The 576,716-nt window shown below is 41.8% G+C and overlaps 2 protein-coding genes and 3 pseudogenes across 15 annotated transcripts; 2 read left to right on the forward strand and 3 right to left on the reverse strand.

Annotated features, from left to right (window-relative positions):
- Nucleotides 1-91,166: 91,166 nt before the first annotated feature.
- On the reverse strand, nt 91,167-92,143 carry LOC148033333 (uncharacterized; annotated as a pseudogene).
- Nucleotides 92,144-111,467: 19,324 nt separating this feature from the next.
- On the forward strand, nt 111,468-432,028 carry ARP2 (actin related protein 2). 14 transcript variants are annotated; one of them, XR_015691294.1, is made up of 17 exons: nt 111,468-111,664; nt 120,648-120,758; nt 136,581-136,715; nt 158,306-158,377; nt 158,511-158,589; nt 164,141-164,190; nt 172,191-172,294; nt 172,475-172,543; nt 172,623-172,686; nt 172,769-172,837; nt 212,312-212,395; nt 212,492-212,550; nt 212,682-212,748; nt 213,250-213,333; nt 213,545-213,676; nt 350,065-350,283; nt 431,711-432,028. XR_015691294.1 is itself a non-coding variant. In XM_087681248.1 (16 exons), exons 1-15 carry the CDS (start codon nt 111,605-111,607, stop codon nt 213,623-213,625), a joined length of 1,188 nt encoding a protein of 395 aa, XP_087537374.1. In that variant the 5' UTR covers nt 111,468-111,604; the 3' UTR covers nt 213,626-213,672; nt 261,775-262,562. The 14 variants fall into 14 exon arrangements, 2 of the variants coding, with proteins under 2 accessions (XP_087537374.1, XP_087537376.1); XR_015691293.1 differs by lacking the exon at nt 431,711-432,028 and adding an exon at nt 352,243-352,393; XR_015691292.1 differs by lacking the exon at nt 431,711-432,028 and adding an exon at nt 352,155-352,177.
- LOC148033335 (uncharacterized) lies at nt 143,641-146,040 on the reverse strand (annotated as a pseudogene).
- LOC148033336 (large ribosomal subunit protein eL21z/eL21y pseudogene) lies at nt 247,947-248,417 on the forward strand (annotated as a pseudogene).
- Nucleotides 432,029-546,600: 114,572 nt separating the features above from the next.
- LOC148033337 (benzaldehyde dehydrogenase, mitochondrial-like) lies at nt 546,601-550,848 on the reverse strand. Its single transcript, XM_087681251.1, has 10 exons — nt 550,273-550,848; nt 549,952-550,094; nt 549,175-549,328; nt 548,772-549,001; nt 548,573-548,662; nt 548,245-548,418; nt 547,998-548,135; nt 547,719-547,856; nt 547,349-547,410; nt 546,601-547,228 (listed from the first exon to the last, which is right to left on the reverse strand). The coding sequence occupies exons 1-10, from the start codon at nt 550,394-550,396 to the stop codon at nt 546,955-546,957; spliced, it is 1,527 nt and encodes a 508-aa protein (XP_087537377.1). The 5' UTR covers nt 550,397-550,848; the 3' UTR covers nt 546,601-546,954.
- Nucleotides 550,849-576,716: the final 25,868 nt, after the last annotated feature.

A 576,716-nucleotide genomic window follows, 5' to 3' on the forward strand; every position in this document is an offset into this window, starting at 1 on the left:
AGAAAAATACAAAGAAAGGAAAACCCTTTTTACATTAACACCTCTTATCAAACTAAAAATCACAACAAATTTATAAAGGATATAAGAGTTTGCTTCTTCTTCATCTGCATTTGCTTCAACTCTCCAACTACGACCCCATCACCACAAATCTCCAAAACGTAGCTCGTACACGAAATCCAATAGGAAACCACCACATTCGTTTGACATAAATGAATGCACAACACAAACACTAATACACAACACAACCATCTGAATGACTTCTTCAAAAATAGATTTTTTCATTAAAAGCTTTCACCATACATTGGAAAGGTATCAATGAAGATGATCCCGCTTAAAAGATTGATGTTGTCGGAAACGATCCATAGACAAGGATTCATCTACAAAGTTTTTAGGAGGATTTTAAAAAAATTGGAGACAGCACATCCTTTCCAACAGGACCAGGTATCTGCTAGGCAAACAGAGGGCATGAAAATACAGTATCTCCAGCTGGTGGGAATCAATGCTCACATTGACATTCATGCACAACTTTGGAATAGGCTTGGAATCATTATGAGAGTGCCTATGCATATACGCCAGTACCAAGCAAAGTGAGCAGTTAATCTCACTGAGGGATCTGCAGACTGTGAATACTGCTGGGCAAAATGAACATAGTTCTGATAAGCTTGACTAGAAGCTGTCCATTCTCCGAGAATGATGGGCCAATTGATCTGAGGTCCTGTAAGGCAATCATCCGAACTCCATCCCCTTCTTCTAGAAATCTGATTATCAAACCCGTCACAGTCACTAACCAACTGAGGTGGTTGAGATATGGAAGTGTTAGGAGAGGGTAGTGGAATAAGGGAAAGTGGATGTAGGGAGGGATATGAAAAATCATAAAAGGAAGAAAAGGTTAAAGAAGGAGTGGCAGAAATTTGTAAGGAATCACTAAGGAACGGTGTTAACTGATAAATAGGAAATGTGGAGGGTACATTAATGGATGGAGAAGGACAGGGTAGAGAAGGGGAAAATATCCTATCCTGAATAAAGGAACAGTATGTAAAAATGGGAATTTGAGGGAAAGATGAAGGTTGGAAAAGAAGGGGTAAAATAATGGTGGAATTAGATTGACAAAGGGAAAGATATATAGCATAGCGGTGAGCCATTTGTTGGTAATAGAGGAGGGTAGGAATAGAAGGTCCTAAGAGAGATCGTCGATGATAGGCATCAAAGAAGGTAGAATCAAACGGATTATGTTTTGAAAGATAGGCTAAGAGATCCATCCTCAGTTGATTAGTACTCTGGGCAAAGGTAGGAGCTGTGTTTTGTCTTTGATTGAGGACCACCGAATCAATCATGGGATGCCGCGAATTATCATGACAATCAGCTACTTTGGAGGAATAACTTTGAAACATGTCAGCTATGCGCAACTCCAAATGATTGACATACAAAACAGCCTGTAAGACCACATCCCCCACATACCATGCCATATCTACCTCATCTGGAATTAAGAAGTCTCCTCGTAGATACATGTATGACATCAACATGGTATCTGGCGTGACAGAATCTTCAAAGACCATTCTGACTACCTCTGTCAACAACTCAGCAGACCAAGCCCCACTCCAGCCATCCTCTGGAAAAGGTAAATCCATCGTGGAAAGCTTCATATAGAAAACCAACTTCTGTAAGTGGTAGTGGACAAAGAAAGAATGGTCTGGTAAGACATGTTCCTGAAACTGCTCAAAGGTAGACCATAACAAGTCCATTCTGGACTGCAATCTTTCCACTTTATCTTGGAATAGAGGGCACAAAGTAGCCTGTCTCTGAAGAGCAGCCAAGTCCTGCTGTGAAAGAGAAGGAATCAATGGAACATGAGGGCTTGGAGGAACAGAGCGGGACTTTGCAAGTTGATCTTGCAACTGCTGGATTTGGGAGGCTTGGTTGGCCACTGTGTCATTAGCAGTCTGTAAAGCTGAAAGCTTGTCATCTAAGATAGCTTGGAATTCCTTCGCTTCTCTGGACATCCTCTCCTTCTCTTCTGAAAGGCTAGTAACCTGTGATTGAGCCTCGAGTAACTGGGTCTTCAAAGAAGAGATCTCATCGCTTTGGGTGGCAACCAGTTGGGTTTGTTGTTCCATTTGCTTAAACAAATCGGCTAGGGTATCCTTAGCAGAAGCTAACTCAGATGTTGCCTTATGCAACTGGTCCTTAGACTGCATGAGCTCCTCATAAAAAGACGCATACAGCTGTTGAACACAGGCTGTCACTGACAACTCAATGGAACTTTGAATATCCTTGCAGAGGAAAGGAATGGCATCTCCTGAGACGAGACTGTTCAGGGAGGGAACTAATATGTCCAAGGATCCTTCTCGATGTGCTCTGAACAGGTTATTGCAAGTGAGATACCCAGGGAGTTCACTGCCAGAAGTAGCAGGGATGGGCACTGAAGGAAGTACAGAAGGAGCGTTATCCACTACCCTCTTCAAGCGTTTGCGCTGTATGACCAGGGGAGGCGGAGAATCATCATCCTCTATGTCAATGGGTGCTGACTCTTCTGAAGGTGGAGGAGGAGGTACTGGATCTGATGGAGGAGGTGGAGGCACAGTCTTGTGTAAACCTGAATAGGTCAAGAAGGCAGACAAATAGGATCCATATGTGACATTGGTAACATTACCCCTGGTGACTTTAACGAAATGCTAATCCATTTTAGTGAGGAGGTAAGTGCTCCAATCAATAGCAACTCCTTTCAACACCATCCTGGAAGCTGTAAAAAGCTCTTTGGACAAATAGTGGGATGGCGTTTTGGCAGGCATAAACCTGTCCTGGAGAAACTGACAGATCGTCTTCCATACGGGATCAGTGATCATAGAAAAGGAAACTCCTGAAGAGTTTATCACCTTCTTAACATCGAGGATTTCCCTTGTCTGCTTCTGCAACAGCTTGAGAATCTCTTCATTAGAGAAGAGCTGACGAGTGGTCACAAAAGATTCACCTTTGAAGGGTAAAGACAGAGCCTTCCCTAAGCCTCGAGATGTCAAAGTCATAGACATTCCTTGGACTAGTCCTGTCTTCTTGCTGTAAGAGGCCAGGAACTCATCACATAACGACGGATCCTCTGGAAGCAATGAAAAAGGAGTGGCCACAAAAGCAGCAAGTCCCGCCTTTGTGAGAGGCTCAAAAGTAAGTAGGGAAGAGTAATCCCTACTAACTAGTGGGACGTACTGGATAGGGGGAGGAGCATGAGAAGGCGCCATTCAGATGGTTACACACACACCACAAACACAGACAATCAAGGAGAATACCTGCAAAGCAACAGACAAAAAAAACCAAGGATAAGAGAATAACCAAACAATAAAACGTGACACAACCAACTAACCCCAAGCAAACCACATCCTAGAAAAAATTTGACATGACCTTGAGACAAATGCGACCGAAAGCTTCATGCGATGCATCAGACAAACACCCAGAACCCCGTATCAGGCAATAAAAGAAAAAACTGCACACCGTACCCGTAACCGTATCAAAGACAAGAAACCAAAACAATACCACATCCTACACATATCAATACTACATCTGTGATAAACCAAGACTGGACCATGGAAAATAACGCTAATGACTGCGTGATTATTTATGGTTGAATAAATGGAAAATGAGCAAGGGAGGTGAGGGGAATTTTTTAGAATTTTTTTAGAATTTGGTACTATTTTTAAATGAATTTTCGATATTTGTTGGGAATTTGGGGGATTAATTAGGAAATATTTAATTTTCAGAAATTATAGGGTAGGTAATTGCCAGCGGACAAACTCCCAAAAATTGGCAAAAAGCAAAAGGAATTTTTAGAAATTTTTCTGAATTTTGTTTATGGAAAATTTAAGTTAGAAATTAATTAAATCACATAAGTCATGTTAATCAGATAAGTCAGTTGGAAATAAGTCAGTTAAGTCTTGTTAGTGTGGGTAAGTCATGGCAGTCACAGGAAGTCAAGTTAGGTTAGGTTAGTCAGGTTGGATAAGTTAGGGTAGGTTAAGTTAGGTTAGTAAACTAAGTTAGGTCTGTGGGGACTAACCTAAGGAGGGTTAGTGTAACTAGGCTAAAGTTAGTTTAACTAGGGTAGGGTTAGTGTAACTAACTTAGGGTTAAAGTAACCTAACTAGGGTTAGTAAACTAGGGGTGGGGTTAGGGTTAGTTAACTAGGGTTAGGTTAGTATTAGTTAACTAGGGTTAGGTGGTTAGGGGGTGGGGTTAGGGTTAGTTAACTAGGGTTAGGTTAGTATTAGTTAACTAGGGTTAGGTGGTTAGGGGGTGGGGTTAGGGTTAGTTAACTAGGGTTAGGTTAGTATTAGTTAACTAGGGTTAGGTGGTTAGGGGGTGGGGTTAGGGTTAGTTAACTAGGGTTCGAGTTAATCCTAGTTAGATTTAGGTTAAACTAGTTAGTCCGAGTTAGGTTAGTGATTAACTAACCAAGGTTAGTGACTAACCTTAGTATGGTTAGGGGAGGAGGTGGTTAGAGAAGGTGGTGGTGGCGAGAGGAGGTGGTGGTGGCGGCGGACGACGGCCCTCACGGCCCTGGCGACTGGCGTGCACGAGGAGGGAGGCAGCGGCGAGCTGGCGGGCGACGTCCGTGGCGGCGGCTTCAGCGTAGGTGGGAGACAGCTACGCGGCGACTGGCGGTCTAGCGGCGTGGGAGGGCGCGAACGGCGGCGACCAGGGGGGCTGCAGGTGGCCACGACGTGGGAGGGCGCGAACGGCGGCGACCAGGGGGGCTGCAGGCGGCCACGACGTGGGAGGGCGTGAACGGCGGCGACTAGGGGGGCGGTCAGGGCGGAGCGCAGGGCACAGGGGTTGGAGCAGGGAAGACGTGGAGAAGGGAGGGGAGGAGAGGAGCAAAGGAGGAGAAGGGAAAGGAGGGGAAGATGGAGGGGAGAAGGAAGCATCGGGGGGGGGGGGGGGGGGGGGAAGGAAATGGAGGAGGAAGGGAGGAGGGAGGTGGAGAAGGAAGCAGCGGGGGGGGAAAACGCAGAAGGAGAAGGAGACGGTTGGGGGACGGGGAGAGAGAAAGGAGGGTAGGGGGGAGATAGGGGAGGGTGGACATGGGGGGGAGGATGGGCAAGGACAAGGGAGGTGGGCAGGGGTAGGGCGGGCAGGGGTAGGGGAGGATGGACATGGGCAAGGGGTGGGGTAGGGTCAAGAGGGGGCGTATCCCCGTCCCGCGCACGTGCGCGGGGCGGGGTAAAAAAATTTACCGTGACGGGATTGAAACGACGCTGGGATGACGAGACGAGTCATGCGGACACGACCGGGGCGCGTGGGGATGCGTAAAAACAAAAAAGGGCGCGTTCACGCGCAAAACGGGTGCGCGAATACACATAAAAATAAAGAAAAATTAATAACTCCCAATCCAGACTTCAAAACGAAATAGCGTAAAAACAAAAAGTGGGCAGGACGACAGGGGAAAAACAGGGAAAATATATGACGAAGGTTCCGGGAGGGGTAAAGGGCGGTCACGTGCAAAAAACACAAAAAAACGAACCAAAAACGCAATTAAAAATTAATATCGAAAAATCCCTGCATCGGAATGAGGTGCAGAAAAAAGGAAAACTGTGCAAAAAGATGTGCCCGGCAATCCTATCTCATCAAAACAGAATTCTGACTGAGATAAGATGCGTTCACATGGAAAAAACCCAAAAAACAAACCCGAAAATGGGATCGGAAATTAATATCGGGCGAACCGTACATCGGAATGACATGCACTAAGAAGAAAAAATGTCCGCAGGAAGGAGTGGCACAAGGTTATCACGTTAAAGCGTAGTTCCGGTGGAAGGAGGAGGGGTTCACATGTGAAAAACTCCAAAAATACTCCCGAAAACACAGTTAAAAATTAATAATTAAAAAAATCCAAAAGTCGAAAGAGGGTGGAGGAAAAAGGAAAAAGGTGGGGGAAGGCACAGGGGACACAGCTGTCGGATTAAATTGGAAGTCCGATGCAAACAGGGCAGGTTCACATGGAAAAATGTCAAAAAGACGCACGAAAAAGTCGTAAAAAAATCGGAAAATTAATAATGGACAAACCGTGTATCGGAATGATGCGGAGGAAAAAGGAAAAATGTCAGGGGAAAAGTGGTTGGCAGGGCTATGATGTCAGATCACGGTTCCGGAGCAAGAAAAGTGCGTTCACATGGAAAACCGGCTAATTTGCGTAAAATGTGTCAAAAATTAATAACGCAAAAACCGTGCACCGGAATAAGGGTAGGTAAAAAGGAAAAATGGTCAATTCAAAGGGAGAAACAGGGCTATAAGGTTGGATTTAGACTTTGGTGAACGCAGGGTGTGGTCACATGACAGGACCTCAAAATCAGGAAAGAAAGGAAAACTTCAAGGGAACAGCCCCAAGGGTGGGTGGAACATAAACGAGTGGGTGGGAAGGGACCCCAGCAGGGTAAAAGCAAATCATGGCATACATGCATGAACAGGTTAAGGCATATGCGGAAAGGTATGCACTGTAGACGCGTAGGGACACGTCCCCACACTTAAGACCTTAACGGATAGGGTTAACCGAGCAACAGGGACCTAGGACCACGCCACAGACCATCCACTAACGTCCCCACACTTAAAATATGACCGTCACGAAGAAACCAAAGGGGGAGGGTTAGAAAAACTTGGCCCATTTTGTCAAAAAGCAAGGTTGAGGGTCGATGGCACGTCCAGTGTTGTTGTCGACGCTGGAGGGACCAAGGCATCTTTATAGCACACATCCGTCATGGCAGGGACCACGCGGCAGTACCCAGGGAGGTAGCTGGTTGAAGGAATCGCAGGAACTCCGTCGATGATGATGAGGGATACTGCACTCAACTCGCAGTCACTCAATTGGAATGAAAGAACAGTCACTCGCCCCATGACTAATATCACTCGAGGAAAAAGGATTGAAACCCATATCTCATACCCGGTTGAGGAATCAAAAAGGGGGAAATGGTGCAGAAAGAGTATGCCAGGGTGCACAGTTGATGGTGCATTAGTGCGTCCAACCCGTCTGGCATAAGTGCAAGGAGGAAGGCAAGGGAGCCTTACAGTGCAGTGTACAGAACAGGGTGACGTGTCTTGTGTTGACGGTAAAGACCCATCCCGTGGGTGCACAGGGAAACGGGAACATACCTGACTCCAAGTGTCGTAACGTCCCTCAATCTCACCTCTCGGTAATTGATTGAAGAAACTCCAGTCACACTCAACCCACCCTCTGTCTCACTCTCTGTTGATAGATACAGGAGGGCAGCCTTTTCCTGAAACCCATTGATGTAATCCTCACAGTCGCTTGTGTAAAGGTTGTATGCCTTGTGCGCATTTGATGGTGCAACTGTGCATCCCGCCCTATGCCGGCATACGGTGCGAGAAGGAAGGCCAGGGAGCCTTATGGTGCAGTGCACAGAAACAAATTGTGCTTTGTGCATTGAGAGGCCCATCCCGCGCGTGCAACACTTCATTCACACTACTCACCTCTCATTTGATTTGAAGGGAAAAGATTGGTCACTCGCCCCACCCTCTGTCTCACGCTCTGTTGATAGATACAGAGGGCAACCATACTCACTTCCCCATCCGGTTAGGATGAAAACTCACATCACTCGATTGTTTGTCAATGAAGATCGCTTCGTCAATTGTTGAAGAGGCTTACCCAGGGAGGTAGCCATCAAATCGAACGTTTTATTGGACAAGAACATGTCGTCTGCTAGAGGACAGGTAGTCACTTTGCAGAGAGACCCAGGACACAGCGTACCAAGGGAGGCAGCTTCGGAATTGGATCCTAGGGATATCAATTAATGAATCCACTTTCTGGACTGTTGGGTGTTACCACCTTTTCCACAGCCAGCTTCCCGCCCAAGGGTGTTTACCACCTTTTCTTGGCACGAGGCCTACTATGACAGGGAATTTCTTCCTTTTCTCTCATAACAGATTTGTTTTTCTTGTTTTTTTTTTCTTCTTTTTCTTTTTTTCTTTTTCTTGTTTTCCCCTATTCCCGAGGGTGTTTCCACCTTTTCTCGAAGAATAGGTCGGCATCACAGGGACCTAAGTCCTTTTCTCCCATGACCGATATGTTTTTTTTTTCTCTTTTTTTTTCGAATTGAGCAAGGGAATGGTAGAAAGACCATTTGTCAGAACCAACCTCGCCACTGATGCTGATGGAAAATAGAGGATAAGAGATCAAGGCTGGAAGGGGGGTTTGAGGGGACAGAGGGTTGCGTCCACTTCATCAGGAGTGGCTGAAGAACGGCTATCAGAAGTAGCAGCATAAGAAGTACAGTGCCGCACCAACGAGGGAAGGGATCAAGTGTCCGTAATTGTCAAGATTCCCAAGGAGGGAAGTACTTCTTCAGGCGATATCCATTGATCAGAAAGGGATCATCAGAGGCATCAACGGTCTGCACTTGGACAAAACCATTAGGGTTGACGGCAAGTACCTTATAGGGGCCCATCCACCGCTGCTGGAGCTTGCCAGGAAACTTGCCAAAACGTGAATCATAGGCTAGGACCAAATCACCTTCTTTGAACTCCTTGTGCTTGATGAAGCTATCATGGTAAGCCTTACGTCGAGCTTGCGTGGCTTCCATGCACTGTAAAGCCATCCTACGAATTTCGTCCAAACATTCCAGGTGCAGGAGACGACGTTGCAGTGAATCATCATCCCCCAAATGCTCTTTGATAGCCACTCTCAAAGAGGGTAATTCCAGTTCAACAGGAAAAATTGCTTCTGTACCATACACCAGCTGGAAGGGTGTCTGTCCTGTTACTGCTTTATGGGAGGTTCTGTACGCCCAGAGGGCCTCTGTAAGTCAATCGTCCCAATCACGACGATGTGCGGCAATTGTTCTTGTCAGAATCGAGCAGAGGATGCGATTGGTGACTTCGACTTGGCCGTTGGCTCTGGGATAATTAGGAGTGGACTTGCGATGGCGGATCTTATACAACTCCGTCAACTCTTCCATGACTTTGTTAAGGAAATGAGTGCCTCTGTCACTTACCAGCTCTAAGGGACTACCAAAACGGGTGATGATATTCTCGTACATGAACAGGGCCACGCTGTTACCATCGTCCCGCTTTAGGGCTTTAGCTTCACACCACTTTGTAACATAATCCGTACATACGAGGATGTATCTGTTCTGTTTCCTTCTGGTAGGAGGATCGATCGGACCTACGAAGTCGATGCCCCACTTCTCAAACGGCTTTAAGGGAAGGATAGGTTGCAATGGCATGGCACTTGTCTTCGTGGGTTTCCCCATTCTCTGACAAGCATCACATCTTTTACAGTAATCATAGGCATCCTTATGAATGGTAGGCCACCAATAACCTGCTAGCAGAGCCTTCCTGGCTGTAGCTTCTCCTGCAAAGTGACCTCCGCATGGCTCGTCATGGCAAGCCTTCAGAACAATCCCAATCTCTTCTCCTACAACACATCTTCGAAGCACTTCATCTTTGCCTTTCTTGTACAGTGCACCGCCTAGCAGGGTGTAGGGGGCTGATTCTAGCATAAGCTTCTTCCTTTCCCGACTAGAAATACCAGGAGAGTACTGTTGGGTTGCCAGCAGGTTGGCAATGTCTGCATACCAGGGAATGACAGTTTCTACCAAGAACAGGGAAGCATCAGGGAGGTCTGGATCATCTTGCTCCTCGTCTGCAGTTTGTGGGATACGCGACAGATGATCAGCCAGAACATGGGAACGACTAGGCTTAGTAATCACCTCAAAGTCGAACTCCTGGAATAAAAGGAGCCATCTCATCATTTGTCCTTTCACATCTGCTTTGTTCATCAGGAAGGACAGGGCCTCATGATCCACATAAAATTTAAAGTGGGTAGATAGGAGGTAATGGCGGAACTTCTCTAGGGCAAACACCATTGCCAAGCACTCCAGCTCTGTCACTATATAGTTCCTTTCTCTATCAGTGACTTTTCGGCTTGCATAATAGATGGGTTGATCCAGCTTAGAGGAGCCCTTTTGGCAAAGAACTGCGCCTAAGCCTTCAATAGATGCATCAGTGTGTACATGGAACTCTTTCGTCCAATCAGGAGGTTGCAGAATGGGTGCCTCAATCAGGCATTGCTTCAGAGTGTGGAAGGCTTTGTCACATTCTTCCGTCCAAGTAAACTCTGCATCTTTCCTCAGAAGCTTGTGCAAGGAAGTTGCCTTTGTCGCAAAATGGGCTATAAACCTTCTGTAGTAACCCACATGGCCTAGGAATCCCCTCAACTGTTTGAGGTTGGTGGGTGATGTCAGAGCTACAATCTTTTCAATCTTTGCAGGGTCTGTTGATATTCCTTGTGCAGAGATAATGTGGCCCAACAGAACTCCAAAAGAGACCCCAAATATGCATTTGTCGGGGTTGAGGGAAATCCCATACTCCCGGCATCGGTCAAAGCATTCTTCCAGGTGTTCCGAGTGTTCACGGATCAAGCTATAGACACAGAAGTCATCCAAATATACCTCAATGAAGTCGTGCAGATGATTTTGAAATGCGGCCATCATGACTCATTGGAAAGTAGCAGGGGCATTGCAGAGCCCAAATGGCATCACCCGGTAAGCATAGGTTCCCCATTCTGTGGTGAAGGTTGTTTTGGATTGGTCTTCTTCTGCAATCTGCACTTGATTGTATCCACTGAATCCATCCAGAAGGGAATAAAGCTCATGTCCTGCCACTGTGTCCAACAGTTGGTCTGTGAAAGGGATAGAAAAGTGATCCTTCTTTGTTTTGGAATTAAGCTTTCGGAAATCCACACATATTTGCAATTTTCCATTCTTCTTGGGTACAACCACGATGGGTGAAACCCATTCACTATTTGCCACTAGATAGATGAACTCGGCTTCCAAAAGCTTCAGCAGCTCCGCTTTCACCAATGTGGAATAATTCGGGTTCATTCGCCTCTGTCGTTGCCGTACTGGCTTGGCATCAGGCTCCAAGTCAATATGATGTTGACATATTGTGGGATCAATCCCCTTTAGGTCTTTGTAAGACCATGCAAACATGTCCAAATTTTCTTTCAACAAGTTGTACAAGGTTGACAACTCCTCTTCTGGGAGACTGCTGCCCACCTTCAAGTGGCATTCAGTGCCTTCTGCATCCACAAAGGTTAACTGCCTTTCACCTTCTACTTCACGGATGAAGGTTCCACGGACTGCTTCTGGATACAGATCCGACTCCTTCAAGGGAGTGATGTCCTTTTCTGATGTCCCACTAGAACCAACTTCTTCTTTTGATGGAGACTTAGGTTGCTCCTTAAGATGTTGGAATGGGATTAGAGCTGTTTCGGGTTTGGTTTCGAGATTAATTACGTCTTGGCTTGAAGACTCCTCTTCTGATGATACATCCAGGAACGTCACATAACAGGGACCCTCTGATGCCTGTTGGGTTGGTGGGATTGGTGCTCGTTGGCACGGTGCATCATCATCATCTTTCTTTGGCAAGGATGGGTTAGGACGGCAGGAGCCACTCTTGAAAGACGGCTTGTTCTTCTTAATCCATTTCTTATAAAGTTTTGCATTTGAGAAGATCCATTTACTAGACCAAATGGTACCATCACCATTCTGTCCCATAGCATGAGCTCGTCTGCTTCTGAAGCTTCTGGAACTTCTTCTCCAAATGTATCCTCTTCAGGTGGGATAGACTCTTCCGTTTCACTTTCATAATCTTCTTCGTCCATATCATATCCATCCTCTTATGTCTCTGCTTCTGTCTCTGCTTCTGCTTCTGCTTCTGCTTCTGTTACTGCTTCTGCTTCTGTAGGAGCTCTGTAACAGAAGAACAGATTCTCTGTTTCCTCTCCTGCCTCTGTCTCTGCTTCTGCTTCTCTCTCTGCTGTGGCCATGTAACAGGGAGAGCAGTACATCCATGCTTCTATCTCACTGTCAGAAGTGATTTCAGAAGTCATTCCTGGTTCAGGCAGGAAGTATTCACCCATTGATAACGGCTTTGCATCTTCTGGAAGTCGGCTTACAGTATCCACTGTTAAGGAATGTGCCACTGTTTTCTTGGGAAGGATCTGTTTGACAGCATCTTCGTCTGCTGATGTTCCATCTGTAGCCTCATTAGGGGAGTCAGAAGATAATTCCAAGGAGGTGGATCCATGTCCTTTTTGAGAACCATACAGTTTCAGCACCACTTTGTTGGGTCCTCTACCCAAGGTCAAGGTTCCTTTGAACCAATCCGTCCTTGCTCTGGCTTCAAAAAGCCATGGTCTGCCCAGTAACAGAGGATAGGATGTACCATAAGTGTTTGGCTTCACCACCAGATAGGTTAGCCAATAATCTTTTCCAGCCACTGTAGTCTTCACATATGGGAGAATGCCCAAAGGCTTGATTCTACTCTGATCCGCTAGTCTGATGAGCCATTGGGTAGGTTGCACACCTTGTAGGCCTAGATCCTTCATTGTCACATCCGTCATAATGTTCACTGATGAACCTCCATCAATCAGTGCATTTGCAATGAAGCAGCCTTCTATCCACGCGTCAGTCTCTGGGGTACCCGGATCTAGGAAAGCATTAGCCACATCCACTTCTTTTACAGGCTCTGGAGCCTTGTTGGACTTTGTTGCTATTGAGGGAGCAATCCTTAAGCCACGTCTTCTTGTCAGTATACTTTTGAACCTTTTCCGGCAACTGGGAGACAACATCAATAATTGTCGGAATGTGAGGTTTGGTTTAAAGGTATCTAGATCTCTGACTAGATCGTATTCCTTAATAGGATCCACTGGCTTCTCTAACCGGTTAGGGAATGGGGCAACACCCATTTTCATTTTCCCTCTTTCTTCCAACAGAGGCATCATGGGAACTTCTTCTGTCACTTGTGGCACTTCCTCCTCTTCTATATCCTGGACCTCTGGTCCTGTCTCTGTAACTGTCTCTGTAACTCTCTGTGGCACTGTAGGGCTCTGTACGGCACTGTTAGGCTCTGTTCTGCTCTGTTTTTCTGGTGGAAGTTTGAACTTCACTGTTCTAGCAGGAGGGTTATTTTCTTTCTGGATAGGTGGTTCCTTCTGCTTTGCACGCATGATGGCAGCAACTTCCAATTCCACTAAATTGGAGGTAGGCTCTTGAGCCTTGGCCGGACTATCAGTAGCACTGTTTTTCACTGGGGCTGGGCTTGGACAGTCTTTTGCAGTGTGGCCTTCTCCTTTGCATCTACTGCATAAGGGCTTGTAATCCACTGACCTTCGAGGATTTGGACAATTTGGTGAGATGTGTCCCTTTTCTCCGCATCTGTAACACTCCACTTCTGATCTCTGACCACCGCCAGACTGTCTTCCTCTGTAACTTTGAGAGGGAAATCTTCTGGGTCCGAAATTAGGACCAAACTCTCTAGGCTTGGGTCCAATATCCTGTGTTGTCATTTTGGATTCCAACAGGTTGAATCTTGCATCTTCTTCCTTCCTTCTCCTATCATGCATCTCCTTCAGAGAGCAAATGTCCTCTGTATGGTTCTTCCGCAAACAGTAGGAACAGAAGGCCCCAGGAATAGTTGGTTTTCGTGTACATTCAGTGGCTAAATGGCCTGCTTGATGACACTTACCACACCAAGTATTTGACCGCATCACATCTCTTCCTGCTCCTGCAACATTGGATATGCTAGCGGTATTCACTTTCAGCATCTGTAGCTGCTCTGTAATCACATCCATCAACTCCTTTTTGATGTTTGCAACTGAGTTGGATAAGTAATCCTTCAAGCTTTCTCCTCTAGACGTACTGGCAAGAGGGTTTTGAGGAGTCTCTGTAATCACTGCATAAACAGGTTGGGCTGGTACAGAGGGGTCTCTGTTCTGGTTCTGATTCAGAGCTCATGTTTGAACTGTTGGCTGTTGGCTCCAGTTGGTAGGATTCCACTATTGCTGCTGATTTGGCATTGAGGAAATTGGTTGGGACCATTGTTGTTGTGGTTGAACCATCATTTGAGGCAGGGATTGTGGCCACTGTGGATTTGGTGCACTGTACTGTGATACCGGGGACATCTGTTGGTAAGGGTAGGGAACAGTCCCTGGAACTGCATTGGGTGGAAACATCATTCCTGGCATCAGAGGAGGTAGGACTCCTCTTCCTGAATTCATCGCCAATCGAGCTTCCACTTCATCGTACAGTCTTGCACCTTCTGTTGCAGCTTGTAGTGTGGCTGGTCTTTGCAGCTCCACAAACTTACGGACTTCTGGTTGTAATCCTCTGAGAAACACCCCTTTCTGAATGCCATCATCTAAATTATGGTTAGTCCATCTCTTCAGGATGGATTCCATTCGTGAGACATAAGCTTCCACTCTTTCTCCGGAGGACTGACTTAGGTTCATAAATTCCTCTCGCATCCGCTCTTCAAAACCTTCACGCCTGAATTTAGTGAGGAAGGCCAACTTCAGGTCGTCCCATATGCCAAAAGTTCCTGCTGCTTGTCTCTCATACCACTAAAACGCCGCACCCTTGAAAGTGGCGGGGAATATTGCTAACCAGTGCTCAGGGGTTCTGGCATTGTTAGCCACACATGCTACCATAAACTCTGCTACATGAAGATCGGGGTCTTCATTGTACTCTCCCTTAAAAACTGGCAATGGAACTACATTTGCTGGCCTGTCATCAATATTTCCAGGACGGATCTTGCTTGGAAGTGGACCTCCAGCAGGAGGAGGAAGGGCTTGATGTGCCATTGGGACTTCTGTAAAGAGTTCCGCAAGGGCGTCAAAGGCGGCTTCTGCTGCGAGCTCGCTCTCGGCTCTGATTCTTGCTCTCTCTCTTCTCACGTACCTCTGGACTCGTTCTAACGCTTGCCGTTTTATTGCGTCATTCATCAGGGGGTTGGCTCCACTATATTGTTAGTGCTCCACAGAGGGTTAACAGAAGGCTTCAGTCTCTGGAGGACTCTCTTGCCAACATTTCTTCTACTTCTTTCTTTTCAACGTCCCTGAATTCTGCTTTCATGCCACTGCACAAAGGAAGGTATTCGGTTCTGAAGGTGTCAAAATGCATACGTCTGAGCATTGTGGTGGTGCCATCATCATAGTAATGCCAGCTTCTGATGGTTTCAACAGTGTATGTTGTGAAAAACACTCTGTCTACCAGCTTCCAGTGAGTTGCTAATTGAACAAACAGAAGATTATCAGTACACCAAGCATCCCATGTATCTTGCTGTTGAGCGTCCATGAACAAATTCCAACTCTTTTCCTTCTTGTCTTTGTGAACCTCTACAGACCAAGACTCCTGAAGCTTCTTCATAATCTCCCACTTGATGTTGTCTGGAAACTTCTCAATGAATGCCAAATCTTCCATGGATGGTCATTCTCTCTGTTTCTTCTCTTCAGTTTATTCCCAAACAGTTTGCCACCAAGATGCAAGTTTCTGCTGCTTCAATAGGAAGAGGAAACTGTCCACCACATAGAGCATGCATCATGATGGTGATGTGTTTCCGCCATTGTGGGATGAACTTCTTGTGGAAAGTGGCTTTGATTATGAGAAATTCCAACTCTTCAGTGGAAGAAGGAACTTTACAAACATCCATTCAATTCTTCTCTTCTTGGCAATGCCATTTCCTTCATTTTCAGCCTCTTCTGGTGCTTGTTGATGGCAAGTTTCCCTGGCTGCGCACCAAAAACATGGAGCCCCAAGAGGAACACCAAGAAAAAGGGAATTCTCTTGCAAGAAAATCTATCTTGTAACATCAACAAGCTTGTTTATCATGTTTCATATGATCATAATGAAGAAAAGAACACCAGGCACAACAAATCTTCATGCAGCATCATATAGATCTCCCACGGATTTTAATAGAATCAACCATATTCTTCAATATCTTCACAAAATCCATCAATAGAACAAAGAAAACAAAGAAGTACACCATCTTGGAATGGAAATACATCACATAGTATTCATCTTCAATATCTTCATAGTCTTCTCTCTCAATCTCTCATATACAATCACTCTGTTTCAGTAGAATTGGCTATCTCTGACTCTTTCTCTCTCACTCCATCAATAATACATCCTATCCTCACTAAAATCTCTCAAAATCACTCTCAATAATCCTTCTTAGGTCGTGGATACCCCTCCCAAGAGGTATGTCTGATATGAAGAGTCACCAGAGCCACTACAGTGTCCTTTCATAGCTCACTACTGTCACTTCACTCTAGTCTTTACTTGAGTCTTCAACAGCTACTTCTTCCACTTCTTTCAGCTCTTTTGCACTTGTATTCACCTCTTTCCAAGGCTAGAAAACTTTCCCAAAGTCACACATACATTCCACAGAACACTTACAGAAGCATACAGAACAGTCACAGAACAGTACCAGAACAGCTACAGTACAGAACAGAACAGAACAAAAACAGAAGCAGAAGCTCTACAGAAGACCTACAGAAGGTCATCAAAACCACATAACTCACTCTCAAACCATTCCAAACTCTCACAAACCATTCAATAAACTTTCACAATATCTCATTCTTCATCAATCAATACTCCTTCCCTCTTTACAGAAGACAATCAGAACAAAACAGACCAAAACAGAGCAAAACAGAACAAAACAGAAGGTATACAGAACCTATCAGATCATCACAAAACCACTAATAAACATCATGAACTTCCAAAACACAATCATTATCATCCAAAACACTCTCAAACCACTTCCAAACCAATCAATCATCTCATAAAATCAACCATTCAGCTCTCAAAAACAACAAAAATCAGCCAAAAAACAAGTCATTTCAACCCTCAACAAATAGAGACAACATCAATAGCTTAGTTCACAGAGACAACTCCTTATTTTATAGTAGCACGTTAGCTATTACTATGGATTGAAACTTGAGGAATGTTTTGGCTCAAAAAGCTAGAAAAATGGTACCATATGCATTAGTGACTCATATTGCACTGTCTCCCAAGGAAGATAAACAAAAATGTAGTTTGTAGGGCTATTGTAGCACCACGAAGATCGAATCTAGAGCAATTTTTCAATGCACCTAATCATGCCTACTACTATTGTCATAAACTACTAATTACATCTACTATTTAGATTGATTTCTCGCAGCATTTTTCACTTGACAAAGAGTAGCAGAATAGTGAGATTCAATAGTAAATCTATCAAGAATAGTCATGCTAATATGTCACGTGATGGAGGCACATATTCAACAATAAGGAACCTCATTTATTGAGTTATCAAATATCAAATTAATGTAGATTTTCTCCAAATCTATAGCCACTAATGTGTGAACACAACAACCCATAGTTGGAATAGGTATATTAGCTCGATTACAAGTACAAATTCAAGAGCTCAATTGTGATACCGCAGTAAGGATAGCCCATGTAATTCAGGGCACCAAAGGGAGTTTCAGATTTGATTTGTTTTACAAGGGAAATGAGCATACAAAATAGAGTAGTTCATTGCATATACAAATGAACAATAATAGTACATTATTCTAGTAAGTTGAAATGGCATGATTTGTGGTAGCAAATGGATCATATTCAGTAGTGTGATCTTAGCTTTGACCTACAACAAATGGAACATGTCTCAATGTTCAATAAGCATAAATTTAGTAGCTCTTACTCGCATGACCTTAGCATGAAACCATGCTAAATTGGAAAGAGAGACAGATAGGAAAAATAACACCAATAGAGCACCTCTCTTTAGCAACATATCTTAAACTAGATCTAAGAGCAACAATTAATGTGGAAGCAGATCATGTGAATGAAAACATAGGTGAATAGCTCTATGTGGCTTATTTCAACTTACTCTATTTACTCCAGCTAGTGGTCATGGCTATTGACAATAAAAAGCAAGAAGAGTCATGCCTCCTCATAGCTAAAACAGATCAATTTTTAGCTTTTTCAATTGCTCTTTAGTAGTGCCTATGAACTAGCATGATTTTTAGTGAAGAAGTAACAAATAGGAGAATGATAGCAGGTCATCAATAGAGATGATTGTAGATGAGAATGACAGTTAACATCAAGCCATTTTAGTAGCAAAATGTAGATGCACCATAGGGCTTCTCCTCTTCAATCTCAATGCCACGATAATAGCCATATCTTTTGAGGGAAGGTCTCCAAATATCAATACCTTACAATGCTCTACGGTACCATGTTAAAATATTGAAAGAGAGATGGAGAAAAGAGACAATGAGTACATCATGCAATAGAGTTAGCTTGAAAGCAAGGCAAAGTGAACTAATTATTTATGAAGACAATATGCCTTTATAAAGACTTACAACTCGGGATTGCTTCGGTTCAAGTTGATTCGCACAAGTAGCCGCTCACAAATTGATACTAGATAAACCATTAGCTGACCATAGTGTTGTTTAGAACTCTTAAATTTAGGTCGATCCTAGTGGGTATGGAGCAGAGTTTCTCCTATAAGATAGACTCAAGTAAGCCTAGAAAACAATGTATGTGATATTCCAAGGGAGTTTTGGATGGCATCATCTATGACTACTCTTGATGGGCTATTAAATCATATTATCAAGGGACCATTTGATAGGCATATTACATAGTTGTACTGATAGCTATGAGTATGCTTGTGCTTGTAGCTATCTATTATGATGTTTTAGTTAGTTTTGGAGATTTTATCAAAAGAAAAAATAAAGAGAGGGATTTGAAAAATCGCACGCACCACGATCACAGTCTATAGACACAAAACAGCACTTCGAATAGAGAAAAGAAGGAGTGAACTAAGAGATTTCTAAGCAAGTGTCTTGGAGTATTACCCCCCTTTCGGGGCCAATCATCAGATTTATGATGTGAGCATCAGATCATTGATCTTTCCAAGATCCCCTCCACAAAGAGCTCCACTTCTCAGCCACCACAAGCCCTCTTCTCTAATCCACTATAAATATGATGCATGGGGAGCACAAGAAGGATAAGGAGACCCCGAGAGGCTACGAGAGAGAGGTAGAGAGAAGGATACCCTCCAAGAGATCGTGAGAGAGAGCTTGAGGAGAGAGAGAGAGAGAGAGAGAGAGAAGAGTTACCTCGAGAGGCTACACAACTCCCTCTATCTTGATTATTGACTTAGCCATATTCTCTTACACTCTCCTATCTCAAATCTATTCTGCCTTCTTATCTCTTGAATCTACTTGCGGACGATGGCCTCCAAGCGAATAATGTTGCATGCGGATGGCAATCCCACAACCAGAAATGAAGCTTCAAGCAAAGGCATCATTATCAATCCAACTGCGGTTCCAGTCGTAAGTAATGTATTTCCAAATTGATAGATGCTTGTTTTGATTGTCGTATGAGATACGATAGGCCCCATACTATGACGCATGAGTATAGGTCATCGGAAGGGATAAATTTTATCTCACGTATTCACAATATCGGGCTTGCAAAGTGCATGTATTAAGAAAAGTTAATTGCACCTAGTTGCATATGGCTTGTTCATTGATATAGCAATTACAAGAAGGAATCGGTCAAGGGTTATGAATGGCATAATCATGACATTAAAAATTATGCTTACAAGTGTTAAGTAAATTTTACATAGAATCGCTCTTTGATCCCAAGGGGAAGAACATATATGCGATGGTAATGTTATCACGACTATTCTTGCATTTTTTTGCAAGAATACAATTGGTTTTTTGTTGGTTGATCTAATAACATCCTAAATACTTTTACATTCAACTAGTTGTTAGTTTGTTGTTTAGATGATTGTTCCAAGTGCCTGTAATTTATGCTAAATGCATGGCAAGGGTCTGTGATGACAAGTGGCCATGGAGATAAAGGAATGTTTTCCTAGAAAATGATATTAGGGCTGAATGCCTTGTTGTGCTGGATTCTTAAAGGATTTAATTAAGGAAGGATATATTGCACAGGTGGATCACCTCCATGATCGCACCATGGATTAACCCGAGAGGGCACTCCTCGATTCATGGGTCGAAGGTCAAGTGGTGAAAAGGCCAACCACGGGAATGATGTTTCTCTCCTAGACAACGTGCGGGTCAAGTGGAGCTCTGGACACCCCTTGCTAGGTCTAGAATGGAGTTGAAGACCTTCGTGGCCCCCAATGTCTAGGCATGTTGGGAGATCCTATTCTAGATAAAGGATTGAATTTGTGGTGCCATGTGATTTGGACTAGTTACTTCTACAAGGTAGAAGGGATACTTCTGTTGGACTTAAGGGATACATAATTTCTCATGTATGGGCAGGAGACAAAGATTAACTTGAAGATAAGTTAAGGAACTTGTTTGAACTTGTTTGTCAATAGATTGCTTTACTCTATGTTTGTGTCTATGATATAAGTTATGCGAACGAACCCTGTTCCCTAAAAGGCTTAATTAATGAAGCTGGCTTTAAATGTCACACATAAATGTGGTAGGACCTAATTAGAAAACTAAAGCTATTAAGGGAAGCGAGTGGGCGGAATCCTCGACGGGTCTGTCCTATGGCAGGGTGATCCCAGAAAACTGGGAGACTTCTCACAAGATTTTACCGTCATTTGACCTTTAGGTATTATTAGGTTAGAACCCGATTCATGCTGTTTTAAGGGATCGGAATGGGACTATGCCCCACGGGCAGAGAGGTTGAGTGGCACATCCCTCTCATTTCCCATTCTCTTTGAACCAAGTGCGTCATGGGTCTGCTTCGGCTTGGGTATCTCTCTGTAAAGTAGGATGTCCAGGATCCAACGCTAGAATGTTGTTAGGAGACCTTGGCCACTGGGAGCCCAAATTTCAAGTCGATCCTAGTGGGTTCGGCCCTGAACATTCCATTGCAAGGCGGATTCAGGAAACCCTAGGCAAAAAAACTCGAAACATTCCATGGGAGTGCCGGGCAGAGACGCTTAGATTCGTTTCTCGATAGACTGCTAAAATCGTGCTTAGACAGCCGATGGGCGGGCACCTTGCAGAGAGAGAGAAGATAGAAAATAAATAGTAAAAAGAGAAGAGAGGAGTATATGTATATGTGTGTGTATGTGTGTGTATAAAGAGAGTGAGAGAGTATGAGAGTAGAGATAGAGTAGATAGAGGAGAGACAATAGAGAAAGAATGGATAGAGAAGAGAGAGAACCACCTAGACTTTAGGCTACCTTAACTCAAGCTTACCTTAGCTAGGGTAAGTCTACCTACCTAGGATTGCCTATACCTAGCAAAATGTTTCAACTTTAGCTTGCTAGACTTCTTAACCAAGTATCCTAACTCACACTTGTCTTAGTTATATTTGAACCTACATAATTGACCAACGTACCTGCATACATGTACACTACAGGTGCCAAGGCACCTATCTTTCTCACTTTATTCTTTATTCTTTCTGTAACTATTGAATAAGGGAAGGTCGATCAAACATTGTGACTATCGGAGTTCCCACATATAGTATCTATCTCTCTTGCTCCATTTTCCATAGCTCTTTCTTTCACTTGTGTGCTTCCACTTGGGCTCTACCTTTCAATTGGTATCAAAGAGGGCATTCGAGGAGCTTCTTCATCCTTGCTTTTGCTCAAGATTTTATGGCAGCCATTGTTTCTTCCTCGTGAGGTATGTATTGATTATTCCCTTCTCCCAACTTGTTCCACCTTGCTCCCCACTTTTCGATGAGCTTCCCAACTTAGCTGGGCCTTGTTGAGTGCCTATTAAGATTATTGTTGGAAGGAGCATGATTCAAGGTAGTGTCTTGGGACACGAGTTGATACTTGGGTTTAGATTTTTCAAGGCAAATGAATTATTAGAGTGGTTGAGGTGAGAGACCTCTCTCTCTCTCTCTCTCTCTCTCTCTCTCTCTCTCTCTCTCTCTCTCTCTCTCTCTCTCTCTCTCTCTCTCTCTCTCTCTCTCTCTCTCTCTCTCTCTCTCTCTCTCTCTCTCTCTCTCTCTCTCTCTCTCTCTCTCTCTCTCTCTCTCTCCCCTATTTAGTGGAAAAAGGGATCATTAGGAATTGGAGGCAAGGTGGTTTATGGTTTCTTAGTAGTTCTATTAAGTTGGCTATAAGGGCTCAACATTAGGGTGTTTAGGGTGGCACACTAGGTATGATTTTGGTCAAATATGTTAGATTTAGAAAGGAGGGAAGGGAGGGAAGGTGGATTAGAAATTTTTTATTGGGCTAACATGGCTTTGCATTTTTAGAGGAAGGGTATGTAATATTTTGGAGCTAGCAAGGTTAGAACTTAGCCCAGGGGATGTACTTTATGGAACATCTAAGATACCACACGAGTTCAAAAGAAAGGCTGTATTTATTTAGTAAAATTTATAAGATTAAATTTATAAAATGGGTTTTTAAATTACAATTTTTAAAAAATCTATAAGTTTAGTAAAGCAAAAGGGATCGTTTTATGACCTTATAGCATGTAAAGAAAGGGCATTTATTAATATCCTTTGAACGCACATTATGTAGGTAATTTTTTATAGGTGCATCCCTCAAGGGACTGAGATTTAGAGTTTTGGTATGGGATATAGTTTAAAATGCAAGAGCTATCCATATTCAATGAGAAACGAGCCATGGAGAAGAAATACGAACAATTGTATTAGCACTACAAATTGTTCCCTTTATATAAGAAATGCATACATTCATTGGGGCTCCTAGTGGCATCCCCACAATTAGCCTCACCTCTTCTATAAATAGGGATGCTACGCTACATTCACTTTACCTTTTGTGGACATTGAATCTTTGAATTAGCTAGGCCATTTGGACTTCCATCAATGATTATATCATAGGTACTCTAGTTGCAACCATGCTAAATGCTTTAGTCTATACATATATCATACCTAATGGACCTAACCCTAATCTACCTTTGCACATTCTCAACATGTCCCTTGAAGGCTAGGTTGTGTTGATTGTTTACATTGAACAAATAGAACTTCCATCTTAATCTTGACCTAAGGCTATAGGACCAAAGTCATAGCTTAATAGTTGATGTAGAGTTCAAGGGATGATGAACAAAAGAGAGTCTCCCCTTGTTTAGGTATTTGGTATCTTAAGAGATATAGTTTTTGGATAACCTATAAGGGAATTGAAGGATATTTGCTTCAATTTTTGGTGGTTGATATTCTTGTTTAGTATCTTGGAACCCTAATTTTTTTATCTCTTTGCTTTTGATCTTTGTAAGCCTTACTATCTTTGCTTGTTGTCACATTGATGGTGGTTGAGTTTCAGTTCTAGTTTTCTTCTTATCATCCTTGGTGGCCTTTAAGTTTATCTTGGGATTCATCTTTGTCTTTTTCTTTGTATCCATGATTTGATCTTTCGGTTTGGCTTTTGCATTGGCTCCATATTTGATATTTAGGCATTTTTTTGTTGGAGGCATCAAGTTAATCTACTTGGTCATCATCATCCATTGCACTTGTAATAATAGAGAGCACACATGTTCTTGCCTTTTGCACAACACATTTCAAAAGGATGAGATTTACATAATTTTGTGGAGAAGTATGACCTCAGATCACAACCACTTCTTTGGCATATATCTAATGTTGAGATATTACATTAGCATTTGCATTGGAAGTTACCTCATAGGATCTATTGGCTTGTGGGTTCTTCTTCTTGGAAAGTTACATTGGAAACTTAAGAATACTGTAGTATTTGAGAATAGCATGATACTTTTGTACAAGGGTTGCTCATAGGATTACATTGGCCTTATAACGTAAATGCTTGATTTTAAGCTAGTTGGTTGGTTTGATACATGGACTTGCATGATGTTATAGAGTGCATTATAGGCTTACTAGCTTTGCCTAGATTCGTTCTAGTCACTGACCATGAGAGTATATAAATTTTCATTATTTAATAATTGAAAGAAAATATAATAAATTCTAGGTGGCACCAAACCCTAAGTACACAAACCCTAGCCTTTGGAAAGTTTGTGATATGGCTTCCATGCTTCTCTCAAACAATGTCTTACCTTTAGAGGTCATCCCCACTCCCCTCTTCTTGATAGGATCCCATGACCCATATTGTTTGTACAAGTATGAGAGAAATATAATACCAATCTTTTCCTCTTTTGACTCTAGACAATTAGATGATTAGATAATTGTGTTGGCATAAGTTGGCATCTCAAGCCAAAGTTTCATTACAAGGCATTTCTTACTTTCGTGGAGATTTTCTAGCATTAGTTTTCATCTTAGCTGGAATAGAAAAAAGTCAAGATAATGCATATATAGCTTGAATCTAGATTTCTATGCCTAGTTGGCTTTATATATTGAGAGTTGATAGTTACCTTATATAGGAGAGGGATTATCCTTGCTAAGCAATCAATTATTTCTCAAGTTATGCTCCTCTTTTAGCATTACCAAGACACTAGTCTTGTAGCAAAACTTGCTCTTGAGGAAACACTTGCTTCATTTTCTTTGTAAGGCTAACCATGTGAGAAAAGAAGACTCAAAAATTGAACACAATATGGTTTGAGCGTGTCGATGTGTACATGGGTGTATAGATGCAAACCTTGGGTACAGCTTGGAGCATCTTTCAAATTTCAAGCCTTTCCCCACCACACACGGCTTTACTCTTCCCATGGTAATTTCGCCTTAAACCGGGTCGTTGTCCATAGGTGCGCCTGCAAGTATGCAACCGCGTCAATGACACAAGGACTTGGTGTAAGACTTGACCGATCAGTCGAGAAAATTCAAAACTTTGCGTGGCCGGATGCTTCCTTCTCACGCGGCGTGGGCAGCTATCGGCCGGATGTAGCCGATATAAGAGGTATTAAATACAAAGATGTAAGTTGGAGCCAAATGAATGTAAAGCCAGATATCATGAGCAATGATAATATGACTAGCATGGATTCTACGGTCGATGAGAGGCTGGCGGGCCGCGTATACAAGGGTGTTCGCAAGCGAGCCTGGGGGAGGTGGGTATCGGAGATAAGGGTGCCGGCCACTGTAATGGGTGGCGCCCATCGTGAGCTGGCGGGGCGAATTCCGAGGAGGCGGATATGGCTGGGATCTTACCACACCCCCGAGGCCGCCGCCCGTGCCTTCGACGTCGCAGCTCTCTGCCTCAGAGGCGCCTCTGCCCCCCTCAACCTTCCTGTATCTCATAGCAGCATCAATAACAATGGCGTCGATAGTATCGTCTCCTCTAGTAATATAATGATCAGTGACGACTGCTATCACAATAATATTCACAACAGGAATAGTTATTATAAGAGCTATCATGCCGGCGTCATTGCCCCTCTGCACCGTCATGGAGAGTATGATGATCAGCATCATCATGCTCATGTGCTCTCTTCCATCCAACGGTTCGCATCGCTTGAGGGTGCCGCCTGGGACAGGCACATCCTCAACCGCTCCTCCTCCTCTTCTTCTTCTTCTAGTACCACTCCTACAACAACTGCTACTACTACTACTTCTTCTTCTTACAGTCCTGTAACTCTCGTGTTCGCAGATGAACTAATAGTCTCGGACCATACTTAGTCCTTGGACCTGGCAGACTGGTCCTCACAGTGAGAGACACAGTACACACACACACCTCTCTCTCTCTCTCTCTCTCTCTCTCTCTCTCTCTCTCTCTCTCTACATCCACATACAATTAGGATTAACAACCATTACACACTAGTCATATTTATTACCTTTAATTAATGTGTGTAGGTCCTTATGAAAAAAAATTTAAGATAAAAGACATGAGATATGCAAGACTCATAGAAGTCAACTAGAAGAATTATAGTAATACAATGATTATCAAGTTGGATCTTCAATCTCATCCTCAATGCAACCAATTGCCACTATCTACTTCAATGTTCATATTAATGCCTAAACCTTAAAAAAAATTGCAATCATCCATATGCTCCATGGCTATATGGATCATGTGTCACCATTGATTGAAAGACAACCTACACCAACAAAAAGGCTCCATAGATGTGTTTGTAGACGCAATATTTGGACTGTGTTAAAAAATGTCGAGCGCGTTTATTACCGTGTCTACTGCTGCGTCTAAAATTTCACGTCTAAAAGCGCGCTTATAGTCAGAGTTACACGCCCATATAGACGCGCATATTGATGCGCTACGCAAATATATAATCATATTTATAAAAAAGTGGATGTATTCATAATGTGTGTCTATACATGCGTGTATCTGCGCGTATAAAAAAGCGTTTACTCTGCAAGTTTTTGATGAGAATAGATGCGCATTTATCCTGCAATTTAGGCGCGCTGATAGACGCCCAAAGCAGAGGTGTGAAAAAAAAACCAGAGAGCACATGTGGCTTTGCAAGCCACATGCTCTCTGGTTTTTTTCCCCCATCAACATCAAATTGTATGCTTAGGGAAAACAGAGAAAGATTATTTCGAAGATTTTTGTACTGAAAACAAAACAATGTATGTAGAACACGAAATTTCATATATATAGATTAAACGTTTTTACATTATGAGTTTTAGTGCTTGTGACCTCAAGCATGGTCATGGTCGCAAGCACTAGCTGAAAGTAATACATATCAAAAATGAAAACTACAAGCCAAGGGGAGGCATGCATGCATGGGGCTCCTCTACATCTCCTCAGAAGAGGCATCATCATCGCTACCACCGCCGCTGCCTGTGCCACTGCCTGTGCCACCACCGCTACTACTAGTCCCCCCTTCGCTATCCTCAACTGCATCAGGGTTCGCCTACATAAAGGATTAAGGTATATAAATACCATTACAAACAGTAAATTAGAGTTACCTATACTTTTCATGTAAAAAATAAAGCATACCTCTTTTGGTTGTGGAATCCTCATGGCACGATTATATTGCTCCTCCATGATGAGTCCCTCCTCGTAGAAATGTTGCCAAGTGGACGCCCAGTTATGACCTCGATGGTAGCCTACCTCTCTAGGAGTAGGCATCCTACCAATGATATGATACTACAAAACAATTTGAACATACAACGTATTAGAACACACTACATAATGAAGTGAAACAAATTACAAATTTTAATTTAAAAAAAGAAATCAAATAATACTTACAAACTCAACCTCCCATGACTCCCTGCCACCCGATCCATAATACAACCATGGTTGCCATTTGGATATGTCGCGTTTCTGCATGCTAGCGACTTGTCATTTTCTCTGATGCTCTCTTCTTGGTCTCTTTCCACTCCTTGCAGTGGCAATTGAGTGGTTGGCCATATCCAGGGCGCCCCTGCTCTTGTCTCCGCAGTGACTCCTTGGCGTGAGTCATAAGGTAAGACCTCTTGCTATGCAGCGCGTCTCTCACCTTTGACAGTCCCCAATCATCTGAGAATCGTGAATTTTCGGGATTAGGGTACTTTCTATGTACTGCCCGCAGCACCTCTTGCCACAAACCATATTTTTGGTGCTTGAAGGGAATCATGCAATCTTTGTATGTGGCATGCACAACACTCCTCAAGTAGGCTATCACTTCCCTCCCCTCAGAGTCATGCAAGATACCACCAACATCAGTGACAAAGTAGTACATTTGTGGAGGCTCACCTCTCTCATTTTTCGGTGAGGGTGATCGAGAGCCACCTCCTAGGCAACCCCCACAAAGCCCTCGACCTCCTCGTCCTCCCGCACGACTCTCCCTCCTCCCTCGACGGGCACTATCCTCTACCTCACTCGATGCACGTGCTTTTGCAGATGCACGTGCTTCGGCCGATCCATGTACTTCAGCCTATCCCTGTGCATCAGCTAATCTGTGTGTATGCATAGTGCGTGGAGTACCTATTAGTAGAGGTGTGCCAAGGTTTGGTGTTTATGCGGCAGTGCTAGGCAAAGATGCGATAGGTGTCCCAGACATCACACTGAAAACCTCCTCTGCAATGGGAGGGCGACCAAGATAATTGGTCATCTCCCCCATGAATTGCTCCTTGTTTGGAAAACCTCCAAAAAAGCTACTAATACCTCTAGAAAACTCCGCTAAGGTGTTGTTCATGCGTTCCAACTCAGGATCAGTGCTGAAAGATCCAAGATTCTACATCTACACAAGAAAAATCATATTACACTATGCAGATAAAACATATTACATGCTGCGTCTATATCTACGTCTCTCTGTGCGTCTGTCAACGTGTCTATTTTCGCGTCTATATCTGCGTCTACACTGTCATCTGGACGCGCCAAACGCACACAGTCGGATCATTTTTTTCAAACTTGTTAAAAAACAAGCAAAAAAACCTCCATAGATGACAGTCTATAGCATGTAAAGAGAGAGAGAGAGAGAGAGACAAACAGACAGAGAAAGCAAACAAGATTGAGAGAGAGAATAAGAACTCACCTTCTTTGTTTGTTCCGACGGGTGGCGGCTAGGTTGCAAGCTCCTTGTCCTCCTTCTCCCTTCTCTTAGTAAGTTGCTTGAATCTTCTTCTCTTCCTTGTTGTTTGGCTCTTGTTCTTTACTCTTTGGCTCTTCCTTCCTCTTGTCCTCTTTTTACTCTTATTTCCTTCCCTCATTGTCTTCATGAAGTGGTAGATAGACATGATTAGTGATGTCGAGCTCGAACTGCAGAAAACGCGCAAAAAACGCAGGAAAGCACTGGTTTGAAAAGAAAGCCACAACTTTTTTTTATTTTTTTTTATATTTGTGTAGCGCATCTGTAAGCGCGTGTAATTGTATGTGTATATACGCAAATAATACTTATTACACGCGCTGGCAGACGTGCAGTAACAATGAAACTGATTAGATGCTAGCTTTTGGTTGTTTTTGGATCAACATGACATGACTTTCCTAGTCTTTCAATATCAAAATCTTTGCCTCCATGTTGTAAGTATCAATGCATGCATTTAGGGAATATGACATATATACCAAATGAAATCACATTTGTCCTTATGATCCAAGTGTAATTATGTCGTATATGCATCCAATCATGTCCTATACATGCATCACTTTGGAAAAGGTGGCCATAGAACTTATTTGGAGGATTTTTTATGTTTTCTTTTAGTTCTTATTTTCTTATTTGGAATATCACTTGTCCTAATAATCTTATTTCTAACAATGCTACTTTGTTTTCTTTATAGCACTCCATCACAAACCGTGATCCTATAGATTTGGAGACTCGATGTATAGAGAGACATGGTCTCACTACACTCATTGATAGATTGTATGTGCATAGTGGTCCAACAAATCAAGCCTCTTTCTTATTTGCAGGTATTATATATTGTAGTTAAACTCTAATAGTTTATATTACAGAGTTTGTTTGACACTCCATTATATCGGGTTGAGCTCTCTGATGGCAAGGAGCTATAGTAGTCGCTTGGATTCATGAAGTGCACATCTTTTTTTTTTTGGCCCCGTGATTCATGTAGGCTCTTTCCATGTAGTATTCATTAGACATATTTCTCATTCTTTGTATGGACTTGCATTTTGCGATATTTATAGATACATTTGAATATTTATTTTAGAGTCTTCTTTCTATTGTTCCATATAGTTTTATGAGTTTTCATCATCAGTCTTGTACTTATTTGAATATTGAATCAATAATCCTTTTTTTCTAGCATCTCATGATGCACCTGTCTCTCAGTGACAATTGTGTATTCAATATATAATTGCTTTATGGAACATTATTTAGCACATGATGCTAGAAGGTTAGCATCACTAATTTACTACATGCATTGCTAGCCTTCTTGCTTACTTCCACCATCTCAACTTTGAGGAAAAATAGTATATTTTAATACTTTCTCTAGAGTGGAGGATTTCGATATTCTCTATGTCTAAGTTAGATAAAATTTCATAAAATTGTTAATCCTTAATATTGAACGTCTTAACATCCTAGATATTTTTTGTTCAAACTAAAATCTATTGATTTCTTGTAGGTTATCAAAGGAGTTTCATTTAGAAGAAGTTGTCTTGACAAAATAGACCTAGTGCTTGAGGAAAATCTTCATAGAAAGGTAATAAGTACTATATTTTTCATTTGCACAATGTTCTTGAGTCTTTCAAAAGATATTTCATTCAATTTTATAGCATGTTAATATATTAATATTTACAAGTAGAAACTTACATGTCACTTTACGTTCCCAGGCTTTTGATGAAGTGAATATATCTACCCTTTGTGAGGATTCTACACAACTTACAAGGAATCCAAAAGGCATCAAGGTACGAGTTCTAATTTTTTAAAGTATGCATCTAGTCAAGTTATTTGAGAAAAATTAAAGTTTGTAAAAACCATAATTGAAATACCTCTTTTTCATTGTTTAATAGATGAGTCAATGAACTTTATTTGATATGCTTGGGAAGGGAAAACAAAAGGAGAAAGTTAATCCAAATGTCAACCTAGAAGTGAATCCAAATATAGATCTTAATGTCTATCTAGAAGACAATCCATATGTCAATCTAGATCTTCATCGTCAACTCTTTGGCGATACTCCAGAGCATGATGAAGATGAAGACAATGAGACTGAAAATGAAGACGAGGATAATGAAATGGAGGGTGATATAGAAATGTTTGATATGTCGGGTAGCACTTCAGAAAATGCAACTAACACAGGAAACTTCACAACAACATCAAAAGAGTACTCTAGAAAATTTCGAATAGAATGGACTAGAAAATATCCTTCTTTAAAACGTGTGGTGGAGGGAAAGAATGAGTATATGAATGAGGGAAACAAAATCTATGCATTCACTAACATGCTATATTTTGGATGAGAGAGAATGAGTATGAAGGATGCATGGCGTGTTTTCTCCAGCAATTCTGATTGGCAAGTAACATAACCAAACTTGATGAGATTATGGAAATTTCTTTTGGTTCTTCCTACTTCATAAATAGCATGTGAAGGAGGCTTCTCTAAGCAGATTGATGGTGTCAACTCTTGAGGCATTAATGTGAATTTCTCTTATTGGCCTTGACATCAAAAGCATTGAATGGGCCTTGGTCTATGAGAAATGGGAGCTAGTAAAGGCACGAAGACTACTTGATTTGTAGTTCTTGCTTGTTGCTCACCTTGTTTCTATCATGATGAACTTTATCAATTAACTATGATGTACAAGAGTCTAGAACTTGGATATTTTTTTGTCTTAAGAATATGAAACCAAAGTTTTTATTGTGATTTTCCACACTAGTTTATACTTCTTTTTTGTATCATGTATTATGGGACCTTACTATATTAAGAATTGTTATCTCTTAAGTTACATCTAAGAATGCTCTCTTGTAAGCTACTTGGAAGTTGATGCCTAAATTTTGAGCAAAGGCGCCACAAACTTCTCTGGCACAGCGAGCCAACCTCCGAGGCCGTCGGCTTGCTACTGTCGTATCGATCTCAAATGACTTACATAGTCCATGGTATGTACAGATGTCTCTCATAAGAGGATCATCACATGCGATCCATTGTCAATCCCTGTGAATTGGGATCTCCTACCAAACAGTCAGTATATTCACTGTCCTTCTTCGTGGGCGTTGAATGCAATCTTACTTTTTTCTTTCTCCTTTTTTTTCACAATATCTATGCTTACTATGACTGTGGCTGGCCAACTCTCTGCTTAGACTTCATGGACGCAACCTGTGTTGAGAGAGAGAGAGAGAGAGAGAAAGAAAGAGAGACAGAGAGAGGGGGGCGGGGGTGCGGCACGTACGAAGGGCAAGGTTGCAGGATTAGAAACGAGAAAGATAATCTGCTGGAGTTCACTTGTGTTGTTTCATGGTTCTGCACAAGCTTCCCATGGCGACACAGGTCTTCCTTGCCCTCCCGAAGCCTCGAACACACCCACGGCCACCTTTAACAAAACCTCTATCTCTCTCTCTCTCTCTCTCTCTCTCTCTCTCTCTCTCTCTCTCTCTCTCTCTCTCTCTCTCTCTCTCTCTCTCTCTCTCTCTCTCTCTCTCTCTCTCTCTCTCTCTCTCTCTCTCTCTCTCTCTCTCTCTCTCTCTCTCTCTCTCTCTCTCTCTCTCTCTCTCTACTAAAAACGTCCCACCTTTCATATATAGTCAACAGTTTCAGAACTTAACATAGCAGACACGACGCCATTTCTATGTTCATGAATCGTATACATAGATTCTAGAGAGCCAAGACGGGCTAACCGTCCTCTCTCTCTCTCTCATTTTTAGGATGCCTCATTTTTAGGATGCTCCATTGACTTCAACAAGTTCCCATAACAGTGATCTATTTTAGTCACCAACAAGTGGACACACTGGCTAAAGATGATGAAAAGAGGACATGTGCACATTGGCTACATGTGATCCAAGTGTAATTATGTCGTATATACATCCAATCATGCCCTATCCAATCACATTTGTATAGGGCATGATTGGATGTATATAGGGCATGAAATCGCATATATATAATTAGCTTTGAATGATTGGATGTATATTTGTAATACTTAGAAAGAAGTAAAGTTGGTAATGTATTCAAACAAATACTAGCTATTAAGAGGTTTGGTCATAGTTAGGGACTTTATGAGAAATGAAAAATATGTGCATTTATTTTCGCATCTATAGGCGCATTTATAAACATGGATATATAGACGTGTTCTGTATACTAGCGTAAATAGACGCTTTGATACACGCACTTATAAACGCACCCACTTTTTCGCATGTACAGTGCGCGTCTATAGGGCCTTTCTCTTGTAGTGCTATTAAGCATAGATAGGAACATGTTAACTACGATTATATGAAGTGAACAAAAGCGAGAATAGTATTTATATTGTATAAAAATATCAAATATATACGTTGAGAAGATTTGCCCACTCACTTTGTCATGCTAGCACAAATATCCCATGCTTCCCTTACCATGACTTTTTGGAGTCAATGGTCATAAAGCCATTAGCATGGTGCTTGATTGTTGGATTAAAGTTCATTTCCACCACAAATTGAAACCACTTCATCCATAGCAAAAAAGAAGATTTGATAATTTAGCTTATACATATCCTAGCTTATGCCATACCAATCATTCATGTTGTCATTAACTCTCTCAAAGCTAGCAATGATTCAATCTATTCTCGTAAATACTTCAAGTCTAAAAATACTTTCCCTTCACACCATATAGCATTGAATATTTTTCATATTGGAAATGCATGTCACTCGCTTTATAGGTGTTAGAGTGATAGGGGTATTGTTGTGTTCACCCTCTATGGAGCCTATATGTGGATTATTTGATTGTTTGGGAGTGACAATATGTAAGAGGGGAAGTATATGAAGAGCCCTCTTAAGTAGAAATTCGACATGAAAGATTTAGGAGAAATAAATTACTTTCTTGGCATTGAGGTGATTAGGACATCTAAGAGGATATGGCTCTCACAAAGATAGTACATCTTTGACATATTGACAAAGTATGGTATGGCTGGCCAATCTCAATGCCATTGGATCAAAGTGTGAAGCTAAGTGCTAACAAGGGTGAGATAATGGAGGATCCCATAACACAAAAAAAGATGGTGGAAAGTTTGATCTTCATTACTATTGTCATGCCAGATTGTAAGCGCATAGTTGATTTGGAGAGTTAGTTTATGCAAGTGCCTCATAAACCTCATTTGGATAGTGTGAGGCATACCTTGCAGTACTGCTTGAAGGCCAGATTAGATTATGGTGACTTTTATTATGTTGATTCGGTGGTGTGATTATTTGGTTATACTAATGTAGATTGGATAGGCAATATGTCTCATAGAAAGTCCCCTATTGGCTATGTGTTTTCCTTTGGGAGTGAGACTACGACTTGAAGCACTAAGAAAAAGGCCACTATTGCATTATCAAGTACATAGGTAGAGTATAGAGGTGTTTTTATGACAAAATGTAAGGTAGGTTGGCTACAAGACCTACTTGATGATTTGGGGATATAGCTAGATAAGAAAGTTATCATTTATTGTGATAACATGAGTAGCACACAATTGGTAAGGAACCCAATGTTTCATACATGTATGAAATACATTAAGATTCATTACCATTTCATCAAAGAGTGAATCTCGGTAGATGACATTGATCTCACATATGTGAGCACAGAGGAGCATGTTACAAATATTTTCACCAAGGCTTTGGGAGCAAAAAAGCTTTGATGATTTTTAAGCTTACTTGGAGTACAGGTCATGGAGTTGAGCTTGAGAGAAAGTGTTTAAATGTCAAGCTCAACATGAGTTGACACTCGATGACCATTTTTGAATTCATATCAATGGAGTGGTTGATACTTGGAGTATAGGTCATAGAGCTTGAGAGGAAGTGTTGAAATGTCAAGCTCAACATGAGTTGACGCTCATATGTCTAGATGACCATTTTCACATTCATAAAATTAGTGGAGTGGTTGATACTTCTATCAGCATATGCTTCCCATAATACTTTACTAATGAACATCAATTAGTCCATCTACCCAAGTTACACGATATCTATTTAGTCATCTTACTAGTTATCGTGTTCACACTATGGACCGCTTGTATATTATGTATATTGTACTTCCTCTTTATTCTTGGTAGCTTGTTATAGGGGAGAAGAAGAAAGATTAAGGTTTTTAGCTTCATATCTTGTGTGCATTCTCTATGTATTATGTGTCTTGCAAGAGCTCAAGCTCCCTCTTTCTTGCCCTATCTTTTCATAGGCTAGTCTTCATCTTGCATTAGGGTTGTATGTTGGCATAGAAATTGTGATAGATGTGGTTCTCATAGTATAGAGATTATGATAGATATATTTCATGATCTTCTCTCTCTCTATTCTCTAGATAAAAATCAAGCTAGTTATAAGCAAGCCAAATGCTCGGATATAATATGTACGCAAGCTCAAGTATACCTAAGATAAGCATGAGTTAGATAAAAATGCTTGATCCAAACTTAGAGCCGGAGTGGAAGCACACAAGTGGAAGCAAGAAGCAAAGCAAAAGTTATAGTGGATGGAGTAAGAGAGCAAGAAAGAGAGACACCATATATAGGAGCTCCAACACTCACAATGTGTGACTAGCCTTCCCTTATTATTCAATAGTCACTAAAAGAATAAAGAATAAATTAATAGTGATAAGTGCCCACTACTTGCAGTGTACAAGTGCACAAATATAGTATACATTGAGTAAATGTGACCAGCTAGGCACAAGTGCCTTTATCCTCAAACAGCCACCTCCCAATTAAAGATGAATGGGCCTTAGTGAGAATTAAAAGAAAAAAGAGATAAGTACAATAGGATGAGAAAATGTGTGATCTCATCTGGTGCGCAGATCGGACGCAGGTAGCTCATGTAGTGAATTCCCAAAGGTCCCCAAGAACAAAGCACTCTACTTTTTAGCACAAAGACCAATGTAAAAACAAGCACGACATGAGACAAGAGACAAATTGGGTTGAATCTCCCCCATGCCTTGTGTGAGCGCTTCACAAAGCATGTATTTAATATATATTTTCAATCTTTTTGCTCAAAAATAGCCCAATTACAAAAATATACAAGCTTTTAGCTTTTGAGTTTGCTTTCCACCAAAAATAGGAAAATAAAGCTAATGGACGGTGCCCAAAGAGTCTGGCACGCCCAATCTCAATGTCCAAATCAAAATAACATATCCAGGCGCATAAGCGCATACAAAATAATAATAAATAGTCGATGTCTCTATAGACATAATCAAAATATAGGCGTGGCGCCTATCAAAATATAGTCGAAAGATCGGAAACCCGCTAGACTCCAATGCTTTCCTCCGCCACTGCTGCTATCTCTACACATCAACTGAAGCATTCACAATCGTTAGTAAAATAACACAATTAAACCGACAAAAGTGAATACCTAGCAGTCTTCAGCTACATAAATAAATCAACTGGTTAGAAATAAATCCTAACCTTAATTTATTACGAGTGCGCACTCTAAACTCATAAACGTTTATTAATTTAATATGCATTTTACGGAATCACCCACTATGGAATCACCCATGTACACACTAAATTAATGAAACGCCCGAAAAGGACAGGCGTCCCCATCAACTTCTCGCACAAAGAATCCTCTTTGCGTATGAGCCCCGGTCATCTAAGTTTACGAAATCCACCGTAAAACCTCACGGAATCCACCGTGGAATATGCCTCCTGGCATCATACCCCCGGGGTGGGATAGCAATTGACCTCAATTGCTATTAGCTCAATGTGGAGCTAACAGAGTGGGGAAAGCATTTAGGTCTCTAGCGTGCATCCATTGTGCTTCCTCTACAGGATGGTTCTTAAATTTCACGAGATATCTAGAGTACCTTCGGCCAGTTCTAGTGGTCATGTAATCAGTGTCTATGATGGCTTCTGGTTCAAGTATTTCAGTCTCTTCCTCTAGTAAAGGTGGGTTTTCATAGACAGGGTGGATAGGTAATTGTCCTCTAAATGGTCTCAATAAACTAATATGAAATGTATTATGAATTTTCCAATGTGATGGTAATTCTAACTTGAATGCATTGTCATTAATCTTATGAATGATTCTAAATGGTCCGTAGAATCTAGGGGCTAATTTGACAACTGGATGTCTATCTACACTTTGCAGTCTACGCTTTTCTATTCTAAGCCAAACATAATCATCTACTTTGAAATTCATGGCTTGTCTTTTCTTGTTGGCTTGTTTGGTATATGATTGTTGGGCTTTAGCAATCATATCCTTTACTTCATCAAAAATAGTATTATGCATAACAGCAATATCATCGGCACTTTGTATTCTATTTGACAAAGATGCAACAGGTGTAGATAATCTATGTCCATAAATAACTTCAAAAGGTGCTTTCTTTGTAGATGTGTGCGGTGTATTATTGTAAGCAAACTGTAATAAATGCAAATGAGTATCCCATGTTTGAGGTTTAGAGATAGTGTATGCACGTAAAAGATCTAAAATAGTGCTATTTGTGGCTTCTGTTTGTCCATTTGTTTCTGGATGAAATGCAGATGAAAAATCAATCTTTGTGCCTAGATTTGAAAACAGTGTAATCCAGAAATTATTACAAAATCTAGAATCTCTATCTGAAATAATCACTTTCGGCAATCCATGGTTAGTAAAAATAGTTTTCAAAAATAACTGTGCTGCTTGTGATGCTGTTAAAGTTTTCTTACATGCAATGAAATATGCTTGCTTACTAAATCTATCTACAATTGTCCAAATCATGTCATGGTTAGATTTAGTATTTGGTAAGCCAGTAATGAAATCCATAGATATATGTTCCCAAGGTTTAGATGGAATAGGTAAAGGCATTAATAACCCATACTGTTTACCATGATGTCTCTTTATTCTTTGACAAATCAGACATTCAGAAACAAAATTAGACACATCTGCATCCATATGCGGCCAATAAAAATCTTCAGTTAACATGCGTAATGTAGAAATGATACCTCTATGACCTTGATATGGGGGACAATGAATTTCATTCAAAACAAATGATCGGAATGGAATAGTAACACACAGTCTCTTTTCAAAGAACATGAATCCATCATTATATGACAATGAATCAACAGGAATGAAATTATTTTGAACTAATTTTTGCCAATCAGAATGAAAAGTAATATCCTGGTGATATGTGTCTTTCATAGTAATCAAAGAATCAAAAGATATGATAGAAATGTTATAAATTGCAGGTCTTCTACTTAATGCATCAGCAACTACATTTTCTTTTCCAGTTCTGAGTTTTTGCAAACGAACAAGTCTTCTAGGAGTTTCGAGCGTTAGTCAGTTCTGATTTAGTCTGACTTGCAGAGTTGCAGACTTAACAGACTTGCAGGGTTGTGAACTTGCTGAACTTAGCTGACTTGCAGGACTTGCAGTACTTGATTAGTGTCGACTTGCGAAACTTGTCTTCTGGAGTGCGTGACCCGGAGTTTTTTTGACTTCTCTGCCTTCACTGACTTGCAGAGTATGGAGGGACTTAAGCTTAATTAGTTAAGCTTAAGCTTAATAAGCTTAAGTAATGGAGAAATAGGCCGCCGTTTTTCAGTCGTGGGGGGGGGGGGCCGTTTTTTATTCCGCCGAAAATTTCGGGGGTCCTCCTCTTGATCACCACTTGACGATTTGTTGCTAATCAAGCTTCTCTTAAGTTCTTAAGCTTTGTACTTAAGCTTTGTTAATGAAGAAGATAAGAAATTTCTCACTGTTCATCACGACTTGTTCATGGAGTTGAGGGAGTGGTCCTCCGCCAACAGAGAGTGGTCCTTCGCGATCTGAGAGTGGAAACAGGGGTTCTTGATCGCCAGAAGTCTGCCTGTATCGACGGTTCGCGACGAGATTGACTGTAGAGGCCGTTTGTTCCTGGAGCTCCGCCTTCGCCCGAGATTGGTAGCGATTGGAAGCCCTTGATCTCTGCTCCGCTCTGATACCACTGGTGCGCAGATCGGACGCAGGTAGGTCATGTAGTGAATTCCCAAAGGTCCCCAAGAACAAAGCACTCTACTTTTTAGCACAAAGACCAATGTAAAAACAAGCACGACATGAGACAAGAGACAAATTGGGTTGAATCTCCCCCATGCCTTGTGTGAGCGCTTCACAAAGCATGTATTTAATATATATTTTCAATCTTTTTGCTCAAAAATAGCCCAATTACAAAAATATACAAGCTTTTAGCTTTTGAGTTTGCTTTCCACCAAAAATAGGAAAATAAAGCTAATGGACGGTGCCCAAAGAGTCTGGCACGCCCAATCTCAATGTCCAAATCAAAATAACATATCCAGGCGCATAAGCGCATACAAAATAATAATAAATAGTCGATGTCTCTATAGACATAATCAAAATATAGGCGTGGCGCCTATCAAAATATAGTCGAAAGATCGGAAACCCGCTAGACTCCAATGCTTTCCTCCGCCACTGCTGCTATCTCTACACATCAACTGAAGCATTCACAATCGTTAGTAAAATAACACAATTAAACCGACAAAAGTGAATACCTAGCAGTCTTCAGCTACATAAATAAATCAACTGGTTAGAAATAAATCCTAACCTTAATTTATTACGAGTGCGCACTCTAAACTCATAAACGTTTATTAATTTAATATGCATTTTGCGGAATCACCCGCTATGGAATCACCCATGTACACACTAAATTAATGAAACGCCCGAAAAGGACAGGCGTCCCCATCAACTTCTCGCACAAAGAATCCTCTTTGCGTATGAGCCCCGGTCATCTAAGTTTACGGAATCCACCGTAAAACCTCACGGAATCCACCGTGGAATATGCCTCCTGGCATCATCATCATACACCTATCAACCTCTTAAGAACAGCATATTGTTCCGCTATGAGACTTTTAGGGAGCAAATATGTAGGATTCATACCTATAGGTATCTTGACAAGCTCAATATACTTGTCCTCTATCATCTTCCTAATGAAGTGATAGCATACCTCAATGTTTTTTGTCTTCACATGGAAGACCTCTAATTCTTGGCTAACTAAATAAAGTCTCATATAATCCAATACATTTTAGGAGTTATAGGCATACCAAGATCTATAAGGCCTCCTTGCAAGTCTTAGTGTGGTTGCAATATACTCAGCCTCATTTGTTGTAGACAAGGCCATGCATTTTTGCATCCTTGACATCCAAGAAATAGCACCTCTGGCAAAGGTAAAGACATACCCAAAGATGGACATCCTATTATTTCCATGTTTTGCATAATCTAAGTCACTGTAACCCATGACTCCTATGCAATTAAAGGTTACACAACTTCAAGAAAAAGAGAAAATAATATTAAAAGGGATGACTTGCAAGGATACAGGACTGATTGTGTAGGATGAAGTTAAGGAGCTTTTACATTAAATGCATGTGTTATAGTGGAAACTAGGATGACTGAAACAAGATACTCAGTATGCTAAAGATACAAATGACTTGTCTGATGAGTTACTTGTTCCCTGGGGGGGAAGTCTGTCATAAATATATGTATGTATCACGTGGATTCAACATAAGGGATTTTTTAAATATCATTTTTACACATTTTTTACATACAATAAGGTTCCATATAAAGGGTTTATTTACAAATTGAATAGAAAAAGATTATATTTTATTAAGAAAAATTTCACAAATAAGGGTATTTATAAATAGGCCTTGAACACACGTGATATAGAAAGTATACCTATAGTGAATTACTCAAGCCTGATGCTATAGATGTATTTTCAATAGATTATTTACCTAAAGGTGTAGAGAATACATTCATTTTGAATATCATAGATGATGTAAAGACAATGAATGTAGAAGACATAGAGAGAATAGGTACAAATTGTTTGTTTGATTATACAAATGATATATTGACCATGAATACAACTAAGACAATGATAGTGATAGTATTTGTCAATGATGCTTTGACTGCAAGTATAGATGATATCTTGACAGAGAATGTGGATGATACTTTGATTAAGGATACAGCTATGTGAAGATGCAAATGTTATTCACTCTATGAAAGCCAAAGAATATGCCTTTCAAGGTGTTTTCCTAGCACAAAATAGAGAGATATATATCATGCAATTTGTTTCTTTATGGATGCTTGATATTGGGATTGTATGATATTTATATGTATTATGACAAAGAAAACATGGATATATACTAACCTAAAGATCAAGAAAATATTTTGTTATATTTTAGAGGGTTGATATTACTCTTATACACTATATGTTTATATATATAGGTTGTTTTGATACCAAGATATTCTATGCTTGTTGGGGGCCTAATGTTGTGCTATAGAGACATTATTTTGTGCTTCTATTCTTGTCTAGTAAACATTCAAACTTTTGGACTGATTTAAATTGGGATTTCACTAAGCCAAAGTCTCAGTAATCGGGATTTTACTAAGCCATAGTCTCAATAATTGGGTTTCTTTGAGCCATAGTCTTAGAAATATCATCCAAAAGTGGATATAATATATTTTGTATAAGGGTTGAGCTAGACACTACAAGGGACTGGGGCAATAGCGACGCCGATTAGCGACGGCGTTTATCGGCGTCGCTATTGGCGTCGCTATTTGCGTCGCTATATGCGTCGCTATTTGCGTCGCAAATGCGACGCAAATAGCGACGCATATAGCGACGCCGCAGGGAAAAAAAGCGCGGCCGAAACCAGAGCGCCGTTTTCATTTTGTTTCCTTCGCCTTTTGAGAGCGAGAGCGAGGGAGAGAGCCAAGGCTTTGTGAAAGAAGAGGAGGAAGAGACTTGTTGCCGCCGCCGCCGCCACCGCCACCGCCACCGTCGTTGTTCGCGAAGGAGAGGAGGAGCCCTCGTTGCAAAGAGAAGCCGCCCACGCTCGCCATATCTCATTGGTGAGTCTCCCTCTCTCTTTCTTTTACTTGTTGAAGGTTTAAATCGTTCTCTTTTGTTTATTTAGGAGAGGAAAAGAAAGAGAAGGAGAGGGAGAGGGAGAGAGAGGGAGAGAAAGAGAAAGAGAGGGAGAGGGAGAGAAAGAGAGTGAGAGTGCATTCTCTCTCTCTCTCTCTCCCTTTTGCTTGTTTAATGTTTAAATTACTTTCTTCTTTGCTTGTTTAGGAGAGGAAACGAGAGAGTAAGAGAGAAAGAGAGGGAGAGGGAGAGGGAAAGGGAAAGAAAGAGAAAGAGAAATAGAGGGAGAGGGAGAGGGAGGGGGAGGAAATAGGAGAGGGAGAGAAAGAAAAAGAGAGGGAGAAGGAGGGAGAGTGCATTCTCTCTCTCCCTCCCTCTCCCTTTTGCTTGTTTAATGTTTGAATCACTTTATTTTTTGCTTGTTTAGGAGAGGAAATGAGAGAGAAAGAGAGTGAGAGGGATAGGAAGGGGAAGGAAATGAGAGAGGGATAGAAAGAGAAAGAGAGGGAGAGTGCATTGTATCTCTCCCTCTCCCTTTTGCTTGGAGGATGTTTAAATCACTTTATTTTTTGCTTGTTTAGGAAATGAGAGAGAAAGAGAGATAGAGAGGGAGAGGGAGAAAAAGAGAGGGAGAGGGAGAGGGAGAGGGAGGGGGAGGGGAAGGAAATGAGAGAGGGAGAGAAAGAGGGAGGGGGAGGGAGAGGGAGGGAGGGAGCGAGGGAGAGGGAGAGGGAGAAAGAGGGAGAAAGAGGGAGGGAGAGGGAGAGGGAGGAGGAGGGAGGAAATGAGAGAGGGAGAGAAAGAGAACGAGAGGGTGAGGGAGAGGGTGAGAGAAAGAGAGGGAGAGGGAGAGGGAGAGGGAAGGGAATGAAATTTAAGATAATATACGTATCGATAATGGTATGCAATGTGCTTTGCATATGGCCACGTACTTCATCAAAATTAACCCAAAATTATTGTTATAGAAGTGGAGATCCCTTAAATTGAGTATAGGATAATTTCTCTCAGGTCTTATGACTATGAGTAGAATTGATTGAAATAAATTTTATTACTATAGTTGTAAAATTTCATAGATGGCGCACATTAATTTTAAAATGGATTACTTATACTCAAAGCCGAGATATAACAAAAAATTATCTACCGGGACAAACAAATCGTTGAGCATGATACAAGGCCGAGATATAACATCGGAAAATCTCTCGACTACTATATACAATGCAAGGTTTATGGTCAACTTGCAAGTTGACGTACATCTCCAAAAAGGTATCCATTTAAGCCTCGTTTGCTGTAATGTAGATAAGATGGCAAACGAAGAAGGTCCTATTGTTCAAGACCGCGAGTCGTATCTTAATCAGCGTGTCCCATGTCCTTGCTCTCAATGCAAGTTGGCAATTAGACGAAAACGCCGATTGTCTATAGAACACGTACGACGATTTGGCGAGTTTCAACCTGAGATTATTGATCAGGCGATTGCAGATTTTCAGCAAACGGTATTTTCAAGTTAGCATTTTTCATGCATTGTACTCTCAAGCTAATTGAAAACCATACACAATAAGATTGGGTCTTGTTGGCAAATTTTGTGTCCAGGGGGGTGATGTCTCGACCCAAGGGGGAGTGCACCCTTTGCGGCCAATTAGAAGAGTTCGTGGACGTGAGATGGATGGATGGCAGGAGCCAATAGACCACTCGCAAGGCCCATCTATATCGTCAATGCCAGAGGAGACAGACAACCTTCCCGACTTGCCTACAATCTTGGAGCCTGAGATGGAGGCAATGATCGATGCATTGATTCCCATGGATGTTGAGACATCTGACCCGCTTAGAGAGGAAGCATCCATACCATTATATGATGGGTGCCGAGTATCTCGGTTGAAGACATTGCTTGCACTCTTAAGTGTGCAAGCGAAATACGGTTGGAGCGATACGAGTGTGACTGAGTTATTCAGGTACCTTGCATACAGACTTCATTGTTTTTTTTTAAAACAGTATTATTGTAAATACGGATGGATTTTTCAAGGTGTTTTATGATGTTTTCAGGTTATTGAAATATCATATATTGCCATCTGCAAACACCATGCCTGAGTCTCATGATGATGCACGACATGTTTTACGGAAGCTTGGCATGGACTACAATAACATCCATGCATGTATCAACGACTGCATATTGTTTCGAGATGAATACGAGACTATGGAGACATGTCCAAAGTGTGGTGCTCACAGGTATCGACAGGACTTGCAAGGGCAGACCATCCCTCAAAAAGTCCTCAGACACTTTCCGCTCATCCCCCGCATAAACCACATGTTTCGCACGTCTGCCATGGCAAGCTTGACAACGTGGCATGTGCAGAATAGGTCTACGGATGGAGTGCAACGAATATCAGCAGATTCGCGCGCATGGAGCCACATTGACTCTACCTTCCCAGGCTTTGCGCGAGAGCCAAGGAATCTTTGGCTCGGTCTCGCCATGGATGGTGTGAACCCATTCGGTCTGCGCTCGACTTCTTACAGTGTGTGGCCTATAGTGCTTGTCAACTACAACATTCCTCCATGGCTTTCTATGAAGAAAGGACATCTCATCCTTAGCTTGCTCGTCTCGGGCCGCTACAAAGTAAAAAATATGGACGTGTATCTTCGTCCATTAGTCGATGAGCTTAAGATTTTGTGGGAGGAGGGGGTCACGGTGCAAGATATGACCAGGCGCGATGGTCGGCGGTCAGCCAACATTCGAGCCATTCTCATGTGGACGATGCATGACTTTCCGAGATTGGGAGAGTGCTCAAGTGAGCAGACCTTTGTTCACGCCGGTAATATCTATATTTTATTTCATTCAATCAAGTATTCACTAGGTCGTGGATCGCCTTGCAGGTCTCATTACCTCAGGTTATCATGCATGTCCATTGTGTGGGCCACAGTTAGACTCCCGAAGGTCACGAACCGTGAAGAAGATGGTATATCAAGGACACGCCACTTTCTTGCCGGAGGATCATGAACTCAGGGAAGGTTTTCTTGGACGACCTCCAGCACGTATGAATGCTGCAAGCTGGTACGAGCTGAAAATGGTAAACCCGGAATCACATCCAAATGGAATGCGACGGTTCTCAGTTTTCTACGAGTTGCCATATTGGACCCACTTACAGGTCAACCACTTGTTGGATCCCATGCATATTTTCAAAAATGTGGGCAGCTTGCTATGGGACCACATCACAGGAAAGAGAGACACTATAGGGTCACGAATGGATTTAAAGGAGGTAGGTAAGATGGAGGCGCTTTGGCCGCAGTCGAGTGCTGAAGGGGGAGTGCAGCTTCCTCGCGCTCCCTGGGTTTTGTCTACCAAAGAAGAGCGCATTGTGAAGCAAGTAATCAAGTCTATCCGCACTCCGACGGGTATGATGCGTTCTCTCAGGTCCGCATTTTCTAAAGATGACCAAATGTCTGGGCTAAAATCCCATGATTGGCATAAGATATGTCAGGTTTGTGAACAGAATGGATTTTAATTAGCGTGGACATTTTGAAATTTGAAAAGTGACCATTATTCTTAATGCTTTCTCATTTGTGGCAGTTTGTCCTACCGATCGCGATCGCGGGATGCCTAACTCCAGAAATTCGCGGGGCCATTTACAAGCTGTCGACTTTGGTGCAATGGATCTCACAGAAAGAGATTAAGACGTCCTCTATTGAATCCGCAAGGCGGGGAGCAGTTGAGACGGTCTGTCTCTTTGAGAAATACATGCCCACTAGCATGCTCACGATACAAGTTCACCTTCTTGTGCATCTTGTGGACGAAGTGGAGATTTCCGGACCTGTCCATACGCGATGGATGTTCTTCCTGGAGCGCTTCATGAAAACCCTGAAAGGCTTTGTGCGACAACGAGCTCGTCCGGAAGGTAGTATGGCGGAGGGTTGGTTGGTGTCAGAGGCATTAGTGCATATCTCACAATGGCTACCAACGGTGGAACCAGACAATGAAATGCTATGGACGCTCAAGGACGATGACAGGCTGACTGGAGATGTGGTGGTTGGAAATGGGGTAGAAAAAAGAATGGATGCCTCAATGGAAGAGAAAGTGAATCGCTTTTGTATGTTGCACCATGCCTCCATGGAGACGTGGCTCGCCAAGTACCAGATTGCAAGGCAAGATCGAGAGGAAGTGCGAGCTGAATTCCGACGCAGTACGCGTCATCGACCGATTCGATATCCCGAAGGCATGGAGGAGATGCCGCGGTTTATGTCAACACGATGGTTGCATGGAGCCTTGATCGCAGCATCCAGCGAAGGGGCAGATGTCTCAATGGAGGAGTGGGAGTTCTCGAGGGGATGAGTCCAAAGGTAATGAGGGGTTTAGAATGTGTCGTATCTGAATTTGTTTGCTACATCTAATTTGAGTGTTTCAATGTGCAGTACAAAATATATAGTGCAGCGTGGTCGCGCGGACGGCATTTTCGGGTGGAGCGTATTGACAAAATGCGCTCCACAATGGACTGTGGTGTCATGGCAAGGTTTGAGCAAGAGAGCCGGCGACGAGCAACGGATCCGAACACGGTTGTGGATGAGATGGAGTATTTTGGGAATTTGCAAAGTATTATTACGGTGGATTACCGTAGCTTCTCCATGATAATATTCGATGTGCAGTGGTTCAAAGTGGTACTTGGAGGAGCTAGCGCAACGGTTCGACGAGGTCCATCTGGATTTCTCGAAATAGATTCCGAAAAAAAATGGATGGATTTGCGCGACACCTTTGTGTTGCCGGCACATTGTGAACAGGTAATCTTCTAGTCATTTGCTTGCTAATTGTAATACGACATGCTTTATGTCACAATGGTTTGAAGACGGTTTGTAAGTGTTTGTGAACATGTAATCTTCTATCCAAATCCCCGACAACCTCGATGGTGGTATGTTATACCTTCAACTCCTAGAGGTGCGAGAGTATACGATCAAAGCGATGTTCCAGGCATAGATGAAGAATATATGCAAATAGAGGGATCGAAATTACAAGGGGTGGAGGCCACTGCAAGCTTGGAGCCCGCATCGGCTAACAATGATGGAAATACAGAAGTCGTAGAATTTTTTGAGAACGAGGCAGACTCGTTCTTTTGTGGTGACATGTCTATCGACCTTCCAGTGTATGCAGAGTTATGTCAGGAGATTAACATGGGACCATAGAATACTTCATTCTTGGAGAATTGTATTACTCAATTCGTTGTTTAGATCTTCCATAAAGGTAGATAAGATATGCATTTTAAGATGGATTTTTCAAAAATGATTTATATTAATGCGCTTTGTATAGTTTCAATTGATTATTCTAACATTATTTTTTATCTCTGCATGTATCTTTATTTTCAGGATGAGTCGAGGGATGAGCGATGAGGAGTTTCAGGAGATGATGGCACGTATGTCTCCAGATCAGCTCGCGAGATTCAGAGAGATAGCAGATCAGGAGCTGTCTCGTTCTTCGTCAGGGCGCTCTGCTAGATCAGCTTCAGTGCGATCAGATGCTTCAGCTTCGAGCAGACGATCTCGACGCTCGCGACTTGGGCCAGAGGGAGGGACTGCGACTGCAGGAGGATCAGGGGGGTGCTGCTGTGGAGACACGGACGCGGTGTCTCTGTCTCGTCGTTCAGCTAGAGCTCGGTCACCTCCAGGATTTGTCACACCTGTGGGGACGTCCACTCCAGTTACTCCGGCTTTTGCGCAGCCGTCGGCAGATGTCACGCCTTTTGGTGGCACTCCTTTTGGTGGCACCCCCTCTGGTGGCACTCCTTTTGGTGGCACCCCCTCTGGTGGCACTCCTTTTGGTGGCACCCCTTTCAGTGGCACTCCGGGAGAGGGTACCCCCGTCGGTACACCGGATGTTCAGGGGTCTCCTGGATATGCCCAGGAGCGTGGACGGAGATGGGAGAGGGCCCATACGAGGCACACTCCTAGGGATTATGGATACCTAGTGGATGGCAGGTCAGGAGCTATCATCATGAATGATGAGGGGAGGAGGGTGATAGCTCGCATGAGGGAGTTGTGCCAACAAGTTTTTCGGCACAACGTCCTCGATCATTGGAGGAACATACCGGAGGGGAGCAAGGAGTACATAGTAGCATCCTTGCATGAGGAGTTCCCGGTGCTAGCCGCAGTGGATAGATTCTCTACGGGCTGGATGATGGATTGCATGCGTGCATACATGTCACATAGACGATCCGACGCACGCAAGGCAATCAAGAGTGGGGCTCCAAAGCCCGAGTGGTTAGATGTAGAGGACTGGCGCCGACTGAGGGAGGAGGCTACAAATTCGCCAGGACGTTGGAGTCAGCAGCGGGAGGCGGCGAGGGCACGAATCGAGGCCGGATCGGTACATCATCTTGGGAGTGGCGGCCACAGGACATATTTGGAGGACTTTGTAAGTTTCTCTTTTGTTTTGCTTATTTGTTTTTTTGAGATATTATTTGTACTGACAATCATATTTCTAACAGTTAGCATTTTGTTTTCTTTGCAGCACTCCATTACAAATCGTGATCCGCAAGGCCTTGAGACTCAATATGCAGAGAGGCACGGTCTCAGTTCATTGATCGACCGATTGTACAGACGCGGCGGCCCAGTAAGTCTCTCATCTTTCATGTCCGTAGTTACCATGAGATATTTGAATGCATTATTGTATGGTGGATTGATATGTTGTTTCTTTTTCTGCAGAATTCGTTTGATGCTCCTTTGCAGAGGGACGAGCTTTCGGGGGACGACGATTTGTAGCTCGCCCTCGGATCCTTAGCGCTCACATACCTTTAGTTTTTAGTCGCCCGATCTATGTAGACATTTTCTATGTATTAGTGATGTTGTTTTATGATTGTACCAATCGCATTTTATGCGATATCATGTATTTATTTCATCTATCAGTTTTATGATTTCAATATAGATTCTTTTTGTTTGCAAACGCTTTGTATGCAGCAGTGCAGAAACTATTTTGTATGGCTCTCATACAGCACACAGGCTGCCCTGCCACAAAAAAAAAATTTCCTCTGTTACCGTCGCTATTTGCGTCGCAAATTTACTGCAGGCGTCGCTATTGTCGTCGCTATCAGCGTCGCAAATTCTCTGTAACCGTCGCTATATGCGTCGCTATATGCGTCGCTATTTGCGTCGCTATATACGTCGCAAATGCGACGCATATAGCGACGCAAATAGCGACGATTCCATGGCGTCGTCAATAACGACGCTTTTTGCGACGACGGGGGCAAATTTTGTTGTTTGTATTTTCGTCGCTTTAAACGTCGCTATAAGGTCTATATCTTGTAGTGAGAGCTTCTTTGCAAAAATTAAAATTTGCAATTGGATTTCTTCTATTTCTTGTGAATCTATTGGTTTTTCCTTCATCTTTTATAAAGTATCTTGTCTCTCTTCTATAAAATCTTCTCAGTGAAATTATATTGAGCTATTATCTCAAATTTTTCTGAATTGGATTCATGTATGATGTATAAGATTTGAATCAAAGACTCTCCTATTATTGAGTTTCTAATATTTCTCATGTCTCTATGACAAGATACATTCTATCTTTTGGAGATCTTTTATCTCTCTTCTCTATGAACACTATACTAGGGAATTTGGGAATTCTCATATAGTTTGCGAATTTCTAATGTAGTTAATATTTTGCCACATGGTCAAATCTAGTCCTCTTACTTGAAAGTGGTGTCTATCCTAATTACTGTATAGATTGTCTTTCCAAGTTCCACATTGAAGCATCAGAAGATCTAGCCACCTGGCCAAATCTTTACCCCTTATTTGAAAGTGGGACTTGAGAGATTTCCAAATTCTCTAATATGGTGTTTATGACTCTTCTTACTAAATCCTTGTGATTAAGGCCTTTCACTTAAACACCCCAACATCATGTATGTAAATGTTCTAGGATAGAAAAAACATATATTGATTATAAATTCACTTGGTCTTTGTGGTTTTCTATGCTATTCAATGTGTTGATTGGTGCAAAATTTCACATGCTAGTAGATACATTTAGTATTTTGGATGTTTGATTTTCTCTAATTTATGTAGAGATAAAAACATTTGGTAACAATTTTAAATTATTTTATTATTTTCTTATCCATTTTGTTAATGTTACTAAATTGATTGCTTATTATGCATTATCTATTTAGTAATTATGTCAATAAATTAATGACTCACTTTTCCTTAAATGTTGATGATGATCTAACATGGCCATGAGACCATTTAGAGACCAGTATTCCTAGTGCATCACTTAATGGGGTGATCAGAGTAGTGTGACGAGGATATCTTGTATAGGCAACACAAGTTATGAAGGGGGAAGGAAGTGTTTTCCAAGTGTAAGAGTGTACACAAGAACCAAGGAGTTACACATAAATGAAGATGGATTGAGTTCTAAGAAGAGGAAGTGCATTAGCATTGTGTATATGTATTTATGTGTGCATCTGGGGACGCCTAGGAATGTCTACTTGTGTGTAATGAGCAATGCATTCATTTGGGGTCATCCTCTCCCTTGCAAAGGCAAGCTGTAAGGTATTTTCTCTCTTAATAAATTAAGGAGACAAGTAATTCTTTCACTAATAAAAACAAGAGAGGTAATTCTCTCACTAAGAAAGATGAGAGACGTGATCCTCTGGAAGTGAGGAGAGAAGTGATTTTCTCTTTCTAAGGTCTAAGATGACACAAGCTTTTGTGTGGAAGTCAATATTAAGGTTAAGGCCCAAGGCAGTCTAATGAACTCTCCTTATCTATGGCTCAAGGTGGTTACATGGATCATAAGTTAAGAATAGAGTTAAAAAAGATGCTTTTCTTAAAATAGATCGGGTAAGTTGCTCTTGAATATATGTGTGCATCACATAGGTTCAAAATAAGATATTTTTAAAATTCCATTTTTATACATATTTTTTTACATACAGAAGGGTGTAATATAAAGGGGTTATTTACAGATCGAATAGGAAAGGGTTATGTTTTATTCATGGAAAATTCATAGATAAGGATATTTATAAATAGGCCTTGAACGCACGTGATGTAGAGGATATACATATAGTAACTCCCTCGAGTAAAATAGACATGGTGAATCCATTTTTGAAATATCTCACAATAGAAAGCCGATCTCTTAAAATGACTTGAGTGGGTTATCAAAAATGGAAAGATCTACAACTTTTGTGTTGGACATTTTCCCATCCAAAGAACGCAAGAGGAGATCCTTACACATATTGTGTAGGACAGAAGGAGAGACTCAAGAAGGATCGAAAGGTGCCAACTTCCAAGTTATGCAAGTGTATACCGTGCAAGGAACCGTAATCTTGTTCCCAAGATCTACAAGTTAAGAACCGGTTTATGTGTAACGGAGGAGCTTGCTCCTTGTCAATAATATAACTCCACAAAGGGGGAAACTGGCCCATCTTCCAGTCCCTAGTGTGTTATCAATATATCTACCTGTCTCTCTTTCTCTCTACATCTTTCTTTTCTCTCATCTCTTCTCTCTCTATGCCGGCATAATATTCACCATATATCTTTTAAGTATATAAGTAGGTCGAGCGTGTATCTCGGATCTTATAATAGTGGTATGAGAGCACATCTCTTTGCTTTTCTCAAAGTAAAGGCGATCCTTGCAAGAAGAAGGTAACGATGGCAATTGATGAAGTGCCTACAAGTAAGCAATTATAGGCTCAATTGACAGAGTATCGTAGCTTGTTAGAGATTCTCAAAGTACGCCAATTGATTGGCAGCTTAAGGGCAAGGAAAGAAGCTACTTATGAAGGACCGGATCCTCCAAAAGATACTTGCACCAATTGATGGTGAAGGCGCCAAGCATCCAATTGCTGACAAGCTTTCTAGAAGGAAGAAGGACTCTTGGGTCAAGAAGAGTAAATAGACCTCACCTCGAGTGAGGTGGATAAGGAGGAAGTCATCTCCCTCAACAACCACCTACTCCCCTAATTACTCAAGTTCCTCCTCCTCCTCATCATCTTCTAGTTCCTACTCTCTTGGTTCTAAGTCTCATGCAATCCGCAAACTGACAAAGAGGGACCATAAGAGGAGCAAGCTTAAGAAATTTGAAGTTGCTTTTTCTTATGGTAATTTCTTAGAAAAGTCCAACCTCATGCATTTAGGCATGCACTTGAAAGACACCGCTAGCAATTGGTGGTTGACTCTCATTTTGAAGGGAAGAAAACCTATGACTTGGAAAAAGTTCAAGAAGAAGTTTTATGCTCAGTTCTTGCCTCCTGATTTTGAGAATGATGTCAAGAAGGAGTGGGATTGGCTAGGCCAGGAAGAGCATGAGAAGATCACTAGTTATGTGGACAAGTTTTGGTCTACTCTTCTCAAGATTACTCCTTTCATGGAGATCAGCGATGAAGAGAAGAAAAGGACGTTTGAAGCTGGCCTACTCCCTCATTTACATAGAACCATGAAGGTGTATGCACCTGAAACCTTATCTCGCATTATGGAGTCTACCATCATAGCTAAAAGTTTGCATACACCTCGTACAGCTCGAAAGTTGGAGATGAGTTCTTATAGAGCTAGACAAGAGCAACTCTATGATCAACCAAGAGATAGGACTAATCGAAGAAGACCTACCTCTACCCATTACCAATATTCAAATCCGGAGGGTAATAAGAAGAAGCGCAAGTATCTCTCACCCTCTGAGATACAAAAGTACAAAGAGGAAGGAAGGTGCTTTCTTTGTGGTGAGTTAGGGCATATGAAGCCTGATTGTCCTCACAAAAAGAAGGAAGCAAATGTGATTAAAGATCCTCCTCCACCATCCTCAAATTCTATTTTGGATGTGCAAGCTAACACTCATTCAAATGAGAAAAAGAGACAACTCTTAATATGGTTGGGGGACACTCAACAATCAACGAGTTGGTAGTGGTGCTCTTCAAGTATGGAAACACTATTTACTTGGTGCAGATTTTATTATTAAAACAGATCACCAAAGTCTAAGATACTTCCTCACTCAAAGGAAGCTCTCAGAGAAACATATGCATTGGAAAAATTTCTTATCTATGTTTCACTTTCAAATCCTTCACGCATCTGAAACTAAGAATGTGGTAGTAGATGCTCTATCACGGTGACCTCAAGTGAATGCAATCACAACTATTTACCATAACTAGTTCACCGCTTTACCCAAAATGTATGCAACTGATTTCGACTTTTCAACCATATGGGATTAGCTTAACTCAGGTCAGTCGATTACACTTTACTTGATTTGAGATGGTTATTTGTATCATCAGCAAGTAATTTGTGTAGCATTACCATTGCAAAACAAGGTAATGGATAAAGCACATGCATCTCCATATGCTCTAACATAGGGGTATTCTACCCACTACTTAAGCATTGGAAATATATTTCTTTTGGCCCACTCTTAGAGCTGACATTGAAAGATACGTCCGCGAGTGCAAGATATGCCAAAAAGTAAAGTATGACAGACATAAACCACCTGGTCTACTAAAGCCATTACATATTCCCAATGAGCCTTGGGAAAGTATAGCCACCATAAACTTTATCATGGAGCTTCCTCACACACAAGCAGGCAATGATGCAATCTAGACTATCATTGATAAATTCAATAAGCAAGCACACTTTATACTTGTGCAAAAGACAATCAAAGCCAATTATATGGCTAAGCTATTCATTGCTCATATTTTCAAGCATCAAGGCATGCCTAAGTCCATTATAAGTGATCAAGATCCTCACATGAATGGCCTCTTTTGGCAAGCTCTCTTTGAGAACCTCGGGACTCGATTAAAGTTTTCATCCTCTTATCATCCTCAAACGGATAGGCAGAGTGAAAGTGCTATTTCTACTATTCTGGACCTTTTGAAATCCTATGTCTTTAATAATCAAAGAGAATGAAAAAAGTATTTTCCTTTAGTAGAGTTTTCATACAATAACATGGTGCATTCTAGTACTGGTAAAGCACCCTTTGAGATCATCTATGGTAAGCCTCATTTACCACCCATTCTTCTTACGAAGGATAAGATCTTTGCAGTAGATGAGCTTGTTAGAGATATTGATACAGCTTTCACATTGTCATGAGTTAGATCTCAAGTTGGGACAGTATGTTCTTCTTAAGTTTGAGAAGGCTCGCTTGAAGAAGCAAAAAGGTCAAAAGGGTAAAGTGGTTAAGCTTTCTAATCGCTATTATGGCCCTTTCAAGATCACAAATAAGATAAAATATGTGACTTTTTATTTAGATCTACCAAGTCATTGGAACATTCATAATGCTTTCCATATAAGTTTGCTACGTCTCTATATTGAATAACCTCCAATGAAACTAGTCAATGAAGATTTACCTAACATAGAAGAAACAATACTCTAAGGCTAGGTAAGGTATTATGAAAGTATTTGGTTAAGTTTAAGAAGTATCCCCCATTGGATACTCAGTTTATGACTGAGAGAGAACTACAAGACTTTCCAAATCTTCTTAAGGACTATGTATCCCCTCTACAGTTGAGGTCAACTATTTAGAAGCTAGAGGGATGTTACAAAATTGATTGCTTATCATGCATTATCTATTTAGTAAATTTATGTCAATAAATTAATGACTCACTTTTCTTTAAGTGTTGATGATGATCTAGCATGGCCATGAGACCATTTAGAGACCAGTATTCCTAGTGCATCACTTAATGGGGGTGATCAAAGCACTGTGACGAGGATATCTAGTACAGGCAGTACAAGTTATGAAGGGGGAAGGAAGTGTCTGCCAAGTATAAGAGTGTACACAAGAAATAAGGAGTTACACATAAATGAAGATGGATTGAGTTCTAAGAAGAGGAAGTGCATTAGCATTGTGTATATGTATTTATGTGTGTATCTGGGGACGCTTGGGAACGTCTACTTGTGTGTAATGAGCATTGCATTCATTTGGGGTCATCCTCTCCCTTACAAGGTAAGGTGTAAGGTATTTTCTCTCTTAATGAATTAAGGAGAGAAGTAATTCTTTCACTAAGAAAAACAAGAGAGGTAATTCTCTCACTAAGAAATACGAGAGACGTGATCCTCTGGAAGTGAGGAGAGAAGTGATTTTCTTTTTCTAAGGTCTAAGATGACACAAGCTTTTGTGTGGAAGTCAATATTAAGGTCGAGGCCCAAGGAAATCTAATGAACTCTCCTTATCTATGGCTCAAGGTGGTTGCATGGACCATAAGTTAAGAATAGATTTTAAAAAGCTGATTTTCTTAAAATAGACATGGTGAATCCATTTTTGAAATATCTCACAATAGGAAGCCGATCTCTAAAAATGACTTGAGTGGGTTATCAAAAACGGCAAGATCTACAACTTTTGTGTTGTTTTCCCATCCAAGCGACGCACAGAGAGATATTCCAAAATTGGTGCTACAAAGTAGGTCCTAGAAAAGCCACATCTTGCATAAAGATCAACCTTTCCAATCTTGGCACTCAAGTCTCTCTCCAAGAAGAGAAGCTCTTGGAGCCTATAAAAGGGAGGCTCTCCTTGGGTGTGGAGGAGTTGAAGGGAGCATCACTTTGCATGTATGCAAGAGGAGGAGAGAAAGCAGTTTGAGTCTCACAAAATATTATGGAAGCTCTACTGAAATCAAGCACCAAGAAGAGAGCCCTACACATATTGTGTAGGAGAGAAGAAGAGAAATCAAGAAGATCAAAGGAGTCAACTTTCAAGTTGTGCAAGTGCTCACCAGTTGTATACCATGCAAGGATTTGTGTAAGTTCAAGCTCGTCAACCCTCGAGTTGTGCAAGTGATGTAGAAGCTCCACTGAAATCAAGCTCCAAGAGGAGATCCCTACACATATTGTGTAGGAGAGAAGGAGAGACTCAAGAAGGATCAAAAGGTGTCAACTTCCAAGTTATCCAAGTGTTAGTCAGTTGTATACCGTGCAAGGAACCGTGATCTTGTTCCCAAGATCTATAAGTTAAGAACTAGTTTATGTGTAACCGAGGAGCTTGCTCCTTGTCAATAATATAACTCCACAAGGGAGGGAGCTAGCCCATCTTCTAGTCCTTAGTCTGTTGTCAATCTCTCTATCTCTCTCTCTTTCTCTCTACATCTTTCTTTTCTCTCATCTGTTATCTCTCTGCACCAGCATAATATTCACCATATATCTTTTAAGTATATAAGAAGGTCGAGCATGTATCTCGGATCTTATAACAGTTATTTTGTCGTGGGTTCAAGATTTAGGATGCCTCTTTGTTGCATAGAGAAAAGTCACAAGAAGTAGAAGAAGATTCATCTTCTAGAATCATTGAAAAATCAAAGGCATACCTACCTATACTTATTTTGATTACTTTTCTTATACTTATTGATGTTTTTTAATGCAATAGTCGAGTGGATATATATTTAGATGAGAACAACCATGTATCTAATCCTAAAGTCGTAAGTAATAACCCATTTAGAGGCCATGGTAGTTGAGCTATTAGGAGGAGCCTATTGTTATGATATGGTAACGTGGTTATCAATTTTTTTGGGAAAATCTAGAATGTTAGATTTGAAATTGGTAGATATTAGATTGGCAATTATTAGGTAGTTATTAGATCATTATTATTCATATATGTGTTGAGGGTTAAAGGATACCTATGCTAGTAGCCTACATTTATTTGTACATTGTATCCACACCACTCGTACATAGTCTACAAGTGGCTCTAATGTACATACTCAGTTAATCTATGCATATACTCTTCTTGCAAATATTAACTCTTGTGGGCCAACAACTTCTACTATCAAAGATGCAAATATGGTAGGTATTGGTGCAAAAGAAGCTGATAAGGCTATTTAAAACTAAGGATATAAAGCCAAAAAAATTAGGATAGAGATTACTAGGATGAACTTGATGAGTTATGAAAGTCTACTATCATACTGTATTTGTTTGAGTAGGTATATTTCAATGTTATTTTGACTGTTGATGGTTCGTATGAATTATGGAAGAATATATGTGATCTTTATGAAAGTAGAGTCATGCATCTTAGTTGTATTTGTTGAAGACACTTGTGTACCTAAAGGAGGGCACCCCTGTACTCATTTTAATGAGTTTCACTTTATTTTCATGTAGGTCATCTCCCTAGACATCAAGTTAAAGAATAGCATAAAGTCTTTGTTCTTGTCATACTACCAAAATCATACGATACATTTTATATTGCTATGAGTACTAATTGTCTTTAAGATGGTTTTAAATACAGTGATGTAGAGAGTGCTTTATTTATAGAAAAAAGTAAACATAAAAAATATTGGTATATTCTATATTTCTCATGCACTTACAATTAGAGGTAGAAATGGTGGAAATGGGAATAATAACCGTGGTAGAGACTCTTAGCCCCATAGGGGAGAGTCTCATCCTCATGAGCAATCTCATAGTAAGTTTTGTGATTCTAAGTCCTCTTTGACATCTCATTATTATGGACAACAAGGTCACATTAGACCATAGTGCCATAAATGCACAATGATAGGCACAATGAGAAAGGCATGGAGAAAGTGTAAGAAAATGCAAAGTCTACTAAGATTGTGCCTTAGTCCAACATGAAAATAGATGAGATGAATGCCTTAGAGTATCGTTTTGATGACTACATTTTTGCCACTTCATTACAGTTGATGCTATTCAATTGACCAATTCTCTTCTCTTCTTACTCTCAGTGTTAGCTTCTTGATTTGGGGGCTTCATTTCATATTACCTTGCATCGTATTGGTTTCATAGCTACCATACTATTACAAGTTCTATTAAACGAGGAGATGACATCACATTGGATATCATTGGCATAGGTGATGTTAGACTGTAGTTTTGTATTGGTGCTCCTTTTGTGCTTCATGATGTAGGTCATGTCCCATATTTACCTAAAATCCTTGTTTCAGCTAGACAATTGGATGATGTCAGGTACCATATATCTTTTTGTAATTCTACATGAAATGAGGAAAGTGAAATGACTATTGTCTTTGGGATCTGCAACTCTAGAGGTTATCCACATCCATTATGTTATCTTCCATGAGAAAAAGATGCATATGAGACCAAAGCAAGTGATTGAGATATGCAGGGTGATCTTTCAAGAGTAACATCCTATTACAGTATAGCAAGCCCCAATGAGATAGCCTATTGCAAATATTGCTAATAATATAGTGGCCTAAGATACACCTATTGTCTAGGATCATGATGTTGGACAAAGAGGATAGATCATATGGGTCCCACAACCAATTTTGCAATGCTCCACCAGAGCTTCAAATCCTCTTAATCACTATGAGTCCTCTATGTATTATATCATTGTGCCAGACTCTATTAAGCCATTTACCTATGAGGAGGCTATGCACAAAGGTGATTCGCATTATTGGGAGAGGACTATGCAATTTGAGTTTGATTTGATATAAAAGAATCATGCATGAAACTTAGTTTCCTTGCCTAATGGAAAGCATCCATTGCCATGCAAGTGGGTGTACAATTCAAGAGAACCCTGGTCATCCTAAGCCAGTATATAAGGCTTGATTGGTTACTAACGGTTGTAAGTAGAAAAAGGGAGTTGGTTTTGATCAGATATTCTCTCATGTGGTCAAGGTGGCTATCCTATGCTTAATATTGGCCTTGGTTGCTTAGTTGGATTTGGATCTTTATCAGATGGATGTCAAGATAGCTTTTTTACATAGGGATCTATGTGAGAATATGTATATGGGGTCGTCTAAGGGCTTTGTGAAAAAAGGCAGGAAACACCTAGTGTCCAAATTGAATAAGAGACTTTATGGGCTTAAGTAGACACCTAGGGAGTGGTATAATAAGTTTGATATTTTTATGCATTCATAAGGATATTTTCATAGTGATATGGGGTCTGCGTCTATATAGGAAGAAGGGCCATGATGATAGCCTTATTATCTTGGTACTTCATGATGATTACATGCTTATTACTAGGAGTGCTCATGCTAAGCTGGATGCTTTAAAGACTCAACTCAAGAAGAGCTTTGAGATGAAGGACATGTAGTAGGCCTCACATATACTTGGTATGTACATTACACACAATCAAAGGGACTTCTCTACTTGTCCTAGAAGGGGGTATATTCACAAAGTACTTGAGTGATTCCATTTGCAAGATGGTGATTCTATTGATTATTTGCTACCTTCTCATGTGAAGAAATTAGGAAAATTTTCTATGGTTAGATGATGAGAGGGCTAAGATGGCCAAGATCTCATATGCATCCATAATGGGCAGTTTGGTAGTTTCCATGATAGCCACTCATGCTGATATAACATTAGTAGTGTGAGGTATGACATGCTTAAGGCTACACCTAGCACATGGCATTGAGATATCATGAAGGGTATCATGAGATACCTAAAAAGCACATTAGATATGCACATTTTCTATGGTAGCAAGGATACAAGATAGTTATGGGTTACACTAACTCAAATTATACCAAACATGTAAACACTAGGAAATCCATCTTTGGATATGTCTTTACCTTTGTTGGAGGTGCTATCTCTTGAATGTCTAGGGTGTAGAAATGCACGGCCTTATCTACGGATGAAGCTGAGAACATTGCAAACACTAAGGCTTGCAAGGAGATCCTATGGTTAAGCCATCTAGTTGCAAATCTTGGTATGACTCTAAGTCATATACTACATTCAGATTTGATGATGAGTGCCATTCAATTGGCCTATAATATGGTCTTTTATGTAAAGAGAAAGTACATTGAGATGCACTATCACTTCATCAAAGAGGTGGTAAAGGACAAGTCCATTGAGCTTGTCAAGATCCCTACGGATATAAATCCTACAAAAATGTTTACTAAAAGTTTCCTAGTAGAATGATATGTCCTACTTAGAAATATGATGACATAGGATGAGATGATGTCTCTTCCTCCTCCTACTATACTTCTATAAATACTTTGTACTTTATCACTTTTTTCTTATTTTCACCACACTCAAGCACATTGACCTTTAAGCAGGATGTTGTTGGGGGTTAAAGGTTGCATGTCCCTAGCTACCTACGTTTACTTATATATTTTACTTACACACCTATACATTGTAGGTGGTGATCACCCATCATAGTCACTTTATTCTTTATTCTTATAGTGGCAATAGAATAAGGGAAGGCATATCACATATTGTGATTGTTGGAGTTCCCGCACATTGGTTTCTCTCTTCTTACTTAAATCTCCATAGTTCTTGATCCCTTCTTGCTTTTCCTATGCTTCCATCTCAACTTTATCTTTCAATATAGATACCCATTGCTTTGTATACACATATACATATGCATATATGTTGTGCATACATAATGTATATACATAGTTAACACATTATATATATACATACACATATATGTATAGGCTTTGCATATACACATATATGTGTTAAGTCTGTGTACAAGTATATGTCATGTTTATGCCTATGCATATACATATGTATATACTTATGCATATTTGTATGTGTGTGTATATTCTATACATGTGTCTATGTATATGTGTAACCTACGTGTGTGCCATGTATATGGCCTATATGTATATGTGTGCATAGCCTATATATATGTGTCTAAATTTGTAATCTATATGTGTATACACACGTGTAGTCTATATATACACATACGCATAGCCTACATATATGCTTATGTTTTCACATGTTCACATAGGCTATGTCTATATATACGCATCCACACATTTATACATTAGTTATGTCCTGAAAGGTGAAGCAAGCATGGAAGCACAAGCAAAACAAAGAGAGAAGCAAGAGATATGGAGGTTCAAGCAAGAGAGGAGCAAGATGGTATGTGGAAACTCCAATAGTTACTATGTGTGATTTACCTTCCCTTATTCTATTATCACATACAAAATAAATAATAAATCAATAGTGACGACTAGCCAACACCTGTAGTGTATAGGTATGCAAGCAATAAGTAGAAGTAAATGTCAGTGGCTAGGCACAACTAGCTTTTAACCCCCACCAAAGTTCCACTTAAATGTATTTGACTGTGAAAAAAATGAGAAAAAAAGTGATTAAGTACAAAGTGCACATATAAGTACAATAGGATGAGGAAAAGACGTCGTCTCATCCTAAACTCATCATCTTCCTAAAGAAGGCATAACATTTTACTGGAAGACTTTAAGTAGATCTGTAGGATTCTCATCAATTGAGATCTTAATAAGCTCTATCTACTTGTCCTCAATCACCTCTCTAATGAAGTGATAACAGACCTCAAATTTGCATGAAACACCAGATTACATGCCAAGCGAATGGTACTCATAGAGTTTGAATGCAATGTAGATGTCATAGCCATACCAAAGTCTAATTGCCTACTCACCATATAGAGCATCCTTGCAAGCCTCAAAGGATGCAATGCACTTAGCCTCACTAGTAGACAAGGCCATGCATTTCTCCACCCTAGACATCCAAGAAACAGCGACTCCAACAAAAGTAAAGACATAGCCAAATGTGGACTTCCTACTGTCTACATATCCTACATAATCAGAGTCTATGTGGACCATGAATCCAATATCCTAGCCAGTATAACAATTGCACATATCTATAGTCCCCTTAAGGTATCTCATGATATCCTTCATGGTGTCCCAATGTTCCCTCCTAGGTATCTCCATATAACGAGCCATAACTCACACTACAAATTCTATGTCAGGTCTAGTGACTATCATGGTATACATCAAGCTACCCACCATGAATATGTATAAATATTGGCCATCTCGATCTTCTCATCATCTGACTAGGGAAAATTTTCCTAACTAGCCTTCACATGAGAAGGTAATAGACATCCAATAGGTTTACCACCCTACATATGGAACTACTCAAGGACTTTATGGATATACTCCTTATATGTAACAAGTAGAGGATCCCTTTAGAGTGATTGCATGCAGTACACACATACCAAGTATGTGAGAGAGCATATCACATATCCTTCATCTCAAAGGTCTTCTTAAGCTAAGTCTTCAAAGCATCTAGCTTATCATGAAAACTCCCAATAATTAGTATTTCATTAACATATAGTATCTAAATGATAATAAGTCCATCATTGGCCTTCTTCTGTAAAGACACAAATCCATATCACTATGAGAGTAACATGTGAATGTATAAAGGCATCAAACTTATGATACCATTCCCTATGTGCTTGCTTAATTCCATAAAGGCTCTTTCTCACTTGCACACAAGGAATTTCCTATCCTTTTTCTCAAACCCTTAGGCTCCTGCATATAAATATCATCTATATATGTCTCAATATAAGAAATTCATCTCAACATCCATCCGGTAACTTAACATCCATCCGATATATGTCTAGATCTATCTATGCAACCAAGGTCGATACCAAGCATTGGGTGATCATCTTGACCATAGGAGAGAATATCTCATCAAAATCATATCCCTTCTTCTTAAAATCCTTAGCAATCAATCTAGCCTTATACGTTGGCTTAGGGTGATAAGGGGTACTCTTCAACTTGCATACCCACTTGCATAGCAATGCATATTTTCATTGGGCAAAAGAAACTAAATCCCTTGTATGGTTTTTCTATAGTGAATCGTGCTTAGACTCCATGGCTCTCTCCTAAGAGTGACTATCACATATGGGCATAGCCTACTTATAAGTAAGACAATGACCAAAATGTATCACTATACCATAATGCATAGAGAGCTTAAAACAATCAAACAGATGTGAGGCTCTGGTAGAGCATCTCAAGACTAGCTATGGAGCCTACATGGCATGTCCTCTATGTCCAACATCATGATCCTACACAACAAGATCGTGATATAATCAAGACTTATTATGGGGCATGAATGGTTTGTTCTCTCCATCCACCAATATCATGATCATGCACAATAGGCAAATTCTAGGCCATTACATCATCAATATAGCTATAATAGGCTGTCTCACTAGGGCTTGTTAAACTATAACAAGAGGCCCCTCTTGAATTTCTCAAAACTTATTTTTAGCATGGCTATCCATAAATTTGCAATAAGTAACATGTAATTGTATGCAAATGTATAAAAGAATAAGCTCCCACTACTAGGGGAATCTAGGTAGTAATTGGGATATACAATGCAACTACCCATTAGTGTAAAGACAAAGCATAAACCATCGAGTACCATAGATTGTCAAAACATACAAGGTGCCAGGTACATAGATGCATACCACAATGCATGTCGAGCATGTATCCACCACTAAAAATTAATATACAGGGTGTCAGAGTCAAAGGAAAATCAATCCACAATCATAAACCTCTGTAGTGATAGTATATACATAAACCAAGAGAGCATAAGAGAGTCTCCCACCACTACCTCAAATGAACCGAGCTCTATGAAGAAAATACCAAGTGCTCCCACTAGAGAAAATCTAGAGTATCCAAAGTAGGAAATGAAGATTAATAAATAGAGATCATAGCATTATAGTAGTCAAAATACATCATGTATACATTTGGGAGCATAATATGTCTTCAAGCTTGCAAGCGGAAATCGCTAAAGCAAATAGCCACTACCCAAATGCAACCAATTGAGCTCAAATTCAAGACGTAGAGCTCAACATAAGCATATCTAGGCATAAACAACAATGCCAAGCATCAACCAAACCATATAGCATACCCGCTTCTCCCACTTCTTCTCTTTCTCATGAAGCTTCTTGAGTCAAAGACACACGCTAAAACCCTTCTACCCCTTGCATGCATGGTAGATGGAGAAGAAAAGGATGAGTGATGCTGAAGTTGACCTAGGAGAAATGGCAAATAATGTGATTGTTAGAGAGTATATGGTCCACAAGGTTCTCTATAGAGGGTAGGATGTCCAATTGATACAAAACATGAGCAAAAATAATTATGTGTGATGTTGGTTCATGTTGTCTGAGCAATGTGGGCACCAAATTCTTGATGTTTGGACTATTGGTTTTGCATGAGAGAATCTGTGAGTTGCCTTGTTGGACCAAACTGTGGTGATCAACAAATTCATGACTATTGTGCATTTAGGACAATAAAGATCCAATTGTGGATAGTAATTGTTGATCACGTGCACATGTTGGTTATGTCTAGATTGTGGAAGCAAAGGATTTGATGTTTTGATAGCATCAGATCAGCGATTTATGAGCAAACCACTCATGGGTAGTAGGGAGAATTTGTGCAATGAACACCACGAATTATTGGTCCCCTCCTCCCTAGCCTAGATCACCACATATAATGTAGCAAGTCCCCTTCTTGATTTCACCTTAAATATGTAGTAGTCGTGGGCTAGTTAATGCCCATCAAGATCACAAGTAGTAGAAGGGATGATCATTGACAAAAAGTTGTCTTCTTCTAGAAGCAACAAGCGTGACCAGTAGACATGGGTGCAACAAGCACCTTCCTTAATTCATGACCAACAAAGACAATAAGATAATAAAGCTAGGGCTTGATAAAATCCTTACTAAGAAAGTCTAAGATACAAATGCCATGCTTTTTTTATTTTCATCTAGCCTTTCTTTTCATGCAAGCCAACCAACAAGAGCCTTCTAGTCACACTCAAGTAGGCATGTTAGCAAGAGAATAAAATGGTTAGAAGTCATGTGCCTAGTGTCTAAACTTGTGTAAAAGAATAGTTCCATCTCTTCCACTTCCCTCTTGTGATCACTCATATACAAAGTATATAAGGAAATCATTGTAGCTCACACAAGTGTGCGTACTCTATATATTATTGATTTATTCTATATGTTCCCTCTAATCTCCTTCAATGATATTATGAATGTCTTAACAAGGAAATAAAACCTATCAAAGCATATTATATTTATCCGTTTTCATGTGAAATTCTTCATTCCATTACATTGCACTTTAGTATAATACATTCAAGCAATATAAACTGTAATAAAATTCATTACATGCAAGATCAAAGTCCTTTCTTCCATTTGATAAAAATGAAATCTAACTATTTTTTAATTATTTTGGAGTTGGTATGCATGCACCCCTCCTATTCTGCTATACAAAGTATGCGAGTGATTGAGTGATCATTGTGTCCTTAGTCTCGCGGTAGAACCAAAATGTTGTGCTACATGAGCTCAATGATAGGACATTGGACACCCTCTTATTTGTTCAAGAGTTTCTATCCACGAAATAAAATGGCTATCTCCCACCTAGACTCTCACATGATCTACAAACACAATGATTTGCTAGTAGTGAGCTTGCAAGGTACTCCATCGAGTCACGATAGTTGCACATTGTAAACTACATGATCCATGCTAGTATTCTTTGATCCTTGACCCTCTACGACCTCCACATGCATGAGAGGAGCACGGATTTGGCAAGAGAGTGTGTGGAGAGAAAATGATGAGATTTACTTGTTTGGTCCCTCATTCTCACTCTCAATCTCTCACTCTCTTTCTTTCACAATGGATGTAAGAAGGCAAGTACATCAAGTTGGCATACATATGAATAGCCTCTTCTATTCTTTTTCATCCTTTAAATACACAAAGATTAGGATTAGGGTTTTCCCATCCTCCTTAGGTATCTTGTCCATTTTGTAGTCTTTTTCAATTGTCACACCCTTATTTACATGCAAGCAAACTCTTACCTTGCCAAAAGAATAAATTGGACATGGAATAGTAGCTTCTAAGTACAATTTGCACAAGCGGAAGGTCCAATCTCATAAAATGATGGCACCAATATTACAAAAATTAACTAACTTCTTTCAAAATTTGTAGAAAAATAAACAAACTTTTCCAATATTTACATCAAATTTAATACAATCTATTTTTCGTTGTCTTTGCCTTGCTCGATTCTATTGTCCTTCTCCTTTCTGTGTTTCTATTAATAGGAACACAAGACGTATATGTTATGCAACCAAGGGTGAGACTACAATAGCTTGTTCATATAGCAAGCTCAACACATGTAGATGTTGATGAGATGGATTGCCTGGCTATATGGATCCACACATCTGCACTTAGCACGTAAGTAGTCATTATGATTCTCACATAGACTTTGACTTATAACTTATTATATTTAGTTTGTTGCACCTACCTACAACTGGTATAGTTATAGCACCAATCGATTAGTATAGTCAGTTATGCACTTGTTCACTTAGTGTTGAGATATCGAGCTCCACTCGTGATATGCCAGGGTGACCGTTGTGCATTTATATCACCGACTTGTCAGTTGCAGATGCGATTGGTACACCGCCCATGAATAATAGCTAGATGACAGCTATCCTTATCTACTCTAGTTCGTGGCTCAGTTAGTATGCCACCTTAGTTAGTTGTCTTTGGTTTGAGACCCATATATAGGGTTCTTCTATTTCTTTGTATGAGAGTTCTTTTGGCTTACACAACTAAGAAGAGGAAAACTGTTTTCAGCCTCCACCCTTGTGTGTATTCCCCCATTGTGCAAGCAAGAAAGCTACAAGTGAGACTCCTTCCTTCTCTCCCACAATCTTGTCATGGTATCAGAGCCTTATTCGTGGTAAGGAGCTCAAGAAAGCAAGCCAAGCTCGCGGTGTTCTAGTAAGAGGAGCAGTGTTGCTTTCATTTTCTGTTTTGGGAGCAGATCTCTGCAGGTAGCACAGCCGGAAATTGCAAGAGTGCACTGTCTCAGGTTGAGACGCCCTTCGCGGTGAAGCAAGAGGGCAGTATATTTGAGGCCATTTCGGGGCTTGTTTTGGAGGCGGAAGTTTTCTGCGCGCACTCAGGAAAAGGCTCAGTTTTATGCTGTGCAGCCACTGTTCTACAGGTCGGTGAAAAGTTACTGTAGAAATTGCATCGTATGCTTGTGCGCAGAGACATTGGGAGTTTCAGAATCATCCTTGGTTCCAGCTTATGCAAAATCGTCACTAGGAAGTGACTGTGTGGTCAAATACCACTTTCGCCAGTTTTGCAGATCTGCCCTTGTAAGGGTGAAGCTATGTTTTTTCCAGTGACAGATTTTTTTGCAGTATTCTGTAATGGTGTCTGATTCTCTTTCACAGATTGTCACTGAAAAGCTTGACAAGAACAACTTCCAAGCATGGAAGTTTAGAATGACGAATTTCCTTATGGGAAAAGGATATTGGAAATTTGTTGCAGGAAATGAAGAAGAACCAGTTCTTCCTGATGTTCCCAATCAACAGCAAATGTAGGCATTTAAAGCATGGCATGAGAGAGCCAGGAAAGTTATGTACTGGCTGTCTATTAGTATTTCAGACTCTATGATTGTGCATATTCAGGATGCAAGTACGCCAAAGGAGGCATGGGATACTTTGTCAAAAATGTATAGCACAAATACTCAAGCCAGGAAAATGCAGCTCAAGCAAGAGTTGCATAATGTGCAAAGAGAAAATATGAGCATCAATGACTACCACATGAAGGTGAAGAAGATTGCAGATGCACTTGCTTCCATTGGGTCGCCAGTGGAAGATGATGATTTAGTTTCTGTGACCTTGAATGGTCTAGGAAAGGATTATGCACAGTTTCGGACTTCCATTTCAGTTCGTGAAAGTTTTCCTGATTTTGAGGAGTTGATTGCTCTTCTAATTTCTGAGGAGCAGAGAAATGGTGGTGCATCTTCTTCAGGAGGAACTTCAAAAGAAACTGTCTTCTACTCAAATGCTGGAAGAGGTAGAGGCAGAGGTAGAGGAGGCCGATTTGGAGGCCGTGGTAGAAATCAGAATATGCAGCAAACTCAAGAAAACCAGTCCTATGGAGGAGGACGTGGTAACTCTAGAGGCAGGGGGAGCCAAAGAGGTCGTGGTGGATGGCAAAGAGGTCAAAATGCAAACAGTAATGTTGAATGCTACTATTGTGGTAAAATGGGTCATATGGCTAAAGACTGCTATAAAAAGCAGAATGACATCATGAATGGAAAACTGCAACAAGGGAATTATGCATCTTCTAGTAGACATGGTGATGACAGAAATGAGCATTTATTTATGGTGCAGCACATGAACAATTCTGTGACAAGTGTAGAAGAAACCAATGATGTATGGTATGTTGACTCAGGTGCATCAAATCACATGACAGGTCATGCAGAATGGATGGAGGATGCAAGGAAAATGGAAAAACCAGGATTTGTGGAGACTGGTGATGATACTGCGCATCCTATTGTGCAGATTGGAAAATTTCCTTTGTCTATGCAAGATGGGAAAAAGAAATACCTGTCCGATGTATTTCATGTCCCGAATATCATCAAGAATCTGGTTTCTGTTGGTCAAATGGTTGAGCAGGGCTTGCAGGTCAGGTTTAATCCTCATGGATGCTTTGTTGAGGATATGAAAAATAAAGGTCGCTTGATAGCAAAAGGAAAGAAGAAGGGCAGAATGTTTACATTGGATGCAGACATGTCTGAATTGAGTGCAGCAATGTTTGCACATGGGACCGGTGTAGTTGCAGATATTGATATCTGGCATAAACGCATTGGTCATGTTAATGTACAGTGACTTAAATCAATGCATGCCCAAAATATTGTTGCAGGATTGCCTAAATTCAAGGTTGCAGAAATGCATAAGGTATGTGAAGCCTGTCAGTTTGGAAAACAGGCAAGGAAACCATTTCCTAGACATGTTCAAGAGAGTAAGAAGCCATTGGAATTAATCCACTCTGATGTGTGGACTACTAAAGCTGCGTCTCTTGGAGGCTTCATTATTTTGTCACTTTTATTGATGACTATAGCAGAAAAGTTTGGGTGTATTTTATGAAGAAGAAAAGTGAAGTGTTTGGGCATTTCAAAACTCTTAAAGCTATGGTTGAAAAAGAAACAAGTCTGCAAATAAAATGCCTAAGGTCAGATGGAGGGGGAGAGTACCTCTCAAATGAGTTTGCAAGGTTCTTGCAGGAGCATGGCATAAAGCAACAATATTCATGTAGTCATACCCCACAACAAAATGGAATTGCAGAAAGGAAAAATAGGCATATTGGAGAGGTATCTCGTGCCATGCTCAATGAAAAAGACATGCCAGATTTTTATTGGGCTGAGGCAGTTGCTACAGCAGTCTACATAATGAACAGGACTCCCACTGCAGCAATACATGGGATGACTCCAGAGGAGAGGTATACTGGTAGGAAACCAGATATTTCTCATTTGAAGATTTTTGGCTGCATTGCCTATGTTCATGTGCCAGATGAGTTGAGATCCAAGTTGGATCCAAAAGCTGAGAAGTGCATCTTTATTGGTTACTCTTTGCAGCAGAAAGGGTATAGATGCTATAACCCTTCTACTCGTAAGTTTACAGTGAGCAGAGATGTTGTTTTTTATGAGATGAGTAGCTGGTATAAACCAGTAAATGTGATTGATGATGTAGATGCACAAAATGGTAATGCTGCACAGAATTCACAGCAGCAGTCACAAAATATTAGTGGACCTGGAACGTCTTCTAGCAATGGTTCACATTCTTCGCCATGGACAGGCAGATTGAGATCAGGAGAATCTTCTCAAAGCAGTGCAGATAGTGGTATGCAGGTATCACGAAAAGGAAAAGAGAAGGTAGATCAGCCCATGTTTGATGTGAATGCAGGTCACTCTTATGTGGATGGTGAATCCAGTGGCTCAGAACAGAGCATTGATGATGAGTTGGGTATTCCTTCTATTGTTACACCTGGAGTAAGGAAGACCAGGGATGTTTTGAGAGCACCTGGGAGTGAACCTACTTTGCGCAGGTCTACCAGAGTTAGGTATCCTGTGGATAGGCTGTAATATGATGGATTTACAGCCATTCACTGCATATATGGTCAAAGTGATACAGGAACCAGAACCCACTTCTTTTGAGCAAGCCATGGGAAAAGAAAAATGGGAGAAAGCCATGGATGAAGAAATGGATGCCTTGGAAGCAAATGCTACATGGGAGTTAGTACCTTTGCCTAAAGGTAAGAATGCAATTGGCTGTAAGTGGGTTTATAAGGTGAAGCACAATGCAGATGGTTCTGTGAATAGATACAAGGCAAGATTAGTAGTCAAGGGGTATGCACAAACATATGGCATTGACTATGAAGAATCATTCAGTCTGGTTGCAAGGATGGCAACCGTAAGAGCAGTCATTGCTATGGCTGCATCAAAGGGATGGTCTTTACATCAGATGGATGTAAAGAATGCCTTCTTGCATGGTGATTTGCAAGAAGAGGTCTATATGGAGCAGCCACCAGGTTATGTGCATGTTGTTCATCCTGAGTTTGTTTGCAGGTTGAAGAAAGCCTTGTATGGCTTGAAGTAAGCACCTAGAGCATGGTCTGACAAGATAGGACAGTATCTTGTCACTATTGGCTTTCAGATTTCCAAGGCATATTTCTCACTTTATGTGAGAAAAACAGAGAAAGGTATTATGCTACTTGTCATTTATGTTGATGATTTGATTATGACAGGTGACAGTGATGAAGATATCCCTTATGTGAAAATGCTATTGAAGCAGAAGTTTGAGATGAAGGATTTGGGAGAGCTGCGTTATTTCTTCGGCATTGAGGTGATTAGATCACCAAGTGGGATACAGCTCTTGCAGAGGCAGTATGGATTGGACATGCTGTCCAAATATGGGATGACAGGCTGTAAGCCTATTTCAGTTCCTTTGGAGCAGAATGTGAAGCTGAGCGCAGATGCAGGTGAGCTTCTGGAAGACCCTACTATGTACAGACGCATAGTAGGAAGTTTGATTTATATGACTATTACCAGGCCAGATTTGAGCTATGTTGTTGGATTGGTAAGTCAGTTTATGCAGGCTCCAAGGAAACCGCATTTGGATGCGGCTAGACGCATACTCAGGTATGTGAAGTCCACATTGCAGTATGGACTATTTTATGAGACTGGGGTTCAGATACAGTTACATGGATACACTGATGCTGATTGGGCTGGTAGTATTTCTGATAGACGATCTACCAGTGGATATGTGTTCTCTTTTGGGAGTGCTGCAGTCACTTGGAGCAGCAAGAAACAGCCTACAGTTGCCTTGTCGAGCACAGAGGCCGAGTACAGGGGTGCAGCAATGGCTGCATGTGAGGTAGCTTGGTTGCATAAGCTACTTTATGATATGCATCAGTCTACAGATGGACCAATTGTCATTTATTGTGACAACATGAGTAGTATACACTTGGCAAATAACCCAGTCTATCATGCTAGAACAAAGCACATTGAGGTGCATTATCACTATGTGCGGGAGAGGGTTTTACTAGGTCTTATTGATTTAGTTTATGTCAGCACAGAGGATCAGGTAGCTGACATATTCACGAAGGCATTGGGTGCAGAGAAGCTGCGCAAGTTCAGAGACCTGCTTGGTGTGCAGGAATTGGGATTGAGCTCGAGGGGGAGTGTTGAGATATCGAGCTCCACTCGTGATATGCCAGGGTGACCGTTGTGCATTTATGTCACCGACTTGTTAGTTGCAGATGCGGTTGGTACACCGCCCATGAATAATAGCTAGATGATAGCTATCCTTATCTACTCTAGTTCGTGGCTCAGTTAGTATGCCACCTTAGTTAGTTGTCTTTGGTTTGAGACCCATATATAGGGTTCTTCTATTTCTTTGTATGAGAGTTCTTTTGGCTTACACAACTAAGAAGAGGAAAACTGTTTTCAGCCTCCACCCTTGTGTGTATTCCCCCATTGTGCAAGCAAGAAAGCTACAAGTGAGACTCCTTCATTCTCTCCCACAATCTTGTCACTTAGTAGGCCAATTTTCTTTATGTATAGCTTCCTTATTGGAAGAGGCCTTTATGAGTTCATTTCAAGTGAAGTAGAGGAGCCAAAGCTGAGTAACTGTATGACTACAAACAAATTAAAGGCATGGAAAGAATGGAATGCAAAGGACAAGAAGGTGATTTATTGGCTATCTGCAGTCATTGATAATACTATGCTAGGGCATATCAAGAATGCAGAAACTTCACATGCAACTTGGACAATTTTTGAAAACATGTTTTCAGTAAATACAAAGGCATGGAAAACTCAACTTAAGCAAGAGTTGAATACTTTGAAGAAAGAAAAAATATTTATCAATGAGTATGTTTTGAAGGTGAGGAGCATTGCAGATGCTTCGGTACAAGATTGATGCAAAGCTTGATAACGATGATTTGGTTTCATCTACATTGGGTGGTGTTAATAATGAGAAGGCATGAAAATCATTCATCACTTCTGTATATATATAGAAGCCAATTCCATATTTTGATGAGTTGGTATCTCTCATGATTACCGAAGAGATCAATATGCAAAGTGACTCATCTGAAAGAAATGGTGAACAAGTCCAAACATTTTACTTAAGTTCAGGAAGGGGATGTGACAAATCCTCTTTGAGAGATTGTGGTATGGGATGTACTACTAATAACGAACAAAATAGGTTAAATCAATAATTCAATGAAATGGAGGTTTCACGAGGCCGTGGAAACTTTAGAGGCAGGGTCAGCTAAGGTGAGCTCTAGAGGAAGAGGTGGATGCCAGAATAAAGGTTCTAGAAGTTCTGCTATTGATTGCCATTATTGTAGCAAAATAAGTCATATTACAACCCATTGTTATGCTAAAAATGATTATATATGCAGTATTAAATTGCAACAAGAAAGCTATGTATCATCTTCATGATAGAATGAAGACAAAAATGAGCATCTACTTGTTATGCAGCATGTTATGAATGTTGTTATAAGAAAGGGGACACATGATGATGTATGGCATGTTGATTCAAGTGCATATAATCATATGACCAATCATGCTGAATCATTTAAAGAGATGTAGGATTTACAAAATCTAGGTTATATGTAGACAGGTGATGATTCATACAACCCAATTCTACACATTGGAGAGGTTCCCTTGTCTTTGCATAGTAGCCAAACAAAGAGTCTATCAAATGTATTATATGGGCCAATAATCACAAAGAATTTAGTGTTCGTTGGCCAAATGGTAGAGCAAGAATTGCAAGTTTGATTTAATACAAAAGGTTCTCTTGTAGAAGACTTTAATGATAAGTGTAGATTGGTCACAAAAGAAAGTAGAGCTTGCCACATGTTCACTTTAGATGTTGAAATTTCTACTATGTATGCTAAAGAAAAAGGATCGATCACAAACATTGAAATATGGCATAAACATATTGGACCTGAAAATGTACAAAGGCTGAAATTAATGTAGTATAAAGGATTAGTTACAGGGTTACCTGCCTTTAGAGTTGCAAAATTTCACATAGTATGTGAAGCATGTCTGTTTGGTAAGTAAGCAAGACAAAAAAATTTGCATGATAAAGATGTAAGTAGAAATATACTTGATGTTATGCATACAGATATTTGGAGGCCTATACAAAACATATTTCTTAATGGTAGTAAATACTTTGTCATGTTTATTGATTATTGTTCAAGAAAGTCATGGACATGTTTCATGAAGGAAAAGAGTGATGTATTTGAGCACTTTAAAACTTTCAAGGCTATTGTTGAAACAGAAACAAGATTGAAAGTTAAGTACTTGAGACCAGATAGAGGGGGAGAGTACCTCTCTAATGAGTTTAGTGGCTTCTTGAGATGTCATGGGATAAAGAGATAGTTTGCTTGTAAGTATACCCCATAGAAAAATGGGATTTCAAAAAGAAAAAATAGACATATTACAAAATTTGCATGGGCATTGATGGTGGCTCAAAAGAATATGCCAAAATATTTTTTATTTGAAGTTATTCATACTGCTATCTATATTATGAACAAACTCCCACAACTGCAATTCATGATATGATCCCTAAAGAATGCTTTATAGGCAAGAATCTCAATGTATCACACTTAAAAGTGTTTGGCTACATCACATATGTTCATGTTCCAGATGAGCTATGAAAGAAGCGTGATTCAAAGGCTAAAAAATGTTTTTTTTTTAATACTCTTTAAAGCAGAAAGGGAATCCTTTTTATAACCATGTCATCACACAAGTGAGTTCAGAGTGAGTATGCATGTTATTTTCTATGACACGAGCAGTTGGTATGCATCTAATGGTGATACATTAGATGATGATCATGATCATGATAGTTATATATAGAAAGAAAAGCAAGAATCACATAGCCTTAATGGATTAGAAATATCATCTGGTACTATATCTACATTTATCCCTTGGTCTAGGAGATTGAGTAGGCCCACATTATCAAGTGGATCTACAAGTATTACAAGTAAAGGCAAAGGAAAGGAGAAAGTGTTGGATGGTAATGATGCATCTGCTAGTCATTTGGGATTTGATGGAGATTCTAATAGTTCAGAGAATTTAGATGATAAGCTTGGTATTCCTTCAATCAAGACACCAGGTATATAGAGAGCACATGGTAATGTAGAGCTCCATTAACTGATCAAATGGTACATAGGTCTAGCAGAGTCAGATACCCTATTAAAATATTTGGTTTTGAAGATTATATAGCTCACCATTATTTTTATATGGTAAAGGTAGTTGAGGATATTGAGCCCATTGTTTTGAGGATGATGTTGGTCATGCTTATTGGGATGTAGCAATGGATGAGGAGATGGCTCCATTAGAAGCCAATAAGACTTGGGATTTGGTGCCCTTGCCTAAGGACAAGAAAGATATTGGCTATAAGTGAGTTTACAAAATCAAGCATAATGCAGAAAATGATGGTTTGTTTAGCAGGTATAAGGCTAGTCTAGTTGCAAAAGGCTATGCTCAAACATATGGTATAGATTATGAAGAGATATTCAGCCCAGTTGCTAGAAATACAACTATTAGATGTGTGATTGGTAGCATCCAAAAGTTAGAATTTACAGCAAATAGATGTTAAGAATTCCTTCTTGCATGGTGAATTGCAAGAAGAGTTATATATGGAGTAACCAATAGGTTATGAGGATTTAGAATATCCCACATATGTGTGTAAGTTAAAGAAAGTGCTCTATGGGCTGAAGCAAGCACCTAGAGTATGGTCTAACAAGATCAAAGAGTACCTTATCGAAATTGGCTTATATATTTCTGATACTAGCCACTCACTTTATGTGAGAAACGGAGATGCATGCTTGGTCATCATAGTCATCTATGTGGATGACTTGATTATTACATGTGACAATGATAGTGGGATTGCTAAAGTTAAGGACTTTTTGAAGAAGAAGTTTGAGATGAATGACATGGATATGAGCTAAGTACTTTCTTGGTATTGAGGTGATTAGATGTGATGATGGTATATAGCTATCCCAAAGGCAATATGTATTGGATATGTTATCCAAGTATGGTATGACAACATGTAAGCCTCTTTTGGTACCATTGAAGCAAAATGTGAGGTTGACTGTTGATGTTGGAGATGAGATAGGATACCCTACTATATTCAAAAGAATAGTAAGAAGTCTGATTTACATGACTATCATAAGACCAAACTTGAGCTATGCTATTGGCTTTGTTAGTCAGTTTATGCAGATGCCTCATTTGGATGCAATTACACACATATTGATCTATGATGTTGACCTTGTCAATTAGTTTATGCAAAAAGCCTCATTTCAATGTAGTTAGACACATATTGAGGTATGTAAAGTCCACTTTACATTATAGACTTTTTTATGAGGTAGGTAAGGATGTACATGTGTTTGGATACTCGGATGCAAATTGGGCTAGTAGCATGTCAAATAGACGATCTACCAGTGGATTCATGATTTCCCTTGGTAGTGCAATAATTACATGGAGTACCAAAAAGTATCCTGCTTTATTGAGTACAGAGGTTGAGTATAGAGGTGCTATTATGACAGCATGTGAGGTGGTATGGCTACAAAAGTTATTGGGTGATTTGGATGTGCATGGAGATGGTCTAGTTGTCATTCATTGTGACAACATGAGTAGCATATAGCTAGCTAGGAACTCATGTTCCATGCTAGGACAAAACACATTGAGGTGCACTACCACTTTGTGAGTGGGAAGGTACTTGCAAGAGAGATTTACTTGGTATATGGCACCACACATGATCAAATAGCTAACAATTTTACAAAGGCATTGGGTGTAGAGAAGCTTCAAAAGTTTCAAAGCTTACTTGGAGTTGTAGAGATACAGTTAAGCTTGAGGGGGAGTGTTGAGATGGCAAGCTCAACACATGTGAATGTTGATGATGGACCACCTAGCTATATGGATCCGCACATCTACACTTAGCATATTGGTGGTCATTATGATCCTCACATGGCCACTAACTTGTTACTTTTTGATTGTATTTAGTTTGTTGAGCCTACCTACAGGTGGTATAGTTATAGTATCAATCTATTAGTATAGTCAATTATGCACTAGTTAACTTAGTATGCAACTTTTCTTTGTGTTTTATCTTATCTATAATTTGTGTACATTGTAATGTGTGTGGAAGAAGAAGAAGAAACTAACAAGAAAACATTTTGACCTCTATCTCTCTTCTTTTATTCTTGAGTGAGCTTCCTCTTTGTACTATTTCCACGCAATAAAAGTTAGTTGGTTAGTTCGAAAGTTAGTTAGTCAATTAATAAGTTAGTAAGATTACTAACTAAAGACTAACTAAGGTAAAAACTAGCTAACATTAATAACTAATAATTTTTATTTAATTAAAAAATTTAAAATAAATCGAGAGTCGTAATTTGACATTTTTCTTGGATTGACAATAACCATAGCCACCCTTCACGAAAGTTATAACCGAGACTTATGATCCTTATTAATCATTAGTATTAATGTGTATAGTTTGGATGGTCCAAAGATATTAGATTTTTTGGGCAAAAAAAAATTACTATATTTTAGATATTACCCTAAAAAGATAGAACTGAAAGTCATTTAAAAAGAAAGACAAGTGATGTTTTAGTTAGTTTTGGAGATTTTATAAAAAGAAAAATAAAGAAAAGTGATTGGCAAAATTGCACATGCCGCGATCGCAGTCTACAAGTAATAGACAGCACTTCGAACAGAGAAAAGAAGGAGTGAACTGAGAACTTTCTAATCAAGTGTCTTGGGGTTTTACCCCCCATTTGGAGCCAATGCAACCATCAGATTTATGATCTGAGTATTAGATCACTGAGTCTTCCAAGAGCCCCTCCACTCTTATTCTCAACCTTATCCCTCCTCTCTGATTCATTATAAATATGAGGCATGGGGATGCACAAGGGAGCATAAGGAGGCCCCGAAAGGCTGCAAGAGAGAGGGAGAGAGAGAGGATACCCCTCCAAGAGATTGTGAGAGCGAGCTTGAGAGAGAGAGAGAGAGAGAGAGAAGATTTACCCCGAGAGGCTGCACAATTTCCCACTATCTCGATCCTCGATTCAACCATCCTCTCTTATGCTCTCCCATCTCAAGTACCATGGCCTCCAAGCAAAGAATGTCGCATGTGGATGGCAATTCTACAACTAGCAACAAAGCTTTGGGCGAAGGCATCACTGTTAATCCAACTGCGGTTCCGATCGTAAATGAGGTATTTCTAAATTGATAGATGCTTGCTTTGATTCTTACATGAGATATGTTAGGCTCAATACTTTCTGGTGCTAGAATAGGTCATTGAAAATGATAAATCACATCTCAAATATTCAAAGATGAAGTTTGTGAAGTGCTTGTATCAAGGGGAGTTAAATTGCACCTAGTTGCTATGCGATGAATTCATGCATAGCATAAGCAACATATGGGACTCTAAAGTATTGAGCATCGATGAGTCTTTGATTAATCTTTACCCAAGACAATATTGTTTAAGGTTTGAAAATGCACATAGATGGTACATACATAGGAGAGATTATGTGAACTTTACATCAATGACATGCGACTCCTTGCCTTGGGAGAAAGGAAGATAAAGCCAAGATAAAATGCTGCATAGTAGGGAAAGGCTAAAAGATAAATGTCACTTAGAGAAGAGACATAAATGCTCTTGCTAGATTGATTAATTCCCATTGGAATGATAGGACTTACGTCGTGTATAGTATTTGAACCTTTAGCATATGCCTTAGCCGAAAGGAGGGAATGTTAAGTAAATTTCACTCGTTGGTCCCAAGGGGGAGAGCAAAATTGCGATTGAATTATTATCGTTTCTATTCTTGTATTATTTGGAAAAAATACAAGTAGTTTTGTTGGGTGATTGAACAACACCCTAAATGTTTTTATTTCAATCAATTGATTGTTTCATTGTGATTTGGATAAATATTCCAAGGCTTGTGTTGATGGTAAATGCGAGGTGAATGCATGGCAGGGGTCTGTAATGACAAGTTGCCATGGGAATAGAGGAATGTTTTCCTAGAAGATGATATTAGGGCTTATTGTCTTGATTATTCTTGCTTCTTAATTAGTTAATTAAGGAAGGATATTTGCACGGGTGGATCATCTCCAAGATCGCACCATGGATTGCCCCAAGAGGGCATTGCTCGATTCTCAAGCCGAAGATCGAGTGGTGAAAAGGCCAACCATGGAAAGTGTGTCTCGCTTCTAGGTTGCTCGGGGTCAGTGGAGCTCTGGACACCCCTTGCTGAGTCAATAACGGAGTTCTAGACTGCCGTGAGCCCAACGTCTGGGACGTTGGAAGATCCTATTCTAGATAAAGGATGGAAATTTCAGTGCCATGTGATTTGGACCAGGTATTTCTGTTGGACAGAAGGGATACATAATTCTACTGTATGGGTAGGGTACAAAGATTAACTTGAAGATAAGTTAAGGAACTTGTTTGTCAAAAGGACTGCTTGCTTTATTTTCGTATCTGTGCTATAAATTATGCAAAAAAACCCCGCTCCCTAAAAGGCTTAATAAATGAAGCTAATTTTAAATATCGCACATAAATGTGGTAGGACCTAATTAGAAAACTAAAGCTATTAAGGAAAGTGGGTGGATGGAATCCCCGACAGGTCCATTGTACGACAGGGTGGTCCCAGAGAACTGGGAGGCTTCTCACAAGGATTTATCACCAGGTTGGCTTTAGGTATTGTTAAGTTAGAACCTGATTCATGCCATTTTAGGGGACCGGAATGGAACTATGCCCTAGGGGCAAAGAGGTTGAGTGGTGTATCCTCTCATTTCCCATTCTCTTTGAACCAAGCGCGGTATGGATCTGCTTCAGATTGGGTATCTCTACGTAAAGTAGGATATCCAAAACCCGACACTAGAATGCTGTTAGGAGACCTTGACGACTAGGAACCCAGATTTCAGGTCGATCCTAGTGGATTCGGCTGCGAACATTCCGTTTCTTGGCGAACTCGGGAAACCCTAGGTAACAAACCTCAGAACATTCCATGGGAGTGCCGAGCGGCGACGCTTAGATTCATTTCTTGATGGACCGCTAAAACGTGCTTAGATAGCCAATAGGCGGGCACGTTACACTCTTGTACGTATAGTATATATTTGCTGCAAAAGCTCAAGTAAGTCTCTCCACTATACAATTCTTGTCATAGCTAGCTATATTAAATCTTCTTTTTTTTGACACAATACCTTAGAGGGGCTTTACGAGAACAAGAAGAATTATGGTAAGATAACAATAGAATATCACTCAAGGATAGTAGCAAAAAGCACAATCAAGAGTATGCCATTATTATAGATGCTAAGGACACTCTGGGGAACCTAACTACGATTTATGGGCAAGCCATAGGACTAAGAGAGGAGTACTAGTAGTAAGGAACTACTATGATAGAAGACCTACATGAGCACCTTATCAATAGCATCCAGCAAGCCCAATTGCAACGATCTTGATTGATTTCCTTGACCAAAAAGAGCAAAGCAACATCTTAGAGGGATAATAATTGTTTTAGGAGAAGATGGGATCACCTTGTGATGGAGTATCAAGTGTTGGAAGTAACTTGACACATGTGCCTAATTGCCCACATATTCATTACACTAACAATATCCACACACATGTATACTGCATGTAGTTGGAACCCATTATTGTCATCTCATTCTTTATTCTTTTAGTGACATATGAATAAGGGAAGGCCAATCATACATTATGACTATTGGAGTTTCCACATATACAGTGTGTCTCTCTCTTGCTCTCTTGCTCCATCTACCATAGCTCTTTCTTTACTCTTTCTTTCATTTGTGTGCTTCTTCTTGAGCTCTACCTCTCAATTGGTATGAGAGGCAACCATTCGGAGAACTTCTTCATCCTTTGCTTCATCCCATATTAAAAGCTTCAACTCAAGGTTTCATAGCAACCATTGTTTCTTCCTCTCAAGGTATGCACTAAGTGTTTCCTTGTTCCAGCTTGCTCCTTGCTTGTTGAGGAGCTTCTAAGGCTTAGCTAAGCCTTGTTGAGTACTTATTGAAGGAGATGACATTTTATCCATTTTGGGTGGATATAGGGCACGATGTAGAAGTCCTAGACAACTATGGCAACTGGACAGCACTGTCATACTTTGGCCATAACTTTTGCATACAATATTAGATTTAGGCATTTTATAGCTAAAAATCAAGAGCACAGTGAAATTTATAGATCTATCCACAAATAAAGTTGATTTTGTATAGTTTTCTATTCTGTGTTTAACATAGAATAGAACCGTTCTGGTCTAGATAACAAACAATAAATTCCATAATGCATGTTTGATACTTTAGGGATGTTATTTTGGCACCCAAATGGTATGATTATGCTTTGGAGTTATTTATACTACTTTGGATATTACATAGAGCTTTGGATTTATGCAGCTAAGCTTGAGTTTGCTTTCACCAAGATCATGGAAGTACATACTCTCTTAATATGTATTGGATGTAGTTACCCTATAGTGGACTAACTTGATTACTTACTTTGGACCTAGTACTTATGTCTATTAGTGTGTTGTTAATGATATCTATATGCTTTTGGATTATGTATTGAGCTTTTCTCAGTGAGTTATGTATTTGGCATCTCTCCTCTATTTACCTTGAGATCTCTTATGTGCATGATGTCTATGCCTACTGTATGTATGGTTACTAACATACTGCAATTGTGATAGCCTTCAATGACGGTTGTTCTTGGTCTTTCTTTCTTGGTTGTTCATAGTTGGCTATTGGCATATTATTGCAATTTATTACAACTTGGCATTTCCATTTCATGCATTCTATCAATCTGAGGGCAATCACTTGGATTTGATAGTTACTTGATTATAGTTTGTGGACAACTCACCATTTTGGCAGTTTCTCTTGCTTAGTTGTGAATTTAGGGATGTTTTGTTGTCATTTATAGCAGCCTATTTGTCTTGGATCGTTCTTTCGTCTCTTACTTTATGACTTGCGGATCAAATGACATTGCTATTGTAAATTACTAGACTACAAACCCTTGAACCCCCCTTAGATTAAAGGGTCTCCTTCTTTATATAGCAAGTCAGTCTATTACATTGATTTAAGAACCGGGCTCTTGAGGGTTGTTATACATAGTCATTAGGGGAAGCCTCCAGCATGGCTATTGTGTGTTGGTAGGGTATATCACACCTCCCCCCCAGGGAAAAAGATTCTTTTATCGCATTTAATGCTAGAAAATAAGGCTTCATGCGGCACACATGAGTTGAGGTAAGAGTGTCGATGCTATCTCTTTTGAGCTTGTATGTGTTTGCACGCAGTCATCTAGTGACTATGTAAGGTCACCCATATGTGAAGGAGGGACTCACTAAGTCTGGCACAACGCGCTGGATAGTATAGCCTGACCTTGTCACCTTCCTTGAATGCCACCAATCGACACCCTGCATTGTAGGCCTTTTTCTATCATCCTTGGGCTGTTTGAAGGTTGAGCTTGAGTGCTTCGGTGCATAAGCAGAATAGTTGTAGCCAAGTGACTATACCAATCGATTGCATCTCGCTTGGTAGGTGTGAGCGCATTATGTTGTAAATCTAGAGGAAAATAATGATCCCTACCTATAACGCTCTGAATGGGTTGATTCGATTTGATGCATATACTGTTGTGTTATACACAAAACTAGTGTATGGGAGAATTGTGTCCCATGTTTGATGAAGAGGGTCAATGTAGGCTGAGAGGGTTTGTTTGATTGTCCTGTTGAGCCTCTCTCTTAAACCATTTGTCTGAGGGTGATATGGAGAGGTGAAGATTTGTTGAATGCCTGGATAGAAAGTGCATGACTTCACTTTTAAATTGTACCCCTTGATTTGACAGAAGTTCTTTTGGACAGCCATGTCTAATGATGATGTTTTGTAGAAGGGCAAAGGCAACCGAAGATGCTATAGCATCCGAGAGAGCCTGCACTTCACACCACCGTGTGAGATGGCCAGTTATGACTAAGATATATCTATTGCCTGCTAATGATATAGGAAATGGGCCTATGAGGTCCTATCTAATCATCTCAAATAGAGCATTGACGAGTATGGGGGTTAAATAACCTACATTCTATGGTGGGGTTTGGATTTGTTGACATATTTGACATTGTCGTAGTAGATTAGAAATTGTATGTCGCATCTTAGGCCAATAGTGCTTAACCTTGATCTTACTGAGGACTTTGTGAAATCTCATGTGACCAAACAAAGGGCATGCATGATAGTAATTGCACATAATGTGTCTGCAAAGCTATAGGGATGTACAAGCGTGGCTCTTGACCTACTTTGACTCAGTATAGTAGGTGAACTTGGAGAATGTATTGCTAAGACATTGAACCTGAAGATCACATGTTCTGAATTATTTCCTAGATCTTAGGGTCACCTTGCTATAGTAGTGACATCTTGTCAAGAGGAATCTCGAATCATCCCCAACTGAAATTTGTGAATGTTGGGTGTGAGTTGTCCTAGAGATAGAGCATCTGCCAACTGATTCATACTCCCCTTCTTATATTTAATGGTAAATCTATGCTCTTGTAATGCTAAAACCCACTGCAACAATCTGCATGTGGATGGGTTTTATAGTGAGAAGGGCTATGAGAGGCTGATGGTCAGTTTCCACTGTGACATCAATCCCATGAAGGTAAGGATGTAATTTGGCAAAGGACCAAACTATAGCCAACAACTCATTTTCTATAATCGAGTAGTGTAATTCAAATTTTGTGAGGGCATAACTAACAAAATGAAGAGCACCCTGCCACGTCACAAAATGAACCACGAACCGACTAGGTAGAGGCTGCAAATACATTGCTGGCCACAAAAACCTACAAGAAACCTTTCTTCCTCACCAAGAACCATTGCTCCAAAACACACAAGAGGAAGGCACACAAGAAATTGAACAATGCTTCCATCCTCACTCTCTTCCTCTTCCTCACTCTCCATTAAAAGTGAGCATGAAGCACAAAAGGGAAAAGCAAGAACAAGAAATATGAGAGTTGTGCCAAATGAGGGAGAGAGGGAAATAAAGCGTGAGAGGAGAAGATAAAGGAAGAGAGAGGGTGTAACCACCTCAACCTCCCACCTCCTCAAATCACCTGACAAGCCTCTTCCTTTTCCTTCCTTGATATTATAAAATTGAAATGCATACATCTTGGCTAAGGTCTAAAGGACCCTTTATTTTGAGAATGGGACAAAGGTGTTTGACCTTGCTTTTCCTTTCTACATTTTTTTTAATGTGAGTCTTTTGAACTACACATTTTACATTGCTTCATATTTGATTTTTTTACAAGAGAGTACAAAAGAAAAGTGTTAGTTTGCAAAGGATGTTTCCATATTGAGCACATTTTGGTGCCTTTATTTGCACATATTTCTTGGTTATCATTCCTCCCACGCTTAAGTGTGAAGCATCCCCGCAAAAAAATTGGAGAAGAACCACAATTAGCTCCAACAAAAGTCTTTATCTTCATCGTCGGTCTTCATTTTCTTCTTGGATCTTTGAATTGCCTTGGGATAGGGAAAGGAAATAATCACACAAAAATACACACACAACTAGGATGTTGAGCCTAGCTCAACACGAGAATACCACATAAAATCATACATCATGCAAAAGATAGGGCTTTTCACACAATTTGCACACAAAAATGACTTCACACTTAGCATGAATTGAAAAACAACCAAACATGAAGTACAATAACAGGACCCCAAAAAGATATGAACATGAAGCATGCCCTCACAAAATATATGACAATAGTGTTTTTCCCACCCGCTTAATGTAGGAAAGGAAAAAAAATGTAGGTTTTATCATGAACAATAACAAGAAAATAAACACAAAAAGAAATCTAAGTGTGTATTGGGAGGATAGTCTTGGTGAAAAAGGAAAAGATAAATCAAGATAGAATACAATGGAAACAACCATTGAGAAGGGGTTTTTTTTTAGTAAGGTTAAAGATTAAATCTTTCTTTGTTTATCTTTTTTGTTAGAATTATTTTAGGTAATTGGATAAGTCGTCGTCGCCGCTCCATGTAGATGGATAAGAGAAGGTGGAGATGAGGTCATTGCAACTGCCATGAAGATTGGGATGTGGATCTTTTTGCGCAGAAGGAGGAGAGCACTACTGCACCTATAATGATGGAAGGTGGAGGACCTTTTGCTTGTGTGGTAGAGTGACAGGCGAGGGTTGAGGAAAGGGAGAAGGTGAAGGATTGGATGGCCGCCGTATTGTGGACGATGATGGGTCTGGAAGTGCCGCAGGACAGAGAGGGAGAAAAGGTTGATTGGTGAGTTGAAGAATAGTGGTAGGGAAGGAAGTTGCCCATTTTCTGTCTGGTCAGAACCTCCTTTCGGATGTCTCAGTTTCTTCAAGAGACAAGTTCGAACAAATGCTATGCTACTGACACCTCCTACAGAGGCTGATTCGTGTGAAGGGGTCATGTGGAAGACGCACCAAGGCTCCTGCATCCTCCTCCTGTGGTCAGCAATCATGTTTCTTCTTCTCCCTCTTCTATTTCTTATTTCATCCTCCTCCTCCTTGTGCCCTTCTTCTCATTCAGCATCATGCGATTCCTTCGTCATTTCTTGGATTCGTTGATGCTCTTATCAGGAAGATGATAAAGCATGAAACTTTGTCGAAAGGAAAGCCCTTGAAGCCCTCAAGCCTTGTCATGGCTAAAATAATACTTCTAGACCCTTCTTCTTTGCAAGCTCCATAGCCACCTTAGTTTCCCGACTAGTGCACCAAATGAACAGTGCCCTGCCATGTCACAAAATGAACCATGAACCGGCTAGGTAGAGGCTACAAATACATTGCTGGCCACAAAAACCTACAAGAAACCTTTCTTCCTCACCAAGAACCATTGCTCCAAAACACACAAGAGGAAGGCACACAAGAAATTGAACAATGCTTCCATCCTCACTCTCTTCCTCTTCCTCACTCTCCATTAAAAGTGAGCATGAAGCACAAGAGAGAAAAGTAAGAACAAGAAATATGAGAGTTGTGCCAAATGAGGGAGAGAGGGAAATAAAGCGTGAGAGGAGAAGATAAAGGAAAAGAGAGGGTGTAACCACCTCAACCTCCCACCTCCTCAAATCACCCGACAAACCTCTTCCTTTTCCTTTCTTGATATTATAAAATTGAAATGCATACATCTTGGCTAAGGTCTAAAGGACCCTTTATTTTGAGAATGGGACAAAGGTGTTTGACCTTGCTTTTCCTTTCTACATTTTTTTAATGTGAGTCTTTTGGACTACACATTTTACATTGCTTCATATTTGATTTTTTTACAAGAGAGTACAAAAGCAAAGTGTTAGTTTGCAAAGGATGTTTCCATGTTGAGAACATTTTGGTGCCTTTATTTGCACATATTTCTTGGTTATCACAAAAACAATTGGATGCCAAAGATTGTCTTGTTTTAGCAAAGTGGCTCCAATTCCTAGGTTGGAAGCATTTGTCGTCTGAAGTAGGAAAGGTTTCTGAAAATCTGGGTGTGCCAACATGGATGTATCTTTAATGACTTCTTTGAGCTATTCAAAGCTGTCTTATTATCCCAAGCAAATGGGGTATCCTTCTTTAACAGATTTCAAAAAGGATGAGTTATCTAGGCTAAGTCTACATCAAAGCAAATAGAAAAATTTACCATACGTAAAAACCTTTGTAAGCTATTAATGTTTGTCGAAGCAGGAAATTGTTGAATGGCTAGAATCTTGGTCAGGTCCACTCTGATGCCTTCACCAAATGTTAACCCTCAGACAAACGAGGTGGAAAATCCAGAAAATATAAAGCAGAAGATAAGGCCAAGGCAAAAGTCAAACAGAAGATGAAGGTGTGCCAAGAAAAATATGGAAATACAAGAAGTGTAGAAAAGTCCTAAATCAAGGAGAAAGGCGCACAAGAAAAAATGCAAGTCAATACTTTTGTAAAAGAGCACAATGTGCACCATGATTTATTGGCCGACCATGTAAAAAAGGGGACAAGGGGATGACCGTCCAAAAGGGATTTAGGATTTTGTATATAAAGTTGAAAAGTGAATGAGAAGCCCATTCTTGTGTGTGGCCAAAAGTAGCTCTCCTCTTCTTCTTGCTTACTTGATCTTGTGCTTGAGAGAGGAAGTGTGAGAGTATGAGGGAGTGTGTGTGTGAGGGTGAGGGACCATGGTGAAGAAGGTCTCCTTCTTCTCTTCTCTTCGTCTCTTCTCTTCTCTTCTCTTCCCTTGCTCGTGGCAATGGAGCTTGGAGTGTGGAGATTGAGGATGGAGCTTGCTTGAATCTTGCACTTGGATCATGGAGCTACCGAAGTGCTTGAGAGATGAGGCAACTCGATCGGGTATGGAGGTAAGCTCGCTACATTTGTAGAGATGGATAGGGCGACGGCTATGTGAGAGGTAGCCATCAGTGCTCGACATGGAACACTTGAACAATAAGCGGTCCGTGGGTCTTAGCAGTTGAGCTTGAGCTCGCTCGCCTCTACATTTTGGTTCCATTTCCAAAACCAACGGATTCAAGCTTGAGTGCTTGAACACTTCAAATCGAGCATCAAAGTGAGAGTTTCATCCCCGAACCGATGCTTGAGGTAGATAGGTAGGAAGGGAGGGATTTTGAAGAGGTATTCGATTGCTTTTTGGATTTGGAAATGTAGGTTGGAGTAGTGTAGGTGTTTTCTTTGTGATTTGGATGCATTAAGATAGGAAAAAACAAAGAAAAAAAAGAGAAAAACAAGCATTAGGGTTTATGCTATCATAACAAGGCAAGAGGGTTTGATTTGTTTGCCGATTTGTATTTTGGAGTTTATTTCTATTCCAGGTATATATAACTCTTCCTCTCTATCATGTTGGTCAAAATCATACTGCATTCGGTCAGTCCAAGTGACGGCAATTCTGGGCTAAGTCCCAAAATCGGCCCTCGGCCCTCCTGTATTCGGCCATTCGGCCCACTACCACTCGGACGCCCACCGCTTGGCCCATCCAAATCGACCATTCAAACCAACTTGGCATTCATCCTACTTGATTCTACCATTGGCCATTCGGCCCAAACCTGTTCAAATGAGCCACTTGGCCCTCGACGATTCGGCCCACTACCATTCGACCATCTGGCCCTCGAACAACCACGTTCGAACCAGTTACATTCGGCCCTCGACCATTCGAATGGGCCAAATCAAACATTCAGCCCCTACAATTCGAACCTGCTAAGCTAAATTTGGATTTTTTCACATTTTTAACTTGTAGACCTTGAAACTGATCTAGAGACCATATAGAGCTAAAAGCATATCATAGATCTATCACTAGATTGAAATCTAAAGCAAGTAATTCAAAACTTGGCTACGAATAATCCTTCAAATCATACATGGCGTTTAGCATAATGGCCCTATGGGCCGGGAGGGACTACCCCGACAAACCCCTGAAGAGGAGGCTCTTCCCCCTCCGCACCTCCCCCAAGTAGGCTAGAGAGAAAACGCGCACCGCGACGAGTCCTCCAAATTAGATCCTAGTGTGGTAATGGCTCTACACAAGCATAGATTCTCGCTTGCAAAATAGCAACCAAAATCCCACACCTGAACAAAGACAAATAGAGACCCTATAACCTCAATAGGCCAATCTAGCCAATAAGGGAAAAAATGCCACATCGCAAAAACACGTATGTGTTGCATTCGAATTGCATCTAATCAAGGCAGAATGCAACAACATCGAGATACAACTGCGAGGATGACTAAACATGACAGTCCCAATGATAGATGCACCTTGAATGGCATTGCACATACAACCCAAGACATTAGTGGAGAATCCACATATGGTTGTGCAGTTGGGGACTCAAAGGCATGTATTAGAAGGCTTAAATTTATAAGCCAAGACTTGGAAGATAAAGAGATAGTATCGCCTGCTTATCTTAGGGTCAAACTCATCGCAAAAAGAGAGCAGTGGGTCGATGCTCTCATCAATAAAGGAGCTGATTTTAATATCTTGACCTATAAAGCATGGACCCTACTAGGCCAACTAGAGCTCACACCAACTGATGCAACTCTTAATCCTTACAGGGGACACCCACAAGCACTTATAGGGAAGTGCAAAATAGTTGTAACTATTGAGACTCAAAGATTGCCTATCCTATTTCATGTTCCTCCAAATGGTACTAATTGTGGAAAGGAAACCCTCCTAAGACAATCTTCAAAAGGGCGACAAAGTGTGAGGCCAATTATGTAGCATAGAAGATACACTTAACACTACCGAGTGTGAGGATAATCACAACCTTTAGTAAGGGTGACCTCATCAAACCTAGAGGGAAAGACAATAAACATTCTGACATACTAGGCAAGCCTAGTAATGAGAGCAAGGGCTTGTTGAAAGAGTTGATACAAGTGCATGTTGAACAAAGAAAACCAATGAGCAATGCCATGCTTGAAACAAGAAGGTCAAGAGACAATGCCAAGGATAGGCTTTGGACTTACAAATATTGTAGAAGACCACAAAAGAAACCCAAGCCTTATAGACAAAGGTATTGATGGAGAGTAGCACAACGCTACGATGGATATCCAAACCGTTGTTACGTGCTCAAGGGTATTACACAGGTTGAAACCCCCTACTAAACCACCTCTATCAGCTAAAGGCCAGATTGCATCAAAAGCAAAGAAGCACAAGAGGAAATCTAAATGAAAATCCAGGTCTCAAGGTAAGAAACCAAGCACTCAACCTAGCATGCTTAACGAGTGCACATCACATGTAACCGCTGAGCGTGCACAAAGATCATTAGTGCACAAGGAGCCTTTGACTTTCCAAGAGGATAATGAGCATCACAGGCATAACGCTGCTCATGATAAGGCTAATTACTCAACAAAGCAAATGGCAGAATCCCCTAATAGCCACAAGCAAATCTTCAGGCAGTGCCAAGTCCACCTAGGAGTCCCAAATCTCCTACACCCTCTTTTCCTAAACGAACACAAGAAGCACAACAGTAGTTGTCTAGTGCAGCTCCTCAATCCCAATCTCTATCTCCATCTGAGCTTCCAAATGTCCAAGATGCAGGACATGACACCACCCTTAGCTCTCAACCTAAGGATATGCTTGTGCAATCCACTGTGACTAGCTCAACTGATGCTCGATTTGCACAAGTGAATGTGCAAAGGGCAACAAAAGACATGATCACTTCTGATCTGCTTAAGGACTTGATACTGTAGTCTACCAATAGTGGCCAGTTCACTGAACTAGCCGCTACCACTTCCAATCAGAAATCACAGTAGTCATAGCCTTTGGCCATGCAATTCACATGTGGAAGTCCATCTTTCTGCCACTGTCCAAAAACATCCCTTGTACAATAAAGTGCTTCTAGAAAAAGATCTACATGTGGCTAGCAGGCTAGGAGTAGGGAGCATGGTACTTGATGTTAGTGCATATGTCTTGTGCCTCACTCAAGACCCTGCAATCCTAGATCTCTATGCTTTCCATCAATACAACCCTGACTTCTTAAGCTAGTTTTGTCCAAGCCTACATGATAGGCACCTTAAACCATCTCTTGGTTCTATAGTAAAGTCACTCGAACCTCCAAAGCAAGAGAAAAATAGCTCTAAACACAACACCCGCTCTAATAAGAAGCAATAGATGCATGTTCGAATGGGTAAGGATAAGAGTCTAGAGCAAACGCGACCAGGAGCAATTGCCAATGCAATCGGATGAGGGGCTAAATGGAGGGGAATTAGTCGAAGATCTAGACTCTCCAAAAAGAGAGGTAGTTGTACCCTCACAACCTAGAAAGGCTATTCAACAAGTTGCATCTGTGTCCCATGAGGACACACCAAAAAAAGAGAATACTAAGGCCTAACCAAGCAGACCACATATGACAGGTTTTTTAATTGCAGGTATTGAAGACTCCAACGAAAGTATCGTCATCTCTTTATTAACACTCAACTTTGAATTCTTATCCTTTATCATCCTGTAAGCCCACCAAAGATTCATCGCCCGCCGCAGAATCCCCAGAACATTAACACCTATGCCAACCCATGACTACAACTCCCAACAAAAACCAGCCCTATCGCCAACTTCAACAACCCTATCACCAACCAATCAAGCCAACAAAGTGCCACCAACCACCTTAATCCACACCACCGCCAAAACTCCTCCAAGGCAAACCACATCAGTCCCTTCCACCCACATACTCGGTGCATGCCCAAGCCTGCTACCTCTAACAGTGAGTGCTATGGGACTGGCACTCGTCTAAAAGGGGGTAATGTTAATCCTTAGACGAACAAAGTGGAAAATCTGGAAAATCTAAAGCAGAAGACAAGGCCAATACAAAAGCAAAATGGAAGACAAAGGCACGCTAAGAAAAATATGGAAATACAAGAAGTGCATAAAAGTCCTTAATCAAGGAGAAAGGTGCACAAGAAAAAGTACAAGTGAATACTTTTGTAAAAGAGCGCAAGGCGGTGCGCCAACATTTATTTTAAGAGCGTTGGGCTCTCACCCAGGCAAATTGTAAAGATAAATGGATAGTAGGAAGGAAGCTAGGAAGATAGAATGACATTGGGAGAAAGGGCCTAGGCCACAGCCGGCTATGTAAAAAAGGGGAATAAGGGGATGACCGCCCAAAAGGGATTTAGGGTTTTATATATAAAGTTAAAAAGTGAATGAGAAGCTCATTCTTGTGTGTGGCCAAAAGTAGCTCTCTTCTTCTTCTTCTTCTTCTTCTTCTTCTTCTTATTCTTCTTGCTTGCTTGAGCTTGTGCTTGAGAGAAGGAGTGAGAGAGTGTGAGGGAGTGAGTGTGTCAGGGTGAGGGACCGTGGTGGAGAAGTTCTCCTTCTTCTCCTCTCTTCCTATCTTCTCTTCTCTTGCTTGTGGCAATGGAGCCTAGAGTGTGGAGCTTGAGGATGGAGCTTGCTTAAAGCTTGTACTTGGATCGTGGAGTTACCAAAGTGCTCGGAAGAGGAGGCAACTCGATCGGGCATGGAGGTAAGCTCACTACATTTCTAGAGATGGATAGGGCGTCAGCTATGTGAGAGGTAGCCATTAGTGCTAGGCTTGAAACACTTGAACAATAAGCGGTCCATGGGTCTTAGAAGTTGAGCTTAAGCTCTCGCCTCTACACCAGAGATTATGAATCCAAGAAACTTGAGACTTGTTGCACCCCACTTGCATTTCTTTAGTTGCAACTGCTTATTATACTTCTAAATTCTTGTCAATACCTTTGTTAAAACTATTTTATGTTCTTGCCCTGTTGTCATGTGTAGTAAGATGTCATCCAAGTATCCTATGACCAACTTTTGCTAAATGAGATCTCCAAAAATGAAGTTTGTTGTTCTCTGAAAAGTGTTGCCTAAGTCTGAAATGCAAAATGGCATGCGTTTGAACTAATAAAGAACATTTGGAGTGCTGAATGTTGTCTTATGAGCATCCTTGGGATCTAACAAAAGTTGCCAATAGCTTGAAGCAAGGTCTAAAGATGTGAAATAGTGTGATTTGCCAAGGTGGTCTAAAAGGTCGTCTAGCCTTATAATGGATACACATGATGATGTGTGATCTGATTTAGGGCTTGAAATCAATACAAAAATGATATGTATCGTTATCTTTCTTGACCAGATGAGGTTCTAATGCCTAATCGCTCCAGATTGTATTATGACACCTTGTTTCAGCATTGTGTTGAGACAGCTTGAGTGATGTTGTCATTTTCTTTTGGAGAGCACCTCCTAAAAGTCATATTGACGGGTGAAGCATCACCTGTGCAAATATAGTGAAAAATAGGGAGGTTAATGACTGAGGGAGTTGTGTCTTTCTAAAAAATAGAGGGGAATTGGTATAAAACTGAGTGAATTTCTTGAGTCCTAATGGATGTGTCTAAGATTGTTTGCTGAGTGTGAACAAATTCGGGACCATGAGTAGAATATATGAAGGGTGTTGGGAGAGTACTTGGAAAAGATAATGTGTGGTGTTCAAAATTCAGATGTGCACCTATCTTAACAAACTAGTCACATCCCAAGGTCAAAGTAAACAATTGCTAGGGTAAAACATAAATAGCATGATTGAAAATGAAAGAACCAATGGAAAGGTACATTGTGGGTTTGTATCTGAATGGCGTTTATTATTGTCTCCAAAAAAAACAGTGATGGGAGTTGCTGGGACTAGAGATAATCCTAGGGTATCTAACAAGGTATGAGAAATAGAATAGATGGTGCTACCAAAATCTAATAATACTTCATGAGATGTGTTCTTGAGGGAGACTAAAGTAGAACACACCATGCTATTGGAAGTAGCTGGCGGCTTGAACTTGCGGGTGAATCCCTTCCATAATCCACTTGCCTAATTTTTTTTCGAGAGAGTTGCTAATGTGGCTGTATCAGCTATCTTCACTTGTCCATTTTGTACTTGTCTAGTTGCTTGAAGCCTCCTACAATGTCGACAAACGTGACCATAATTGTCACAGTAGAAACATTTGGGGCGGTCATTAGCATCTCGTGTTGGAAGATTGTGCCAACTTGTATACTGGCTATTTTGGACATCAATATCCATTGGTGTGGGGGCATCTTCAAAGACTCTACCTTTGGGTTGAGGAACCGGTTGGTGGTGATGTTGTTGCCTCTCTGGTTGCATGCTGGCTTCAATCCATTGGGCTATCTAGATAGCCTCATGGAAGGAAGTTGGTCCTTAGACAACGAAGGTGGTGAGAAATGTCATGTTGGAGGTGAGGCCACAAGAAATACACTTTCATTTCTTCTAACATAAAAGAGTCAGCCCTCAAAAACAATTGATTAAGTTTTACTACAAATTGTGCCACAACTTTGTTTTTGTTGTTGACGTAGTGTCTTCATTTATTGTAGTGCAGTCTGAGTGAGATTTTGATGTGCACAACTTTAGACTAAAAGTTGCTTCAACATTATCCAACATGATCCAATTATCTTTGACCTGATCAAATTGTTGGATGAAGTAGGTGGTTGCCACGCCTTCTAGAAGTGTTTGAAGTTTGAGTGCTTTGTGCTCATCTAACCAATGATGATATCTAGCTACATTTTCAAAATGATCAAGCCATGCCAGGACATCTTCAAATGGGAGACCAGAGAAAGATTTTGGTCATACTTTAGCATCTATTTTGATGTTTAGAGAATTTTGGTATGCTAAGAACCCTAAAAGGGCTGATTTGTGTGATTGATCTGGAGAAGCATGTTTGAAACAACACTGAATAGTTGTTCTATGTGTGTGGGATTGTTGTCAGGAGCATTGGATGCATCTATGTATTGAGGGGAAGCTGGATTGTGTCGTGGTGACATTTCTCGACTCATGATGTTGTGAAAACTACCCAAGCAGAAGCTGAAGAGAGGTGCTACGACCTACTAGTAAGCATAGAGCAGACTACAAAGAGGATGGGTGAATTGAATTGTGTGATATATAGAAAATGTGTATTGGGGAGTGCTTGCCATCTCCACTCATTACACTTTATGCTTATGCTACATAGTAATTTGATGCTCGGTTGGTGCCTATACATACGAGAAAGTATGCCTATGGTTTGTCTATGGTTTTGAGCTTGGATTGAGCCACTGTTTGCTCAGTTTTGGACGTTTATTTGTTGCTAGAATATTTATGGCTGAAGCTCTTTTACTTATGTTTGGATATGCCTATTGCATTTGGGCTATGTCTTGGATGTATACATTGATGTAGTGACTCTCGGGGATCAACATAGAGCTTGGATTTGCTCTCGAATCATTGGTTGAGCTTGAGCTCACTTCGCATAGCATTTGGATCTTCATCTCTGTTATACTTATGGCATGTATTTTGCTTATGTCTGACTGGTCTTGACATGCTTGGCCTATACCACTAGTACATGCCCGTTACATCGTTTGGAGTTGGATGCTATTGAGCCTTGCTTTGGCTTGACATTTGATTGCCCGAAGCTTACTTTGGCTATTTCTTGACTTGCCAGAGTTACATTTTGGATGTACTTGATGTCTATGGATGTTATATATGGATGCTACATAGCCTATATGCTCATGAGGTCTTATTGATGCTTAATCTTGGATCTTCTGGCTCTGGTACTATCATATGCCCTTGTTGAGCTTCTTTGCTTGGTATTTATGGCTTTTGTGCGAGTGGGAGCGCCTTGATAAGCTTGACAGACATTGAGCATGCGATTTATGCTACTTGAGCATTCAGATACTTGAGACTGGGATCTTTACTTGGATGTTGCATGGTTGATATGCCGTGGTCCTCACAGATGTATTTGAGCTGATTTGGGCTTTGCACTCCCTGAGCATACACCTCTTTGTGCCAGGGCTTGCTAGTGTTGTGTACACTTTGCCCTATTACAGGCGATGTGCCGACTTACTAATGGATTCATTTGACATGCTTGGGTGTTTGCTCAATGTACATATGACTATCACATGCTGATTTATGCCTGCTTGATGATGGTTATGCTTTGATAGTCAATGGTTGACTTGGTGCATTCATTTTGCCTACAGTTTATGTTGAGATAGCAAGCTCAACACCTGCGGACATTGATGATGGATCGCCTGGCTAGAAGAGTCTACACATCTACACTTAGCACGTTGGTGGTCATTATGATACTCACATGGCCACTGACTTATCACTTATTATATTTAGCTTGTTACACCTACCTACAGCTAGCAAAGATATAGCACCAGTTGATTAGTGTAGTCTCTTATGCACTGTTTGACTTAGTAGGCCATTTTCCTTTATGTTGTATATTATCTATACTTGTGTATGTTGTATAGTGTGTGGAAGAAGAATAAGAAATCAGCAAGAAAATGTTTTGGCCTCCGTCTCTCTTCTTGTGTTCGTGAGTGAGCTTCCTCTTCTACATACAGTGTGTATTTGGCACAACAACTCAAGCAAGTCTCCCCAACAAGCGATTCTTGACAGTTTGCTCTCATTGTACATGGCTGTAATTTATTACAACAAGTAGTTATGCATGGACTGACATGGAATTTTCATGCTGAATCATTCTAATTTTATGTACTTTTAATAGTACTTGGTGGGCAACATCATTAGCTATCAGTTTGTGGTCATTTTGCCTTGGTTTTGGTGGTATTTTGGCTGTTTACAATAGAAAACGGCAAGCAGTTTTGAACTGTCTGCACCGTTTTGGACTACATTATGGGTTCTTCTTCCAATAACAATACTATCTTCAACATCATAAGCTTGATGGTATGAATTATGCATATTGGAAGAGCCAAGTTTGGTAGGTATTGGTGTAGAAATCATAGATAAACCCACTAAGGATGCATGGCAAGCAACATGAAACTATGACTGATGATGAATGGGATGAGCTTGATGAATGTGATGAGCCTGAAACTATGACTGATGACGAATGGAATAAGCTTGATGAGTTATGCAAGTCCACCCTCATCTTGTCTCTCACTGAACATGTGCATTACAATGTGGTTGAGGAAACATAGAGTGCTTAGCAACTTTGGGATAAAATTAAGAACATCTATGACAAGAAAAGACCAGTAAGTCAGATGTATTGACTAAAGTAGCTTATGGACGTGCGCATGAAGGAAAATATGACAATGTTTTCTCATTTGAGCCAGTTCCATGCTATTCTTAAGAACTTGACTTCGCAGGGCATTATCTTCATAATGAGGTTACTCCATTGTTTTTGCTTGGGACTTTGATTGAGTCATGGGATGTATTCCACATTGCCTTATGTGCTCCTGCTACTATTTTGAACTTTCTTGATGTAGAGAGTGCTCTTCTACAGGAAGAGATCAATCGTAAGAACTTGGATGCCTCTCATGTGTCGCATGCTTTGACTATTAGAGGCAAAGATGGTAATGGAAAGAATGATCATGGGAATGGCCGTGGCAAAGACTCACAGAAGTCTAGGTCTAAGTTGCATGGTAAGTCACATAGCAAGTCTCGTGGGAGAAATGCTAATGTGACATGTCATCATTGTGGCAAGAAGGGTCATGTACACCCACAATGTCATGAGTTGTGCAATGCTAGGCTTACCCCATTAAGCTTAAGTCAGATGTCTTGACTGTGTTTCAGAGATGGCTTGCATTGGTTGAGAACTAGACTGGGCATAGGTTGAAATGCCTTAGGACTGAAAATGGGGGAGAATATGCGTCATGTGCCTTTGAGCAGCTATGTGGTGAGAGGGGTATTAAGCGTCAGTTGACCGCTCCCTATACCCCACCCCGAAATGGTTTGGCTGAGTGGATAAATAGAACCATCCAGGAGCATGTACACAACATGCTTAGACATACATGCCTACCACAAATCTTTTGGGCTGAGGCAGTCAGCACAATTGTGCATGTCATCAATAGATCACCTTCCAGTGGTTTGGATTTCTAGGTGGCAGAGGAGGTATGGACTAGGAAACCTTCGTCTTATGTGCATCTACGTGTCTTTGGATGTGAGGCATTCTGCCATGTGCACAAGGACAACAAGCTGACTAAGTTGGATCCTAAGAGTGTCAAATGCATTTTCCTTGGCTATGGAGATGCAAGCGAGATGGGTTACCACCTCTGGGATCCACAGGCACGAAAAGTCATCCGCAGCCATGATGTAGTCTTCCACGAAGACAAGATGCATAGGCACCTTGAGAAGGTGGTAGAGATACACAAGGTTATATTCCAGGAGGAGCCATGTGCTCTTGCACAGCCAGTTGGACAGCCTGCAGTAGCAGTTGGTACACATGACTAGGGTGTCGGATAGGATGCTAGACATGCAGCAAAGCTCATAGTGAGACGATCTACTAGAGCTAGACATCCACCTAATCGATTTGAGCCCTCGATGCATTATGTCTTGGTTACAGATGTAGGAGAGCCTCTCCCCTATGATGAGGTTATGTGCAGGGGTGACAGTCACTCCTCGGAGAGGGCTATGCAATCTAAGATGGACTCCCTACATAAGAATATGACTTGGGATTTGGTTGCATTGCCAAACGGAAAGAAGGCTTTGCCATACAAATGGGTGTACAAGCTGAAAAGTATCCTTGGGCATGCCCAAGCTAGGTTATAAGGCAAGACTTGTTGCTAAGGGTTTTAAACAAGAGCATGGAGTTGACTTTGATGAAGTATTTTCTCATGTGGTTAAGATGACCACCCTACGCTTAGTTTTGGCCTTAGTCGTGCAGCTTGACTTGGGCATGTATCAGATAGATGTCAATACTGCATTCTTGCATGGGGATTTGCATGATGAGATTTACATGGAGCATCCCAAGGGCTTTGCAGAACCTGGCAGAGAGAGCATCTAGTGTGCAAGTTGAAGAAAATTCTTTATGGCTTGAAGTAGGCACCTGGGAGTGGTATCATAAGTTTGATGCCTTTATAGATTCGGGTCTTTACACGAAGACAACCCGTGATGGCTCATTGCTTATTTTGGTACTTTATATGGATGATATATTGATAGCAGGGAAAGATCATGTTAAGCTGGATGCTCTTAAATCTCAGCTGAAAAAGTGATTTGAGATGAAGGATTTGGGATAGGCCTCTCGCATTCTTGGTATGCGCATTAAGCGTGATAGGCATCAGGGACTACTATATCTCTCACAAAGGCTCTCACAAAGGGAGTACATTCATAAAGTCCTCGAGCATTTTCACATGTAGGATGTCAAGCCTATTGGCTATCCATTACCTTCTTATGTGAAGGTTTCACAGGCCGATTGTCTGCAGACAGATGAGCAGAGGGTTGAGATGGCCAAGATCCCTTATGCATCAGCCATGGGCTGTTTGATGTATGCCATGATAGCCACTCATCCAGATATTGCCTTTGCAGCTGGTGTTTGGCATGGTATATGGCTACACCTAGCAGCAAGAAACATTGGGATGTCGTGAAGGGTATCATGAGATACCTAAAGGGCACAACAAATATGTGTATTTGCTATGGTAGCCAGGATACAGGAGTTGTGGGGTACACAGACTCCGATTATGCATGACATGCAAATAGTAGGAAGTCCACCTTGGCTATGTATTCACCTATGCTGGAGGTGCTGTCTCTTGGATGTCCAGGGTTCAGAAGCGTACAGCTCTCTCTACCATTGAGGCTGAGTATGTTGCAGCCATTGAGGCTTGCAAGGAGGCCATATGATTGGGCCGTTTGGTTCATGACCTTGGGATTAATTCTATACCTACACTGCATTCGAGTTTTATGAGTGCTATTCAACTAGCCAAGAATCCGGTCTTCCATGAAAAGAAAAAACACATTGAGGTGAGGTATCACTTCATACATGGGGTCATGGAGTACAAGTCAGTTGACCTTGTCAAGATCTCCACTGACAAAAATTCTGCAAATCTGCTCAAGAAAAGCCTCACTATTGAGCACTTTGCCTTCCTCAGGAGATTGATGGGCACTGGATAAGATGACGTTTTTCCTCATCTTGTTGTACATGTGTACATTGTATTGTCTTTTCTTTTTCTTTTCACTCCTCATTGGGCCAGATTCGCCTTTAAGTGGGAGTTTGTTGGGGGTAAAGGTGCCTCTGCCTAGCCGCCTGTGTATTACTACACTGATAGTACCCGCCACTGCACACTGCAGGTGGCGGGCGCTCTTCCCGTCACTTTATTCTTTATTCTTTTAGTGACAGTTTGAATAAAGGAAGGCCCGGCCACACATTGTGACTATTGGAGTTCCCATTTGGTCTCTCTCTCTCTCTCTCTCTCTCTCTCTTGCTCTTGCTCTCCCGCCATAGCTCTTCCAAGCAAGCTTCGATCCTTCTCACCTTTCAAATATGGGTTCCAAAGACAACCTAGTGCCCAAGGACAACCTACATTGCCCAAAAAGAAATGTACTAATGTATCATTCATCTACAATGTCTAAATCACATAAAATGATAGACAAACAATATCAGAGCTCCTAATGTCCTTGTTAGACTACGATTAATGCTTATAGACAGGAGATGATGGTACTAGACACGCATGCCTACTAATACCCCTCTCAGATCTTGCATGCAATGGAAGGCCAAAGAAGATGCAGATTTGAGTGTGGCAAGAAGAGTACCAATGTTGATGAAGAATGCTAGCCAACAAGCAGGACCCCCTCTCCAAATGAAATCCTGATCAAAGGGAAGGCCAATATAGGTCAAAAGAAATAGTGAGGCCTCAAATAGATTCACTCTTGAAAACTACAATCAAGGGTGATTCATGCCTTTGATCCAACTATGAGACAATAATGAGGAGCTATCAAAGGTGCCATAACCTACAAAGGAACAATAAGGAATAAGGGCCAAGCAATAGGGATGCTAGCTCAATCACAAAGAAAAAAAGGATACAACATGAAAGAAAGACCGGTAGTAGATTGTAATCCTTAAAGAAGCTCCTCAAGTTCTTGGAGATCCCCCTCTGAAACACAAAGGGAGAGGAAATCAACAATTGCAACACTAATATCACCCCCTCTAAAAGAAATGGGAAATATAAAGAAACCACCAAAGGAGATTGTGGTGGATGAGATAGAACTTGTGGGATGGGTGGTACACATCTAGGAGCAAGTGCATCAATGGAAAACTACTTCAAAGGGCACTTCACAATGGAAGGGGGATGGAGCATGGATAGCCCCTTCTCTTGCCAACCTGTCACTAAAGTGGCTTGATATAAGAATCCTAAACAAAGACAATCTACTTGGTAAAGACAACCCAAGTACTAAGTCTAATAAGACCATGAATTGAGAGGACTGGGAAGCCCAAGTCTAGAAGATGTACGACTTCCTAAACAAAGCTAAATGGATGGTCACACAGGAGAGGAAAAGTGCCAATATCACTAGTAGACACCAAATAAATTTCAAGTAACAATGGCTATACCCTTTTATGGATGAAGATCCAATAGCAAATCTCAAGGATTCATATGAGTCGATGCAGTACTGTCAATGAGCCAAGGCCATTTAGAAGAGAAATAGTTGAAGAAGAGTCCTTCACTTGATGAATGTGAAGAAATACTGACTTGGTAGTAATAGCTAGTGTCAAAGTAGAGCTAAACAGAGGCTCCAAGTTCCACCCTTTGATCTTGAACAAAGGTGAGGATATCTTTGTTGAGATGCCAAGCTTAACATGTGCAGACATTGATGATGGACCGCTTGGTTAGATGGGTCCATATATCTATACTTTATATGTTGGTGGTCATTATGATCCTCACATGGCCACTAGCTTATCACTTACTATATTTGGTTAATTACACCTACCTACATCTAGCATAGTTATAGGGCTAGTTTATTAGTGTAGTCAGTCATGCACTATTTGACTTAGTAGGCCCCTTTCCTTTATGTTGTATCTTATCTATACTTTGTGTAGATTGCATTGTGAGAGGAATAAAGAATAAAAATTAGCAAGAAAATGTTTTGGCCTCCATCTCTCTTCTTGTGTTCCTGAGCAAGCTTCCTCTTGTGTGTATTATGTGTGTTTAGTACAATAGCTCAAGCAAGTCCCCCCATCATGCAATTCATGATAACTTCTTCCAACACTTCTCCTCAAGGTGCAAAGTCTTCACATAGTGAGGACACTTGGAATATCATTTGCGCTTTCCCTTCAGAATTTGTATCCAGGGTTGAAAGATGACTCTAACTACTTTTTCTTCTTCTTCTTCTTCTTCTTCTTCTTCTTGGCTTATCTTGTGCATGTAGGTGATGCCACAAAAGCACAATTGTGTGCATTACCTCTGCCAAATCTATCTCCCTATGATAATGCATATAGATGATGCCAAAATCTATGTTAGAGCTTGAAATATGACTCTGGCTTCTTCTTCTTCCCTTTCTTATGCTTGCCTTATCTTATGCATGTAGATTATGCCAAAAAAACACAATTGTGTTGCATTATCTCAACTAGAATTTATCTCCCTACTGATGCACATCTCACTCAAGCACCAATGGGACTAGCTCCTTCCAAGTGATAGTGTCCCATGTAAGAGAGGTGAGAAAACTACTGTACAACACATCATATGTGTGTGATGGAGTATGTGAGAAAAGTGTCATAGCTAGGTCATCCAAAGGAATATCCTTCCTGAGGGATATAAGCTCATCTCGAATCTCCCCCATCTATTTCATGCGATCTCTTATTGTAGGGGAATTTGTGAGATAGAGAGCTATCATAGCTTCAACTTGAGCATTAGGTGATGCCCACATTTCTAAATTTGGTAAAGAGAGTCAGTAATGGCTTCCAAACCTCTACAGAGATGGTCTAGATGTGTTTTATATGCACAAAGATAGAATTTGCACAGCACAAACAAAGAATAGAGCAAGCTTTGGCATTCAACTAATCCCAAAAAGCTATTGTGTTTGATGTTGCTCTAATAAGAGGATCTACAATAGGTCAAGGTATGGGGATTCTGATAAAATCCCAAAGATTGTAAGTGTTGAGAATGCACTTGACTTTGCATGACCATAGAAGATAGTTCATCCCATCGAGCTTCTTGAATATAGGGTAGGATAGGTATGTAAACAAGGGGTTGCCAAACCTACCAATCCAAGGGATTGGTAGACTTAGAAGAATGTGAAGGGAGATAATGATAGGATGGTGTGTGGTCTTCTTTGTCTCAATCCACACGATCCTCCAATCATATGCATTGGCCATAGATGTCCTTCAAGTATGCCTATGAGAAACCCCAATGAGAAGAGGTGTTGTGCTAGGTGTTCTCCACTTATTCAAGGTCCATCGATCTATTATACAATAGAAAAGATGATGTTGAAGGGTAGATGAGGGGAATCCAAAGCAAAAGAGGACTTAATATTGAGTAGGAGGGGTAGATCTTCAAAACAATAGCAAGAATGGATGTTTATCCACTTGTATGTCATGTTGTCTAGCCTATATGAAGCCACCTATGTTAGAAGACCTATTACTTGGTAAAGATGAGAGAATGCCCACCCAAAATGTAGATCAAAGAGGGTTGCTTGCTATGTTGACTATGCTACCCAACCTAGGGAGAAGAGCATGTTTGCAAAATGTAAGCAAAGATTGACCTGAACTTTTGTATCTTTCACAAAACACAAGTTTGTTATAGAGAAAATAACCCCTAGGTAAAATATTCATTGGAAGGTTGGCTAGAAAAATGGAAAATTTGCTTGTCTTTGAGAAACTCTGACTCCCATGTGTGGCTCTAACACCATGCAAGAGTGCACAATAGAAAGGAACGCAAACATGGAGAGGAAAAGATTTAAAGAACACATGTGAGAAGGAATAAATTAGCTACAATGGCTAAAAGATACAAGGCTGCAAATGGTCAGACCACCCCAATGTGCAATAGTGAGCATTAGTGCAGGTACTAGATGATAGTAGGGGGATTAGAGAGAGTGAGGAGGGTCGGTTGAATAATCATAATGAAAATGATGAATGAATGAGAGAGTAGACCACCTATAAATAGGCAAGTTGGGGCCATAATTGGTAATCGAGTGGCCATGCCCATAATGTGGATACCCTGGATAGACTAAAATGCCCAAAAAGAAATGCATTAATGCACCCTCCATCTAAAGTTCCTAAAGCACATAAAATGATAGACAAAGATAATGTCACAGCTTCTTAATGCCCTCATCTGACTCAAATTGAGACTCACGGGCAAGAGATGGTGATACAAGATACACATGTCTATTAATGAAAGTCTACAAACCTCTTCTTGATTCTTTGCAAGGAAAAGGACACTAACATTCTGAGTACTCTAGATGTACTTTCTACAACAACTGTTTTTTCTCTTCTCTTTAATGTCTTCATACAAGGACACCTCAACTTGCCTCATACCAAGATTGCAATGTTTTGCAATGAATAGGAAATCTATATTAGTAGACTTCGCATTTTTGGCACTCTTCTTGCTTGACTACCCATCATTCTCCTTCCCGATCTCACATAAGCTTTTTTTTTCCCATTCCCATAGATTGCATTGAAGGAAATCAAGTGTCATAGCCCCTAGTAGATGTGGCCACGTTCCAATTAAGGGTAGTAAATGCCTTTAATGGCAATAAATGTCTCTATATTGCTACTTCTCCCACTCTCCCACAATGTTCCTTTGCACTCTAGAGATAACTAAGAGCATGAATGCCTTCCTAACTAGGTTGTGAACTTGTGACAAAAGGGATTTTCAAGTTTTGCTATTGTAAACTTGTGTTCTAGAGCTGTAGGTATTGCAACATTTTGCCCTGTCCCTAAAATGTACTCTTAAAAATGCAACTTAACTCTAGAAGCATTCCTAAAAAGAAACACAATACAATGTATAATTTTGTTACTTCAAACTTGTACCATAAACTTGTAAGTATTCCTTATCTAGCATCCATGTACCCTTTAATTGAATCTTGAGACCTTCAACTTTATATCTTTCCTCAACTACAATGAAATCTTCAATACCTTACAATACCCAAATGAGTACATGATCATTAGAATAAATAGGAAGAGAAGCCATAATACTTATTTGACATTTGTTAGCACTAGCTAGGATTCTCCTTCAACTAGCACTTTAACTTTGCCATATTGCTTTGCTACTAGTTTTATTGCTTTGATGCTCTCCTTAAATTTTTGTATAATGTCAAAATCTTATTGCCAAAATCCTTCCACCTACTCTTCGATAATGTGCCCAAGCCCATGTGTGACTTAGGGATTGGAGGGGTGATATTTAAAACTTTATCCTTTGTAATTATTGGTCATAAGAGAAATAGACGTGATGAACTAGTCATTGAACTATGCTGCCATCGACTTCACCATCCCCAACTCCTCGATCTCATCACAATTCATGCCATTGATTGTGTGATGGCTATCAAACCTCAAAATTCACTACCATCATCTCCGTCCACTCCTTGATGGAATTGAAGGCACCATGACCATCCATCCAACATAAATTTCATCGACACTAAGTGCAAAAAAGAAAAGATAACCATACAATCAATAGCCTTAGCTTAGGTTGTAAAAGCCTTGACTAAAGGCTTAAGAAAATTATATGATTTTATCAAGGATGCTAGTTTCTGTCAACACGCACACAGATTGAGAGAGAGAGAGAGAGAGAGAGAGAGAGAGAGAGAGAGAGAGAGAGAGAGAGAGAGAGAGAGAGAGAGAGAGAGAGAGAGAGAGAGAGAGAGAGAGAGAGAGAGGGGAGTTGGGAGGGAAGTAGAAAGAGGAGAAGAAAAAGAGAAGAGGAGAAGAAGAGAGAGAGAGAGAGGGAAGGAAAATAAGAATAGGGAGAAGAAGAAGAAGAGATAGAGGGAAGAAGAATAGAAGGAAGCAAAGAATGAGAGATTTTTTTTAAAGGGCTTGATAGCAAGTTCCATTGCATTGCGGGTTCTTCCATCGATCCTTGTGTGATAGTTGATCCAACTATAGAATCTTAGTAAGTGGCAACACCACTAAATTGAGCAGTACCAAGCTGGAGGGAGGTCCCTCGACCCCACTTTAATCATGCTATTCATGCAACATGGGAGCACATCAAGTTGTCAGCTTGCAAAGGACTCCAGGTGCTCCCCTATATTTGCTTGCTTTTGGTTATAAATTGAGTTGGGATTATGATGGTCATACGATTCCAGTCTAAATCATAGCTTTAATATCTGGACCACTTTGCTATTGCACGAAAATACAGGTTGTTCATGGGGGTGAAGCACAAAGAGTTGTGCATGGATTTTCCTTAGGAAGTAGCAACTTATATTGCTAGGTAATGCTTAGATTCTTCGTGTTGTAGAGAATCTTAGTGACCTACATGGAAGATAAGAACAAAGATAGATGCCTTTTGATACAATGGTGAAAGGGATTGTGCATAAATAAGTATCAACTCATTTGGAAAGAAGTTTGTAATGTAAAGAAAAGCTAGAAATGTGTATTTTAACATGGAATCTAAGTCTTAGGAGTATAGTATGTGCAATTTTGTAATTTCACTCTAGGAAAGAATAAGTTTTCATAGATTACATCATCCTTTGCAAAGTATCCAAAGGTTATTGTTTATCTATTGACTTATTTTTTCGAGTAAAGGCTTGTTATTTTGGGAAAAAGGGATTTCCTTCCTAACCAAAATAGGTTGGTTGATTCGTATGGAACATTCAAAATAGTTATTTGGATTGATGCCATGAAAAATGATTGTTTTTACTAGTTGTTATTGATAAGATAATTACTTGATTGTGTTTGCACAAAAGTTATTGTGCCCTCATAGGTGGAAATTTTGTTATGCACTAAACCTCCCCCAAGGTTAGTGGTGGGAGCCCTTCATCAAGGGGTTGTTTGACCACGCTAGAGGGTGCCCAGGGGGCTCTAGCTAGTAAACCCCTTATATTCCTGGGAATTTTCCAACTTGACCCAAGATGGCCTTCTTGGAAGGCCTTGATGCTAGATAAGGACAGATTGGTGGATCATGTGCATGAGATTGGACATGAGTTCTAGATTCAGGGATGGAGTGCCGAGTTAGCATTGTACCTTGGAGAAGGTGCAAGATGAATACATTGTTTTGCAACTACTTTCAAAGGATTGTTCAACATTGTCTTTGTGTTAGTGACCATAATTTATGTAAAGGAACTAGTGTTTAATGGATAACTAAGGAAGTTGTATTTGTATGGCAAACATAAATGTGTTAGGATAATTAAAGTACGAGAGCGAAATCCTCGATGGATCCGTCATATGGATGGGTGGTCTCGGTAAGCTAAGAGTTTCCTTCAAGATACTAGATTTAGGTAGTGGTGATTGAATGCGTAACTGCCTAGGATAGATCCCAATCAATGCCATTTTAGGAGAACAGTGTCGAGACTATACTCTATGGTGTTGATGAGGAATAGCATGTTTAGCCATGACCCATTGGGGATCAACTTCAACGAGACAGGTAGGATATAAGGCGAGAAGCAAAAAGAATGATCCTTAGAAACTCTTTGTATTATGAAGACACAATATACAATGAAGGAATTCAAGATACCTTGCAATCCGTCTTTCAATGAGTCGCCTCTCTAGGCAAGAGCCAACTCGGTCCTGGTTAAGACCCTTCACATGATTAGTTTCTCAAACTCAAGCTCTGATTTGATTGTCCAACCTTCTCATTCATCCATACTTCTATTTATACAATTCTATCCCTTGTTTGCAAACTCAAACTCTTGCTTTTCAAACACAAAATCTTGCTTTTGCCTTCCTTGCCTTTGCTTTTTGCTTTTTCTATTTTTGTTTTTGTGCAAGCCTCAAGTCTGATTACAAAATGTTTTGGCCATTTCTTTGTCATACGAACTCCGAATATGGTCATCTAGGTACTTAAAATAATCAAAAAAACCTTGGTCTATTGGATAATGTAGGTAGAATTATGAAAATCTTCTCAAAATATTTGAAAATAGTGCTTCTTGTAAAACACGTCGCTTTTTTATAGTTTTTGTCTTGGATGACTTGTACTATTCAAATAAATCCTTGTATGTATTTGGATCCATCCAAAGTTTAATAAGTCATTAGAACTTAATATTGGAAATTTAGACTATTTTGGTGGTCCAGTTCTACTACCTGAAAATCCTGTAAAGATCTTGTTCAAGTGCACCATAAGAACATAAACACCATATCAGAGAATTTGGGAATCTCCCAAGTCCCACTTTCAAATAAGGGGTAAAGACTTGGCCATGTAGCTAAACCTTAACACATGCTTCAAAGTGGGACTTGAAAAGATAACCTACATAGTAATTAGGTTCGACTCCACTTTCAAGTAAGGGGACAAGATTTGATCATGTGGCCAAATATTAACTATACTAGGAATTGCCAAACTATATGAGAATTTCCAAATTTCCTAAAATAGTGTTTGTATCCAAAATACTTGAATGGATGCCTTTTCCTTGCTCTTCCTTCACTGAACCTATAGTCTTGTGACAACGGGTAGAGGGGTCGATGTGTATCACTCCCCCTCGTTTCTCACTCACTATAAACCAAGTGCAGCATTGACCTACTTTAATTAGAGTTGACTTGCAAATGTAGTGCCTCAAGGACCAATGCTAGTTAAGCTTATAGGTGACCTTAGTGTCAAATTAGGAACATGAATTCAGGTTGATCCTTATGGGTTGTGGCTGAGAAAGCCTAGGTAACAAACCTTGTGTTATTCTAAGGAACACTAAGTGGTGTCGCATAGGAAAAGTCTCTCGATGGACCACTAAATTGTGCCATGGAGGGCCCCTCAATCAAACATGTTACACCTTCACTTGAGAGACAATCATTTATCTTGTACAAAGGAATTGTTGAATGTAAAAGGGAGAGGGCCATGATTAGTTTGTTGTAGGGTGATCATTTTTAGGGCACATATTTCAATCGCCCTCTAAGATAGCACCTTCTTGGGATATTCGACCCTTCCATGCCTTCCAAAGTCTCCATCTATTCATGGGTGCATTGGGCCTATAAATTGACCACACAACAACTATCACCTCATTGACACTATGATAGCAACACACCCTTCCTCTTTCCACTTCAAAGTTGGTATGAACTCTTATTTAACCAATAGGGTCACACTGCCTTTCCCTTGCATGCTAATGAATAAAAGCATACATAGTTAGGGTCACATTGCCATTCCCCTTGCCTGCTTTACCTCTTGCATGGCTATTTCGTTTAGCTTCTTGGTCCTCAACATGCTTTTGTAAGTCCCCCTTTTGACCATTAGAGCACAGTTCCCTCACATTTTAGGAGATGAGATTCAATTAAGTAGTCATGCTATCCATAAATTGTACTAGTGCATACCAAGTAGAGGAGGGAGTCAATCCCAACTATCCTTCATATAGAACGCAAGACCCACACTAATGACATCTCAATTGCTAAATTTTTGGCAGATCACCTTGCACAGGTATTATTGGTCACCCCTCGAAAATGATCCTTGATTATAGTAATAGTGCACCCATTCATAGAGCCAATTGAAAAGGTCATTCTAGTTAAGGTGGTTGTCTTGTTAGCTAGGCCTTTCATTGAGGAGAAGTTGTGATATGTAGTTTGGAAAATGGAAAACAGCAAATCACTTGGCTTAGATGGTTTCTTGATGGAGGTCTATGAAGCCTTGTTGGACATGTTTGGTAATGACATAAGTGCCTTTTGCCAATGCCTATGTTATCAAAAGGGGAGAAATTCCTAGGTTTGCTAATAAGGCCATGATTAAGATGTTGCTCAAATTTTTCATTAAATAGAAATCTAATTGATGGAGGCCTTCTTATCCTTAATATTACAAAGTAAGAGCAAAAGAGATAGCTTTGTAGGTGAAATTCATTCTACTAAAGATACTCCATAGAGTCCAATATGGTTCCTCCATGGAAGGAAGATGCACAATGCAATACTCAATATAATGATTGATATAGATTATGCAATCGAAAAAGGAGGCAACTTTATCTTTATTACCATGGATTCAAAAAAATCACATGATAAGTTAAGAATGGGATTATTTTTTACAGTTATTGTGAAATTGGGGATGGTAACCGAATTTGTAGGATGTTGAATATCAACTTCACTAACATAGCTACTAATGTGGGGATTAATGGATACATGCCACACCCCTTCTACAAGAATATATAAATTAGGTAGGGTTGTCCTCTAGCACCCCTATTTTTTTCCATAATAGTAGACCCACTACTCAAGACAATGGATTTCAAAGTGTAAAGCATGGTTATTACAGGACTCCCCCTCCCATATAGTACCCAAATGACCATTGCATTATTTGTGGATGACAACTCAAACCTGTTAGTGGTAGAGAAGGCCGATGTAGAGAATATTTTATACAAACGTGTGTGTGTGTGCGTGCGTGCGTGTGTGCATGTGTGTGTGTGTGTGTGTGTGTGTGTGTGTGTGTGTGTGTGTGTGTGTGCGCGCGCGCGCGCGTGCATGCGTGCGTGCGTGCATGTGTGCGTGCGTGCGTGCGTGGTGCGTGCGTGCGTGCGTGGTGCGTGCGTGCGTGGTGCGTGCGTGCGTGCGTGCGTGTGTAAGCAATATGTAGTCATTTTAGGTGCCAAAATGTTGGGATGCAAAATACTTGGAACGAGGAATGTATTTAGGTACTTGGGATGCCCTTTGGGGTTGCACATATCCTCATCATAGAAAATGAAATGGTTGCTAGCAAAAATAGGGAACAAGCTCAAAAAGTTTGAAGACTTGCCTTTGAGCTTCAGGGGCCAATTAATAATCATTATTGACAAGATACCCTCACCCGCATTAATGTTTGTTGTAGGTGTTACACCTTTCTCCAAGGTATGGTGGGACAAAGTTGAGAAGCTATTTGTACAAATTTCTATGGAGCCATAGAGCAGCTGGAAGGTGGCAATCAATCTTTGGAAGGCAGTTGCTACAAGGAAAGGAGAAGGATTAGGACTCGAAAAGCTTAGTGCAAAGACAAGGAGGCTTGTATTCATTTCTACCAATGCTTAACAAAGATGAGCCATGGGCAAACATGATCAAGTATATGTTAAAGAAGGTGGGGATCCTAGGTTGAATGTTGAAAGAGCCCACATGGGAAGACAAGGTATTGGTCACTAGAAAAATCAAGATCTCAAGATTTGCGAATTCCCTAGGCTCCAATAGACTAATGGAGATAGGTGCTCTTGAAATTGCATGGAGGATTAAGAAGAGTCACAAGGTGGCAATGCCTTGTTGCATTGTATCTAGACATTCCCTCATGCATAAGCAACAATGAATGTTTCCTCCTATCACACTTGATCCCAAAATTGTAGGCAAGATTGCCAAGAAGGGGCTAATGAGATAGTGAGACATTTGGGAGCCCAATGCACACCGTGTGCATCATAGCACAAAAGGTTCAACTATATTAGGAGGAGAATTTCTAGGTGACTATAGCTCTCCAAGCCAAGAAGCTGGAGGGATTGCTAGGCCCAAAATTTGGTCTAGACGATAAATGTTGCTATCTAGTCAACTCTAGGGCATGTGTGTACGCAAATTGAGGAAAATGAATGATTTTGAGATGGATGAGGGACACATGGCTGTTAGTGCTTGGAAGACCTCATATCCTCACACCATAGTATGAACATGGAAAAGGTGATTGTCCAAAGCATGGAAAACGACACCTAGTTAGGCCCTAAACTTAATGCTATGGAGAGTGGGGGCCAAGAAAAAGAAAAACCTCATGAAGTTTGAATTGCCGAGTTCAAGCATATGAGTGATCGATGTCCCATGTGTGTAATACATAGTGAATAGTGGCCCATCTCTTTTGGCATTGCATGGAGGCAAAGGTATTTTTTGGACCAAAGTGAGAGAGTGGATGCAACACGCTGGTTTGAATGGTACTATTAAGATGAGAAGTACCCTATTTGGGGACATTGCAAGGATGAATGAGAAATCACAATATTTGGTGGACCAATAGAAATAGGGTTATCATAAAAAAGAAGAATGGGGTTCTTGTATATGATTTATTTAAGCAGTGTGTCACTAAAGCCTTGGCTTGTTTTAAGGGTCTTAAAAGAAAAGATCATCTACAAAGTTGCCTTCAAAGTTACTAATAATGGGGGAAGGGTTGTTGCCTAGCCAACTACCCCAATTGTGTAGTTGTACATATTTTCTATGAATATAATTACTTCAAATTTAAAAAAAAGTTGTAGTGATGACAAATATGTTAACACAATCTGAATATTACAACATTCTTGTTGAAGAGCTAGAAAAGAAATGAATTAAAGTATTAATAAATAGCTCGTATGGGATTAGTAAACATTTTCTCAAACAATAAATTTTTTGGTGTAATGCATAGATATATATTAATAAAAAATTAAATGAAATATACAATTGGCTTAAAGCCACATCCTTAGGGCACTACATTATAGGGTGGAAAGAGGGAGTGTAAAAGGGCTCCCTCAACTCAACGGAGTGCAGATGTGTGCACAACTTTTCACAAACAACAAACTTGAATATTGTGCAAGCAGAAGAAGGAAATGTGGCCAATTTGTTGCTTGCACAACTAGTTAGTGAGACAAGGATGCCCCTTGACCCCACTATTATTTGCCATTTCCACCAACCCCCTACTTAGGGCACTATAAGATAGGGTGAAAAGAGGGAGTATAAAAGGGCTCCCCCTACCTAATGGAATGTAGATGTGTGCACAACTTTTAGTAGACGACAACTCAAATATTGTGCAAGCAGAAGAAGGAAATGTAGCCAATTTGCTACAAGTGTATGGTTAGTACTCCCAAGTATCCGACACTCTTATAAGTAAGCCCAAAATTGAAACCTTGTATCTCAGGCTAGAGTACTGGCCAAACTGCTTACAAAAGATGGGATATAAACTGGTCAAAGTGGGTGAAATCCTAAGGTACCTTGGAGTGCCAATAGGCTTAGCTATATCAAGGAAGAAAAAGATGGTCTGTTTCTTGTCCAAGATGGAGCAAAGGGTCAAGAAGTACACTAAGACCCCTCTCACCATGATAGGGAGACTCATAGTAGAGGACAATATTTTTTTGCCACCAGCCATGTTCATTTCGGCCATAAGCCCTTTCTCCAAGAACTAATGTAGTCAACTAAACAAAATGTTAAGAACATTTCAATGGACCCATGGGGAGCATGAGGGATGCCACTCAATTAATTGGAACACAATGATTTTATCATAGATCAATGGAAGGCTAGGATTGGAGAATGCCATTGAGAGGGCCAAGAGGTTAGCCTTCAAGATGTTGCTTAGAGTGGAGGATGAGGAACCATGGGTTATAATCACTCGAGTTGTAGTGAGTGTAGCCAAAGTGGGAGGTGGAAGATGGGACTGTTTGAATTAAGAGGATAAGTTGCTAGCCTCATTCTCCAATTTTAGCCTAAAGGGCTATAAAACTATAAAGAACCTGATTTATCATGGAGAAAGGTGATAAAAGACTAAGTTGGGGTGAGGGAAATCCAAGGACATGGGACAATACACGGTTGCAGTGTGTATTTACCTTCTCGTAGGCATACATAGACAATAGGCCACCAAATAACACAAATGCTAAGTTGGCAGATTTGTGGAGTGAGTTCGAAGCGAAGCTATTGGCCATAGACATAATCAAGGTCAAGTTTAACTTGGAGAAATAGAGTAGCTACGGGAGTTGATGAGGAGAAAGGCCCAATCCTACCCTCTACAGAAATAGGGCTTGTGAAGATTTGGAAAACATTGTGTAATCACAAAGGGAAATGAGCTTGCAAGATGATGCACATGAGGGACTTTTAGGGACAGAGAAGGGAAGTCTCAACTAGGACACATGCAAAGTGGAAGAATACCTTTGCCCATACCTCAATGGGAGTGTGGGAGAGAAGATTGGGTAGGACATGAAGGGCTGCACCAAGTTGCCAACTCAACTTAATGCTATGGAAGATCACAGCTTTGAAGTTACTAACCAAAGACCGATTTGGGAAAATGTTGAGAGTCAACATAGGATGTGCCTTATGTTTAACTTAGAATGAAATAGTGAAACACTTATTCTGGACATGTAGAGATACCGTGATAATTTGGAAGAAGCTAAAAGATTGGTTTAGGAAGGCAAGGTTGAATGAGGAGATAAAGATGAACATAGCCCTATTTGGGGACCAGGCCAGGCTAGACGAGGAAACACTCAAACTATGGAATGTAGTGAGAGCACTTGTAGCTAGGCACGTATGGAACAAGAGAAACAAGGTAGTTAAACAAAATTTGGCACAAGAAATATTCCAAGCTATAAGGAGAGAGGGCCTAGCAATCTTCAAAACCCTTAGGAAAAAGGTCCATATATCAAAATACCAAGTAGGAAGCTCGAGTAACAAACAATAAACATTAGCGGGGCTTATACTCGAGAACAATGATCATTTCTCAACAACCTCCACTCGGAAAAATAATGTTGGATCTGTTGACAAAGCAAGTGTTTCTCCTCGAGTTTGGTCTGTTCGAGCTCGATAAGCTTCGGAACCTGGGGGGACTGAGATGGCTCAGAAAAATGGGTCAGTCTCCAACAACGTGATTGTATGCGACAATGGAACCGGGGTACGCGTTTCCAGACCTTAACCTTTTCAGAGGAGTATTCCATAGTATGTGAATTGTAGAACCACCAATACCCATTAATGCTCAGGATCTGCCCTTTACCAAATATTCAACCCACCTCGTCACGCATTGATGTAGTATAACTATTTGACCCATGAAGGTTCTGGACCATCAAGGTGCAGAAGGTCACAGACTGTGCAAATAGATGCCTTCTGTCCGTTGGTATCAGACAAATGCACCATTGTTGAGCCATCTGCCTGAGGTTATCAGGTGTTTTGAATAGCTGGGTGTCTCCTGTTTAAAAACCTTGAACTTGAGTGTAAGTTTTGTTTTTATCTGCGGTTCTCTTCTCCAAACCATTGGATGAAGGCTTGTAATTGCTGTCCCATTTCTCGTGCAAATTCCAATTTCTAGGTTTTTACAACTTGCGAGTTATACTATCAGTAAACCTGAGTCAGAGTTCAGTAGGAGGGTCAAAGGAAGAAAGGCAAGAGTACACAGACCAATAGGTCTGCAACCTAACTCATGAAACCTTTGCAAAATTTGGGGAGGCATAATAACATTAGATATTGCTTCACAAACGTGTAAATTTTTGCTATTTTTGTTCATTGATTTCCAAAAAGACTCACAATATTATCAAATAAGTAAAGTGTGAGTGTCGAACAAGTAAATTAAAGGCCTAAATTATTCTCAAAACTATCGAGAATTATGGCCTGATCTAACTCCTAAAAATCAGCAGAAAATAATAATTAAGTGTTGTAGGAATAGAGGCTCAAAATCCAATATGAAAGGCAAGCATGGCCATTTCAGGCCCTCATCTCCATGCGGTAGCCTTTTCTCTCCATTGCCATTACCTTTTGCTATCCAATGCAGCCATCACCTACATCTCCCTCAGCTGTGTTTTGTCAGCCTTGCTTAGTGACTATCGGCTTGCTGTTGTATTATACTGGTTTGACATGAAGTGTAGGTATTGAAGCAGCTTTTATCCTATTCAGAGTAATCTATGCTCTGAGGGAAGAATAAAGGATAGTTAGATTCAATGCACTACAAAATAGAGAAGCTTTCCCAACCACCATTGGATATTGATCATGAAGGAATCTATGGAGGGTATGCGGTGAAGCAAAAAAGAGAGGTGGAAGCAAAGGAAGATTGCCCTCAGAGATTGCCATGCGAGCTTTGTAAATATGGTGACTTGAGAGTCGACCACTGTTTGACCGAAAAGGGATAAATGCGGATAGATGCATCTTTACAAGAACAAAATGCCAATGCATGTGGTTATGCAAGAGGCAATGCAAATCATCATGTTCATGCAAAATGCTATGCAATAGTACCACTTGGACAATGCCATTGCAAGGGAATTGTTTATTTACCCAGGGGCCCTTTTACAATCATAGTCATTTAGATGATGTAGATAATGATATGAAGGACAAATAATAAATGTTTGTGAGGAATGAATAAACCAAAATCCTATCACCCTCAATAGAAAAAGGCTGTCTCCTCTCAATGTGGAAGGGAAAGCTAGAGTCAATCACACCTTGTCAATTTGAAGTGGTAGGAAAGGGCGTACCCATGTGGTCTTGGGTAGTAAGTGTTGAAGTGGTAGTAAGGGCGTACCCATGTGGTCTTGGGTAGTAAGTGTTGAAGAACCAGTCAATTGACCGCTTTGGTTAATATTTATGCAAAATTGTCAGATATAGGCACAAACTCTAGGTGGACAATGCCTAGCTTACAACCTACTCTCTAGTGAAATGGAAGTGCATATTAATACGCCACATCCGTGGATTGATGATCGGGTTACTAGCTAGTGCAATGGTACTTTGGTTGTCGCAATAGAGGATAGTTTGTGAAGCATATGGAAAGCGAAGAATAGCTAGCAATCCCTTCAGGTCAATAGCTCTTGTGGTGCTATCAAAGAGGGTATGGAAGCAGCTACTACATCTTGCTTACACCTTGACTAAGAAATGTTAACTGCGCCCATTAGTCTTTGAGAATGCTAGGCGTCAAGATCTCTAGCCTAGTACGAATCAATATACTAGTGTAAAAGCAAACCATGACCATATATTAGGTCATAATAAGTACATTGAATATATCTCAACACATGTACACAAGCAATTCAATGTGATACTTTAGATGCATTGAAATATTTGTTGGATTTGACTAGCCATAGAGGAGAGAGATACAAGAGAGAGAGTAGATAGTGTGAGCTAAAAGTGACAGATTGTACTTGCTGAATTGAAAGAGATAGAGTGAAAGTACATTCCTTATCATGGTAACGTAAAATTTTAAGATGCTCTAATCTCGTCGATAACATTTGATTAAGATATTAATCAAATGTGCAAGGCTCTTTTGCATATGTGATGCACATGGCAGTTATTTCATCGTAACAAGCCAAGGACCTTGAGGATGCAGTGGGTGTTAAAGGCAAAAGTTGTGATAAGTTATGCCAATTGGGTTTTAGTAGTCAATTGGTGTCAATTTTGGCCCTAGGACAAATTGTTTGGCCAATAAGTGTTAGTGGTGATATTAGGGACTACCATTAAATAAATTAATGTCAGCCTAGGAATCACTCTAGGTTGCAAATGGCCTAGCTAATTTAATTATGGATGGGCACATTTAATTTTGGGCAGGGTCAGAAGGGCTGAAATTAATTTTCAAGATTATTTAATCATGAAAATTAAATGAATGGCTAGATAATGCTAAAAAATAGATTCAAAAGATTGCCACTTGGCCAAAATGCCCATGCAAACTGAGAAAACGTTTTTGGGGGTTGGGTCTCAACCATTTAGTCAACAACATTGGGATTGTTCTTATGCAAGATGGTTGTGTTGTGGCTTATGAGAGCTGAATTTTCATGGTGCAAAGAAAAATTTGCAGGTCTATGAGGAAGAGTTTTTGGTTGTAATTCATGCATTATCTACGTGGAAACATTATTTGTTAGGGGTTGATTTTACAGTGTAGATAGATCATCAAACTTTGAGGTACTTTTTGGCGCAGATAAAGTTGTTAGAGAAATATATAAGATGGGCAAATTTTCTCTCTATGTTTCATTTTCAGATTGTATATATTGATGGTAAAAAGAATGTTGTGGTTGATGCACTGTCGCATAAGCCACAAATTTCAGTCATCAGTATGGTTTATCACACTGAGTTGGATGCCATGAAAGATCAATATGTTGTTGATTTGGACTTTGCTAATGTTTATGATCAGCTTTGTAATGGCCAGAGGCATGAGCACTTTGTGCTTAGAGATGGATTTCTGATGATGCATGGATGATTGTGTGTCATAAAGCTTTGAGGCCTAGAGTTATTATTGAAAGTCATACTTCTCCATATGCAGGACACAGAGATATCGATACCGCAATCAAGGTAGTGGAGCACTTCTTTTATTGGTGAGCTAGGGGGAGGTCTATCACGTGGGTGTGAAATTTTGAGATGCTTTAATCTTATTGATAAGAGTTGATTAAGATATTAATCAAATGTACAAGGTTCTTTAGCACATGTGATGCACATGGCAGTTATTTCATAATAACAAGCCAAGGACCCCGATGATGCAATGGGTGTCAAAGGAAAAAGTTGTGATAAGTTATGCCAACTGGGTTTTGGTGGTTAGTTGGTGTTAGTTTTGACTCTAGGATAGTTGTTTGACTTATAACTGTCAGTGGTGACACTAGTAGGGACTAGCATTAATTAATTAATTAATGCTAGTTTAAGGGTCAACAAAGGTTGGAGATCACTCTAGGTTGCAAATGACCTAGCCAATTCAATTATGGATAGGCACATTGGTTAGAAGGATTGAAATTAATTTTTAGGACTATTTAATTTTGGAAATTAATTAAATGACTGGATAATGCTGAAAAATGGGTTTAAAAGATTGCTACTTAGCAAAAAGGCCCATGCAAATTGAGAAAATGTTATTGAGGATTGGGTCTCAGCCATTTAGTTAGTTTACAACTTAGGAGAGAGAGAGGGGAGGAGTTGTTTCATTTTTGATTAGAGAATAGCAATTTGCTATAAAAGACAGCCATTTCGGGGCCTCAGCAAGCAAGGGACAGCAGGGAGACACCTTCGAGGGGATGGTACTAGCATTGCTAATCAGGTGACAACATCTTGGAGATGCCTAGTAATAGATGATGGCATTAAATGCAGGCTAGAGCAAGCAGTAGGTAGACTTTAGGGCTTTCTTACGAAGGAAATCAGATTTCTCTCTTATCTTGGCCTTCTCTCACCTTCTCCAACTCATCCTTAGGAGACATTTGTTAGCAGTCATGTTTGTCATGCCTTGTCATCTCCTGCCTGTGAGCCTTAGTCTGAGTCAGACGAGGACTTTAGGAGCTCTGACTTGTCTATCACTTGTTTTGACGGAGGAGGTAGCTCATTCTAGAGCACTCATTTTATTGCATTTCAGTGCATTTTTTCCTCTAGTCGGGATTTTATGTGCATTTCCCAGGGCAGTTTCTGCATTCTTCAGCTTGCCTCACCTGCCGGACATTGTCCACCCTTTCCGGGATTTTTCTGAGCATTCTTGGCATTTTTACCAGCATTAAATGCTGGTCGGATCAGCATTAAATGCTGGTCAGACATATTTATGGCCTCAAATTTCAGGTCGGCCAGTTTTTGGATTTTTTGGCTATTTATAGCCATTTCCCACTTGGCAGTTAGTTGTATTATCATCTTCCCTCCTTCTTTGGCAGGTGCACATTTCGACTCCGTCATCTTCCTCCGTCTTCGGTGCTGCCGTCATCATCAGCCTGATCTGGTGCCCTCACTGATGCTTCGGGCTGTGTGCAGAGACTGATCAGTCCACAGTTTTGTATTCAGCATTCATTACAGTCAGTGCAGATTTTCTTCCTTCATTTTCTGCTTTCTCTCTCTCTCTCCCTCTATGTTCGTGTTTCTTCTTCCGTTGCGCATTTTCACATGGTATCATCGCCTAATTGAGAGCACAGAGGAGAGCTTCCATTGCAGAGGACACCATCAAGTGCAGCCTTTCTTCCCTCCTTTCCAGCCCTTGGCGGTGCTGTCCAGGCTGAAACGCAGCCTTCCATACCTGCGTTTTGTTGTTTTGCAGCATCAGGAGGAGTAGACGACAGTTTTCTAGGTGTTTGCAGCCTGCGTTTGCATCAAACGCAGCCAACAGGAGGTGGTCAACATCAGCAGAGGAGAAGGCGTCATCATCTGGAGGATAGGCGACAGTTATTTTTCTCCAGGCGGCAGCATTTTCTCTCTCCTCTTGCAGGCGACAGCATCTTCTGGGTCTTTTCTGACATAGCCGGCTCCATCTTGACTGTCTGTTGGTTGCAGATTGTTTGGTGATTGCAGATATATACGAAGATGTCTTATCACCAGTTCTTTGCTGATTCAAATGATGAGGTCTCTATTCCTTCCTTTGAGAGACGGAGAGACTTTCGTGCTAGTTCATGCGACGACCGGAGGTCACCTAGCCCATTTGACCGAGATCCCTCTATTCTCCGTTCTCTCCATGTTTCACAGAAGGCTCAACTCACGAGCTCGATCTTTCCTCTTTATGACATAGTTACCTGGAACGGGGAACGAGAACGGGAACGGGACCCCCTGGAACGGGGGGAACGTCCAAGGTCGGGGAACGGGAACTAGGGGAACGACACATGTCTTAAGTGCTCCAAATATGCCCTGCATGACCCAAATTGCCCCAAAGAATGTCCCTCTAATTGCCCCAATACCCGTCAATGTATGAAATTGACCCAAATGTCCCAAAATTGACTCGATTATCCCCATAACTCCAAATTGCCTTGAATTGCCCCAATTATCCCAATTTCCCTTGAAATTAGACAATATAAATGGATGAATACCTTGGAATTGAGGATCGGCTGAAATTTGATTCTGATTTGCAAGAGTTGATAATGCATCAAATTTGAACTTTGCATGTGCCATGGACTTCTAATTAGCTTGTGGGTTGTCTTGACACTTTGAATCTTCAACCCGCGAGAGAGAGAGAGAGAGAGAGAGAGAGAGAGAGAGAGAGAGAGAGAGAGAGAGAGATTAGTGTGTGCACATTAGGCAATGGAGATGGGTGAATATGTGATAGAAGGACTATGACCCAAGCAAAAAAAAAAGAAAAAAGAAAAAACGTCAATTTTCAGTAAACAGGCCTGGAACGGCCGTTCCAAACAGGGAACAGTAGGGGGAACGGCAGGGAACGGCAGGGGGAACGGCAGGGAACGTTCCCTGGCTGTTTCACCTCCTTGGAGGGTTTGGAACGCGTTAGGCCGTTCCTACAGGCCAGAATGGCTGTTCCCTGTTTCTATGCTTTATGAGCTTACAGGATTCTATCCTAGTGCATGTGCGCAGGTTGCAGAAAGCAGCGGAAGTGTGGACGAAGCTTGCTTCTTTGTACCATCAGAAGACATTTGCCCATCGGATTACTCTCGAGAAGAAATTACGGATGCTCGTTGTTGATGATTCTTCTTCCATGAAGGATCATATCAACAGGTTGGAGGACATGAGGGATGAGCTTGCGTCCCTTGATAGGATGATCTCTTCCGAGGATATGGCCATGATTCTTTTGACTCAGTTGCCATCTCCCGTTTTGATGTCTTCTACACCAGCCTTCTTACATCGAGGACACGTGAGAAGCTTCTATGGGAGGAGCTTGCCCCGCTTGTTTTGGAGCATGACGAGCGCGCCAAAGAGGTAGCCAATGGATCCACCTCCATCAAAGCTTTTGTTGCAAGCTCGAGAGGGGGGACACCAAAGAAAGGGAAGTCACAGGCTAAAAGACGAGAGTTCTTCAGGTTCTGACTCCGACTCGGAGAAGCCTAAATGCCCATACTGTGGGAAGGGGACACATCCAGAGGAGAAATGTTGGAAGAAGTACCCTCACCTTCGTCCAGGAGCGAAGGATGGAGCTAAAGCATCTAAGACTTCTACCTCTACTTCAGCAGTTATCCATGAGTCAGTGTTCTTTCATATTGTTGACTTGGAGGAACCTTCTTCAGTGGTTGCCTCATCTTCTGAGAGGCCTTGGCTGGTTGATAGTGGAGCTTCTAGTCATATGACTCCCCGAGGTGATTTGTTGCAGGATCTATGCCCTTCTGAGGGTTCAGTCACTGTTGGTGACATTGTTTCGGTGCCTATTTGTGGTGTTGGCACTTTGCCTTTATTTCCCGACCGCGCATCGAGCTCCCTTTCCTAGGCTCTTTATGTTCCTGACTTGGGCTTTCCACTCCTCTCAGTCTATGGCCTTACTAGGCTTGGTACCCGGGTTGTCTTCACCGAGCAGGCCATTTGTATTGAGGATTCTTCTACAGGGGCTGTTATTGCGACAGGTTGGCAGGAGAGTGGGCTTTATAGGCTCCATTTCCCTTCTCTTATACAGGGTCCTCCGAGGCAGTTGTCTATTGCTACACCCGTTTCCACTTGTGCACCCTCTTTTCCACAGGTTTCTTCCCATCTCCCACCCTCTCCTCCGGTGGTTCTCTTGTACCCCCCATCCCTTTCAGAGGGGGACGATCTCGGTGATGCTGCTATGGATTTCCTGGCCCCTATTGTTTTAGAGGGGGCTTCCCAGGATCACGAGGAGTTTCTTCATTGGCAATCTTCATTGACGGACTTCATCGACCTTGGCATTCCTCTTGCCACCCCAGGATCTGTTTCTCCCTTGGCCTTCTGCCACATCCAGGATATGAGAGGGGGTGTTAGCAGTCATGTTTGCCATGCCTTGTCATCTCCTGCCTGTGAGCCTCAGTCTGAGTTAGACGAGGACTTTAGGAGCTCTGACTTGTCTATCACTTGTTTTGACGGAGGAGGTAGCTCATTCTAGAGCACTCATTTTATTGCATTTCAGTGCATTTTTTCCTCTAGTCGGGATTTTATGTGCATTTCCTGGGGTAGTTTCTGCATTCTTCAGCTTGCCTCACCTGCCGGACATTGTCCACCCTTTCTGAGATTTTTCTGAGCATTCCTGGCATTTTTACCAGCATTAAATGCTGGTCAGATCAGCATTAAATGCTGGTCGGACATATTTATGGCCTCAAATTTCAGGTCGGCCAGTTTTTGGGTTTTTTGGCTATTTATAGCCATTTCCCACTTGGCAGTCAGTTGTATTATCATCTTCCCTCCTTCTTTGGTAGGTGCACATTCCGACTCCGTCATCTTCCTCCGTCTTCGGTGCTGCCGTCATCATCAGCCTGATCTGGTGCCCTCACTGACGCTTCGGGCTGCGTGTAGGGACTGATTAGTCCATAGTTTTGTATTCAACATTCATTACAGTCAGTGCAGATTTTCTTCCTTCATTTTCTGCTTTCTCAGAGACATGAACGTGGAAGAATGAATAATGAATAATAAATAAATATGATGTTCAATGCAGTAGACACACTGTGCAGAGTGAATTCAAAACCTTGAACTCTCGTGTCTCTAAAAGGACCAAGGTAGAGAGATGAGCTGAAGAGTCTGTTGTACTTTGAACTGCGGATCCCAAAATGCAGCAGGCAGCTCTTGTATGTGATCAGTAGCTGCAGGCACAGATCTGTGTTTGGATCAGGCTAAAATTGCAATGGCAGCTCGAAGGTGCCAGCTGATGAAGAACTTGCAATGGCGAGATGGGCTGAGTGGAAGGGTAGCCTTCTATTTATAGATGTGTGCATCCTCCCAAATTAGGCTTTGGCTTATGGGACATAGACACTCTCTAGGAAAGTTTGGTAATTTTAATGAAAAGTTGTTAATGACATGTTTTGGGGCTGTTTTAAAGAGCTATTTGAATGGTTTAAATTTGTAATGCATTTCTTAGCTCAACACTATGGTGTATTCATCTCAACAATACAGTTTAAGAAAACCCTGTTAATTGTATATTAGCAAATTATAGGTACCTGAATATGCGTGACTTATATTTGTATGCATGGGCACTTGCTTATGATTGCCATGTTCAATGCCTTAAGCTCATGATTCATGGTTCTAATTTTCTGCATTTACTTCTGGTTTTGCAACTTATATTCATCTTTCTCTTGTTTCAGTATGTCAAATGTGGCTTTGCTGGTGAGAATTTCCCTACTGCAGTTTTTCCATGCATGGTCGGGCGCCCAACGCTCCGATTTGACGAAGCAATCAGTGAACAAAAACTTGATGTTTGTACATAAATCTTTTCACTGGTTAGATAGAGCTGCATTCTGTTCCTCTATTTCAATTGTTGCAATGTTTCTCTGCTACCCATGCTAAAGCTGTAGTGGCCAAATCTTGCAACATGGTTTCCTGGTTTTGGGTTCTAGAAAGGTTCTCTCTATAAGTCATTCAATGTGGAGGATCACACAATGGCCATAACATTATTGCACTAAAATATTCTACTTGTAGACAGAGATCACATATCTGATGACTCATGACAAGGCATTTTCTTCACAAGTTCAGATCTAGAGGGGGAATATTAAGTAGACACAAAGTCTGCTTGCATAGAAACTAGGGGCACAACAAGTCACCGCATTGTCTTCTTCCTTGTTTGTACAAGTAGATGGCCATGAGATCCAAAAGCATGGTGATTTGACTTTAGAGAGATCATAGTTTTAGGCTACAAGAATCAATGATTGGCACATTTCAATGGTCAGGTTGCCTCAACCCACTACACTGCCCATTTGCCCTCCTGTCACGACTGTCAGATCTGCTGCATACAAGACCTCCCATGTATCACCCAAACTCGTGTGAGATCATCTCCTGAAAGATTTTTTGGCGCTTTCCTCTTGCGTAGGAATCCCTTATGGCTCTTAAGATCACAAAATTGATGCAAAGGAGGCTGCGATCCTTTCTTGCCTGCCTTACATCTGTGAATGGTTTGTCATTCATTCTTAGCATGTGAAGTAGCAACTAGTAGTGACAGAGAGAAACAAAGATGAATGAATGTTACATTAATGTCTACTAGAGACCAAACATGACCTATAAGACCAAATGATAAGTACAATCGACACAATCTCTCATCATGACTAAAACAAAAGAAACAAACTAGTTTAAGCTAAGTTGCCTATAGCTGCGTACAAGCAGACAGTGGTTCTTGTCTGTCCTATATTCAGCATGGAATGGTAGAGGATAGAGTTCAATGTCTTCTGATATCATCTACTGCAGAGACCTGCCTCAAGATTGTCCAGTTGTGATGGTAGATGCGGGGCCTTGTCTGGTTCTAGCATGGCAAGTTCTCTGGAAATTGCATATCATTGTGGCTCTTTCAATAGTCATCCTGCCAGTCATGTACTAGTACCTCACGTCAGAAGCTGGCACTGAAGGTAGTGCCCTTAAGTAGTCCATGAAATATATGAGGCCTTTTCTCCTTGGATTGACTTCTGCTAGAATATGTCCTTGTTTAATGAAAATGCCCTTCAGTGTCATAGATCTAATGGGCAGATATTTCAAGAACACTTGAGTCTCAGCGTCATGAATTAGGCATACTGTGGATGGGATTTTCAGAGACCAGAATGTCAATATTATATTGTTTACTTCCAGTAACCAAGTTAAAGGGACAGACATTAACCATGTAAACTTTGTAACAAAGACCCCTGTGGAAGAATGTCCGTGGGTCCTGTGGGAAGAATGCCTGCAAACACTGGAATCTGGAGTAACATGCTTTAATAGCTTGTGCACCATGGGCCAAAACCCCTTCCTCCAAAGAAGATGCCTTGACATTTTCTGACATGGCACATGTGATCTCCATCTGCAAGTGGCAACTAGTGAAACCATGTAAGCTTGGTAACAAAGACCCTTGTGGGGAGAACACCTGAATCTCAAGACCGTGCACCTTCATAGTCTGGGCACCATGGGTCAAACCCTCTTCTCCATGTGGACAAGCTATCTCGGATCCTCATGCCAACTTTCAGAATGCAAGGCACCAGTATAAGTCTCAACATGAGAATGAATACATCAAGTTCCCCCTATGGTGTGCATGCATGGCGATCATGTGAGACCCACGTGTACGAACTGTCTTTCAGCCCTCAGGCAAATGTGTCAACAGAGTAACTTGCAGTATACGACCGACTAGAGCAAAACATATCAAGTGCTAATGGCAGGATCCAACTGGGGATGACATGATTGCCACGTAGCCAAGCAATGTCCACAAATGGAAGAACACATGTACGTTTGAGTTTTCCATAAGCCAAATTCACAATCAGCCACATGAGCAGACTGAATCAAATCCAAACTATGGGTCTCTACCATCCAAAAAGCTTGAAACATGCAATAATCAGCACATGAAGAATAGACCTGCTCAAAGTCACCAATGTTAACTGAAAGTGGCCATATGTAGCCTCTCATGATAGTGTTAAGCTACTCATAGTTAGCCCTAAGCTTTCTCCCACTTTTGGCTAATCTATTTGGTTCTTGTACAACTCCAAAACACATTTTAAATTATTTTAAATTGAATATGAAACTCCAAAGATTTTGTTAGGAAAAGAAGCTCAAAAAGTTATATAAAAGGGAGTCATGCACAACCTTCATCTATGTTTCCCACATCATCATGTCTTCATCCTTCATGCATTATGATCAGCCATTGCCACCATTGTTGCCATGATCACCATCATTGCTGCCCTCTCCATCACCCTGTTGCACTAGCCATCTCAGTGCCAATTTTCTCCTCGCAAGGATATCATGTTCAGTCTTGGTGATCGCTCCTGCTGGTGGTGATATCTCCCATAGCTTGGTGACATCATTGCTGCTGTGGCGTCCTGACTGCTACATTTTCAGTCTTGGCGACTTGCTGCTGCAGCTTGCTTCTCTTTGGCAGCTGCATTTTGCAGTCTGGCATCTCCTGCTTGGTAGTCTGCATTTGAGTTACTGCAATTTCTGTTTCAGTGCTAGTTATTATTTGACCTCCATCTGTGAACACATCTTAGTCTGTGTTACTGTGTGAAAACACCTTAGTGTGTGATAGTTAGTCTAGGGTTAGGGTTATGGGGAATCTCTAAGGCTATAAAGTAAACCCCTACCTTTGTACTTTTATATTGTCTATCTCCATGCAGGCTCTAAGAGACTTGCAACTAGCTCTTGAAATGCAAAATCCTCCATGCATTATTCCAGGTATTTTAGTTGCAAAGATGTAAAGGATTACTGTTGATGAATACACCAAAGTCTTAAAGAGGAGGCAAGAGAGAAGATGTCAAGAAATGGGCTTACCTCAGAGCTCATCCGATTACTCCTTCCCCTTTGGTATACCATCTTGATAATCCCATCTACAACTCAGAGGAAGGTGCACAACAGCCTGAGTATGATGTTGATGAGGATCCTGAACTGCCAGCCCAAGGAGCACACACCAACATGTGATACATACCATGCTTTCATCCTTACCTGTGAGAATTGGTGAAAGGTAAATCAGTCTTATTTTCTAGTCATTGTTTATTTACTACAGCTGAAGTACAGGCTATTTGGTACAAGTATTCATGATCCTTGACCTATACTAGCATGTGAAGACTAATAGAGGTAGCTCAAGAAGAAAAAAATCAGGTAACACTTCTCATTCACTTGCAGATTCAAGTGTGGGACGACATTTTGAGTTTACTCAGAATTCGATCCAACTCCCAATTGCACAAACACGAGCATTAAGCACAGCACACGTGAGGTAGACACACCCCTTAGGAGAGAGCACTAGCACATTTGCAGACACATCAAGCATCAAGAAGGATCCCTCAACCTCCTCGCAACGATATATCAACCTCGACACTGTCCCAAGGATTCATCACACAACCACATACCCTCAGTGACATCCAAAATCCTAAATGTCATGAATAACTATGCCAACATTAATTGTCAAAGTGCTTCTCATGATAGCCCATCCCCAAGATGTGCCATGGTACTAGCACATATCTAGGAGGGGGGTAATGCTAACCCCATCCCAAACCAGATGTAGATGGAGAAGCAAAGGAATGCCCAAGGATGGGAAGGATCACATTTTTTGTAATTTTTTGTCCACATCAACAAATGTAAGTTGAATAATGTAATCTATAAAAGTTGAAAGTGGGCTCACTCCCTACCAATTGTAATATTTCTATGAGTAGAGTCCTGCATAGATCCTAATACCATGTGCCCAAGGAACCAAAAAGGGTGGAAACTCTCAAAAGGATGTATAAAAGGAAGAAAAGATAATGAAACAGGTCTTCGAGTGTGTGCCAACTTTTTGACAGCTTTCTTTTTTCAAGTTTCTACTTCTACTACTTCAAACGCTTGAGTGTTGTTGAGAGAGGGAGTGAGAGAGAGAGGGGGAGAGTGAGGGAGAGAGTGCAATTGTGAGAGTGTGAGAGACATGGTGTGAAGTGCTTGGTGGTTCCTTTTTCTTTTCTTGATGTTGCATTCTTTTTGCATTCTTCTCACGACGACAACTTGAGGCTCATGGTGGTAAGTGTACTTGGATTGAGGGCTTGTAGATCAAGACGACTGCACAAGGATCGTGAGATACCCTTCGGCTTGTGAGAGACTACAACGATGAGTAAGCTCGAGGTGCATCTACTATAATCTCAGTACTATTGGTTTCTGTTATTATTGCTTGTGAGGGTAGCCGGTAGTTTTGAGAGAGAGGTGAGAGACTAGGTGAGAGCTGGTCTACATCGGATTATCAAACTTCTGAAACAATAGGAGCTCCGCACTTGTTCCACTGTCAAGCATAGCTATGACCTCTGACACTTGGCCCTTGGATTCCATCTATGCTACTAGGCCTTGCCAGTTTGGATCCCTCTCTTGTTTCACACTCTTCTCTAGCCTATAAAAGGCACTCCTTCCCTCCATCCTTTCACATTAAATCAACAAGCATTCTCATCTCCATCTCTAAGCACCACTTCAATCTTGGTGTTCAAGCTTTCACACACACACACACACACACACACACACTCTCTCTCTCTCTCTCGGTGCCCCCCCCCCCCTTGGCACCCCCATCCCTTCCATCTTCAAGCATCAATATGTTGAGCCTATCCCATCCCCTCCCTCTTTGACTTTCAAGCTTCTCACTCTCCCTCTCCCTCCCTCTCTCTCTCTTCTTTCCCCCACCTAAACTTCTGACTTATAAGCTTGAAGCCTTGGCTCTCCATCGGCATTAGACTTACAAGAAGCATGATGCCTTCAATTTGCACGCCATCCATTTGGAGAGGGACACAAAGAAGTCCAATTTCAACCATTGGACATGCAAATTTTGTGGGAAGTGCTATACAAGTGATGTGATCCAACTTCTTCAACATCTTTTCAAGATGGGGGGGGGGGGGAAGTAGGGGCAAGTTGCTCCATGCAAGGAAATTCCTCAAAGCATCGAAGATGAGTTTTTTGCCTAGATGAGAGGGGGATCCATTGGAGGAGGAGGAGGAATAGGCGCATCAGCACCAACACCTATGACTAATCATAAGGAAGCCTTGAATGTAGGCTTATCTTTGACCCATACCTTCACCATTGGTGGTGAGGAGTCCACATGCGTGCCCCACTCTAACAAAAGGCAAAGAGTGGAGGCTCATGAGGCATCAGAAAGGCAATCCTCTCTCTCTCTCTCTCTCTCAATCCCTTGGTCATGTGCATGAGTTGATTGCCTTAAGGCAATGACTTGCGGACATTAAGATTGCACACTTGGTGGTTGAGTGTAATCTTGCATTCAATGCCCTAAACCAAGATCAATGCAAGAAGATGGTAAAAGTCATTGCTAATGTGAGTCCATACGAAGGATGAGGAGAGGATTGATAGAGCTCTTGATCCTATTCGGGCCACATGGACAAAATATGATTGCTTCATTTTTACCGACTTATGGAGTGATTGTAAGAAATGGGGCATCGTCAACATACTTGTTTCATGTCCACTTGGCACATACTTTTTCTATGCCGTAGAAATTGGCAAGAGAGGGAGGAAAATGATGGGCACATTTATCTACTGCCACATTGGGCAAGCTATCATTGAGGTATACATTGTCTTTTTAAATTTGTTCCTTTTATAATTTTAAGTTTTGTACTATATTTTAATGATCATGATTCATGAAGTCTCTTCTACGGCAATTTACATGTCTTCAATCTCATTGTACATGGAAAGATTTGAGGGGTAATCTCTTCCGGAGAGACCTTCTTGATGGTCATTACCTTTTCTTCGATTCACTTGGATTCTGTACGATAGTAAGGACTCTCTTCTCTTATTTTTAGAAGTTCCCCATGATGATTATACTTCTTAGTTCAATTGCTTTGTGTACCACAATAACAATAGCATGCGTGGCTCGTAAGGACTTGTGATGTCTTCTTGATTATAGATAGGGCTATTAGAAATCAACATGGAAGGTTCGCACCATTTTGATTTGCTATTCTCTCTCTTCCTTCCAAGCCGCTCATTCTCTCGATTCGTGAATCTTTCGAGGTTCAACTCTCTCTTTGTCTCTAAACATTATAATTTATGGTTGTAGATAGGCCCCTGGAATGTGGTGCAAGTTGTTACTGACAATGTATGCAATTGTCGATGCATGGGCCCTTTGCTCTTAGCTGAGTTTCCTACGATTGTATAGACTCCATGTTCAAGTCATTGTTTGGACTTGCTCATGGAGGACATTGAGAAGCTCAAGTGGGTGAATAGGGTGATGAATAAAGCTACATCAATTGTTACCTTTTTCACGATAAAGGTAAAGGTGCTTCTGATGTATTGCGAGCATAGCATATTTGAGTTGAAATATTATTCAACTCGGTTTGCTTACATGTGGTTGTTATTGAGGTGCCTTTATGAGGTGTGATCGAGTGATTGCTGCTCTATATTAGACAATGGTATCCACTCTATGGAATGAGTGGGATAAGCATGAGATAGAGGAGGCCAGAGCCATGTAGCACTTGTGTTTCAATGAATAGTTTTGGCAGAAAGTTCGTGTCATTGTTATTGTCGTGACTTCCTTTTATAGGTTGTTGTATAGGAGTGATTGGGAGGGGTCCACCATGAGTCTTCTTGTTCACTTCTTTAGAGCAGCATTGGTGGAGGCATGGGCTTGCATGATGATCATAGAAACACAACGATATATGTTCTATAGATAGCAGAGAGGAGATGGGCATGGATGCATAAGCCCATCCATGGTCTTATAGTGTTGGTACATTCGGCCTAGAAGTCACCAGTGGTCATGGATGATAGAGAGCTCTGTTCGGACCGACTTGCATATTTGATTCATGTGGCTCCCATGGATGACCACAATGTAGTGCTAGAGGAGTTAGGATGTTATGTAGATCAGAGAGGCCATGTGGCATTTGCTTCTTCTACTTGGAGGAGAGAGTCACTTTTGAAGCCTCTCTTTTGGGGGCAAAATTTTGGATATGAGCTAGAGACTCTTCAGACCTTAACCATGAGAGTCCTCATTGAGGACTGCTCTTTAGGTGCATATGAGAGAAACTAGAGTGCCTATTCTCTCATTCACACGAAGATTCACAATCGGCTTAGCACATGATAGTTAGAGTGGCTAGTCTATTGCCGCACTAACTTGTGTATGATGAGAGCCATGAGGAGCATGGGTAGTCCAAAGCAAGTAAGCACTTAGCCCTGAATCATGATTCATGTGGGTCCCATGGATGACCACAATGTACTACTAGAGGTGTTAGGATGCTACGTAGATCAGAGAGGCCATGTGGCATTTGCTTCTCCTACTTGTTGGATGAGAGAGTCACTTCAGCCCTTAACCATGGGAGTCCTCATTGAGGATTGCTCTTTCGGTGCATATGAGAGAAACTAGAGTGCCTATTCTCTCATCGACACGAAGATTCGCAATTGGCTTAGCACATGATAGTTAGAGTGGCTAGTCTATTGTTGCACTAACTTGTGTATGATGAAGGCCATGAGGAAAATGGGTAGTCCAAAGCAGGTAAGCACTTAACTGTGAATCATGATTCATAAATTTCAAATGATAAGTCAAGTTTTAATTTGTTATTTTGAACCGTATACTTACACTTTACTATTTGCTATAAAGAAATGCCATAACATAGAAACACAAATACAATGATACAACAAAGCATAGATTGAGTTAGGGTTAGGGTAACTTAGAGACCATGAGTACAGTGAATAATTTGAAATGAATGACTAGTGAATATACAATACTCCATGTGCAAACACATTGTGTAGTGAATGAATACTGAACCTTGAACTCTCATATCTCAAGAATTGAGGTAGAGATAATGAGGTGGAGTGTGTGTTGTACTTTGACAGATCTTGAAACACAGCAAGGTAGGCTTTGAAAATGTCGCTGAAGATGTTTGGCGTTAGCAAACACGGGGGGGTGGTAGCTGGATCAGACAGGCAGAAGGATGCTCAAATTTGCAAACACAGGCAGCAATGATGATGTGGCAGCTGTTTGGACCCTGCAGTTGGCAAAACACAAATTTGAAGATGATGTGGCAGGTAGGGTGGAGTAGACAGCAGCAAAATGCAGCAGTCTGTAGGTCGTGGACAGCTGGGTGATAGTGGCAGCAGGCTGTAGACAGCAAAGGAGGGTAGAAAACAGTGAACACAGGCTGTTCCAGCCCTGAACAGCAGTCGCCAGCAATGAATAGTTCCAAAACAACAGCAAAAGGTTGAGTAGAAGGCATCAGATGGTAGGAGATGAAGACGGGCAGCTCCGGTTTATCCGCGAACGGGGTGCGGTCAATGAAGCCACAACACTTGCAATTTGCAAAATTGAGATTGAAATGAGTGGGAGGCCATGCTATTTATTTATAGAAAGTTTCGAGCCTCCCAAATTAGCATTTACATGTGGGACATTGATACCCTTTAGAACTGCATTTGTTCAAAAGAAATGGTTTAAATTCATTAATTAACTTGAGTTTTGGGGTCATTTAAACAAATCTAATGATATTTTAGCTCACCCCCTCTTAGGCCCAAAACTAGAACCAATAAGGGATTGCAAACAAGCACAAGTTCTTTTTTTGTTTCTTTTTCTCAAGGAGTCCCACCCTAAAGAGTCAGGGCATTGGGGAAAGGGTGCACATCGGCTGCCCCCACTGACCTACCAAGACTATAGAGACAATGGTTATCTTACCAAGGGAGCCTAAGTGTTCACCCCAGAGAGGACAGAGCATCGGACAAAGGGTGTGCATCGGTTGCTAGTGGCCAACAAAGGTGGATGGAAATACTAATGGCCTTTTTGAGGGGGGGGGGGGGGGGAGAGCTTTTGGTGTGTTTTGCAAAAGATGAGCATTAAGTGATAGTTTTCCAAAAGTTTTCGGCCAATTAAGTAATAATGCCTCAAAGGAAGAAAGGGATGATCAGCCCTAGGATCTTCAAAAAATAAACAAGACTATCTTGACCACACTGGATGTTGATGACGAAGGAAATACACTAAGTGTGTGAAGCGAATATGAAGGATATGTGGAGAGGCAAAAAAGAAGGGTGGAATGTAAGCTAAGCAAGTGAAGCAAGCAAGGGAGACTACCATGTATAATGCCATGAATATGGTGAATCCAAAGTCGACCACTCCAAAGATTGAAAAGGGATAAAAGCGCATAAATGCATGTTTACAAGAACAGAATGTTGATGCATTGGAGTTATCCAAGAGACAATGTAGGTGTGATCATGCTCATGCAAAATGCTATGCAACGGTGCCACTTGGACAGTGCGTTCGCATGGGAATTGTTCACTTGCCCACGCACTCTTTCACGATCATGGTCATCCTGATGATGCGGATGAGGATACAAAGTACAATATACATAATGTTTGAATCACAAAACTGTAAATAACACATTGTTACTATCACGAGAAGAAAGCCATTCCCCCTCAAACTAGAAGGAAAAGTTGTAGGGAAGCACCCTCTCCCTGTCAATCTGAAGAAGTATAGGAGGATGCACCAAAGCCAATTGTAGGTAGTAAGTGTTAAAGCACTGGTTGATTGACTGCCTTGGTTAATATGTCTGCAAAGTTGTTTGATCAAGGCACAACCTCCAGGTGAATAGTGCCAAGCTCAACTTGCTCTTTGGTGAAGTGAAAGTGTACACCAATATGCTACATCCTAGGTATGATGATCAAGTTGCTAGTAGGTGCTATTGCACTTTGGTTGTTGCAATAGATAACAATCGTTGTAGCACATGGAAATTGAAGTGCCACTAGTAAGCTACTTAGCTAGATGGCCTCAGTGGTGCCATCAAAGAGAGCCCTTTACTCCGCCTTGGTCGTGGAAGTTGCCATCCTCTCTTGCTTATGATTGGACTAGGAAATGGGAGCCGTGTTGAGCTAAAATATGCATTACTTGCTGATTACCCTCTTAAACAGCCCCAAAACACACTAAAAATGCTCTTTTAGAGTAAAACCCTAAAACGGGGAGTGGTTCGAGAAAGTTTAGTGGAAACCCTAATTTTTGGGGCGCCCTTCCACATCTATAAATAGACAGGCTACCCCCATTCAGCTATCATCCTTGTTTGCAGGTTACACCAGCCCACACACCCTCTGCTGCTGTTGGCGCCCAGTTTCTAGCCTGCAGCCCGCCTCCATTTGCTGTCCAGGCATTATCGACTGCAGCCACATCATCATTAGCCTGTCCATTGCTGTAGGCGACAGCTCTCAGCTCTGCTGGCAACTGCTCCAGACTGTCCCAGACTGTTGTTCAGCCTACTGTCCATCATCTCCAGGGTCAGCTAGCCTGCGTTTTCAGCATTGTAGGCCCTGACACTCTTAGACACTGTTTAGCCTGCTATTTACAGCAAACTGTGCACAGTTTCCAGCCCCCGATCAGTGGTACACTGCTGCGTTTACTAGTTTCCAGCCTCCAAACTGCTGCGTTTTGGTGACCAGCCTGTTGCCATTCACTATTCAGCACTTCTACACTCCGATTGGTGGTCACAGACTTGGGACCCGTCTTCGGTGGACGTCACACTCCGACATTGCTCTGCCCTTGAGCACACTATACACACTCTTACATTCATTTACAGCATTCATTCACTTCAGAGTTGTGTTCTCTGTCTCCCTTCTTCTGTTTGTGTTTGAGTTTTTGTGTTTGAGTTTTGAGTTTTGCGTTTAGGGTTTGAGTTTTGCCCTCTGTGTCTGTGTCTTTGTGTTTCTGTCGTGGTCGTACACTCTGTGTGTCCTCAGTGCAAACCCTAGCACTCTTCTTAACAAGCCATACCTAAGGTAAAGAGGTAGTCACCATGAGAACACCGGGTGTCAGGATTTCTTGCCCAGTTAGAATCAATGTATCCTTGCAAATATAAACCAAAACCGTAAGTCGGACGATAAGAATATCTACATCTTAGATATCTTAAAACAGGAAGGCATACAACCCATTGTGATATGCTAGGTGCTGTGAAATAGAGACAGAGAGAGTTAATTAAGCATGCTAAATTTGACCTAGTATGAATCAACCAAAGAAGTTTCCTTATGATAGATCCATAGGTATGCTCATCAAGGGATTGACTTTTTTAGTTTCCCCCCCCTTGTTGTCGCTGATAGGTGGCGGGGGGAAAATTAGTAGTTGACGTGGCAGAGAGTGGCAACGAGCACGAGGACGAAGAAGTAGATAATAACAGCGAGGAAGAAGGTGTCGATGGCAGAGCCAATGAAGACGATGACAAGGAGGATCAGGACGAAGTCGACGATCAAATCGATGGGGGGAGGGGCACACGTGTGCCACCTCACTCCCCTCCCCCACTCTGTTTCCCCCCCTATAATTAATACCTCCTTACCCTTGTAACCCCCCCTCCCCATTGCTGCCGGCTTGAGAAAGAGGGAGAGAGAGAGAGAGAGAAGAAGAAGAGGGAAAAAGAGAGAGGGAGAGAGAGGGGAGAAGAAGAGAAGAAGAAGAAGAAGAAGAGGGAGAGAGAGAGAGAGAGAGAAGAATAAGGGAAGGAGAAGAGAGAGAGAGAGAGAGAGAGAGAGAGAGAGAGAGAGAGAGAGAGAGAGAGAGAGAGAGAGAGAGAGAGAGAGTTCCCTTCCCCTCTGAAGAGGGTGGCCACACGCATCTCTTTCCCTTGTGGCTGCGAACCTATACCTATCTCGCAAGATTATCCACTACTCGCACAAATGGCCCCACTACTCGAGCACAAGGTACGGAAGTCTTGTGCGACTCGCAAAGATCGGGGATGGCCCCCAAGCGGAAAATGATGCGTGCGGATGGAAACCCCACAATGAGCAATGAAGCCTCAGACGAGGATCATCACTGCCCATCCAACTGCGGTACCGGTTATAAGTAATGTATTTCCAAATTAATGAATGCTCGCTTTGATTCATGTGTGAGATGCATTAGACCCGCGCTAAGCCGCACGAGAAGGGATTATTGAAAAGGGTAAGTTTATCGCAACATTTAAAAGATGGAGTTTACGAAGCGCATGTATCTAGGGAAGTTAGTTGTATCTAGATGCTATGCGACAAATCCATATGTAGCATGAATGGCATACAAGGTTCCAAGGTATTGTTGACTCTCATTTCCTGGAAATTAATAGATAAAGTATCTTGCCACACTGGAAGTACATTGAGCTTGCACACTTAACAGATCACATGGTAAGTAATCTATCCTAGAGGAAAATCAATCTCGAAACTCTAGTGCAGAGTTAACACAAACAACGACCATAAGGGTTAGAACTTAGGTGCCTTGAGATCCGTGTGATAGTGACTATGTTTATTAATCCTTGGGGTTGGGCTAGATGCAACAACAACTCTAGGGCAAGTGAAGAGCTCAAGGATTAGGAACCCTAAGTCAAAGGAAAGACCGATGCATTTGTACTTGTTGAAGAAGGCTGGGTTATCGATCAATGTAAGAGATTAATAGAACCTAGGTCCTGTACAATGTTGAAACTTTAACATATGCCTTAGCCGAAAGAAGGGTGTGTTAAGTAAATCTTACGTAGAATCGCTCCTGATCCCAAGGGGGAGAGCGAATATGTGATGGAAGGTTATCGCGACCATTCTTGCAGTGTTGGATAAGGATATCATTGTTTTGTTGATTGATCTAACATCGTCTTAAATATTTTTTGTATTAAATTGATTGTTACGATGTGATTTGGATGATTATTCCAAGTGCTTGTGCTTGATGGTAAATGCATGGCAGGGGTCTGTGATGACAAGTTTCCATGGGAATAAAGGAATGTTTTCTTGGAAGATGATATTAGACTGATTATCTAGATTGTGCTTGATTCCTAAATGGATTAGTTAAGGAATGATATTTTGTGTGGTTAGATCATCTCCAAGGTCACGCCGCGTTTTAACCCGAGAGGACACTGCTCGATTCACAGGCCGAAGGTCGAGTGGTGAAAAGGTCAATCACGGAAGTTGTGTCTCACTCCTAGGTCGCTTGGTGTCAGTGGAGCTCCGGACACCCCTTGCCTAGTCCGGAATGGAGTTGAAGACTGCTGTAAGTCTACGTCTGGGGGTTGAAAGATCCTATTCTAGATAAAGGATAGAAATTATGGTGCCATGTGATTTGGACCGAGTACTTCTGTTGGACAGAAGGGAATATATATTATTTCTCCTATATGGGCCGGAGACAAAGATTAACTTGAAGATAAGTTAATGAACTTGTTTAATAAAAGGATTGCTTGTTTTGTTTTTGTGTCAGTGCTGTAAATTACACAAACGAACTTTGTTTCCTAAAAGGCCTAATTAAGGAAGTTGATTTTGAATGTCATACATAAATGTGATAGGACCTAATTAGAAAACTAAAGCTATCAAGGGAAGCGGGTGGGCAGAACCCCGACGGGTTTGTCCTACGGCAGGGTGGTTCCAGAGAACTGGAAGGCTTCTCATAAGGTTTTACTGTCATTTGACATTTAGGTATGGTTAGGCTAGAACCCGATTCATGTTGTTTTAGGGGGTCGGAATGGGACTACACCCTACGGGCAGAGAGGTTGAGTGGTACATCCCTCTCATTTTCCATTCTCCTTAAACCAAGTGCGGCACGAATCTGCTTCGGATTGGGTATCTCTATGTAAAGCAGGATGTCCAAAAACCGACGCTAGAATGCTGTTAGGAGCCCTAGAAACCCAGATTTTGGGTCGATCCTAGTGGGTTCAGCCTCGAACGTTCCATAGTGAGGCGGACGGGAAACCCTAGGCGACAAACCTCGGAACATTCCATGGGAGTGTTGGGCAGCGACGCTTAGATTCGTTTCTCGATGGACCGCTATAACATGCTTGGACAGCCGATGGGCACGTTACAACATCTAAGGCTGTGAAATCACATGTTGCACAAAATGGAAATATTTTCATGGTAGCTTGTTAAGGAACAGGGGTAGCTTGTTAAGGAACAGGGTAGCCTGATTGTTAGAGGACTTAGGAGCTCCAGTGGTTGAGAACTCGGCGAGGAGACGTTGATACTCAGCCAACTTGACTTTCAAGTCATTCTTGTTTGTGATTTTGAAATTTTGGAGCCCATGATTCAAATTGATGCGATAGGTCCTATCCTGAGTCATATACCGGTTTGTCAAGTATGCCCAATGCTCGGATGCTACGTCAAAATGTTGAAGCTGAGAGTGAAACCCAAGCAACAAGCTCTTCATAAGCTTGACAATAGCAGAGGTGCTACGAGTATTGAAAATTAATCTAATAATTATTTCGGTGTCCTGAAAAATAATCAAACTGGCCTATAATTAAATTGGCTAGGCAACTTCCATTCCCAAGTGTCTCTGCACCATCTTTTGACCATCAGATTGGCGTTAGGTACCATTAAACACCACTTCTTTAGTGTCACCAACTGACATTAATGGCCAAATGAATGACCTAGGCCAACAACTGGCACTAGATACCACCAAGTACCTGTGCGGAATAACTTATAGCAACTTTTGTCTTTGACATCCCGTGACTTCCTCGGGTCCCGGGCTTGTAAATTTACTCTAACCCTAGTTACACCTCACATGTGCAACATTTACTTAACCATGTGATTAAAAATTAGTCCACATGTTAAGTGGGGTTTCAAAAATATGTGTCCTTATGACAACCATTGACACTTATTGGCCAAATAACTGTCCTAGGGTCAAAACTGATACCCATTCACCAAAAGCCTAGCTGGCATAACTTATCACAACTTTTTCCTTGGACACCCATTGCATTCTCAGGATCCTTGGCCTGTTACCATGAAATAACTGCTATGTGCATCACATGTGCTAAACAATCTTACACATTTGATTAATAACTTAATCAAATGTTTTCGGCAAGATTAAAGCATCTTAAAATTTCATGTCCTCGTGAGAATGATTGTAAGGGGTGTGGGCAGAGTCATGTGTAGGGGGTTTAGACAAGGGGTCATAGGTGCAAGGGGTAGGAGTAGATAAGTGGGTGTCACTTGCAGGGACAAATGTAGTAGAAGTAGCATGCGGAGAGGGGTGGGTGAAGGGAGCACATAGGATGGGATGGGGAGATAGGGGCAAGAGCAGATAGGTGCGTGTCATTTGTAGGAGCGGAGGTAGCAGAAGCAACATATTGGAAGGGGTTTGGGGGGGGGGGAGGGAGTGCACAGGGTGGGAGGGGGGAGATTGGGGCTGTGCATAGGATGGGGTAGTTGAGGGAGGTAGTGGAGGCGGGTGTCAGGCGGCACCAATGCATGCGGAAAAAAGGGGGAGGGGGGGACAACTCAATTCATTAGGTGGACCTTTATGTGTGTAGGGGACATTTCACATTTCCAATCGACCAAGGTTGACAATTTATTACAGTTAGCCAATTCTCAGGGTTTTTGAAGATGTCTCCTAATAAATCTTTCCTCCTTGAAAAAGTAACATCTTGGTTATCTGACTTAGGCATGCTTAATTGGTAATCTACGCTAACAAAGGTTTGTCCCAAATCAAATGAATTTTGCTGTATGTAGTACTTCTACCTGCTTCAAAATGACCCAAATCAAATGGGTTTGGTTGTATGTAGTTTTACTATCTTCTAGATGTCTTAATGCCAATACACACATTTTATAGATGATTAGATGTGAGTTCTTGAATCTTCACCATGTTCTTGACCCAGAATAATGAATTTTGTTATATGTAGCATTACTACCTTCAAAGTGACCCAAATAAAAATAATTTGCTGTATGCCTTTGTGTAGGAGATCATTGTGGGAGAGGCTTGTGCCAAACTTCGGCATCAGTTAGAAGTCACATATCCTGTCAGTAATGGGATAGTACAAGATTGGGAAGATATGACCCATGTGTGGGATCATATGATTCACAATGTTCTGAAGGTTTTCATCTCTTCCTATTGCTTATGAAAGACATCTTTTGGTGTTGTATTTACTTTTTTTGTCTGGTTTATTGAACATGGTATTATTTTAGGGATACACAGTTTGGTGGATGCATAGCAAGCTTACAGAATTATGTTTTCTTTTCTTTTTTATTCTTGCAAAGAGGAATTCATCCAAATTTATTAGATATAATAAACACAATATGAAAGTAGTCAGCCAACCAATATTTCCAAGCCTATCTCTAGGGAATATGTTCAAAGATGGGGATGAGAGCAACACAACCTTGCATCAATTGGGGGATGTCTTTCGGGGTATGGGTTTGTGACACTGGTTGGCAGTCAGATTGGAGACCACATGAGGGCTTGGTTCCTTGTAGGATATCTGTGAGGTATCTTGGATGTCATCAGAGAAGTAAATTAGCAACCCTGGCTTTCAAATATTTGAAAAAAGCCTCTCTATTGAAGCACAACTAGACTTTTTTTGGTAGGGAGGGTGGTATGGGGACAAGTCACTTGGGATGACATCATTCAACATATATTCTTGTTGAATTGGGCATGCCCAACTCCATAAACTGGTCAGAGTCCAAGTCCTTTGGCTCCATTTCCTTGGACTCTATTTTCCGTAGTTTTCCATATCAGGGTTTTGCGTTGTGGTGAAAGTTTTCAATCAACCAGTTTTCTCTATTGCTGGTCAGACCATTTTCAGCTTCGTGCCTATTTGTGAGCAGCTTACAATGTGTACTGTCAGTTCTCATCATTTTAGCTTTGCACTCGAGTCTCCACAGTGTTCCTTGGTTCATTCTGTCTTCATCTTTCTTGGTTCCTTCTCTCTTCGCTGTCCACACTCATTTGTACCTTTGTTTCTGGCATGCTATCAGAGCACAGCCGATATTTGCCATTGAATGTTCTGTAGAAGGTGACCCTTGCTATTTATGGGAGTGTAACAGTGCTGGAGTTTGGACCTGCATGTCTTGCAACAGAAGTATTCACAGCTGATCATGCTTGCTGGTGCAGCAGCCTTCAGTGCTTCCCCTATCTTCGGTGGCTGTTCATGGTAGCAGATTACTGTGTTTTGCAGATTTTCAGACCTGCTGCTATTTGCAGCAGTAGTTTTCAGCTTGACCAATGTGTTTGATGACCATTAGATTGCTGCAGCCCCTTTGAAGTCAACTAATGTGCAGTCCAAGGCAAAGGATTACTGCATTTTTGCTAGCAGAACTAGATGACACCATCTCCATCTTGATTCCTTCCATTTCTTTTTTTCGTAAAGGATTTTGAATCGAAGAATTGAAATGGTTACAGAAGGCTCCCTAGCCAACTAGATAGTTTCAAACACAGAAGCCACAAGGCTACAGAGACAAGGAACGGAAATCACAAAGTGGGTACTACTATGGTGGAATGACTAATCTCTGCAGCCCCCTGTCTGGGGACAATACTAGCAGAAATAATAGAACATTGCCCAACATACTCCTATGGTGGAATGGCTAATCTCTGTCCACAGAGACAAGGAAAGGAAATCACAAAGTAGGTACTACTACGGTGGAATGCCTAATCTCTGCAGCCCCCTGTCTGAGGACAATACTAGCAGAAATCATGGAACATTGCCCAACATACTCCTATGGTGGAATCAATAATCTCTGTCCACAGAGCAGCCCCCTGTCTAAGGACAATACTAGCAGAAATCATGGAACGTTGCCCAACATACTCCTATTCTGGATGAAGCCTGTGTGTGTGTCATGAATGATGTCTAGGAGAAAGGGGCAGAATCTGCTGCCAGTCATCTTGGCCAGTGCCTTATAGGCAAATAACAGCAAGGTGATTAGCTGCCAGTGGGACAGCTCCAGGTTGTCTCCCCCTTTGGGAAGACTAGTCCTGCTGATATACTACCCAGCATCCATCTGGAACTGAAGATCTCTTGAAATGCTTGTAGCAGAGGGTCCTTCATCTTCTCCTAGTATGCAAAGAAGGCCATGGACAGTCCCTCCTCTTCTGGGCATTTCTGCCTGTACTGTAACTGGAAAGCTTGGGCTAACTCAGTGAAAGACTGTCTCTTGTTGAAAAAGCTCTTTGTAGAAGTCTATGGCAAGTCCCATCACTCCTTAGGGTAGCAACAGACCCTCCCATACTGGTCACAGCGGCTGTAGATCTGGCCCCCAAGGTGAATGGCTGGTGCACCTTGAAGAACTCTTTGTAGTAGCTGAAGTATGCAAAGCTTTTGTCAAATCTCTTGTGCAGTCCTCTAGTGATCTGCTTAGATCTAGCGTCTTTTATCTATTACACATAGAGCCACTATATATATGTGAAGTCTCCTATCAAAGTGATATTTGTGGTGCTTGGGAAGATTAGGTGCTGCATCTCTCATGTGTCCACAAGAGAGTGTAAAGGTTAAGATGACATGATCCACTGCTATCCCGATTGGTCTCCTCGAGATCTCTAAGTTCTTGATGTCTGGTATTAATGATGGTGATCCTATTAGGTAGTCAGCCTAACCATTTCAAAATGCGGCAATACCCAATCACCCTCCACAAACTCTAATGCATGTCTATGGTGATCACTTTCCCTCTTTTGCTTCTGCCCCCTCACTTGTGATTCTAGCATGTCAAGGCATATATTCGATCCTAGCCAACATGATAGACCATTGAAAATGGCTAATCTATATGCACTTCCTAGAGCTAGTAAGGGTGTCTTGTAGGTGCTTCTTTGTCTTGGGCCATCTTGAGAGATTTGCCAGAGCATCATTGGCTGCCCTATAGAGGGGAGAGGAGAGATGGCCAGGGTGCAGCAGATGGATAGTTGAGAGGATGCACATTACCAAAGCAAGGATTGATGCTATGAAGGAAGCCAAATCAGCGCATAGATTTCACACGAGAGCTTCCTTCTAGACCTTGTTTGGTGATAGGGTTAATAGAGACTTTTCCACACCACACGGCCAAAACACTCTAGACAGGGTGTTAAGAGATTTTGTAGAGCATATGGATCCATTGCATAGGGCCTTTTGGATGTGAGACAGGTGGCTACATAACACTACACAACTTTGCTTGGGTCAACCACTAAGCTCCCAAGGACTGAGAGACAATATGAAAGAGTACCAGGAGGGTGGTTATAGATAGGTTGAGTAGATATTTGATGGCCCATTTTAGAGAGGAGTTGGAGAAGACACTTTTTGCACTGCCCTCAGGCTGTCCTCAGGCAAGCATCCAAGAGAAGATAGATTGAATAAGTTCTTTTTGAGCTACTTGGATCTTATTAGTGCAGGCCTCATCTCAACTTTCTAGAAGACTATGGCATCATGCATTATGCCAAAGAGACTTTTAGAGGGATTGATTCACCTTGTTCCCTAAGGAACTGGAGATAAATTGGAGATCACATAATGGAGGTCAATCACTTTGCTTGGAACTCCCTATAAGATCCTTGTGAAGGCAATCAGTCTCCCATTGATGCCAAATTTTATACACCGCACCCAAAGGGATTTTGTTTGAGAGTGTAGCATCTTTGACAATGTCTTCACTTTTTAGGAGTCCACCACTTTGTCTTGATTCAAGAACTAAGACCTTATTGTGCTCCTTGACTTTTAGAAGGCATATGACCATGTGGAGGGAGTTCTTAGAAGACATGATGCTATGTAAAGCTTTTCACTCCTCATTACATAGCTAAGTTATGGATGGTTGGGGGAGAGGAGACAGATTCAACTTTAGAGATGAGGGCTGTCCACTAGGCCCCTTCTTGTTTTTGTTTGTAATAGAGACCATGAGCTCCTTCTTGAGAGACAAATCTATAGGTATCTGAGGCATCAAGTTACCCATCCTTGAGTTTGAGGAGCTTCTTAATGGGGAGTTTGCCGATGTCACAATAGTCTACCTAGATGTGTCATAACACAATAGAAAAAGAATTTGTATCTTTTCTAGTATTTTGCATATTAAAATATGACCTGATTGGACACCTGTGACTAGAACTCAAGCATATCATGACAGCTCATGAGTAAGCCTGTGCATGTATATTTGTGTTGGGCACACTATTATTTTAGGCCATTTTTTAGTACTTATTGTTATGGTTTTTGGCATTTATTGGCTGGCCGACTACATACCTAGGCTATTATGATGCTGGCCAACTTGATGCATTACTTTATGCCTTTATATTTGTGGGCTCCCTCCTTAGTTATCATTCACTTTGCAGTCTTCTAGTGCAAGTTTTGTTGGACAGAGGGAGATGGTGCTAGTGCCCACACAATTAGTGACTCACTGTTGTACGAGACCGTCTCATAGTTGGTATATGGATTCCATTTCCCAAGCATATCTGTGAGTTCTCTTTGCAGTGTTCTTTTGTTTTCTCTTTCTCTCTTTTCTTGTATTGTGCAGTCTATTAGGTAGTCTTCTATGCTTCCATTTTTGCACCCACTTCTGACATAGTATCAAATGTCTGTCCTCCAGCCCTAGGTGCTGTTTTCTGTTGTGGACAGTCTGCTCTCACACCTTCCTGCTGCTGATCAGCCTTCAGTTGCTGCTGCTGTCTAGGAGACTTCAATCTGGAGCCCATTGGCATGTTTTTAGTTATCTGCTGCCTGTGTTTTGTCAATAGCTGACTGCGTTTGAGTCTTTGCATTATTTTTATTGCTGTATGGCTGCATTTAATTCTTGGGCTGACTGCATTTTTCATTCAGTTGGCTGTGTTTTTCACTTTCTGACCTTGTGCAGGCTGGGTGACAGTATATGCCGGTTGTGTTGGCTGTAATTTCTATCTTCTAGCTGTATTTAATCAGATTTTGCCTTCTTGCAGCAATTGTTTTGTGATCAGTTGTCTCTATTTGGTGTATGTGAACTAATACTAAATGCAATTTGTGCTGTGTTTGGTTGTACTCTCTCTCTATTTCTCTTATGTTCTTTCCCTTCTCCTATTCTCTCCAAATGGCATCTCCCTGCTGTTCTATTGATGATAAACTTCATTTTTGTGGTTATCTCATGTGAAGTGCTATCATGAAAGCATGGTTTGTGTAGAAGCGATAATGGTATGTGGTTTCTCGAGCTATTGAGTGGCATCAATCTCCCATTCCTCTTCAAGATGATTGGGACGTTGTCAACCTTGAGGAAGCTATGCTTACATGGAATTCCGATGATGCTTGTGCATATTTTGCTATTCTTCAATGTATCTTTAAAAAGGTGTTACCAGTGGTCACCTCCTGTCGATGAATAACTTTAGTAGTATGGGAGAAGCGTCAAATGTTGTATGCGGCTCCATTGACTATGTGCAGTGTCTCTTCATGGACAACTCCAATAGATGAAGTTTGAGCCTAAGGAAACTATTCATTCATTCTTGCTTTGTGTTATGCAAGTATAGGATCAACTTTGGCACATGTAGTCTGTGCTTCCAGAGGCTCATCTTGTGAGGACTGTGCTCTATAAGCTCTCTTAGGAGTTTGATGGAGTAGCCAATGCTTAATGGAAGAAGGAATATGAACACACACACACACACACACACACACACACACACACACACACACACACATTAACGTATGTAAAAGGCCAATGTGGCCTATGAGACAAAAACCAATACATCTATATCCAATGTCATCTCATCACCGTAAAGCTGAAGTGAAGTAATATGAAATAAATGTATTCTAATATGAGGCTGAGATCTACTAAAATCAAAATGAATCTAAAATATCTATATATGTATATATATGATATCTAGCTAGAGTGATCCATCTCTTAGAATCTCCATCTTGAAATGGTCTAGGGCCACTCTTCTAATGTGTCGAGGGGTGAGTCCCCTGCGTCTCACAATAATGGCATTGTTTTGATTATGGTATGGGCCTCTTAGACGTTGGCTACGTGGTCGGGGTCGTCTGCTTTGCAAAGTGCAATGGCCTGGTCTAATGTGACTCTACGGCATGATGTAGATATGGGCTGAATAGATGGGATGGGATCTGCTAAGCTAGTGGTACTTGTGGAATTTGATTGTGAAAGAAGTCAGTCATCACTGGCCCTTGCTTGGGTCCTTCTAGGTGGGGTGGTCTTCTATCTTGTAACAATGTTGTGCGGCGACTCTGGAGATCCAGCCCCAAGCATCTTTGGTCCTCATACTCCATGACACACTGAAGAAGACCGAAGCCATCATAGAAGATACAGTGGTATCTCCCTTGTATATCATAGTAGACTGTGCATCTACATATGTAGTTGTGAAGAAAAATACCCTAACACAGAAACATAAACATAAACCGTACGACAAAGCACATACTGATAAAAAGAACATAGTTAGGGTTAGGGTTAGAGTAACTCAGAGACAATCATAGTTACTTGGAGTTTCGGAAACGGCGAAACGGAAACGGTGGGGAAACGGAGTTTCGTCTCCAGGAAGAAACGGGAAAACGGGGATACAAGGAAATATGTAACCCCAATTTAATATATAATATAGATAATAGATGACAATAAGCCACACTTGTCACTTGATCGAAAAATACTTGACATACATGATTAACATACAATTGATTATTGACATTGAAATTTGATACTATCATACTAGGTCGGAGGTCCTAAATCCTAACTTCTATAACCTGTTACCTATAGCCTGCACCAATTTCCTAAATTGAAAGATACATCAGGATTCATACAATATACTTAAACTTTGAATTGGCAAGTGCCAAGCACACTCTAAAGATATTCATAGATCACACTTTAAAGATTAGATCATTACAATTTACATGTAACATGATAATATATATACATGAATCACAAAAACACCTGGAGGCTGGATCATATTCATGAATCATGAAAAAAAGATACAAGAGCATAAAAGATAAGTTGATAACTAATGCTCCATAAAACACCACGGTCCAGTGAGTCCTCAGCCAATGACCATAAACATAAATGATAAGACACAGTCAAACAAGAGAGCATTTGTTTGAACTCTGAAGAGTCAAGACTCAAGTGTCATCAATGATCACCCTCCTCAGCATCTGCATCACTACCACTAGCACTGCCAGATGCACTGACAGAAGCAATATCTGACTCAGAGTGGTCATTGGCACTACTAAATGAGGGCGAGGGTACATTTGCTAAAGTGCTGGCACCCCTGCTTGTCGACCTTGACCTCCGTGATGAAGCTCGTGTGTGGTGCGTTGGAGCTGACATCTCCTCATATAGCATGGTATAAATGTCTAGCTCCTCTCTGGGAATGTCTGGAATGTCCTTCATTTTCTCAATGCCAATCTTGTCAACATTCACCTGGCAAGTCTCAGGAGATGAAGATGTGTGCTCCACGTCCCCCCCCAATAACACCCCCCTTATCACCTATAAAATCCTCTCCCCCCCAATCGTAAAGAGGGATAGGCAACACTACTTCTTTGCCCCTCCCCCCCCCCCCCCTTTGCTGCCATGAGAAAGAGAGAGACCCCCCTTATTGCCAACAAGAAGAAGAGAGAGAGAGAGAAGGAGAAGAAGATGAAGGAGAGAGAGAGAGAGAGAGAGAGAGAGAGAGAGAGAGAGAGAGAGAGAGAGAGAGAGAGAGAAATGAAAGGTTCTAGAAGATTTCTCCCTTCCCCTCCTTAGAGGGTGACCACACACTCCATCTCTTCCCCGCAACTTATTCCCTTTTTCCACGAGTTAAACCCCCCTTCGCGATAGAGGAGAGTCACCCCAGCACACCATCTCTCTCAAACGGTTCCTCTTCTTTGTGTGGAAGAGGGCCCAAGTGCTCCAGTTTCTTTCACAAGGACCTGAGTTGCAGTCTTGTGAAAGAACTCGAATGGCAAGACATTTCTGCCAATCACATGACAAAAACAAGAAAAAAATATTATAATTGATTCTTGTATTATGATTCATGTTTGTCATGAAGCTTGAAAGTTGAGTCTAGACTATGGTTTATGGGTTAGCCTACTTACCAAGGTAGGTGCGGATGTCCCATATTTCTCCCACCAAGACACAGGCTGCAACTGTGTCTCTCGAAGCTCTGCTGTAGAGCGACAAAAAGAGAGACTCCTATTTCGAAAGAGGAGAAGATCATCCTCTAGCCTTCTCAGCATCTGCACATCTCCTCCTACCCACTTTGAGAAGTACTCCTCAATGCCATGCTCTAGCTCCTCATTCTCGTATTGCATCTCATCATGCCATAGAGGATGCAATACGCGTGCAACAGCATGGATTGGTCTATGAAACCAATCCCATCACGTGTTCCACACACATTGAAGTTGCTCAATCCTATATTGACACATGTATAAGTTTATAACAAATTACAATCATAAATACGCACACAATTAGTGTCTTCTAGACTCTAAAAATAAGTTAATACCACAATGGAAAAAGTTAAAACTTTAAAAGGAACTTACTTTGAGCGAGAAAGATAGGCATTGCTCTCAAAAGCCTCTCCGATCTTATCCATGTACTCATACAACAATCCCATGGTACTCCCCTCCATGTCAGTGATGCGTAAAATGGAGTAGATAGGCTTGATGGACTTCACAAAAGCTTCAGCCTCCAAGAACCATGTCTCATCCATAGCCTGTCGTGCAAAAGCCCTATAGTGTGTATCTTGATACTCAGGCATGACTGACCACTCTCTGGACACAACTCTGCGCATCAAGCCCTGGCGCACTCGCACAATCCGCTCAAGAACTATAAACATATACGCAAAGTGTGTGCTAGATGGCATCAGCAACTCAAGGTCACTGTGTGCACGATAGATCCTCAACACTTTAGGCCTCTTGGTGACAAAGTTCACCATGGACTTTGCAGTAGTAAGAATAGTGTCTACCCAATTCAATTTTTGCAAGTCCTCCATCAATAAATAAAGAGAGTGTGATGCACACAGAGTCCATCTAATCTTGGGATAGGCAGCCTCAAGCATTTGCCCCATGGAAACAGAATTGGAACCATTATACGTAATCACATGCACCACATTTTCTGGCCCTATCTCCTCAATGGATGTGCGTATATGCCCATAGATGTACGAGCCTGTGATCACTGTACCAGGAGCTGAAGCATCAATGGCTCTCAAGAACATTATCCCCTTGCATGAGGACACTAGAATGTTATAGACACTGCGTTTACGTACATCTGTCCACCCATCACATAACACAGTACATCCATACTTTACCCAAGTGGCCTTCAATGGTTCTAACTGAACCTGTATACGCATCTTTTCATTTTTCAGTTCTCGTGTGCGCATACCATCATAGGATGGACTTTCCCACTCGCATCCAATATGGCTAACGACTCTCATGGTTGATCTCCATCGTGGCATTCGCAATACATAAAAAGGTATAGCACACTGTATAAAGGAGCGAGTGAGCTCCCTAGTAGTCTCTTGAATAGCTTGCTTTTGCAAGCTTGCCTGAATGCTTGTCTTCTGAAGTGACCCTTTTGCCGGCCCTGCCACTGTATCTGTACCAACTCCACTTCCACTACTAGTGGACCATGCCAATGGAGTCCTGTGCGCCCCAGGCCCCAGGCCCCGGCCCCGGCCCCCCAGCCCCTCTCACTGAAGTTGCATCTGACTCCAATGTAGCTCTACTCCTCTTTGATGGCCCTGTTGCTGCAGAAGCTACATCATCTACTCCCCTCTCTCCTATAACTGATGCACTTTGATTGCCTAACCGACTGAGCTTCCATGCTTGAAGAGAAGCCTTCACGTCTGCGGGTACATTTGGGCACGGGCCTATGTCTTTATTTGCCACATGTGCAAGATGATCTTTGATCCTTGTGGCTGTCCCTCCTCTTTCAATGCCACAATAATTACATCTCCATCGCTTGGAGCCACTACCACCTCTATACTCGGTGAGAATCGTCACATGATCCCATGCAGCATCCTTCACCATGATGAGTGCAGGGCCCAGGCTGCAGCGTGAGATGGTCACAGCTTCACGAAACAGAATCACGATTCACAGGCTACAACCTACAACCACACAGAAATTTGAGAGAGAGAGAGAGAGAGAGAGAGAGAGAGAGGGAGAGAGGGAGGGAGGGAGAGAGGGAGGGAGAGAGTTATATTAACGTCTACAACAGGCCAAGTTGGCCTATGAGACTAAAATGTTGCATACAAAATGTCTGGGGGATTTCAAAAGTCCCAATGAAGCTAACATTTATGCTATGTTGAACTAAATTGAGTAGGTACAAAATGATATCTAGACTAGATACAATCTAGAGGTACTCCCAGTGCGGTGTGGAACTGCTCCTAGAGTGTTCATCCTAGGATGTCCCGTATGGGTCGGTCTAACATGGAGAGACTAAAGCGGCGGGGCAGGGTCCTCCGATGGCGGCGTAGTATCCCTTGTATCTTCGACATGTGTCTTCTGCGGGGACGCGGGCTGGCGGGGCGTGGGCGCAGGGCTTTGCCTCTCGCTATGGCTATTTCTAAGGTGGTCCCCCGGGGTCGGGAGGCCGGTTGGGCTGGTGGGGGCTTGGTGGTGGGGAGGGTAGCTGGTATTTGGTAGAATTCGTTGATTGTGCGTTGGTTGGTGGCTCCTTGTCTTTGCTCCGTGATTCGTAGGAGGTGGTCTCTGTGGCGTCGTATTTCCAGTAGAAGCTGCAGCGTGAGATGGTCACAACTTCACGAATCAGAATCACGATTCACAGGCTACAACCTACAACCACACAGAAATTTGAGATAGAAGATGAGAGAGAGAGAGAGAGAGAGAGAGAGAGAGAGAGAGAGAGAGAGAGAGAGAGAGAGAGAGAGAGAGAGAGAGAGAGAGAGAGAGAGAGAGAGAGAGAGAGAGAGAGAGAGGAGCCACTACCACCTCTATACTCGGTGAGAATCGTCACATGATCCCATGCAGCATCCTTCACCATGATGAGTGCAGGGCCCAGGCTGCAGCGTGAGATGGTCACAACTTCACTAATCAAAATCACGATTCACAGGCTACAACCTACAACCACACATAAATTTGAGAGAGAGAGAGAGAGAGAGAGAGAGAGAGAGAGAGAGAGAGAGAGAGAGAGAGAGAGAGAGAGAGAGAGAGAGAGAGAGAGAGAGAGAGAGAGAGAGAGAGAGAGAGAATCAAGCTTGGCCCTTTCATGTTCGCCTCAAAGTGGCTCAGACAATTATGCTGCCAATGCTCACATATTTCTTGCCATTGCTGCCTTGGACTCCTACTACTTTGAATGCTCTCACTCGGCCCATTCGTTTCATGTTATGGAAGAAGGATTCATTGCATGCAGGTATTTGTGGATTTCGTGGTCACATACATGTACCCCCAAACGCCTGGGTGGTGGGGCTATTTTGGATGCCTGGCACTTCGTTGGTCTCTTTTTCGTACCATATGTGTGGATCATCACCCGTGGGCCGTTATAGCCCGTTATTTTCTTGAGGACCGCGTTCTTCTGCATGGTAATACACAAATTCGGAGCTCTTGGTGGCATGTTCTTAATGCAGACTCTCGGTTTTCTAGTCCTTCCTCATCCCTGCTAGTTCATTTGGTTGGCTCCTGGAAAGTGGTGCTCCAAAAGGCGCGTTGGCATCCAGCGGAGGACCGCTTGTATACTAACTCTTTTCAGCTGGAATTGTTGGCAGCCTCGAGATTACTGTCATGGGAAGGCAAACATGAGCTCAGACCAAAATTTAACCTCATGGCCCGTTTGGGCGTGACTTCAGTTGCAGATGCCACCCTTGCCAATCGTAATGTCTTAATATCGTTTCGCACGGCCAGGAGGCTTTTCAGAATCCCTCGTGGATACCATGATTTATGGGAAGAGCTTTTGTTACTGCTCTAGAGCAGGCAACCCTTTCCTGCCCTTGCTGTGGATCGTCCTTGGCAGGACTGGGACCTTGCAAGTCGGTTGAATTTGGAAAAGGCCTTAGCTAACCAGGTGTACCATCTTCTGATTAAAGATCATCAATGGCTGGTTACCAAAGCTAATATTGTATGGGGATTGCGGAAATCTCAGTCATGGTGGAAGGCAACTGTGATGTAGGGTTGGTTGAATAAGACACCTTTCAAATGCAAGGTCTTTCTTTGGAGGGTGATGATTGGTGGTCTTCCTCTTGCCTCGTCGACCCTTTCCAAGCGTCGAATCTCTAACGGCAATTGTTTCTTCTGTACCACTACTGTGGAATCGGCCCGTCATCGATTTATTTCTTGCCCTCTCGCTAAGAATATCTGGTTGCTCTTGTCACAGGTTTGGCAAGTTGTGGTTGGTTTCTCACTAAGCCCTTTTGATTGGGTTTTTGTATGCCCAAAATACCCCACACCGGCACAGTTGCATATGAAGATCTTGTTTCACTTTCTTAGATACTGGGGATGCTGGCACAATTGGACCACTCGGAATGCCTTTCTTTTTGATTCGGCCTCTAATATTTTGGGACACATTGCCAGGCTTAAAGGTCTCTTGCATTGGCAGATAGATCTCCTTCGGCACTCGGACTTGCTTCCTCGGGAGGACTTACTTCCTTGGCATATGGCAATTTCCTCTGTGTCTTTGCCATGACTTGTGTAACTCTTTCGTGGTTTCGTACTGAGATTTTAATGTGTGTGTGTGCGTGGCTTTGGAGTCAGTCGACAAAGGAGCAAGTCCGAGTCCTGACAGAGTGGAGAGAAGAAACGTAGGCGGGCCGCGGGTGAAAAGTCGACTGGAATGTGGGAGTCGGGGCGCGCTCACGTTCGGGCCAAAGTTTGGCCCCAAATTGCAGTCTGCAAAAACTCCGTTTCTTGGGCGTTTCTGTTTCTAGAAACGCTCTAGTGTTTCTAAAATGCCAGAAACGGCATTTTGTGTAACTATGGAGACAATGAACACAGTGAATAAATGAAATGATATGACTACTAATAATACGATGCTCATGCAGCAAATACACTATGCAGTGAATGAATACTAACCTCGAACTACTGTATCTCTAGGATCAAGGCAGGGGTAATGAGCTGGAGAGTGTGCAGCAAGGTAGCCTCCGGATGTCGAACACCAGCAAACACAGCAGTGAGAAGCTAGATCTAATGCAAACAACAATGAGGAGAGAGAGAGACTAAAAACGGAGCCTGTAGGAGAGAGAAAGACTAGAAACGCAGGTAGGGCAGCCTGCAGAGGAGAGAGAGACTGAAAACGTAGGCAGGACAGCCTGAGGAGAGAGAAAGACTAAAAACGGAGCTTGAGAGAAAGACTGAAAACACAGGCAAGACAGCCTGCAGGAGAGAGAAATACTGCAGCGACTACAGACAGGAGAGAGAAAACTGTCAGGGCGGCAGCTGGAGCCTGCAAATGCAGCAGTTTGCTGGCATGGCAGGCTATACGACAGTAGTGTAGATGAACAACAGTCTATCGCCAGGCAGAAATAGCAGTAATCAGCGTGTGGAGGGCTGGAAACAGGCGCCAGACTATTTCTAGATCCTCTCCCACTTAACTTTCTCGATTCGATCCCCGTTTTAGGGTTTTGGCTAAAATAAGCCTAAAATAAGCATGTTTTGGGGGTGTTAAAGTGGCTAAGTGCTTTTCTTAGCACAACACCCCCTCTCAAGCCCAAAATAGGGCGAGAAAGTAGGCCAGCCTAAATTTTGATTTACCCCAAGGCGTCCCACCCCAAAGCAGCCAGGGCATCGGACAAAAGGTGCACGTCGGCTGCCCAGTGGCCTACCAAGACTACAGAGGCGATGGATATCTTACCAAGGGAGCCTAAGTGATTACCCTAGAGAGGTAAGGGTATCAGACCAAGGGTGCTCGTCGGTTGCCCAAGGGCCTATCAAGGCCTATAAAGGCGGATGGAATCAACAATGGACTTGTTTGTTTTGTTTTGTTTTGTTTTTTTTTTTTGAAAAGTGTTTTGAAAATACATAAGTAATATAGTGGCAGCGGCCGATTAAGTGACAGATAGGAAAAGATAAAGAGAGTTTTAAACCCAAGTTATTCACAAAACTAGCAAGCCAATCCCTCGCATTGACGAGGATAAGTGCCTAAGGATGATAAAAGTGAGTGTATGTGCCAATCATGTGTTGAATATGTGAGAGGCAAAAAAACGGTGGGCTTAGCAAGACAAGCAAAGCAAGCAAGCAAGGGTAGGGAAACTGTCTTTAGGAGAACTGCCATGTGTTATGCTACGAATATGGTGGATCCTAGAGTCGACCACTCCAAAAGACCGAAAAGGGATAAATACGCACAAATGCATGTTGACATGAACAGAATGCCAATGCATAGGGTAATGCAAAGGGAGATGCAAGATGTCATGCTCATGCAATATGCTATGCAACGGTGCCATTGGGACAGTGCCTTCGCAGGGGAAGTGTTCACTTGTCCAAGTGTCCTTTTACAATAAGGTCATTCTGATAGTGCGGATGAAGTTACAAATGCCCATAATACAATACAAAAGAATAAGTCAATGTAATGTCTAAAAAATTGTAAGCATCATCACTGTCATGATCAAGAGTAGGAGCCGCCCCCTGTCAAACTAGAAGGGAAAGCAAGAGGGAAGCACCCTCTCCCCGTCAAGCTGAAGAAGTAGGGGAGGGTGTACCCAAGCCGATCTTGGGTAGCAGGTACTGAAGAACCGGCCGGTTGACCGCTTTGGTCAAGATATCTGCAAAATTATCTGATGAAGGCACAAACTCTAGGCGAATAGTGCCTAGCTCAACCTGCTCTCTAGAAAAGTGGAAGTGGACTCCCACATGCCGTGTCAGTGGTGTGATGATCGGATTGCCCGCAAGGGCAATGGCACTCTGGTTGTCACAGTAGACAACTGTGGGAGAGTCACATGGAAAATGAAGCGCCGCCAGTAAACTCCTCAGATAGATGGCCTCGATGGTGCCATCGAAGAGAGCCCGGTACTTAGCCTTGGCCGTGGAAGCCACCACCGTCTCTTGCTTACGGCTAGACCAAGAAATGGGAGCCATGCCCAAGGTAAAGAGGTAGCCACCATGGGAATGCTGGGTGTTAGGATCTCTTGCCTAATTAAAATCAGTGTATCCCTGCAAACATAAACCAGAACCATATGTCAAGCCATAAGAAAAAGTACACTGCAAATAACGCAACACACGAAGACATGCAATCCAATGTGACATCTCTGTTTAAGTGGCCAAGTGCATTTCTTAGCACAACAGTAGTGTTTCTCCGTGTCTGGCTGTTGATTGCAGAGCTGCCATATCCTCTCCTGTGCTGTAATATCCATCCATTTACTTGTCTCTAACTGCAGCTGGTGGGAGGAGGTATGTATCTGTCAAATCGTAGCTCACATACCGTGGGAGAGATGTGTGTCCATGTACTGTGGTCGAACAATGAATCCATTCTCCAAGAGGGGTTGAAAATGATCCTAGTAATGCTCCATCCTGGATCCTAGAGGTAGAGGTGGCTGGATCCAAGTTCTCCTTGTTTCCACTCTCAAGAGTAAAAACGTTAGCTCTAATGATTGAATTCAGCTTAGGTCGGGTAAGGGGGACTTTAGGGTAACCCAAACTATAGTCAAATGGGGGAAGCCGATTGATGTTTAGCCCATGTAGGCTCATCCATGTTATCATTTGTGAGTACCAAAAGTCTTTTTCTCCTTCCTGTGCTAACTTTTTGGAAGAGGCCAATACCAATCTAGAGTATCTATGGCGTGGGAGCTCCCATATCCTGTGTATGAATGTCACTGCTCTAAAGAGAACCTCTACAACCATGGGTGTTGCCCCAAGCTCTGCTTAGATGATAGGATGTGGTGCAGAGGCCTTACTCTTGATCATACATGATATCATCAATATTAGTGGTCTCTCTATGTGATCCGAGCCATCATAGTGTTCTCTCTCTGGGCCTGTGTAATCTGTGAACGGGGTCAATCATCTATGGTATAAGCTGCAACCCCATATTTCAGCTTTGTACAAAAGGGTAGGAGTGACTATGGTGTCAAACAACCATAATTTGGTACAGGGCTCTTGAAATTGTACATGAATGCATTGACTCTTAAGCCTCTAGGTGCTGCATGACCTCATGATAGTCGGGCTTCAGCTACCCCCCTTAATGAAAATCTTGGACAAGAGAAGGTGACTCCCAAGTATACATATTCCCTTACATGCTCCATTGCATCCCCTCTGAATGTGAACTAATACATAGATCGGGTCACCCATGCTGTTGAGGTATTGAATACCATCACTTCGGTTTTTCCAAGATTCACTGTGAGGTCTATATCCTTGCAAAAAGTGGGCAATGCATCCAAGTGTTGTTGCAAGCTCTCTGGTGAATCAGAGAGATAAGTACAATATCATGTGCATAAAGTAATATTGGTATCAATACTCCAGCTAAGTTAGCTCCAGTCCCTCCTACCTTGTCAATATATTCAAACACCTCATCTATATATAATTCAAATAATGTGGGTGAGAGTGGACATTCTTGTTTTACTCCTATGGTGCTGTCAATTCTTTTAGACATCTTTCTAGATGTGCATATATGGCGTGTCACTTTCTCATATAGTGCATAGATACTCCATTGCATACTTCTGGCACACCAATTTCCTGTAGTCTTTGCATGAAACGTGCTCGAGGTATTGTGTCAAATGCCTTATGAAAGCCTACAAAGCAACAATAGATTTTGTTGCCTCAAGCCCATCCTTCCTCAATAATTGCTCTAATTGTGAGGTTGTGATCCAAAGTGGTGTATCCATGTCTGAAACTAGCTAGCTATAAATAGCTGAGGATCACCAAATCTGGCCGACTTACAAAAAACGCCCTAAATCTAGTTGACGAGCATTTAATGCTGGTCTGACTGCAATAAATGCAGGGAAAAATGCCAGATGGGCATAAAAAAATCTTGACAAATATGGACAATGTTGAGCAGGTGGAGATAGACTAAGAAATGCAGAAATTGCCCTAGGAATATATACAGATATGTGACTATTAAAGGAAATACACAGAAATGCATCCTCAAATAGAGCTGCCTTCTCCGTCAAAACAAGTGATAGCCATGTTAGAACTCTTGAAGTTTTCGTTTGACTCAGACTGAGGGTCATAGGTAGGAGATGACAAAGCATGACAATCATGATTGCTAAACAAGGTCAAGGCGCAGAAGGAATCATTCTTTTTTGAGAAGGGAAAGGGGCTGGTGGCTCCTCTTGTTGCTTTCTATTGTAGGTGATGCAGTCATCCTTGATGACTTTCCAGTACCAGAGAGTGAGTGAGAGAGTGGTGAGGTGGGATAGGTGAGTCTTCTCAAATCTTGGAGCTAGGATTGACATCCAAGTTCATGATGGGTTGTTTCTAGATAGAGAGTAGGATCTGCTCCTAGTCTGAGCTCATATGAGAGGACACTTTGGTGCTGTGGCCGAAGGTAGTGAATCCATGGTCACGTATGTTCAAAGGCATTGTTGATAGGATGGCCATGTATACTATTGCGAGGCATTGTTGATAGACATTGAGAGTTGCTATGATTCTTCTCTATTTTTAGGAGTTGGTATGATTGCAATCGACATTGGTTCTTTTTGAGGCACCTTGGTGGTGGCTTGGTCAGTCATTCCTTCGGTATCCGTGGTTCCTATTCTGGTGGTCTTTGTTGTATGGACTATGATGAGTCATTATCATCATATGAATGCATTGTATCAGATCACCCATGATCTGTGAGATAGTATTAGCAGATTAGTTAGCTCATGAGTAAGTGTGCATGTATATTTGTGGACTGGACATAACAGATTATTTTAGGTTAATTTTTGATGCTTATTATTATGGTTTCTAGCATTTATTGGCTGGCCAACTACTTTCCTAGGCCATTATGATACCGATCGATCTAATGCATTATTGGCATTATTTTATGCCTATATATTCGTGGGCTTCCTTCTCCTCAGTTGTCATTCACTTACAGTCCTTCAGTGCAGGTTATGTTGGAGAGAGGTAGCTAGTGTGAGTACTCACTCGGCTAGTAACTCATTGTTGTATGCAATTATCTTATGCTTGATATATGGATTCCATTTCCTGAGCATATTTCTAAGTTTTCTCTTTGCAATGTTCTTTTCCTTTTTCTTTTCTCTTATATTGTGCAGCCTATTACAACAGCCTTTGCAATGTTCTTTTCCTTTTCTCTTTTCTCTTATATTGTGCAGCCTATTACAACAGCCTTTACACTTCCATTGCCACATCCACTTATGATATTCTCATTAATTATTGGCTTTGTGTTACTCTTCTTGCTTGACATAAACTGCTTAAAGAAATTCAGGAGCCATCTTATGCAGGACATAGAGAAAGGACAGCCACTTCTTCTGGTTTAATCCTTTTGAAATAAAATTTGTTCAGATTACAAGAGTTGTTTTGTTTCTTTGACTTCTAGGGGATCTTCAATAATGGGTTTCTTGGGTTCTAGTCTTGTGTAAGGCTTTAGCAAACTTACATGGAAAACATTGTGTATTTTTCAATGAGTAGAAAGCCTGAGTCTATAAGAAACTTTATGTATTTTGTTGATAACTTTGAAGGGTCCAAAATATCTACTTAAGATATTTGGAAATGATGAATTATAACCAGAACCTTGTTTCGGCTTGCTTTATCAATTGACCAATTTTAAAAGTAAAATATATTTTTCATTTATTTACTTGCTTTTTTTGTTGCTCTTGTACAACTTTGATAGCGGGTCAAACTTGCTCAATTGTTGTTTTCAAATATGAAGCAAACTTATTAGTAACAAAAATATTATCTTGAGTTTGAATGATTGGAGAAAGAATCACTTTACCTTGCACTAAATCATTTGGAGTTTTCCCTATGGATGAGAGGTGCACTGTATTATTGTAAGCAAACTCTAACAATAGAATATACTTCTCCCATACTAATATAAGCTTTCAATATATCCAAAAGAGTGAGATCCATCACTTCTGTTTAGATGTTAATCTAAAGATGAAAAAGTGAAGAATACTTTAAGATGGCTCCTAAGTTCTTAAATGAAGCATGCTAAAAGTTACTTGTGAATTTGAAATCTCTGTCTAAGATGATTTTAAAAGGTATAGCATTTTAATATGAAGATATGTTGAATGAAATGTTTTGCAACTTGTGAGGATTTCAATGTTTATGATATAGAATAAAATGTGGTTGCTTGTTGAATCTATCAATTATGACCTTGAAGTGTTCTTAGAATACCTAATATCAAATCCATTGTGATAGATTCCTATGAAGCACTACGCTTTGAAAGAGATTGTAGCAATCATTGAGTCCTCTTTCTAAATTCTCTTATACTTGGATCTTTGACATACTAAACAAGCCTCAATGAAGTTATGAGTATCTCTTTGTAATGTTGGCAAAAAAAAAAAAAAACATTCAATTATACTTTAAGTGGCTACATTATGTCCTACATAAGAAGGCTCATCAGTGTCTTGTATAAGAAGGCTCCTTACTTTCTTTAAGCACTTTTTGTTGAACAAGAGGAGCAATACAAAGTCGATTATTCATTAGAAGGTCACCATCTTCCATGGAATAATCTAGATGAGAACCAAGATTCATGAAGGATTATCCAAATATTCTTTGGTTATATGAAGAAGGTTTTCAATCAAGGACAGTTGAATAAAAGTTGGAGAGTTGTCATAACACAATACAAAAATAATTTGTATCCTTTCTATTATTTCACATCTTTAATTTTTATTAAATTTGTTTATTTTTTCACTTATCAGATATAAGAAAAGTGCATTAGAGTTGGTGACTAATGAGTGGTCACAAGTTACGGTGGACCCACGTAGTTGATTAAAAAAAAAGATAATACTCACTTCCATCTAGATGACCCGATTGGGCATATGTGATAATGCATTGATGTGGGGGACTAGATCCGCTAGAACAAACAATTACAATTAGCAAGATGACGTGATCGTGAAATATTTATATACTACACATATGTAGGTTGAATGCTTAAAATACATATATCTTTGTATAAAAGACTTATATAAAGATTTTAGCACTGTTTTTGTAATATACTTGTAAAGAGCTTTCACATGACACCTATATTAGGGAGTTCCTAAATTTTAGGAGCTTGGGATTAGCCTAAAAAATATAGATGATATTCTGAAAGTAGAAGTTTTGTGTTCTATCAGTACTTACTAGATTTGGTTGCCTCTATTCTTGATAGTAGTCAACCCAAAAAAGAAGATCATAAAGAATAGATTAGTGTTAAGATACTTGTTACGCAAGCTTCCCTCCCTATTCTCCTGTAAAACGAGAGCTCCTTTTTCTTTCTTCTACATTAGTTTTTTTGGTTGTAAACTCTTGTAGAATAGTAGCTGAAGCTAGCTTAAAGCTAACCCTATCCATCTACATAATCATCCTCCACTTCACTATTGAAAATCCTCATATTCCCTTTTCTTTCATTGCTATTTTATAGGACAGTAGACCTTAATTCATTATAACCCCTATTCTGAAGCTCTTATTCCATTCCAAAAACAAGAAGCATGCATGTCATATTGATGTATTGCTGCTCATCGATAAAGAAAGATTGATTTTTCCTCTTTCTACTCATATCTTGTAAAGAAATCTGTTATTTTTATTGCATAGTAAGTGATGCATGTATATATGCACATCTTTGTACAATCTTGTGGAAGTGAGAACTACTACTCACTTTTAGGTTAATTGTTATTGAGCTCTTCTCTAGGGGACTTGGGTTGAGTAGAAATACATTTCTTTGGTGGGGGTTGTCCATCTTCAACCCTCAAACTTTTCTCCATTACTTTAATGTTTCCATGGCTGTAATTTTTTGAGTAATTGTCATATTCGGCTTTAAGTATTTGTTTTCTTCAATTCTTGAAATATTAAGTTTGAATTATAAATTGTTGAGCATACTATGTTGTTCGGGGCATTTGCAGGATGAGAGTAAATTTAGGGCCTTTTTAACAACCATGGAGATATTTTTCAGAGCACCAAGTTCCTTATTTCTTTGAGACAAGTCCTATGGATTTTGAGTATGTGACACTAGTTAGCCGGAGTGGCGATTGCATAGGGATTTCACGTGGGGTTCCCATGGGAGCATAGTGAGATATCTTGGATGCCATGTGGGCATTGACATTACATTAGAGTAGCAATTGACACTTCTTCTCTTGAGCATAAGGTAAAAGCTTCTTTATTGGAGCTCAGTGAGACTCTCAATGGTAGGGGGAGTCGTGGTTGCCAACTAGGTTCTTGCAATGATTTGGTACATCACTTTCTGTTGGGCATTCTCTAGATCATGCATTGCCCAAATCAAACGCCTTATGAGGAATTCCATTTGGTCTAGAGGAGATGGGAGTGGGGCCAAAGTGAAGGTTGCTTGGGGTGTCATCATATGCGTTTTTAACTTGATCTATTGATTATTTGAATTTGAATCACGTAATAAACAGACTGCTCATCTTTTGTGCTATTTAGAAGTGACTACCTTGTAGCCATTAATGGGCCCCATAAAGTTACTGCATAACCTTCCTTACCATTTGGAAAGCCTACCTCCATCAAATAGCTTATTTCAACTTAGCTCCACAAAAGAGAGAATCTATGTATTTGATGTTGCATCGGTTTCAGCTCAGATTCCTTGTTGATCAAGTTAGAGGTGTTAATGAATAAATTCCCTTTCTTTGGGGAAATGAATCAAAATCAAGTTGGAGATGGAAATCTTCTTTGTAGCTGATACTTCAAGATTTTTCTTCAGTGCATGCTGCTTTTTCTTTTCCCTTAACATTGGCATTGTGAACTTTGTATTATGACAAATAGATTAATCAAAATTTCAATGGTTCCAGATTGAACCAACAGAATGCAAAATACTTCTTTCTGATCCGCCACTTAATCCTGCAAGTAATCGTGAAAAACTGGTGTGTAAGAATTCACTTCTTGTCATTGCTGTACTGATATATACTGTTAAAGATTTTGTTTTGACCACTACTAGTTTAATTGAAATGCATACTGATTTATAATCGATGGATGTTTTGAGCCTTTAATGAACAGGTAGAAACTATGTTTGAGACTTACGAGTTTGAAAGTGTCTTTCTTCAAATTCAAGCAGTTCTTACGCTCTATGCACAAGGTACCCATCTTGCACAACTGAGTTCTGGCCCTATTGTTATGTTACACTGCACTTGTTTACAAATGTTTTGCGTGAAATCCATTATCTTTGATGCTTGTGTAAGTGCATAATTGTATTAATTTGTTTGAATGGAAGCCTGCTTGTGTTTCATCTTCTTCTTGTTGAGTCTTTGAGATGTGAGTTCTACTTCTTATACATGGGGAAGGGAGAGTTGTAACTTGGCGATTGAGCTACTGCCCTGCAGATATGCAGCACCCAATGCACAACCTACCCACTGACCAGGTGGATGAGATAATGAAGGCATTCAGATTCGAAACGCGGAGAGCAAGATGCATTGATGACATTGGACAGCAGGACATTTTCCATCATGGAAACTCTCTCCATGATTTGGATGAAGATTATTCGCAGTATTCTAACGGAGATGCGAGAGGATCTAGGGAGACTTTGAGAACATGAACAGGGGGAGGAGTGATGCCTTTCTAGCCATGAGATGAGTTGGCACCTCACATGGTTCGGCTCTCTGAGCCTCCAAATTGGGTTTCTATACCACCCATTCGTTGGAGATTCTCCTGAGAGCTCATTGATTGGGAGTTGACTTACCTTATCTTTATCTGGTTTGGATTGTGCCATTTAACGTGGCTTGTATTGCATTTCTCCTCAGTTTTCTCAGCTGAGGTGTTTATTAATAGATATGTCTTCAAAAAGCTGGTCAAACCAGTTGTCATACAGGTCCTTGCGGTCTTCTAAATATTGATCTGGCTGCCTGAACAGAGCCTTCAAGTGTGACACTCAAGAAGAAGCCTTTGGTAGGGGATGCCCAACTTACAGCTGCGTTATACCTGCTCTCTCAGTACTGTTATATCCCTTGATGTGCATTGACAAGCCAGCTACAGATATCCTTTGTACACATTTTGAATTTAGCCCATTCAGCACCCGAAGTGGAGTGTACAAATGATGATTGATGTACTTGATTTGTCCTTTAGGTGAGTTTTGGCCTCCGCATGACATTAATAGGACATTCTTTCTTTCTTTCTTTCGATCCTCAAGCTCTCCATACATAAACTCCTAGTGTAAAGACTCTACTCACTTGAAGTGTATTGTTTTTAAGTCCCAACATTAAGTATAGGCCTCAAAATTGTGCATTGGATGTAGCATTGGAGGCTACACAAACCTGTCCCAACAAGAACAAGGCCTAATGAAGAAGCCACCAAAGATGTGAAGGGAAGTTAACCACTTCTATCCAAATGCAATGAACATCTTTGAATTCCTCCATGGGCCACCACAAAACAGCACGAATTAGTATTCCATCCAAGAACAAAGGAATGTGTTGCATGATCTGAGTAAAATAATTTTGAGATGCAAAAGACAATCTCAAGCGGAGCCTGCACTTATCATTATGCAAATCATGACATGAAAGCAAGGCCTCTAGCCAGGTCTAGATATGGACAATGAGGGGAGTTTGGCTTGTGAAATAGAAGATGGCAGTCCTCTCACGGGCAGCTACAACTTGCTGCACACGATGCCTGTCCCCAAAACTGCCACTACATGTACTCCTTTGTGCAAACTAGTTCTTTTTCCTTCATTTTGCATGAACATAATCACTTATCAGGCTATTAGCTTGAAAAAGCATATAATGAAACCCATCATTCCTCTCCTATCGAGGAGGACAAGAGCCTGGCTGAGAGGCCTCCAAAACGGCCGAGCTTGAAGGATCGATTGGTAGCTTGTGGCAATTGCCTTCATCTCCTCTCCATCATCCTGAAAATCCTCAACCTTGGATTCCACATCTGAATCCACAATGTCTTTCTACATACCTCCATCAATGTGTTGGTTGAGGAACTCCATATCAATACCACTAGAATTATGCATTGCAACTAGACCCAACCTGCAACCCATTGCAAGACTGTTTGCAGCATTCTAGGAGATTATGGCATTAGGAGAGATGTCAAAGAGGTTGTCCGAGGGATTGATTCACCTCATCCCGAAAGGCAGTGGAGACAAATTGGAGATTACTCGATTGAGACTTATCACTTTGCTCGGAACTATGGATAAGATCCTTGCCAAAGTGATCAACCTCAATTGGTCTGTTCTCATGCTAGATATCATACACCCTACCTGGACAGATTTTGTTTGGAAACAGTGTATCTTAGACAATATCTTTACCTTTGGGAATCCACAGCTTTAATAGTGTGGATTTGGAGTTTCGAGAGGGCACCAAGTCTATGATAGAGTGCTAGTGGCCTATGATAGGTTCGATTTAGAGTTCCTAGTGCACTTTCTAGAGAAGTGGATCAAAGATGTAGCAGCCCTCTATTGTGTTAGTCATAGCGGGGTCCCAAAGGGTGCAGCGATCAGTGAGACAAGGCTGCCCCCTTGCACCTCTACTTTCTCTTCGTGGTAGAGAGCATGAGCTCTTATTAGAGGGACTTATCTATAGATACTCATGGCATTAGGCTGCCCATATCAGAGTTGGAGTAGCTTGTGGACGTAGAGTCGATAGAGGACACAATTGTGTATTTGGGTGCAGATGAGGGGAACTTCAATATCTTTGTAGCTTTCATGAGGACTATCTATAAAGCTTGAAGAGCTCATATCAGTTGGCACAAGTCCAATGGGTTTGCGCTTGTGTCACTCAGCAGCAGACTAGAGACGTCGTGAGAGTTTGACTCAGGTGCCTCTTGGCAATATCACCGGGATACCTTGGTTGCCATGTGGGCTTTAATATTATCTTGGAGTAGTAGATAGCATCTTACTCTTTGGCATCAAGAAAAAGCTCGTGTACTAGAATATGACAAGACCTTCTCTAGCAAGGAGGGTAGTGGTGACTAACTAGGTTTTACTTGCCACCACGTGGTGTGTTAGCTCTTGCTTGACTTTGTCTAGATCTTGTATTGGGCAGGTGATGCACTCAATTGAGGGATACAGTAGCCTAGGATGCTATCATTCAGGCTTCAGCCTACATCTAGAGGTGATTTGGGGTCTTAGATCTAGACAGTCATTCTTGGTTAAGCTAATTGTGAGGGGATTTATTCCAACTAAAGCACCGTGGAAGTAGCTACTATTGTGGAGAGTGGAGTCTGTTGTTCTGACTGATGGAAGATCTTGGTAGCCTAGTATTCATTGGATTTTTCAATAGATCCAAGGTACAAGTCTTGGTAATAGATTTGTGGTCAGATTTGTTATTGGCATTATTCGGGCTTAGAGGTTAGTATTAGTGTGACTTCACTAGATTGCTCCAGCCATAGTTGAAGAGAAGATGAGGCAGCCTCTTCTCTTCAGCTGGTTATTCAGGATAAAGAGAGGTCACATCATTAGAAAGAGTGTGCACCTATAGCTTTTCTTCGTTGATTTCTCCTACGTATTGAGTCACAAAGACAAAGGCTTTGTGGCATTAGAGGAGCCAAAGACATGATGTAAAACATTAAGAGATGGTCCTGCTGGAGTGGAGGACTAATCCAAAGACCTTTTGACAAGTGGATTTGCCAGAGGAGACATTCTTGTTGCAATAGTTTTTTCCCCAAACAAGAGAAAATTCTACTAGCAAAAGCTTGGAGAAAATCACCTTGAGGTAAAATACGAAGTACAAGGAACCCTATAAAGCATAGCTAAGCACATCACAAATACAATGGTTGTGTGAACCAATCTGGTGTGGGCTATAATGCCAGACTATTTGAGGGGCATTATGAAATAAGGTGCTAGAGTCCAAGGTCTGCAAGTAGGCATTGTTAAATAGAGAGGAATAGGATCAGGGTGATGCTCATAATCATCTGGTTATAATGCTTAGCATGCCTCATACTGTATACAGCAGTATTTGTTATTGCTTCTAGAATAGACCAATGCTAATAAGCACTAACCTAGAATAGACCAGTGCTAATAAGCACTAACATGAGGTAATCTTATATGGCTTTGTTTCCCATTGGATTACAGCAGAGGTATTAAGCTCTATCCTGCGGTTCTATCATAAGTGTTCATCCAGCCAAAAAGTGATCAATATATTTCGGTCAGTAATAAGGATGCTTCATAGCCATAGCTATGAGCAGAGGTAATGCTCAAATATAGTCTACGGTGCCCATCGGGATATGACAAACAGCATAAAAGCGTAGGTGATATTACAGCAGCACAGATGAAAACGGCTGCAGTAAATTTTTCAAAGAATAAAGAAGATGAAAAGGTAGTTAATGTTCCAGGAGTGAAAGTAAGTACTAAGGCTGTGAAAGAAATCCTCAGCTAATCAAAGAGATGTATTGGATGTACTTGCATAATGCAGCCAGATCAAGATGCCAGTTCAGTCCTTTAATTCCACAAAGTTGAGAGCATCCCAGACTAACAGGCCAAGCAATCATACACATGCAGGAGTATTCAATAGATACGAATTGAATAATTGAAACAAAAGCAACATTCAGTTACAGAGAAGGAACAGGATGGAGAGGTGTTTAACTGGCAGGAATCAAGCAACCTCAGAAAGAAAGCATATTATTTAAACAGAAACCTTCTTGTACATTAGATAAGGTCAGAGAATAACCTGTGATATGCTATCCCCATCATCAGCATTCACGAGTATGCATAAGGTTATACTAGCTCGAGCAGGTCTGCAACATATTTAGTCTAAAAACGGGATCGTATGTATCCACCCAAGCTTACATCTATAATAATACCTTGAATAGACAGCAGGCAGGCATGTTATAAATGAACAGAGAGTACCCATAGGCCAAAAGCAGCATGCTTTCAAGAGTGGGATAGGACTGATAATAGGAAATAGCATCAGTCCATTCTAATCAATGGCATTATAATCCATAGCCATGATAACGTCTGGTAGAGATATTCAGTTGAGGGATAAGGCATGGGGAGTGTCCAGACCTCCTCCACGTATGCAAAACCAGAAGCCTTCATAGCAAGAGTGTTGCTCTTTATTAGGGTATAAACCCTAATTTGACATAAGGGTTTAATGAGTGTAAATAGCCTACAGCCTTGCCATTTCAAACAGAGTTACAAAAGCTGTCTCACACCTCCTTATAAAATGTAGGCATACATATCCTTTCATGAGAGAATTGTATATTGTAAAAAGGCCCAAAATGCAGCTATCCACTTAAAAAAGATTTTTTATATCCCTGAATTCAAGACCTGCCTTCATCCCATGCATCAGGGACGTGCATACGCATTTGTGTAAAAAAAAAATTTGCTGGTGCTTAATTATTTGCATGGACTCAAATCTAGTTCATATGTCCAAGAGATTAAGTGATTGTGTTGTAAGCATGTAAATTCTAGCTTGTGCAGGTCGAATGTGGGTCTCAGGCACCTTTTTCCACATTGCCCCTCAGATACCGTTATAGCCCATCAGATCAGTTGCTCACACAACCATTGTATTTGCGATGTACTTGCAGAGTTCCTTGTACTGTGTACTTTTCCTCACAGGGATTCTGTCTGAGGTTTTATTGATAGAATTTTCTTTTTCCAAAATGAAAAAAACATGTTTTGGATGCGACCCTCTTGTGGTTCAGTTCTGTTTATATACATCCTAGTATAATCTTGACTTTGATATTTGATTTTGCAGGACTTCTAACAGGTTTGGTTATTGACTCAGGTGATGGTGTCACGCATGTGGTAGGTGACTTTCACAAATCAGTTTTGACTTTGGATATTGGCTTACTTTAATGTGTCAATGTGAGTTCTGGCTAGATCTTTTTTTTTTTGCAAATAAAAAGTGGCTGATTATATTACTTCAGAAAAAACCTTGAATACAAGGAAGTGCTCATGCTCAACACACTAGCTGGAGCTGATGCAGAGTTGCAAATATATCAGATGTACAAGCCTCTCAGGGTGGTCTAGGGGGGATGGGGGCAAGAAGCCATGGAGGGGGGGTGTAATTCCATTTGGGGCTACTTGCCTGCATCTCAAAAAACAGGTCTTGGCGGCTCCAAGTGCGTATGAAATGACAACGGAGCTCCTGACGAGCCCTGGACTCGCCCTGCACCTGATCCCATCCGCCGTGGAGGGAGTGGATGATGGAGGTCCAGAGCTCTGCTAAGGTCTCCTGTACTGAAAGTCTCTGTCCGCCAAAAACCTCTTGGCACCACGCCTTCCAGATATGCCATCCAGTAAGACTCCCTATGGTCTCCCATACTTCAGAGCGGTCTGTTGTGGACTCCAATACCTGGTGGATGGGTAGAGCCTCCAAACCGACCACTACGCACGACCCTGCCTCGATAATGAATATTGTGTCCTGCATCTTGGCCTCATACAGAAGGTGACGGCCCTGGCTGACTGCGTGCCAGCAAAAAGCTCCCCAAGAGATACATCCAAGGCTGGCCCAAGCCTTGGTCTACACTCTTGAAGATCCTCCTGTAATAGGACCTTCCAGGTTTGCCCTCCTGGTGTGAGGCCGTGGACAACTAGCCTGCCCAAGTGGGCCATACTTTGATACTCTAGGTCTATGATCCCGAGCTCTCCCTCTGATCGATGTCGTATGATGGTCGCCCACGTGACCTTGGCCCTGGAATCACTGGAGCCGTTTGACCCGGACCAAAGGAAGTTCCGTGTTGGTGGCGAAGTTGCAGTGCACAGGATTAGGAGAAGCACCAACACGAGGTGATTTACCAGGCTGTTGCTAGGAGGACTTGGTTAACCACCAGGGCTCGGCCTGCTAGTGAGAGGCGAGCCGTGCTCTAGTAGGTCAGTTTTCTCCGAATAGAATCAAGGACTGGAAGAAACTGTTGGGCAGGAGTGATGTCGAGTCCCACCGGGAACCCTAGATAACGGACGGTGTGCCCTCTCCTCACCCATCCAAATCCCAGGTGGACATCCCACTCCATGCTAGAGTCCGGGACTGTGAGGAAACCAACCGACTTTCGCCAGTTGATCTTTGCTCCCATTGCAGAACAGAACACCTCAAGAGCCAGCCTCACTCTCTCCAGTATTAACTCACCCGTGACCTGAGGAAATGAGACATTGCCTCTACAAAGAGTAGGAACAGGTACGGGGCCAGGGGGACAGCCCTGTCGGACCAATCTCTCCAGCCAAAACTCCTTCCCTTACCTACCACCTATGAGAACCTTGGTGGTGGCCGATCTGTAAAGTGCGGAGATCCCGTGAATCCAAGCCTGGGGGAAACCCAACCTCACCATGGTGCCCTCTAGGAAATCCCAGTCCACCTTGTCATAAGCTTTCTCGAAATCCAAGAGTAGTACGACCAGTCTCTGCTCACTGTGCTGAGCCCACTCTGTCGCTTCAAAGAAGGTGAATACATTGTCTAGGATGCTCCTATCCTAGACAAAGCCTGTCTGTGTGTCATGGATAATGTCTGGAAGCACGGGGCGTAGTCACCTACCAATCATCTTTGCTAGTGCCTTATAGGCCACTGACAATAAGGTGATTGGTCTTCACTGGGAAAGCTCCAACTGGTCTCCCTCTTTGGGGAGAAGACTGATAAGGTCTGCTGAAAGACTCCTTGGCATCTGTCTTGAAGTGAAAATGTCTTGGAATGCCATTAGTAGGGGGTCCTTCACCACCTTCTAGTAGGTAGTGAAGAAAGCCTTAGAGAGGCCATCCCCTCTCAGGCATTTTTGCCCGGCCTGTGTATGTAAAGCCTCCTCTAGTTCCTTCTCTGTGAAGGGGGCTAGGAGGGAGCATCCCATCTTTGTGACGAGGGACGGGATGTGATCCTAGACCTGCTATGTATATCGTTGTCCCCTAGCTAAGACTGTCTACTGTTGGAACATGCGCCTGTAGTAGTCGGTGGCAATCTCCATCATCTTGTCTGGGCTAGAACGAGTCCTCCCATACTGATCATGAAGGCTGCGTATCTACTCTCCTGATGTGTGAGACTGGTGTACCTGGAAAAACTCCCTGCACATTGTGTCCTCTTTCTGCGCCCAGAAAGCTGCTGAGGTGTGGAAAGAGAACTCCGAGCGCTTGTCCTCTAGGCCACCAATGGCTGCTCGCACGCTCACCTCCTGTGCGTGGAGGGTGGGATCCCTTGATGCCTCCTGTAATAATCTCTGTGTGGCCGCAAGGTCCTGCTGAAGTGCTCTCTCCTCCCAACACTGCTGCCTGGCCTGTATGGTTGCCTCTTGGCAGATACTGCTCGACTTGGCTAGGACCTCTGCAACCTCCTTTGCGATCCGGTGCCTCCTGCCCCACTCCCCAGTCCAAATCTGCTCAATCTATCTCGTCACCTTCTCCCTCCTATAGATCGAGTCCGGGACCCGATAGGATCGTGCATCTAGGGTAGAGTCTCGAGGATCAAGTGTCAAGAGAACCAGGCAATGATCGGACAGCGTGATGCCCACCAACTGCCCAATTTGGCCTCCGCGAGAGCATCCCCACTCTGCCACATAAAACCTGTCCAACCGCTTTAGCAAGACTCCAGCTAGCCGCCTGTATCCCTAAGAGAAATCCAACGACCTCTCCCTCCTGTGGAAGGCATGATCTCTCCAAGCATCTCGTGCTCCTACTGCAAGTAGGAAGACCTCACATGCCTCCTACTTCTCCGCAGTCATGCCTTGGTAGTTTCTGCCTCTGCCCTATTGGTCCTCTAAAGCCTCCAGGTTGTTGAAGTCTCCTCCGACGATCCAGGAGTCCACATCTGGGAGTCCATTGGCGATCTCCATCTAGAACTTGCTGCATGCCCTAACCTCAGTAGGGGCATAGACATTGAGGACTCCAAGGCATGAGTCTCCAATATCCAATTTGATACATAGAATCCTCCCTGCCACTATCGTCTCGTGGTCTCGTACACAGGCGGTGAGACTTGGGCCAATAGAGGTGCATACGTCTCCGCTTCTGCCGTGGGTACCGATGGCGTGCTCCCAGTAAGTGTGCGAGCTACCTTGGAGTACCTTCCCTACCCTCTGGGCCTGGCTGGGAGTGAGCTTGTGCTCCTGTAGAAGTAAGATGTCGATCCGTTTGGCAAGGGCAGGCTTTAGCTCTTGCCGAACAATCAACTTCCTGGAACCACGTGCCCCACCATAGTGGAGGCTATTCTCATTCCAGGATGCAAGGTGTAAACTCATGGAGAGACTTGTGACTGACCGAACAAGCATTTGTTTGGTGTGGAAGCTGTTGATGAAGAAGAGGAACTATGAGGCATGCGGACATGCTTCGCTGCTGGCCTGGATGGTGAACTCCATTCCCCCAAGGTAGCCATCAGTCGGGGACCATGGGGGTGATAGATGGGCATAGTGGTACCACCAAGGCATCAATCAACCAGGCTGAGAGGTGAGACTTCGTACACTGGTAGAAACGAACCGGTTGTGCCAGGGGCCACTCAATCACATCTATTGGCGCTCTCCACTATGGGGGGGCTCGAAAGATAATGCTCAGATGAGGGACCTCAGCTGCCGCACCCACCAGTTGATGTCCATCATGCAACCCAGCCACTGCTGGGAGAAAAGTATCAGTCCACTTTCTCCCATCCACTGGGAAATGTGGTCTGCCACCACCTGGCTCTTCACCTCCTCCTCTACCTGAGTTGTCGTCTAGCCTCCTGTGTGAGAGGTCTAACAGAAGAAGGCGTAGTTTGGTCCATCCGATGGTGCTAATAGATGGACCTTGTCGCTCCTAGACTTGCGTATCACGAAGATTCCCACCTCTAGGGGTAGTGGGAAAACTCAGCGCTCCGCAACTCTTAAATAAGACCATGGCCCATTGCGAAAAAATTCTTGTGGTAGTAGCTGTGCCTGTCTTGGGTAAGTGTGGCGGGCGGCATGGACAGATGAATTGGTGGTTGTGTGAGGGAGCGAGGTGGGGCTAGACAACCGATGGATGGAGGATGTCAGTGTCTCGGGCTCCTCACTTCCTGTGGGAGGGGCGGGGATGGGTAGGGGAGGGGTCACCTGTACTGGGTGGGGATCGGGGGGGGGGGGGGGGCGGGGCGGCGGGGGTGATGGTTGGGGGGGGGGGATCGAGAGACGGTAGGGTGGTCAGAGGCAATCGACAGGTGGGAGGAGGGTAGTGGGCCCTCGGGTGAGGCAGCCTGTGACGCCTTTGTGGGGGGTGAATGTGTAGATCTGTGGACCTGTCAGGCAGGGTGGGGGGGGGGGTCGCGTGGTGCTTTGTCGGGGGGTGGACGCTCGCTCTCCAGCTCCTTGTCATGGCTGTCTGAGGAGCTCCTTGCAGCCCCCCTTGCTATCTCCCTCTCTGTCGTCTCTGTACTCGTGTGAAACCGTCCGCATCCACCTGTGGGCCTGTCGGTGGAGCCGCTCTACCACCGAAGTGTGTGCACTCTGCTGCTTGGTGCCCAAAGTCATGGCAGCATAGGCACTGCCTTGGCTGCCCAGTCACAATGACTTGCTGCCTAAAGGAGTGTTCACTTGCCTCAATCTCTAGGAACTATGGGATATTCTTGACCTCTTTGACTGCCACCCGTACCTTTGGGACTTTTGCGGCTGTCATTGTGTCTGCGAAAGACGCGGGAAGGACAGAGTGCCGAAGAGCCATCCAAAGTCTTCCACCAATTGGCGATACTCTATCGCCAAGCCGGGAAAGAGAAGGGTGACCGGGGCCGAAGAAACTTGTTGTGGAGTGCAAATGCCTCCACCGTGAAGCCACTGTACCAAGGGACCATGTATATGACCCCCTTCGTGGACGTAGGGTGAACTGGCTAGTAACTCATGGGCTGCGTCTGCTGAGCTGAGCTGAACCATGAAGATCCCTTGGCCCATTAGAACCACCTCCACGATCTGCGCTGTGCAGCGTGGAGTGAAGCCAGTCTCGAAGCTTGGTCCTGGTTGGGGAATGTCCTACGACCTGACCATAGATCGCTGTTTCCTTTAGCTCTAGCTCTGTGTAGGTCTGACAGCTAAGAGCTGCTCCTCAGAGAGGACAACGCGCAAGGTGTTTGACCGGGGAGCACTCGCTGTATGTGTCGGTGTCTGACCAGAGGTTTCCATTGCGCGTCCCTTTGAAAAACTACTAATCACGTTGCGGTGCTACTTGGGGGGGGGGGAGGGGGGTGCTGTTTTTGGCGGCGGGAGAGGTGCTGGATGCCATGGATGGTCAAGTTATGATGGGCACCGCACGGGGAGTGGTAGGTCTGCTGGATGGAGCCGGGACCACGAGGCGGAGGCAGCGCGTGGGGGGGGGGGGGGGCAGTGCAGGGGATGGCAGCGCTGCAGGGGAGGGAGATGGCGGGGGGTGGTGTGTCACAGGACGACGGGTGGGGGAGGGGCGTGATGGCTTTGCGCAGGTAGGCAAGGGGGCGTGATGGGGAGGCGGGGGGATGGCACGCTGGAACAGTCGTGGGCAGGGGGGGGGGCTCGCTACAGGGCAACGGCTTGGGGGGGGAGACGCGATGGCAACAGCCAGTGGAGACAGGGGCGGGTGCGAGCAGTCGGGGTGGGGGGCAGCAGTATGACGTGACGGGCGTTGAGCTTCTGGCTAGATCTTAAAAACCTACCACGATAGTTAACATTTCTCTTGATCTTTAGGGGCTGCTCTTGACAAATCCAACTTGATTTGTCAATCAACTATGCGACCACCTCAGGGACCCAAAGGCCTACTCCTAGTCTTTGCTCCGCAGCTCTCACCCCTCTCATGTTCTCAACTCATAAATCATGTCAAGTATCCAACGTGTGTTATCCAGGGATTACAATGTGCATCTAGTGAGAAGAGAAGGGGGGCGTGGTTGAAGAGTGTGTGCCTGCCAAATGCTCCTCTTCACCACCCTGACTACAACCCTCATCTTCCACATATGACTTATCCCAATGATCCAATAGCCCCATTGGGGATTCCTTCCCATAGGGGATTCCTTTGCCTCTCCTCTTGCTTTATCCTTAAATTTTCCAACAAGAAGAATTCTATTACAAATCCAGTAACACTTTTGTGATAATCACCAGTAAGGTAAAAGTGCAAACACAAAATCCCTTTAGATAAAAGAAAAACCACAAAGGGCTGGCATCTCTGTGGCTTAGAGACAATTGTCAAATATAACTAGCAGAACATCCAATTTTGGTGGTGCATAATACCACATAATATGGGGTTTCTTTGAGTGAAAAAAGGTGCTAATTCCTGAGTATGTAGGAAGGCCTCTTGCCTCCTGCTCATGCAATCTGAATCACCCTGTACTCTCGCCTATCGGCCTCTTAGCTGATCTCTATCCAAATCTAAGTTACAGGCTCTAAACTAGAAATGTAACGTTCTCTACACCCTAATAACATCTTTTTGTCTATATATTTCAAGGTACAATGCTGCCAATAATTTTCCATTTGTAACGGCGACCATTTGGGAGAAGTCTGAAAGTGAGGATGCTCTCTCTACTCTTTTGATTTAATATCTGGTGGGCTGTGTTCATTTGAAGTTTTCATATCCACAAGCGAAGTCTCTGTCCGTGACTGATGCTATTGCTCCTCTGGTCTCAATCATCTCACAACGAGTCCCATTGCAATCAAAGAGCTTTATTCTATACCTTCTCAGCCCTAGTATAGTCCCAAACACAATGCCTCTGAGTATCCTTTGTTGCAGCACATCTCGAGCTTCAGCTGGGTCTCTGCCAACTCCCAACAAACTGCTATTCCGAGGCTCCTATACACCAATGGCTAGAAAGATAGTGAGACTTGACCTAAAACTGTCCTCCAATCTCTTCCTACAATTTGTCAGAAAGAGACACAGTGCCCAAACCAGTGTGGAATGGCAGCAGGAATTCTCTTAATGCTTCTCATTGGAATCCTCCTCCCAGTCTGGTCATATATTGGCTAGCAAAAGGGAATATTTGGAACCCTATGCTGTTTCTCCAAACCAGTCTGTTGGATCCATGAGTCTCTCAGAAACTCCACCTCTTCTGGCTGCAACAAGATGGGTCCGGGTCAGGTGTACCACTTCTGTTCAATATGTGCTACTACACTAGTGCTTTATTTGCCAGCCAACATACTTTGTTAAGTCAACCTCCTCCCTCATAGAGTCGTAAGTCTGCCATGCTTCTCAATTGTGAAATAAAAGGGAATAGCACCTTAAGAAAAGACCCACACAAGTTTGGAATTAGGGAAGATCTGTCCACTTAGGAACTCCCTCCTGAGTAGACTGCATCATTACTAGCCTCCTTTGAGTCCCTATAGGCTGTATTTGAATACCCAGCAGAAGATCTATGAATGAGAAATGCTCTTGCACAATACTGTCAATTTTTCTGAAGAAAATCTCCCTTAGGAAAGAATTGAGTTCTCAGGTCCAACTCTTTATTTTCTGATAATTTTTAACCCGAATTTGCCCACCGTTTCTGCCATTTTAGTCCATGCTGGTCTGATCATATTTATGGTCAGTAGGACGACTGGTCAACCAGACTTTTTTGTCAGACCACAGTCTAATTTTCTGTTCTCAGTTAGGTGGGATCCTAACCGCTGCTGATCATTCTTGCTCCTTAATTATCATGCAATGTTTCTCTCTTACCTGCCGTCCACTCTGCTGCATCTTTTTTCTGTCATGATATCAGACCACAGATCCTCCTCGTATTGAAGTAACAATTGGAAAAGAAAGAACTTGTAGATACAATGCTCTCTCACTTTTAACCTGATCTTGGCTCATTGTGGCTATTCTTATTCATTTCGTCTTATCTATCTTGTGGTGATTAGCTTGGGATGTAGTTGTATGCTGTATAATTTTCTAACGTTTTGCAGGTGCCCGTTGTTGATGGTTTCTCTTTCCCACATAGTACAAAGCGGATGAAAATTGCGGGCAGGCAGATCACTTCCTACCTGATAGATCTTCTTCTCCGAAGAGGGTAGGTAAATTTGAAAGCATAATACCTGACCATGGACTTTTACAATGATTTGTAGTGGATTCTGTGGGAAGTGTTCAGTTATTAGTGCTGCTTGCAACAAATTACATGTCCCAAAAAAGGGAAAGCTATATGGGGATCAATCAGAAGAACCTGACTCAGCATGTTTCAATGGATCTACAGCTATGCTTTTAATAGAACTGCTGATTTTGAGACAGTTCGGGAGATAAAGGAGCAACTCTGTTACGTAAGGTTAGGAGTTGCTCTCACTATCGCTTTGCTACCAGTCAGTTTTCTTTTTGTATCCTATCTACTCAGTCTGATTGTGCAGCTATGACTTCAAACGAGAATACCAACTGGGAGTTGAAACAACTATTCTTGTGAAACAATACACAGTAAGATCTTATATTCATTGTCACCGTAGATTGCATTTCTATTTGGATGCTGTAATCAGCATGTTATATTTGTTGTGAACAGTTACCAGATGGAAGAGTGATAAAGGTTGGAGGGGAAAGGTTCCAAGCTCCTGAAGCACTCTTTAATCCAGTAAGGTTTTTGACAGTTAATATGTTCTATCAAAAGGATTTGAGGTGATCTGGTACAAACCAATCTTTAGCATGGATAATATGGGGTTAAGTTATTAGATGAGGCTTGTTATTTAAACTTACTGAACCCCAACAATTAAAAACGAATTTGTGCAGGGATCAATGCAAAGTTTGGAACTTATCAGGAAACTGATTCTAGATTGTTGTATCAACATTCAGCTTGCTGATGTTGGTTGAGAGATTCTCTTTCCTAATGTGTACTCATGTTTAGCGCAAGGAATGCTAGGCCTCTTTGTGGCACGTGGCAGCTTGACAGTGCAAAGCTGCTATGAAGCAGCCTTGCATGAGGGAAGCTTCCCTCTCTTCTTCCCCTCTTCTCTCTCACCTCTTTTTTCTCTTCTCTCTCACCTCTTTTTTCTTTTCTCTCTCTCTCTCTCTCTCTCTCTCTCTCTCTCTCTCTCTCTCTCTCTCACACACACACACACCCCGACAACCCCGCCATCTCCCGCCACTGCCCGATCAGCCTGCCACCCACCCGCAATGGGGCCAAACAGCCCATGACCCCAACCCGCTAGGCAAGATGAGCAGACCAATAGGATGGGCTCGAGCAAAGCATCACCCTCGCCAAGCGACCGCACAAGAGGGGAGAAAAATGAAAAATACTTGACGATCTGGAGCAGCATCGACAAGGTGATAGACTACCACACAAGGAAAAGCATGGAGGCCCTTTGAGACGTATGCAAGATGCATGACGAGGACATTGTCAACATCAAGGAAATCATGGCCACACTGTGCGCGGAAACTGCACACCAAATCAAGGAGGAAATAAGCTCAAAGTGCAAGGATGGAAGAACAAAATCTACACAGAGATCACAGCACACTTCACTTCTTGGAAGGCGGACATTGAAACGTCCCTCCAAGAGAGAAATAGGGTGATTGAAGAGCTGAGTAGACGCCAAGAAGATATGTGAAAAGCTGGGAGTTTAGGACCCCACAATAGTGGAGAACGCATGGCGCATAGGGAAAGACCTCACCAAAAGCAGACCTCTCATCCTCAAATTCGCTAACATGGAATCCCGACGAGTCCTCCTCTCTAAAAGGACAGTGCTAAAAGGGGAAAAGGTCTATCTAGAGGATGACCTCACACCTGCACAGGTGGCACACGGTAAGGAATGCATGCCATAAATCTTGGAAGCACACAAAGTGGGGAAATGGATAGTATACTGAGACGGCTGGGTCATCATCACAGATGAAAGCAAATAACGTGGCGAGGCCTATGAGACCCCCTTGAGGTTTGCAGTATGGAATTGCAATGGAGCTATGAAGATAGATGCAGGACTATTCCAAGAGACCTTCCTGACAAGGAGATCATCCTATACATAGAAACACACCAGAGCCCAGACATACACCTACCCGAAGTGAGGGGATACAGATGGGAGACGGAATGCCGCCCTAGAGCCCGAACAAAAGGAGGGACCCAAGGGTTCGGAGGAGTCGCAATGCTGTACAGGGAGGAGTTACAGCCCATGGTGCAAGTCATGCGGAAAGATGAGGAAGCCCGGTTCATGCGGATCCGGATACACACAGTTCGCCCTCAAGACGTCTACATGGTGGTGTGCTACTTCCCCCCAGCTCACTCCCCACACGCGCCATAGAAGGGGGAGCCACCATACCTACCACTGTACGAGGACATCATGCACTACTTCAACCTGGGGGATGTCATGTTGGCAGGAGACTTCAATGCCCGCACAACACAGAGATAGACTCCCTTCTTCGAGAGGGAAGACTACATATACAAAGAGAGCACCGGAGGAGATAGGGCTCAACCGTACATCGCAAGATACAATTGAATGCACTGAGTATGGCGACCGCCTATTGGTGCTAGGGGGTGTGCACGAATTAGCCATCCTCAATGGGCTGGACAGATGGCCGGGCATGAATGCCCTCACATGCTTCCCACATAAGCATGTGGCTAATTGCAACAAACGAGGGGCACCAGGAGCACCTACACAGAAACTGGGAGCAAGCACAGTGGATTACATACTCAGGCCCCTATCACTTATCCTTGATATCTAGTCCTTCAGAATATCACCCCACCCGCTTGTAGTGGCCGCCAACCATACCTACTTGCAGTTTGACATCGGTTGTAGACATGACCCAACTCCCCCCCCCCCCCCCCCCCCCCCCCTCCCCCACACCCCAGCAAGCCTCCCAAGATTCCCCAGGTACCACTTCACCAAGTTAACTGGGAGCGTTTATTCCAATCACCTTTATTGGAGCCTGTAGGAAATGAACCCCTACTCACCCTTGGAGGAGATCAAAGCACAATTGGTGGGAACACTCCACACCTCGGCGGCCAAGTACTTCCCCCACACACCCCCCCATCCCTCCCCTCTGGACAAGAATGTCCCATAGAATAGTTGGTATGATGCAGAGTGCAGGGAAACTCGGCTGCGTCTTCAATAGGACGAAGCACGGGGAGTACACACGCACAAATAGGCAAGCCTGATCTTCCATCGCCTCATACGAAGGAAGAATCGAGCCTACCTATCCAAAGTGGAATGCGAATTCTACCAGCTATTCTTGGGACATGACAGCAAGGAAGCATGGAAGGGATTCCAAGAGCCCCGTGCTTAGACACCCATTATCTCCCCAGACACATGGCATGCATATGCGACCTCACTGTACCAAATACCCGAGCAGCCCCTGCTGCCCCGACTACTAGGGAGTAGACCTGAGTGATCTACATTCTTAGAAGGGAGCAGGTTTGGGACACCATTGACAGACTACAGAATGGCCGAGCCCAGGACCATGAAGGCCTAGTAGCAAAGCACTTGACCCATGCCCGGGACGTATTTGTACCCCTTCTAGCCCACATGTTCAATAGAGCCTTATGTGAGGGCTTCCCTGCTAGCTGGTCAGCCAACACCATAATACCTATCCTGAAGGCTGGAGATCCCACGGCCCTCACGAACTACCGAATAGTCATGGTTGGCCATGTACTGGCCAAGCTCTATGGATTCATCCTGGACCTTGAGCTGAGTAAGTGGGCAGAGCACTAGCACCGGGCGGCTGGACAAGCAGGGTTCAGGAAGGGGTACTCCACTCTTGACCATATCCTCACACTTAGAGCCATTATAGAGGAGGGAAGGGCACACGGGAGGTGGGTATATTGTTGCTTCGTGGACTTCCGCAGGGCCTTCGACATGGTACCATGAGCCAGGCTCATGCAGAGACTACAAGAACTGGAGGTCCCGCCCGAAATGTGTTGGGGGATATGGTCACTATACGAATCGGTCACGGGCCGAGTCCTAACACCAGGGGGGTTATCAAAGGAGATAACCAACACCATTGGAGTTAAATAGGGATGCCCACTCTCACCTACTTTATTTGGTCTCTGCATTGATGAGATATCAGAGTACATGGATAGATTGGGAGGGGAGGGATCTAGTCTAGGAGGAATATTGATACCCATCTTACTATATGCAGATGACATTGTTCTCATCTCTAGCACGCTTGAAGGGCTACATCGCCAATTGAAGGCGTTGCGGGCCTTGAGCCAGGATAAAGACCTCACCGTGAACCTGGGGAAGACCAAGGTCATGGTGTTCAACACTTCAACCCAATGGATTCGATGGTCAGTACCCTCCTCCACATACGGCGGGGAACTCTGGAAGTGGTCCAAAGATACGTCTATCTGGGGATTACATTTTCAGGACCGAGATTCACTTTGAGAAAGGCAGCAGCAGATAGATTGACATGAGGCTATGCAGCCCTTGGATCCATGGAAAACCAATGCGCCCGCATACAATTCTAGGAGCCCCGTACAAAGCTCTGGCTATTTGACACTGTAGTCACACCAACACTCTTGTACGGGGCTCCCATATGGGGATCTAGTCTCTACCACATGAGGAGGGCCACACAGGACCAGCCACTGCCTCAGGAGGAGGCCACCTATGAGGGATGGGAGCAGATGGAGAGACCACTGGTACTTGTGATCTCATGGATGATCCAGAGCAAGCCCTCTGTGCCACACGAGATCATCAGAGCAGAGATGGGGGAACCGCCCATCGTAGCTGAGGCCCTCTTCCAAACAGTGGCCTTCTTGCACTGACTATGGGACTTGCCCCGGCATCGGTACTCTAGACTCGCACCGGAGTTGTCCAAACAGCTAGCACTGCAAGGGGACATTGAATGCTGGTATGCTCGAACAGAGACCTGGCTATGGCTACATGGCCTACACATGGACCACCTCCCCCCACTACAATACAGCCTAGATTGCCCCCACCTGGAGCTCAACCGGGAGGAGGTGATTCGTATCATCAGAATGGGCATCATTCAGCTACACACGGCCAAGACATGGGTGACTCCTATAGAAGACCTAGAGACAAAGGAGGCTTTCTACTGAGAGCACTTCTTGCACATATCTCCGGACGGCTTCATTACCCGCCCAAGCTACATGGACACACACTTGTCCCATGGAGTCAGAAGCGCCATCGGACAGATCCGTACATCTTCACACCAGCTACAGGTCAAGACAGGTAGATATGGGGCCTACCCCTTGCCCCTAGAAGATCGGATCTACCATATCTGCCAGCTCGAGCCGGAGACAAAAGAACACTACATATGCAAGTGCCCAACGTACTATGAGATTCGAGGATGCTTCCACAGCCTGTTTAGAGAAGGATTCGGGCCACTCTCCAGAGTGATGGATTTCAAGGACCAGAGATGCCTTGGGCTCTTCCTGTTGCTGGAAATACGGCACCATAGAGACTACCTCCTTCGGACCTTGGAGGAGAGACAGGGAGCCGCCCAATGCCTGCTCACAGAATTCTTCCGAGAGCCAACTACCATCCCCACCCTTGAGTCCCCACCAGCCCCATTCCTCCCAGCCACAGGGGACCACCCTAGCCATAGCCACAGCAAGAAGCAAAGCTCGGCACCCACGCCCAACCACCCGCGCCCTCGCAGAAGGCACATGTCGAGGATACAAGGGATACTACGCTATCATCGGAGGGCCTTGCCCCGCCAATTCAGCCTCTCGATGTTAGATAGACCCATGCAGGACATTTTAGGATGACCAAGCTCCACGAGCAGTTCCACACCATACTTGTAGATCGAGTCACGAATCTGATAGGATCCTGTACCTAGGGAGGATGTTGGGGGATTAAAACTCTCCCACATAGAACCTGTCCAACTGCTCCAGCAAGACTCCGCCTAGCCGCTTGTATCCCCACAAGAAGTCCAATGACCTTTTCCTCCTCTGGAAAGCTGGGTCTCTCCAAGCGTCGCGAGCTTCTATTGCTAGTAGGAAGACCTCCCATGCCTCTTGCTCCTCCCCAGCCATACCCTAGTAGTTTCTGTCTCTACCTTGCTGGTCCTCTAAGGCCTCTAGGTTGTTGAAGTGTCCTCCAACAATCCAAGAGTCCACCTCTGGGAGTCCTGCTGCAATCTCCATCCAAAACCTGCTGCATGCCCCGACCTCAGTGGAGGCATAGACATTGAGGACTCCAAGGCATGAGTCCCCAATATCCAATGTGATCCATAGAACCCTTCTTGCCACAATCGTTCCATGGTCTCGTACACAGGCCGTGAGGCTCAGGCCAATTGAGGTGCATACCCCTTCACTCTTGCCGTGGGCATCGATGGAGTGCTTCCAATAAGTATGTGACTTGTGCGGGAGTACCTTCCCTACCCAGTGGGCCTGGGCGAGAGTGAGCTTGTGCTCCTATAACAGTAAGATGTCGATCTGTCCGGCAAGGCAGGTTGCATCTCTTGCCAAATGATCAACTTCCTGGAACCGTGTGCTCCACTATAGTGGAGGTTGTTTACATTCCAGGATGCGAGATGTAGGCTCATAGGGAAACTTGTGATCCACCGAACAAGCATCTGTTCGGTATGGAGGTTGCTAACGAAGAAGAGGAGCTATGAGGCATGTGGCTACACTTCGTTGCCGGTGTGGACGGTGAACTCCATTCCCCCATGGTAGCCCTAAGGCGAACCATGGGGGTGATGGATGCGCCTAGTGGTACCACCAGGGCATCTATCAACCAGGCTGAGAGGGGGGACTCTGTGCATTGATAGAACCGGGCCGCTTGTGCTAGGGGCCACTTGATCACGTCCATCGGAGCTCTCCACTGTGGGGGGGCATCGAAAGATAATGCTTAGATGTGGGACCTCGGCCCTAGTGCACTAGTTGATATCTATCATGCAACCTGGCCACTGTTGAGAGAAAGGTTTCAGTCCTCCTTCTCTCATCCACTAGGAGATGTGATCTGCCACGTGGCTCTTCTCCTCCTCTATCGCAGGCATCATCCAGTCTCCCGTATGAGAGGTCTGAAGGAAGAAAGCGTAGTTTGGTCCATCCGGTGGTGCTGGTAGATGGACCTTGTTGCTCCGTGACTTGCGTACCACGAAGATTTCCACTTCCAAGGGTAGTGCAAACTCTCTGCGCTCCGTAACTCTCAAGTAGGACCACGGCCGACCACGGCCCGCTGCGAAAAAACCCCTATGGTGGCAGCTGTGCCTGTCTTAGGAAGGTGTGCCGAGCGGCCTGGGCAGACGAATTGGTGGTTGTGTGGGGGGGGGGGGGGGGGTCGACTGCCTATGAGTGGAGGATGTCGGCGTATGGGGCTCCTCACCTCCTGTCGGGGGGGGGGGGGGGGGGGAGGGATGGGTGGGAGGTGGGTCGCCTATACTGGATGGGGATCAAGGGGATGGTCGGCAGGGGTGATGGTGGGGAGGGGGAGGACCGAGGGATGGAGGGGTCAGATGCACAAGGCGGGTGTGGGGAGGGGGGCGGTAGCTTTGGAGGGGGGGGGGGGCTGTGGGCTTGGGTCGGGGGGGGGGGGGGGGTGTGCGTCCCTAGGTGAGGTGGCCTGTGATGTCTTCGTGGGTGGTGGGTGTGTAGGCCTGTGGTCTTGCCGAGTGGGGCGGGGAGGGGGGACGCCGTGTGGCGTTCTATCGGGGGGCGACGCTCGCCCTCCTACCCCCTGCTGTCGTGGCTGTGTCTGAGGGAAAGAGACTGCGGCCCCCCTTGCCGTCTTCCTCTCTGTCGTCTTTGGATCCGTGTAAAGCCATCCGCATCCACTTGTGGGCCTGGCGGCGAGGCCGCCTTGGCTCCAAAGCGCGTGCAATCTGCTGCCTGATGCCCAAAGTCATGGCAACACAAGCACTGCCCTGGCTGCCCGGTCATGATAACCTGCTGCCTAAAGGAGTGTCCTCTTGCCTCAATCTCTAGAAACTACGGTATATTCTTTGTCTCTTTAACTGCCACCCCTACCTTTGGGAGACCTGCAGCTGTCACTGCGTCCGTGAAAGAATCGGGAAGGACGGTGCCGAAGAGTTGTCCAAAGTGTTCCACTTAATTGCCGGTACTCTATTGCCAGTTCGGGGAAGAGTAGGGTGATCGGGTGTCTAAGGAAACTGCTGTGGAGCGCGAATGCCTCCACTATGAAGCCACTGTACCAAGGGACCATATAGCTGACCCCCTTCTTGGAAGCATAGGGTGAACTAGCTTGTAGCTCACGGGCTGCATTTGCTGAAGTGAGCGGTACCATGAAGATCCCTCGACCCATGAGAATCGCCTCCATGATCTGCACTGTGCCGATGCACAAAGTGGAATGACGCCAGTCTCGAAGCTTGGCCCTAGATGGGGAATGTCCTACTACCTGACCAAAGATTGCTGTTTCGTTTAGCTCCAGCTCCGTGGGACGAACGGGTAAGAGCTGTTCCTTAGAGAGGATGACGCGCAAGGTGTTTTATTGGGGGGGACACTCGCAGAATGCATCAGCGTCTGACCAGAGGTTTCCATTGTGCGACCTTGTTGAGAACCTACCAAACACTCTACTGTGATGCCAGTGGGGGGGGGGGGGGGGAGGGGGGGGGTTGCTATAGATGGAGGGAGCAATAGGGGGGGTGTTTTCCAGGCGATGGAGGGGTGCTGGATTCCACGTATGGCTGGCTCCCTACGGGGACACGCGGGTCGCCTACTAGGCGCAGCTGCCAGGCGAGGAAGGCTGGGACAGCGTGGCAGAGGAGCTCTTGGGGGGTGCCCGCACGTTTGGAGAGTTTGGGCCGCAGCACGATGGATGTCAAGCTGGAGGCAGAGGGCATGACATCAGGAAGTTGGAGGGGGTGCGAAGGCAGTTAGGCGGGGGGAGACGCTAAGACGGCTGGGGGAGGATGCGTGATGGTGTGTTGGGTGGGGGGAGTGTGGCGCGAAAGGCAGGCAGGAACGCTGGGGGAAGGGGCGCGACTGGTGGACAGAGGCGTTGAGGGAGGGGGCGCGATGGCAAGCAGCTGGGGGGTGGGCGACGCGATGGCATGAGATGACGGGCAGTAGCGTGTTGGCAGGGAGTGTTCGTTTTAAGTGGGATTGCTTTAAGTGGAAGAAAGAGAAGAACAAGGGCAAAAGCATTGATGATAGCAAAGATGAGAAAAAGGATAGCCAACATGCAAAGAAGAGTAGTGTAAAGATAGAGGAAGTCAATGTAGTCAGTCATGGAAGTGACTGTGGCAGTGATGAACTCCTTGCTTCTTCTTTTAGTGCATAATCATTGATTGCAAATTCTGATGATTGCACATTTGGATTCTTGATTTAGATGCCTCATTCCATGTGACACCACATCATGAGTGGCTTTTTGACTACAGTGGTAGTAGACATGGTGTTGTCTACTAGGGGGATAACTATGCATGTGACATGGCAGGGATTGGCAGTGTGTAGTTGGCATTTCAGGATGGTTTAGTGTTCACCTTGCATAATGTGAGGCATGCATAAGCACAAAGCAACTAGATGATGAAGGCTATCACACCACTGCTGGGGATGGCAAATGGAAGATATATATATATAAGGGATCTAGGATTGTTGCTAATGTTGGGATAAAGGCCCGTTTGACCTCCGTGTAAAGTACACACACACGCGTACATTTGACGGGCGCTGCAGCTAACGGGAGCCACGTGACAGAATAGGCGCTGCTGGTCCTGACGGGTCAATGGACTCGTCATTCTGTTTTTTTAATATATATCAAAACCATTATTTTCTTTAAAATCCCTTTGAAATTCCTTTCTCTAACCGGGGTTCATGCACTGGAGGTTCAGATCTCAGATTTGTGCAAATTTGAGGGGCCCAGAGATTTGGGGCTTTTCTCGGATTTTATCTCGTCCATGCCTGGTAGTGACATTCAAGTCAGAATATGCAGACATTGCATGTGGTGACCTCAATTAAATTGGGAATTTTACCAAATTTGTCAGAATTTTGCTCTTTTGAGTAAAATTTCTTGACATTGGAACCCAAAAATTTGGGCCTTTTCATGTATCGGTAAAATTTTGCTCAAGTGGGTCAGATTGGCTGACATTTATGCACTTTTGGACCTGAAATTTTGGGGGTTTGTGCAGAATTTGGTAAATTTTTGCATTTTTTCCCATGTGGTGGCTGGTTCATGTACAAACAGCAGAGATTTATTTCTGGTTGAGGAAGAATAGCAGTGTGTTTGCTGGTTCAGCTTGTGCTTTTGCAGTTCAGGGGCATTTACTTTTGTATTTGTGATAAATGGCTGCAACTTCTTCTAGTTCAGACATCAAGAGTTTGATGGAAATCAAACGGTTTGATGGTCATGGCTTTGACCTTTGGAAAAAATATGCAGAGCATATTTTTCTTAAAGGATTGCGAGGATGCTTTGTAGAAAGATAAACCCACACTAATGTCTGATGCAGATTGGGCTAGAGTCAACAAAAAGGCTATGGCCTACATTAAGATGGGTGTCACTGATGACATCTTGACAAACATTAAGGGTTTAGATACAGGTTATGCAATATGCGAGAAGCTGAAAACTACTTATGAGATCACCACACCTGTTAATCAGGTGCATTTAATGTGTAAGTTGGTGAATATGCGATTAGATGAGTCAAAGCCTGCAGCTGAGCACTTGAGTGCATTTATAGGCATTTTAAATCAGCTCAAGGATGCAAATTTGGATTTTGATGATAAGTTGAGGGCGATCTTTTTGATCATGACACTGGTGACTCTTGGGAGACCTTGATGGTTTCTCTCAGCAATAACCCCAATCTCTCATATGATGGGGTGAGGGGCTTAATTTTGAATGAAAAAATTAGACGTATGTCTAGTGGAGAAGGCAACAACTCAGCTTATAATGAAAGAGGCAAGACTGAAAAGAAAAATGCAAATGCAGGACAGAGAAACAAGAGCAAGAGCAAAGAAAAGGAAAAGAGTGACATTACTTGCTGTCACTGTGGTCGGAAGGGCCACAAGAAACCTGATTGCAGGTATTACAAGAAGGAATAAGAGAAAAAGAAGAACGCAGGAGATAAAAAGGAGGATAAGACATATGCATCTCAGGCAGCCAAAGGCAAGGAAAAGACCAATGTGGCCTCTAGTGTGGCCATAGAGGAGCTTTCAGATACAGAGGTTGATGTATTATGTGCAGTTGATTATGATGCCCTTGTATGTCACATGCAGGATATGCAGATTACCAAGGCTGATGTGATTGATGCACTTTTGTCAGTTGATGATGGTGTCACTTAGACTTGAATTGTAGACTCTAGTGCCTTTTTCCATGTAACTCCTTGCTTGGAGTATTCTGCTATGTTCAATGCAGGCAGCTATGGAAAGGCGTATCTTGGAAATAACCATGCTTGTAGCATTGATGGGAATGGCATTGTACACTTGTCTTTAGTCAATGGGCAAGAGCTTGTGTTGAAAGATGTCAGATATGTGCGTGGCATTAAAAAGAGTTTACTATCTGTTGGTCAGCTTGACTTGCATGGTTACACCACACTGTTTGGTGTTGGATTGTGGAAAGTGAAAAATGGGTTCCATGCTGATTGCAAAAGGAACCAAAAAGGGCACTATGTATTCTTTGCACTGTAAAGCTTTGAATGGCAAGTTTCTTGCAGTTGCTGAAATTGGCAGTCACTTGGAGTTATGGCATAAGAGATTAGGCCATATGAGCTAGAAAGGACTTGATGTCCTTACCTCTCTAAAGAAGACTGATGGAAAGGCTCTAAACTTGACTTTTGTAACGTTAGTTTGGAAAACAAATAAAAAATTCCTTTTACTCTGGTGTCTCTCGTAAGTCCAATGTCTTGGACTTAGTCCATTTTGATGTATGTAGTATGCCGGTGAAATCGTTGGGTGGTGCTGCATATTTTATCTCCTTTATTGATGACTGTTCCAAAAAGATTAGATATACTTGTTGAAAAAGAAAAGTGAAGTGTTTGCTGTTTTTAAAACTTTTCATGCATTTGTGACCAGCTGAAGTGCTTGAGAATTGATAATGGGGGTGAGTTCACATCTACTAAATTCAAGTCTTTTTGTGACTTGCATGGTATTAAGAGGGAGCTTACAGCTCCTTACAACCCTTCTTTGAATGGGGTGATTGAAAGATATAACATGACTTTATGTGAAAGAGTGCGGTGCATGCTGTCCACTATTAATTTTCCTCATGAATTTTGGGGAGAGGCACTCAAAACCGCGGTTCACATTTGCAACTGCTCTCCAAACATGTCCTTAAATAATGGCATCCCCGAGGAGGTTTGGTCTGGTAAATCGGCCTCATATGACCATTTATGCATATTTGGTTGTGATGCTTTTATGCATGTTAGAGATGAGCTGAGGAACAAACTTGACCCAAAATCCACCAAAGGCATTTTCATGGGCTATGGTGATGAGGGTGAATTTGGCTACAGAGTGTGATTACCTCAGTCCAAGAAAATTATTCACAGTCGTAATATTGTGTTTAATGAGGCAAAATTGCTGAAAGGTACTTTAGCCTCTAATGAAGATATGAAAAAGGTGAAGTTTCAGAGTTTGTAGCCACCTATTACTTTAGAAAAGGAGCCTCATGGTGCTGTACCACAGGCTGAAACTGATGATCAGCCAGTTATTTTTGAGCCAAATGATGATGGACAGCAAATAGGAGCACAAGGAGGTCATGGATAGCAAGATAGACTTGCTGATTATAAAAATGTAGGTGTTGGTAATGAAAATGAAGGTGCTGTACAGCATGAACAACATGCTAAAAATGGCTTACAGCAGTCAATAAATGCTGAAAATAATATACCTCTAGATGTAGACCCAATTCTTGAAAATGTTGATCATTAGGCCTACAGGTCTACATGCGTAAGAAGGCAACCACATAGGTTTGACCCCTCCTTGCATTATGTGATGGTTATAGATGAGGGTGAGCCTCTTACATACAAAGAGGCCAAGTCATGCGAATTCAGCAATAAGTGGGAGCTAGGTATGGAGGAAGAGATTAAATCTCTATAATAAATGATACTTGGAATCTTGTGTCGTTGCCCAAAGGAAGGAAGCCTCTTCCAAACAAATGGGTGTACAAAGTAAAGATAGTTGATGGGAAATCCAAGTAAAAGGCAAGATTGGTTGGTGCTAAATGGTATGCACAGAAGGAAGGGATTGACTTCCAAGAGGTCTTCTCACTTGTTATGAAGATGACCACTCTACGTGTGCTTTTTGCTCTCACTGCTGTATTGGACTCAAAAGCTGTACCAAATGGATGTAAAAACAACTTTCTTTCATAGTGACATTGATGAGGAAATCTACATGAAAGAGCCCGAGGGCTTTGTAGTTCCTGGAAAAGAGTAGATGGTGTGTAAACCAAAACGCAGCCTGTATGGGCTGAAGCAAGCACCACGGCAGTGGTACAAAAAGTTTGACACTTTTATGCTATCTCGTGGGTTTACACGCTGCCACACAGATCATTGTTTATACATGAAAAAGGATATAGATGGCAGCCCCATCATACTTGCTTTGTATGTGGATGATATGTTGCTAGCTGGGAAAAGAAAGACTAGCTTGGATGCTCTCAAAAATCAGTTGAAATTAGCTTTCTCCATGAAAGATTTGGGGAATGTAGAGCATATTTTGGGCATGAGGATTCGTAGAGATAGAATGCAGAAATTGCTGTTTTTATCTCAAGAAAAGTATATTGAAAAGGTACTGGACAGATTTAACATGGTTGAAGCTAAGCCTTTTGGGGTACCCTTACCTCCTTATCTTAAGCTTAGTAAAGCTAACAACCCAAAGGATGATGTGGAAGCGAATACTATGAAGGGAGTTCCTTATGCATTAGCTTGTGGCTCTCTTATGTATGCTATGGTTGCTACTGGTCCAGACATTGCTCATGTAGTGGGAGTTGTTAGCAGGTTTATGTCAAATCCTAGCAAAACACATTGGGAGGCTGTCATTTGTATTCTTTGATACCTCAAGGGTACACAAAGAATGCGAATTTTCTCTGGGCAGGGTGCACTTAGTTTGTAGGGTTATTGTGATGCAGACATGGCAGGTGACTTGGACACTCGTAGGTCCACGAGCGGGTATGTCTTTACAGTTCTTGATGGGGCTATTTCTTGGTGTTCTAGGTTGTAGAACATCGTCGCACTGAGTACCATTGAAGCTAAATACATATTAGCTACTATTGAAGCTTCTAAGGAAGCTATATGGTTGAGCAGACTTGCAGAGGATCTCGGCATATCTATGGGTACAATAGTTTTGGGATGTGATAGCTAGAGTGCTGTATATTTGGCTAAGAATGCCATGTATCATTCATGCACAAAGCATATAGATGTGCGATATCACTTCATTAAACAAATTTTGGAAGATAGTCTCATCACATTGACCAAGATCAAAACACAGGTTAACCCTGCAGATGTTCTCACTAAAAGTCTAAGCAAAGCTTAGCGTGAGCATTGCATACGACTAGTGGGAGTTGGTTAGAGGTTCACTTCGGATCTTTAAGTGGGAGGTTGTTGGGATAAAGGTCCGTTTGACCTCCGTGTAAAGTATACACACATTATTTAGCTGTACATGTGAATGCACCCTTATGTGCCCTAATTATAAATACATTTTATTCTTTGTGTACCAACACATTGTTGGTACACTCAAATCTAATCGTACTTTCACTCTCCCTCGCTTACTCTCTCCAGCCGTCACTCTCACTCCTCGAACTGCTGCACATCCATAGTTGAGCTTCAACAGCTAAAGGCTCTAAGAGACACTCTATATCCATCACATGTATCTAGTGTGTGCGACTATATTGTGGCCATAATCAAGCAGCCAAGTTTGTCTTTGTGGCATGGCCGGTTGGGACACGAGTCAAAGTGGAATGACAATGCTTTCTTGTTTGGGTTATTTGTCCTATTTTAGGTATGCTGATTTTGATCATTGTATATTTGGTAAGCATGCTTGAATGTCACATAAAAAGTCTATTTCGTTGAAGTCTTCACCCTTAGAGTTGGTATATTCAGATGTATATGAGATGATAGGGTTGTCTCTAGGAAAAAAGAAGTATTTTATCACATTTGTTGATGATGCCACACGCAAAGTATGGCTTTATCCAATCCATCGTGAAGATGAGGCATTAGATAAGTTTAAAAAATTCACAACACTTTTGAAAATATGACCAGCAAGACATTAAAGTGTCTTCGCTTTGACAATGGTGGGGAATATGTGTTAAAAGTTTTTCAGGCCCTTTGTGACAGCAAAGGGATAAAGAGGGACCTCACTGCCCCTCATAATCCACCACAAAACAATGTTATAGAGCGTATGAATAGGACTATTCAAGAGAAACTCCGTATCGTATTGTCTCATGCTGCATTACCTCATGGATTTTGGACACAGTTTGTTATGACAGCCATACACGTGATAAATCGGTTACCAAATAGGTCTTTGGGGAGGAGGGTCTCTCAAGAACTGTGGTCGGGCAAGCCACCTTCGTATGCACACTTGAGAGTGTTTGGTTGTGAGGCGTTTGTGTACATATGCAAGAAACAATGCAGTGAATTGGAGCCAAAGTCTTGTAAATGTATTTTCCTAGGATATGATAACGAGGGTGAAATGGGGTACAGATTATGGGATCTCGAGAAAAGGAAAATTGTACGCAGCAATGACGTTATTTTTTGGGAAGCTCGCATGCATAAATAGCTCGAAAAGACTAAGAAAGTTAGAAGAGTTGTGTTTGGAGATATTTGTAGGAGAGCAAAGAGTTCCTGCTATACAACAGCAAATACCTACTGTAAATGACCCTGTAAATGCAGTAGTAAATGCCTATTGTAAATGACTCTATAAATGCAGGGAATGATGCTGAAATTGATCAGCAAGGAGTTACCCATGATATACCATAGCTTTAGCAAAAAAATATGCCATTAGAACAGTCGGAACATGTAGGACAACACGCTGAACCATTTGAACAAGAAGTTGTTAATATAGATTTGCAGATTGAACAGCCAGCAAACACTGATCATTGGGTCCGTAGGTCGATCAAAAATAGCAAACAACTAGATAGGTTTGTTCCTGGTACAAATTATGTTGTTGATTATGTCATGTTGGCAGATTGTGGTGAATCGTCATGCTTCGAGGAAGCAATCGACAAAGAGGACAACAAGAAATGGCATAAAACTATGTTGTTAGAGATGGAACCTCTAAATAAAAATGGTACTTGGGATTTGGTGCATTTTCCCAAGGGGCAGAAAGTCCTACCATGCAAATGGGTTTACAAGATGAAGGTCACTTTTGGTTCCTTGCCAAAGTACCAAGCACAACTTGTTGCAAAGGGATACAAGCAGGAACATGGGATTTACTGTGACAAGATCTTTTCTCCTGTAGTCAAGATGACTACTTTGCGAACCATATTGGGCTTGGTTTCATGTGAGGATATGGAACCCATACGAATGGATGTAAAAACTACTTTCGTACATGGTGATCTACATGAGAACATATATATGCAATAGCTAGAAGGTTTTGTGGCCAAGGGGTAGGAAAAGATGGTATGTAAACTCAACAAAAGCTTGTATGGGCTAAAACGGACACCTCGTGAATGGTATCGTAAGTTTGATACATTCATGCAATCTCTATGATTCAGAACGAGTCAAGTGGATTATTGCTTATATACAAAGAAGGTAGCCTTATTATGCTGGTTTTGTATGTGGATGACATGCTGATTGGTGATAGGGATATTTATGCTTTGGACACATTGAAAGAGAACCTACATAGCAGTTTTGACATGAAGGATCTTGGTGAGGCAAATCACATTCTTGACATGTGTATACTCAAGCACAGATCGAAAGGTTTTCTTTATTTGTCATTATAGGAGTATGTATCCAAGATCTTGCAGCGTTTCAATATGGAGGAGAGGAAAGCATTTAGCGTACCATTGCCTCTATATGTGAAACTTAGTACAGAGGACAATCCTACATTTGATGATGAAAATGCTGAAATGGCCAATATTCTGTATGCTTCAGTTGTGGGTAGCTTGATGTATGCTATGGTTGCTACACGTCTTGACATAGCATTTACGGTGGGAGTGGTTAGCGGATAGATGGCACATCCTTGTAGTGTAGAAAGCATTGGGAAGTAGTGAAAGATATCATGAGATATCTTAAGGGCACAAAGGATTTGTGCATCTGCTTTGGAAAGCAGAAGGCATTTGTTGTTGGCTTTACGGATGCGGACTATGTTTTTCATGTTGACTGCAAAAAGTCTATTTTAGGGTATGTATTCACCTTCATAGGGGGAGTAGTTTCGTGGATCTCCAGGTATAGAAGTATGTTGCATTGTCTACTACAAAGGTAGAGTATGTTGCTACCATTGAGGCATCAAAGAGGCTTTATGGCTTTCACGTCTGGTGGGAGAGCTTGGCATTACCAAGATCCCTGTCCTCCATTGTGATAGTTAGAGTGCTATCATGCTAGCATGGAACCGTGTCTTTCATGTAAAGACGAAATATATATAGGTGAAGTATCACTTTATCAAGGACGTACTTGATAGCAAAAGCATTGAGCCTGTCAAGGTACATACAGATGATAATCTTGCAGATCTTCTCATGAAGGGTCTTTTAGCAGAGCAATTTGCTCATTACTGACAGATGAAGGAAGTTGGATAATATATGTATTTTCGTTTCGTACATAGACTTAGTTGATTCTTTTCTTCAACCTCAGGGCATGCTACCTTTAGGTGGAGATTGTTCGGAATAAAGGGCCACTATGCCTTTTATATGTGCATCAGTGTGAACACACCCTTAGCACTTGTAGTTTACATATATCTATCTCAAAAACCTAAAAGAGGTATAACTTATTTTTGTATCCACATCGTGCATCTCTCACTTATTCTCTACTGGTACGTACGTTTTTTCTCTCTCTCTCTCTCTGCCATTGCCATGGTTGATCTTTGCTTCTTCATTGTGCGTCGGATAGTTCAATTCTTTGAAAAGAACCGTTTTGGGCATGTGGGGAAACCAGCGAACTGGAAGCATTTTTCTAGGCCCAAATGCCTTGTGGTAGCTGTTTCTCCGAACGAAGACGTTTTGGCTAGGGAAACACGTTTCAGGCCCAACTTCCTAAGTTTCAGCGTTTTCCGTCCTCCTAAGAGCTGTTTTTAGAAAACCAAGAATCACTAGGGGTTCTGCAGGTGTGGCTATACTATACCGGAAAGACGTCGAAGGGATAGTGTAGGTAATGAAGAGAGATGTTGATGCACGATACTTATGGATTAGAATGCATCCAAGAAGAATACATGATATATTCATTGCAATATGCTACTTTCCTCCTACAAACTCAACCTATGCCACATGAGATGGATCTCCCTTTGATGTATTTTACAAGGATATTATGAGATATGCTAGTATTGGGGACATATGATGAGTGGGAGATTTCAATGCACGTACTGGAGATAGACAAAGTGGCTTTTATATGCATGATGCTGCCATATTCAAAGAGATTGATATAGATGAAATAGGCCTATACAAGAGAGCCCAGGATAAAGAAGTGAGTACGTATGAGACACATTTATTGGCTTTGGAAAGTACACATAGACTAGCCATATTTAATGGTCTACCACAATTGCTAACATTTCACACTTTGACATGTTGGAACCACAAAGGAGGGACAAGTATCATGGACTACTTGATAGGCTCACTAGCATTAATACCACACATCTAGAACTTTAAGGTATCTAAGACCAATTGGCATAGCAATAGATCATGCTATTTTTGACTTTCACGCTCTTTTTTGGACATACGAAACATGGAACACCATGCCTCTCTAAACATCCTAAATACTACTTTGTAGAAGATATCTCACATGTGTACTATGGCTCTCCGTAGACTAGTTTATATACATTGGACTTGAGCAGATTGTTGGAGGAATGTACAAGGGACTTAGCAGAGGCCATACATAGATCAATCATATATTCATTCCCACAGACCTTGCATGGATGTAGACCCATATGCTCTACTACTACCCAAGATAGTCGGTATGATGATGAGTGCAGAGTTACTCGGGCTCACTTACAGAGAGAAGTGGAGCTAGGCACTTGGACACATCGTGAAGCAAGGGCATCCTTCAAACAAATGCCTTGTACGGGAGAATCGAGACTACTTGATGAAAGCATCCTAACAATTCACGAGTTAAGCCAAAAGACTACCAAAACCTAGCACACTAACATCATGTTGGCCGCACAATAAAAGTAGAGTGAACAATATTCAACCAAGGAGCAACCACATTAGGGGGGACCAGGTCTGCTGAAACCATGGAGGAGGTCTACCAAAACAATAATCCTTGAATATGGAAAACATGACCATGGATGCCTAAGGCTGAATAAAAAATGAAGGCATTATAGTGTGCGAAATGTGCTAAATGTTGTGAAACTACTTCTTTAGTTCACTCACTTCATTCAGGGTTTCACACTCATAGCCCCAAAAAGGGCTGATGTTCACATTTTGGCCACTTTTTTAGTGGGCGCCTACACAGTGATGCACCACCCTAGATAACTTATGCCTATAAATAGACAATCACTTTATTCATTCCACTACTCTCTCTTCAGCCATTCTTCACCACCTTCTTCGGTTACCACCACTGTTTCGGTCACCACAACCGAGAAACCACTTCTTTAATTCACACACTTCATTTAGGGTTCTGCATTGATAGCCCCAAATAGGGCTGGTGTCCACATTTTGGCCACTTTTTTAGTGGCATTGATAGCCCCAAAAAGGGTTGGTGTTCACATTTTGGCCACTTTTTTAGTGGCTGCCCACAGTGGTGCGTCATGTTAGACAGCTTATGCCTATAAATAGGCAATCACTTCATTCATTCCATCACTCTCTCTTTAGTCATTCTTCACCGCCTTATTCGGTCATCACCACTTTTTTTCTCTTACTAGTCCTTTCCACTGCCCTCACACCCCTTCAGGAGGACATTGTGGTTCGTAGGTCTTGGCTGCCTTCACCCTTCCTCTTCTACTTTAAATGCCTAGTTTTAGCATGAGGCCTTGCGTTCGGAGCATCGTCCACTTGCCGTCACCATCATGTGCTTGGTGTTAGTATCCTTGTCCATCAGGCTCCACATTTACTTGCATTTTTTAGGTTGGAGGCCTTTTCCTTGCCTAGTGTTGCCGGAGGGGTTTTAATCAAAAGGTATCCACTGGGGATTTGAGAAAGAAGGAAGTAGAAAATATGAGATAGAAGAGAAGAAAAAGAATAGGCAAGGGATTCAAATTTTCCAAAGCCTTCACACGATGTAAAAACAAAGCTCAATGATTCAAAGCACTATATATTCATAGAATTTGAGAAGATAAACAAAATCCCTATTTGGGACTACTCAAAAGCAATCTCCAAGCGTTAGATCTCCTGGAGCTCCTTGGTAGACAAAAAACGTGCACCAAACACTAGTTTCTGCTTTGCTCGTCAGATGGCAAATCTGATGTTTCCATTGGCTCCGAAAGGGAGATAAAACCCTAGGATGCGAGAACAAATTTCTCCCATATTGCTTCTTCTTCTTTTTCTTCCCATCCAGAGTGCAGTTTGTTGCTTGAAAACTGCAATCGTGCTCCACATGAATTTGAAAGCCCATTTTTTTTGCACGAGATCTCCCAAAACTGATTGAAAAGCCACTTACTTTTTGCATATTACCCTATTCTAGAAGTTTTCTACACCTTTTTAGGATATTTATAAGAAATAATATCTAAAAGATAAAAAATAAACAACTTGTCCAAAAATATCGTATTTTGAAACTATCCATACTATGGACACTAGCATTAATGACTAATATGACATTGATTCTCTAGATTAATAAGAAAGCTGGATGATGATGTACTCCAAGGTTTTTCACATTGTGTCCACGTAGTGGCACGCCATCCACTCCCTCTGAATTTGCACATCCTCTGGTATGTGCCAAAGTCCTAGTTGTTACCAGATTCTGAGTCTTCCTCATCCTTTGCAACCATATCCTTTGCTTCTTCATCTTCCATATCTTCTTGGCTAGTCCTTGTATCATGGCCACTATTTTCTTCCAGTTCTGGCAACCCATAGATAGTAGATTCCTGCCTCTTGAATAATTTGATTCTTTTTCTTGCTACCAGCAGTTTTATGGATGTCCCATCCAGCTCATTTAATGCAAAAGTAGAATTATCAAACACTTGTCTTATCACATAGGGTCTGAACCATTGTTTGGAGACTTCATGTGTGACACTATGCTGGTTGTCCATACCGCTGTCATAAACCAACATCCAATCCCCATCTTGTATGGTTCTTGGCCTCAATCTATGTCTTTTGTCAAACCGTTTCTTGTTTTGTATCCTTGCTGCCCTTAACTTTCCAACTGTTGTCTCTATGTCTACCGACTTTCTTTCCAACTGTCTAATACGCAAGGCCAACCACTCCTCTGGATTCAGCTTCTCTTCCCAAGATAGCACACTCTGTGACTGCCATCTCTTCTATCGGCATGATAGGTTTTTGACCATACATCAATTCAGCAGGCATATATCCTATAACAACACTATGAGTTGTTTTGTTAGCCCACAAAGCATAAAAGAGCAAGTGTGACCACTCTTTTACCTTCTCTCCATATGCTTTTACCAATGCCTTGGCAATAGGTGGGTGACCTCTTTCACTTTTGCCATTTCCTTCAAGATTATAAGTTGAAGTTAAAGTAAGCTTTATCCCCAATTGCACAAAGAAATCATGGGCTTCATTTGCATCCAATTCATCCCTATTTGTTGTAATTTTTCCCACACAGCCATACCGACAAAAGATCCCTTCTAAGAGAAAAGTACACGTTTCATTTGTTGTCTTGGTAGGTAGAGCTCTCCCTTCCACTTGATTAGTTGAGTCTTCACGGGAAAGTACAAGATATCTCATTTGCCAAAGGCCTGTAGGCATTGTGACTAAATCCATCACCCACTTAAAATGAACAGACAAGGGATATTTGGGTTGCAATCCATGCCGATGTCTCACAGATGAATACATTTGACATGTCGTACATGTTTCCACAAAGAGAGTAACATCCTTATGCATGCCCTACCACCAATATCTTTCTTTGATCTTTGCAAAAGTATCCCAAACACCTCTATGGACAACACATAAGCTTTCATGAAATTCTTGCATAAACATTTACTTATGAAGCTCTATCACCCAGAACTTGCAGAGGCATACCCTGTTTATTCTTAGCATATTTCCACAAGTATCCATTTTTAAAGAAAAACCCATAGGCTTTTCTCTTGATATTCTTAAACTTCTCTTCCGACCGCTCAACTCTCTTTGTTAATGTGCTGAGGTATTGACCAATTCTTAGCCACTCTCCTACATATTCGTCTTTCAGAAACACTTCTACACAAGATACATAGTATCCAAAGTGTTTTCTCTTTGCTGTCCAACCTTCTGTTAGTGTTGTAGCGACTCCTTCATTGCTAAATTCACTCTTATAACACTTGTACTTGATAAACCAACTGCTATATTTACCGCATTTAATGTTGTTCTTGCATTCATGAGAGCTGTTGGTTGTCAATTAAGTTTCACCAATCAAAACATCATTTTCAGCTGCAAGAAAGTCGTCTTCTTCCTCCTCATCCATCATCCCATCTTCATTCTCATAGCATGCCCCAGATAACATGTCTGCCACCGGGTTATCTCTTCGTGCAATATGCTGAAATTCAGGGTTCAAAGATTTGATGCATGCAATCCGCCAGAACATAGCAATGTTTGGAGTAGCACAACTAGTAATCATATCCAATACTATGGCAAACAATTGGTCTCAATGACTATACGAGCATCCATAAAATACTACTTATCACATTTAAGGGCTGTCACAATTCCCCATAATTGTCTTTTTACTTGTGGATACCTTCTTTGTCGTTTGGTCAATACTTTAGCACCAAACTGAATTGCATGTCTTTGCCCTTCCTCATCATCTTGCCCACTTGCCCTTCTAATCCCGATTGGGCTCGTATCAACAGTAATAATGATAGGCTTACCATGTGAGTAATCAACCTTTCTCAATGTAGGAGTAGATTTTAAGAGCTGCTTCAATTTCTTCTTTGCTTTTTGATCTTTCCTTTCCCAGTGAAACCTCTAACCTTTCCGCAAGAGTTGATATAGAGTATTAGCTACATGTGCAAAGTGAGAGATCCATATAAAATAGAACACACGTGCACCCAAGAATCTATGCACCTTAGATACATTCGTGCATACGTCTTGCATCCTATCAATCCCATCTATTTTTACTAGCGATGGTCTTCGCCCATAGGGCCCACACATATGCCCGATAATCAAAACCTCTTCAACTCCAAAGACTGACTTTTGTCTAGAAAAAGTTAAATGCATTTCTTCTAGACACGTCAAAATCCTTTCACAATCCACTATATGGTTTGCAACAAAGTGTTTGCATCCATGAGCATCCATCTCTTCATTCTTTTCATCCACTACACACCCTTTGATGGGAACATCATCCAAGAAGAGTATTATCAATTGTGGTATAAAATCCCTGAGTATCCTTGTAGTGGCGAGCGCAAGCTCTACCGCCAAGATCCACGGACCGCTTATTGTTCAAGCATTTCAAGCGAGCACTAATGACTACCTCTCACATAGCCAACGCGCTATCCCTCTCTACGAGTGTAGTGAGCTTACCTTGATGCTTGATTGAGTTGCTTCCTCTCTCAAGCACTCTGATAGCTCCACGATTCTTAATGCAAGCTCAAGCATCCTCAAACCTTCACCTCTAAGCTCCATCTTCCATAGCTGCAAGTGAGACATGAGAAGAGAAGGAAAGAGGAGAGAAGAAGAAGAGAGGAGATGGTGGAGAGCTTCATCTCCTTGATCCCTCACCCTCACACACTCTCCCTTACACTCTCACACTCCCTCCCTCAAGTACACACACACACACAAGCAAAGAGAACTCATTCATATTTTGAACTTTATATACAAGCCCTAAATCCCATTTGGGCGGTCATCCCCTATTTACATGGTTGGCCATAGCCTAGGCCCTTCTTTCCATTGTTCTCCTAGCTTCCTTTCTACCGCCCATTTATATTTACAATTTGCACAGGTTAGAGCTTGGGGCTCTTAAAATAAATCACGGTGTGCCTTGCGCTCTTTTACAAAAGTGTTGACTTGTGCTTTTTCTTGAGTGCCTCTCCTTGATTTAGGACTTTTTCACACTTCTTGCATTTTTCGATTTTTCTTGGCGTGCCTTCGTTGTTCTCCATTCCGCTTTTGCCTTGGCTTTCTGCTTTAGATTTTTTAGATTTTCCACCTTGTTTGTTTGAGGGTTAACATTACCCCCTCCTAGTTGAGTGCCAGTCCCATGGCAATTGTTGGGGGATGAGTCGGACTCTGTTGCTGGAGTAGCCAAGTACCTCTTTGAGTTTGTGTACGAGTCGTGTTGGAAGGTGTGTTGGAGGGATTTGTGGAACTGTAAGACCCTCGAGTTGGAGATGATCCCTTGTCTTGGAGAGATTTATGGAATTGTGAGGCCCTTGAGTTGGAGATGATCCCTTGTCTTGGAGGGATTTATGGACCCGAAAGGCCCTTGAGTTTGGACTGAGCCTTGGTCGTGGATAGAGGCTGGTGGGCGGATTTGGCATTGAAATTGAATATCGTGTTGGATGGATCTGTCGCCTGGCCCTGTGCGGTGACCTTCTTATGCACTGTTCGAAATGAGCTTCTTCATTCACTTTTCGATTGGGGTTGTTGTGTCCGCCCCTTGGTTTGTTAGGTCGGCATGGTAGGATGTTTCATAAGATGAGGAGCACATTGCATGGATGATGGGGTTGCTGAAGCTGGTGGTGGGGCCTTCGGTTGTACCTAGAAAGGAAAGAAAGGTGCATTACGTGTGGGTGTGTGCCATTGTCGTGTGGGTGCATTGTGTGCATGCTAGTGGGATGGAGCTTAGGGTGACAGGTCTAACCACAGACGAGTGTTACCTCCCTAGGTGTGTCTTGCCCTTGATGTGTCCTAAGCGGGAAGTGTGGGATCAAAATGAGGCTAGGGGTTTAGGAACGGAGCCGGCCGATTGGGGCCATCGGACGTACCTAACTTGAGGACCCCTAGGTGCAGTCGTTGTGGTGGATGTGCAACTTGCGGTGGCGACGTTTGATATCTTAAAAAAAAATAAAAAAATCATAAAGTTACATAGTCGTGACAGAAGTTTAATCTTCGTCATCAAAATGAGGTGGAGAAGGGGGCTGAATAGATTTATTAAGGAATCGGCGGCTTTGAATATATCCCTTGAGGTTTAGGCGGACTTGAAGGGTGGTGGTGGAGAGGAATGGATGATTGCAGCGGCGGGTGAAGCGGCTATCATTCATGTCCTTCAGCAGAGCTAAGCAAAATGAAGGCAATAGAGTGGCTCGCATCATTAGCCGAGCCATCACGCAACTGTCTATAGCGTTAGGATCAAAATGGAGCACTGGGAGATCGCGCTCTTGCGCGGTGGGGTCTTGCCTAAGGAGTATCCTAAGAAATCTCATATAATTGCAAGTGGTAATAAAGGCCGGGTCAGGGCATGAAGAGAATTGGTTAGTGAATTGGATTAGAGTATCATATAAGTCTTCTGACGTGAAGATGAGGGCATCTTCATATGTAGTACAATGAGGATTATAGATTACAGGGAAGTCATAACGGCCGTGGATATTGAAGTCAAAATCCACTCCCACCCTTCGAGGGTACGGCATAAAGGTTGGGTGGTCCCACTCGAAGGGTTGAGTGTTGCAAAAGGCCATCCAATGTGTCTAGGTTGGTGTCGCAGACCCTTCTTCTCCATGTAGGTTGGCATTCGTAGCCGGCCATAGACCGTGGTACTTTAAAAACTTTATTTTGCAAAAGTGTAGGAGCTCAGAGAGCTAAAGACCCTATTCATCAGAGAAGGCAAATATAGGTTTTGGGCTCGACATCATCTATTGATTTCCCCCTTCATTTCTGTTGCCTCACTAGGAAACAAAGATTCCCTTCTCTTCCTCTCCCGCCCCCCCACCCTTTTATTGGTTGATACTCTGGTACTGTGACTTCTCCACAGGCAGATGGAAAGCCCACTGGGTGCTTCTCTTCTGACATCATTAGAACCTCCACTGATGGTTGCCGCTATGAACCTTGTTGGGAATAAAGGCCTCGTGCCTTTAAATGTGCTCAGGTGTGAACGCACCCTTAGCACTTGTACTTACACATATATATCTATCTAAAAACCAAAAGGTACAGTCTCCTCATTGTACCTAAAAACATGTACACTCTCGTCATTGTACCTAAAAACGTGCTCACTCTCTGCTTTGCTTGCTCTCGCTCTCTCTGTCTCTCACTGCGCATAGGACAGTCTGCCTCGATCGTCGTGCTCTATCGGCCCCTACAAACTGGTATCAGAGCCAATGGCTCACTCAAGCTGTTGAGAGGTGCAGGCGACACGCAGAGTCTCGTGTAATAGTCTTGTGGACTGTTGAGGAGTAGGCGAACGGGCAGTAGCAAACGTGATGGGCTGCAAGCATAGTCGACAGGCGACAGACGACAGGCGATAGGCTGGAGACTAGGCGACAGCGGGAGCAGTTGGCGAGTTTGGATTAGGCGTGGACCAGCGGGCGGGCGCTGACGAGTGCGACCAACAGGACGACGCTTGGGTAGGCGACGTGATGCTTGACGTCGACGTGGGTCAACGGACCTCGTCACGTTCCAATTTTTTCCTTTTTTCTTCAAAGAAAAATTCAGATTCTACCCCTTTCTTGACGGGGTTTCGCGCGCGCAAGCACAAACTCTCAGATCTATGCAAAATTGGCCCAAAAATTTGGGGCTTTTCCCGAATTTGGGGATCTCAACACAGAATTGAACAATCTGACTCAGAAATTGCAAAGTTAGTGCACATTTGTCCAGGAATTTTGGGGTTTTTTCACATTTTAGTGAAATTCTTTCAATTTTACTGAGATTAATGCATGTAGCACTTGGAAAATTTGGGGATTTGTCCAGATTTAGTGTGAGCAAGATGCAACAGTGATATTTGTCTCAGAAATTGCAGGAATTTATGACATTTTGTCCTTGACATTTGGGGCTTTGAATGTACATGCACAAATTGGGCTGAAATTTACCCAATTTCTCGACATTGAGGCACATTGGTCCCTATGCAATTTGGGGCTTTTGCAGTTTGGGCAAAATTTGTGTAGCATTTGGTCATTTTATGTACATGCAGGTTGAATTCCACGCAATTTGGACATCAACACTTGGTAAAATTTGGGGGTTTTGCTGAAATTACTTTATTTTGGCAAAATTGGATTGTCCTATGCATGACAAAGGAAATGCAGATGTGTGTTTGACGCTTTGAGCACAAAATTTTGGGGCTTTTGACCGTTCGTGTCAAATTTTATGCCCGTGGGTACATGTACAATAGAAATTGCAGCTGAAATTTTGGGATTTCTCATGTAATGTGATGCACATGCCCTTGGAACAGCTGTAATCAGTTGGATAATGCTGTAGCACATGGTTTGGTGCTTCTGAAAATTTAATTACAGATCTGAATCTGTACTTCTGCGTGGTCATTTATTGCTGATTGATACTTGTTTGTACCTTGGTCACTTGGGTGACAGTTTGGGACCGCATTTGTTGTTGTTTTTTTTTTTTTTGGTCACATTTGGGCTGAAAATCATGGTTGGCAGCAATGGCAACAGTAATTTGATGCACAAAAAGAAGCTTGAAGGCGCACATAATTTTGCAATATGGCAAAAACAGTGCTACAATATCCTGTTACAAAAGAAGCAGGCAAAGCCGATGAAAACCAAAGGGGCAAAGCCTACGGACATGGATCAGGATGATTGGGATGAGTTGAATGAGCTTGCACGCTCAACCATAGAGCTATTGATTTCTGATGCCTTGCTCTTCAACATTGAAGGTTTGGATTCTGCATATGCTATATGGACTAGACTGGAAGAATTGTATGCACAGAAGAGTGCTGCAAGCAAAGTGTATTGGCTGAAAAAGCTTATGGATTTGCGTATGAAAGAAGGTACAGCAATGTCTACTCACTTGAGTGAGTTTAACTCCATTTTCAGCTAGCTGGTTGCCTTGAAGTTCATGATTGATGAGGAATTTAAGGCTACTTTCTTGCTTTGCACTCTACCAGAGAGTTGGGATACATTCAGGATTGCTATGAGCAATTCTAATGTGATCCTTTTGTATGCTGATGTAGAGAGTGCTCTACTTATGGAAGAGATGAATCGGCAGAACAATGCATCCAGTAAGTCTTCCAGTGCTTTGCATACTAGGGGCAGATCACAACAAAAGGGCAAATATGAGGAAATGGCTGCCTTGGCTGAAAATAGCACTTGGGATCTTGTTTCACTACTAGATGGGAAAAAGACCATTGGCTGCAAATGGGTTTATAAGATTAAATGCAAGTTGGATGGTAGTATGGAGAGGTATAAAAAGCAAGGCTGGTCGCCAAGGGATATGCTCAACAGTATGGTCTAGACTACGAAGAAACTTTTAGCCCAATTGCCAAATATTGTGGCTTCTATGGTCATTTTTACGGTCCCACATGTGCCTTGGAACCTCAAGCCTATTCCTGGCGCATTTTCCCAAATTACTGGAACTTCTAAATGAAAAGATCAGAATGAAGATTTTAGAATCTTCTTCAGCGCCCTACTCAAATAGATGGTTTACTGTGCCCAAGAAAAATGGATCTTTACGGTTCATTCAAGATCTACAACCTGTTAATCATGTCACAATCCGAAATGTTGGTTCGGGTCCAATTGTTGATGAGGTTACTGAAGCTTTTTCAGGTAGAGAAATTTATTCTATGGTGGACCTATATTCAAGATATGACCAATTTCAGCTTTCATTAAGGGACGTAGTAAATCACGTGGCAAAGATGTTGAATGCCATCATTGTGGCAAGAAGGGTCACTTTAAACGTGATTGCTACAAATGGAAGAAAGAGAAAGGAAAAGGCAAGAAGACAGATGATAGCAATGAAGTGAAAAAAGACAGTCAGCCTAAGATGAGCAGTGTAAAAATTGAAGAGGTGAATGTAGTCACTCATGACAGTGACAGTGGGAGTGACGTACTCTTTGTCTCTTCACACTTTCATGCACATGCTTTACTTACAGATACAGATGATGACATGCATATCTGGATTCCTGATTTAGGTGCTTCCTTTCATGTCACCCCTCATCGTGAGTGGTTTTCCACCTATACAGGGGGTCGACATGGTGTTGTCCATCTTGGGGATAACTATGCATGTGAGATTGCAGGTATTGGCAGTGTACAGTTACAGTTTCAACATGGCTCTGTCTTTACACTTCAGCATGTACGGCATGTACCTTAGCTCAAGAAGAGCTTGATTAGCACAGGGTAACTAGATGATGATGGTTTTCATACCACATTTGGTGATGGAAAATGGAAGATCTGTAAGGGATCTAGGATTATTGCCAGAGGTTGCAAGAGTGATACTTTGTATCCACTTCATGTATTTAGTGTGCTTGACCATGTTGTTGCCGTGACGGAGTTATTTAGTGTGCTTGACCATGTTGTTGCCGTGACCGAGTAGCCAAGCGTTTCTTTGTGGCATGGCCGGTTCCGACACATGAGTCAAACATGAATGAAAGTGCTCTCTCGTTTGGGTTACTTGCCTTGTCTTCATTATGCTGATTTTGAGCATTGTGATCATTGCATTTATGGCAAACATGCACAGAGGTAACATAAAAAGTCTCTTTCTTTGAAATCTTCTCCTCTAGAGTTAGTACATTCGGATGTAGGTCAAATGCCAGGATTATCTTTAGGGAGAAAGAAATATTTTGTCACCTTTGTCGATGATGCTGCACGGAAAGTATGGGCTTATCCATGGATATGGAGGATGGAAGATAAAGACAACACTCACGAAGACATAGACATGGGAACTGACTATTACACAAGTGAATTAGGTTCCAAGATTGAAGCTTGGACTCATAAACACAAACTTGTGTAATTGAACAATGACACTTGATTGAAAGGACAAAAGTACCATGACATTACATTCAAATGATAGGCAAGTACAATGCTTTATAGTCTTCTAGGTAGGTAGCACTTTCCACAATCAAACTTACCCATCATGCACATGGTGCATTTAATATATTAGTACATCCTAAGCGACCTTTAACTGTCTTCATACTTGGCAATGAATACTTAATCCTAATGCACTGGATCTCATGTGACTTGCATACATGAAAGTATAGGTTTCTATCAATCGGTACAATTGCAACTTAAGTGTCTTCGCTCTGACAATGGTGGGGAATATGTGTCCAAGGCCTTTCAGGCATTTTGTGACAGCAAAGGGATAAAGAGGGAGCTCACTGCCCCTCATAATCCGCCCCAAAATGGAGTTGCAGAGCGTATGAATTGGACCATACAAGATAAGGTCCGTGCGATGCTGTCTCATACTACATTACCCCATGGTTTTTGGGCAGAGGCTGTTATGACAACCGTTCACTTGATTAATCGGTCACCGAATAGGTCTTTGCGAAGGGGAATCCCTCAGGAAGCGTGGTTGGACAAGTCACCTTCATATGCTCACCTGAAAGTGTTTAGCTGCGAGGCTTTTGTGCACATTCATAAAGAAGAAAGCAGTAAACTTGAGCCAAAGTCCTGTAAATGCATTTTCCTAGGATATGGTGACAAGGGTGAAATGGGGTATAGATTATGGGATCCTGAGAAAAGGAAAATAGTACGTAACAATGATGTTATCTTTCGGGAAGATTGCATGCATAAACAGCCCGAAAAGACTGAGGAGGTCCGTAGGGTTGTGCTCCGAGAAGAAATACCTTTTGGACAGCGAAATGTGCCCCTTGTACAACAGCCAATACTCGGTGCAAATGAACCTGTAAATGCAGGAAATAATCGGCCAGCTATTGCCCATGGAAATGAGCTATTACATGTGCAGGAACAGCCAGGACAGTAAGCTGTTAATGCTGATTTGCAGGCTGAAATACCGGGATAGCATGTTGAAAATGGAAATTTGCAGGAACAGCCAGCAAACAATGTCCATTGGGTTAGGAGATCATCTAGGGCTACTAAACAACTTGACAGGTTTGTTCCTGGTGCAATTAATGCGCCTGATTATGTCATGTTGACAGACTGTGGTGAACCCTCTTGCTTCAAGGAAGCAATGGATAGATAGGACAACAAGAAAAAAGCCATACTGTCAGAGATGGAATCTCTTGAAAAAAATGAAAGTTGGAACTTGGTGCAGTTGCCTAAAGGGTAGAAAACCCTTCCATGCAAATGGTTTACAAGATGAAGGTTACTTCTGGTTCCTCACCAAAGTACAAAGCGAGATTGGTTGCAAAAGGGTACAAGCAGGAGTATGGAATTGAGTTTGATGAGATTTTGTCTCCTGTAGTCAAGATGGCTACATTGAGAACCATTTTGGGCTTGGTTGCAGTTGAGGATATGGAGCTCATACAGATGGATGTAAAGATTGTATTTTTACATGCTGATCTGGATGAAGACATATATATGCAACAGTGTGAAGGGTTTGTTGAACTAGGGAATGAAAAAATGGTATGTAAACTCAAAAGGAGTTTGTATGGGCTGAAACAAGCACCAGGAGAATGGTATCATAAGTTTGATACCTTCATGCAATCCCAAGGCTTTCATAGAAGTCAAGTGGATCACTGCTTGTATACCAAGAAGGTAGTAGATGACAGCTTGATTATCTTGGTTCTGTATGTTGATGACATGCTGATTGCTGGCAGGGATACTCATGCCTTGGACTCACTGAAGCAAAGTCTTCATGGCAGCTTTGACACGAAGGATCTTGGTGACCCAAATCACATTCTTGGCATGCGAATACTCAAAGATAGGTCAAAAGGATTACTCTATCTATCTCAGCAAGAGTATATCTCCAAGGTTTTGCAGCGTTTCAATGTGGAGGGGGGGAAAACAATTGGGGTTCCATTGTCTCTATATGTGAAATTTAGTGCAGAGGACAGCTCTACATTTGATGATGAGAAGGCTGAAATGGCCAAGATTCCATATGCTTCAGCTGTTGGTAGTTTGATGTATGCTATGGTTGCTACACGTCCTGACATTGCCTTTGTAGTGGAAGTGGTTAGTAGATACATGGCAAACGATGTTAAAAAGCATTGGGAAGCAGTGAAAGGTATTATGAGATACCTTAAAGGCACTAAGGATTTGTGCATCTGCTTTGGAAAGCAGAAGGCATCTGTCGTTGGCTTTACGGATGCAGGCTATGCTGGTCATACGGGCTGCAGAAAGTCCACTTCTGGGTATGTGTTTACCTTTACAGGAGGAGCAGTCTCTTGGATCTCTAGGCTACAAAAGTGTGTTGCATTCTCTACTACAGAGGCAGAGTATGTGGCTACCACTGAGGCATGCAAAGAGTCTTTATGGCTTTCACGTCTGGTGGGAGAGCTTGGCATCACAGAGTTACTTGTTCTCCATTGTGATAGTTAGAGTGCTATCATGCTAGCACGGAATCCCGTATTTCATGCAAAGATGAAGCACATACAGGTAAAGTATGACTTCATTAGAGATGTACTTGACGGCAAGAGCATTGAGCATGTCAAAGTGCATACAGATGATAATCCTGCAATCTTCTCACGAAGGGTCTTCCAGCAGAGCGGTTTGCTCATTGCTGACAAATGATGGGAGTTGGATAGGTATATGTATTTCAGCTTTGTACATACCTAGACTTAGTTAATTCTTTTCTCCTCTTAAGGCACATTGCCCTTAGGTGGGAGTTTGTTGGGAGTAAAGGGCGATCGTGCCTTTTATATGTGCACGTGTGTGAACACACCCTTAGCACTTGTACTAACACATATATGTCTATCTAAAAAGCAAAAGGTACACTGTGATCATTGTACCTAAAAACGTACTCACTCTCTATTCTAGTTGCTCTCGCTCTCTCTCTGTCTCTCACTGCGCGTAGGACAGTCTGCCTCGATCGTCGTGCTCTATCGGCCTCTACAGACCTTTGCTTTCTACCCTGCCAGAGTATATGTGTCTTCTCCTTGGTACTCGTTGTGCCACCTCTCCCTTCTGGGCCACAGAGTTTATTTCGCACCCACTTTTGAATTTTTATGTTGAAGGCCATAAGACGCATCCAATGCGCACTAAGCCCTTTTGAGCCAAAGGAGGATTGATTGGTACCACGGCCTTCTCACAACCATTGCAATGTGCTATGAAGGTTGCTTCTACTTCTTCTAGGCTTTCAAGAATACACCTCGATAACCTGTAGCTATGTAGACCACTTCCTCGAGAGAGAGTGATTGTTGGATATTGTCCCCTTGGTAGTCCACTCCAGTGAGAAACAGTGACTATTGCCCACCCTATGCTCCACCCTTGGCTCAACTTGAGTCTCCCTTTTTCCCACCCTCGACTACTCAGGTTTGAGAGGCTATCTTTGGGAGTTCGTTGATATCTTTGATACCCTAGATACCTTCTTTGGTACAATTAGTGGCACTTTCTTTATCATCAGATGATTTGGAGTTTGTGATCCATGAGTTTTTAGATTCCCTATCTCTTGTAGAGGGGGATTCAAAGGGGGCTATATTCTCTTTGCCCTTAGAAGGAGCTCCTACTTGTTTGGCTTCAGATGGGGCCCTTGCACCTCCACCCTCAGAGGGGGCACGTACTCATCATGAAGTTCGTCACCCACCATTTACTCTTTTGGGATGGCTGTCCTCGAGCAATCATTTCTCTCTTAATACCTAGGATCTTCAGAGACCGCCCAGAGTGGGGCCTTGGAGGTTCAACTGCGAATTGGTGACGAGACCTTTGAATTCCTTTCGCCATGGAGTTACCTAGGATCTTCAGAGACCGCCCAGAGTGGGGCCTTGGAGGTTCAACTGCGAATTGGTGACGAGACCTTCGAATTCCTTTCACCATGGAGTTACAGAGTTAGTGGCTTCTCTCTAGAGGTGAAGTTGGGTTCTAGAGTTCATCTTGTCTATTGTTCCTTGCTACAGGTTACCTTTTAGGTGAAAGTCTTGGATCTTCGGGATCCTCTTCTTCTTTATCATATCTCTCTTCGCTTCTTTTTTTAAAATCTCTTTTTGGGCCTGAGAGGGGATGTTAAGAAAGTACTTCTTCAATTCACATACTTCATTTAGGGTTTCACACTGACAGTCCCAAAAAGGACCCGTGTCCACATTTTGGCCACTTTTTCAATGGCCGCCCACACAGTGGTGCGCCACCCTAGATAGCTTATGCCTATAAATAGGCAATCACTTCATTCATTCCACCACTCTCTCTTTAGTCATTCTTCACCACATTCTTCGGTCACCACTTTTTTTTTTCTCTCATGAGTTCCTTTCATTGCCTTCACACCCCTTCAGGAGGACATTGCGGTTCGTAGCTCGTGGCTGCCTTCACCCTTCCTCTTCTACTTTAGGTGCCTTGTTTCAGCATTAGGCCTTGTGTTTGGAGCACCTTCCATTTGATGTAACCATCATCTGCTTGGCATTAGCATCCTTCTCCATCAGACTCCACATTCACTTGCGTTTTTCAGGTTGGAGGTCTTCTCCTTGCTTGACGTCATCATCTCCAACTTGGCGTTAGTATCCTAGCCTTTGGCGACAATCTCCGTCATCGAGCATCAGTGATTTCATCACTTGTCTATCACAGGGGATGCTAGGACCTCCGTTTTTGCAGCCTCGCTCCTCCTCCATTACCTGGCATCACTCATTTGTCATAGGGGCTGTTGGGACCAGCGTTTTTGCAGCCTGGCTCCTCCTCCATCACTTGGCGTCACTTGTCTATTTTAGAGGCTGCTCAGACTTGCGTTTTTGCAGCTCGACTCATTCTCCATCATCCGGCGTTAGCATTATCCACCTGGCATCAACATTTGGGCTGCTCTCCCTGTGTTTGACAATTCCTATACTCTAGGATTTGCATTTTGCTACTCAACTCACTCCCCAACATCAGAGGACTGTGGTTCTTTGCTCCCTTGACAGCTGGTGATTATCTTCCACATCTCTGACAACATCAGAGGACTGTGATTCGCTCCCTTGACAGTTGTCCTTTACGTTCTAGTGATTACTTCAATAGCCCACTGCTTGGAGGACTGCGTTTCACTCCCTTCACTGTGCAGATTTTCCATAGGTGCTGCTGTCTGATTCAAAAAGGAGAGTGCAATTATCTTCTAAGTTTTGGCTCTATTGTATCAACTTTTCTTCTCATAGCATGGTTCAATGCATCATCACCGTGTTCTTGTGTTTCTAAGTTTCTCTTCTCTCTTAGTGTTTGCCATACACACTCTGTGTTACTCCCCACAAACCCTACTGTCTCTCTGCACCGTCACTTATTTTGACATGGTATGAGAGCATACCTGTAATTTTTGACATGATTTGATTGCAAAACGAAGGAAGGAGGGATCTTGCCTACGACCTAAGTCCGGATGGGTGTCTGTTGTTGAGTCACTGAGGTCCACACATGGGAAACCAAAGCTCCAAATTTGTTTGGCTAGAGGATAGGAGACGAAGCAAAGTCTCATCACATGTAGTACAACAGATACATGTACCACGTGAGATCTTGTGGGCACTTAGCACATCCCTTGTGGGAAGACCTTCAATAACCAGTCTCCACATAAAACTTTCTATTCATAGGGAATCTTGAACCTCCATAGCTGAATAAATCTGTCCTGCCACTTCACTTTGCTATCTTGAGCACACCAAACTTTGTTGGCTTTCTTAGTAACCTATCTCTCATCCTCTACCATCTTATGGTAGATCTGATTAGCCGACCTTTGAAAGTCATCAGGTTTCACAAACATCCAATCTTGCCAAGGGAAACAGGTTGAAAAGGAGGTAATAGATTTATATTGCTGAAGCTGCTCCTGCAAGGTCGACCAAATATGGCTATAGCCTCTCGGCACCTGAAAGTATTGGCATATGTGACGGAAGAAATAAAGACAGGACTGCCCAAGAATGACATCATCCCTCATCGTTTGCAGCCCCAAGCGAGCCATCCTATTGAATTTATCTTGCTGTAAATCTTCATATGGCCAATCAAGCAGCCTAGAAGTGGCCATTACTTTTGCTTGTAACGATGCCTCTTGTCGGAGATCAGGAGGATGCCTAGCTGTAAAATGAAGAATCTTGTGCCATGAGGCAATCAAATGAGTAAGCAGGAATAATTGAAGTTTTAAAATGACCTGTTGAATTCAGCACATGTCACCAAGATGCTTAGATAACGGTGCGATCATGGGAGATACTAGTCTCCCTGATGAAAAATTTTGCAACATCAGTCCAGGGATGACTCTGCGCGCAGTGGGGCAGTCAACCTGGGCACTGAAGCAATCATGACCTGGTGACCCTGATGGAGTTGTGACCCTTTTTATGGAAAGTACTGATGCAGGCAGGACCTTAATGTGCAGAACTGATGCAGTCATTCTCTTTTTCTCTCTCTCTTTCTGCAGATTTGTGACTGTAAGCTGGTATCACTGCAGGACTCTGCCACTGCAATTCTATGTCACTGTACGCCTGGTACAAAATCAACCAGCAGCAGCCATTCAATCTTCACCAGGATTTGAATTCTATATAAGCTGTAGTGGTGGCTAGAGGCTTGACATTATAGATGTATTTGTTATCATTGATGACCTCCAATCTGCATGATGAGACCACACAGCCGTATCTTGCTGCATAGCACTCATTTGATTGTGTGTGTGTGTGTGTGTGTGTGTGTGTGTGTGTGCGCATGCGTGCCTTTCTCCCCCTTTTGTCTCTCTCACCTCTTTCTCTTTTCTTTTCTCTCTCCTCTTTTTCTGCTCTCTTTTCTCTCTCTCTCTCTCTCTCTCTCAATATGTGTTCCCCTCCTTTTTCTTTTCTCTCCTCTCTCTCTCTCTCTCTCTCTCTATCTCTCTCTCTCTGTCCCCTCTTACTATATAAAAAGGAGAAGACATCTATATGGCTTCGGTATCCATTGTTTTTTTTTTGCAAATAAAATGTGGCTGATTATATTACTTCAGAATAAACCCCGAATACAAGGAAGTGCTCACGCTCAACAGACTAGTTGGAGATGATGCAAAGTCATAGATATATCATATGTACAAGCCTCTCAGGGTGGTCTAGGGGGGATGGGGGCAAGAAGCCATGGAGGGGGGATGTATCGCCATCTGTGGCTACTTGCCTACATCACAAAAAATAGGTCCTGTCCGCCCCATGTGCGCATGAAATGACAACGGAGCTCTTGACGAACCCTGGACTCGCCCTACACCTGATTCCATCGGCCGCGGAGGGAGTGGATGATGGAGGTCCAGAGCTCTGCTAAGATCGCCTATATTGAAAGTCTCTCCCCGCCAAAAGCCTGTTGACATCGCGCCTTCCAGATATGCCATCCAGTAAGACTCCCTATGATCTCCCATACCTCAGAGCGGTCTACTCTGGGCTCTAGTACTTGGCAGATGGGTAGGGCCTTCAAACCAACCACTGCGCACGACCTTGCCTCGATAATGAATATCGTGTCTTGCATCTCGGCGCCTCATACAAAAGGTGACGGCTCTGTCTGACTGCTTGCTCAGCAAAAAGCTCCCTATGAGATATATCCAAGGTTGGGTGGTATACGGCGAAGGGTGCGGCATGCTCCTCTCCACACGAGCTACACCGCCTCACATGACCAAAGGCAATGCTTTGGGGTTTCCAGAGGCTGCTGTGTGCAGCACTTGCAACCTCTCTTCTTCTGTGTCTGGGCAAGCCAACTTCCCACCCCCAAGCCTCCATGTGCCACCAGCCATAAGAAATACGATACCCTCCTCAACCTCCAGCTATCCCATAGGTTGCACCAGAAGATTCGTCGAAAAGGCTCCTTGATGCTGTGCTCCACCCAGTGTCTCCTACGTCACGGTGCCCAATTCATGTCCTGCAGCAGTACGTGTTTGCCAATCTTGGTAGTATACTCTAGAAACCTCGGTGGCTTCTTGGCGACCGTAGTGGCTGTCCATAGCCACACTCGGGGATCCCACTCCAGCTCATCAAGTGGCCTGCCCTCCCAGATCCAGAGGTGCCACTCCTTGAGCTCCTCCAAGAAGACAAAAGGATCCGATCACCATGTCTTCCCTCCTCCATGAAAGGACAGGTATCCCCTCATCCTGCTGCTCTATGTCAAGAGCCAGACAGCCCCCCTCCTGCACGGTAAAGAAGGTCCCAGGTGGAGTGCCGCCCACTCTACCTGCCACCTGTAGGGGGATACTTGCTGGTGAAAACCTAGCGGCCCATATCTCCTCGGGCTCTGTCAGCTCTTGTATGAGGGAAGCAAGCTACTCTTGAGGTATTGCTGCGTCTATCTCCCTTCTCCTGAACCCCACTCCTCTCTGGTACCCTGATACTCGCTGCAACACCTCCTTGTCTACCATTTTGTACACCTCCCGCCATGTCCTGATGGTACTAGTTGGGCCGGCCTCCCAACCAGTCCACTGGATATGGGGGCGCTCGCCAATCGGTGCCCCTTTCCAATCTCTGACTTGGGGGTTCTAGATCACTGGTTGACGGTCTATCTCCTCCTGGCAGCCTGGGGGGCTTTGGATTAGGGCCTTACAGAAGCCCTGCCACACACGGAGCAAGCTATGTAGGAAGGGGGATTTTGGGGGGGGGTGATTTGGGCTGTCGTGAAGATCCATCTCAGGGACGGCCTCCACTCACCACCAAGCCTCGGTCTACAACCTTGAAGACCCTCTTGCAATAGGACCTTCCAAGTCTACCCTCTTGGTGTGAGGCCGCAGACTACTAGCTTGCCCAAGAGGGCCATACTCCGATACTCTGGGTCTATGATCCCAAGCCCTCCCTCTGACCGATGCCGGATGATGGTCACTCACACCACCTTGGCCTTGGAATCCTTGGAACCGTTTGACCCGGACCAAAGGAAGTTCCGCACTAGGCGGCAAAGCTGCACTACATAGGATGAGGAGAAGCACCAACACGAGGTGATGTACTAGGCCGTCGCTAGGAGGACGTGGTTAACCACTAGGGCTGGCGTGCTAGTGAGAGGTGAGCAGTACTCCAGTAGGTGAGCTTCCTCTGAATAGAGTTGAGGACTGGAAGAAACTGCTAGGCGGGAGTGATGTCGAGTCCCACCTAGAACCCTATGTAATGGATGGTCTGGTCATCCATCTAAATCCCAAGTGGATGCCCCACTCCTTGCTAGAGTCCGGGTCTGTGAGGAAACCAACCGACTTTCGCCAGTTGATTTTAGCTCCCGTTGTAGTACAAAACACCTCAAGAGCCAGCTTCACTCTCTCCAGCATCAAGTCATCATCCTCTATGTGGAGTGTTGCATCATCTGCATACTCTGAGTCTAACAGCTCAGTCTCCTCTCTCAGTGGAAGTCGGAGGCCGTGTAACCTGCTCACACGTGACGTGAGGAAGTGAGACATCGCCTTTGCAAAGAGTAGGAAGAGGTACGGGGCCATGGGGCAGCTCTGCCGGACCGATGTATCCATGGTATTAAAAAAAGAGAGTGAGCTATATAGAAAAAGAGAGGACATGGTGCATTAAAAAGAGAAGCCACCTCATTTGAATTTTAAACACTTCATAAGTTTAGAGGAACTACATACAAAAAGAGAGGACATGATACATTTCAACATTTGAATTGTAAGCACCTCATAGGTTTGGGGGACATCTCATGTTCGCGAGATCTCTGGTTGTTCAGTGGATCCCAAAGCTAGAGTCAAAATAATGAGATAGTATAGATTTGTAATACAGAGTTCATCTTTCCTGTTCTTTTTGTAAGATTTCTGAAGGCACTTTAGTGAATCATTTCTTCATTCTAACATCTCTTAGGTTAGTCTAAAATTGTACACCTAAAGATTTTATCACTTTGAAGTCAAGCACATAAAGTTCCTTTAAATTAAGCTTTCCAAAACACCACCAATTTTACAATTATTATGTGAGAATAGAGAATGCTGATAATGGTTAGTTGCGGTTAGATACTTTGGTCATCTTGTCATGTTGCATTAAGGGGGTGATGAAATAGTTTGGTGGAAGCCTTGTGCAATTAGATGAATTTTTCCTGCATATGTTTCTTCTGTGATGTTGCCAGAAATAAGAAAGTCCGTTTAAGGACTAGCTATCCAGAATGTCTTATGCTTGCCTTTTTGAGCCAGAGGTATCTAATTATAGTACTTGTATTAGCTTGACTAATCATCTAGAGAAGTGTGACAGTGACCAACAAGTCTGGTGGATTCCTTCTTTGTTTGACAAATACGTGTGGCAGGAACTGATTGATGTTGAAGGTGAAGGCCTAGCAGAGATGGCTTTTCGATGTGTCCAGGAAATGGATATTGATAATCGCATGCCTGTGAGGTCCTTAACATCCCGATGGACCTCGTTATGTACTTTTTGGGGTTGCACTGAGAATCCTGTTAACTTGTCAGTGTTTTTCTGTATAATACAGCTCTACCAGCATATTGTTCTAAGTGGAGGCACTACTATGTTCCCTGGCCTTCCTAGCAGGTTCATTCTGAAGAACTCATGGTTTTATGTCTAATTTCTCTTACTTCCTCGTTTGAAATTGCATGCCACAGTTGCCAGAGCTAGTGGACCAGTTTTTAATAATATTGTCTGTTCTTCACTGGTTTGTAAAGGCTGGAAAAAGAGATTCGACAACTCTACCTTCAGGCTGTGCTGAAAGGAAACAAACAGGGCCTCAAGGTAGTGACTTTTTTGCAACTGTATGCAGTGTAGGAAGGTTTCTAGTCATTGTTTCATTCATTTCACTAGCTTCAAATAGACAGTGCAAATTCTCATCAATATTATCAACCAGTCAGATCTTTAATGACTGTCTACCAATAATTAAAGAGCTAAGGGATTTCAAAAATTATTTTTGCAAGAAAATAATAGTCTTTTTAAAAAGAGTGCAGTCAGCAAGTGCTAGGTATGCAATGGTTGGGTTGAATAGGTTCTAGGTCAGATCCGATTAAGTCCCCTCTGAGCCTTAGAGAGATTCAGAGCTGAATTTGGGATGTAATTACAAGATAAACATGGTGACTCGGCTGTACTGCTGGATCAAATTGTATTTCAGGAATGTATTGATCTTATTTTACATTGGTTTAGCCAAAATTTTACCATGTTTTCACCCTTGCTCTGTGCCAGCACTTCTGCTGAACATTCAGCACACCAATAACACTATCAGGACTCCTATTTTTCTGTCAGAAATTCAAGCTAAGGATTGAAGATCCACCAAGACGAAAGCACATGGTGTATTTAGGGGGATCAGTGCTGGCTGGTATCATAAAGGTGTGCACCTAAAACACTTGTTTTTCTGCTGTTTGACATGTCTGAGGATTGGCACTGCTGAAGATTTGTCAATAGTTGTTCAGTTGTCTTCTTATGATCTGTTGTGCCACTTGTTTCTTGGCCGAGTGTCGGTACCACTCAAATTCAGCTGTATAACATATAAGTCCTCTTGGTTCCCTCTTGTTTCTTAAACCATATGAATGCTTTGCAGAATGCACCTGAACTTTGGATAAGCAAAAATGAATATGAAGAAGAGGGGTTTCGATGCCTTCAAAAATGTGGACAGTCATAATTCACCGAAGCTGACAAGAATTGATTCATTTTTGCAACGCCAGAAAGGCATGTAAGTGCTACAAAACTTAACATTTTATGAGATAGATATTTACACACTGTTTTTTGTCTAGAATTTGTAGAGTACAACTTTCTTTGGAGTTTAGACTCCTTGGGCTATACAATCTCAAAGAGTAGTTCTATCTGCTACAACTGTAAAGCTAAAAACAGGCAAAGCTCCTTGTTTGTGTGTATAAAATTTACATTCTTTTAGTGGTCAGCTTAACACTATATTCAAGGTCTGAAAATGTTTACGTGAGGCTGCAATTTTTTCTAATACATGCAAAAGTGTTGCAAGTTTGGGTTTTGATCTTGTCACTTGCATTATTATTGATGCTGGGATTGTCCACCATTCTGGCATTTTTACTCAACATACACTAGTTTTTGGATTTTATATTCAAGGTGGAGAAATTTTATCAGTGATTTCCATTGCAACTCCCTTTTGGAGCTGCCTTTTCCTACTCTCCTGTCATGTGTCCCTGCCTGCCCTAGTAGCCATTCCCTTCTAAATTTTCTCTTCCTCTTCTTCACCATTTTCCCTAACCTATTGTCACAAGCAGCCATCCTCCTCGCTATCTGTGCAGCTCCAATTATCACTCTCCTCCTTGCCATGCCATTTCTCCTTTGGTGCGTTCCCTAGCGCTCATCTATTAAATAAGAATGTGCGACTCCGCCCTGTGCTTCCAGACATCATTCATGACACACAGAGAAGCTTTGTCCAGGATAGGAGCATCCTAGATGTCTTCACCTTCTTTGAGGCGACAGAGTGAGCCGAACACAGTGGTTAGGGGTTCGCAGTGCTACTCTAGACTTCGAGAAAGCCTATGACAGGGTTGACTGGAACTTCTTAGAGGGCACCATGGTGAGGTTGGGCTTCCCCCAGCAGGCATGGATCCGTGGACTCTCCGCACTTTACAAATCGGCGATTAGTAGGGTTCTCAAGGTGGTAGGCGAGGGGAGGAGTTTCGGCTAGAGAGATCGGTCCGGCAAGGCTGCTCTTTGGCCTTGTATCTGTTCCTACTCTTTGCAGAGGCGATGTCTCACTTCCTCAGGTCACGTGTGAGCGGGTTACGTGGCCTCCAACTTTCAGGGAGAGAGGAAACATAGCTGTTAAACTCAGAGTATGCAGATGATACAACACTCCACTCAGAGGATGATGAGCTGATGCTAGAGAGAGTGAGACTAGCTCTTGAGGTGTTTTGCACTATAGCGGGAGCGAAAATCAACTGGTGAAAGTCAGTTGGTTTCCTTACGGTCCCAGACTCTAGGATGGAGTGGGGCGTCCACTTGGGATTTAGATGGGTGTGCAGAGGGCAGACCGTCTGTTACCTAGGGTTCTAGGTGGGACTTGACATCACTCCTGCCCAACAGTTTCTTCTTGTCCTCGACTCTATTTGGAGGAAGCTGATCTACTGGAGTATTGCTCGCCTTTGCCTAGCGGGCCGAGCCCTTGTGGTTAACCAGGTCCTCCTAGTGACGGCTTGGTACATCGCCTCATGTTGATACTTCTCCTCGTCGTGTGTAGTTCAGCTTTGCCGTTTAGTGCGGAATTTCCTTTGGGTCAGGTATAACGGCTCCAAGGACTCTTGGGCCAACGTGGCGTGGACGACCATCATCCGGCATTGGTTAGAGGGAGGGCTTGGGATCATAGACCCAGAGTATCAGAGTGTGGCCCTTCCAAAAGATATAACGAAGATATTATGGATACTTGGTTTTCTACTTAAGGCATTGGCAACAACATTCTCTTTTCCGGGTCGATATTGGATAAGTGGGTGAAAAATTTGAATAAAAGCAGCCCATGGGTCAGAGATTTGTGACTGACTAAAGAGATGTTTGATACTTTTTTGGTAAGTTTTGATCATGAATTCAGATCCCATTAAATAGTGTTTTCATTGACGTAAAGGTTGTACTACAGCTAGCAATTTCTTATAAGGCAAGCTAGTAGTCTGCGGTCTCACACGAGGAGGGCATATGTGGAAGGTTCTATTGCAGGAGGGTCTCCAGGAATATAGACCGAGGCTTGGTGGTGATTGGAGACCGTCCTTGAGATGGATCTTTACGATGGCCCAAATCACGCCTCCCAAATCCCCCTTTCTACGCAGCCTACTTCGTGTGTGGCAGGGACTCTGTAAGGCCCTAATTCAGAGCCCCCCAAGTTGCCAGGAGGAGATAGACCGCCAGCCCATGATTTGGAACCCCCAGGTCAGAGATCGGGATGGGGTACAGATTGGCGAGCGCCCCCACATCCAGTGGGCTGGTTGGGAGTGTTGGGAATAAAGGGCCATCGTGCCTTTTATATGTGCACGGGTGTGAACACACCCTTAGCACATTTGTACTTTCATATACATCTATCTAAAACCTAAAGAGGTACATACAAAAAGATTGTACCCAAGAACATCATGCATCTCTCTCTCTGACTCTCACTCTCTACTCTTGCTCATGTTTTGCTCTCTACTTGACATTTTTATCGCAGGACATTGCATCGCCACTGCGCATCGCTCAAATCAAACTGGTATCAGAGCTGCGTCTAAGGTGTTCGCGCTTCTCGGAGTCCGCTCAGACCAGCTTGTCATTGTTTTTTTCACTGGATAGATAGGCGACGGTTTTAGGCTGCATGCAGGTCAAAATCGTCATTTCCTCATCAGACGCAGTCACGTGCAGATCACGCACTTCAGGCGCACGTCAAAACGTCGTTTTTCAGGTCACGAGCAGGTCATGCGAGTAGGCGATGGGCTGGGGCGGCTGTAAACGGGGTAGTTTCGTCACTTTTCTTTTGCAAAATTTTGATTTTTTTCAAAGGTTCCCCGCAAGCAAGCCCTTTGCTCACTGAGGGGCGTTCGTGTGTGTAAGCACAGTTCAGAATTTTGGGCAGATTTGTACCAAAAATTTGGGGATTTGTCCAAATTTGATGCGAGCAAGACACAACAGTGATATTTGTCTCAGAAATTGTAGGAATTTGTGACATTTTGCCTCCGACATTTGGGGCTTTTCATGAACATGCAAGAATTATGCTGAAATTTATCCAATTTCTCGACATTGTGCATTGGACCCCATGCAATTTGGGGCTTTTGCTTTTTGGGCGAAATTTGTGTGCCATTTGGTCATTTTATGTAGATGCGGGTTTAATTCCATGCAATTTGGACATCTAGCACTTGAAATAATTTGGGGGTTTTTGCTGAAATTGCTCTATTTTGGCAAAATTGGCCTATTCTATGCATGTCAGAGATAGAGCAGATGTATGGTTGATGCTTTGAGCACAAAAAATTTGGGGCTTTTGATCGTGCGTGTCAAATTTTGTGCCCGTGGGTGCATGTACAATAGAAATTGCAGCTAAAATTTGGGACTTCTCATGTAATGTGATGTATTTGTCCTTGGAACATCTGTAATCAGTTGTGGAGTGCTGTAGCACAAGGTTTAGTGCTTCTGAAAATTTATTTGCAGATCTGAAATTTCTGCTTTTACGTGGTTATTTATTGCTGGTTGGTACTTGTTTGTACCTTGGTCACTTGTGTGACAGTTTGGGCGTGCATTTGCTGAATTTTTTGGTCGCATTTGGGCTGAAAATCATGTGTGGCAGCAGTCACAGTAGTCATCTCATGCACATTAAGAAGCTTGAAGAAGCACATAACTTTGTAGTCTGGCAAAAACAGTGCTATAATATCTTGTTGTAGAAGAAGCAGGCAAGGCGGATTAAGACCAAAGGGGCAAAGCCCACAGATATGGAACAGGAAGACTCGGATGAGTTAAATGAGCTTGCACGCTCAACCATCGAGCTATCGATTTCTGATGCCTTATTGTTTAACATTGAAGGTTTGGATTCTGCCTATGCTATTTGGACTCAATTGGAAGAACTGTATGCCCGGAAGAGTGCCGCAAGCAAAGTTTACTGGCTGAAAAAGCTTATGGATTTGCGTATGAAAGAGGGTACAGCAATGCCTACTCACTTGAGTGAGTTTAACTCCATTTTCAGCCAGCTGGTTGCCGTGAAGGTCAAGATTGATGAAGAATTTAAGGCTACATTCTTGCTTTGCACTCTGCGCCAGAGAGTTGGGATACATTCAGGATTGCTATGAGCAATTCTAATGCGATGCTTTTGTATGATGCTGATGTAGAGAGTGCTCTACTCATGGAATAAATAAATCGGCAAAACAATGCATCCAATAAGTCTTTCAGTGCTTTACATACTAGGGGCAGATCACAGTAGAAATGCAAATTTGATAGCAATGGACACAGTAAATCACATGGCAAGGATGTTGAATGCCATCATCGTGGCAAGAAGAGTCACTTTAACCGTGACTACTACAAATGGAAGAAAGAGAAAGGAAAGGGCAAGAAGATAGATAATAGCAAGGAAGAGAAGAAAGAGAGTCAGCCTAAGAAGAGCAGTGTCAAAATTGAAGAGGTGAATGTAGTCACTCATGATAGTGACAATGGAAATGACGTACTCTTTGTCTCTTCACACTTTAGAAAACATGCTTTACTTGCAAATACGGATGATGACATGCACAGTTGAATTCTAGATTCAGGTGCTTCCTTTCATGTCACCCCTCATCGTGAGTGGTTTTCTAACTATAGAGGAGGTCGACATGGTGTTGTCCATCTTGGGGACAACTACCATGTGACATTGCAGCTATTGGCATTGTGCAGTTGCAGTTTCAGCATGGTTTTGTCTTCACACTTTAGCATGTACCTCAGCTCAAGAAGAGCTTGATTAGCACAAGGCAGCTAGATGATGATGGATTTCATACCACCTTTGGTGATGGGAAATGGAAGATCTGTAAGGGATCTAGAGTGATTGCTAGAGGTTGTAAAAGTGATACATTGTATCCTCTCCATGTATCGAGTGTTGTGCATGACCATGTTGTTTGAATGACCGAGAAGCTAAGTGTTTCTTTGTGGCATCGCCGGTTGGGACACATGAGTCAAATTTGAATGAAAGTGGCTTCTCATTTGGGTTACTTGCCTTGTCTTTGTTATGTTGATTTTGAGCATTGTGATCATTGTGTTTATGATAAACATGCACAGACGTCTCATAAGAAGTCTCTTTCGTTGAAATCTTCCCCTCGAGAGTTAGTACATTCTGATGTATGTCAGATGCTAGGGTTATCTTTAGGGGAAAATAAATATTTTGTCACCTTTGTCGATGTGATGCTACACGGAAGGTATGGGTTTACCCTATTCGTAGCAAGGACGAAGTGCTTGACAAGTTTAAAAAATTCTTGGCGTTGGTTGAAAATGTGTTCGCTCTGATAATGGTGTGGAATATGTGTCCAAGGCCTTTCAGGCATTTTGTGACAGCAAGGGGATAAAGAGGGAGCTCACTGCCCCTCATAATCCACCCCAAAGTGGAGTTGCAGAGCGTATGAATTGGACCATACAGGACAATGCAAAGCCTTCTCATCATCAGATGTAACATATGAGCTCACTGGCCCTCATAATTCACCCCAAAATGGAGTTGATTAATCGGTCACCGAACAAGTCTTTGGGAGGGGGAGTCCCTGAGGAAGCGTGGTCCGACAAGTCACCTTCATATGCTCACCTGAAAGTGTTTGGTTGCAAGGCTTTTGTGCACATTCATAAAGAAGAACACAGCAAACTTGAGCCAAAGTCCTGTAAATGCTTTTTCCTAGGATATGGTGACGAGGGTGAAATGGGGTATAGATTATGGGATCCCGAGAAAAGGAAAATAGTACGTAGCAATGATGTTATCTTCCGGGAAGATCGCATGCATAAACAACCCGAAAAGACTGAGGAGGTCCGTAGGGTTGTATTCCAGGAAGAAATACCTTTTCGACAGCAAAACGTGCCCGTTGTACAGCAACAAATACCTGCTGTAAATGAACTTGCAAATGTAGAAAATAATGCTGGAAATGGTCAGCCAACCATTGCCCATAATGATAAGCCACTGGATGTGCACGAACAGTCAGGACAACAAGTTGTTAATGCTGATTTGCAGGCTGAAATGCCAGGACAGCAAGCTGAAAATGGAAATTTGTAAGCTCAACAACCAGCAAACAATTAGGAGATTGTCTAGGGCTACTAGACAACGTGAGAGATTTGTTTCTGATGCAAACAATGTGGTTGATTATGTCATGTTGACAGATTGTGGTGAACCGTCTTGCTTCAAGGAAGCAATGGACAGACATAACAGCAAGAAATGGTATAAAGCCATGTTGTCATAGATGGAACCTCTTGAGAAAAATGGCACTTGGGACTTGGTGCAGTTGCCTAAAGGGCAGAAAACCCTTCCATGCAAATGGGTTTACAAGATGAAGGTCACTTCTGGTTCCTCGCCAAAGTACAAAGCAAGATTAGTTACGAAGGGGTACAAGCAGGAACATGGAGTTGACTTTGATGAGATATTCTCTCGTGTAGTCAAGATGACTGCATTGAGAACCATTTTGGGCTTGGTTGCAGCTGAATATATGGAGCTCATATAGATGGATGTAAAGACTGCATTCTTACATGGTGATCTGCATGAAGACATATATATATGCAGCAGCCTGAAGGGTCTGTGGCAAAAGGTAAAGAGACGATGGTATGTAAACTCAAAAGGAGTTTGTATGGGCTGAAACAAGCACCAAGAGAATGGTATCATAAGTTTGATACATTCATGTAGTCCCAAGGCTTTCATAGAAGTCAAGTGGATCACTGCTTGTATACCAAGAAGGCAGCAGATGGCAGCTTGATTATCTTGGTTATGTATGTTGATGACATGCTGATTGCTGGCAGGGATACTCATGCCTTGGACTCACTGAAGCAAAGTCTTCATGGCAGCTTTGACACGAAGGATCTTGGTGACGCAAATCACATTCTTGGCATGTGAATACTCAGAGATAGGTCAAAAGGATTGCTCTATCTATCTCAGCAAGAGTATATCTCCAAGGTTTTGTAGCGTTTCAATCTGGAGGGGGGGGGGAAACAATTGGGGTTCCATTGTCTCTATATGTGAAATTCAGTGCAGAGGACAGCTCTACATTTGATGATGAGAAGGCTGAAATGGCCAAGATTCCATATGCTTCAGCTGTTGGTAGTTTGATGCATGCTACGGTTGCTACACGTCCTGACATTGCCTTTGTAGTGGGAGTGGTTAGCAGATACACGACACACCATGGTAAAAAGCATTGGGAAGCAGTGAAAGATATTATGAGATACCTTAAAGGCACTAAGGATTTGTGCATCTGCTTTGGAAAGCAGAAGGCATCTGTCGTTGGCTTTACGGATGCACACTATGCTGGTCATACGGAGTGCAGAAAGTCCACTTCTGGGTATGTGTTTACCTTTACAAGAGGAGCAGTCTCTTGGATCTCTAGGCTACAAAAGTGTGTTGCATTCTCTACTACAGAGGTAGAGTATGTGGCTACCATTGAGCCATGCAAGAAGGCTTTATGGCTTTCACGTCTGGTGGGAGAGCTTGGCATGACAGAGTTACTTGTTCTCCATTGTGATAGTTAGAGTGCTATCATGCTAGCACAGAATCCCGTCTTTTATGCAAAGACGAAGCACATACAGGTGAAATATCACTTCATTAGAGATGTACTTGAGCATGTCAAAGTGCATACAGATGATAATCCTGCAGATCTTCTCACGAAGGGTCTTCCAGCAGAGCGGTTTCCTCATTGCCGACAGATGATGGGAGTTGGATAGGTATATATATTTCAGCTTTGTACATACCTAGACTTAGTTAATTCTTTTCTCCTCTTAAGGCACATTGCCCTTAGGTGGGAGGTTGTTGGGAATAAAGGGCGATCGTGCCTTTTATATGTGCACGTGTGTGAACACACCCTTAGCACATTTGTACTTTCATATATATCTATCTAAAACCTAAAGAGGTACACACAAAAAGATTGTATCCAAGAACATCAAGCATCTCTCTCTTTGACTCTCACTCTCTACTCTTGCTCATGTTTTGCTCTCTTGCAAACATTTTCATCACAGGGCATTGCATCGCCATTGCTTATCGGTCACTTTAGGGAGGCCGGCCCGGCTCTCACCATTAGGACATAGCGAGAGATGTACAGGACGGTGGATGAGGAGGTGTTGCGGTGGGCATTAGGTTGCCAGAGAGGAGTTGAGGTGAGGAGAAGGGAGATTGATGCAGCAATACCTTAGGAGTGGCTTGCCCCCCCGATACGAGAGCCGGTAGATTTCGGGGAGGTATGGGCCGCTAGTTTTTCACCATCAGGTATGCCCTTACAGGCGGTAGGTAGAGTGGGCGGCGCCCCACATGGGACTTTCTTCACCGTGTAGGAGAGGGGGCGTCTGGTCCTTGACAGAGGGCAGCATAATGAGGGGATAGTTGTCTTTTCGTGGAGGAGGATTTGGGTTGTTGGCCTGCAGGGGAAGACATGGTGGATGGACCCTTATGTGTTTTGGGAGGAGCTCCGAGAGTGGCGCCTTTGGATTTGGGAGGGCAGGCCACTTGATGAGATGGAGTGGGATCGAAGAGAGTGGCTATGGCTGGCCACTGCAGTTGCCAAGAAGCCACCGAGGTTCCTAGAGTATATAGCTCGGATTGGCAGACACGTACTGATGTAGGAGGACATGGACTAGGCGTCGTCGCGTAGCAAGTACTGGGCGGAGCACAGCATCACGGATGCTTTCCGGCGGGCTTTCTAGTGCCACCTATTGGACAGCTAGAGACCGGGGAGGGTATCGTATTTCTTATGGTTGTTGGCACATGGAGGCTTGGTGGTGGGGAGTTGGCTAGCCCAGATGCAGAAAGATAGAGGTTGTAAACATTGCTCACAACAGTTTTTGGAAGTTCCAAAGAACTGCCGTTGGTCTGTGAGGCGGCGCAGCTCATGTGGAGAGGAGCATGCCGCATTCTCCGCCATATAGCACCCAGCCTTGGATGTAACTCATGGGGAGCTTTCTGCTGGTAGGCAGTCAGCCAGGGCCATCACTTTCTATATGAGGCTGGGATGTAGGACACAATGTTCATTATTGAGGCTGGGTCATGCGTAGTGGTTGGCTTGGAGGCTCTACCCATGCGCAAGGTACTGGAGCCCACAGCTAACCGCTCTGAGGTATGGGAGATAGTAGGGAGTCTTACTGGATGGCACATCTGGAGGGCGCGGTGTCAAGAGGTTTTTGGCGGAGAGAGACTTTCACAAGGATCTCTATACAGGATCACAATATAAGGCTCTTCCTACAGTAAGGTAGATTCCCAATGAAATTGTGGGCTTTCCCAACAAAATATGGGCTCTTCTCACAAACACTCCCAACAGATAGTGAACCACAGTAGGTGAGATTCTCCCATTGAATAGCCAGCAAATAGGAGCTCTTTCTTTTCAGTAGGGACCCCCAACAATTAGCTTGACTTTGAGCTGCACACCGCTCACTGATCCCCTATTCTTGGACATGATATTAGTGGTCCTGACTCCTCCCCTCCTGCCAGCTCACCCATTTTTGCAGCCAAGAGAGACAATGGACATTCTCAGCCTCATGCTTGTAGCAATTCCTTCAGGCAAAGCACACAGACTGCTTGATACTTCAGGTTTAAGCAGCTGAGTTCTTCTGCTTATGGTTGCAAGGATTCTCTTCAAACTGCAGGTCAATTGTCATCTCTGAAAAAAGGTCATAATCGTGCAACATGAATCTGACACTGTTTTGGTCTTCGAACTGCAGGTCAATTGTCATCTCTGAAAAAAGGTCATAATTGTGCAACATGAATCTGACATTGTTTTGGTTGCCTTTTATTTTGGTCTCAAGTTCAGGATTGGATGCTTTTTGTTCTCTACAGCGAAGAAGAATCAAAGCAGTTTCTAGATGCAAGATTACTTGTAAAAGGTTTTCCAAATTCTCTTCCAATTGCAAGATCCTGCATTCGATGTTCTGCCATCCAGCCCCTGTCTGTATTCTAGTCTAGTGAAACCTTGCCCTTCCATCATGAGGACATGGAATTTTGGTGCTTTGTTTAGCATATGATTAAGTATTAATCAAATGTGCAAATGTAAGGTGTACATGTGATGTGCAAGTTAGTTATTTCACAATGATGGGCTAAGGACCCCGTGATGTCAATGGGTGTCAAAGGAAAAATTTATTATAAGTTGTTCTTGACAGGTATTAGGTGGTCCTTGGTAACCAATTTTGGCCTAGATCAAATTTTTAGCCATTAATGTCAGTGGTGACATTAGGAACTAGGCATTATTTAAGAAATTAATGCCATTTCAAGGGCTAATAAGTGCTCAAGAATGCTCAGATGACAAATTGACCTAGCCAATTTAACCATTAATCGGTAATATTATTTTTTTGAAATCTTAGCAAAAAATAATAATTAAATTGATTTTCAGAAGTAATATTCTGAAAAGTAATTCAATTGGGCTTAAAATTGCTGAAAAGTCGAACTAGAAAGTTGCCACTTCGCAAAACTTGCCCATGCAAGTGAGGGAAAGGTTGTTAGAGGCTAGTGGGACCTAATTCCAACATTGTGGAGGTAGGGGAGAGAGCTGTTTTACTACAATTTTCCAGCCATTAGTGATTAGCCCAACTATTAGAGATAGGTAGAGTTTCCTTCAATTGATCAAGAGGCCATTAGAGGTAGGTGACAGCCCATATAGGCTGTTTGGCTGTCTATAGGCAAGTGGCAGCAATTTTGGGGTCCACATGGGTTGGCAACTGCATGTGGGGCTCTTGTCGATGATTGGCTACAAGCAAATAACCGTTCGTAGTAGGGAAACATTAAATTCCATACAATTTTGGCGATGAAACTTTGAAATTTCTCTCTTTAGCCTCCTCTCTATTCTTTGAGCCCATTCAGCAATACAACTTAAAGAAATACTACAAGAGGCACTAGTTTTGGGGCCAATTGGGTGTCTAGTATCCAAGGTTAAGTGGTAACAATTTCATTTTAGTTTATTTGAATTTTATTGCTTGCTGTAATTAGTGCTTAATCAAGTTATTTACCACCTATCCGAGAATGAAGGCTGGTCTCACCTTCTCATTGAAGACTATCTCTAACTCTACTATTTTTCTTGGGCTCCGCCAAGGATATTAGAAGGTATTATCTTCCACTTGTATTCAATTGGGTATACTGCTAAAGATATTCTAGTGTTTAAAGCCCTTACATTTTTCTTACAACTGGATTCCTAGAATTTAAATTATAAGGAAAATATGGAAATGGGTTAGTTTGTAGCTCTACCTGAGAAAGCTGAGATTGGTATTTTAAAATTCTATACATGATGTAACAGAGCATTCCTTGCTTTTGTAGTACTTGTTGGCGTGAGGTTGTGCAATTCTTGTGGACAAAGGATAGAATCCCATTTTCATAATACTTCTTTGCTTATGTAAGGATGATTGAAATTTAGTCAAAGGTGGGCATTAGTTTTGTAAGGCATCAAGAAAATTGCAAACATTGTAGAAGGCTGGATATATAGAGAGATCTACGGCACATTTTTTGTGAGTGAAGGCCCTTACTTCATGGTGTTACTTTTTTGTCTCATGAAATTCAAAATATATCCTATGTTGGTTAGACTATTATTTGTACTATTGAAGCTCCCAACATAGAAATAGTGGGTTCCATATTCTTAATTTTCACCCATATTAGGCATGCATACTTAATCATGATCAATAATCCTTCGTGGGTGATTTATACCATTCAAGGCTGGTAGAAACTAAGGTGTCTCCTTAGCAGTGTAGCACCATGATAGAACCCTTGCAACGTCTAGTTCATTTCCAGATTTTGTCACCCCTAGTTTTGATTTTATGAAAGAAGTTGTATACCCCAACAATTTTACATTTCCTGGAGAAGTGCAACAAGCAATGATTACAGGTTACCTTTCTCCCACCTTGTAAGATAAACCAACCTTTCTATTGGGAATATACATTTTTTTCCTCAGAGAAAACAATTTGTATTAATGAATTGCCTTAGGATAGAGTATCCAAAGGCACCATACAACAATAGCCCTACAATTGGTTGTTTACACAACCCTTGTATCTTTGATGTACTTAGTTACTCTTCAGAGTTTCTTGTACTTTGTATTTACCTTAGGGGGACTTTCTCCGAGGTGTTATTAATAGAATTCTCTTTTCTTGGAAAACAAAAAAAAATAAAAATAATTAACTCTACAACAAAGTGGAAGTCTATCATGAGGCCTGAGTGAATAGCAAATTAGGAAGTCTAAACTGCAAAACCATGTGTGGGCGGCAGTGAAAGAAAATGCTAAAATGAGAATTTTTTCTCCTCCTCATAGTCTTGGAACCATTCTGTATCTTCTCCCAACTCCATCAGAGGAAATGAGCAATCTCCTTCCAAATCTTGGAGAGAATCTCTACAATTGCCAATTGATATGTCCAATAGGCCTATGGCATGGCTACATCTAGTTGTCCAAATATACTAGGCAATGATGCTAGCATAGTTGTCAAGTACGAAAGGTACAATACGGTATGGTACGATAAAATACGGTACTAATTGGTACCTTATGATTTTATAAGGTACGGTACGATATTAGTACGAAAAAAAATTAAGATGATTTTTTAAAATAACAAAAACCATAAATCATTAAATGATAGATCATAGAATACATGTTTAAAGTGGAAATAGCCATTTCATTACAGAATAAGATGAATAGATGAGGGTGACCATCGCGGTCGCATGGGCTACACAAAACATGCGATACATCATACAACTACAGTCTAGTATATCTGATACAAAAAAAAAGAGAGACCTATTTCATATGAATGATGAATCTATGAATGAGGCATCACTATCATCATCATCATCAGAACCATCTGAGTGTTCATCAAGAGAGTCTGAAGATGACTCCTCGGCATCCGATGATGAGACAGACTCATATTCATCCTCACTGATGAGGTTACCATCATCATCAAATGATGGCTCCCTAGGTGGCAGCTATGTAGGCAAGGGGGGGATGTCATCATGAGACACAGGATGTGAGCTACTAGAGCCCCGCCTTACATATGGTTGCAAGCCACTCGAACCACCCCTCCTCGATGATGGAGGGTGTCGAATGACCATGCCCCTGCTACCACCTACTCGAACTCCTCGCCTACGAGCACATTGACTACGAGTGTCATGAGTATCTGTTGCTATAAGCTCTCTATAGAGATCTGCAAAAATCATCTCCTCCTCCTCCTCGTCCACCTCCTTATGTACACTCGGAAGAGTGTCGCCCGTCAACTTGAATGTATCAACATTCACCTACACAATGCAGTGATGCACGTAAGATTGATCATGATTCATTGTAAATACTAAACGCTAAAGTCTAATGTAAAGTATAAAGTTTAAACTTCAAAGTTCAAAGTTTAAAAGTTAAAACAACAAATTTTAAATGTTATGGTTAAGTGTTTAAACTTTACCTGATTCGGACTGCCCATGCTCATCATAGCCCTCATCATGTGTAAGTTAGTGCGGCAATAGACTAGCTGCTCTAACTGTCGTGTGCTAAGCCGATTGCGAATCTTTGTGTGAATGAGAAAATAGGCACTCCAATTTCTCTCACTTGCACCCGAAGAGCAATCCTGGGCAAGGACCCTTATGGCTAAGGGTTGAAGAGTCTCCAGTACGTATCCAAAGTTTTGCCACCAAAATAAAGACTTCACGAGTGACTCTCTCCTCCAACAAGTGGGAGAAGCGAAAGCCACATGCCCTCTCTGATCTGCATAGCATCCTAGCTTCTCTAGCACTGCATTGTGGTCATCAACAGGGACCACACAAGTCAAATAAGCAAGCTGGTCTGAATGGAACTTTCTATCATCCATGACCGCCGGTGACTTGTAGGCTTGATGTACCAATGTGGCAAAACCATGGATGGGCTTATGCATCCACGCCCATCTCCTCTCTGCTATCTCTAAAACATGTGCACGGTGTGTCTCTGTGATCACTGTACAAGCACGTGCCTCCTCCAATGCCGCTCTAAAGAAGTAAATGAGAAGGCCCATGGTGGACCCCTCACAATTACTTATATGTAACATCCTATAAAAGGGAGTCACGACAATGACAACGGCACAAAATTTTTGCCAAAACTGCTCATTAAGGCACAAGCGCTGCATGGCTTTGGCCCGAGAGAGAGAGAGAGAGTGGAGGGGAGCTACGGAGCTCTACCCTGAGACCTATGGACTGCTTATTGATCAAGTGTTTCAAGCCGAGCGGCCATGGCTACCTCTCACATAGCCGACGCGCAATGCCTACCTTACGAGTGTAGTGAGCTTACCTTGATGCTCGATCGAGTTCCCTCCTCTCTCTTGCACTCCGGTAGCTCCACGATCCTTGTGGCAAGCTCAAGCCCTCTCCGTTAAGCTCCATCCTCTATAGCCGTGCGAGAGAAGAGAAGAGAAGAGAAGAGAAGAGAAGAGAAGAGAAGAGGAGAAGATGAAGAGAGAAGCTGGGGAGCTTTTTCTCCACGATCCCTCACTCTCACACACTCACTCCCTCACTCCCTCACACTCTCTCAATTCCTCACTCAAGCACAAGCAAGGAGGCAAGAAACAAGAGAAGAAGAAGAAGAAGCTTTGGGCACACACAAGAATGAGCTTCTCGTTCACTTTTGAACTTTATATACATGCCCTACTTTTTGGGTGGTCATCCCCACTTTTTACATGGCCGGCCATTAGCCTAGGCCCTCTTTTCCTATTTCCCACCGTTCTAACTTATCCCATTCCCAACTAATGCATACAATTTGCACAGGAGTGAGCTCGGCACTCTTTTTACAAGGATTCGGGAGCGCCTTCACATTTAATGGTGCGCTTTTACTCTTTTCTTTTCTCGAGGCGATACTGAAGCCTTTTTGAGAGGTCATCATTTAAATTTTCAGGGTTTGATCTCCATCCGGGGCACCTTTTTCTTCCTTTGTCCTGTGCCCTTTGGGTTATCTCCTCCTTCCATTTTTCCGCATCTCTGCTCCATTTTCCGATCCTCTGTGCTGCAGTAAACACTATCCCCCTCCTAGCTAAGTGTCAGTCCCATGGCACTGGGGTGGGGAGCAATAGGGTAGTTGGGGTTGCTGCTAAGTGGAATTGGTGGGTAGATGACCACAATCAAAAGGTGCTGTTGTGAATGAGAGATGATGGAGTTTTGATTCTTGATGATTGGGAGAGATTCCGACGTGCTTTGATCTTCATGAAGATGCTCGGCATTTGTCACACAGTTGTGACTTCCCTTCTACGACGGTTGTCAAAACCGGAGCTCCGTAATCATTTGGAGAATATGTGGTTCCAAGATCTATGTCAATGGTGGGTCCATCACTAAGTTTTCTGTCTGCTTGATTTGGTTGAGTCATGGTAGCCATCAAAGCAGATGGTCAGCCACATCAAGCATATTGGTCCATTTAACCATCAGAGTATGCAAAAGCTCTTGAAGTTGCTGTAGTGGTGTTTGTCCGACTTATGAAAAAATTCCTGGTCTTTAGCGGATGTCGTGGATGGCCCTCCTTAGCTAGGTCGTCAGTCACTGAGTCACGATCATGGCCTGCAAGAGAAAGTTGTGCACTCCCTAAGGGGTGTGTCTGTCTCACGGTGTGGTGTGCATGTGCAGTGGAACTGCGAGATGGGTCTAACCTTGGGTAGACCCTTGGTAATGTCCCACACTTAAGGACTTAGTTCGTGTATTATTGGAGGTGCAGTGCAGAACTTAGGGTGACAGGTCTGAAGTCCTACCCTTGATGTGCCCTAAGTGTGAAGTGGGGGGAGGGGCTAGGGGTGAACCCTAGGTGTAGTGAGCAAAGTGAGTCCTCGTGCTGCTTTTTTTTTTCCGGAGGATTGCATACAAAGAAGGCGTTCTGGCTAACGCCTATCACCTTCAGGCGGAGCACGGGGTGGTCGCAAGCATTGGGATAGAAATGCGCGACTTTGTAGATATTCTTTAATAGCGGCATGGGCCTTCAGAGGTGTGGATGACAAGAAGGGATGATTACACCTTGTGAAGCGGGTATCATTCATATTCTCTAAGATTTCTAGGTAAAAGGAGGGAAGCAGGGTTGCCCTCATCATTAATCTAGTCATAGCCCTACTATCTATCCCTAGGTTGATGTCAAAAAAGAGGGGAGGGAGGTGGGCTTCCTCGGCTGTAGGTCTTTGCATTAATAGGAATTTGATAAGCCTAAGATAATTACAGGTGGTTAGGAAGGCTGGATCTGGACAAGAAGAAAAATCCGCGAGGAGGCGGTTGATGGATGGGAGGAGATCCTCTACTCTAAAAACTAGGCATTCCTCGGGACTCTGGGCATTTACGTTATATATTCTAGGAAAGTCAAAATCCCCATGAATGGTGCGGTCATAATCAACTCCATGCCTACGGAGGTAGGGCATGTAGATGGGGTCGTTGCGTTCTTCAGGAAGTGAGCTGCAGAAGGCGGTCCGGGCGTCAAAATTGGCATCCCAAATCCTTCTCCGCCACTTCGGTTGTGCCTTGTAGCCTTGGAGGTTTTGGGAACCCTGTTTACCTTGTCCTGCCAGTAATCTGCAGGCTCTTGCCTCCACTTGGTTATTATAAGGCTCCTCTCTTCTATCCATCTATTTGCCAGATCATTGGCCAGGTCCTTGATCTTGGCTAGAATGCCTAGAGGCAACGCACGGTCCAGAGAGCGTGGATAAGCAAATGAAAGCTCAAATGGTCTTGTCTGGAACTCCTGGTCACGCTATATGATCAATTCCTGAGGCCAATCGATAGGGTTGGGATCCCCTTGTAGTGGCACCCGCTCTTCAGGGAATTGTCTGGGCAGTGACCGTGCTCTGCGTTGTGCTTCCTCTGCCAGTTCCTGCCTTCTTCTTTTGGTTGCCACAATGCGCTCGGGCATGTAGGCATCTTTGGGCTCTTTAGGCGGGAGGTTTGGTAGAGGCGGACTGGGCATTCTTCATTGTTCTTCTTCAGCATCTTGCTCCAAGTCCGAACCCTCTTCGACATTCTGCTCGGCCACTGCTGGGGCCACTTGTGGTGGTGGTGTTGGCTGCTCCTGTTCTTCAAACCCTAGTTTCTTAAGCTCCACAGTTGCTGCTTTTTCGTGATTCCCGTGCCTGTTGGAAGCTCCTGTTTTTGAAGGCCATATCTTAGTGCTCGGGTAGTCAGTTCTAGCTTCCTTCTTATCTTCTCCACTGAATCATTGCCCTATGCTTGGGTGACATGTAGTACTGTGTTGAGAAAAGCTTGCCTTTGTGCGTTGGCGCATACATCGGCTGCTTCTGCCCTGGATTCGGCAAGCACTCTCTCGCACTCAGCCACCGCCAAGCGTTCCGTTTATTGCCTAACCCTTTCAAAGTTGTTCTTTTCCCACTCGTTGGCTCTCTCGTCCATCTTCCTTCTTCCCTCTGTCAGCTCACTTGCCAAGGTGGTTACCACCTGCTGCTGTTCATTTGTTAAGACCCAAAGTTGGTGCTACTCTTTGGATTTCCGAGCCAGCTATTCTTCATCAATTTCTTTCGCTTGATTTGCAATGCCAAATCTCTGTTCTGCCTCAGTAATTAGTTCTAACTTTTCTTGCGCTAGCTGCTCATGGCTTTGGATCTCCGCAAGGTGCAATCTTCGTTGTGTGAAGGCCATGGCCATGAGGGCCTATGTGTCTTCCTTGGCAATCTCCAATGCACCTTGCAGTCGTTGTGCCTTCTGTTGTAGTCCTTGTGCTTCTGCTGCGAGGATTGCTGGCCTTTCCTGTGCTAGGAACTCTCTCTCTCTCTCCAGTTTGTCTTGTTCCTGGAGTTGATACCATAGCTTTGCTATGGTATCCTCTTGCCGCTTGCTTGGCTCGCCTTCTTGAGCTGCTAACTGTCCATACCTTTCTAGGTTGGTAGTTCTCTGTTCCAGGTCAACATATTGCTGCATTAGCAACTTTAAGCTCCGCTGCTCTGCCACCAGTTTTTTCTTTTCGTTCTCTAGCCTTTGTCTCAGGCGGCTCTCATTGTCCTGGGCTTCTTTCGTTTTTGTTTCCAGTTGATCTTGCAGCACTTTCATCTCCCTTTTTCGGTTGGCTCCTTGCCTTGAAACTTCTAGCCTCAAGGTTGCTGAAGTTTCCTTTTCCTTCTCCAGCTCCACTAGGGCCACCTTCTTTTCTTCCTTTGCCTTGTCCAACTATGCCAGGAGCTCAGCCATGTAAGCGTCGTAGTCCGCCCAGGTGGCATGGGAGTAGGGGCTGTGGTGGTTGACGCCTCTAGCTTTTGCTGTTTCGGATCTTTCCTGGACTCAGCATGTGCAGCGGTAGGTCTTTTCGCTCCGGTTTCCGGTACAATCTCAGCCACTTTACTGACAAGCATCTGCATCATACTCATCAACTGGGCCGTGTCCAGAGAGGGTGTGGGTTGCGGGGTGGTTGTGGTGTCGGTTGGCACCGACACGAAGGAGGAAGGCAGGGGGTGCAATAGTGACTTGCCCTTGCCTACAATCACTGGGGCCGCTTCCGCGCTGCCACTTGCTTCGGCCTCATGGTGGAGACTCAAGGGGTTGATCTCTCCTCTTCATGGGTTTCTTCAACAGATCTGCGAGTGGCCTCTGCCAACTCAGCCAGTTCTTTCATCCTTAGCTCGTCGGCTTCCTTCTCCGCCCTTCTTTGCCTCTCTTCTTCCGCCCTGTTTGACTCTTCTCTAACTCTTTGGAGTTCTTCCTTTTCCTTTTTCCTTTGTTGCTCCTCCACCCTCCTTGACTCTCTTTGAGCCCTCTTTACCTTGGCCCGCTCCTCTTTGCTCAGTCTTTCCTCCTTTTTCTGGCTCTTGTCAGTCTTCATTTGCTTCTGTGGTTTGGCTATTTGAGTGGGTGGTATTTCCGGCTCTCCTTCGTCGCTTCCGTCTTTTCACTCGAGCCTTCTTCCTCGCGGTGATGTGAGCTTTGGTGCATAGCTTGCTCTTCCTCTACGCCGGCATTCTTGATAGCCTTGTCGATGATTGCCATGAGAACACCTCCGTATTTGATTGTAGAGGCTTTTGTGGTAGGTTTTTCCTCGTGGATCGTGTAGTAGAGGCCGGAGATTCCCCACCAACTGGTGCTACGGTTGGAGCCAGGAGGGCGGCTGAAATCCTGATTGTTTTCTGGACAAAGCCGTTCCAATCCACCTCCTCTGGAACTCCTGCCGCGATGCTTTTCAGCAATGGCACCCCGATTCTATTCATTAGTGCATTGTATCTGTGACCCGAGAAATGGGCGTGGATCATCTTAGCTTGCATCCTCGTCACAGGGTTTGGAATGTCAGCCAAACTGATTCCATCGACCGTGTGCACGTCCTCTTTTCTGACTCCCATCATGGCATACACATCTCTTTTTGGGCGTCTCTCTTTCTTGGGCACAAGCCCCAGGGCTTTCTCGACAATGTCTGCGTTAAGGGGCACTTGCATCCTTCTTTCTTGGTCACCAGCTCTAATTGTGACTGTGCCACAGCTCTTTCCTTCATTGAAGCTCCTTAAGAAGTCCGTGCACATGCTATAGTCTAGAGCCTGTCGGACCTTCTTCACGTACTTTTGGAGGTTACATTTGTCCACCAGCTCCCTCATGGCCGGCTCTTCCAGGATGGCTTCATCTAGATTCATGGTATGCTTGAACGTGAATTGACTAAATCCACGCGTCTGGACGCTGATTCCATACTTTGTCAGGTCCGCCTCAGTGAATGGGAGTTTACTCTGTCCTGCCATGATAGGTGCCTGTCATCACACAAAGTCAATATTAGTGTTATAACTTGACTCATCACTAACAAAAACCCAAGAAAGAATGCGTGTGGCAATTTGCGGTGTTGATTCAGAGGAATGAAACTTGGAAATAATTCACGACCAACATCTATTTCCTCCTTGCATTCTTTTCTATTTGAATTCAGTTGATCATTTTATCCATTATACATCTTGCTACATCACTTGGTTCTCATTTGCTCCCTTGCTTCCCCTGCTCCCCCCCCATTTCCTCAAGTGTTAAGGGAATCCTTCCTAGGATTAGTAAGGGGGGAGGAAGGCTCGCATGGGTTGTGTGGGACGAGTTAATTGGCCAACAGCCAAGTATAAAGGTTAGGGTTATATTCAAGCTGGGCATGATGATCAAGTTCGCATGGTTGTATGGAAGCTTGAGTGATGTAGGTCAAGATATCATGAAAGATGTCCTCGGAGTTGAGGCGACTAGCAACGTGCAACTCCTCTTCCGTGAGGAACTGGTCAATGTAAGGGTGGGCCAGCACCTGGTCATCTAAGTGTATGTTGCGTGTAATGGCCAAAACCCTAAATGAAAGAGGTGCCACATAAGTAGGGTCGTGCTCAATTGTTTTGATTGCCCTCCTTTGCTCAGCATTGGTCATGATACGGGAGTCTTTTTTCTCCCATTGGAGTCGTAAGGCATATCACAGTTGTAAGAACGAAGAAGCAGAGCTGGCAAGCTGCGTGAGCTCCTCTAGTTCTCGTTCAGGTGTAGAGCGAGCAGGCTTGCGGTAAGAGGTGATTAGTCTTCTGAGAACAGCTTGCTCCTTTGAGATTTCGCCATTAGCAATTAACTCGGCGGCAATTTTGGGAAATTTGATGGTCATAAACTCGTAGTCTTCCCAAGTGCATGGCAACGCACGAACATCAGAAGCAAGGGGTTCGTCAAGAAGTCCTAGGTTAAGCCTCTCATAGCTCCTAGCGAATGTGGTGAAGGTGTCATCCAACTCCTTGATGCATGTCACTACGTTATTTCCCGAGGTCTCAACGAGATCCTTGGCCACTGAAAGGAAAGATCGTCTTTCGAGTGAAGGCTTAAAACCTGCTGGTGGTGATGGTGCAATTGGGCTGGACAGTGGTGATTGCATTGCTGGCATCACAGATGGGACTTTGCACTCTGGAGCACTTTGAGATGCTGCAGTGGGCTTCAGTGGCATAGGAGGCGTGCTGCATTCTATTCGAGCCGGCATGGGGGTGCGCAACTCCTCTGACCTGGATGATGCTGGGGCATCCAGCTTGGGACGACAAATGTGTTGGGAGTCATTAATCACCACTGGTGCTGGTTCAGCTTTCTTTGCAGTTTGTGCTTTGTATGTGCCAGTCTGTCTAGCTGGAGTGGGGTTGCTCAGAGTTGAGCCTCTCGAATGTCCACACTTAGGCATCCATATCGAGGGGTTACCCTCATAGTATCCTTGTGATCGCAAGAGATCTTTGGGGATCCATCGTGGCGTGGTAGTGCGCCCATGGCGATAGCATCTGAGCTGCCTCTTAGGCTACAACTGATAGTTTTTGCGTTTAGAAGCACGTTTCTGCTGTCTACAAGGAGGTGGCCCTCGTTGTTTTGGCACCCACATGAGCGTGGACTCTTTGGCCTTGTGAATGGCCTGGGTGAGCTTGATTCTAGCAGTTTGAGCGTGGGGTGAGATATCCCTGCCCTTCTCCTTAGGCTTGGTCATAGGCGTGGCCGTGGGGGTCTCTATCGGCGGCTTTGCAGTTGTAGGAGGCGTAAGATAACCCTTGCTGAAAGTAGTCACTATGCGCACATTGCCTACAGCAAGATGGATGCGATCTAGGTTGTAGTCCACATTGCAGTTCGTCTGTTTTTTAAAAGTGCGACCTAGTAGTGACTTATCACCGGCCCCTTTAGTGTTTGGTAACACATAAAAGAAGACTAGGATACTTTCAGACTCGATGGAGACAGCCACTTTGCATTTTCCTAAGAGTGAGTAAGTGTTGCTCCTAAATGGGCTGAGTTTAGCATTTGTGGGCTGTAATTTAGGCTGATCGATGCATGTCCAATGGTCATGCGTCAAGATATTACAGTCAGCACCTTCGTCGATCAAGGCATCAAAAGAATACGTCCGTTCTGCAGTGACCGTGATTTGTAGATAGGCGGGTGCTACTGCTTCTTCATCTTGATCTATTAGTTCGGTAATTGTGGCCACGCAGACGTTGACAGGGGCTTCAAGCATAGGTGGCTCGTGCAACGGATGGAAAGGAGGATAGTACTTTTTCATGCGACTGCCATTGACAAGCTTATCACAGTGTTTGACAAACTTAGCAGCATCACGGAATAGGGTGGGCCATCATAGTTGGGATTGTAACACCTTATGGGCGGTCGTATCCCCACTAAAGTGTCCTCTAGCTATCCCGCCATGCGCTTCTCTCAATACATTGTGCATCTCGTGCTCGCACACACATCTACGCAACAAACTGTCTTGTCCTAACCTATAGAGTTGGCCGGCGATCAATTGGTATGGCTGGATTTTTAAGATAAGTTTCCTTAGCTTGGCTTTCTCAATAGGTCCCTCAGGCTGACCTTTCATACATCCGTGCTTCACCCAGAACTGGCACTTTAAGGGGTTCAATGAGAGGTTGTATAACCGACACTGTTCAAAGACAGCTCTCAATTTTTCCAAGTGTTCGGCCCAACTAGAGTGTATGCATAAGTCGTCTACGAACACCTCTAACTCGCGTCTAAGTATATCCTTGAAAATGGTACACATTAATCGTTGGAAGGTTGCAGGCGCATTCATTAGCCCAAAGGGCATAACGATGTAGACGAATACACCCCACTCCGTGGCGAAGGCAGTCTTGTGCCTGTCGTCAGGGTGCACTTGCACTTGATTATAGCCAGAGAAGCCATCCAGGAAGCTGTAGGCTTCTTTGCCTGCTACCCTCTCCAACATGTGCTCGGTATACAGTAAGGGGTAGTTGTCCCTCTTCGTAGCGGCATTAACTTTCTTGTAATTCACACACACTCGAATTTTACCATTCTTTTTCATAACGATCACTATGGGTGATACCCAATCCATGTGCTTAATCTCATATATAAATCCCACCTTCATGAGCTTATCGATTTTTTCCTTTACTGCATGGGCGTGTTTGGGATTCATAGGGTAAGGTCGCTGCTTTGTTGGCACCGCATTTGGAACCATTGGGATATTATGGGTCACAACCCTAGGATCGGCTCCTTTAAGTTCCTCCAAGGACCAGACAAACACATCGACATACTGTCGTAGGAGAGCAACAAGTCTAGCCTCCTCATCCTTGGTCAGGTCGTCAGCAATGAACGCAGGTCGAGACTTCTCGCCTTCCCCTGCCAGATTGACTTCCTTGACCTTGGCGAGTCTCGCAATTGGTTCACTAGCTTGCCCTTGTCTCTTTGCTCCTAGCAAAATCACCACTCTATCACCCTTCGTAAACTTCGTGAAGCGTTTGGGGAGATCCTGCGGCTTCTTTTGCCTCTCTGCTTCTGAGTCTTTAGTTTGCTTCCTGGCCTCCTCCCTTAGCCGTTTGCGCCTTAGGTGGACTGGTAAGTCCCCTTTGGTGCGTTTGACCTCAGAGGGTTGGGGTATTTCGGGATCACTCTCTGTACTGACTTCAGACTTCGAGTTAACCTCACATCCCTCGCTTGAGGAAGGAGTTTTGCCAAGGGGTCGTAATTCAGTAGGTGAATCCGTCTTTAGTACTGAAACTACTAGTGGCTGCGCCACCCCTGCCTGCTCGTAATCCATGGCTCCCATGTGCTCCAACCAGGACCTATCGCACTCCATCAGCATGACTCCTTTTTCATTCTAGCCCGCCCTTTCCCTTCTAGGCCTAGAGTCTGCCTTGATCTGTTCGATTGCTCTCCCTTCAGTGTCATATTCTATCGTGTCTAACTCTTCTTCACTCTCGTCCCCAGTAGAGCGACAGTCCTTGTACCCCTCATCATCGGAATCCTGCCCCTCTGACTGCTCGTCATTCCCTAGGTTTTCCTCTCCAATCTCCTCTTTGTCAGTGACTAAAGCCCAATTGTATAACATGTTAAGATCGTGAATTTTGGTCCATTTCCACTCAGGCCTAGCGAAGAGATCACTTAGGGGTTTTAGATTAGCATCCATGTTGCCCTTCAGTTTATCGGTTAGGCACTCTACGATTTTCTGAAGCTCGAGCTTGTTGGTTGTGTTGCATAGGTTTCTTCATGGTTCAGATTTGACATGTAGCCCTACTTTTCATGGGACACTTTCTTTTGGACCTTGTTATTCCCACATGCATGATAAATTTGAACCTTGCCAATCCATAGACAATCATTGTAAATTCACAATTTTCATGCTAATATGATTAAAGACATAAATACATAACTGAAAGATGCAAACCACAATTACAATTGTAAGCACTAAGCATATATGTCTTATACTAATGTTTATACTACTTTACAACATGATATGAAGTAGATAACACAATAGAAATATCAAATATAATTACAAGTAACATATTATTTTCTCATTATATAATATTATATGCTCTAACTTACTTTTAGTTATGTGGAACGAGACTGGTTTCCTTGGGTCACGTGAGCTTCCTACCATCATGCAGAGTGGCAGGTCACGTGAGCTTTCTACCATCATGCAGAGTGGCATGATGGGCTCCTTTGCTGGCATGCTTGGTGATTTAGCAGCTTGCCTATAAAGCTCTTCTTCATCTGAGAACGGTAGGTCAACGGTTGCCAAGACATGCATCCAATCCGGCTCGCCCTCAGGGCAAGGGATATACTTGGTCAATAACCCATAGGGTTTGCTTACCTATGCATCACCTTTTAGCATGGTTGAGATAGCATCGAGGTTGGCTGGGGTAGTCTTCCAGGTGTCCATCTCAACCCTTACCGCTTCTGTTCTATTTCCCAAGAAAATGAGATTATTCCCCCAAACTTCAATAACTCGCGCATTCCTCATCCAGGGTCGGCCTAGGAGTATGTCGTAGTCCACTCCCTTCATGACAATGAAGTTCACGGGAAACTGCACTCTTGCGACCTTCACTAGCCAGTTCTTTAGGACCCCGAATGGTCTGACCTTCATTCCGTTGGCCAATGTAACATTGAACCTAGCCGCTTCCATAGGTGGGTAGAACTGCGTGGCTCAAGACACTGACCCTAGTGCCTGTGTCTACGATTCCTTTTCGCGTTGCGTCCCCCAAGGCTGAGATAGGTAAGACTGCATGCATCTCCGTGCCTTCCCAGAAAGCGTGGACGTACAATGACCTTGGAGCCGAGTATAGCGTTAGGCTTGGAATCTGCGTGATTGTGTCCTGCTCTTGCAAGTTAGCGGCAGTATGCTCTCCTTTTCCCTCCACCCAGTGCCTTAATTCTTGCCATAAGGGAGGTGCTGCCGAAGCAAATCTCCTAGGCTCACGGTTACTGGGGTGGTTACTAAAGTGGTGAGGAGGTTGTTGGGTGGTTGGCTTCCTCCTTGGTCAGCATTCTTTTGGCCATATGGCTTGGTTAGCTTGTTGACAAGCTTTTTCTTGGTCTTGCCTCTGTGGCATCTCACATGGTGTGGGTGCGTTCCCTGATTGAGGTCGTCATGGTGAAACGGGTGTACTCACACTAGAGAGGTCTTCCATTCGGTCTTCCAGTATGGGTTCTATATCTTTAAGGTGTTCTTGGGCGTCCTTGACCTACTCCTTGACTTTGGCTATAGCCTCGAGTTGCCGTCTGGGGTGGGGGTATTCCCCTACCTTGGCACTCCCTAGTTCCGCTGTCTTGGGAGCTGAGGTCTCTGCCTCTGCATGAGTGACTCTCCTTCCTGTCACTAGAGTTGTAGCTTCCTCAGTCTTAAGGGTAATCTTTGCGTCTATTCTCTTTCTCCTTCTCCTCCGGCTTTTCTTTCCCAACGAGGCTGCATCCAGGTTACTTGGCCCAGACAATGAGATGCCTGTTTGCTTTGTCTGTGCTCGCGTCATGACATGCAGTGGGATGGGCGTATCCTCACTGCCAAAGGTCTCCACACCGAACAGCCCCAAGGGTACGGAGGGCACGTTGGCAGAACTAGTTGATGGCTTTCGTCTAGGACAGTTAGGAAATAGATGTGTGATTCCACACTCCGTGCATCGAAGGTTAGCTTTGTCCTTGTTTGCCTGTTCCCTTTCCGGGCAGCGTGATGAAATATGGCCTAGATGACCGCAAGTCCAGCATGAGATTGGATCTTGGCTTGGTCCTCCAAAGCCTCTGCCTCTTCCTCTACCTAGCGCCATTACCGGCACTGGTCGATAGTCCATCAGGACTGGATTGCCTTCCTCATCATAGGAGATGTATGGATTCACATAGGTTTCCTCTTCACTAGATTCTTCCACATAGTGAATAGGAGCGTCACTCGATGGTTGGGTTACATAGGGCTCTGGTGGTCTGGGTATGCCTGTTGGGTTCATCTCTAGCCTAGGAATGACTGGTCTTGCGTCATTTGATGTTGGAAGCGCCAGCTGGGCTTCCCTGCCAAAGAGGTTATGTGGCCTGTTGCCTAAGTATGGAGGGTTGTATTGCTGCGCATATGGGAATCTCCTTGGCAATCTGCAATGCAATGCGGCATGACCGAACCTACCGCAGTTTGAGCACGGCCTAAATCTAGGATCGTGACACTCGGCTGGGAGGTGGTTTCCACCACAGTGTATACACTGCACATGTGACCGCACAGGCTTCCTCATCTGTTCTTGCAATCGTGCAAGCTCCATTCTTACCTCAGTCAGCTCCTGGCCTTGGTCAACACCTTTTTCCTTATCCCATGTGCTAGAGTTCTCTCTCTCTCTCCGGAAGCTGTTGTCTGCTCTGGATCTCTCTGGCTTGTACTGTCCCGACTGACGTCCCTCATGCTTCGCTCCCTAAGTTGATCGTCCACCCTTATTGCCTCTTCAAAAACTCTAGCTAACACGTCTCTGTGTAGAGTGGAGTTACTAGCCAAAGCCTTGTAGAGCTCCTCGCTTCGAATTCCATTTATAAACACGGTAGACACAGCCTTCTCGTTAGGTCGCTCATTGGCAGGGATCCTCTTGAAGAGGCCACGCACATGAGTAACGTAGTCTCTTACGTCTTTCTTTTCACTCTGATTGACATTTATCAATCGGACGATGAGATTGTCAGAGTACCCTGCCTCAGAGAATCTCTTGATAAAATGGTCTTTGAGATGGACAAAGTTCGTGCGCTCAGTTGTATCTAGACTAGTGTACCAAATTCTCCCCTTATCACCTAAACACAGCCCGAAAGCTTGAGAGCATTGTGCAAGGTCCGTGAGACCGTTTGCTTCGCAAACTTGTTCAAATTGCTCCACAAAGCTATATGGGTCATTGCTAGGTTCATACTTGTCTAGCTGCTTTGCTACAACAGGGATCCTAGATTGCCCCTTTGCCCCTTGCGTGACCCCTAATCCCGAGAGTAATGCTATGGCTAAGGCTGTTGCGCTCTGCTCAGCAGACGTGTTGTCCATGAGCCGCTTGGCTACAAGTTTACTCAATGATAAGTCAGCCTCTATTGCTCGCTCTCTCTCTGCATTTGGTCCTGCTTTGGTTGCACCAGCCAGGGCTAGCACACGCCGGGCCTCGTACATGCTTGCTCTCTCTCTGCATTTGGTCCTGCTTTGGTTGCACCAGCCAGGGCTAGCACACGCCGGGCCTCGTACATGCTTGCTCTCTCTCTGCATTTGGTCCTGCTTTGGTTGCACCAGCCAGGGCTAGCACACGCCGGGCCTCGTACATGTCTATATCTTGTTGGAGTTTCCTAGCCTTTTGCTCATGGTTATAGGAAATTATGTTCTCTAGCGCCTTTCTAATTGTCTTTCTTTCCTCTTCTAGGTTTGGTACCACTTCCTCTACTGGCCTGCCCTAAACTACCGTCCTAGTCAACAAGTCATACTCATTGACTAACTCCTGTACTATGACTAGGAATTCTCCCAAGTCCAGTCGGGGTCCTCTCCTTGTCCACCTCGTGATCCTGACATTGCTCCCACTTCCAGCTCCACAAGGTTGTCGATCAATTTGAGTAGCTCCGGCAGTGTCCGATCCTCTATGTTGCCTTTTGGACCTTCGTGTCCTCTTTAAGCTCCTACTAATGGGGCTCTCAGGCACCCAATTATATTTTGGGATCTTCTCCTAATAGTTCCTTGATATTATTATATCTCCTGATGAGTTCCTTGTTATTGAAAGCAATTGTCAATCTTATTCACAAACTGTGCTTCGTGCTTTCTAGTGCTCAGTGCGAAAACAGGCTTCTCCTTTTCTTGTAGTGCACCTTTGGTGATGAAATCAAAAAGTGAGGTGCGGATGCACGAAATGCTCAATGCAAACTCCACTCTTCCCTTCACGTTCGTAGCCTGATGTGGCTCTAAGCATAGGTTCTGGCTGATCTAAGGTTTTACTGAAAGTGCCTGTTGCATTCTCTATTCCGCTTCAGGGTTGGTTGGTTTGTTGGTCGCTGAATGTCAAGTCAAATTCTAAATTTGGTCTGCTTAGTGTCTAGCTGTTCGGGATGAATCCTCGGTTATCCTACCTGGTCTCTGGCTTCTAAGGGCCAAAATAGGTTCCCTGGGGGATCAGAAATGTGACCAAGGTGGCCATGACTGTGGGGCAGGTTTAAAAACCTTCTATTTAAAGTTCTGGTGAATTGGTCCGATTCTGGGAATCGGACAAGTTGGTCTGATTTTGGGAATCGGACAGGCTGGTCCGAGTTTTACACTAGGAACGGTGGTCAAATTCTACTTTGGTCCGATTTCCCTAGTCGGACAGGGGAGGATCTGACTATTGCAATGGGTCGAGTGGTCCAAATTCGGGACTAGGACACGTGGTCCGATTTTGACACCGGATCCGATTATAACAGTCGGACGAAGTTGGTCCGATTTTCGGACTGGTCCAATTCTGGGACTCGGATCGGAAAAGTGGTCCAATTTTTGGAGTCAGATGGTCCGACTCCAGAAATCGAGTAGTCCTATTCTGGGACTCGGACGGCTTGGTCCGATGGCGCGAACGACGGCCCGTGGGTTGCGCGCGATGCCTCAAGGTGAATGCCTTCTCCACGGAATCGTGCCGTGCTTTCCAAATATGTGCAAAGCAATAGAGGGAACTGCCAGGCACACCTTGAAGCAATGCGGCGCTTGAATCGATCGGCGCTTCAACGATCTCCCCGCAGCTCTCTCTTTCTCTCTCTCTCTCCCTGGCTCTCAATCTCACTCTCTTCTTAGAAGGCAGGATGCCAAATGTGGTCCTTCTTGGTTCCCTGGGCTTCTACTTGCTCCATCCCAGCCTGTTGTAACCTCAGAAATTAATCCCTCATACTCTTCTAGCCAGAAATCTGACTCTGTGCTCCTATTTCCCTGTTTCGAGTAGCAGCAGAACCCTTTCTGTTTTTCTTATTTTTTCTATCCTAATCTTAACCTAATGCAACAGAAATAAAAAATAGAGATGGAGATGATAGTCTTACTCTAATATTCAACAACAAATCAAAATACTTACTTGCTCCAAGGATTAAAACCTCCTAAATCTCCTATTATCTCGAGCACCGGTTCAGGCTGCAACCCTACTTCTATGCTCGATTCGATGCTTGGGGTGCTCAAGGCTCGATTCCATCGGTCCCGGCAACGGAACCAAAATGGAGGGGAGCTACGGAGCTCTACCTCGAGACCTACGGACTGCTTATTGATCAAGCGTTTCAAGCCAAGCGGCCATGGATACCTCTCACATAGCTGACGTGCAATGCCTACCTTACGGGTATAGTGAGCTTACCTTGATACTCGATCAAGTTCCCTCCTCTCTCTTGCACTCTGCTAGCTCCATGATCCTTGTTGCAAGCTCAAGCAACCTCAAACCCTCTCCGTTAAGCTCCATCCTCCATAGCCGCGCGAGAAAAGAGAAGAGAAGAGAAGAGAAGAGAAGATGAAGAGAGAAGATGGGGAGCTTCTTCTCCACGATCCCTCACTCTCACAAACTCACTCCCTCACTCCCTCACACTCCCTCAATCCCTCACTCAAGCATAAGCAAGGAGGCAAGAAACAAGAGAAGAAGAAGAAGAAGCTTTGGCCACACACAAGAATGAGCTTCTCACTCACTTTTGAAATTTATACATGCCCTACTTTTTGGGTGGTCATCCCCACTTTTTACATGGCCGGCCTAGGCCCTCTTTTTCTATTTCCCACCATTCTAACTTATCCCATTCCCAACTAATGCATACAATTTGCGCAGGAGTGAGCCCGGCACTCTTTTTACAAGGATTCGGGAGTGCTTTCACATTTAATGGCGCGCTTTTACTTTTCTTTTCTCGAGGCGATACTGATGCCTTTTGGAGAGGTCGTCATTCAAATTTTCAGGGTCTGATCTCCATCCGGGGCACCTTTTCCTTCCTTTGTCCTGTGCCCTTTCGGTTATCTCCTTTCATTTTTCCGCAGCTCTGCTGCATTTTCCGATCCTGGGTGCTGCGGTAAACACACACACACACACACACACACACAGAAAGAAAGAAAGAAAGTTATATTAACGTCTTCTAAAGACCAAAACTGGCCTATGAGACAAACTGTGATACAACTGATGAGGTCCAGCTATCCAAAATAAAAGTGCTGAATGAAAAGCTAAAAACTGGAAACTGAAAATACGGTGTTGTGAGTGTGATAAGTGTCGTGTATGTGTATGTGCGTATGTAGCTCTGGTACTCCAGATAATGGCTACAAAAGGGGAACAAATGTCAGCTGTGATAGGGGAACAACTGTCGGCTGTGATAAAGTGGTGCGATGTGTATATGTAACAGATGCAGGGAGATATACTATCCTAGGATGTAGTAGCAGTCGTCGAAGTCGCTAATAGCAGGTGATCCCTCCTGGATGCAGGATGTGGTACATCGGCGGTGGAGAAAGAGCAAACTGGAGATCTGAGATCCAATGTGTCGAGTGTCGTCAGATCTCAGTCTGCTGTCGATGTAGATCAAGAATCCTCCGGATCTCCTATCGGTGTGGCTGTGGGGTCCGAAACCCACGGATCCTCGTGCGGCGTCGGGTACGCTGGTCCTCAGCCTGCTGTAGTGTGAGCCCGGAGGTTTGGCTAGAGGCTGGTACAGTAGCTCTAACTCTGTCTGTCTGAAAGAACTGTGTAATAGTCGTTTGGGTGGGCCCCTCTCTGACTGGGACCCGCTGTGTGCTCTGCTCTCTGATGTGCCATGCCTCTCCCAGAAAATGGCCAAATGATCTCTGATCCATATCAGTCATACATCCCTGAAGTGAGCTGCTCAATGTGTATCTAGATCTCAACTCTGAGTATGCCGGGCATCTGAGAACAAAATGCTCCTCACTCTCCACCTCTGATCTGCAAAGGGGGCATATCCTCTCCTCCCGTGGGATGCCACTGGCTCTGCCACTCTCAATCATAAGCTGATGTGATGATACCCTGAGCTGTCCAATAAGAACTCTCAATCGATGTGGCATATAGATCTGCATATATCTCGGAATCTCTATGAATCCCTGCTCTAATATGCTCAAGAACTGTGTATAATAATGTGCGATCTTCGATGGCACTGGCTGTGCAGGGCTGACCCATGTCCTTTGTATATAAATATGCCATATCTCTTGTCTGATGACTCTGTTCCTCTCACAGAGAGAGAGAGAGAGAGAGAGAGAGAGAGAGAGAGAGAGAGAGAATCCTTCCCTCAGGGCTGCACAGGTTCGACCTGACCCTGCGTGCAGATGGAACACGAGCCAGAGAGGGCGAGACTGAGCCGTCTTCCCTGTCCGACAAACCTGGCCCTGTGTATAGCAGGTACGCGAGAGAGAGAGAGCAGGCGTGAGCTTTCCCTGCCAGACCTGTCGAATCTTGCCCTTGCCTTCCAGACTTTTCCTGTCCTGCGCGCACTCTGTCCCAGCACCCCCGTAATCGCATCTACCACAGGTGAGGGAGTGAATCAGCTAGCGGGAGCAGTATAAACAGGAGGCGGGTGCATTGCAGACTTGACTGTCAGTCCCCTGTCTGTTATGGCCTTCAAATTCCCTGTAGTAAGAGCGAACGGCACACAGTCATGTAGGTTTCTGACACAGCAGAAAGAATTCTGTGATACAGCAGAGGGCCAGCCTCAGCAGTGTGAGAAACCAGCATACAAAGATGCAGATTTCTAACACAGCAGATAGAGATCTGTGATACAGCAGACACACACACACACACAGAGAGAGAGAGAGAGAGAGAGAGAGAGAGAGAGAGAGAGAGAGAGAGGCCTGTGTCCTTCGCCATCTAAGTTGACACAGTGGCGCCCCATTTCTTTGATGGGTTCAATGTACAAAATCTTTTCCAAAGTAATGGCGAATTGGCTCCATAAGCATCTCCCTGCCCTTGTGCACCCTCTCCAGTATGGTTTCATTAAGGGCCGAAATATTCTACACAATGTTTTGAATGCCCAATTGGCCATTGATTATGCCCGGCATTCTAATCAGGAGGTGGTACTGATTCAACTGGACCTGGAAAAGGCTTTTGACTATCTGGACTGGTCTTTCGTTGCTGACCTTATGTCTGCTATGGGCTTTGGCGCTCGGATGTCTCGTCTGATCTACACCATTAGTGCTGCGGCGTCTTCGCGAGTCATGCTGAACGGAGGTGTTACTGAGCCATTTGTCCTTGCCCGTTCTGTCAGACAGGGGTGCCCTTTGAGCCCTTTATTCTTTGCCCTTGCGACACATCCAGTTCTTTCCATGTTATCACATATGGCCGCCTCTTCCCAGTTGGCCGGACTGTCGCTTCCTACAGGACAACACTTCATTAGCCAATCCCTGGCGGATGATACTTTTATGATTTTGCGTGCGGACAAGGATAACCTTCGAAAAGCATTGGATGTTTGGGGTCTCTTTGGTCAGGCGTCAGGCCTTCGTATCAATGCGCTCAAATCGGCCATTCTAAGCTGCACGGAGTCAGATTTGCAGTCCTTGGACTAGCAGGGTCTGGTTGTTCCTCGAGGTTCCATTGTCAGGCATCTTGGATACCCTTTGGGTGTTGATGTTCCCCCAAAGCAGCTTCTGCAGTGGATTTCTCAGAAAATGGTGGCCAAGTTTATGTATTGGAAGTCTCAGGCCTGGCCTTTTCATGTTCGCCTCAAAGTAGCCCAGATAATTATGTTGCCAATGCTCACATATTTCTTGCCATTGTTACCCTGGACTCCTACGACTCTGAATGCTCTCACTCAGTCTATTCGTCATGCTATGGAAGAAGGACTCATTGCATGCAGGTATTTCTTGGATCTCGTGGTCGCATGCGTGCACCCCCAAACGCATGGGTGGCGGAGCTATTTTAGATGCCCAAACTCACATGCAGGCACTTCGTTGGTCCCTTTTCCGCGCCATGTGCTCGGATGATCATCATCCGTGGGTCGCTATCGCCCGTTATTTCCTCGAGGGCCATGGGCTTCGGCATGGCAATACCCAACTCCGGAATTCTTGGTGGCACGTTCTTAATGCTGATTCGCGGTTTTCTAGTTCTTCTTCATCGCTGCTTACTCATTTGGTGTGTTCCTGGAAACACGTCCTTCAAAAGGCTCAGTGGCACCCAACGGAGGATCGCTTGGCTACTAACTCTTTTCAATTGGAATTACTAGCAGTCTCGCGTTTACTTTCGTGGGAAGGTAAACAGGAGCTTAGACCACAATTCAACCGGATGGCACGTTTGGGCTTGTCTTCAGTTGCGGATGCCACCCTTGCCAGTCGCAATGTGCTTATATCGTTTCGTACTGCTAGGAGGCTTTTCCGGATCCCTCGTGGATATAGGCCTTTATGGGAACAGCTTTTGACGGTGCTCCAGAGTAGACAACCCTTTCCTGCTCTTGCTTTGGATCATCCCTGGCAGGATTGGGACCTACAAGGCCGGCTGCATTTGAGCAAAGCTTCTGCTAACCAAGTGTATCATCTTCTGATTAAAGATAATCAATGGCTAGTTACTAAAGCGAATGCTTTATGGGGATTGCGTAAATTCCGGTCATGGTGGAGGGCAACTGTGATGGAGGGCTGGGTCAACAAGACACCCTTTAAATACAAAGTCTTTCTTTGGAGAGTGATGATTGGGGGTCTTCCGCTTGCTTCGGCTCTTTCCAAGCGACGAATCTCCAATGGCATCTGTTTCTTTTGCACCACTACTATGGAATCCGCCCGCCACCGATTTATTTCTTGCCCCGTCGCTAAGAAAGTCTGGTTATTTTTGTCGGCCGTTTGGCGAGGGGTGGTTGGTATCACACTACGCCCCTTTGATTGGGTTTTGGGCCAGCCCAAATACCCTACTCCCGCACAGCCACATATGAAGCTCATGTATCACTTTCTTCGATACTGGGGCTGTTGGCATAACTGGACCATTCGGAATGCTTTTCTGTTTGACTCCGCCCATAATGTTCAGCGGCATATTGTGAGGCTTAAGGGCCTTTTGTATTGGCAGTTAGCTCTTCTCCATCGTTCTGATATGCTCTCTACGGAGGACTTCCGTCCTTGGCATATGGCAATTTCCTCCGCATCCTTGCCATAAAATTGTAACTTGTAGTACTTAGCACCTCTTCACATGATGGCTTGGATTGTCGTCATGTATCTTGTAATCAAGTAATCTTGTATTTTTTTCGTAATTAATACAATTACCTTTTACGAAAAAGAGAGAGGCCTGTGCGAAACGTTGTGGTTTTGTGTCCCGCTCTTGCCATCACCTCATCTTTTCGATCGCGTGTTTGCGTCTGCAGTCGCCATGCCTGTAGGCCATGGTCTCCGATCTCGCACTCGCGATTTGTTCTCGCGGCCTTTCCGTCGCAAGGGGTACATCCCTCTCTCCACATACCTGCGCACCTACAGGATTGGGGACTATGTGGACATCAAGGTGAACGGTGCAATCCACAAAGGTATGCCGCACAAGTTCTACCACGGCCGCACCGGCGTCGTTTGGAACGTTACTAAACGAGCCATTGGCGTGGAGATTAACAAACAGGTCAACAATAGGATCGTAAGGAAGAGAATTCATGTGCGCATTGAGCATGTGCAACCTTCACGATGCAGGGAGGATTTTCTAGACAGAGTCCTACTAAAAGGCAGCCCGAAGGTCCTAAGCCTGGATTTATAGTGGAGGGTGCAACATTAGAGACTGTGACACCCATTCCTTACGATGTTGTCAATGATCTTAAAGGAGGATATTAAATTGCTGCATGCACAGGGTTATGCTGCCCTGAAAGCAGTTTAGAGAGGTCTTGTTAAGTTGCCCTTGCCAGTTCACTCGTATTGATTATTCCTTGCAGCTGTAAACGTGGATTTTCAATTTCTTGCTTTTACACGGCTCATTGTTTGAATGGCTTGAAAGCTCAAAGGGTTTGCCCATGGGGTTATGTAAGAGTTTACTTTATAGTTCAGGCTCTACTTTGGGTTTCACAAAAAAAAAAAGAGAGGCCTGTTTTTCTGTCTTCCGTGAGCTCTTGGCGTTGCATCCGACCTACACAAGTAGTGATACAATATGGCTGGTTTGGATATGGCTTTTATCGACCAAACGGTGGCAGCTCTTGGTCCGGATTCTGACACAGAGGAACCAGAGGATATGGTTCCTTGTACGGAGGAGATGCCCCTTGGTCCGGACTTCGAGCCTGCGGGCAAACGCTCCAAGCATACGTCAGAAGAGACAATGGGTCATCAGGAACGTTCTTATGCTCAAGTTGCCTCTGACTCTATGGATTCTCAAGATATTGACTGGGAGCATTTATTGGAGTTTGCCAACAATCTGCTTGGCAAGTATGTCCAACATAATTATGAAGCTTTTTTTGACTCTGGAACTGAAGATGTTCTGGAAGCCACGGTGGACCCGAAAAATGTCTTGTGCGCTTTTTTGGTGTTTTATGACCGTGCTGTTATACTCTTCTTCACTGGCAGGATTCCAGTGCTTTCCCATATTCGCCAGTGGGTGCACCATTTACTACAGGGGGAGTGTGTTGAGGAGATTTGTGGTGGGCCCCGAGGCTTCTATGAGGTGCTGTTGAAATCTGAGAAACATCGGGCTGATCTTCTGTCTAAACTACCATTGTTCTTTGATCGCTGTTTGGTCCATGTTGTGCCATGGCGCCCTATGGCAGACTTTCAGCGCCTGCTTCAACGTGAATGCCTGGTGTGGGTTGAAGTGGAAAATTGCCCGGTTGTCTATTGGCCTTTGTTAAAGGATGCCATGGCCGTTGTGGGAACTGTTCTGGTCCGCGGCTTCTTCGCGAGTTATGCTGAATGGTGGTGTTACCGAGCCATTTGTCCTTGCACGCTCGGTGAGATAGGGTTGCCCTTTGAGTCCTCTCTTTTTTGCCCTTGCGACTCATCCGATTCTTTCGATGTTATCTCATATGGCAGCTTCTACTCAGTTGGCTGGATTGTCTCTTCCTTTTGGAAAGCACTTCATTGGTCAATCCTTGGCTGATGACACCTTTATGATTTTGCGTGCGGATAAGGATAATCTTCGCAAAGCATTAGATGTTTGGACTCTCTTTGGTTATGCTTCTGGTCTTCATATCAATGCTTTGAAATCAGCCATTCTCAGTTGCACGGAGTCAGATTTGCAGTCATTGGACTGGCAGGGAATGGTTGTTCCCTGTGGTTCCATTGTCAGGCATCTTGGGTACCCTTTGGGTGTTGATGTTCGGCCAAAGCAACTACTAGAGTGGACTTCATAGAAACTGGCAGCTAAGTTTCTGTATTGGAAGTCACAGGCTTGGCCCTTCCATGTTCGCCTCAAAGTGGCTCAGACAATTATGTTGCCAATGCTCACATATTTCTTGCCATTGCTGCCTTGGACTACTACTACATTGAATGCTCTTACTAGTACACTCGTTTCATGTTATGGAAGGACTCCTTGCATGCAGGCATTTCATGGATTTCTTGGTCGCATGCATGTACCTCGAAATGCATGGGTGGTGGGGCTATTTTGGATGCCAAAACTCATATGTTGGCACTCCATTGGTCTCTCTTTCATGCCATGTGCTTGGATCATCACCCGCGGGTCTTTATAGCCCGTTATTTTCTTGAGGATCACGGGCTTGTGCATGGTAATACCCAAATTCGGAGCTTCTGGTGGCATGTTCTTAATGAAGACTCTCGGTTTTTTGGTCCTCCATCATCCCTGCTTGCTCATTTGGTATGTTTGTGGAAATTGGTTCTTCAGAAGGCTCAATGGCATCCAGCGGAGGACCGCTTAGCTACTAACTCTTTTCAACTGGAATTGTTGGCAGCCTCGCGATTACTTTCTTGGGAAGGCAAACACGAGTTGAGACTAAAATTTAAACCCATGGCACGTTTGGGCTTGACTTCAATTTGCAGATGCCACCCTTGCCAGTCGCAATGTGTTGATATCGTTTCTACAGCTAGGAGGCTTTTTAGGATCCCTTGTGGATACCATGATTTAAGGGGATAGCTTTTGATGGTGCTCCAGAGCAGACAACCCTTTCCTGCCCTTGCTTCGGATCATCCATGGCAGGATTAGAACCTTGCAGGCCGGCTGAATTTGGAAAAGGCCTCAGCTAACCAGGTGTATCATCTTCTGATTAAAGATCATCAATGGCTGGTTACTGAAGCTAATACTGTATGGGGATTGCGTAAATCTCAGTCATGGTGGAAGGTAACTATGATGGAGGGCTGGTTGAACAAGACACCTTTCAAATGCAAGGTCTTTCTTTGGAGGGTGACGATTGGTGGTCTTCCTCTTGCTTTAGGCCTTTCCAAGCGTCGAATCTCCAACGGCAATTGTTTCTTTTGCACCATCAGTGTGGAATCGGCCCGTCATCGATTTATTTCTTGCCCTCTTGCTAAGAAAATCTGGTCACTCTTGTCAGCGGTTTGGCGAGCAATGGTTGGTTTCTCGCTAAGCCATTTTGATTGGGTTTTTGCGCAGCCCAAATACCCCACACCAGCACAGTCGCATATGAAGATCTTGTTTCACTTTCTTAGATACTGGGGCTGTTGGCACAATTGGACCATTCGGAATGCTTTTCTTTTTGATTCAGCCTCTAATGTTCAGGGACATATTGCTAGGCTTAAAGGTCTCTTGCATTGGTAGATAGATCTCATTCGGCACTCTGATTTACTCCCTCGGGTGGACTTACTTCCTTGGCATATGGCAATTTCCTGTGCGTCTTTGCCATGACTTTTGTAACTCTTTTGTCCTTCAGTACTTTATAAATATAACATCCATTACGAAAAAAAGAGAGAGAAAGAGAGATGCTTGAGTCTGAACTCTTGAAACTTGAGTCTTGAAAGTTGAAAGGGAGGGAGACTCGAGAGGCCCGAGGGTTGGGGTAAAGTTGAAAGAGCAAGAGTGAGAGAGAGGGAATAGGAGATGAGAATGGCAAAAGCTTTGATAGGGTGCGGGATAGAGGTCTAAGGGGATGGGAGATGAGATTTGAGAATGGCAAATGCTTCAATAGGGTGCGGGAAAGAGAAAGATGAGAATGGTAACTTGTAAGTGCCTGCTGAATTGGTGTGGAAGCATGGAGGAGAGCACCTTTTGTAGATGAGAGAAGGGTCAAAGTCAAAGTTCAAACAATCAAAGTCTAAAGAGAGAAGGAATCCAAAGAGAGGGCTGCAAGCCGGAGCCGGGAAGGAATCCAAAGAGGAGCACCTTTTAAGTTTTGCATGGCTGGAATTTGGAAAAGTGGGGTGGGGTGAGGTATCCAAGGCTTCCCAACCCCCCAAAAAGCGCAACAGTGCAGGAAAAGTGCGAAACACGGGGGCGCAGGAAACATGGAATGAGGACGCACAGGCCAGGTGACTGAAAGAGGCCTGTTTTAACGCACGAAATTGTACCGTACGGACTGTTCCGTACCACGTACGGAGGCAACTATGGATGCTAGCTATGAGCTTCCAGTTTTGCAATACCCTTGAATCTACACCTCCTCTGAAAAGTATGGCATGGCAATCCCGCTCAATAGCTGACCTGGAATGAGATAAGCATGATGTAAAAAGATACTCGTCTACAGACAACAAACACAATTGTATGACAAAGCATAAGTTGATAAATAACATTGTTAGGCTTGGGGTAACTCAAAATTAATGAATATTGAAGAAGATAATGAATGAATAAATGCTGAATGCAATGCTCAATGCAGCAAACACACTATGTAGAGGTGAAAAGCTGATCCCTGAACTCCCATGTCTCTAGGAACATAGCTGAGAGTATGAATTGGAGTGTGTTGTATTGTGATGGATCCCTAACTACAGAAAATAGCTTCCAAATATGTCTAGCAGTTGCAAATGCAGCAGTGTGAAGCTACATCAGTGACAAACCGGTAGAGGAAAGCACTTGCAAATCACAGCCTGTAGTGATGAGGTGACCAGGTGATGATGGCTGCTGAAAGACTGCAAAACGCAGGCAGCAATGACACGCAGTGGATCATGCAACAATCAAGAACATCAAACATAGGGTTTACATGACATTAGCAGTTGGCAGCAGCTGTTCAGGTTGAAACGCAGGCTGGAACAGCCAGATCAGCAATAAACGCAACAATCCAAGTGATGGCAGCAGGTTGAAAATGGTTGCCAGTAGGCAAAAGCAGCTGGACACTAGGCACTTGATGGTAGACAGCAAAGGACAGCAACTTGAATTGAGATATTCTCCGTGAATGGGGTGTGGACCCTGAAAGGGGTTGTGGGTTTTGAAGACTCTGAAGGTGGTTCAAGAGCGGATAGTAGACTTGGCTTAGATGACACTATCTCTAATGAAGTAGGCTGAGGGATTAGTTGAGAGGCTAGTGCAATTGGTTGCATGATATCCCCCCATCAAAAACTAAATCTCTATGGGTAATCACCTTATTCATCCAAGGATCAAACAAGCAATAGGCTTCAATCATGGAGAAGTATCCAACAAAAATCAAGAGATCAGTTGGGGGCTCTAGCTTTCGTATGTCATCATTAGGAGTATTTGCGTAAGCATAATATCCAAAAAGCTCTAAAGTGGGAAATGAGAGGCCGAGTTCTAAAAAATGCCTTGAAGGGGGTCTTTTAGGGAACCACTGAATTCATGCACCAGTTAAGGATGTTGATTGATGTGTTAACAGTCTTAGTCCATAGGCGCTTGGGGAGCTCTCTTGTGAATAACATAGTGCGTGCCATATTCATCACAGTTCGGTTCTTATGCTCTACGACTTTATTCTAAGAGGGGAAGTTGATAGCAGTTAGCCTAGAGAGAGATGCCATGCTCGTGTAAGAATTCGGAATACTTGCAGGAGGTAAACTCACCACCACTCTCTCTCCTCAAAAGTCCTTATATGACGACCTGTCTGATTTTGTACAAGATGTATCCAAGTGGAGAAGTATATGAAGGTGTCAAATTTATTATTTAAGATATACATCCACATATATCTCGAACTATCATCCACAATCAAGAAAAAGTACAAGGCGCTATTAGTGGCGGTAGGGGATGGTGGCCCACAAAGATCAATGTGAATCAATCTAAAGGGCTTCTTAGCTCTATGTGTAGTCCAATGAGGGAATGGCATGCGGTGTTATTTTGCAACCTGACAGGCTCTACAGACATCCTTGGATAGTTTAATACATGAAAGACTCTCAACCATTTGGCGGCGTGATAGTTCATATACAGGGTTGTCTCCGTACAAAGTACGGACTAATCCGTAGGGTACGTATCTGTATGATTTAGTATGAAAAAATGGGCACTTTTTGGCCCCTCTACTTTAAGTCTGCAACTTTCTTTTTTTCTTTTTTCTTCTTTCTTTCTTATTTCTTCCCCAAGCCTCTCTCTCTCTCTCTCTCTCTCTCTCTCTCTCTCTCTCTCTAGTTGCACTAGTACCATGTACGAAAGGTTTGATACTATACCATACTTTAGGTACCGTACCTTATGTATTAGTACCATAAGGTACCAACTTAATGGATGCATCTTTCCCATTCGAATTGCACTTTGGGACGAGCTAAATGCTCCTTATATTAATATGATTCTCCCTTTAAGAGGTAGTACAAGATCCCCCTCTAAGAAGGATGTGGTATGAAACTAATCGAAGAGTCGAGTATAACACAGTAGCTGACACTCAAACTCATAGAACATGGGCATAGTTAGCTGTGTAATCATTTGCTGAATGAAATTAAAATATTTCTTTGGAAGCTTATTAAGAAACAATGTGACCTAGTCATTAGGGGACTTAGGAATCCTTGTAGTGGAGAACTGGAGGAGTAATCGCCGATATTCAGTCAACTTGACCTTAAGTTTATCCTAGTCTTTGATCCTAAATATCACAAGCTTCATAGTGGTTGGTGAAGTATTAGAGCCGTTGAAATGAGTCTTGTCAGTGCATGCATGCTTGTTTGAGGAGGAAGAACTATGAGGTGTCGGATAAAGTGGGTAGAAAGGAAAATGAGATGGGTAGGCAATAATAGGTTAAGAGTCAATAAAAGGTGTCGTTTGAGGAGGCACTAAAACTCTATAGCCTTGCCCAATTGTAGGCACTAGAAGAGAACCAATAGGTCCACTAGGTAAAGCCCTTTGGGCAAACTGTAGTAGGAGTTGGTCCACATTGGGAAAGCTTAGAAGGGTGTCCCATGTGTAAAACCCGAAACTGTGAGAGATGGAGATTGAGCCTCCTCCATAGGTGTATCTACACCACTTGGAAAGGAAAAGGTCCTAAAGGTTGTGCCTAAGTTTGAAGATCTCCTAGTATTATGTGAGATGCCATTGGTGGTATGTGAAAGGGAAAATTGAATGGTGTAAAAGGTAAGGCAGCGGAAGAAGTTAGTGGGATGTAATAAAGATGATGATGTGGAAGTGAATTCATTAAATTAATTTTCTGAATTTCAGATTGATCTTGAGAAACAACACAAAGGAAAAGAAGGAGAAGGCAAACTTATAGAAGGGTCAATATAATTTTTCTTATAAGCATCTCTTCTTGTATTTACATAAAGACACTGGTCTTCTTTAGGACTTATGCTGTTGTGAATTGATTGAATAATACCTTTCTCTTGATTATCGCCAAAATCTTGTAGAGAAGTAGAAACCAAAAAAGATGAAGTAAAAACAAGCAAACCTAACACTGGAGTGAATGGAGGGGTAGAGAAAAAGAGCCCACATGGAGTGTCCATCCTTCTTGCAAAAGTAGTAGATTTGTGCATTGAAAATCTAAAGGGAATAAAAAAGGTTTATCTTCTAGTAATTCTTAAGCTTGATGCATAAGGATAAGATTGTACTTGGATCATATAATCTCATACGGCCTATGGACTCCATGGTAGTTTGATGTCTCTCCACTCATATTAGATCCTTGCAAAGCAAGTTGTGAGGCCCACCATTGATTGGGTCTCTACAAGACAACATCATAAGTAGAGACCTACTATTGTCCATGGCAACTAAGGATGCATAACCAAAAAAGGATACAAAAAGATGTCACCATCATCAGTGTCACATGCATTAAGCTCCTTAATCTTTACCTTGATTTTCTCCTTTCCAATATCCTCATTTGCCTTCTTGTCCTTTTCCTTGTTATTCTACTTGTAACAATCCTTCTTAAGTGTCTATTTTTGCTATAGAAGTAGCATTTTGTATCCTTTGTGCTACATGACTTGCTTCTTGATTTACCTCTCTCATGAGAGTTTTCCTTGGCCTTTGACCTTTCTCTCACCATACATAGAAAACTTTTAGATTTCTAAAAGTAACCAACAAAAGGAGCGACTAGCTAATTCAATATTAGTGCTAAGAAGCACTCATTTCCAAGCATAGTTGAAACATTTTTACATTATCGGGAGTTTGATATTCTAACAATAGCAATAACCTATGGAGTTGTATCTTCATCACTCTCATCCTCTAGGGTTGTATCCAATGCAAGGAGGTGAATTGCCAATATGCAATCACACTCCACAATATTCAAAGGTGATGGACCTGGTGCATTGCCCATGGGAATAGTGCATACTCTGTGCGAAGGATCCACGTGGGCCAGACACCTATTCACCACTTTTTGGTGATTCTTCCCTACGTGAAATACCATGAGCTATTCCAAAGGTACCCAAGTCATGTCGGATCCCTCAATGGAGTATGTGCAGATAGCAATGGTGCTCACAAAGTCTTCCAAATCCTGAAAGGGGGGATCCAATGATGAGAGCACGCTTTCAAGGTTGAAGTTCTTAGAGAAACTTGAAATATCTCGTCACCCTGGCTAGCAAAGATAGTCTCATGGATCCACTCATCAAAGTGTGCGCAAGCATCCATCGTAGCAGGTAGGAGGGATGCGGTGGACATAAAGAGATGAAGAGAGAAAGTGTGAAATGAAACAATGAAACAAGAACTAAACTAGTTTTACCTTAAAAACCTTAAGTTTTAAATCATTAAGGGATGTTCGCATACGGCTTTACTTACGTCTTTGTAAAGTTTACATGCATATGTAAATGTATTGATGTGAAATGTGTACAGCAAGTGTATGATTTTGCATAAATACCATAATTTTTAAATATTGCAAGTTTGCAAGCGACAATATTCTATTGGCTAAAAAAATTTGAAAATTTACAAGTGTTGGATATTACAACTTGTGGTGTTGGGATTTTTAGGGAGACTCTACATCTAAAATATGTGGAGCCACATAGTTTCCACTGGTAATAGTATCCTCAACTCGAATCAAAAGCCTAGGTTTCTTCTTTTAGTATACAGCTCTCATCCCATGTGAAGAAATACTTGTTTGCAGATAATCGTATGACAAAGCACAGACTGATAAAGAACACTAGTAGGGTTAGGGTAACTTAGAGACAATGAACACGGAAGAAGATAATGAATAAATGAATGCTGAATATATACAATGCTCAATTCAGCAAACAGATTATTCAAAGGTGAAATACAAACCCCCGAACTTCTCTCTCTCTAGGACCGGAGCAAAGGGTATGAGATGGAGAGTGTATTGTACTGTGATGGATCCCGAAACGCAGCAAACAGCCTCCAAAGATGTTTAGTAGCAGCAAACAGAGCAGTGTGGAGCTGGATCAGTGATAGACCGATAGAGGAATGCAGGAAATCTGCAAATGCAGCCTGTAGTGATGATGTGGTAGGCTGGCGATGGCTGAAGACTGCAAAACACAGGCGCGATGACACGTGGCAGCACAGACAATAGTCAAGAACAATAGACATAGGGTTTGCTGATGACATCAGCAGTTAGCAGCAGCTTTGTAGGTCCAAATGCAAACTGGAACAGCAAGATTCGTAGTAAACCCAATAGTTGAGGCAATGGAAGCATGCTGGAAATGGTCGTCAAGAGGTGGAAGAGGCTGGGCAGCAGGCACCTGATGATGAACAGCAATGAACAGCTCAAAACTAAGATATCCTCTGTGAACGGGTGTGGATAGGAGAAACAAACACTAGCAATTTGCTAAACAGGATTGAGGCTAAGGGATGGGCAGCTTGTGTTTTAATAGATGGATGGCTCCTCCCAAATTAGGGTTTGGCTTATGGGACATAGACACACTCTAGAATCGCGTTTCTTTTTTTAATGAAAGTTTGGTCATTTGAGTTTTGGGATTGTAATTAAAGGGCTAATTAGTTTACAATGCATTTTTAGTTCAACAGACGGCTCCACCACATATCCTCATATCCACAAACTACTAGTCACGACACATGCTACCCTCTAGGTCACAATTATATATTGTGCTGAACCGTGAAACACTATCCTAAGAGTTCCCCTCCATATCTTTTCGTGAAGGTTGTTCCCTAGGGCAATTCCATCTGCATTGTGCCTGCATCTCCTTCAAGTCCCTGCATTTGACACAAGTGACTAGATCTTTGCCATAACCAAGCCAAGTGCCAACTACCCAGCTCCTATGCACTATGAATCATAGAAAGAGATAGATCTTTCTAGGTCTAAAGCTATTCTTCAATCTTCTCCAAAAGTCTAAAAGGAGAGGTTCTGTGATACCTTGTACTTGGTCAGCATTGACATCACTCTAATCTTTCTTATCTGTTACTGTCCCCCCATATATTGATATATCCAAAGAAAAAGACATCCTTGTGTGCCTTTGCAAATGGATCCCTCCAAACCTGCTCCCCAAGGTCCCATTGTAATCCTTGATTGAAGAGGTCTCTTCTTATATTTCCAATACCTCTAGCCATCATGCAAGTCACAGGGTCTAGGTTTAGATACCAGTTCATGTCACAATGAACCACAGCCCTAATCCTCTACTAAAGTGATTAATCTCAACTTCTCTCTTCTCATGCTAGATACATCGTGCACCGTACCCCTTTAGGTTCTCTTTGGAGTGCACTGTCTTGGATATTATTTTTACCTTGTGAAGATCCACATCCCTTGCATGCTCCAATAGATAGAACCTCATTGTACTGCTTGACTTCGAGAAGGCTTATGGCTTATAACAGACTTGATTGGGAGTACTTGGAGGACACTGTACTGAGGATGGACTCTCTAGAGTAGTGCATTGGAGATGTAGAACCTCTCTATTCCTCATCTCATAGCCGAGCCTTGATTGGTGGTTCTAGAGGCAACAAATTCAATATCCAATGATCTGTAGGAGGGCTGTCCACTTGTACCCCTACCTTTTCTTTTTGTGCAAAAGCCATGAGCTCTTATCTTAGAGAAAGATTAAGTATTTGTGGCATAAGGGCTGTCCATCCCAAAGTTTGAGAAGCTTTTTGATGTAGAGTTTGTAGATGACACAATTGTACATTTGGATGGAGGTGAGGGGAAATTTGGGGTCTTTATAGCGACTATGGAGACTTTTGGTAGAGCCCTAGTAGCTCTTATCAATTGACACAAGTCCTATGGATTTTGGATTTGTGATACTCAATAGCGAGATTGAGATCTCATGAGAGTTTCACTTGGGTTCCCTGTAGCACCTTAGTGAGATACCTTGGTTGCTATGTGGATGTCAATGTTACTAGAATAAGAAGTGGGCATAGTGATTTAATTAAAATGAACTCTAATTGTGGTATCCCTAGCCCTTGGCATGGTGACCATTGCACTAGTAGTAAAGGATTTGATACGCGGGCATGCAATGGACAAGTGTACAAGCTATGTGGTACAAGGAAAGGGCAAAAAGCACACAAGGTGCAATATGAAACTTTCATTAATTGAAAGTTTACACCATAGATTTAATGATCATTGAAAGGTTTTGCCTAGTAAGCATCTCAGCCAAGTTATAAAGCAAGCTTGAGCTTAAGTTTAGTCGAGTGAGCAACTCACTTATGATTAATGAGCAAGTCATTACTTAGTCTTGAATAAAAAATAAGATTTATTGGTTTACTCAATTAGAAAGTTGATCTTGGCTATTTGGGATATCTTTCTCTATCATTTGAGAAACCTAAGTTTAGAGAAAAGACATTCTTATCTTCTTTGCTGGAGAAATTGTAGTTTTTAGCCATGAAACACAAGTTAACGACAAATATGGAGTCAAGATAATAGGCAATCTTCTCCTCTTTGTATGGGGCATCCATTGGGTGGCTTTATAACTCCATTTACAGCAAGGTATATTGTTGTTTTCAACCAAATTTTATTGAAATAGGTTATCTTAGCATGAAGGGTTGAAATTCTTGTCTTCTTGAAAGTCTCAAGGCTAGTGCACTTTCTAGACAGCTTTGTTGTGAAGAAAATGGTTTTCTCATAGTTTTATTGCAAGAAATCTCTTTGATTGTGAAGTGTCGGATTACATGGGAACTATGCAAGATAATTGTCTAGGCAAATGCTTACTTAATGAAATTGGTTTCAAATGCTAGTTGTCATTCATAGGTTTTCATGTGCATTTTTTAGCACTCTACAGTTGGAGACACACAAGGTCATTGTGCACTTGTGGATCATTTATGCCAAGTGAAATGGTTTAAATATAGCCATTCTATTGCAAGAAATACATGGGGAAAAATAGAGAAATGCAAGGCAGTATCTAAGGAGATGCGTTTGGTAGGGATCGCCGCAATCACCCTTTGTTTTTGGGCATGAATTGAATGTTGGTTTGCTATGGTAGCAATGCAAATCTAAAGTACAAGTCTGAATTTACTAAGGTTGATGGTGAATTGCACGTACAAAGTTGAGGTCAAAGTATTGGGATTGATTCACAAGGCTGAGGCTTCTTAGAGCAGTTTAGAATTGATATCTACTTGTTTTATACATCGTTTGCAACATGCAATAGTGTGGGACCATCTTTGCACCTTGAATGTCACTTTCACAGGCCATTGGAATGTGGATAGCACGTATTCTTATGCATTACACTTGTTATAGTGTGAATGGACAGATTTGTTGTGCATTTGGTTAAGGTTGGTGAGAGCAATTGAGGACATTGTGTTTGAGAGAAATTTGGGTTGATTTAAGACTAAGGTATATGGAAATTCTTTAGCATCAAGAGAGTGCTCGTTTATGATAATTGATGTTGCCTCAAAACAACAATTAGCACCCTTACTCTTTAGCATCAGGCAACATATTACATTCTTGAGGCTTGGACATCCAGATGGATGCCAGTAGCAATGGTCATAGCGGTCATGAAGTGGCTTTATGCGAATCACACTAAGGGCACTTCATGTCCACTATGACGAATGCTACTAGCATCCATGCAAATGTCCAAGGAGATTTGCATTGAGTCACTTCATGACCGCTGTGACCGATACTACCAGTGCCCATCCGGATGTCCAAGGATGTAATACAAAAGCTCATGTATTGGAGTATGGCAAGACTTTCTCTAGCAAGGAGAGTAGACTTGGCTAACTAGGTCTTACTCTCTACCATGTGGTATATTACCACTTGTTGAGCTTTCTCTAGGTATTTCCTTTGAAAACAATGTTTTTTTTTAACATCTACTTTAGGCATAGTTGAGTCTACTAATAATCTCTATATCAGCCATGTGAAGTGCCTTATTAGGAATTTCATTTGGTCAAGTGGAGACAGAAGTCCAACAAGGGCTAAAGTAGCTTGGGATGCTATTATTCAGCCTAGGTGTAGAGATCATGTGGGAATCATGAACCCTTTAAGTAGTACTCATGGTAGAGAGGCCACGCCATCGTAGGGAGGATGCACTTACCTTGCGGGGAGCTCCTCTCTATGGAGTGCTTCTACAATGGGGGAGTGGTTTGCCTTTCTAGAGCTACTATTTGAGTCACAGAGACAAAGGTTCCATGGCATTAGAGGAGCTACAGACATGATGAAAAGCATTAGGGAGGTGGCCCGCCTAAAGTGAATGACTCATATAGACACTTGTGACCTCTTGGATATGGATTGGGATTTTCACAAGAGGACACATTCTTATTGCTCTATTGCATGAAGGTTGGAGCCTCTCAAGATGCATAATCTTCATAAGGCGCTTAGAGTATTCTGATCTGTGGTCTTGGATGTTAGTGAATGTTTTGACCAGTTTGCCTTTGACATTGCCCAGCCAATACAGTGTGCCTGGATACAATTCTCAGCAATTGCATGCCATTTTTCTTGCAAAGTCATTTGGCAAGTCCTGGTTATTTAGCAAAATTTTCTCCAATCAGAATACTCAGTTTTTTAACAAGTCAATATAAGGGCTGTGTGAAATCATTTAGTTGCTTTACTAGTACATGACATCCGTTCTGTAACTCATGCAGCGCTGCAGAGCAGATCATCACAAGGATGAGTTACTAATCAAAATACACCACAAAAGTGGTCAGAAAATCATGTCCGAATTTTTTTGTCAAAGAGATCTTACTTCAAGTACTTCCTATAAAGGTTCATGCAGAAAGAAAGAAGCTTATCAAACAACTACTACCTGATAGGGATGTGCAAAAATAGATGTTCAAAAAAAGAGTTGATCATCGTCAATTACAATGAGTAAAAGAGGGATGGTTGCTTATTATATAGAGAAAGAGCACAAACCATCTCAAGGGCAGTGGCATATGGTTCTAGTCAGTAAGGGCGGAAGACAGCTCTAGTAAAATTGTTACACACACTATGAAAATAAGAATATCTTGAGATCACCGAGTCACAAATTTTAAGAAGCATAACACATAACTATCACTTGATTATATGTCTTCATTCTTTGGCATGCATGTCATTAGTTTAAATCCAGCATATCAAATAGACTCAGTCTATTTTCCAAGCATCAATTGTAATTCCTATACATCATCTGTGTCTTCTGCAACCTCCTTGATCTGTGTACTGAGCCACACCGTTCCACATGCCCACGACCAGTAACATTTCAACAATACAAATGGAACATTCGAATTAGATGTAGCACTTACTTGAGTACACGGAACTGTGCAATACAGTTGGAAATATTGCAATTACCGTGCTGCACTATCACTCTTTCTATCACACTAGTTCATAATTTCCTTACATACATGAAAGTGGCATAGATCTTTTATGGGCTAAGCCAATCGAAGTGATTGATAGAATGCTTATTTTCTATGGTAATCTTCACATAAATTGAGTATATATGACAAGAGATTGCTGCAAATATCATTTTCTTGTCAAAGAAAAGGAAGCAATGCTATGCCTGTGCTTCAGCAACTTCATTATTTTGCTGTTAGCAAAGAATGTTTAGGACCTGCCTGCTGGTCGTGGCTAATACATCGGATAAAAGACATTTTCGGCAAGTTTTCTGCACGGCACATGGAACCATGTCACATGACGCATTTATTTTGTGTAAAGACCTTCGTTTGTAACAATAGCTATTGTCATTGATCATTCCCACACACCTCACAGGGACAAGTGCTTGTTGTAGTTAGTTATCTATGGTTACATCTTTTTCCCGGTTTTTTTTTGCTTCGTTTTGTAAAGTTTCTTAAAATTGAAAAAAAAAACTAAAAATCAAATGAAAAAGAAGAAGAAGAAGCTTTTTTAACTCGTTTAGCTTTTGTCGTTTTTCTTTTATCTTTTTCTTGTTTTTTTTTGGGCCTAGTTTTGCGATTTCTTATAAATTTTGAAAAAAAAAACTAAAAATCGAATGAAACGAAAAAAAGAAAAGCAAGATGATTTCGTCGCTTCTCACTTCATGTGGAACACAATGCTACAACGCCAAAGCAATGTGCATGCGTGTAAGCTCTCTTTGAAAGATTAATCCTTTGACATGTGTGCTTGCGGTTGTGGTCCAAGGAATAATGAGCGTGTTGTCAACTAGCTTGGCTATCAACCCACAAATGATTAAGATCATTTAGTATTAGTAGTACTTGTAATAGTTAATAGTTAATTATTAGTTGCAGTATTAGTTGTTAGACTTGTGTTAGTTAGACTTAGTAGTAGTTGTAGTAAATATTAGTTTATTAGTTAAACTTATGTAGTATTAGTACTATTTGTAATAGTTAATAGTTAATTATTAGTTACAGTATTAGTAGTTAGACTTATGTTTGTTACACTTATGTAGTATTTGTAGTATTTCTAGTAGTTAATAGTTAATTAGTAGTGAAATGAAAAGAAAAGGAAACAATATTTTGAATGTATGGAAAAAACGAAAGCGTAATGATCTTTCAAATGTACTGGAAAAAATAAAAATGTACTTTTAAACTAACATCCTATTTTGAATGGACAGATAAATAGCACATTCCTTCATAATTATTTGAATACGAAGAGACTTATGTGAACTCTTCGATATATTATATAGTATGTTTTTTTAATTTCATTTAGCTTTTTGAAGTATTATTAATATTTATTGATCTTATTCATTTATTTGGATTATTATTAAGTTAAAAATAAAATATCATTATTCTTAAATGTAAAAGAGGAAAATTAGTTTTATTTAAATATGTAATTATGAAGTATAGCATATTATTTTCATGAACAAGTATAGTATAGTTGAATGATAGGAATGCATTATTTTCATAATCAATGGAGGCTACATTAAAACAAAGTTATAGGGCATCTTTCAAGACTTCTAGAAAAAGGAAAGCTAAAAAAATATCATTAAAACCCTTTGTTGCAACTTGGTATAACATAAACAAATTCGAATCATCTTGGGCAATGGAATATGACCATCATTGGAATACTAACAATGTGCACATCCTATGGTATAGTCACAATGCAACATCATGCTATTATCTCGCAAAAGAACAATGCATCTTCAGAAGAAATACAAGTAATGATAGCTTTGTCAAGGACTATTATCATTCTTGTATACCAACAATACGGAGTCAATATGATGATAATGAAATGTCAATCATGTCTTGCAAACAAAGGCATAAATAAATACGTGGTCTCACTGTTACTAGACTACATAAAATGAATTCTCAAGGCATAATTATTTAAGCTTCAACTCTTGAGCGTCATTGATACATCCATCTTGGTCTCCAAAATGATAACAATGATTGTGAACGAAGCCTTGGATTGGTGATCAATTCTTGACAACCCTCTAGTCTCTTGGAATGATACATTACTTTCGTAGCCATCTACTAGAATTGACTTGATTACATCTGATATTGCGGATGTGTTTGCTTTCAGCATGCTACATAATCCACTATTTCAGAAGCACATGGCTATGGCAGAACATCCACATCCAAGGACAAGGCTTTGCATCTTCAGTAGACAATCCATCAAAAGGATTCTAGAGCTCCATCATAAAAGCTCTCCATTTAACCCAAAATTCAAAGCAAAACTCAAGAATGAAAGAGGCTACAATTTTCTCGACAATGTATAGTTAAGTCAAGCCGACGACATGCATTCCAAAGAGCCGATCAACACAAGTTTACATGCATCATATTATGGAATAATAACTGTCTCATAGAAAAAACATCAATGTTTAGGACGGACAACTTGTCTATAAGCTCATCCTACCTAGATATCACCTTGGAAAATGCAATGTTTTCATTCTTATTTTCACTTGGCCATGGTATCTACGATAGCAACATCTATCTTAGTGAATACATCAAGATGCAAGTATCAACCATATTCTCTATGTATACCTTACACAAGCCTTACATCTCGATTCTATACCAACTAAAACAAGCTATCTTGATTGTGAATAACATAAGCACAACTTGCCTACAAAGGGACATTGGCAACTACAGGTGTGCAAACAAGAACAGTTTCAATAAGGTGGTTGTAAGGCATATCCTCCACTATAGTGTTCCTGCTTCAATACATCGGGATCCCTATCTTGGCCCTGTCATAACTTGAAGGGCCTTATCACAATAGACAACGTATGGGGCATGCCTTATTTCTTCCTTATGTTCAATGTGGATGAGGTTACCAATACAAGGTGGACCGAGATCAACAAGTTCAAATGCATTGCAAAGGAGTTCAATCTTGAATTCTCATGGAAAGACTACCTCACGAAGTGCGCCATCCTCTTCCACACAGGTTTCACCTTTCTTCAACCAATACATTCTTGGCAGAGTTGCTTGCATCTGACACGTCCAACACCATATCATTAGGCATAAGATCCAACACAGCGGCTCCTTACATGCACATGTGATCCTATAGTTACATGAGGTACACGTTGCAAATACGAAAAATGAGATATGCACACACATTTCATGCAATGATGTTCGGTGTAGTTTAACAAGAAAACTATGAGTCCTCATCATGGCAAAGCAAATTCATAGGTGTTGACGTGTCTACTATATAAGCAAGAGTAAGGGCCATGGTAAAAGCAAGTACGGATTTTCTTGTGCCTCACGTGACGATTCGAAACCAACAATAGACCTTGGAACTCAATGATACATAAATCTACTACTATCTTGGAGATGAGCACCAAAATGTTGTGCCATATCACCCAATATTACTGCTCCTTTGAAAAGCGCACATGAATATTCAATGAGTATTAAACTCTTTCATCTCTTACTAGCTCAAGTATGCAATGAAGATGGAGTTGATCAAAGAGTTAAATATCCAAACTAAAGATGCCAAGAGATTAGGACTACAAGACTTGGACTCAAACAAGCAAAAAGTAATCTCCACCGCAATATTGTACAAACCATTGTCACCCATCAAAGCAGCGTTAAATTGCAAGCAGATCCTGATAGTCACACGAAGCGAGCTTGTCGAGTACATCGACAACTCTTTTGAACAAATACGACAATGGAAGCTCATAAGGATAGGGAATATCATCACGCACCCTTTGTAGACCTTTACTGTGTTCGGCCATCAAGCTTGAAGCATATAACATTCTATTAGTATCACTTATAGCATTATCGAAACCACCACTACATTTGATCTTGAACCCACTCTCCGCAACCCTTACAGCAATACCGTGGAGCAGCATACTAGACTGTTATGATTCATCAATTTTCACCAAAGCCACCAAACTAAAGGTTTCTTCTTTAACACTTTACTACAACGAATAAGCTTTAGGTTAAAGAGCGAATTTATAAGTGTCGAGCACTCCGCACAATCATACTATAATCGAGTGTCAACTTTGTGGTCTCATGGCCAATGAGGACTCCAAATGTTCATCATTGACTATACACAAAGAAACTTGCTCGCCTCAAATCGAACCCACCAAATTGATGAACATGATCATTCAAAAGATCCCTTTCATCAAAGACAACCCAACAATATTCATAATATCTCTAGCAGCTTTTGACTACAAAAGTAGCATTACATCAATACAAATAAAGATGTTACAACTCATAAAAGAGTTCTGAACAATTCCTGACAGTACTCTAATAATAGAATAATAAGCTGTCTATAACCACCTCATCAATGTGACATAAGGCCTACATATCGTCAATGATGCACCAAGCAATGGAAAGAGCTTCCTCATACGATACTATAATTACAACCTCATTGCCAAGAATAAGAGCGTATGTCTAACAACAAGCATAGAAGCAACTACAACTAGACTATGGAGCCTATCCACCACGGTCCACTACTAGTTCATCAATATCTAGTACAATTGCAAGAGATGGATGAATGCTACATTGTAATAAGAGAAGTTGATGCAATCATCATCGATGAGATGCCCATGTCAACAAGGAAAACATTCGTTATAATAGTGCGCCAGATAGTGAGCGTATGCCAAGGTTTGTTGCTCAGTCCATTCAGCAAGAAACTCGTAATACTATTTGGCGATCTTGTGTAGTTACCGCTTATCTACAACCATCAAACCAAGTTCTGCAAACAATGTCAAATCACCTCCTCATCGTATTGGGCATATGGAAAACAACACACTCTCCAAACCTTAGTTCAATTACGCATGCGACATGCCATTCCTACAATTTCTACAAGTGATAGACATTATTGTCTAACAAAGTGAGAGATACATGAATGCTTACATCAGTGCATGATAGACAAGGACATCCTAGATTTCGTTGATAAAAAAACAATAATCATATATACACATAAGGAAGACTATAACAAGCAGATTCTACACAAATACTATATACTTGAATAGATCTACGCTGTAAAAGCTTATATGAATGCAAAAGACTAGCCAGCATGGCAAACCTAGCTACATGACAAGAACTTCCACGAGATAGAGGAGATAGCAGTTGGGGTGACTGCAATGATAACTGAGAACATTGACCTCACCATAAGTGTAGCAAACAATGCGATGTGTAAGATCAACCATATCGACACATCAAATGACAAAATGATATCACGAATCTACGTCACGACCTATGGTACCACTTGCTATTCAGTACCATAAATCCACGTTCTCATTGACACTCGCATATGTGATCACTAGTCACAAATCACAAGGAGCCACAATCAACCAAAAAGCTCTTCTAGGCACATGCGTGTGCGCACACACACACGTGCACGCACACACACACATTCTCATATCCACTTCTAAGAGAGGCGAGAGGAAGAAGAGAGTAGGCTATCACATGACATTATGAGATGCATATATGTTTTCTTTGCACCATTGTCAATATCAATTAGAATACTTTGCATCCTAGTTGTTGCATCTCTAGTGCAAGTGAGTGGGTGCTTCTATGATTACGAAGTTGCATATATTGATGTTTCCCCCATCTTCTCTATTTTTCACTATATTCACTGTCTCTCCCTCATTCTCTCTTATTGATTTGTGAGTTCTCTCTCTATTTTTTTGTACCAGGGAATTGTATTAATCACCAAGAAAGTGTAAGATTACATGATTACAAGATGCAAGATGGCTCTAGGCCATTGTGTATAAACTTGGTTTACAAAAGATCAAATAACTAAAAGAGTACAAAAGTCATGGCAAAGAAGTAACAAAGATTGCCGTATGCCAAGGTTCCAAGTTCTCCTTTCCAGTGTACTATAATAAGGTCAAGTTGCCAACCACATCCTACCATATGTCAAGGGACCAAGTCCTCCTTGTAAAGGAGATCAGTGTACTGAATAACGTCAAGTTGGCAACCTGTATGCCAAGGGTGTGCTGATGTATGGAATAAGGTAAAGTTGCCCTATGCCTAGGGACCAAGTCCTCTTGGGAAAGGAGATCAGTGTACTGAATAAGGTCAAGTTACTAACGTTGTGCCAGAGAAGGGTATTTGGGTCGGAGCAAAGACCCAATCAAAGGGGCATAGTGGCGTGCCAACCACATCTTGCCAAATAGCCGGTAATAGAGACTAGATTTTCCATGCCAAAGGGCACAAAAGAAAATGGTGGCGACTGACATGAAGCATCTTGTAGGTTCTTAGTCAAGCTTTACACCTTGGCTTACTGATAAGCTCTCTCTCTCTCTCTCTCTCTCTCTCTCTCTCTCTCTCTCTCTCTCTCTCTCTTTGATTTGTGGAACTTCTACATGGATCCAAGCTCAAGTGGCCTTCAGTTTCAGTGTCTTTTGGATGCATACACCCACAAAATGAACACACACATAACATATTATACATATAATATACATGTCTATATGCGTATAATATATTGTATATATGATAAATTATTAAATATTTGTGTGTGTGTATCATCTAATATGTATCTTAATAGATATATATATATATATATATATATATATATATATATATATATATATATATATATATATTATGTATCTTACTATATATCATATACTTTGTAGATGTCTTAATATATCTTAATACGATACACATGATTATATCATATATTACTATTTTTGTGTCACCGGTGTCAAGCAACATCGTAGGTGCCGAGCGCTGCAAATTTGGGGAGGGGGAAGCAAATGTGACCTCTATTTTTTCACTATATATCAAATGAATGTAAGGTCATCGTTCTTTAATTATGCAATATGTTTTTCACCTCTAGGGATTTGAAGCTTTCCCTCAATAACCTTTGATGGATTTTATAAATCTTTTCATATTTGTTTCCACATTTATTTAGCCATGAAATTCGATTGGGGATCAAACCATGAAACGCCTCCCGAAACTTTGCACATTATTGTGGCTAGAAATATGTCTACTCAATGATCATCACAAAGCACATTGTGGAGGAGAATATTTGGCTAGAAGCAACATATACATAAACTCACAAAATATATTTGGCTAGAAGTCTTCAAGCACATTGTGGAGGAGAATATTTGGCTAGAAGTCAACATATACATAAACTCACAAAATATATTTTTTACAATTGTAGATACATAATATTTGTATCTAATGAAATCCATACAGTATGCTAGACAATCTATCACTTGATTAATGAATAGTGGATCTACAAAATTAAGTGTGGTCAAGGACATCTATGTATTTGTAAAGTTTGCAAAATCTTTGAGCTTTGTTAGATAGTAGTATTTGAAGAAGGTTAGGAAACGGTCAAGAGTTTCATAGAGGTAATGTATATTAATGTAGGGATGGATTTGTGTTTATTTGCAATAATTCAGATAAAAGTGGGCCCTTGTGGGACTTTTGTGATGTTTCCTTATCTATCATTTATACATAGGGAGTGATATTGCTTCATTTTAGTTTCATTGGCTAACCTTTAGCACGATCATACTACTTTCCTTGCAATGGATCCAGCCTACACCCTCGCTATGATGAACCTCATAAAAGAGATGAATTTATTTCTAATGCCCACATCTATCACCTATGATGTTACCCTAGGATTATGCAAACCTCCATAACAAAAAGAGTACATGAAAATCATTAAGATTAGATGGTTGCCATTGGAAAATATGATTGAGGAATGGGTCCCTTGTAGCCTCATTATTTGTCTTAGGACCTTTAAGAAGCATCATGATTTCTTCATCAATATTCTCTTGTCATTATTGTGCAAGCAATGTTGAAATTAGCAAGTAGATATTTTATGTTATGAGAAAGCTCGGATACTCTTAGAGGTGGTGTTGCTCAATGAAATTAGTTACCTCACACTAGATGAAATTTAGTGCTAGAGTGCAACTTTGAGGATTCCCAAAGAATGCCCTACATCCCCCCTCTCCTAACCAACCCAAATAATTATTGTGAAGTTCACTATTCCCATTCTCTCTCATTGCAATTGATTGCATGCATAGTAAAGGTCACACTTCCCTTCTCTTTGTTTAGGCTTGATTACATGCATTTGTTCATTTTTCCTTCATATTGCTTGTGAGCTTGGAATGAGCTATCTTGAGATCTTGAGTTGATAAAGACACATTGAAAGACTCATTGATTGGGCGAGATGAGGAGAGATATCATGTTGATAAAGTGAAATTACTAGTACTTGAGCCCAAGTTTGTTAGCTCGTATGCTTCTTTCACAATCAAGTCATTTTTGTGACATTTTGCCAAATTTTTTCACCTATTTAAGCTTTAAAGTCCTCTTGTTGGTGTCAAATCCATTAGAAAAGTTGGGTGGGTATCTTAAATTGATTGGATATGTATTTGGATCAAGAACAAACTATAACTTTTTAAGTAGTAATAAAGCATATTGATTAATTATGATCAAACAAATTCAACTATAACACTATCAAAGTATATTAACTAATTGTTTGCAAAGAAATTCATGCGAATGCCCAACTTTTCCAAATTGCACCTTCTCTATGAGGCTAAAACAATACATGCTCACTTGAAACCAATTAAGCTACATTTGTGTATTTATATTTTAAAGAAATTCAAGGTTCCGAATCCTTTGTTTCCAAAGGCTAAGGAACCTATTATCACAATGTTGTTCCTTTCTTTCTTGAAAATCATATGAAATCGACCATGGATCTTATGGTCTCAAATCAAGAGTTGTGAGTTTTTGAGCTAACATCCTAACCTAGATATTGGACTATAAGAACACTTAGTGCAATTGAATTGCCAAATTTTATCTCCATATACATTTAAATGATTACTTACAGGCTCACTTGAAGTGGATTATTCTAGAATGTCAAAACTAGATTTTCAAGTTGGGAGGTTTGTAATGATAGCCCCACTATAAACACATATATAGAAATCCTTGTAGGTGGATTTTTGGATTTGTAATATCCTCAAAGTCAACACTTCCATGCATTAACTTGACTCAACTTAGCAAATGACATGCAAATTGAGTTAACCAAGGAAGCTTTTTACTTGGATACCTTGGCTATCAATCTTGCCTTATACTTAGGCGATGCATCAAATTGAGATATTCTCACTTTATAAACCATTTTAAAGGTAATGCCTTCTTGCCCTTAAGAAAAGGAACCAACTCCAAAGTGTTATTCTTAACCAAAGAGTTTGTTTCTAGCTACATAGCCTTCTTTCACTTATGAGCGTCATCCCTAATCATAACATCATCAATCATCACATGAAGAATCTCTACAATCTATCACCAATTGGATTTTTAGACCAACATATAATGAGCTCAAAACTTGGCTATGGAGGATGATACCTCAAGGTGCTCATGGGGTGTGTGTGTGTGTGTGTGTGTGTGTGTGTGTGGAGAAGAAAAGAGAGAATACAATGGAAACAACAGAGACTCATATGGCTCTAATTTACACCTTACATGAGTTTTAATACATATTCCCTTTTCTACCAAATAGGAGAGGGTTCCTATGATCATAGTTAAAGAGCCTACATTCCAACATCACCACCATGACATAATCAAAAGATAGAGTGTCTCTCTCTCATGGTCTAGAGACTCTCATAGATCATCTTAGTACTTGCTTAACATGAGCATCTAGCTGCTCAAATTGTCTTATCTTGCTATATGTGATGTTGGCCACTTGGTTGTGGCACTCCCACCACAACATTTCTTAGTTGTCTTAGCCTCGCATCAATGGGATAGATTGTGCATGTTGCTCTTATGTGGTTGTCCATCCTTCTACAATGCCACCCTATGTATTTCAACAATCATTATGGGTTGTTTATGTATCTTCTCCTCATTAAAGATCCATAGATAGTATCTCATCTATCTTGAATCATTATATATTTATTTTAAAAACCCAACTTAGGATCAAGCTTGTTCCACTTGCCTTTTAAAACATGCACATAAGCTTTGTAATCAAACACACTTAAGTAGTCATAAGAGGGCTTTTTACCAAACCATAGCTATTCAAGAATCTTGCCATCCAATGGCTTGCTAGGTGATTGATTGATCAAGTGAATAATTGTCCTAATTGCCTCAAACCAAAACCATACGACTATCAATTGATAGCGTACTCCAAACTCTTTCCTATAAGACCATATGCATCTTTTAAGCCACCCTATTTTGAGCTAGGTTTTTATAGCAATTGTGTCCCTTTTGATACCACACATCTCACAAAAGTTTTGGAAGACATGAGAAGTATACTCCAATCATTATCAATCCTTAAGCATTTAAGCTTCTTGCCTATCTGATTCTCTACATAGGCTAAGAACTTTGGGAATGTATTAAATGTATCACTCTTCTTATAAATAGGATAAGCACATACTTTTAATCAATCAATTATGACAAAATAGAGAGGACAATTATTCTCCTCTCTATAAGACCATAGGCAAAGGGATCACACACATCATCAATATGCACTAATTTCAATCATTTGAATTCATTTGTACCATAAGACTATAGGTATAGTGCTTGTATACATCACTATGGACTAATTCCAATGGTTCAAGTTTCTTTGTACCAAGTCTCTTCTTATATGAAACCTTAGATTTTTATCCCATACATATAATGCTCACATATCTCAAAGTTAAAAAGTTTGAATGAATGAAGATATTATAAACAAGAAAGAAATTTTATTCCATTCACTATATATGATCCAAATGGTGATGCCAAAGAGATATAGATGGTTTTTTAGTCAAAGCTACAATGCGATCCTTTACACTAGACACATGCAAAGAATGCAAAGTGCCAGACTACAAGCAAAAACATAGCTTTGACTTAATCCTCAAAAGAAATCTTTTAGTATATAATTGGCTAAAGATAGTACAAAGACTAATGAGTTTCTTTAATGAATAAATCTATGATGTAGCACTTTAGTTTAGAGATTATGTAACTTCTTGCAAACTCCATATGCACCACTCTTATTATCTTTTTATAATAAATCAATTTTGAGAGAGTTAACATAATGCTAGAGCATGCAGGCTCATTCGTTCATCCCAAATATCTATTTTCATGCCTTTAGGCTTTACATCTTCCAATTGAGTTGACATAACTTGCTTCTTCACTCTATCCTCACTATCCAAAGCACAAGTAATAAAACTAACAACCAACAGTTTGTAGCATACTCAACTTCTTACCTTTGTGCATTGTACTCTGATTACCTTTGAAGGTTCATTGATGGCCTCATGATTCATCCATGGCTCCTCAATCTGCTCCCACTAGTCCATCTTAATTGATCCAATCCACATGCATTCTATGAAGAAAGGAAAAGTAAAGAAAATTGAGAAGCATTGACCTCCCTCTTATGCTCTATCTCTCATTGTCCAAGCTATGGATGAAGAGAAAAAGAAAAATGAGAAGAGCTTCACCCTCCAATTCCCTCACTCACACTCTCACTCTGATAGTCTTATTGTCCCTCACTCTCCAATTCCCACACTCTCACTCTCATAGTCTTATTGTTACCAAATCATAGTGCAACTAAATTAGTTGCACATTGCTAATGATGGTGACTATATTAATATAGTATAGTTTAAAAAAATATTGCTTTTCCAAATAATTTCAAAACTTTGTATTTACATACTTCCACTTGAATTTGTATCCTTCATTATTCATGAGGTTAACATTACCCCCCTCTTACATGAGTACAAGTCTCATGGCACTCAACATCGTAGATAGCATGCTTCAACTTGTATGATAGATGCGGAATGTTGGGGTTATTAGGATGTTGGTTTTCAAGTAATGGTATATGTTGATAAAGAATATTGCTTGATGCTTGGTAGTTAATGGTTAAATTGGTGGTTGGTGTGACAAAGCTCTTGAAGAGCTTATCATTGTTGATGATACCTTTGACTAATAATTCCCTTTGGAAAATGATCTTTAATGGAATGCAATGGGGTTGTAGGTGATAGAAAATGGAGAAGTCATTGTTGAGGGGTAGTTAATGGTTAAAGTTGTCAGAGCTTCCTAGCTAAGCGATTTGATGCCTATTGATGATCGATTGTTGGGGAATGCAAGACATATGTTTTTCCATGACCTTGGAATGATTTTTGGCTGAAAATCTCAATTTTGAACAGTAAATCACTGTTGTACAATAGTGGGTTGAAGCCTATTACTTCATGTTTGCATATGCCTCTTGGAATCAAGACATACTTTGGAGATTTACTTTGATGTATTGATCATCAGGGATCGACTTTGAGATTGATATTGCTTCGGATCATTGGTTGATCTTGAGCTCGCTTCGCATAGCATTTGTATCTCCATCTTTGATGTACTTATGGCATGTACTTCACTTATGTCAGACCAGTCTTGACATGCTTGGTCTATGCCACTACTACATGCCCGTTACATTTTTTGGAGTTGGATGCTACTGAGCCTTGCTTTGGCTTGAAATTTGATTTCCTGGAGCTTACTTTGGCTATTTCTTGGCTTGCTAGAGTTACAGTTTGGATGTACTTGATGTCTATGGATGCTATGGAGCCTATATGCGCGGGATGTCTCACTGATGCTTGATCTCGGACACGTCACTTGTGCACTCTTACATGCTTTTTTTGAGCTTTCTTGCTTGATATTTATAGCTTTTGTGCTAGTGGGAGCGTCTTGCTACGCTTGACAGACATAGAATAGGTGGGTTTATGCTACTTGACAATTTGGATACTTGAGACTGGGATCTTCACCTAGATGTTGCATGGTTGATATGCCGTGGTCCTCGCAGATGTACTTGGGCTGATTTGGGCTTTGCATTTTCTGAGCATACACCTATTTATGTCAGGTCTTGCTAGTGTTATGTACACTTTGCCCTATTACACAAGGGGTGTGCCAGCTTACTAACAGATTCATTTGACATGGGTATTTTCTCAATGCCCATATGGCTGTCACATGCTAATTTATGCCCGCTGGATGTTGGTTATGCTTTGACAGTCAGTGGTTGACTCAGTGCATTCACTTTGCCTACGATTTGCTCTCATTGTACCTGGCTGTAATTTATTACAGCAAGTAGTTATGCATGGACTGACATGGAATTTTCATGCAGAATTATCCTAATTTTATGTAATTTTGATGGTACTTGGTGGGCAGTATCATTACCTATCAGTTTTTGGTCATTTTGCCTTGGTTTTGATGGTATTTTGGTTGTTTACAGTGGAAAACAGCACACAATTTTGAACTCTGTCTGCATTGTTTCAGCTTGCAGTATGGCATCTTCTTTCACTGACAGTGCTATCTTCAACATCACTAAGCTTGATGATATGAATTATGCTTATTGGAAGAGTCAAGTTTGGTAGGTATTGGTGCAGAAATCGTAGATAAAACCACTAAGGTTGCATGGAGAGCAGCCTAAAACCATGATTGATGATGAATGGATGGAGCTTGATGAGTTATGCAAGTCCACCCTCATCTTGTCTCTCATTGAACAAGTGCATTACAATGTGGTTGAGGAAGCACAAAGTACTTGGCAGCTTTGGGATAAGATCAAGAACCTCTATAATGAGAAAAGTCCAGCAAGTCTGATGTATTGGTTGAAGCAACTTATAGATCTACGCATGAAGGAGAATATGATTATGTCTGCTCATTTGAGCCAGTTCCATGTTATTCTCAAGAACTTGACTTCATAGGGCATTACTTTCAATGATGAGGTTACTCTATTTGTTTTTGCTTGGGACTGTAAGTGAGTCATGCGATGTATTCCGCATTGCCTTATATGCTCTTGTTACTATTTTGAACTAGCCTGATGCAGAGAGTGCTCTTCTGTAGGAAGAGATCAACAATAAGAACTTGGATGCCTCTCGTATGTCAAATGCTTTGACTGTTAGAGGCAGAGATGGTACTAGAAAGAATGACTGTGGATATGGACATGGTAGAGAGTCGCAGAAGTCTAGGTCTAAGTTGCGTGGTAAGTTGCGCAGCAAGTCTCATGGGAGAAATGCTAATGTGACATGTCATCATTGCAGCAAGAAGGGTCACATACGCCCACAATGTCATGATTTGTGCAATGAGAAATGAAAAGAGAAGGGGAAAGACAAAGTACAAGAAAAGTCCTTTGATCACTCAACATTATGCCTGCAAAATCTAGTGTGAAAATCAAGGTGATAAATGTCATGCAAACTAGTGACTCCGATGGGAAGTACATACTTGCAGCTAGTTCTTGTGATGCTATGTTGTTGATTGAGGTTCACTCTATGTATGTGCAGTACTGGCTTTTAGATTCTGATGCTTCATTTCATGTCACACCATGCTGTGAGTGGTTCCATTTCCTACCGCACTATCTTTGGTTCAGTTCGCTTGGGTGATGACAGGTCACTTGCTATTGTTGGGATTGGAGATGTATGAATGCAATTCTCTAATGGTAGTACTTTTCTATTACAAGATATACATCATGTACTTGCGCTTACATGTAGTCTTACGTCTATAAAGCAGCTTGATGATGGTGGGTTTCATGTCTCTTTTGGGGATTCTGCCTAGAATATCACACATGGAAAACTTGTGCTTGCTAAAAGTGCCAAGGCTAGTAGCCTCTATCCTCTTGTAGTTGATGGGTCCTTTGTTGACCATGTTTTGTCAGTGGGTTCCATCCCACATGTATCTCTTTGGCATGCCCATTTAGGCCATATGTCTTTGAAGGGAATGAAAATGCTTTCTGGTTTGCAGTACTTACTACCCCCTTGACTATTCATATTTTGATTCATGTGAGCATTGTCTTTACAGCAGACAGACGAGGAATACACATAAGAAGTCTGGTAGGACATGCATGGGTGAGCCCTTGGCATTGGTACATTTGGATGTCTGTGGGCCCATGCCCTGTGAGTCTATGGGTGATGCAAAGTATTTTGTGATATTTATTGACGATTTTTCACGTAAAGTTTGGGCTTATCCCATTAAGCTTAAGTCAAATGTCTTGGCTTTGTTTCAGAGATGGCTTGCATTGGTTGAGAACCATAATGGGCATAGGCTGAAATGCCTCTTCGGACTGACAATGGGGGACAATACGTGTCACGTGCCTTTGAGCAGCTATGTGATGAGAGGAGTATTAAGCGTCAGTTGACCGCCCCCTATACCCCACCCTAGAATGGTTTGGTTGAACAGATGAATAGAACCATCTAGGAGCATGTACGTAGTATGCTTAGCCATGCAAGCCTACCATAGAGCTTTTGGGATGAGGCAGTCAATACAGTTGTGCATATTATAAATAGATCACCTTCTAGTGGTATGGATTTCCAAGTTGTAGAGGAGGTATGGACTGGGAAACCTTTGTTTTATGCACATCTATGTGTCTTTGGATGTGAGGCATTCTGCCATGTGCCCCAAGGACAAGCGCAGTAAGATAGATCCTAAGAGTGTCAAATGCATTTTCCTTGGCTATGGAGATGTAGGCGAGATGGGTTAGCGCCTCTGGGATCCGTAGGCACGAAAAGTCATCCGCAGCCATGATGTAGTCTTCAATGAAGACAAGATGCATCAACAGCCTAAGAAGGTGGTAGAGATATGTAGGGTTACATTCCAGGAGGATCCCCGTGCTACAGTACAGCTTGCACAGCCAGATGGTCAGCCTGCAACAGTAGTTGGTACACATGGTCAGGGTGTTGGCCAGCCAGCAAAGCCTACCGTGAGTCTACTAGAGATAGACGTCCACCTGATAGGTTTGAGCCCTCGATGCATTATGTCTTGGTTACATATGCAAGAGAGCCTCTCACCTATGATGAGGTTATGTGCAGGGGTGAAAATCACTCTTGGGAGAGGGCTATGCAGTCTAAGATAGACATACATAAGAATATGACTTGGGATTTGGTTTCCTTTCCTATTGGCAAGAAGACTCTGCCATGCAAATGGGTGTACAAGCTGCTGAAAAGTACCCTTGGAAACCCCAAGCTGGCTTATAAGGCAAGACTTGTTGCCAAGGGTTTTAAACAGAAGCGTGGAGTTGATTTTGATGAAGTCTTTTCTCCTGTGGTAGAACAACTACCCTTCATGGAAGTTTCGTGTCACGAACTTCCTTATTGGAAAAGGCCTCTATAAGTTTGTTTCAGGTGAAGAAAAGGAGCCGGAGGTGAGTGATCCTCCAACTGCAGAAGAGACAAAGGCACGGAAGGAATGGAATCCAAAAGACAAGAAGGTCATGTATTGGCTGTCTACAGTAATTGACAATAATATGCTAGGACATATTAGGAATGCAGAGAATTCATATGCAGCTTAGACCATACTTGAAAGTATGTTTTCCGTAAATACAAAGGCATGAAAGATTCAACTCAAGCAAGAGTTGAATACATTGAAGAAAGGGAAGATGTCTATCAATGAGTATGCACTGAAGGTAAGGAGCATTGCAGATGCATTGGCAACGATTGATGCAATGCCCGATGATGATGATTTGGTTATAGGAAAGGGAACACATGATGATGTTTGGTATGTTGATTCAGGTGTATCCAATCATATGACCAACCATGCAAAATGGTTTGGAGAGATGTAGAATTTACAAAATGCAGGTTATGTGCAGATGGGTGATGATCCATGCCACCCAATTTCACACATTGGAAAAGTTCCCTTGTCCTTGCATGATGGTAAGACAAAGAGTCTTTCAAATGTATTACATGTGCCATCTATTACAAAGAACTTGGTGTCAGTCGGTCAAATGGTAGAGCAAGGGCTACAAGTCAGATTTAATGCAAAGGGTTGCTTTGTAGAAGATTTCAATGACAAGTGCAGGTTGGTAGCAAAGGGAAGTAGAATTGGACGTATGTTTACTTTGGATGCTGGAATTCCTACTATGAATGCTGCTATGTATGCTAAAGGAAAAGGTGTTGTTGCAGATATTGAAATTTGGCACAAATGCATTGAACATGCAAATGTACAAAGGCTGAAATTAATGCAATCCAAAGGGTTGGTTACAGGTTTGCCTACATTTAGAGTTGCAGAATTTCATAAGGTATGCGAAGCATGTCAGTTTGGTAAGCAGGCAAGACAACCCTTTTCACATGACAGAGATGTAAGCAAAAATATCTTGATGTTGTGCATACAGACATTTGGGGGCCTACACAAAATGTATCTCTTGGAGGCAGTTCATACTTTGTCACATTCATTGATGATTTTTCTAGAAAGCTGTGGATATATTTTATGAAGGAAAAGAGTGAAGCGTTTGAGCACTTTAGAACTTTCAAGGCTGCAGTTGAAAGAGAAACAGGCTTGAAAGTAAAGTGCTCGAGGTCAGATGGAGGGGGAGAGTACCTCTCGAATGAGTTCAATGATTTTCTGAGGTCTCATGGGATAAAGAGACAGTTCACATGCAGATATACCCCACAGCAAAATGGGATTGCAGAAAGGAAAAACATGCATATTACAGAAGTTGCACGCGCCTTGATGGTTGAAAAGAATATGCCTAAGCATTTTCGGTCTGAGGCTGTTCATACTACTGTTTATATTATGAACAGAACTCCCACAACTACAGTTCATGGGATGACTCCTGAAGAATGCTTTACTGGCCCAACTCTAGTGAACAAGGTTGGCTTCAAACATAGGCTAATATCGACAAACTTGGAGCTTTAATTGATCAGTGTATTGCTCTTATGAAGGCGGACATAGAAAAAGGAGCAAGACTTGAATCAAATGCTTATACTTATGGCCAACATGTATATGCTGATGGTACACACTATGATCTGCATGCATCTTATGAATATGAACAGCAAAAACATGCAAATGAACATGAGCAGTATGCAAGTACATCTGGACAGCATGTTAATGCTTATAAACATGATGTACCATGTCATAATGAAGAGTATCATTCCACTGAACCTTGGCAGCAGATTGGCTATTATGGGCAACATGCTTATGCTTATGAGCATCCACCTTTTCAGCAACATAGTCATGATTATACATGGGAACCTTTCTTAATTGAGCAGCCCAATTCTTATGGACGTGACAATAATGGTCATGTTTATCAATACCCTTCTAGCTTTGATCAGCAGCAAGTTCATAACTACCATGGTACCCCATATCCCAATCAGTTCATACCTCATGATTACCCAAATGTAATGATGAGTTCTTTTCTGTTAGAATATCAAGCTCATTTAGTGTGTGTTGACCGACATGAGCTGGACACAGCTAGTCTAGCCATAGTAGTTAGATACATTAAATAAGTCGGTGCCTTTGGTGTGAATGGTCTTATGACCGTAGGTTGTATCTTTCACTATTGAGTGTGGTATAAATAATAGAGTGTGAGAGAGGAAGCTAGTTGCTTCACTCTGTCTGTCATCTATCTGCCTCTTTGAATCTGAACATGGTATCAGAGCTTCATCCATGAGGCTGTGGGAGAATGGGCATGACAACTTGCAGTGCAAAGGAGATGGAAGTAAGGAATCAGGAAAAAATCGTGGACTGCCTCCTGAAACCTGTGTTTGAAAATCGTGGACTGCCTCCTGAATGGACAGCAACCTGTATCTAAAAATCTGCGCCTGCTGATCTGAATGGATAGCAACCTGTATCTGAAAATCTGCGCTTGCTGATCTGAGTGAATAGCAACCTGTCAATCTTTAGTGGGCACCTGGACAAGGTTCATAGAGCATGTATGCTCACTATTGAAGGTATTTGAAGTGTGCAAAGAGTAAATGCTTGTGTGGGAGCTCTGTTATGAGCTGGAGTGACAGACACAGACCTGTAATCATTTCTGAACTGCTATAAACATGAATGGACAGCATGCATTCAGTCATTACTGACACACAGGAGCCTTGTACTACACTCAGAAAGCATCTTTGGAGCACAAGAATGTGTCAAAGCATGTATACATTGGATCAAATGTCTTGGAGCTGAGATCTCTTGCTCAGAATACTCAGATCTGAAAATTTGAAACCTGTCATACACAGTCAATGACAGAATACTCAGATCTAAAAATCTGAAAACTGTCATACACAGTCAATGACAGAATACTCAGATTTGAAAATCTGAAAACTGTCATACACAGTCAATGACAGAATACTCAGATCTGAAAATCTGAAAACTGTCATACACAGTCAATGACAGAATACTCAGATCTGAAAATCAATGATAGGCTGAAAACTGTCATACACAGTCAATGACAGAATACTCAGATCTGAAAATCAATGACAAGCTGAAAACTGTCATACACAGTCAATGACAAGTACTGTGCATTACTGAAGCAATACAGGTCATCTTGGGGGTTCCATCATCTATATGAACTGGCCTATACATGCTAATGCATGGAGAATTGAAGCAAGCAATGAGCATCATTGAAAACTGAATTTTGAAGCTGAAGTAAATGCAGTTACACTGTCCTGGCTAATTACAATTTTGGAGCTGCTTGGAGCTTGGTATGCTGAATTCTGGTTGACTGCAACCTGAAACTGAATTTGTTGACACACTCAGTTTGGACTTGAAATTGCTGCTGGTTACTCACAGTTTACAGTTTTCAGACTGCATGTATGTACCCTGGCAGTGAGGTTACATAAGCTTAAGCTGAAGCAAACACATAGCTTATGTATTGACAGTTATATCTACAGTTGAGACCACTTGTTTGTGGGTTGTTTTGGGGTGTCAGTGGGCTGAAATACTCTGGTTTTTTTACTGCAATTAATTGCAGAAAACTGTCATAAACAGTTCCGGGCTGAAGTTGAACTGTTAAGAAAATCTTGGTTTGCAGGTAGTCAGGCAAGGTCTGCAACATGGCAAATGCTGATAGAACTGATAATGTAACCCAGATTGTGGGAGAAAAGCTTGATAGCAACAACTATGCAATATGGAAGTTCCGCATGGAGAACTTTCTGATAGGCAAAGGATACTGGGACTTAGTGACAGGTGTTGAGGCTGAACCTGAAGTTCCAGATAGGAATCCTACAGCTGATCAAAGACGAGCACATCGAGCTTGGATGGAAAGAGCTCGCAGAGTTTTACATTGGCTGTCATTATGTATATCGGATGCTATGGTGATGCAGATCATGAACTGTAAATCCCCAGCAGATGCATGGAACATATTGGTCAGGTACTATGGCACAACTACAAGTGCCAGGAAGATACAACTGAAGCAAAAATTCAACAACATAGAGAGGAAGAACAGATCCATACAGGACTATGTCACGGAGATTAAAACCTTAGCAGATCAGCTCGCATCTGTTGGCTCACAGGTAGAAGATGAGGATATGGTTGCAGTGACCTTAAATGGCTTGGGTCCGGAGTATAAGTCTTTTGACACTTCAGTATCTGTGCGGGCTGAGATGCCTGATTTTAATGAGCTGGTTGCATTATTGATTCATGAAGAGGTGAAGCTTGGCTTAGCTACAGGGTCAAGCAGCTCTAAGAATAAGGATGCAGTTTTTTATTCGAATCAGCGTGGTCGTGGTAGCCGTGGTAGAGGCTATGGATCTGGCAGAGGAGGCCAGCAGAATGCATCCTATAGTAATAGCAATTAGCAGTCATCAAATACAAGAGGTAGTGGCAGCTTTCGAGGTAGGGGGAGATCGAACTCCCGTGGCAGAGGCTCATGGCAGCAGCAGCGTCAGTCAGACAATCCAAATAAGGACAAGGATTGTCACTACTGCGGAAAGTATGGGCATATTGCAAAGGATTGCTGGAAGAAGCAGGGAAATCAGAAGGGCAAGCAGCATGGACATTATGCTACGTCCAGTCAGGCAGATGACTCTGGTGATAGACTGTTTGCCATGCAATATGTCAAAGATAAGGCTGCTCAAAAATCATCTGATGATGTAGTGTGGTACATTGACTCGGGGGCGTCGAATCACATGACCCCTCATGGTGATTGGTTCACGAATATGGTGGCTGAAAATCATGGCTATGTATGCACAGGTGATGACACGCAACATAGCATTGAGCATAAAGGCAAAGTGCCTCTGGTTGTACATGATGGCAGGAAGAAGAATCTTCATGATGTTTTGCATGTTCCTTCGATTACGAAGAACCTATTGTCTGTGGGTCAAATGACAGAGCAGAACTTGCAGGTTCGCTTCAATAAGCATGGCTGCTTTATTGAAGAGTTTGGCAATGGATGCAAGTTGATCGCGAAAGGCCACAGAAATGGAAGAATGTTCACTCTTGATGCTACACTGCCAGAGCTGAATTCCGCTATGTTTGCTCAGGGTTCTGGCACTATCAGGGACTTAGAGATTTGGCACAAGAGAGTGGGGCATGTCAATTTGCAGAGGCTGCAGACCATGCAGAAGAAGCAGCTGGTAACATGGCTACCTAGATTCCAATATTCAGATATTGGTCATGTCTGCGAGGCTTGCCAGTTTGGTAAGCAGTCACGATTGCCGTTTGTCAGGCATGTAAGACAGAGTACACGACCACTGCAGTTAGTGCACTCTGATGTTTGGGGACCAGCTCATAATGCATCTATGGGGGGTTCCAGATACTATGTATCCTTCATTGATGACTACAGTCGATATACCTGGCTTTACATATTGAAAACAAAAGATGAGGTCTTTGCTGTTTTTCAGAAATTTAAGGCACAGGTTGAGAAGGAATTTGAGTGTTACATCTCTTGCTTGAGATCTGATAGCGGTGGGGAGTATGTCTCCAATGAATTTGCTGATTTTTTGGCTGAAAATGGCATTCGTAGGCAGCTAACCTGCAGCTACACTCCGCAGCAAAACGGAGTAGCTGAAAGGAAGAACAGGGTTCTAATGGAAGCTGCCAGGGCCATGATGAATGAGAAGCATATGCCGCTTTACTATTGGGCAGAGGCTGTTGTGACAGCCGCATATATTCTGAACAGGACTCCCACTGCAGGCATTCATGACATGACACCGTTTGAGAGGCTCTATGGCTATAAGCCGGATGTAAGACACATGAAGGTCTTTGGCTGTCTTGCTTATGTGCACATTCCAGATGAGAAGAGGAAAAAGCTGGATCCCAAAGCGCATAAGAGTGTGTTCATTGGATACTCGCAGGAGAAGAAGGCATACAAATGTTATGATCCCTCTACCAGGGAGACTTTGGTAAGCAGGGATGTCATCTTTGATGAGCTGGGCTCTTGGTATGTCTCACCAGTTGCAGTGCTATCCGATCTGTCTTCCACTCATGTCTCTACAGTTGATATGCAGCAGAGCACTGCTATGACAGGCCCTATCAGTCAGACAGTATCCCCATGGACAGGGAGATTGAGGAGCTCACCGTCCACTGACACGGGTATGTCAGTGAGGGGGAGACATGATGTCTTGGACAGCAAAGGAAAAGAGAAAGTTAGTGAGGATGGTATGATGACACCTGGCAGAATGACTTCGGGCTATGAGTCTAGTGATACTTTAGACAGCGAACTTGGTATTCCGACTGTCTATACGCCTGGCACGAGGCAGAACAGGTACATTCCGCCTCATGAGAGAGGTGAATCGAGTAGTGCACCACAGCCTAGACGATCGCAGAGGGTCAGATACCCTGTTGACAGGTTGACGTACTCTAGTTATTATGCAAAGCATTATGCATACATGACAAAAGTGATGGAGATAAAAGAACCAGGTACTTATGCTGAAGCTGCAAAGGATGAAAACTGGTGCATGGCTATGGACGAAGAGATGAAAGCCTTGGCTGAAAATCAGACTTGGGATTTGGTACCACTGCCTGAAGGGAAAAAGCCTGTTGGCTACAAATGGGTGTATAAAATCAAATGTAAGTCTGATGGCAGTGTAGAAAGGTACAAAGCAAGGCTGGTCGCTAAAGGATATGCTCAGCAGTATGGCTTGGATTATGATGAAACATTCAGCCCGGTTGCAAAAATGGCAACCATACGAACTGTTATTGCCTTGGCTGCTGCAAAAGGCTGGAAATTGCAGCAGATGGATGTTAAGAATGCATTCCTCAATGGTGATTTAACAGAGGATGTATACATGGTTCAGCCGGAAGGGTATGAGCACCCTGATTTTCAGCATTATGTGTGTAGGCTGAAAAAGGCACTGTATGGGCTGAAGCAGGCTCCGAGAGCCTGGCATGCTAGGATCAGCAGTTACTTGCAGAGTCTTGGATTTGTTGTTGGCAGGGCTGATCACAGCCTGTTTACAAAGAAGACTGACAGTGGCTTGGTAGTGCTGGTCATATATGTTGATGACTTGATAATCACTGGAAATGATGACATGGGAATTCAGCATGCTATGAAGATGCTGAAATCTGAATTTGACATGAAAGATTTGGGAGATCTGAAGTATTTCTTGGGTATTGAGGTCGTACCAGCTGAAAATGGCTTATGGCTGATGCAGAAGCACTATGCCATGGAAATGCTTAAGAAGTATGGCATGGCTGAATGCAAACCACTGGATACACCTCTGGACCAGAATGTAAAGCTAGACATGAACACTGGGGCTGAAGTAGAAGATGTGACTATGTACAGGCAGATGGTCGGCAGTCTGATTTACTTGACCATCACTAGGCCTGACTTGAGCTATGCAGTAGGGCTGATAAGCCAGTTTATGCAAAAGCCGAGAAAGCCGCACTTGGATGCAGTTAGACGCATCATGAGGTATGTTAAGTCCACCGTAGACTATGGGCTGTTGTATGTCAGAGATAAGCCCTTGATACTGATTGGATACACAGATGCAGATTGGGCAGGATGCTCAACTGACAGACGATCTACGAGTGGCTATGCCTTTGGCTTTGGTAGCGGCATGATTAGTTGGAGCAGCAAGAAGCAGCCTACGGTTGCTTTATCTAGTACTGAGGCAGAGTACAGGGGGGCTGCATTGGCAGCATGTGAGATTGCTTGGCTGCTCAAGCTTATGGCTGACTTGGATATTCAGGTTGATGCTCCAGTGAAACTGTTATGTGATAATCTGAGTAGTGTACTCCTGGCCATGAATCCAGTTTACCATGCTAGGACAAAACACATAGAGGTACACTACCACTTTATTCGTGAGATGGTTCTTGTAGGAAAGGTTGATCTTATGCATGTGAGGACTGATGAGCAGGTAGCAGATATCTTTACCAAGTCTCTGGGTAAAGATAAGTTCTGTGGTTTTAGACAGCTACTTGGAGTACATATGCTGTCTTGAGCTTGAGGGGGAGTGTTAGAATATCAAGCTCATTTAGTGTGTGTTGACCGACATGAGCTGGACACAGCTAGTCTAGCCATAGTAGTTAGATACATTAAATAAGTCGATGCCTTTGGTGTGAATGGTCTTATGACCGTAGGTTGTATCTTTCACTATTGAGTGTGGTATAAATAATAGAGTGTGAGAGAGGAAGCTAGTTGCTTCACTCTGTCTGTCATCTATCTGCCTCTTTGAATCTGAACATTTTCTAAGTGTTGATGATGAAGAAGAGAGCAATGAGCAAGCTGAACAACAAGACTGGGATAATGAACAACATGATCAACAAGAAGATGAGCAAGAAGACCAAGAAGATGTACAAGAAGGGAACCATGAAGAGCAAGATGTACAAGTTGATGGAATCTTCGTTGATGAATCACATGAGGCACTCACAGATGTAGATGGTTATGGTGAGGGTTTTAGACTCTTAGAGAAACCTCATGATGATATTCTTGAGCATCAGTTTACACTTAATCAAGGTTTACAACAGCCATTGAACACTTTTGATAATGAGTACCTTGATCATGGTTATGATGATTGACATATGTCCGATGATGATATAATACATGATTTGGGCATGCATGAATATGAAGATGGCATTGTGCTTCCCTATGATCCGGGAGATTATGGATGTGATCATGGACTTGATTATGGAGATACTTCATTGTATCCATTTGATCCGGGTGGATTGGAGTATGTGGTTGATGGGAATTCTCTTCTCTTGGACAATCATTATGATGAAATACCTTTTGATCCAGGAGGTTAATGGATTACTTGGGATCTCATTTAGACCAGCATCCATCTTTTTGGTAGACTCTTTTGGTTGAAGATTGGTTATCTATGGCCATATTTTAGTGTAAGGAAGATTGCAGACAGCTCACTATTTTACACCAATTTTTTCTCTAAACTTTGAATAGCCAAACCCAACCTACATGAGCTGAAAGCACTTACCAAGAGCTCCATTTTGATGTGTAGCATGCCCCGATCGGAGTCTCCTAAAGAAAGTTATGACAGATTTACTACAACATGGTCCTGTAGTAAACAACTTGCTGTGTCCATTGTCTACAACTCACATTCACTCAAGATACTTGGGTAAAACTTCATTTTTTTTAATAATTTCCCAATAAGACCCATGTAACGTACATACCCCAATGACCCAACATATGCAATAATACCTCTTCATTCATTTGTATACCCCTGTAATAATGCAGCAGAGTAGTACTCTGATCTGCTCCTGCCCAGTTATCATAAGTGCCCAAATTGTTTTTGAGGGCAAAAACCTTCGGGTGGGGATGGAATGTAAGAGAGGGGGATTTAATAATGGGGAAATACTAGCTACACTGGCTGGTATATAAGGTGTTAGGGGCTTGATTTTTGGGCAATCAGATTTTAATACAAGTCTCCTTTCATCTTCATCTCCTTCTCCAAGCTCTCATGGCTTTTTTCTCTCTCTTTCTGCCTTTCTCTCTCTTTTTCTAGTCTTTCTCTCTCCTCGTCACTCTCTTTCTCTCTCTTCCTGCAGTCTTTCTCTCTCTCCTGCACCCTCTTTCTCTCCCCTCCTTCTCTCTCTCCTGCCTCCTTCATTACATCTTTGAGCGCTATTCAGTTGGCCGAGAATTCAATCTTCCATGTGTGAAGACGAAGCACATTAAGGTTTTATAATGTTGACTATATAGTTTATATTTTATTATACATATATATATTTATATTAAAATATCAACGTTTGAATTTTATTGTAAATATTAATATTTTTATATAATCTAGCTTAGTGTACTTGAGTAATGTCCAAGGTGTAGAGCTACCTGACTCTATCTACTACAAAGGCAGAATATGTTACAACCAATTAAGGCTTACAAGGAGGCTCTTAGGCTAGGTCGTCTCCTCGTGGTAGACCTTGGCATTACTAATGTGGTCTCTATATTGTAGTCATATTCTTTAAGTACTATTGAGTTGGCCAAGAATTCGATCTTCCATGTGAAGAGGAAACGCATTGAGGTGCATTACCACTTTATTCGAGAGGTCATTTGTATTCTCTTTGATAAAACATTTAGCTATAGGATTCGCTTTCTATACATCATCATCAATATAATCAAGCACATGTAACTTTTTTGTACGCAAATATTCTCTAATAATGGTTATTATGATATTCTTGTATATATGGAATTTCAAAGATCAGTAATCATCATTATATCATTTATAAAAGACAAAAAGACACTCTCTTATATTAATAGAAAACAATTATATTTAAGGTTTTGCATTAGTATTCTAATTTTTCAATTCTTTTGGCCTTCCATATGATTTTTGAGAGGTTAAATAAATTAATGACTATTTCAATATATTAATTAATCATTTATGCATACATGTGTGTATATGTATATATAGATTATTTGATGTAATAAAATAAAAATTGAGTAAATTATTAATATAAATATTTTTCTTGAATATATAAATGATATTATTATACAACATTGAATTTTGATTCAATGTATACAATTAATTTCCAAAGTAGAATTTTCATAAATAATACTTGATTTACATTAAATCAATATAAACAATTCTTAAAATAAATACTTTATTTTGAAAAACTTCATCTATAATATGATTGATACATTTTACTATTTATATATAGTTATAATTAAATACTAGATTTTCAAGGTTTTATAATATTGAATATATATTTTATATTTTAGTATACATGTATATATTTATATTAAAATATCAAAGTTTGAATTTTATTATTAATATCAAAAAATTTATCTAATCAAGCTTATTGTACTCGAGTAATGTCCAATGTGTAGAATTACATGACTCTATCTACTATAACGGCAGAGTATGTTACAACCAATTGAGGCTTACAAGAAGGTTTTTAGGCTAGGACATCTCCTCGTGGTAGACCTTGGCATTATTTATGTGGTCTCTATAGTGCAATAATCGGATTCTTTGAGTGCTATTCAGTTGGCTAGAATTCGATCTTCCATGTGAAGACAAAGCGCATTGAGGTGCATTACCACTTTATTCGAGAGATCATTGAGGACAAGTCCATTGAGCTTGTCAAGATCTCAACTCACCAAAATCCTAATGATCTGCTCACTAAAAGTCTCTTAGCAGAGCACATTGCCTTCCTTAGGAAGTTGATGGGTGTTGGATGAGATAATGTCTTTTCTCATCTTGTTGTATTTATGTACATTTGTACTTTGTCACTTTTTTCTTGTTCTCTCCTCACTAGGGACAGATTCACCTATATAAGTGAAAGGTTGTTGGGGGTAAAGGCGCTTGCGTCTAGCTCCCCGTGTATTAGTTACACTAACAATACCTGCATGCCCGCACATCTATATACTGCAAGTGGCAAGCGCCTATCACTGTCACTTCATTCTTTATTCTTTTAGTGACATTTAAATAAAGGGAAGGCCAATCACACATTATGAGTATTGGAGTTTTCACATTGTGTCTCTCTCTCTCTTCTTCCACCATATGTAACGTGCCCACCTATTGGCTGTCCAAGCTCGTTTTTAGTGGTCCATCGAGAGACGAATCTAAGCGATGCCACCCGGCACTCCCATGGAATGTCATGGGGTTTGTCGCCTAAGGTTTCTCGAGTCCACCTCGCAACGGAATGTTTGCGGTCGAACCCACTAGGATCGACCTGAAACTTGAGTCCCTAGTGGTCAAAGTCTCCTGACAGCATTCTAATGTCGTGTTTTGGACATCCTACTTTAAGCAGAGATACCCAGTCGAAGCAAACCCATGTCACACTTGGTTCAAAGAGAATGGGAAATGAGAGGGATGCGGTGCTCCACCTCTTCGCCCATAGGGCATAGTCCCATTCCGATCCCCTAAAACGGCATAAATCGGGGTTCTGACCTAACTATTTTTAAGCGTTGGTCGTCAATAAAACCTTGTGAGAAGCCTCCCAGTTCTCTGGGACCACCTAGCCATAGGACAAACCCATCGAGGGTTCTGCCCTCCCGCTTTCCTCACTTGGAGTACTTTAGTTGTCTAATTAGTCCTATCACTTTTAAGTGTGACATGTAAAAAAAACTTCCTTAATTAAACCTTTTTAGGGAACAAGGTTCGTTCACGTAATCTTATGGCATTGACACGAAAACAAATTTGAGCAGTTTCCTTGGAAGTACTTAATATTAACAAATTATCAAAATTACAAGTCTTGTTCAAAAGGGACAATATTTGCAATCCGTAAGGATGCACTTTAATTCCACCAAGTTTTCGCCCTGCACTAGTAATAAGGGACCCTCGAAAATCTATTCTGAGTCACGCTATGATCGCTTGATTAGGGCCTGGAGGCAAGGAATTTACAGCCAAAGGCCCCCTTGGCATCCAAGCGTCCTCCTACGTTCAAACCAATCCACGGAGAGACCTCTCATGGCGGGTTCGATCCATGTTCCTGTCACGGCTATTTAAAACCCCCTTGGCTAGGGTTGGCAGCCAACTGGGGGTGGTTGGGCGTGCCCTCCAAAAGTTTCACCTGATTCACTATACTTATTTATGAGTTTGGGGTTACACAATCTTTAAATTTAGAAATAGTGTTCCTAAATTTACAAGCACAAACCAAGGTGCAGGTGAGAGCTTGAGACATCTACTAAGGTGGGGTCCCTCTCTTGACCCAAGCGTTGTCCTTCATGCCTTGGTGGTAATTTCCAATATCCTCTGAAGGGTAGGGAATCTCTTCGTTCCATCCCCCTATGAAGTAGCCCCAGATTGGCTTAGTTTCTTCGAAACCCTAAATAAGTTGAGTTGAACCCTATCCTTGTGTGTATAGGGTTCATTTATATTGAACGGCTTTTGAACAAATTTTTGTATTTCATAAGTGCGGTTGATAGTTATCTTCAAGATGAATCCCTAGTAGTGCAACTAGACTGATCATGATGCCACACAATTTAGAGGCGTAGTTTTCCTAGACAATACAATGCTGCAAAGCAGGCTTTTGCTTTTGGGAATTCATTTCGATGCACTTATGCCAAACACAAATAGAGACTTGTATATATACACACACACACACACATATATATTCCTAGGGTGGAGGACGTGAAGTTATTAGTCCTAAGGAAAAAAAATGAACACTCCTTCTAAAATTTTATAGGAGTCAGATACCTGTTTTTGTCTTGCAATGGTCTAGATATACCTAAACGTTATTGTAGCAATTCAAGAATTTCATGTACTTGGTTCAAACCCTCACTCCTACCTTTCCAATTTCACAAGTTTGTGATGCAAAGAAAAAAGCACGATTTCTTCTTAATTGACGAATATGCATAAGTGTTTCAACAACCCTTTTTTTTAAAGCATGCTAACATTAGTGCATAATCTGAAATATTATGTGCATAATCAATAAGGTCCCGGCTTCATCTTTTGCGTGCATGAATACACGATTTTCAATATGATAAAATGATGTAAACTAAACAGTGGTTAGTTATGATAAACTTTTGCTGAATAGTTTTCCATTCCCAATGAAGCTGGCCTATGTCCTTAAGACTCCCCATCAAGGTAGGGTGAATAGAACACACCTGATTACCAAGTGACGTGCTTCCTTGCTCCATGGCTCTATCAGTTGAGGCGGGATTCGTGTTTGGTTGGACCTTAGTTCGTTTGGGAGGCATCGTATGATTTGGCTTTTGCTTCGCAGCTACGCACCCAAATTGCGAAAGAGATGGCTCCTCGTGGAAGGGATTAGGCTGCGAGGCTTTTCCTCCAAGGGGGAGAAAGGTAAGAGGAACAACGAGCTCTGATTTCTTTAATGAGGGAAGAAAAAAAAAGCAATTCCCTTCTCTCTCTCTCTCTCTCTCTCTCTCTCTCTCTCTCTATCTATCTCTCTTTCTCTCTTCTCTTGCCCTCCTTCTTCTTTTTCTTCTCTTCTTCTTCTCCTCTCTCTCCCCCTTTTTTCTTATTCTTCTCTTCTCTCTACTCCGTCTCTCCCTGTCCTTCTTATTCCCCTCTTCTCCTCTACTCACTCTCTTCCTCTTCTTCTTATTCCTCTCTTCTTCTTTGCTCACTCTCTCCCTCTCCTTCTTATCTCTCCTCTTCTCTACCCACTCTCTCCCTCTCCTTCTTATTCTTCTCTACTCACTCTCTCCCTCTCCTTATTTCTCTCCTCTTCTCTACCCACTCTCTCCCTCTCCTTTTTATTATTCTCTACTCACTCTCTCCCTCTCCTTCTTATTCCTCTCCTCTTTCCTATTTGAGTAGCAACAGGTCGTGCCCCTCCACCTAACCTTCCCATCTGCTGGCAGTTTTTTTAAATAGGTAATTGGGAGGGAGGAGTTTGTAATGGAGGCTCTCCCTCATGCCACCTCCTTCGCCACGCGGTAGCAGCAATTCCCCCCTCCTGCCACCTCCTTCGCCACATGGCAACAACAGTCCCCCCCTCCTGCCACTTGCGTTGAGACGACAGCCTCCCCTCCCCTCACTCCGGCATAAACGGGGGGTGGGGGCTCTTTTTTTTTTCAAAAAAAAATCATTTAGGGGGGGAGGGGAGTCCTATAGTAGGACTATTACATTCTTCCCCCCTTAAGGGGATCGATATGTCCTCATCTCGAAAGGAATTGGGGGTATTGATGGTTGAGAGTACTCTCATCAATCCATGTGGCATCTTCTTTTGGAAAGTCCTTTCATTGAATGAGGTACTCCTTAAGGCTTCTATTCCTCAATCTCTTGTCTTGAACGTCTAGGATTCTAGATGGCCAGAGCTCAAGGACTCCTTGGCTTGGCATTACAACTTGTTGATCATCGAGTATATGGCTAGGATTTGGTACATATTTCTTTAGCAAGCTAACATGAAATACATTGTGGACCTTTACGATCTCAGGGAGTTGGAGTTTGTAGGCATTGGGCCCAAGGCATTTGAGAATCCTATAGGGTCTGCAAAACCTTGGACTCAATTTTTTAAATTCCTCCAATGACAAGGAACTCCTCTTGGGCCGTACACGAATAAAAACCATGTCTCCCTCATTGAAGAGTCACTCTTGTCTATTTACATCTGCATAGGCTTTCTGCCTATCCTTGGCGGCTCTAATGTCTTGTCTGATGGTCTTAACCTGCTCATCCATTTCCTCAAGCATTTCCTTAAAAGCTTCTACTCTTAAGGTAGGATCTGTGAAGTTCAATGGGGTGCGGCAATCATGCCCATATAATGCTTGAAAATGTGTCATTTGGATGCTTTGCTGGTAGGAAGCATTATAGGCAAACTCTACTAATGGTAGATATTGAATCCATCTCTTGGGTTCATGACATCAATAAGCTCTAAGGATGTCTTCAATGATTTGATTGACCCTCTGTGTTTGGCCGTCAATTTGAGGGTGATAGGTTGTGCTGAAATAGAGTTGAGTCCCAATGGCCCCAAATATCCCTCTCTAGAAGTGAGACGTGAAGAGGGAGTCGCGGTCACTAATGATCCTTCTAGGCAACCCATGGAGCTTGAATATCTCCTTGATGAACAGTCTGGCAATATATAAAGCTTTATAATTTGTCTTGACTGGAATGAGGTGTGCAACCTTGGTGAGCATATCTACTATAACCATAATTGAGTTGTAGCCCCCTTGCACTGAGGATAACCCAACAACAAAATCCATGCTGATAAATTCCCACTTCATTTGGGGAATGTCGAGGGATTGCAGCTTCCCAGGCATCTTGACCTGTTCCGCCTTGATGTGCTAGCAAGACAAACATTCCGTGATATATTTAAGCACGTCTCCCTTAATCCTTCCCCAATGGTAGCTTTTTCTGACTGTATTGAGGGTTTTTAGGAGATGGCCTAAAAAGGGGGAGTCATGTGCTTCCCAAAGTATTCTCTATTTGAGTTTCCTGCTGGAGGGTATGCATAATCTTGCCCTAAAATAGACAAGTCCCTCATTGATGGAGAATTCTTGATATTTGAGCTTAAGTTTCGGGTTTTGGTCCTTCCCCTAAATTTCCTCTATCATCACCAGATATTCTGGATCATGGCTAGCTTCCTCCTTGGCTAGTTCAAGAATAGGGTTGCTAGGTATTGACACCATAGTTGCCAAGGATTCGGCCATTGAGGGTTCCTCCATGATAATAGAGTTGAGAAATGCCTTGCGACTTAGAGCATCCACGACCACATTCTCTTTGTCGGGTCGATACCTGATCTCAAAATCATACTCCTGTAGAACTTCAATCCAACGATGTTGCCTCATGTTGAGGTCGGTCTGGGTGAAGATCCATTTAAGGCTCTTATGGTCTGTGATCAAAGAAAACTTGTTACCAAGCAAGTAATGTTGCAAAAGTTTGAGGGTGTGAATCACTACTAGCAATTCCAGGTCATGGGTGGCATAATTCCTCTCATGAGATTTTAGCTTTCGCGAGGAATAAGCTACGAGATGACCTTCTTGCATTAGTACACATTCCAGTGCAACTGTGCTAGCATTTGTGACAACTTCAAATTCCTTGCTTAAGTCAGGGAGCTTCAGAATTGGTGCTGTCACTAGGTTATGCTTGAGTTGATCAAAACTTGCTTGTTCAGAGGGCGTCCACATTATGGCAACTTGTTTTTTCAGCAAATTAGTGAGGGGTGCTACGATTAAAGCATAGTCCTTAATGAAGATCCTGTACCAACCTGTTAATCCAAGAAAGCTACGCACTTCTTTAATAGTAGTTGGTGGAGACCACTCTTGGACATCCTTAATCTTGGTAGGGTCTACAGAGATCCCTTCATTAGACACAATAAATCCGAAATATTCAATCTGCCTTTTTAAGAAGGCACACTTTTTCTTCTTAGCATAGAGCTTGTGAGTCCTCACGGTCTCGAGGACGATGCGAACTTGGGACTCATGATTTGCATCCTTCTTGGAATAAACCAAGGTGTCATCAAAGAAGACGAGTACGAAATCATCGAGGTGTGGTCTAAAAATGTCCTGCATTATCCTATTAAAGGTGGCAGGGGCATTAGTCAAACCAAAAGACATTACTATGAATTCGAAATGACCATATCTGGTATTGAATGTCGTCTTTGGAATATCCTCACCCTTGATGAAAATCTGATAATATCCTGACCTTAAATCAATTTTGGAGAAGATTTTTTCTCCCTACAGTCGATCGAGTAACTCATCTATCCTTAGAATGGGGTATTTATTTTTTATGGTTACTTGGTTCAGGCCTCTATAATCAATGCAGAGACAAAGTGTACCGTCTTTCTTCTTTTGGAACAAGATTGGAGCTCCCCAAGGAGAACTGCTAGGGCGTATGTACCCTTGGTCCTTGAGTTGTTCCTTCAACTTAATGGCCTCATGAATGGACATATTCTAGGGCCCTTTTGCAACTGAAGCAACTCCTAGGAGTAGTTTAATCTCATGATTCACTTCACTAGGTGGTGGTAATTTAGTTAGTTCCTCTGGGAACACATCCACATATTCTTTTAGCCATGATGGTTCTTCATAAGTGTCTTCCGCCTGATCGGGTTTGTTTAGCTTGATCCGGTAGACAGGTAACCCCTTCCTTATTCCTTGAACTATTCGCATTGCCTTAGCCAGCTGGATCTTTGGTTTACCTGCTTCACCTTGTGTTGTAACTAGCTCACCCTTAGGATTTCAAAAGGAGACTTGGCCCTTTGCACAATCAATGTGAGCATCATTGGGGATTAGCCAATCCATCCCGAGTAGACATTCATGGACACCTAGATTCATTACTCTAAACCTAACAATTGTGGGCTCGTTTTCGAGTAGGAATTCCACCTTAGCATTTTGTCTAGTGCAAGTGACTTCTCGCCCATTTGCTAGTTCGACAAGCAAAGTGGGTGCAGCTATAGTGGCTATCCCTAACCTTCTTGCACACTTTGGTGAGATGAAAGAATGAGTGCTCCCATAGTCAATCAGGGTTTTGAAATCCTTACCTTGGTAGTCTAATGGTGTTTGAATCATCGAGAATTGGCGGTTTGGCCCCTTCTTATGGAGGGCGGCATGAATGGTTGCCCTCTCGATCTCTGCTTCTCCATGCACAGATCTGCTTCTTCATTTAATCCTTTAATGGTAATATTGGAAGTTTTTACCCTTCCAAATATTGCATGACCGCAGCCATGGGTAGCCCTAGCTTGGCCTCCGAATTTCCCCTAATGACGGCGGTCCCTGCCAAGTTTGGGACATTCCCTTTTGAAATGCCCAAGTTCATTGCAGTGAAAACAATGCAAGCTTTGTTCACTTCTTTGAGTGGGGACAAAGTCGTTGATTGCACTTGCTCTTAGCTTCTTTCATTGACTTTGACCCTATCCTTGTGCCCTTTTAATTTGAGCTCTCGACATCCCTGGATTTTGGTCTCTATAAGCCCAAGGTCTGGACTTTGGTTGGACTTCTTGGGCAATAGGTCCTACTCTTATCAATGCATCTTGCAAGTCTGAGGGACGCATTGATTCCAACCGAGTGTTTATAGGCAGATTCAATCCATCACAAAACTTTGAGACCTATTGGGGGATGCTCATTGTTGGGGCATATTTTAGCAAAGAAACAAATTTCGAGTAGTATGCTTCGAGAGACAGCCCCAACTGCCTCAACTTAAAAAACTCATTCATTTTTTGAGTTCTATATGCAGGTGGCATATACCTCCCCTTCACTGCTTCTTTTAGTTTTTCCCAAGTTATTGTGCTTTCACTGAATGCTTGGTCTTTACACCATTGCTTCCACCATAGCCTAGCCTCGCCAGTGAGCTTGAGCTTAGCAATCATGCCTCAGTTCACATGCGTTATTCCTGCTACACTAAAATAGTCTTCCATAGATTCAATCCATATTTCAACATCAGCTTCAACAGTCTTCTCCTTTCCATCAAATTATGGTGGCTTAATTTGTTTAAGAAGAAACATCTTCTCTTGTACTTCTGCTGAGCTTAGTGTGGTAACAAAGTTCTGGATCTGCGCTTGGGGGTGTATCTGATTACCATTTAAACTTTCTTGTGTTAGGTTTGCATTTACACACCCCTATATAACTTAAATCAAAGAGCACATATTTTTCCATTGCAACCATTCAAATGAATATAAAATTCTTATTTAACCATAGGGAAACGTAAGCCTCAAGTACAATTATTCGGGAGTGGATAGGGTTTGGTTGAGACAATTTTTTTCCTTCTTCGGAGTTACATTAGTACCAGGTTAATAATTCTCTATTAGATTCAGCTACAGGGACAGAATAGTAGTATGGATTTGGGGAATGGATTCTTAGGAAACGATAAGTCATGGGAAGTTTAGGAAATCCATGTTTCTGATAGCCATGACGTTCGTGTTGCCCCATTATTTTAATTATGTCTGCTAGTAAAATTTTAACCATCTCATCGTAGATGTAGCGGTTTTGATCTACTTACCGGCGTCTGATGTGTAGGGTCGAGCTCACACGAGCATCATGGAAGATGAATAACTTGATAATCTTTAAGTCTTCCAACCACCTTAACCTCTTTAGATTGTTTGGAAGATAGGTGAGTCGGTTGGCGTCTATGTAGCAGTAACCTGCGCTCCAAGTCCAATGCCTTTCCACGTACAGCAGTGAAGGGTTGTAGAGCCGGTCCAGGATCCTCATCATCTCAGATCGTCTGGATAGCTTGAAGATTTCATATTTGTCATGAACATGATCTAAAATACGATGAACCTATTCCATGATCGTCTAGATAGCTTGAAGATTTCATATCTGTCATGATCTAAAATACGATGAACCTATTCCATGCCTCGTAAGTTTGGAAGCGGCATCAATCCACAAGTGAGTATAAAAGAAAAACATTTACTAATGAACATATCACCTTACTCTTTCCGATTTCTCTCCCTAATTGTTTTAGTGGTAGGTCGGCTCTGATACCAACTGTAACGTGCCCACGTATCGATTATCCAAGCACTTTTTTAGCGGTCCATGAATCTAAGAGATGCCACCTGGCACTTCCATGGAATGTCACGGGGTTTGTCGCCTAGGGTTTCTCAAGTCCAGCTCGCAACGGAATGTTTGCAGCCGAACCCACTAGGATCGACCTAAAACTTGAGTCCCTAGTGGTCAAGGTCTCCTGACAGCATTCTAATGTCGCATTTTGGACATCCTACTTTACGCAGAGATACCCAGTTGAAGCAGACCCATGCCGCACTTAGTTCAAAGAGAATGGGAAATGAGAGGGATGCGGCGCTCCACCTCTCTCCCCATAGGGCATAGTCCCATTCCGGTCCCCTAAAACGGCATGAATCAAGGTTCTGACCTAACGATTTTTAAGCGTCGGTCATTAGTAAAACCTTCTGAGAAGCCTCCCAGCTCTCTGGGACCACCCTGCCATAGGACAGACCCATCGGGGGTTCTGCCCTCCTACTTCCCTCACTCGGCGTACTTTAGTTGTCTAATTAGTCCTATCACTCTTAAGTGTGACATGTAAAAACAGCTTCCTTAATTAAACCTTTTTAGGGGACAAGGTTTGTTCACATAATATTATGGCATTGACACGAAAACAAATTTGAGCAGTTTCCCTGGAAGTACTTAATATTAACAAATTATCAGAATTACAAGTCTTGTTCAAAAGGGACAATATTCTCAATTCGTAAGGATGCACTTTAATTCCACCAAGTTTCTGCCCTGCACTAGTAACAAGGGCCCCTCAAAGATCTATTCCAAGTCACGCTGATCGCTTGAGTAGGGTCCAGAGGAGGCAGGGAATTTACAACCAGAGCCTCGACTGGAATCCAAGAGTCCTCCTACGTTCAAACCAATCCGCGGAGAGACCTCTCGTGGTGGGTTCGGTCCATGTTCTTGTCATGGCTATTTAAAACCCCCTTGGCTAGGGTTGGCGGCTAACTAGGGGTGATTTGGCATGCCCTCCAAAAGTTCCACCTGATTCACTATACTTATTTATGAGTTTGGGGTTACACAATCTTTAAATTTAGAAATAGTGTTCCTAAATTTACAAGCACAAACCAAGGTGCAGGTGAGAGCTTGAGACATCTACTAAGGTGGGGTCCCTCTCTTGACCCAAGCGTTGTCCTTCATGCCTTAGCGGTAATTTCCAATATCCTCAGAAGGGTAGGGAATCTCTTCGTTTCATCCCCCTATGAAGTAACCCCAAATTGGCTTAGTTTCTTCAAAACCCTAAATAAGTTGAGTTGAACCCTATCCTTGTGTGTATAGGGTTCATTTATATTGAATGTCTTTTGAACAAATTTTTGTATTTCATAAGTGCGGTTGATAGTTATCTTCAAGATGAATCCCTAGTAGCGCAACTAGACTGATCATGATGCCACACAATTTAGAGGCGTAGTTTTCGTAAACAATACAATGCTGCAAAGCAGGTTTTTGCTTTTGGGAATTCATTTCGATGCACTTATGCCAAACACAAATAGAGACTTGTATGTATATATATATATATATATATATATATATATTCCTAGGGTGGAGGACGTGAAGTTATCAATCCTAAGGAAAAAAAAAACAAACACTCCTTCTGAAAGTTTATAGGAGTCAGATATCTGTTTTTGTCTTGCAATGGTCTAGATATACCTAAATGTTATTGTAGCAATTTAGGAATTTCATGTACTTGGTTCAAACCCTCACTCCTACCTTTCCAATTTCACAAGTTTGTGATGTAAAAAAAAGTACGATTTCTGCTTAATTGACGAATATGCATAAGTGTTTCAACAACCCATTTTTTTCAAAAGCATGCTAACATTAGCGCATAATTTGAAATATTACGTGCATAATCAATAAGGTCCCGGCTTCTTCTTTTATGTGCATGAATACACGATTTTCAATATGATAAAATGATGTAAACTAAATGGCGGTTAGTTATGATAGACTTTTGCCGAATAGTTTTCCATTCCCAGTGAAGCTGGCCTATGTCCTTAAGACTCCCGATCAGGGTAGGGTGAATAGAACGCACCTGATTACCAAGTGACGTGGTTCCTTGCTCCATGGCTCCATCGTTTGAGGCAGGATTCGTGTTTGGTTGGACCTTACTTTGTTTTGGGAGGCATCGTATGATTTGGATTTTGCTTCGCGGCTACGCACCCAAATTGCGGAAGAGATGGCTCCTCGCGGAAGGGACTAGGCTGCGAGGCTTTTCCTCCAAGGGCCCGGGGAAAGGTAAGAGGAACGGCGAGCTCTAATTTCTTTAATGAGGGAAGAAAAAAAAAAACAATTCCCTTCTCTCTCTTTATCTCTCTTTCTCTCTTCTCTTACCCTCCTTCTTCTTTTTCTTCTCTTCTTCTCCTCTCTCTCCCCCTTTCTTCTTATTCTTCTCTTTCCTCTACTCCCTCTCTCCCTCTCCTTCTTATTCCCCTCTTCTCCTCTACTCACTCTCTCCCTCTTCTTCTTATTCCTCTCTTCTTTTCTGCCCACTCTCTCCCTCTCCTTCTTATTTCTCTCCTCTTCTCTACCCACTCTCTCCCTCTCCTTCTTATTCTTCTCTACTCACTCTCTCCCTCTCCTTCTTATTTCTCTCCTCTTCTCTACCCACTCTCTCCCTCTCCTTTTTATTCTTCTCTACTCACTCTCTCACTCTCCTTCTTATTCCTCTCCTCTTTCCTATTTGAGTAGCAGCAAGTCGTGCCCCTCCACCTAACATTCCCATCCCCTGGCGGGTTTTTTTTATAGGTAATTGGGTTTTGGGGGGGGGGGGGGGGGGGGGGGAGTTTGTAATGGAGGCTCTCCCTCCCACCACCTCCTTCACCACTCGATAGCAGCAGTCCCCCCTCCTGGCACCTCCTTCACCACGCGGCAGCAACAATCCCCCCTCCTGCCACGTGTATCGACACGACAGCCTCCCCTCCCCTCACGCCGTCCGCCATTTGGTGGCATAACCAAGGGGGTTAATTATTTTTTTTCCAAAGAAAAAGAAATCCATTTAGGTTGGGAGGGGAGTCCTATAGCGGGACTATTACACCATAGCTCTTAATTCTACTCCATGCTTCCACTTCAGGGCTTACTCCCTTCATAATATATATAATTTGTATTCTCTTTGATAAAACGTTTAGCTATAGAATTCACTTTTTATACATCATCATGTTGCAGATTAGAGTTGGAAGCATGAGAGAGTGCGCACAAGAGGGAGAGAGAGAGCTCAAGTACAAGAACAAGATCTTGTTTAGTCAGTTGTTCAAGGTACAATTAGTACACTCTCCTCTACATTGAGTGTGTACTTTAGGTTGTTTATATAGCCTCTGGAGGAGTTAGGGTTAGGGTTTCCCCTATCCTCCATTCCATTTACACCTAGCTACCCTTATCCTCTCCAGTGTAAGGATAAATACTATGCTTATCTTTCAACACACCCCCTCAATGCCAAGTGGCATTGGATAAAACATAATAGGATGCCTCCCCTTAATTCTCAATGAGATGCCTTTATAAATCAGGATACAAGGAAAGGTTATAGCTAGAGAATGTTACAAGACTCAAAAGAGTTGGTCACCTGTGGACATGGAGGCAAAGTTGACCTCCAATTCCTTAGGTACTTCTGGAACACTGGGACACTTACTGGTGATATGCCCGGTCTTTTTGCATTTATTGCACTTCATTTTGTAAGGATATTTCTTCCAGCAGTTGCTTATAGTATGGCCCTTTTTGTGACAGAAGGAGCACTTAGTAGAAGTTGTATGGACTAACACTTGCTCATGGGAAGTAAATGTTGAAGACCCTTCAGTATGGTTTCTCTTCTCTTCATCCAAGCATGATTATTGGATGGTACTTGCTAAAGTTGGGTTTGTGATATTAGTTAGAGTAGTCACAAGGGTTGGAAATACCTTCTTCATAGACTTTAGCAAGAGGGCAAAGTCATCTTCATCATGGATGGGTGCTTGAACGGAGGCCAGCTATGCCATAAGCCCCTTCATATGTGAAATAAACTTAGATCTTCTCCCTGTTTGTATTCCAAGCTAAAAAACTCAATCTTGAGAAATATCTTAGAGTTCTTCCCTGTAGCACCATAGAGCCTTTCAAACTCATCCCACTTTTCTTTTGTAGTTGAGAGTTGGTCAATGTGATGAATTAAAGATTCATCTAAATGAAAAATGATGAGTTGAGTTGGAGGCAGCAAAATCCGCACCAGATTCACAATTTCTAGCAATGACATCTTCCTGGCTACCCAATCTCCACTTTTGATGTGCTGAAGCGCCTTGTGCTGGGAATGAAGTTTCCAGAAGGAATCAAGAGCTAATACTGCCTCCTTTGCACAGACCAGCTCCTCCAAGGTCAGGGGGTCTAGCTGGCTATGGTGGAAAAGAAGGTAACTGAGATGGCAAAAGAACTTATTGTGCACTTAGATGTGTAAAGAGGCTGAGGGAAGCTGAAGGATCAAAGATGGCTCTGATACCATGTTGCAAATCAAAGTTGGAAGCATGAGTGTGCACAAGAGGGAGAGGGAGAGAGCTCAAGTACAAGAACAAGATCTTGTTTAGTCAGTTGTTCAAGGTACAACTAGTAAACTCTCCTCTAAATTGAGTGTGTACTTTAGGCTCTTTATATAGCCTATGGAGGAGTTAGGGTTAGGGTTTTCCTTGTCCCCCAGTCCATTTACACCTAGCTACCCTCATCTTCTCCAATAGTGTAAGGAGAGTTCCTATGCTTATCTTTCAACACATCATCAATACAATCAAGCACATATAACTTTTTTGTACGCAAATATTCTCCAGTAATGCTTAGTATGCTTGTCAGGACCCCAACCAACCAAAATCCTACATATCTGCTGACTAAAAGTCTCTCAGCAGAGTGCATTACCTTCCTTAGGAAGCTGATGGGTGTTGGATGAGATGACGTCTTTTCTCATCGTGTTGTACTTATGTACATTTGTACTTTGTCACTTTTTTCTTGTTATCTCCTTACTAGGGACGCATTCACCTATATCAGTGAAAGGTTGTTGGGGTTAAAGGCGCTTGTGCCTAGCTCCCCGTGTATTAGTTACACTAACAATACCTGCATACCCGCACACCTATATACTGCAAGTGGCAGGCACCTATCACTGTCACTTTATTCTTTCTTCTTTCAGTGACATTTAAATAAAGGGAAGGCTGATCACACATTGTGACTATTGGAGTTTCCACATTCTCTCTCTCTCTCTCTCTCTCTCTCTCTCTCTCTCTCTCTCTCTCTCTCTCTCTCTCTCTCTCTCTCTCTCTCTCTCTCTCTCTCTCTCTCTCTCTCTCTCTCTCGCTCTTGCTCCTTTTACCATAACTCTTACTTCTGCTCCATGCTTCTACTTCAGGGCTTACTCCTTCCATAATATATATCATTTTTATTCTCTTTGATAAAACGTTTAGCTATAGGATTCACTTTTTATACATAATCATCAATACAATCAAGCACATGTAACTTTTTTATACGCAAATATTATCTAGTAATGCTTGTTCTTGTAGATATAAAATTTTTAAGATTAGTAAATATTATTATATCATTTTTTAAAGACAAAAAGACAATCTTTTATATTAATAAAAAATATATATTGAAGGTTTTGCATTAGTATTCTAAATTTTCAATTCTTTTGGCCTTTCATATGATTTTTGAGAGGTTAAAAAAATTAATGGACTTTTGAATATATTAATTAATCTTTTATGTATATGTGTGTGTATATGTATATATAGATTATTTGATGTAATAAAATGAAAATTGAGTAAATTATTAATATAAATATTTTTACTTAATATATAAATGATATTATTATACAACACTGAATTTTGATTCAATGTATACAATTAATTTTCAAAGTAGAAATTTTATAAATAATATTTTATTTACATTAAATAAATATAAACAAGCCTTAAAATAAATACTTTATTTTGAAAAACTTTATATGTAGTATGATTGATATATTTTACAACTCATATATAATTATAATTAAATACTAGATTTTCAAGATTTTAGAATGCTAAATATATATTTTATATTTTAATATACATATATTTATTTATTTATATTCAAATATCAAAGTTTAAATTTTATTATTAATATTAAAAAATTATATAATCAAGCTTATTATACTCGAGTAATGTCCAAGGTGTAGAGATATATGACTCTATCTACTACAAAGGCAGAGTATGTTACAACCAATTGAGGCTTATAAGGAGGCTCTTAGGCTAGGCTGTCTCCTTGTGGTAGACCTTGGTATTACAGATGTGGTCTCTATATTGTAGTTGTATTCTTTGAGTGCTATTCAGTTGGCCAAGAATTCAATCTTCCATGTGAAGATGAAGCACATTGAGGTGCACTACCACTTTATTCGAGAGGTCATTGAGGACAATTCCATTGAGCTTGTCAACATCTCAACTCACCAAAATCCTAATGATCTGCTCACTAAAAGTCCCTCAGCAGAGCGCATTGCCTTCCTTAGGAAGTTGATGGGTGTTGGATGAGATGACGTCTTTTCTCGTCTTGTTATATTTATGTACATTTATACTTTGTCACTTTTTTATTATTCTCTCCTCACTAGGGACACATTCACCTATATAAGTGAAAGGTTGTTGGGGGTAAAGAGAGTTGTGCCTAGCTCCCCGTGTATTAGTTACACTAACAATACCTGCATACCCGCACACCTATGGCCCCTATCACTGTCACTTCATTCTTTATTCTTTCAGTGACATTTAAATAAAGGGAAGGCCAATCACACATTGTGACTATTGGAGTTTCCACATTGTCTCTCTCTCTCTCTCTCTCTCTCTCTCTCTCTCTCTCTCTCTCTCTCTCTCTCTCTCTTGCTACTTCCACGATAGCTCTTACTTCTGCTCCATGCTTCCACTTCAAGGCTTACTTCCTTCATAATATATATCATTTCTATTCTCCTTGATAAAACATTTAGCTATAGGATTCACTTTTTATACATCATCATCAATACAATCAAGCACATGTATTTTTTTTGTACGCAAATATTCTCTAGTAATGCTTGTTATGATATTCTTGTATATACAAAAATATATGATGTTAGTTTAGTTTTTATAATCAAGCTTTTATAATAATGTTTTTAACTTAAAAACATCTTATTTCTATCGAATATATAAAAACTAAACTAATAATATATATTTTTGAAATAAAATCTAGTTTTTAATGCTACTCGTAAGGAATAATAAATTTGAATTTGATTATTAATATTTTTCTAATATTTCTAATCAATATATAATCAAGCTTTAAAAAAGAAAAAGTATAAAAGAATTTGTGTGTGTGTGTTTGTGTGTGTATGTGTGTGTGTGTGTGTGTGTAATATATCAATCATTTTTTCAAGTAAAACCTATATTTTAATATTACACAAAAATAATAAAATATAAACTTCATTGCTAATATTACTTTAGTTTTTTTTTTGAATATATAATGAAGCTCTAAAAATTAAGAAAACTATGAATGAAATTTTATTTTTATTTAATTTATTTTAAAAATAAAATAATTTTAAATAAAATTCAATTTTTAAATTACTTTTGTATTTTATTTTATATATGCAATAAGGTGGAAGGAATTAAATTTTTTATAAACAATTTCCTTTTGCAAATTGGAATCAAATAGATGTTAAGCAAAATTTGACATTCAACATTACTAATTCATTTTGTTCAATATATACAACCAAATATAAAAAATAACTTTCTAAACAAGATCTGATGTTTGATGGTCGCATAACCAATAGAAGGAATCAAAACTTTAAATGCAAGGTTTCATTTTAGAAAAACTAGAATATATATATACATATATACATATATATATATAAAGTAAAACCTACTTTTTCACATCACTTCCTATTTTTGTTTGATATATACAATCAAATATAAAATATCAATAACTTTACAAACAAGTTCTCATTTTTTATGTTGGTCGCAAAACCAAATATGGCTTGGTTTTCCATACTTTAAGTCTTTCTTTGAGATATGCAAGCATACAATGACAGCTAATATAGGGAATAAACATTTCATTTATTGCCAACATTTTAAATCTTCTCGTTACTGTAACATATTCATGATTACTTGGACTTGTATGAAAATAACAGTGCACATATTTCTCCCAAAATCTATATATTTGTAATACTACCAATCCCATAACATAAACATTTGATGCTTTTAAAAATGCATTTCTGCATGCATGATCTAAATTTTCAGGTGGGAGCCATGTTTTATCTCATTGATGAAATAGTATCACGTGTCCTTGCATTCCATTCTATTTCTGTTTCATTTGTTTTTCTTTCTAAATAGGCATAAGATGCTCTCTTTTCTCCGAACTAGATAGATTGTCCCCAATCAATAATACTTATACGAACATTTTGTGATTGTGTAAAATCCAACACTAGATTGTTGCAACGCAAATCTCAATGTGTCCAGTTGAATCCATGAGCTAAAGACATTGCACTATTATTGCATATATTACATTTGGTATAGATTTCACAAATGTACATAGTCTTTCTTTATTTGCATCATTCAATACAAGATTGGAGCATAGATTACAAACATAACTTAAATATTTCTCCCCAAACAACAATCTAATAATGTGCCTTCTATATGAACCCTATGTATAAAGTAAAGACATTAGCATATTGTGAAGTGTACCTCCATTGTAGAAATGGAAAATTGTTACAAATGGTTGATGTCTACTAAATGCTATACATCTTACTAGACATCCATGAACTAACTTAATGTTTTGTTCATGAAAGAAAGAGTATATATTTTAATATATATTTTCTTTATATCTCTTTGCACATTATATCTCACAACTCATAAAATTGGGAATCCCTTACCATTTATAGTATAACATTCTCCAAAACCTTCAGTTGCAATTTTTCTTTGAATTTGATTGCACCATGCGATAATGATTTTGACATTCTTATAGTATTTTCAAGGTGACTACTTCCAAGATTACTACATGTGTAATCAAGCTCATTCTTATGAAATGCATCATTTGTTTCTTTCTGTTTTTTTTATAAATAACATAAACATGAAGCTCTAATACTCTTGCCTTTTTCAATCTGCGTCTATAATTACTCCATACATCATTCCACTATTTTAATTTTGATCCATCTACATTTCTTGAAGCATCATTACAAAGATCTATATATCTTTTTTGTGTGTTTCCAATAATACTTTCCAATATTTATCATATTATTTGAAGTTGTGAGGCAAACATGGATGATATTTCTTAATATTTCTCTAATTCCAATCATTTCAAGGTTTTTTAAAAATTATTTTTAAAAATTATATATTTGTGCATTACTACTAATTACCTTCAATATTTGATGATCATTGTGCTTATTCAAAACAAATATTATCACATATATAATAGCATTGATAACAATCCTTTTTTTACATTGCAGTGTATTTTCACTTAATTTATGATAAATAAGTTTTATTGAAAACTTTAATTAAATATTATGTAGTATTAAAAACATCAATATACATATATTTTTTAATTCTAATCTAATAGGGCAAAAAATAATTTAAATCAATAAAGTTTTTAAAATCTAACATTTATTTTAAATTTTGATACACTAGTTCAATATATATTATATATGTGTGTGTGTGTGTGTGTGTATAAGCCAACACACACACACACACACATGCATATGTGAGTATGCGTTTGTGTATATGTGATGAATTTTTCAAGATTAGAAATATTAAACTAATTTTCTTCCAAATAAAAAAATTATAACTTAAACTAATATAAATAATACATTGATTGTTCTTATAATATAATGATTTATGTTTTACTAAAATTCTATCATAGTAGATATATGTATATTTATATTTATATGTATATAAATAACTTCAATATAATAGAAATTTAATCTAACTATAAAAAATAAAATTATAACTATAATAATAAATTTGAATACTAGACCTACAATATAATCAATGTTAAAACAATGCCTACTTATATATTTCTATGTTTATAAATCTTCATTTTTGGATTGTTTAATTGATCTCTTTCTATATATTTAAATTTAAATTCAATATATTCATAATTTACATTTATCTAAAAAAATTTAAAAGATATTTAGGCCTTCCTTTATTTTCTTGTCACTTCAGCTTTTTTTTTTTCTAATAGTTGTTTCTTTACATTTCAAAAATAGTAATTACAATTCACATATTAGCAAATTTAAAAATTTTCAAGAGAACCTTTTTTCAGAGTGTTAAAACTATACAATTTAACTTTTTTCATGCTATAGTTTTCAAAAATAAAAAATGTGTTTTATTTATAATGATTATAAACACTATTATTACTATCATAAGAAGTAAATATATTAATACAAAAACTTGAATTTTTTATCAATATAAATATTTTAAAAAATAGTTACAAAAATATTATATATATATTTTGATCATGTAATATTTATTATTGTAAAAATATTTTATTATTATATTATATTACATTATAAGCACAAAGCAAAGTGATAAACATTATTATACTTTTATATTATAATTTACTTTAATTTTATAATATTAATTTAATAACAAATATATTTTCTATTATCAATGCTTTAAATATTATAATAAAAATCAATTGTGGATTATTTAATCTTATTTCTTAATTTAAATTTATTTTAATTCTATAATTTAATAATAAATAAGTTGTTTCAATTGCATTATTTTATACAACATAATTATAGTAAAAAATACAATAAAAATATTATGCTTATATTTGCATTTTTTTATTTTACACAACAATAAATTTCCAATTTTTTCTTGATGCTTAATATATATGTGTCTCACTTATCTTTGTAAGACATTAATGCATAGCCATCTATATTGACTCAAAACATAATTTATAAATGATAGGAGAAAATGAAATACAATTTTTTTTGGGTATTATCCTTGTTTCTTACATTGAAATTAAAAATCCCTTTAAAAGTGTGACTAATTCTTATGTGCTTATACTTTTTCAACTATGTTCTTTAAGTACAAGAGATAAGATTAGTAAATGGAAACTCTTCTTACTTATAAATAAATCACTTAGAAAGGACTTACATGTTTTTAAATCATTTTTTACTTTTAGTAACCTTAAGTCTTATAAATTTCATATATAAAGTGCTTTAAAAGCATTTCACTTATAATAACAAGTGTTTTATATATCATCTAAAAATATACAAAAAATATAATTAAACTATTTTTACTATTAAGATGTTATATAAATTTAATTTTTATGAAATTAAAAAATACTTTTGATTTTTTTAAATTTTTGTTCATATTTATGATTTTTCTCTTTTTAAAATTCTATTATATATGTTTTTATCCCTTCTAAACCACATCCATAATCTAGATTTTAGAAAATGTGATATATTCAAATTGTCTCTTAGTATGAATATCTTATAGAATTATGAATCTCATAAATGTTATTTTTTAATAATTATGTTTTTAGCTTTTTCTCATTCTATTATTTTGATTCGAAAAAGTATTCTACTAGTCATTTTTATTTTAAACACTATTTCTTATTAATGATATAACTTGTAAATGTGCTTTGAAATTTAATGATCTTATTCAATTTATTTATGAAAATTAAATATTTATATATATTGAAATCTAGTTTTTTTTTTGAATTACATTTTCAAAATATTTAATGTAAGATATACATATTTGAATTTGAGTACTTTATCAATCTTTAAGAACCTTAATTTAAACTATTTAATTTCTTTGGCTTAGAAAGTTTCAATCTTTTATCAAGCTTTGTGTTTTCAGTGTTATTTCTTAAAAAAATTAATATAAGTAGTTTTAATCCTTCCATTAAAGTATCTCAAAATATTATTCTATTATATTCTTAAAATATATAATATTTTAAATTTAAATAATAAGAAATGAAATCAATCTAAGATCTACTTTGTGCTTTACGTAATAAGATAATTAAATTGTATATAGGATTTGGATATAACTATTATTATATTATATAAATTATTTCAGAGTATACCAAATATAAATATATATGAAAATATAATCACAATGTGATAAGAACTCTTAAAATATTTAATAATCATTTTTATGTTATTCTTAAATCTCAAAGATGATTTATCTTTTAATTGAGTTTATCATTTAGAAAGAAAACTACTTATATCCAAATATGAAATGAAAAAATATATTTATAAAATTACACACACACACACACACACCCAACACACACACATGTATATATATATATATATGCACCAAATTTTAGTATATTAAACAAAGAAACTATTTATTTTAAATTATGTATTTTATTTCAAGAATGATGTAAAAATACATCACATTCAAAAAATTTCTATAATTTTTATTTTAGAAAATCACATTTTATAACTAAATTATTAATTACAATTTAAGATAACTAAGAGTACATCATATCAAAACTTATATGATCGATATAATTATAGGAAAAATAATTTATAACTTTTAAAGATTCAGCCTATATATACATGCACAATTACTTTCAATTACTTAAGGTATATATATCTACAATCTTAATATCTATCATATAAAAAAACATTAATTATTTTACATGGAAATATTAAACAAGAAAGCTACGTATATCAAATCACTTTTTTTCAATTTCAAGCATTATATAAAATTGTATTATATCAAAATTTTCACTTTTTTTTCAAAAACTACAATTTCATAAATATTAATTATAAGACTTATGTATGCACTATACTTTTATTAATATATTTGTTATTTAATTTTGAAAAAATGAAAAATGAAAATGAAATAAGTGGAAAATATCATATTAAAATATGTAATAATAATATTGTAGTAATAAACAATAATCAACTTATGTGTAAAGATAAAAGCTAATACTTAGTGATCGAATCTAAAAAATACTAAACAAGGAACCCCTCTCATGCATCAAAAGCAGACAGCTATGGAGAAGATGAGTACACATGAACACATAAACCACACAAACACAATATTAATCTTTCTTCAAGCCTCACTCTTTAAGAGGCCTAGGCTCCTCTTGTCATGAAATTCAACTTTAATTCCATTTCTATCTTATATTAAAATCCATAGTATTAATAATATTGGCCCTACTTTTAGAGAAGGACAATAGTATTTAGATTCATTGTCTACATTTTCTTCACAAAAGTGCGACGACGGATTTGAATTTCTAGAAGATGGAAATTGCACATGAGAGTAACTTATCAATTGAGATATACATATATTATCTGGGGGTGTGTGTGGGGCACTAGCAACCTTTAGATGTCATGGTTGGGCACTCTTTGAATTAAGATGCCTTTATATTGATCATTGTATTCTATTTTTTGTTGAATTCATGTTACCTTTCAATTGACCATTGTATTCTATTTTATGTTAAATCATAGTTGGATTACTAGTAAATACTTTGAAATTTGAATCCAAATGTTAATCTTTTCATGTGAAGAATTCATATGTGAAGAAGATTGGTTGCTCTCATCATAGCCATGCAGGCCTTGTAATCCATGAAGAAAGACTATGTCCTCTTTTGCTACATTTCTTCTTTAAGAAGAGTTACAAAGTATTTCGTATGGATTATAAACATCTAGTTGTTTCATTTTAACCAATAGTTATCTCTTTAATATGTTGAAAATTTTACAACAACAGGGTTGTTTGATTTAAGAAAGCATGCTCATTCCATGAGAGTATGGACGTTACGCTCCTTTTGCAAAAATCTAATGGTTCTATTTGTGATTCTATTTGTGGAAAATCCCAGTTTCAAAACTTTAGAAAGTGATCAGTTTTGGGTCCAAAAATAGCCAAGGCTTGCATGAGAACAGAAGGGCATTCCTACATTCCTAGATCCTTTGAATGGTTGCACATCTAATGACCTACCAAGCATAAAAAACAATGACATTCTCCCCTTTTGTTTGAGTAATGCAATCTTCCAAGACACCACATAGTGTAGCTAGGCTCTATAGAGCCAATCTTGAAGCTTCTAAATTGCAGGCCCAAAAGATATGAAAGGCATCTTCCTCAAAATCTTTACAAAGTGTTAAGTGAGTATCCAAGGGCATCCACTTGCCTAGTTTTTTTGTCATAGGGAACTTGTTTATAGTCAATCTCCATAGTAGGAAATTAAATATGCCAACTGGAGTAGCCCACCAAATGGCAATTGTAAGACTTCTCAACTTGGGCACTACTAGATTTCTATGATGTTGGCTCCAAAAGGCATGAGCCTTTAAAACCCAATCTTTCTTGATAGCCATGGGCCTTGACCTTTGAGAATGGGATGTGTTTATGCATAAATACTTCTAGCAAAAATCTACCATCCTACTTAGTGAGGTGGGCTAATTTGGTTTCATTTTAGAAAATACCAAAACAAGCTAGTCATTTTCCTTATTAGACAAGTATTAACTTTGCATAGCTACTTCAACAATAAACCAATCAAGTCTGTTGAAGTCTCACAGATGAAACCAAGAGACTATACCTTTGTAGAAAAGATGTAGTGGCTCTATAGGGCTTAAATGGAACCGATCTTTGTTATTTGAAGTAAAAGTTGTGAAAATCCAAATGGACAGCTTGAGGGAGAGGGGTGCAATTCTAGTAGTGAAAAAGGCTTGGACCACAAGTCTGATAGAGCTACGATGCACAAGAATCTTTCACTTTTATCTTGGTCTCATTAAAGAGATCTTTCATACAAGGTAACCCAAGCCATATCTTTTTCTTGATGGGTGCTAAAACCATCCAAAACTTTAAAATGACAGCCTAGGACTATAGAAAGTCATGAATTGACTATAGCTAGTGCATATTTAATTCGATTGCCCTCTCATATAGAGCTATTATACCCAATCCACCATATTATTCTTTTGTAGTAACTTGAGACGATGAGATGAAATGCTAATATTTCTACTTATCATTAACTTCCAAAGAAACTCTCATACCTTGTAGATATTCTAGGCCCCATTGGACACCTTAGACATGCCCTTTAAACCAAAACACTAGAATATGATGGGGTTCTCCTAATGCGATAGTTTGGCCTCATATTCAATTACATTAGTATTATTATCAATGAACATTTGCCCTACAAAGTAGATACCATTTGGGAAGGGGAGCCCCTTAATACCCTTTTTTGAAACCATGACATCTAAATTTTGTAGCAAGGGGTTTGACATGATTGCAAATAGCAAAGGAGCTAGAGGACAACCATGTTGGATAGAGCAAGCCAAAGTGAAGGAAGTTATTAAGTAATCATTGATGCAAATCATTGAGGATGCATTAGAAAACATGACCTTTATCAATCTATAGAAAACACCACACAAACCAATTTTCTCACAAGTGAGCAAAATGAAGTTCCATCAAAATCAATCATAAGCCTTATCAAGGTCAAGATTGGTAATCACAAAGTCCCTTAAAACACAAATCCTTCACTTGAAAAGCTCTCAAACTTTCCTTGTTGGGGGTAAAGGTGCATGTGCCTAGTCACCCGTGTATTACTACACTGACAGTACCTGCACCTGCACATTGCAAGTGACAGGTGCCATCACTATCACTTCATTCTTTATTCTTTCAATGACGTTTGCAAGCAACCTACAGACCCAGTTTGAAAATTCTGACGATGAGTACAAGGTCAGATGCTCCACCAATTAGGAGAGCAAGGAGGAAGTACATACCATAGAATATGATTCGAAAGGAAGGATAATTGAGCAAATCATATCAAACTGTAAACCTTGAGGGATAAACATGTTTCCAGCAAGCAAAGGAGTTGCCAAGGTAGACTATGATCTTTGATAGAATGTCTTAAGGTGGTAAATCATGAGCAAGAAAGACTATCTCATCCTTGCCCCCACCACTATTTGGAGTTGAAATAGCTTCAGATTTGCAAGCATTAGGGGTGATAGCTTCTTCTATTGAGGGGAGGGTGAATACAATTTTGAGTTGTCAGAGGTAGCTCCGATAGTGACCCCAAGATACCTCAACCACCTGGGACCCATTGCACCAAGGGGGACCTTTTAGTCCACCTAAGGTGCAAGAAGTTAAAGGAGAAAAAAAGGAAACAGTCACAGTCGAGACAGAATCTGAATGACAGAAGAACCTTAGGACCTGCCCAAGCACTTCATGAGGTATAAAAAGGGTGATAGAATAGTGGTGTTGGTAGGAGCCAAGCAGAAAGGGCAAGCAAGTAAACCCATCAAAGAACCAACCAAGGTTAAGGAAATCAATTTGGTAAGAGGGGCGAACAAGACTCGATCTGTGTACATAATGGATGACCTAATCGAGGAGGAAGACCATGATCTCATAAATCTCCTAAGGGAGCTTGCTGATGTGTTTGCATGGTCTTTAGATGAACTGAAGGGAATAAATTTGAGTATCATGACTCATAACATTCCCCTGATCTCCAACACAGCACCAGTCAAGCAACGACCATATGAAATGAATCCTAAGCATGCACACGCTGTAAAGGAGAAGATTGATAAACTATTGAAGGAAGGATTCATTTATGAAATAGAGCATACACACTGGGTATCACCCATAGTCATAGTCATGAAAAAGAATGGGAAGATTTGAGTGTGCATAAACTATAAGAAGGTCAACACAGCCACCAACAAGCGAGGCAATTACCCACTACCATACATGGAACACATGGTGGAGAGAGTAGTAGGATAGGAAGCTTATAGATTTTTAAATGGCTTCTCAACCTATAATCAAGTGCAACTCCATCCGGATGATAGGAACAAGATGGCATTCACCACCGAATGGGGAGTGTTTGCCTACATAGTCATGCCATTTGGACTGACTAATGCTCTTGCTACCTTCCAGCACCTCATATGTGCCATTTTCTAGGATATTCTTAGGAAATGGTTGGAAGTCTTTGTTGATGAACTATGCATCCACACCAATTGGAAAGAGCACTTGAAAAAGCTGCGAATAGTCTTTAAACAGTGTAGGCAATATGGTCTCTCATTGAACCCCTTAAAGTGCCAACTTTGGGTAAAGAACGGTTGCATCTTAGGCCATGTCATGTCAAAGAATGGGATAGCCAAGAGATTTTCTAAATTCAAGGTTATATAGACCTTCCCCCTCCTGACCAACTTCAAGGGAGTTCAATGTTTCTTATTAGGCTACACAATATACTGCCGACAATTTGTACTAAAATATGCATTGACTGTTAGACCTTTGTACAAGCTGTTGACAGTATTTGAGTAGACCCAAGAATGTCAACAAGCCTATGAAAGGCTTAAAGAGGCTCTAACTTTAGCTCCTATCTTAAGAGCCCCAGATTCATCCATCATGTTTTACGTACACATTGATGCATCAAGATTTTTCGTGGGAGCAGTCTTGTGCTAGGCTGACAAACATAACCTAGGCTATCCAATGATTTTTGCTAGCAGATAGCTCATAGAGATAGAAATGAACTCCTCCATGACAGAGAGATAAGGGTTAGCCATGGTGTTTATTGTAAGGAAGTTCAAGCATTATCTTCTAGTGACACCCTTCACCTTCTTGGTGGACCATCGTGAATAAACCTTGCGCAATGGGACACATTTCTTGGTGGTTACTTCTATTCTTGGAATTTGACTTCTTTATGGTCATACACAAGGGCAAACAACATCATATGGCAGATCATATATCTCACCGCATACCCAAAGGAGAGGCCGTTGGACAAGGAATTAATGATGACCTACCAAACACACCTTTTTAAAATGTTTGGCAAATGAGAACTATTTAGAGTAGACTTCATGCCATATTGGGTAGAAGACATAGTCCACATACTTGAGAGCAAACTACTAGAATGACCAATAGAGAAAGCTAGATTGAAAAGACTTGTCTTGAAGATCCAACCTTATCAATTGATTGTAGGTTAACTGTATTGGGTAGGATAGGATGGACTTTTGACTCAGATGTGCTTGCGATTATGAAATGTATGATATACTCAAGGAATCATATGGGAGAATAGCTAGAGGGCATTTTAGTGGGGACACTACCGCACGCAAGGTGCTCCAATCCCAATTGTGATGGCCAACATTATTCTACGATGTAGCTAAGTTTGTAAAGCATTGCGATGAGAGTGCCAACAACTCAATATTCCCAAGGCAAATACATCATTGGTGCCACAGACTATCTCATCAAGTGGACAGAAGCTCAAGTAACTTGCCAAAATGATGCAAAGACCACAACTAAGTTTCTTTGGGAGAGCAAATAATCCACCTTTCTAATAATCCATAGGAAGTCCTCTCCATACTATCTATAGGCCAGTAGTCAAGTTCAATCCACAAACACGAACTTGGTGGGTATTCTAATGAAAGTCATCTCTTCCTCTCACACAGTGACTGGGATAACAAACTTATGGCACCTTTATGGGCATACCAAACAGCCTACAAAATGGCCATAGGAAAAACTCCAATCAGGTTGACCTATGGAACTGAAGCTGTTTTTCTAGTGGAATTCTTTGTTCCCATCTTGAGAATAGCAACCCAAGAGCAATGGGAGGGGCCAAGAAGCATGGAAAAATCACCTAGTGGAGCTAGAATACCTCTCTAAGACCCATCTCATTGCAACCCATGCTCTAATATGCAAAAAGGCACACCACAAGAGCAGGTTTGATAAATATGTCAAGCAACAAGACTTTGGGCAAGGAGATTTAGTCTTGTTATACTTTGTCAAAGGACACAAGTAGAAAATGAAGTTTAGGGGATTGGGAACCTTCAAAGTTCGTATTGTCAGTAGAAGGGGGAATGTGAAATTAGAAACCTTAGAACGATAGGGTATAGGTTTCTTTAATGGAAGCTGCATCAAAAAGTACTACCCCCCATCGCATCCACTTCATGAACCTCCGATGATGAAACCACCGTTGAATGTGAGGGTTGCGACCATCACAAAGCTTGAAGATGTGGATGACAAAGAAGTAGCACCAACCTACCTCTGCTGATCATCGTGACCTCCCAAATGTTGTGCACCCTTGATATGTGTAATTGAAGAGGGAGCCGATGCCCACATCTTAACGCATGAACACTGGACCACAATGGGTCAATCCTAATTGTAGCCAACCAACACAAAATTGAGCCCATTTGGGGGCCAATCCTACCCACTCTTAGGAAATGAAAATTGATGGTTTTTATCAAGATTGAGAGTCTACCCATCATTTTCTATGTGCTACCCGACAAGCAAAGTGTTGACAAGGAGTTTTGCTAGGACGAGCGTTCAAATAAGAAGCTCGTTGCAATGTAGACTATGACTTGCACAACACATCCACCTTGCCATCAGGCAACTTAGAATTGTAATAGCTTTCAGTAGAGTAAGAGCACCACAGTTATCCCAAAACCTATAGTGCTACCAATAGCTAAACCTAGTGTCCATCCTAAGGAGGAGAGTGGTACATTCCCACGTGCTTCCATGGTACCTCACATATTGCATCAAAGAACCATAGCCCAAACACTCAAGTGGGTTCCCAAGCATAAACCACAATTTTACAAATGTCAAACACTGAATGTGCATAATTTCCATACCTCATGCTCTAGGCCTAAACGATGGAGTTGGAATTCATATAATGCACATGTGATTGAGCAGCACTAGATTCTAAAAGCCTTACTACAAGCCCAAGTGTACTATGAGGGTAACACCTCACTATGGTTGCCCAAACTTGCGAATGCCAAGTCAGATCCTCAATCTCAGGCCCCACAAACCAAGCTTCCGTATCGTCAATCGAAACAAGGGAGGAGAAGAGCTAAGACAGAAGTTGCTAAATCCTTGAATGCTCAAATGATCTATTTCAACCAAGAGTCCATGAGCAACCAAGCAAGGACTTGCCTAAAGACTTTAAGATAATCACCAAGAACCCCGACGCCAACACATTAATTGAGTTGCAAACCTCACAATCCAAGCCTACGACATCCATTGAGAATCTTCCAGTAGAGGTGTCCTGAGTCAACTTGTCCTGCTCAACCAAACCCAAGCCACCAGAACACCTTAAGTTGCCACCACCATGACGATCCATTCTTGAAGTCATATCCAATATGGCCATTGCCACAGGGGATGACTTGACTACATGCATTTGACAGTTGGATTCAACTTTCATACTGTTCGCTAGAAGTTATGAATGTTTAGACCTAGGCCTACTTGATGAGCCTATAGAAGGTACGCTCCTTACCATGTTCTTGGGAAGAATACAAATTCATATTTATTAAAATTTCCACTATTGCAAATGAGATAATTGGTGATGAAATCTCATGAGAAAAGGCTTAAAGGCAACGTTTGATCACATCTTATAAAAAAAGTAAAATTTCCATGCCACTCTAGGAAATCTCTGAACTCCAATGACTTGTTGAATTTGAGTCCAATTTCATATGCAACTGGTATAATTTGTGCCTTTCATGGGCCTATGAGGGATACCAAATTATGACCAATGCGGAGCAATGACATGCCATCAAGACTACTGAGTACAACCAGACCTATGTGGCCCCCATCTCATTTAGAGTGTTGGCCATAACTAGGAATCAGCCATTAGAAGACAATGTCATGCTTCACCCATGCCTGGATAAGATTCTCACGGAGGAGGAACTCCATATTGCAAGTCAGCTCAACTCAGGTGACCTCTTGACTAATGTATTGACTTACATCACGCAAGTAGGCATTTGTCCACCAGATTTGAGCTGTTATGTGACTCTTGAATATGACCCCAAGTTTTACGAATGGTTCTTGAGAAAGTAAGGCACACCATGGATGCATTGAATGCCCATGCACTTTGATTTCCACAATCATAGGAGGATTTTCATCCTTTCCAATGGGAAGGGGAGTAATGGATGAAAACTCAAAATAGGAATTGAATTCTAAAAGAAAAGAATGAAAGTGTGGATTGATTGGTATGAGAATTCTAAGCTTTTGGGATTTTGTGGGTGATATTCCTCATTGTATGAGAGTTCTTATTTTCAAACACTGATCTTTCTAGTCATCTTGCTTTCCGTGCAAGAGATGCCCCTTAAAAAGAACTAATTGTGGGATGTTGTGTGGCAACATGAACCTAAATGGTAGGATAGTAGGATAAAGCCAACAAGCTTCCATTCTTGGAGGAAGAGCATAGAAGTTATGGAGTAGCCATGGAAATCTAGGCATTCAACCAATTGAACTATCACAATATCCACAATCTCAAAGGAGTGGTGATAGACCAAAGGTACCTTGAAAAGGTGGGACAAGACATAGATGATAGTAAATGCACCAAATTCCTGAGGACCTTCAATGTCTAAAGGAACATTGGCATAGTGACTGTCTGGCAAGGTGACACCTTTAGAAGTGTGGTGGTTCCCCTTAGTCCAGAAGTTGTAGAGAAGACACTGGGGCTAGCAGAGAGATTAGAAAGGAGACCCAAGAGGGGTGTGTATGGAATGCTAGGAATGGAAAAATAAAGGGTCTACACTAATGATGGAATCGGCCTAGTAGATATCCCGGATCCTATTATTCGGTTGTAGACTAAAATGATCCATACACTTTTTTCAAGCCAGAGATACAATGCCCTTATGAGTAGAATCAGTGTACCCTTGCTGGAAAGCCTTGTAGCCAACATCCTGGATGAGACGAATTAGAATGCCTACTTCCAAGAAACAAACAGGCTACCTCGACAAAGGTACTAGCCGTAGTACCAACAAGGGTGGCAGGAGGAGAGTCGCCGACTACCACTACAGAGTCCGAAAGGAAAAAAACCTACCTCCAAGGCCTCAACCATAGGTTTTGGAGGAGTATTGACATCCATTATCTAGGAAGCTCTAGATGAGGAGGAGAGAGAAGTGGTATAGGAAACCTCGGAGCCATCACCAATCCATGAGGAGCATCGCTCTCCCACCCCAGCAAACCCAACCATGCAAAAATCATTAATGAAAAGGAGAATGACCAACCACCTCAACTACAAGAAACTTCGAGTGAGAGGATAGTTAATGAGGTAGCAATGCTGAGAACTCTCAAGCCAAGGGGAAAGAAGGAAGATTACTCTCAAAATCCCCACATGGAAGGCCCGCTTCACCGTTAAGGAAAACATAGAGCTATAAAGGGTGAAGGAGGAGTCAAAGAGGCTAGAAGAAGAGTGCAAAAAGAGGCAAGAAAAGGAGGAAGAAAGGCTAAGAAGACAAGATAAAGAAGAGATTGCCCTTTCCATTTGGAGGTTAGTGGAATAACCCTCCCAATATCAAGAATTGGTAATGATGAGCCCAGTAAGGGAGGACATGCCACCAAACATGAGCGCAGCAATGAGGGAAGCTAGACCAAGGCTGGTGGTGGAAGGCAAGGGAAAAGCCCCATTACAACCAATCCCACTAGCCTTGGCCACACAAACGATCACCCCAACATAGGGTACTACAAAAGGGGCGGTCAATGAAAGCAATCTCATGGCCTGGGTGTAGTACCTAGTTAGCAAAGTGCAAGAAATTGTGCCTGCGCCTAGCGAAGGAGCCCCTCTTGCAGGAACCAAGAGACCAACAGCAGGCGGCGCAAAGTCACGACAAGGGCCAAATGTACCCCGCTTAGAAGTGTCAACCGCTTCAGTACCTTTGACCATGCGCCATAATGAAGATTAGGACAAACTGGTGAAGAAATTTCAAAGCCAACTTCATAAGGCGATCAAATACAAAAAGGCCACACTTGTAGAGCTTGAAAAAGAAAAGGCTACATTTGCAGACTATAAAATGGAGCATGCAAGAGTAATGACTATCATTAATAGGGAAATGTTCTCATCAAAAGAGGCCTTGAAGACAAGAGAGGGAGAGGAGGGTCTCAAGGAGTTGTATGATGAAGAGAGGGAGACCAGCATCTCCTTGGAAAATATGTGCACCTTCAACTCCTGTGAAAATTAATGCCTAGAGCTAGAAATAAAAGAGTTGAAAAGGCCAAAAGAACATGCTACGAAGGAGCTAAAAGAGGAAAGTAACCAACGGGATGAGGAGAACAAGAGGAAACTAATGGAGCTGCACAACCAACTACAATCAGTTCTCCACAAACAAGACATACTTAAAGAGAAGGTGAAAAGAAAAACCCAAGAATAAGAGCAAATGCATACACTATGGCAGGAGCAAGAGCAGGTAATTGCCACTCTAGCCCAGTTCCAAAACCAAGGATTAGAGCAAATGAAGGAAAAAATAGAAGAATGGGCGGTCAAGAACAAAGATTGAATCAAAAACTTAGCTTACAAGAATGGGCGGTCAAGAACAAATATTGAATCAAAAACTTAGCTTACAAGTTGGCCCATGTCAAGGGTGAGTGCCTCCTAGTAAAAAGAAAAGCCACAGCTATTGTTGAGATAGGAATTGTAGAGCAACAATGGGCATTCTTAAGAATAGTGTTGAATGTCACATAGCCAGGAGGAGAAGAGATAGTGGAGTAGCTCAAGAGAAAGCTAGAATTGACAAGGGAGGGCTCTACAACACGGAATCCATGACAAGGCACCTAGGACTAGTACCAATTTGGGACAAGAGGAGCAATGTGCTCACCTAACCTTAGCTAGCTTAACCACACAATAACTCTGCTAGCGCTTAGGGAGGCATAACAAAAAATGTAACCATTGCAATAGGAGCCACTAGATCTGGTATAGGAAGAAGGACCTAATTTTGAACCGAATCGTCAAGAGGAGAAACAAATGCAAGAATCAAGCCCCCCTACGTAACCACAAATGCAAATAGAAGAGCAAGGGGAGGAAGTAGGGCCACCAGAACAAATGGTGGAGGCAAAGCACAAGCGTAGGGATTAAGTGGAACATGGCAGCAAAAAGTTTCAAGTTAGGACGCTGCAAGTCCCTCAATTGGTCATCCCTCAATGTAAGGAGTGTGATCTTGTCAATTGGGGCTAGGAACTTGCAGTGTGGGAGCAATGGGAGAACTGCATTCCCTTCAAGTTCTCTTTCACCTTCCCTCACTCATTGGATAGAGTGCTATCTCCTAGGGTGGTGGATGATATCATCAAACTTTCAGCTAGTATAGGAAGGAGATGGCTAGAGGAATGAAGGAGGCACCCCACAAGGTGGCGGCAGGAACCTGCAAACTATTGGAAAGATAAGGTGGAAAAGGTACCCCGGGGGGTAGAAGGATATGAGACATAGCCAAGGTGGTGCAAGAACATCTAGGACTCTAGCTTGGAGGCTTGGATCACTTTCTGCAACATCCTACCTTATGAGCGGGATGATCCTATCTACATGGCCTACCCAAGAAGAATTGGAGTTAATTTCAACCTAGAAGTGCATGTTAGATAATATGACTTCCCTTTGATCTATAATGTAAACACCTCAATCCTATAGAAAGCTTGAGTTTTATCAAAAGGGACCTCCTCCAATCTATGGCAAGTTTCCCGAATGACTTCTCCTCATGCCTTTACCCTACTTTCATCACCACATATGTAATTACCCCCGCCTAATGCAAGTACTATTAAAACAAAAACCTACTGTGGAGGAAGCACAACTACTGCCCCTCTTTTTTTACCTCAATGTTGGGGTTGATAGCTATACGATGATGCACCTCGTGATGAGAGCCACTCTCTTGCTCAACATTTTGCATGAACCTCTTAGAGGACATGAGTGATAGTAGATTCACTGGGTGTAACCACCCATTTTTGTCATCTAATCCACTCAATGTAAAAACCAACTTAAAGGTATATTTGCAAAGTAGGGCATTCGTCAGTAAATCCCTCAAGCCTCCACGTAGCTTTTGGCCCCTACTTCCCAATGGGATGTCTCTTAGCATACTCCCTTATTAAATTTATTCATTAAAAGAAGAAGAAGAAGAAGAAGAAGAAGAAGAAGAAGAATAAGAAGAAGAAGAAGAAAGAGAAAGAAAGAGAAAAAGAAAAAAAAAAAAGAGAAAAGAAAGGATGAGGACAACAAGGAAGGAAGTAGAAAGCAAAGAAACACAGCAAGGAAATTAGCCATTTGTACTCTACGAGCATCACAAGCACCACACCTAGGAATCACCCTAGCCTATTGATCCCTAGGTAGTGCAATTTCTATTCTTTTCAGGTACATCCACCACTGGCATCAGAGGCCCCCATCATCCACTCAATCCTTCCTTGGCATCCATAACTCTCCATCCATTTTGATGTGTCTCTCCTCCATAGCCAATCTCTTGAGATCCCATCATCAACCCACTTGGCAAACCTTCAACCACATGAGCCCTTAACAACAAGTGCCACGGGACTAGCACTCAGCTAGGAGGGGGTAATGTTACAGCCCGAAAGGAAGCCCAAGACAGAAAAGCCCCAAAAAGACAGAAATGGAAGGCAACCCAAGGCATCACCCTAAGGCAAGAAAAACGGAAAAGAAAGGCAAGCTTGGAAAAATGTAGGAAAAGAATTAACGCAAAAGGAAGTGTACAATAATGAGTGCACCGAATATTCTAGCAAAGAAAGTGTGGGCACATTGTAATTCATTTTGTAACAGAGTGCCATGCTCCCTCCTATGCAATTTGTAAATGTAGACGGGCACAGGTGAAGGAACCATGAAAAGAGGAAAGAAACAAAGAAAGAAGACCTTGTCCAAAATGTCCAGTTCTGTAAAAAGGGATGGGCGTCCAAAGAGGAGGAGAGCATGTATAAAAAGACAAAAAGTGAATGGAGAAGATCATTCTTGTGTGTAGCCAAAATTAGCTCTCCTCTTCTCTTCTTCTTGTTCTTGATTGCTTGAGGTTGTGTTTGAGAGAGGGAGTAAGTGTGTGAGGGTGAGGGACTGTGGTGGAGAAGCTCTCCATCTTCTCCTCTGTTCTTCTTCTTCTCTTCTCTTCTTGTGTCTCACGCGCGGCAATGGAGCATGGAGTTTGGAGCTTGAGAATCGAGCTTGATCAAGCTTGCACCTTGGATCATGAAGCTATTGAAGTGCTTGAGGGACGAGGCAACTCAATCGAGCATGGAGGTAAGCTCACTATACTTGTAGAGGTTGAGAGCAGATTTTAGAGCCATATTTTGAAGCAGCAAAATCTCAAGAGGTTGTAAAAGACCAAATTTTCATGCAAAGTGAAATGTTGCAGATCGAAGAGCTAAAGTTTTTCTAGATGGAATTAGATGCTAGGAAGCCAATGCAAGTCTCGATTCATTAATGGGAGTCTATTTGACCCCCCATTTAATCCCCGCAAGGTTTCATGTTATGAAGTAGCTATGTGATCCGGGAGCCAAAAAGTACATGACGGTGGCCAAGTTTATAGATTTTGACGTCACCAAACCGTGTAGAATTCGAGCTCATTTGCCCCTCTGAAACAAAAAAACCACTTCCTCCGTAGTGTGAACACAAAAATTTGAACTAGTTCTTTTAAAAAGCAAAGCTTAAACTTAATTAAGCTTAAGGAAACCAAAAGGCATAATTCCTCAAAATGTGAGGGTGGGTTGGGGGGAGGGGATTGCCATTTTCTTTGATGCCCCAAGAATCATTAAAAAATGTGCTTTTGCAGTTGTTGATCATCACATAAATGCTTTGAGTAGCAAGATGAAGAACTTCCTCACCCTCCATCACCACAAAAATGAACCAAAATGATGCATTAGTGAAAAATATCTGATTTTAGTCTTTCTCTTCCCTCTCTCTTCTCTCCTCTTGTAGTTTGTCCTAATGGATCAATGTAAAAGAGAAGGGGTGGGCTTAGATGGGTGATTCTAGTCATGCGATGATACAGGAGTAAAAAGAGACATGAATCAAGGTTAGATGGATCATCAGTAGTTGTGAAAGAGGGTCAGCAGGCCTCCAATGTCAAAAAACGTACGTCATAATGAGCAGTTTTATGAGTAATTCATCGATTTCATTATTTTATGATCAGTTTTGGTTTGAAACGGTTAGAAATGCTTGTATTTGATTGCCAATTTTTAGATTTGTCACTCATGTTGAAGAAATCACAAAGAATCAATCGTATAATAATTCTATGCTAAACACGCTAAACCTTAGACTATGTGATTTAAGAAAAAACATGCAGCTTTTTGAGTTTTGGTGTGTATATGATATTCCTATGGATTGAAACATGCTAAGAAAATCATTCTCAATAAGATCATTCAATCTAAACTAGAAAATTGAGCAATTTTGTATAAACAAATAGAAATAAAATAAGAAAAAATGAAAAAAACTTGGTTTTTTGCATTTTAAAAAAAAGATTTATGTTTGTGAACATATGATAGAGCTGAAGCATGGATTTAGTCTCAGCTCAACCCTATCTCTTTGTTGAAGTGATTTTTTATTACTTTCAAAAAATAAAAATACATGAACAACACACCTTAAACCTACCAATGCATGCAAAATTTTAAACGGTAAGGAGAAGGGGGATTATGGAGTGGTTAAAGTACCCTAAATTTTGATGTTTTATGATACATATCATATAGGGTTTATTGTTTTCTAAAATAAAAAGGGTCTAGTAGCACGAGAAAGCTCGATGCTAGCCCTAAGCAACGAAGCACTATCGTATTAGAAGAAAAGAATTGTCCTTACACTTTCACATTATTGATTTTTAATGAATAAATTTGTTTGAGCATGGTAGTCATATACACAATTGCATTGATGCACCATATAGCATCATATCCTTTATGCATAGCACCTATTTGTATGAGTGATGACCTACATTGAAAGTGGCGGTATCCTAAGCTGTAGGGCTAGATATTCAATTCCTTGGGAGTTATTTAGTGAGGTTTATCTATTATCTCATAGATCAATTTATCAAAGAGTGGATTTTGTTTCGAATGTGTTCTATATTTACAGTGCATCTTGGGGCCAATCCTCGGGGTGTGAGAGAGCCATAGTGGAAGTGTAGTGATCAACTGAGGAGTGCTTCCTTTGTATGTGCTACGTGGTGTATAACACTAGCATGTTTAGGTATTCTCTCTGAGGAGTTGGAAAAGAATCATCTGTTAAACTACAAAATCGTACAAACGCAAAGTTCTTAAATGCTCCTGGCCGCCACGAGGCCATGTGGGGTAGTTTTAGGTGAGTAGTAGAGGCCCTCTAGTGCCTTAGAGCCAATTTTAGGCCCGTTTTAGGCCCCAACATATGTATGAGAGCACGTACGGCTATGTGAGAGGTAGCCATCACACTTGGCTTGAAATGCTTGAAGCAATAAGCGGTCTATGGGTCTTGGTGGTCGAGCGAGAAATCCACACACCTGCAATGTTTGAACCAAAAGTATTCAAGGCTCCCCAGATGTGGTCACTCCAAAGAGGAAAAGAAGAAGGTTTTCTTCAGGGTCAAGAGATTTACGTTGTGCTGTCTTTTCTCCTGAAATTCCCACAGCTTCTTCTCCTTGCTCAACAGCAAGTGTAGGAATGCCTAAGAAATCTCCAAGCAAAGGTAAGTCACCATTGAGGGTTCATGGATTGTCTCAAGTCACAGAGGTTTCTCCCTCATAAAGGCTCATAGACTTTCTTCTTCAAAATGACATGGAGTTATCTTACTATGCAATTGCAAATGATATTTTCAACAATGATTGGGATATTGACCACGTCTTAAATTCTTACAAAAAAAAATTTGTGGAGGAGTTTGCTGAGTTTGAAAGTCTTGCATTTCCTATGGTTGAAAAGGATACAAAGAAATATATTCATATACCTATTGGGAGCTCACCTTCAAAGAAGTCACTGTTCATAAGTGTGGATCTCATTCTCTCGACATGTTTTGTGCACCAAATGTGTTTTGTTCTGCTCATTCTATGAAATGCAGGCTTATGTCAAAAGTAGTTGCATTCACTGTGTATACTCTTGTTAAATATCCTATTAAATTTGAAGAAGAACAATTGGAGGAAGCAAAATCTTCTAGCTTCTGCCTTTTGGATGAGGTGGAAAATGAGAAGGATGTAGAGGAATGTTTGGACCCTAAAAAAGAAGCATATATTGCTAACAAACTAGATGTCGCTCAATTCAAAGCTGAGACTATTATTGAAGAAAGCCATGTAAATGTAGATATTGTGTCTGACTCCCCTTCTTTCTATACGGTTCCTTCTTCTCCAACTTTTCCTATTAAGGACAAGGTATACATACTACTATCAAACATCCAAAGGCTATTCAATCTTAGGGAGGATTATTGTTTAGCGATCATGCAAAGGCTTCTAATGTTGAAAATGGCATAATTGATGTCGAAAATGATTTGAAAGAAGAATTACTTTAATCTTAGGGAGGTTTATTGTTTAGTGATCATTGCAGAGGCTTTTGATGCTCCAAATGGCATAGTTGATGTGGAAAATGAATTGAAAGAAGAGTTACTTAAACTAGACATTGAAATTACAGATGACAAGTTTACTAATATAGGGGATGCCCTTTCTCTTTGTTTCAACAAGGGAAAGGATGCTGAGAAAGAGTTGGGGATCACTGATGAGAAGTTCAACTGCCTTCAAGACCACCCGACTTGGAATTTTCAATTTTGGAAGAGAGTAGTTGGAGTATGTTAAAGAATTGCAAGATACCAATGAGACATCATCATCAATTAATACATGGAATCTAACTAAGCTACAAAATGATAAAAATCAATTGGTAATATTATCTCCAATTCGTAAGATACATTTATATGTTTGATTTCAACTTTCATTTGACATTCATCTTTTTTGTAGTTGGAGATTGAAGATTTTGATAACTTCTTGGGGTGGGAAAAAGGGTTGAGAGATGGTGTGGTAGTTCATTCAAAGATGTTGCACTTGGCCATTACTTGGCAAGGATTGATCCTTATGTTTTCTTAGTAATCCATAACATCTTCTCAGAGGAAGTAACATGGCATGTACTATGTATTAAGGCACTTACAAGGCTACTTGGTTTCTCTAGGTTATAGTATAATGTGCACAAGGTGATGTTTTTGAAGAAGACATCAACAATTAGGGTTTTTGGTTATGGTCCTAGTTTCTCTTCTTCTAGAGCATGATACTTTTCGGCCCTCTCATCTCACGCTTTGGCAAAAAATTGAACTGATATAAAATCCATAGTTGGCTACAAAAGAAGAAAATATATATGTTATAGAGAAAAGATTTCTGAGGAGGAGATATATGTAAAGGCTCTTGAGAGCTAGCTTTGCAGTTTTCTATCTTGAAAAATACTATGAATTCTCAAGTTTCATTATCATCTTTAGTATTCATTCTTTGGTGTCATTGAAAAAACCAATTGAATAGCTCCTCAAGAGCATTGCTTTTTGTAACTCCTTCTCCATGTCTTGTGCTTCAAAAAAAACTTGTACGTGCTTGATAGTGATATTTTTCCATGCCTTGCCTACTATACGTTACTAGGGGGCCTTGCTTCTCCACAAAGTAAGGCCCATGGATATGAAGGATATGTTGCAAATACAAGAGAGTAACAATTATTTTACACCATTGGAAAATTTATCAAACAAAACTTGGATTAAATATTTTCGCTTACCAAATAAAATGTAATATCATTTTCTCTTCGTGTCTCCTTTATTGGTCAAACAAGATTTGTAATCAAATATTTGAACTCTTCTGGATATGTGTATGTTGTCTTTTGTTGCTTAAAGAGCTTTAGAAAGACGTTGAGGTGTCTCCAAGCCTTCATCCTTAGAAATGCAAGTCATGGTGTGCTTGCAATGTTTGTTGTTATCTCATACAGCTCTCTCCAATACTCCTAAGTAATGCTCACGTGTTTTCCTGAATGGTTTTCTAAAAGGCATTTGGCTTTTGAGCCTCCCATTGAGACATCAGCCCCAAGACATCTCTTGTTTTCCCTTAAAGTGTTGGATCTTTTCTTAAATGAACTTGACCTTCATGAAAACCCATTTTCAAGAGTAATGCCTCACATTTGTCAAAATATGCTCATCTGTTAATTTAGACAAGGGCTTAATCGAGTATGCATAGTCAAGATACAATGTGAGAAGTTTGTCAATTATTCTAATCTTTGCATGCAAAGTACAAATATAAACATTTCTGAGAGAAATTGAAAGAATGGGATCCCATATGTCTTCTTTGTGTTTAAATTTACTCAAATCTATAAAGTCTCTAGTTGGGGCTCTTCTTGCAAGGCGCAAGTTTTTCCAATCTTTAGACCCAACATTTTTCATACGATAAATACAAGGATATTTTGCATTTTCTCCATTATATATTCCAAGTATACATTTGATAGTTTCTAAGTCATCGCTTATATGCCATTCTACATTAAAATTACCAATCCTATCAACCACCAATATTTCTCCTTCACTTTGAGACTTAATAATGTTTGGAATACCTATATGATTGAACAACCATTTCAATGTTTGATGATTCTTGATTGGTACCTAAGTTGCACCAAACCACCAAATCTCCATCTCCAACTAGAACTTTTACATTGGAGCTTGACCCCCACCATTGCTGTAGTGCAATACCCTATTCATGATGCAAATGTTGACTCTTTTCATCTTTTGTCTTTTTCAAATCTATGCTTCATCTAACTTCAAGGCAAACTTCAAAACACCATGATATTCCTCTACCACGATTCTATACATGTGAACCATTGCAATTTGCACTCTTCTTAGATCAACCCATATATTGTTAAATGCATTGTATTCAAAACTTTTTTTTTTTTTTGTCTTTTCGTATGGCATAGACCCTTCAACATGAATGTATTTTCTAAACACATGTGGAATCTTACGATTCATAGCAGTCCTTGCAATGGATACTACAAGGGCCCGAGGCAACCCAAATGCACTTATTCTATTATATTTAATACTTTTAAACCATAATCTAGAGATAGCATGAGATAACCTTTTTGACTAATACCCATAGCATCACATGTCTCTATAATTTTGTTTGGTTTATTGTGTTCTTTAAGTCCTTTGCCAATTCTTTGAGAGTTGGACCTCTCAAATCCACATTTTTGTTGAAAAATAGACAAATGATGTATGCTCCAAGAAGAGCTGTCCTGAATCCCATATGCACAGTGAGGAGAGTGAAACAACTCAAAGTCTATAAAGCATTGTACTTGACTATGAAATGAATACATTGTCATGATGCTTTGTACTTTCAATTAAGTGTCTTGTCATTGTCAATTCTACACAAGATTGTGTTTATGAGTCCAAGCTAATCTATCTTGGAACCTAATTCACTTGTGTAACAGTTTGTCTCTACTTATCCATGCCATTATGAACTTGGTCTTCATCTGTGATCCACCATAGCTTGTGTCATGCTCTAGATCCACATCCTTTAACATGGTATCAGAGCCCAGTCGGGCATGGCTTAGATTATCTCCATCTCTTCCCAGCTCAGGTTGAGTGTTGGATCTCATCCTCAACTTCATTTACAATTCTACCTTCAAAAAAGCTTCCATGGCAGCCATAGCCAACAGCACCGTATAATCTTGAAGCTCTTATATCTCTCTCCACAGGCCAAATTTTTCTAGACATCCTTCTAGAGAAGTAGTTCCCTGCTTCCAGAGCTCCTCCCTTGCACCTCAGTCATTGACATTGAGTCAATATTGCCTCAGCATTGCCTATTTTTGAAGTTGTTGCCATATCTGTGTCTATGGACAAGAGCACCCACCTGACTTGGAGGAGTTGTATCTCCACATAGGGACCATATCTCTCCAAGGTCTCTTCTAGGAAAACCTTTGTAAACTCCAGGCACTTCTACTTGGCACAAGACAGTCAGGCATTGGCCCCCCAACCACCCAGCATTGCGAAAATTGGACGATGCTATCTAATCTGCGTCTGGTTCTGTTCGAGCAGTTTATTCTTCTTCCACGCAGTGCGATTTCCGCCGAGATCATAGGGCTTATGTAGAGCTTGAAGAGAGCTACATTTCCATAAAAAAAATTTTGGAAACGATCCACTGTAGCTCATGAAATCAGTAAAAAACCAAACCTGTGTCTAAACCCTAATCCAAGAAGCCATAGCCAAAGCTTCAAAATTTGACATTCTTCACAAGTTCTTCTCACTGAAGTCATCAATAGTGATTTTAATCACTGAGCAATACTCTCTGAAGTTCATTACTATTCTGGAAGTGCCCAAGCAAGCTCAGAAGCCATCCAGGAAGTTTGTGAGAGAGAAAGCAGATCAAGTACCTGACTAGTATCCATTAACACTCAACTAGTGCCAATTTGACACTGATTCTCTTGTGTCTCTTGACACATTAAAATACAAGCTTTTGTTGGTTAACTGAAGTTTAGTAACATGGCAGAGCTTGAGAAAATAGCTAAATTCAATGGTGAAGGATTTCATGCATGGAAGGAGAAGACCATGTAGCACCTGGTGCGAAAGGACTTGTGGGACCTATTTAAAGATGATGCAGATAGCAAGGGGGAAGATGATGAAGATAGGTTCGTTGAAGAAGACCAGCTCAAAACCAAAGAATGGAAGAAAATGAATATCAAGGCACTAGGTATCATTGCCTGGGGACTAAGTGATGATGTACTACATCATATATCTGGCATTAGAAATGCTAGAACGGCTTGGGAGCAACTTGACAAAATGTTTGGTACCCAAGAAAAGAACTCAAAGGTAAAACTCCTCATGAAGTTTTATAAACTAGATATCAAAGATAATGCTTCTACGACCATGCACATTAACAAGTTCAAGAGCCTAAAAACCCAGCTTGCAACTCTTAAGAAGAATATTGATGAAGATGAAGCAATAGCCGTACTGCTTGCAAGTGTAAACAAGGATCCATATGAGAACCTTGTGTCCACTCTAAGTAATGTTCCAAGTCTCTCACTCAAAGATATTGAGCACTCACTACTTGATGGAGAAAGCAAATTTAAAAGAAAAGATGTAAAAGATACCAACTCAAGGGAAAACCTCTTATACACTAGAGGAGCTACTGGATCCAAGGGAAGAGGTCGAGGATTCAACACTGACAACAGGAGTCGGATGACATGCCATTATTGTGGTAAAACTAGCCATATTGTTAGTGAATGCTTCCACAAGAAAAGAGCACAGCAAATGCAGAATGACCACCACCAAAGTCAATTCATGAATAAAGAAGAAGAAAAAGATACTTCTGCTACCATCAACAACTTTGACAGATTGTTTTAAGAAATTTGTTCCCATAGTGGATCTCTATGTTTCCCTTAGTGGATTTGATTTGTAAAACCCTTGCCAAATATGTAAAGTCTCAAGCTTTAACTTGACTAGGCTGCCTATGAGCTAGTCTTCCAGGCCATGTTATCATGTAGGGGGGGCAAAAGCCAACAAGTGTAGGGACTCATCATTTGAGGGGGGTGTTGAGAAATAGACAATTGATGTATGCTCCAAGAAGAGTTGTCTTGAATCCCATATGCACATGAGGAGAGTGGAACAACTCAAAGTCTATAAAGCATTGTACTTGACTATGAAATGAATACAATGTCATGATGCTTTGTACTTTCAGTTAAGTGTCTTGTCACTGTCAATTCTACACAAGATTGTGTTTATGAGTCCAAGCTAATCTATCTTGGAACCTAGTTCACTTGTGTAACAGTTTGTCTCTACTTGTCCATGTCATTATGAACTTGGTCTTCATATTTGATCCACCATAGCTTGTGTCATGCTCTAGATCCGCATCCTTTAACAATTTTGAGGTGACTTAAGAATCCTCAAGTTATCTATTTTATTCATGGTCTCTCTTTTAAAGGATTGATTCTCTCCTCACTCTCTTGATTATTAATGTCAGATATGTTAGAGACATATTTCTTTATAAGATTTAGTTGTTTTTTCTTTTTTCTCTCACATAAGCTAGGTATATTTTTTAATGGTCTCTTCCTCTCTCTAAATCCTATCAGAGTTTCCTTCAAGTATACTAGCTTGTCTTGTAATGACTTATTAGCATTTTCCAAAATGTCAATCTTATTTGTTAGCTCAGAAATGCTTGTCTGTGCAATTAATAGTGCTTTTTTCATTTCGTGCATTTGAGCCATGTATGTACAAGGTGCAAAGCATAACCTTGTATAATAGCCAAGCATCTAGTTATGACCTTCCCCAACATATCTTACGTAGTTATGAATATTACAAAAATTAGGAGATTTGCCTCTAGAGGAAGGATCCTTGGGATAAATATTTCCATCCATCCACAAATCTATATGTTTCTTTTCTTATGTTCACAATATGTTAGCCTCTATCTCATTTGTTAGTATACTCAATGATGTATACTTCTCCAAGATGTATAAATTGGATCTAGTTGGATGGTAAGTTTATAGTTGCATGTTCTCACATCTATATTACTGGAAGAGGTATTGCTAAATATTTTAGTAGATCAACCATAAATGAATCTCATAGTGATAAGAAAGTGAGCACAAAGAGGATAATGGCGAAAGAGAATGGTGAAAGAGTGGTTGTTGTGTGAAAAGAAGACGCGAAAGCAAATGAACATGATTTTGGTGGATATATCTCAAAAATACAAATTCTCCAAAGTTTCAAGACAAAAATGGTTGAAAAGATGACCCTGACATAAATTAAAAGATGAAGGCAATTAATGGTTGGTCCCTTCAATGAATTAAATATTATTTCATTAATCATATATGAGCAACCAAAATTGGCAGCTTCATTCTTCCAAAATCTCAACTAATTAGCGACTTAATCATTTTCTTACAATTGCATTTTTTGAAGTGTTTTTGGCCCTAATGAAGATGCATTTGTATAATCTTCTTGGCACCTATTGTATTTTCATTAGCCTTGTTAAAATTTGTTTTGAGTGTCTTTCTCTTTCAATAAAATTTTGTACCATTTTTAAGAAAAGTGCAGATGGAAAATGGGGGCCCAAAATGTTTAGTATAAACGATTGGATTGCCATGTTGCTATCTTGTAAGGTCTCTCACAAGGTGAAGAAAACAAAATAAGAGGATATTGAATATCACTGGAAGGGATATATCACAAAGTTACAACCAGGGATGGTTTGCTCGGACACAACATGTTTGCGTGGCGAAGGAGATGTACCTGCCTCCAAATGGATGTTTTTTTCAACAAAGCCATTGTAAGTTTGGTTTTGAATTGAATATTGTATAAGAATATATATTTTTGTTAAAGCACTAATAAGCAAACAATGGATTATTGGTGTTAGATATCTTTTCATTGACAATTTCTAAGTGGCAGCCTGTGGAGAGCCTTAGTAGCATATTCTATGCAATTTGTAAAGAATTTGCAAACATTATATATATTGGTTAAATCACGGGTTTTTTTTTGCGAAGGTAATATTTTTCTATATTATCCACAATATGTGGTTTCGTTAAGAGAATATGTATATGGACATATTGAAGATTTACCATTGCCAAGCTGTGCATCCTTGAATTGGGAGACTCTTGATGAAGTAAATGTAAAGTGCTTCAAACTCAAAATAGCCAAATATATTCAAAAGGCCATGACTCTTGGAAGTATTTCAAGAAGAATACGCTTATCGTGGTTTGTATCCTTACACATCTTTCTAGTTTGTTTTAAACAACATGTTTACAAAAAACGACATTTTTATAGCTAAGTAGAAAGTTTTTAGAGGGGGATTAGGACAACATTCTAAGACTATCCTAGAAATTTAGGGAATGTGACCACAAGGGATTTTATAAGGTGTAATACATGTCTTGAGTCTTCAGCTATATCTTACAGTATCTTTTGACAATCTCTTATTATGGGTTTTAATTATAGAAGGTACAAACTTAGATATGGTACTTGGATTCCTTTAGATTCTAATGTCAATTGTATCTCATTAAAATAGGAGGTGTGAGTAATTAGACAAGAAGCAAAGGAGGTTAATGTAACTTCTAACTAGAGTCTAAAATATGCAAGAGACACATTGGAGTTTCGAGACAATAGAACTCTTGGGAATAAGTTCAAAATCAATGGCACTATAATTGAAAGAAGAGGCAAAAGCTCTTTCTCTTATGCAAGATGTTTGCCACCTGGCATTTTGAATTTTGAACTACGAAGATATAAACAATTTCAATTTTGTTCTTGCTCACAAACATTGTTGCTAAAGGTATTCTTCAATTAGACACTCATAAGCATTGTAGAGAATTTGTGTGAGCATCCAAAAATTTAATTATATGTGGGTCATAAAATTAAAGTACAAATGTACAAAGACTATTTTTTTGTTGCTATAAGAATTTGAATTTCATGGGTACCCTCTTCTCTTGTGGCTTTAGGGGAGATGGATCAAAGTTCAAAGGAGAAAGCCTTAGTGTACCTTTCTTTGTAGAGACAAAAAAAGGCTTTTTGGAGGTTGAATTGGTTGTGCCCTTACTCAAAGGAGAAAGCTTCGACATACCTTTCTTTGCAGAGGCAACAAAGGTCTTTTTGCCGGTTGACTTGGCAATGCCCTTACCCTTACTTGTAGCTTTCACTTATCTCTTGGCTTTTCCCTTGGAAGATTTAAGAGGAAGAGAAGAGTTAGGCTCTTGTAGTATATGAGTCATCTTCAAGCCTCATTGTACCCTCTCTATTGATTTTTCCAATCAAAGACAAGGAGTACTTGTTGTTGTTTGATATCCAAAGGCTCTTCACTTTGAGAGAAGACTAATTATTACAAAAGCTTCTACAGATGCTAATCAAATTATTGATATTGACACAAGTCTAAAGATGAATTTCTTTTATCAAATACATAAATATCCAACAACAAGCTCATCAATGCACTCGAGGCCTTGTCTATGTGTTTGACCAAAACAAAAGATGCTGATAATGAATTACAAGCTATTGATAAGGAGTTTCATGAGCTTCAAGAAAGACTCAAAATTTTGTAGTTTGGGAGAGAAGAGTCGTAGTATGTAAAGAAACTCAAAGACATCAAGGAAACATCATCAATTAACTTATGGAATCCAAGTGAAAATTAGATGGTAATACTCTACTTCTTTTTCATGAGTATGAAAAGATATTTTATATTTTTCTTTTCCCCATTTTCTTTCTCACATTTTCTTTTCATCTTATATTCTTTTTCTCCAATTGGAGTTTGCAAATGAGGATAATTTCTTGGAAAGAGGCAAAGGATCAAGAAGTAGTGGTGGCTTTGTTGAGGATGCTACACTTGGATACTACCTTGCTAGAATTGATCCTCCTATTCTTTTAATTTTACATAACACTTTCTCAAAGGAGGCCTCTTGGCCCACTCTTTGTATAAAAGCTCGTATAAGGCTTCTAGGCTACTAAGGAATACAATATAATACCCACAAAGTAATGTTTCTTAAAAAGGCAGTGTCCATTTAATTTTTTGGCTATGATCTCGACTACTCTACCTCCAGAGCTAGATACTTTCTAGCATTCTCCTCTTATGTTTTGGTGGAACAACAAATAGATATCAAATACATAACTGGCTATAAAAGGAGAGAATTTTTGTGTTACAGAGGAAAGATGCTCGAGGATGAATAGGATGTAAAGGCTGTTGGAAGCTAGCTAACCTTTTCTATCTTTGACTATTTAGATGTCATAAGCATTTTTTGTACTATTTAGTCTTTGAAGTTGTCTTTAAAAAAACCAATTAAATAACTTCTCAAGAGCATTGCTTTTTGTTACTCCTCCAGGTGTCTCGTACTACAAAAGTAACATGTACATGCTTGAAAGTGGGATTTTTCCATTCCTTGGCTACTGTAAGTTGCTAAATGCATGTGCTCTTCCACAAAATAAGGCCCATGAATTAGAAGAATGTGTTGCATCATATAAAAAGAAAGAGTTAGTTTATATCATTTGATCTTTTATTTTAAAAATGCAAGGATTGAATTCTCTCTATCTTATCAAATAGAAAGTAATATCCTTTTCTCCCTAATATGCTTCCTTTATTGCCTGAATACGATTTGTAATTGAAGATTTGTATTCTTTTGTACGTGAATAATGTCTATTGTTTCTTGAGCACTTTCAAAAAGATGTTGAGATGTCTCTAAACCTCCATTCAGAGAAATGCTACTTTGGATGTGCTTATCATATTTGTCATGTTCTCACACAACTCTTTCCAACACTTTCATACCACCTTTACTTGTTTTCCATTGTGATTTTCGAGAAATCTTCTAGTTGTTAGAAGTATAGCATGGAAACGTGAGTAAGCAAGGGTTTATGAGGGAAGGTGAGGCGTGAATGAATTGAAGGGCAAGGGAAACCTAACCCTAGTCCACAATGAGGCTATATAAACAGCTTGGAGGCCACTCTCAAGGGTAGAGAGAGTGTACCTTAGTTGTGCTTGAGCAACTTACTAAGCAATATTTCTTTCTTGTACTTGAGCTCTTTTCTCCCTCCTATACACATAGCTTTATGCTCTCACTTTGATTTTCTAACATGGCATTAGAGCCATCTCAAATGCTTCCTCCAACTCCATCTTGACCTAACTACACATGAGTGTGTGGTTTTTCACTTGACCCTCTCAACCTCCATAGCCAAAACTAGATAAGCGATCAATGGAGCACCTAGTGAGGGAAAAGGAGGCTATCTCAACCCATGAGTTCTTCTGAAGTCCTCCTTCTCAGCTTAGGGTGCACTGGCCTATCTTAAAAAATCTCAACATTGTGTGGTATATAGCTCAACATTGTAGAAATACCATAAATGTGCCATTTTTTATAGCGTATGTTGTGGAACGTGCAATGTGGGTGGACTTCATAGGTCTTTGAAAGGCCCCTAAGTGGGCTATCTATCCTTGAAAGAGTTTCTTAAATTTCATCCTCAACTGCTCATATAGAGTAAAACCCTAACTATGGGTTCAATTGGCAGCCATAGCTGGAAAGCCAAGGGATTACCTATAAGTTAAAGCTATTAATACTATAGTTTACATTCTCAATCAAAACTACACAAAGACTCTTATGAGAAAAATACCTCATGAGACCTACACTAGTAAGAAATCATGTCTCACACTTCAAAACTTTTGGATATAAATGTTATGCATACGTTTCAAATAAGCAATAGAACAAGTTGAAACAAAAAAGCACAAAATGTATATTCTTGGAAAATATTGATGAGTACAAGGTTTAGAAGGTGTATAACCGAGAGGCAAATAATATCATAGCAAGCCATGATGTGGTGTTCAGCAAGAAGCCACATGATGTAGGAAAGACAAAGGTAAGTCCTTCCATTTTATTATCAAGTGAAAAATAGTCTGCCATGAACCTATCCTAACAACTATTCCTATCCTTAAGGACGTAGAAGCAACATCTTCCATTGATAAAGAGAAAGCTCACTAACATGCCATTGAATCATCAGACAAGCCAGTGCCACAATGGGTGAAGTAGCTTTATGACCGAAATAACATTATGCTTATGTATGTTGAGGAAAAGATAGATGGACCAAGTAGGTATTAGAGAATAGAGGACCAAAGAAATACTTTTGCTCGCATAGTCTACATGGCCTTGATGGTGGTTGGGACTCTGAGAGAAGTAAAGGAGGTCTTAGAGAATAGAGGAGCAAAGAAAGGCTTTTTCTCATATAGTCCATATGGCATTGATGGCTGAGATTATGAGAGAAGTAAAGGAGCTAGTTGTAATGTGTCCACTAGAATCATCCAGGACACGTCTTAGCAGTCCATTAGAAAGGATGTCTAGAAAGCTCCGCTCGGCACTCCCATGGAATGTTACGGGATTTGCGATCTAGGTCTTTCCGCATCTGCCACGTAGCGGAAGTATCCTGGCCGTTCCCACTTAGGATCGATCGGAATTAGGGTTATCCTGATTGGACATTATCTAACTGCAACTAGCGTCGGACCCAAGCGTACTACTTTAGGCACTGGTTTCTTTAAGCTGACGTATGTCGGACCTAGGGTCTCTTTTTAAGAACCTCAGGGACAAACCCTAGTTCTTTATCTTTATGAATTTATTGACCCTACAATAAGGAAAGTAGTCAAGTGCTTAAGGTATAAATGTTTCTTTGGTCTTTAAATAATTTCCAAGGCATATTTTTTCAGCATGGTACTTCTAAGTTTAGATTGGTTTGGTTATCTTTTGGAAGGTAATATTGATCACCTTGTCACGATTTGTTATCCTTGTGACAATTGATTTTTCAGTCGGTAAAATTCAATTTAATCTTTCTTTTTCCTTGCAAACGAAACTCATGCCAAATAACAATCTTTTCCTTGCTAAGATATGCAATTAGTAATGATAACTTCCTAGTAATTTGAGCAACGAAAGAAACCTTTCATGAATTTAATCTTCTACAATGATTCGTTGCAAAAAGGAATAGGACTAATGGTGCAAGTTGCGGTTTTTATACCTTCAAGATTTAGTCAAAATATACTACTACAGTAGGCAGATAATCTTGCTCGTAATTCGTTTTAATGCATGATGCTATTCGAAGGAAACTATGTTCTATACATTATCATTTGTTCGATTTAAGTTAAACTCATTCATTGAAAATAACTCGGAAAAATATATCCTATTCCTAACAATTTATCTTTGCATGATTGGCTTAAAACCGATTTAAAACCAAGAAGAAGAAAAACCTGGTTTTGGGGTGAGATATCCACATGGATACCAAGAGATGACCCTCCCGCAGCTACTCCTTGGACTTTCTTAGGCGGCATCGCAGTTCGAATGTGAAGACAGCTTTTATTCTTTCTTCCGGATTTCCACCGTCTCTCTTTCGAGGCAAGAAGTTGTTCAAAAAGTTGACCACAAGAAGGGATAATATGATCTCAAAAATCTTAGCTTCTTCGGAGAGGGAAAGGTTTATAAAGCTTAAGAGAAAAAGGGTCTATAGGATATAATCACGGTGGAAAAGATTATGTGTGAGTGTGGCTTCACAAACATCTATGAAAGCCCTTGGGATATCTTTGGCAATGGAGTGGAAGGATTTAGGGTTTGTTTCAAACCCAAAGGGAAATTTAAAAGATAACACAAGGGTTTATAGTATGGGGGAACAAGGCGTGTACGGGGTTTAGAAAGGCTTAGGGGTGTATAAAAAAAGAAATATGAGGGGTAAAACACGGGGTTTAGAAACACAAGATGGGACTTATGGTCAGGCATGGGTTAGGTTAATTTCGACTAATCTTCCCTTTACTTTGCAAACAAAATTCATGCTAAATAAGCAACCTTGGAAGAATGATAAAGGGAGCTAGTGGATTGGCTAGCCAATAGGAATGTTATTGGCACCAAGTCTCCTAGAAGATAAAGGTCAATCCAAGGCATTTTTGCTTAAGAGAGCACATAGTGATGTTATAGTAGTCACCCCAATGCATGCAAGTCACAAACTTAATTTCAAAGGCGGCAAACCAGTTTTTTCAATCATTGATATGGAAGTGTGTGAAGCAGAAATTGTTTAAATATCCTTATTTCAACCTAATTTGAACAAATCAAATGCCCTTATCTTGACCTAAAGTTACATGGCAATGAGGAGGGCTTAGGAACCAAGCTAACGCCACCATTCATTAAGAGAAAACACTTTAGTCTTCAAGAGTTATACCGGAGTAGGTAATTCACCAGACTTTTTGAAAGTCTAGTGAGTACATGTATCTGTTGTGAAGCATAATGTGAAGGAAAAGAGAGAAAGAAAGTGTCAATGTAGCCAATGCGATAAATTATTAAGGGCCCCATACGGGTGACTCGGTGTGCGCACAGCTTTACTCTTCGCACGGTACTCTCGCTTTAAACGGGGTCATTGGCCATAGCTGCGCGTACGGAGAAGCAACCGCAGACTCCAGAGTCTAGAGACGACCCACGGACTTTGTGTCAGACTTGCCTCGTCAGTCCAAAAAATTCAAAACTTCGCGTGGCCGGATGCTTGCTTTTCAAGCGGCGTAGGCAGAAGTCGGCTGGAGTTGGTCGATATAAGAGGTATTAAACACAAAGATGTAAGTTGGAGCCAAATGAATACAAAGCCATATATCATGAGCAATGATAATATGACTAGCATGGATTCTACGGTTGATGAGAGGCGGCGGGCGAGCGGCGTATACAAGGGTGTTCGCAAGCGAGCCTGGGGAAGGTGGGTATCGGAGATAAGGGTGCCGGCCACTGTAATGGGTGGCGCCCATCGTGAGCTGACGGGGCGGAGGCCGAGGAGGCGGATATGGCTGGGGTCTTACCGCACCCCCGAGGCTGCTGCCCGTGCCTTCGACGTCGCGGCTCTCTGCCTCAGAGGAGCCTCCGGGCTCCCCCTCAACCTCCCTCCATCTCATAGCAGCATCAATAACAATAGCATCGATAGTAGTATCGTCTCCTCTACTAATATCCTGAATGTCGGTGATGACTGCCACCACAATAATATTCACAACAGGAATAGTTATTATAAGAACTATCATGCCGGCGTCATTGCCGCTCTGCACCGTCATGGAGAGTATGATGATCAAGGGCTCCAGCATCTGCATCATGCTCGTGTGCTCTCTTCCGTCCAACGGTTCGCATCGCTTGAGGGTGCCGCCTTGGACCGGCACATCCTCAGCCGCTCCTCCTCCTCCTCCTCTTCTTCTACTGCCACTCCTACAACAACTGCTACTACTACTACTTCTTCTTCTTCTTACAGTCCTGTAACTCTCGTGTTCGCAGATGAACTAACGGTCTTAGACCATAGTTCGTCCTCGGACCTGGCGGACTGATCCTCACTATGGCACACATACAAACACACTCACTCGCACACATCGATCTCCATGAACATTCTTCTTGGATAAGACAGGGATTATAGCATACTAAGATTGTATTGACCTAGTCAATCATAGCTGTAATGCTTCCACCCCTTGGAACATGTATACACACTGTTCTGTTATACAATGCTACTTAAGATGGTTATTTCCATGGCATTACTATCAACATTATATGGACCAACTTGTTATAGCTACAAGGCTACTATCCTTCATAAGAATATATAATGATAAGCAATGCCTCTAAAGGTGGGTGTTTCCACTTACTAACTATTGCCATAATATTGATTGTGCATTAGGTTTATCTAGGTACAAATCCGGCTATTGTTATACACTATGTTTCCATATTGCTCTAATTTTGGGACGTAACATATGGAATCATTTATCTCTATTCTTTTTCAATGGTTTCAATGCTTTAAATCCATGATGCAAAGCATTCCATGGGAAATAACTATAGGCCTTGTGGACTTAAGTTCTCCATAGCTTTGGCATGTCGTAGTACCTTTGTCTCCCTATAGCTTTGGCATGTCGTAGTACCTTTGTCTCCCTTTTTATACACCCTTAAGTATAAGCCTGTAAAGAATTCAATGCTTGATAGGATATTTTGCTCCAACCCTGGTAACATTTATTTGATAAGTAACTTAAAATATCTCACATGAAACACAACGCCTATGGCATAACCTCCTCATGTTTTTCAACAACTACCTCTATCATTTACTTTTCTTGCTTTAGCCTAAATAGATAAATAATATATGTAGTCCTCAGTTGGTGTGTATCCAGGCTATTGCAGCTCTGCTTCCCCACAAAAGTGATTAATGTTGCTATTGCTTTGTGTTGAGAGTGGAAAAAGACTGAATTTTTGGCTTATTTTTACTGTTTTTGAGATATGAATGGTTGATTTTTTAAGGATTTTGAGTGATGTTAGGTTGTTTTTGAAAGTATTTGAGAGTGTTTTGGATAATATCGATTATGTTTTGAAAGTTCATGATGATTCTTAGTGGAAATATAAAGCTTTCTGATGTTCTGGTAGGTTCCGATTGCACTACAAGAGAAAGGCCCTATAGACATGCATTGTACACGTGAAATAGCGGGCGCGTTTATCAGCGCGTCTATTAACGCTAGTATATAGACGCAAAAAACACGTCTATATACTCGCATTTTAAATGCGCTTATAGATGCGAAAAATAAATGCACAAATTTTTCATTTCTCATAAAGTCCCTAAATATGATCAAACATCTTAACAGCTAGTATTTTTTAGAATACATTACCAACTTTACTTCTTTGTGGTCTAATATAGCTTACCCAATTGTACTTCTTTGTGCATCTTGGTGCATTGTTCTTTGGATGTATGCATTCAATTCTAGTACTATAACACAACAAATGTTATATGTATCACAAAAGTAAACGGCTCTTAATTGATATTTTAGTTGTTTTTGAGTATTACAAATATACATCCAATCATTCAAAGCTAATTATATGTTACAATGAATAATCAATCTCATCTTCAATGAGATCGGCCCCCTTGCTAGACTATCTACCTCTAGGTCTATGTTACCAATAGACAATGAAACAAATAAGTTTATCCCACTATCAGATGTATTGCTATGCTCAATTTCTTTATCATCATTTGCAACCATATTGTTATCCTTTCTACGCTTCCTTGAACATCCTCGCAAGAATCATCTTGCACTGCATTATGTATATCATCGATCATGGCATCATCATGTACATTATCATTGATTGTTGGATGGTCATCAACTATCTCTATGTTGGTAGCATTGCCATATATTGGTTTTGAACGATTAGATATGGGGATAGTATGCCACCATCGGTTATTGTTTACCATTGGGTGATACACAACTTGCATTTAAAAAACAAAAAGTAAGCAACTTAGATATTTATTGTATTTTGAGAATGCATCAAAAAGTAATATATATGAAAATAAATAGCTTCTAATATACCTGCTCGCATTGTTGAGGTAGTACGAATGTGTCATTCTTGCCTTGGTGAAATTTTGTAGAGTTAATCACTACAGAACCACTTGGATGATGTCTAATTATGCAATGCTCACCCGTTGTTACTACTTCTTTAAACCACTTCACATCTAGTACATGTATAAAAAAATCGCCTAAAGTCAAGCTTCAAAATATCTTGGATCAAGCCACAATAACCTTCCATGGTGCCATTGGTATCCTGGAAGTTTGCAAGAATACCACAATCCTGGGTATTTCTCTAATCATCTATATGTTGAGTTCAAAAATGTTTGCCTTCACACCAAATAGCATTGAATAATGTGCACTAGTAGTACATTGTTGAGATCATATTAATGATTTAGTTAAAGATGAAACATGTGAAATTATTATATCATATATAACTAAAGATAATTTAATTATAAGTATATCTCATATTTGATAAGCAACCTCGTGCGTATTCCCACTCCTCTTGCGATATATCCATCGCCTCCTCTTTTTCCATATTCTCAATTTCTTCATGTAACCAATCTATATCAATATGACATGGAAGCACACTTAAATATTCTAGATATGGGACATTACGTCCATGTCTAGCACAAAATGCTTGCCTTCCGCTTACTCTTCTTGCCCTTGCTTCTTTATATAGTGTCACCCATTTGCTCATTACTTCAATGTTAAGCACACAAAATACATTTAACTTACGAAGTTCCTCTTTCATTAGCACTTTGCTCCTTCCTTTTCCTTGAGGTATTATAGAGGTCATCCTCAAATCTTCATCATCTTTCCATAGTCGTAGTAAAGAGGGGTCCACTTTAGTAAGATATTTTGAGATTTGTACAAGGGATGATTGCACTAACCAACCCTCAGCCATACTTCTCTCGGGCCGTGCATTTTGCCTTACAAAATCTTTTAGGGTTTTCATAAAGCTTTCTAGAAAAAACATCCACCTTGCATGAACTAGCCCACAAATTGCAATCTCATCAATCAGATGTACGAGTAAGTGTACTGGAGTAGTCAAAATGGAGTGAGGAAAAGTTTTCTCCACAAAATAAACCACCTCAATGGACAATACTCGAGCCTCTTGCAACGTATTTGGATCGATTTCCTTCAAACTCACAAATCTACCAACATGCAATTGAGAACAATGATTAGTTTTGTCCATAAATTCAAGTGGGTTTACTATGTGATGTACATAATATGTAAACTAAAAAATAAGTATAATGTATATATACCTCGTGAGCTCACCCATCTTGTAAATGATATCACGCACATCTTTTGAAACACAATGGGATATGCTAGTAGGAATGATGAGCTGTATGTAAATATTCATACATTGTTAATTAGTCTACATAGTTACTCCACTAATTAATATATTTATGGCTATGATAATCCTTACCTGAATCATTTTGTGCCAATTGTGAGACTTCAAACCGGATAGTTGCTCCACACCTCTTTTCTTTTTCTTTATGAAGGCTTCCTTGAGGTATCTCATATATCCTGTGGAAGTTCGAAAGCTACATATCTGTTGCTTCACCATCTTTTCTTCGGTCTTCGACAAAATCCAAGGTGCACGCGGTAACTCGATCTTTTCTCTAGGTCCAATGCGTGGCCAAGCTCGTCTTATACGTCCAATGCTACGTAAATCCTCCCTTACATTGACAGAATCATGAGCCCCGATTAAGTGATCCTATAATGTAGAGGCAATGTTCTTGAATATATGCATGGGGTCTAACAGGTGATTGATCTTGAGTTCAGTCCAATATGGGAGACGAAAAAATATAGAGGATCTAAGGCACAGATAATATATTATTTCTCATTCTCATAATGGATTGTACTTTAAAGACAAACAAAAGAAGTAAACTAGTTACCGACTCATGTCGAGTGGAGGATGATCATTGGCGTGTGTCCAAGTGTCCTTCCAATCTTGAATGGTCAGAGACTATAGAGTTTTTCCATTAGTGGGGGGTGCATATTTGGGGTGGTCAATAGGAAGAAAACGATGATGATTGTTATAGATAACCTTTTTCAAGCGTATCAATCTAGAAGAGACTAAAGAGGGACCACAAATTGGACATGCATGATATCCTGATGCAGTTAAACCTGTAGAAACAAGTGGGTTAATGATTACATACATTTGATTAAGGGTAAGAATGAATAAAATAGAGTACGCAACTACATGAACACTCTCCATAGCCTAGAAAGTCATGCATGGTCCACAACAACATACCCTTTAAAGTGAAATCTCTAGAGGACAATGATGCACTCACATCTTACACCTCAATACCTCTCCATAGAATTTCTAGCTCCTCGATAAAAGGCTCTAAGTAAATGTCCATATTTTTTACTTTGTGTTTCCCAGGAATAAAAAGGGACAACATTATATGTCTTTTTTTTATTGCCATGGACGGAGGGATATTATAGTTCACCAATACCACTAGTGGCCATACACTATATGAGGTGCTTTTGATGCCAAATGGATTTATTCCATCTAATCCTAGACCAAATCTCAAATTTTTGGGCTCTTCTTTGAAAGTAGGCCACAAATTATCTACGTGTTGCCAATCTAGTATGTCTGAAGGAATTTTTCACTTTTCATCACTTGAATGGTGACAAGCATGCCATGACATGAGTCTCGCAATAGATTCATACTTAAACATAAGTTGAATACGTGGAATAATAGGAAAATATCACAAAAGTTTACGAGGCACATCTCTTGGCTATATCTTGGTTCATCACAAATAGGACACTGTCATGCAGATGCATGATCCCCACGAAACAAGATACAATCATTGACACATGCATGGATTTTAACATAATCGAGACCTCTAAGAGATATCAAGAAATGTCTTGCTTCCTTCCTTCTAGTTGGTAATTTATTTCCATTTGGAAGCATTTGTGACAAAAACCTACATATATTGTGCAAATAGAGTTAACAAACCGCGAATATTGTCTAGAAGCATTTATTAATGAATATCAAATGATACATACTTTAATAATGTATTCAAGCTAGCATTACTACATCCATAAATGGTTTATAAGTTCAGTATTTTGAGAGATGCACGTAGAACGGAGTATGCGAAACCTTTGTACAATTTAGTTTTCAACGCTATGTGTAGCGGGTCATCTGTCTCTCTAGTGGCACCCTCCTCCCGAACGTCATGGGAAAATAAATCGTGCACCATGTAGTCGAAAATCTCTTCCTTCAAAACTTGATGGGACATTTGAGGAGGGTTGCTATCGTCGTCATCAGTCTCTACTCTTCTTGAGGACTCTGCCTCCTTGCGTCGACGCTTTGCAGCCTCTCAATGCCCTGGAGGGACCATTTGAGGATGTGGTACTGCATCCTGCTCAATAAAAAAAAGGAGGTTTTGTTTAATGGTGAAGACGCAACATAGACCAATAATATTTGTGCAAATAAAGTAGTAAAAATTACTGGGTCTTTTTCTTGGTCCCACTCTTGGTACATGCTGAGGTGTAAAGCCTCTTGCAACGTATTTGGATCGATTTCCTTCAAACTCACAAATCTACCAACATGCAATTGAGAACAATGATTAGTTTTGTCCATAAATTCAAGTGGGTTTACTATGTGATGTACATAATATGTAAACTAAAAAATAAGTATAATGTATATATACCTCGTGAGCTCACCCATCTTGTAAATGATATCACGCACATCTTTTGAAACACAATGGGATATGCTAGTAGGAATGATGAACTGTATGTAAATATTCATACATTGTTAATTAGTCTACATAGTTACTCCACTAATTAATATATTTATGGCTATGATAATCCTTACCTGAATCATTTTGTGCCAATTGTGAGACTTCAAACCGGATAGTTGCTCCACACCTCTTTTCTTTTTCTTTATGAAGGCTTCCTTGAGGTATCTCATATATCCTGTGGAAGTTCGAAAGCTACATATCTGTTGCTTCACCATCTTTTCTTCGGTCTTCGACAAAATCCAAGGTGCACGCGGTAACTCGATCTTTTCTCTAGGTCCAATGCGTGGCCAAGCTCGTCTTATACGTCCAATGCTACGTAAATCCTCCCTTACATTGACAGAATCATGAGCCCCGATTAAGTGATCCTATAATGTAGAGGCAATGTTCTTGAATATATGCATGGGGTCCAACAGGTGATTGATCTTGAGTTCAGTCAAATATGGGAGACGAAAAAATATAGAGGATCTAAGGCACAAATAATATATTATTTCTCGTTCTCATAATGGAGTGTACTTTAAAGACAAACAAAAGAAGTAAACTAGTTACCAACTCATGCCAAGTGGAGGATGATCATTGGCGTGTGTCCAAGTGTCCTTCCAATCTTGAATGGTCAGAGATTGTGGAGTTCTTCCATTAGTGGGGGATGCATATTTGGGGTGGTCAATAGGAAAAGAACGATGATGATTGTCATAGATAACCTTTTTCAAGCGTATCGGTCTAGAAGAAACTAAAGAGGGACCGCAAATTGAACATGCATGATATCCTGATATAGTTAAACCTGTAGAAACAAGTGGGTTAATGATGACATATATTTGATTAAGGGTAAGAATGAATAAAATAGAGTACGCAACTACCTGAACACTCTCCATAGCCTAGAAAGTCATGCATGGTCCACAACAACATACTCTTTAAAGTGAAATCTCTAGAGGACAATGATGCACTCACATCTTACACCTCAATATCTCTCCATAGCATTTCTAGCTCCTCGATAAAAGGATCTAAGTAAATGTCCATATATTTTACTTTGTGTTTCCCAAGAATCAAAAGGGACAACATTATATGTCTTTTTTTTATTGCCATGGACGGAGGGATATTATAGTTCACCAATGCCATTGGTAGCCATACACTATATGAGGTGCTTTTGATGCCAAATGGATTTATTCCATCTAATCCTAGACCAAATCTCAAATTTTTGGGCTCTTCTTTGAAAGTAGGCCATAAATTATCTACGTGTTGCCAAGCTAGTGTGTCTGAAGAAATTTTCCACTTTTCATCACTTGAGTGGTGACAAGCATGCCATAAAATGAGTCTCGCAATAGATTCATACTTAAACATAAGTTGAATACGTGGAATAATAGGAAAATATCACAAAAGGTTACGAGACACATCTCCTGGTTGTATCTTGGTTCATCACAAATAGGACACTGTCATGCAGATGCATGATCCCCACAAAACAAGATACAATCATTGACACATGCATGGATTTTAACGTAATCGAGACCTCCAAGAGATGTCAAGAAATGCCTTGCTTACTTCCTTCTAGTTGGTAATTTATTTCCATTTGGAAGCATTTGTGACAAAAACCTATATATATTGTGCAAATAGAGTTAACAAACCGCGAATATTGTCTAGAAGCATTTATGAATGAATATCAAATGATACATACTTTAATAATATATTCAAGCTAGCATTACTACATCCATAAATGGTTTATAAGTTCAATATTTTGAGAGATGCACGTAGAACGGAGTATGCGAAACCTTTGTACAATTTAGTTTTCAACGCTATGTGTAGTGGGTCATCTGTCTCTCTAGTGGCACCCTCCTCCCGAACGTCATGGGAAAATAAATCGTGCACCATGTAGTCGAAAATCTCTTCCTCCAAAACTTGATGGGGCATTTGAAGAGGGTTGCTATCGTCGTCATCAGTCTCTACTCTTCTTGAGGACTCTGCCTCCTCGCGTCAACGCTTCGCAGCCTCTCGACGCCCTGGAGGGACCATTTGAGGATGTGGTAGTGCATCTTGCTCAATAAAAAAAAGGAGGTTTTGTTTAATGGTGAAGATACAACATAGACCAATAATATTTGTGCAAATAAAGTAGTAAAAATTACTGGGTCTTTTTCTTGGTTCCACTCTCCGTACATACTTATAAGGTGTGACATTGTGATTCGACGTGCTTGAAAAAAAAAATCATCGACAACGATCACACATACATTTGATTTTTCATCGTAGCCAAGCATCTCGATTGTGAAGATGCAATGTCTCATCCTCACTAGAGGATGTACTGTTTGTTGACTCAGCATGTCCCATACTAGTAGAAGATGATGACATAATTACACCTGAATCATAATGACATATATGATTTCATTTGGCATATATGTCATATTCCCTAAATATTTTAATACTTACAACATGGAGACAATCATTTTGATATTAAAAGACTAGGAAAGTCATGTTGATCCAAAAACAACCATAAGCTAGTATTTTAATAAGTTTAATTGTAATCACATCTATCAGCGCGTGTAATATCTTTTATCTACACATATAGACGCGCAATTACACGCACTTACAGATGCGCCACGCGAATATAATTTTTTTTAAAAAAAGTTATGGCTTTCTTTTCAAACCAGTGCTTTCTTGTGTTTTTTGCGTGTTTTCTGTAGTTTGAGCTTGACATCACTAATCATGTCTATCTATCACTTCATGAAGACAAGGAGGGAAGGAAATAAGAGTAAAAAGAGGAGGAAGGAAGAGCCAGAGAGTAAAGAATAAGAGGCAAACAACAAGGAAGAGAAGAAGAATCAAGCAACCTACTAAGGGAAGGGAGGAGGAGGACAAAGAGCTTGCAACCTAGCCGCCACCCGTCGAAACAATCAAAGAAGGTGAGTTCTTATTCTCTCTCTCAATCTTCTTTGCTTTCTCTTTGTTTGTTTGTCTCTCTCTCTCTCTCTCTCTCTCTCTCTCTCTCTCGACAGCAGACTGAGATCTGACGACACTCGACACATTGGATCTCAGACCTCCAGTTTGCTCTTTCTCCATCGCCGATGTACCACATCCTGCATCCAGGAGGGATTACCTACTATTAGCGACTTCGACGACTGCTACTACATCCCAGGATAGTATATCTCCCTGCATCTGTTACATATACACATCGCACCACTTTATCACAGCCGACAGTTGTTCCCCTATCACAGTCGACATTTGTTCCCCTTTTGTAGCCATTATCTGGAGTACCAGAGCTACATACGCACATACACATACACGACACTTATCACACTCATAGCACCGTATTTTCAGTTTCCAGTTTTTAGCTTTTCATTCAGCACTTTTATTTTGGATAGCTGGATCTCATCAGTTGTATCACATTTTGTCTCATAGGCCAGTTTTGGTCTTTAGAAGACGTTAATATAACTTTCTTTCTTTCTTTCTTTCTTTTCTCTTTCTCTCTCTCTCTTTACATGCTTTAGACAATCTATGGAGACTTCGCGCCATTTTTTATAACAGTTTTTGAAAATATGGTCCGACTGCGCATCTGCAGGCGCGTCTGGCTGACAGTCTAAATGTGTTTTTAGATGTGTATATAGACGCGCTAACAGACGCGGGTATAGACACGGGTATAGACGCAGGTATAGACGCGGGTAGTAATGGATTTTTGCTTGTGTAGATGTGAAATCCTGGATCTTCCACCACTGATCCTGAGTTGGAACGCATGAACAACATGCTAGCGAAGTTTTCTAGAGGTGTTAGTAGTTTCTTTGAAGGTTTTCCAAACAAGGAGCAATTCATGGGGGAGATGACCAATTATCTTGGTCGCCCTCCCACTACAGAGGAGGTTTAAAGTGTCATGTCTGGGACACCTATCACATCTTTGCCTAGCACTGCCATACAAACACCAAACCTTGGCACACCAAACCTTGGTACACCTCTAACAGGTACTCCACGCACTATGCATACACATAGATTAGCTTATGCACATGGATCAGCTGAAGTACATGGATCGGCCAAAGCACGTGCATTTGTAGAAGCACGTGCATCGAGTGGAGGTAGAGGGTAGTTCCCGTTAAGGGAGGAGGGAGAGTCATGCGGAAGGACGAGGAGGTCAATGGCTTTGTGGGGGTTGCTTAGGAGGTGGCTCTCGATCACCCTCACCAGGAAATGAGAGAGGTGAGCCTCCACAAATGTACTACTCTGTCACAGATGTTGGTGGTATCTTGCATAACCCTTAGGGGAGGGAAGTGATAGCCTACTTGAGGAGTGACATGCATGCCACATACAAAGATTGTATGATTCTCTTCAAGCACCAAAAAAGTGGTTTGTGGCAAGAGGTGCTAAGGGCAGTACATAGAAGGTACTCTAATCCCAAGAATTCATGATTCTCAGATGATTGGGGACGGTCAAAGGTGAGAGACGCGCTTCATAATAAGAGGTCTCACCTTATGACGCGCACCAAGGAGTCACTGCGGAGACAAGAGCAAGGGCGCCTTGGATATGGCCAACCACCCAATTGCCACCGTAGGGAGAAAGAGGCCAAGAAGAGAGCAACAGAGAAAAGGACAAGTCGCCAGCATGCAGAGGTGTGACTATCCAGATGGCAACCATGGGATTGTTGCATTATGGATCGGGTGGCAGGGAGTCATGGGAGGTTGAGTTTGTAAGTATTATTTGATTTATTTTTTTAAATTAAATTTTGCAATTTGTTTCAATTCATTATGTAGTGTGTTCTAATACGTTGTATGTTAAATTTTTTTTGTAGTATCATATCGTTGGTAGGATGCCTACTCCTAGAGAGGAAGGCTACCATCGAGGCCATAACCGAGCGTCCACTTTAATCCTTTGTGTAGGCGAACCCTGATGCAGTCGAGGATAGCGAAGGGGGGACTAGTAGTAGCAGTGGCGACATTGGCAGTGGCACTCACACCGGCAGCGGTGGTGGTAGCGACGATGATGCCTCTTTTGAGGAGATGTAGAGGAGCCCCGTGCATGCATGCATGCTCCCCCCCCCCGCCCCCCCCCTCCCTCCCCCCCTCTGGCCTTGTAGTTTTCATTTTTGATATATATTACTTTTAGCTAATGCTTGCAACCATGACCATCTTGAGGTCACAAGCACTAGAACTCGTCATGTAAAAACACTTCATCTTTATATATGAAATTTCATGTTCTACATTGTTTTGTTTTTAGTATAAAAATCTTTGAAATATGTACAAATGTTTCAGCACAGTATGCTCATCATGTTTTATTATCAATATATGGACTTTGGCTCTCCACATTTTTTTGCTTTTAGTATAATAATATTTCTCTGTTTTTCCTAAGCATACAATTTGATGGGGAGAAAAAAACCAGAGAGCATGTGGCTTGTAAAGCCACATGCTCTCTGTTTTTTTTTTTCATACCTCGACTCTTTTGCTCGTCTATCTGGGCGTCTAAATTGCAGGAAAAATGCGCGTCTATAATCATTAAAAAATTGCAGAGTAAACGCATTTTTAGACGCGCAGTTACACACCTCTATAGATACAGAATATGAATATATCTACTTTTTTTATAAATATGATTATATATTTATGGAGGGCGTCAATAGGCACGTCTATATTTGTGTCTGTTTTTGTGTCTATATGCGCGTGTAGTTCTCACTATAAGCGCGCTTATAGACACAAAATTTTAGATGTGCTAGTAGATGTGGTAATAAACACGCCCACCATTTTTAAGCACAATTCAAATATTGCGGCTACAAGCACGTCTATGGAGCCTTCTGTTTACCTTCTGTTTTGTTCTGATTTTCTTCTGTATGAAGCATAGATTAATGATTGATGAATGTTGAGGTCTTTTGAAAGCTTATTAAATAGTTTTTTATAGTTTGGAATGGTTTTAGTATGAGTTATGAGGATCTGCTATTCTCTGATGACCTTCTGTAACCTTCTGTAGACCTTCTGTAGAGCCTCTGTCTCTACTTTGTCTCTGCTTTGTCCTTGTTCTGTTTTGTTCTGTAGATCTTCTATAAGTGTTCTGTAGAATGTATGTGTGACTTTGGGAAAGTTTTCTAACTTTTGGAAAGGATGAATCTAAGTTCAAAAGAGATAAAATAAATGGAAGAAGCAGCTGTCTGCTAAAGACTAAAGTGAAGACTAAAGTGACAATGATAGTAGTGAGCTATGAAGAGACATTGTAGTGGCTCTAGTGCCCTTTCATACCTCCCATACCTATTGGGAGGTGCATACACGACCTAAGAATGATTATTAAGTGCAATTCTTGAGTATTGTAGTGAGGAGATGATGTACTATTGAGAGAGCAAGATTATTGTGAGAGAGAGAAGTGAGAGAAACTCAGTTCTATGCCTAAAAACAATGTATCTTTCTAGGAGAGATTGAGAGAAGAGAACTATGAAGATAATGAAGATGAATACTATGTGATTATTTTCATTCAAAAATGGTGTATTCTTTTGTGTTTCTTTTTCTATTGATGGATTCTATGAAGATGTTGAAGATTATGGTTGATTCTATTAAGTTTGTGGGAGATATCTACTATGATGCTGCGTGAAGATTTGCTCTTTTCCTTGTTTTGGTTCTCAAAAGAATGAAATAAAAGCTTGTTGATGTTACAAGATAGATTTTCTTGTAGTAGAAACCCCTTTTCTTGGTGTCTTTCTTGGGGCTCCATATTTTTGTTGCACAGCCGGGGAAACTTGCCATCAACAAGCATCAGAAGAGGCTGAAAATGAAGGAAATGGCATTGCCAAGAAGAGAAGAATTCAATGTATGTTTGCAAAGTTCCTTTTTTCACTAAAGAGTTAGAGATTATTATTGCAAAATCCACTTTCTACAAAAAGTTCATCCCACAATGGTGGAAACATATTACCATCATGATGCAAGCTCTATGTGGTGGACTATTTCCTCTTCTTGTTGAAGAAGTAGAAACTTGCATCTTGGTGGCAAATTGTTTGGGAACAAATTGAAGGATAGAAATAGAGAGAATCACTATCCATGGAAGATTTGACGTTCATTGATAAGTTTTCAGAAATCATCAAGTGGGAGATCGTGAAGAAGCTTCAGGAGTCATGGTTAGTGGAGGTTCATGAAAACAAGAAGAAAAAGAGTTGGAATTTGTTCGTGGATGCTCAACAGCAAGATACGTGGGATGCTTGGTGTTCTAACAATCTTCTATTTGTCAAATTAACAACCCACTGGAAGTTGGTAGATAAAGTGCTTTTTACAACATACACTATTGAAACCATTAGAAGCTTGCATTATTATAATAATGGCATAACAATGATCCTAAGACGAATGAGTTTTGATACTTTCAAAACGGAATATCTCCCCCTCTGTAGTGGTTTGAAAGCTCAATTCAGAGATGTTGAAAAGAAGAAAGTAGAAGAGATGTTGGCCAGAGAATCCTCCACAGAGACTAAAGCCCCTCTCTAGTTCTATTTTGTTGAGTACAGACTAATTGGTTGGAGCCAACCCCTTGATGAATGATGCAATCAAGAGGCAAGTGCTAGAATGAGTCTAGAGATATGTGAGAAGAGAGAATGCAAGAATCAGGGCTGAGAACGATCTTGCAGCAGAAGCCTCCTTTGATGCCCTAAAAACACTCTTTACAGAAGTCCCCATGTTGACTCAAGGTCCCCTTCCTAGTCAGATTCATCTTAGAAATATTGATGACAGGCCAGCAAATGTAGTCCCATGCCAATTTTTAAGGGAGAGTACAATGAAGACCATGAACTTCATGTAGCAGAGTTTATGGTAGCATATGTGGCTAACAATGCCACTTTCAAAGGCATGACGTTTCAATGGTATAAGAGACAAATAGCAAAAATTTTGGCACATGGGAAGACCTGAAGTTGGCATTCCTCACTAAATTCAGATGTGAAGGTTTTGAAGAGCGGATGTGAGAGGAGTTCATGAACCTGAGTCCGTCCTCTAGAGAAAGAGTAGAAGCTTATGTCTTGCAAATGAAATCCATCCTAAAGAGATGGGCTAACCATCATTTGGATGAAGGTATCCAAAAAAGAGTGTTCCTCAGAGGCCTACAACCAGAAGTTCGCAAGTTTGTGGAATTGAGAAGACCATTCAATCTGCAAGCTGCAGTGGAAGGTGCAAGATTGTATGACGAAGTTGAAGCAAGGTTGTCAATGACTCCATGAAGAAGAGTCTTACCTCCTTCCATGCCAGGAATGGTATACCCACCAAATGTAGTCCCAGGGATAGTTCCCTACCTCTATCCCCAAATGCAAACAGTGTCGCAGTATAGTGCACCTAATCCACTGTGATCACCGCAAATGACAGTGCCTCGAATGATGGTTCAACCACAACAACAGTATCTTCAAACAGTTCCTCCAATGGCGACTCAACAACAATGGAACCCTACCAACTGGAATCAACAACCCCAAGTCTCAACAAGAGATCTGAATCAGAAGTAGAACAGAGGACCCTCTGGATCAACCCAACCTATATATGGAGTAGTTATAGAAGCTTCCCAAAACCCTATTATAAGTACTTCATGAGGTGAAAATCTGAAGGAAATGAATACCACCAATATATCTACTCCTACAAGAGCTGGGAGAGATGTGATGCATTCTAATACATGGTGCAGAAAGTGCCATGAAGGGGACATTTAGCCACTGAATGTACTAAAAAACCAACCATTCTTGGAGCCTTCTATTCATACTCTTTGAGGAAGAACCATACAGAGAATATTCACTCTCTAAAAGAGATATACGAACGAAGACAGAAAGATGAAAATGTAAGATTCAACTTGCTAGAATCTAAAATGACAACACAGGACATTGGACCAAAGCCTAGGGAGTTTGGTTCTAATTTTGGTCCAAGGACGTTTCCCTCTCAAAGTTACAGAGGATGATAGTCTGGCGATGGTAAGAGATCCGAGGTGGAATGTTACAGATATGGAGAAAAGGGTCATATTTTCCTAAATCGTCCAAACCCCAGAAGATCTGTGGATTATAAGCCCTTATGCAATCGATGCAAAGGAGAAGGCCACACTACAAAGGACTGTCCAAGTCCAGCCCTTGTCAAGGCCAATGCCACTAATAGCCAACAGAAGGCACAAGAGCTTGCCTCCAATTTGGTAGAGTTAAAAGTTTCCGCTATCACGCGTGCCAAGAAAAAGGAACCAATTGTCCAGAAAGAGAACAACTCCCCTACATTGTGAAGTTCAACTTGCTAGAGGGACAGAGCAGTACAGAACATAGCAGTGTAGTACAGAGCGCACTACAGTGCCATAGAGAGATACAGAGACAATTGCAGGCAAGACCTGAGGTTCAAGAGATAGACGATACAGAAGCACCTCCAGAAATAGAGGAAGTTTCCCATTCCCCAATAGGTTGGAGAAGCCCGTAGATCCTATCAAAGAATATGACGGTAAAAGACCTAGACACTTTTAAACCAAACTTAATGTTTCGACAATTGTTGATGTTGTCTCCCAAATGCCGAAAGAAATTCAAAAGCATCTTGACTTGAAGATGTGGATTAAGGATTACTCCTTGAACATCGACCAAGACCAATAAGGCCCAAAGCCTGTAAAAGAAGTGGATGTGGCTAACACCTTCCTAGATCCTAGAACCCCAGAGACTAGTGTATGGATAGAATGATGCTTTATTTCAGATGCATTGATTGATGGAGGCTCATCAATAAACATAATGAGCGATGTGACAATGAAGCACCTAGGCCTACAAGGTATGCAACCTACACACTGGCTTATCATAATAGCAGATCAGAGCAGAATCAAGCCTTTGGGCATTCTCCAATACGTGAAGACAACAATTGCAAGAAAAGATTACTGACTGACCTATCTGGTGGTGAAACCAAATTCTTATGGGACCTCATACCCTCTACTGCTGGCGAGACCATGGCTTTTTGAAGATAGAGCAAGGACGGATTGGTTCAAAGGAACCCTAATCCTAGGCAGAGGACCCAATAAAGTGGTGTTGAAATTGTATGGATTGCAATAAGACAATGGATCCACATCCATCAAACTCATAACAGACTCCTCCAATGAAGTAACAGATGGTACATCAGGAGATGAAGAGGCTGTTAAACAGATCTTTCCCAAGAAAACACAGACATAGTCCTTAATAGTGGGCACTGTAAGCCAACTACCGAAGGAAGCAATGTCTTTGTCCATGGGAGGATACCTCCTGCCTCAACTAGAATTGACTTTTGAAATCATCTCTGATAGTGAAATAGAAGCATGGATGTACTGCTCTCCCTATTACATGGCAGTCTAACAGAGATAGAGCCAGAGATAGAGGCAAAAGCAGAAGCAGAGGCAGAGGCAAAGGACCTATTTTTCTCCTACAGAGCCTCTACAGAAGCATAGATAGAGCCTCCAGAGGAAGAGGATGAAAATGATGAGGAAGAAAATGAAGCAAGTTATAAAAGTGTAGATGAAGACGTTCCTCTGATAGCGAACGATCTTGTTGATGTCCCTACAAAGACCTCAGAGGTCAAAGATCTCGGGGTGTTGGATTGAATGGCCATGGTTCCATTTGGGTTGACCAATGGACCACAAAGTATGCAGAATCTGCATCAGCAATGGATCAAAGGTATAAAAATTAAGTTCAATTTCCTGTCGCCTTGACCATTCATTCTGGAGAAAAGATGATGATGATGTCCCTTGTCAACAGAAGCTAGAGCCATCAAAGCCACGACTTATAGAAGGTATGTGCTATGTGACATTCCTAGACGCCTCCTCTGAAGATGAATCCCTAAGTCCAGATGAAATCACCACTCACACAAAAATAAACAAATTTTTGATACCCTTTTAGCAATCTCAATAGACAAATGAGTCATCTGTTCAGAAGGAGGACACTGGTTCTAGTGGAACATCACACGATGACAATACTCGCTTGAAGGAGTTAGACCTCTACCCAGAAGCAATCCGTGGGACATTCATCCATGAAGTGAAAGGTGAAAGGAAAATGACGTTCTTGGATACTAACGATACTGAATGTCACCTGAAAGTGGGTCTCAATCTTCTAGAAGAAGAACTAGTGGTCCTGCGAGATCTACTGAAGGAGAACTTAGACATGTTTTCTTGGTCATACAAAGACCTAAAGGGGATTGATTTTGAAGTGATCACTAAGCCCGGATGTTCCCATGTCCTAGCCGATTATCTATCACGGATCCCTCAAACTGTAGAAGAGCAATAGGATGATCCAAACCTTCCTGATACTTCCTTGTTTCTAGTCCAAACAGTTACTCCTTGGTATGTGGACATCGCCAACCTCCTGGCAACTCAACAGTATCCTCCTGGCATCTCAAGCAATGATAAAAAGAATATTCTGTTAGAATCAGCCCCCTATACCTTGCTAGGTAGTGCACTGTACAAGAAAGGAAAAGATGAAGTATTGCGAAGATGTGTTGCAAGAGACGAAATCGGCATAGTATTGAAAGCATGCCATGACGAACCATATGTTGGACACTTCGCAGGAGAAGCAACAGCCAGGAAGGCTTTGTTAGCAAGATACTGGTGGCCGACCCTCCATAAGAATGCATATGACTACTGCAAGAGATGCGATGATTGTTAGCGAATGGGGAATGATGGGAGCTGCAACCTCAACCCTCGAGACCTACGGACTACTTTTTGGTCAAGCGTTTCAAGCCGAGCGGCCATGGCTACCTCTCACATAGTTGATACGCCCTCCCTACCTATGGGGTGTAATGAGATTACCTTGATGCCTGATCGAGTATCCTCCTCCCCTCTGCACGCCGGTAGCTCCACGATCCTTGAGGCAAGCTCAAGCAACCTCAATTCCTCTCCAACAAGCTCCATCCTCCATAGCCGCACGAGACAAGAGAAGAGTAGAAGATGAAGAGAGGAGATAGGGAGCTTCTTCTCCTCGATCCCTCACTCTCACACACTCACTCCCTCACACTTACTAACTCCCTCTCTCAATCACAAGCAAGAAGGCAAGAAGAAGAGAAGAAGAAGAAGCTTTTTGCCACACACAAGAATGAGCTTCTCATTCACTTTTCAAGTTTATATACATGTCCTACTTTCCATGGACGGTCATCCTTAATTTTTACATGGTCAGCCATGGCCTAGGTCCTTTTTCTCTATTCTTTCACTTCCTAGCTAGTCCTACCACCCTTCTAAGTTTACAATTTGCACAGGAGGGAGCCTAGCACTCTTTTACAAGGATTTGAGAGCGGCTTTGCATTTAAAGGTGCACTTTCTTGCTTTTAGCTCCTCCAGACTTTGATGACTGCTCCCTTGGACTTTTGGTGGTTGTTCCCATGCTTTTGGATTTTTTTTTCAGACTTGTTATTATTCTGGGTACCTTCTCTATACCTGCCCTACGCCTTTTCCTACTTCTCAATTTTTTCTATTTTCTCTCTTTTTTCCTGTTGCTGGTGTTGTAGTAAACATTACCCTCCTCCTAGCCGAGTGCTAGTCCCATGGCACTGATGGGTGGTAGCTTGGAAGGTGGTAGTGTTGGTGGCCGGGTAGCCTTTTGAGTTTGTATATATGCCCTTGTCGAGGATAGTGTTGGAGGGATTCATCCTTGAAATTGAAAATGGTGTTAGGGCGGATCCATTGGTTGATGTGCTTTCTCCTTGATACGGCCCGATCTTAACCTGCAAGGCAAAGCTGTGCACTTCCTAAGGGGTGTGTCTACCTCTCTATGGTGCATGCAGTGCACGTGGCGGTGGAACTGGGAGTTGGGTCAGCCCATGGTGTTGTCCCACACTTGAGAACCCAGTTCGTGTATCGTCATAGGTGCGGTGCAGAGCTTAGGGTGATAGGTCTGGTAGTCCTGCCCTTGATGTGCCCTAAGGGTGAGGTGGGGAAGGGGCTAGATGGAAACCCTAGGTGCAGTGAATGTGGCACTCAAGATGTTTCATGGTGAGCTCAAACCTTTGATTTTATTTTTCTTGCACCTTTTTGTCCTCTAGTGCCCTCTTTCTTTTCATTCCTAGTACTAGCCTCTTTTCTTTTTCTTTTTTCTCTTTCTTTCTCTCTCTCTCTCTTTTTCATTTTCTCTCTTTTTTTTTCTGGATGACTTATTGATCATGGCTCCGATTGGAATACAAAAAGAGCTCTTATGTTGTGTTCCTATCATCCTTGGATGGTCCATGAGGTGGCCTCAGGCACTTAGCAAAAAATGTGCGGCTTTGCAGATATTCTTTGATGCTAGCTCTTACCTTCAGAGGTGTTGATGACAAAAAGGGATGGTTACACCTCGTGAAGTGGGTATCGCTCATGTCCTCTAGGATTTCCGTGAAGAAGGAGGGGAGAAAGGTTGCCCTCATCACGAGCCTAGCCATGGTGCGACTATCGATGCCTAAGTTGATATCAAAAAAGAGTGGAGAAAGGTGGGCTTCCTCAGTTGCAGGCTTTTGCTTAAGCAATAACTTAATAAGCCTAAGGTAATTATAGGTTACTATAAACGTCGGGTCTAGAAATGAGGAGAAATCCTCGAGGAAGCGGTTGATGGATGGAAGGATATCCTCCAATAAAAAAACCAAGCATCCCTCGGGAGTCCGTGCATTGACATTGTAGATTGTTGGAAAGTCAAGGGGTCCATGCAAGTTCCTGTCATGGTCGAATCCATGTCTGTGGGGGTAAGCCATGTAGATGGGTCGTTCTGCTCTTCAGGCAATGAGCTGCAGAAAGAAATCCAGGCATCAAAGTTGGTATTCCAAATCCTCCTCCTCCACTTCAGTTGCACCTCGTAGCCTTGGATAGGCTTGGGAACCCGGGTCACCTTGTCTTGCCAATAATCTGTTGGTTCATGCCTCCATTTGGTAACTACAATGTTTCTCTCCTCTATCCATCTGTTGTTGAGGTCATTAACCATTCTGTTGAATATTGCCACCATCTCTTGGGGTAGAACATGATCCAAAGCTCGTGGATAAGAAAAGGACAGCTCAAATGGTCGTGTCTAGAACTCCTGTTGTCTCCATATAGTTAACTCCTGAGACTAGTTGATAGGATGGGGATCCTCGCGTATCGGCATGGGCTCTTCAGGGAGTTGTTGTGGCCGTACTCTTGCTCTCCTCTAGGCTTTCTCCACAAGCTCTTTCCTTCTTCTTCGGGTCGCTACCATGTGTTCAGGAATTTGTGCCCCTTTTGGCTCTTTTGGTGGCGATTCAGATAGGGGCGGACTGGGCTCTCTGTGCTGGTCTTCCTCGAATTCTTGCTCAAAGTCTGGCCCTTCTTCCATGGCTTGCTCTACCATTGGCTGATCTTGAGGTGGCGGCCGTTGCACTTATCCTTCAAACCCTAGTTCCCTGAGCTCGTCAACAGAAAGGTCGGCTTGCCGTAGGTGATTGTATTGTTGTGCCGCAGTAATACCTATGCTAGCTGGAAGGGCGTGTTCTTGAAGGCCGTATCTCAAGGCACAAGATGTCAATTCTAACTTCCTCTTCATCCTTTCTATTGAGTCCTCGCCTTCAACTTGGGTGACATTCAACACCGTGCTCAAGAAGGCTTGTCTCTGAGTGTCTGAGCACACTTCAACAGCCTCTGCTCTTGATTCCGTGAACACTCTTTCGCATTCACTCACCGCCAGGCGTTCTGTTAGTCCATTCACTCTTTCAAAGTTTGCCACTCCCATTGCTGTGCCTTCTCTTCCATCTTTTTCCTTCCCTCCTCTATTTCTCGAGACAGCATCACTACCACCTGTGTTGCTGCTCATTCACTAAGTCTAGCATCTGCGTCTTCTCCTTATTGTGGCAGTTCAGTTGCTCTTCTCCTGTTTTCTTTCCTTGTGTTGGGGTAAAAGGCCCTTGGGCCTGCCTGTGTATAGTGACTGCCCATATTCTTTATTCATATATATATAAAAGTGCAATAAGGCTGTCATAACATTTTTGACAACACTTACATTGTGTGAGCTCTGAGACAACATGTATTTGTATGCCTATGGCTTATGTGATGCTTCTACTGATGTCTATTGATACCGGATCACTTGTGGATGTTATGCCTCTTATGTGAGATGCATTTGGAGCTAATTTAGCTTAGCCATTGACTGTTTTGAATAGTCCCAGATTTTTCCAAAACAGGGTAGCCACCTGTTACTTCAATTTTATGCTTACAAGTCTTGGCATTTGATGCCCGATTATGCCCGGTCTCGGTGACTATACATACGGGAATGTATGCCTATGGATTTGAGCTTGGATTGAGCACTGATTTGCCCAGTTTACAGAGGTTATATGCTATTGGAAACTTCAAGGATGAAGCTATTTAATGATTTTCCAGGTTATGCCTATTGCGTATGGGGTGCTCCCAGCTACTTGGGTTGATGTATTCACACATTTAGATGATGCCAAATGGTTCTTCTATGCTCTGAAATTGTTTTGAGCTAAGATTAGAGCTCGATTTTATGGTTCACTGTCACTTCCTTGTAGCAAGCATTTCACTGTCATGGCATGGTTTGTGCCTAGGCTACCCAGTGTGGGTTATGATGTCTTGGTGAATGCTTTATGCTTTGGTTGTGGATGGCACTTGTTTGAGCTCGTCTCGACATTCATTTGAGTATTTCCTTCAGCAATTGGACATTGACTCGGATTTTCCGTTACGACCTTGGATGCTATATGGGATTTGATGCTCCGATTATGGATCTTAGCTATTACTTGGATGCACTTACAAGTATTGAGTAGTGACTGCTCCCTTGTTTTGACAGTTGCCTATTGAATTGTGATTGCTCATTTGCATTTGATATTTACTAATAAGTGGACTTGGATAGTGCTTGGGATTTACGGTTATGGTTGTCTTGCTTCTCTGTTGTATGGCATCTATTTGGGCTGCAATTGCTTGTGTATGTCAAGGAGTAATTGATCTTTATGGCCACACGTGTATGCACTTGGTCTATTGCTATGTATTTTGCAGAGCCTCTTACCTGGATGCTTTTACACAGATATTTGGGCTTTTATTGAAGCTTGATTCTTGTAGGTTTATTTGCCACCTGTCATTCTTGGTTGGACATGTATGTCAATACATGGTATGAGACACTGCAAAGTTATGTATACTCCTATGTTTCGGGGATGCTTATGCATTTATGGCTCTGAGGCATGCTTATGCTTTTATGGCTGTGAGCTACAGTGGTTGGATATGTCATGCTTTTGTCTACTAGGCTTATCCGTATGGGAGCTTTTGCATACGTGGTTGATGCCTTTGTGTTCTCACCTTCTGGGTTGGATGAGTCCCCTTTGCAGTATGCTATGATGACTTCCAGCTCTTCTAGTCCCCTTTGCAGTATGCTATGACGACTTCCAGCTCTTCTAGTCACGCCGATAGTCCTCTTGATAAGCCTGTTCTCTCTTATGAGAGTTCCCCTAATTCTTTGAGCTCCTTGGATGTATTGGACAGCCCTACTCATGCTATTACAAAGCAGTTGTCCTCTTCTACGAGTTTTACAAGTTCTTTTTGCTTTCATTGTGGAAAGATAGGGCATGTGAAGCGTAAATGCTTCAAGTGGATTAGAGAGTAGAAAAGATTGCGCCACACTAGACATGAGAGCAGAGTCAGTGATACAGTAGGTGAGACCACTGTTGATAGTGGTATGGTGCATGTAGTTACCCATGATGATGCAACTGAGCCTAGACTCCTGGCATTGTGTTACCCTGCAGATTACTTGCTCAATGATAAGGCCTATACCTTTAATTGGCTTTTAGACAGTATGGCATCTTGTCATGTTACTCTGCATAGATCTTGGTTCTCTTCTTACAAGGAGGTTGACGGATGTATTTCTTTGGGCCTTGAGCATGATTATCATGTTATTGGTACAGGGGATATACACTTGGCTTTGCCAAATGGGTCTTCTCTTGTGCTCCGTGATGTCTTGCATATACCTACACTCAGTAAGAGTCTGATCTTAGTCAGTCAGTTGCATGGTGCAAGATATTATGTCTCTCTTGGGGATACTTCATGGACAATCTGTCGTGGTTGCTTGGTATTGGCCAAAGGTGCTAGATATGGCAGTGATTATGTAGTGCATGTCTCTCATGTAGGAGATTTTATGGTTGCAGTTACGTAGATACCACATACATTGTTATGGCATTGTCGCCTAGGCCATGTATGACACACTGAGATGGATGCTTTATGTGATATGGGCTTATTGCATGCTCTTCCCCATGCTACTTGCCCTCATTGTACTCATGGTATGTGCAAAGCCTCTTTGGCTTATGGCGATCGTGTGAGGCATGCTCATCTAGATCTAGTCCATGTTGCAGTATATGGACCTATGCCTTCCTAGTCACTTGGTGGAACATCGTATTTTGTGACCTTCATGGATCATGCTACCCACCGTGTTTGGGCTTACCCTTTGGTACGGATTGAGGATGCTGCAGCTATGCTTGATAGGTTTATGGATTATGTTGGTGCAGGCCTAGGTGCTTGCAAATGGATTATGAGAGCTATGCTATCTCTCCCAGCTTACGGATCTCTTGTCAGCAGTATGGCATTGATTTCTTATGTCCCCGGTATTATGGGATTGCTCATGGCATGTGACTGACCTTACATGCAAAGGTTGCTGCTACGCTTACCACAACTAGATTGTCTTATGGATTTTGGGTTGAGGTCCTTGATGACAATCTACTTGGTTAACAAGACACCATGCTTGAGTTTGGATGGTATTACATCGCATGAGGCATGGAGTGGTATAAGACCCTCCTATGATCACTTGAGGATATTTGGCTACCAAGCCACTGTCATGAGCCTATATCATGCAAATGTCTTCTCCTTGGTTATGGAGATGGTGACTTTACAACTTACAGGTTTTGGGATTTGGATGCCCAGCAGGTTCTACGTAGCCGTCATGCTATCTTTTATGAGACGGAGACACCTCTCAGGCCTCTTGATACACGTTCAGTGCACTTTATGACTGATTCTACAGCCGTATGTCAATCTTCCACTTCGCTAAGGCTGCATATTGTCTTGAGACCCCATCTGACTTGTATCCAAGATGTTGGCCCTCTTTTAGTGATTGACTCTAGAGAGTTTGGATGATCTCCGTTGTCTTGTATGTGCCACGCTAATGCTATGTGCTACTCTAATGATGATGATGTACAGCTTTGCACTCATGAGTTGTACTGGATTGCTCCATTGTATGGAGCTGCGGGATCACTTGCCTCCTAGCTGTCTTGGACCCAGAGATTCTTGACACTTATTGCACACCTCGCTTTCCGATTGGGTGTTGGGTGAGATGTCATGAATCCTCACCCTGTCTCTTTTCTTTTGTTTTGCTTTTTCACTCCCTGGCCCATTGGCCTTTTAGTGGGAGGTTGTTGGGGTAAAAGGCCCTTGGGCCTAGCTGTGTACAATGACCGCCCATATTCTTTATTCATATATATATGAAAGTGCAATAAGGCTATCATAACATTGTTGATAGCACCTACATTGTGTGTGCTCTTCTCTCCCGCATATCTTGCATCCCTTTCACCTTGTTCTGCAATGGTAAACTACAGTTCTGCCTCTGCGAATCTCTCTGATAGTTCTTCACAAATCTGCTCATGGGTTTCTAACTCTGCAAAATGCAGTATTCTTTCTATTATTGCCATAGCCATGAGAGCTTCCACATCTCTTTTTGTGTTTTCCAAGTCGTCTTTTAGCTCATGTGTGCTTCTTCCTGTGGCATCCTACCTTTCTTGCTCTAGGACTTGGATCTCTCTTTCTAGTCTTCCTTGATCCTCTATTTCATACCATAGTCGGAATGCCAGGGCGTCCTCTTGCTCTTGACGTTGCTCTTCTGACTCCTGGCTTTCTTCCCGCCAGTGCTTCTCCAAGCGAGCGATCCTTTCCATTAGCTCATTACACTACTGAATTAACATTTTCTGACTCTTTAGATGAGCTAATAGATCCTCTTCTCCCTCCTCCAATCTTTGCCCCAAGTGATCCTCATTCTCTTGAGCTTCCTTGATCTTGGCATCCAACTGCTCTTTTAGGGCCTTAAGCTCTTTTTGATGATCTAAGGCTTGCTTGGACACGTTGAGCCTCAAAGCTGCTGAGGTTTCCTTTTCAACGTCCAGCTCTGCCAAGCCCGCTTTCTTTTCCTCTCTGGCCTTGCTCAACTGAGTGAGGATTTCAACCACATATGCCTCGTAGTCTGCTAGTGGTGGCATTGTGAGAGGGGCCATAGTGGTTGATGCTTCTAGCTTCTGCCGCTAAGGGTCTTGTCGTGATTTTGCATCTGCTGCTGCTAGCCTCTTTGTTCCTACTTTGAGGGAAATCTCCGCCACTTTGTTAGGCAGGATTTGTATCATTGCCATTAATTGAGCTGTCCACAGCTGGCACTAACTCCTATGTTGTGGTGGGTGTGGTTTCAATTGGGAGTGGAAAAACGGAAGAGGGGAGGGGGTGCAGTGGGGCCTTGCCCTTTCCTGCAACCACAAGGGCTGTTTCTACACTACCACTAACTCCAGCCTCATGATGCAGGCTCAATGGGCTCATCTCTCCCCCTCCATGGGTCTCTTTCACGGACTTGTAAGTTGCCTCTACCAAATCCGCAGCTTTGTTCCTCCTCATTTCTTCAGCTTTATCTTCAGCTCTTCTCTTTCTCTCCTCCTCGGCTCTTCTTGACTCTTCTCTGATCCTTTCAAACTCTTCCTCTTCTTTTCTCCTTCGTTCCTCCTCCATTCTCTTGGAGTCTTCTTATGCTCTTTTCAACTCAGCTTTCTCTTCCTTGCTTAACTTTTCCTTCTTTTGTTTTGGATCTTGGCAATCTTCGCCTTTCCTTGTGCCCTAGCTTCTGTCAAGATTGTGGGAGAGAAGGAAGGAGTCTCGCTTGAAGATTTCTTGCTTGCACAATGGGGGAAGACACACAAGGGTGGAGGCTGAAAACAGTTTTCCTCTTCTTAGTTGTGTAAGTCAAAAGAACTCAAGTACAAAGAAATAGAAGAACCCTATATATGGGTCTCAAACCAAACTCAACTAACTAAGGTGGCATACTAACTAAGCCACGAACTAGAGTAGATAAGGATAGCTATCATGTAGCTATTATTCATGGGCGGTGTACCAGCCGCGTCTGCAACTGACAAGTCGGTGACATAAATACACAACGGTCACCCTGGCGTATCACGAGTGGAGCTTGATATCTCAACAGCTTCGACTTGAGAGTGGACAGTGCTTCAAGCTCTTCTCTCTCACTAATGGTGTCTTCATTGGATCTGTCTTCCTCACGATGCAGTGGCTGGGAGGGTGCTACTATCTCTTCAATTCCCTCTGCTTCCTTGGTGGCCTCGTGAATAATGGCCAATAGTACACCATTGTACTTGATGGTAGAAGCCTTGGCAGAGGACTTCTTGCGGGCTGATCTCGCTGTAGAGGCTGGGGACTCTCCTCCAGCTATTGTTGCACCCATAGCAAGGGCCTTTCCTGCTATCTCGATGGTCTTTATGATGAACACATCCAATCCACTTCCTCATGGGACCCTGCTGCTATGCTTTCCAACACCGAGACACTAATCGCGTTCATCAAAGCATTGTATCTCTATCCTAAGAAGAGGGTGTGGACCATATTTGCTTGCATCTTTACTTCTGAGTTTGGGATGTTTGCCAAACTTACTCCATCCACTGTGTGCACCTCACTCCTGTTCATCCCCAGCATAGCATATACGTCTCTTTTATGATGCATCACAGCCTTGGGGGCCAAGCCAAGGGCCTTCTCCACCACTTCAGTGTTAAGCAGTACCTCCACCTGGTGGGCAATATCCCCTCTTCTTACTATCACTATGCCACAGTTCCTACGAGCATCAAAACTCCTCAGGAACTTTGTGCAAGCATTGTAATCCACCGCTTGTCCCACTTTCTCCACATACTTCCAAAGAGTACACTTGTCCACTAGCTACTTTACTGCTAGCTCCTCTAGGATGGCTTTGTTCAGATTTAGAGTGTGCTTGAAGGTGAACATATTAAATCCTCGTGTCTCCACACCTATCCCGTACTTGTCTTGTTCTTCTACCATGAACAGAAGCTTACCACCTTTTTCCTATCCTGCCATTGTGGGTACTTGCCATGCAATAGTACCCATAATTAGTATTGATGGGGTAGGAAAATTTGAATTATGGCATTATGAAAGAATTAAACAATTAGAAAAGCTGCACGAGAACATGAAATTTGAGAAATAACAAACTGAAAGAAAAGAAATCAATTTTCCAAGTGTGCTTTGCTCTTAAGTTTTTATGCATAGTTCAACTCTTCATTATGTTTTTCCTTTGTGTTATGTTTTCCCAATCACCTTACCCCCTCCCTCGTGGAAAGTTAAAAATCCTTCCTAGGATTGAATAGGATGAGGCAAGGGCATTAAAGCACAATGTGGTGTGTTTAATTTGACAAAAACCCACTAGTAGAAATTTGGGCTGTATTCTAATTGGGCATGACGGTCAAGTTCATGCGGTCTAATGGATGCTTGCGTGATATATGTTAGGACATCATGTAGCACATCACTAGATTTGAGGCCGCTTGCAACGTGTACCTCTTCTTCTGTAAGGAATTGGTCGATGTAAGGATGGCCAATAAATGGTCATCAAGCAGTTTGTTACACAAGATGGACATAACCCTAAAAGAAGTAGGAGCTACGTACATGGGGTCATATTCCGCAACCTTGATTGCACATCTTTGCTCAGCATTCGTCATAATTTGGCAACCTTTCCACTCCGATTGGAGACGTAAGGTATACATTGCTGTAAGAATGAAGAGGTAGAGTTTGCAAGACTCACAAGCTCTTCAAGCTCTTGGATTGGTGCAGAGTTGATAGGCTTTCGGTATGAGGTCAGCATCCTACCGATGATTGCTTGCTCCTTTGAGACTTCACCGCTAGCGATAAGCTCAGTTGTAACCTTGGGGAATTTAATGGTCATGAGCTCGTACTCTTCTCAGGTGCATGGTAAAGCACAGACTTCAGAAGCAAGTGGCTCATCAAGAAGGCCAAGGTCTAGTCGCTCATAACTTGGGGCGAAGGTCGTGAATGTGCTGTCCAACATTTTAATGCAAGTAACTAAGTCATCACCTGAATTGGCAACAAGGTCCTTGGCCATAGCAAGAAATGAGCGTCGCTCATATGAAGGCCTAAGACTTGCTGGTGGCTGTAGTGGAATAGAATTAGATGGATGCATTAGTGATGATGTTTCGCTAGATTGCTCCTTGGGATGAGCATCCACTTGGAAGGTTAGTTGTGTGTCATGCGGCTTGGAAGACGTGTAACCTTCATTGTGAGCTGCTTTGAGCATGCAAGAGTCGGTCACATTAGATGATTGTGGGACACCTAGCTGCTGCGTAAGTTGATGGATTTGTGAGATCTCGAGAGACATAGTGGGTTCAAACTGCAAAAGACTGATTGGTGTAGTCTCTAGAGACTTTGCTTTGGCATCAATAGTGGTTGGTTTAGAGACAGCGGGTTGCGGCTTTGGCTAATAGATGGGCTTAGGTTTTGGGGCTTTGGCCTTTGTGGTTGTCATAGATTTGACAGCTTGGGTCTTAGGTATGCCTGGTTGTTTAGTGAACACATTGCTTGAAGAAGGTGTGGCCGCAAGCTATGTAAGGGGTTTGTTCTTAAGGACTGATGTCTTGGGCACCCAGATCCATTTGTTGCCTTCATAGTATCCTTGAGCACGTAATAGGGTTATGGGGACCCATTGCGGCTTAAGGGTGCATTTACGGATTTGGCATCTAGGCTACTTTCTAGGCTTTGCATGAGAGTTCCTAGGTCTAGGGGTTGTGTTTGCTTATTGTGGGAAGGCTTGTCTTGATGTTTAGGTACCCATTGAAATGCAGGTTGCTTAACCTTATGAGTGGGTTTGGTGGGGTGGTGTTTTGTGGGTTGAGTGTAAGACATCATGAACCCCCTCATTAGCCTTAGGCATGCTCTTCTCTATTGGTGGAGTGGCGATCTTGGAGGGACCCGCACTGCCCTTGCTAAAAGTTGTCACAACACGTACATTTCCTATGGCAAGGTGGATATGCTGTAGGTCATAATCGACATAACAATGGATTTATTTTTTGAAAGTGCGTCCTAGTAACGACGCCTTGCCTACCTCCTTCGTGTTGGGCAACATATAAAAGATGATTGGCAAAATTTTAGACTCAATAGAGACAACGACTTTGCACTTCCCAAGGAGTGCATAGGATTCACCTCCAAATGGGGTAAGTTTAGCGTTAGCTAGCTACAACTGGAGTTGACCAATGAGGGTCTAACAAGCATGGGTTAGGATATTGACATCAACTCCCTCATCGATCAAAGCATCAAAAGAATGTGTCTTTTGGGTTGTGGTTGTGATTCGTAAATAAGCTGGAGCAATAGCTTCCTCATCATCCTCTATCTCGGTGATGGTTGCGACACAGACATTGACAGGGGCCTCTATCATAGGGGGCTCATGTAAAGGATGTGTGGGAGGGTATTACTTCTTCATGCGACTGCCATTAAAAAAGACTATGCCCTTGCCTTCTAGTGTTTCAAGTTTGACATTGCCCATCCTACTAATGGCACATACTCTAAAAGGTCCTAACCCTCAAAACTTCATTTTCTGCTTATGGCCCTTCATAGAGTACAATAACACAAGGTGGCCCTAGTTAAAATCACGTTGTTTGACATGCTTGTCAAACCACATCTTTCTTCGTGCCTTTTCACAAATTAGAGCATGGGTGGTGATGAGTCTAGTTTCAATGAGGCATTCCAACTCGATAAGACAGTTATTCCAAGCCTCTTTCCCTTCCCAATGCTCTTGCACCGCTATCCTTAAGCTAGGGATAAAAAATTCTAAAGGTAGAATAGCCTAGGTTCCATATGTCAGCCTGAAGGGCGTTTGTCCCACAGCCATTTTATAGGCTATTTGATAGGCCCATAAAGTTGCCATGAGCTTGTTATTTGAGTTGCTACGAGAAGTGGAAACCACCTTTGTGAGCATGTTGACCAGGAGCTTATTCATCGATTCTACTTGTCCATTGGCTTGGGGATAGTACGGTGAAGACTTCCTATGGATGATCAAGAAGGTTGAGAGCAGGTGGGAAATCACCTCATTGATGAAGTGGGTGCCCTGGTCATTCACTATCTCAATAGGACAACCAAATCTCAAGATGACCTACTCCCATAAGAACTTGGTTTTAGTCCTTGCGTCATTCTTCCTTGTGGCTCTTGTTTCAGCCCATTTTCTCAAATAGTCAATTGCTACGATGATATATTGAGCCTATGAATACTGGGCCATAGGACTAATGGCGATGAACTCAATGTCCCCATTTCTCGAAAGGTTGTCATGATATTACAGGGGTCAATTCCATTTTGTCCTTCCATGCGGGAACCTTGGTCCTTTGGCACTCATCATAGTGCTTGACAAATCTAGCTGCATCATGGAATAGCGTGGGCCACCACAATTGAGACTGCAACACCTTGCGGGTTGTCGTGTCTCCATTGAAATGCCCCCCAGCAATTCCAGCGTGTGCCTCTCTCAATGTGTCATGCATCTCATGTTCACACACACACCTACGTAGCAACCCGTCTTGCCCTAACCTATAGAGTTGGCCGACAATCAGTTGATAGGGTTGGATCTTCACAATAAGCCTCCTAAGCTTGGGCTTCTCAATAGGTCTCTCTAGTAGACCGTGTTCGAGCATGTGGATGACATCATCAGCCCAGTATGGCCTTAAATCAGCCTTGAATAATTCCTTGTCACTAAACAAGCCAAAGAGATGCGCATCTGGAAGGTCATCCATTATGCCTTGTCTAATGACTTCACCTATGGGGGTATGAGAGACATGTGATTTGCCATGTAATGATGTTTCCCTTTGCATACACCCACAGAGAATTCAAACTCTAGAAGAAGCAATAACCATCATACAATGCATCCTATAGCACAAAGCTTGTTCACTAGATAGAGCAATGCTTGATGGTCAACAAGAAAAGTGAAGGGTGTGGCCAAAAGATAATGTCTAAATTTCTTAATTGCAAATATCATGGCCAGCCCCTCCCTTTTCATAGTGGAATAGTTCATCTTTGTCAATGAGTTGCCTGCTACTAGCAAAGCTCATTGGGTAATCAAGGTTGTGTTTGCCAAGTTGGCACAGAATAGCTCCGATGGCAAAATTAGATGCATCTATATGCGCATGGAATGTTCTAGTCCAATCCAGAGCTTGTAAGATGGGTGCAATGGTAAGAGCCTTTTTCAATTCTTCATAAGCATGTTGGCATTCTTCGGTCCACTTGAATACAATTAGCAGCTTGTACAGTGGTCTTGCAATTAGTGCATAATTCAGTACAAAGGGCCGATAGTACCCTGTGTGACCTAAGAAGCATTGAACACAATTATAATTGTTGGGTGGTGGTAAGTCGACAATAACCCTGATCTTCGAGAAATCAGTGGTGGTGATGCCGTTCTTGGACACCACGTGCCCTAGGATGCATTCGTGTTTCACCCAAAATTGGCACTTCAGGGGGTTCAACGAGAGATTATAAAGTCGACATCGCTCAAAGACTGCCCGTAGTTTCTCTAAGTGTTCCACCTAGCTAGAGTGTACACATAGATCATCCACAAACACCCCTAGCTCACGTCTGAGCATGTCTTTGAAGATCGTGCACATCAGGTGTTGGAAGGTTGCAGGTGCATTCATTAGCCCAAAGGGCATAACGATGTAGGAAAATACCCCCACTCTCTGTAGCAAAGGTAGTCTTGTGCATGTTGTCGAGGTGTACTTGCACTTGATTGTAGCCCAAGAAGCTGTCCAAAAAACTATAGGCTTCTTTACCTGCCACCCTCTCAAGCATATGCTTGGTGTATGGAAATGGGTAGTTATCTCTCTTTGTAGCAGCATTAACTTTCTTATAGTTGACGCACACTCGGATCTTTCCGTTTTCCTTCATAACGATCACTGTTGGTGATACCCAGTCTGTGTGCTCCATTTTGTAGATGAATCTTGCTCTCATGAGTCTATCAATCTCCTCTTTTATTGCATGGGCATGGTTTGGATTCATGGGGTAAGGGCGTTGTTTTACAGGAACAACGTCAGGGACCATAGGGATGTTGTGGGTCACAACCCTAGGGTCGACTCCCTTAAGTTCATCCAGAGACTAAGCAAACACGTCCATGTACTCCCATAGGAAAGCAACAAGGCTAGCCTCCTCATCCTTGGTCAGGTTATCTGCTATGAATAAAGTCTGAGGCTTCTCACCTTCCCCTGCTAGGTTGACTTCCTTCACCTTGGTGGGTCCTTCAATAGGCTTGTTGGTCTGGCATTGCCTCTTTGCTCCTAGCAAGACCAACACTCTGTCACCCTTCTTGAACTTAGTGAAGCGTTTGGGTAGGTCCGACAGTTTCTTTTGTCATTCTACGTCTGACTCTTTTTTTCATTTCTTAATTTCCTCCTTTACCCGATTGCGCCATAGGTAGCGGCAAGTCCCCCTTGGTGCATTTGGTTTTGGATGGCATGGGTATTTCAAGGTCGCTCTCCGTACTGACTTCAAACTCTGAGTTGAACTCACAGCCCTCACTGGAAGAAGGAGTCTCCCCGGGTGGTCGTAGTTCAGTCGGTGCATCTCTCCTAAACACAGGTACTACTGGTGGTTAGGCAATTCCAGCCTGCTCATAATCCACTGCCCCTATGCATTCCAACCAAGATCGATCGCAATCCAATCTCATAACTCCTCTCTTGATCTCATATGCATTCCTTTCTCGGGGCCTGGAGTTTGCTCTTATCTGTTCTATCACCCTTCCATCAGTATCATACTCCACGGTATCCATTTCCTCCTTGCTCTCCTCACTGATGGAGAAACAATCCTCATATTCATTGTGAGAACCATCACTCGACTGCTCGTCATCTCCTAGATCCTCCTTTCTAGCCTCTTTCTTGTCGGTGAGGACTAGAGCCCAATTGTATAGCAAGTTCAGGTCGTGAACTTTGGTCCACTTCCACTTGTGCTCACCCAAGAGGTCTCTGAGGGGCAAGAGATTAGCGAAAGGAATGCCCTCCAATCTGCTTGTCAGATACTCTAGGGTCTCCTAGAGTTCTAACTTATTATTTGGGATATGGAAAGTGATAGGTTTGGGCCAACCACACGCACTCCTTCCAATCATGCAGAGTGGTACTAAGTATTCCTCATCTGGCGTGCCCATGGCTTGTACGGCTTTCTTATACTCCTCCTCATCGTCTGAGAATGGGAGATCGATGGTTGCAAGGACATGCATCCAATCTCACTCATCCTTAGGGTAGGGAATATACTTGGTCAGTGTCCCATACGATGTGGTTGGTTGCATGTCACCCCTCAATGTGGCTGAGATGGCATCTAGATCAATAGGTGTTGTCTTCTAGGTATCTATCTCCACCCTTACTCCTTCCTTTCGATTCCCTAAGAAGATTAGACCATTGCCCAAGTCCTTGATGACTCATGCATTCCTCATTCAGGGTCAACCTAGTAGGATGTCGTAGTCCACTCCCTTCATAACAATGAAGTGTACAGAGAACTAGACACTTGCAATCTTCACTAGCCAATTCTTTAAAACTCCGAACGGCCTTACCTTCATTCCATTTGCTAGTGTGACATTGAACCTAGTAGTCTCGATAGGAGGGTTTTCCTAGGCCTGCAAGACTATGTGGCTCAAGACACTAACCCCTACACCCATGTCTATGATTCCTTTCCATGTCATGTCTCCTAGGGCCAGGATAGGTAGCACAGCGTGCATCTCGATGCACTCCCAAAAAGCATTTACATGCAGAGATTTAGGCGTTGAGTGCAACGTCAAGCTCGATATCTGTGTGACTGCATCATGCCCATGAAGGTCAGCAGCAATTTGCTCAGTTGGTTCCTCCACCCAGTGCTTCAGTTTCAGCCAAAGCATCGGATGGCTGCCTAAGCAAGTCTCCTAGGCTTAGGGTTATTGGGGTGGTTACTAATGTCGTGAGGAGGTTACTCTTCATTTGTCTCTCCTCCATTCCCACACCTTTAGGCCATTGGCCTTGGGTGTTTTACTGGCTCATTGCTCTTAAGCTTCTCCTGGGTGGTGCTGCCTATGGCATGGGCATATATCTTGACCTTGGTCGAGAGGGTGAGATTGGGGTGCTCACACTGAGAAGTCCTCAGTTCCATCTTCTATGATGGCCTCAGCATCCATCAGGTTCTCTTGGGCTTCCTTTACCCACTCCTTGACCTTTTCAATTGCTTCTAATTGGCGCCTTGGGCGGGGGTACTCCCCTACCTTAGCACTCCCTTTCTCTGTTGTTTTCGAAGCGGTGGTTTCAGCCTCAGCATCAATTACCTTCCTGCCACTCACTAGCATTGTCTCTTCATCAATTTTGAGAGTGATCTTAGCGTCAATTTTCTTCTTTCTTTGCCTACTACTCTTATTTCCTATTGAGACAATGTCTAGGTTGCTAGGCTCAGACAGTGAAATGCCAACCTGCCACGTTTGTGCACATGTCATGACATGTAGCAGGATGGGTGTATCCTCGCTGTCGAATGTCTCAATGCTAAAAAGGCCCAAAGGTACTAATGGTACATTGCCTGAGCTCGAGGATGGCTTTTGTCTAGGGCATTCCCTAAAGAGATGGGTGATGCCACACTCGGCACACCTGAGATCAGCTCTCTCCCTATTAGCTTGCTCTTTTTCTGGGCATCATGTCTATATGTGACTACAAGTCCAGCACGTGACTAGGTCTTGGAAAAACCTTTGTCTCTTCCCCTTCCTAACGCCATCACCGGCACTGGTCGATAGTCCATGAGGACCGGATTACCCTCTTTGTCATACGAGATGTAAGGGTCCACATATGACTCCTCATCATTGGCCTCTTCCACATAGTGGATAGGAGCGTCACTCAGTGGATGTGTCATGAAGGGTTCAAGCGGTCTGGGTATGCTCGTGGGATTGATCTCTAATCTAGGAATGGTCGGTTTTTCATCATTAGGTGCTAGAAGGGCCAATGGGGCTCCTCTTCCGAAGAAGTTAGGCGGCCTATTCTCATAGTGTGGTGACTTGTATTGTTGTGCGTAAGGAAAACTTCTTGGAAATCGACAATGCATTGCATCATGGCCAAACCTTCCGCAATTTGCACAAGGCCTAGATCTTGGGATCCTAGCACTCGACAAGGATGTGGTTGCCTCCACAGTGCACACACTGGACATGTGGTCTAGTGGGTCTCTTTACCAACTCGTGCAACCGTGCTAGCTCCATCCTGACTTCGGCTTGCCCTTATCCTACATGTCAAGGGCTGATCTCTCGCTATAGGTTGTGACTTTCTCTATGGTTCTTTGGCTAGAGTCATCTCGATTTGAGCTTCTAGTGCTTCTCTCCCTAAGTTGGTCATCTACCCTTATTACCTCATCAAAAACCCTAGCAGGCACATCTCTCTACAAGCTCAAGTTGCTTGCCAGGGCCTTCTAAAGTTCCTCGCTGCAGATTCCATTTATAAAAACTATGCATTCCAACCTAGAGCGATCACAATCCAATCTCGTAACTCCTCTCTTGTTCTCATATGCATTCCTTTCTTGGGGCTTGGAGTTTGCTCTTATCTGCTCTATCACCCTTCCATCAGTATTATACTCCACGGTATCCATTCCCTCCTCGCTCACCTCATCACTAATGGAAAAAAATTCCTCACATTCATTGTCAGAACCATCACTCCCTGACTGCTCATCATCTCCTAGGTCCTCCTTTCTAGCCTCTTTCTCGTCGGTGACTAGAGACCAATTGTATAGCAAGTTCAGGTCGTGAACTTTGGTCCACTTCCACTTGTGCTCACCCAAGAGGTCTCTAAGGGGCAAGAGATTAGCAGAAGGATTGCCCTCCAATCTACCTGTCAGATACTCTAGGATCACCTAGAGGTTTAGCTTATTATTTGGGACATGGAAAGTGATAGGTTTGGGCTGACCAATTGCACTCTTTGCCATCATGCAAAGTGGTACTGAGTGTTCCTCATCTGGCATGCCCATGGCTTGCGCGACTTGCTTATAATCCTCCTCATCGTCTAAGAATGGGAGATCGATGTTTGCAAGGACATGCATCCAATCTCGCTCATCCTTAGGGTAGGGGATATACTTGGTCAGCGGCCCATACAATGTGGTTGGTTGCATCTAGATCAACAGGTGTTGTCTTCCACGTATCCATCTCCACCCTTACTGCTTCCTTTTGATTCCCTAAGAAGATTAGACCGTTGCCCAAGTCCTCGATGACTCGTGCATTCCTCATTCAGGGTCGACCTAGTAGGATGCCGTAGTCCACTCCCTTCATAAAAATGAAGTGTACAGAGAACTGGACACTTGCAATCTTCACTGGCCAACTCTTTAAAACTCGGAACGGCCTTACCTTCATTCCATTTGCTAGTGTGACATTGAACCTAGCACTCTCAACAAGAGGGTTTCCCCAAGCCTGCAAGACTCTGTGGCTCAAGACACTAACCCCTATGCCCATGTCTACGATTCCTTGCCGCGTCATGTCTCTTAGGGCCAGGATAGGTAGCAAGATGTGCATCTCGGTGCCCTTCCAAAAAGCATTTACATGCAGAGATTTAGGCACTGAGTGTAGCATCAAGCTCTAAATTTGTGTGACTGCATCATGCTCATGAAGGTTAGCAACAATCTGCTCAATTGGTTCCTCCACCCAGTGCTTCAATTTCAGCCAAAGCATCGAATGCTACCTAAGTAGGTCTCCTAGGCTCAGTGTTACTGGGGTGGTTACTAATGTCGTGAGGAGGTTACTCTTCATTTGTCTCTCCTCCATTCCACACCTCTAGGCGATTGGCCTTGGGTGTTTTGCTGGCTCATCGCTCCTAAGCTTCTCCTAGGTGGTGCTATTCGTGGCATAGGCGCATCTCTTGACCTTGGTTGAGAGGGTGAGATTGGGGTGCTCACACTGAGAAGTCCTCAATTCCGTCTTCTATGATGACCTCAACATCTTTTAGGTTCTCTTGGGCTTCCTTTACCCACTCCTTGACCTTTTCAATCGCTTCTAATTGGCGCTTTGGGCGGGGGTACTCCCCTACCTTAGCACTCCCTTTCTGTGTTTTTTTCGGAGCGGTGGTTTCAGCCTCAACATCAGTTACCTTCCTGCCACTCACTAGTGTGGTCTCTCCGTTAATTTTGAGAGTGATCTTAGCATCTCTTTTCTTCTTTCTCCACCTATGACTCTTTTTCCCTATTGAGACAGTATCTAGGTTGCTAGGCTTAGACAGTGATATGCCAGCTGCCACGTTTGTGCACATGTCATGACATGCAGCGGGATGGGTGTATCCTCGCTGTCAAATGTCTCAACGCCAAATAGCCCTGAAGATACTGATGGTACATTGCTGAGCTCGAGGACGGATTTTGTTAAGGGCATTCCCTAAAGAGATGGGTGATGCCACACTCGGCACACCTGAGATAAGCTCTCTCCCTATTAGCCTGCTCTTTTTTTGGGCATTGTGTCTATATGTGACTAGGGTGACCACAAGTCCAGCACGTGACTAGGTCTTGGGTTGGCCCTGAAAAACCTTTGCCTCTTCCCATTCCTAATGCCATCACCGGCACTAGTCGATAGTCCATGAGAACCGGATTACCCTCTTCGTCATACGAGATGTAAGGGTTCACATATGACTCCTCGTCATTGGGATCTTCCACATAGAGTATGGGAGCGTCACTGGTCAGGTGGTATGGGTATGCCTCTGGGATTGATCTCTAATCTAGGAACGGCCGGTTTTGCATCATTGGGTGCTAGAAGGGCCAATGTTTGGAAGACTTAGGCGGCCTATTCCCATAGTATGGTGAATTGTACTGCTATGTGTAAGGAAACCTTCTTGGCAATCAACAATACATTGTGTCATGGCCAAACCTTCCGCAATTTGCACAAGGCTTGGATCTTGGGATCCTAGCACTCGATAGGGATGTGGTTGCCTCCACAATGCACACACTGGACATGCGGTGTAGTGGGTCTCTTTACCAACTCCTCCAACCATGCTAGCTCCATCCTGACTTCGGCTAGCTCTTGGTCTTATGTCGTGCTCTTGCCCTTATCCTGCATGTCAGGGGATGATCTCTCACTATAGGTTGTGGCTTTCTCTATGGTTCTTTGGCTAGAGCCATCTCTATTTGAGCTTCTAGGGCTTCTCTCCCTAAGCTCGTCATCTTCCCTTATTGCCTCATCAAAAACCCTAGCGAGCACATCTCTCTACAAGCTCAAGTTGCTTGCTAGTGCCTTGTAAAGTTCCTTGCTGCGGATTCCATTTATAAAAACGGTAAAGATCGCTCTCTCGTTTGGTCATTCGTTTTGGTAGGGATTCTCTTAAATAGGCTATGTACCTGAGTGATGTAGTCTCTAATTTCCTCTTTGTCCTAACTCTGACATTCATCAGTCGGACTATGAGGTTGTCCGAATACCCTATCTTTGAAAATCTCTTGACGAAGAGATCCTTTAGGCGATTGAAGTTTGTTCGCTCCGCTACGTCTAGGTTGGTGTACCACGTCCTTCCCTTATCACCCAAGCAAAGTCCAAAAGCATGCGAGCGTTGGGGGAGGTCCACGAGACCGTTGGCTTTGCAAACCTGCTCGAATTGCTCCATGAAGCTATAGAGGTCGTTGCTGGGCTGGTACTTGTCTAGCTACTTGACCACTGTAGGGATCTTGTTGTGGCTCTTCGCCCCCTACGTGACTCCTAAGCCTATGAGCAAAGAGGTGGCTAGCGCAATTGCACTTTGTTCTACAGAGCTGTGTTGTCTATGAGCCGCATGGTGACAAGCTCGATCAGCGTCAGGTCTTCCTATAGCTCCCTCTCCCTCTCTGCGTTCGGCCCTGTCATGGCCTTACTAGCTAAGGCTAGAATGCATCGTGTCTTGTGCACCTCTAAGTCTTGCCACAATTTCCTCCTCCTTTGCTCGCGGTTATATGTCGTGATGGTCTGTAGTGCTTTCTTAGCTGCCTTATTCTCTTCCTCAAGGCTCATAACTACTTTCTCGATCGGTCTGCTATGGATTATGATCCTTGTTAGCTGGTCGTATTGGTTGACCATACGTTGCAATTCAATTGGAAACTCACCAAAGTCTAGCTGGTCATCCTCTCGGTCCATCCGTGCTCCTGACATTTCTGCATCCTCTCACTCCACCAAGTTGTTGATCACTCCAATTAGCTCAGGTAGTGACTTGCCCTCAAACCTGTCGTCTTCGAACTCTTTGGGGTCTTCAAGGCCCTATTAACGGGGCTCTGTGGCACCCAGATACATCTCAAGGTTTGCTCCTATTGGTGGGTTCTTTGAATTATTGTGATTCTATGTGAGTTCCTTGTTATTGAAAGCAGCTATCAATTTTATTCACAAATTTGCTTAGTGCTTTCGAGTGCACAGTGCCAAATCAGGCTTTCTCCCTTTTAGTGCACTTTAAATGATGAAATCAATGTGGGGTGCGAATGCAAAATGAACAATGCAATTCCCGCTTTTCCCCCTTTTGTTCGTAGCTCTAAGTCTTGTCTGTTCTATGGCCTGCTACTAGAGGTTGACTCTAGGTTGCCTAGGTGTGGTTTCTCCAATTTTTGGCTTTTGAGATCCGGGTCAGGTACTCAGGGGTGTTTGGGGATGTGTTCGGAGTGGCATTGGCTTGAGGAGGTGGCTCACTTATCAGTTTAAAATGTTATGGCCTAGTAGTCCGATTCCCTGAATCGGACCATCTGATTCTGGGTGGTTCGACTATCCAAGTCGGACTGTCCAATTGAACCGATTGGTCCGATCCTAGTCTTGGTCCACGACTGGAGTTGGTATGATCTCCCCGGTCCAACTATCTAATGGCAGTTTGATCGGACGTGTGGGTCCGAGTCTAAAAATGGGTCCTATTGCCATGTGGCAGGGTCCAACTGGCAAAGTCGGACAGTCCAATCTTGCAGTTGGTCCGATCGGACCGAGTGGTTCGAGTCTAAGGTGGTGCGTCTGATCGGATGAGTGGTCCAACTAGTAGAGTCAGATGGTGTGACTCCGAGAGTTAGACAATCCGAGTGTTCGATTTTGGGAATCGAACAACTACAGCTTGGTCCGACTACCTTTGCCGTGGCATAGTTGCGAGGATGTAAGTGACGAATGCCACTGTGGGGGTCCTGGTACAAGCTCCAACTTTCCAAATCAAACAAGCACAACTCAGAGAAGGTCAAAGAATACCTCAAATGACTAGGCGACAGCAAAACGACCGGATCAAATCCCTTCTGTACTTGCACTGACACTCTCTCTCTCAAGCTCTCTCTTTCTCGATGTCTAACTGCAAAATGAGGCCTCCCCTGACCTTTTGAGCCTCTTATTGCCCTGCTCAAGTCTCCTTCAACCTTATGGTTGCCCCTCTTGCACCCATCTACTCAAGATTTAGATTTTATGCCCCTTTCTCCTGGTTTTCAGCCTATTTTTAGCAGCAAAAAACCCTTCTATTTTCCCTATTTCCTTGGTCCTAATCCTATCCAAGCAGCACAACAAAAATCAAAAGCAGTGGCTGAGGTTGATTTACCTACTTACCTACTCAACAACAAACCAAAATACTTACTTGTTTCGAAGATCAAATCACCTAAATCTCCTATCTATCTCAAGCACTGGTTCAGGCTAAAAACCTTACCTCTATGCTCGATTCGAAGCGTGTCGCGCTCAAGGCTTGATTCCATTGGTCGTGGCAATGGAACCAAAATAAAGGGAGTTGCAAGCTTAACCCCTAGGACCTACAGAATGTTTACTGGTCAAGTGTTTCAAGTCGAGCAGCCATGGCTACCTTTCACATAGCCAACATGCCCTCCCTACCTATGGGGTGTAGTGAGCTTAACTTGATGCCCGATCGAGTACCCTCCTCTCCCATGCACACGCCGATAGCTCCACGATCCTTGAGGCCAGCTCAAGCAACCTTAATCCCTCTCCAACAAGCTCCATCCTCCATACCTGCGCGAGACAAGAGAAGAGAAGAAGATGAAGAGAGGAGATGGGGAGCTTCTTCTCCTCGATCCCTCACTCTCACACACTCACTCCCTCACACTCACTCACTCCCTCTCTCAAGCAGAAGTAAGAAGTCAAGAAGAAGAGAAGAAGACAAAGAAGCTTTTTGCCACACACAAGAATGAGCTTCTCATTCACTTTTCAAGTTTAAATACATGCCCTACTTCCCACGGGCGGTCATCCTCAATTTTTACATGACTGGCCATGGCCTAGGCCCTTTTTCTCTATTCTTTCACTTCCTAGCTAGTCCTACCTCCCTTCTAAGTTTACAATTTGCACAAGAGGGAGCTTGGCGCTCTTTTACAAGGATTTGAGAGTGCCTTTTATTTAAAGGTGCGCTTTCTTGCTTTTAACTCCTCCGGACTTCGACGGTTGTGCCTTGGAATTTTGGCAGTTGTTCCCATGCTTTTGGATTTTTTTCAGACTTATTATTCTTCTAGGTGCCTTCTCCATGCCTGCCCTACACCTTTTTCTACTTCTCAGGTTTTTCTATTTTCTCGCTTTTTTCATGTTGCGGGTGTTGCAGTAAAGGAAACCCACCAAAACAAGTGCCATGCCACTACAACCTATTCTTCCCATAAAGCCGTTCGAGAAGTGGGGGATTGATTTTGTGGGTCGCATTGATCTGCCTACTAGACGGAAGCAGACCAGATACATCTTGGTATGTATGGATTATGTCACAAAGTGGTGTGAAGCTAAAGCTCTGAACTGGTTGATGGTAACAACGTAGCCCTATTCATGTACGATAATATTATCACTCGTTTTTGCAATCCCCTCAAGTTGGTAAGTGACAGAAGTACTCATTTCCTTAATAAGATCATGGAAGAGTTGACGGAACTGTACAATCTACCATCACAAGTCCACTCCCCCTTACTACCCCAGAGCCAACGGCCAAGTTGAAGTCACCAACATCATCCTCTGCTCAATCTTGACAAGAAAGATTACCACACATTGTCGTGATTGGGACGATCGACTTACAGAGGTGCTCTAGGCATACAGAACCTCCCATAAGGCTGCTACAGGACAAACTCCTTTCCAACTAGTATATGGTACAAAAGTTGTTTTCCTGGTTGAATTGGAATTGCCCTCTTTGCGAGTGGCAGTTAAAGAATGCTTGGGAGATGATAGGTCACTGCAATGCTGACTCTTGCACTTGAAATGTTTAGACGAGATTCGGCAGATGGCCATGCAATGCATGGAAACCACTCAAGCCCAACGTAAGGCTTACCATGACAGCTTCATCAAGCACAAGGAGTTCAAAGAAGGTGATCTTGTCTTGGTCTATGATTCCCGATTTGGCAAGTTTCCAGGCAAGCTTCAACAACACCGGATGGGTCCCTACAAAGTACCTGTTGTCAACCCAAATGGATCTGTCCAAGTGCAAGCTATCGATGCTTCTAAGGATCCCTTTTTTATAAATGGCTATCACCTAAAGAAGTACTTCCCTCCTTGGGGATCTTGACAATCACAGTCGACCCACCCTTTCCCTTTTGGGCATCGCACTGTCCTTCTCTTCGTGCTCCTGATAGCCCTTATGATCTTCCTCATGAGGCGGTCTCGTTATGTTAGCCCCTCACAGATACCGCTCAACCCTACCCTGTTTTCCTTTCGTCTAATCCAGCAGTGGTGATGAGGATGGTCTTGCTACATGGTATTTCTACCATTCTCTTTATTACAAGTTTAAAAAAAAAAACAAAAACAAAACAAATAAATTGTTATGGGAGAAAAGGAAGAAATTCCCTATCATAGCAGGACTCATTCTAAGAAAAGGTGGAAACACCCTTGGGCGGGAAGCTAATTGTGGAAAAGGTGGTAATACCCCATAGTTCAGGATAGCTAATTGACCAACAAAACCTTTCCGCAAGCATTTTGAAGCCACCTCCCTTGGTGTGCTGTCTTTGCAATATCAGTCCGTCTGCCCTTCTTAACAGACGCGATCTTTCATATAAATCATTGAAGTACCAGACGTGTCAGCTACCTCTCTGGATATGCATCATCTTCAACACTCTGGTGACAACAACAGCTGACGCGATCTTCATCACCAACCCCTTGAGTGATACAAGCTTTCATCCTAATAGGATGGGGACATGAGTATGGGCTGCCCTCTATATCTATCAAAAGAGTGTGAGACAGAGGGTGGGATGAGTAGCCAGTTTTTCCCTTCAAATCAAATGAGAGGCGAGATGTGTAAATGGAGTGTTGCATACACGGGTTGGGCCTCTCAATGCACAACGCACGATCTGTTCCTATGCACTGCACCATAAGGATCCATGGCCTTCCTTCTTGCACTGTATGCTGACACAGGGCAGGATGCACTGTTGCGTCATCAAATGCACACATGGCATACAACCTCTGCACAACTGAATGTGAGGATTACATCAATGGGTTTCAGGAATGGGCTACCCTCTATATCTTTCAATAGAGTGTGAAACAAAGGGTGGACTAAGTGTGACTGGTGTTTCTCCTCAATAAATTCCGAGAGGTGAGATTGAGGGACGTTATGACACCTAGAGTCAGGTACATTTTTGTTTCCCTATGCACACATGGGATGGGTCTCTGCCATCAGTATAGGACACGTCATCTTCTTCTGTGCACTGCACTACAAGGCTCCCTGGCCTTCCTCCTTGCACCTATGCCAGATGGGTGGAACGCATGGATGCACTATCAATTGTGCACATTGGCATACTCCCTTCCAATCACTTTTTCCTTATTCAATTCTAAACCGGTCGTGAGTTATGGGATTTCATGCATATTCATTGAGAGATGTGCGTCATGGGGTGAGTGATTGTTCTATCATCCTCTTGAGTGCCCGTGAGCTGAGAATTCTATTCTTCGTCATCGACACTTGAATCTACAGACTTTATTGACAAAAATACCTCCCTAGGTGCTGTTGCATGGTCCCTACCATGTTGGACGTGTTCTGTGGCATGCCCTGGTCCCTCTTGCCGCCCGACGACAGCTTCAATCTTTCTACATTAACAATGACGATTCCCTTCAACCATGTACAAAATGGGCCAAGTGTTCATAACCCTACTTTTTGGTTTGCAAGCGTATGTTATGTCTTAAGTGTGGGGACTCTAGTGTCTAGTCGGTTGACAAGTCCGTGGCCATGTCGATCAATCTACTCTAACCAATAAGGTCTTAAGTGTGGGGACACGTCCCTATGCGTTTGATGTACATATCCCCTGCATATGTCATTACCCAATCATGTGTGTCTACCTCGTACTACTTTTGTTCTAATGGGTTCCTTTTCTCACCCACCCACCCTCGTACCCCTTGTCGTCAAGGCCGTTTCCCTTATGGTTGCTTTTATTGCACAATTTTTTCCTTTTCTATGAGAACATCCCCTACGTTCACCAAACTCTTGATCCAACCTTATAGCCTAGTTCATCCTTTTGAATGACACACTTTTTCTTTTTACATCCCCTTATTCCGGTTTACTATTTTTGCGTTCTTAATTTTTGAAGTTTTTTTCGCACAATTGGATGTATTTTCATGCGAACGCGCCCTTATCGCTTCGAAACAATGATCTAACATACCAACCCTATCCTATGCTTTCCTTGGGATATTTTTTCCTTTAATCGCCTATCACTCTGATGTACGGTTTGTCCGTAATTAATTTTTTGTGGTTTCGTGCCTTTTTCGCATATGTTTTTTTGACCCTTTTCCATGTGAACCTGCCCTATTCTTCTCCGAATTCAATTCTGGCTCGGTAATCTTGTACGGCCCCCCTTTTTGTACAATTCTCCTTCTTCCTCCACCCTCTTTCGACCTCTCAATTTTTTGTTATTAATTTTTATTGGTGTTATCGAGCTCCATTTTATTGTTTTTTCCATGTGAACGCCTCCTAACCCCATCCGAACTTCAATTTGATGTGATAGCCCTGAAGATTCTATATGTCCTCACATTTTTTCTTTTTTTTGCCCTCCCTTCCGATGCACGGAACATTTGCTAATAATTTTTTAATCGCGTTTTGGATACGATTTTTGGGTTTTTTCCATGCGAATGGGGTTTATTTAGCTCAACACTATGTTCTGATGTGATAGGCTTGTCGGGCACAATTTTTTCCCACTTTTTCTTCCTCTCTCACTTCATTCCGGCTAACAAATTTTTCGCTATTACTTCCTGTATGCGTTTTTTGGGTCGCTTTTCATCTTTTTTGCATGCAACTATCTCCTTATTCCCTTGGATATGTGTTTTATTATGCTAACCCTATGAACCCTCTTCCCACAAACATTTTTCATTTTTACTACCCTTTGTTCCGGTGACCAGATCTTTTTCTATTCATTTTTGTATCCTGTATGAAGATTAATTTTTGGGTTTTTTCCATGTGAACGGGTCTTACATATGCCAAAATTGTGTTCTGATATCATAAGCATGTCTGGTCTAACTTTTCTCACAAATTTTTTTTTTTCCGTGTTTCATTTCGACGAATGGATTCTTTGATATTAATTGTCGTATAGATTTTTCCACCTGTTTTTTACCTTTTTTCCATGGGAACACCTTGATTTGATCCCGAAGACCGCATTGTACAATCTCCCCCTCGCCTTCGGGCCCAATTTCCCTCTTTACGGCCTTGCATTCCGATGAAAGGTTTGCGAGTTATTAATTTTTCTTTGGTTTGCCGTGTTCCCGTGTGCCTTGTCTCGCATGTGAACACACACATTATTGAATTTACGCGCCTTGAGATGCCCCTTTGTCTTCCTGTCCTTCCGTCTCGAGGTCCTAGCCGTGTTCCATCCCATCTCTGTAAATTTTTTTACCCCCAGCCCGTGCATACGCACGGGACGGGTGCACTCTTCCCTTTTTCAATTTTTCTTTTCTTAATTTAATTTAATTTTCCCCTTTTTTTACATTAATTATCCCCCCACTCATTATTTTAAATAATACAACAAATACAACCACCATTTAAAATTTTTTCCAAAAAAAAATATAAAAACCCAAACAAAACAACAATAATTACAAAAATAAACCACAGAAAAAAAACAAAAAACACAACCCAAACATAAAAAACAAAAACAAAAAAAACACACAACATAAACACAAATAAACAAGCCAAAAAATATTATTATTATTATTATTAACAAAAAAGCAACAAAAAAATGGTTCTTCTTCGTCTTCATTCTCTTCACCCTCCCTCCTCGTCGCGGCTTCCTCTTCCTCGTCTCCACCTCCTTGCCTACGACAGCCCCTGCCCCTTCGCGGTCATCTCCTCCCCTCTTGCCGCTATAGTAGCCCCCGCCCCTTCGCGGTCGTCTCCTCCCTCCTTGCCTTCCTGCGGCCGCTTCGGCCCCTTCGCGCCTCCTCCTCGTCTCCTCCCTCTCGCGGGCCTCCTCCTCATGCCCCCGCCTGCTCCTCGTCGCTGCCCCCTCCCATTCATACTCCTGCCTCCTCCTCGTCGCCGCCCCTCCCTCTCGTCATGGCCTCCACCTCGCATCCTTGTCGTCGCCGCCTCCTCCCCTTCGCACCTCCCACCTTCCTTCTCCTCCTCGTCGGCGCCCCCTCCCCTTCATGCCACCTCCTCCAACCCGCCTCCTCCACCATCCTCCTCCTCCCTCGCCCCTCCCCCGCAGGCGCTAAACCCCCCCCCCCCCCCCCCCCCCTAAATTTGAACCCCCCCTCTCAAATTGGCCCTACGCCCGATTTTGACCCCCTCCCCTCAAATTGGCACCACCCCCCAAATTGACCCCCCTATCCTAAAATTGGCCCATGCCCGCCATTTTGGCCCTCACCTCCCATTTTGACCCCCCCCCCCCCCCCCTAAAATTGGCCCCACCCCCATTTTGACGCCCTCCCCTCAAATTGCCCCCCCCCCCCCCCCCCTCCCCCTCATTTGACCCATGTTCCTACCCCCCTTCTCAACCCCTGTTCTCATGCCCTTCCTAAGCGCCCCCCCCCAACTCACCTTCTCTCGCTGTGGCCTCATAGCCCCTCGAAGTCCCAGATTAAATAGTTGAAGGACCAACTGGCGCAGTCATGGTCCATCCCTCCAAGTCCCAGTGTCCCTGTGATTCATTCTATATCTCAGTAGGACTTGGCAAATCTCCAGAGATAGGCCACATTATGTCCGTTGTTTCAAGCTAAAGTGGAAAGATTGTAGGCCTTCTATATTACGCTCTCAATGATGGACCTCCCTCTTCCAGAGGATGGTTGGATTGGTGCCTAGTCTTCTGATTTGCTGACAGAAGTTGTCACTATGGTCTTTGAAGATTCTGTGACAATGGATACCATGTTGCTGTCTTATATGTATCTTCGAGGTGATCTATTAATTCCAAATGATGTAGATCTGGCTTGGTATGTAGGGGATGTGGTCTTACAAGCTGCCTTATATGTCAACCATTTGGAGTTGAGGATAGATGAAATGTTGCAGTGCTATTCTTCTAAAGTGGTTGCTTGCCCTAACGCTTTATGGCATTCAATGATTGATATTGTAGTCCTGAACCAAGTACAAAATACATCCTCTACTCATGTGCAAAACACTAACAACTGAGGGTGGATCTTTTAGCTTATCTTTCCAAGAACCATCCCTTTGATTCATCCTTCTTTGATGCTTGCCATCGACGATCTATTTAAGGTCCCTCTGTTCCTAGCTTATTGTATTATCAACAAATGGCCCATCGCTATGATGCTTATTTTTTCCTTTATCAGTCAAACTCAGTAGCCATCTTACCTCTCCTTTTCCAACCTCAGGGTGCTCCTCAAATTCCAATCTTTACCTATTTTTCTTTCATTGAAGATCGAGTATTTTCCCCTTCTCCACCTTATCCTTCCCCATCTATCCATATACCTTCTATTTTTCCTTCTTATCAATTAACACCTTTCCTAATTGATTCGCCTAAATTTTCAGCTAATCCTTCTTTAGCTTATTTCTCATTTTATGATTTTTCCTACCCATCTCTTCATCCTCTTTTACTCATTCCTCTTCCATCTCCTACCACTTCTATTTCTCAAACCCTTCAATTGGTTAATGGGTATGAAGGGTTTGATCAGTAGATTCCAAGAAGAAGATGATGGAGCTCAACTGATTCTGTCACAGGACCACATATTAATTGGCCATTAATTTCAAGGGATTGGACAACTTCTAGTCAAGCGTACCAAAATTATCTCCATTTTTCCCAACAATATTCACAATCTCTAGATCCTTCAGTGACATTGACAGCCCATTTTGCTTGGTACCTAGTATATATGCATAGGCATTCTCATAATGATCAAAAGGCCATTCCCAAGCTTTGTATGAATGTCAATATGAATATCAAAAGCTTTTGTAGACGAGTCTTTATCCATGGATCGCTTTCGTAATTATCAAGCTTTCAAGAGGGATCATCTTCACTAATACCCCTGAATGTATCTTCTATGCTTCTTAATGATTTTTTTTTTGGAGGTCCCATTCAGATGGTTGTTTTGTGTTTGTGATGTATAAATTTTTATGTGATGAGTTTGTGTTGGTTGAATAATTTGTTCGAGAGCTCTCTTTTCGACTATTGACATTGATGGTAATGGTGGATAGCAAGCCTACGATGCAAAACTGAAGAACCTCTTATATCCTTTACGGATTTGTTATGACTTTCTATTGTTTATAAGATGTGTTATTGCATAATGACATTTTCCTTTAGTAGTATTCTTTCTTAGATACAGATGATAAGTTGGGGTCGTGCTTGGGTGATTATTGAAGATACTAAAGAAGATCAAATTGAGCTCTTTACTGAACTTACATTCTTCTTTTCCTTAGATTGCGAGGATGCTTCCTTTCTAAGTGTGGGGATATGTTGAGAGTAGAAAAAGACTGAATTTTTGGCTGATTTTTATTGTTTGTGAGGATCTAAATGGTTGATTTTTTACGGATTTTGAGTGATGTTTGGTTGTTTTTTGAAGTGTTTGAGAGTGTTTTGGATGATATTGATTATGTTTTGGAAGTTCATGATGATTCTTCTTAGTGGAAACATGAAGCTCTGTGATGTTCTAGTAGGTTCTGTTGAGATTCTGATACCTTCTGTTTAGCTTCTGTTTTGTTCTGATTTTTTCTGTATAATACATGGATTAATGATTGATGAAGGTTGAGGTCATTTGAAAGCTTATTGAATAGTTTTTGATAGTTTCGAATGGTTTTAGTATGAGTTATGAGGATCTACTGTTCTCTAATGACCTTCTATAACCTTCTATAGATCTTTTGTAGAGCATCTGTCTTTGCTCTGTCTCTGCTCTGTTCCTGTTCTGTTTTGTTCTGTAGATCTTCTATAAGTGTTCTGTAGAATGTATGTGTGACTTTGAAAAAGTTTTTTAACTTTTGGAAAGGATGAATCTAAGTTCAAAAGAGCTAAAATAAATGGAAGAAGTAGTTGTTGAAGAGTGAAGAGAAAACTAAAGTGACAGTGATAGTAGTGAGCTATGAAGAGACACTGTAGTGGCTCTGGTGCCCTTTCATACCTCCCATACCTCTTGGGAGGTGCATCCACGACCTAACAAGGATTATTAAGTTCCATTCTTGAGTACTGTAGTGAGGAGATGATGTACTATTGAGAGAGCAAGAGTATGTGAGAGAGAGAAGTGAGAGAAACTCATTTCTATGCCTAAAAATAATGTATCTTTCTAGGAGAGATTGAGAGAAGAGAACTATGAAGAAAATAAAGATTAATACTATGTGATTATTTCCATTCAAAAATGGTGTATTCTTTTGTATTTCTTGTTGTATTGATGGATTCTATGAAGATGTTGAAGATTATGGTTGATTCTATTAAATCCATGGGAGATATCTACTATGATGCTGCGTGAAGATTTGTTCTTTTCCTTGTTTTGGTTCTCAAAAGAATAAAATAAAAGCTTGTTGATGTTACAATATAGATTTTCTTGCAGTAGAAACGCCTTTTCCTTGGTGTCTCTCTTGGGGCTCCATATTTTTGGTGCGCAGCCAGGGAAACTTGCTATCAACAAGCATCAGAAGAGGTTGAAAATGAAGGAAATCGCATTGCCAAGAAGAGAAGAATTCAATGTATGTTTGCAAAGCTCCTTTTTCCACTGAAGATTTGGAGATTATTAATTGACAAATCCACTTTCTACAAGAAGTTCATCCCACAATGGTGGAAACATATTACCATCATGATACAAGCTCTATGTGGTGGACTATTTCCTATTCTTGTTAAAGCAACTGAAACTTGCATCTTGTTGGCAAATTGTTTGGGAACAAAATGAAGAGTAGAAACAGAGAGAATGACCATCCATGGAAGATTTGGCATTCATTGAGAAGTTTCCACACATCATCAAGTGGGAGATTGGAAAGAAGCTTCAGGAGTCATGGTCAATGGAGGTTCACAAAAACAATAAGGGAAAGAGTTGGAATTTGTTCGTGGATGCTCAACAGCAAGATATGTGGGATGCTTGGTGTTCTGACAATCTTCTATTTTTCCAATTAACAACCCACTGGAAGTTGGTAGACAGAGTGTTCTTTACAATATAAACTATTGAAACCATTAGAAGCTAGCATTATTATAATGAAGGCACAACAATGATCCTAAGACAAATGAGTTTTGATACTTTCAGAATGGAATATCTCCCCCTCTGTAGTGGTTTGAAAGCTGAATTCAGAGATGTTGAAAAGAAGGAGGTAGAAGAGATGTTGGCCAGAGTATCCTCCGAGAGACTGAAGCCCCTCTCTGATTCTATTTTGTTGAGTACAAACTAACTGGTTGGAGCCAACCCCCTGATGAATGATGCAATCAAGAGGCAAGTGCTAGAACGAGTCTAGAGGTACGTGAGAAGAGAGAAGGCAAGAATCAGGGCTGAGAACAAGCTTGCAACAAAATCCTCCTTTGACGCCCTAAAAGTACTTTTTACAAAAGTCCCCATGGCGACTCAAGGTCCCCTTCCTAGTCAGATTTGTCTTGGAACGATTGATGACACGCCAGCAAATATAGTCCCATTGCCAATTTTTAAGGGAGAGTACAATGAAGACCCTAATCTTCATGTAGCAGAGTTTAAGGTAGCATGTGTGGCTAAGAATGCCAGAACCCCTAAGCATTGGTTAGAGATATTCCCCGCCACTTTCAAAGGCGCAGCATTTCAATGGTATGAGAGACAAGCAACAGGAACTTTTGGCACATGGGATGACCTGAAGTTTGCCTTCCTCACTAAATTCAAGCGTGAAGGTTTTGAAGAGTGGATGCAAGAGGAGATAATAAACCTAAGTCAGTTCTTTGGAGAAAGAGTAGAAGCTTATGTCTTCCGAATGGAATCCATCCCGAAGAGATGGACTAACCATCATTTGAATGAAGGTATCCAAAAAGGAGTGTTCCTTAGAGGCCTACAACCAGCAGTTCGCAAGTTCGTGGAATTGAGAAAACTAGTCAATATGCAAGCTACAGTGAAAGGCGCAAGATTTTATGACGAAGTTCAAGAAAGGTTGTCAATGACTCCAGGAAGAGGAGTCTTACCTCCTCCCATGCCAAGAATGTTATACCCACCAAATGCAATCCCAGGGACAGTTCCCTATCTCTATCCCCAGATGCAAACAGTGTTGTAGTACAGTGCACCTAATCCACAATAGTCGTCGTAGATGACAGTTCTCAAATGATGGTTCAACCACAACAGTAGTGGCCTCAAACAGTTCCTCCAATGGCGACTCAACAACAGTGGAACCCTACCAACTAGAATCAACAACCCCAAGTCTCAACATGAGCTTTGAATCAGAACCAGAACAAAAGACCCTCTGGATCAACCCAACTTGTATATGCAATAATTACAGAAGCTTCCCAAAACCCTACTACAAGTACTTCAAGAGGTGAAAATCTGAAGGACTACTTATTCAACTTAGTCACGAGTATCAAGAAAGAGCTTATGGATGTGATTACAAGTAGCTACAGACGCTGAAGGTGAATACCGCCAATATATCTACTTCTGCGGGAGCTGGGAGAGATGTGATGCGTTCTAATACATGTTGTGGAAAGTACCATCAAGTGGGACATTTAGCGACTGAATATACCCAAAAACCAACCATTCCTAGAGCCTTCTATTCATATTATTTGAGGAAGAACCATACAAAGGATATTTACCCTTGGAAAGAGATGCATGAACGAAGACAGAAATATGAAAATGCAAGATTCAACTTGCTAGAATCCAAAATGACAACATAGGACATTGGACCAAATCCTAGGGATTTTGGTCCTAATTTTGGTCTAAGGAAGTTTCACTCTCAAAGTTACAGAGGACGACAGTCTGGCGGTGGTCAAAGATTTGAGGTGGAATGTTACAGATGTGGAGAAAATGGTCATATCTTCCTGAATTGTCCAAACCCTAGAATATCTGTGGATTACAAGCCCTTATGCAACTGATGCAAAGGAGAAGGCCACATTGCAAAGGACTGTCCAAGTCCAGCCCCTGTCAAGGCCAATGCAACTGATAGCCAGCAAAAGGCACAAGAGCCTGCCTCCAATTTGGTATAGTTAGAAGTTGCTACTATCACGCGTGTCAAGAAAAAGGAACCAGTTGTCCAGAAAGAGAACACTCCCTTGACAAGACTATGAAGTTCAACTTGCCAATAGAGTGATAGAGTAGTACAGGATAGAACAGTGCAGTATAGAGCACTGCAGTGCCACAAAGAGCTACAGAGACAGTTACAGAGGCAGGACTCGAGGTCCAGGAGATAGACAATCTAGAAGCACCTCCAAAAACAAAGGAAGTGCCGATGCTGCCATTGCTAGGAGAAAAAGGAAACATGAAAATGGGTGTAGCCCCATTCGTAGGCTCAAGAATCCCGTAGATCCTATCAAAGAACATGACTTGGTAAAAGACCTAGACACTTTTAAACCAAACTTAACGTTCCGACAGTTGCTAATGATGTCTCCTAGTTGTAAAAAGAAATTCAAAAGCATCTTGACTCGAAGACGTGGATTAAAGATTGCTCTTTCAATAGTGACCAAGACTAATAAGACCCCAGAGCCTGTAAAAGAAGTGGATGTGGCTAACGCCTTCCTAGATCCTAGAACCCCAAAGACTAGTGTATGGATAGAAGGATGCTTTATTTCAAATGCATTGATTGATGGAGGCTCATCAGTAAACATAATGATCAATGTGACAATGAAGGACCTAGGCCTACAAGGTATGCAACCTACACAGTGGCTTATCAAACTGGCAGATCAGAGAAGAATCAAGCCTTTGGGAATTATCACGTATGTGAAGACAATAGTTGCAAGAAAATATTACTAACTGACCTATCTGGTGGTGAAACCAAATTCTTATGGGACCTCATCCCCTCTATAGTTGGGGAGACCATGGCTTTTTGAAGATAGAGCAAGAATGGATTGGTTCAAAGGAACCCTAACCCTAGGCAGAGGACCCGATAAAGTGGTGTTAAAATTGTATGGATCACAATAAGGCAATGGATCCACATTTATCAAAGTCATAACAGACTCCTCCAATGAAGTAACAGATGGTACATCAAGAGATGAAGAGGTTGTTAAATAGATCTTTTCCAAGAAAACAGAGACACGGTCCCTAACAGTCGGCATTGTAAGCCAACTACCGAAGGAAGCAAAGTCTTTGTCCATGGGAGAATACCTCCTACCTCAACTAGAATTGACTTTTGAAATCACCTCTGATAGCGAAATAGAAGCATGGATATACTGCTCTCCCTATTACATGGCAGTCGTAGAGATAGAGCTAGAGACAGAGGCAGAAGCAGAAGCAGAAGCAACACAGAGGTAGAGGACCAATTCTTCTCCTACAGAGCCTATACAGAAGCAGAGAGATAGAGTCTCTAGAGGAAGAGGATGAAAATGATGAGGAAGAAAACAAAGCAGGTTATGAAAGTGCAGATGAAGATGTTCCTCTGATAGTGGACAATCTTTTTGATGTCTCTATAGAGACCTCAGAGGCCCAAGATCTCAGGTTGTTGGATGGAATGGCCATGGTTCCATTTGGGCTGACCAATGGACTACAAAGTATGCAGAATCTGCATAAGCGATGATGATGATGCCCCTTGTCAATAGAAGCCAGAGCCATCAAAGCCACGACTTATAGAAGGTCCGTGCTATGTGACATTCCTAGACACCTCCTCTGAAGATGAATCCCTAAGTCTAAAAGAAATCACCACTCACACAGAAACAAACAAAGTTCTGATACCCTCCGAGAAATCTCAACAGACAAATGAGTCATCTATTCAGAAGGAGAACACTGGTTCTAGTGGAACATCAGACGATGACACTACTCCCTTGAAGGAGTCAGACCTCTACCCAGAAGCAATCCATGGGACATTCATTCACGAAGTGGAAGGTGAAAGGAAAGTGACATTCCTAGATACTGATGGTACTGAACATCACTTGAAAGTGGGTCTCAATCTTCCAGAAGAAGAACTAGTGGTCCTGCGAGATCTACTGAAGGAGAACTTAGACGTGTGCTTGCTCGTACAAAGACCTAAAGGGGATTGATCCCATAGTATGTCAACATCACATTGACCTAGAGCCTGATGTCAAACATGTGAGGTAGAGACAAAGGCGTATGAATCCTAATTATTCAGCTCTAGTAAAGGCTGAATTATTGAGGCTTCTTGAAGCCGAGTTCATTTATCCCGTGGCTAATAGTGAATGGGTTTCGCCCATTGTGGTAGTATCCAAGAAGAATAGGAAACTTCAAATATGTGTGAACTTTCAAAAGCTAAACTTGAAGACGAAGAAGGATCATTTCCCTGTTCCTTTCACAGACCAACTGTTGGACACAATGGCAGGCCATGAGCTCTATTCCCTCTTGGATAGATTTAGCAGATATAACCAAGTCCAAATCGCAAAAGAGGACCAATCCAAAATAACCTTCACCACAGAATGGGGGACCTATGCCTATAGAGTGATGCCGTTTGGGCTCTGTAATGCTCATGCCACCTTCCAACGAGTAATGATGGCTGTCTTCTAGAATCATCTGCATGATTTCATTGAGGTGTATCTTGATGACTTCTGTGTCTATAGCTTAATACGTGAGCATTGCACCTAGAGCAATGTTTTCACAAATGCAGAGAGTATGGGATTTCTCTCAACCCTGAAAAATGTGTCTTTGGTGTCTCATTAGGAGTTCTTTTGGGCCATATTGTCTCTACATAAGGGATTGCAATAGACCCCGCGAAGATTGAGAAGATTTCTAGTGCCTTGACAGCACCAACAAACCTCAAGCAACTAAGAGGATTTCTTGGCCATGTGGGCTACTACAAAAGATTTATTGCACATTTTGCAACCAAGGCAGCCCCTCTGCACAAGCTCCTAAGCAAAGATGTGGATTTCCTTTGGACTTATGACTGTGAAGAAGCCTTTAATACCCTAAAATAGTGCCTCATCCAAGCACCTATCTTGTAGCCTCCTGACTGGACAAAGGAGTTCCATGTACATATAGATACATTCGTTGAAGGACTAGGTGTTGTTCTATGACAAAAGGGTTCCTCTAAATTAGATCAACCAATCTATTATGCAAGTCGGAAAGTAACCAACCATGAGCGGAACTACACAGTGACAGAGCTTGAGTGCTTAGCAATGGTGTTTGCACTGGAGAAGTTTCGACATTATTTACCATCAATGCATTTCAAGTTCTACATGGATCATGAAGCCCTGTCCTTCCTAATGAACAAAGCAGATGTCAAAGGACGACTGATGAGATGGTTGCTCCTATTCTAGGAGTTCGATTTTGAAGTGGTTACTAAGCCCAGATGTTCCCATGTCCTAGTCAATCATCTAGCATGGATCCCTAAAACTGCAGAAGAGGAACAAGATGATCCATACCTTCTTGATGCTTCATTTTTTTAGTCAAAACAGTTACTCCCTATTATGTGGACATCGCCAACCTCTTGGCAGCTCAACAGTATCCTCTTGGCATCTTAAGCCATGAGAAAAAGAAGCTTCTATTAGAATCATCCCCCTATACCTTGCTACGCAGTGCACTATACAAGAAAGGCAAAGATGAAGTGTTGCGAAGATGTGTTGCATGAGACAAGATCGGCATAGTATTGAAAGCATGTCATGATGAACCATGTGGTGGACACTTCATAGGAGAAGCAATAGCCAAGAAGGCTCTATTAGCGGGATACTGGTGTGACTGACCCTCCATAAGGATGCATGTGACTACTGCAAGAGATGCGATCCTTGTCAATGAATGGGGAATGAAGGGAGCTACAAGCTCAATTCCCAAGACCTACGAACCGCTTATTGGTCAAGTGTTTTAAGCCGAGCGGCCATGGCTACCTTTCACATAGCCGACGTGTCCTCCCTACCTATTGGGTGTAGTGAGCTTGCACACCGGTAGCTCCATGATCCTTGAGGCAAGCTCAAGCAACCTCAATCCCTCTCCAACAAGCTCCATGCTCCATAGACACGCAAGACAAGAGAAGATTAGAGAAGGGAAGAAGATGAAGAGAGGAGATGAGGAGCTTCTTCTCCTCGATCCCTCACTCTCACACACTCATTACCTCACACTCACTCACTCCCTCTCTCAAGCACAAGCAAGAAGGCAAGAAGAAGAGAAGAAGAAGAAGAAGCTTTTTGCCACACACAAGAATGAGCTTCTCATTCACTTTTCAAGTTTATATACATGCCCTACTTTCCACAGGTAGTCATCCTCAATTTTTACATGGTCGGCCATGGCCTAGGCCCTTTTTCTCTATTCTTTCACTTCCTAGCTAGTCCTACCTCCCTTCTAAGTTTACAATTTGCACAGGAGGGAGCCTCGCGCTCTTTTACAAGGATTTGAGAGCACCTTTGCACTTAAAGGTGCGCTTTCTTGCTTTTAACTCCTCCAGACTTTGGTGGCTGTGCCTTGGACTTTTGGCAGTTGTTCCCATGCTTTTGGATTTTTTTTGGACTTATTATTCTTCTGGGTGCCTTTTTCATACTTGCCCTATGCCTTTTCCTGCTTCTTAGATTTTTTTATTTTATTACTTTTTTCCTATTGCTGGTGTTGCAGTAAACATTACCCCCCTCCTAGCCAAGTGCCAATCCCATGGCACTGATGGGTGGTAGCTTGGAAGGTGGTAGTGTTGGTGGCCGGGTGGGCTTTTGAGTTTGTATACATGCCCTTGTTGAGGATGGTGTTGTTGGAGGGATTCATCCTTCAAATTGAAAATGGTGTTGAATTGGGTCCCTCCAGAAAGATGTCTTGACAAAGATCTGCTTTGTCTTAACAAAGATCTACCCTTGAAATTGAAAATGGTGTTGGGGTGGATCCATTGGTTGATGTGCTTTCTCCTTGATAGGACTCAATCTTAACTTCCAAAGCAAAGTTGTGTACTTCCTAAGGGGTGTGTTTGCCTCTTTGTGGTGCGTGCAGTGCACGTGGCAGTGGAACTAGGAGTTAGGTACCTTGGGCAAGCCCAGGGTGTTATCCCACACTTGAGGACCCAGTTCGTGGATCGTCATGGGTGTGGTGTAGAGATTAGGATGACAAGTCTGGTAGTCATGTCCTTGATATGCCCTAAGCGTGAGGTGGAGAAGGGGCTAGGTGAAAACCCTCGGTGCAGTAAATGTGGTACTCAAGATGTTTCATGGGGAGCTCAAACCTTTACTTTTCTCTTTCTTGCACCTTTTTGTCCTCTAGTGCCCTCTTTCTTTTCATTCTTGGTACTGGCCTCTTTTCTTTTTCTTTTTTCTCTTTCTTTCTCTCTCTCTCTCTCTCTCTCTCTTTTGGATGACTTATTGTGACTGCAACTGGAATACAAAAAGAGTTCTTATGATGTATTCCTATAATCCTCGAATGGTCCACGAGGTGGCCTCAGGCACTTAGTAAAAAATGTGTGGCTTTGTAGATATTCTTTGATGCTAGCTCTTACCTTCAGAGGTATTGATGACAAAAAGGGATGGTTACACCTCGTTGTGGGAGGTCTCGCTCAACCGTTAAGACCCACGGACCGCTTATTACTTCAAGCGTTCCAAGCCGAGCACTAATGGCTACCTCTCACATAGCCGATGCGCTATCTATCCATGTGTGTAGTAAGCTTACCTCTATGCTGATCGAGTTGCACTCTGGTAGCTCCACGATCCAAGTGCAAGCTTTAAGCAAGATCCATCCTCAAGCTCCACGCTCTAAGCTCCATTTCCATGAGCAAGACAAGAGAAGAGAAGAGAAGAGAAGAAGAGAGGAGAAGGTGGAGAGGTTCTCCTCCCCCGTCCCTTGCCCTCACACACTCACTCCCTCACACTCTCACACTCCCTCTCTCAAGCACAAGCTCAAGCTAGCAAGAATAAGAAGAAGAAGAAGAAGAAGAGGAGAGCCACTTTTTGCCACACACAAGAATGAACTTCTCATTCACTTTTCAACTTTATATACAAAACCCTAAATCTCTTTTTGGGCGGTCATCCCCTTATCCCCTTTTTTACATGGCCGACCGTGGCCTATGCTCTTTTTCCCATTGTTATCCTATTTTCCTAGCTTCCTTCTTACCGCCCATCTACCTTTACAATTTGCACGGGTGAAAGCCTGGCACTTTTAAAATAAATCATGGTGTGCCTTGCGCTCTTTTACAAAAGTGTTGACATGCGCTTTTTCCTGTGCACCTTTTTCCTTGATTTAGGATTTTTTTGCACTTCTTGTGTTTCCAAGATCCGCCTTCGTCTTTTGTTTCACTTTTGCCTTGGCCTTGTCTTTTGCTTTAGATTTTTCAACTTTTCCACCTTGTTCATTTGAGGGTTAACATTAACCCCCTCCTAGATTAGTGCCAATCCCATGGCACTCACCGTCGTAGGTAGCATGCTTTAGCATGCATCGAAGACGTGGGTGGAAGGGACAACTATGGTTTTCCGTGGAGGAGTTTTGATGGTAAGGCAAATGAAGGTCATTGAGAGCATGTGGTTGGTGATTGGCTAGTGGCAGGGTTGGTTGTTGTTGGGAGTTGCACTCATGGGTTGGCACAGGTATTGATATTCTAGGAATTTTGTGGCCGATGATTCTTATGGGCTTGCAAGATGATAAAGGATAAGAATTCAGAGTTGAGTGTTGATGAAGGGCGAACGACACTTTCGTTGGAGTCTTCAATACCTGCAATTGAAAACGTCTCATATGTGGTCTCTCCGTGGGGGTAGTGCTAGTATTCTTATTGTTTCACAAGACATAGTTTGATTAGTTTGGGAGACAGGTTGAACTCTAAGCAAGCTGAGAGTATTGTCCTACACTTGAGGACCCAAACTGTGTATAGATTGTAGTGCAAATATTATGTGAGTACACGTGCATACTTAGATAGTACGTAGTTAGGAGATTGCTATTCGGGTTCCTTGTAGAATTGTGTGGGTAAAGCGAGGGTTCAATGGAGTGAAAAAGACTGTCGATGTTGAGGAGAAGTATACTTGAAGGCTTCTTGAGACCTTATTTGCAACACGATGTAGGAGAATTGAGCTCATTGACGCCGAGATTAGATTTGATCGGGTAGTGGGGGCCCTCAATGTTGGTGGTGGTTGATCACCATTGTTGAGCATACTAAAAAAAAGAAAAAGGAAGTGCACTACCTGAGGGTGCCTCTACCTCACTGTGCAATGTTGCATGGTTTTCGTGTGCTAGTAAAACTGGGGGTGAAAGCCTATGGTGTTGTCCCACACTTGAGGACCCAGTTTGTGTACAGGGGAGGTGATATGGATATCACTTAGGGAGACAGAACTAACCATAGGCATGCACAAACTCCCTATGTGTGTCCTGCCCTTGATGTTCCCTAAGGGGGATAGGAAGGGATAGGGGGTTATGCCAAGAATCACGTGGTGGGGGGACTTACTCAAGATGCTGTGTCGAATACACACAGAATGCACAAGGAGAAGTTCACTCAAGAGATAAGAAGAGAGATGGAGGCCAAAACGTTTTCTTGATGGTTTCTTCTTCTTCTTCCATACTCTTTACAATGTACACAAAGTATAGATAAGATACAACATAAAGGAAAGTGGCCTACTAAGTCAAACAATGCATAACCGACTACACTAGTCGACTGGCGCTATAACTATGCCAGCTATAAATAGGTGTAACAACCTGAATATAATAAGTAATGAGTCAGTGGCCATGTGAGAGTCATAATGACCACAATGTGCTAAGTGTAGACTTGTGGATCCATCTAACCACGCGGTCCACATCAATGTCCGCATGTGTTGAGCTTGTCATCTCAACACTCCCCCTCAAGCTCAAGTGCATCTCTGCAACTCCAAGTAAGCTTCAAAACTTTTGAAGCTTCTCTGTATCCAATGCCTTCGTGAAGATGTCAGCTATCTGATCCTGTGTGCTGATATACACCAAGTCAATCTCACCTCCTAGTACCTTTGCTCTCACAAAGTAGTAGTGTACCTCAATATGTTTTGTCCTGGCATGGAACACAGGGTTCCTAGCTAACTGTATACTACTCATGTTGTCACAATAAATGACAATTGGACCTTCCACCTGCACATCCAAATCAGCCATTAACTTTTGTAGCCATACTACCTCACATGCTGCAACAGCAGCACCTCTATACTCAGCCTCTTTACTCGACAAAGCAACTGTAGATTGCTTTTTGCTGCTCCAAGCAACTGTTGCACTACCAAGAGAGAACATGTATCCGCTGATAGATCTTCTATCAGACATACTACCAGCACAATCTGCATCTGTGTATCCAAACACATGTACATGTGTACTTGCCTCATAGAAAAGTCCATAATGTAATGTGGACTTCACATATCTCAATATGTGTTTGGCTGTATCCAAATGTGGCTTTCTAGGTACTTGCATAAACTGACTCACAAGACCAACATCGTAGCTCAAGTCTGGCCTTGTAATGGTCGTGTAGATCAAACTTCCCACTATCCTCCTAAACATAGTAGGGTCTTCTATCTCATTCCCAACATCGGTACTCAACTTTACATTCTGCTCCAACGGGATTGAAAGTGGTTTGCATGCTGTCATACCATACTTGGACAACATATCCAAGCCATACTGTCTTTGGGACAGCCATATACCATCATTACATCTGATCACCTCAATGCCAAGGAAGTACCTTAGCTCACCTAAATCCTTCATCTCAAACTTCTTGTTCAAAAATTCCTTGACTTCAGCAATCCCACTATCACTGTCACCTATAATAATCAAGTCATCCACATAAATAACTATGATGTTTAAACCTGCATCTCCCTTTCTCACATAAAGTGAGTGATCAACATCAGAAACATAAAATCCAATATTGACAAGATACTCTCTGATCTTGTCAAACCATGCTCTAGGTGCTTTCTTGAGCCCATAGAGTGCCTTCTTCAACCTGCACATATACGTGGGATGCTCTAAATCTTCATAACCTATTGGCTGATCCATATACACTTCTTCCTGCAAATCACCATGCAAGAAGGCATTCTTCACATCCATTTGCTGCAACCTCCAACCTTTGGTTGTTGCCAAAGCAATCACACATCTGACAGTTGCCATCCTAGCAACTGGACTGAAGGTTTCATCATAATCTATGCCATATGTCTGGGCATAGCCTTTTGCAACCAGCCTAGCTTTGTACCTACTAATAGGACCATCTGCATTGTGCTTAATCTTATAAACCCACTTACATCCAATATCTTTCTTGCCCTTTGGCAATAATACTAGATCCCAAGTCTTACTGGCCTCTAATGCAGTCATCTCCTCATCCATTGCTGCATCCCAATGAGTATGACCAACAACATCCTCAAAACAGGTGGGCTCAACATCCTCAACTAGTTTCACCATATAAGCATAATGGTGAGCTGCATAACCTTCAAAACCAAATATTTTAACAGGGTATCTGACCCTGCTAGATCTGCGTACCACTGGATCACTCAATGGAGCCTTCACATTACTATGAGCTCTCTGTACACTTGGTGTCCTGACAGAAGGAATGCCAAGCTCATCATCCAAGCTCTCTGAGCCACTGGAGTCTCCATCAAGAACTGCATCAATGCCATTTGACACTTTATTCTTTCCTTTGTCTTTACCTGTAGTGCTACTAGATGCACCTGAAGATGTAGAGCTACTCCTTAGTCTCCCAGACCAAGGACTATCAGATGATGTCTCTGGTCCACTAAGAGTCCATGATTCTTGCTTTTCAGCCTGCACATGACTATCATGATCATCATTATCATCCAATGCATCACCACTAGATGCATACCAACTGCTCATTTCATCATAGATGACATCCATGCTCACTCTGAACTTACATGTAACAGGGTTATAACAGTGATACCCTTTCTGCTCTAAAGAGTATCCAATAAAGACACATTTTACTGCCTTTGGATCAAGCTTCTTTCGTAGCTCATCTGGCACATGAACATATGCAACACAGCCAAATACCTTCAAGTACGATACATCAGGCTTCTTGCCAGTAAAGCATTCTTCAGGAGTCATCCCATGAACTAAAACTATGGGAGTTCTATTCATAATGTAGACAGCAGTATGGACAGCCTCAGACCAAAAATGTTTGGGTATATTCTTTTCAACCATTAATGCCCGTGCAACTTTTGCAATATGCCTCTTTTTTCTTTCTACAACACCATTTTGCTGTGGGGTATACCAACATGTGAACTGTCTATTTATCCCATGAGACCTCAGAAAATCATTGAACTCATTTGAGAGGTACTCTCCCCCTCCATCTGACCTCAAGCACTTTACTTTCAAGCCTGTTTCTCTTTCAACTAGCCTTGAAAGTTCTAAAGTGCTCAAATGCTTCACTCTTTTCCTTCATAAAATATACCCACAGCTTTCTAGAACAATCATCAATGAATGTGACAAAGTATGAACTGCCTCCAAGAGATACATTTTGTGTAGGCCCCCAAATATCTGTATGCACAACATCAAGGATATTTCCGCTTGCATCTTTGTCATGTGAAAAGGGTTGTCTTGCCTGCTTACCAAACTGGCATGCTTCACATACCTTATGAAATTCTACAACTCTAAATGTAGGCAAACCCTTTGAACTGCATTAATTTCAGCCTTTGTACATTTGCATGTCCAATGCGTTTGTGCCAAATTTCAATATCTGCAACAACACCTTTTCCTTTAGCATACATAGCAGCATTCATAATAGGAATTCCGACATCCAGAGTAAACATACATCCAACTCTACTTCCCTTTGCTACCAACCTACACTTGTCATTGAAGTCTTCTACGAAGCAGCCCTTTGCATTAAATCTGACTTCAGCCCTTGCTCTACCATTCGACTGACTGACACCAAGTTCTTTGTAATAGATGGCACATGTAATATATCTGAAAGAATCTTTGTCTTACCATCATGCAAGGACAAGGAAACTTTTCCAATGTGTGAAATCGGGTGGCATGAATCATCACCCGTCTGCACATAACCTGGATTTTGCAAATCATACATCTCTCCAAACCATTCCGCATGGCTGGTCATATGATTAGATGCACCTGAAACAACATACCAAACATCATCATGTGTTCCCTTTCCTATAACAACATTCAGCATATGATGCATAACAAACATACGTTCATTTTTGCCTTCATTCTGTCCTGAAGATGATGCATAGTTTCCTTGCTGGAACTTACCACTGCGAATATCATCTTTCTTAGCATAACATTGGGCTACAATATGACCTGTTTTTCCACATTAGTGACACACAATACCAGAGTTGTTAGAACCTCTGTTCTTCCATCCACCTCTTCCTTTAAAGCTCCCCCTGCCTCTAAAGTTACCACGACCTCCTGAAACCTGCATATCGCCAAATTGCTGATTCAATCTGTTTTGTTGGTTGTCACTACCACGTCTTGTACCACGGCCTCTTGAAGAGAACCTGCCAAGTTCCCTTCCTGAACTGGAGTAGAAAGCTTGGACCTGTTCACTATTTCTTTCAGATGTCCCACTTTGCATGTTGATCTCTTCAGTGATCATAAGGAAGACCAACTCATCGAAATTTGGAAATGGCTTTCTGACATATACGGAAGTTACAAAAGACTTCCAAGCCTTTTCATTATTAAGTCCACCCAAGGTAGACGACACCAAATCATCATCATCGGGCATTACATCAATCATTGCCAATGCATCTGCAATGCTCCTTACCTTCAATACATACTCATTGATAGACATCTTCCCTTTCTTCAATGTATTCAACTCTTGCTTGAGTTGAATCTTTCGTGCCTTTGTATTTATGGAAAACATACTTTCAAGTATGGTCCAAGCTGCATATGAATTCTCAGCATTTCTAATATGTCCCATCATATTATTATCCTGCAGACAACCAATACATGACATTCTTGTCTTTTGCATTCCATTCCTTTCGTGCCTTTGTCTCTTCTGCAATTGGAGGATCACTGACCTTCGGCTCCTTTTCTTCACCTGAAACAAACTCGTAGAGGCCTTTTCCAATAGCGAAATTCGTGACACGGAACTTCCATGAAGGGTAGTTGTTCTTGTCAAGCTTCTCAATGATGGGGCTTCCACTGTTCTCTGCCATTATCACAAAACTAATACTAAATAGCAAGCAAATCTTCTGCAACCCTCGACCTGTAGTGCACAGCAATACACCAGATAACCTTTTTCACTGTCTACTCAACAATACATGCAATCTGCAACCTGTTTGTAGATGAACCTTATGTTTGCTTCCTGCAAACACCTCAAGAATTACAAATTTGCAATCTATAACTTGCGCACCCACTTTCGGTCAAAACAGCCGAAATCACAGTGTACCCTGAAACTGATATCTGCAACCTTGCAGCCTGAAACGGCCTCAGATGCCCAAAATAACTGTGGGAATGCCATGAAGGGCTTATCTGCAGAATATACAGCGCTCTTCGCGCACACGAAATCTCACTGCAATCTGAGATTTTTTGCTCTGCCCTGCTTCTCGTGCCTCCACAGGCCACTGTCCAAGAGAAAGAGTGGAAGAATCGGAGAGCTTCTTACATGTGGCTTGCTTGCTTGAACCTTGCTTCTTCTCGTCCACTTCAGCCTTCAAAATCAGCCTCTCTGAGTGGCGCGGCTCTGATACCATGTCAAGAATCGCGTATGGGGGGACTTGCTCAAGATGCTACGCCGAACACGCACAGAATGCACAAGGAGAATCTTACTCAAGAGACAAGAATACACAAAGTATAGATAAGATACAACATAAAGGAAAGTGGCCTACTAAGTCAAACAATGCATAACCGACTACACTAGTTGACTAGCGCTATAACTATGCCAACTGTAAATAGGTATAACAACCTGAATATAATAAGTAATGAGTCAGTGGGCTATGTGAGAGTCATAATGACCACCGACGTGCTAAGTGTACACTTATGGACCCATCTACATCTAACCAGGCGGTCCATCATCAATGTCCGCATGTGTTGAGCTTGTCATCTCAATAGGTTAGGCACGGAGCCGAGCCGGCTGACCAAGGCCACTAGACATGCCTAACTTGAGGACCCCTAGGTGCAATGTTTTTGGCACTCTGAAATACATGAAAAATATCATTGTTTCTTTTCTTTTTCTTTGTGGGAGTCTTTGTTTGTTTGTGCTTTCTCTTATTTATTTATTTATTGTTTTGGAGATGCATTGGGAGGGGGCATGCTAGACATCATCCTGATACTCTATAGTTGTTACATTCTAAGGGGATCTAAGAGATTGACCCAAGGAATGCATGGCTTGGCATGGAGTCCTTTTCTCTTTTGATGACTGCACTTGTTGTGGCCACGGAGGGGGCTTGGTTCCTGCACTCATTCTTTCTTTCGTTGATTTGATTTAGAGTTACACCCTTCTTCATGGACCAACTCCAGTGGCTCTTATTGGGGTGGATGCATTTGTTTTTTTGGCTCCCTAAACCCCTAGCCAAGAGAGTTCTTGTGAGGTTCAACTAGTTGGGATTAGGGAGCATACTACTCCTCTACTCCTAAGCCAGTGTTAGGCTTAGGTGTCATAGCATGGAGTCCATGTTACAGCGATGTGCTAGCTTGTAAGCTAAATCTTTGCTTCCATCTTCATTAGAGTAATCTCCTCCTCCCTTTTGCCTTAGTCGTTCTTCTCCTCTTCTAGGTTTTGCTTGTGCTTTTCTCCTAATCTCCTCAATTCCTCCTCCACCCTTTGTAGCTCTTTATTTCTTTGCAGGTGGATCGAGTTCTTCTTATGGGGATTTTGAGAGTGTGATCTTTCCTATCCACTTGACTTGACAATTTTTTAGCCTTGCTGCTCACGAATTGTCATCTCACTCTGTTGCTGTTGAGATGGTTGGTCATTCTCCTTTTTATTAGTAGCTCTCTCCATGTTGTCCTAATGATCCTTGTGAACTTTGACATATGATTTTTTATGCCGAGAAGTGCTTAAAAATAGCTAAAAATTACGAATATCAGGGGAAAAATAGACTTCGTCATTAAAGGTGGCGGTGGCGAATCAATACGATTTTAAGCGGCAAGTCCCTAAAGCGCTAGTGCTAATTTTCATGGAAAATCAAATGGTGGCTGATGGCCAAGCTGGAGTTTTCCTAGATGCAAAATGGCGTTAGAAATCCAATGCAAGTCTCGAATCTCCATTTCGAGGTCATTTGATCCCCCATTTAATCCCTGCAAGGTTCGGGGTTGTGAAGCGACTACTAGATCTGGAAGTCGAGAAGAGCGTGATAGAGCCTAGCTTTGTAGATTTCGATGCCACGGAGCCAGCCGTCCAATCAGATCGCGAATCAGAGTCCTTTTGCACCCCCAAACAGGCTGAAAACCCTTCCATAGTAGTGTGAAAGTGGTCTTTTGAAGTCGACATTTTATAAATGAAATGAAATGAAACTCTAAATGAAGAAAACATGCAAAAACATGTCGTGATGCAGTTGGGGATGTATGTGCTTCTTGGATACTCAATCATGTAGAGAGAGAAGGGAAGATTCTTGATCCATGCAGAGAGGGAAAGATTTTGATGTTAACCACGTGCATTATAATGAAGGGAATGAAATTCTGATTTTTAGTCTTTCTCTCTCCTCCCTCTCTCTCCTGCATAGAGGCAATTCATGTGCAAGAAATCAAGAAGAATCGGATTGTTTCAAGATGAAGAGGAGGCTGAGGAAAGAGGTTCAGCACTGAAGAATGGTTGTTGGTTGATCTATAGGCTGCCCAAAATTATTATTAAAAAACCCGCAACACTCAAGACACGTGGTATGCTTCAATTTTACAAAGAAATTTGATTGTTTTTGTTGTTTCATGGTCCAAATGTTGTTCATATGCAATGAAATTTTGTTTGAACCTTGTTTACATCATGATTAAGGGCTGAAATTACAGAAATATAAAACCCGTAATGATTTAGAGTCGTTATTAATTCTTTAAAAATCGTAAAATGTCATTTTTAGTGAAAATTAGTGGTTTTTTTCAAATTTGAGTTGGATAAAAGGAATGGAAATGGGATAAAATCAAAGAAAATATTAAGTTTTAGTCAAAATAATAATCCAATACAAATAAATCAGAAAATTCCTATTTTTCATGAATAAAAAATAGAAAAAATAGCAAAAAATAGAGAAATTAGGGTTTTTACACTCAAAAATATGGAAAAATAAGATTTATGTGTGTGGATGTTTGGCAAGGTTAAAGCATGAGGTCAAGCCTCAGTTTGGCCTTTTCCTTTGTATTATAGTACGTGTTTATCGCTTTTTACATACAAAAATGATACAAAACAATCATTTATACCTATGCACCATAACAACACCTAAATGGTGTGGAGGGGGGGGGTGAAGTTTGTGTGACGATCTAATTGCTGAAAAAAAATTCTGATTTCCCTCTTTGTGCATAGCATTTAGGGATCGTTCCATAATTAAATATAGGTGATTAGTAGCATGGAAGTTTCGGTGCTAGTTTCTAAAGCAACGCAGTACGTAATGCTTAGTTAAAATTCATGAAAGGGCTGTTTTTCGCACCTCACATAGCTGTTTTTTTAAATCATAAAATGGTTGTGCACAATTGTCATACACCTTGCATCAAGCATGCCATGTGGTATCTCCTGGAATGCATTGCAATTGATTGATAAACTTTGACCAACGTTGAGAGGACATGAAACCTAAGTCATAGGTTAGACGGGCACTTCTGTTGGGAAAAGCTTTGTGAGGCAAATTAAAATCTCTTGGAACACTGAATTATGAAAGAGTGGAGTTTGTGCAAATGTTATATGTATTAGCAACGCATCTTGGGGCTAATCCCTTAGGTGTAGGAGGGTCGCAGTGGAGCCGCGGCAATCAGCCCGAGAGGTGATTCCCTATGTGTGTATTATGAGGCATTATGCATATATGTTATGGGATCTCCCTCTGAGGAGAAGGGAAGGTGAATGAACGTTGGAATACATATTAGATACAAACACAAAATAGTTATAAGCATTTAGTGCAAAGTGAGTTTTAGACGCTCCTGGCCCGCGAAGCCGTGTGGTGGGGTTGTCTGTTGTATGCATCAGGTCTAGCTAGTGCCATAGCCAGTGTCGGCCCATTTTAGGTCTCATCAGTGGTGCGTTTGTCGGGAGCTGCCTATAAGTGGTGGTCTCCGAATCCAGGTTGTAAAGGGATCTAAGTTTATAATTTCCATTAGGAGTATGCTAAGCTAACCATAAAATGGGGTTTGTTCAAGGATGGAAAACCTTGGCTTTCCCTATATAAAACTTACTGATGGACTTAGCTAGTTATATAGAGCATGAGCCTCTACTGAAGATAATTTAGGTGATGAGAAGAGTAACCAGTTAGTGGTTACCCCATCCTCTAATGCGATGGTATGGGCCGAGGTTTTCCTTGGTGTGGTCTCTACCCAAGAGAAATCATGTATAACCATCCATCAACCTAGAGGGCATGGAACAAGTATGTTTGAAGCTATGGCGGTCATGGCATCAACAAGTGATTATGCTAAAGCCGTAGTGCCATGGGAAAAATTCGACACATAGTGGAGTGCAGTCATGGCTGAAACATCCTATGTGGTGGGACATCATGCCAAAATTTTAAGTATCACAAGGATGTTAGAAGCCCTAGATGTAAAGGGAAAACCTTTGCTTAAAAGACAGGTCCCCAGGTCCTAAGTGCTAAGGATAAGTTTGCTTTTGATGAGGGGCAGAAGCTCCTAGATAAAGCCATCATGGAAGTGCCTAGGAAGGGGCAAGATATGGAAGATCCTCTAAGAAAGGATCGGAATGACATGCTAAGAGCTATAGGTCTCCCTAGACCACTTTATGAGTAGGCAGACAGGGACATTAAGGATAATATTAACCTCCCTACACCAGTAAAGGTGGAAATGGAAGAAGTTGGAGACCCTAAGACACTAGGGTTAGGCCATGATTACGAGGATTTTAATGGCCCAGTGCTGATCCCGAAGGAAAGGACTAAATGCCCTCCTCCTTATGGGGATCTCCCAGTGTTTCATGGGCTAGTTAATGAGGATCCGATGGTGCATTTATGAGAATACATCCTAACTTACCTTGCACGTTGGTTCAATGATATTCATCGGATGCTCGTATTCTCAAGTACCCTAAAGGGAGAGGCTAGACAATGATACTGGAGCCTCCCAAGGGAATCTTTTAAATCCTTTGAGGAGTTGAGTGATCGATTTTTAGATGAATATGAGAAGAAGGTGCATATGACCCAAGTTTTAGGGCATCTAATGCAGATTAGGCAAGAGTCCTATCCTTCTATTAAAGAATATGCTAGAGCCTTTGATGATATTCTGAGGCTTTGGCCAAGAAGAGCTACTGCATTGCCAGGTGATGTGCTATGTGAGCTCTTTTTGAGTGGCTTAGAGATTAACATGCAAATCCAAGTGGGATTGCGGAATCCTAAGTCGTTAAGGGAAGCAAAGATGCATGCCATTGATTATGAGGGACATATTTAGAGATGTTGGGAAAAGTTTTGGAGTTTTTCCCACTCAGTACAAGTGCATCCTAGCTTCCAACCATTTCTACAAGGAGACAGTTCACTTGTTGATACCAAGACAGCCTATGAGAGAAACCATGGTAGCCAAAATCTCCAAGCAAAAAATGGAAATAGTAGGGATAATATACCCCCTGGGGATAAAAAGATTCCAAGCCCAGTAAGTCCCATCAAGGCTTGCAACACTTCCATGAGAGGTAGTTGTGATGGTGGAATTGATAGAACCATTAGGTCTACAAGCTTAGATGAGCATTCTATGAGTGGTGACATCTCATATGAAGAAGATGCGGCATGCCAAAGGTCCACCTGTATTAAATAGAAGCCATAAGGCTGTGAGGCCATCTGGTAATGGTGATAAATCCATTGTGAGTCCATTGGACCAATGTGGGTAGATGAGGCAGTCTAAGAATATGAAAAGGAATATGAGATGGGTTTGGAGGCCCAAAACCCCTAAAAATACTATTGGTGTGTTAGATGAAGGGCCATGAATTGCATGTGGACACGCTTTGATGGATTTCCAAGAGGATGCGACTAAAGGCCATAATGCGACATTTGACAATAGGGACCGTCGCCCTGAGATGCATCTATGTGATGGGTCTAGGCTTGAATCTCTATCTAGTCTGGATTCTATCATTGACATATGTAATGGTCTAATTAGAGAAGAGTTGAATGATCATAAATCCATGATTCTCCCTGTAGGAGGAGTTACTGGAAAGTTGGGACAAGCGGTCCGTTTGAATGGCGACCAAGGGGATGAGATATATCAACCTAATGAAGTCATTCATTCAGCTCATAGTACCCAAGAAGAGATGGCCATTATTGCTGAGATATTAGTAGAAAGGCTTGGGCTAGTTTATCTACAAAGAGCGTAGATCAAGCTTTTAGCTGACTCGCATGAGTAGCATGAGGCTAGTCCTCCTATTTTATGCTATCCTGATTAGTTTGATAGGATGTGTGGTATATGCCAAGGAGATCATATATTGTATGGATTAGAATGAACTATCCATTTTAGGCCAAGAGGGCCAGTTAGTTTGCAGTGAAATGCTTTATTTCTTTAGGCCAAGAGGGCCAGTTGTCTGTTTAGTACGAGTGTAGTTAATGGTTTCTTGTTTTAGTCCTGTGCTAGACAGGTTCAAAGAAGCACTTGGAAGGAGCCTTTGTCGCATGGAAGCTTCTCGTGGCCCTATCCAGGTGATATCTCTCCTTTACGAGTGCATGTTCTTTTGCATTATATGTATCTATGTACTTGAAGGGGGTTTTCTTTCTTGTTGGGGACCGAAAATCAAGGCATGAAGTCCCAGGTTTAGGTTAGGTATGTTTGAGGGAGGTCTGAGTAGTCATTGCCTCCTACAAGGCATTGACAGGAATTGAAAGACTTGTTTTAGATGGGAGTTCTAGTGGCCCTATTTTGTTGACCTGCTAGGTAGCCATTCTAGGAGTTCTTACTAGTTGTGAGGCAGTTAGAGAAGCCTACTAAAATAATGATGGAAAGAGACAAAACCCTAAAGATCTGAAAGACAATATATAAATATATGGAGGTGTGTAAAAAGGGGTTTTAACCCCTATAACAATAGAAAAGTAAGAAAAATCATTGAGCTATTGTTTATCGCCTTGTGAAGGCCTGGTAGGTTCTTGGGGATGAGACAAGACCCATGGCCAATGCCTTGTCTTCCTAAGGGTGGTAACTAGCTGAAAAGCAAAGAAAATAAAAGAAGGTTGGAGCGAAAATAAAAGTGAGCGTTAGAAAAGGATTAAGTGTCGCCTAGCAAGGGCTTGGTAGGTTATTGGGTACCGAGACACGACAACCTGAGGCCGATGCCCTGTTCTCCTCGGGTCACTACGCTCAGCTCCCTCCTTTTTACACGCCCAAGTATGGAAAATAAGAGGCTAAAGACCCAATGTGCTAAAAGAAAATATTTGTTGATCAGGCTATAGGAGTCCTCACCTAGTAGGAGCTCTTGGTTGAGTTGTCCTTAGTTAGGTAGGTAGTTCAGACCACCACTTAGGGTGACCTCTTTGATAGTTCTTTTTAGTTTGGTCGTGTTGGAGCAATTGGTTAGTGACTGGCTTCGGGCCTTCTATCAGATTATGCTAGGCCTACTCCTCGTGGATTTCCTGCCTTGCTTTTGTCAAGGGGTAGGGTATGAGCTGTGATGTGTTTTGTTGTGTATCTATTTTGTATCAGCTTAATGCTCCTTTTTGTTGTTTCTGTGCAGATCTATTTGTGGGATTCGAGGAGCTGAGTCGCCCTATCCTGTGGTCGCCAATGACAGATGATTTTTTATGCCGAGAAGTGCTTAAAAATAGCAAAAAATTACCAATATTAGGGAAAAATAGACTTCCTCGAAGGCGGCAGTGGCAATCAAGATGATTTTAAGCAGCAAGTCCCTAAAGCGCTAGTGCTAATTTTCATGGAAAATCAAATGGTGGCCGATGGCCAAGCTAGAGTTTTCCTACATGCAAAATGGCGTCAGGAATTCAACACAAGTCTCGGATCTCCATTCCGAGGTCGTTTGATCCCCCATTTAATCCCCGCAAGGTTTGGGGTTGTGAAGTGGCTACTGGATTTGGAAGTCAAGAAGAGTGTGATGGAGCCCAACTTTATAGATTTCAATGCCATGGAGCCAGTCGTCCAATCGGATCGTGAATCGGAGTCCGTTTGCACCCCCAAACAAGCTGAAACCCTTCCATAGTAGTGTGAAAGTGGTTTTTTTTTTAAAGTGGGCATTTTATAAATGAAATGAAATGAAACTCTAAATGAAGAAAACATGCAAAAACATGTCGTGATGCAAGGAGGAGCGTTTTTTGATTGACGCCCCATTTTTTGGGGATGTATGTGCCTCTTGGATACTCAATCATGTAGAGAGAGAAGGGAAGATCCCTTATCCATACAGAGAGGGAAAGATTTTGATGGTAACCACGTGCAATATGATGAAGGGAATGAAATTCTGATTTTTAGTCTTTCTCTCTCCTTCCTCTCTCTCCTGCATAGAGGCAATTCATGTGCAAGAAATCAAGAAGAAGAGGGGCTGAAGAATGCTTGTCCGGCTGTGATTGGATTGCTTCAAGATGAAGAGGAGGCTGAGGAAAGAGGTTCAGCATTGAAGAATGGTTGCTAGTCGGTCTGTGGGCTGCCTAGAATAATTATTAAAAAACCCGCAACATCTAAGACATGCGGTATGCTTCAATTTTACAAAGAAATTTGATTGTTTTTGTTTTTTCATGGTCCAAATGTTATTCATATGCAATGAAATTTTGTTTGAACCTTGTTTACATCATGATTGAGGGTTGTAATTACAAAAATATAGAACCCGTAATGATTTAGAGTCGTTATTAATTCTTTAAAACTCGTAAAATATTATTTTTAGTAGAAATTAGTGGTTTTTTTCGATTTTGAGTTGGAGAAAAGGAATGGAAATGGGATAAAATCAGAGAAAATGTTAAGTTTCAGTCAAAATAATAAGCCAATACAAATAAATTGGAAAATTCCTATTTTTCATGAATAATAAATTTAAAAATAGTAAAAAATAGATAAAATTAGGGTTTTCGCGCTCAAAAAATATGAAAAAATAAGATTTATGTGTGTGGATGTTTGGCAAGATTAAAGCATGAGGTCAAGCCTCAATTTGGCCTTTTCCTTTGTGTTATAGTACGTGTTTATCGCTTTTTTCATACAAAAATGATACAAAACAACCATTTACACCTATGCACCGTAGCAACACCTAAATGGTAGGGGGTGAAGTTTATGCGACAATCTAATTGCTGAAAAGATAAAAATTCTGATTTCTCTCTTTGTGTATAGCATTTAGGGATTGTTCCATAATTAAATATAGGTGACTAGTAGCATGGAAGTTCTGGTGCTAGTCCCTAAAGCAGTGCAGTATATAACGCTTAGTTAAAATTCACATGGCTGTTTTCCGCACCTCACATGGTTATTTTTTTAATTATAAAATGATTGTACATAATTGTTACACACCTTGCATTAAGCATGCCACGTGGTATCTCCTGGAATGCATTGCAATTGATTGATAAACTTTGACCAACACTGAGAGGACAGGAAACCTAAGTCATAGGTTAGACAGGCGCTTCTGTTGGGGAAAGTTTTGTGAGGCAAATTAAAATATCCTGGAATGCTGAATTATGAAAGAGTGGAGTTTGTGCAAATGTTATATGTGTTAGCGATGCATCTTGGGGCTAATCCATGAGGTGTAGGAGAGTCGCAGTAGTGAGCCACAGCAATCAATCAAGAGGTGCTTCCCTATGTGTGTATTATGAGGTATTATGCCTATATGTTATGGGATCTCCCTCTGAGGAGAAGGGAAGGTGAACGAACGTTGGACTACATATTGGATACAAATGCAATATCGTTATAAGCATTTAGTGCAAAGTGAGTTTTAGACACTCCTGGCCCGCGAGGCCGTGTGGTGGGGTTGTCTGTCGTATGCATGAGGTCCGGCTAGTGCCTTAGCCAGTCCCGGCCCATTTTAGGTCCCATCAAACTTTGTCTCCCTCTTGTTTTTTATTTGATGATGGCTCACCCCTAGCATATTATACACATCCCTCCTTGGGCGTTTCTCAGTCCTACTTCTGGCTAATAAACCCAGGGCCTTATTCACCATCATAGGGCTCAACTCCACCTCTACTTGATGATCTTATTCCCCTCTTCTTACCATCACCATGCCATAGTTTCTTTTGGCATCAAAGCTCCTCGAAAATTCTGCGCACTTGTTGTAATCGATAGCCTGCCGACCTTATCTACATACTTTTGTAGATTGCACTAGTCTAAGAGTTTTACGACTAGCTCCTCCATGATGGAATCTTTTAGGTTTAGGGTAAACTTGAATGCACACTAGCTAGAACCCCTCGTTTCCACCAATAGGCTGTACTTTGCTTGCTCTTTCATCGTGAATGGGAGCTTGCCACCTTAAGCTTTCCCCGGATGTAGAGTCTGGCCAAGAAAGAGAGAGTAGCCAATGACAATGCTTTGGGCCATGCTCAAATGCAATGTGTGACTTCTACAGGGGTGATTCTCTCTTCTAGCAAGCGGGGCTTTCGTCATGGCTCTTTGTTCTTGGTATTTTTGTTGCTTTCTTCGTAATGGCCCTTTGTGGGGTTTGTGGTCTTATGGTGATTTGGACATTAAACGCTTTCATATAGAGACCTATGTCGTCCTACATTCACTTGGTAACTCATGAGAGTACATGCAAGTCATATGATTCAACCATAATGAGCAGGTGTAGCTCAAAGAGACGTCACTTGAATCCTATGGTGTTGACTTCGATGCATATCACCTGCACTTGATTATCATTGCTTGTGTATGTGCTGACTTTTTTTTTTACTACTATCTATACACAGTCACAAAACTCGTTGTTTATTTATATGCACATCTATAAACCTATGTCACTTTATGAGGATAAAAACCAATTGTAGAACTCAGGGTTGTACTGGAGTGTGGCACATTGTCTGGAGTACTGGATGTTGCCACGAGTAGATATCTTGCAACATTGAGTAGCATGGTACATTGTCTGAGTCTACTTGCAACATGTAGTTCCTCCTCAGTGAGAACCTTATCAATCAGAGAGTTCTCTTGGCTAGTTCCAGCTAAGTCCACACCCCAAATGACAATCAATACTCAAAAGGAAGTTGGCACCACGTAGGTTGGGTCTCTTTGAGACTACCATTTGGCCAATCATTGCTCTGAGACCGTTATAATCTGGGATCCCAGTTTGGCCATTGTAATGCGGCTTTCAAACCAACATTTTTCAAATTGACTTCGATCCTCTAATTGTTGCTTTATTTTCTCTATCTCTAAGAGATTTGGTTGGCATATCACATCATTGTATGTCACAGTTAAGTGTAAGTCGTCAACTTCTTCGTCAGAGATGAGTCACATGTGTTCATGTAGGAGCTTTTCATAGTGCTCGTCAATATATTTTTACTCTTCCCAAGATAGAGGAAATGGTAAATATTCCTCTACCTGCTCCTTAGGGAATGCAGCCATGTCTGCAAGGATGTAAACACGTGCGAATAATTTGAGTTTAGCATCCAACTCAGTTAAGAATTCTGCAACACTTCTATATTTAATGAGGGCTTGGTCAGTTGCTATCTCCTGCAAGGTTCTAGGAGTTTTTATATGCTTAAGCATAGCTGGGGGGTCGGGCCTAGATGAGCAAGATTGGTCAACACTAGGATTGTTTATGTCCTCGGGGTTTCCATGTTTCTCCTGAGGCCTTGCTACTATTGTGTCATTGTTCTCCTTGGATGTGACCGGTATATAGTCTTGTCACCCTGTTGTGATAGTGTTGTATCCACTCTTGATTGGTCAATGCGAGTTCTATTGTCGGTGGATTGAGTGTTGCAAGCAACCGTTGATGGTAATGGTTGCTTTGATTTTTCAGAGCACACAGATGTGTCTGAGGTTTCACCACTATTAGGAGAGATGGCAATGTGCTCATTGATAGATGGACTCAACGCTTTATTCCTTAGCTCATGAGCACTCTTGGTCTCAATCTTCTTGGTGTCTACAACCACTAGCAATTGCCGTTGTTTTCTCCTCTTTTTCTTGGGCAATTGCGGTGCATCCTTTAAGGAATCAGAACCCTGAACCAGGTCAACCATTGATGTGTTTGGTTGGGCCTCATCATTCTCTTTCTCTAGTGTGTCCTTGTGGGACATGGCTGCAACCTGCTAAATAGCCTTGCTAGGTTGATTCGTCAGATGCGCCCTCTCCTTGGCCACCTCTTTGAGAGATCTCTCGCATGCTCTACTATCATTTTGATGCTTTATAAATCAATGTAATTTCTGTATTTGACAAAGGTGGTAGTGCATATGGAGTAGAAGCTTTGCAATCTTTATGAAAAGAAAATTGATGTATCACTACTTAAAGAACCTCATTGATTTTTTTTGTGCAAGAGGGGGCATCTATGTTTGAATACTTGAATAATTTTAACACTATCTTCAGCTAGTTGTCAGCTCAAAAAATTGCTTTTTTGAAATCTATTCAAAGCCATGTTTTTTCTTGTGATTTGGCTTGAAAGTTGGGATACTTTTAGGACTACTATTAGTAGTTCATCACTTGCTAGGGGCTTGACTAAATTAGGATACTTTTAGGACTACTGTTAGTAGTTCATCACTTGCAACACCTCTTTCATAGGTGAATGGCCAAGGACGCCTTTCACTAGAGGTATTGTCACGGCTCGAGGCTATGACTGCCATGATTCCTGATTGGAAGTAGTAGTAGTTCGGTCAGTGACCATACTACTATTAGTCAACTGTGATGTCGAGTCCTTAGGCGGATTGGAAGTGGCCATGTCTTTTGTTGCCCTTTGTGCATTCACTTGTGCGGATCGATTGAGCTAGTCACGATGGATTGCATAAGCATATCCTTAGACCAAGAGCTATGGGTGGTGTTATGTCCCACCTCTTGGACATTGGGAAGCTTAAATGGAGATAGAGATTGGGATTGAGCAGCTGCACTTGAGGACTACTATTGTGCTTCCTGTGTCTATTTAGGAAAAGAGGGTGTAGGAGATCTTGGACTCTTAGGTAGACTTGGCAAATATTTGCTCGTGGCTGTTAGATGATTGTGCCATTTGCTTTGTTGAGCAACCAGCCTTCTTATGAGCAGTGTTGTGCCTATTGTGCTCATTATCCTCTTGGGAAGTCAAAAGCTCCTTGAGCATTAGTGGTCTTTGTGCATGCTCAATGATTACATCTAACATTTGCTTATTAAGCATGCTAGGTTGAGGCTCTTCCCTTCGAATACTCATGTTTGGTTTCTTGCCCTGAGACCTTGAGTTTCTCTTAGATTTCCTCCTGTGCTTCCTTGCTTTTGATGCAATCTGGCCTTCAGCTGATAAAGGAGGTTTAGCAAGGGGTTTTGGTATCCGAATCCATCAGTTACTTGCATAATACCCTTGAATAGCTTTGGATATCCATCTCAGCGTTGTCCCGGCTCTCCATTGATACCTTCGTCTATAAGTCTTGGGCTTCTTTTGATGTCTTCTACGATATTTTTAAGTCCAAAGCTCATCCTTGGCATTGTCTCCTAACCTTCATGTTTCAAGCATGGCCTTGCTCACTGGTTCTCTCTATTCAACATGCGCTTGTACCAACTCCTTCAACAAGTCCTTGCCCCCATTACTAGGCTTGCCTGCTATGTCAGAATGTTCCTTATCTTTCCCTCGAGGTTTGATGAGGTCACCCTTACTAAAGGTCATGATTATCCTCACACTCTGTAGTGTCAAGTGTATCCTATGTGCTACATAGTCGGCCTCACACTTTGTCACTCTTTTGAAAGGTCGTCCGAGAAGGGTTTCCTTTCCACAATTAGCACTATTTGGAGGAACATGAAATAGGATAGGAAAGCTTTCTATTTCAATGGTTACAAGGATTTTGCACTTCCCCATAAGTGCTTGGGAGTGTCCTCCATAAAGACTAAGAGTTGCCTTAGTCGATGTGAGCTCTGGTTGGCCTAGTAGAGTTAATGCTTCACAGGTCAAGATATTAAAATTAGCTCCTTCGTCGATGAAAGCATCGACACACTACTCCCTTTTTGCTGTGAGTTTGACCCTAAGATAAGAAGGTGGTACTATGTCTTCGTATTCTGGGTCTTTGCTTGTAAATTCAAACCTTCTAATGCATGCCTTTGAGTCTCCAATTATATGATCAGATGTGGATTCTCCACTGATGTCTTGGGTCGTCTGTGCAGTGCCGTTCAAGGTGCATCTATCATTAAGACTACCATGTCTAGTCATCCTCGCAGTCGTAGCTTGATGTTGTTTCATTTCGCTTTGACTAGATGCAGTTCAGACGCAATCTATACATGTTTTTGTGGTATGGCCTTTGTGCCCTCATTGGCTAGATTGGCCCATTGAGGTGTTTTTTTGCAAGTGAGGATCTATGCTTGTGCAGAGCCCTTACTACACTAGGATCTAATTTGGAGGACCTATTGCGGCACATGTTTTCTCTCCAACCTACTTGGGGGAGGTACGAAGGGGGCAAAGCCCCCTCTACAGGGGTCCAGGGGGGCAGTCCCCCCGGCTCACAGGGCCGTTACGATAAGCACCATGAGCGATTTGAAACACCGTTCATAGCCAAGTTTTGAACTAGCTCTAGATTTTAGCCCAGTGATAGATCTACGATGTGCTTCGGCTCCATATGGTCTCTCGTCGGTTTTAGGGGTTATAGGTTAAAAATTTTAAAAAAATCCAAATTCGGCCCAACAGGTTTGAATTGCAAGGGCTGATTCAACCCGTCTGAATAAGCCGAGGGCCGAATGAGAAAGGGCCAAATGTAGCTGGTCCGAATGTCGAATTCAGTCAGTCCGAATTGTGGTTGTCCGAGGGCCAAGTGGCCGAATGATAGTGGGCTAAATCAACCGAGCCGAGGGTAGAGTGCTTCGTCTAAATGGGTTTGGGCCGAACGGTTGATTGGTGAGTTAGGTGGACTGAATGCCAAGTTTGTCCAAATGGTCGATTCAGACGAGCCAAGCAGGTGTTCGAGTCGAGTGCTCCGAGTGGTTGGCGTTCGAGTGGTAGTGGGCTAAGGGTGGGCCGAGGGCTGATTTCGGGACTTGGCTCAGAATCGTCGTCACTCGGACTAGCCAAACGCGGTGCAATTTTGGCTGGCATAACAATAAATCACACGACTTAGGCCACGACCTACTGCATGCACCTCCAAATCAAAGCTATGGGTGGAGGGGAAGAGTTATATATATGTGGAATAGCAAATAAACTCCAAAATGAAAATCAACAAGTGAATCAAACCCTTATGTCCTGTTATGACAACAAAAACCCTATTGCTTATTTTCCTTTGTTTTTGTTCATTTTTTCCTACCCTAATGCATCCAAATCATAAGAAAAATACCTACACTACTCCAACATGCTTTCCCAAATCCAAAAAACCAAAAACCTACTTGCTAAGGAGATCGAATATCTCTTCAAACTCCCTCGCTTCCTACCTATCTACCTCAAGCACCGGTTCAAGGAAAACCCTTACTTCGATGCTCGATTCGAAGTGCGGAAGCAGTCAAGGCTTGAATCTGTTGGTCCCGACAATAGAACCAAAATGTGGGAGCTCTCGCTCAACCGCCAAGACCCACAGACCGCTTATTACTTCAAGTGTTCCAAGCTGAGCACTAATGGATACCTCTCACATAGCTGACACGCTATCTATCCATGAGTGTAGTGAGCTTACCTCCTCTCTCGTGCACTTCCGTAGCTCCATAATCCAAGTGCAAGCTTCAAGAAGCTCCATCGTCAAGCTCCATACTCCAAGCTCCATCACCGCAAGCAAGAGAAGAGAAGAGAAGAGAAGAGAAGAAGAGAGGAGAAGATGGAGAACTTCTCCTCCCCGGTCCCTCACCCTCACACACTCACTCCCTCACACTCTCACACTCCCTCTCTCAAGCACAAGCTCAAGCTCGCAAGAAGAAGAAGAAGAAGAGGAGGAGGAGAGCCACTTTTTGCCACACACAAGAATGAGCTTCTCATTTACTTTTCAACCTTATAAAAAAAACCCTAAATCCCTTTTTGGGCGGTCATCCCCTTATCCCCTTTTTTACATGGCCAACCGTGGCCTAGGCCCTTTTTCCCATTGTTCTTCTATCTTCCTAGCTTCCTTCCTACCACCCATCTACCTTTACAATTTTCACGAGTGAAAGCACGGTGCTCTTAAAATAAATCATGGTGCGCCTTGCGCTCTTTTACAAAAGTGTTGACATGCACTTTTTGTGTGCGCCTTTTTCCTTGATTTAGGATCTTTTTGCACTTCTTGTGTTTCCAGATTCTTCTTAGTGCGCCTTCATCTTCTGTTTCACTTTTGCCTTGGCCTTGTCTTTTACTTTAGATTTTCTGACTTTTCCACCTTGTTCGTTTGAGGGTTAACACTCGTGAAGCGGGTATCGCTCATGTCCTCTAGGAATTCCATGCAGAAGGAGGGAAGTAAGGTCATCCTCATCATGAGCCTAGCCATGGCACGACTATCGATGCCTAAGTTGATATAAAAAAAGACCGGGGGAAGGTGGGCTTCCTCAACTGCAGGCTTTTGCTTAAGCAAGAACTTAAAGAGCCTAAGGTAATTATAGGTTACTATAAATGTTGGGTTTGGACATGAGGAGAAATCCTCGAGGAATCAGTTTTGATGGATGGAAGGATATCCTCCAATCGAAAAATCAAGCATCCCTCGGGAGTCCGTGCATTGACATTGTAGATTGTTGGAAAGTCAATGGGCCCATGCAAGTTCTTGTCATGGTCAACTCCATATCTGTGGGGGTAAGGTATGTAGATGGGGTCGTTCCACTCTTCAGGCAATGAGCTCCAGAAAACAATCTAGGCATCAAAGTTGGTATCCCAAATCCTCCTCATCCACTTTGGTTGCTGCGCCTTGTAGGCTTGGACGGTTTTGGGAACCCGGTTCACCTTGTCCTACCAATAATCTGCTAGTTTCTGCCTCCATCTGGTAACTACAATGTTTCTCTCCTCTATCCATATGTTGGCGAGGTCATTATCCATTCTATTGATTCTTGCCATCTTCTCCAGGGGAAGAACATGATCCAAAGATCATGGATAAGAAAAGGAGAGCTCAAATGGTCATGTCTGGAACTCCCATTGTCGCCATATGGTCAACTCCTGAGACTAGTTGATGGGATGGGGATCCTCACGTATCGACATGGGCTCTTCAAGGAGTTGTTGTGGGCCATATTCTCACTCTCCTCTATGATTTCTCCACAAGTTCTTGCCTTCTTCTTTGAGCTACTACCATTTGTTCAGGAATTTGTGCCCCTTTTGGCTCTTCCGGTGGCAATTTTGGCAGGGGCAGACTGGGCTCTCTGTGCTGTTCTTCCTCGAGTTCTTGCTCAAAGTCTCCCCTCTTCTGTGGCTTGCTCTACCACTGGCTAGTCTTCAGGTGGTGGCTGCTGCACTTGTCCTTCAAACCCTAGTTCCCTGAGCTCATCAATGGAAAGGCTAGCTTGCCGTAGGCAACTGTATTGTTGTGCCACAATAATACCTATGGCGGTTGGAAGGGTGTGTTCTTGAAGGCCCTATCTCAAGGTACGAGATGTCAATTCTAACTTCCACTTCATCCTTTCCATTGAGTCCTCGCCTTCAACTTGGGTGACATTCAGCATCGTGCTCAAGAAGGCTTGTCTCTGAGTGTCTGAGTACACTTCGACAGCCTTTGCTCTTGATTCAACGAACACTCTTTCCCATTCACTCACCACTAGGCATTCTATTAGTCCATGCACTCTTTTGAAGTTGTGCTGCTCCCATTGTCGTGCCTTCTCTTCCATCTTTTTCCTTCCCTCCATTTTTGGAGACAGCATCACTACCACTTGTTGCTGCTCATTCATTAAGTCTAGCATCTGCATCTTCTCCTTATTGCAGTAGTTCAGCTGCTCTTCTACTGTTTTCCTTCCTTGTTCTGCAATGGTAAACTGCAGTTCTACCTCTATGAATCTCTCTGACAGTTCTTCCCGGATCTGCTCAAGGCTTTCTAACTCTACAAAATGCAGTCTTCTTTCTGTTATTGCCATAACCATGAGAGCTTCCACATCTCTTTTTGTGTTTTCCAAGTCATCTTTCAGCTCCTGTGTGCTTCCTATGGCATCCTGCCTTTCTTGCTCTAGGACTTGGATCTCTCTTTCTAGTCTTCCTTGCTCCTCTGTTTCATATCACAGTCAGAATGCCATGGCATCCTCTTGCACTTGACATTGCTCTTTCGACTCCTCACTTTCTTCCTGCCCATTGCTTCTCCAAGCGAGCAGTCCTTTCCATTAGCTCATCATACTATTGAATTAACACTTTCTGACTCTTTAGATGAGCTAGTAGATCCTATTCTTCCTCATCCAATCTTCACCTCAAATGATCCTCATTCTCTTGAGCTTCCTTGGTCTTGGCATCCAATTGCTCTTTTAGGGCCTTAAGCTCTTTTTGATGTTTAGAGGCTTGCTTGGACAGGTTGAGCCTCAAAACTACCGAGGTTTCCTTTTCAATGTCCAACTCTGCCAAGGCCGCTTTCTTTTCCTCTCTGGACTTGCTCAACTAAGTGAGGAGTTTAGTCACATATGCCTCGTAGTCTGCTGCTAGTGGCACTGTGAGAGGGGCCATAGAGGTTGATGCTACTTGCTTCTGTCGCTTAGGGTCTTGCCATGATTCTGCAGCTGCTCCAGCTAGCCTCTTTGTTCCTGCTTCAAGGGCAATCTCTGCCGCTTTGTTAGCTAGGAGCTATGTTATTGCCATTAATTGAGACGTGTCCATAGCTGGCACCAACTCCTATGTCGTGGTGGGTGTGGTTTCAGTTGGGAGTGGCACAAGGGAAGAGGGGAGGGTGTGTAGTGGGGCCTTGCCCTTTCTTGCAACCACTGAGGCTATTTCTACACTGCCACTAACTCCAACCTCATGATGCAGGCTTAGTGGGCTCATCTCTCCCCCTCCATGGGTCTCTTCCACGGACATGTGAGTTGCCTCTAGCAAATCCGCAGCTTCCTTCCTCCTCATTTCTTCAGCTTCACCTTCAGCTCTTCTCTTCCTCTCCTCCTTGGCTCTTCTTGACTCTTCTCTGATCCTTTCAAACTCTTCCTCTTCTTTTCTCCTTCATTCCTCCTCCATTCTCTTGGACTCTTCTTGTGTTCTTTTCAACTCAGCTTTCTCTTCCTTGCTTAACTTTTCCTTCTTCTATTTTTGGATCTTGGCAGTCTTCGCCTTTCCTTGTGCTCTAGCTTCAACTTGAGTGGATGGTGCTTTAGGCTCTTCTCTCTCACTAATGGTACGTTTACTGGATTTTTCTTCCTCACGGTGTAGTGTTTGGGAGGGTGCTACTATCTCTTCAATTCCCCCTGCTTCCTTGGTGGCCTCATGAATAATGGCCGCTAGTACACCACCGTATCTGATGGTAGCAGCCTTGGCAGAGGACTTCTTGCGGGCTGATCTCATTGTAGAGGCTAGGGACTCTCCTCCAACAGAGCTGCTGTTGCACCCATAGCAAGGGCCTTTGCTGCTGTCTAGATGGTTTTTATGACGAACCTGTTCCAATCCACTTCCTCAGGGGACCCTATCGCTATGCTTTCCAACACCGAGATAATGATCCTATTCATCAAGGTATTGTATCTCTGTCCTGAGAAGAGGGCATGGACCATCTTTCCTTACATCTTTACTTTCTGATTTGGGATGTCTGCCAAACTTACTCCATCCACTGTGTGCACCTCACTCCAGTTCATCCCCAGCATGGCATATACATCTCATCTATGATGCTTCCCAGCCTTGGGGTCCAAGCCAAGGGCCTTCTCCACCACTTCAGCGTCGTTAAGTGGTACCTCCACCTAGTGGGCAACATCCCCTCTTCTTACTGTCATTGTGCCACAGTTGCTACGAGCATCAAAATGCCTCAGGAAATCTGTGCAAGCACTGTAATCCACCACTTGTCCCACTTTCTCCACATACTTTCAAAGACTACACTTGTTCACTAGCTGCTTTGCTGCTGGCTCCTCTAGGATGGCTTTGTCCAGGTTTAGAGTGTGCTTGAATGTAAACTGATTAAATCCTCGTGTCTCCACACCTATCTCATACTTGGCTTGTTCTTTTTCCGTGAACAGAATCTTACCGCCTTTTTCATGTCCTGCCATTGTGGGTACCTGCCATGCAACATTACCCATAATTAGTATTGATGGGGTAGGCAAAAATGAATTATGGCATTATGAAAGACTTGAACAATTATAAAAGCTGCACAAGAAAGTGAATTTTGAGAAATAACAAACTGAAAGAAAAGACATGAATTTGGGGCTTTGGCCAATAGATGGGCTTAGGATTTGGGGCTTCAGCCTTTGTGGTTGTCATAGATTTGACAACTTGGGCCTTAGGTATGGCCGGTTGTTTAGTGAACACACTGCTTGAAGCAAGTGTGGCCACAAGCTGTGTAAGGGGTTTGTTCTTAAGGACTGATGTCTTGGGCACCCAGATCTAATTGTTGCCCTCATAGTATCCTTGAGCACGTAATAGGGTTATGGGGACCCATTGTGGCTTAAGGGTGCATTTACGGCTTTGGTTTCTAGGCTACTCTCTAGGCTTTGCATGAGAGTTCCTAGGTCTGCGGGGTTGTGTTTGCTTATTGTGGGAAGGCTTACCTTGATGTTTAGGTACCCATTGAAATGTAGGTTGCTTAACCTTAGGAGTGGGTTTGGTGGGGTGGTGTTTTGTGGGTTGAGTGGGGTGTGACACATCACGACCCCCCTCCTTAGCCTTAGGCATGGTCTTCTCTATTAGTGGAGTGGCAGTCTTGGAGGGACCCGCACTGCCCTTGCTGAAAGTTGTCATGATGCACACATTTCCTATGGCGAGGTGGATACACTACAGGTCGTAATCGACGTAACAATGGGTTTGTTTTTTGAAAGTGTGCCCTAGCAGCGACACCTTGCCTGCCTCCTTTGTGTTGGGCAACACATAGAAGATGATTGGCAAACTTTGAGACTCAATAGAGACAATGACTTTGCACTTCCCAAGGAGTGCATAGGATTTTCCCCCAAATGGACTAAGTTTAGCCGTAGTTAGCTGGCTGCAACTCGGGTTGACCAATGAGAGTCCAATGAGCATGGGTTAGGATATTGATGTCAGTTGCCTCATCGATCAAAGCATCAAAAGAATGTGTCTTTTGGGATGTGGCCATGATTCGTAAATAAGCTGGAGCAATAGCTTCCTCATCATCCTCTATCTCGGTGATGGTTGCAATGCAGACATTGATAGGGGCCTCTATCATAGGGGGCTCATGTAAAGGATGTGTGGGAAGGTAGTACTTCTTCATGCGACTACCATTGAAAAAGCCTATGCCCTCGCCTTCCAGTGTTTCAAGTTCGACATTGCCCATCCTACTAATGGCACACACTCTAAAAGGTCTTAGCCCTCGAAACTTCATTTTCTACTTCTGGCCCTTCACAGAGTACAACAACACAAGGTCACCCTAGTCAAAATCACATTGTTTGGCATGCTTGTCAAACCACATCTATCTTTGCACCGTTTCACAAATTAGAGCGTGGGTGGCAATGAGTCTAGTTTTAGTGAGGTGTTCCAACTCGATAAGACGGTTAGTCCAAGCCTCTTTCCCTTCCCAACGCTCCTACACCCTATCTTCAAACTAGGGATAAAAAATTCTAAAGGCAGGATAGCCTCAGTTCAACAATCGTTTTATAGCCTGAAGGGCGTTTGTCCCATAACCGTTTTATAGGCTGTTTGATAGGTCCATAAAGCTGCCATGAGCTTGTTATCCTAGTCGCTCTGAGAAGTGGAAACCACCTTTGTGAGCACGTTGACCAGGATCTCATTCATTGATTCTACTTGGCCATTGGCTTGGGGATAGTACGGTGAAGACTTCCTATGGATGATCAAGAAGGTTGAGAGCAGGTGAGCAATCACCTCATTGATGAAGTGGGTGCCCTAGTCGCTCATTATCTCAATAGGGTAACCAAATCTCGAGATGACCTACTGACATAAGAACTTTACTGTGGTCCTTGCATCATCCTTCCTTATGGCTCTTGCTTTAGCCCATTTCGTCAAATAGGCAGTTGCTACAATGATATATCAAGCTTGTGAACAGTGGGCCACATGACTAATGGGTCCAATGAAGTCAATGCCCTATTTCTCGAAAGGTTGTTGTGCTATTACAGGGGTCAATTCCATTTTTTCCTTCCATGTGAGGACCTTGGTCCTTTGGCACTCATCACAATGCTTGACAAATCTAGTTGCATCACGGAATAGCGTGGGCCACCACAGTTGAGACTGTAGCACCTTGTGGGCTGTCGTGTCTCCATTGAATGCCTCCCAGTAATTCTGGTGTGTGCCTTTCTCAATGTGTCATGAATCTCATGTTTGCACACACACCTACGTAGCAACCCATCTTGTCCTAACCTATAGATTTGGCTAGCAATCAGCTGATAGGGTTGGATCTTCACAATAAGCCTCCTAAGATTGGCCTTCTCAATAGGTCTCTTGGGTAGACCATGTTCGAGCATGTGGATGACTTCATCAGCCCAGTATGGCATTAAATCAGTCTTGAATAATTCCTTGTCATTGGATAGGCGAAAGAGATGCACATGTAGAAGGTTGTCTGTTATGCCTTGTCCAGTGGCTTCACCTGTGGGTATGTGGGACATGTGATCTACCATGTAATGATGTTTCCCTTTGCATACAACCACAGAGAAGTCAAACTCTAGAAGAATCAATAACCATCATGCTATGCATCCTGTAGCGCAAGGCTTGTTCACTAGATAGAGCACTGCTTGATGGTCAACAAAAAAGGTGAAGGGTGTGGCCAAAAGATAATGTCTAAATTTCTTAATTGCAAACACCATGGCCAACCCCTCCCTTTCCGTAGTGGAATAGTTCATCTTCGTGTCAGTGAGATGCCTGCTAGCAAAGCTCACTGGGTAATCAAGGTTGTGTTCGCCAAGTTGGCACAGAACAATTCCAATGGCAAACTTAGATGCATCTATATGCACATGGAACATTCTAGTCCAATCTGGGGCTCGTAAGATGGGTGCGGTGGTAAGAGCCTTTTTCAATTATTTGTAAGCACTTTGGAATTCTTCGGTCCACTCGAATACAATTAGCAGCTTGTACAATAGTCTTGCGATTAGTCCATAATTTAGTACAAAGCGCCGATAGTACCCTATGTGACCTTAGAAGCACTGAACACCCTTATAATTGTTGGGTGGTGGCAAGTCAAAAATAACCTTGATCTTTGAGAAATCAGTGGTGATGCCATTATTGGACACCATGTGCCCTAGGATGCATCCGTGTTTCACCCAAAATTTGCACTTCAGGGGGTTCAATGAGAGATTATAAAGTTGACACCGCTCAAAGACTACCCGTAGTTTCTCTAAGTGTTCCGCCCAGCTAGAGTGTACACATAGATCATCCACAAACACCTCTTGCTCATGTCTGAGCTGGTCTTTGAATATCGTGCACATCAGGCATTGGAAGGTTGTGGGCACATTCATTAACCCAAAAGGCATAACGATGTAGGCAAATACCCCCACTCTATAGCAAAGGCAGTCTTGTGCCTATCGTCGGGGTGTACTCGCACTTGATTGTCACTCGATAAGCCATCCAAAAAGCTATAGGCTTCTTTACCTGCCACCCTCTCAAGCATGTGCTCGGTGTATAGCAATGGGTAGTTATCTCTCTTCATAGCAGCATTGACTTTCTTGTAGTTGATGCACACTTGGATCTTTTTGTTTTTCTTCATAACAATCACTATTGGTGATACCCAGTCTGTGTGCTCCATTTCGTAGATGAATCTTGCTCTCATGAGTCTATCAATCTCCTCTCTTATTGCATGGGCATGCTTTGGATTCATGGGGTAAGGGCATTGTTTTACAGGAACAACATCAGGGACCATAGGGATGTTGTGGGTCACAACTCTAGGGTCGACTCCCTTAAGTTCATCCAGAGACCAGGCAAATACGTCCATGTACTCCCGTAGGAGAGCAACAAGGCTAGCCTCCTCATCCTTGGTCAGGTCGTCTGCTATAAATAAAGGCTGAGGCTTCTCACCTTCCCCTACTAGGTTGACTTCCTTGACCTTGGCGGGTCCTTGAATAGGCTTGCTAGTCTGGCCCTACCTCTTTGCTCCTAGTAGGACCACCAGTTTGTCACCCTTCTTGAACTTAGTGATGCATTTGGGTAGGTCCTGCGGTTTCTTCTATCGTTTTGCATCTAACCCTTTTGTTCATTTCTTTCTTTCCTCCTTTAGCTGATTGCATCTTAGGTGGACCGGCAAGTCCCCCCTGGTGCATTTGGTTTTGGATGGCATGGGTATTTCAGGGTCGCTCTCTGTACTGACTTCAGACTTCGAGTTGAACTCATAGCCCTCACTGGAGGAAGGAGTCTCTCCCCAGGTGGTAGTAGTTCAGTAGGTGCATCTATCCTAAACACAGGTACCACTAGTGGTTGGGAAATTCTAGCCTACTCATAATCCACTGCCCCTATGTGTTCCAACCAAGAGTGATCGCAATACAATCTCATAACTCCTCTCTTGATCTCGTATGCATTCCTTTCTCAGGGCCTAGAGTCTGCTCTTATCTTCTATATCACCCTTCCATCAGTATCGTACTCCATGATATCCATTTCCTCCTCGCTTTCCTCACTGATGGAGGAACAATCCTCATATTCATTGTCAGAACCATCACTCCCTCACTGCTCATCATCTCCTAGGTCCTCCTTTCTAGCCTCTTTCTCGTCGATTGACTATAGCCAAATTGTATAGCAAGTTCAGGTCATGAACTTTGGTCCACTTTCACTTATGCTCACCCAGGAGGTCTCTAAGGGGCAAGAGATTAGCAGAAGGATTGCCCTCCAATTTGCTTGTTAGATACTCTAGGGTCTCCTGGAGTTCTAGCTTATTATTTGGGACATGGAAAGTGATAGGTTTGGGCCGACCACACGCACTCCTTGCCATCATGTAGAGTGGTACTGAGTGTTCCTCATCTGGCGTGCCCATGGCTTGTGTGGCTTGCTTATACTCCTCCTCATTGTCTGAGAATGGGAGATCCATGGTTGCAAGGACATGCATCCAATCTCACTCATCCTCAAGGCAGGGGATATACTTGGTCAGTGGCCCATACGATGTGGTTGATTGCGTGTCACCCCTCAATGTGGCTGAGATGGCATCTAGATCAACAGGTGTTGTCTTCCAGGTATCCATCTTCACCCTTACTGCTTCCTTCTGATTCGCTAAGAACATTAGACCATTGCCCCAGTCCTCAATGGCTCGTGCATTCCTCATCCAGGGTCGGCCTAGCAGGATGTGGTAGTCTGCTCCCTTCATAACAATGAAGTGTACAAAGAAAAGATGACCATCAATGTTGCCAAAGCAATTTGCATATACTTGACAGAAGCCATTCTCTAGCATAGGTGAGCAAATATCACACATCAATGGAAACAAGGTTTCCCTTTTTAACTCATGTTAACAACTAGGTGTATGTAATCATACGTACCATGCTATAACAACAAGGGTATCTACTTCTAGTCACGGATGCACTATGGGAGCCTTAAAAAACTTGCATCTTTGTCAGACATTGCTTGGAAATGCCCCTAAGATGCTTGAAAAACTTAGGGAGCTAGCATTGGCAAATGATTACATTAAAGGAAAAGTTGGACCTATGGAACACAAAGTGGAGAGAGGAGGTAGCAACTCAAAGAGAGCAAAGGACTTATATGGCAATAAATCACAATATTTTGTAAAATAATATACTATGGAATACAACTTAGTAACTTTCACTATTTCTAAGAGTCTAATCATGTATAATTACATTGTGAACTACTTGATGACTCTATCGCACAATTTTGACCTTTGTGCATTTGTAAATACCTTTGGGACTTGTTTATCAAGTCTAGCATGCCATACATGCTATATTGTGCATATTGTGTGTGCATCTAATTGCTTTAAATTCAACAAAATATGTTATCTCGTGTATTTTATTTATCAAGAGTAGCAAGTTGATAAACTAGCAAGTCATACATGCTTTATTGTGAATATTGTGTGTGCATCTAATTGGTTCAAATTCAAGAAATTATGCTATCTCATGTTTTTTTTTTTCGATTCCTATGTTATGAGATGTATTATGTAATTGAATATATTTCTATGTCTCTCATTATGCTAACTTGTTTAATATTTGTGTTATTTGTCATGAGTTTCTTGTAGCCTCTTCATCTTCATATTTCATTTTCAAACAATGAATGCTAGTGTTGCTTGATGATGAAACATGGCTAAAGGGAAAGACTATCAATGAGAAAGGGACAAGGGTGATGGCAATGAAAAGAGAGAGTTGGAAGCCATGCAAGTGCCTAAAGAGTTTTCTAATACATTGTATGGAACACATGAGAGTAGACTAGTGTATGGGAACTCCAACAACTAGAATGTATGACATGCCTTCCCTTTATTATTCTATCATAGTAAAGAACAAGGAATAAAGATGTCACTGATTTTCTTTTGAGCTTGGATACCATGCATCTATATATTTGAAACCTTGGATGTTTTGATCATTCTTGGATGCATCTATATATTTGATACCTTGGATCTTTTAATAATTCTTGATACTTGGTTGCTAAACTACTAGTTGAATTTTACATCCTGGTTGCTACCTAGACATCCTTGGTAGTGGGAGCTTATTATTTTATTCATTTTCCTATAAATATATGGTCATTTAATGTATTTTTATGGATAGCCATGCTAAAAATTATTTCTACGTAGCTTCTTTGAGAGTAGACACTTTGTTTGAGCAACCTAGTACCTCTTGTTTGTGGACAAATATATACTCTTTAGTTCCTCACTTATTACCTTCACTTTTGGCTCAATTTTTAAATTTTGAGCTATTTTGTTGCAATTAAAATAGCCTATACTCTTGTATTTTGTAGTTCTTTGCGGTCATAATGGATAGTGATAATGCAATTTTTAACATAGATAAGCTTAATGGCACTAATTTTAGTTATTGAAAGAGGCAGATATGGCAAGCATTAGTGCAAAAACATCATATTAAGCTATTGAAACTCAAAGGTGTAAAGCCAAAAGGCATTGATTAGGAAGATTCAGATGAGTTAGATGAACAATGTAAGCCCATTATTATATTGGCCTTGTCTGAACAAGTTTATTTCAATGTCATTGAGACTAAGGATGGCGCTATTGAGAATTTTTCTGCAAATGAAAAACCCTTAAGAGTTGTATCTTGTTGTTAGGATTTTTTATATTTGATTGTTTGTCGATTGGTTGTCTTGATATTTTTTTAGTTGACTTTTTTGTGTTTTTCTAGAGTAGAGATTGTTTTTGTCTTTATTTTGGGACTGTTTCTCTTCCCTACTAATGCTAATGTAGTTTTTGCATATGCATATGTAGATGTTTTCCTATCTAAGATACCATAAAAAATCTATGCACCCTTGATGGCTTCTTCTAGTGTTTTAGGATATTAAGTTTTTCACCTTGGCCTTATACTTGTTGTCCGAGCCTTGAATAAATCCTTTAACATTTTGAAAATCATCTAAGCCATCAAGTTTGAGAATGATTTCTCTATATTTGGAGATGTATTGGGTTAGTGCCAACAAACCCTCCATCCGACACTTATCCCATGTAGTCTAATTTTGATCATTTTCATTCTCAAAAAGATTTTTTTTTTGGAATTTTTTCTATGACTTGGCCCATGTTGTAGGGCAAGTAGTGGCATCAAGACTCATCCATCGCTTGTAGGCCTTGCCCTCAAGTGTGAGCCTTTCCTCAAAGGACTCTAATAGAATTTGGGGAATGATGTAACTGTAATGTGCCCGCCTATCGGTTGTCCAGGCACATTTTTAGCGATCCAGAGACGAGTCTAAGCGACGCCGCCCAACACTCCCATGGAATGTCACGAGGTTTGTCGCCTAGGGTTTCCTGAGTTCACCTCGCAACGTAAAATCCACGGCAAACCCACTAGGATTGACTTGAAATTTGGGTTCCTAATAGACAAGGTCTCCTGATAGCATTCTAGCATCGGGTTTTGGACATCCTACTTTATGCAGAGATCCCCAAGTCAAAGTTGACCCATATCGCACTTGGTTGAGAATGGAAAATGAGAGGGATGCATTGCTCGTCCTCTCTGCCCATATGGCATAGTCCCATTCCGGTCCCCTAAAACGGGATGAATCGAGGTTCTAACCTAACAATACCTAAAGGTCGATAAAACCTTGTGAGAAGCCTCCCAATTCTCTGGGACCAGCTTGCCGTAGAACAGACCCATCGGGGTTCTACCCACCCGCTTCCCTTGATAGCTTTAGTTTTCTAATTAGGTCCTATCACATTTATGTATGACATTCAAAATCAGCTTCATTAATTAAGCCTTTTAGGGAACAGGGTTTGTTTGCGTAACTTATAGCACAGACACGCAAATAGTACAAGCAGTCCTTTTGACAAACAAGTTCCTTAACTTATTTTCCAGTTAATCTTTGTCTCCTGTCCATACAAGAGAAATTATGTATTCCTTCTGTCCAACAAAAGTACCCGGTCCAAATCACATGGCACCATAATTTATATCCAATATCTAGAATAGGATATTCCAACACCCTAGACATTGGCCTCATGGCAATCTACAACTCCGTTTTGGACTCCTAAGAGGTGTCCAGAGCTCCATTGACCCTGAGAGACCTAGGAGCGAGACATACTTTCCGTGGTTGACCTTTTCACCACTCGACCTTTAGCCCATGAATCGAGTAGTGCCCTCTCGAGGCAAAATGCAGCATGACCTTGGAGATGATCCATCTGTGCAAAATATCATTCCTTAATTAGTTCCATTAAGACTCAAACATAATCAAGGCAATCAACCTAATATCATCTTCCAAGAAGAACATTCCTTTATTCCCATGGCAACTTGTCGATACAGACCCCTACCATGCATTTACCATCAAATACAAGCACTTGGAATAATCATCCAATTCACATCCCACAATCAATTTAATGTGAAAGCATTTAGGACATTATTTAATTAATCCACAAAACAATGGTATCCTTTTCCAAACATTGCTGGAATAGTCGCGATAACCTTCCATCGTGTGTTTTCTCTCCCCCCTTGGGATCTAAGCAATTCCATGCAAAACTTACTTAACACTTCCTCCATTTGGCTAGGACATATGTCGAAGTTTCAACATTGTTCAATACATGAGTTCTAATAATCCCTTACTTTGACGAACCTTCTTCCTAATGAGTACAAAAGCATTGGTCTTTTCCTTTGACTTAGGGTTTCCTAGCTCTTGAGCTCCTCATTTGCCTTTAAGGCCTAGAGTTGTTTGTATCTATTCCAGTCCCTAAATAAGATTGATAACATCGTAGCTATCAGAAGGATCTCAAGGTGTCTCAATTTTAGCCCTTATGATCATCATTTTTGTTAACTATGAACAACATCAAGACTCCCAATCTATCAAAAATAAGCTATTAACGAGAGCTTGGACAATGGTCTAGAGCTTCAATAACGATTCTTTTCTAGACTAAGCTGTTTACCATGCAATCCTTCAGGCATGCAAGTTGCAACATACACCTTGAAAGCAAGGATAACACACCTACTATTTGCAAGGACGGGAAGTTGACAATGCTTGAGTCTTTATATATTTATGAATTCATCGTATAGCATTCAAACACAATAATCTTCTCTTGATATGCACATTCGGGGAATTCAGTCTTTCGAATACTTGTGATGCAGTTTATCCTTTTTAATGACCTATTCCCATGTGGCATGATACAGTCTAATGCTCCTCATGCTAGAATTCAAAGTAGGCATCTATTAATTTGGATTACTTACGACCGATATCGCATGCGGATTGGCAGTGATGTCCTTGTATGAGCCTTCGTTGCTCGTTGTGAGGTTTCCATCCGCTCGCGTCATTTTTCACTTGGGGGCCATTCCTGAGCGACATGAGTCGTGTAAGATTTCCACACCTTGTGCTCGAGTAGTGGCATTGTTTGCGAGTGGTGGATAATCGTGCGAGACAGGTATGGGTTTGTAGCGATGAGGGAAAGAGATGTGTGTGGCTACCCTCTTCAGAGGGGAAAGGAAAGAACCTCACTCCCTCTCTCACTCTCTCTTTTTCCTGATTCTTCTTCTTTCCCTCTCTCCTCTCTCCTCTCTCTCTCTCCCTCTCTCTTACCCTTCTCCTCCATCTCTCTCCCTCTCTCCCTCTCTTCTTCCTCTTCTTCTCTTCTTATCTTCTTCTTCTTCTCCTTCTTCTCTTCTTCTCTCCCTCTTCTTCTTCTCCTCTCTCTCTCCCTCTCTTCTCCTCTTCTTCTTCTTTTCCTCTTCTTCTCCCCTCTCTCTCTCCCTCTTCTTCTTCTTCTTCTCTTTCTTCTTCTCCCCTCTCTCTCTCCCTCTTCTTCTTCTTCATTTTCTCTTCTTCTTCTCCTCCTCCTCTTCTCCTCTCCTCTCCTTCATTGTATCTGGGCATCAAGGTTTTCTCTCTCTCTCACGGCAGCAATAGTGGCAAGAGGTGGTCTCCCTTTCCAATGGATGGGGTGTTTTATAGGGGGAAAAGGAGTATTATTGGGCTTCTCTTCACCTCCACCTAGATGGTTAGGAACGCCCTATCATCATGCAGTCGGCAGTTTGGGGGGGGGGGGAGAGAGAAGAAAGAGATAGTGATGGGGGTGTCATCATCTCTATCTTCCTTGTCATTACTGCATCCTTCCTCCCCTCATGAGCATCCTAGTGGCTTCCTCCCCTCGTGATCATCTTCATGCCGTCCTTCTCCTTTCTTTTCCCCCCCTCACCACTTGTCAGTGCGATGATAGAGGGGGAAAGGGATTTCAAAAAAAAAAGAACTAAGGTTAATTATTAAAGGGGAGGATTGTTCCCATGCGGGCAAGAGATATTACAGTAACTGATGCAAGTCACTCCACTTTTGAATAAAAAAGTGTTGATTGCATCCTTATTATGATCTCGTTTCTCTCCTTGAAACACAAGTGGCTTTCTATTCTTTAACATATTATTAACCTCATGTGTACTGAGAGAGCCAAAAGCGGAACTCCCTGGTCTTTTGTGGCAACCTCACTCTGATACCACTATAAGCACTCATGGGTGCCTTTCATTCAACAAGCACAAAAGTTAGAAAAAGCTCAGTTAACCTCCCAAACACTCAAGACGATAGCCTCTTTAAGCACCACATTAGTAATTTTCGGCTAATCCATGGACTATTTTTAACTTGTTCCCTAAAGTAGAATATCTCTTGATCCCTTAACCTCATCAATGCCTTAGTATAGTGGTCCATTACCTATTGTTAGTGTTATGGTTGAGTTATCCTATGGATCATGTCCACTCAAGACCCTTATCCACTCAGGACCTTGTCTTGACAAATACTATTCTGTGTAAAGACACTACCAACTTGGAGCTCATCTAGAAGATCATCCATTTAGGGAATCAGGTATCTATTCTTGATGGTACACTTGTTGAGGTCTCACTAATCAATGCACATTCTAAATGGCCCATCCTTCTTCTTGACAAGCAACACCAGAGAGGCAAACAATGATTGATTAGGCTGAATTAACCTCATTTGCTACAACCCTTTTACTTGCCTTTCCACTTCTTCACACTTATATGTTGATAGTTGATAGGGTGGTTTATTTATGGGTTTAGTGTTTGAAACCAAGTCAATTGGATGGTCTACTTCTCTCTTAGGGGGCAAAGAAGAAGGTGGTTGAAAAAGTTATTGTGCTCTTCCAACAATTTACTCAAACATGGATCCTTCTCTGTTGAAGAAAAGGTTGGCTAATCTTCATCTAATTTTGAAAGTAAACAAGTGAAGATATAAGCCATGGCATTTATTTTCCTTTTCTAACTTCCTCATAGTAATCAACTCACTTGCTTTTGCTTTATGCCTTCAAGTATCACTTGTTGCCCATTCCAATTTGCATATGATCCAAATCCATAGAGAAATTTCCAAGTCCTTAACCAATCACCAATAACCACATTAGTTGCCCCCATCTCAAAAGTTATAAGATCAACTTTGATGGTACATGTTGGCAACAATTCAATAGGGGTTTGTAGACACTTCTTATTCCTTGTTTCATATACTCCAATTACCACGTGTACCCTCAATGGTACATCCATGTTGTTTGGTAACAATTACAATCCATAAAAAGGTTTGACATTGATAAAGCTATGTGTGTTGTCGATATCAATAAGGATATGATCCAGTTTTTCATTAATACTCCCTTTGATACGAAGTGTATTCTCTTCTCTACAACTTGTCCATGCATCATGAGAAATAGCACAAACAATCCCACCCATATCAAATGGAAAATCATCCATGGGATCAATGAATTCATCATGGATATCTTCATCCATTTCATGTGGCTCTTTAATGTGGGATTGACATCAATCTGTAGTAAATTTCCATCATGGATCTCATCATCATTTGAATCTTGAAAGGGAAGTGGAACCCAAGAGGAAGAAGCTTGGCAATGAGAGCTATGGTGGATGGAGAGCAAGTGCAAGAGAGAGAGTGAAACTCAAAGTGGGAACTCAAACAACCACAATGTGTGGTCGGGCCTTCCTTTATTCAAACTATCACTAAAATAATAAAGAATAAGTGACTATGACGAGCGCCCACCACCTGTAGTGTGCAGTGGTGGGTACTGTCAATGTGGTAATACATGGGCGGCTAGGCAGAGGTGCCTTTATCCCCAACAACCTCCCACTTAAAGGTGAATCTACCCCAGTGAGAGAGAAAAAAGAAAAGGCAATACAACATGTACACATGTACAACAGGATGAGGAAAAAGATGTCATCTCATCCAATGCCCATCAATCTCCTAATGAGGAAGGCAAAGCGCTCTGTAGTGAGGCTCTTCGTGAGCAAGTCTGTAGGATTCTACTCAATCGAAATCTTGACAAGGTCAACAGACATGTCCTCAACAACATCGCGAATGAAGTGATACCTAACCTCAATATGTTTCACCTTCGCATGGAAGGCCGGATTCTTGGCCAACTGAATGGCACTCATAGAATCCGAATGCAGTGTAGGCATAGCATATGTCAAACCAAGGTCTGCAATCAAACAGCCTAACCAAATAGCCTCCTTGCAAGCCTCTGTGATTGCAATATACTCAGCCTCTATAGTAGAAAGGGTCGTACACTTCTACGCCCTGGACATCTAAGAGATAGCCCCTCCAGCATAAGTGAACACATAACCAGAATTGGACTTCCTACTATCTGCATGTCCTGCATAATCAGAGTCAGTGTACCCCACGACTCCTGTATCCTAGCTGATACACATATCTGTTGTGCCCTTCAAGTACCTCATGATACCCTTCACAGCATCCCAATGTTTCTTGCCAGGTGTAGCCATATAACGTGCCACAACCCCAACTGCAAAAGTTATATCTAGACAAGTGGCTATCATGGCATGCATAAGACTGCCCATGGCTGATGCATAGGGAATCTTGGCCATCTTGGCCCTCTGCTCATCTGTTTGAGAACAATCAGCCTATGAAACCTTCACATGAGAAGGTAATGGAAAACCAATAGGCTTAACATCTTGCATACGGAAGTGCTCAAGGACTTTATGAATGTACTCCTTTTATGACAGATAGAGTAGTCCCTGAGATCTATCACACGTAATGCGCATACCAAGTATATGAGAGGCATGTCCCAAATCTTTCATCTCAAATCTCTTCTTGAGCTGAGCCTTAAGAGCATCTCGCTCCTCAAGAGCTGTCTGTGATAAAAGCATGTCATCCACATAGAGTACCAAAATCAATAAAGAACTATCACGAGCTTTCTTTGTGTACAAGCACAGATCCATAACATCCTCAAGAGCTGTCAATGATAAAAGCATGTCATCCACATAGAGTACCAAAATCAATAAAGAACTATCACGGGCTTTCTTTGTGTACAAGCACTGATCCATAGCCCTGTGACTGCATGAATGCATCAAAATTATGGTACCATTCCCTAGGTGCCTACTTTAAGCCATGTAGAATCTTCTTTATCTTGCAGACTAGGTATTCCCTACCAGGGTCTGCAAAGCCCTAAGGCTACTCCACATAAATCTCATCATGCAAGTCTCCATGTAAAAAAGCTATCTTAACATTCATCTGGTACAAGTCCAAGTCAAGCTATGCAACCAAGGCCAAGACTAAGCGTAGGGTAGTCATCTTGACCATAGGAGAAAAGACTTCATCAAAGTCAACACCATGCTCTTACTTAAAACCCTTAGCAACCAATCAAGCCTTGTATGCCGGCTTGGGGTGTCGAGGGGTACTTTTCAGCTTGTATACCCACTTGCATGGCAAAGCCTTCTTACCCTGAGGCAAGGAAACCAAATCCCAATTTTGATTCTTATGCAATGAGTCAAGCTCAGACTACATAGCCCTCTCCCAAGAGTGACAATCACCCTATGCATAGCCTCATCATAAGTGGGAGGCTCTCCTACATCTGTAACCAATACATAATCCATAGAGGGTGCAAAACTGTCAGGAGGTCATCTATCTCTAGTAGAACACCTCAACCTAGGCTCTGTTGCCTGACCGACATCGTGTCTAACACCAAAATGTCTAACATCTAGGCCATGAGCATTAGGTGATGCTCCACATTGTCTAGCTGGCCGTGGAGTGGGCTAAACAGGAGCAAATGGCTCCTCTTGAAAGATAATTTTGAGTACCTCAACCACTTTCTCAGGCTGCATATGCATTTTATTCTCATGAAAGATGACATCAAGGCCACGAATCACTTTTTGTGCCGCTTGTGGATCCCATAGATGGTAACCCATCTCTCCTGCATCTCCATAGCCAATGAAAATGCATTTGACACTTTTAGGATCCAGCTTATTGTGTTTGTCCTTGGGCACATGGCAGAATGCCTCACATCCAAAGACATGCAAATGATCATAAGAGGCGGGTGTACATACCCATACCTCCTTTGCAACTTGAAAGTCAATGCCACTGCTAAGCAACCTATAATGAGATGTGGTACAGTAGTAACTGCGTCAGCCCAAAAGTGATGTGGTAAGCCATCCTAGCTAAGCATGTTGTGGATCCTTTCTTGAATGATCCTATTCATGCGTTTAGCCATACCATTTTGGGATGGGGTGTAAGGGGCGGTCAACTGATGCTTAATATCCCACTCATCACAAAACTGCTCAAAAGAACGTGATACATACTCACCCCCATTATCTGACCTTAGGCATTTTAGCCTTTTCCTAGATTGGTTCTCTGCTGATGCAAGCCAATGTTGAAATGTATCTAAGACATCGGATTTTCTCTTTATGGGGGGATAAGCGCAAACCTTACATGCGTAATCATCTATGAAAGTAACAAAGTACTTTTGCCCCACCGAGTGACTGATAGAGTATCGATCCACATACATCTGAGTGCACAAGAGCCAAGGACTCACCCAAGTGTTTCTTACCAGACTTTTTACACGTATTTTTAGTCCAGTTGCCATACAAACAATGATCGCAAGAATCAAAATGCAAAGAGTCAAAAGGCGGAAGATACTGCAAAGCACATAGCATTTTCATTCCTTTAAGGGACATATGCCCCAAACAAGCATGCCAAAGGGATACATGGGGGATAGAACCCACAAACAAAACATGATCCAATGTGGCTCTAGATACAAGTAAGGGATAGAGGCTGCCAGACTTGGCACCTCTTGCAAGCACAAGCGTGTCACGAGTAATCTTCCATGCAGAGTCTCCAAAAGACACAAAATACCCTGCATCATCAAGCTGTCCAACTGACATAAGACTGTGAGTCAACACAGGTACATGGCATACATCATGCAAAACAAAAGAACTGCCAAAAGGAAACTGCGATCTAACATCTCAAATGCCCACAATGTCAAGAGACATCATCACCAAGACACACAAAACCAGAGATGGTACGATAGGTATGAAACCAATCTCTACAGGGTGTCACATGAAATGATGCACCCAAATCCAAAAGCCAATGCTGCACATACAGAGAATGTATCTCAAAAGCCTATAAGGTATCACATGAAGAAGCTGCAAGTATGTAATCGTCATCTGAATCAATGGCCTACATGACATTAACCTCTTCTATCTTTACACTGGACTTTGTTGCGCTCAAAAGACTTTTCCTGCACTTTCTCTTTTCCCTTTTCCTTGCGCTTATCATCTCGCATTTTATCGCATTGAGGCCTAATATGTCCTACTTTCCCACAATAATGACAAGTAAGATCAGACTTACGTCCATGGGACTTACTACAACCACATGACTTGGACTTGGACTTCTGAGAATCCCTGCCCTTATGATCATTATCATGTCTGCCATGTCTGCCACCTCTAACGGTCAATGCATGTGAAGAGCGGAAAGCATCACTGTTTCTCCTGTTGATTTCCTCATTCAATAAAGCACTCTCAATATCTTTGATTTTCAGACCATCAAGCTTGTTCGTGCATATGGCAGTATAGAAGACATCCCATGATTCAGGCAATGTGTCAAGTAGAAACAACGGGTGCAAGTTGTCTTTGAACTCAATACCATTTGACAATAGACTCTTCATGATAGCATGAAACTGAATGAAATGAGATGATAGGGAGGTCCCCTCCTTCATGAGAAGATCCATTAACTACTTCAACCAATACATCTATGACACAGAACTCTGCTGCACATAGAGCTCTTGAATCTTCTCCATAAAACCCATGCACTCTGATTCTCATCTTCAACAACATTATGATGGACCTCTTCTGAGAGTGACAAGATAATGAAAGACTTGCATAGCTCATCAACTTCCATCCAAATGTCATCATCCATATCCTTGGGTTTAACACCCTTGAAACGCAAGGGTTTAATCTACAACTTCTGCACCAAAACCTGCCATATTTGGGACTTCCAATACCCATAGTTGGTACCATCCAACTTGGCAATGTCAAAGAGAGCTGTGTCTTTCAGATGACTAGCCATACTATCCCAAATCAAAGCAAAAAACCAAATTATAGGTTGCTATAATTAGTAGAAAATGCACCAAAACCACTGCTAAAACTTTTTGAAAGTGTGGATATCACCAAGAGAAGCACCTATCCACCAAATATGACCAAGATAACATCAAATAGTAAGCATTACCCTCATAGAAGTGCTCAAAATCTACAGATTTCATCTTGTTGGAATAAATTACAGTAGTATGTAAAACTGTCCCAAAGTGAAGCAATCACTGATACATATGTCACTGCAACTTCCAGGTAGCAAGATACATCCAACAGTGAGTGTCAAGGGGCAAGAAGGTACCAAGAACTATCTATCAAGAATCGCGTGGTGGGGGGACTTGCTTGAGCTGCGGCACCAAACACACACTGTATACACAAGAGGAAGCTCACTCAAGGACACAAGAGAGATGGAGGCCAAAACGTTTTCTTGCTGGTTTCCTCTTCTTCATCCACACACTATACAATGTACACAAAGTATAGATAAGATACAACATAAAGGAAAGTGGCCTTCTAAGTCACCAGTGCATAACCGACTACACTAATCGATTGCTTGTGCTATATCTTTGCCAGCTGTAGGTAAGTGTAACAAACTAAATATAATAAGTGATAAGTCAGTGGCCATGTGAGTATCATAATGACCACCAATGTGCTAAGTGTAGACTGCGGACTCATTTAGCCAGGCGGTCCATCATCAATTTTCACACGTGTTGAGCTTGCCATCTCAACACTCCCCCTCAAGCTCAACTCAATCTTTGCAACTCCAAGTAAGCTTCTGAACTTTTGAAGCTTCTCTACACCCAATGCCTTTGTGAAAATGCCAGCTATCTGATCCTGTGTACTGACATATACCAAGTCAATCTCTCCTGTACCTTCTCTCTCACAAAGTGATAGTACACCTCAATGTGTTTTGTCCTAGCATGGAACATTGGATTCCTAGCTAACTGTATACTGCTCATGTTGTCACAATGAATAACAACTGGACCATCTCCCTACACATCCAAATCACCTAATAACTTTTGCAACCATACCACCTCACATGCTGCCATAGCAGCACCTCTGTACTCAGCCTCTATACTCGATAAAGGAACTGTAATGTTGAGCGTTGAAATGACTTGTTTTTTGGCTGATTTTTGTTGTTTTTGAGAGCTGAATGGTTGATTTTATGAGATGATTGATTGATTTGGAAGTGGTTTGAGAGTGTTTTGGATGATATTGATTGTGTTTTGGAAGTTCATGATATTTATCAGAGGTTTTGTGATGTTCTGATAGGTTCTGATTGGTTCTGTATACCTTCTGTATGGCTTTTGTTTTGTTTTGTTTTGTTCTGATTGTCTTCTGTAAGGAGGGATGGAGTATTGATTGATGAAGATTGAGATCTTGTGAAAGCTTATTGAATGTTTTGTGAGAGTTTGGAATGGTTTGAGTATAAGTTATGAGGTTTTGATGACCTTCTGTAACCTTCTGTAGGTCTTCTGTCTCTGTTCTGTTCTGTACTGTAGCTGTTCTGGTACTGTTCTGTATGCTTCTGTATGTGTTCTCTTGGATGAGAGTGTAGCTTGGGAAAGTTTTCTAGCCTTGGAAAGAGGTGAATACAAGTGCAAAAGAGCTGAAAGAAGTGAAAGAAGTAGCTGCTGAAGACTCAAGTGAAGACTGGAGTGAAGTGACAGTAGTGAGCTATGAAATGACACTGTAGTGGCTCTGGTAACTCTTCATATCAGACATACCTCTTGGGAGGTGTATCCACAACCTAAGAAGGATTATTGAGAGTGATTATGAGAGATTGTAGTGAGGATATGATGTATTATTGATGGAGAGAGAGAGAGAGAGAGTCAGAGATAGTCAATTCTACTGAAACAGAGTGATTGTATATGAGAGATTGAGAGAGAAGACTATGAAGATATTGAAGATGAATACTATGTGATGTATTTCCATTCAAAGATGGTGTATTCCTTTGCTTTCTTTGTTATATTGATGGATTTTGTGAAGATGTTGAAGAATATGGTTGATTCTATCAAATCCGTGGGAGATCTACACGATGCTGCATGAAGATTTGTTGTGCCTGGTGTTCTTTTCTTCATTGTGATCATATAAAACCTAATAAACAAGCTTGTTGATGTTACAAGATAGATTTTCTTGTAAGAGAATTCCCTTTTCCTTGGTGTTCCTCTTGGGGCTCCATGTTTTTGGTGCGCAGCCGGGGAAACTTGCCATCAACAAACACTAGAAGAGGTTGAAAATGAAGGAAATGGCATTGCCAAGAAGAGAAGAATTCAATGGATGTTTGTAAAGTTCCTTCTTCCACTGAAGAGTTGGAATTTCTCATAATCAGAGCCACTTTCCACAAGAAGTTCATCCCACAATGGTGGAAACATATCACCATCATGATGCATGCTCTATGTGGTGGACAGTTTCCTCTTCCTGTTGAAGCAGCAGAAACTTGCATCTTGGTGGCAAACTGTTTGGGAACAAACTGAAGAGCAGAAATAGAGAGAATGACCATACATGGAAGATTTGGCATTCATTGAGAAGTTTCCAGACATCATCAAGTGGGAGATTGTGAAGAAGCTTCAGGAGTCTTGGTCTGTGGAGGTTCACAAAGACAAGAAGGAAAAGAGTTGGAATTTGTTCGTGGATGCTCAACAGCAAGATACATGGGATGCTTGGTGTACTGATAATCTTCTGTTTGTTCAATTGGAAACCCATTGGAAGTTGATAGACAGAGTGTTCTTCACAACATACACTATTGAAACCATCAGAAGCTGGCATTACTATGATGATGGCACCACCACAATGCTCAGACGTATGCATTTTGACACCTTCAGAACCGAATACCTTCCTCTGTGCAGTGGCATGAAAGCAGAATTCAAAGACGTTGAAAAGGAAGAAGTAGAAGAAATGTTGGCAAGAGAGTCCTCCAGAGACTGAAGCCTTCTGTTAACCCTCTGTGGAGCAGTAACAACAGAGTGGAGCCAACCCCCTGATGAATGACGCAATAAATAGGCAAGCGTTAGAACGAGTCCAGAGGTACGTGAGAAGAGAGAAAGCAAAAATCAGAGCCGAGAACGAGCTCGCAGCAGAAGCCGTCTTTGACGCCCTTGCAAAACTCTTTACAGAAGTCCCAATGGCACATCAAGCCCTTCCTCCTCTGCTGGAGGTCCACTTCCAAGCCAAATCCGTCCTGGAAATATTGATGACAGGCCAGCGAATGTAGTTCCATTGCCAGTTTTTAAGGGAGAGTACAATGAAGACCCCGATCTTCATGTAGCAGAATTTATGGTAGCATGTGTGGCTAACAATGCCAGAACCCCTGAGCATTGGCTAGCAATATTCCCCGCCACTTTCAAGGGCACGGTGTTTCAGTGGTATGAGAGACAAGCAGCAGGAACTTTTGGCACATGGGATGACCTGAAATTGGCCTTCCTCACTAAATTCGGGCGTGAAGGTTTTGAAGAGCGGATGTGAGAGGAATTTATGAACCTAAGTCAGTCCTCTGGAGAAAGAGTGGAAGTTTATGTCTTACGAATGGAATCCATCCTGAAGAGATGGACTAACCATAATCTAGATGATGGCATTCAGAAGGGAGTGTTTCTCAGAGGATTACAACCAGAAGTCCGTAAGTTTGTGGAGCTGCAAAGACCAGCCACACTGCAAGCTGCAACAGAAGGTGCAAGACTGTACGATGAAGTGGAAGCTAGATTGGCGATGAATCAAGGAAGAGGAGTCCTACCTCCTCTGATGCCAGGATTGATGTACCCACCAAATGCAGTCCCAGGGACAGTCCCCTACCCCTACCAACAGATGCCCCCAGTATCACAGTACAGTGCACCAAATCCACAGTGGCCACAATCCATGCCTCCAATGATGGTTCAACCACAACAACAATGGTCCCAACCAATTTCCTCAATGCCAAATCAGCAGCAACAGTGGAACCCTACCAACTGGAGCCAACAGCCAACAGTTCAAACAGGAGCTCTGAATCAGAATCAGAACAGAGATCCCTCTGCACCAGCCCAACCTGTTTATGCAGTGATTACAGAGACTCCTCAAAACCCTCCTGCCAGTGCCTCAGGAGGAGAAAGCTTGAAGGATTACTTATCCAACTCAATTGTAAATATCAAAAAGGAGTTGATGGATGTGATTACAGAGCAGCTACAGACGCTGAAAGTGAATACCGCTAGCATATCCAACATTGCAGGAGCAGGAAGAGATGTAATGCAGTCAAATACTTGGTGTGGTAAGTGTCATCAAGCAGGCCATTTAGCCACTGAATGTACACGCAAATCAACCATTCCTGGAGCCTTCTGTTCCTACTGTTTGCTGAAGAACCATACAGAGGACATTTGCTCTCTAAAAGAGATGCATGATAGGAGAAGGAAGGAAGAAGACGCAAGATTCAACTTGCTGGAATCCAAAATGATAACACAGGATATTGGACCCAAGCCTAGGGAGTTTGGTCCTAATTTCGGACCCAGAAGATTTCCATCCCAAAGTTACAGAGGAAGACAGTCTGGCGGTGGTCAGAGATCAGAAGTGGAGTGTTACAGATGCGGAGAAAAGGGACACATTTCACCAAATTGTCCAAATCCCAGAAGATCAGTAGATTACAAGCGCTTATGCAGTCGATGCAAAGGAGAAGGCCACACTACAAAAGACTGTCCAAGCCTAGCCCCAGTGAAAAACAGTGCTACTGATAGTCCGGCCAAGGTCCAAGAGCCGACCTCCAATTTAGTGGAATTGGAAGTTGTTGCCATCACGCATGCAAAGAAGAAGGGGCCACCCATCCAGAAAGAAAATAATCCTCCTACCAAAACAGTGAAGTTCAATCTTCCACCAGCAGAACAGAGCCTGACAGTGCCGTACAGAGCACTACAGTGCCACAGAGAGTTACAGAGACAGTTCCAGAGACAGGACCAGAGGTCCAGGAGATAGAGGAGGAGGAAGTGCCACAAGTGGCAGACGAAGTTCCCATGATTTCCCTGTTGGAAGAAACAAGGAAAATGAAAATGGGTGTTGCCCCATTCCCTAACCGGTTAGAGAAGCTAGTGGATCCTATTAAGGAATACGATCTGGTCAGAGATCTAGATACCTTTAAACCAAACCTCACATTCCGACAATTATTGATGTTGTCTCCCAGTTGCCGAAAAAGGTTCAAAAGTATACTGAAAAGACGACGTGGCTTAAGGATTGCTCCCTCAACAGCAACAAAGTCCGCTCTAGCGCCTGTCAAAGAAGTGGATGTAGCTAACGCCTTCCTAGATCCGGGTACCCCAGAGACTGGCGTGTGGATAGAAGGTTGCTTTATTGCAAATGCACTGATTGATGGTGGTTCATCAGTGAACATTATGATGGATGTAACAATGAAGGATCTAGGCCTACAAGGTGTGCAACCAACCCAATGGCTCATCAGACTGGCGGATCAGAGCAGAATCAAGCCTTTGGGCATTCTCCCATATGTGAAGACTACAGTGGCTAGAAAAGATTATTGGCTAACCTATTTGGTGGTGAAGCCAAACTCTTATGGTACATCTTACCCTCTGTTACTAGGCAGACCATGGCTTTTTGAAGCCAGAGCAAGGACGGATTGGATCAAAGGAACCTTAACCTTGGGTAGAGGACCCAACAAAGTGGTGCTGAAGCTATATGGTGCTCTAAAAGGGCATGGATCCACCTCCTTGGAATTATCTTCTGACTCTCCTAATGAGGCTACAGATGGAACATGAGCAGATGAAGATGCTGTCAAACAGATCCTTCCCAAGAAAATAGTGGCACGTTCCTTAACAGTGGATACTGTAAGCAGACTTCCAAAAGGTGCAAAGCCATTATCAATGGGTGAATACTTCCTGCCTGAACCAAGAATGATTTCCGAAATCACTTCTGACAGTGAGATAGAAGCATGGATGTACTGCTCTCCCTGTTACATGGCCATAGCAGAGCCAGAGACAGAGGCAAAAGAGGAAACAGAGAACCTGTTCTTCTCCTACAGAGCTCCTATAGAGACAGAAGCCGAGATAGAGACAGACGCAAAGACAGAGACAGAGATAGAGACAGAGACAGAAGAGGATGAAGATGATATGGAAGAAGAAGGTAATGAAAGTGAACCAGAAGAATCTATCCCACCCGAAGTGAATATATATGAAGAAGAAGTTCCAGAAGCATCAGAAGCAGATGAGCTCATGCTATGAAACAGAATGGCGATGGTATCATTTGGTCTGGTAAACGGATCTTCTTATATGCAAAATCTTTATAAGAGATGGTTGAAGAAGAACAAGCCATCTTTTAGCAGTGGCTCTTGCTGCCCTCACCCACCTTTGCCAAAGAAAGATGATGATGATGCACTGTGCCAACAATCACCAGTCCCACAAACTCAACAAGCATCAGAGGGTCCCTGTTATGTGGCGTTCTTGGATGTGTCATCAGAAGATGAGTCCTCACGCCAAGAGGTAATTAATCTTGAAACCAAACCCAAAACGGCTCTAATCCCATTTCAACATCTCAAGGAGCAACCTAAGTCTCCACCAACAGAAGAAGTTGGTTCTAGTGGGACATCCGAAGAGCACATCACTTCCTTGAAGGAGTCGGATCTGTACCCAGAAGCAGTCCGCGGGACCTTCATCCGTGAAGTAGAAGGTGAAAGGCAGTTAACTTTTGTGGATGCAGATGGCACTGAACGCCACTTGAAGGTAGGTGGCAGCCTCCCAGAAGAGGAGTTGTCAAAATTGTACAACTTGTTGAAAGAGAATTTGGATGTGTTTGTGTGGTCCTACAAAGACCTAAAGGGGATTGATCCCACAATATATCAGCATCATATTGACTTGGAGCCTGATGCCAAGCCAATACGGCAACGACAGAGGCGAATGAACCCGAATTATTCCACATTGGTAAAAGCAGAGCTGCTGAAGCTTCTGGAAGCCGAGTTCATCTATCCAGTGGCAAATAGTGAATGGGTCTCACCCATCGTGGTCGTACCCAAGAAGAATGGCAAATTGCGAATATGTGTTGACTTCCGAAAGCTTAATTCCAAGACGAAGAAGGATCACTTTCCTATCCCTTTCATAGACCAACTATTGGACACAGTGGCAGGACATGATCTTTATTCCCTTCTGGATGGATTCAGTGGATACAACCAAGTCCAAATCGCAGAAGAAGACCAATCCAAAACAACCTTTACCACAGAACAGGGGACCTACGCTTATCGAGTGATGCCATTTGGGCTCTCCAATGCTCCTACTACTTTCCAGCGAGTCATGATGGCTGCATTCCAAAATCATCTGCACGACTTTATTGAGGTATATTTGGATGACTTCTGTGTCTATAGTTTGATCCGTGAACACTGGGGACATTTGGAAGAATGGTTTGACCGATGCTGGGAGTATGGGATTTCCCTCAACCCCAACAAATGCATCTTTGGGGTCTCTTCTGGAGTTCTGTTGGGCCACATTGTCTCTGCACAAGGGATATCAACAAACCCTGCAAAAATCAAAAAGATTGCAGCTCTGACAGCACCCACAAACCTCAAACAGTTGAGGGGATTCCTAGGCCATGTGGGTTACTACAGAAGGTTCATAGCCCATTTTGCAACAAAGGCAACCTCCTTGCACAAGCTTCTGAGGAAAGATGCAGAGTTTACTTGGACGGAAGAATGTGACAAAGCCTTCAACACTCTGAAGCAGTGTCTGATTGAGGCACCCATTCTGCAACCTCCTGATTCGACGAAAGAGTTCCATGTACATACTGATGCATCTATTGAAGGTTTAGGCGTTGTCTTATGCCAAAAAGGTTCCTCGAAGTTGGATCAACCGATCTATTTTGCAAGCCAAAAAGTCACTGATAGGGAACGGAACTATACAGTGACAGAGCTGGAGTGCTTGGCAATGGTGTTTGCCTTAGAAAAGTTCCGCCACTACCTCCTATCCACCCACTTTAAGTTTTATGTGGATCATGAGGCCCTGTCCTTCTTGATGAACAAAGCAGATGTGAAAGGACGAATGATGAGATGGCTCCTTCTATTCCAGGAATTCAACTTTGAGGTGATTACTAAGCCTGGTCACTCCCATGTTCTAGCTGATCATCCGTCGCGTATCCCACAAATTGCAGACGAGGAGCAGGATGATCCACACCTCCCTGATGCTTCCCTATTCCTAGTAGAAACTGTAACTCCCTGGTATGCAGACATTGCCAATCTGCTGGCAACCCAATAGTACCCTCCTGGCTTTTCTAGTCAGGAAAGGAAGAAGCTCATGTTAAAATCAGCCCCCTACACCCTGTTAGGCGGTGCACTGTACAAGAAAGGCAAAGATGAAGTGCTTAGAAGATGTGTTACAGGAGATGAGATTGGGATTGTTCTGAAGGCTTGCCATGACGAGCCATGTGGAGGCCACTTTGCAGGAGAAGCCACAGCTAGGAAGGCTCTGCTAGCAGGATAATGGTGGCCTACCATCCACAAGGATGCCTATGATTACTGTAAAAGATGTGATGCTTGTCAGAGAATGGGGAAACCCACGAAGACAAGTGCCATGCCACTTCAACCTATCCTTCCCCTGAAGCCTTTTGAAAAGTGGGGCATCGACTTCGTAGGTCCAATCGATCCTCCTACCAGAAGGAAACAGAACAGATACATCCTCGTATGTATGGATTATGTCACAAAGTGGTATGAAGCTAAAGCCCTAAAGCGGGACAATGGTAACAGCATGGCCATGTTCATGTCGGAGAATATCATCACCCGTTTTGGCAGTCCCTTAGAGCTGGTAAGTGACAGAGGCACTCATTTCATTAATAAAGTCATGGAAGAGTTGTCAGAGTTGTATAAGATCCGCCATCGTAAGTCCACTCCTTATTACCCCAGAGCCAACGGCCAAGTCGAAGTCACCAATCACATCCTCTGCTCGATCCTGACAAGAACAATTGTCGCACATCGTCGTGATTGGAATGATCGACTTACAGAGGCCCTCTAGGCGTACAAAACCTCCCATAAAGCAGCAATAGGACAGACACCCTTCTAACTGGTGTATGGTACAGAAGTTGTTTTCCTTGTTGAACTGGAATTGCCCTCTTTGAGAGTGGCTATCAAAGAGCATTTGGGGGACGATGATTCACTACAACGCCGTCTCCTGCACTTGGAATGTTTGGATGAAACTCACAGGATGGCTCTACAGTGCATGGAAGCCACGCAAGCTCGATGTAAGGCTTACCATGACAGCTTCATCAAGCACAAGGAGTTCAAAGAAGGTGATTTGGTTGTTGAGATATCGAGCTCCACTCGTGATACGCCAGGGTGACCGTTGTGTATTTATGTCACCGACTTGTCAGTTGCAGACGCGGTTGGTACACCGCCCATGAATAATAGCTACATGATAGCTATCCTTATCTACTCTAGTTCGTGGCTCAGTTAGTATGCCACCTTAGTTAGTTGAGTTTGGTTTGAGACCCATATATAGGGTTCTTCTATTTCTTTGTATGAGTGTTCTTTTGGCTTACACAACTAAGAAGAGGAAAATTGTTTTTAGCCTCCACCCTTGTGTGTCTTCCCCCATTGTGCAAGCAAGAAAGCTTCAAGCGAGACTCCTTCCTTCTCTCCCACAATCGTGACATGGTATCAGAGCCTTGTTCGTGGTAAGGAGCTCAAGAAAGCAAGCCAAGCTCGCGGTGTTTTGGTAAGAGGAGCAGTGTTGCTTTCATTTTCTGTTTTGGGAGCAGATCTCTGCAGGTAGCACAGCCGGAAAGTGCAAGAGTGCACGCACTCAGGAAAAGGCCCAGTTTTATGCTGTGCAGCCACTGTTCTACAGGTCGGTGAAAAGTTACTATAGAAATTGCATCGTATGCTTGTCCGCAGAGACATTGGGAGTTACAGAATCATCCCTGTTGCCTGTTGATGCAAAATCGTCACTAGGAAGTGACTGTGTGGTCAAATACCACTTTCGTCAGTTTTGCAGATTTGCCTTTGTGAGGCTAAAGTTGTGTTGTTTGCAGTGACAGAATTTTTTGCAGTGTTCTGTAATGGCATCTGATTCTCTCTCACAGATTGTCACTGAAAAGCTTGACAAGAACAACTTCCAAGCATGGAAGTTTAGAATGACGAATTTCCTTATGGGAAAAGGATATTGGGAATTTGTTGCAGGAAATGAAGAAGAACCAGTTATTCCTGATGTTCCCAATCAACAGCAAATGCAGGCATTCAAAACATGGCATGAGAGAGCCAGGAAAGTTATGTATTGGTTGTCTATCAGTATTTCAGACTCTATGATTGTGCATATTCAAGATGCAAGTACGCCAAAGGAGGCATGGGATACTTTGTAAAAAATGTATAGCACAAATACGCAAGCCAGGAAAATGCAGCTCAAGCAAGAGTTGCATAATGTGCAAAGAGAAAGTATGAGCATCAACGACTACCACATGAAGGTGAAGAAGATTGCAGATGCACTTGCTTCCATTGGGTCGCCAGTGGAAGATGATGATTTAGTTTCCGTGACCTTGAATGGTCTAGGAAAGGATTATGCATAGTTTCGAACATCCATTTCCGTCCGTGAAAGATTTCTTGATTTTGAGGAGTTGATTGCTCTTCTAATTTCTGAGGAGCAGAGAAATGGTGGTGCATCTTCTTCAGGAGGAACTTCAAAAGAAGCTGTCTTCTACTCAAATGCTGGAAGAGGTAGAGGCAGAGGTAGAGGAGGCCGATTTGGAGGCCGTGGTAGAAATCTGAATATGCAGCAAACTCAAGAAAACCAGTCCTATGGAGGAGGACGTGGTAACTCTAGAGGCAGGGGGAGCCAAAGAGGTCGTGGTGGATGGCAAAGAGGCCAAAATGCAAACAGTAATGTTGAATGCTACTATTGTGGTAAAATGGGTCATATGGCTAAAGACTGCTATAAAAAGCAGAATGACATCATGAATGGAAAACTGCAACAAGGAAATTATGCATCCTCTAGTAGACAGGGTGATGACAGAAATGAGCATCTGTTTATGGTGCAACACATGAACAATTCTGTGACAAGTGCAGAAGAAAGCAACGATGTATGGTATGTTGACTCAGGTGCATCAAACCATATGACAGGTCATGCAGAATGGATGGAGGATGCAAGGAAAATGGAAAAACCAGGATTTGTGGAGATTGGTGATGATACTGCACATCCTATTGTGCAGATTGGAAAAATTCCTTTGTCTATGCAGGATGGGAAAAAGAAATACCTGTCCGATGTATTTCATGTCCCGAATATCACCAAGAATCTGGTTTCTGTTGGTCAAATGGTTGAGCAGGGCTTGCAGGTCAGATTTAATCCTCATGGATGCTTTGTTGAGGATATGAAAAATAAAGGTCACTTGATAGCAAAAGGAAAGAAGAAGGGCAGAATGTTTACATTGGATGCAGACATGTCTGAATTCAGTGCAACAATGTTTGCACATGGGACCGGTGTAGTTGCAGATATTGATATCTGGCATAAACGCATTGGTCATGTTAATGTACAGCGACTTAAATCAATGCAGGCCCAAAATATTGTTGCAGGTTTGCCGAAATTCAAGGTTGCAGAAATGCATAAGGTATGTGAAGCCTGTCAGTTTGGAAAACAGGCAAGGAAACCATTTCCTAGACATGTTCAAGAGAGTAAGAAGCCATTGGAATTAATCCACTCTGATGTGTGGACAACTAAAGCTACATCTCTTGGAGGCTGTCATTATTTTGTCAGTTTTATTGATGACTATAGCAGAAAAGTTTGGGTGTATTTTATGAAAAAGAAAAGTGAAGTTTTTGGGCATTTCAAAACTCTTAAAGCTATGGTTGAAAAAGAAACAGGCTTGCAGATAAAATGCCTAAGGTCAGATGGAGGGGGAGAGTACCTCTCAAATGAGTTTGCAAGGTTCCTGCAGGAGCATGGCATAAAGCAGCTATATTCATGCAGTCATACCCCACAACAAAATGGAATTGCAGAAAGAAAAAATAGGCATATTGGAGAGGTATCTCGTGCCATGCTCAATGAAAAAGACTTGCCAGATTTTTATTGGGCTGAAGCAGTTGCTACAACAGTCTACATAATGAACAGGACTCCCACTGCAGCAATACATGGAATGACTCCAGAGGAGAGGTATACTGGTAGGAAACCAGATATTTCTCATTTGAAAATTTTTGGTTGCATTGCCTATGTACATGTGCCAGATGAGTTGAGATCCAAGTTGGATCCAAAAGCTGAGAAGTGCATCTTTATTGGTTACAGTGAGGAGATGCTATAACCCTTCTACTCGTAAGTTTACAGTGAGGAGATGAGTAGCTGGTATAAACCAGTAAATTTGATTGATGATGTAAATGCACAAAATGGTAATGCTGCACAGAATTCACAACAGCAATCACAAAATATTAGTGGACCTGGAGTGTCCTCTAGCAGTGGTTCACATTCTTCGCCATGGACAAGCAGATTGAGATCAGGAGAATCTTCTCAAAGTAATGCAGATAGTGGTATGCAGGTATCACGAAAAGGAAAAGAGAAGGTTGATCAGCCCATATTTGATGTGAATGCAGGTCACTCTTATGTGGATGGTGAATCCAGTGGCTCAGAACAGAGCATTGATGATGAGTTGGGTATTCCTTCTATTGTTACACCTGGAGTAAGGAAGACCAGGGATGTTTTGAGAGCACCTGGGAGTGAACCCACTTTGCGCAGGTCTACCAGAGTTAGGTATCCTGTGGATAGGCTGAAATATGATGGATTTATAGCCATTCACTATGCATATATGGTCAAGCTGATACAGGAACCAGAACCCACTTCTTTTGAGCAAGCCATGGGAAAAGAAAAATGGGAGAAAGCCATGGATGAAGAAATGGATGCCTTGGAAGCAAATGCTACATGGGAATTGGTACCTTTGCCTAAAGGTAAGAATGCAATTGGCTGTAAGTGGGTTTATAAGGTGAAGCACAATGCAGATGGTTCTGTGAACAGATACAAGGCAAGATTAGTAGTCAAGGGGTATGCACAAACATATGGCATTGACTATGAAGAAACATTCAGTCTGGTTGCAAGGATGGCAACCGTAAGAGCAGTCATTGCTATGGCTGCATCAAAGGGATGGTCTTTACATCAGATGGATGTAAAGAATGCCTTCTTGCATGATGATTTGCAAGAAGAGGTCTATATGGAGCAGCCACCAGGTTATGTGCATGCTATTCATCCTGAGTTTGTTTGCAGGTTGAAGAAAGCCTTGTATGGCTTGAAGCAAGCACCTAGAGCATGGTCTGACAAGATAGGACAGTATCTTGTCACTATTGGCTTTCAGATTTCCAAGGCAGATTTCTCACTTTATGTGAGAAAAACAAAGAAAGTTATTATGCTACTTGTCATTTATGTTGATGATTTGATTATGACAGGTGACAGTGATGAAGATATCCTTCATGTAAAAATGCTATTGAAGCAGAAGTTTGAGATGAAGGATTTGGGAGAGTTGCGTTATTTCTTGGGCATTGAGGTGATTAGATCACCAAGTGGGATACAGCTCTTGCAGAGGCAGTATGGATTGGACATGCTGTCCAAATATGGGATGACAGGCTGTAAGCCTATTTCAGTTCCTTTGGAGCAGAATGTGAAGCTGAGCGCAGATGCAGGTGAGCTTTTGGAAGACCCTAATATGTACAGACGCATAGTAGGAAGTTTGATTTATATGACTATTACCAGGCCAGATTTGAGCTATGCTGTTGGATTGGTAAGTCGGCTTATGCAGACTCCAAGGAAACCGCATTTGGATGCGGCTAGACGCATACTCAAGTATGTGAAGTCCACATTGCAGTATGGACTATTTTATGAGACTGGGGTTCAGATACAGTTGCATGGATACACTGATGCTGATTGGGCTGGTAGCATTTCTGATAGACGTTCTACCAGTGGATATGTGTTCTCTTTTGGGAGTGCTGCAATCACTTGGAGCAGCAAGAAACAGCCTACAGTTGCCTTGTCGAGCACAGAGGCTGAGTACAGGGGTGCAGCAATGGCTGCATGTGAGGTAGCTTGGTTGCATAAGCTACTTTATGATATGCATCAGTCTACAGATGGACCAGTTGTCATTTATTGTGACAACATGAGTAGTATACACTTGGCAAATAACCCAGTCTATCATGCTAGAACAAAGCACATTGAGGTGCATTATCACTATGTGCGGGAGAGGGTTTTACTAGGTCTTATTGATCTAGTTTATGTTAGCACAGAGGATCAGGTAGCTGACATATTCACGAAGGCATTGGGCGCAGAGAAGCTGCGCAAGTTCAAAGACCTGCTTGGTGTGCAGGAATTGGGATTGAGCTCGAGGGGGAGTGTTGAGATATCGAGCTCCACTCGTGATACGCCAGGGTGACCGTTGTGTATTTATGTCACCAACTTGTCAGTTGCAAACGCGGTTGGTACACCACCCATGAATAATAGCTACATGATAGCTATCCTTATCTACTCTAGTTCGTGGCTCAGTTAGTATGCCACCTTAGTTAGTTGAGTTTGGTTTGAGACCCATATATAGGGTTCTTCTATTTCTTTGTATGAGTGTTCTTTTGGCTTACACAACTAAGAAGAGGAAAATTGTTTTCAGCCTCCACCCTTGTGTGTCTTCCCCCATTGTGCAAGCAAGAAAGCTTCAAGCGAGACTCCTTCCTTCTCTCCCACAATCGTGACATTGGTCCTAGCCTATGATTCACGATTTGGCAAGTTTCCTGGCAAGCTCCAACAGCGGTGGATGGGCCCATATAAGGTACTTACTGTCAACCCTAATGGCTCTGTCCAAGTGCAGACCGTTGATGCCTCTGATGATCCCTTCCTGATTAATGGATATCGCCTGAAGAAGTACTTTCCTCCTTGGGGATCTTGACAATTACGGTCACCTGATCCTTTACCTCGTTGGCGTGGCACTGTACTTCTTATGATGCTAATTCTGATAGCCGTTCTTTAGCCACTCCTGATGAGGTGGACGCAACCCTCTGTCCCCTCAACCCCACCTTCCAGCCCTAATCTTTTATCCTCTATTTTCCACCAATGACAGTGGCGAGGTTGGTTCTGATATATGGTCTTTCTACCATTCCCTTGCTTAATTCGAAGAGAAAAAAAAAGAAAAAAAAAAGAGAAAACAAATATGCATATCGGTCATGGGAGAAAAGGACTTCGGTCCCTGTCATGCCGACCTATTCTTCGAGAAAAGGTGGAAACACCCTCGGGAATAGGGGAAAAAAAAAAGAAAAAAAAGAAGAAAAAAACAAGATTAAAAAAACAAATCTGTTATGGGAGAAAAGGAAGAAATTCCCTGTTATAGCAGGCCTCGTTCCAAGCAAAGGTGGCAAACACCCTTGGGCGAGAAGCTGGCTGTGGAAAAGGTGGCAACACCCAGCAGTCTAGAAAGTGGCATCATCAATTGAAGTTTCCAGGATCCAGTTCCGAAGCTACCTCCCTTGGTACGCTGTGTCCTGGGCCTCTCTGCAGAGCGTCTAACTGTCCTCTAGCAGACGACATGTTCCTATCCAATACAATGTTCGATTTGATGGCTACCTCTCTGGGTACGCCTCTTCAACAACTGACGACGCGATCTTCATCGACAAATAATTGAGTGACGTGAGCTTTCATCCTAACCGGATGGGGAAAGTGAGTAAGGGCTGCCCTCTTTAACTATCAACAGAGAGTGAGACAGAGGGTGGGTCGAGAGACCAGTCTTTTCCCTTCAAATCAAATGAGAGGTGAGAAGTGTGAATGAAGTATTGCACGCACGGGATGGGCATCTCAATGCACAAAGCACGATTTGTTTCTGTGCACTGCACTATAAGGCTCCCTGCCCTTCCTTCTCGCACCGTATGCCGGCACAGGGCGGGATGTATAGTTGCACCATCCAATGCGCACAAGGCATACAACCTTTGCACAAGTGACTATGAGGATTACATCAATGGGTTTCAGGACATGGCTGCCCTCCTATATCTATCAACAGTGCGTGAGACAGAGGGTGGGTTGAGTGTGACTGGAATTTCTTCAATCAATTACCAAGAGGTGAGATTGAGGGATGTTACGACACTTGGAGTCAGGTATGTTCCCGTTTCCCTATGCACCCACGGGATGGGTCTCTACCGTCATCAACACGAGACACGTCACCTTGTTCTGTACACTACACTGTAAGGCTCCCTTGCCTTCCTCCTTGTACTTATTGTCAAGATTGTGGGAGAGAAGGAAGGAGTCTCGCTTGAAGCTTTCTTGCTTGCACAATGGGGGAAGACACACAAGGGTGGAGGCTGAAAACAGTTTTCCTCTTCTTACTTGTGTAAGCCAAATGAACTCTCTTACAAAGAAATAGAAGAACCCTGTATATATGGGTCTCAAACCAAACTCAACTAACTAAGGTGGCATACTAACTGAGCCACAAACTAGAGTAGATAAGGATAGCTATCGTGTAGCTATTATTCAGGGGCGGTGTACCAACCGCGTCTGCAACTAACACGTCGGTGACATAAATGCACAATGGTCACCCTGGCGTATCACGAGTGGAGCTCGATATCTCAACACTCCCCCTCGAGCTCAATCCCAATTCCTGCACACCAAGCAGGTCTCTGAACTTGCGCAACTTCTCTGCGCCCAAAGCCTTCGTGAATATGTCAGCTACCTGATCCTCTGTGCTGACATAAACTAGATCAATAAGACCTAGTAAAACCCTCTCTCGCACATAGTGATAATGCACCTCAATGTGCTTTGTTCTAGCATGATAGACTGGGTTATTTGCCAAGTGTATACTACTCATGTTGTCACAATAAATGACAACTGGCCCATCTGTAGACTGATGCATATCATAAAGTAGCTTATGTAACCAAGCTACCTCACATGCAGCCATTGCTGCACCCCTGTACTCAGCCTCTGTGCTCGACAAGGCGACTGTAGGCTGTTTCTTGCTGCTCCAAGTGACTGCAGCACTCCCAAAAGAGAACACATATCCACTGGTAGATCGTCTATCAGAAATACTACCAGCCCAATCAGCATCAGTGTATCCATGCAGCTGTATCTGAATCCCAGTCTCATAAAATAGTCCATACTGCAATGTGGACTTCACATACCTGAGTATGCGTCTAGCCGCATCCAAATGTGGTTTCCTTGGAGCCTGCATAAACTGACTTACCAATCCAACAGCATAGCTCAAATCTGGCCTGGTAATAGTCATATAAATCAAACTTCCTACTATGCGTCTGTACATAGTAGGGTCTTCTAGAAGCTCACCTGTATCTGTGCTCAGCTTCACATTCTGCTCCAAAGGAACTGAAATAGGCTTACAGCCTGTCATCCCATATTTGGACAGCATGTCCAATCCATACTGCCTCTGCAAGAGCTGTATCCCACTTGGTGATCTAATCACCTCAATGCCCAAGAAATAACGCAGCTCTCCCAAATCCTTCATCTCAAACTTCTGCTTCAATAGCATTTTCACATGAAGGATATCTTCATCACTGTCACCTGTCATAATCAAATCATCAACATAAATGACAAGCAGCATAATACCTTTCTCTGTTTTTCTCACATAAAGTGAGAAATCTGCCTTGGAAATCTGAAAGCCAATAGTGACAAGATACTGTCCTATCTTGTCAGACCATGCTCTAGGTGCTTGCTTCAAGCCATACAAGGCTTTCTTCAACCTGCAAACAAACTCAGGATGAACAGCATGCACATAACCTGGTGGCTGCTCCATATAGACCTCTTCTTGCAAATCACCATGCAAGAAGGCATTCTTTACATCCATCTGATGTAAAGACCATCCCTTTGATGCAGCCATAGCAATGACTGCTCTTACGGTTGCCATCCTTGCAACCGGACTAAATGTTTCTTCATAGTCAATGCCATATGTTTGTGCATACCCCTTGACTACTAATCTTGCCTTGTATCTGTTCACAGAACCATCAGCATTGTGCTTCACCTTATAAACCCACTTACAGCCAATTGCATTCTTACCTTTAGGCAAAGGTACTAACTCCCATGTAGCATTTGCTTCCAAGGCATCCATTTCTTCATCCATGGCTTTCTCCCATTTTTCTTTTCCCATGGCTTGCTCAAAAGATGTGGGTTCTGGTTCCTGTATCACTTTGACCATATATGCATAGTGAATGGCTGTAAATCCATCATATTTCAGCCTATCCACAGGATACCTAGCTCTTGTAGACCTGCGCAAAGTAGGTTCACTCCCAGGTGCTCTCAAAACATCCCTGGTCTTCCTTACTCCAGGTGTAACAATAGAAGGAATACCCAACTCATCATCAATGCTCTGTTCTGAGCCACTGGATTCACCATCTACATAAGAGTGACCTGCATTCACATCAAACATGGGCTGATCAACCTTCTCTTTTCCTTTTCGTGATACCTGCATACCACTATCTGCATTGCTTTGAGAAGATTCTCCTGATCTCAATCTGCCTGTCCATGGCGAAGAATGTGAACCACTGCTAGAGGACGCTCCAGGTCCACTAATATTTTGTGACTGCTGCTGTGAATTCTGTGTAGCATTACCATTTTGTGCATCTTCATCATCAATCACATTTACTGGTCTATACCAGCTACTCATCTCATCAAAAATAACATCTCTGCTCACTGTAAACTTACGAGTAGAAGGGTTATAGCATCTATACCCTTTTTGCTGCAGAGAGTAACCAATAAAGATGCACTTCTCAGCTTTTGGATCCAACTTGGATCTCAGCTCATCTGGCACATGTACATAGGCAATGCAACCAAAAATTTTCAAATGAGAAATATCTGGTTTCCTACCAGTATACCTCTCCTCTGGAGTCATTCCATGTATTGCTGCAGTGGGAGTCCTGTTCATTATGTAGACTGCTGTAGCAACTGCTTCAGCCCAATAAAAATCTGGCAAGTCTTTTTCATTGAGCATGGCACGAGATACCTCTCCAATATGCCTGTTTTTCCTTTCTGCAATTCCATTTTGTTGTGGGGTATAACTGCATGAATATTGCTGCTTTATGCCATGCTCCTGCAAGAACTTTGCAAACTCATTTGAGAGGTACTCTCCCCCTCCATCTGACCTTAGGCATTTTATCTGCAAGCCTGTTTCTTTTTCAACCATAGCTTTAAGAGTTTTGAAATGCCCAAAAACTTCACTTTTCTTTTTCATAAAATACACCCAAACTTTTCTGCTATAGTCATCAATAAAACTGACAAAATAATGACAGCCTCCAAGAGATGCAGCTTTAGTTGTCCACACATCAGAGTGAATTAATTCCAATGGCTTCTCACTCTCTTGAACATGTCTAGGAAATGGTTTCCTTGCCTGTTTTCCAAACTGACAGGCTTCACATACCTTATGCATTTCTGCAACCTTGAATTTTGGCAATCCTGCAACAATATTTTGGGCCTGCATTGATTTAAGTCGCTGTACATTAACATGACCAATGCGTTTATGCCAGATATCAATATCTGCAACTACACCGGTCCCATGTGCAAACATTGCTGCACTCAATTCAGACATGTCTGCATCCAATGTAAACATTCTGCCCTTCTTCTTTCCTTTTGCTATCAAGCGACCTTTATTTTTCATATCCTCAACAAAGCATCCATGAGGATTAAATCTGACCTGCAAGCCCTGTTCAACCATTTGACCAACTGAAACCAGATTCTTGGTAATATTCGGGACATGAAATACATCGGACAGGTATTTCTTTTTCCCACCCTGCATAGACAAGGGAATTTTTCCAATCTGCACAATAGGATGTGCAGTATCATCACCAGTCTCCACAAATCCTGGTTTTTCCATTTTCCTTGCATCCTCCATCCATTCTGCATGACCTGTCATGTGGTTTGATGCACCTGAGTCAACATACCATACATCGTTGCTTTCTTCTGCACTTGTCACAGAATTGTTCATGTGCTGCACCATAAACAGATGCTCATTTCTGTCATCACCCTGTCTACTAGAGGATGCATAATTTCCTTGTTGCAGTTTTCCATTCATGATGTCATTCTGCTTTTTATAGCAGTCTTTAGCCATATGACCCATTTTACCACAATAGTAGCATTCAACATTACTGTTTGCATTTTGGCCTCTTTGCCATCCACCACGACCTCTTTGGCTCCCCCTGCCTCTAGAGTTACCACGTCCTCCTCCATAGGACTGGTTTTCTTGAGTTTGCTGCATATTTTGATTTCTGCCACGGCCTCCAAATCGGCCTCCTCTACCTCTGCCTCTACCTCTTCCAGCATTTGAGTAGAAGACAGCTTCTTTTGAAGTTCCTCCTGAAGAAGATGCACCACCATTTCTCTGTTCCTCAGAAATTAGAAGAGCAATCAACTCCTCAAAATCAGGAAATCTTTCACGAACTGAAATGGATGTCCGAAACTGTGCATAATCCTTTCCTAGACCATTCAAGGTCACGGAAACTAAATCATCATCTTCCACTGGCGACCCAATGGAAGCAAGTGCATCTGCAATCTTCTTCACCTTCATGTGGTAGTCGTTGATGCTCATACTTTCTCTTTGCACATTATGCAACTCTTGCTTGAGCTGCATTTTCCTGGCTTGCGTATTTGTGCTATACATTTTTGACAAAGTATCCCATGCCTCCTTTGGCGTACTTGCATCCTGAATATGCACAATCATAGAGTCTGAAATACTGATAGACAGCCAATACATAACTTTCCTGGCTCTCTCATGCCATGTTTTAAATGCCTGCATTTGTTGTTGATTGGGAACATCAGGAAGAACTGGTTCTTCTTCATTTCCTGCAACAAATTCCCAATATCCTTTTCCCATAAGGAAATTCGTCATTCTAAACTTCCATGCCTGGAAGTTGTTCTTGTCAAGCTTTTCAGTGACAATCTGTGAAAGAGAATCAGACGCCATTACAGAATACTGCAAGAAATTCTGTCACTGCAAAAAAACACAGCTTCACCCTCACAAGGGCAAATCTCCAAAACTGGCGAAAGTGGTATTTGACCACACAGTCGCTTCCTAGTGACGATTTTGCATAAACAGGAACCAAGGATGATTCTGAAACTCCCAATGTCTCTGCGCTCAAGCATACGATGCAATTTCTACAGTAACTTTTCACCGACCTGTAGAACAGTGGTCGCACAGCATAAAACTGAGCCTTTTCCTGAGTGCGTGCAGAAAACTTCCGTCTGCAAAACAGGCCCCGAAATGGCCTCAAATAAAAAAAACAAGGTCGCCGAGGGCTAAAGCCCTCTCCCGCAGCATATACTGCCCTCTTGCTTCACCGCGAAGGGCGTCTCAACCTGAGACAATGCACTCCTGCAATTTCCGGCTGTGCTACCTGCAGAGATCTGCTCCCAAAACAGGAAATGAAAGCAACACTGCTCCTCTTACCAGACCACCGCGAGCTTGGCTTGCTTTCTTGAGCTCCTTACCACGAACAAGGCTCTGATACCATGTCAAGATTGTGGGAGAGAAGGAAGGAGTCTCGCTTGAAGCTTTCTTGCTTGCACAATGGGGGAAGACACACAAGGGTGGAGGCTGAAAACAGTTTTCCTCTTCTTACTTGTGTAAGCCAAATGAACTCTCTTACAAAGAAATAGAAGAACCCTGTATATATGGGTCTCAAACCAAACTCAACTAACTAAGGTGGCATACTAACTGAGCCACAAACTAGAGTAGATAAGGATAGCTATCGTGTAGCTATTATTCAGGGGCGGTGTACCAACCGCGTCTGCAACTAACACGTCGGTGACATAAATGCACAATGGTCACCCTGGCGTATCACGAGTGGAGCTCGATATCTCAACACTTATGCCAGATGGGTTGGACGCATTAATGCACCATCAACTGTGCACCCTGGCATACTCCCTCTGCAACATTTCCTCTATCGATTTCTAAACCGGGTACAAGATATGGGTTTCAATCATTATTCCTCGAGTGATATTAGTCATGGGGTGAGTGACAGTTCTTTCATTTCATTTGAGTGACTGTGAGTTGAGTGCAACATTCCTTATCATCCACAAATTTCCTGCGATCCCTTCAATCAGCTATCTCCCTAGGAACTGCTGCCTGGTTCCTGCCATGACGGATGTGTGCTGTGAAGATGCCTTGGTACCTCCTGCGGCGGCCAACAACGACAGTGGAAGTGTCATTGACAATCAACCTTGATCCTCAACAACATGGGACAAGTTCTTCTAACCCTACATCCTGTTTCTCAGTGACATTAAGGTCTTAAGTGTGGGGACGCGTCCCTGCACGTCTACATTGCATACCCTTCTGCATATGCCTCAACCTGCTAATGTCTCTATACCATGCCTTGTTTTTACCTTGATGGAGTCCCTTCCGCCCTACTCGTTCATTTTCCACCCACCCTTGGGGCTGTTCCCTTGCAGTTTTCCTTCATTCCCTGATTTTGAGGTCCTGCCATGTGAACCCATCCTACGTTTACCAAAGTCTATATCTAACCTCATAGTCCTATTCTGCCCTCTGAACTGACCATTTTTCCTTTTTACCTACCCCTGTTCCGATGCACGGTTTTTGAGTTATTAATTTTTGAAGCATTTTACGCAAATTAGCCGGTTTTCCATGTGAACGCACTTTTCTTATTTCGGAACTGTGATCTGACATCATAGCCTTGACAATTAATTTTCCCCTGACATTTTTTCTTTTTACTCCGAGTCATTCCGATGCACGGTTTGTCCAATATTAATTTTTCGGTTTTTTAAAGACTTTTTCGTGCGTCTTTTTGACATTTTTCCATGTGAACCTACCCTGCTTGCATCGGAATTCCAACTTGATTTGACAACCGTGTCCTTCGTGCTTTCCCCCACTTTTTTCCTTTTTCCTCCACCCTCTTTCGACTTCTGGATTATCAATTATTAATTTTTAAATGCGTTTTGAGCATATTTTTGGTGTTTTTCGCATGTGAACCCCTCCTCCTTCCACCATAACCGTGGTTTAACATGACAATCCTGTGCCACCCCTTCCTGCGGACATTTTTCCTTCTTACTACATGTCATTCTGGTGACCGGTTTGTCCAATATTAATTTCCGATCCCATTTTCGAGTTTTTTTTTTGTTTTTCCCACGTGAACACGTCTTATCTCAGTCTGAACTATGTTTTGATATGATAAGATTGTCAGGCACGTCTTTCTGCACATTTTTCCTTTTTCCTGCACCTCGTTCCGATGCACGGATCTTCCTATATTAAATTTTAATTGTGTTTTTTGTGTTTTTTGCACGTGACCGCCCTGTCATTCCCCCGGAACTCCCATTGCACATTTTCCTTGTCTTCCCCCTGCCGTCCTGCCCACTTTTTGTTTTTACGCCCTTTCGTTTTGACGTCTGGATTGGGAGATATTAATTTTTCTTTATTTTTATGTGTTTTCGCGCGCCCCGTCTCGCGTGTGAACGCGCCCGTTTTCAATTTTACGTGTCTTAACGCGCCCCGCTCACATCCAGTGCCTCATCCCCGCATCCGGGCACCCTTTCAATCCCGTCACGGTAAATTTTTTTACCCCCGCCCCGCGCACGCACGCGGGACCGGGGGGTACATCTCCTTTATGGGCCTCCCGCCCATTCTTTTCCCTTGGGCACCCTACCTATGGGCTCCCCTGCCCAACCCTACCCCTACCCTTTCCCCATGGGCCTCCTGCCCATCTTTTCCTTTGGGCGCCCCACCCCCTTGGCCACCCCTACCCATGGGCCCTTCCACCCATTACCCTACCCCCACCCTTCCCTATCCCCCTCTACCCCGACCCCTTTCGCCCCTAACTGCCTCCCTCCCTCCCTCTACCTCTGCGTGTCCCTCCTCTCCCTCCATCTCCACCTCCTCTCCTTCCCCTCCTCTTCTCCTCCCTCCCTCCTCTCGGCCCTCCACCTCCTTCGCCACCTCCGGGTCTACGTCGCCGGCCTCTTTGACGTTGCAGCTGCTCACCACCACCACCGGACGTCGCAGATCCAGCGGCGGGCGAGACGATTGCTGGACGAAGCACTGCTGCGCCGTCCTCGTTTGCGCCCACGCTCTGGCCGTCTGACGTCGCCAACTCGCCCTCCAGCCCGCTCCCCGCCCTGCTCCAGCCCTGTGGCCCATGACGCCCGTCTGCGACGTCCACGCCTGTGCCGCCCTAACGCCCATCCGTGGCGCCAGTCGCCCATGCCAGCCCCGTAGCCCCCATCCTCTGCGCCGCCTTCGCCCGGCGTCGCCCCCTGCAGCGCCGCCTGCCCACCACGACACCCCGCCGCCGTCCTCATCTGCGCCTTCTTCACCTCGACGGCCTCCCGCCTTCCCACCCCCATTCAAACCCATTATCCCCCACCCCCACACTAATCCCCTTTCCCCCCAGAACACACCCCCACCCCATACAAGCCCCTGTTCACACCCCCCACTAAGCCCACTCACCTCCTACCTAGCCCTTGTTCACACCCCCCACTAAGCCCACTCACCTCCTACCTAGCCCCTGTTCACACCCCCCACTAAGCACACCCACCTCACACAAGCCCCCTTTCCCACCATAACCACCCCATCCCCAACCAAGCCCCCAGTCCCACCACCAACCCACCCTACCTCCACACAAGCCCCCTTTTCCCCCCAGAAACCTGCAGAACCGTTGAACCACAGAAAACTCCCCGTAAGTCCCCCTGTCACCCGCAGAGAACCCTCTTTACGCCCCCTTTCCTCTACCGACAACCAGCAGTCCCACGCAGAACCCGTAGATACTATTTTCCGTCCTTTGACACACGCGTGTGTGTGTACGCACGTGGCTATTCGTGCGAGTGTGATTGTTTGTGATTGATCGTGCGCGGGTGCGGGACTTTGTTAGTCGGTTGCTGACTCACAGCTGCCACACAGCCTATTTCTGGGTATTTTCCCAGATTTTTAATTCAAACACCCGAACCCTTTAACACACTTTAAAAAAAAAAACAAAACAATAAAAACATAACAATTAAACAAAAACCAACCTTTACAATTCTGAAAAAATACAGAAAAATCTAGAAAAATTCCTATTATTTCTGCAACCCATGGCCATATTTTTCTAAACCTGTAAATTTCAAAAATAAAAAAGAAAAAACATTTCTGCCCATTTTAAAATTCCAAAATCTTTTAAAAATACCCAAAAAATGAAAAAAAAATCATTAAAAATGCTAAAAATTCCTAATTAATTTCCGATAAATTTCTAATACTTCCATTAATATTTTTATTTATTTTTGGCATATTTTTCTAAGCTGCTACCATATTTTATTTCAGACCTAAATTCCTTTATTTAAAAAAACAAACAAAACAATCAATAAAAAACCAAAAAAAAAAACATTTTTCATCTAAACACAAACTAAACATCTAGAAACAAAATCCAGATATTTTTAGATTGAGGAGAGCGCATTCTTTGCATTTACATACACCCACTACCAGGTATTTTCCTTTTTATTTGTTATTTTTTCAGCTACCCCAAAACCCACGGTTAATATAAAAATAAAAAAACAAACAAGAAAAAAAAGCACCACACAAACAAACAATCACATAATTTTAAAAAATGAAACCTAAACACCACCATGGCACGCGCATTCGCGCTAAACACACCATTTTTTTTAATTACCATAAACCCGCCGTTCACTTAGCACGCGCTAAGTGCGCTAAAGAGGCACTTTAACATTTTTAATTAAAATGAACCAGCCGTCACAAGAGCACGCGCTGGCAAAAAAACGCTCCACATCACCTTAATTTGTAATCAATGAACTTGCATTTAGAGACCCAGTCTGGGTATCGAAGTCCGGGATTCGAATTAAAGCACCGCTTTCACCTAATAACTGGTAATTAAATTTTTAAGAAGGAACCGCTGTTTTCTTGCTAAGGTTTATCACTTAATAAAACTTCACTCATTTCTTAATAATTTATTAAAATGAACCTTTCATTAAATTAATTTTCCCCTCACTACACTTAATTCCTCTTTTTAACGAACCCGTTTCGTGGGATGGGTATGCGAAGTCTTTGGAGTTATTTCCATGGTCAAACACCCATTTATCAAAGTTGTGGTCTTGATGTGTGTAGGTTGTTGTGATGTTTTGGTTTAGTGTCTTTGTTACAGTTAAGGATACGGTGTGTAGTTTTTTTCTTTATTGCCTGATACGGGGATTTAGGTGTTTGTATGATGCATAGCATGAAGCTTTCGGTCGCATAAGTCTCAAGGTCATGTCGAATTTTTTCTAGGCTGTGGTTTGCTTGGGGATAGTTGGTCAAGTCATGTTTTATTGTTTTGGTTGTTCTCTTATCCTTGGTTTTTTGTCTGTTGCTTTGCAGGCATTCTCCTTGATTGTCTGTGTTTGTGGTGTGTGTAACCATCTGAATGGCGCCTTCTCACGCTCCTTCCCCTATCCAGTACGTCCCACTAGTCAGTAGGGATTACTCTTCCCTACTCACTTTTGAGCCCCTCACGAAGGCGGGACTCGCTGCTTTTGTGGCTACCTCCTTTCCATTGCTTCCAGAGGATCCATCGTTGTGTTACAAATTTTTGGCCTCCTACAGCAAGAAGTCAGGACTGGTCCAGGGTATTTCTATGACTTTGACATCTCGAGGCCTAGGGAAGGCTCTATCTCTTCCCTTCAAAGGTGAACCTTTTATTACCACTCGTCAGCTTTTCTTTAATGAAGAGATTTTGAAGCTGTTACAAAAACAGACAAGGGAATTGCTGGATGTTAAGAAGGTGATCAACTCTTCCGGAGTTTCCTTTTCCATGATCACTGATCCTGTGTGGAAGATGGTCTGTCAGTTTCTCCACGACAGGTTTATGCATGCCAAAACACCATCCCAGTACTTGTCCAAAGAGCTTTTCACAGCTTCAAGGATGGTGTTGAAAGGAGTCGCTATTGATTGGAGCACTTACCTCCTCACTAAAATGGATCAACATTTCGTCAAAGTCACCAGGGGTAATGTTACCAATGTCACATATGGATCATACTTGTCTGCCTTCTTGACCTATTTAGGTTTACAGAAGATTATGCCTCCACCTCCTCCATCAGATCCAGTACCTCCTCCTCCACCTTTAGATGAGTCAGAACCCATTGATATAGAGGATGATGATTCTCCACCTCCCCTGGTCATACAGCGCAAACGCTTGAAGCGGGTAGCGGATAAAGGTCCTTCGGTTCTTCCTTCAGTGCCCATTCCTGCTACCTCTGGCAGTGATCTCCTTGGGTATCTCACTTGTAATAACTTGTTCAGAGCACATCGCGAAGGTTCGTTGGACATATCAGTTCCCTCACTGAACAGTCTAGTCTCAGGAGATGCAATTCCTTTCCTTTGTAAAGACATTCAGAGTTCCATTAAATTGTCAGTGACAGCCTGTGTTCAACAGCTGTATGCTTCCTTTTATGAAGAACTCATGCAGTCTAAGGACCAATTGCATAAGGCAACATCCGAGTTAGCCTCTGCTAAGGATACCCTAGTAGATTTGTTTAAGCAGATGGAACAACAAACCCAACTGGTTGAAACCCAAAGAGATGAGATATCTTCTTTGAAGATCCAGTTTACTAGAGGCTCAATCAGAGGTTATTAGCCTTTCAGAGGAGAAGAAGAGGATGTCCAGAGAAGTGCAGGAGTTCCAAACTCCTTTAGATGACAAACTTTCAGCCTTACAGACTGCTAATGACACAGTGGAATCCCAAGCTTCCCAAATCAAGCAGTTGCAAGATCAACTGGCAAAGTCACAGTCTGTTCCTCCAAGCCCTAATGTTCCCTTGATTCCTTCTCTCTCACAGCAGGACTTGGATGCTCTTCAGAGATAGGCTACCTTGTGTCCTCTCTTCCAAGATAAAGTGGAAAGATTGCAATCTAGAATGGATTTGTTATGGTCTACATTTGAGCAGTTTCGGGAATATGTTCCTTCAGACCATTCTTTCTTTGTCCACTACCATTTACAGAAGTTGGCCTTCTACATGAAGCTTTCCACAATGGATTTACCTCTTCCAGAGGATGGATGGAGTGGGGCTTGGTCTGCTGAGTTGCTGACAGAGGTGGTCAGGATGGTGTTTGAAGATTCTGTCATGACAGATACCATGTTGATGTCCTACATGCATCTACGAGGAGACTTGTTGATTCCAGATGAGGTGGATATGGCATGGTATGTGGGGGACGTGGTTCTACAAGCTGTTTTGTATGTCAATCATTTGGAGTTGCGCATAAATGACATGTTTCAGAGTTACTCCTCCAAAGTGGCTAATTGTCCTGATAATTCCTGGCATACCATGATTGATTCTGTGGTCCTGAATCAAAGACAAAACACAGCCCCTACCTATGCCCAAAGTACTAATCAACTGAGGGTGGATCTCTTAGTTTATCTTTCAAAACATAATCTGTTTGATTCTACCTTCTTTGATGCCTATCATAGAAGATCTCTCTTAGGACCTTCTGTTCCTACCCTCCTATATTACCAACAAATGGCTCACCGATATGATCTATATCTTTCCCTTTGTCAATCCAATTCCACAACTATTTTACCCCTTCTTTTCCAACCTTCATCTTTCCCTCAAATTCCCATTTTTACATACTGTTCTTTTATTGAGGATAGAGTATTTTCCCCTTCTCCACCATGTCCTTCTCCATCCATTCATGTACCTTCCACCTTTCCTATTTATCAGTTAACACCCTTTTTAATTGATTCCCTACAATTTTATGCCACTCCTTCTTTAAACTTTTCTTCCTTTTATGATTTTGCATACCCCTCACTTCATCCACTTTTCCTTATTCCACTTCCCTCTCCTAACACTTCTATATCTCAACCACCTCAGTTGGTTAGTGACTATGACGGGTTTGATCATCAGATTTCCAGAAGAAGGGGATGGAGCTCGAATGATTCCCTTACAGGACTTCAGATAAATTGGCCAGTAATTCTAGGAGAATGGACAGCTGCCAGTCAAGCTTATCAGAACTATATTCATTTTGCCCAGCAGTATTCACAGTCTGCAGATCCTTCAGTGAGATTAACTACTCACTTTGCTTGGTACTTGGCATATATGCATAGGCACTCTCATAATGATTCCAAGCCTATTCCAAAGTTGTGCATGAATGTCAATGTGAGCATTGATTCCCAGCAGTTGGATATATTGTATTTTCATGCCCTTTGTTTGCCTAGCAGATACCTAGTCCTGTTGGAAAGGATGCACTGTCTTCAGTTTTTTCAAAATCCTCCCAAAACATTTGTAGATGAATCCTTGTCTATGGATCATTTCCGAAATCATCAATCTTTCAAGAGGGATCATCTTCATTGATACCTTTCCAATGTATGGTAGATGCTTTTTAATGAAAATCTCTCTTTTTGGAGGAGTCATTCAGATGGTTGTATTGGTGTAGTGTTTGTGTTGTGGGTTAATTTATGTAAAAAGAACGTATTGGATTGGATTTCCTGCGAGCTACATTTTGAAGAATTGTGGTGATGGGGTCGTGGTTGGAGAGTTGACGATGCTGATGCAGAAGAAGAAGAAGAAACCTCTTATATCCTTTACAAGTTTGTTGTGATTTTTAGTTTGATAAGAAGTGTTAATGTATAAAGGGTTTTCCTTTCATTGTATTTTTATATTACATACAGGTGTTAAGATGGGGTCGTGGTTGGATGGATTGTATTTGAAGAGATATGGAAGATCAAAGTTGAGCTTTTGAATGAAATTGTATTCCCTTTTTCCTGGGTCGCGAGGACGCTTCCTTATTAAGTGTGGGGATATGTTGAGTGTTGAAATGACTTGTTTTTTGGCTGATTTTTGTTGTTTTTGAGAGCTAAATGGTTGATTTTATGAGATGATTGATTGGTTTGGAAGTGGTTTGAGAGTGTTTTGGATGATATTGATTGTGTTTTGGAAGTTCATGATGTTTATCAGAGGTTTTGTAATGTTCTGATAGGTTTTGATTGGTTCTGTATACCTTCTGTATGGCTTCTGTTTTGTTCTGTTTTGTTCTAATTGTCTTCTGTAAGGAGGGATGGAGTATTGATTGATGAAGATTGAGATCTTGTGAAAGCTTATTGAATGGTTTGTGAGAGTTTGGAATGGTTTGAGTATAAGTTATGAGGTTTTGATGACCTTCTATAACCTTCTGTAGGTCTTCTGTAGAGCTTCTGTCTCTATTCTGTTCTGTACTGTAGCTGTTTTGGTACTGTTTTGTAGACTGTTCTGTATGCTTCTGTATGTGTTCTGTTGGATGAGAGTGTAGCTTGGGAAAGTTTTCTAGCCTTGGAAAGAGGTGAATACAAGTGTAAAAGAGCTGAAAGAAGTAGCTGCTGAGGACTCAAGTGAAGACTGGAGTGAAGTGACAGTAGTGAGCTATGAAAGGACACTGTAGTGGCTCTGGTGACTCTTCATATCAGACATACCTCTTGGGAGGCGTATCCACAACCTAAGAAGGATTATTGAGAGTGATTATGAGAGATTGTAGTGAGGATATGATGTATTATTGATGGAGAGAGAGAGAGAGAGTCAGAGATAGTCAATTCTACTGAAACAGAGTGATTGTATATGAGAGATTGAGAGAGAAGACTATGAAGATATTGAAGATGAATACTATGTGATGTATTTCCATTCAAAGATGGTGTATTCATTTGCTTTCTTTGTTATATTGATGGATTTTGTGAAGATGTTGAAGAATATGGTTGATTCTATCAAATCCGTGGGAGATCTACATGATGTTGCATGAAGATTTGTTGTGCCTGGTGTTCTTTTCTTCATTGTGACCATATAAAACCTAATAAACAAGCTTGTTGATGTTACAAGATAGATTTTCTTGCAAGAGAATTCCCTTTTCCTTGGTGTTCCTCTTGGGGCTCCATGTAGGTTGCTTTTTGCTACCCCATGTAACTGCTGCACTACCAAGGGAAAACATGAATCCACTTGTAGATCTTCTATCTGACATGCTACCAGCCCAATCTGCATCTTTGTCTCCAAAGACCTGTACATCCTTACCTGCCTCATAAAAAAGTCCAAAATGTAAAGTGGACTTCACGTACCTCAATATACGTCTAATTGCATCCAAATGAGGATTTCTAGGCATCTGCATAAACTAACTAGCAAGGCCAACAGCATAGCTCAAGTCTATCCTTGTGATAGTCATGTAAATCAAACTCCCTACTATCCTTCTGAACACAGTAGGGTCTTTTATCTCATCCCCAACGACAGCACTCAACTTCACATTTTGCTCCAATGGTACTGAAAGAGGCTTGCATGCTGTCATACCATACTTGGATAACATATCCAAGCCATACTGCCTTTGGGATAGCCATATACCATCATCACATCTGATCATCTCAATACCAAGAAAGTATCTCAGCTCACCCAAATCTTTCATCTCAAACTTCTTCTTCAAGAAGTCCTTAACTTCAGCAATCCCATTGTCACTATCACATGTAATAATCAAGTCATCCACATAGATGACTATGATGACCAAACCTGCATCTCCCTTTCTCACATAAAGTGAGTGATCAGCATTAGAAATACAAAATCCAATATTGACAAGATACTCTCCAATCTTGTCAGACCATGCTCTAGGTGCTTGCTTCAGCCCATACATCGCCTTCTTTAACCTGCACACATATGTGGGATACTCTAAATCCTCATAACCTACTGGCTGCTCCATATACACTTCTTCTTGCAATTCACCATGCAAGAAGGCATTCTTAACATCCATTTGTTGCAAAATCCAACCTTTGGCTACCACCAAGGCAATCACACACCTAACAGTTGCCATCCTAGCAACTGGACTGAATGTCTTGTCATAATCTATACCATATGTTTGAGCATAGCCTTTTGCAACCAGCCTAGCCTTATACCCGCTAACTGAAACGTATGAATTATGCTTGACTTTGTAAACCCACTTACAGCCAATAGCTTCCTTACCCTTAGGTAAGGCTACCAAATCCCAAGTCTTATTGGCTTCTAATGCAGCCATCTCCTCATCCATTGCTGCATCCCAATGAGCATGACCAAGAACATCCTCAAAACAAGTGGGCTCAACATCCTCAACTAGTTTCACCATATAAGCATAATGGTGAGCTACATAACCTTCAAAACCAAATCTTTTAACAGGATATCTAACCCTGCTAGATCTGCGTACCACCAGATTACTCAATGGAGCCTTTAGATTACTATGAGCTCTCTGTACACCTGGTGTCCTAACTGAAGGAATACCAAGCTCATCATCCAAGCTCTCCGAACCACTTGAATCTCCATCCAATCCCAAATGATTAGTAGATGCATCATTACCATCCAGCACTTTCTTTTTTCCTTTTTCCTTCCCTGCAATACTTATAGACCCACCTGAAGATGTGGGGCTCCTCCTTAGTCTCCTAGACCAAGGGCTCACTATAGGTGTAGTACCAGATGATGATTCTGGTCCACTAAGACTCTGTGATTCTTGTTTATCTTTCTGCACATAGTTGTCCTGATCATTATCATCATCCAAAACATCACTAGCAGGTGTATACCAACTTCCCATCTCATCAAAGATAACATCCCTGCTCACTCTGAACTCACCTGTGATAGGGTTATAACAACGATACCCTTTCTGCTCTAAAGAGTATCCAATAAAAACACATTTTTCTTCCTTTGGATCAAGCTTCTTTCGTAGCTCATCTGGCACATGAACATATGCAACACATCCAAATATCTTCAAGTGTGATATATCAGGCTTCTTGCCATTAAAGCATTCTTCAGGAGTCATCCCATGAACTGCAACTATGGGAGTTCTGTTCATAATGTAAACAGCAGTATGGACAGCCTCAGACCAAAAAAATTTGGGCATATTCTTCTTAGCCATTAATGCCTATGCAACTTCTAGAATATGCTTGTTTTTTATTTCTGCAACACCATTTTGTTGTGGGGTATACCTACAAGTAAATTGCCTCTTTATCACATGAGTCCTCAAGAAGCCACTGAACTCATTAGAGAGGTACTCTCCCCCTCCATCTAATCTCAAGCACTTTACTTTTAAGCCTGTTTCTATTTCAACAGCTGCCTTAAAAGATTTGAAGTGCTCAAACACATCACTTTTTTCCTTCATGAAGTATACCCATAACTTCCTTGAACAGTCATCAATAAATGTGACAAAGTATTTGTTGCTACCAAGAGATACATTCTATGTAGGCCCCCAAACATCTATATGCACTACATCAAGTATTTTTCTACTCACTTCTCTATCATGCGAGAAGGGTTATCTTTCCTACTTACCAAACTGGCATGCTTCACAGACTTTATGCAATTCTGCAACTCTAAAAGAAGGCAACCTTGTAACCAATCCTCTGGACTGTATTAATTTCAGCATTTGCACATTTACATGTCCAATACATTTATCCCATATTTCAATATCTGCAACTACTCCTTTTCCTTTAACATACATAGCAGCATCCATTGTAGGAATTCCAGTATCTAAAGTAAACATTTGGCCAACTCTACTTCCTTTTTTGACGAACCTGCACTTATCATTAAAGTCTTCTACAAAACAACCTTTTGAATTGAATTGGACCTGCAACCCCTGCTCTACCATTTGGTCAACAGATACTAGATTCTTTGTAATTGATGGCACATGCAATACATCTGTCTAACTCTTTGTCTAGCCATCATATAAGGGCAAGGGAACCTTTCCAATGTGTGAAATTGGGTGGCATGAATCATCACCCGTCTGCACATAACTTGGGTTTTGTAAGTCCTGCATCTCTCTAAACCATTCAACATGACTGGTCATATGATTAGATACACGTGAATAGACATACCATACATCATCATGTGTTCCCTTTCTTGTAACTACATTCATCATATGTTGCATAACAAATAGACACTCATTTTTATCTTCATTTTGCTGTGAAGACGATGCATAGTTTCCTTACTGCAATTTACCATTGTGAATATCATTCTTCTTTGCATAGCAATGGGCTGCAATATGGCCTGTTTTGCCACAATAATGGCAAACAATAGTAGAATTTCTAGAACCTCTATTCTAACATCCACCTCTTCCTCTAGAGCTCCCCCTGCCTCTAAATTTTCCTCTGCCTCTAGAAACTGCAGTTCACCAAACTATTGATTGAACCTGTTTTGGTAGTTATCGCCAACATGTCCCATACCACAACCTCTTGAAGAGGATCTACCACGTCCCCTTCCTGAACTTCTATAAAATGCTTGGACCTATTCATTATTTCTTTCAGACGAGTCATCCTGCATATTGATCTCTTCAGTAATCATGAGAGAGATCATCTCATCAAATTCTAGAAATGGCTTCCGTACATATATTGAAGTAACAAATGATTTCCATGCCTTCTCATTGTTAAGGCCACTCAGAGTGGATGAAACCAAATCATCATCATCCGGCATCACATCAATCGTTGCTAAAGCATCTGAAATGCTCCTCACCTTCAACACACACTCATTGACAGACATTTTCTTGAGATGACAAGCTCAACACATGCAGACATTGATGATGAACCGCCTGGTTAGATGGGTCCACACGTCTACACTTAGCACGTCGGTGGTCATTATGACTCTCACATGGCCACTGACTCATTACTTATTATATTCAGGTTGTTACACCTATTTACAGCTGGCATAGTTATAGCGCCAGTCGACTAGTGTAGTCGGTTATGCATTGTTTGACTTAGTAGGCCACTTTCCTTTTATGTTGTATCTTATCTATACTTTGTGTACATTGTAAAGAGTGTGAAAGAAGAAGAAGAAATCAGCAAGAAAACGTTGTGGCCTCCATCTCTCTTCTTGTCTCTTGAGTGAGCTTCTCCTTGTGCATTCTGTGTGTGTTCGGCGCAGCATCTTGAGCAACCCCCTCCACCACGTGATTCTTGACATGGTATCAGAGCCGTGCCATTGAGAGAGGCTGATTTCGAAGGTTGAAGCAAAGGAGAAGAAGTAAGGTTCGAGCAAGCAAGCCACGGGTAAGAAGCTCTCCCATCCTTCAACTCTTTCTCTTGGATAGTGCTTGTGGAGGCACTGGAAGCAGGGCAGAGCAAAAATCTCAGATTGTAGTGAGATTTGGTGTGCACGAAGAGCACTGCGTATTCTGCAGATAAGCCCTTTAGAGCTTGCCCGCAGTTATTTTGGGCAATCTGAGGCCGTTTCAGGGCCCGTTTTCGAGCCGCAAGGTTGCGGACAGCAGTTTCAAGGTACGCTGTGACTTCGACTGTATTGACCGAAAGTGGGTGCGCAGGTTGCAAATTTCAGATCTGTAAGTTCAAAGGTGTTTACCAGTGAGTAAACACAAGGTTTATCTGCAAACAGGTTGCAGATTGCATGTATTGTTGAGTAGACAGTTAAAAAGGCTATCTGGTGTATTGATGTGCACTACAGGTCCAGGGTTACAGAAGATTTACTTGCTGTTGGTATTAATTTTGTGATAATGGCAGAGAACAGTGGAAGCCCTATCATTGAGAAGCTCGACAAAAACAACCACCCTTCATGGAAGTTCCGTGTCACGAACTTCGTTATTGGAAAAGGCCTCTACGAGTTTGTTTCAGGTGAAGAAAAGGAACCGGAGATGAGTCATCCTCCAACTGCAGAAGAGACAAAGGCACGGAAGGAATGGAATGCAAAGGATAAAAAGGTCATGTATTGGTTGTCTGCAGTAATTGACAATAATATGCTGGGACACATTAGAAATGCAGAGAATTCATATGCAGCTTGGACCATACTTGAAAGTATGTTTTCTGTAAATACAAAGGCACGAAAGATTCAACTCAAGCAAGAGTTGAATACATTAAAGAAAGGGAAGATGTATATCAATGAGTATGCATTGAAGGTAAGAAGCATTGCAGATGCATTGGCAGCGATTGATGTAATGCCCGACGATGATGATTTGGTGTCGTCTACCTTGGGTGGACTTAACAATGAAAAGGCTTGGAAGTCTTTTGTAACTTCGGTATATGTTAGAAAGCCATTTCCAGATTTCGATGAGTTGGTCTCCCTTATGATCACTGAAGAGATCAACATGCAGAGTGAGACATCTGAAAGAAGTGGTGAATAGGTCCAAGCTTTCTACTCCAGTTCAGGAAGGGGACATGGCAGGTTCTCTTCAAGAGGCCGTGGTACAGGATGTGGTAGTGACAACCAGCAAAACAGATTGAAAGAGCAATTTGGCGATATGCAGGTTTCAGGAGGTCGTGGTAACTTTAGAGGCAGGGGGAGCTTTAGAGGAAGAGGTGGATGGCAGAACAAAGGTTCTAACAACTCTGGTATTGTGTGCCACTACTATGGCAAAACAGGTCATATTGCAGTCCAATGTTATGCTAAGAGAGATGATATCCGCGGTGGTAAGTTGTAGCAAGGAAACTATACATCGTCTTCACGACAGAATGAAGACAAAAATGAACGTCTGTTCGTTATGCAGCATATGCTGAATGCTGTTACAGGAAAGGGAACACATGAAGAAGTTTGGTATGTTGATTCAGGTGCATCCAATCATATGACCAGCCATGCAGAATGGTTTGGAGAGATGCAGGATTTGCAGAATGCAGGTTATGTGCAGACGGGTGATGACTCATGCCACCCAATTTCACACATTGGAAAAGTTTCCTTGTCCTTGCATGATGGTAAGACAAAGAGTCTTTCAGATGTATTACATGTGCCATCTATTACAAAGAACTTGGTATCAGTCGGTCAAATGGTAGAGCAAGGGCTGCAAGTCAGATTTAATGCAAAGGGCTACTTTGTAGAAGACTTCAATGACAAGTGCAGGTTGGTAGCAAAGAGAAGTAGAGTTGGACGTATGTTCACTCTAGATGCTGAAATTCCTACTATGAATGCGGCTATGTATGCCAAAGGAAAAGGTGTTGTTGTAGACATTGAAATTTGGCACAAACGCATTGGACATGCAAATGTACAAAGGCTGAAATTAATGCAGTCCAAAGGGTTGGTTACAGGTTTGCCTACATTTAAAGTTGCAGAATTTCAGAAGGTATGTGAAGCATGTCAGTTTGGTAAGCAGGCAAGACAACCCTTTTCACATGACAGAGATATGAGCAGAAATATCCTTGATGTTGTGCATACAGACATTTGGGGGCCTACACAAAATGTATCTCTTGGAGGTAGTTCATACTTCGTCACATTCATTGATGATTGTTCTAGAAAGCTGTGGGTATATTTTATGAAGGAAAAGAGTGAAGCGTTTGAGCACTTTAGAACCTTCAAGGCTGTAGTTGAAAGAGAAACAGGCTTGAAAGTAAAGTGCCTGAGGTCAGATGGAGGGGGAGAGTACCTCTCAAATGAGTTCAGTGATTTTCTGAGGTCTCATGGGATAAAGAGATAGTTCACATGCAGGTATACCCCACAGCAAAATGGGGTTGCAAAAAGGAAAAACAGGCATATTGCAGAAGTTGCACGCGTCTTGATGGCTGAAAAGAATATGCCTAAGCATTTTTTGTCTGAGGCTGTTCATACTGCTGTCTATATTATGAACAGAACTCCCACAGCTGTAGTTCATGGTATGACCCCCGAAGAATGTTTTATAGGTAAGAAGCCTGATGTTTCACACTTGAAAGTATTTGGCTGCATTGCGTATGTTCATGTGCCAGATGAGTTGCGGAAGAAACTAGATCCAAAGGCTGAAAAGTGTGTCTTTATTGGATACTCTTTAGAGCAAAAAGGGTATCGCTGTTACAACCCTGTCACATGTAAGTTCAGAGTGAGCAGGGATGTCATCTTTGATGAAATGGGCAGTTGGTATGCATCTAGTGGTAATGCATTGGATGTTGATGATGATCATGACACTCATGTGCAGGCTGAAAGGCAAGAATCACGGACTCTTAGTGGACCAGAGACATCATCTAGTAGTCCTTGGTTTGGGAGACTAAGGAGTACCTCTACATCTTCGAGTGCATCTAGTAGCACTACAGGTAAAGACAAAGGAAAGAATAAAGTGTCAGAAGGCATTGATGCAATTCTTGATGGAGACTCCAGTGGCTCAGAGAGCTTGGATGATGAGCTTGGCATTCCTTCAGTGAGGACTCCAGGTCTGCAAAGAGCACGTGTTAATGCAAAGACTCCATTGAGTGATCCAGTGGTACGCAGGTCTAGCAGGGTGAGATACCCTGTTAAAATATTTGGTTTTGAGGGTTATGCAGCTCACCATTATGCTTATATGGTGAAACTAGTTGAGGATGTTGAGCCCACATGTTTTGAGGAGGCTGTTGGTCATGCTCATTGGGATGCAGCAATGGATGAGGAGATGGCTGCATTAGAGGCCAATAAGACTTGGGATCTAGTATCATTGCCGAAGGGAAAGAAAGCTATTGGATGTAAGTGGGTTTATAAGATTAAGCATAATGCAGATGGTTCTGTTAGCAGGTACAAAGCTAGGCTGGTTGCAAAAGGCTATGCCCAAACATATGGCATAGATTATGATGAAACCTTCAGTCCAGTTGCTAGGATGACAACTGTCAGATGTGTGATTGCTTTGGCAGCAGCCAAAGGTTGGAGGTTGTAGCAAATGGATGTAAAGAATGCCTTCTTACATGGTGATTTGCAGGAAGAAGTGTATATGGATCAGCCAGCAGGTTATGAAGATTTAGAGCATCCCACGTATGTGTGCAGGTTGAAGAAGGCACTCTATGGGCTCAAGCAAGCACCTAGAGCATGGTCTAACAAGATCAGAGAGTATCTTGTCAATATTGGCTTTTATGTTTCTAATGCTGATCACTCACTTTATGTGAGAAAGGGAGATGCAGAGTTGGTCATCATAGTCATCTATGTGGATGACTTGTTTATTACAGGTGATAGTGATAGTGGGATTCCTGAAGTCAAGGGTTGTTTGAAGATGAAGTTTGAGATGAAGGATTTAGGTGAACTAAGGTACTTCCTTGGCATTGAGGTGATCAGATGTGATGATGGGATATGGCTGTTCCAAAGACAGTATGGCTTGGATATGTTGTCCAAGTATGGTATGACTGCATGCAAACCACTTTCAGTCCCGTTGGAGCAAAATGTAAAGCTGAGTGCTGATGCTGGGGATGAGATAGAAGACCCTACTATGTTCAGGAGGATAGTGGGGAGTTTGATCTACATGACCATTACAAGGCCAGATTTGAGCTACGCTGTTGGTCTTGTGAGTCAGTTTATGCAAGTACCTAGAAAGCCACATTTGGATGCAGTCAAACGCATATTGAGATATGTGAAGTCCACATTACATTATGGACTTTTCTATGAGGCAGGTACAGATGTACAGGTGTTTGGATACACAGATGCAGATTGGGCTGGTAGTATGTCTGATAGAAGATCTACCAGCGGATACATGTTCTCTCTTGGTAGTGCAGCAGTTGCATGGAGCAGCAAAAAGCAATCTACAGTTGCTTTGTCGAGTACAGAGGCTGAGTATAGAGGTGCTGCTGTTGCAGCATGTGAGGTAGTATGGCTGCAAAAGCTATTGGCTGATTTGGATGTCTAGGTGGAAGGTCCAGTTGTCATTTATTGTGATAACATGAGCAGTATACAGTTGGCTAGGAACCCTGTGTTCCATGCCAGGACAAAACATATTGAGGTACACTACCACTTTGTGAGAGAGAAGGTACTAGCAGGTGAGATTGACTTGGTGTATGCCAGCACACAGGATCAGATAGCTGACATCTTCACGAAGGCATTGGGTACAGAGAAGCTTCAAAAATTTCGAAGCTTACTTGGAGTTGCAGAGATGCAGTTGAGCTTGAGGGGGAGTGTTGAGATGACAAGCTCAACACATGCAGACATTGATGATGAACCGCCTGGTTAGATGGGTCCACATGTCTACACTTAGCACGTCGGTGGTCATTATGACTCTCACATGGCCACTGACTCATTACTTGTTATATTCAAGTTGTTACACCTATTTACAGCTGGCATAGTTATAGCGTCAGTCGACTAGTGTAGTCTGTTATGCATTGTTTGACTTAGTAGGCCACTTTCCTTTTATGTTGTATCTTATCTATACTTTGTGTACATTGTAAAGAGTGTGAAAGAAGAAGAAGAAATCAGCAAGAAAACGTTTTGGCCTCCATCTCTCTTCTTGTCTCTTGAGTGAGCTTCTCCTTGTGCATTCTGTGTGTGTTCGGCGCAGCATCTTGAGCAACCCCCTCCACCACGCGATTCTTGACACATTTTCCCTTTCTTCAAGGCATTCAACTCTTGCTTGAGTTGAATCTTTCGTGCCTTTGTATTTACTAAAAACATGCTCTCAAAATTTGTCTAAGCTGTATGTGAAGTTTCTGCATTCCTGATATGTCCTAGCATAGTATTATCAATGACTGCAGATAGCCAGTACATCACCTTTTTATCTTTTGCATTCCACTCTTTCCATGCTTTTAATTCATCTGCAGGCAGTCGGAGGGATACCCAGCTTTGGCTCCTTTTCTTCACTTGAGACAAACTCATAAAGGCCCTTTCCAATGAGAAAGTTCATCACACGGAACTTCCATAAAGGATACTTGTTCTTGTCGAGCTTCTCAATAATGGGATTTCCACTGTTCTCTGCCATTATCACAAACAAGGATGCAACACAGCAAGCTAGTCTTCTGCAATCTTTCACAACACGTGCACAACACTACACCAAGCAACCTTTTTCACTGATTGCTTAATAGTACATATAATCTGCAACTTGTTTGCAGATAAACCTTATGTTTACTTCCTGCAAGCATCTCAAAAATTACAGATTTGCAATCTGTAACCTGTGCACCCACTTTCAATCTCAATACAGCCGAAATCAAACTGTACCCTCAAACTGCTGCCTGCAACCTTACGGCTCTAAAATGGGGCCTGAAATGGCCTCACATGCCCAAAATAACTGTAGGACAGCCCTAAAGTGCTAATCTGCAAAATATAAAGTGCTTTGCTTGCACACCAAATCTCACAGCAATCCAAGATTTTTTCTTGACCCTGCTTCCAATGCCTCCACAGGCACTATCCAAGAGAGAGAGTGGAAGAATGGGAGATCTTACCCGTTGCTTGCTTGCTCGAACCTTGCTTCCTCTCCTTCACTTTAGCCTTTGAAATCAGCCTCTCTCAGTGGCGCGGCTCTGATACCATGTCAAGAATCGCGTGGTGGGGGGACTTGCTTGAGCGACAGCGCCAAACACACACTATATACACAAGAGGAAGCTCACTCAAGAACACAAGAGAGATGGAAACCAAAACGTTTTCTTGCTGGTTTTTTCTTCTTCTTCCACACACTATACAATGCACACAAAGTATAGATAATATACAACATATAGGAAAGTGGCCTTCTAAGTCAAACAGTGCATAACCGACTACACTAATCGACTGGCGCTATATCTTTGCCAGCTGTAGGTAGGTGTAATAAACTAAATATAATAAGTGATAAGTCAGTGGCCATGTGAGTATCATAATGACCACCAACATGCTAAGTGTAGACGTGCAGACTCATCTAGCCAGGCAGTCCATCATCAATGTTTGCACGTGTTGAGCTTGCCATCTTAACACTATCAAACCAATAACCTGTCAGGAAAGGTACATCTCATAGGTCTAGAAGTCATGCATGTAATGGGTCTCAACATAAGAGCAGAGACCAAGCACAAGCACAACTAATAGAGCAAGAAGCTCAATGCATAACCATCCAAGATGCATACAAAACTAACAAACCTGTGATAGAGAGAGATGCCTGCCCCAATAGGTGTATCAAATCAGCCCACTACAAACTAACTACAGACATAAAGCTCTCAAGAGAGAAAATGCATGTAACTATCCCACAAGCTCAAGCTCAAGTGTAAGTAAGACTTTGTGCACATCTGAATATACCAAGAGGCTCCCACTAGAAGTAAAGTTAGATGCAAATAGAGCAAGCAATGCTCTAATACATGGAATACATAGCATTAGACATGCCAAATCCTAGTAGGGTACATCCGGAGCATAAATCCCAAGCTATCTCAGACCCATAAAGCATAAGCCTGAAAGCATTCAAAGAGCATGTAACTGACAAACAAATGTATTGCCCAATAGGACCAAAATGCTCAAATAAATCTGATGACAAAGCTCCAAGTGACTACCAAGCATGGGCAAACCAAGTGGCATCCACATCTTACCAAAGCATAAATGCAAGAAGCCTAAATATCAAGCAGTGACAATAGGCATAAAGTGGTCCAAAGCATGCCAACTGAAGTCAAATGCTAGTGAAGGACGACCAAGTTGGAGTCTAATCCAAGCTCAAAAGCATTCCAGAACCATAAAGAAGCATTTAACAATCTCCAAATACATCGGTATGATCATTCAAACCTCCAGTAAGCACCCCGTATCCAAGAACCAATGCATACACCAAATAAATGAGCTTCAATCCACTTTATTATAGCAGCATATTTACTATTAAATGAAGCTTAATGGGTTCCCCAATCTTCTCCAAATCTGTCCCAAAGCATAGACATAGAATCCCATAACATCCAAGCATCATCGGGCATCAATAGGCATCAAACGTACAATGCCAAGAAGCATCAAACAGTAAATGCCAAGTGCTGCCCTATTTTGGCAGTCCTAGGAGTGTGTATACAGTAATGGCTGAAGGGGGAAACACTCGAATTGATCAGTGGGAGCCAAGAACTAATGCCGAGGAGTCCAACAATGATCGGGAAGGTTGACAAGAGTGCCAGGAAGCTTGGGAAGAATCGAGAAATGCCAGGAGCAGATCAGCCCAACCCCCTAAACATGCGCCACATTTTGCGCTGGCTATTCCTGGGGGGGCTGGGGGGGTCTTCAACAGTGCTCAAGAGCACTTGGCAATGTTGAGGGGGCTCTGATGCAACCCTAGAAGGTACCAATGAAAGCTCGAGGAGGAGGTGGGAGATCAAAACATACCTGCAAATGAAGGTGCAATTTCTGCCATTGAAGCTCGTGTTGAAGCTCTTCAAATACGGGCTAAAGAGAATGCCTGGAAAGCTCCAATGCCTTTGCTCTTATACTAGTTGAAAGGGAAGTGGAACCCAGGAGGAAGAAGCTTGGCGGTGAGAGCTATGGTAGATGGAGAGCAAGAGCAAGAGAGAGAGTGAAACTCAAAGTGGAAACTCCAACAACCACAATGTGTGGTTGGGTCTTCCTTTATTCAAATTGTCACTAAAATAATAAAGAATAAGTGACTGTGACAGGTGCCCGCCACCTACAGTGTGCAGTGGCGGGTACGGTCAATGTAGTAATACACGGGCGGCTAAGTGGAGGTGCCTTTACCCCCAACAAATCTTCAATAAGGATTGTACTATCTTTTGCATTTTTAGCTTTGCACGTTTGCTTCTAGATGGGAGTCCATTTTTTCCCACATTTATAGCACAAAAATTTTTCATGCATGTCGTGAAGCTTGTCAGTTTATAGTAGCTTGTTGTTGGTATTGTTCGATAATGGTTATATCCATAAATTTTGACTAAGTGGTTCTTGATTCCATAAATTTTATTGGCAAGGTAGCAACAAAGTGAACATAGTAATTAGCTTGTCAAGCTTTGAGTCCATACTCTTATATTGAGTTATTGAATCCCTTCATTCATGTGCTTTATTTAAATTGATAGTTGTTGATAGACATTGGAATCATGAGATGCATAGTTGACTTTATCCAAATGATGAGCATTTTATACATTAGACATACTAGCTCCCACAAAGCATTGTTAGATTAATTTTTCTCGTTTTCATAGGCTTGCACATCATCATTAATAGTATCCACCATTTGATCCTCTTTCTTGTTCTTTGCCATAGGTGTTAAGGGTGTTATCTATGTGACCCACTATCAATGTTTTAAATAAATATACCTTTTGATTGTTGTGTCCAAATGATGAGCATTTTTATTTTAAAAGGAGTGTACAATGTCCTCTTCAAGTTAGTTACTTTAGTTTTTTGTTAGAATTGTTAGAATGTAGGCATGGGAATCCACCGTAAGCAAGGGTCTATAAGGCTAGATGTATGTGAATGGTCTTAAGGGGCACGGGAAACCCTAACCCTAGCTTGGCACAAGCTATATAAACAGCCTATGGGCACTATCAGTGTGATAGTGTGTACCCAAGTTGTACTCTAAGAAACTTAGTAAACAATATTTTATTCTTGTACTTTGAGCTCTCATCTCCCTTGTGCATATCCTTCTTGCTACAAACTCTGAGTATTCACATGGTATCAGAGCCTCCTCTGATCCCTTCAGCTTCCTCTATCGTCAGCTTCACTAAGTGCACATGATTCTCCATCATCTTCATTTTTCCCCTCCTACCTCCATAACCAAACTTTGACCCCCTGACCTTGGAGGACCTAGGGAAGCCAAAGGAGAGAATTTCAGCTCCTGACTTCTATTGAGGACTCCTTGCCCAACACAAGGCGACCTGTTGTGGCACATCAGAGGGTGACATTTTGCGTTGTAGAGGGCAGCATCGAGGAAATCACAAATCAGGCGCGCAAAATTCCCAGCCTCCTATTCATCACCATGGCGTGGCCAGTAGAAGACACAATAATGGCGAGCATCTTGGGGAAATGATAGTCTCCCCAAGTGGGCATCCTAACCCTAAAAGGGTTTGGAAAAATTCCATCTTTGCTTGCCACACAAAGGAAAACCCTAATTGCTTGTCTCCTGGCAACTGTAGCCAAAACCTCAAGCTTGCTTCAAATTTTAACTTTTTTCACTAATGCTATCACTAACAGTGATTCTAATCACTGATTGATCTTCTCCAAATTCAGTTGAAGCTTTGAAAGTTCTATTTCAAAGTTTCTTACCCTCGATGGACCTCCTTAGTTCATAAAACAACCCACATCTCACATCTCAAGTGACATAAACTTTGAGATGAGTGCTTATAAGCACTAATGATGCATTCTACAATCATGTTACTAGTTGGATATTGACTCAATCTAGTTTTTTTATCAAAAAATTAAATCCATCAAGTGCTTTATGTCATTTATCTCTTCTTGCTTGGTTGTAAGGCTATGTGTACAACTATAAACACATAGACCATATCACAATATCAATGTGTTGCTAGTACATAAGAGATATGAGTGTTATTGTACTCTCCTCTGATTCATCCCACAGCATAGACTTAATTGATAAGCCATGCTCCACCAAGAACTCTTCTAATAGGCCATATTATCAGGAAGAGCCTGAAGTTTTGTCAAAGCTCACCTTGTTGAAACCCTGGAGAACAGTAAAGCTTAAATCAAGAGTTGTTCGAAGAACAGGACCTCTTAAATCCTATCTTGAGATATTGTATATGTATGATTTCCAACTGTTTTCAACTCTACAACTTTAAAGTTGGCTCTCAGTTCTACTATTTGGTTGTACTTGGCCACCTGTAAAGGACTAGTACTGCCATTGCTTAAGGCAATAGGTAAGACCTTCCTAAAATGGACATGGCCTATGCAGATGTAAGGCTTCAAATTTGGAAGCTCAATGGAAAAGATTTCCATCCTTGGCAAGTCCTGGTAAAATACAAAATGATGGAAAGAGATTACTGGCCCTTCATAAAAGAAACCAAAGTTATTGACCCATCCAATCCCCTTGATGTGGAAGATGATGAAAGATCTCAGGCCATCATCATGCTTCATTTAGATGAATCTTTAATTCATCATATTGACAAACTCTTCACTACCAAAAGGAGAAGTGGGATGAACTTTAAAGGCTCTACGATGCTACACAAAAGAACTCCAATATCTTTCTAAAGATTGAGTTTTTCAGCTTGGAATACAAATAGGGAGAAGATCTAAGCAAGTTTATTTCACATATGAAGGGGCTTATGGCACAGCTTGCCTCCATTCAAGCACCCATTCATGCTGAAGATGCCATTGACATCCTTCTAAAATCTGTGAAGAAGGTTTTTCCAACCCTTGTGACTACCCTAACTAACATTCCAAACCCAACCTTGGCAAGTATCATCCAATCATGCGTGAATGAAGAGAAGAGAAACCATACTGAAGGAACTTTAGCATTCACTTCCTATGAGCAAGTGTTAGTCCGTCGTACCGCTTCTACTAAGTGCTCCTTCTGTCACAAAAAAGGGCATATTGTAATCAATTGTTGGAAGAAATTCCCTAACAAAATGAAGTGCAATAAATGCAAAAAGACCGAGCATATCACCATTAAGTGTCCCAGTGTTCCAGAAGTAACTAAGGAATTGGAGGCCAACTTTGCCTCCCAATCCACAGATGATCAACTTTTTTGAGTCTTGTAACATCCTCTACCTATGAATATCCTTGTAGCCTAATTTATAAAGGAATCCCATTTAATTGAGGGGGGGAACTTTAACATGTCTTGTGATGCAATGCCACCCCAGCATTGAGGGGGGGTGTTAGAATGTAGGCATGGGAATCCACCCTAACCAAGGGTCTATAAGGGTAGATGTATGTGAATTGCCTTAAGGAGCATGGGAAACCCTAACCCTAGCTTGGCACAGGCTATATAAATAGCCTATGGGTCACTATCAATGTGAGAGAGTGTACCCAAGTTATACTCTAAGCAACTTAATAAACAAGATTTTGTTTTTGTACTTTGAGCTCTCATCTCCCATGTGCACATCCTTCTTGTTGCAAACTCTGAGTATTCACAAGAATAAACCTACACATTTTTTAAACCACTTTTTTGAAACTTTCCATAATATGACAACACCTTGTTTTGACCCTATTTGGCACTCGTAATGACCTCTAGACCCTACTTAACACTTATGAATACTTGGAAAATAGTATAGATACTTGTAGGGGACCATGCATGAGGTACTTTCAGCCTGGAATCATGATGAGAGAGGATCATGGCGAAAAATGCGCCGCCCTGCAGCCTCACGCCATACTCACGCCATTTCGTGAGAAAAATGAGGGAGGGGGGGTCAAGGTCCCAAAGGATACCCCCCCTTTGGTCCTAAGTTTGGCCACCTTTTCATATCTTGGCCCATTTTGTGGCCTCTTCCTCGTCAGGGCTCTGTTTCAAGCTCTAAAAAATCCTGCGTGTTCGGCTTGATATCCCGCACTGATTGGTAGCTCCTGACATCCTGCACGGTAGTCGAAAAAATTATCAAAAATCCACAAGTGTCGCTCGGGTACCTTTTAAAAGCCATTTTTCACTTGGTGCTTAAAATCGTCCTAGCTGCAACCGCCGCCTTCAATGTTAAATATTTTTCCCCTAAATTCTAGATTTTTTGGCAAATTTTAGACACATCCGTGGCTCAAAACTCCGCTCTCATTGGCGACCACGGGATAGGGCAACTCAGCTTGTCGAATCCCACAACCGATCTACACAAAATAACTAAAGAAAGCATCAAGCCGATACAAAATAGATACAGATTAAAACACAACACAATGCTCACTCGACCCCCTGACAAAACCAATGCATGACATCCACAAGGAGTAGGCCTAGCATAATCTGATAGAAGATCCGAAGCTAGTCACTAACCGACTGCTCCAACACGGCCAAACTAAAAAGAACTATCAAAGAGGTTGCCCTAAGTGGTGGTCTGAACTACCTACCTAACTAAGCACAACACAACCAGGAGCTCCTACTAGGCGAGGACTCCTATAGCCTGATCAAGAAGTAATTCCTTTTAACGCATTTCTTCTTTTAGGTTTTTATTCTTCCATACTCGGGCATGTAAAAAGGAGGGAGCTGAGCGTAGTGACCCAAGGAGAACAAGGCATCAGCCTCAGGTCCTGTCTTGATACCCAAGCACCTACCAAGCCCTCGCAAGGTGACACTTAATCCTTTTCTGATGCTCACTTTTATTTTCGCTCCAACCTTCCTTACTTTCTTCTTTTCCAACGAGATGCCACCCCTAGGAAGATAAGGCATTGGCCCCGGGTTTGACTCGTCCCCAGGAACCTACCAGGCCTTCGCAAGGCGATGATCAACTGCTTATAAATTTTCCTTTCTTTTCTTTTCTATTTTTATAGGGGTAAAAATCCCTTTTTACACACCTTCGTATATATTTATTATCTTTGAGATATTTAGGGTTTTTTCCTCTTTATCATCATCATTTTTTCCTCTGGTAGGCTTCTCTAACTGCATCACAACTAACAAGAACTCCTAGAACGGCTGCCTAGTAGGCTAGCAGAACAGGGTCACTAGAACTGCCTTCTAAAACAGGTCTTTCGATGCCTGCCAATGTCTTTACAGGAGGCAACGACTACTCAGATCTCCCTCAGAAAGACCTAACCTAAACCTGGGACTTCATGCCTTGGACGCTGGTCCCCAACAAGAAAAGAAAATCCCCCACAAGTACACAGACACATATAGCATAAAAACACGGTACTCGTAAAGGAGAGATATCACCTGGATAGGGCCACGAGAAGTCTCTCGCGCGACATAGGCTCCTTCCAAGCTCTTCTTTGAACCTGTCTAGCACAGAACTAAAACAAGAAACCATTAACTGCACCTGTACTAAACAGACAACTGGCCCTCTTGGCCTAATGAAATAAAGCACTTCACTACAAAAACTAATCGGCCCTCTTGGCCTAATGAAATAAAGCACTTCACTACAAAAACTAATCGGCCCTCTTGGCCTAATGAAATAAAACAGAATAGCACCTACATATCCCTCCCCGAAATAGTACAGATACACAATAATATGCTCCTTTCCAAGGAGGAAAAAATAGGACTCACAGCCCTAAACTAAATGCATAATGTTATGACCCATCCCTCTTGCATATATAGCAAGAGGTGTATGCATAACATGTTGTCTAATTAGCCTATGGGTCCAGGATAACAACGGTAGATTGTTCTCAGCTACTCTTTGCATCACCCATATCAACCATCACCTGCCATATATTGCATGCTTTGATAACATTCCCCACAAGCGATCGGGTCATATCTCATTATTGATAGCAATATCCAAACTAGGACCACAGTTCAAGAAAAGGTCTTCTTCATAAGCAAGGTTTGCCAGTGAATCTGCAAAGTGATTCCAGTAACGTGGAATCAGCTGAAAAGACACTCTCTCAAACTCCTCAAGTAGGGTCATCGCAGTTCGATGATACATACAAAGGATGGGATTCCGCACTGTGTATGTCCCATCTTGTTGATTCAAAATCAACTGGGAATCCCCTTTTACTAACAACCGCCGAATACCACCTTGCTTGGCAATATGCAGTAGTCCCATAATCAAGGCTTTATACTCCGCCATATTGTTAGTGAATCCTACCCCGAGATAAGCAGCTAACTTCATCTTAACTCTACTTCGGGGATCTCGGATTACTACTCCAACACTCCCTTTTTTATTAGGGCCCTTGGATGTTCCGTCAAAATATAATGTGTACGTCCACAATTTAGCATGTTTAGAGGATGAACTGATGGCTCCATCCCACCTTCTTCATTAAACTCAATAGGGATACTTGTCAACACTCGTAAGTAGTGATGGCCGAAGACTTTGATCTCCCACACAGGTTCCGTCTTCTTGCTCAATCACTTTGTACCCTTTGCTCCACCAGATAAGTTTCCCCTGATGGTATGACTACTCCAGATATGGGTGCTCCAAATAAGGAATTAACCGCCCCATCAACCAGCTTTAAGCTCTTTTGCAGGTTTCAAATCAGCCCCACCATGGACCTGCAATGCATTTTCCGTGTTAGCATACTTAGAAATAATAAGGTTTAATCTTATTAAGATTAACCTTATTTTTAAATTCTACTCAGATTAGCTAGTAGAGCCGTAGACCTATTTTTTTCTATCCTGACAATCTTGTAGGGGCCATCCCATCTAGGTTCCAGCTTCCCTGGAAACATCTCCCTACGCGCATTGTAATACAGAACTAATTGCCCTTTTTTAAAGGTATACTTCTTCACTTTAAGGTCGTGCAACTGCTTCATCTGACATTTAGCTATCTCCTGGTGTAATAAGCTCTGCAATTTCAGTCCATCCAAATGGGCTATGGTCGTAAACCGTTCAAAGAGTGAATCCTCATCTCCCAACAAGTGGTTAATTGCAAACCATATGGTTGGCAACTCGATTTTGAGGGATAACACACACTCTTCCCCATAAACTAATTTAAATGGAGTATGGCCAGTAGCTCATTTGAACGTTGTATTGTATGCCCATACTGCCACATACAACTTCCTGTCCCAGTCTCGTTTCTTCTCCGATACTATTTTAGACAAGATACCCACAAGCTGCTTATTAGTACTTTCAACTTTCCCGTCTGCTTGCGGATTATAAGGGGTCGTTTTGTTGTGCTTGATTTGCCAAGCTTCAGTCAGACTTTTGATCACTTTATTCAAAAAATGGGTTCCACAGTCCGACACTAGTTCCTTCGGTGGACCGAAACAACAGATAATCTACTCTAAGAGAAAACTTGCAATCTCGTTTGCATTGTCCTACCTCGTCGCCCACGCTTCTAACCATTTTGTAAAATAATCAATTGCTACTATAATGTACCTCTTCTGAGTAGTAGACGACGAGGTGATAGAACCCACAAAGTCAATGCCCCACTTCTCAAATGGAAGGATAGCCATGATAGGCATAAGTGGGCGTTTCCTATTCTCTCTGCTGTCATGTCTTTGACAAGTATCACATCTCTTAACATACTCAAAGGAATCTTGGAAGATGGACGGCCACCAATATCCAGCTCTTAAAGCTTTTTGTGCCATCAATCGTCTAGCGAAGTGCCCTCCACATGCAGAGTCATGGCACTCTTCCAAGATGAAAGGAATCTCATCAGGCATCACACATCGGCGATAGATATCATCAACACCCTACCGATATAGTGTTCCTGCGATCAAGGAAAACTTCAAAGTCTGTTGTCTAATTTTCCTCTTTTCTGATTTTGATAAACCAGCTCCAGTCTCTCCCGCTGATAGATAATGCATGATAGTAGCATACCAAGATGGAATAGAATCAGTATCAATTTTAAACATTTCTTCAATATCACTTTCTTCAGCCAAAGTCTCTTTCGGCTCCCTGAAATCCACAAGGCATTCCACAATACCTTGCAACCTCGGTGGCTTACTCTTAATCTCATAATCGAACTCCTACAAAGTGATTAACCACTTTGCCAGACAATCAGGCGGTTGTAGCTTGTTCATAAGCAATCTAAGCCCTTCCGCCTTCGTATAAAAAACTACCTTCTCATAGAGGATGTAGTGCCTGAATTTTTTGTTGCAAAAGACCATCGCAAGGCACAACTTCTCCATGTAGGTGTAGTTAATTTCTGATATGCCCAATTTTCGACTAGCAAAAGCTATTGGATGATACCACTTTTCCTCCCAATTTTGGGCTAAACAGCAACTAATATTATGCATGGTGGCTATTGAAAATATGTAAAATACCTCGCCTCTTTTAGGTGCTTTTAAAACGGGTGCTTTTACTAGCTCCTATTTCACATCCTCGAAAGCTACCTTACAAGGGTCGCTCCATACAAATAGACAGCTAAAGAATAATAAGTTCGTTAATGGCAATGTCCTTTCTGCCAAGGCATTTATAAACCTTTGATAGTACCCTATCGATGACAGAAAGCTATGTACCTCTTTCGGAGTGCGTGGTGGACTCATGACGACTATAACCTTGATCTTTTCAAGGTCACTTGCAATTCCTACTGAATTGACCACATGGCCTAGCAATAGCCCATAAGGCACTCCAAAGACACACTTCTGTGGATTAAGAGCGATACAAAATTGTCTGCAGCGCTCAAAGCACTTTCTTAAAATAATCAACATCCTTTCTTTTACAGTGGCTGCCCCCAGGTCACCGATAAATACTTTCAACTCATCTCGGGAGATGTCACCAAAGGTAGTGTTTGTTGTTTATTGCCATGAGATCCAGGTGCATTGCACAATCCAAAGGCCATCACATGGTACGCAAAAGTACCAAAGACAGTAATGAAAGTTGTTTTCAACTTGTTCTCTTCTGCAATTGCCATCTGGTTATATCCTGCAAAGCAATCCATAAACGAATATATTTCCCTACCCGCTAATTGATCCAAAATCTAGTCAATAAATGCCAGCGGGTAGTAATCCTTAACCGTCTGCTTATTCAGCTCTCTAAAATCTACACATAGTCGGATCTGGTTGTTTTTCTTCTTCCTGATAACAACTGGTGAACACCATTCTGTGTGTTGTACAGGGAAGATTAAACCAGCTTTCCGTAACTTTTGTAACTCCTCAAATAGCTCGTCCCTCAATTCAAAAGGCATACGCCTTACCTTCTGATGCACATGACAACTGCCTTCTTTTACAGAAATAGTATGAACAACCAGACTGGGAGGAATGCCTCTCAGCTCATCATAACTCCAAGCAAAGATGTCGCAGAATTCTTGAGTCAAGGATATATAGTCCTCCCTTTCTGCTGAATTGAGCATGGAACCTAATTTAATTGGTCGCGAATCATTCGGTGTGCCAAGGTCCAACTCAATCACATCCACGTCTCTTATCCTATCTTGTGGCTCTATCAGCTTATTTAGAGTTATTTGATAAATATCCTCTATAGTGGACCCCTCCCTAGATTCATCACTGGATGATGTCTCACTACCAGATGGATCATCTGTTGTTTCTAATTCAGTAGAGGATAAAGGAGCTCTCTCACTCCAAGGAGACTCAAGGTAAGCATCGACTATTACTCGATTAGCACCTCTACCTAGAACCACTTGACTGGCGGGTATATCGACTTGACAGTCTATTTGTAAGATCGAAGGCTTGCCTAGCAAGACTCGATAGCTAGGACATCCTGCAAATCTTATCACCCTAAACTCCAAGAAGCATTCTACACTTGCAACTGTAACATGGACTTTAGTAACGCAACCTTCTGGTTGCCTTAGACTATTATTAGCCATTCTAAGAAGGGTGGAGCTGTCTTTTTGGATGCCTAATCTCAACCTCTCCATCAACTCTGAACTCATGATATTGATGGAGGACCTAGTGTCTACAATAGCATGCTCCACTAATATTCCATCTACATATGCTGGAACCCTAGGGCAATTCTTTTCAGCATGATCAAACCAATCTTCCCCTACTCGTGCTATGCCCAAAGGTTCTACAATATACCCAATACGTAGGATCTTCTTGAATTCCTTGCGTACTCCTGGAGATCATTTAATCAACTGTAAGAGGTTTACATCTAGTTTGACTTCGCAAAGAGAACTTGCTAAATCAAAATCATGATAGGTAGCCAAAGCTTTCTTTTCTCGCCAAATCATCCTTTCTTTTGGTCTCGGGACCGGTTTTGTGCTTCTTTTTTAGCTCTTGCCTTGTTTCTTGGCACTTCCTCATCCTTCTTAGGATCGATTTTTTTATCAACAAGCCTTAGAGGTCCACCTTCCACGCTGGGATTTAGGACTTGCATCCCCTTATCCCCTTGCTTATGGTTTCCCTCGACCGGTTTTGCATTATCTTTATCGCCCTCTTTAGCCTTTTAGCCTCTTGTCAGGGCTCGTAGGTTAGAGGTTTCAGCGGCATTGACGCGTACAGCCTCGATAAGGCTCACCCCATTGCCTTGTGGCAACTCTTCTATAGTGGTTTTTTCCCTTTGCAGTATTTGTCTTGGTCCATCATTTTGCTGGAGGTTATTACCTTGCGCTCTATGATTAATTGGAACTGGCTATTTACTCCCTTATTGGAGGGAACTAATCTTACTCCAACAGGTAGCGGCTAAATTGCCCGACTTCCCACAAATATCACATTTAACATTTGGACAGTTTCTAGGGAAATGTTGTCCGCCACACCACTTACAGCTGAATCTTGAGGGTCCACCCTCTTTAGGGCGTCAAATCCCTATCAGATTCTACTACTGGAGAATAGTGACTTATAATCTCCAACTGCCGTCTAGCCCTCTTAGCATGTTCTACTTTTTGTATTTCGGCTTGATGGTCCTTATTAGAGGACATAAACCAACTTTTTGGTCCCTAAAAACCCTAGATTCGAGAACCACCACTTGTTGGCAGCTTCCGACAGACGCACCACTGATGGGACCTGAAATGGGCTGGCACTGGCTATGGCACTAGCCGGACCTCATGCTCATAACAAACAAACACACCTTCACGGCCTTGCGGGCCAGAAGCGTCATCTCTACTACTAAAGGACAAACTGTCCTAAAGCCTAATCTATACGTTTATAGTTTTGTAGTTTTGTAGTCCAATGTTTCCCTTTCTATAAACTCCTCAGAGGGAGAACCCTTACACATTGGCAATAAATACCACGATAATCACATACATGGGAGGCAACCTCTCGATAGAAACACCGCAGCCCCATTGCAACTCTCCTATATCGCAAGGATTAGCCCCTTGATACGCTGCTCAACATATACAACAAACGAACAAACTCCACTCTTTCATTTCAAAAGTACTCCAGGAGATACCATGTTTCCTTTCCAAATAATCCCCCAAGAAACGAACATCTATCCTACGGCTTAGGATGCCTTTCCACACTCAAACGTGGGTCATTGTTATTGAAAACAGGTGCTAGGAATCCAGTCTTTCTTATTCCGATACCATGATCGTCATGCACATGCAAAGTGAATGATTCTAAAGTGCTCAAACATAATTTTCAAATCAGCAAAGTGGTGCACAATCAGGCTTTCCAATGCATTTACTAACCCATTGCAGCGATGCAAGGATAGCACCGAGATAACACTCGTGCTACTATCCTCTTAATTAACATACCATGAACTCTATGCCATGACGTGCATCAGAAAATTAGCAACAATCAGCACACAAATCACACCATTCATACATCCCAACCCCCTACGTTTAGGTATTGCTTTCGTTGCATAGGTGTAGAGGTTCATTTTGTCATGTTTTGATATATAGAAAGCAATAAATCACAAACTTTGACAAGGAAATAGGGCAAACTGAGGCTAAACCTCATGCTTCGCCGCTACCACATATCCACAAACATTCATTATATTTTTCCTTATTTTTCCAAGACATATTTCTATTTTTCCCTTTATTTTCCCCATTTTCTTGATTTATTTGTCAATAAAATATGCTATTTTCCGATTTTTCTTATTCCAATCACTTCAGCATACTAACATTCAATTTATCTTCCATATTCCTCCCATGGAAACACCTTTTACCCACCCAAAACAGAAAAACTGTCATTTTACCACTTAAAAACCGCATTTCGGGTTTACGGGAATTAAATAAAGCATGTAAATCATTGCAAAATCAGAATTTTTTGATGAACAGAAATTGCCCATGATGTAAACAGCACACAAATAGATTTTCATCCAATAAGAACATAATTATCATCATAAACTATAAAAAATCCTTCATTTTCTTCATAAAAATGGTCATACCGTGTTTTTACGTAACTCAAGATGCCTTGAATGACTGCATAACCAAAAAATGGAGACTCCATTGCTCTCAATCCAATGCTGCTCATCAATCCTCAGCATCTCCATCAATCTTCATCACCATTTCCTTCATTCTCCCTCCCTAGTTCCTTTTTCAAGATGATACACATCAACAGCCCATAGAGAAGAGAGAGGGAGGAGAGAGAAATACTAGAATCTAATCTCTTCATTCAGACAGCCATTTCTCGCACGAAGATCGGCGATATCATCAGCCAAGAGGGAGAAGTTGAGGCCCAATGTCTGTTGCATGGGGTACTTTCAGCCTGGAATCATGATGAGAGAGCATCATGGCAAAAAATGCGCCGCCCTACAGCCTCACACCATACTCATGCCATTTCGTGAGAAAAATGGGGGGGGGTCAAGGTCCCAAAGGGCACCCCCCCTTTGGTCCTAAGTTTGGCCACCTTTTCATATCTTGGCCCATTTTGTGGCCTCTTCCTCGTCCGGGCTCCGTTTCAAGCTCTGAAAAACCCTGCGCGTCGGCCGGCTTGACATCCCACACTGACTGATAGCTCCTGACATCTCGCACGGCAGTCAGAAAAATTATCAAAAATCCATAAGTGTCGCTCGGGTGCCTTTTAAAAGCCGTCTTTCACTTGGTGCTTAAAATCGTCCTGGCTGCAACCGTCGCCTTCAATGTTAAATATTTTTTCCCTAAATTTTGAATTTTTTGGCAAATTTTAGACACATTCCAGGCTCAAAACTCTGCTCTCAAGAAGGAACTTCCATAACACTTAGACCATCTATTGCATGAAATTTCATTAGAATCGATGCATCAAGTCTATTACAAGTATATGAACTATTTCTTGATCTCTCCATCTTAGCCACTTGTTGAGTTTGCTTGTTATGGAGGTTTAATGATTACATTTTTTAATTAATTAGAGATATTCTCTTCATTAGAATTATTTCTTCACTGAAATTAGTAGCCTAATTTCCTTTTTCAAGACTCTCTTGAGTGCAATCTTGCCTGGGAATTTCTATATTGAATCATTTATTGCCCACAATAATCCCTCTTTCCCCAATCATGTGATGTCTTCACTCTATTCCTATTACATCTCATAAAAGTTTGAAAAACTACTTCCAATCAATGTTTTATTAGCTTAGCATTGAGCTACCATGTTGATTTCTTCACAATGAAAAAGTCAGATGTTGAGATAGTTGGATGATAGTGAGATGACCCTTGCTTGCTACTAAAGACTTTGAAAGGGTACACAACTAGGCCTACGGTGAAACTTTGCACACCCCCTATTAGTCTGAAGTCCATTTAGGGAGCCTTGACTATTGTTATATCCCTCATATCATAGATACCCGAGTGGAGATTGAAAACCTTTTGAAGATCCACAGTAGTTGAAAGTAGTCTCAAGTAGTCATAGACTTGTTACAAGGTTCTAAATAGGGTATTGCAAGCCTATAGCTATTTAGAGCTACTTACAAGTACTACAAGAATTACTATAGGGTATTTATCGATATTCTTTTGGTCCCCACAAGTTCTTATCAATTCAAGAAGGTGCCTTGACATTGGGCCTCAACTTCACCCTCTTAGCTGATGATATCGCCGGTCTTCGCATGAGGAATGGCTGTCTGAATGAAGAGATCATATTCTAGTCTTTCTCTCTCCTCCCTCTCTCTCTTCTCTATGGGCTGTTCATGTGTATCATCTTAAAGAAGGAACCAGGGAGGGAGAATGAAGGAAATGGTGATGAAGATTAATGGAGATCCTAAAGATTGATGAGTAGTATTGGATTGAGAGCAATGGAGGCTCCATTTGATGGTTATGCAGTCATTCAAGGCATCTTGGATTACGTAAAAACACGGTATGACCATTTTTATGAAGAAAATGAAGGATTTTTTATAGTTTATGATGATAATTATGTTATTATTGGATGAAATTTTGTTTTTGTGATGTTTTCATCATGAGTAATTTCTATTCAGCAAAAAATTATGATTTTGCAATGATTTATATGCTTTATTTAATTCTCGTAAACCCAAAATGCGGTTTTTAAGTGGTAAATGGTAGTTTCTCCATTTCGGGTAGGTAAAAGGTGTTCCCATGGGGAGAATATGGAAGATAAATTGAATGATAGTATGCTGAAGTGATTGAAATATGAAAAATAATAAAATAGCATATTTATTGACAAATAAATCAAGAAAATAGAGAAAATAACGGGAAAAATAGAAATACGTCTTGAAAAAATATGGAAAAATATAATGAATGTTTGTGGATGTGTGGTAGTGGCGAAGCATGAGGTTTAGCCTTAGTTTGCCCTATCTCCTTGTCAAAGTTTGTGATTTATTGCTTTCTATACATGTTGAGAGTGGAAAAAGATTGAATTTTTGACTAATTTTTGTTGTTTTTTAGGTCTGAATGATTGATTTTTGATGGATTTAGAGTGATGTATAGTGTGATGGGAGTATTTGAGAGTGTTTTGGATTATATTGATTATGTTTTAGAAGTTCATGATGATTCTCAGTGGAGATGTGATGTTTTTTATAGGTTCTAATTAGTTCTGTAAACCTTCTGTATAGCTTCTGTTTTATTCTGATTGTCTTCTGTATGAAGCATGGATTGATGATTGATGAAGATTGAGATCTTTTTAAAGCTTATTGAATAGTTTTTGAGAGTTTGGAATGGTTTGAGTATGAGTTATGAGGTTTTGATGATCTTCTCTAACCTTCTGTAGATCTTCTGTAGAGCCTCTGTCTCAGCTCTGTCTCTATAATGTAACTGTACTGTAGCTATTCTGGTGTTGTACCGTGATTGTTCTGTAGACCTTCTGTAGGTGTTCTGTAGAATGTATGTGTGACTTTTGAAAAGTTTTCTAACCTTTGGAGAGGATGAATCTATGTTCAAAAGAGCTAAAACAGGTGGAAGAAACAACTGCTAAAGACTGAAGAGAAGACTAAGTGATAATGACAGTAGAGAGCTGTGAAAAGACACTGTAGTGGCTCTAATGACTCTTCATATCAGACATACCTCTTGGGAGGTGCATCCACGACCTAAGAAGGATTATTGAGGGTTATTATGGGAGCATTGTAGTGAGGATATGATGTACTATTGATGGAGAGAGAGAGAGAGAGAGAGAGAGAGAGAGAGAGTCATCAGAGATAGTCAATTCTATCAAAACAGTGTAACTGTATATGAGAGATTGAGAGAGAGAACTATGAAGACATTGAAGATGAATAATATGTGATTGATTTCCATTCAAAGATGGTGTATTCATTTGTGTTCTTTGTTCTATTGATGGATTTTGTGAAGATGTTGAAGATTATGGTTGATTCTATCAAATCCGTGGGAGATATCTACTATGTTGCTGCGTGAAAATTTGTTGTTTTCTTTGTTTTAATGATCAAAAGAATGAAATAAAAGCTTGTTGATGTTACAAGATAGATTTTCTTGAAAGAGATTTCCCTTTTCCTTGGTGTTCCTCTTGGGGTTCCATGTTTTTGGTGCGCAGCCGGGGAAACTTGCCATCAACAAAAGCACCAGAAGAGGCTAAAAATGAAGGAAATGGCATTGCCAAGAAGAGAAGAATTCAATGGATGTTTGTAAAGTTCCTTCTTCCACTGAAGAGTTGGAATTTCTCATTATCAAAGCCACTTTCCATAAGAAGTTCATCCCACAATGGTGGAAACATATCACCATCATGATGCATGCTCTATGTGGTGGACTATTTCCTCTTCCTGTTGAAGCAGCAGAAACTTGCATCTTGGTGGCAAACTGTTTGGGAACAAACTGAAGAGCAGAAACAGAGAGAATGACCATCCATGGAAGATTTGGCATTCATTGAGAAGTTTCCAGACATCATCAAGTGGGAGATTGTGAAGAAGCTTCAGGAGTCTTGGTCTATAGAGGTTCACAAAGACAAGAAGGAAAAAAGTTGGAATTTGTTCGTGGATGCTCAACAGCAAGATACATGGGATACTTGGTACACTGACAATCTTCTATTTGTTCAATTAGCAACCCACTGGAAGTTGGTAGACAGAGTGTTTTTCACAACATACACTGTTGAAACCCTCAGAAGGTGGCATTATTATAATGACGCAACAACGATCCTAAGAAGAATGAGTTTTGATACTTTCAGAACAGAATATCTTCCCCTCTGTAGTGGTTTAAAAGCTGAATTCAGAGATGTTGAGAAGAAGGAAGTAGAAGAGATGTTGGCCAAAGAATCCCTCAGACTGAAGCCCTCTCTGATACTATCCTGTTGAGTCCAGACCAACTGGTTGAAGCCAACCCCCTGATGAATGACGCAATAAAGAGGCAAGCATTGGAATGAGTCCAGAGGTACGTGAGAAGAGAGAATGTAAAAATCAAAGCTAAAAACGAGTTCGCAACAGAAGCCTCCTTTGACGCTCTAAAAGCACTCTTTACAGAAGTCCCCATGGCGACTCAAGGTCCCCTTCCTAGTCAGATTCGTCCTGGAAATATTGATGAAACAGGCTAGCAAATGTAGTCCCATTGCCAGTTTTTAAGGGAGAATACAATGAAGACCCTGATCTTCATGTAGCAAAGTTTATGTAGCATGTGTGGTTAACAATGCCAGAACCCCTGAGCATTGGTTAGCAATATTCCCCGCCACTTTCAAGGGCGCGGCATTTCAATGGTATGAGAGACAAGCAGCAAGAACTTTTGGCACATGGGACGACCTGAAGTTGGCCTTCCTCACTAAATTCAGGCGTGAAGGTTTTGAAGAGCGGATGCGAGAGAAGTTCAGGAATTTAAGTCAGTCCTCTAGAGAAAGAGTAGAAGCTTATGTCTCGCAAATGGAATCCATCCTGAAGAGATGGACCAACCATCATTTGGATGAAGGTATCTAGAAAGGAGTGTTTCTAAGGGACCTACAACTAGAAGTTCACAAGTTTGTGGAATTGAGAAGACTAGTCAATCTGCAAGTTGCAGTGGAAGGTGCAAGATTGTATGACGAAGTTGAAGCAAGGCTGTCAATGACTCTAGGAAGTTGCAAACACTGCCGCAGTATAATACACCTAATCCAGTGTAGTCACCGCAGACGACAATGCCTCAAATGATGGTTCAACCACAACAACAGTGGCCTCAAACAGTTCCTCCAATGGTGAATCAACAACAATGGAACCCTACCAACCGGAATCAACAACCCCAAGTCTCAATAGGAGCTCTGAATCAGAGTCAGAGCAGAGGACCTTCTGGATCTACCCAACCAGTGTATGCAGTAATTACAAAAGCTTCCCAAAACCCTACCACAAGCACTTCAGGAGGTGAAAATCTGAAGGACTACTTATCCAACTCAGTTGCAAGTATCAAGAAAGAGCTTCTGGATGTGATTACGGAGCAGCTACAGACGCTCAAAGTGAATACTGCCAATATATCCACTCCTGCGAGATCCGAAAGAGAAGTGATGCTCTAATACATGGTGTGGAAAGTGTCATCAAGCGGGATATTTAGCCACTGAATGTACCCAAAAACCAACCATTCCTGGAGCCTTCTTTTCTTACTGTTTGCGGAAGAATCATGCAGAGGATATTTGCTCTCTGAAAGAGATACATGAACGAAGACAGAAGGATGAAAATGCAAGATTCAACTTGCTGGAATCTAAAATGACAACACAGGATATTGGACCCAAGCCTAGAGAGTTTGGTCCTAATTTCGGTCCAAGGAGGTTTCCCTCTCAAAGTTACAGAGAACGACAATCTGGCGGTGGTCAGAGATCAGAGGTGGAATGTTATAGGTGTGGAGAAAAGGGACATATCTCCCCAAATTGTCCAAATCCTAGACGATCTATGGATTACAAGCCCTTATGCAGCCGATATAAAGGTGAAGGCCACACTGCAAAGGACTGTCCTAGTCCAGCCCCTGTCAAGGCCAATGCCACTGATAGCCAACAAAAGGTACAAGAGCCTGCTTCCAATTTGGTCGAGTTGGAAGTTGCTGCTATTACGCACACCAAGAAAAAGGAGCCAGTGGTTTAGAATGAAAATGACTCTCCTGCCAAGACTGTGAAGTTCAACCTACCTACAAAGGGACAGGGTGGTACAGAATAGAACACTATAGTATAGAGCACTACAGTACCACAGAAGGCTACAGAGACAGTCCCAGAGACAGGACCAGAGGCCCAAGAGATAGATGAGATAGAAGCACTTCCAGAAACAGAAGAGGTGCCGATGCAGCAATTGTTGGAAGAAAAAGGAAAGATGAAAATGGGTGTAGCCCCATTCCCTAGCTGGCTAGAGAAGCGTGTGGATCCTATTAAAGATTATGACTTGGTCAAAGACCTAGATACTTTTAAACCAAACTTAACATTCCGGCAGTTGCTGATGCCGTCTCCTAGCTGCCGAAAGAGATTCAAGAGCATCTTGACAAGAAGACGTGGATTAAGGATCTATCCTTCAACAATCGCCAAGATCAATAAGGCCCCGGAGCCTGTAAAGGAAGTAGATGTGGCTAATGCCTTCCTAGATCCTGGAACCCCAGAGATTAGTGTATGGATAGAAGGATGGTTCATTTCAGATGCATTGATTAATGGAGGCTCATCAGTGAACATAATGATAGATGTCACAATAAAGGACTTAGGGTTACAAGGAATTCAACCTACACATTGGCTTATCCGATTGGCAGACCAAATTGTTGGGCATCCTCCCATATGTAAAAACAACCCTTGCAGGAAGAGACTATTGGCTGACATATTTGGTGGTCAAAACCAAATTCTTATGGGACCTCATACCTTCTACTGTTGGGAAGACCTTGGCTTTTTGAAGCAAGAGCCAGGATGGACTGGCTCAAAGGAACCCTAACCCTAGGCAGAGGACCCAACAAAGCGGTGTTAAAGCTGTATGGATCGCAAAAAGGCAATGGATCCACATCCATTGAGGTAATAACTGACTCCTCTAATGAGGTAACAAATGGTATGTCAGGAGATGAAGAAGCTGTTAAGCAAATCTTTCCTAGGAAAACAGAGCCACATTCCCCAATAGTGGGCACTGTAAGCTAACTGCCAAGGGAAGTAAAATCCTTGTCCATGGGTGAATACCTCCCGCCTTAACTAGAATTAACTTCTGAAATCACCTCTGACAGTGAAATAGAAGCATGGATGTACTGTTCTCCCTGTTACATGACAATCACAGAGACAGAGCAAAGTCAGTACAGAGGCAGAGCAGATACAGAACGGCTATAGAACAGAGACAGAGCGGATACAGAGATAGTTACAGAGATAGTAACAGATACAGAGCCAAAGTCAGAGGCAGAAGTAGAGTCAGAACTGGTGACAGAAGCAGAAGCGCATGCAGAGGCAGAAGATCTATTCTTCTCCTATAGAGCCTTTACAGAAGCAGAGACAGAGCCTCCAAAGGATGAGGATGAAACTGATGAGGAAGAAAATGAAGTAGGCTATGAAAGAGTAGATGAATAATTCCCTCTGATAGAGGATGATCTGGTTGATGTTCCTACAGAGCCCTCATAGGCTGAATATCTCAGGGTACTGGATGGAATGACCATGGTTCCGTTTGGGTTGATCAATGGATCACAAAGTATGTAGAATCTGTATAAGCAATGGATTAAAAGCATAAAAATTAATTTCAATTGTGGCTCCTGTCGTCCTAACTGTTCAGTCCAAAGAAAAGATGATGATGATGCCCCCTGCCAATAGAAGCCCAAGCCCTCAAAGTCACAGCCTCTAGCAGATTCGTGCTATGTGACATTCTTGGATGCATCCTCTGAAGATGAAGCCTTGAGTCTTGAAGAGGTCACCACTCAAACAAAAGCAAATAAAGCTCTAATACCTTTTCAGCAACTTAAACAGATGAATGAGTCATCTGTTCAGAAGGAGGACACTAGTTCTAGTGGAACATCAGACGAGGATACGACTCTCTTGAAGAAGTCAGACCTCTACCCAGAAGAAATCCATGGGACATTTATCCGCAAAGTGGAAGGTGAAAGACAAGTAACGTTCCTGGATGCTGAGGGTACTGAACGTCACCTGAAAGTGGGTCTCAATCTTCCAGAAGAGGAATTAGTGGTCCTTCGAGACCTACTAAAGGAGAACTTAGATGTGTTTGCTTGGTCGTATAAAGACCTAAAGGGGATTGATCCCACAGTATGCCAACATCACATTGACCTAGAGCCTGATGCCAAACCTGTAAGGAAAAGACAAAGATGAATGAATCCTAATTACTCTGCTCTGGTGAAGGCCGAATTATTGAAACTGCTTGAAGCTGAGTTCATTTATCATGTGGCTAACAATGAATGGGTTTTGCCCATTGTGGTAGTACACAAGAAGAACGGGAAACTTCGAATATGTGTTGACTTTTGAAAGCTCAATTCGAAGACGAAGAAGGATCATTTTTCCATCCCTTTTACAGACCAACTGTTGGACACAGTGGCAGGCCATGAGCTTTATTCCCTCTTGGATGGATTCAGCGGATATAACCAAGTCCAAATCGCAGAAGAGGACCAATCCAAAACAACCTTCACCACAAAATGGGGGACCTATGCCTACATAGTGATGCCATTCGGGCTCTGTAATGCTCCTGCCACCTTCCAACAAGTAATGATGGCTGCCTTCCAGAATCATCTGCATGATTTCATTGAGGTGTATCTTGATGACTTATGTGTCTATAGTTTGATCCTTGAGCACTGGGGACACCTAGAGCAATATTTTGACAGATGCCAAGAGTATGGGATTTCTCTCAACCTCGACAAGTGTGTCTTTGGTGTCTCCTCAGGAGTTCTTTTGGGACATATTGTCTCTGCACAAGGAATTGCAACAGACCCGGCAAAGATTGAAAAGATTGCCGCCTTAACAGCACCAACAAATGTCAAGCAATTGAGAGGATTTCTTGGTCATGTGGACTATTATAGAAGATTTATTGCACATTTTGCAACTAAGGCAGCCCCTCTGCACAAGCTCTTAAGAAAAGAAGCTGATTTCCTTTGGACGAATGACTGTAAAGAAGCCTTTAATACCCTAAAACAGTGCCTGATCCAGGCACCTATTTTACAACCTCCTGATTGGACGAAGGAGTTCCATGTGCATACAGATGCATCAATTGAAGGGTTAGGTGCTGTCCTATGTCAAAAGGGCCCCTCTAAATTAGATCAACCGATATATTATGCAAGTCTAAAGGTCACTGATAGGGAACTGAACTACACAGTGATAGAGCTTGAGTGCTTGGCAATGGTGTTTGTACTAGAGAAGTTTCGACACTATCTTTTGTCCATACATTTCAAGCTCTATGTGGATCATGCAGCCATGTCCTTCTTGATGAACAAAGCAGATGTTAAATGTCGACTGATGAGATGGTTGCTTTTATTCCAAGAGTTCGACTTTGAAGTAGTCACTAAGCCTGGCCGCTCCCATGTCCTAGCCGATCATCTATCACGGATTCCTCAAGCAGAAGAAGAGGAACAGGATGATCCAGACCTTCCTAACGCTTCTTTGTTTCTAGTTGAAACAGTTACTCCCTAGTATGCAGACATAGCCAATCTCCTAGCAACTCAACAATATCCTCCTGGCATTTCAAGCCGTGAGAAGAAGAAGCTTCTGTTAGAATCAGCCCCCTACACTTTGCTAGGTAGTGCACTGTACAAGAAGGGCAAAGATAAAGTGCTGCGAAGATGTGTTTCAGGGAATGAAATCGGCATAGTATTGAAAGCATGTCATGACTAACCATGTGGTGGACACTTCGCAGGAGAAGCGACAGCCAGGAAGGCTCTATTAGCAGGATATTGGTGGCCGACCCTCCACAAGGATGCATATGATTACTGTAAGAGATGTGATGCTTGTCAGTGAATGGGGAAACCCACCAAAACAAGTGCCATGCCACTTCAACCCATTCTCCCCCTAAATCCATTTGAGAAGTGGGGGATTGATTTTGTGGGTCCCATTGATCCACCCCAGACGGAAGCAGAACAGATACATCCTAGTATGTACGGATTATGTCACAAAGTGGTGTGAAGCTAAAGCCCTGAAGCGGGATGATGGTAATAGTGTAGCCTTATTCATGTACGAGAATATTATCACCCGTTTTGGCAGTCCCCTCGAGCTGGTAAGTGATAGAGGTACTCATTTTCTTAATAAAATCATGGAGGAGCTAACTGAGCTGTGTAAGATCCGCCATCGTAAGTCCACTCCCTATTACCCCAGATCCAATGGCCAGTTTGAAGTCACCAATCGCATCCTTTGCTCGATTCTTACAAGAACAATTGCTGCACATCGTCACGACTGGGACGATCGACTTACAGAAGCCCTCTGGCATACATATCCTCCCATAAGGCAGCTACAGGACAGACCCCTTTTCAGCTAGTGTATGGTACAAAAGCTGTCTTTCCTGCTGAGTTGGAATTGCCCTCCTTGTGAGTGGCAATTAAAGAACGCTTGGGAGATAGTGAGTCACTGCAACGTCGTCTCCTACACTTGGAATGCTTGGATGAGATCTGGCAGATGGCCCTACAGTGCATGGAAACCACTCAAGCACGATGCAAGGCCTATCATGACAGTTTCATCAAGCACAAGGAGTTCAAAGAAGGTGATCTTGTCCTAGCCTATGATTCAAGATTTGGCAAGTTTCCTGGCAAGCTTCAACAGCGGTGGATGGGCCCGTACAAGTTACTGGCCGTCAATCCTAACGGTTCTGTGCAGGTGCAGACCGTTGATGCCTCTCATGATCCTTTTTTTATTAATGGCTATCGCCTGAAAAAGTACTTCCCTCCCTGGGGATCTTGACAATCACAATCGACCTACCCTTTCCCTTTTGGGCATCGCACTGTCCTTCTTGTTGTGCTTCTGATAGCCATGATGATTCTCTTCATGAGGTGGTCTCGTTTTGCTACCCCCTCGCAGAAACATCTCAACCCGACATTGTTCTCTTCTCGTCTGATCCAACAACGATGCCGAGGTTGGTCCTGATATATGGTATTTCTACCATGCCCTTTATTAAGAAAGAAAAAAAAAAGACAAAAAGAAAAAAAATAAAAAAATAAAACAAAAGAAAAAAAAAGGAAGAAAAGAAAAAGCAAAAGAAAAAAAAAAGAAAAACAAACAAAACTGTTATGGGAGAAAAGGAAGAAATTTCCTGTCATAATAGGCCTTGTTCCAAGAAAAGGTGGAAATACCCTTGGGCGAGAAGCTGACTATGGAAAAGGTGGTAACACCCTGCAATTCAGAATAGCTGACTCATCACTAGCAAAACCTCTTCAAAAAGTGATTTGAAGCAACCTCCCTTGGTGCGTTGTCTCTACAATATCAATCCATCTGCCCTTCTTAACAGACGACTCTTCTTACAAATCATTGAAGTACGGGATTTGTAGGCTGCCTCCCTGGGTACGCCTTGTCTTCAAGATCTTGATAACACCGACACTCAACATGATCTTCATCACCAACCCCTTGAGTGATGTGAGCTTTCATCCTAACAGGATGGGGATGTGAGTATGGGCTGCCCTCTGTATCTATCAGAGAGTGAGACAGAGGGTGGGGTGAGTGACCAGTCTTTCCCTTCAAATCAAATGAGAGGTGAGAAGTGTGAATAGAGTGTTGCACGCACGGGCAGGGCCTCTCAATGCACAAAGCACGATTTGTTCTTATGCACTGCACTATAAGGCTCCCTGCCCTTCCTTCTTGCACTGTATGCCGGCACTGGGCGGGATGCACAGTTGCACCATCAAATGCGCACAAGGCATACAACCTTTGCACAAGTGACCATGAGGATTACATCAACGGATTTCAGGACATGGCTACCCTTTGTATCTTTCAACAGAGCGTGTGACAGAGGGTGGGCTGAGTGTGACAGGAGTTTCTTCAATCGATTATCGAGAGGTGAGGATTGAGGGACGTTACGACCTTTGGAGTCAGGTATGTTTCCATTTCCCTATGCACCCACGGGCTGGGTTTTTGCCATCAGCACATGACACATCACTTTGTTCTATACACTACCCTACAAGGCTCCCTTGCCCTTCTTCTTACACCTATGCCAGATGGGTTGAATGCATCGATGCACCATCAATTGTGCACCCTGGCATACTCCCTCTGCACCATTCCTTTGTCGCTTCCTAAACCGAGTGTGAGCTATGGGTTTTCATTCTGATTTCCTCGAGTGATATCAGTCATGGAGTGAGTGACTGCTCTTTCATTCCATATGAGTGATTGTGAGTTGAGTGTAATATTCCTCATCAACAACGAATTTCCTACGATTCCTTCAACCAGCTACCTCCTTGGGTGCTGCCGCGTGGTCCCTGCCACAAAGGATGTGCGCTGTGAAGATACCTTGGTACCTCCTGTAGAGCCGACAACGACAGTGGACGTGCCATCGACAGTCAACCTTGATTCTCGACAACATGGGCCAAGTTTTTCTAACCCTACACCTTCTGTTGTCAGTGACAGTCATGTTTTAAGTGTGGGGATGTTAGCCGTTGGTCTGTTATGTGGTACTAGGTTCCTGTTGCTCGGTCAACCCTATTTGTTAAGGTTTTAAGTGTGGGGACGCGTCCCTGCGCGTCTACATTGCATACCCTTCTGCATTTGCCTTAACCTAATAATGCATCTATGCATGCCCTGCTTTTACCCTGATGGGGTCCCTTCCCCACCCACCCGTCCATTTTTAACCCACCCTTGGGGCCGTTCCCTTGAAGTTTTCCTTCATTCCCTGATTTTGCTATCTTTTCATGCAAACGCACTCTACATTCACCGAACTTCCAATCCACACTTACAGCCCTATTTATCCCTTTGAACTAACCATTTTTCCTTTTTATCGACCCCTGTTCTGACAGATGATTCTAAAGTTATTAATTTTTGAAGTCTTTTGCGTACATTGGAAAGTTTTCCATGTGAACGCGCCTTGCTTGCTTCGGAACGGTGATCTAACATGATAGCCCTGTCCTATCCCTCCTCCTTGACATTTTTCCTTTTTACTTCATGTCATTTCGATGTACGGTTCATCCTTTATTAACTTTTGCGGGTTTTCGAGTCTTTCTCGTGCTTATTTTTCACAATTTTCCATGTGAGCCTGTCCTATTTTCACCGGAATTCCAGTTTGATTTCACATCCGTGTCCTCCCAGCCTTCCCCCCACTTTTTCCTTTTTCTTCTCCCCCTTTTTCGACTACCGAATTTTTAGTTATTAATTTTTCCATGCGTTTTTTAATGCATTTTTCATGGTTTTTGCATGTGAACCCCTCCTAGTTCCCCCGGAACTAAGTTTTCATGTGACAGCCTTGTGCAACCCCTTTCCTTACACATTTTTTCTTTTTTCAACCCTCTGTTCCGGTGAACCGATTTTTTGTTATTAATTTTCGACCTCGTTTTTTTGTGCCATTTTTCCATTTTTCCCAGTGAACACGTCCTATCTCGGTCGAAATTGTGTTTTGACGTGATAGGGTTGTTGGACATGTTCTTTTGCACCTTTTTCCTTTCTTCCGCCCTGCATTCTGACGAGTAGATTTTCTGATATTAATCCCCGTATGTGTTTTCGGGCCTGTTTTTTGCCTTTTTCCTATGTGAGCACCCTCATTTTCCTCCGGACACCCCATCTTAATTTTCCCTCATTTTCCCCTCCTCTCTTGGCCCATTTTTCCTTTTTACGGACTTTCGTTTCGACGAACGGTTTATGAGTTATTAATTTTTCTTTGTTTTTTCGTGTTCTCGCGTGCCTCACCTTGTGCGTGAACGCATACGTTTTCATTTTTCCGTATCCCAAGACGCCCCCATCGCGTCCACAACTTGCGTGTTGATGTCCCTGCCTCGTCGGGTCCCACCACCGCAAATTTTGTTACCCCGTGCCATCTTTCCCTCTCACTGTTCTTTTTCCCTTTATTTATTTCTTTATTAATTAATTCCTTTTTTACTTAATTAATTTTTTTTAATCTCCCCCCAACGGTCACCTCCCCCCTGCATCCCAACCACCATCTCTCTCTCTCTCTCTTTCCTCTCTCTTCTTCTTCTTGTTTTTTCTCTCTCCTACCCCTCTTTCTCTCTCCCCGACCCTTCCTCACCCTCTCCCCTCCTCCTGTGCCTCCCCTTCCTCCCACCCCCGCTCCATCTTCCTCCCTCCCCATCACTTCCTTCTCCACCCTCCATCCCCTCCTCCTTCCACCCTCCTCCCCCTCCCTTCCCCCTCCTCGTTTCTTCCTACCCCTTTGCTCGCCCCCTCTGCCCCTCCCACTGGGCATTCTCCTCCTACACCCTCCTCCCCCTCCTTCCCGCCTTCTCTACCCCTCCCACCCCAGGCCACCCCTTCCTCCCCTATTCCTCCTCCCTCTCGCCCGGGCATACTCCCCCTCTGCCCGCCCCCTCTGCCCCTCCTGTCGGGCGTCATCTCCTTCTCCCTTCACCCTCCTTACCCCCCTTCTCCGCCCTCGGTGCCTCCCTCCCAGCCCCACCCGCCGTGGCCGCTCTGCCGCCCGTTGTGCGCCGACTAGCCGCCCGCACTGTTGCCGTTTCCCGTCGCCACCGCCAGATCCGTCGCGCCTCCGCGAGTGGCCTGTGCCCTCACCGCCGCCACTTCCTCCCTCCTCCTCCTCCTCCCCCTCCCCCTCCTTCCTCCCTGGCACCCCAAGTAGATTAAACTAACCTACTCTTAATTAGGTTTAATTAATCCTCATTAAACTAACCCCCTAGTTAACTAACCCCAATGTGGTTAGGTTTACCCCCTAGTTAACTAACCCCACTGTGGTTAGGTTTACCCCCCCTTAGTTTAACTAACCCAATTGTAGTTAGTTTACCCCCCCCCCCCTAGTTCACCTAACCCTACCCTAGGTTAGTTCCATTTAGTTCCATTAACCTTACCTAGGTTAACCTAGCCTAGGTTACTTAACTCTACCCTAGGTTAACTAACCCTAGCTTAGTTATCCTAACCCAAGTTGAGTTAACTAACCCTAGACTAGTTGACCTAACCCTAGTTAGTTAGGTTAACCCCTAGTTAGTTCGGTTAACCCTACCCTAGTTAGACTAACCCTACCCTAGTTAAACTAACTTTAGCCTAGTTACACTAACCCCCCTTAGGTTAGTCCCTACAGACCTGACTTAGTCTACTAACCTAACTTAGCCTACCCCAGAAAAATTCCAAAAAATTCCACCCACCCCCTCGACCTTTTTCCATTCATTTTTCCCTTTAAAATATTTTCATACACAGTACCCCTATTTAAAATAATTTTTTTTAAAAACAACAAACAAAACTTAACTATAAAAATCCCCATCTTATTTTCATACCCTAAATTGTGGATATTTCCTAACAGGCTGAAATTTTCTTTTTCCTTCATCCCATATCTATCTTTAATTATTCTTCCTTTTGAAAAAAAAAGAAATAAACAACCACATACAATTTATTTACAAAAAAATCTAGAGAACCACACACATAACTCCAACCACCACACATAATACCCCTCAAATATCAAACACCCTAAATTGTGGATATTTCCTAACTGGCTGAAATTTTCTTTTTCCTTCGTCCCATATCCATCTTTAATTATTCTTCCTTTTGAAAAAAAAAGAAATAAACAACCACATATAATTTATTTACAAAAAAATCTAGAGAACCACACACATAACTCCAACCACCACACATAATACCCCTCAAATATCAAACACACAATATCTAAAATTCAAAACCCAAAAATTAATAATAATAATAATACTAATAATAAAGAATCATAAAATTAACAAAACAAATAATAACAATCAACAAACCCACTAAGGTTTTGTCTTTGTTGTTCCGTCAGTGGTCTTTACTTTTCTTTTACTGGATTCATTCCTTTTGGGGGACTCTTCCGTGCACCTTCAGGCCTTGCATACACACCCCTTCCGGGTATTTATTTTATGTACTTTATTTATTTTCATTTTTCCCTTAATCACAAATTAATTATTAAAATAAAATATTTATTCACCCACATTTTCCACGCGCATTCGCGCTAAACACACAATTTCATAATAATAAAAATCAACCAGCCGTTCACTTTGCACACACTACATGTGCTTAAGAGGCACTTTAATTTGTAATAAAAATGAACCAGCCGTCACAAGAGCACGCGCTGGCAAAAAAGCGCTCCACATCACTCTTAATTTTTAATTAAGGAATTTGCATTTAGAGACCCAGTCTGGGCATCGAAGTCCGGGTTGCATTAAAGCACCGTTTCAACTTAATAATTTGTAATTAAAATTTTAAGAAGGAACCACCGTTTTCTTATTAAGTTTTATCACCTAATAAAATATCACACATTGTTAATAATTTATTAAAATGAACCCTTCATTAAAATATTTCTCCCTCACTGCACTTTTTTTTTCCCTTTTTAATAAACTCGCTTCGTGGGATGGGCATGTATATCTCTTTTAGTTAACACTGATGTGGTCAAGTTATGGTCCAGTCTTGATGTCTATTTTTATGATAGTCTGATTTGTCCATGTGTTACGATTACGAGTACGGTGTGTAGTTTTTTCTTTATTGCCTGATACGGGGATTTGGGTGCTTGCATGTTGCATCGCATGAAGCTTTCGGTGTCATCTATGTAGAGGTCATGCCAAAAATTTTCCAGGTTGTATCTTGTCTAGGGTGGTACGTGGGTTAGTTACGTCTATGTCTGTATGAGTGTCTTTCTTTTTGGATTGATTCCTTTTTTATAGCCCTTTGGTTGTTTTGCATGCATTCTTTGTGACTGCCTGTGTTGTGATGTGTGTGTTTACCATCTGAATGGCGCCTCATGCTCCTCCCCCTATCCAGTATGTCCCACTGGTCAGTAGGGATTACTCTTCCCTACTCACTTTTAAGCCTCTTACGAAGGCAAGACTTACGACTTTCGTGGCTGTCTCCTTTCCATTGCTTCTAGAGGATCCATCCATGTGTGATGAGTTTATGGCCTCCTATAGCAAGAAGTCGGGACTGGTCCAGGGTACTTCCATGACTTTGACACCTCGAGGCTTAGGGAAGGCTCTGTCTCTTCCCTACAAAGGTGAACCCTTTGTTACAGCTCGCCAGCTTTTCTCTAACGATGAGATTTTGAAGCTGTTACAAAAACAAACCAAGGAAATTTTGGATGTCAAGAAGATGATCAATACTTCAGGAGTTTCCTTTTCCATGATCACTGATCCTATGTGGAAGTTCGTTTGTCACTTCCTTCAAGATAGGTTTATGCCTGCAAAAATGCCATCCCATTACTTGTCAAAAGAGCTCTTTACAGCTTCAAGGATGGTGTTAAAAGGGGTAGCTATCGATTGGAGCACTTACTTACTCACTAAGATGGATCAACATTTCGTAAAAGTAACCAGGGGCAATGTTACCAATGTCACCTGTGGATCCTACCTGTCTGCCTTCTTGACCTACTCAGGTTTACATAAGAGTGTACCTCCACCTCCTCCATTTGATCCAGTACCTCCTCCTCCACCTTCAGATGAGTCAGAACCAATTGATATAGAGGATATGGATTCTCCTCCTCCTCTGGTCATATAGCGCAAACGCTTGAAGCGGGTAGCAGATAAAGCTCCTTCAGTTATTCCTTCAGTGCCCATTCCTGCTACCTCTAGCAGTGATATCCCTGCTTATCGCACCTGTAACAACCTGTTTAGAGCACATAGAGAAGGTTTCTTGGATATATCAGTCCCCTCACTGAACAGTCTAGTCTCGGGAGATGCCATTCCCTTCTTATGTAAAGACATTCATTGAAATGTCAGTGACAGCCTGTATTCAACAGCTGTACGCTTCCTTTTATGAAGAACTGATGCAATCTAAAGACCAATTACATAAGGCAACATCCGAGTTAGCCTCTGCTAAGGATACCCTAGCAGATCTATTTAAGTAGATGGAGCAACAAACCCAACTGATTGAAACCCAAAGAGATGAGATATCTTCTTTGAAGTTTCAGTTTAATAGAGGCTCAATCAGAGATCACTAGAATCTCAGAGGAGAAGGAGAGGATGTCCAAAGCAGCACAAGAGTTTCAAACTCTCCTAGATGTCAAACTTTCAGCCTTACGGACTGCTAATGACACAGTGGAATCACAAGCTTCCCAAATCAAGCAGTTGCAAGACCAGCTGGCAAAGTCACAGTCTCTTCCTCCAAGCCCTAATGTTCCCTTGATCCCTTCTCTCTCACAACAGGACTTGGTAGTTCCTCAGAGACAGGCTACCTTGTGTCCTCTTTTCCAAGATAAAGTGGAAAGATTGTAGTCCAGGATGGATTTGCTATGGTCTACATTTGAGCAATTCCAGGAATATGTTCCTTTGGACCATTCTTTCTTTGTCCACTATCAACTACAGAAGTTGGCCTTCTACACGAAGGTTTCAACGATGGATCTTTCTCTTCCAGAGGATGGTTGGAGTGGGGCTTGGTCTCCTGAGTTTCTGAACAGAAGTGGTCCGCATGGTGTTTGAAGATTCTGTCACAACCGATACCATGTTGATGTCATATATGTATCTACGGGGAGACTTATTGATTCCAGATGAAGTGGATATGGCCTAGTATGTGGGAGATGTGGTTTTACAAGCTGTTTTGTATGTCAACTATTTGGAGTTGCGAATAGATGACATGTTCCAGAGTTACTCCTCCAAAGTGGCTACTTGCCCTGATAATTCCTGGCATCCCATGATTGATTTTGTGGTCCTGAATCAACGACAGAACATAGCTTCTGCCTATGTACAGAGTACTAACCAGCTGAGGATGGATCTCTTAGCTTACCTTTCCAAAAATAATCCATTTGATTCCACCTTTTCTGATGCCTATCAGAGAAAATCTATCTTAAGTCCCTCTATATCCTACCCTACTGTATTACCAACAAATGGCTCACCGTTATGATATATATCTTTCCCTCTATCAAACTAATTCCACAGCCATCTTACCCCTTCTTTTCCAACGTCAATCTTTTCCTCAAATTCCCATATTTACATATTTCTCTTTTATCGAAGATAGAGTATTTTCCCCTTCTCCACCTTGTCCTTCTCCATCCATTCATGTACCTTCTACCTTTCCTATTTTTCAATTAACACCCTTCCTAAGTGATTCCCTAAAATTTTCAGCCACTCCTTCTTTAAACTGTTCCTTCTTTTATGATTTTTCCTACCCATCTCTTCATCCACTTTTACTGATTCCACTTCCATCTCCTTCCACTTCTATCTCTCAACCCCCTCAGTTGGTTAGTGACTATGACGGGTTTGATAATCTAGAAGAAGGGGATTAAGCTCGAATGATTCTCTTACAAGACCTCAGATAAACTGGCCAATTATTCCAGGGGATTGGACAACTGCCAATCAAGCATACCAGAACTAAATTCATTTTGCTCACCAATATTCACAGTCTCTAGATCCTTCAGTGAGATTGACAGCTCGTTTTGCTTGGTATCTAGCATACATGCATAGGCATTCCCATAATGATCAAAAGGCCATTCCAAAACTTTGTATGAATGGCAATGTGAACATTGACTCTTTCCAGTTGGATGTCCTATATTTTCATGCCCTATGTTTCCCTAGCAGATACCCTGTCTTGCTAGAAAGGATGTGCTGCTTCCAATTTTTTTAAAATCCTCCCAAGACATTTGTAGATGAATCCTTTTCCATGGATCACTTCCGAAACCACCAAGCTTTTAAAAGGGATCATCTTCATTGATGCCTTTGCCATGTATCTTGGAATATTTTTAATGATATATCTCTTTTTTGGAGATGTAATTCAGATGATTGTGTTAATGTTTGTGTATGTATTGTCTTAATTGTTGTGATGAGTTCGTGTTGATTGCGAATACTTGTTCGAGAGCTATTTTCAAAAGTTTGCTGGTGGATGGAAAGCCTGTGGAGGAAAGTTGAAGAGAACCTCTTATATCCTTTTAAAAAAATTTATGGCTTTTAAATTATTAATTAGATGAGTTAATGAATGATGAAGTTTTCCTTTAGTAGTTTTTTCTCTCAGATACAGGTGATAAGTTAGGGTCGTGTTTTGGCAAGATTATTGAAGATCTGAAGGAAGATCCAAATTGAGCTCTTTAGTGAACTTATATTCTTCTTTTCCTTAGGTCGCAAGGACGCTTTCTTTCTAAGTGTGGGGATATGTTGAGAGTGGAAAAAGACTGAATTTTTGACTGATTTTTGTTGTTTTTGAGGTCTGAATGATTGATTTTTGATGGATTTAGAGTGACGTATAGTGTAATGGGAGTATTTAAGAGTGTTTTGGATGATATTGATTATGTTTTAGAAGTTCATGATGATTCTCAGTGGAGATGTGATGTTCTGATTGGTTCTGTAAACCTTCTGTATAGCTTCTGTTTTGTTCTGATTGTCTTCTATATGAAGCATGGATTGATGATTGATGAAGACTGAGATCTTTTGAAAGCTTATTGAATAGTTTTTGAGAGTTTGGAATGGTTTGAGTATGAGTTATGAGGTTTTGATGGCCTTCTCTAACCTTCTGTAGATCTTCTGTAGAGCCTCTGTCTCTGCTCTGTCTCTATAATGTAACTGTACTGTAGCTATTCTGGTGTTGTACCGTGATTGTTCTGTAGACCTTCTGTAGGTGTTCTGTAGAATGTATGTGTGACTTTTGGAAAGTCTTCTAACCTTTGGAGAGGATGAATCTATGTTCAAAAGAGCTAAAATAGGTGGAAGAAACAACTGCTAAAGACTGAAGAGAAGACTAAGTGATAATGACAGTAGAGAGCTGTGAAAAGACATTGTAGTGGCTCTAATGGCTCTTCATATCAGACATACCTCTTGGGAGGTGCATCCACGACCTAAGAAGGATTATTGAGGGTTATTATGGGAGCATTGTAGTGAGGATATGATGTACTATTGATGGAGAGAGAGAGAGAGAGAGTCATCAGAGATAGTCAATTCTATCAAAACAGTGTAACTGTATATGAGAGATTGAGAGAGAGAACTATGAAGACATTGAAGATGAATAATATGTGATTGATTTCCATTCAAAGATTGTGTATTCCTTTGTGTTCTTTGTTCTATTGATGGATTTTGTGAAGATGTTGAAGACTATGGTTGATTCTATCAAATCCGTGGGAGATATCTACTATGTTGCTGCATGAAGATTTGCTATTTTATTTGTTTTGATGATCAAAAGAATGAAATAAAAGTTTGTTAATGTTACAAGATAGATTTTCTTGCAAGAGAATTCCCTTTTCCTTGGGTTTCTCTTGGGGTTCCAATACATCAAAACATGACAAAATGAACCTCTACACCTATGCAACGAAAGCAATACCTAAACGTAGGGGGTTGGGATTTTTGAATGGTGTGATTTGCGTGCTGATTGTTGCTAATTTTTTGATGCACATCATGGCATAGAGTTCATGGTATGTTAATTAATAGGATAGTAGCACGAGTGTTATCTCGGTGCTATCCTTGCATCGCCGCAACGAGTTAGTAAATGCATTGGAAAGCCTGATTGTGCACCACGTTGCTGATTTGAAAATTATGTTTGAGCGCTTTAGAATCATTCACTTTGCATGTGCATGACGATCATGGTATTGGAATAAGAAAGACTGGATGCATAGCACCTATTTTCAATGACAATGACCCACCTTTGAGTGTGGAAAGGCATCCTAAGCCGTAGGATAGATGTTCGTTTCTTGAGGGATTATTTGGAAAGGAAACATGGTATCTCCTGGAGTACTTTTGAAATGAAAGAGTGGAGTTTGTTTGTTTGTTGTATATGTTGAGCAGCGCATCAAGGGGCTAATCCCTATGATGTAGGAGAGCTACAATGGAAAAAAATTCGACCTTCAACAAGGCGTCCAAGCTCCCAAATCACATCCATATCATTTCAAACTGATGGAAGATGGATTCCTACTATCATTAGCAAAGATAGTTAGATCACCATGCAACAAGCAAAATGTGGAAAAAGGCAAAGACATGAGAGCTCGTTTATCTCTGCTTGGAAGGGTAGAATCCAAGATTTTAAGCTTGGAGCAAATAAGAATAGCATCAAAGAGGTACTAGTGCAACATGTGTTCATGCATAGAGAGTTGTGTTTGGAACCTGGATCTTCAAAGCTTCCAATGCATAGACCAAATTGTAAGAATTTGATTCTTAAAGTTTTTTCTTTCTTAAACATGATTTAGGTTTTTCCATTATAATATTTGTTTGTCTTGTAGATGTCTATCCCTCTAATCTTGAGGAATGGCAACCAGTGGAGTCTATTGTTGATGTTATCGATGTCATACATGGTTCAATTGGAGAAGAAATGTATAGAGGCAGAAAGAAGACAGAGCTTGCAGAGAATGGAATATTCTTTTATGACCATTCTTATGTTATTCCTATGTGGCGTTGCCAATGGGGATCAATAAACCTCCTTCCTTTGCCAGATTTTTCAAGCTTTAAGTGGCCTTTTCCAAGTCCAACTACTAGTGAGGGCTATAGATGTAAGATATTTTCTGAGGTCCAGAAAGCATTAAAATCTAATATCTCAAGTAGGCTAAGCAAAGTTACTTTTTTTATGCCTATTAATATATTTATTGATTTCTTCTCTAATATGGAGATAAGAATAACAAAAACCATGCTTTCAATGAAGAGACTAGCATATGATCATGTCATACAATTTGTTGATGAAGGATGGGATACAAGGATAGAATGAAAAATTATATGTAAGATAGATCAAGACTCTATAGCTTGTAAATATATGATTGCTACTCAAAATTTTATCCTTAGCTTTTACTATAGTCGATGGCATTTTGTTGGTAGTAGTCTAGTTGCTTTAGACCAGAATCTTGATGATTTCCGCAAAGATCCTATAATGGATCTTGATATTTGGTTCAACGAGGATATTATTTCAATCTTAAAGATAAAAAAATCATGTACGCTACATCAAGTAAGGATGGATTTACAAAATGAAGACATTGAACTACCATGCTCCTTGGTATTCCAACTTGACAAGAAATGAGTAAGTTTTCACATTATATTATATCTACTTAGATGTATATCAAGATCTCACTTCCTAACTAACAAACATTTGTAATTTATTTTTTGCAGATATCGAAAAGGAGAGAAGAATATACACTGCAAGGACATTCAAGAAAAGATATCTTTACTGTCAATATAAAATATATGTACAAATTTTATAGCAGATGTCTATCTACCATCTCTATGAGATATACAAGGGCTGAAGGGCAGTTTTCTATATATTAAGGCTTACAAGGCGATATGGCAAAGCTATTTCTTTTTTTGAGAACTATCCTTTCTAGGAGTCCATTTGCCTTTCTTTGATGCCTTGGGTTTAGAAGGTGTGGGTAAAGGTGTTGAAGCTGTGGCTTCACCTTCCGTGGTTATAGGCACTGCATCTCCTTCATTGTGTAAATCCCCACCAATCTCTGTTGTTGGTTGTATACAATTGACCATTATATACTTCAAGAACTTTGCTCTGACGTACCAAACATGCTCAAATGCATAGCAATCCTTCGAAAATTGTCACACATTTATAGGAAAAAGAGTTTTAGTTCATTATTGTTCTTACAATAGACTATATTTTTATCATCAATGGACTATTTGCAATGAATATCTATCTTAAAGTTTAGCATCTTTCATATTACCTTTACATGTTTATCATCATTAAGATAAACAAAGTTAACCTTTCTTCTAACATTTGCAATCACCCTCCAGCCACAATAATGGCTATCATCCTGATGAGGACACTGCAACCACCAACACAAAGTAAAACTATAAAATTTATGGATGGTAGTTCATAGAATAAACTTATGTTTCAATTATTTTAATCAATAACTTACCGCAACTTGTCTATATTGCATTGTTGCAAGCAAATCAGACGGCATAAGGGACCTTTTCTCTAGCTCTTCAATTAATCTTTTTGCACCTCTATATATAAAATATATTGAAATTTAGAGTACGTACAAAAAAAAAGAATTGAAATATTAAGGAGCCCTTGGATAATATAACTTACAATTTAGCATTTCCATGGCTTCCTTTCATAGAGTTGATTAAAAAACATTGCTTATCCACACAGTCTATTGCAATCAAGCTCCAATGAGAACTGGAAGCAATCATATCTCAACAAATTAGTAGGATAAAATCTCAAAAACTCTAATAGAATATTGAATCACTTACTTTTTATTATATAAAATTATAAGGAGCTCCAAAGTATCAAAGTCAATCAGATTGAACCACTGCTCAAACAAAACTTATATCAAGCTCATTCCTCATAAAGTATGAGATAGATGGATCAAGAACCTCAATTTTTTGTTGCATATTCAAAGGAAACTCATGCATTATGCACCTAGAAAAGGCATAGAAATAGTGAGTATAAATAAGAAAAATTTTATTGTTAAAAAAATATCAAAAAGTAGAAGTAATTATGAGTGGATATACCTTAGGCTAGCAAGAATAATACTGTCATTTATTTCTCTTCTTTTATCCTTAAGAATCTGAACACATGCAGCATTAAAGGAGATAACTCATCTCTTTTGCCTAAGTCACCAGGTAAGAAACAAAACACATTGAATCCTTTTGGATTAGCTACTTCAAGAAGGGTGGCTAGCTCATTTTCAAAGGGCTTTAGTTTCTCTGCTTCCCTTTTTTCAACCCTTTGCCTCCTATACTCTCTCCATTTATCTGCATGTTCCTCTTTAGCTTTCTCCTCTTTTTCATGTTGCCTTGTATCCCTCTCATGGGTGACATCCTCAACCTTGGGACCAGAATCATCTTTCTTTCTTCTGGGGGCACATTAAGGATATTAAATGTCTTCTCATCAGTGAGGGGAACTGGCTCAAGGACCTTTGAAAATCTATATCTTAGCCTCCTAAGAATTACCATGTCCTTGTCCATGAGTGTGAGCCTATGAGCATGAGCAGCACAAATATAGGAATCTTGAAAAAACTCAACTAAAAAATCCTCTATGGCTTCCTATATACAATTAAGGGCTGCTTTTGTCCATCTGAAATTATCCAAACTATATTTGTCACAAATCTCCCTGACAAGCCTTTGAAAAGACAGCTTTGGAATTGCATTGTTAAGAGCCTTTATTTGCTTCCTAATCTCCCTTAAGCACTTGACATTTTGAGAAAACTTTCTCTTTGGCTTTGACTTTCTAGAGAGCTTCTGAGGCTTTGAAGATTGATGAATCTTTGATGCTAAACCCCTAGGATCAATCTTCTCCTTTCTTGCTCTTGCTTTAGTCCTAGCCATCTGCCAAAAAAAGACATGTTACTTCTTGTCCAATGAAACACGAGTTTCAGAAGAGAGACCTCCTTGCAGCATGTTATTTTCGTGTTTCACCAGACAACACATAAATAGCAAAACAATCAACAAAACTAAGGGGAAAAAAAACATTAACCTAAGGAATACCTGATAACCCAAAATTTATGCAAGAAAAAGGTACAAAATGTGGTCTACATCGACAAAAAGAAAATTCAAGCAGCTATCATTGATAATATTCTTTGTAATTTGCCATGGTATTTTATTGGGTCCACATTGTAAAGCCATGAGCATGAGAAGTAGTGTGTGTGTTTTGTAAAATTTGAAAGGTTTTAATGTTTCAATATTCATAGACCTCCTTTCTAAGGTCTAAGAATGCTCATGTAAAACAAACCCTTAAAGGAATATGAAAAGGTGGAAATGAAGAGCCATGCAATTTGTGGAAAAAGGTGGTTTGGGGAGTTACAACTTCTCTTCCTCTCCTTTATCTAGCTACTTGCACGTATCTTCTTTTCTCTCTTGCATTGGCACAACTCTTGCTCTCTTTCCTTTCTTGTGCTTTCTTGCTTTATCTCTTCCATGGAAGGAGAGAGTGAGGATGAAGATGATGGTCTTATCTCTTGTGTGCCCAAATCTTGTGTGTGAGCATGGTTTCTTGTTGAGAGGAAGGGTGTTTCTTTTAGATTTTTGAGGGCACGGGCATTGTAGATGCCACATGAGGCCTGCTCTCTTGGTAGATTAGGTGCTGTCCTTGGGCTGTTCATTTTGGCAATCCTGCCAAGGGGCTACTCATGGATGCTCTCGAGCTTCTTTGCAAGAAGAAAATGAGGAAAATGTATTGCAATCTGTTGTGTGTGTATGTGAGAGAGAGAGAGAGAGAGAGAGTGAGTGAGAGAGATATGTCTGTCTCACAGTACGATGTCATCAATAGAAGTCCTCCCAGGAGTCCCACAGGCCATCTGGTTGGTCCCCCATCCCTAATACAGAAATGTACCATGGTGAAGAAAAATCATGCCAATCTCAGTGCAATCAGAATGTTGCTTAGTGACGGCAATAGGCAACATCCTCATTTCAGATTCATCCCAGCCACAAATCGTCTCTCTTCCAGGCCTTTGCATTCTCAACGAAGCTGCGTGCGGGATGCCACATGCATCATCCATGATGCCGCCATCGACATAGATGATTGGAGAGATCACATCCTGGATAATGATGGAAACATCGACAATGTCGAGCAAGAGTGACTCCACACACCCGACAGTGACTCGTCATCTCCACATGATTATGAGGAAGGAGCGGAGGAAGAAGACCACCATGGCAGTGCTGCAAAAAATCAAGAATTATCGATGAGGTCAGAAAATGGGGGAGCAATAGCACAGTCAGATCCACGCTGGCCTAATGAGCAAGGCATTGAGGTGGGGCAGGATGGGGAAGCAACAGTGAAAGGCCCATGGATGGAGCCTGTGCATGCAGTGCAGGATCCAATGTCGAAGGAGGAGCTAGAGAGACGAGATAGGATGGGGTGGAGCGAGGCCTCATGTAATGAGGTCGGCTTCCATGGCAGGGTTTTTAGGGCACACTTGGATATTATCTGCAAGAAGCATCTACAAACCCAGGCTTCTTGTGATTTTGTTTTGCTCTTGTTTGCTGCCATATGAGGCCAACAAGTGTATAAATGCGAGGAGAGTCGAATACACGATCCTCATCCTAGAGAGAGAGAGAAAGAAACTTCCCACTCCACTCCTTTCTTTCTATCTTTTTCCTCTCATTCCCCATATCCTGCACAGACAACAATAGCCACAACTTTCTTATATCTCTCATCCCTTAAAATGAAGAAAGAAAACAACAAAATCTCTTTTGAGTTTGTTCACATGCTCTTCTCAACTAAGAGCCTTACTCCCTCACACAAGCATCATACTAGGCTCTAGCTATTAGAATAGTTATTTTCCTTTTATAAATAAAACCACACTTCTTTCCTTTTATACCAACCACACAAATACATCAACCTGGTGGAGCTCTTCATTGGCAAATCTTTTGTGAGGGTGCACTTAAAGGACGCTTTTGCGGGTTAAAGTTCCATGTTACTTTCCATGGATCGGTCTACAATGTGTTTCAAGATGAAGGTGGTTCTCTTTTCTTCTTTGCTAAAGATTGTGGGCAGGTTTGTGTTCTTTTGGAGGGTGTTTTGCCTTGTGCTCTTTTCAAAGTGAAAGTGGAAGGTTTTACAAATGTTGGTGTGAAGAAAAAGTTCAAATGAGATTTGAAGTTGAATGTGGAAGTGTGAAGAAGTCTGGTGTTTTTGGACGGGTACCGATTGAGGTGATCTATTTTGAAGTGAAGTGAAGTAAAGATATGCAAATTCTTCATCAACATGAGATGCTTATTCCCAGGCAAAGTGTATTTCCAAAGTGTTTGCGAGGGCGCTCACAAGATTGGAAGAGGAGGAATGATAACCCAAAATTTATGCAAGAAAAATGTACAAAATGTGGTCTACATCGGCAAAAAGAAAATTCAAGCAGCTATCATTGATAATATTCTTTGTAATTTGCCATGGTATTTTATTGGGTCCACATTGTAAAGCCATGAGCATGAGAAGTAGTGTGTGTGTTTTGCAAAATTTGAAAGGTTTTAATGTTTCAATATTCATAGACCTCCTTTCTAAGGTCTAAGAATACTCATGTAAAACAAACCCTTAAAGGAATATGAAAAGGTGGAAATGAAGAGCCATGCAATTTGTGGAAAAAGGTGGTTTGGAGAGTTACAACTTCTCTTCCTCTCCTTTATCTAGCTACTTGCACGTATCTTCTTTTCTCTCTTGCATTGGCGCAACTCTTGCTCTCTTTCCTTTCTTGTGCTTTCTTGCTTTATCTCTTCCATGGAAGGAGAGAGTGAGGATGAAGATGATGGTCTTATCTCTTGTGTGCCCAAATCTTGTGTGTGAGCATGGTTTCTTGTTGAGAGGAAGGGTGTTTCTTGCAGATTTTTTAGGGCACGGGCATTGTAGATGCCACCATGAGGCCTGCTCTCTTGGTAGATTAGGTGCTGTCCTTGGGCTGTTCAATACCATAACAATTACCTACAATCTCTACACCATTAAAGCCATAGAAGCAATGTTATAAAACATTAGGAACAAATAATTCTTTATAGTACCACCAGATTATATCATAGACATTAACTTTTCAAACGCGAGTCAAAGGAAAAGTGCAGAAAACCATACCTTGTCTCGTGCTTTGCTAGAAAAATTTCGTTTAAAACCAATTTTGTGAATAACTCTAGTGAAACACAAAGACGTTCTTCACAACCATAGCTCGAAGACCCTGCTGCATGACCATGAAAATGTGAAATAAATTTGGCCATTGTTTCCCTTTATTGGGGAACTTTTCTAAAAATTGATGGTACATGCATTACTTGGCAGTGTGTTAAGTGGAACACGTGCGACGTATTCTGAGATTGTTATTCCTGAAAATAGGGAGTGCGCACGTATTCTGAGATATTTCATGCGATGTGTTAAGTGGAACACGTGTTCACGTATTCTGAGATATTTCATGCATGCGGAAATAATGGAAATTTCCTCAAAATTTTCGGACGCCTTTATTTTGCCATCATTACGTTAACTTTTTCATTGGAACTATCAACACACGTTTGACAATCAATATAAAAGCTTGTCGAAATCATCTTCTTTGATATTGTCTTTCTTTCTCCCGAAATTTTGCTTCAATTTGTCTTCAAGGTCCTTGCTTCCTATTTGAAGAGCACTTCAACAATTTTTAATAGGTAACAGATTTTTGTTATTACAAGTATCTGAACAAAATTTCATTGATTAGTATAGAAAGAATTTTTAATAACACTTGAAAAATCACAGATATCATGTGTTTTGTGTCTTTCAAAAGGAGCATGACACTTCTAGAAAGGATTTTATCATAAATTTCTGTGTTTTTAATAGAATTAATTCATAGTTCATGTTTCTCTTCTTGTTCTGCATCTATTGACCGATGAAACGCGAAATAATGTCTCTGGTTTAGTGATGGCTTGCTAACTATTGCATTTCACTGGTCAAATGTTGAAAAAACGCTTGTTTTCAAGTAGTGTCTGGTGAAACGCGAGTTCTTCACCAGCTTTGGCCTCTAGACACCTGTTTCCGCGTTTCATCGATCACATAAAAAATTTTCTCCTTTTTTGATCTTTTGTCTTCTGAAACGCGATTTTGGGACCTCTTTCCATGGTTCTATTGCGTTTGATTCGACATTGTTGCCATTCTGTTTTGTTTGCAGGGATAAATCTTTTGTTGGTCAAGATGACAAAGAGAAAGTTATCGTTGGAAGGAATGGGTGAGGAGGAGCTAATGGAGACTTTTGATGATAGACTCTTTGATTTCTTACACACAACTGGAAATTCTTCCAAGTTTAGCTATATCAGGGAAATTTTCAATGTTCCTTTTTATTTGAAGGAGTTATTGGAGGATCTTGAATATAAACTTAAGGAGTACATATATTTTTATGATAGACATGTGCAAGGTTTAGAAGTCAATGGATTTGTTCATTATAGTGATGTCACGGAAGCCACCAGTATAGCCAGATCAACTTTGCTAGGCAGGTTCAACCTCATTGATGAGGAATTCAGGAAGAGAGAAACATGTTTCCCTTTCCACAGGTATTAACACTAATGCCTTCTGATCCACAAGGATGTTGGATTTATTGTGTATCTTCAGTACATGGAAAATTCTTCTCCAAATATAGCCCAATAGAGAAAGCTAGAGGATATTGCAAGTATGGATAAGGAGGTCGAAGAGAAGGAGGAGATGTTCCAAGAAGATATTGAGAATCAACTTGTCTAAGGTTTTGATGCAAGTTTATTTAAGAGTGACAATATCACAACGGTGGAAGAAAATGAGATCCAGCCAAGTGCACAAGTTGATGAAGAAGGTCCTCTTGCATGTGTTCCAACATTTCCCACTTATCTTATCAACAAGAAGAGATATGTGTTGCTAAATGATATTCAACATCTTTTTTATCTTAGAGAAGATTATTGCTTAGCAATCCTTGCAGGTTGAGGCCAAAATGACATGAATTTTATATGTTATGAACAAGAACTACTAGAAGTCTTGATGTTGAGGGAGAGAATTTCCAAGACAGTTCTATAGCATTACATACATGTATTAATCAGATCGTAGAATACGAAAAGGGGGGGTTACCTACAGAAGAAGAATTCTTGCAAGTCCAGAAGAGACTTCGTATTGATGATATAGGGTATGAAGAGAGATTGAAGTCTCCATCAGATGAGAAACCCAAGAGTTCAATAAATCTTTATGATGATAGTATTCTCGAACAAGACAAACACCCTAAGGTATGTATGAAATATAATTCGAAGTTACCCATTGAGTTTATGTTAGACTTTATTATACATTATACATAAATATCTTATATCTTATACTGTTGTGGTTTGTTGTGTAGATTGAGATTGAAGATCTGGACAACTTTCTTGGAAGGGCCAAGGGCTCTAGTCCAATGAAGCTTGGGAAAAATCAAAGCCTTGGCCATTATATTGGAAACTTAAACAATCAAACAATTGTAATATATCATAGTAGATTGTCAAGCTCTCCAAGTCTACCAATGATGGCTTTGAGAGCTATCTCAAAGGTAATTGGATCTCAAGTTTTCAGTAGAGGTTTGGACAAGATTATTTTAGGGGAGAAGGAAGAAGCCATAAGAGTTTTTGGCTTCATGCCTGGATACAGTTGATCTAGAGTTGGATATTTTCGAGTTCTTGACTCCTATTTGCTCTCTTATGTAGGAGATAGTAAGAATTTGAAGCTTCTTCCAAGCTATCGAAAACAGGAGTTTTTGAAATACAGAGGTCTTATTGAGTGGGATGAAACAAAAGATTCCTCTAGAGACCCTGTCAAGCTACCTAAAACCAAGGACTCCTCTAAAGGCCCTATTGAGGTGCCTCAAACTAAGGACTCCTCTGGAGGCCCTGTCGAGGTGCCTAAAACTAAGGACTCTTCTGCAAAACAATCAGACTAGAAGATGCCAAAGATCAAGGGTTTCTTGAAACCCATCTTTTCCCAACTCTTTGTCTGGTTTGTAACCATTCTGTAAATCTTTGCTTTGCGCAAAAATTTAAATATCTATATTTTCTTCTTTGGGTAATAATTTGTATAGTCCTTGCTAAAGATGATGTATTGCTTGATGTGGTTGTATCTTTAAGCTTGAATTTATGTCAGATTTGTTGATAGAACCATTGAAAGACCTCTAATAAACTCTTGGCTTTGTGTCTTCCACCTCCATGTCTTGTGTGTCTGAAATATTTTGTTCTTGCTTGATAATGTGATTTTTCCATACCTTGGGTTGACCAGATAGATAGAGATCCATATTGTTTAATAAAGTATGGAGCATGGTTGTATAAAATATGCTGCATAGTCAACAAATAAAGAAAGTTATTAAAAAACATTATATGAGTTCGACAATGAAGAAATAGACATATACAAACTTCTTACCATATAGTGAGTAAAGTATCGATCACCCCAAGCTTCTATCATCGCCTTTTTGAAAAGGTTCAATTGGTTTTTAAAGTCTTTGAGATCATCATCATTCCATTCAGTCTTATCACAATAAAAAACACTTTGTCTAGTGTTTCCCAAACTTTAGCTTTTCTATTCCGAGCTTGTCCATTATCAGTGTGATCCTTAACTGCATTATATAGGGATTTCCACTGATTAAATTTAATAGTTGAGTCACAATTTCTCGAGTTTATCTTGCCAAGTCTCCTATGAAAGCCTAGAAACCTTCTAGCCTTCACTCCACCAATAGATGGTTTTTTTGGGACATAATTACCATCCTTAGACTTCTGAAGATCTGGTTCAATAACAACATTGCCACTGTGCAAACCAATTGCAAAGAGAACTTTTTCAACCTTTGTTATAGCATTTGTTCTAGTTGATAATGGCTTCAGCTTCCGTGCAAATCCTATATAGAGATGAACAAGCTTTTCAATTATCCTGCAAAGTGCACAAAGTGTGGAAATATGGGCATTCGCTAAAGGAATGTCCAAGACTGGTTTAAACTGTGGATCCTTATGTTGAGATATCGAGCTCTACTCGTGATATGCCAGGGTGACCGTTGTGCATTTATATCACCGACTTGTTAGTTGTAGATGCGGTTGGTACACTGGCCATGAATAATAGCTAGATGACAGCTATCCTTATCTACTCTAGTTCGTGGCTCAGTTAGTATGCCACCTTAGTTAGTTGAGTTTGGTTTGAGACCCATATATAGGGTTCTTCTATTTCTTTGTATGAGACTTCTTTTGGCTTACACAACTAAGAAGAGGAAAACTGTTTTTAGCCTCCATCTGTTTGTGTATTCCCCCATTGTGTAAGCAAGAAAGCTACAAGTGAGACTCCTTCCTTCTCTCCCACAATCTTGACATGGTATCAGAGCCTTGTTCGTGGTAAGGAGCTCAAGAAAGCAAACCAAGTTCGCGGTGTTTTGGTAAGAGGACCAGTGTTGCTTTCATTTTTCTGTTTTGGGAGCAAGTCTTTGCAGTAGCACAGCCGGAAAGTGTAAGAGTGTATTGTCTCAGATTGAGACACCCTTCACGGTGTAGCAAGAGGGTGGTATATGCTGCAAGGAAGGCCTTTAGCCCTTAGTTGCCCTGTTTTTTTTATTTGAGGCCATTTTGGGGCCTGTTTTGGAGGCGGAATTTTTCTGCACGCACTAAGGAAAAGGCCGTGTTTTTTGCTGTGTGACCACTGTTCTACAGGTCGATGAAAAGTTACTGTAGAAATTGCATCGTATGCCTATGCGCAGAGACATTGGGAGTTACAGAATCATCCTTGTTACTTGTTGATGCAAAATGGTCACTAGGAAGTGACTGTGTGGTCAAATACCACTTTCATCAGTTTTGCAGATTTGCCCTTGTGAGGCTGAAGCTGTGTTTTTTGCAGTGACAGAATTCTTTGCAGTGTTCTATAATGACCTCTGATTCTCTTTCACAAATTGTCACTGAAAAGATTGACAAGAACAACTTCCAAGCATGAAAGTTTAGAATGACGAATTTCCTTATGGGAAAAGGATATTGGGAATTCGTTGCAGGAAATGAAGAAGAACCAGTTCTTCCTAATATTCCAAATCAACAGCAAATGCTGGCATTTAAAAGATGGCATGAGAGAGCCAGAAAAGTTATGTACTGGCTGTCTATCAATATTTCAGACTCTATGATTGTGCATATTCAAGATGCAAGTACGCCAAAGGAGGCATGGGATACTTTGTCAAAAATGTATAGCACAAATACGCAAGCCAGGAAAATGCAGCTCAAGCAAGAGTTGCACAATGTGCAAAGAGATAGTATGAGCATCAATGACTACCACATGAAGGTGAAGACGATTGCAGATACACTTGCTTCCATTGGGTCACCAGTGGAAGATGATGATTTAGTTTCTATGACCTTGAATGATCTAGGAAAGAATTATGCACAGTTCCGAACATCCATTTCCGTTCGTGAAAGATTTCTTGCTTTTGAGGAGTTGATTGCTCTTCTAATTTCTGAGGAGCAAAGAAATGGTGGTGCATCTTCTTCAGGAGGAACTTCAAAAGAAGCTGTCTTCTACTCAAATGCTGGAAGAGGTAGAGGCAAAGGTAGAGGAGGCCGATCTAGAGGCTGTGGTAGAAATCAGAATATGCAGCAAACTCAAGAAAACCAGTCCTATGGAGGAGGGTGTGGTAACTCTAGAGGCAGGGGGAGCCAAAGATGTCATGGTGGATGGCAAAGAGGCCAAAATGCAAACAACAATGTTGAATGCTACTATTGTGGTAAAATGGGTCATATGGCTAAAGATTGCTATAAAAAGCAGAATGTCATCATGAATGGATAAAATTGCAACAAGGGAATTATGCATCTTCTAGTAGATAGGGTGATGACAGAAATGAGCATTTGTTTATGGTGCATCACATGAACAATTCTGTGACAAGTGCAGAAGAAAGCAACGAAGTGTGGTATGTTGACTCAGGTGCATCAAACCACATGACCGGTCATGTAGAATAGATGCAGAATGCAAGGAAAATGGAAAAACCAGGATTTGTGGAGACTGGTGATGATACTGCACATCCTATTGTGCAGATTGGAAAAATTCCTTTGTCTATGCAGGATGGAAAAAAGAAATACCTATCGGATGTATTTCATGTCCCGAATATCACCAAGAACCTGGTTTCTGTTGGTCAAATGGTTGAGTAGGGCTTGCAGGTCAGATTTAATCCTCATGGATGCTTTGTTGAGGATATGAAAAATAAAGGTCGCTTGATAGCAAAAGGAAAGAAGAAGGGCAGAATGTTTACATTGGATGTAAACATGCCTGAATTGAGTGCAGCAATGTTTGCACATGGGACCGGTGTAGTTGCAGATATTAATATCTGGCATAAATACATTGGTCATGTTAATATACAGCGACTTAAATCAATGCAAGTCCAAAATATTGTTGCAGGATTGCCTAAATTCAAGGTTGCAGAAATGCATAAGGTATGTGAAGCCTGTCAGTTTGGAAAACAGGCAAGGAAACCATTTCCTAGACATGTTCAAGAGAGTAAGAAGCCATTGAAATTAATCCACTCTGATGTGTGGACTACTAAAGCTGCATCTCTTGGAGGCTGTCATTATTTTGTCACTTTTATTGATGACTATAGCAGAAAAGTTTGGGTGTATTTTATGAAAAAGAAAAGTGAAGTTTTTTGGCATTTTAAAACTCTTAAAGCTATGGTTGAAAAAGAAACAGGCCTGCAAATAAAATGCCTAAGGTCAGATGGAGGGGGAGAGTACCTCTCAAATGAGTTTACAATGTTTCTGCAGGAGCATGGCATAAAGCAGTAATATTCATGCAGTCATACCCCACAACAAAATGGAATTGCAAAAAGGAAAAACAAGCATATTGGAGAGGTATCTCGTGCCATGCTCAATGAAAAAGACCTGCCAGATTTTTACTGGGCTGAGGCAGTTGCTACAGCAGTCTACATAATGAACAGGACTTCCACTGCAGCAATACATGGAATGACTCCAGAGGAGAGGTATCCTGGTAGGAAACCAGATATTTCTCATTTGAAATTTTTTTGTTGCATTGCCTATGTTCATGTGCCAGATGAGTTGAGATTCAAGTTGGATCCAAATGCTGATAAGTGCATCTTTATTGGTTACTCTCTGCAGCAAAAAGGGTATAGATGCTACAACCCTTCTACTCGTAAGTTTACAGTGAGCAGATATGTTTTTGATGAGATGAGTAGCTGGTATAAACCAGTAAATGTGATTGATAATGTAGATGCACAAAATGGTAATGGTGCACAGAATTCACAGCAGCAGTCACAAGATATTAGTGGACCTGGAGTGTCCTCTAGCAGTGGTTCACATTCTTTGCCATGGACAGGGAGATTGAGATCAGGAGAATCTTCTCAAAGCAATGCAGATAGTGGTATGCAGGTATCACGAAAAGGAAAAGAGAAGGTAGATCAGCTCATGTTTGATGTGAATGCAGGTCACTTTTATGTGGATGGTGAATCCAGTGGCTCAGAACAGAGCATTGATGATGAGTTGGGTATTCCTTCTATTATTACACTTGGAGTAAGGAAGACCAGGGATGTTTTGAGAGCACCTGGGAGTGAACCTACTTTGCGCAGGTTTACCAGAGCTAGGTATCCTGTGGATAGGCTGAAGTATGATGGATTTACAGCCATTCACTATGCATATATAGTCAAAGTGATACAGGAACCAGAACCCACTTCTTTTGAGCAAGCCATGGGAAAAGAAAAATGGGAGAAATCCACGGATAAAGAAATGGATGCCTTGGAAGCAAATGCTACATGGGAATTGGTACCTTTGCCTAAAGATAAGAATGCAATTGGTTGTAAGTGGGTTTATAAGGTGAAGCACAATACAGATGGTTCTGTGAATAGATACAACGCAAGATTAGTAGTCAAGGGGTATGCACAAATATATGGCATTGATTATGAAGAAACATTCAGTCCGATTGCAAGGATGGCAACCGTAAGAGCAGTCATTGCTATGGCTACATCAAAGGGATGGTCTTTACATCATATGGATGTAAAGAATGCCTTCTTGCATGGTCATTTGCAAGAAGAGGTCTATATGGAGTAGCCACCAGGTTATGTGCATGCTGTTCATCCTGAGTTTGTTTGCAGGTTGAAGAAAGCCTTGTATGGCTTGAAGCAAGCACCTAGAGCATGGTCTAACAAGATAGGACAGTATCTTGTCACTATTGGCTTTCAGATTTCCAAGGCAGATTTCTCACTTTATGTGAGAAAAACAGATAAAGGTATTATGTTGCTTGTCATTTATATTGATGATTTGATTATCACAAGTGATAGTGATGAAGATATCCTTCATGTGAAAATGCTATTGAAGCAGAAGTTTGAGATGAAGGATTTGGGAGAGATGCGTTATTTCTTAGGCACTGAGGTGATTAGATCACCAAGTGGGATATGGCTCTTGCAGAGGCAGTATGGATTAGACATGCTGTCCAAATATGGGATGACAGACTGTAAGCCTATTTCAGTTCCTTTGGAGCAGAATGTGAAGTTAAGTGTAGATGCAGGTGAGCTTCTCGAAGACCCTACTATGTACAGACGCATAGTAGGAAGTTTGATTTATATGACTATTACCAGGCCAGATTTGAGCTATGTTGTTGGATTGGTAAGACAGTTTATGCAGGCTCCAAGGAAACCACATTTGGATGCGGTTAGATGCATACTCAGGTATGTGAAGTCCACATTGCAGTATGGACTACTTTATGAGACTGGGGCTCAGATACAGTTGCACGGATACACTGATGCTGATTAGGCTAATAGTATTTCTGATAGATGATCTACCAGTCGATATGCGTTCTCTTTTGGGATTGCTGCAGTCACTTGGAGCAGCAAGAAACAGCCTACAGTTGCCTTGTCGAGCACAGAGGCTGAGTATAGGGGTGCAGCAATGGCTGCATGTGAGGTAGCTTGGTTGCATAAGCTACTTTATGATATGCATCAGCCTACAGATGGGCCAGTTGTCATTTATTGTGACAACATGAGCAGTATACAATTGGCAAATAACCCAGTCTATCATGCTAGAACAAAGCACATTGAGGTGCATTATCACTATATGCGGGAGAGGGTTTTACTAGGTCTTATTGATCTAGTTTATGTCAGCACAGAGGATCAGGTAGCTGACATATTTACGAACGCATTGGGTGCAAAAAAGTTGTGCAAGTTCAGAGACATGCTTGGTGTGCAGGAATTGGGATTGAGCTCGAGGGGAAGTGTTGAGATATCAAGCTCCACTCGTGATATGCCAGGGTGACTGTTGTGCATTTATGTCACCGACTTGTCAGCTGCAGATGCGGTTGGTACACCGCCCATGAATAATAGCTAGATGACAGCTATCCTTATCTACTCTAGTTCGTGGCTCAATTAGTATGCCACCTTAGTTAGTTGAGTTTGGTTTGAGACCCATATATAGGGTTCTTCTATTTCTTTGTATGAGACTTCTTTTGGCTTACACAACTAAGAAGAGGAAAACTGTTTTCAACCTCCACCTGTGTGTGCATTCCCCCATTGTGCAAGCAAGAAAGCTACAAGTGAGACTCCTTCCTTCTCTCCCACAATCTTGACACCTTATTGTGCCTAGAGGGAGCTCTATTCCAATTACTTGAGTTTAACTCTACAGCTGGCGACATACTGTATAAGCAAGGAGATTTCAAGTTGGCTCCCTTTGATACATTATACATACATTTGAGTGTCTTTAGGTCACTAGCTATGTGCCACTCAAGCCTATAGTTTCCAAATCCTTCAACAAATAGCTCTTCTCCTGCTTGTTGCCTTTGAATAACATTAGGTATTGATGTTTAATGAAAAACCCAATATAATATATCAAAATTCTCAGTATCTACCTCAAATGCTCCTAGCCACCAGATGTTATATTCAGATTGAACACTAAATTATGTTGAGTGATTGCAATGACCTGACGAAAGTGCTCTATTCATCAAGGTAATAGAGATTCTCTCCAATTTTTTACATTTCAAAATTTCACTTTCATCAAGTTTAATCACAAATCTAGCCACTCCTTGTACCTCTGCTTCTGACAAGTCATAAAATTTGATCATTAAGCATTGTAGGGTGGATAAGTCAAGGAAAATATTGTTAAATTCATTGAATGTAACCTCCTTTTTCTTGCCCTTGAAGGCAACCTTGATATGAAAAGGCTCACCTAGAATTCCCATCACTTTGTTATTAACTCTCTGTCTGATAGTCCTAACCACAAATGACTTCAGAAGTATGCAATTGTTTACCTGTCCTTGCTTCATATTTGATTGTAAAAGCTGAAAAAGTTGCATATAAGCATCTTGACTGATACCAATACTATCCAGTGTCTTCTGTACTAACTCAGAATCCAAAGAATGATCCTTTACAAATGACTCCAAGCATTGTTTCTTTGCCTTTTTAAATTTCTTCTTCTCCAAAATATCCTTTGAAGCTACTGAAGGAAAAAGATGATAACAAAACTGAGCTGCTTTTAAAGGATCTCTTTCACTTGCATTTGGTTGTAGAAGAGACCTAAGCAAAATTAACATTACAAATCAATACAAGTAATTTAAATAAAGCCATATTTAAGATTTTCAAAGTGAAAAAAAATATGACTTGCTGCTTGGATTCTTTTACCACAGCCTCCTTCTCCTCGTTTGAGATTTTCAATATTTTTAAGAGCTCTTTGTCGATTTCGAAGGCCTAATAAAGTTTTCTTTCGTTGATAAGCTTTGATATGCTTTTCCAATGAATGAATTTTTTGTTGACAATCCTCTAGCTTCTGCAACAACTCTATATTGTGTTTCATCAAAAGATGATTCTCTAGTCCAAGGATATCCTTTTCTGCAACAAGGTTAAGTGTATAACCTAAAAATCCATCGTAGCCATCACCAATAAACCTCATTAATGATGAGCTATTATAGAAAGGAGGAGTGCTATTTCTACTAGGGTCTTTGGGATATAGCTTTCCATCTAACCAAAGATCAATATTCTTCTTTCCTTCAAACCTCAGTATATGTTTCATAGACTCTGTAACCGTGATAGATTTTGTTCTCTTTCTTATCAGTTCATACTCAATATCCAACTCAATATGAAGATGATAGAGAGATCTTTTATGAGAGCTACAGAGATCATTGGATGATTGATCCATAGCTGAGTTACAGAGATCATTGGGTGATTGATCCATAGCTAAGGATATGATTAGAAGCAAGAACGAAAACAAAGAAGAGACTACTAAGGAGGAGAAAAAAAGAAGAGAGAAACGATGGAGGGAGGCAATGGAGTATCCACCAAAATTCAAATTGAATATTAGTTTTCACTTTAATGAGGAGAGGTAAGATCTTCATTATGACAACCTTTGCCAACTTTATGGCGACCTAGATTTCTAGGTTTGATGTGACCACGAGAATATCATGATAATGACTTATTAACGAATTTTGATATTTTAACTTACCAAAATATAAACCTTTTAAAAATTCTATAAAATGATTTTATTTCTTAAATTATTTTCTCTCTCTAAGATCTCTTACAGGGCATTTTTGAGACCTCAAAACTCCACTAATGCGTAGTCAATATGGCCTTGATGGTGGACTTAGATTATGAGAGAAGTAAAGGAGCCAGTAGACTTGGAAGAAGCACTTGTAGATCCATCATGGAGAGCAGCTATGAAAGCTGAGTATGACAACATAATGAAGAATGACACTTGGGAGCTAGTGGATCAGCCAAAAAAGAGGAAGATTATTAGCACCAAGTGGGTCTAGAAGGTAAAGTACAAAGCTAATAGCAACTTAGAAAAATATGAAGCCAGATTAGTTGCACAAGGATTTTCACAAGTTGAAGGATTTGATTTTCAAGAATCATTTGCTCTAACTACTAGAATGACCACTATTCCCATAGTACTTGCAACAGGCGGCTACTCATAAAAAGTGGCTAGTTTACCAAATGAATATCAAATTAGCATTCTTGAATAGTGACCTCAAGGAGGAGGTGTATCTGGCTTAGCCACTAGGGTTTGAGGCCCTCCATTCTAAGAACTAAGTTTGTATGATGAAGACGGTATTGTATGGGCTAGAACAAGCCCCTAGAGCATGGCACTAGCAGATAGAGATGTGCCTCAGATGCTAACTTGTACGTTTGCATGGATAGTGAAAAGTCTATAGTGATTGTCCTATATGTAGACGACCTTCTTATTACAAGTGACTATTGACATATGATCCATTAGACTCAAAAGGATTTGAGCTATAAGTTTGAAATGATAGACTTGTTGCACTATTATTTGGGGATTGAAGTTTGGCAAGTATGGCAAAAACTTCATCTCTCAAAAGAAGTATGCATAGGAGATCTTAAAAGCATTTCACATGACCAAGTGTAAGGAGATAGCTACACCTATGGAGGTCAATGTGAAGCTATCCATTGAGCATACATCAACAATATAGCAGACATTGGGAGGTACAAGAGATTGCTTGGCAGTCTTGTCTACTTGTGTAATAGGCTAGATATCAGCTTTTATATTGGTATTTTGAGCAGGTTCTCAAACAAACCATGAGAGAGTTATTGGAAAGTTGGGATGTAGGTGTTAGATATGATCAATGCCCCACCCTCATTAGGTGCTACCAATGATCCATGGTGCTCAAAGTTGTAAGGCCCCCATTATGAGGAGAAGCCAAATGTGAGCCCGGACATTGGTTGAGTCCTGACTTGTATATCAAATGAGGTCTATGTGATCGGATGGCAAAAAGGTGACCATTGTGGGTCTAATCTTTGGGTTAGACAGAGTGGTTAAGCTGGTAGCAGCTCGAGGCGCATTGCATCGAGTTGCGGTGTAAGGGAGTTAAAAGGGGTCCCTATTGTGGGGTCCGAGGGCCGCGGAAGTGGCCCCTGGCTGGGGGTTCCCAGGGGGGCCAACGGCCCCCCTGGCGGGGGTCCGGGGGCAGTGCCCCTGGCCTGATGGTAAAGGGAATATTCCCTGGAATATTCCCTGGCCGACTAGTGGAGGCTCATATGGTAGGTCAGCAGGCCGACCTAATGACCTTCGCGGGCTATAAAAGCTAAACCCCTTCACAGCCATCTCTCACTTATCTTTCACCTAGTCAGAGTTGTTGTTCTAGCTAGCCTTAAGCTCTTCACCTATCTTCTGTCTAGATCGCCATCTAAGCTTCACACAATGGAAGCGCACGGATGGACAGAGCCATCTTTGTATCAGTTGTTTGAAGTTAAAGAATTTACTGATTCTCCTCTTATCTATTGTGTACTCTCTATCTCTTTCTCAGATTCTGTTCGCTGCGCCGTGTCATATTTTACATGGTATCATAGCCCAGGGGGCTCTAGAGATCGGAGAGCGTGCAAGAGGCAAAGGCTTCAACAGCAAAGAGAAACTATGTCGACTTCCGGAAGTGGTGCAGGAGGTGGTGTTGCTGTACCGGCTATCAAACACTGAGGATTCATCCACCAACCTTCAGCGAAGGCAAGTTAGATGGTACAAACTACACCTTGTGGAAGTTCAAATTTACAACTATCCTTGATTCTTATGAGCTTCTGGAGACTGTGTTGGGCACTGACGCAGAACCACAGCCTACCCCCGACCCATCAAATCCTAGTGTGATGATTCCTCCAATGCGGATCTTCTACGAGCTTGGAAACGAAGGAACGCAGATGCATTGTGTGCCTTAGTTATAAGCTATTCTGACAGTGTTTTGACTTTGATTCAGCATACAACCAAAGCGTCAGAGGCTTGGAATGTACTAAGGAGTCAGTATGAAACATGAAACCAAACAAGGATTCAAAACTTAGAGAATCAACTAGCAGCGGAGAAGTTTGCTAAAGGAGAGACGGTTGAAGCATTCATCACTCGGATTAAGAATCTGTGCGACCAGATGGCTGGCGCTGGGATACAAAAGACTAGCGAAGAGCTAGCTCGGAGGTGTCTTCGGATTTGTCCACAAAAGTTTGATGGACTAGTAACTGCCCTTAATACTCAGGTGAGACCTCAAGCTTTGACTTTTGAGGAGTTTTGTGCTTTATTAATGGAGGAGGAGTTGAGGCTAAAAGCCCGAGAAGGAAGCAACAATGGAGATGCTGCATTCTCTGCCAATGCAAAAGGCAAAGGTGTTTCCTCCACCAAAAATGATGGTGACAAAAAGAAGAAGGGTGGCAAGAAGAAGTTTCAAGGAGAGTGCTTCTACTGCAAGAAGAAAGGACATGCAATTGCAGATTGTCGTGTCAAGAAGGCAGATGAAAACAATGGTGCCCTTAAAAGTAAAGGAAAAGAGACAGTCAATACGGCTGAAGCAAAGTTGGAATTATTCATGGCAACCATTGAGGAAGTGTGCTCCTCGGCGCAAGAAGAATCTACCACTGACTCATGGGTGTTGGATAGTGGGGCCTCCTGTCACATGACCAACAAGAAAGGTCTATATAGTTCTATGCAGCCTCTACAAGAATCCATCACTGTGACGGTTGGAAATGATGCTAAATGCCCTGCTGCGGGCACAGGTACTATTTCTTTTGTTGCTGCAAATGGTGAAGTCAAAAAGCTTTCAAATGTGTTGTATGTTCCCGAAATCAGGAGAAATCTCTTATCAGTTGCTACCATAACTGATCTTGGTCATGAAGTGAGGTTCAAGAAGACAGGTGCAAAAATTATTGATAGTGCTGGCACAATTGTTGGCAAAGGAGAAAGAAGGAACAACCTATATGAGCTAAGTGCTCTTACAGCCACCGCTGGAGTAGGCACAAGCAAGCTTTGGCATGAAAGGTTTGGACACATCAGATTTGCAGTATTGAAGGAGATGCAAAAGCAAGGTATGGTTGCTCACCTACCTACAATAACTGAATTGAAGGAACCATGTGAAGCTTGTATGATGGGCAAGCAACAGAGAAAGGCATTTCCACAAGAAAGTAAGAATAGAGCACAGGCTCCTCTAGAGTTGATGCATGCTGACTTGTGTGGTAAGATGCCTACACAGGCCTTGGGGGGATCTTCTTATTTTATGTTGATTGTTGACGACTACAATAGGAAGATGTGGGTGTACTTCCTTCGTGATAAGGCTCAAGCTTTTGTAAGTTTAAAGAATGGCTAATACTTGTTGAGAATGAAACAGGGAAAAGTGTGAAGAAATTTAGAACAGATGGTGGTGGTGAGTTCAACTCAAAGGAGTTTGAATGCTTTTGCAAGAGCAAAAGGATCAAGCGTCAATTGACGACGCCTCACACACCTCAGCAGAACGGTGTTGTGGAACGCAGGAATCGCACCATTGTGGAGATGGCAATATGCACGCTAAAGGGCAAGGGATTGTCTAACCATTTTTTGGGTTGAAGCTGTTAATACTGCAGTCTACATTCTAAATCGGAGCTATACAAAGGCTCTCAAGGGAAAAACACCTCATGAGGCTTACACTGGTAAGAAACCATTTGTCTCACATTTTAGAATTTTTGGATGTGAATATTATGCACATGTTCCAGATGAGAAGAGAAACAAGTTACAACCAAAAAGCAGAAAATGTATCTTCTTGGGTTATAGTGATGAGCAGAAGGCTTACAAATTATATGACCAAGAGGCAAAGAAGATCATCGTAAGCCGTGATGTGGTGTTCAAGGAGGAGCCGCATACAGTGGAGGAGGAGGAGAAGGCAAGTTCTTCCACTTTATCATCAAGCGAAGAAGTAGTCCACTATGAACCTGTCCCGAGAGCTATCCCTATCCTTAAGGAGGAGGAAGCATCATCTTCAGATGATGAGGAAAAAGTTCACCAACTTGACATCACCCCACCGGAAAAGCCATTGCCGCGCTGGGTGAAGCAGCTCTATGACCACAATAATCCTATGCCTGCATCTGTTGAGAAGAAGGCACACGAACCAAGGAGGTCTCAGAGAATAGAGGAGCAAAGGAGGGCTTCTGCTCACATAGTCAATATGGCCTTGATGGTTGGGATTATGAGAGAAGTAAAGAAGCCAACTAACTTAGAAGAAGCACTTGCAGATCCATCATGGAAGGATGCTATGCAGGCGGAGTATGACAGCATAATGAAAAATGACACTTGGAAGCTAGTGGATTGACCAGCAAAGCGGAAGGTTATTGGCACCAAGTGGATCTAGAAGGTAAAGTACAAGGCTGATGGTACCTTAGAAAAGTACAAAGCTAGACTGGTTGCCCAAGGATTTTCACAAGTTGAAGGGTTTGATTTTCAAGAGTCATTTGCCCGAACTGCCAGAATGACCACTATGCGCACGGTACTTGCAATGGCTGCCCACAAGAAGTGGCCAGTGTACCAAATGGATGCTAAGTCAGCGTTCTTAAATCGTGACCTCAAGGAGGAGGTGTATGTGGCTCAGCCACCAGGGTTTGAGGCTCCCCATTCTAAGAACAAAGTATGTAAGCTGAAGAAGGCATTGTATGGGTTGAAACAAGCCCCCAGAGCATGGTACCAGCGGATAGATAGGTTCTTTTTAAACCTAAACTTCAAAAGATGTGCCTCAGATGCTAACTTGTATGTTTACAGGGATTGTAAAAAGTCTATAGTAATTGTCCTATATGTGGACGACCTTCTTATTACACATGACTATGAAGATATGATCAACCAAACTCGAAAGTCTTTGAGTTCTGAGTTTCAAATGACAAACTTGGGCTTGCTACACTATTGTTTGGGGATTGAAGTCTGGCAAGAGCCAAGAAAGATCTTCATCTCTCAGAAGAAGTATGCATGGGAGATCTTGAAGGCATTTGGCATGACCGAGTGCAAGGAGATAGCTACACCTATGGAGGTGAATGCAAAGTTATCCGTCGAGGATACATCAGCACTAGCAGACATTGGGAGGTATAGGAGGTTGGTCGGCAATCTGATCTACTTATGTAACACCAGACCAGATATCAGTTTTGCTGTTGGTGTTTTGAGTAGGTTCTCAAACAAACCTCATGAGAGTCATTGGAAGGCTGGGATGCGGGTGTTCAGATACTTGAAGAAAACTCTTGACTATGGTATCACATACAGTTTCGGAACTTCTCTTGTGGGGAACTGTGACTCAGATTGGGCAGGAGACATTGATTCCAGGAAGTCGATTTCTGGTTATTGTTCCTCTTTGGGTTCAGGAATTTTCTCTTGGATTAGTAAGAAGCAACCAACATTGGCATTGTCTTCTACCGAAGTAGAGTACAAGACAGCTTGTTTTGCTGCATGTGAAGCAGTATGGTTGAGAAGGATTCTATGGCATATGGGAGTGCAGGATGAAGAACCAATTGTGCTCAGATGTGACAATTAGAGTTGCATCACCATTGCCAAAAATCCAGTGTTTCATGCACGCACCAAGCATATAGAGATCCAGTATCACTATGTGCATGATTTGATAGAGGATGGGATAGTGGAACTGGTCTACTGTCCAACAGAGGAGAATGGAGCAGATATCTTCACCAAAGCACTTACGAAGGATCTGCTTCAAGTTCATCTTCAGAGACTCGGCATTGGGCCAAGGAGATAGTTCACCTATGGGTGGACATTGAGGGGGGGTGTTAGATATGATCAATGCCCCACCCTCATTAGGTGCTACCAATGATCCATGGTGCTCAAAGTTGTAAGGCCCCCATTATGAGGAGAAGCCAAATGTGAGCCCGGACATTGGTTGAGTCCTGACTTGTATATCAGATGAGGTCTATGTGATCGGATGGCAAAAAGGTAACCATTGTGGGTCTAATCTTTGGGTTAGACAGAGTGGTTAAGCTGGTAGCAACTCGAGGCGCATTGCATCGAGTTGCAGTGTAAGGCCCCCGGCCCGATGGTAAAGGGAATATTCCCTGGCCGACTAGTGGAGGCTCATATGGTAGGTCGGTCAGCAGGCCGACCTAACGACCTTCGCGGGCTATAAAAGCTAAACCCCTTCGCAGCCATCTCTCACTCATCTTTCACCCAGTCAGAGTTGTTGTTCCAGCTAGCCTTAAGCTCTTCACCTATCTTCTGTCTAGATCGCCATCTAAGCTTCACACAGTGGAAGCGCACGAGTGGACAGAGCCATCTTTGTATCAGTTGTTTGAAGTTAAAGAATTTACTGATTCTCCTCTTATCTGTTGTGTACTCTCTATCTCTTTCTCAGATTCTGTTCTCTGCGCCGTGTAATATTTTACGGGTGCTCAGATACTTGAAGGAAACTCTTGACTATGGTATCACATACAGTTCTAGAAGTGCTCTTATGGGGAAGTGTGACTCAGATTGGGTAGGTGACAATAATTCCAAGAAATCAATTTCTAGATATTGTTTCTCTTTAGGTTCAAGAACCTTCTCTTGGATCAGTAAGAAGCAACCAACTATGGCATTGTCCTCTACTGAAGTAGAGTACAAGGCAGTTGTTTTTGTTGCATGTGAATTGGGTGGCAAAAAGATTACCTTTGTGGGTCTAGTCTTTGGGTTAGATAGAGTAGTTATGGGTCTAGCCTTTGGGTTAGATAGAGTAGTTATGCTGGTACAAACTCAAGGCACAATGCATTGAGTGGGAGGGTGTGGAAGTTATTAGGGGACCCTATTTTGGGATTCCTTGGCTAGGGGGTCCCAAGGGGGATTAGTGGCCTCCTTGGCGGGGGTCCAAGGGCAGCAACCCCGACCTAATAGTAAAAGAAGTATTCCTTGGAATAATCCCTAGATAACTAGGGAAGATTCACAATAGACATGCCAACCAGAATACCTTCTTGGTCTATAAAAGAAAAACCCCACTCATCATCAATCTATCTTTCACCCAATCAAAGTTTTTCTAGCTACCCTAAGCTATTCGCCTATCATCTGTCTAGATTGCCATCTAAGCTTCACAGTGGAAGTGCATGGGTGGACAGAGCCATCTTTGTATCAGCTCGTTTGAAATCAAAATAGTCTCTGCTATTCCCATATTTGTTGTGTGTTCTCTACTCCTTGCTCAAATTGTCCATTGTGTCGTGTAAATTCTACATGTATATATGTATGTGTGTATGTAGAGGTAGAGAGAGGGAGAGAGAGAGAGAAAGAGAGAGAGCGAGGAAGAGAGTTCAAGGGAGAGAGAGAAGAAAGGAAAGGTGAACATGAAGATTGTCCAAGCCCTCGTTAGAGAAACCCCCTCTCCATGGAAGACTAAGTGTTTTTCCTACTCTTCCCATCTATCAATGAAGAAGCTCCCTAAGCCGCATCATATCCATTGTCTTAACTTCCATCAATGGTTTTCTTCAAGATCCTAGTAGCAAATGTTAACAACAGACCAAATCCAACTCAATCCCAGATTCTTCTTTTGTGTACAAACCCTTGTAAGCAAAATGAATGTTTGTTGATGCTCATTTGGATTTTTTATTTCTAAGCTTGACTTAGATTAAACAACTAGGATGTTGTACATCTAGTTAAATATATAATCTTCAAGGTTAGATGCAAATCTTTCATAAAAAATACTTAGGATTTTGTTCATCTCTTTCTCAAAGAATAATCAAAAGTCATACATGAAGCATAGCTATCCTTTTGGATTCCTCATAAGGACTAGAACGCCAATTATTAAGGGGTAAAACTCTTTCAAGGGTAAATCATATTGCATGATAGTAGACCACTAGAGTAATAAGATCCAAATACCATCCCCCTGATGAGACATTGAAAAAAATAAGATAGATATTTTATGCAAGTCTCGAGGAACATTGGCATAATACCTACAACGACTTGCAACAAGGCAAGCTCTCATTGTTTCTTCAAATTGTGCCTGGCAAAATATTTTTCATGGTGTGAAAAGTGGCTTTAGTGATCCTACACATCTCTCTTAGCATGTGTTGCATAGATGTCTCTGAGCATTTTGGGTGTGATCACTCAACTATCTCAAAGATTGTTACTCACTTTGCATGTTCCTTGGGGGAAAATGGAAGGCATCTTTTGGAGTAGCCTCAAACTAAGTCAAAGCTTAGAAACCCTAGGGAAAATCTCAAGGGCACGATGAACCCAAGAATTGTTGTAGGGATTGTCTACTGTTGAAAAAATCAGATTGATTGATGCACAATGATATGATGTGTTTGTGTTAATAAGATTTAGGATTTTGATTGAATCTTAATAATAGCAAGTTGATATGGTTTACACTCAACCTCCCCCAAGGCTAATTGCAAAAACCTTACTTTGAAAAGAGAAAGAGGAGCCCTACTTCAAAAAGGTAGAAGAGGAAATCTTGTTTACCAAGTCCAATGAGTGCTACTATTTTGTCCTTTCAAAAATGGCTAGTAAAGTGATCACAACCTACTAAAGTTGATAGATCTTCTCCATAAGCTTCAAAATAAACGTAGTTTGCTATAGGAAAGCATGTCTAGTCACAATTATGGAGTATAACCAAGCAATGACTAGATCTTTCAACTATCGCAACCAATTTTCAATGCTTGGAACTATACAATGGCTTGAAAATGATTTCTTGATTGTATCAAAACTAAGACTCTAGTAAAATTGTACAGAAACATGGTTCTCCAAAGAAACTATCAATTTATGGATTCGTGTGCACATCAAACCATAGCCATGCCATGGATCATTATTATTGCCATATACCATAGCACAAGGAAAGCCACGGCTAAAAATGTAGATGGAACTTTACAAAGAAAAAGGCATGAAGCAAAACTTATTCCAATGGACATGGATACTCACCTCCATGTCTAATGGGAGGTTCCAAGGACATCCTCAAGAAAGTGTTCTTGAAATTGATAATGGCACAAAGATCCAGAAAATGTTTTACATCTCCACCTTTCATACTAGCCATATTTCACACGAGTTGAAGACTACTAAGACTAAGGTAAATGTGCTACGACACTTGCAATGCTGTTATGTATATTTCACATCACTATAATATATCACTGTGTTTGCATTTTTAACAAAACAAGTTATATGTTAATATGCATCCATACACAACCATGTGGGGGTGCAGTGTGGGCATAAGAAACCATTTCCCTATTGGATATACAAGACGATACATATAGTATGATTGGCAAAACGTTCTCAAGGTTGGGATGGTGATATTACAAGAGTATCAAATCAATACAAAAACCATCTATACTATTAGTTAACGAGAGGTGGGGGGCAGGTGCCACATGGCAGCCCCCCCACCTCCCCCACAAGAAAAAAAGAGAACGCGGGGGCGGGTGTGGTCCGCGGGGGCGGGTACCACACCCACCCCCGCCCGCAAAAATCGGGCGCCAGGGCGAGTCTAGGCGTGGAGCGTGTAGTCATTCCTTACAAGAGGGTCCTTACAAAAACCTTCCAAAAGTAGGGATGGTACTGTACATTGATTTACAGCCAGGGTGAGTCACGGAGTGGGGTAACGACAGATTTTGTCTGCATGTAATTCAGAACAGACTGCAACCCTTGCTCCCGCCCAATGCCGCTCATCTTGTATCCGCCGAATGGCAGCGCTGGGTCAAACACATGGTAGCAGTTGATCCAGACTGTGCCTGCCCGTATTGATCTTGACAATGTGTTGGCTGTGTCAATATTTTTGGTGACAATGCCAGCCGCTAACCCATACGCCGTGTCATTGGCCCTCTTCACAGCCTCGTCGAGGGTCCTGTACAGTACATACCAGCTTTAGTTTACATTTACAATGTTTGATCATCATTCAAAGAATGGCAGTATCAGGTACACAAGCTGATTGCTAGAGATCCAGCAATGATCTGTGGATTCTTACTTGAACTGCAGAACTGACATCACTGGGCCAAAAATTTCCTCTTTCGCAATTTTCATGTCATCCTGTCAGCATATGGATTCAGATCAACAGTCAGGTATTGCAATTGCTTATTTGAGAAGCACTTCCCACCTTCAATCTGGACATTTATGAGAGAGTTTTAAGGATTACAACTGCCTCAGGGGAATGAGGAGCTGCAAATTTATGGGATAGTTAAAGATTACAACGGTCTCAGGAACTAAGGAGCTGCACACTGCTTTTCCTTATTAACACCTGCTTTGTTTGAGAAGCAATTACAAACTACAGCCTTCAATTGAGATATTAAGATTTACAACTGTCTCAGGGAACTAAGTAGCTGCACACTGTTTTTTACCTTCACATCTGCAAAGATTGTCGGCTCAATAAAGTACCCTTTGTTTCCAATTCTGTTCCCACCTGTCAAGATCCTTGCTCCCTCTGCTTTACCACTTTCAATGTAGCTTAATATCCTATTGAATTGAGTTTGGTCCACCTGTTTACATAAAGCCAGTACAGAAACAATACGATACATACGATTGAGAAATGCGACATCAATCACAAGTGTTGCATTGTTAGGAAGTCTCTCCACCACTTAGCCATTAGTTCGTACTAAGCACTTAGTAGCAGTACTTGCCTGTGGGCCTTGCTCAACTCCATGCTTGAACGGATCGCCCACAACTTGTCTCTTAGCTCGCTCGGTTGCTCTCTTCAAGAACTCATCATATATGCCCTCTTGCACAAATATTCTGCTACCTGCAACGCAGGCTTGACCCTGCAGCACATGCATCACCAGGTTGTTTCCAATGAGACAGACAACATATCAACATTTAGCTCAATTTGCCAATACATTCCATCTCCTGAACGGAAACAGTTAGCTATACCATGTTGAAGAAGAGTGCAAAATGAGCAAGTTCAACCGCAACATCAAGATCCGCATCATCACAGATGATAAGAGGAGATTTACCACCTAACTCTAAGGTCACAGGCTTCAGATTGCTTTTGGCTGCAGCTTGCATAATGAGTCTACCAACCTCTGTAGAGCCAGTGAAAGCGACCTAGACGAGATAATACCAATATTGAGGTCAGTACAAATCAGAACTTCGGGACTCTCTTAAGGTAAGGAAACATGTCTCCCAACATTCTATGAGACTTCTCACTGACAGAAAGCCAAGGCTGACTTTCAGCTTTCCACATGCTACAACCAGTTACCTTGTCAACATCCATGTGACTTGTGATAGCTGCACCGGCAGTCTCTCCAAATCCAGGCAACACATTCAGGACTCCAGGTGGTACCCCAGCCTGTGTATGGAGCATAAACAATGATATTACAACTATTCCCCACGCCAGCTCAATGAAGAGCTGTATTTGGAAGCTTTAAACCTAATGACTTTAAATTCTTTCCGCTAACCTCCTTTGAAAGAGCAGCAAGATAGAGTGCCGTTAGAGGGGTCTGCTCAGCTGGCTTAACCACCACTGAGCATCCAGCCACGAGAGCAGGTGCGACTTTCATTACAAACATTAAAATGGGGAAATTCCAAGGAATTATGGCTCCTGCTACTCCAATCGGCTCATATAGGGACATGCCATGATATGGACCATCTAGCTTGAATGTGTTCCCTTGGATTTTGTCTGCCCAACCTGTGTAAAGAATACAAGATCAACATTAAGAAGCTTCACTAAAGTCACTCATGTGCAGCCTCTCCATGCTAACTAGGCCTCATTGGACATCACGCACAAGACCCAAAGATATGCATGCCATATCGTTTTTGCAGATACCAGACAGAAACGATGCAGGGATTCTTTGAGCTCACCTGCTGTGCTAACAAGGATCTTGGTTGAGAAAGGCACATCCACATGCCTAGACATGTCCAATGGTTTACCATTATCAAGAGTCTCCAAGGCAGCCAGTTCATCGGCATGCTTTTCCATGAGCTCAGCAAATTTCGAGACTACTCTTCCTCTTGCCTGTGTGATACAAGAGACAAATCAACCAAAATGACCGTAACATGCATGACCATGGCGAATGAAATGCATTAATTCAGTGAATGTAATGTGATCAAATTCAGTGCATAAGTAGCCCCGAAGGTGCTGGCCTGGCGCTTGAGACTTTGGGCTCATAAGCCCGAGGCAGTGGATTCAAGTCTTGTCTCGTTGGGTGCATCAATTGGTCCAACGCTTACGTTCACATTATGTGTTCATTAAAGTCTTGAGCTCTTGCCCGCTCAAACACTGGGTTGGTGCTCCCCCTTGGTGAGGTTACTGAGGAAGTATGTCTCCGCTGTATGATTCAGCTTGCGAGCTCTCTTCGACAGATTCGAAGGGCGGCAATGTGGCTCTTGCATTTGGAGGGGAGGCATCACCACCCCTTGTCAGCACTCAGGTCCGTGTCTAGTAAAAGAAAACTCTGACACAATCGAAATGATACGTTGCTTCCTCTCTGATAGAATGAGCAACAAGTACTTAAACAACCTGATGTTTTGCAGGTGATCGAAGATATTCTTATCACCCTTACTCGGAATATGTAGTAACCTCTCCATTTCTTACAAAAAGCTACTTTGAGTGCTTATCCATGTCTAAAGTATGCTTACATATCCAGTCATGCGGGGCCAAGGGCCCTCGTCAAAAGCCTTCCTTGCAGCCTTCACAGCAATGTCAACGTCCTCCTTGCCGGCTTCTGCGATGCGAGCGATTACTTCTCCTGTTCTCGGGTCCACTGTTTCAAATGTCTTCTCTGCAGTGAGCCATCAAAGGAAACATAAGGAGCTGCACTTCAACTCCATTCTAACATGGAACTTGAGACCTAAGCCTAGTAATGAACGAAACAGGAGAGTACTCGATTTTCCTCAACACATTTGCACGGCCATTCCAAAGTTATATCTCATAGGAAGAGCGATAGAAAATGAGGTTACTTGAGACAGAATCGACGAATTCTCCATCGATGAAGAGCTTGGTGTACTTGATTTCTACTTGGGGCTTCGATTCTAAGCAGATGGCAGAGGAAGGTGCAGTATCAGCAGCAGGAGGGGGAGCCATTTGCTAAGTACCTGCAAGAAAGAAAATACAGTACATACTCACTCACACTCTCTCTCTCTCTCTCTCTCTCTCTCTCTCTCTCTCTCATATATCTGCACTCTCTCATTCACATTTCTGTACTAAAGCAATGGCAGCAAAGACTAAATATGAATCTTCTTCTTCTTCTTCTTCTTCTAAATAAAAGCTTGGATTTGCCATTTCTGTAGCTTCTTAGGCCTGCACTCCTTAGCTTAGGCCTGCACTCGTGCGGAGAAATTGACTCATTAGTTCTCCTCTTGTCCATTACTTCTTCTTCGTTCTGTAGCATAGGCATGCACTAATGGACCACCAACGAGTCTTCTCCTTCTTCATTGGTTCTTGTTGATCTAATCCTTTCCGCTTCTCTTCTCTTCCTCTTATTCATTACTTCTTCTTCCTCTTCTCTCTCTCTCTCTCTCTCTCTCTCTCTCTGTGTCTGCTAACCTCAAATGATTTGGGACCGGGGGGACGGGGGGAATGAATTGGCAGCTGATCCTTCTTCAAATGTGCCTTATCTCTCTGCTTCTGTAGATTGTCCTCTCCACACGGATGAGAGAAGATAGATGCGAAAGCGAATCCAATGTCCAGTGATAAGGTAACGTAAGAATTGTTGCGCTACATGCATTCCATCCATATCTACATCTATCTACATATATACACACACACACACACGTAGTGACTAGTAGCCGGGCGCCCATTCAACGAGAACCTTCAGCCACGTGTCCCCGAGGGAGAGGTGGTTGAAATCCGTAGGCAGCTAGGGTGGTTTTTCAAAATGGGTTTGTCGTTTTGTATGACTCGAGAACTGGTTTTGGTCTACGTAGGCTGGAGTCACCGCCCGAGTTGTTCGGTCAAGGCCCGTGACTTGTGTATTTCTTTTTTCGTTTTTAAAAAAACGCCAAAAAAGTTTTAGATTTTGAGTATTTGGCAACCAAAAAGCAATTGGTTCGCTCTTCGACACCCGCCAACCAAGCGATGGGAAGCTCAAACCTACTTCCCATCCCATCCCATCCCATAAATATTCATCAATATGGGATGGGAAGCTTGAACCAACTTTCCATCTTTTGATAGAGTAGAAGCAGGAGTTCACATAGAATCCAATGTTTTGTGCTCTTGGGAGGTATCATGTTGGGTAAACTTAGCATTAAGGATATAGCCAAATTTTCTAAAGTGATTCATTAGCTCAGGCCCCACTTTCGGAAGACTTGGTCAATTGCTTTAATCTAATACTTATTTGCATCTTATTGAACCTTTCCATATTCTGTGCTGCTAGTTTCCTCTTTCATTTTGGCATCTAGAGTTTTTGCTTACACAAGGCTAATGTGACGTTTTCAATCCGTCAACTTGCTTACATTTTTGTTTTGCTCTCTTGTACTTTACAAGTCTTTAAAAAGGGGAAATGGTGCCAAACCAGCTATAGCCCTAGTCTTGAGCATGTGGGTGTGCAAATTCAATTGAAACTTAGATACATCATTGATGCATCTTTCAAAGTTCAAGACTTAGCAAAAGAATGGTAGGACCAATATTTGATTGCTTTGCTTTCTTAAAGTTTTAACAAGTATATGTCATGAGTTCGCTTTCCTTAAGCACCTTCATTTGTGTGTGTGTGTGTGTGTGTGTGTGTGTGTGTGTGTGTGTGTGTGTGTGTGTGTGTGTGTGTGTGTGTGTGTGTGTGTGTGTGTGTGTTGTTGCATTAGAAAGGATATCTTTGCATTTATGCGTTCAAGAATTGAACCTTTAATCCTGATTTACTTTCACTTTTATTTTTGCATCCTATTGAAGCCTATAATGCTTCTAAAACACGGTTTCTTCCAATGTTGTAACTATCACCTTTCTTTTTGGGAACCAAAAACCAACTTTGAATAGTCAAGTGGTTTTGCAAACTCTGTCATGGTCACATTAACCCAATTTCTAGCATCATGTTTTAAAAATGATCAAGTCACACTACCTCGAGAGAAAACTCCATCCAACTCATAACCAAGCCCAAAGGAAAAAGAACGATGGGATGAGGCAGTGAATGATCATTATCTCCGCACATGTCAACAAAACATTTGTCGATATTCCATCATGCCCTAAATATGGATGACGATCAAATCCTCCATGTGCAAAGATCAATTAACTCAAAATAGTTTTCATACAAACTGGTGTTGCCTTGAGTGTCCTCATGTGTGTGAGACACGAGGCATGTTGCATCTTCTCATGTAATGTTGTAAGTGTTTTGCACATTAGTTTTGGAAAGCGCAATTATTGTTTAACACGAATAGATAACTTCCACCACTATTTGGACCCATGCACCCATGAAACTCAAACCAATTAAGATATGACCCCATTGACTAATGAGTACCTAAAAGATACAAAAGTGCAAATCATTAAAAAGATGATGGGTTGTAGATATGAATGACAGCTCCACAATCTCTTATCATGGTTTGCCTCCTAAATTGATTAAGTCAAAGACAACGAAGAACTTGTTGAGAGTACAAGTTTACCTTTAAAGGCTTATATCATAATGTAGATGTGAAAGGGATGTGTATTGGATTGCGTGCTTTCCTCAAAGTTTACACCTCATTCAAAAGTTCAACCTCTCATTTTAAAAAATGTGAAACCTAAAGTCAATTGCATTTTGTTCCTTCAACAATCTAATAAGTTTAAGTTTCTTCCTATGACAACTAAACGTAAGGCCCTTTCTGACTTATCATTGGAATTCAACTAATGATATGTTCACTTCTATAGTGACTTTCCTATGCTTTCTTCTTTACATTGCATGTGCAAAATATTCAAAGAGACTTTTGCATGCTTACTTCTTTGCGTAACCATGTTCACACTAGTTGCTTTGTGAAAATGTTGTTTCCTTAATTGGTGCAAGTCAATTCACATGACGAGGTTCATTCAAATTTCCAAAAGCCATTTAATCTCACCCTAGTAGCAACTCAAATATTCAAGAGCCAACCTAATTTTAAAATCAAGTCATGGTATGTTATCCCTCTCATCACTTTTGGTTAAGGCCTATTTAGTATCAAATTTAACAATTTAAAACAGTGCCCCCCCCCCCACATTTCATAAACTTGGTGACTTTTCATTTATTGGCCTTAAACAAGGCTTAAGGCCTTAAACCTCAACAAAACCGATTCCAACTCTTGTGTTCGCACTTGGCATAAGTGATTTTTTGCATTTTGGTGGGTCAAATGAGCTTGAATTCGAGATCTGTGTGGCTGGTTGGCTTCATAGTGTCGAAATCTATAAATTTGCATCATGCACATTCCGACTCCTAAATCACAGTTGTTTTATAATGCCAAACCTTGTGGGGATTAAATGGGGGGTCAAACAGACTCTGATCAACAAATCAAGACTTGCATTGGGTTCCTAGCATCAAACTCCATCTAGGAAAACTCCAGCTCATCGATTTGCAACCATTTCATTTTGCATGAAAATTTGGTCTTTTACGATCTCTTGACCTCTTTTCCGCTTCAAAACGAACTCTAAAACTCCGCTCTCATTGGCGATCCATCTTGCCACTCAATAACTAATAACCTTTACTCCACTAAATCACTTGACCTTGGTAGTAGTGTTGCTCTAAATATGGATGCTCAAGATAGGGAATGATTCATCCCATCCGATCATCTTGGTACCTACTGCAAGTTAAAGCTGAATCATGAAGGACCTACACAGGCACCAAGTCCAATGTCAACCCTTACACGTAGTAAGACTTCAACTTATTAAAGTTAGCTTTAGTTTTAAGCTCTACCCCTTGCAGGTCTGCTAAAAGGGTTGTAGAGCCATTCTTTCCTATATGTACAATTTTATATGGCACATCCCATTTAGTTTTAAGCTCTACCCCTTGCAGATCTGCTAAAAGGGTAGAGCCATTCTTTCCTACATGTATAATTTTATATAGTCCATTCCATTTGGGTTCTAATTTACTAGAAAATAGCTCATGACGATGAGCATCATAATACATCACCAACAGACCCTTCACAAATTTATATTTCTTAGCCCAAAGGTTGTGAAGGGCGTTTATTCCCTTCTTCCCTACCTCTTGATGTAATAAAGCCTGCAACCAAATCTCATTAAGATGTGCAAGTGAAATAAATCTTTCCTATAATGCTTATGTCTCACCCAACGAATGATTAAGAGTAAAACGCACAATGGGCAGCTCTATATTCCAATGGAAAAACACACTCTTCCCTATATACTAGATTGAACGGGGTGTGGCAGGTAGCTCTCTTGAATGTCATGTTGTAAGCCAAACTGTCACATACAGTTTCTTATCCCAATCTTGCTTACTTTCCATTACTATCTTGGATAAGATTCCCACTAGCTATTTATGTTGAGATATCGAGCTCCACTCATGATATGCCAGGGTGACCGTTGTGCATTTATGTCACCGACTTGTCAGTTGCAGATGCGGTTGGTACACCGCCCATGAATAATAGCTAGATGACAACTATCCTTATCTACTCTAGTTCGTGGCTTTAGCCCTTGGTGACCCTATTTTTTTAATTTGAGGCCATTTCGGGACCTGTTTTGGAGGCGGAAGTTTTCTGCACGCACTCAGGAAAAGGCCCAGTTTTATGCTGTGCGACTACTGTTCTACAGGTCGGTGAAAACTTACTGTAGAAATTACATCGTATGCCTGTGCGCAGAGACATTGGGAGTTACAGAATCATCCTTGTTGCCTGTTGATGCAAAATCGTCACTAGGAAGTGACTGTGTGGTCAAATACCACTTTCGTCAGTTTTGCAGATTTGCCCTTGTGAGGTTGAAGTTGTATTCTTTGCAGTGACCAAATTTTTTGTAGTGTTCTGTAATGGCGTCTGATTCTCTCTCACAGATTGTCACTGAAAATCTTGACAAGAACAACTTCCAAGCATGGAAGTTTAGAATGATGAATTTCCTTATGGGAAAAGGATATTGGGAATTTGTTGCAGGAAATGAAGAAGAATCAGTTATTCCTGATGTTCCCAATCAACAGCAAATGCAGGCATTTAAAGCATGGCATGAGAGAGCCAGGAAAGTTATGTATTGGTTGTCTATCAGTATTTCAGACTCTATAATTGTGCATATTCAGGATGCAAGTACGCCAAAGGAGGTATGGGATACTTTGTCAAAAATGTATAGCACAAATACGCAAGCCAGGAAAATGTAGCTCAAGCAAGAGTTGCACAATGTGCAAAGAGAAAGTATGAGCATCAATGACTACCACATGAAGGTGAAGAAGATTGCAGATGCACTTGCTTCCATTGGGTCACCAGTGGAAGATGATGATTTAGTTTCTGTGACCTTGAATGGTCTAGGAAAGAATTATGCATAGTTTCGAACATCCATTTCCGTCCGTGAAAGATTTCCTGATTTTGAGGAGTTGATTGCTCTTCTAATTTCTGAGAAGCAGAGAAATGGTGGTGCATCTTCTTCAGGAGGAACTTCAAAAGAAGCTGTCTTCTACTCAAATGCTGGAAGAGGTAGAGGCAGAGGTAGAGGAGGTCAATCTGGAGGTCGTGGTAGAAATCTGAATATGCAGCAAACTCAAGAAAACCATTTCTATGGAGGAGGACGTGGTAACTCTAGAGGCAGGGGGAGCCAAAGAGATCGTGGTGGATGGCAAAGAGGGCAAAATGCTAACAGCAATGTTGAATGCTACTACTGTGGTAAAATGGGTCGTATGGCTAAAGACTGCTATAAAAAGCAGAATGACATCATGAATGGAAAACTGCAACAAGGGAATTATGCATCTTCTAGTAGACAGGGTGATGACAGAAATGAGCATTTGTTTATGGTGCAGCACATGACCAATTCTGTGACAAGTGCAAAAGAAAGTAACGATGTGTGGTATGTTGACTCAGGTGCATCAAACCACATGACAGGTCATGCAGAATGGATACAGGATGCAAGAAAAATGGAAAAACCAGGATTTATGGAGACTGGTGATGATACTGCACATCCTATTGTGCAGATTGGAAATATTCCTTTGTCTATGCAGGATGGGAAAAAGAAATACCTGTCGGATGTATTTCATGTTTCAAATATCACCAAGAACCTGGTTTCTGTTGGTCAAATGGTTGAGCAGGGCTTGCAGGTCAGATTTAATTCCCATGGATGCTTTGTTGAGGATATGAAAAATAAAGGTCGCTTGATAGCAAAAGGAAAGAAGAAGGGCAGAATGTTTACATTGGATGCAGACATGCCTGAATTGAGTGCAGCAATGTTTGCACATGGGATCGGTGTAGTTGCAGATATTGATATCTGGCATAAACGCATTGGTCATGTTAATGTACAACGACTTAAATCAATGCAGGCTCAAAATATTGTTGCAGGATTGCCAAAATTTAAGGTTGCAGAAATGCATAAGGTATGTGAAGGCTATCAGTTTGGAAAACAGGCAACCACAGCCTCATGGATGAAGCTCTGATACCATATTCAAAGAGTAGAGAGAGAGAAAGGGAAAGACTCCATATCCATGAGCCTTCAGGCTCTCAAGCTCATTCCTTCATTTCCACACACTGAACTGAAAAACACACACCCACTACAAGATAAAGTGACCTAGTGTAAATGTAGACTAGACTGACTAACTCTATTTAGGTCACTGACTGACTACTAACTCGACTTATTTAATGTAGTCACATGTAGACAGCTGTACACACTAGCTGTCATAGATGTCGGTCATAGATGAAGACACACTGACGGTGAGCTTGATTTCTAACAGTAGTTGTCCTCTAAAAGGTCGTAATAAATTGATATGGAAGGTGTTGTGGTTTTTCCAATGTTGTGGTAATTCTAGTTTAAATGCATTGTCATTGATTTTGTGTATGATCTTGAATGGTCCATAAAATCTAGGTGCTAATTTGACAACGGGGTGTTTATCTACATTTTGTAATCTTCGTTTTTCAATTCGTAACCAAACATAATCATCAACTTTAAAACTCATAGCTTTTCTTTTCTTGTTTGCTTGTTTTGTGTATGATTGCTAGGCTTTAGCAATCATATCTTTAACTTCATAAAAAATAGTAGCATGCATGCTAGCAATATCATCAGCAGTTTGAATTTTGTTTGATAATGATGTAACAGGTGTAGGCAATCGATATCCATAAATAATTTCAAATGGTACTTTCTTTGTAGCTGTATATGGTGTGTTATTATATGCAAACTAAAGTAAATGTAGATATGTATCCCATGTGTGTGGTTTTGAAATTGTGTAGGCACGCAAAAGATCTAAAATGGTACTGTTAGTAGCTTCTGTTTGACCATTTGTTTCAGGATGAAATGCATATGAAAAATCAATCTTTGTTCCTAAGTTAGCAAACAAAGTAATCCAAAAATTATTGCAGAATCTAGAATCACGATAAGAAATAATGACTTTTGGTAAACCATGGTTAGTGAAAACAATTTTCAAGAACAATTGAGCAGCTTGAGATGCAGTTAAGGTTTTCTTGCATGGAATAAAATATGCTTGTTTGCTAAACCTATCTACAATAGTCCAAATCATATCATGATTAGCTTTAGTATTAGGTAGATCAATGATAAAATCCATTGAAATTTGTTCCCATGGTCGTGATGGAATGGATAATGACATTAGTAAACCATATTGTTTACCATGGTGTCTTTTTACTCGTTGACAAATTAGGTATTCAGATACAAAATTAGATACATCAGTGTCCATGTGTGGCCAATAAAAATCTTCAATCAATGTACACAAAGTAGATATAATTTCTCTATGACCTTGATATGGGGGACAATGAATTTCATGCAAAACAAATGATCGAAATGGAACAGTCACACATAATCTTTTTTCATAAAACATAAATCCATTAGTGTAAGACAATGAATCAATAGGAATCCAATTATTTGCAACTAGTTTATTCCAATCAGCTTGAAAAGTAGAATCTTTGTGATAAGTATCTTTCATAGGGATAAGAGAATCAAATGATATCACAGAAATATTTTGAATTGTCAGTCTTCTACTCAAAGCATCAGCAACGACATTCCCTTTTCCAGGTTGATATTGTATAAGGGGATGAAAACTTTGAATAAAAGCAACCCATTTAATGTGCTGGTCAGATATTTGTGGTTGACTAAGGAGATGTCTAATGCTTTGTTAGTAAGTTTTGATCATGAATTCAGATCCCATTAAATAATGTTTCCATTGATGTAAGGCTTGTACTACAGCTAGCAATTCCTTATCATAAGTAGAATATTTAAGTTCAGTTGGTTTGAGTTTGCAGCTAGAGTAAGCTATGGGATGAGAATCTTGCATAAGGACTGCTCCTATTCAAGATCCACTAGCGTCAATAATTACTAAGAAAAATGGTCTATTGAAGTCAGGTAATTGTAATACAGGAGCATGAGTTAAAGCATGATTCAGCAAATCAAAGGACTTTTGTTGATTATCAGACCAATTATACATGATACCCTTCTTTAAGAGTTTTGTCAAAGGTAATGCAAGTAACGAGAAATTCCTCACAAATTTTCTGTAAAAGCTAGCAAGACCTAGGAAAGAACGTAATTCATGCACATTTTTGGGTATCGGTCAATTTAAAATTGCTTCTATTTTTTAAGGGTTGATTTTAATACCTTCTGATGAAATAATATGTCCTAAATATTCAATTTCTGTTTAAAAAAATTCACTCTTTTCTGGATTAGCATATAATTGATTGTCTTTTAATAACTTAAAAACTAAAGACAAATGTTCATAATGCTCATTCTCATTTGTACTGAAAACTAATATGTCATCAAAGAAAACAATGACACAATGCTGATGTTTCAAAAATATGCGGTTCATCATACGATTGAATGTGGCTGGTGCATTAGTTAAACCGAAAGACATAACCAGGAATTCATAGTGTTCAAATTGTGTTCTAAATGCAGTTTTGAATATATCAGATTTGTCCAATCTTACTTGATGATATCCAGATTTAAGATCTATCTTATTGAATATGGCAGATCCTTGTAGCTTGTCCATAAGATCATCTACCCTAGGAATCGGGTATCTATTCTTAACAGTAATTTTATTCAGGGCACGATAATCAATGCACATGCGATAGGTATTATTTTTCTTCTTCACTAATAAGACAGGTGCACCAAATGGAGAACTACTAGATCTAATTAATCCTTTGTTAAGCAATTCGTCTATTTGGTTTTGAATTTCTTTCTATTCAATTTGGTTATGTCTATATGGTGCTTTACATGGTGGTTGTGATCCAGGAATTAAATCTATCTTATGATCTTTAGGACGTATAGGTGGTAATCTAGGTAGTAAATCAGCAGCAAAACAATCTTGGAATTGGGAAAAAAATTGTGCATGCCTAGGATGCATCTGGTTTTCTTTAGCTTGAATTTCATTCACCCATATTAAATAGGATTTTCTACTTTTACGTAATGCACGTTTTGCCTGAGTATGACTAAGCAATGAAAAATTATTGGAAGTGTACATACCATGTCGTGTGACTTGTTTTTCTTGAAAATAGATTTTTATTGAATGCGTAGAAGAATCTATATCAAGATTGTATTGATGACGCCAAGGCATTCCTAAGATAATGTCACTAGACTGCAAAGGTACAACTAAGAAATTTCTTCGTTCAATATAATCACCAATTTTAATTTCTAAATTATGCACCTCTTGTGTTCCATTATATCTCCTACCTAGGAATGCAGCCTTGATGCGATAATGTGTAGAAACAGTATGTAAATTCAATTCTTTGACCAATTTTGCAGAAATAAAGTCGTGTGTGCTTCCATCATCATGTAAAATAGTCTTTTCTTTACCATGCACAAAACATTTCATTGTTAATAAGGAATGGGGAGTTGGCATACCTGGCAAAGTATCAGAAGAAGTGCCAATGTCGTCATCATCTTCCGTAAAATCCGGCATCTCTTCACGTTCTTCATCTTCTATTGCTCCCAGATAATTGATATGAACAGATGGCTTTTTGGATTGACAATTGGCTGCTAGATGTCCAAGCTAATGACATTTGTAACAAACTATGGGTTTTGCTTTGGATACATTATTGGTAATGGCAGGAAGTTTACGAATATTGGGATTTGACTGAAGAGATGACTTAGGGTTTGGATTTGTGTTTGATGGCAAGGTAGGTGGTCATGTCCAAGATTTACAGAATGAAGATGGAAGAAAACGACTTTGATTGAATCTTCGAAAATTTGAATTGAATTGTTTGGAACCAAAGTTACCATTAGCTGGAAATTGTTGTGGTCGCTTCTCTCATCCGCGAATTTTGTCTTCAGTGTCATGGGCCAAGGAAATTGCATGTTCAAGGGTTGTTAGCTTGAACGTATTGACCTCCGCATAAAAATGTCCAAGTAGGCCAGACATAAACTTGCGTTTATGAGTTGCTTCAGGTATATCTTCGAGCATTCGTAGTTGCAATAGAGCATTCCAGAAACGCTCAATATATTGTGAAATAGGTTCGCGATCCCTTTGTTGTAGAAGATCCCATTGTTTGATTGCTTTTTCATGGAATTGAGGTGGAAGAAAATTCGGCAAAAATTTCTTTTGGAAAGTCTCCCAGGTAGTGGGACAATCAATGCTTTTGCGGACAACAATCCACCATAAGGATGCTCGATCAACTAAATGGTTAGTGACACATTTAATTTTGTAATCATCAAATTGACTGACAAAAGTAAGTACAGTCTTTCCATCGCGTGATCCATTGAAAGTATGAAATTTGAAGTTTCTTTTACTTATCTTTGTTTCTTTCCGAATAGATTGGGCTTCAAGTGTTGCATAGATAGTACGTCGTATAAGATCTTCAGGTTATGATCCATCTTGGTCGGTGGTAGATCATTGTAGATTGGCCAATTGAGCTTGTAAAGTTTGTCGTGCTCTTCATTCTTCTTGAAGCTGCATCATAATCAAATCCAATTTTTGCTCCATTGTTGGTTCGGGTAGATCACCTTCAACCATAAAATCTTCCATGGTTTGATTAGTCATCCTGCAAAATTCCAAAAGACCTCACGCACTCGAAACCTTGTTAGCGGGATGAGCGTAGCTCAAAGGCGGGTTTACAAGGCTTATATATATATATATATATATAGTTTGGCTTTTGTAGTATTTCTCCTTTACGATTGCGAAATTCGATGTCACAGTCGTCTTCCAAGAAAATAATTTTGCATATAGACTGCGTGTTGCCGATTGTTCGCTAGAATCTGATTTTGTCAATTCACAGGTGTGAACAGGGGCTTCCAGAGAGTAGTACGCAGATTCGTGTGTTGCCGAATAGGAATTGCCTCTATAGTAATTGTTGGAGATTGAAGCTTATGATCTTTAGAACCTTAGTGACTTAGAGTTTTTAGTCTTTTTGACTAATCATGGATTTTAAGGACATGAGTATGTTTTCGCCCGTTTCGGCGCGACAGGCAGTACATGTTGCCGCCACCGACGGGTTAAAACGAATTTTGAAGCTTTTAATAAGCTTCTCTTTAAGCCTTGCAAGCTTAACTTTGAAGCTTGATAAGTTATGGAGGAAAATTTCTTATCTGTTGAGAAGAAACCAACAACTTGATGAAGGATCTTTCCGTGTGGTCCTCCACTTGCAGAGGCCGGTCCCTCGCGATTTGAGTGTACAGCAAGGGGTTCTTGACTGCTAGGAACACGCTGGTATCGACCGTTTGCTATGAGACTGATTATAGAGCTCAATCGTTCCAGGAGCTCTGCCTTCGAGCGAGATGGTAAGCGATTGGAAGCTCTCAATCTTAGCTTCACTCTGATACCATTGGTGCACAGATCGGACGTCATATGCGTGCGTAGGTAGCGTCAGAAGGTCCCTAAGAACAAAAGAACTCTACTTTTGCACAAAAAAAAAAGGAAGAAAGCTTGCATGACATGAAGCAAGAGACTAATTGGGTACAATCTCCCCCCATGCCTTGTGTGAGCACTCCACAAAGCATGTTTTTTATATATTATTGATCTTCAAGCTCAAAAAAATAGCCCAATTTACAATTAGCATGCTTTAGCTTTTGTGTTTTCTTTTGTGCCACTAAAGAATTAAAGCTATTGGGCGCCCAAGGAGTCAAGCGGTACCCAAATACAATGTCCAATACAAATATTTAAATCGTGCGCCCATGCGCATACAAAAGTAATAAATAAATATCAAGCGCTTTAATAAATAAGTGCATCAAAATATGGGCGCCATGCCTAAGATACGCGCCCATAAAAAATTGATGATAATTTGAATACACGCTATCCTCCAATGCTTCCCAATGCCACCGCTGCTTGCTCTACACATCGACTGAAGCATTCACAATTGTTAGAAAAATAATACAATTAAGCCGACAAAAGTGAATACCTAGCAGTCTTCAGCTACAAAAATAAATAAATTGGTTAGAACTCAATCCTAACCTTAATTTATTACGAGTGCGCACTCTAAACTCATAAACTTTTATTAATTTAAATATGTATTTTGCGAAATCACCTACTATGGAATCACCCACTTACACATTAAATTAACAAAACGCCCAAAACGGATAGCCGTCCCCATCGACTTTTCGCACAAAGAATCCACCTTGTGTATGAGCCCCTGTAATAAAATTTTACGGAATCCACCGCAAAACCTCACGGAATCCACCGTGAGATATGCCTCTTGGCATCGACCAAGGAGCACCAAAAATATCAAACAGCACAAAGAGTTCCAAAACAATGCCAAAAGCACCAAAGAATATCAAGGAGTATCAAAACTAGCAAAGAGTATTAGAGAGTACCAAGGAGTACCAAAGATATCAAATAGCACATAGAGTTCCAAAACATTAGAAATTGCCAAGTAGTAACAAAAAACTCAGTAAAAGTACCAAAACTCCAGTCAAATCCACCAAAATTACAAAAACTACCACCACACCAACCAAAGCTACCAAAGTCACCAACACTTTGAGAATAAACAGGTAGCAAAACTATAAATACTACCAAAATAGTGAGAAGAACCCAAATTATCAAAGCTAGTAGCACCATTAAAACTACCAAAACTACAAGCAAAGCCAAAACCTTCCTCCATACTAGAATTGTCTACATTACCAAACCCTTAGAAGGACCAAAATGATCAATGAACTAGTACTAAAACCCACCAAGTAGAACTAGGTGGTATGTACCAGAAGTACCCTAAATCCTAAACACACCACTAGTATAAGCCAATTTTTAGAGCCGCCATAACAAAGTCCTCAAATAGAATACCTCCTATTGAAGCCTTTGAATGTCTTCACTAACTTCATGTTGTTGTAGCAATCGTTGACTTGCTTCCAATCCAGTCTCCACCTTCCTATCTCTTCATCATTGAGAGGAGTTTCCCATCACAAACTGAAGAAGAGTGCTTCCAACCAAACAATATCCTCCATGATGATCTTCGCCACACTCTCTTTACCTTCATACACTAGCAAGTGTCCGTCTTTTGCTAGATAGCATCCTTGAGCTCTATTAGCCTTGCCGACTCTCCTAAGTTCCATGTCATCCTTTCAACCACTAGCCCTATGTACAGATGCTTTGTTTCTCTGCATATGTTGTTGCAACTTTGTGTCATATGAGGCTTCTTGTTAGAATGGGGGAGACCTCCTTTGGATGCACCATTTAGCCTCCTCGATGATTCAAATCCAACCCTCCAGTCCTAGTCCCACACATATTCACCACACCTTCGCCAAAGCAAGCCTATGCCACCTTATGGCCTTTAGGGTCTTTTGTGGCCATATGGCATTTTTCATTAAGCAAAGCACTGCGCAAACTTGCTGGTTAATTCACCACATGAAGTGGCCCGGTCCTTGATAAACTTTGTAATACAAAATTTTGTAATCGTTGACCAAATATAGATGTAAATTATTCTGGAGATGGCCAATTCATTTTATTATTTGGGCTTTGGATATTATAGAAAGGTAGCCTTGGTGGCTAAACGAGTGACCCTTGGACACACCGCTCTTCAAGGATGTGCAAGTCAGTTTAACCAGCTCGTAATACTTGACATCAATGGTGTGCTATTAAAGGGTTATCAAAAAGATCCAAAAAATGTTTGGAAGTTGCTATTCTCAAATGGGGTCAAACCCTGGGGTGTGCAAGTATCTCAATGGGCCTACTGTGTTATAGGATTCGATGCGAAGGGGTTTATCCTACAACCAAGAAAGAAGGCACACATGATGTTGTGGTCATGCTACACAAATAATGATTTTGCAAGATCAGGAATGTGTGCTTTTCTTGATTGATGAAAATGAGAGGTCTGTTTCTAGGTATTGTTATACTTAGCTTTTAATAATGGACTATGTGCATGTACTTTACTGTAAACTAACCTCTTAATTTACATTTATAGACATGTTTTCCTAGAATGATTTTGAGGTTTGGGCTAAGAGTCTCCAGCATGTGCAAAACATAAAAGTAGAGTATGGTAACAACTTGTCTTTTTGAAGTTGTTGAAGAAAGTATGGGAAAAGCACCCCCAATTCAATGCTACCAATCCAATTCTCATCAATGATTCTAGAAAGTGGTCTTACTTGTGAAAGAGAAAGCCAAAAAAGGACTAAAATACAAGAAGTCTACAAAGTGAGATTCTATTTGGGAGAAGTACATATCTGGCCACTTGTAAGTATGGCTGATGGGGTCAAGGCTATTATGCCTACATCTTGGTCACTTCCGTCATCATATGGCATATTAATGTATATGTTCTTGTGAACCTTAATGGATGATATAAATTGGTTATGGATTCTAGGGATAGCTTCCATGGGGAAGCATATGGCTCTGGTAAGATTGGAGTAAATCATCACCAAAGGGGTCTTATCTACTAGGGTATATGTATCAAGTTTTTGCATTCAACGTGGCCATAGTACAAGCCATCAATTAATTTTCCACATCTGACAATTTTGTTATGCTAAATGTCCTTCTATGCTCTTGATGTGTGATACATTATTTTTGTGCATTTTAGAAGGTATAATTCCTTGTTGGGATCGGCTACCTTGACTATAAAGGCATCCTTAGTGGGCAACATGAGGGACAACACTTTAGGGTCTCCTTCATAAATTTTCATATTATGATCCTGACTAATTGGCATGTCAAACATATCGTTGTTATCTCCCATATCACAAAAGCACAAGAGAATTTGAAAGCGCATAGTACATGGGTTGTTGTTGAGTATCCATCAACATAATGGAGTGAGCGGGAGCCTATAATGTGATGGCAATCCCACAATAGATTGTGCTACACATCATCCTTTGAAACCAACCAGAAAACTCTCTGAGTACTGCACCTATGTACTTCTCTTGTGGGCTAAAATGCTGCACTAAGAAAATTAACAACATCAACTATACACTTCATAGGCCAACCGTCCTGTTTTAGCTCCTCATGAGTGAGGGCTCTCTTTATGATAGCACATGCACCATCATGCTCTCCTTTTCCATGTCTTGAGGCAAAGAATTTGTGCATCATGTGCAAGCTTGTCAGCTGCTGATAGTATCTCGCCACAAAGTAGAAAGGTCTGCATGCCGCCTTAATACCCAATGATATTGCAAATGATACCCCTATTTTTTCAACCACTTTTTCATGAAGCATAAAACAATACCAAATAAACAACATGTCATGGATCTTGTCATCTAATATGTAAAAATGAAGTGTCTTCTCAATAGTACCTACTACTGATTTTCTCACATAAGAGATGTGCGCCAATATGGTTACCTGTGTTGACCACCAATGCATGGATTGGATCTTGTTTTGCATTTTAAATGAATAATTCTCAGCAAAATCAACAACAGACACAACAACATCACTAGGAAATTTAAGCAATCAATCTTTGAATTGTTGGGCTTGCCAACTAAATATGAAGTTATGCTTGATGAAGCTTTTGAGATGATTTGAAAAGAGATGAACAAAAGTAGCACTTGGCATTCTTTCCACAACTAGATCCTTTATGTTCTTCTCACTTCCATTATCACAAAAGTAGCACTTGGCATTCTTTCCAAAACTATATCCTTTATGTTCTTCTCACTTCCATTATCACCAAATCTATCCAGTTCAAAGTCATCTCCCTACTATTATGTCAAAATAATAACTTGCGTACACCACGTTAGGGAAATTTCTAAGCAAGCATTCCTTTGCATGATATTGATGGGACCTAAAATGGATCGGCACTGGCTATAGCACTAGCCGGACCTCATGCACATAACAGACAACCCCACCACCCGGCCTCGAGGGCCAAGAGCATCTATAATACATTGATGTACACTAGATAGACTTAATTATACGTTTGTAGCTGATATATAGTCCAACGGCCCTTTTCCCAAACTCCCACAAATGGAGTATCCCATACATATTGGTAATAAATACCACAAAGAACATACATAGGAGGCACCCCATTGGATGATTGCCATGGCTCCAATGCGACTCTCCTACACCTCGGGGATTGTCCCCAAGATGCGTCGCTCTAACACAAAGTACACACAATACAAGCTCCACTCTTTCATTTTTAACGTATTCCAAGAGATACCATGCATCCTTACCAAATAATTCCCCAAGAAAACGATTGACTAACCTACAGCTTAGGTCGTCTCACATACTCAAGCGTAGGTCATTATAATAGAAAATAGGTGTTATGCATCCAGTTCTTTGTATTCTGATACCATGGTTGATATGCACATGCAAAAGTGGATGATGCTAAAGTGCCCAAACATAATTTTCAATTAGAAATGTGCTGTGCACAATCAGGCTTTCCAATGCTCATTTACTAACTCGTTGCGATGATGTAAGGATAGCACTGAGATAACGCTTATGCTACTATCCTCTTAATTAAAATACAACAAACCCTATATCATGATATGCATAAGCAAAATTAGCAATAAATAGCACCCAAATCGTACCACTCAAATGCCCCACCCCCTACTTTTAGGTATTTCTTCCATTGCATAGGTGTAGGGGTTCATTTTGTCATGTTTTGATGCATGAAAAGCGATAAATCACGACCTTTGATAAAGAGATAGGGAAAATTAAACATCATGCTTCGCCACTACCATACATTCACAAACACTCATTATATTTTTTCTTATTTTTATGAAGCGTATTTCTATTTTTTCTCTTATTTTTTCTTATTTTTAACATTGTCAATAATCACTATTATTTTTTTATTTTTTCATACCAATCATTTTAGCATATTAAAATTTAATTTAATTTTCCATTTCCCCCCATAGGAACACATTTCACCCACCCAAAACAACAAAGCTATCATTTTACCCTTAAAACCCACATTTCGGGTTTTATGGGATTTAAATAGCGCATGTAAATCATTACAAAATCAGAACTTTCTGATAAACAGTAATTAAACATAGTGCAACCAACACTCAAACAATTTTTCATCGAATAAGAACATCATTTCTATCATAAAATATCGAAAAGCCTTCATTTCCTTCATAAAAAATTGTCATACCGTGTTTCTATGAAACCCAAGATGCATTGAATGACTACGTGACCAGCGAACGGAGCCTCCATTACTCCCGATTCCATGCTGCACATCAATCTTCAGTATCTCCATTAATCTCCATCATCATTTTCTTCAATCTCCTTCTCGAGTCTCTCCTTCAAGATAGTGCGCATAAACTATCCATAGAGAGCAGAGAGAGGGAGGAGAGAGAAAGACTAAATTTGATTCTGTCAATCTAGGCAACCATTGGAGAAGCGGAGAGTGGTGATGGAGGGTGAAGAAATACAGCATCCGACTAGTATGATAAGTTTGGTGGGTTACATTGAGGCTCCATAGCCCCCTCCCTCTCAAAAATTCACCGCCTTGCAAGAAGACATCTTCATTGTCTTCACACCATGGAAAAAACCACCCCTCCCCTCCCCCCTCCCCCCCCTCATTTGTCAAAATTTTGGGGGCCCCAAGGAGAGCCCCCCAAGGTCACACCCTTTTACACCTCCTTAAGTCTTTTTAGACTTGGCCCCCTTTTGGTCTTGACCTCGAGCATCCCCATTCTCATGTTTGATGAGCTGAAAATTTCTAACTAACCATCTCGGGGTCCCACATTGCTTGGCACTTCCAGAAGTCTCATTTGACATCTCGAGAAATTATGAAAATTTCCCAACCGTCTCTCAGTGGGTTTTTAAAGCACTTTTGGCACCCATCAGTTGCTTGAATTTTGAATATGCTTTCAGGGCAAAATCCACTACTTAGATATTCACTATTGACAAGCTTTGGGCAAAATATGGATTCCTGAAACATACATATGTGCTAACATACTACATGGTTTGTAGAACACTGACCTAAGCCACTCCTTGCATAACAAATGGAGCATGCATGTAGATGACCTTTTCCATGATGACCAAACTTGTTTTGGTGCATTTTATTAAAAGCCTCTTTGAAATATATCATCTCAACATGATATACATAGCAGCACATATAGCGCTCTTTCAACTTCCAAACAAAGCATGGTTTTGGTGTCTCAAAGTGTAATGTACCCGCCTTGATTACATGATGAGTAACGTTTTAGTAGTCACCTAGAGTTTACCTTCCAACTGTCGCCATCTATACTCTAACTAGAATGATCAGATTTTGTCCCGGCAAGTTAACCCTAGGTCTATCCCGCAGGGAAAATGTCCTGTCGTTACCCACGAAGAACTGACCTGACGGTTCCTGATTGACCTAATAGTCATCTATCACCAACTAACTCACATCGGGAGGTTTCCCTCGAAAGGCTTCTTGTTCGAAAGGAGCAACTGCCATTACCCTTGGTTCATGGAGTACATACCAAACCCTAGGTAAGTCGGTGAATCAACCCTTCTTAGAGTTTCTTCCTAGAATTTGTTTTTGGGGAAACCTCTCTGCTAACCGAGACCACCCTGCCATAGGACTGGATTCGTCGAGAATCCATCCATCCACTTCTCCCTATGAAAGTTCTTAGTTATCTAATTACCTACCGCATTACGTGAAACATATAAAAACATCTTTATTAATTAAAAAGAATCATTTTATGCACAGTTGCTCATTTGCGTAATTTACTCACGGACATACAATTAGAATAAAACAAATTCATTGAGTATGTTCCATAATGTGTGTTCTCCCGCCCATACAGGAGAAAACTTTCACGTATTGCCTCATCCAGCGTATCTACACTCACCAAGATCAAATCCACCTATATCTAGCATTTTTAGGTGTCCCAAGTAGAACTTGGGCCATATAGGGGACCAAAAAGTTCCTAGGTGCGTAAAGCATTTACTAGCTAGAGCCCCCCTGACACCCTAACCACCTCCTACTTAATGTGATCCCTGCTAGGAGATCTCTCACCACTAGAGTCGGTCCATGCTCTCGCGGTGGTAAAAACATCCCTTCTTGGTATGGGGATTCAGTATCTATCCTTGGGGGAGGTATAGGGCTCCTCAATTTTTATATGTTCCAATACTTAATTCAATTTGGATCTGATCTAGAAAATCACAAATAAGATTGATGTCTTCAAGCAGTTATGACTTCAATCAATCATGCAACTTTCAAGTGATGATTAATCTAGTAGCAATCGATACTTGAATTTTACATAATGAACTCTTCCCCTTGGAATTTAACGAAGGGTATCTAGATTTTGGGGTCTCTAATTTCCGAGTTTAAGGTTTATTCTTGTAACCAAGCTTCTTAGCCTTAAATCAATTTCTTTAACTTAGAGTTATTTTTGACTTTTTAAAAAAATCTTCTATCAGAGCTTTTAGATTAAAACTATATCCTTGGCTAGTTTTGTCAGGGTTTCGTTCTTAATAAATTCGTCTTGAATTCACTAGTCTTCTTTTCTATGGGGTTAACATTAAAATTCATCATGCTTTCTCTTGAGTTCTAGGTTTTCGTAGTTTTCCTAATAGTTTCTATCCTATAAGATGTTCTAATAATTTACCAAGTGAATACTCTAAGATTGCAGTATCTCTTAAGAGACTTAACTTATTTCTATTGAATTCAGATAGAAATTTTTAGAAACACGTGTGGTATCACAATTGGTAAAGGGTAGTTATCCACGCCCGTGACTCCATTAGTGACTCCCATGCTCGCAACAACAACTGTTGCTAACACATTAGTAGGGTCATTCACGATTTCTACCTTTGAATTCATTTTCTTCAGGGCCATGAAGGGAATATGATTCTTAAAAGAAGAAGAACATTGCAGTAATATTGGTTAGCAAGGGTGTAAGACTCTCGATGATGACGATGGTTATTGTGGGATTCAATGATGTAGGCCTCGCGGATGGTTCTTCTTGCCTTGTGGAGAGAAATACTTCTCTCTCTCTAGTATATGGAATAAGGACGAGAGTAGAGGCATGGCTTCTAACCCGATTGATAGAATAGGATAAAGTTCTTTAGTGTCTTCTCTTCTCAGATTGGAGTAGAAGAGGATGAGAGACCTTTAGTGTATCCCCTTCCTTGAGTTGAATGTGTTAGATATGATCAATGCCCCACCCTCATTAGGTGCTACCAATGATCCATGGTGCTCAAAGTTGTAAGGCCCCCATTATGAGGAGAAGCCAAGTGTGAGCCCGGACATTGGTTGAGTCCTGACTTGTATATCAGATGAGGTCTATGTGACCGGATGGCAAAAAGGTGACTGTTGTGGGTCTAATCTTTGGGTTAGACGGAGTGGTTAAGCTGGTAGCAACTCGAGGCGCATTGCATCGAGTTGCGGCGTAAGGGAGTTAAAAGGGGTCCCTATTGTGGGGTCCGGGGGCCGTGGAAGCTCATATGGTAGGTCGGTCAGCAGGCCGACCTAACGACCTTCGCGGGCTATAAAAGCTAAACCCCTTCGCAGCCATCTTACACTCATCTTTCACCCAGTCAGAGTTGTTGTTCCAGCTAGCCTTAAACTCTTCACCTATTTTCTGTCTAGATCGCCATCTAAGCTTCACACAGTGGAAGCGCACGGGTGGACAGAGCCATCTTTGTATCAGTTGTTTGGAGTTAAAGAATTTACTGATTCTCCTCTTATCTGTTGTGTACTCTCTATCTCTTTCTCAGATTCTGTTCGCTGCGCCGTGTAATATTTTACATGGTATCAAAGCCCAGGGGGCTCTAGAGATTGGAGAGCATGCAAGAGGCAAAGGCTTCAACAGCAAAGAGAAACGATGTCGACTCCGGGAAGCAGTTCTGGCGCATCAGGAAGCGGTGCAGGAGGTGGTGCTGCTGTACCGGCTATTCAAACACTGAGGATTCGTCCACCAACCTTCAGCGAAGGCAAGTTAGATGGTACAAACTACACCTTGTGGAAGTTCAAAATTACAACTATCCTTGATTCTTATGAGCTTCTGGAGACTGTGCTGGGGACTGACGCAGAACCATAGCCTACCCCCGACCCATCAAATCCTAGTGTGATGATTCCTTCGAATGCAGATCTTCTACGAGCTTGGAAACGAAGGAATGCAGATGCATTGTGTGCCTTAGTTACAAGCTGTTCTGACAGTGTTTTGACTCTGATTCAGCATACAACCAAAGCGTCAGAGGCTTGGAATGTACTAAGGAGTCAGTATGAAACACGAAACCAAACAAGGATTCAAAACTTGGAGAATCAACTAGCAGCGGAGAAGTTTGCTGAAGGAGAGACGGTTGAAGCATTCATCACTCGGATTAAGAATCTGCACGACCAGATGGCTGGCGCTGGGATACAAAAGACTAGCGAAGAGCTAGCTCGGAGGTGTCTTCGGATTTGTCCACAAAAGTTTGATGGACTAGTAACTACCCTTAATACTCGGGTGAGACCTCAAGCTTTGACTTTTGAGGAGTTTTGTGCATTATTAATGGAGGAGGAGTTGAGGCTGAAAGCCCGAGAAGGAAGCAACAATGGAGATGCTGCATTCTCTGCCAATGCAAAAGGCAAAGGTGTTTCCTCTACCAAAAATGATGGTGACAAAAAGAAGGGCGGCAAGAAGAAGTTTCAAGGAGAGTGCTTCTACTGTAAGAAGAAAGAACATGCAATTGCAGATTGTCGTGTCAAGAAGGCAGATGAAAAGAATGGTACCCTTAAAAGTAAAGGGAAAGAGACAGCCAATACGGCTGAAGCAGAGTTGGAATTATTCATGGCGACCATTGAGGAAGTGTGCTCCTCGGCGCAAGAAGAATCTACCACTGACTCATGGGTGTTGGATAGTGGGGCCTCCCGTCACATGACCAACAAGAAAGGTCTATACAGCTCTATGCAGCCTCTACAAGAATCCATCACTGTGACGGTTGGAAATGATGCTAAATGCCTTGCTGCGGGCACATGTACTATTTCTTTTGTTGCTGCAAATGGTGAAGTCAAAAAGCTTTCAAATGTGTTGTATGTTCCCGAAATCAGGAGAAATCTCTTATCAGTTGCTACCATAACTGATCTTGGTCATGAAGTGAGGTTCAAGAAGACAGGTGCAGAAATTATTGATAGTGCTGGCACAATTGTTAGCAAAGGAGAAAGAAGGAACAACCTGTATGAGCTAAGTGCTCTTACAGCCACCGCTGGAGTGGGCACAAGTAAGCTTTGGCATGAAAGGTTTGGACACATCGGATTTGCAGTATTGAAGGAGATGCAAAAGCAAGGTATGGTTGCTCACCTACCTACAATAACTAAATTGAAGGAACCATGTGAAGCTTGTATGATGGGCAAGCAACAGAGAAAGGCATTTCCACAAGAAAGAAAGAATAGAGCACAGGCTCCTCTAGAGTTGGTGCATGCTGACTTGTGTGGTAAGATGCCTACACAGGCCTTGGGGGGATCTTCTTATTTTATGTTGATTGTCGACGACTACAGTAGGAAGATGTGGGTGTACTTCCTTTGTGATAAGGCTCAAGCTTTTGGTAAGTTTAAAGAATGGCTAATACTTGTTAAGAATGAAACAGGGAAAAGTGTGAAGAAATTTAGAACAGATGGTGGTGGTGAGTTCAACTCAAAGGAGTTTGAAGGATTTTGCAAGAGCAAAGGGATCAAGCGTCAATTGACGACGCCTCACACACCTCAGCAGAACGGTGCTGTGGAACGCAGGAATCGCACCATTGTGGAGATGGCAAGATGCATGCTAAAGGGCAAGGGATTGCCTAACCATTTTTGGGCTGAAGCTGTTAATACTGCAGTCTACATTCTAAATCGGAGCTATACAAAGGCTCTCAAGGGAAAAACACCTCATGAGGCTTACACTGGTAAGAAACCATCTGTTTCACATTTCAGAATTTTTGGATGTGAATGTTATGCACATGTTCCAGATGAGAAGAGAAACAAGTTACAACCAAAAAGCAGAAAATGTATCTTCTTGGGTTATAGTGATGAGCAGAAGGCTTACAAGTTATATGACCAAGAGGCAAAGAAGATCATCGCGAGTCGTGATGTGGTGTTCAAGGAGGAGCCGCATACAGTGGAGGAGGAGAAGGCAAGTTCTTCCACTTTATCATCAAGCGAAGAAGTAGTCCATTATGAACCTATCTCGAGAGCTATCCCTATCCTTAAGGAGGAGGAAGCATCATCTTCAGATGATGAGGAAAAAGTTCACCAACCTGACATCACCCCACCGGAAAAGCCATTGCCGCGCTGGGTGAAGCAGCTCTATGACCACAATAATCCTATGCCTGCATTTGTTGAGGAGAAGGCAGACGGACCAAGGAGGTCTCAGAGAATAGAGGAGCAAAGGAGGGCTTCTGCTCACATAGTCAATATGGCCTTGATGGTTGAGATTATGAGAGAAGTAAAGGAGCCAACTGACTTAGAAGAAGCACTTGCAGATCCATCATGGAAGGATGTTATGCAAGTGGAGTATGACAGCATAATGAAGAATGACACTTGGGAGCTAGTGGATCGACCAGCAAAGCGGAAGGTTATTGGCACCAAGTGGATCTGGAAGGTAAACTACAAGGCTGATGGTACCTTAGAAAAGTACAAAGCTAGACTGGTTGGCCAAGGATTTTCACAAGTTGAAGGATTTGATTTTCAAGAGTCATTTGCCCCAACTGCCAGAATGACCACTATTCGCACGGTACTTGCAGCGGCTGCCCACAAGAAGTGGCCAGTGTACCAAATGGATGTTAAGTCAGCGTTCTTAAATGGTGACCTCAAGGAGGAGGTGTACGTGGCTCAGCCACCAGGGTTTGAGGCCCCCCATTCTGAGAACAAAGTGTGTAAACTGAAGAAGGCATTGTATGGGCTGAAACAAGCCCCCAGAGCATGGTACCAGCGGATAGATAGGTTCTTTTGCTAACTTGTATGTTTACAGGGATGGTAAAAAGTCTGTAGTGATTGTCCTATATGTGGACGACCTTCTTATTACAGGTGACTATGAAGATATGATCAACCAAACTCGAAAGGCTTTGAGTTCTGAGTTTGAAATGACAGACTTGGGCTTGCTGCACTATTGTTTGGGGATTGAAGTCTGGCAAGAGCCAGGAAAGATCTTCATCCCTCAGAAGAAGTATGCATGGGAGATCTTGAAGGCATTTGGCATGACCGAGTGCAAGGAGATAGCTACACCTATGGAGGTGAATGCAAAGTTATCCGTCGAGGATACATCAGCATTAGCAGACATTGGGAGGTATAGGAGGTTGGTCGGCAGTCTGATCTACTTGTGTAACACCAGACCAGATATCAGTTTTGCTGTTGGTGTTTTGAGCAGGTTCTCAAACAAACCTCATGAGAGTCATTGGAAGGCTGGGATGCGGGTGCTCAGATACTTGAAGAAAACTCTTGACTATGGTATCACATACAGTTTCGGAACTTCTCTTGTGGGGAACTGTGACTCAGATTGGGCAGGAGACATTGATTCCAGGAAGTCAGTTTCTGGTTATTGTTTCTCTTTGGGTTCAGGAATTTTCTCTTGGATTAGTAAGAAGCAACCAACAGTGGCATTGTCTTCTACCGAAGCAGAGTACAAGGTAGCTTGTTTTGCTGCATGTGAGGCTGTATGGTTGAGAAGGATTCTATGGCATATGGGAGTGCAGGATGAAGAACCAACTGTGCTGAGATGTGACAATCAGAGTTGCATCGCCATTGCCAAAAATCCAGTGTTTCATGCACACACCAAACATATAGAGATCTAGTATCACTATGTGCGTGATTTGATGGAGGATGGGATAGTGGAATTGGTCTACTGTCCAACAGAGGAGAATGGAGCAGATATCTTCACCAAAGCACTTACGAAGGATCTGCTTCAAGTTCATCTTCAGAGACTCGGCATTGGGCCGAGGAGATAGTTCACCTATGGGTGGACATTGAGGGGGGGTGTTAGATATGATCAATGCCCCACCCTCATTAGGTGCTACCAATGATCCATGGTGCTCAAAGTTGTAAGGCCCCCATTATGAGGAGAAGCCAAGTGTGAGCCCGGACATTGATTGAGTCCTGACTTGTATATTAGATGAGGTCTATGTGACCGGATGGGAAAAAGGTGACTGTTGTGGGTCTAATCTTTGGGTTAGATGGAGTGGTTAAGCTGGTAGCAACTCGAGGCGCATTGCATCGAGTTGCGGTGTAAGGGAGTTAAAAGGGGCCCCTATTGTGGGGTCCGGGGGCCGCGGAAGCTCATATGGTAGGTCAGTCAGTAGGCCGACCTAACGACCTTTGCGGGCTATAAAAGCTAAACCCCTTCGCAGCCATCTTACACTCATCTTTCACCCAGTCAGAGTTGTTGTTCCGGCTAGCCTTAAACTCTTCACCTATTTTCTGTCTAGATCGCCATCTAAGCTTCACATAGTGGAAGCGCACGGGTGGACAGAGCCATCTTTGTATCAGTTGTTTGGAGTTAAAGAATTTACTGATTCTCCTCTTATCTGTTGTGTACTCTCTATCTCTTTCTCAGATTCTGTTCGTTGCGCCGTGTAATATTTTACAGAATGGAATGATGTCTCTTCGTCTCGCAAAATAGAGTCTCCTCCTTCTCGATTAGTGTCTCGTCCTCGTCAAGATTGCTCTTGTTTCCCTTCCTGGTCATCCCAAGCCCTCAATTTACAATTTTTGCAGGGGGCAAAAAAGAGGATGCTTGCTTTTTAGGGTTTTTTGATGACATCATCGATGATTAAGAGAGAATTCTTTCTTTTGGTGCTTCTGATGACATCATTGATGACGTCAGAGAGGAAACTCCATTTTTGTAGTGTGAAGATAAAATTTTACGAATCTATGGGTGAGCACTGCGTGGTGCGTCGTTGGGGAGCTGACACTCCAAGGTGGCAACCAAGGCATAGACCTTGGCATCTTGGCCTTGGCATACTTGGCAACGGGCTACGAAGGCTTCGTTGGTGCCATTGGTTGCACACAAGAAGCTCTCACTAGCTTGTAGGAAAATCTTCCCGGGAGGTCACCCATCATGTCAGTGTCGTCACCCAAGTGCACTTAACCGCCAAGTGACTATCCACTAGGCTAGTTCTTTTTGTTGTTTTATA

The sequence above is a fragment of the Lygodium microphyllum genome, chromosome 7, assembly GCF_053477565.2.
Source record: "Lygodium microphyllum isolate KBCC chromosome 7, Lygodium_microphyllum_v1.1.10, whole genome shotgun sequence".
NCBI lineage: Eukaryota > Viridiplantae > Streptophyta > Polypodiopsida > Schizaeales > Lygodiaceae > Lygodium > Lygodium microphyllum.

Bases quoted from the DNA above. Each gene is read 5' to 3' on its own strand.
- ARP2 (XM_087681248.1), top strand. From the start codon at position 111,605: ATGGCTCAGAAAAATGGGTCAGTCTCCAACAACGTGATTGTATGCGAC. The intron at 158,590-164,140 runs GTACCCATCTTG...TTGATTTTGCAG, and splicing joins TCTTACGCTCTATGCACAAG to GACTTCTAACAGGTTTGGTT. The intron at 172,544-172,622 runs GTTAGGAGTTGC...CTGATTGTGCAG, and splicing joins GAGCAACTCTGTTACGTAAG to CTATGACTTCAAACGAGAAT.
- LOC148033337 (XM_087681251.1), bottom strand. From the start codon at position 550,396: ATGGCTCCCCCTCCTGCTGCTGATACTGCACCTTCCTCTGCCATCTGC. The intron at 549,002-549,174 runs GTGAGCTCAAAG...TTCTTTACACAG, and splicing joins GATCCTTGTTAGCACAGCAG to GTTGGGCAGACAAAATCCAA. The intron at 548,136-548,244 runs GTATAGCTAACT...CATGTGCTGCAG, and splicing joins TTGCACTCTTCTTCAACATG to GGTCAAGCCTGCGTTGCAGG.